General features: G+C 42.7%; 12 protein-coding genes, 3 long non-coding RNA genes and 7 other non-coding genes across 29 annotated transcripts in view; 16 read left to right on the forward strand and 6 right to left on the reverse strand.

Moving 5' to 3' along the window:
- Positions 1–24,347, forward strand: part of LOC129703169 (uncharacterized) — a 30,639-nt gene extending 6,292 nt beyond the window's left edge. The window contains exons 2-7 of the mRNA XM_055645335.1: positions 2,704–2,877; positions 10,460–10,537; positions 11,227–11,324; positions 11,447–11,620; positions 21,248–21,425; positions 21,924–24,347. Coding sequence (XP_055501310.1) covers positions 2,704–2,877; positions 10,460–10,537; positions 11,227–11,324; positions 11,447–11,620; positions 21,248–21,425; positions 21,924–22,069 — 848 coding nt within the window. The 3' untranslated portion in view covers positions 22,070–24,347. The remainder of the gene's footprint in view (positions 1–2,703; positions 2,878–10,459; positions 10,538–11,226; positions 11,325–11,446; positions 11,621–21,247; positions 21,426–21,923) is intronic.
- On the forward strand, positions 10,413–15,750 carry LOC129703755 (uncharacterized protein DDB_G0292642-like). Its single transcript, XM_055646459.1, has 4 exons — positions 10,413–10,632; positions 11,227–11,324; positions 11,447–11,620; positions 12,348–15,750. The coding sequence occupies exons 1-4, from the start codon at positions 10,563–10,565 to the stop codon at positions 12,927–12,929; spliced, it is 924 nt and encodes a 307-aa protein (XP_055502434.1). The 5' UTR covers positions 10,413–10,562; the 3' UTR covers positions 12,930–15,750.
- Positions 24,348–26,039: 1,692 nt separating the features above from the next.
- LOC129703756 (probable E3 ubiquitin-protein ligase RNF144A-A) lies at positions 26,040–30,415 on the forward strand. The gene is given in 5 exon segments (XM_055646460.1): positions 26,040–26,288; positions 28,354–28,451; positions 28,574–28,747; positions 29,225–29,359; positions 29,362–30,415. Coding segments are annotated over 5 exon segments (864 nt in total). The 5' UTR covers positions 26,040–26,209; the 3' UTR covers positions 29,740–30,415.
- A 6,398-nt stretch (positions 30,416–36,813) lies between these two features.
- si:ch211-212k18.15 (uncharacterized protein LOC563681 homolog) lies at positions 36,814–48,252 on the reverse strand. Its single transcript, XM_055646461.1, has 4 exons — positions 47,887–48,252; positions 44,969–45,066; positions 41,013–41,186; positions 36,814–39,208 (listed from the first exon to the last, which is right to left on the reverse strand). Exons 1-4 carry the CDS (start codon positions 47,951–47,953, stop codon positions 38,747–38,749), a joined length of 801 nt encoding a protein of 266 aa, XP_055502436.1. The 5' UTR covers positions 47,954–48,252; the 3' UTR covers positions 36,814–38,746.
- A 5,121-nt stretch (positions 48,253–53,373) lies between these two features.
- Positions 53,374–57,459, reverse strand: LOC129703759 (uncharacterized). The gene is made up of 2 exons (XM_055646462.1): positions 57,147–57,459; positions 53,374–53,876 (listed from the first exon to the last, which is right to left on the reverse strand). Exons 1-2 carry the CDS (start codon positions 57,442–57,444, stop codon positions 53,740–53,742), a joined length of 435 nt encoding a protein of 144 aa, XP_055502437.1. The 5' UTR covers positions 57,445–57,459; the 3' UTR covers positions 53,374–53,739.
- A 6,259-nt stretch (positions 57,460–63,718) lies between these two features.
- On the forward strand, positions 63,719–88,721 carry usp18 (ubiquitin specific peptidase 18). The gene is made up of 13 exons (XM_055646463.1): positions 63,719–64,424; positions 67,861–68,013; positions 68,890–69,031; positions 70,786–70,882; positions 73,398–73,546; positions 73,909–73,988; positions 78,051–78,200; positions 79,029–79,124; positions 79,318–79,470; positions 80,197–80,328; positions 82,948–83,018; positions 84,790–84,834; positions 87,202–88,721. Exons 1-13 carry the CDS (start codon positions 64,218–64,220, stop codon positions 87,218–87,220), a joined length of 1,494 nt encoding a protein of 497 aa, XP_055502438.1. The 5' UTR covers positions 63,719–64,217; the 3' UTR covers positions 87,221–88,721.
- An 11,247-nt stretch (positions 88,722–99,968) lies between these two features.
- On the forward strand, positions 99,969–105,228 carry LOC129703761 (uncharacterized). Of its 3 annotated transcripts, none has more exons than XR_008724614.1 (8): positions 99,969–100,411; positions 101,664–101,700; positions 102,169–102,256; positions 102,775–102,839; positions 103,350–103,386; positions 103,855–103,942; positions 104,461–104,525; positions 104,967–105,228. It is a non-coding gene; the product is annotated as an uncharacterized LOC129703761 (long non-coding RNA). The 3 variants fall into 3 exon arrangements; XR_008724615.1 differs by lacking the exon at positions 99,969–100,411 and adding an exon at positions 100,893–100,955; XR_008724616.1 differs by lacking the exon at positions 99,969–100,411 and adding an exon at positions 101,008–101,207.
- On the forward strand, positions 101,523–101,587 carry LOC129703828 (small nucleolar RNA SNORD49). Its single transcript, XR_008724635.1, has one exon. It is a non-coding gene; the product is annotated as a small nucleolar RNA SNORD49 (small nucleolar RNA).
- LOC129703833 (small nucleolar RNA SNORD65) lies at positions 102,028–102,099 on the forward strand. Its single transcript, XR_008724640.1, has one exon. It is a non-coding gene; the product is annotated as a small nucleolar RNA SNORD65 (small nucleolar RNA).
- Positions 102,632–102,702, forward strand: LOC129703836 (small nucleolar RNA SNORD65). The gene has a single exon (XR_008724642.1). It is a non-coding gene; the product is annotated as a small nucleolar RNA SNORD65 (small nucleolar RNA).
- Positions 103,209–103,273, forward strand: LOC129703829 (small nucleolar RNA SNORD49). The gene has a single exon (XR_008724636.1). It is a non-coding gene; the product is annotated as a small nucleolar RNA SNORD49 (small nucleolar RNA).
- LOC129703834 (small nucleolar RNA SNORD65) lies at positions 103,714–103,785 on the forward strand. The gene has a single exon (XR_008724641.1). It is a non-coding gene; the product is annotated as a small nucleolar RNA SNORD65 (small nucleolar RNA).
- On the forward strand, positions 104,318–104,388 carry LOC129703837 (small nucleolar RNA SNORD65). Its single transcript, XR_008724643.1, has one exon. It is a non-coding gene; the product is annotated as a small nucleolar RNA SNORD65 (small nucleolar RNA).
- LOC129703830 (small nucleolar RNA SNORD49) lies at positions 104,616–104,687 on the forward strand. Its single transcript, XR_008724637.1, has one exon. It is a non-coding gene; the product is annotated as a small nucleolar RNA SNORD49 (small nucleolar RNA).
- A 152-nt stretch (positions 105,229–105,380) lies between the features above and the next one.
- Positions 105,381–107,929, reverse strand: LOC129703762 (uncharacterized). The gene is made up of 2 exons (XR_008724618.1): positions 107,424–107,929; positions 105,381–107,347 (listed from the first exon to the last, which is right to left on the reverse strand). It is a non-coding gene; the product is annotated as an uncharacterized LOC129703762 (long non-coding RNA).
- A 6,451-nt stretch (positions 107,930–114,380) lies between these two features.
- On the forward strand, positions 114,381–192,016 carry ngef (neuronal guanine nucleotide exchange factor). Its single transcript, XM_055646464.1, has 16 exons — positions 114,381–114,732; positions 117,964–118,249; positions 139,302–139,455; positions 150,420–150,764; positions 154,477–154,571; positions 157,432–157,712; positions 164,286–164,446; positions 167,417–167,569; positions 168,568–168,697; positions 169,540–169,614; positions 174,113–174,202; positions 174,754–174,917; positions 175,914–176,072; positions 179,397–179,476; positions 183,898–184,002; positions 187,435–192,016. Exons 2-16 carry the CDS (start codon positions 118,024–118,026, stop codon positions 187,626–187,628), a joined length of 2,412 nt encoding a protein of 803 aa, XP_055502439.1. The 5' UTR covers positions 114,381–114,732; positions 117,964–118,023; the 3' UTR covers positions 187,629–192,016.
- On the reverse strand, positions 147,370–152,446 carry LOC129703764 (uncharacterized). The gene is made up of 3 exons (XR_008724619.1): positions 151,984–152,446; positions 150,545–150,775; positions 147,370–148,609 (listed from the first exon to the last, which is right to left on the reverse strand). It is a non-coding gene; the product is annotated as an uncharacterized LOC129703764 (long non-coding RNA).
- Positions 192,017–210,689: 18,673 nt separating the features above from the next.
- Positions 210,690–276,990, forward strand: LOC129703765 (EF-hand domain-containing protein D1-like). The gene is made up of 4 exons (XM_055646465.1): positions 210,690–211,072; positions 256,492–256,639; positions 272,197–272,331; positions 274,175–276,990. Exons 1-4 carry the CDS (start codon positions 210,786–210,788, stop codon positions 274,304–274,306), a joined length of 702 nt encoding a protein of 233 aa, XP_055502440.1. The 5' UTR covers positions 210,690–210,785; the 3' UTR covers positions 274,307–276,990.
- Positions 276,991–293,548: 16,558 nt separating this feature from the next.
- On the forward strand, positions 293,549–407,834 carry gigyf2 (GRB10 interacting GYF protein 2). 6 transcript variants are annotated; one of them, XM_055646466.1, is made up of 31 exons: positions 293,549–293,683; positions 302,404–302,464; positions 311,136–311,265; positions 312,212–312,307; positions 313,409–313,517; positions 318,949–319,057; positions 330,233–330,273; positions 330,875–330,958; positions 341,007–341,105; positions 347,161–347,373; positions 351,148–351,347; positions 352,850–352,991; positions 353,976–354,134; positions 357,022–357,194; positions 359,542–359,701; positions 364,614–364,780; positions 366,108–366,220; positions 372,014–372,154; positions 373,710–373,810; positions 376,501–376,601; positions 377,382–377,537; positions 380,190–380,348; positions 381,743–382,012; positions 385,203–385,325; positions 387,786–387,965; positions 390,839–390,949; positions 396,027–396,223; positions 398,851–399,005; positions 399,326–399,495; positions 400,852–400,999; positions 405,923–407,834. In XM_055646466.1, the coding sequence occupies exons 2-31, from the start codon at positions 302,424–302,426 to the stop codon at positions 405,988–405,990; spliced, it is 4,116 nt and encodes a 1,371-aa protein (XP_055502441.1). In that variant the 5' UTR covers positions 293,549–293,683; positions 302,404–302,423; the 3' UTR covers positions 405,991–407,834. The 6 variants fall into 6 exon arrangements, with proteins under 6 accessions (XP_055502441.1, XP_055502442.1, XP_055502444.1 ...); XM_055646467.1 differs by having other exon boundaries at positions 347,161–347,337; XM_055646469.1 differs by having other exon boundaries at positions 347,161–347,262.
- On the reverse strand, positions 335,928–339,220 carry kcnj13 (potassium inwardly rectifying channel subfamily J member 13). Its single transcript, XM_055646472.1, has 2 exons — positions 337,308–339,220; positions 335,928–336,922 (listed from the first exon to the last, which is right to left on the reverse strand). The coding sequence occupies exons 1-2, from the start codon at positions 337,783–337,785 to the stop codon at positions 336,306–336,308; spliced, it is 1,095 nt and encodes a 364-aa protein (XP_055502447.1). The 5' UTR covers positions 337,786–339,220; the 3' UTR covers positions 335,928–336,305.
- Positions 407,835–415,260: 7,426 nt separating the features above from the next.
- On the forward strand, positions 415,261–444,695 carry LOC129703769 (protein SNORC-like). Its single transcript, XM_055646473.1, has 3 exons — positions 415,261–415,624; positions 441,303–441,476; positions 443,728–444,695. Exons 1-3 carry the CDS (start codon positions 415,552–415,554, stop codon positions 443,835–443,837), a joined length of 357 nt encoding a protein of 118 aa, XP_055502448.1. The 5' UTR covers positions 415,261–415,551; the 3' UTR covers positions 443,838–444,695.
- An 18,791-nt stretch (positions 444,696–463,486) lies between these two features.
- LOC129703770 (G-protein coupled receptor 35-like) lies at positions 463,487–478,448 on the reverse strand. Its single transcript, XM_055646474.1, has 2 exons — positions 472,292–478,448; positions 463,487–468,447 (listed from the first exon to the last, which is right to left on the reverse strand). Exon 2 carries the CDS (start codon positions 468,440–468,442, stop codon positions 467,522–467,524), a length of 921 nt encoding a protein of 306 aa, XP_055502449.1. The 5' UTR covers positions 468,443–468,447; positions 472,292–478,448; the 3' UTR covers positions 463,487–467,521.
- Positions 478,449–555,000: the final 76,552 nt, after the last annotated feature.

Raw genomic sequence — 555,000 nt, forward strand, 5'->3', positions numbered from 1 at the left:
AAGTCAATAATGCCTCACTTTTGATGAAATTCCTCCACTTGAGATTTTCGGTCATGCGGGTGCGGTTCTACGCTCCAGTGACCTTTCGTGAAATCACCCTGTACAAACTTAAAGCACACGGTATTGGGGGTTCAGTATTGATGTGGATAGAGAACTGGCTGGCAAACAGGAAGCAAAGAGTAGGAGTAAACGGGTCCTTTTCACAATGGCAGGCAGTGACTAGTGGGGTACCGCAAGGCTCAGTGCTGGGACCCCAGCTATTTACAATATATATTAATGATCTGGATGAGGGAACTGAAGGCAATATCTCCAAGTTTGCGGATACTAAGACACTAAGCTGGGGGGCAGTGTTAGCTATGAGGAGGATGCTAGGAGACTGCAAGGTGACTTGGATAGGCTGGGTGAGTGGGAAAATGTTTGGCAGATGCAGTATAATGTGGATAAATGTGAGGTTATCCATTTTGGTGGCAAAAACAGGAAAAGCAGACTATTATCTAAATGGTGGCCGACTAGGAAAAGGGGAGATGCAGCGAGACCTGGGTGTCATGGTACACCAGTCATTGAAAGTAGGCATGCAGGTGCAGCAGGCAGTGAAGAAAGCGAATGGTATGTTAGCTTTCATAGCAAAAGGATTTGAGTATAGGAGCAGGGAGGTTCTACTGCAGTTGTACAGGGTCTTGGTGAGACCACACCTGGAGTATTGCGTACAGTTTTGGTCTCCAAATCTGAGGAAGGACATTATTGCCATAGAGGGAGTGCAGAGAAGGTTCACCAGACTGATTCCTGGGATGTCAGGACTGTCTTATGAAGAAAGACTGGATAGACTTGGTTTATACTCTCTAGAATTTAGGAGATTGAGAGGGGATCTTATAGAAACTTACAAAATTCTTAAGGGGTTGGACAGGCTAGATGCAGGAAGATTGCTCCCGATGTTGGGGAAGTCCAGGACAAGGGGTCACAGCTTAAGGATAAGGGGGAAATCCTTTAAAACCGAGATGTGAAGAACTTTTTTCACACAGAGAGTGGTGAATCTCTGGAACTTTCTGCCACAGAGGGTAGTTGAGGCCAGTTCATTGGCTATATTTAAGAGGGAGTTAGATGTGGCTCTTGTGGCTAAGGGGATCAGAGGGTATAGGGTGATTTCACCAAAGGTCAAAGGTCAAAACTAAGGCATTATTAACTTACTTTTGATGAAATTCAGCGAGCAAACGCGATAATTCCCGATATTTTGGATCTTTAAATCTCCACGGCAAATGTCCGCTGTTCACTTCCGCCGCTTTCTACCTTCAGTTCCCTCTTGTAATTACCTCACTTTCTATCTTTTTTTTTGCCTGAAAATTTAGGTCGCTGTGCTTCACGGTCACCCCGACTAGCACAGAAAATATCAGCTCAAAAATCGGCCGTTTTCCATGTTTTTAACGGGTGGGAAAGTGCGTGTTTCCCCATTCACTAACATGTACCAAACTGAGAGATGTCCTCCAGTTAAAATTTTCGGTCACGTGAGGGGGGATCTACGCTCATTTGACCTTTGGTGAAATCACCCTATGGAGAGAAGGCAGGTATGGGATACTGAGTTGGATGATCAGCCATGATCATATTGAATGGCGGTGCAGGCTCGAAGGGCCGAATGGCCTACTCCTGCACCTAATTTCTATGTTTCCATGTTTCTATGTTTATTGCTTTAACAGTATGTTTGGGATCATTGTCTTGCTGTAGAATGATCTGCCGTCCAATGAGTTTTGAGGCATTTGTTTGAACTTGAGCAGATAGGATGTGTCTACATGCTTCAGAATTCATTATGCTTCTACCATCAGCAGTTGTATCATCAATGAAGATGTGCCGTCAGCAGCCATACATACCCAGGCCATAACACCCCCACCACCGTGTTTCACAGATGAGGTGGTATGCTTTGTATCTTGGGCAGTTCCGTCTCTCCTCGTTGTGCCTCATATAGTTGCAACAGAGATTGCTCAATGCTGCATTTCTTGAAAACATGTGGAAAACGAAAGTGAAACCTTGTCCAGTTTTAAACAGATTCTGTGAACTAACAAAGAGAGAGCAGAGCGGTTGACGGTCGGGGTGCTGCGATGTCGAAAACGTGTCGAGTGTTCGTGAACGACCTGAAAGGAAAAACTTTGGATATTGTAGAATCTGAAGAGGATTTCAAAAGGATGACAGTCCTCAGTTTAAAGAAGAAAGTGATCGAGAAATCTCAAATAGGTCCGTGAGTAAAATGTGGCGTCTAGTTTTCAAAAATAAAAGCTGGGATGAAATCGAGAAAGCAGTTTGTAATGGGGGGGGTGCAAATTTGGAATGACAATATTCCATGGGGTCGATAGAAACGTGGTTACGTGTGTGACTAATGAACGGGATCAATGCTGGATGTAAAGGCGAAGTTAGACGGTTTACCAAAGACGGCAGCGCAAGGAACTGCAGATGTTGGTTTACAAATGAAAAGTGTTGGGGAACAAAGTGAGCTGGACAGGCAGCACCTCCATGATGGACAAGCGACGTTTCAGGTCGGGACCCTTCCTCAGACTGATTGTTGTTGGGGATAGGAAGCTAGAATAGAGACACTGAATCAATGTGTGGATGGGTGTGGGGGGTGAACAAAGTCTGGCAAGTGATCGGTGGAAAAGGCATTCAGGATGGACTTGATGCTGTGTTCTTTTCTCACCCCCCCCCCCCCCTCTTTTTCTGCAGAGGTCCGGGACACAGGTGACCTCCGCATGCTTTTTGTCAATGAGCAACTGGAAGACAAGAAAAAATTGGCTGGTTATGGGATCAAGGACAGATCCTATATACTCGCCGTAATGGATATGGTAGGAGGGGGGGAATGTACAGCGAGTGAGATTCTCACCTGTGAAACATTCGTGTGCAAATGAAGATTCTGGACAATGAATAGTAATGATCCATATGTCTCTGATCCGAAAATGCCGACACAACGATAATCTTAACATTCATAAAGTGTATGTTACCCAATGTACCTTAGTATTTATTTCAATATGGGGCTTCAACCTTTCACCTGTTGTTCTATACACTGTATTCTCGATTGTAAGGCAACAATGCAGGAACTGCTGGCATTAACTGCTCCAATATATACCACTAGTCTCGTAAATGAACGTTTATTCACTGTACCCAAGTTCTACTCTAATTCCGAGTTAGTTAATCCACACATGAGATTTTATTTACCATAGTACTAAAAATATTCAAGTAATAGTTGTAAAAGCACAAATAATCTCACATTCATAAAGGCTAAGTTTCTGCCCACATATTTTTCATGTTATTTTCAGAAAATTGTATCACATCTTGTTATAATTTTACTGTTGGTCAAGTGAAATAATAAAATAAAAGAAATATGTGGATAACTTTGCCATCTTTTCCATTGATTCTCTTGCATTAAATATGCCATAGAGGGAGTGCAGAGAAGGTTCACCAGACTGATTCCTGGGATGTCAGGACTGTCTTATGAAGAAAGACTGGATAGACTTGGTTTATACTCTCTAGAATTTAGGAGATTGAGAGGGGATCTTATAGAAAACTTACAAAATTCTTAAGGGGTTGGACAGGCTAGATGCAGGAAGATTGCTCCCGATGTTGGGGAAGTCCAGGACAAGGGGTCACAGCTTAAGGATAAAGGGGAAATCCTTTAGAACCGAGATGAGAAGAACTTTTTTCACACAGAGAGTGGTGAATCTCTGGAACTCTCTGCCACAGAGGGTAGTTGAGGCCAGTTCATTGGCTATATTTAAGAGGGAGTTAGATGTGGCCCTTGTGGCTAAGGGGATCAGGGGGTATGGAGAGAAGGCAGGTATGGGATACTGAGTTGGATGATCAGCCATGATCATATTGAATGGCGGTGCAGGCTCGAAGGGCCGAATGGCCTACTCCTGCACCTAATTTCTATGTTTCTATGTATGTAGTTCACACATATTTCAATCTTGGGCAGATGTTGGGTTTGGCAAAAGTGAAACCTTTATTGTCTGCGCTCAATCATGTTCTACAATTCTGTCATAAGGCGAAAAGATCGAAAATGGCCCAAAATTAAGTTACAATGTGATTAGTCATCTGACAACGCAAGAAAAAAGTATAACTGGTTTAATTGTAAATTGTCCCTAGTGTGTGTAGGATAGTGTTAGTGTGCGGGGATCGCTGGTCTGTGCGGGCGGTGAGCTGTTTCCACACTGTATCTCTAACTTAAACTAAACTAAACCTTGATCTTGATCTATCTCCACCTTAAATGTCTCTAATGATCTGGCTAAGACAGAATTGTAGAGATTCACGAGATTCCAAGAGAAGAATTTTTGACACACCTTGTCGGTTTTAGCATTAGCATCATCATAAGGAGAACTGCAGTTGCAGATTTAAACCGAAGATAGACACAAAAAGCTGGAGTAACTCAGTGGGACAAGCAGCATCTCTGGGGAGAAGGAATGTGAGATGTTTCGGATTGTGGGCCTTTCCCACTTGGTGATATCAGGGTCGCCAAAATATATTGAACAATTCAAAATCCAGCGGCGACAAAAACATATTGCGACACTTGAAAAAACCTTGCGCACCATATGTCAACACGCCACGTCACCGCTGCGTTATACGTTTTCACGCTGCATCACAACGCATATTTTTCGGTGACCTGATGCACCAGTCAAAGATGCCGGCATCACTAAGTGGGACAGGCCCTTTACTCCAGCTTTTGTGTCTATCTTAGCATCATACATGTTTGACTAAGGTCACCTTATTTTCTGCCAAACTACAAGATATTACAAAAGAGACCACTTCACCTCTCTTGGCAAACCGACCCACTTGTCTTGTAAATCCCCTTTGGAACTGCCCCCAATGCTGCAACAACTTTATGCAAATTACTTGAATTAAGTTTACACTCAGAGATAACAAGTCAATATATATAGAAACATAGAAAATAGTGCAGGTGGAGGCCATTCGTCCCTTCAAGCCAGCACCGCCATTCATTGTGATCATGGCTGATCGTCCCCTATCAATAACCCGTGCCTGCCTTCTCCCCATATCCCTTGACTCCACTAGCCCCTAGAGCTCTGTCTAACTCTCTCTTAAATCCATCCAGTGATTTGGCCTCCGCTGCCCTCTGTGGCAGGGAATTCCACAAATTCACAACTCTCTGGGTGAAAAAGTTTTTTCTCACCTCAGTCTTAAATGGCCTCTTAAAATACTGGAGTAATTCAGCTGGACAGTCAGCATCTCTGGAGAGAATGAATGGGTTACATTTTGGGTTGAGATCTTTCTTCAGTGTGAGAGTCAGGAGTCCAGCGATATGGAGGGGTAACGAGTGAAAGCAGACGATGATAAGGAAATATCTAATGGTTCAGTGTTAGCTGAGGGAAAGGAGACAAGGAGATATACAGTCAAAAATGAATCAGAAACACAGTGAGACTAGTCGGAGAACTAGGGTGGGGGAGGGACAGTGAGAAAGGGAAAGCAAGTGTTACTTGAAGTTAGAGATATCAGTATTCCTGTATCTCCCTCGCCTCTGATTCAGACTGAAAAAGAGCATTGATCCGAAAACGAGTCTCGATCCCTTCTCTCCAGAGATGCTGCCTGTCCCGCTGAGTTACTCCAGGATTTTGTGTCTATCTTCAGTTTAAACCAGCATCTGCAGTTCCTTCCAATGCAATATTCATACCTCTGGGCTGTAAGCTGCCCAAGCAAAATATGAGGTGCTGTTCCTCCCAATTGTGTTGGGCCTGACTCTGACATTGGAGGAGGCCCAGTTCAGAAAGGTCAGTGTGGGAATGCAAGGGGTAGTTAAAGTGTTTAGGAACTGGGAGAATGTGTCGGCCTTGGCAGACTGAACTTGGAACTATTCTTGGAACATGCCACATTGTTTGGCTACTTTGGCCCTGTATCAGGAAATGGCTTTCATCACTAAATCCCACATTTCTCCATTCCTCACATGTCCAATCTTTATATTTTAATTCCCACTGGTACTATTATTCTTCATTGCAGAAATCAGAAATTAGAAGTTGTTTCTAAGGTGTATGACTGAATTCAATGAGGCATCCATCTCATCACATACATTCCACACATATTTATCTGCATCATTTCCAGACCATCCTCAGAATGAGGTGTGTTCATGCAAACCATCTTCACACCGATTATTTTCTCCTTGCTCATTATTCTAGTATTAATCTAGTAAACCCCACCCCCCTCTTATCCATTCTCATCTTCATGAATTCTCATTGTTTCTTTTCATAGAAACATAGAAAATAGGTGCAGGAGTAGGCCATTCGGCCCTTCGAGCCATTCAATATGATCATGGCTGATCATCCAACTCAGTATCCCGTACCGGCCTTCTCTCCATACCCCCGATCCCTTTAGCCACAAGGGCCACATCCAACTCCCTCTTAAATATAGCCAATGAACTGTGGCCTCAACTACCTTCTGTGGCAGAGAGTTCCAGAGATTCACCACTCTCTGTGTGAAAAAAGTTTTTCTCATCTTGGTCCTACAAGATTTCCCCCTTATCCTTAAGCTGTGACCCCTTGTCCTGGACTTCTCCAACATCGGGAACAATCTTCCTGCATCTAGCCAGTCCAACCCATTAAGAATTTTGTAAGTTTCTATAAGTTCCCCCCTCAATGCTGGAGTAACTCAGTGGGCCAGGCAGCATCTGCGGAGAAAAGGAATAGGTGACCTTTCGGGTCGAGACCTTTCTTCAGACTCTTAAAATGAAAAAAACAGTTGATGTCACACCGGCAGTTAGAAATGAAGAGGTCTAAAGAGGGTAAACGGCTGTCTGGGGGAGTCCAAGATGAGAGGGAACAGAGAAAACAGGAGAAGGATTCTTCACTGGGTGGTGAGGACTCCTTCCCATAGAAAAAGGCACGGAGACAGAGGCGACGGAAGAAAAGATCTACGTTGTGGCATGGTCAGAAGAAGGGTCTCGACCCAGAACGCCACATATTCCTTTTCTCTAGAGATGCTATCTGACCCGGTGAGTTGCTCCAACATTTTGTGTCTAGCCTCTTTTCATGAATTAGGTTAGTCTAGTTTGATCAGATTCCTCCATTCCCGGTGTCCTGATTTGTTGCTATAATTTTTGAACACATCTGGATGAAGATAGTTGGGAAATGATGCAAATACGATGAGTGGAATTTAAGGGGTGAAATGGTAAACAAAAATGGTCAACAAATATTGCATCATCTATCTAACTGAACACAAATGTGCACAAGGAATTACTGGAAATGAAGATCAGGAGAATGAAAAAATCCATGAGAACTTTTCCAGAGAGATTTATAGGGCTTCAGAAAAACATAAGAACAAATGGTGGACACATCATATGAAAAAATAGCAAAATCAGCCTGGGATTCAATTAATTTGTACAAGGATGTGTTGTATATCCTTTTATAGGCAATGGTACACAAGCAAGGCACAGTTCTGTGAATGGACAAGCATTTGGTGGATTTTATTGTCAATATGATTGATTAACAGTTCATTTATTTTCAAAATAAATTCATATTTTTAAAGTCTTTGTCAATGTTTGCACATCTTAATATAGAGACTGGGTTGTGACTGATTGGACTGATAACACAGTCACATAAAGGTTATTAGTCTTACCTTCATACAACTCAGGAACATAGTCTTCAGCCCACTCTGTCCATGTTATCAAGTGTGCATCTTATGCCCCTGTCCCACTTAGGAAACCTGAATGGAAACCTATGGAGACTTTACGCCCCACCCAAGGTTTCTGCGGTTCCCGGAGGTTTTTGTCAGTCTCCCTACCTGCTTCCACTACCTGCAACCCCCGGCACCTACCTGCAACCTCCGGGAACCGCACGGAAACCTTGGGTGGGGCGCAAAGTCTCCAGAGGTTTCCGTTCAGGTTTCCTAAGTGGGACAGGGGCTTAATTAAGCTAAATGCAAAATGGTGGGGGAACTCAGCAGGTCAGGCAGAATTTTTGAAGATGACGTCAAAAGAGAGATGGGGGCGGGATAAAAACCTAGCAAGTGATAGTGGTGCAATTCAGTTCAGTTTAGTTTATTGTCATGCTCTTCAGGGTACAGTGAAAAGCTTTTTGTAGCTTGCTAACCAGTCAGCAGAAAGGCAATACATGGTCACAATCATTCCACTTACAGTGTGTAGATACATGATAAGGGAATAGCATTTAGTGTAAGGTAAGACCAGGAAAGTCCAGTCCAGTCTGAGGGACATCAAAGAGGTAGATTATAATTCAGCACTACTCTCTGGTTGTGGTAGGATGATTCAGTTACCTGATAACAGCTGGGAATAAACTGCTCCTGAATCTGGTGGTGTGCGATAGGTCGACAGACACAAACATCTGGAGTAACTCAGCGGGTCAGGCAACATCTCAGGAGAAAGCACCTCTAGAGATTGCTTTCCCCTGACACTCAGTCAGAAGCGCCTCGACCCGAAATGTCACCTATTCCTATTCTCCAGATATGCTGCCTGACCTGCCTGAGTTACTCCAGCTTTTTGTGTCTATCTTTGGTTTAAACCAGCATCTGCAGTTCCTTCCTACACAAGTGAGAGGTGGGTAGATGTGAGGGTGATTGGATTGTAAGATAAGTGGAGTAAGTGACACAATGGACGACACAAAGAACTACAGATGCTGGAATCTTGGGTAAAACACAATGTGGCTGGATTAACTCGATGGGTCTGGCAGTGTGTGTGGAACGGATTGACAAGCAATATTTGGGTTTGGTCCCTTCTTGAAACATAGAAACATAGACAATAGGTGCAGGAGTAGGCCATTCGGCCCTTCGAGCCAGCACAGCTATTCAATATGATCATGGCTGATTATCCAACTCAGTATCCCGTACCTGCCTTCTCTCCATACCCCCTGATCCCCTTAGCCACAAGGGCCACATCTAACTCCCTCTTAAATATAGCCAATGAACTGTGGCCTCAACTACCTTCTGTGCCAGAGAATTCCAGATTCACCACTCTCTGTGTGAAAAATGTTTTTCTCATCTCGGTCCTAAAAGATTTCCCCCTTATCCTTAAACTGTGACCCCTTGTTCCGGACTTCCCCAACATCGGGAACAGTCTTCCTGCATCCAGCCTGTCCAACCCCTTAGGAATTTTGTAAGTAGCAAATTACCAAATCACACCTCCAGTTTAAATTCCATTTGGAATATTTTGGAGGACCAAGAAACCAAGAACCAAGTAACGGAAGAAGAGAAAGCTGAAAATGAGGTAGTGACGGGATGAATCCTGATGAGTGATAGGTGGATACAGGTGAAGAGACCTTGAATGGGAGTTGGATGGACAAACGCTAGATTTGAAAAGACGACAAAATTGTCGTCAAGACAAGTCACTTTTATTTCTATAGCACATTTAAAAAACAACTCTCGTTGGCCAAAGTGCTTTACATTGGTATAAGAATAGTATAACAAAACAACATTGGTTCACAGATTAAATACAAACATCACTACATACATATAGCCCTCGCTCAGAGGACGTCAAGAAAGGCTTGGGAGTAGAGGTGAGTTTTTAGTCTCGACTTAAAAGAGTCGATGAAGGGGGCAGTTCTGATGGGACGAGGGATGCTGCTGTTCCACAGTCTAGGAGCTGCAACCGTAAAGGTGTGGTCGCCCCTGAGTTTATGCCGAGACCGCGGGAAGTTCAGTAACCCCAAGTCGGCCGATCTGAGGGGCCTGGAGGTGGAGTGGTGGGTGATGTAGGTGGGGGCAAGCCCATGGAGGGCTTTGTAGACATAAAGGAGGATCTTGAAATTTATTCGGAACCGCACAGGGAGCCAGTGGAGAGAGGCCAGGATCAGGGTGAGTGATGTGGTCCCTTCTGCGAATGCCCGTCTGGAGTCTTGTGTCAGAGATGAAGAGTGATATACCTTTATAAAGCCAGAGAGAAGGATATGGATGGAAGAGGGCAGGGTAGACAGGGGGGGGGGGGGGGGGGGGAGAGAGAGATAGAGAAAGAGTGGAGGGGGAGTGGGTGACACAAAATGCTGGAGCAACTCAGCAGGTCAAGCAGCATCTCTGGACAACATGTAGGTGAAGCTTTGGGTTGGGAGCCTTCTTCAGATTGAGATTTCTCCAGAGATGCTGCATGCCACCACTGTGGGTTTTGTTTAAGGTGTGAGATATAGTTTGTGCTCACAATCACTACTCAGAGACTCAATCGGCCCCACACAATGATGGTGGTTTAATCATCTTATCCCTCACAAAGGGGTCTGAGTGTGAGTGGGCTTGAGAGGGCTGGGCTGGGGCAGAGGAAAGAGAGTGGGAGAAGGGGGGTGTTACTTCAAATTGCAGAATGCCGTGTTCATACAGTTGCCACCCAAGTGAATGGAGGATTGGGTGGTGAGGTGGATGTGGTAATATTTCCCGGCACACGAGTCTTGCTTATAATAAATTGAAAGTGAAACGACTACAGATTGGAGTTGCAACCGTGGCAAAACGTCGCTTCCGTTGTAAAGTTCACACTTCATGCGTTTGTTTGCAGCAAGCATCAGTCGGGTGTTGGACTTCAGAGACAGTCGGAGCGGTCGTGAACAGGCGGCAGAAACCTTTGGACACATTGGTTGGGACTGAGTATCCAGGGAAGGATGATGGAAAAACGCTACGATCCCAATGACAGCACCCTGAAGTTTGTACAGAGAAAGGACGCGATCACAGGTTTAAAAAAAACATTACTTTATATCGGAAATATATTTTCTTTGCAGCCATTTCCTGAATTGCTGAGCATTTCAAGCACCTTCTGTCTGAATGTTTGAATCGGTGACAAAACATTCAACAAAGGAGCCGAGGGGCAAGCGGGAGAGAAGTTCTGGGCCAGAGTGAAATAAAGTGGAACTACAGGTGCTAGAATGTGGAGAGATAAGGAGATGGGACAGATGGGGTTAATTGGTGTTGTATCCTGGAACAAAATGATGTCCGGAATGCTGATAGTGTAATGGTGGTGATGATATATTTGGCGGTAATGATTTGTTTGGCCTAAAAGTTTGCTTTTAATTGTTTTAGTGGGTAAAAATAGCACAAAGCCACGAAGAGGCTGGGTGGGGAGGGTGAGTAGACCAGGACGTTACACACACAGAGTGATCCCAGCAGAAAGGGGGAGAGAGTTTGATGTTTGACTTTGTCCTTCTTTTGTAAACAAGATATATTGGGACAATTCTCTACATTTATGGAGAGTTTACATTATATTTTTATGACAGAATTTGCTTGTTATAAAAGTTATGCCAGAACTCTAATGAAAGATCTCCTTTGTAGGTGATGATGACCTAAGTGTTCTCAGAGTGGAGATGTCCTGTCGACATGCTGTGGACCCCACATCACTGACCGGATGGTGCCGTAGCCTGATAGATTCTGTAAGTATTCCTGGCAATCAGTTTCCATGCACTTTTCATTCATTTTAACTCTTGCATGGCCTTGCATCGAAGCAAACGTTAACATTGGTATTTTTGTTTGCAACACCCAATACCTATGTTAGGGTCATTTCACATTCCACTGCCCTGGTAAAAAGGATGGAACAGAAGAAAAGTGCAACAAGGAATGGCCCTATGTGGAGGTTCGCAGGCATGCGTTGCTGGATAACGATGAACAGAAGTATTTTGAAGAGAAGGTTGCCTTACTCGCTGCGGCAAAGTACTGTGAAATCAGCACGGTAATACAGCACCTTACTTATAATAAATGGTAACAAAATTCATAACAGGAATTGAGAAAATCCAAATTGGCAAGATGGAAATGGGCATAGGCAATCACATTCATATTTTCTAGGAGCAGAATTAGGCCATTCGGCCCATCAAGTCTACTCCGCCATTCAATCATGGCTAATCTATGTTTCCCTCTCAACCCCATTCCCTGCCTTGTTCTCATAATCCCTGACACCCTGACGAAACAAGAATGTCTACTCTCAGACTGGGAAACCTGTCTGTCTGATGAACCTGTTGCAAGTTCTGACTTCCCGTTGAATTTGGTATTGATTCATTTTTGTCACTTGCATCGAGATACAGAGAAAATCTTTGGTTTGTGAGCTATCCAGACAAATGATATCATCCGTGAATACAGTCAAGCCATACACAAGTTCAGCAGGTTGTGCAAACTCAGATTGGAAACAGAGTGAAATAGCACAGATAAACTAAAGCGTAACGCAGTGGGGCAAGCAGCAACTCCCAGAGAAGGAGTTGGCGACGTTTTGGGTCGAGTTCCTTCGGTAACCGATGAAGTGTCTCGACCCAAAACCTCACTGATTCCTTCTCTCCAAAGATGGCGTCTGTCCCACTGAGTTACTCCAGCATTTTGTGACTATCTTTGGTTTAAACCAGCATCTGCAGTTCCTTCCTATACATATTTTATTTCAGTGTTGAAGTCATTGTTCTGTCTTTCTTCAGTGCCCTGGATGCCAGACTTGTGTCGAGCGAAAAGATCTGACAAATCTTTCAGTGAGATGTTCCATTTGTACAGCGCAAAATGGAAGCTGCTACGAATTTTGCTGGCAATGTTCGAAGCAATGGAAGGGCCGAGCACCCCGTTCTGATCGATGCGACAATGAAGGATGCACAAACATTCAGTTGGACGCCCTTAACAACTGTGACATGAAAACTTTATCCTACAGTAACATCCAATGCCCTAAATTCCGCGCTTGTCCCACATGTGGGATTATTATAGAGCATAAGGATATGTGCAAGTATATCCTGTGCTCCAGGTGTCATGTGGAGTTTTGCTTTGCTTGTCTTAAGACCAAAGCAGTTTGTGAAAGATCATCTAACTATTCTGCTACTTGTGCTAATCCTGTGGCCCCGAGGCAAACAAGTATTCCCACATGGACTCGCACTACAAATACAAGTATTCTTGAGATGAATCGCATACTGAATATGTTCTCAGAAAATACCAATGATGATGACGATGATGATGATGATGATGATGATGATGATATTGATGATGGTGATGATGATGATGATCTCTACCAATAATGAGAATCCGTGTACAATTTTGTAAAACAAGAATCTGATTGCGCAAAAACATAATAAATGACACATTGCCATTAAGCAAAATATTGATCATTGCTGACCTTATTTTGATGATACAAATTGCTTATACTGCTAAAAGATTAATTTTGTATGGCAATAACACAATATAACATCCCACAACAAATATGATCACCTCAATTTTAATTTCAATTTGTATCCATCATAATGTTAACTCTCAATTAATGTGGCATTTAATTTGAATATCTGGTTAAATTTAAGGTAACATCAAAACCAACTCATATTTCATTATGGATGTGGGTGAATCTTTAAACCTCTGGGGTGATGGTTTGAACAACTGAATTATTTTGACATTTTTATTTTAAAATTCATTTCTTAAATATGTGAATGAATTATGCAAAATTCATTGTATTTTTTCCGTCAATTTAAAGATTTAATTTCACATTCAAAAGAATGGACAGGAAATTATTGTTTAAATATTGATAAATCAGCTGCCTGTGCACTGTTTTAACCTGTAGAATGCATACTGGTATTGGTTTGTGTGGCTCGGACAGGGTTTTTCTTTTATGTTTGTTATGTTATTCATGTTATACCAACTCTTTAATGTTTGATTTCTTCAAATAAAATGACCAGACGTTTGGCACAAGAATTCTGCATGTTTGTATTAAAAATGTACAAAATGTCTCTCGTGACACAGAATAAATGGGCAACAATTAGATGTGAAACAATTAGAAGCTATTTCCAAAATCCAATACCTACCTGAGAAAAAGAAGTTGTTAGTTTTTGTATAACTTTCTTTTAATACTGTTTAACGAGCATCCATAACATCTCTATAATATCTGTGGAAGTCACAGAAATATCACGGTCTTCATATACAGAGTTCACACATACGTGTATGAGTCATTTATATTAGGAGCAGGTGTAGCCCGTTGATCAGCTCCACTACTAAAGACTGGTTGATTTGATTGTAAACTCCACATTTCCATCTACGAACAGTTAACTTTCACTCCCTCACTATTGAAGAATCGTTCAACCACTGCCCTAACCCAACCACTTCACTTCCACTATTCTTTGGGGAAACATTCCAAAGACTGGCAAGCATCTGCTAGAAGAAATAAAACAATATCTTTGTCTTATCAAATGTCTTTGATAAATAGAAGTAGGTAAAGGAAGTTAATTGATTGGGATTTTAGATCTGCAGAATTACTCTGGACAAAATGAATAGAATTTTAGGGAAGATTCAAACAAGAGGACATGACTTCAGAATTAAGGGACAGAAGTTTAGGGGTAATATGAGGGGGAACTTCTTTACTCAGAGAGTGGTAGCGGTGTGGAATGAGCTTCCAGTGGAAGTGGTGGAGGCAGGTTCATTGGTGTCATTTAAAAATAAATTGGATAGGCATATGGATGAGAAGGGAATGGAGGGTTATGGTATGAGTGCAGGCAGGTGGGACTAAGGGGAAAAAAAATTTGTTGGCACGGACTTGTAGGGCCGAGATGGCCTGTTTCCGTGCTGTAATTGTTATATGGTTAATTAAGAATTTATTTGAATTATAATTTAGCTAATTGTAGTTATTTACAGACACACCTTGATTTATGCAATAAGCGACTGATGTAAACTTGTACTTACGTAAACAATTCTGTACTCAGTACCTCCTGCGGTCAAGGGGTAACTTCAACAACACTGTACGATCACTGAGATTTACATTAGAAACAAGGTGGCAATGGCGGCAGTGCTTACCCAGAAGGCCATGCACTGCAGAAAGTGCCCTACGGTGATTCCATCAGAAGTAAAATCTGACTTATGTAAAGGTTGACAGAACGTTACCCTAACTTAAAGCGGGCAGTGTTTGTACATGTCCTTGTACTGAACATTTAAATATGTATTGTATAGACTTTGGAAACCATATGTTGTGATTATGTTGGTGGGGATTTAATCAGAATGTTATTGTGGAATTATATTAAATTACACATTGGAAGATATATGAGAAGTAATCATTTGTGATCAATATCATTGTAATATCTTTAATAACCAAACTTTAAACAATATTTTAAACAAATAATTATTCAGTTGCCTGGGAAGTTGTTCACACAAGGGGGCATCGTCCAGGTGGGTATGGCTGCCCTGCCTGCAGCTGTCCGCCCTTTCACTTCCTTTTTTTAATATTTAGTACATTAAGAAGTGTTGTTTGGAGGTCTATTCTTAGTATTTCTCAGTCCCTACCTTGTCGGAGAGGCGGCTTTCCTCCGAGCAGCATCTCTGAGAAAAGCCGCGGGCTGCGGCGTTAACTTTAACATTGGCAGCCTGGGATCTTTCGCTGAGATCGCCAGTGGTGGAGCTCCATCCAGCGCGGCCTGTCGGCTTCTGAAGCCGTGGTCTCCGGTAAGGATGTGGCCGTTCCAGGCATCCCAAGCCGCTGAGAAGGTTCTCCCGACGACGGGGCACCATCACCTGGTGAGAAGGGCCTGGAACATCGGGCCCCGTAGCGGCGACTGCGGAGGCCTCAATAGGCCCGACTATGGGTGGACAACGGAATGGGGACTGCACTTTGACCCTTCACTCACAGTGGGAACTATTGTGGGGGGATGTTTTATGTTTTATGTTAAATTCTTCTTTAATGTTGTGTTGTATTCTTATTAGTGTTCTGCAATGGCAACGTGAATTTCACGACACCAATTGGTGTATGTGACAATAAATGAACCTCTGAACTACACTTCGCTTTGTATGTTCTATGATTCAATTTCAATAAAATACAAAATGGAATGAAAAATGAAGTCATTAACATAGTGTACTGCTAAACCTGAGATAATTAATTTATGACCTCATGATCTGCGCAGTGGAGAAGTCACTCGTGCAAAAGCCGACCTATCGAATGATTCTGAGCCCTGACTTGAATGGGAACACACCTGAGATATAGGTTCCCTTTATGTAACTTTTATAACACGTTGTCCTCAGTCTCCATCGGTCACTGCCCCCAAAAAACTCTTGTCCCACCCCACCCCACCCCACTCCTGGAGGTCTACCACCCGTCTACCAACCTGCAAGTTTGCATCCCTCTTAACCTCAAAAGGCTTGGATAGAGTGGATGTGGAGAAGGTGTTTCCACTTGTGGGAGAGTCTAGGACTAGAGGTCATAGCCTCAGAATTAAAGGACGTTCTTTTAGGAAGGAGATGAGGGATTTCTTTAGTCAGGGGGTGGTGAACTTGTGGAATTCTTTGCCACAGAAGGTTGTGGAGGCAAAATCAGTGGATATATTTACAGGAGAGGTAGATAGATTCTTGATTAGTACGGGTGTCAGAGGTTATGGGGAGTAGGCAGGAAAATGGGGTTAGGATGGAGAGATAGATCAGCCATGATTGAATGGTGGAGTAGACTTGATGGGATAATTCTACTCCTATTCAGGTAAAAATATTGTCCGGAAGAACTGAATAAATCCTCCAGCATTCGATAACATAGAAAGTAAACACACTGAGCCCATGCTGACCATCAGTATCCTTATTCCCTACTTACTAAGGGCATTCTACAGAGGCTGCACCTCTGTGGGACGTGGAAATAACTGGTGTATCAAACCCACATGGTCACAGGAGGAACGTGCAAACTCCATTAAGACAGCACCAGAGATCAAATGTGAGAGGGCAAATGTGATAACGTTTCAAATGAAAATTCTCCGAACTGTCAGTATATCAGTCAATTGTCAGACTGGGTAAATGTCTGGGCAACTGAAATGAGGCATTCAGTTCCCTCTCCACTTTGCAGTTAAAATGTAGCATTGACAGAAGGCTCCATGAAGCTGAATGCATTATACATTATAAATGTTAGCTCTTACAGCTTACTACATCAGCTTGGTTCAAATATTATGAATTGAGTATTATGCGATTGAGAATTGAGTCCCAGCATCGACTTCACCCTCTCCGAAGACTACGTAAAGCAGGCCTCCCCACTACACACCTACGGACTTATTATAGGGGGACTGTCGAGAGCACACTGACATACGGCATCACTTCCTGGTTCGGGAGCTGCAAGGCGTACGAACGGCACCAACTAGACAGGATAGTGAAGACCGCCAGCAGGATTATTGGTGCTCCACTCCCCTTCCTGCTGGACATATACAGGAAGAGATGTATCAGCAGAGCCATCTCCATCATTAAAGACCCTTATCACCCATCGCATGACATTTTCTCCATCCTGCCATCTGGGAAGAGGTACAGGAGCATTAGCTGCAAAACCAGCAGGATGCTCCTCAGCTTCTTCCCACAGGCTATAAGACTGATAAATGGACTTTGCCCCCTGCCAAGTATCGCGCACAAACCCCCAACCTGGACACACTGCAGCAGAGCCACTGTTGTGCCGCTGCCGGTCGGAACGCCTGTTGAATGTTTAGTAGAGTGTTAAATTTGATCATGATACATGTATTTTTATTTCTATTTATTTTTCATGCACACTGAATGGACACTGGTTGAGCAACGTTTTTTTGTTTCCTCTGGGTATGCGAATACTCAGGAAATGACAATAAAGATTTACAATACAATACAATACAATTATGATGCCAATTGCATTTTTAATTGCAGCTTTAATTGCACTGGGCAGTACAGTGGTGCAGCGATAGAGCTGTTGCCTCACAACGTTGCAGAACCAGGTTCGATCCCAACTATGGAACTGACTGTGCGGAGTTTGTACGTTCTCATTGTTACCACATGCGTTTTCTTCAGGTGCTCCGGTTTCCTACCACATTCCAAAGATGTGTCGGTCTGTAGATTCATTGGTTTTGGTAAATTGCCCCTAGTGTGTAGGATATAGAATTAGTGTATGTGTGATGGGTGGATGGCATGGACCTGGTAGGCTGAAGCTCCTGTTTCTGTGCCGTATCTCTAATCTAAACAAAACAAAACATTAATATAAATATCTTCCTCGAAATAAAAGGATCTGCAGAAGCTGGTTTATTAAAAGAAAAGACACAAAGTTCTTGAGTAACTCAGTGGGTCAAGCAGCATCTCAGGATAAGTGACGTTTCAGGTCAAGACCCTTCTGGCTATATTTAAGAGGGAGTTAGATGTGGCCCTTGTGGCTAAAGGGATCAGGGGATATGGAGAGAAGGCAGGTACGGGATACTGAGTTGGATGATCAGCCATGATCATATTGAATGGCGGTGCAGGCTCGAAGGGCCGAATGGCCTACTCCTGCACCTATTTTCTATATTTCTATATTTCAGACTTTATCCAGTTATTTTTGTCCCAGTTTGACAAAATTGCATTCATCCAAATGTAGCTGTCTTCCCTCACCTAGGTTCTTGTTAAAATGTATTAGGTGTATTCACCAAATATGGGGAATCAAGGGGGGGGGGACTGGCTGGAGATTGGCACTTAGCTACAGGTGATGGGGATCAGAGTGTTGAGGACGTTGGGGAATTTGGAGAACCAAGAGATGAAGTTGCTGTGGGTTCAGGCTGAAGAATCAGAAAGGCATAACTCGGTGGTAAGATTGGGGAGAGGGGGATGGGTAGGATAAATGATCATCACCTTCGGGAGGGGGTAGGGTGCTCCGGTGGTTAGCAGGAAATAAACAGGACGTTTCTGTATGGTTTTAAGAACAGAGCATTATTTAAAAACCTGATTGTTCAAAAAGAGTTTAACGAGAGACGATAGCCTAGTTTTATTGGCAATACTATTTCCATTGGGAATTATATCATTTAATGTATGTTTGGTGAAAGCACAATTTGAAGCAGACTGAGAAATGACCGTCTGAATATTTGAACAAAATGGTGCTGGCTGAAACATTTAACGAAAGGCCTTTAACCTATAACATGATGTCTCTGGCCTCCTTGTTTACAGTACCTTTCTGTCTGTGTTTCCTGTATGTGGTGTGCAGACTAGCTGAATGCTTTGTGTACACTGTCTTGTGGTTCTGGTGGAGTTATTTTGAAATGGGGCTTTCAAGACACTTTTAATTAGTTCCCTTCAACACCTTAAATTCCCTTCTGCATTTGCAATGTCATACAATCACAGGGGGAACATGCAAACTCCACACTGTATATTCAATGGAATTTGGAAGGATGAGAGGGAATCTTAAGGAAACATATACAATTATTAAGGAATTGGACAGGCTGGCTGCAAGAAAAATGTTCCCAATGTTGGGAGGGTCCAGAACCAGGGGGTCACAGTTTAAGAATAAGGGGTAGGCTATTTAGTACTGCGATGAGAAAAACCTGTTCTCCCAGTGTGTTGTGAATCCGTGGAATTCTCTGACACAAAAGGCTCTGGAGGACAATTCACTGTATGTATTCAAGAAAAAGTTGGATATTGCTCTTAGGACTAACGGAACTAATGGACATTGGGAGAAAGCAGGAACTGATTCTGGATGATCAGCCACGATCATATTGAATGGCCTACTCCTGCACCTATTTTCTATGTTTCTATACAGATAGCAACCAAGTTCAGAATTGAACCCAGGCCTCTGGTGCTATGAATCAGTAGCTATACCAGCTGTACCACTGTGCAGCCCTTTGTCCTTGTGGCATGCAGACTTCTAAACCACACCCAATTTGTGTTATTCTGTTTTTGACTTGAATTTCTAGTTCCTGGAACTCTTCAGTTTAATTTTCTTCTACAATATTCTACTTTGTTTCACTTAGTCCAGCTTTCCCAGATATTGGGTTTAGGTTTATTACTGGCACATGTACTGAGGTACAGTGAAAAGCTTCATTTCACATGCTATCCAAACACATCAGATGTATCTTACATAAATACAATCGTCAAACTCAACTACAATAGTACAATGGTTAATGGTTATATGGTTATATGGTTACAATAGATAGAACAATGGGGAAGGTACATGAGATGAGGAAAGCAATTTTCACACAGAGAGTGGTGATTCTCTGGAATTCTCTGCCACAGAATGTAGTCGAGGCCAGTTCATTGGCTATATTTAAGAGGGAGTTAGATGTGTCTCGGTGACTGCCAATCACCACCCCCCCCTCCGGACACTTATTATATTTTTTTATTCAAATCGTTTGCTATGTCGCTCTTCAAGGGAGATGCTAAATGCATTTCGTTGTCTCTGTACTGTACACTGACAATGACAATTAAAATTGAATCTGAATCTGAATCTGAATCTGAATCTGAATCTGTGTCCCTTGTGGCTAAAGGGATCAGGGGGTATGGAGAGAAGGCAAGTACAGGATACTGAGTTAGATGATCAGCCATGATCATATTGAATGGTGTTGCAGGCTCGAAGGGCCGAATGGCCTACTCTTGTACCTATTTTCTATGTTTCAATGTTTCTCTAGAGACGCTGCCTAACCCATTCAGTTACTCCAGCATTGGGTCTTTTTTTTGGTATAAAATGTGGAAGCTTGGAAAAAAAGAGAATGAATTCTTATTTTGAACATGCCTGAATTTTCTTTAGTAGAGAGTCCCCATCTTGTAGCCTCTATATATCTGTTCATGAAGTCTTCTGTGGACAGTGGTCATTGACAAATCCACACCTGACTCCTGAAGAGTGTTTCTGATCTGTCGGGCAGGTGTTTGGGGATTTTTCTTTATTATAGAGAGAATTCTTCTGTCATCAGCTGTGGAGGTCTTCCTTGGCCTGCCAGTCCCTTTGTGATTAGTAAGCTCACCAGTGCTCTCTTTTTTGTTAATGATGTTCCAAACAGTTGATTTTGGTAAGCCTAAGGTTTGGTTGATGTCTCTAACAGTTTTATTCTTGTTTCTCAGTCTCATAATGGCTTCATTGACTTTCATTGGCGCAACTTTGGTCCTCATGTTGATAAACAGCGATAAATGTTTCCAAAGGTGATGGAAAGACTGGAGGAAAGACTGAGAGCTCTCTTATACCTACATTAAGGAGACATTTAAACCCACCTGAGCAATTACAAACACCTGTGAAGCCATGTGTCCCAAACATTATTGTGCCCTGAAATAGGTGGACTATGTACAAACACATGGTGAAACCGAGACGTATAAAAATGGCCTTTAATAAAATCTGACAATGTGCGCTTTAACCACATGTGATATTTTCTATTACAAATCTCAAATTGTGGAGTACAGAGGCAAATAAATAAATGATGGGTCTTTGTCCGAAACATTATGGCGGGCACTGTATGTGCCAAACACAGGCAGGTGGCACTAGCGTAGATAGGACATGCTGGTTGGGCCGAAGGGCCTGTTTCCAAGCTCTATGACTATAGTAGTTCGTTGTACCTCATATAGTTGCAACAGAGATTGCTCAATGCTGCATTTCTTGAAAACATGTGGAAAGCGAAAGTGAAACCTAGTCCAGTTTTAAACAGATTCTGTGAACTAACGAAGAGAGAACAGAGCGGTTGACGGTCCGGGTGCTGCGATGTCGAAAAGGATTCAAGTGTACGTGAACGACCTGAAAGGAAAAACATATACTATTAATATTGGGGAATCCGAAGATGATTTCAAAAGGATGACAGTCCTCAGTCTAAAGAAGAAAGTGATCGCGAAATTGCTACCAGGTCCGTGAGTAAAATGTGGCGTCTAGTTTTCAAAAATAAAAGCTGGGATGAAATCGAGAAAGCAGTTTGTAATGGGGGGGGTGCAAATTTGGAATGACAATATTCCACGGGGTCGATAGACACGTGGTTACGTGTGTGACTAATGCACGGGATCAATGCTGGATGTAAAGGCGAAGTTTAGACGGGTTACCAAAGACGGCAGCGCAAGGAACTGCAGATGTTGGTTTACAAATGAAAAGTGCTGGGGAACAAAGTGAGCCGGACAGGCAGCACCTCCATGATGGACAAGCGACGTTTCAGGTCGGGACCCTTCCTCAGACTGATTGTTGTTGGGGATAGGAAGCTAGAATAGAGACACTGAATCAATGTGTGGATGGGTGTGGGGGGTGAACAAAGTCTGGCAAGTGATCGGTGGAAAAGGCATTCAGGATGGACTTGATGCTGTGTTCTTTTCTCACCCCCCCCCCCCCCCCCCCCCTCTTTTTTTCTTTTCTGCAGAGGTCCGGGGCACAGATGACCTCCGCCTGCTTTTTGGCAGTGATCAACTGGAAGACAATAAAACATTGGCTGCTCACGGGATCCAGGACAGATCCACAATACTCATCGTACTGAGTCTGCCAGGAGGGGGAACGTACAGCGAGTGAGATTCTCACCCGTGAAACATTCGTGTGGAAATGAAGATTCTGGACAATGAATAGTAATGATCCATATGTCTCTGATCCGAAAATGCCGACACAACGATAATCTTAACATTCATAAAGTGTATGTTACCCAATGTACCTTAGTATTTATTTCAATATGGGGCTTCAACATTTCACCTGATGTTCTATACACTGTATTCTCGTCTGTAAACCAATCCTGCATTGTTTCAATACTTTATTTTTATCCTCACCGAAATAGTCTTTGTATTTCCCCATCAGCTGTTTAGCATGGGATAGTAAATGCGATGATTACACTACCTATCGAGTGAGTAAATACAACGAGGCAGTTTTGTATAAACGTTGCATGCATGACCTTTGCTCAAATATTATTTACCTTTATCCTTTATTAATAAATATTTTAAATGTATGCAGTGTTGTACAAGCACAAGGCTGGTGTTTAAGACGGGAGGTGAAAATATTGGAGAACTAAATGTGGAAAGATGACTAATGAAGGCAAGCATGCCAAATAATTGACTCACCACTGCCGTCAGGGAACTATGCACTTCTAACCCGAGGCCTGCCCTGGTTTAACACCAAAATGCAACACGTTGCACTTGTCACAGTTATATTCTATTTGCCATTCCTTGGCCGACTTTCTCATTTGTTCCAGATTGTAATCCTAAATAACCTTCTTTACCCCCCACTCTATCTCCAATGTTGGTGTTGGTAGCCAACTTTGCCCAGCTCACTGTACGGCAACAATGCAGGAACTCCTGGCATTAACTGCTCCAATATATACCACTAGTCTCGAAAATGAATGTTTAATCATTGTACCCAAGTCCTACTCTAATTCCTAGTTAATCCACACATGAGATTTTATTTACCCTAGTACTATAAACATTCAACTAATAGAAGAAACATCACAAACAATTTCACATTTATAAAGGCAGGTTTCTACACATATTTTTCATGTTATTTTCAGAAAATTGTATCACATCTTGTTATAATTTTACTGTTGGTGAAGTGAAAGAATAAAATGAAGAAATGTGTGGATAACTTTGTCATCTTTTCCATTGATTCCCTTGCATTAAATATGTGTGTAGTTTACTTATCCTTAAGGGGCTGTCCCACTTGGGCGACCTCCACCGCGAGTTCTGGCGAGTTTGCCCTCAATCCATACTCGTAGCATGGTCGCCACAAGGTCGTAGGAGGTCTTCGTAACTCTCCTTCATGTTCGAGAGTGGTCTCCGCGTACTCGAGGCCTCAGCTAGGTCGCTGCGGTTTTTTCACTATGTTAAAAAATGCCTGCGAGTAAAAAAAGGTCGCCATGGAAAAATCGATACTTTTTTTACTCGTAGGTTTAGTCGTAGTAGGTCGGCATGTCAGTCGTGGGTAGTCGAAGCTAGTCGTAGGTAATCTTCATCATAGTCGAAGGGCGGTCGAAGGAGGTCGTCTTCACTCTCCACTATTCGGTGTCCAATTTTCCCTTAGTTAGTCGAAGCTGGTCTTCAACGCGACATTTTTTTCAAACTCTCCTAAGCTCTTCTTAACTTGCCAATTAGGTCGCCCAAATGGGACAGGCCATTTACTCTTCATTCTCAACCTGAAACATCGCCCATTCCTTCTCTCCAGAGATGCTGCCTGATCCGCTGAGTTACTCCAGCATTTTGTGTCTACCGTTGATTTTACCAGTATCTGCAATTCTTTCTTACACAAAAAGTGAAACCTTTATTGTCTGCGCTCAATCATGTTCTACGATTCTTACTGCCATAAGGCTAAATGGCCCAGAATGAAGTTGAACAGAGCATATGTACATTGTGACAACACACAAACACAAGCAAATAGGAGCAAGAGGACGTCACCCTAAACCTGCCACACCATGCAATATGACAATGGTTGGTGACTTCACTTCTGTGCCCATTCCCTATAACACCTATGGGCGGCACAGTGGTGCAACTGTACAGTTGCTGCCTTACAGTGCCAGAGGCAGAATAATCAGGTTCCATCCTGACTGTGGGTGTTGTCTGTACAGAGTTTGTACATTCTCCCCGTAAACTGCGTGGGGTTTCTCCCTGATCTCCAGTTTCCTTGTGGATTTTATTGTCAATATAATTGATTAACAGTTCATTTATATTTTCATAATAAATTCATATTTTTAATGTCTTTGTCAATTTTTGTACATCTTAATATATAGAGACTGGGATGAGTGATTTAACTGATAAAGGTTAATAAAAGGTTACATTCATAACGCTCAGGAACATACTCTGCCCACGGCATCAAATGAGGGAGAAAGAAAAAAAGAAAGGGAAAGAAAGAAAGAAAGAAAGAAAGAAAGAAAGAAAGGGAAAGAAAGAAAGAAAGGGAAAGAAAGAAAGAAAGGGAAAGAAAGAAAGAAAGGGAAAGAAAGAAAGAAAGGGAAAGAAAGAAAGAAAGGGAAAGAAAGAAAGAAAGGGAAAGAAAGAAAGAAAGAAGAAAGAAAGAAAGAAAGAAAAAGAAAGAGAAAGAGAGAAAAAGAAAGGAAATAAAGAAGTGAAAGAAAGGGAAAGAGAGAGGGAAAGAAAGAAAGAAAGAAAGAAAAGAAAGAAAGAAAGAAAGAAAGAAAGGAAAGAAAGAAAGAAAGGGAAAGAAAGAAAGAAAGGGAAAGAAAGAAAGAAAGGGAAAGAAAGAAAGAAAGGGAAAGAAAGAAAGAAAGAAAGAAAGAAAGAAAGAAAGAAAGAAAGAAAGAAAGAAAGAAAGAAAGAAAGAAAGAAAGAAAGAAAGAAAGAAAGAAAGAAAGAAAGAAAGAAAGAAAGAAAGAAAGAAAGAAAGAAAGAAAGAAAGAAAGAAAGAAAGAAAGAAAGAAAGAAAGAAAGAAAGAGAAAAAAAGAAAGAAGGAAAGAAAGAAAAAGAAAGAAAGAAAGAAAAGAAGAAAGAAAGAAAAAGAAAGAAAGAAAGAAGAAAGAAAGAAAGAAAGAAAGAAAGAAAGAAAGAAAGAAAGAAAGAAAGAAAGAAAGAAAGAAAGAAAGAAAGAAAGAAAGAAAGAAAGAAAGAAAGAAAGAAAGAAAGAAAGAAAGAAAGAAAGAAAGAAAGAAAGAAAGAAAGAAAGAAAGAAAGAAAGAAAGAAAGAAAGAAAGAAAGAAAGAAAGAAAGAAAGAAAGAAAGAAAGAAAGAAAGAAAGAAAGAAAGAAAGAAAGAAAGAAAGAAAGAAAGAAAGAAAGAAAGAAAGAAAGAAAAAGAAAGAAAGAAAGAAAGAAAGAAAGAAAGAAAGAAAGAAAGAAAGAAAGAAAGAAAGAAAGAAAGAAAGAAAGAAAGAAAGAAAGAAAGAAAGAAAGAAAGAAAGAAAGAAAGAAAGAAAGAAAGAAAGAAAGAAAGAAAGAAAGAAAGAAAGAAAGAAAGAAAGAAAGAAAGAAAGAAAGAAAGAAAGAAAGAAAGAAAGAAAGAAAGAAAGAAAGAAAGAAAGAAAGAAAGAAAGAAAGAAAGAAAGAAAGAAAGAAAGAAAGAAAGAAAGAAAGAAAGAAAGAAAGAAAGAAAGAAAGAAAGAAAGAAAGAAAGAAAGAAAGAAAGAAAGAAAGAAAGAAAGAAAGAAAGAAAGAAAGAAAGAAAGAAAGAAAGAAAGAAAGAAAGAAAGAAAGAAAGAAAGAAAGAAAGAGTGGTGATGGGTGAAAAGGACACACATACTGGAGTAACTCAGCAGGTCAAGCAGCATCTCTGGAGAACATGTATAGGGGACGTGTTGGGTCGGGACCCTTCTTCAGTCTGAGATTTCTCCAGAGATGCTGCCAGACCCGCTGAGTCCAGCACTTTGTATCTTGCTTTGCGAACCAACATGTTTCCTTGTTTCTACGAGGTGGCGGGGAAATGAGAGGGGGGTTAGGGGTGAGGCAAAGGAAAGAGAGAGGGAGAATGGAGCTGTTATTCATAATTCCAGGGGGGGAGGGCGGGGTGTTGTGATGTTTCCCGGCTCACGAGTCTTGCTCAAATGAATTGAAAGTGAAACTTCTACAGATTGGAACTCCATGGGATTGGCCGTAAGGTTCACACTTCATTGCGTTTGTTTGCAGCAAGCATCAGTCGGGTGTTGGACTTTAGAGACAGTCGGAGCGGTCGTGAACAGGCGGCAGCAACCTTTGGACACATTGGTTGGGACTGAGCATCCAGGAAAGGATGACGGAGACGCCGGGAAAGTGCTACGATCCCAATGACAGCACCCTGAAGTTTGTACAGAGAAAGGACGAGATCACAGGTCTCTTTTTAAAACTCATTCGTTGATATATTTTATTTGCAGACGTTTCCTGACCTACCGAGCGTTTCAAGCATCTTCCGTCTGAATGTTTGAATTGGGAAACTAATGGATTTATCAACGCTTTCCTGGGGCGTGGGAGGTGACCCCGTGTGGCCAGTTCGGACGTAGCAAAAACGGTGGAGGGGGGAATGAGATTGGGTTTGTCTGAGATTCCAGCATCAGGGTAGTACCGACTCGGAAGATGACTTTGTCCCCAGGGATGTCATTCATTTTCAACTACCATCCCATATTGGGGACTATTCTATGACTCTCCTGTTCCTTTACGTTCCAGATAGATTAAGGGGAGAGCGGTGTGTCATTTGCTGCAAATACCCAGTCTCTGGTGCTGGAGCGGCAGTTAATGCATGTGCACGGCCAATCTCTAGTGTGTAGGATCCCTGCGTTGTCAGGCGCTTGTGTGCTTTGAAAGATCTGCCATTTTTCGGCCCAAATCTAACATTGGTCTAAATCTAACATTTTCTGCCGAAGGGACATTCTGGTTCGATATGACAGTGTGGAGAGAAAGGGGAACGGCTGGAGGAACTTAGCCTTGTCGAGGCTCTTGGGAGGTTGTCTATTTCCCTCCACAGACTGCTCACCTTCTCTTGCAGCAGATTCCAGCTTGTGCCGTCTCCATTGCCTCCTCGTTATGTGAGACACTGCCCATAACATTGAGCACGGGTAAAATATCCATCTGCAAACGTCCCCATTGTTGATCTTATGGGGAAGGACAAGACATTGATGAAGAAGCTGAAGGTAGTTGGAGCAACAGACAATACTCTGAAACACAATGATATAATTGTTTGAAGGTTTGATGACCAAGGGCTGAGGCAACTGATCACCAATAACCAACTCTCTGTATTTGGTATAGCTTCACCATTTGATTCATAGTCAGAGTCCTAGGATCATACAGAGTGGAAACAGGCCCTTTGGCCCAACTTACCCACGCCAACCAATATATCGCATCTACACTGGTCCCACGCCTGCATTTGGCCAATATCCCTCTAAACCGGTCCTATCCATGCACCTGGCTAATTGCTTCTTAAACATAGCAACAATCCCTGCCTCAACCACCTCCTCCAGCAGTGCAGTCCATACACCCAGAACCCCTTTTTGTGAAAAAGTTACCCTCAGATTCCTATTAAATCTTTTCCCCTTCACCTTAAACCTATGCCCTCTGGTTCTCGATTCACCTACTCTGGGCAAGAGACTGGCCGGCTAAACTATCTATTCATGATTTTATACACCTCTATAAGATCACCCCTCACCCTCCTGCATTCTAAGGACTAGAGTCACCGCCGGCTCAATCTCTCCCAAAAGCTCAGACTTGAATCCTGGCAACATCATTGTAAATCTGTTTTGTACCCGTTACAACTTGACAATATCTTTCCTCTAACAAGGTGCCCAGAACTGAATACAATCCTCTCAATGCGGTCTCACCAACGTCTTATATAACTGCAACATGACTTCCCAAACTCTATACTGAACACTCTGCTACACTCCAGACTGATGAGGGCCAATGTGCCAATTGCCCATTGGTTTTTCACAGGGCCACCTTGAGATTCAACTGGGTCAAATAGTGTAGTTCTCAGCTCCAAGTGTAGTCAGTCTGATCTAGTAATCTACTCCTTGCTATGTGCTGGCACCATATCTATAATGAGGGCTGCAGCTTGTTCTAGATATGAGCATTGTGTGGCAAAGTGAATGGTCCATGGTATCTCCTTTGCTAGCAATATGGGAGGAACAAGTTAGAAAGGTTGACCTCTTCAAAGTTTGCAGGTGATGGATAATGCCAGGGAATGGAAGGGCTGGGTGGGGAGGGTGAGTAGACCAGGAAGTTACACACACAGAGTGATCCCAGCAGAAAGGGGGAGAGAGTTTGCTGGTTGACTTTGTCCTTCTTTTGTAAACAAGATATATTGGGACAATTCTCTACATTTATGGAGAGTTTACTTTATATTTTTATGTCAGAATTTGCTTGTTATAAAAGTTATGCCAGAACTCTAATGAAAGATCTCATTTGTAGGTGATGATGACCCAAATGTTCTCAGAGTGGAGATGTCCTGTGGACATGCTGTGGACCCCACAGCACTGACCGGATGGTGCCGTAGCCTGATAGATCGTGTAAGTATTTCTGGCAATCAGTTTCCATGCACTTTTCATTCATTTTAACTCTTGCATGGCCTTGCATCGAAGCAAACGTTAACATTGGTATTTTTGTTTGCAACACCCAATACCTATGTTAGGGTCATTTCACATTCCACTGCCCTGCTATAAAGGATGGAACAGAAGGAAAGTGCAACAAGGAATGGCCCTATGTGGAGGTTCGCAGGCATGCGTTGCTGACTGACGATGAACAGAAGTATTTTGAAGAGAAGGTTGCCTTACTCGCTGCGGCAAAGTACTGTGAATTCAGCACGGTAATACAGCACCTTATTTATAATAAATGGTAACAAAATTCATAACAGGAATTGAGAAAATCCAAATTGGCAAGATGGAAATGGGCATAGGCAATCACAAGTACATATTTGCAAGAAGCAGAATTAGGCCATTCGGCCCATCAAGTCCACACCGCCATTCAACCATGGCTAATCTATGTTTCCCTCTCAACCCCATTCTCCTATATAGTTTCAGTAGGAGGGAACTGAAGATACTGGTATGCACTGAAGATAGACTGAAAATGATAGAGTAATTCAACTGGACAGGCAGCACGTCTGGATAGAAAGAGTGGATGATGTTTCTACCTGAAACCTCACCTAGTCCTATCCAGAAATGCTGCCTGTCCCACTGAGTTACTCCAGCATTTTGTGACTATCTTTGGTTTAAACCAGCATCTGCAGTTCCTTCCTATACATATTTTATTTCAGTGTTGAAGTCATTGTTCTGTCTTTCTTCAGTGCCCTGGATGCCAGACTTGTGTCGAGCGAAAAGATCTGACAAATCTTTCAGTGAGATGTTCCATTTGTACAGCGCAAAATGGAAGATGCTATGAATTTTGCTGGCAATGTTCGAAGGAATGGAAGGGCCAAGCACCCCCCGTTCTGATCGATGCGACAATGAAGGATGCACAAACATTCAGCTGGACGCCCTTAAGAAATGTGACATGAAAACTTTATTTTACAGTAAAATCCAATGCCCTAAATTCCGCGCTTGTCCCACATGTGGGATTACTATAGAGCATAAAGAAATGTGCAAGTATATCCTGTGCTCCAGGTGTCATGTGGAGTTTTGCTTTGCTTGTCTTAAGACCAAAGCAGTTTGTGAAAGATCATCTGACTTTTCTGCTACTTGTGCTAATCCCGTGGCCCCGAGGCAAACAAGTATTCCCACGTGGACTCGCACTACAAATGTTACTCATCAATCACCAATACCAACCACCAATAATGAGAATTCATGGTGCACAATTTTATAAAGCAAGTATCAGTTTGTGCAAAAACAGGAAAAGGTTTCAGGCACGGTAAATGAAGCATTGCCAATAAGCAAATTGATAATCATTGTTGACTTTATTAAGATGCTACTTATTGCTAATAATGTGAATAAATAGATTTTGTATGGTAATTACGCAATATGCCATCCTGCAACAAAATATGATCACCTCAATTATAATTTCATTTTGTATCCATAATAATGTTAACTCTGAATTAATGTAGCATTTAGTCTGAGTATCTGTTTAATTTCAAGGTAACATCAAAACCTGACTCGTATTTCATTTTGGATGTGGGTGAAACTTCAAATCTCTGTGTTGATGGTTTGAACAACCAAGGGTACTTTATTTTGAAATTTATATTTTAAAATTTGCTTCTTAAATATGTGAATGCATTATGCAAAATTAATTTAATTGCATTTTTTCCTTCAATATTAAATTAAATTTACATTTTAAATATTCAAAGTAATGGGCAGGAAATCACTATTTAAATATTGATAAATCAGCTGCCTGTGCACTGTTTTAACCTGTAGAATGCATACTGGTATTGGTTTGTGTGGCTCGGACAGGGTTTTTCATATAAGTTTGTTATGTTATTCATGTTATACCAACTCTGTAATGTTTGATTTCTTCAAATAAAATGACCAGACGTTTGGCACAAGAATTCTGCATATTTGTATTGAAAATGTACAAAATGTCTCTCGTGACACAGAATAAATGGGCAAGAATTAGATGTGAAACAATTAGAAGCTATTTCCAAAATCCAATACCTACCTGAGAAAAAGAAGTTGGTAGTTTTTGTATAACTTTCTTTTAATACTGTTTAACGAGCATCCAGAACATCTCTACAATATCTGTGGAAGTCACAGAAATATCACGGTCTTCATATACAGAGTTCACACATACGTGTATGAGTCATTTATATTAGGAGCAGGTGTAGCCCGTTGATCAGCTCCACTACTAAAGACTGGTTGATTTTATTTCGGAGTCACGTGAGTGACTACGTGAAGAACCCGCCTCAGGACGCATGTGCGGCATTACGTTTCAGCAGGCAACAGCGGCAGGCGGGAGACAGGGCTCCCGTAACAACCAGAAAAACTAAGCTTTAGGTAAGTACTTACCTTTATTTTAACAGCCCCTTCGCGTCTGCTTGTTCCCCGCAGGGCATGCAAGCGGCCCCCTTGGACTCCGGGGAAGGAGTGTTCCGTTCGCGGAAGGGGGGGAAAGACGCCACCAGGACCGCACACACGGCGGACCATGGATGGGAGCTGTGCCGGTGCCGGTACCACTCCACAGGGGCGACAACGGGAAGACGGCGCTTGCACTGCGTTGGAGGTTCCCCTCAGTCCTCGCTCGCCCTCGAGTAACTGGCCAGGTGAGGCAGGCAGGCGGGCGGGCGGAGGCTTCCGACCATTCGGAGCCGATGAGGGGGACCCACGACGCAGTGTTGGCGTGGAGTGCGCTGCACTCTAACAGCAGCCCGAGTGCATGAGAGAGAGAGAGCGCACCGCGGCAGGACCGCTAACCAGCGCCCCGCTCCCGACACTGCACCAAGCCCGTCAACACTTCAGCAACGGGCTGGGGAAAACGCTGCACCTGCCTGCTCAACGGAGGACGTCTCATTGCGGGGGCAGCAACAGGCGGTAGGACCGCTTAGTGGGCGGTCCGCTACCCCGACACCACGACCGAGCCAGCCCGCTAGCGCCTGAGCAGCGGGCTGGATGTATGCAAAACCGGCCGGTGGTGCCGACATCGGACGGGGACGTCTCTCCACCCAGGAGGGGGAGAGACAGCCGCCTGAGCTGCAGGAGCGGCTCTTGGGCATTGGAGAGGTGAGTTGCAGTTGTGTTTTTTTTGCAGGTTTCAGGAACGCAACGCAGAAAACTCAAAAGATAAACTGCCCCGCTCCAACTCTACCAGCGGGGCAGCAACCAGCGGCAGCGTCGCTCGCAGAGCGTTTTTCGCTATCCCTGAGACCGAGCCAAGCCCAGTCTCGCCAGAGCCTGCACGGCGGACTGGGAAAGCGGCCAGGAAGCCAAACGGCCGGTCGTCTCCGACTCGTCGGAGGGGGACATGTCTCCACCAAAGCAGAGAGAGACAGCCGCCTGAGCTGCATTTAGCAGCTCCTGGAGGAGAAGGTCCACCGGGAACAGCAGCGCTCCCGGCGAGACAGGACAGGCACCTCCTCCATAGTGTCGTGTCAGGCACTGCCCTTTGCTACCCTCATACCACGGGTTGGAGCAGGAGGCTAGCATTGGTGACCAGGGCAGGGCTGGTCTGCAAATGGGGCAGGCGGACAAAATCGGGAGTATGCATGAGGTGCAGGATCAGGAACAGCTGTTGGGTGTGGTGGACCGCTTCGTAGCAACCCCACAGGCTGGAGCACCGCCGGAGCCAAAAAATGGCAGCCAGTATTAACCACCTATCCAACAAACCTCTACTGAAGAAGGTGCTCGCAGGAAGTGCTGGTATTAAGGTGTACCACACAATTCGAACTAAACAATCTCCGGAGGGAAATATAAGACCTGCCCTCAATCTCAAAATTTGCAGGCTTGAGTAAAGCCCCAGCTGCGGAGGCAGACTCACTGCTATTTGGGGAGAGATCTGAACAAAAAGCTGAAGGAGATGGAAGAGGCATCAAAAACCTTCGGCATCATGAGGGCAGGCCCCGGGACGAGCAAACCACGACTTCCGATACCCAAGCGGCAGCACCCCACGGCATCCACCAGTCGACGTCTAGAATATGGGACTGGTGAACGCTTGGGGCCGCATTATCCCCAAAGATCTTTTAGATCAGGGCCCGCCGCGGACCCCCTGGAAAATGCGCCTCCCCCCAACGTCGCCAGCACGTCGTCAGAACAAAAGCACTCAGAAAACAGAAAAGACAAAACCGCCAATAACCATGGAGGTAGGTGGGTCTGGTTCCTACCAGCATATAGAGCTCTTTCCTGGACTATCTTGGGTTTCATATTAATTCAGTCCACGTAACTATAATGTTGCCAAGAGACAACATAATAAACAAGCAACAAATTAATGGTCAACAAACTACCAACTACTCGACAAGTAACAGAGTAATTGGGAAAATGGTAGCATTTCTGTCTACATGATTCAGACCTTAGTATCAAAAACAACATATACGTTGTCATTGAGCATCTCATGAAGTTACCCACTGAAGTAATATCAGAAAGACAGTGGTGGGGTTTACCACTTATACTGGGCATTAAGTATCTAAAAAATGTTCGGGTGAATTTTATGGATTTAAAGCACTTGCATGTACGGTTATAAATAGACTACACTACGGTGGTGGCCTACATTAACCATATGGGTGGCATAAAGTCGGTATCATGTGACAAGTTGGTCAAAACAATTTGGCAATGGTGTGTCCAAAGATGTATTTGACTATCAGCAACTTACCTGCCAGGTAAGCTAAATACAGTGACAGACACCAGGTCACATAAATTTAATGACAACATCGATTAGATGTTTTTTATAAAAAAGTTTTAACAAAACTATCAAGCTATATGACACGCCAGATATTAATGCATTTCGTTGTCTCTGTACTGTACACTGACAATGACAATTAAAAATCTGAATCTGATATCGATTATCTGCATCAACGCTAAATCACCAGGTGTTTGGGGATGTCCTATGTATGTCGCGTGGGAACCAGACCCTGGGGCAGCAAATGCGTTCGCGCTGCATTGGTGAAATTATTTCTATGTATTTCTTCCCTTCTGCCTCATCAATCGAGGACTACGCACAGTACAAAAGGATTCTGCTTCAGGTATTTGATAGTACCTGACGGACTTACGCAGCCATGGTTCCCTATACGACATGACATGGTTGTTGAAACTTCGATGGTATTTCCCAGTAACCCAGAATTATTAACAATCGGAGCCGGGCACAAGTCAACTGTGCCATGGGAAAATCAAGCTCCTGGGTTGCAGATTCTGCACAAGCCATATCTGGGACTGGGATTGTTATACTGAACCATCGACACCATGTCAGCATCCTTCTGAACATCCACTGGACTACAGCACTTGTCCAGCATCAAGAGAAGTACTGCAAGGATACAGGGATAACCTACTCAACCGCTACAGTTACTACGAACTGGAATTCCTGGTGAACCTTCATCATGATGAAGGATTCGGCTACAGTACCATCAACACAGCTAGAATTGCCCTGCCTGTTTTTTCAAAACAGCTACAGGACAACAGGCCATGGGGTCACTGGCTGGGGGTAAATCTTTGAAGGGTATTACAACTCTAAATCCCTAGACCAGGTACACCCATATACGGGATGTCACAGTGGTATAACCATACCTCAGGGGATGCCCACCAGCCAGATCCCTAAACCTGAACCTTCTATGCACTAAACACATATGTTGAGGGCACACGGAGCAGCACAGAGGGTCCAGTCACTACTCCTATTGCAACTGGACACCATGCTCACAGCTTCAGACCAGATCTCTATCATTGTCCAGGGAATGGTCAAACCAAACCAGGAACACCTTATCCAGTCATAAAACCCGGGCTTACCCGCCAGAAAACACGGTAATGTGCCGTGACCCTATTACCTTACATAGACACAACCTAAATATTCGAGGGAGATGAAAAGCCTTGTGGGTTGGTCACAAAAAACCTTGTGGTCGGGAAACAAGCCTTTTTTGGGATGGCTCAAGCAGGTATTAAAGCTCCTGGGATAAAACTAACATGTACAAAGTTTTCATTCCACAGGACAAGCTTCCACGTCAACGGCAAAAGAATGGACGTGCCTATAAACCACATCCTGGCTACAGCAGAATGGTGGGGGTAAAACGTTCAGAGAAATAATTTATTATAAACTGTTGACAAAACCTGTTTTTATTTGCAGGAAAGATTCCAATCTGCAAATATTTAAATTAGCCAAGGGGAGCATTTAAATTTCTTCATTGTTATTGTAAAATACCATTGTGTTTCTATAAACAGATTCATTGGTTGATTACGATAACACACTTCCTCCCTCAAAGACTTCGGCAGTGATGTAGTAATAGCTGTTACACGGTTTGAAATCACAGAAGCTTTGAAATCTTCACGTAGTCACTCACGTGACTCCGAAGTAAAATAGTAAGATTAAACGAGAACTTACCAGTTTGAAGTTTGATCTGTATTTTATGAGGAGTTACGATGAGGGATTACGTGCCCTCCGCTCCCACCCTCATTATATGGGTCAAACTGATAAATTGATGTCTCTTTGTCTTTACTATGTTACTTCAAATACTTGTGTCTATCTGTGATTCCACACCGCTGCTTTGAAGTATGCTGCACATGCGTCCTGAGGCGGGTTCTTCACGTAATCCCTCATCGTAACTCCTCATAAAATACAGATCAAACTTCAAACTGGTAAGTTCTCGTTTAATCTTACTATTTGATTGTAAACTCCACATTTCCATCTACGTACAGTTAACTTTCACTCCCTCACTATTGAAGAATCGTTCAACCACTGCCCTAACCCAACCACTTCACTTCCACTATTCTTTGGGGAAACATTTCAAAGACTGGCAACCATCTGCTAGAAAAATAAAACAATATCTGACCTTGTTATATATTCATTTTGTTGGATCTGGCTCTTGCTGGTAAGGCCTGCCATTATCGCCCAGCCCTCTTTGTCCTTAGAAGGTGGTGGTGGGCTGTCTTCTTGAACCAATCCAGTCTTTCTGGTGAAAGCACTTCCCCAGTGTGATCGGGGAGGGAGCTCCAGGACTTAGTCAGCAACAATGAAGGACCAGCAACTAATTTTCGAGTCAGGGAGGGCAGAATGAGGCCACACACAATTTGAAGGAACATATTTCATATTTCACTTGGGCAGCTAACAAGCTCGAGGGTATCGTCCCAAAACGTTACCCATTCCTCTCCAGAGATGCTGCCTGTCTCGTTGACTTACTCCAGATTCTGTGTCTATCTTATAGGTAGATGGGACTAGGGGAGAATAAGTGTTTGGCAAGGACTAGAAGGGCCGAGATGGCTTGTTTCCGTGCTGTAATTGTTATATGGTTATATCTTTGGTATGAATATTGAGTTCTTCAATTTCAAGTAGCCCTTGTATTCCATCCCCATTCCTACCCCACCCTAGTTGTCCTGCCAGATCCACTGTTTGCATCGCCACTTCCACAGCCAACAATGGACCATTGTGGGCTCCACCTTTCCTTGGTCATCGGTGCTGGCTCTGATTTGTTCTGAACCTTGTCATACCTCTGGTTTGCCTCTCCCTTGACAGTCTGCAGAAGGGTTTCAACACAGAACAGTCACATCCATTTTCTCCAGTGATGCTGCCTGACATTTGAGTTACTCCAGCCTTTTGTGTCTCACTTTGGGCAGTGGAACCGGCAGGTGGTGGCATTTCCATGCACCTATTGACCTTGTCCTTACTTGGACAGAGAAGACAGGGGTTTGAAAGGTCCTCTTTGGAGTAGCCTGGATGAGTAACTGTGGCAGGGTTATTGGTGGTGGAGGTACAGGCAAACCTGCATTACTGAGGGAGGAAGTTGATACATTCCAGGAAACCAGTCCATACCATGATTTTACGTAAAGCCGAGCTGCGACACCTGTATAGGCATCAAGAAGCACGTTTGTGTTGAGTTGCTGCTGTCCAGCACCAGAGACCCAGGTTCAATCCTGACTAAGGGGGCTGTCTGTATGGAGTTTGTATGTTCTCCCTGTGACAGCGTGGGTTTTCACAGAGAGCTTGGGTTTCCTCCCACACTCCAATGACGGACAGGTTTTTATGGAGAGAAGGCAGGTACAGGATACTGAGTTGGATGATCAGCCATGATCATATTGAATGGCGGTGCAGGCTCGAAGGGCCGAATGGCCTACTCCTGCACCTATTTTCTATGTTTCTATGATTGAATGGCAGAGTAGACTTGATGGGGTGAATGGACTAATTCTGTTCCTCCAACTTATGAGCTTGTGTTCAATTTTGCTTTCTACAAATTCAAAGTGTGATGATCAAGCACCACTGTTACACATTGCTCTTCAGTTAATGTGAGCGTTTGCCATCAAATGACCACAGCAATACTTCATGTCATTGCACAATCATTTATTCAGTTGATATTAAGCATATCATTCACAATAGGCCATTGAAATGATTGGTGACTGCATCAAATAATACCAATTCCATCACATGCAATACAAATTATCTTATGTTAAAGAACTTGGGGAGGTTTAAGTCCTTTGGCAGTAAATGATAAATGATCGGCTAATTTTAGACCCTGAATTTACTAAACAGAAGTAAGCAAAACAAAACTGAACGAGTCTCTCAATAATAGTGAAAAACACATTTCTATCATGTTAGTGCATTTGTTCCCTCAAAGCTGCAGACAACATGGTCCCTGTGTTTGGGGAGTCCAGAACCAGGGGTCACAGTTTAAGATTAAAGGGTCGGACATTTAGGACTAAGTTCAGGAAAAACATTTTCACCCAGAGAGTTGTGAATCTGTGGAATTCTCTGCCACAGAAGGCAGTGGAGGACAATTCACTGGATGTTTTCAAGAGAGAGCTCTTAGGGCTAATGGAATCAAGGGATATGGAGAAAAAGCAGAAATGGAGTACTGTTTTTGGATGATCAGCCATGATCATATTGAATGATGGTGTTGGCTCGAAGGGCCGAATGGCCGACTCCTGCAACTATTTTCAATAATTCTATGTTTATTCCTTGTGTTGTGCGGGTGTCCACAATAATGGAGTAGCTGCCACTTCCTCCTGTTCATTCTGGTTGGGTGGCAGAATTGAGGGCTCACAGTGCAATGGTGAGGCTACAAATACAATCTTTGGAAGTTTGTTCTGTTAAAAGAATCGGCGTCGAAACACATACTTTGTTTATCTGCGTTCATCCATCTGTTTTCAGTTTAAATTATTAATCTCATTATCAGTCAGGTATAAAGCTTTCTGATTGATTCAATTACTTTATCAGGTCCTGTCACGTAGCAGGGTTTAAGAAAATTTAATAAAATATTCCAACCATGATAATAAAATGAATATAATTACGTCATTGTACATATTATTTCACATGTCAGCTTTAACTAAGAATTAATGAAGAGTTTTTATTTACTTCAGTTTCACAAATATGAAAGATTGGTTACAATGTTCATTTAAGCTGTGGCCCAGTTCTCTTTCCATGATTGTTTTGACTGGAGAGGTGAAGAATGTTTCTGTGAACCTGATCTTACTGTGCAGAAGAATACTAGCGATACAAAGTTAAAAAGGTTTACACTTATACAACATTGTTTATGACAATCTCGGTTGAATATTAAGATACCTATTGAATTATGATCACTGTTAATGGTAGAGGGATTAGGATAATTAGGAAGGGGATTGCAGTATTTAAGGTCCAGGCAATATAAGCAATGATGAAATCATCACTGCATGAGCATTGAAGGCGTGTGGGCATCTCTAAACGTTGTAGATTCCAGGTTGTGGGTTGAGGGGGGGAGGTTACAAAAAGTGGACAAGATCAGGAATCACAGCAATGCTTAATTGCAATGTACCTACCTAATTGAGGTGTGGTCAGTGCAAGTTTGGGCATAGGCAGTCGAGCTTCATTGACTACCTGTTTACAGCATGCACTAGAATAGTGAAATCTAGGCATCACAAAGACACAGATAACTAAAGAGGCAGAACTGTGTCACTATAACCACAATGAAAATAGGTGGCCTGTCTGAGGGCACAGATATCAAATCTGAAGCTCAATTCAAGTCAGGTAAGGCAGTATGGCTGCAAATGGTCATGTTCAGAACATGTCAGAGTGAAACTTGGATACAGCAGGAAGCAATGTTTGTGCTGGCTTGAGGGTGGTTGCTTCAGTTTTTCAACGGTGAATGAATAATCAGATGGTAAAGTCAGGCACAAAGTCCAAAAGTGTAAATGTCAGGGGAAGGTTTGGAGGAATGTTAGTAAGGTAAAGCTGAGTGCCATGGGAATAAGGTTGCATTTGGTGCCATGTTCTTTGTGTAATGTATTTAGTCATATCTATGCCATGTTGGGATTGCAGTTTGCCTTGGACTAATGCCTTTGGCACAGACATCAAACCACGACTCGGGTCTTTGTGCCTGGCATATGGGAGTCAGCTCGAGACAGGCAAAGCAAAATTCAACATGACACCTACAACAGATAATATTTTTACATCCCCTCTGGTTGTGTTCAAGCAGCTTGCCACACGTCGGACAGGCTCGAATAGAAGGGCAATTCTTCACCACAGTCTCTACGAGGCTGACTAATGGACAGGTGCGGAGGATTTCCAATTCCATGTTGGTGCAGCCATCGTTGTTGCATCGATCAGAACGTGGACCCGGTCCCTTCCACTGTTTCAGGCACTGCCAGCAGAACTCATAAACATGGCCTTTCTCTGCTGTACAGATGGTGCAGCGGACATTCAGGTTACTCAGATCTGTGCGTTCAACAAATGTTTGACAGCCAGGACACTGTTGATAACAGACCATAATAAACAATTTGCAAAGTAAATTATATCCCAGAGATAACCCTTTTTAAGAAGGGTACCGACCTGAAACATCACCTATCCATGTTCTCCAGAGAACCCACTGGTTCACCAGCTAATTCCTTGCATCTCCTAAACCCTTTTTAAGCATGCACCTAAACATGTGCTGCAATTGCTACAGACCACCATACCAATCTAGTCTAGTTTAGTTTAGCGATAGAGAACAGAAACAGGCCCTTCGGCCCATGCCACCCATCAGTAATTCTGTAAATTACCCCTAGTGTGTAGAATAGAATAGAACTAGTGTGTGGGTGATTTGGGGCACGATAGGAACAATTTATATTTTTTACCAAAGCCAATTAACCTACAAACCCGTACGTCTTTGCAGTGTGGGAGTGAACCGGAGCACCCAGGGAAAACCCACGCGGTCACGGGGAGAACGTGCAAACTCCACACAGACAGCACCCGCAGGATCATATCTGGGTCTCTAACGCTGTAAGTAGCAACTCTACCTCTGTGTCACCATATAATTGTGATTAAGGAATGTAATACAGACACAACCATGGGAGTACAGAACAGTTATCCTTATTTTCAGTACAGGTGCACAACCTTTTATCCGAAGTTCCAGAAACCGAAAAGCTCCGAAAACCGGCCATTTTTTCCAGATGTCGTCTGCGCACCAAAGCTCGCGTTTGGCGCCAAACTTGACCCAAAACGACCCACGGTCAACCCAGGTCTGTACCAAAGATCCTCTAGGAGGTCTGTACTACTGTAGCGGCTGCCTCCTCCCTGGAGACCGGGAGACGCTTAAACATCTGTAAATCATTGCCTAAATGTTAGTTAGTTAGTTTGGAGGGCTTTTATGTGAAGGGGGGTGAAGGGGTAAACTTTAATTCTTAGTCCCCTACCTGGTCGGAGAGGCGGGGAGTGGTCAATGCCTTACCGGGTCGCTGTGCAGTAAGCTCCGCAGCGCTGTGGCCGGTGGGGCCGCGGGCGGCACCGGTTGTAGCTCCGACCCCGGCAACTCTACCCCTGGCTGCGAGGCGCTCCAAATCCAGCGCGGCCCGCGGCCGGACGCCCCAGCTCCGCGAATGTCGGGAGTCGGCGGCATCGCAGTGCTGGGATACCAGCGGGGAGCGGGCAATGCCTTACCGGGTCGCCGTGCGGCAAGCTCCGGAGCGCTGTGGCCGCCGACACACAACATCGCGGAGCGTCGCTGGATTTGGAGCCGCGGAGCTGGGGGCTCCGTCCGGCCGCGGGCGGCGCCGGTTGGAGCTCCGACCCCGGCAACTCTACCCCTGGCTCTATCCCAGCACTGCGACGCCGCCGACTCCCGACATTCTCGGAGCTGGGACGTCCGGCCGCGGGCGGCGCTGGATTTGGAGCGCCTCGCAGTCAGTGGTAGAGTTGCCGGGGTCGGAGCTACAACCGGCGCCGCCCGCGGCCGGACGGAGCCCCCAGCTCCGCGAGGTTGGGAGTCGCCGACCAGGTAGGGGACTAAGAATTAAAGTTTCCCCCTTCACCCCTACTCCACCACCACCACATAAAATCCCTCCAAACTAACTGACTAACATTTATGCAATGATTCTCCCGGTCTCCGGGGGGGAGGCAGCTGCTCCAGACTTTTCAAGCCGCCCGCGCTACCTACCTAATCTACGCTAAAAATCTTCCATTCTGAAATCCGAAAATGTCCGAAATCCGACAAGTGTCTGGTCCCAAGGCTTTCGGATAAAAGGTTGTGCACCTGTAATGTACTGTCCGGAACTAATGTTTCTAATTGTTATACGTACTGATTTATATTCACAATACTCAGCAGCAGCCAACACAGCGACTGTTTCCTCAAAATGTCGCTGCTCCTCACTGGTCAGCACTGCCAGTTGGCGAACTTCATGGTAGGACCACTCCTGTCCACAGTTCTCTGTCGTTCCATTTTTCAGCGCTGGGCAGTAAAACTTGTACTGACCCTGTAATTTCAAATTTGGTTAAAACTCATTCATCAAACTTGCCTTCTCTCTCTGTAATGAGATGGGCAGAGGCAACATCTTCATGCAACCAAACTCAATAGACAATAGGTACAGGAGTAGGCCATTCGGCCCATCCCGAGTAGCCTCTCTCAAAGTACTCTCTATGCCCACTTACCCTTCTCCCAACTTCCTGCTGTGGAGCTCATTTCTCACTGAGTCCCAAAGTCTTTACTGAGTGCTGAATTCACACAGTTTCCAACATTCTCACTGATCACCCTAATTTCATTCAATACCAACTCCATCCCTCAATGCATTAATTCTCTGCTCAACACCAAACTCCTCCCCCCCCCCCCCCCAAATATCAAACTCCCCCAGGGAGTGGCCAACTCCCTCATTCAATCCCCGTGGCATTAAGTAACTAAGTCCTCAACACCCATAATTAGTGCCTGATTCTCACAGATTTCTGCTCCATCAGTTAATTTCTCTGCTCTGTCACACAATGCTCAATTCTCACACAGTGCCCCAACCCCTCACTGAATGGCCAGCTCACATTTAGTGCCCAATTCTCATTTGGAGCCCAACTTGCTCACTCAATGTCTAGTTCTGGCTCAATGACAATCTCCCTGCTTGAATGGTGAATTCTCTCAATGCCCAGCATTTAATACTGAATGGCCAGTCCAGTGCATGGAAGGTTCACTGGACTGGTTCCACATGAAGAGGGATTAAACAAACCAGCGTTATATTCACTTGACCTTAGAAGAATGAGCGAGGATTTAGTTTGCAACCAGGTTGGTTCACTTGTAGTTAAGCATGGGGAGGAAATGCTAATGATACTGTAAATGGTTTTATCCCAAGGATGAGTTTTTAAATGTTTATTAGAAACATAGAAACATAGAAAAATAGGTGCAGGAGTAAGTCATTTGGCCCATTGAGCTAGAACCGCCATTCAATATGATCATGGCTGATCATCTAAAATCAGTACCCCGTTCCTGCTTTTTCCCCATATCCCTTGATTTCATAAGCCCTAAGAGCTAAATCTAACTCCCTCTTGAAAACATCCAGTGAATTGGCTTCCACTGCCTTCTGTGGCAGAGAATTCCACAGATTCAAAACTCTCTGGGTGAAAAAGTGTTTCATCATCTCAGTCCTAAATGGCCCAGCCCTTATTCTTAAACGGTGACCCCTGGTTCAGAACTCCCCCAACATCGAGACCATTTTTCCTGCGTCTAGCCTGTCCAAACCTTTAAGAATTTTCTATAAGATCGCCTATCATCCTTTTAAATTCCAGTGAATTCAAGCCCATTCGACCCATTATGCCAGTCCTGCAATCCCGGGAATTAACCTGGTGAATCTACACTGCACTCCCTCACTAACAATAAAGTCCCTTCTCAAATTAGGAGACCAAAATTGCACGCAATACTCCAGGTGCAATTTCACCAGGGCCCTGTACAACTGCAGTAGGACCTCCTTGCTCCTAAACTATATTCTCTCGCAATGAACGCGACATGCCATTCACTTTCTTCACTGCCTGCTGTACCTACATGCGTACTTTCAGTGACTGATGTGCAAGTACATCCAGATCTTGTTGCACTTCCCCGTTTCCTAAAGTGGCGGAAGTGTGGGCGCTGTTGAACGGATGCGGATCGCCTGCAGTCCGTCTGTCTTTACTTTTTTGTTGTTGTTTTTTTTGTCTTGTTTAGTTAAACTTTAGTTTATTAGGTTGTTTATGTGTTATGGGGGGGGGGGGGGGGGGGGGGGGGGCTTAAACATGGTTTTCTGTCTCTCCCTTCGGGGGAATGCGACTCTTCTGTTGTATCTCCCTTCTCTACCCCCGTCTGCTCTGAGGCCTAATGGCGGAGCTGGCGGCCTCCAACCTGCGACCGACCTCGAAGCTCTGGAGGCAGAGCCAGCCGGGACTCACCAACGCGAGGCTGGCCGTCTTCGAGCTGAGGCGGCGTTCCAGCGGCGGCGACCTGAATCCGAGGCTCGGCCGCGGGCCAGTGGACAACATCGTCGGGAGCTCGCAGGTCACAGGCTGGTGCCTGTTTTCCGGAGCTCCCGCGGCAACAGCTGCGTCCACTGGACTGGAGGGCGGCAGCTTCGACCACCCCCGGGCCGCGGAGCTTGAACCGGCCCGTTCTCGGACCTCGGTGAGCCGCGGGACTGATTTACCATCGCCCGGTGGGGTAACAACATATCGCCTCAGCGCAGAGGGAGAATGAGGAGGGAAGAGACAGTAACTTTAAGACTTTTGCCTCCATCACAGTGAGGAGGTGCCTGGTGAACTCACTGTGGTGGATGTTAATTTGTGTTTATTGTGTGTTTTATTATTTATTATTATATGTATGGCTGCAGGCAACGACATTTCGTTCAGACCGAAAGGTCTGAATGACAAATAAAGGATCTAATCTAATCTAAATCTAATCTGACACCATTCAGATTATAATCTTCCCACCAAAGTGGATAACCTTACATTTATCCACATTATAATGTGGATAAATGTTTATCCACTTTGGTGGCAAAAACAGGAAAGTAGATTATTATCTGAATGGTGGCCAATTAGGAAAGGGGGAGATGCAACGAGACCTGGGTGTCATGGTACACCAGTCATTGAAAGTAGGCATGCAGGTGCAGCAGGCAGTGAAGAAAGCGAATGGTATGTTAGCATTCATAGCAAAAGGATTTGAGTATAGGAGCAGGGAGGTTCCACTGCAGTTGTACAGGGTCTTGGTGAGACCACACCTGGAGTATTGCGTGCAGTTTTGGTCTCCTAATCTGAGGAAAGACATTCTTCCCATAGAGGGAGTACAGAGAAGGTTCACCAGTCTGATTCCTGGGATGTCAGGACTTTCATATGAAGAAAGACTGGATAGACTCGGTTTGTACTCGCTAGAATTTAGAAGATTGAGGGGGGATCTTATAGAAACTTACAAAATTCTTAAGGGGTTGGACAGGCTAGATGCAGGAAGATTGTTCCCGATGTTGGGGAAGTCCAGAACAAGAGGTCACAGTTTAAGGATAAGGGGGAAATCTTTTAGGACTGAGATGAGGAAAACTTTTTTCACACAGAGAGTGGTGAATCTGTGGAATTCTCTGCCGCAGAAGGTAGTTGAGGCCAGTTCATTGGCTATATTTAAGAGGGAGTTAGATGTGGCCCTTGTGGCTAAAGGGATCAGGGGGTATGGAGAGAAGGCAGGTACAGGATACTGAGTTGGATGATCAGCCATGATCATATTGAATGGCGGTGCAGGATTGAAGGGCTGAATGGCCTACTCCTGCAACTATTTTCTATGTTTCTATGTTTCTATTATACTGCACCTGCCATGCATCTGCCCACTCACCCAACCTATCCAAGTCACCCTTCAGCCTCATAGCATCCTCCTCGCAGCTCACAATGCCACTCAGCTTTGTGTCATCAGCAAACGTGGAGATGTTACTTTTAATTTAATTCCCTCGTCTAAATCGTTAATATATATTGTAAATATCTGGGGTCCCAGCACCGAACCTTGCGGCACCCCACTAGTCACTGCACAATTCTCTCCACAATTCCTGCAACTGAACCCAATGTAACAAATAAATGATGGCCAGGTACTTCCTTGGTGGGGTCACTAATGCGACCTTTCACCTGACATTGGAGGAGGAGGGTGAATCGTTTGGAAACAGACTTTTCCTGACAAAATGTAAAATCAAACAATCAATGTTAATCAAGTAGCAGTGCAGCAGAAAGAGATATTTTTACACAGTTATGTGGCTCTATTAAATCAACAGAGCTCACTTCCTACCCGATCCAGGAGACTGCGACACCACTGGGTCAGTGAGTTGGGGTCCACTGCATGCGTGCACGACATTTCAGCTCGCAAAATGTTGGGATCATCATCTCCTGAAATTATAAGTTATACAGTCCTTTTAGTACAGTGCAAAATAAATAACTAGTTGCCCAATACTTGTACTTAAGGTCCAGGTTAGGAAACAAAACATAATCCTTGGTCTGGAGTGTTAAGTACTGGAGTCAGATACTTAAATAACCATCGAGAAACCATCAGGTAAAACCAACGTGCCTGTAATCATGGTTTCAGAGGGGGAAAGGAAGAGAGAATGCTCACACTACCACCAGGGCTTTTATACTAAGCAAGCCCCCTTTGGTGGCTACCGGTATTACAATAGGTGTATGATATATCTTAAAGGGGCATACATAGAAACATAGAAACATAGAAATTAGATGCAGGAGTAGGCCATTCGGCCCTTCGAGCCTGCACCGCCATTCAATATGATCATGGCTGATCATCCAACTCAGTATCCCGTACCTGCCTTCTCTCCATACCCCCTGATCCCCTTAGCCACAAGGGCCACATCTAACTCCCTCCGAAATATAGCCAATGAACTGGCCTCAACTACCCTCTGTGGCAGAGAGTTCCAGAGATTCACCACTCTCTGCGTGAAAAAAGTTCTTCTCATCTCGGTTTTAAAGGATTTCCCCTTTATCCTTAAGCTGTGACCCCTTGTCCTGGACTTCCCCAACATCGGGAACAATACACCACATGGAGGTTGTTAATGTTCTTGTTAATCAAAATTTTAAATTTGACATGAGGACCAAAGCCACAAATGGATTTTGTCTTTTCAATTTAGTTTGGCCGGTTAAGTCTATTCGGCCCTTCAATCATGGCTGGTCTATCTTTCTCTCTCAACCCCATTCTCCTGCCTTCTCCCCATGACCTTTGACACCATTACTTATCAAGAATCTGTCAAACTCCGCTTTAAAAATACTAATTTACTTGGTCTCCGCAGCATCTATGGCAATGAACTCCACAGATTCACCACCCTGACTAAAGAAATTCCTGCTCATCTCCTGTCTATAGGCATGTCCTTTTATTCTGAGGCTGTGCCCTCTGATCCTAGACTCTCCCATTAGTGGAAACATCCTCTCCACATCCACTCTAACCACGCCTTTCATTATTCGGTAAGTTTCTATGAGGTCCCCCTTTTCACCCTCCTAAACTCCAGCGAGCCCAGGCCCAAAGCCATCAAATACTCATCATATGTTAACCTCTGGGGTGGAATGTAGTGTTTGAGATAGTGTTAACAGAATTGGGTTTGAAAATCCTCCAGAAACTCTCCGCACTCACAGCTCACTTCTCACGGTGCCCAACTCCCGCACTCAATACCCAAATCTCACTCAATGCCAAACTCCATCTGTTGAATCTCTACTCCTCCACCTATCAGCAAACACCCTCACTCAATGACCTGGGATGTCAGGACTGTATTATGAAGAAAGATTGGATAGACTTGGTTTATACTCTCTAGAATTTAGGAGATTGAGAGGGGATCTTATAGCAACTTACAAAATTCTTAAGGGGTTGGACAGGCTAGATGCAGGAAGATTGTTCCCGATGTTGGGGAAGTCCAGGACAAGGGGTCACAGCTTAAGGATAAGGGGGAAATCCTTTGAAACCGAGATGAGAAGAACTTTTTTCACACAGAGAGTGGTGAATCTCTGGAACTCTCTGCCACAGAGGGTAGTTGAGGCCAGTTCATTGGTTATATTTAAGAGGGAGTTAGATGTGGCCCTTGTGGCTAAGGGGATCAGGGGGTATGGAGAGAAGGCAAGTACGGGATACTGAGTTGGATGATCAGCCATGATCATATTGAATGGCGGTGCAGGCTCGAAGGGCCAAATGGCCTACTCCTGCACCTAATTTCTATGTTTCTATGTTTCTAAAATCCCCCAGGCACTGTCTAACTCCCTCACTCAATGCCTGGGGTTATTCAGTGCACAATTCCCACACCCAGTACTCACACTCAGCTCCCGGTCTCCCTGCTCTTTCACTCATTTTGAGTGAACATAGAAACATAGAAATTAGGTGCAGGAGTAGGATATTCGGCCCAACGAACTGGCCTCAACTACCCTCTGTGCCAGATAATTCCACAGATTTCCCCTTATCCTTAAACTGTGACCCTTTGTTCTGGACTTCCCCAACATCAGGAACAATCTTCCTGCATCTAGCCTGTCCAACCCCTTAAGAATTTTGTAAGATTCTATAAGATCCCGCCTCAATCTTCTAAATTCTGGAAACCAGGAATGAAAGGCCAATGTTTTGAACATCCCTCTGTAGAGTTTGGACCAACGACACATTATCTGCGCACGTTTTTTTTTACTTTAATCAATGTTTGTGTATTCGTTGTAAAAAGTATCACAGATGAGAATAAAGCCAGCAAGTGGGTCAGTTTGATTGTCTAAGTGTCGGGTCTTAACTCACTTCAGGTGAAGCCGGTCCCAGTGGAGCAGCTCACTTTTCCCCACTCCTGCAACCAGAGCCTCCAGAAATGAAACCTGTTTCTCCCACGTCTCTCCCCCCCGAGGCTGGGATCTTGTTCAGGGATCACTACATATTTAGCACTGCTTCTTTGAAACTTTAGCCCGTGAGAAAAGTATGAATTCCCCATGTACACCATCCCCTGTCATTGCTACATTCACTTTCACTTTTACATTCATTATGTATACGGCTAAACTATACTTAGTCATGTTACACGTTTTAAAACTCAACTCCAAATCTTAGCCTAGCAATAAACAAAATGTATCATGTATCATCTATAAATCTGTTTATTCCAGTTAAAAAATAAAGGTCACGATTTAAGTCCTGCAGTAAATCCAGCAGTTGGTTCAACACCTCAAAATACCTCCTGTAATAACATTTTGACTTACCTGTGATTTCATCTTTACTTTTCACAAATTTCAGAGTGCGATCTTTGGGGTCGTAGCGTTTCTCCATTTGTCCTGGTACAGTTGACGACTTCCCAGCTGTAATGTGTGGACGTTCTGCTCGTTGACAAGAGGAAACTTGACAGGAAAGTCCCTTCAACAGTGGCTGAAGATAACAAACTCGACAGCCGATCACATGATATGTGTTTTGCAGCACTGTAGCATTTGCAGCATTTGCAGCCAATAGGTCTACAGGGTGTAAAACACACCCCAACTCCTCTTGTGCAGGAAACTGTTGTCAGCACATTAACACATTATTTCCTGCATAGTCATTTTTACAGCTAACTCTTCACACAGATGTTCAGGATCAGACTATGATATTTAATTTATGAACTCTAAGGAGCGTGGTGACACTGGCCACATGCACTTATTTGGCTCAACATTGTGAATGTGCTTTAATGGATGTGGCTCGAGCACCCAAAAGATGTTAGCAGGAATTTTCAGACCCTGTGATTGTAAGACATGATAACGCATGCCAATGTTGAAACATGTACAACTAGAATACAATACAATATACAACACAATATTTATTCATTGTCATTAGATCCTCAGCGAGGCTCAAACGAAACTCTGTTTCTCCAGCCATACAAACAAAACAATTCCTACAAGACACACAAACAATTCAATTTACACAGACACCCATCACAGTGAATCTGCTCCTCACTGTGATGGAAGGCAAAGTCTTTTCTCTCCCCTGCACCATTTCTCTCCCGATGTCGAAGCCCCAGGCGGGCGATGGAAAGTCCCACGGCCATTAAGGACACGCCGGGCGATGTACTGCCCCACTCCGGGCCCAAAAGTCACAAAGTTGGAGAAGGGAATATTGCAGATGTAGATTGTTGCTCTGTCAATCCATATTCCTCTGTGTGAAAGCCATCAAATAGGAAAGAGGAGCCTCCAAATAACCTTAATAATTGGACTTGCCTATGAGATACAATGCCAAAACATGCCCTTCGGCCCATCGAGTCCGTGCACTAGAACTATCCCACACACTAGGGAAAATGTATTATTTTATCAAAGTCACTTTAGTTTAGTTTAGAATGGCCCGGCATTCCTTCTCTCCATCCGTCTGCCACCCAAGTCGCACCAGCTTCTCGTTTTCACCCTACAAACAGCTAACAATGGCCTGTTTCCTTGATCATCGTTACCATGTTGCACATCTTTCATTAATTGTTCTCTATCTCTCCATATTATTGTCTATATCTCTCGTTTCTCGTCACTAACCAGTCTGAAGAACGTCACCCATTCCTTCTCTCCAGAGATACTGCCTGTCCTGCTGAGTTACTCCAGCTTTTTGTGTCTATCTTTAGTTTACTTTAGAAATACAGGGTGGAAACAGGCCCTTCGGCCCACCAGGTCCATGCCGGCCATGGATCATCCCATACACAAACACTTTCCTACACACTAGGGACAATTTTACAATTTTTACCAAAGCCAATTAACCTACAAACCTGTACATCTCTGGAGTGTGGGAGGAAATTGGAGCACATGCGGAAAACCCCAAGCGGCCACAAGGAGAACGTATAAACTCTGTACAGACAGCACCCGTAGTCAGGATCGAACCCAGGTCTCTGGCGCTGTATGGCAGCAACTCTACCGCTCCCCTTGCTCCATTGTGCTACCCCTAACATGAATATTACAGACATGGATGAGCTCTTGAGTGAGGAGATGAATATTGGGCCTAACATTAGGGATGGAAATGACGTGAACTTCTCTGCCCCTTGATGGCTGGGACTTGTCATTGCATCTCTGTCCATCTAGACAAATATTTCTCCAGCATCCTGACTTAAATAATTTAAATTGTGTTGAGGCTTTGAAATGCATCTGGAGGGGAGGGGAATTTCAGGAGGGGAGTTTCAATTCATGGAGCACTCGTTACCCAGTCTCTATCCTGCTGTTACAAACACAGATTTCCTTCGACAGCCAATGTTAATGTTTTGCTCGTTAGTAATGTAATATGAGCAGGTGTTGAGGGTTCAGATCAATGATGGAAGAACACTCAAACAATATGAAATTATGGGAGAAATACATTTATCAAAACAACAATAAAACTATAATAAACCACAACTAAACAGCAGCAAAGTGTCAAAGAAACATATCCTTCAATTAACACGACCTTCAACTGCTAAACCTCACAATGTTAGTAGCAATAGATTTGTTTGGATTTCCTTCTTAAAACAAAACATATCAAAGTCTGTGGGTCCTGGTGTCTTTCCAAAATCACAGTCCGGTGAGCTCACTTGCATTATGCACATAAAATCAATGAGCCCTCACTTCAACTCTAGCCCACAAACAGCAGTTTACTATGCTTTGTTTTTTTAAGACTAAGGTCTCCCCTAAATGATGGAAGCACGGATTATTCCTTGCATCAGCAACCAAGCAAGTCTTGGGATATCTCCAGGAGGAAATGTTTGTCTTATCTCACATCTATATTCCCTTGTGGCTACATAATATGATTTACTGGTTCTTCTAAGTGAGCCCAAATATTTTACAAAGCACCTAATTGTTGTCTTAAGCGAACCTGCATGCTTGACCTGGGAACTGTTTGCAGACAACTTGATTTTAGTTGAAAAGTTTGTTTTAACCCTTCCATTACAAGCAGCGGGCTAAATGTGAATGATGGGAGATTCAGGTTGACGGTGGTGGTTCTAAGAACAAAGAAAAATGGTTTGTAGAACGGAACTGCAGATGCTGGTTTATACTGAAGATAAACACAAAATGCTGCAGTTACCCAACAGGTCAGGCAGTATGGGTGAAAAAGGATGGGTGACATTTTGGTTTGGGAACCATCTTTTTTTTCCGGAGTTGCTGCCTGACCCTCTGAGTTACTCCAGCATTTTATATCTATCTAATGAAAATATGCTTTATTTATTTGGTCTGTGACCTCAGATCCACATGGTGTCTGTACTGGTCAATCATCAGCCCCAAGCATGATAGGTAGTCATGCTCTGCCTTAGGCTGACTGGGCTATGTTACCAACAGAGTATTGTGAAAGGAGGTGAGCCACATGCTTCATGCATGCTATAGACAAGAGGAAATAAATGATGCAGATGAAGGTGGCCTGCCCAAGGGCAGTTTCAAAAGGATCTTCAGTAGTGACGTTCTGGGGCTGTGGAAGTTCTTCCAGCCTCAGTCAGTGAGATCTTCCAATTAACTGCTTCCATGTCCGCTTGCAATGCAACCCAACACTGTCGATCGCACTTTGCCTGTTTGGTGTCAAACTCAGTTGGAGGAAAACAGCAGAATGGCCATGATATCCAGGAGGAGTGTAAATTGTGAACCAGCACTAGAGGTTGCACACGTTGCTCCTTGAATCTACTTGGCCATTCAAAATGTGCGGCACAGTGGTGCAACAGTAGAGTTGCTGCCTCACAACGCCAGGGAGCAAGACTCAATCCTGACTATGGGTGCTGTCTATAAGGAGTTTGCATGGTATCCCAGTGACTTCATGGGTTTTCACCTGGTGCACTGGTCTCCTCCTCACTCCAAAGACATACAGGTTTGTAGGTTAACTGTAGGTCCCTGGTGTGTGTAGGTTAGGGAACAAGGTGGTTGCTGGTGGGCGCGGACTCTGTGGGCCAAAGGACCTGTTTCCGCGCTGTATCTCTAAAGTCTAAAGTAAAGTCTAATGTCATTCAACATAATGGCCGAACCTCCATGTCACATCCAGTTTTTATCCCAATCCACACATCCATGAATTCTATTGCGGTTAAACACCATTTTCAATGGCTGTTGTAGTTGAGTTTATTGTTCCCACTTGTACTGAGGAACAGGTTTCTCTTTATTTCAGGGATGGACAGAAAACAAGACAACTGTCAGATTCAGGAGGCAGTTTTGAAGTGTAATCACGTTGGCAAGGCTGAAGATATTGCAACAAACTGTGTACAGCAAATAACCAAGAATAGATAAATAAAGAGAGCATTGCATTTGCATAATACCATTCAGGAAAGGGAGTTTCTGCCTCTTTGTTCCATCAAGTGGACTGTCAGGTTGGGTGCTCTGTGCTCCTGAACATCTTAAATACAAAGTTTTCAGGCTGCTAAATTAAACCAAAATCTAATGCAAATATTGAGGCACATATTATGACCAGATGCCATTACTTCTGTTGAACTTCTGTGCTTCTCTAAGACAGTCATAGTCATAGAGCGAGGAACAGGCCCTTCAACCCAACTAGTTCATGCCGATCAAAATGCCCCATCTACGCTAGTCCCATTTGGTTGCATTTGGCCCATATCCCTTTCAACCTTTTCCCATCCATGTTCCTGTCCAAATGTCTTTTAAATGTTGTTGTAGTACATGTCTCACCTACATCCTCCGGCAGCTCGTTCCACCATGCCCACCACCCTCCGTGTGAAAAAATTGCCCTTCAACACCAACCCACTGGACTCTTATTGTGTGGATTGATACTCTGGTTCATGGTGTCAAATATGAAGGCACAAATTGTGACCAGGAGCCATAACTCCAGTGCTTCTCAAGGGCAGTCATAGTCATAAAGTGTGGAACTTTGACCCAACTTTGATCATTCATACTGATCAAAATACCTGATCTACGCAAGTCCCATTTGGTTCCATATCCTTTCAACCTTTCCTACCCATGTCCCTGTCCAAATGGCTTCTAAATATTGTTATTGTATATGCTGCAACTACATCCTCTGGCAGATTGTTCTGTAAACCCACCACCCTCTGTGTGAAAAAGTTGCTGCTCAGCCACAACTGGCTGGACTCTTATCCCAGGGATTCCTGGAGTTTGGCAGTCTGGTTCATGGTGGCAACTTGGGAGCATCAGAAGACCCAGTTGAACCATTGTGTATTGTGAAGGGTAGCTTCACAATGTGAAATTTAGCTTCAGAGATTGAAAAATGTCTCAATAAGCTAATATATTTATCAGGAAAGATGTTTAAATGCACACACGCTCTATGTCTTTAAATACCTTTGCCCACAGGGGGCCCATTGAGTCCACGGCAAATATTGATCATCCGATCACACTAGTTCTATGTTATTCCACTTTTGTATCCACTCCCTACACACTAGGAGCAATTTACAGAGGCCAATTAACCTACAAACCCATATGTTTAGGGGCCTGGGACAAAACCAGAGCATCTGGAGTCAATCCACAGAGTCACGGGAAAACCGTGTCAACTCCACACAACCAGCACCAGAGGTCAGGATCGAACCTGGGTACTGCCTGCTACATCACTGAGCTGCCCACCACATGTTGTAATTGAATGAACTTTAACCACTACTGTTATGTTACTCAATATCTACATCATTTAAGTTCACTTATCTCTGTCCAATCAACTTATTTAGAATATTATTTTTAATAATCATTTGACAAAAGTTATACTGGGAGGCAACCTGCATATCTGACATAGATTAGTCTGGTTTTACGTATAATATTTATTGGTAATAAGATAGGGAATTAAAATTAATGTACAGAAACATATTATGTGAACTTTAATGTTTGCAATAACTGAAAGAGTCATAAAGGTACATTCATATTAAAATCAACCAACCAAGTGCTGGAAATAATCCGAGCTATTAGAGACCAGACTGAAATAACCAATTATATACAGGTTTCCTATTTGAAAATTATAGATCAAATTGATGGTTTACTCATTACATGTTAAATAACTTCCATATTAAATGCCACTAGAGATATTTTTAAATCATTTTTAAAGGATAAAAGAGTAAAGATATGAAACCCATTTTGCATTCTGTATCAACAACATTGAGGAGAGAGTTTTCATTAATATCGAGACGGCAGATCTTGGCAACAGCTTCAGTTTTCTTTACAATATTAGCAACATTTTCCTCCTCCAGGCAGACGCAACACCATCATTATTGTGGATTTATCCATGACCTTATAATCCGAGAGCCTTTTATCATCTTCCAGTTGTTCATTGGCAAAAAGAAGGCGGAGATCGTCTGCTTGAACTAAACCAAAAGCAAAAGCGAGATAGTGAGAGGAATACAAACGCAACTGGTGCAGCTGGCAGCATTGAGGCCCTGCAATGCCGCAGACCATGGGTTCGATCCTGACCTTGGTGCTCTCTGAGTGGAGTTTGCACGTTCTCCCTGTGACCACATCCCAAAGGCGTGTGGGTTTGTAAAATTGCCCCAAGTGTGTAAAGCGTGGGTGAGAAAGTGGGATAACACAGAACTGGTGTTAATGGGTCAATGGTCAGCATGGACTCATTGGGTCAAAGGAACTGTTTCAATGCTGGATCACTGAATTAACATAATTCCCAAGATTGAACAAAGCCTAACGACTTCAAGAAAGTGTAATACATTTCTGATGTAATACAATCAGGTATGGAACTATCCGACAGAGGAATCTAGAGCGCAACTTTCATTTGTGTCGCCCAGCCAATTTTCATCCCATTATGTTCAAGGACTCACTCCTTTGTCTAATTACACTTGCTCTTCAGGAATCTGACAGAGGGATTATATTCTTCAGCATGCTCTTGTTCAACTTCCTGCTGACATTTTGAAAAAGAGTGGATATTCCTTGACCAGATGTTGTACACCAGTCATTGAAGGTAGGCATGCAGGTGCAGCAGGTAGTGAAGAAAGCCAATGGTATGTTAGCTTTCATAGCAAAAGGATTTGAGTATAGGAGCAGGGAGGTTCTACTGCAGTTGTACAGGGTCTTGGTGAGACCACACCTGGAGTATTGCGTACAGTTTTGGTCTCCAAATCTGAGGAAGGACATTATTGCCATAGAGGGAGTGCAGAGAAGGTTCACCAGACTGATTCCTGGGATGTCAGGACTGTCTTATGAAGAAAGACTGGATAGACTTGGTTTATACTCTCTAGAATTTAGGAGATTGAGAGGGGATCTTATAGAAACTTACAAAATTCTTAAGGGTTGGACAGGCTAGATGCAGGAAGATTGCTCCCGATGTTAGGGAAGTCCAGGACAAGGGGTCACAAGCTTAAGGATAAGGGGGAAATCCTTTAAAACCGAGATGAGAAGAACTTTTTTCACACAGAGAGTGGTGAATCTCTGGAACTCTCTGCCACAGAGGGTAGTCGAGGCCAGTTCATTGGCTATATTTAAGAGGGAGTTAGATGTGGCCCTTGTGGCTAAGGGGATCAGGGGGTATGGAAAGAAGGCAGGTATGGAATACTGAGTTGGATGATCAGCCATGATCATATTGAATGGCAGTGCAGGCTCGAAGGGCCGAATGGCCTACTCCTGCACCTAATTTCTATGTTTCTATGTTTGTTATGCTGTAAAACTCATGATTTAAAAAAGGTTTATTTCAGAATGAACATTTTGAATCCTGTGGTAGATAAACAGTTTCACTCAAATACTGCGTTACAAATTCTGCTTAGGAAACCTTACCAACTAAGCCACAATTTGCTGTTTTGTTTTGGCATTAATCAAATGGTGCAAATGTCCTAGTGTTGTTTGTGAAAGGCACAAAAATAGCAAGAACTTTAACTGTGTGGATCACAGATGAGGGTTGCTTATTTACAGGTGCATCGAAGGTGAGATAATATTATTTGTTTCAGCATGGGGGTTCTTTGTTGATGTGTTTTGCAGGTTTTTGTGATCACCAGAGAATAACATGGCAAAGCACAGTGTCATGGAGTCACGGAACTACACGGCTCATCTTGTTTGCACTGTTAGTCAAACACCCAGTCTGAAGAAGGGTCCCGACCTGATACTTCACCAATCCTTTCTCTCTGGATATGCTGCCTGACCCACTGAGTTACTCCAGCACTTTGTGTCGACCAATTTTTTACTCTATTCCCATACTTAGGACATGGAACATTGAACAGTATAGCACACAAACAGGCCCTTCAGCCCACATTGTCTGTGCCGATCATAATGCTAAGACCAACTGTTATCTGTTTGTGGATAATCCATATCCATCCATATACATGTGTCTGTGCAAAGCCTCTTAAATGCCACTATCGTCTCTGCCTCCATCACCACCCCTTGCAGCACGTTCCAGGCACCCATCACCCTCTGTGTAAAAAACCTGCCCCACACACCTGCTTTACATTTGCCCTCTCACCATGAAGTTATGCCCTTTAGTATTTGATATTTCTATCCTAGGAGAAAGTTCTGACTGTCTACCCTATCTATACGCCTCATACTTTTATATACTTCTGTCAGGTTTGCCCACAATCTCCGATGTCAAGAGATAACAATCCAAGTCTATCCAAACTCTTTTTGTAACTAATACCTTCTAATCTAGGCATCATTCTGGTAAATATCCTCTGCATTCCTTCCAAAGCTTCCAAATGTTTTCTGTAATGGGGCAACCAGAACTGCAACACAATATTCTAAACCCAGCCTAGTCACAGTTCTATAGAGCTCATCCATTTATTTGCATTCCTACATTTCCATCAGCTCCCTCAAGATTTTTCTGGTCACCCACATACGGCAAAAATCAGCAGCTTTAATATCTTGGAATGATTTTGAAGATAGCAACAGGCGAGAGATATATGTGAGGTTGTTCTTGTGATGGGAGCAACGAACAGGATGCACTTTTTATAGTCAGTAATTTACATGGCATTGTTTCTGGGAACTATAAAGAATAAGCCCAGTTTTTAAAGATACAGCGCGGAAACAAGATCTATCTTACACAGTACAGGCAATTTACAATTTTTACTGAAGCCAATTAAACGACATGTACTTCTTTGGAGTGTGAGAGGAAAGCGGACCACCCAGACATCTCCGTGCGGTCACAGGGAGAATGTACACACAGCACCCACCCATATTCAGGATCGAACCCATGTCTGTAGGCAGCAGCTCTACCAGCCCTAACCATTTATACAGCATTGTTTCAGGAAACTAGCTTAATAAGACCAGTTTGTTCTGTGTAAACTAGGAGCTGTCATGTCTTGTAGCCCATTGACATTTCTGCAGATGGGTTTAGATTGTTCAAGAAGGGTCTCGACCCGAAACGTCACCCATTATTTCTCTCCAGAGATGCCGCCTTTCCCGCTGAGATACTCCAGCTTTTTGTGCCTATCTTCAGTTTAAACCAGCATCTGCAGTTCCTTCCTACATATTTAGTTTGTTATGATATCGTTGACATAAGTGGGGGAATTTTACACCAGTAAAAAACAGCGTTAGAAATCCTGTACAAATGAGACAGATGCTATCCCTCAGAAAACCGTGTAAAACTGCTGGGTTAAACTGGTTTTTAAAAGTATGAATACATTTCCAACTTATCGCTTAAATACCTGTTCCTTGCGGCAATTTTGTCAACAGTTTCATTTTAAACACCAGAACCGTCGTCTCATTGAACTCTTTTTCCGTCTGTGAAATATCAACAGTAGTTGTTTCTCCCTTGAGCCCCTTCACTAACACTTGATAGATTTTTCCCATTTTACTCCTGCGAAGGTTTTTATCAGGTTGTTTTCGTTCCTCTGCTGTTCTCAAAGTCTTGCAACAAATAAAATTCAGTTTCACTTTCAATTTCCGGTTTAAAGACTTTATAACATACACTACAGCAGCTCCTGTGTTTGTAAATACAATCATGTTTTATTAACGCATAGTTGTGTGCTGTGGCATATCAGTAATACTTCAAAACATATAATACGTGATTTTATCAAATCAAATGTTCAGATTTGATTTTTCTTCATTTTGCATCCAGTTTTGGTCTGTTTGAAATGGAAACCAAGTATAGATTACAGATCATGTATTATTGGCACAGATGACCATCCACAAATAGATGGAATTAGAGCCCTATCCCTCTAAACCTAGCCCATCCATATATCTGTCCAAATGTTTTAAGTGCTGCATCAACTACCTCCTCTGACAGCACGTTCCATATATCTACCACCCTTTGTGTAAAACAATGGGACACCTTGGGTGGCACAGTGGTAGAGTGGTAGAGTTGCTGCCTTACAGCACCAGAGACCCAGGTTTGATTCTGGCTACGGGTGCTGTCTGTGTGGAGTTTGTACGTTCTCCCCCCCTGACCATGTGGGGTTTCTCCAGGAGCTCCGGTTTCCTCCCCATTCCAAAGACGAATAGGTTTGTAGGTTAAATGGTTTCTGTAAATTGTAAATTGTTCCTAGTGTGTAGGATAGCGCTAGTGTGTGGGGTGATTGCTGATCGGCACGGACACAGTGGGCTGAGGAGCACTGGATCTCTAAACTCATCTAAACTTTAAATGAGAGGGATTTCTTTCCCTGCTGTACCTTTCAATCAATCATTAACTTTTTTCCCCAATTGTATTTTTTGCATTAATATCTTGTTTTGCAGTCTTTTTCACTTTCCTAATAAAAATGTAAGTGTATCGTATGTTTTATGTGTTGTCTGAATCTATCAGCTGTTGCAAGAAAGATTGTTGTTGAATCTGTCCGTACTGCCCAGCTTACTTCTGTACACCATATCCTATATCCTGGACTAAACAGTATCAGTATATAGGATATATATAGGAACAGTAACAATCATCCCCCCCCCCCCCCCCCCCCCCCGCGGACACTTATTTATTATTTTTTTATTCAAATCGTTTGCTATGTCGCTCTTCAAGGGAGATGCTAAATGCATTTCGTTGTCTCTGTACTGTACACTGACAATGACAATTAAAATTGAATCTGAATCTGAATCAGTGATTTGTGTTCACGATCCCTTGATCATTCTTTATCTCCTTGCCCTGTTAACCCCTTCAGTCACTTCTCAGATCAATTGACTGGTGATCCTTATCTTATATAAGGTCAAATTGACACAAACTCTGACAGGTTACATCTTTGATGCCAGATTAAATAAGACAAAGATTTAAACATGTGCCTGTTGACTAATACTCATCTTAGACTTCTCAAATGCAATCACAATCAAAGGTTGGTAGGTGACATGACTTGTCGAAGGGGTTTTCCAGTCAAATATTAGTCTGGCATTTCAGCGCGGCACTTACACTTTGCTGCTTGTAAAATGTCACCAGAACCAACCTCAGCAAAGAAAGGTGACAAACAAACCAATTGTACTGTGAGCTGTAACACAAATGTTATATTGTGTGTCACAACTCTACTGAACGTTTTTCCTTCCATTATTTATTATGTAAAAGAATATGTGTGTTATGATTGTGTTTATCATTTGTTTGGTTGTTTTGTTGTTTGTCTTTTGCACAAAAGTCCGCGAGCATTGCCACTTTCATTTCACTGCACATCTCGTATGTGTATGTGACAAATAAACTTGACTTGACTTGACATTATTGTATTTTAAAACTGGGGAATTTACTTCAGGGGATGTATCATTGCCAGGGATGGTGGTGGAGGAGGCAGATATGATGGTGATTTTTTTAGAGGCTTTTAGATAAACACATGGAGAGTGCAGGGAATATAGAGGGATATGGGTTATGTACGAGCTGATGAGTTCAGTTTAACATGGCATCATGTTCAGCACAAACATTGCTGGCCGACGAGCCTGTACCTATACCTGTGCTGTTCTATGTGCTATTACCTGTAAAACAACATTGCAATGGATTAGACTGATATCTGTTTTTTTATTGTTATTCTTTTAGTTTGACTGCATTATTGCAGATAGAATGTGGCATTGTCACTATATTTAGCTGACTTCCTTGTACAGATGTGTTTACTGGAATCATTGAATATAATTGAAAGAGCAATTAAGCTATTCATAATTTTTTGGCTCGTGCATAAAAAATTCAAAACATTTCCATCATCCTCAAATTCCACACATATTACACACATAGCCCTATTCCATGACATGTAAATTAAATTAGAAAATAGTTGCAGAGATTTTGATAACACCACACAGAGACTTGGAGCAAGCAGGGAGCAGCCAGTGAGGTTACTGCCACCCACCTCCAATGAAGTAGGTTCAATGTAGACCTTTGGTGCTGTCTCTGTGGAGTTTGCATGTGTTCCCTGCAACCGTGTGGACTCCCCCAGGTACTCAGGTTTCCGGTAAATTTCCCCTCTGTGTTGGTGGGTGGCAGAAACCGGGGAGAGCTCCCTCGATTATGGAAAGTATGTTACTGTGATATTAGTGTAAATGAGTACTCGATATTAGGCATAAAATCAATGGGCTGAAGGGCCTGTATTCCTCTATAACTGTGTTAGTATACACTGTTAACAGGAAGTATTTGAGAGCACTCTGAAACAATGTTACACATTAAACATTGAAATAATTGGTTGTTTTATCTTCTATCATTCTTCCACTTTGAGAAAAATTAGAATTGTTCTGATTAAAATACCCGTATAAATCAATCAACGTTTAGAAGGAGTTATGATAAAATTCTAAGATGTGGCACAACTTTCGCTTGGTGCAGTGTTCAAACCCTGGGGAAGAATGGGAATATACAGTGGTGCATCGGTAGAGTTGCTGTTACAGCACCAGAGACCATGGTTCCATCCTGACTACGGGTGCTGTCTGTACAGAGTTTGTTCCTTCTCCCTGTGACCACGTGGATTTTCCCCGAGTGTCCTTTGTTGCTCCCACACACCAAACACTTGCAGGATTGTAGGTTAATTGACGGGTAAAAATTGTAAATTGTCCCTAGTATGTAGGACCAAGCTAGTGTACGGAGTGGTCGCTGGTCGACGGCAACTTGGTCGGCTGAAGGACCTGTTTCCACACTGTATCTCTGAAGTCTAAATTCACAGTTCTCCATTCTGTTTTGCACGCTGTGCTCATTTTCAGTGAAAGAAAGAATGCATTGAAACATGGAATAACAGGAAATTGTAGATATTCCACAATTTGCCATCTGAATTTTTGTGTCCCTGATGTGTGAACACACAGAAGAACGGAGGCATGTGCAGCGATATTCAGCGCAGGTATCACATGCCTGGGTATGCAGGTATCTTGGCATTATAACCTTACCACCTGCATGAAGCATGGACATTGAATTTGCATAGGTCGCCCATGCAGAAACAGGTCATCACAATAGTTCTGAGTCATTTATTACCAGAACATGGCAATCTGTGGAGTTCAGTCTTCTAAACCAATCGTGGGTAGATCAAAGTTTAGAGACACAGCCTGGTAACAGGCCCTTCAGCCCATCGAGTCCATGCCGACCATCAATCACCCGTATATTAGTTCTATATGAAATAATATGTTTCCATTCTTCTGATGTGAAGGTCCTATATGGTGTAAAGCCTGAAGTTGCCACTTTATTGCATTTTTTTAAACTGTTTTCTGTGATACTGTTAGCCATCTACGCTTTGGGAATGTAGACTATATCAAGAGTAAATTTAAAAGGCAGAAACATACTATTTCGAAGCACTATGTGTTCTCTGAACTTAGTTGTGTTAACACTGAGTTTTCTTTTAAGTTGGTAGGGTCAGCACTGTGCATTCCCATCTCCATTTAATATGAACTAAGGTTATATTCTTAGAATTATATTCTTATAATCATATTCTGTAAGAAGGATGTATATTCCTCTTGGAATTTCATGTTCTTAACAAATTTACGTTTCAAACCCTGAATACACTGTTCAGCCATATAGTGATTATTTGGTAAATTAACACTTTCCTTCCTGAAAGATCTGAAAAATCTGCCGCTACATTAAGTCGAAGGATACCTCCGACGGGGGTAAATACCAGTCCCTGAGATAGGGACAGAACTTCGAAGTGAGAAGGCTAAGACCTCGGAGAGGCGCAGCCAAAGAAGATTATATAAAGCTAATATTATATTCTTGATAGGTATACTTTAATTTGACACATATTGATAAATATAACCTTCATTTGATGCCATGGAGCCTCTCCTAATATTGGCAGCCCAAGGATCTTGGTCTAATCACTGAAAGAGTGTCATAATATCAAATAAGCAATGTGGACTCTGTCTGAACCATGTAACAATATAACAATGAAGGAGGGTCCCGACCCAAGATGTCTTCTGTCCATTGCTCCACAGATGCAACCTGGTCCACTGAGTTCTTCCTGCACCTTGTTTGCTACTCAGGGTTCCAGCAACTGCAGACTCTTGTATCTTCAATAGGGTATTAACTTTTTCAGTTCCAATATGAATTGAAAATCGGGTCAAAATCAAAATGACATCCCCACTCATTACCGGCTTACCGGTAGGCGGCGCGGCTCTGGCCAGCAGCGGCCTCTGCAGTCTGTCCGCGTTTTTATTATTTTCTGTCTGTGTTTTAATGTAGTTTTTGTTATTTTTTTGTTGGGGTGTGTGTGTGTGGGGGGGTGGGGGGGGGTGGGGGAGGGGGGGGGGAAACTTTTTAAATCTCTCCCTGCACTGGAGACCCGACCTTTTTCTCGTCGGTTTCCGTTGTCGTTGAGGCCGCAACGAGGAGCGGCCTCCAACAGGAGGAAGCCGGGGACTCAGGTGCTACTCACCGTCACCGTCGCGGGGCTGGCCGAGTCCGGAGCGGTTGGAGCGGTGGAGGAGCGCTGCTGCTGCTGCTGCTGCTGCTGAGTCGGAGGCTGCTACTGCGGGTCTGCAGACAGCGGCGCCGGGAGCCCGCGGATCCCTGGAGAGAGACCGCTTTTCGGGGCTCCTGCAACGGCGAATTCTCCCGCCCGAGTTGCGGGGTCGAAGAGCTCCTGGAGCGGGGCCTAACACCATTGCCCCGCGCGGCTGGAACGGCTGCGGGACTTTACGAGCGCACACCGGGGGCTCCAACATCAAGACCCGGTGTGCGACCTCGCACCACCCGGCGTGGCTTTAATGGCCGCGGGACAATCGCCATCGCTAGCCGGGGGCTTTGACTTTGACTCTGACATCGGGGGGGGGAGAGTGCAGTGGAGAGATAAGTTTTTTTTGGCCTTCCATCACAGCTATGTGATGGATGTTTATGTAAAATGTAATTATGTTGTGTCTGGGTCTATTTGTGTGTAATGTATGGCTGCAGAAATGGCATTTCGTTTGGACCTCCAGGGGTCCAAATGACAATTAAATTGACTCTTGACTCTTGACTCCTCACAGACCTAGAGTTATGGTGTGTAAACAGATCCCTCGACCCAAATTGCCCATGCCGACCAACATGCCCCATCTAAACTTGTCCTACCTGCCTGCATTTAGCCCATATCCCTCTAGGTCTATAGGGTGATTTCACGAAAGGTCACTGGAGCGTAGATCCGCACCCACGTGGCCGAAAATCTCAAGTGGAGTACATGCTAGGATGTCAATAATGCCTTACTTTTGATGAAATTCAGCGAGCAAACGCGATAATTCCCGATATTTTGGACCTTTAAATCTCCACGGCAAATGTCCGCTGTTCACTTCCGCTGGATTGGCACCTTCAGCTCCCTCTTGAATTTACCTTAGTTTCTATCTTTTTTTTGGACTGTAAATCTAGGTAGCTGTGCCTCACGGTCACCCCGACTGGCACAATAAATTGCAGATCAAAACCTGGCCGTTTTCTATGTTTTTAACGGGTGGGAAAGTGCGTGTTTTCCCATCCACTAACATGTACCGGATGTCTAGCATGTCCTCCACTTGAGATTTTCGGTCACGTGGGTGCGGATCTACGCTCCAGTGACCTTTCGTGAAATCACCCTATACTATCAATGTACCTGTCCAAATGTCTCAACATTGTGGCAGTACCTGGTATGAACTTGGAAAACATCCCACATTGTTAAGTTGCTGCTAAGCCAATAAATAGTTAAATGTAAAGGTATGCACAGAATCTCTAGCCCAGAGTAGGTGAATCGAGAACCAAAGAGCATAGATCTAAGGGTGAGGGGTGTGAGGTTTTATCGGAATCTGAGGGGTAACTTTTTCACACAAATAGTGGTGGGTGTATGGAACAAGCTGCCAGAAGAGGTAGTTGAGGCTGGGACTATCGCTACGTTTCATAAGCAATTAGACAGGTAGATATGTTAGGACACGTTATGGGCCGAACCCAGGCAGGTGAGACTAGTGTAGATGGGACATGTTGGGCGGTGTGGGCAGGTTGGTCTCCACACTGTATGACTCTTATGAACAAAACATTTGTTGCTTCGCTTGCCGCATTAGATGCGTTCACAGAGCCCATTGAATTCTATGCCCCATTGTGGCTCTGCCTTTAACTCTGAATCAACCCGTTAAACTGAAGCGGACGCTCTTAAGTTTGAAACGTAATCAAAATAAAAGTGAGTGCCGTATGCTGACAAAGATGTTGGCAGTCTGAAATACAATACAACACGCTGTAAACGCGGAGTCTGTTGCTGGGTCGGTGGTGTTTCTGGGCAAGGAGGTGTCTGTGTTGTGTTGTGAAGCTGGAGCTGTCGTTGCTGTGACCAGGGAATCAACAGCACAGTTTCAGTTTCGTTTGTGTGGAAACTGTGAGGAGCAGCGAGCGGCCCGGCCTGGCCTGTGTGGCATCGAGTTCCCGTGGGTGCTGCACCATGTCCTACAGCGACTACGCTTGGATTCGGTCGGAGAGAAGGATCGCTAACCAGTCCAGATCTACAGCCCACGACAGGACCCTGTACTACGACAGAAGGATTTGGGACACAATCGGCAGCAGCAGCCGAACCCCCTACTCTCGGATCCCGGACAACATCCTTCAACTTCGTCAGGCGAGATCCCACTGGGAAACGTATCCAACCGGGGTAATGGCAAAGTATAACAACCTCCTTCATGCGTGTTTCTGCTCCAGCCTGCCCCAACACTATCTGAAAGGCGCAGCGGGAATGAGACTTGCTTTCTCACGAATCTGAAATGTGTAAAAACAAAGAACCACAGATGCTGGTGTGTACCAAAGGTGGACATAATGTCTGGAGAAGGATCGCGACCCTGAACGTAACCGATTCCTTTTCTCCAGAGATACTGCCTGATCCGCTGAGTGACTCCAGCTTTTTGTGTCTATCTTCGGTTTAAACCAACATAAATCAGCGGGTCGGGCACAATGAGCCTATCAGGGAACCACCCCCTGCCTTGAGGTAATCTGTAGCCCCCCTGATTTGTCCCGGCCCCTCCTCCTCCCCTCTCCCCTCCCCCTCCCCCCTTCCAGTCTGAATAAGGGGCCAAAACATCACCCATCCTTTTTCTCCGGAGATGCTGCCTGTCCCATTGTTATTTCAGGGCTCTGTGTGTTATTTCAAAGGTTTAATCCCATTTCTCTATCACTCTGCGACATGGTGCAGATTATTATTTTAGTTTGGTTACAGCATGGAAACAGGTCCTTCGGCCCACCCATTCACCGTAATTCTGCTATCCCACTTCCGCATCCACTGGGGGCAGTTTTACAGGCAAACCCGCACGTCATTGGGACGTTAGGAACAAAGATCTTAGTAAGATCATGGTCCAGGACAAGGGGCAAACACAGCTTAAGGATAAGGGGGAAATCCTTTAAAACCGAGATGAGAAGAACTTTTTTCACACAGAGAGTGGTGAATCTCTGGAACTCTCTGCCACAGAGGGTAGTTGAGGCCAGTTCATTGGCTATATTTAAGAGGGAGTTAGATGTGGCCCTTGTGGCTAAAGGGATCAGAGGGTATGGAGAGAAGGCAGGTACGGGATACTGAGTTGGATGATCAGCCATGATCATATTGAATGGCGGTGCAGGATCGAAGGGCCGAATGGCCTACTCCTGCACCTATTTTCTATGTTTCTATGTCACAGGGAGTACGTGCAAACCACGCAGATTGCACCCAAAGTCAGGATCGAACCCGGGTCTCCATCGCTGTGAGGCAGCAGCTCTTACCAGCTGTGCCACTGTATTCATTTGTTTAAAAATTGCAGAATTACTGCATATACTAGAAATTGTTTAAAATGTTTATATAATTAATGTGAATGGCAAAAACATTTCGATGTACTTCACTTTTTAGAGCTATATCCAATTTAAGTAAGACATGATTGTTTTTGTTAGAAGAAAGCTGTTGTGCAAAACACAAAATGTCCACATTAAGCCAGTACATTAAGCCAGTGCATTTAGTGTTACAGTTGTGCAGTTTCTGTGCATTCAAATTTCATGGATTTATTTATCACAGCTGTGCTTCAAGATCTAGAACTCCTTCCCTTATCTTCATTACTACTTTCCTCAATTATTTTAAGACACCAGTGAACATCCCGAATAAAACCTGAAAAGTATGACTTTAAATACATAGCAGATGAGGCAACATGTTCGTAGAGTTGTACCAAGGTAATGTTTCAAGCGAATTGTGGCTGCAGCCCGGACCATCACACAGACCAACCTCCCCCCAATTGACTCAATTTATATCTCACGCTGTCTCAGCAAGGCCAGCTGCATAATCAAGGATGTCTCCCCCCATGGCCACTCCCTCTTATCCCCTCTCCCATCAAGCAAAAGGCATGGAAGTGTGAAAACACAAACTACCAGATTCAGCTGTAATCAGGCAACTGAATCACCCAGCCACAGCCAGAGAGCAGTGCTAAACCACTCCCTGCCTATTTGGTGACCCTCAGACTATCCTTGATCTGACGTTGCAGGCTTAACTTACACTAAACATTATTCCCTCATCATGTATCTATACACTGTAAATGGCTCGATTGTAATCATGTATTGCCTTTTAAGAAAGGCAGGAGAGATTATAGACTAGTTAGCCTGACATCGGTGGAAGGGAAGATGCTGGAGTCAATTCTAAAAGATGAAATAGCGGCAATTTTGGATAGCAGTAGCAGGATCGGTCCGAGTCAGCATGGATTTACGAAGGGGAAATCATGTTTGACTAATCTTCTGGAATTTTTTGTAACAAGGAAAATGGACAAGGGAGAGCCAGTGGATGTAGTGTACCTGGGCTTTCAGAAAGCATTTGATAAGGTTCCACATAGGAGATTAGTGGGCAGAATTAGAGCACATGGTATTGGGGGTAGAGTGCTGACATGGATAGAAAATTGGTTGGCAGACGGGAAACAGAGAGTAGGGATTAACCGCTCCCTTTCAGAATGACAGGCAGTGACTAGTGGGATACCGCAAGGCTCGGTGCTGGGACCACAGCTATTTACAATATACATTAATGATGTAGGTGAAGGGATTAAAAGTAACATTAGCAAATTTGCAGATGACACAAAGCTGGGTGGCTGTGTGAATTGTAAGGAGGATGCTATGAGGATGCAGGGTGATTTGGACAGATTGGGTAAGTGGGCAGATGCATGGCAGATGCAGTTTAATGGGGATAAATGTAAGGTTATCCACATTGATGGCAAAAACAGGAAGGCAGATTATTGTCTGAATGGTGTCAAGTTGGGAAAAGGGGAAGTACAACGGGATCTGGGGGTCCTTGTTCATCAGTCACCAAAAGTAAGCATGCAGGTGCAGCAGGCAGTGAAGAAAGCGAATGGCATGCTGGCCTTTATAATAAGAGGAGTTGAGTATGGGAGCAAAGAGGTCCTTCTGCAGTTGTACTGGGTCCTAGTGAGACCACACCTGGAGTATTGTGTGCAGTTTTGGTCTCCAAATTTGAGGAAGGACATTCTTGCTATTGAGGGAGTGCAGCGTATATGTTTACAAGGATAATTCCCGGGATGGCGGAACTGTCATATGCTGAGAGAATGGAACAGCTGAGCTTGTACACTCTGGAGTTTAGAAGGATGAGAGGGATCTTATTGAAACATATAAGATTATTAAGGGTTTGGACATGCTAGAGGCAGGAAACATGTTCCCGATGTTGGGAGGGTCCAGAACCAGGAACCACAGTTTAAGAATAAGGGGTAGGCCATTTAGAACGGAGATGAGGAAAAACATTTTCACACAGAGGGTTGTGAATTTGTGGTATTCTCTGCCTGGGAAGGCAGTGGAGGCCAATTCTCTGGATGCTTTCAAGAGAGTTGGATAGAGCTCTTAAAGATAGCGGAGTCAAGGGATATGAGGAGAAGGCAGGAATGGGGTACTGATTGTGGATGATGAGCCATGATCACAGTGAATGGTGGTGCTGGCTCGAAGGGCCAAATGGCCTACTCCTGTACCTATTGCCTATTGTCTATTGTCTACTTGCAGTATGGGGGTGAACCATCAACACTTAAGTACCAAAAAACTTGTGTCCGTGCAATATGTTAAATTATTTTTGTTTCCTTTCTTATTTGCAGAGAGATTTCGCATATCAAGATTATCCTAGTGAGCGACCTTCCCAAGGGCCAACGGACTCAATGGGTAACATAACCATCCAATTCTCTCGAAGCTCAGAGCGTTTAGTGAAGGTTACAGAACCATGCGTCAGAACAATCAGCGAACCAGCACAGGTAATCTCTCAGTCCCCTGGTGCATTGTGATATTTAAATATAAGAAATCTACTCTGCTAAACAAAAGTACCAAAGTGTATGACTTCAGTCAAATATAACTGCACAGTGGTGCATCGGTAGAGTAGCTGCCTTACAGCACCAGAGACCCGGGTTCGATCCTGACAAAGGGTGTTTGTACATTCTCCCTGTGACCGCGTGGATTTTCTCTTGATGCCCCAGTTTCCTCCCACTTTCCAAAGACATGCGGTTTGTAGGTTAATTGGCTTCTGTAAATTGTCCCATGTGTGTAGGATAGAACTAGTGTGTGGGTCGGCCTGGACTCAATGGGCCGAAGGGCCTGTCTCTCTAAAATTAAAACTAAACTCCTTATGCAAATATTGGCATCATAATCCAAATTATAGATAGGAGTTATTTCCAAGCAGAAAGAACAATGAAGGTTCATATCAATGAAGGGATCCAATCGTGGCTGACAAAGCACATCTGCCTGAAACATCAGCTCTGTTTCTGCATCCACAGATCCTACCTGATGTGCTGCATTTTTACTGCATTTACTATCTTCATAGCTGTGTTGGATCTTTGACTGTAACGGCACAAGGCAGCACAGTGGTGCAGCAGTAGAGTTGCTGCCTTATGGGCCTGTCCCACTTAGGCAACATTTTAGGCGACTGCAGGAAGAAAGCTGGGTCAATTCCCAACTCGAAACATCGCCCATCCTTTATTCTCCAGAGGTACTGTTGGATTGGTGGAGTAACTCCAGGACTTTGTGTCTATCTTTGGAACATTCCATGGACTGGTTTATCGGCAATTGTTGATCGATCACATGCTGCAGGTGAAGTTGCAAACAAAATGATTTTTCTCCACATCGCTCTGTTTCAGGAAAGCAATGCAAACACTGATTCAATGGAGAATTCTGCCGGAAATGAAAAGCAAGTTCATGAAGCAACAGCCTGCAGTAGCTGTGACGGAAATACCCTTGATGTAGACCATAAACAAAGACCCACAAGATTCAGTGATGGTGGTATGTGTACGCTACATGTCTCATTGTCCTTTTCAACATATTATAAAGGGCAAACACAGGAACACATGTAAAAATAGAAGGAGGAATAGACTACCTGGTCTCTCAAGCCTGCTGTATCATCTAACATGATCATGGCTTATCTACTCCAGGCCTCAACTCCACTCTGCCAGATCCCCTTAGTCCTCAATTCCCAGATCTTTCAAAAAATGAACTCCCCCCATTTTAAATGGGAGGGGGGGGGGGGGGCAATAATTGCCACAGACATGGAATAACATCTGAAGAAGGGTTTCGGCCCGAAACGTTGCCTATTTCCTTCGCTCCATAGATGCTGCTGCACCTGCTGAGTTTCTCCAGCTTTTTTGTGTACCTTCGATTCTCCAGCATCTGCAGTTCCTTCTTAAACACATGGAATAACATCACCTATTTCCGAGTTTGATTTCATTTCCGATTACTATGTGTGTACTTTCAATACATTCTTGTAAAAAAAGGTTATAATGTTCACCCAAGCCCCATTTCACAGCTCGACATTCGGAGTCAATTGTTTAGGTCTGAATAATCATTCAACGGAATATTACCATTGGTATTGGGGCAAGTGTTGCAGTGTCTGCTATTAAATATTAGAGGGTCACCATGGTAGTGGAGTCATTTGATGGTGGGTTCAAGACATATTTAGGCATAATTTGGTCTCAAGCTTCAGTGTATATGTAATGCATCAAACAAAACGAAAACAAATGCAGAGAAGATTTACGGGAATGTTGCCACAACTTGGGGGCCTGAGCTATAGGGACAGGTTGGCCAGGCTGGGATTTTATCCTTGGAGCGCAGGAAGGTGAGGAGTGATCTTATGGAGGTGCATAAAATCAGGAGGGGAATAGATACCTGGTAAATACATGGAGGGTAGGGGAGGGGAATCAAGAACGAGAGGTCATAGGTTTAAGGTGAGAGGGGAAAGATTTCATAGGAACTTGAGGGACTACCTTATCACACGGAGAGTGGTGGGTACATGGAACATAGAAACATAGAAAATAGGTGCAGGAGTAGGCCATTCGGCCCTTCGAGCCTGCACCGCCATTCAATATGATCATGGCTGATCATCCAACTCAGTATCCTGTACCTGCCTTCTCTCCATACCCCCTGATCCCTTTAGCCATAAGGGCCACATCTAACTCCCTCTTAAATATAGCAACAAGGTGTGCCAGAGGAGGTAGTTGAGGCAGGTGATATAATAACATTTAAAAGGACAGGAAAGGTTTAGAGGGACACAGGCCAAACGTGGGCAGATGGGACTAGTGTAGGTGGGGCATCCTGGTCGGTATGGGAAAGTTAGTTTCCGTGTTGTATAACTCCGTGTCTCAATAAACATATTTATACAGGTATAAGTCTACATTCCCAACTCCCAGTCCCATACTGACTGAAGCATACAACAGATTAACTGTCTATTTCATTCCTGTTTGTAGTAATTTACTGGCCAGGAAAATAATCTACATTGATTGGTACTAAAATGTCCACTTTGTGCTGTCAGCACAATATATACAGTACGTTGAAATTTACTCCTTTGTAATTAATTCTGGAGGAAAAACCCAATCAGTGGCACTGTGTGCTGTCTATTAAATACTGTGAAATGTGGGTGAATGTGGGATGTTTCCCCCATTAACTATGCTGACTTGTTTACTTCAGTCATTTTGAAGTTTACATATCATGAAAGGTAAAGGATATCACAATGTTCACAGTATAACAAGTTTGTTTTTCCATAGAGTTTTTGGGCCTCATGAACACAGGCAACAGCTGCTGTATCAATGTCCTTCTGCAGACACTGTTTATGACACCAGAATATAGGAACTTTCTTTCCAGGTGAGTTCTAGTTTTGCTGACTGGTCCAATTTTCGGATAGGATCAAATATTTTCATATGTTTTAATTCCAACTAGAGTTTGCAATTACATTGTAACTATGTATATTATAGTCTGCTATAAAAAGCCCCCATGTTGAAGGCAGCCCCCTCTCCAGCAGCAGTGGCCAGAGCAACTATGTATGAAAAGTCTCTCGGTTCTTAAAGGTGACAAATACACACTACATGCCTTCCCCTTTTATAAATGTGATGACATCACGCAAGCCATCATGTACTAAAAACACCAGTTAACTTGCTTGTAATTTATAAAAACCATTAATTATTTGCAGTGTTGCACATTTACATGCTTATAAATTTAACCAAAAACACATTCACGGAGCTATTTTCCCTGGTCCTTAGTAAATGCAACATTATTGGCACATGTTTCCTTTTGCACTTTGAACTATTCCTCATTATAAGGTTATTTTTACTGATAACAATTCCAAAAATATATACTGATGATAACTGAACTGACAGCTAACACTACAGTCCCCAGTTGCAACAGCCCATTGAGCAATAGTGCCACCTGCTGGCATGTGAAATGTATAAAATTATGTAATGGTCCCAAACTGCTGGAGTAACTCAGCGGGTCAGGCAGCATCTGTGGTGAAAAAGGATAGGTGACGTTCCGGCTCAGGACCCGTCTTCCGACTGTTGGGATCAAATTGTGGTCAGTTTTACCTTCAAGATTTGATTAGTTTTGATTTAGTGATACAGCGTGGAAGCAAGCCCTTCAGCCCACAAAGTTTGTACCAGCCAAGGACAACCTGTATTTTACTGAAGAAGGGTTTCGGCCCGAAACGCCACCTATTTCCTTCGCTCCATAGATGCTGCTGTACCCGCTGAGTTTCTCCAGCATTTTTGTGTACCTTCGATCTTCCAGCATCTGCAGTTCCTTCTTGAACACAACAACCTGTATTTTAGTTCTACCTTACACATTAGGGACCATTTACAGAAACTAATTAACTTACAAACCCTGTACGTCCTTGGAATGTGGGAGGAATCCGGAGCAACTGGAGAACATACATGCGGTCACAGGTTCTAACAGACTGCACCCGTACTCTGGTGCTGTGGGGCTGCATATCTACCACTGCGCTACTTTGCTGTCCATATGTTCCAGAGCATACAAAATGAAATCATTTAAGAATTGTACTTGCTATTTATGTGAAGTAGGAACTATGAGAGCTTTACAGAATATGATCAATATTGTGTGATGATATATGGCTGTCACAGTTGTTCAGTTGGCAGACACACATCCACGACAGAGCAGGAATGACCATGGTTTGATTTACAATTTCTGCTGACACTGATAATCTCAGTAAAGCTCGAGTTGAGGTAGTTGTTACAGAGATACATAGACAATAGGTGCAGGAATAGGCCATTCCGTCCTTCGAGCCAGCACCACCATTTAAATTGATCATGGCTGATCATCCACAATCAGTACCTTGTTCCTGCCTTCACCCCATATCCCTTGATTCCGCTAGCCCTAAGAGCTCTATCTAACTCTCTTTTGAATGCATTCAGTGAATCAGCCTCCACTGCCTTCTGAGGCAGATAATTCCACAAATTCACAACTCTCTGTGTGAAAACGTTTTTCCTCATCTCCCCTGGAGGTCCAAACGAAATGCCGTTTCTGCAGCCATACATTACACACAAATAGACCCCAGGCACAACATAATTACATTTAACATAAACATCCATCACATAGCTGTGATGGAAGGCCAAATAAACTTATCTCTCCACTGCCGCACTCTCCCCCCCCCGATGTCAGAGTCAAAGTCATAGCCCCCGGCTGGCGATGGCGATTGTCCCGCGGCCATTGAAGCCACGCCGGGTGGTGCGAGGTCGCACACCGGGTCTTGGTGTTGGAGCCCCCGGTGTGCGCTCGCAAAGTCCGCGGCCATTCCAGCCGCGCGGGGCAGTGATGTAGGCCCCGCTCCACATAAAAGGCCTACCCCATATACTTAAACTGTGGCCCCTGGTTCTGGACTCCCCCAACATTGGGAACATGTTTTCTGCATCTAGCATGTTCAATCCCTTAATAATTTTATATGTTTCTATAAGATCCCCTCTGATCATTCTTTCATCATATGTCAGTCCCGCCATCCCGGGAATTCACTTTGTGAACCTACGCTGCACTCCCTCAATAGCAAGAATGTCCTTCCTCAAATTAGGAGCCCAAAACTGCACATGATACTCCAGGTGTGGTCTTAGATCCTTGATGTAATGATGCGTTATCACCCATGCCTCCTGTTTCTGATTGCACTGCTACAGAGGGCATTGCTTTAGAGTAAGTTACACTCAGTCAGAGTGATAAATAGATTCCTGATTTGTGTGGGTGTTATGGGGAAAAATCAGCAGAATGGGGTTAGGAGGGAGAGATAGATCAGCCATGATTGAATGGTGGAGTAGACTTGATGGGCCCAATGGCCTAATCCTGCTCCTATCACTCATGAACCTGTTTTGGTCCCTTGTTAAAGGTGTCGACAAGAAGGCTTCCTGAAAAATGCACGCGATCACATCCTGTATCAACTTGATGAAATGTTCCAGAAACTGCAGAATTTTGGTGCAAGAAGATTTACATCGCCTCTTAAATTTATTCACTGCTTAAGTTTAAACCACATAAACAGTAAGTGTGCTGTCAACATCAGTTTTATTTTATTTTATTTCCCTGTTGATTAAGATGATGACATTAATTTGATACCTGAAAGTAAATGGAATCATTCTAATGTATCGGTTAATACATTTGTAGCAGTGTTTTCAGTGGAATAAAGTATTGGAACTAATTCAAAACTAAACTAAACTAAACTGTAGCCAGATACCTTACATTCAATTTCCTCTTGCAGTATAAATCCTTGGAGCCATTGCTACACTAAAATATATAAAATATCTGGGGCAAGATATAAACTATTTCATCGTTACTGTTTTGCAATAGATGTTAAGAATTCCCAATTGCTCAAGACACTTTATTTCTGCATTTTTTATTTTAAGTTGGGATTCAAATGGATGCTGAAGAATTATTCCGTTCCCTCTTTTGTCTGGTACAAAATCAGTTGAAGGGGACAGACCTTGTAAGTACTGAAGACATATGTTGTTCCTTATAAGTTGCATGTTAGAACAAGCTGTATTGAACAATTAAATAATATTAATCTGATGATGACTATACTTCTCTTCAAAGTTCTTCCACTTCACTGATACTTCTATTGTCACATGTACCTTGATACAGGGAAATTATTTTTTTGAAAATGCTTATCTTTACAAGGGCGGTAGAGTTGCTGCCTTACAGCACCCGGCACCTGGGTTCGATCCTGACTACGGTTGCTGTCTGTACAGAGTTTGTACGTTCTTCTCATGACCGTTTTCCTCACACACTCCAATGATGTACAGGTTTGAAGGTTAATTGGCTTGGTAAAATTGTAAATTGTCCCTTGTAGGATAGTATTAATGCACAGGGATTGCTGGTCAGCATGGACTCGGTGGGCCGAAGGGACTGTTCCTGCGCTGTATCTAAACTAAACATTGGCACAATGTGTAGGAAGGATCTGCAGATGCTGGTTCAAACTGAAGATAGACACGACAAGCTGGAGTAACTCAGCGGGACAGACAGCATCTCTGGAGAGAAGGAATGGGTACGTTTTGGGTCGAGACCCTTCTTCAGACATAGGCACAATCATGCTTAAGTACAAGAGTGTAGGATACTTGTTGTAAAAGTCTTTTTAACAAAACCTAATTTCAATGATCTCTTGTGAATCAATAAATGATTCACATGTGGAGAGCTTCTTAAGAGTGTCTGAAGAATGACTTCAACCTGAAATGTCACCTATCCATGTTCTACAGAGATGCTGCTTGACTTGCTGATTCACTCCAGTCTTTATGTCCTTTTGTGTGTTAACCAGAGTTTGCATTTCCTTGTCTCCACGTCTACAATCCCAGCCACATGCTATCCTATTATTGGTCCAACTTATGCCTTTTAAGTGCATTTCATCTGATGGTGGTAAGGAGCGAAAACTGGCAAACTCTTCCCATTTTACATCAGGGTGAATGATTTTAATGTGTAGGAAGGAACTGCAGATACTGGTTTAACCTGAAGACAGACACAAAAAGCTGGAGTCAATCAACGGGTCAGACAGCATCTCCAGAGAAAAGGAATAGGTGACGTTTCAGGTCGAGACTGAAGAAGGGTCTCATCCCAAATCGTCATCTATTCCTTTTCTCCAGACATGCTGTCTGACCCGCTGAGTTACTCAAGCTTTTTGTGTCTATATAACATTGTTTCTCTCAACCTCCACAGCACAACCACAACCACATCCATATTTTGTTTTGTGGTTCCTATAATAATGATGATTCCTTTCTGCTGCTTATAGCTCAGTAGAAAACAAATCATTCTAATCACGAAGACAGGAGGAGCATGAATGCAGTCAAAATCCCAAATAAAGTTTTGCAAATGGTGTTTGACCACAAAATTATTTGATGTTTTTGCATTGGGTGGTAGGGTGGTGTGCTCTATAATGAAATATAAAGACTATATATAATTGAGAATTTCTTATGGCATCATAAACAATGAAAATCAAGTTATTTGAAATAATACCAGATGGTTTCTTGTTTTAGGTTGGGTTTCTCCATTATGTTATTCATAGTGTATTCTTTAACAAATAAGAGGCAGCAGTTATCTTCCAGAACTTCATATATTTAGATTGTTTTAATAAATTGCATTACAGATCATTTATTTTAATTGTTTTGGTGATATATCTTTAAAAATTGTTCTTGTACCCTGCATGGAATGCACATTTATTTCCAACAGAACGTGATGAACTACTGGTCATTTAAGATCATTCTTTGACTTCTTCCCATTGGAATCAAGAGTAATTATAATTATAGAAACATAGAAACATAGACAATAGGTGCAGGAGTAGGCCATTCGGCCCTTCGAGCCTGCACCGCCATTCAATATGATCATGGCTGATCATCCAACTCAGTATCCCGTACCTGCCTTCTCTCCATACCCCCTGATCCCTTTAGCCACAAGGGCCACATCTAACTCCCTCTTAAATATAGCCAATGAACTGGCCTCAACTACCTTCTGTGGCAGAGAATTCCAGAGATTCACCACTCTCTGCGTGAAAAAGGTTTTCCTCATCTCGGTCCTAAAAGATTTCCCCCTTATCCTTAAACTGTGACCCCTTGTTCTGAACTTCCCCAATATCGGGAACAATCTTCCTGCATCTAGCCTGTCCAACCATTTAAGAATTTTGTAAGTTTCTATAAGATCCCACCTCAATCTTCTAAATTCTAGTGAGTACAAACCGAGTCTATCCAGTCTTTCTTTATATGAAAGTCCTGACATCCCAGGAATCAGTCTGGTGAACCTTCTCTGTACTCCCTCTATGGCAAGAATGTCTTTCCTCAGATTAGGAGACCAAAACTGTACGCAATACTCCAGGTGTGGTCTCACCAAGACCCTGTACAACTGCAGTAGAACCTCCCTGCTCCTATACTCAAATCCTTTTGCTATGAATGCTAACATACCATTCGCCTTCTTCACTGCCTGCTGCACCTGCATGCCTACTTTTAATGACTGGTATACCATGACACCCAGGTCTCGTTGCATCTGCCCCTTTCCTAATCGGCCACCATTCAGATAATAATCTACTTTCTTGTTTTTGCCACCAAAGTGGATAACCTCACATTTATCCACATTATACTGCATCTGCCATGCATTTGCCCACTCACCCAGCCTATCCAAGTCACCTTGCAGCTTCCTAGCATCCTCCTCACAGCTAACACTGCCCCCCCAGCTTCGTGTCATCTGCAAACTTATAACTTGGAGATGTTGTATTCAATTCCCTCGTCCAAATCATTCATATATATTGTAAATAGCTGGGGTCCCAGCACTGAGCCTTGCAGTACCCCACTAGTCACTGCCCGCCATTGTGAAAAGGACCCGTTTACTCCTACTCTTTGCTTCCTGTCTGCCAGCCAGTTCTCTATCCACATCAATACTGAACCCCCAATACCGTGTGCTTTAAGTTTGTATACTAATCGCTTATGTGGGACCTTGTCGAAAGCCTTCTGGAAGTCCAGATATAACACATCCACTGGTTCTCCCCTATCCACTCTACTAGTTACATCCTCGAAAAATTCTATAAGATTCGTCAGACATGATTTACCTTTCATAAATCCATGCTGACTTTGTCCAATGATTTCACCACTTTCCAAATGTGCTGCTATCCCATCTTTAATAACTGATTCTAGCAGTTTCCCCACTACCGATGTTAGACTAACTGGTCTGTAATTCCCCATTTTCTCTCTCCCTCCCTTTTTAAAAAGGTTGAGATCAGTCATAAATCAATATGTTTTATTCTCCAAGTGAATGCCTGACAATGTTTGCATGCTTTGTTATGGAATTTTAATTAAATGTGGATTAGGTATGGTTGTGCACACATCAGATGAAAGAGTTTCAGCAGATAAAAAACTGCGATAACCAAATTTGCATGTGTTTCTGCACCGTTTAACAAAAGTCATTGACAGGGTGCGGACTTTTGGCAGTTAGTAGCGCTGGTAGAGTTGTTGGATTGTTTTCACAAATGAACGCCGGGAAATCTGATGGAAGTAAATAAAATTATGAGAGGCAGTCAGAACCTTTTTCTCAAGATGCAAAAATCGAATACCAGAGGGCATAGGTTTAAGGTGAGAGGCAGCATTGACAGGAGATCTGTTGGGGCATGAGTTTTACACAGAGGGTGATGAGTGCCTGGAATGTGCTGCTGGGGCTGGTGGTTGAGGCAGATATGATAGTGGCTTTAAGAGACTTTGGATGGGCATAAAGATATGCCAGGAATGGTGGGATATGGATTATATGCAGGTACATAATATATGGTCTTGGCATCATGTTGAGCTTGGACATTATGAGCCAAAGGGCCTGTCTTGTGCTTTTCTGTACGAGGTTATGTTCTAATTCTGCCTTAACGCCAGGAATGAAAGAAGAACTAATTAGTTAATTAGTCTGAAGAAGGGTTTTGGCCTGAAACGTTGCCTATTTCCTTTGCTCCATAGATGCTGCTGCACCCGTTGAGTTTCTCCAGCAATTTTGTGTACCTACAAATTATTTAATGCTGTTTTATGTGTTGCTGTAGATCACAGATATGAATGACATTTACATTATTACCACTGAAGAATATACAAAGTGCACTGAATGTCAGCAAGAAATTAAACTGAATGGAAACATGCTGACTCTTCCACTTTCTATATGCGACCCCTCAACAGAAACGCCTCTTAAGAATATAGTAAGTGACGTTATTATGTGCAATGTCTTGTTTAAATGTTGCTTTTGTACTCTCTGTAGCCTTATTCAACCTGAAAGGGAAATCCATTCAGATTTGATTTGATATCTGGAGTTGAGTTTGAGTTTATTTTATTGCCACGTTTACTGTGGTGCAATGAAAGCTGCTAACCAGTTTGTGAAAGACAATACATGAACACTATAACAATTCCTGTGTTGACTAGCCTTTTTCTGCAGAGCATGTTTCCCAAACTTTGTCAGTTCAACACGCAAGTAGAATTCAAGCAAAAATGACGGCTGAATCTGAACCCTATTATTATATCAGGAATGATCCCCTCTCATTCTCCCCAAATTGCCAATAACGCACCCAAATTCTACCACTGGCTGACATACCCGGGCAATGTACAATGGCTAAAGACACATACAATGACCTCTATCAACCCACACATGTGGGAACAAACAGAGCATCAAAGAAAACCAAGCATTCAATTGGAGAATGTGCAAACTCATATAATGTTTTAGGTCAGGATTGAACCCAGATTGCTGGAGCAGTGAGGCAGCAGCTCTACTAGCTGTGACACATTGCCACCTAATATTTGATTTCATCATGATTTTTGTTTTAATAAGAAATATATGCTGAGCCCAAAAAAGGCCCATTAAATATACAGGGAGAAAATTCACATTTGAAACCGTTTCCACTTTCATCCATCATTTGTTTAATTACATTGTTTTATGTAACATGCTAAAAAAATAACTTTTATTTATTTTGTTCTGGGTGGAGGCAGCGAGCAAACATTATTATTTAACACTGAACATCTTTGCATTTTAACAGGAGAATTCTCTAGCCAACTTCTTTGAACCCCAAAGGTTAGACGCTGGTAACATGTGCTATTGTGAGCAATGTGGACGAAAGACAGTCACAATAAAGGCAAGTGTTCACCGACTAAATCAGATTTAGAAGTTTTCATCATTCTTCAGTCAAATAGTAAAGAATACATTTGTCGCCCAATTTTAAGAAAAGTGCAATGTAGCCCTCAGCTAGATTTACATTCTACATTCAGTAGAATATGAAAATATCCTGGTATATTTCTGTTTATTTTAACTGTATCTTTTCTTTACAGAGTTATGGAAAGATTTTGTATCCACAAATACTGTGTTTACAGATGAAACGCTTTTCTTCATATTATGGAAGAACATTCAAGAATTATGATTTTATGGAGTTTCCTGAGAGTTTGAATTTGACAACGTTTGGGGACGAATCTCACAGCGAAAGGGTGCGTTTAATGTGAATCGTATACGATCTTTCCGGCATTTCCGGAGCATTTCCATCAATGAACAACCATCAACATATTCAAGCAATGTGCTTCTTGCACAGTTTTTCTGGTGGTTTCCAATAACAAAACTTTAGTTCCATTTTCTTTCTTATCCATATAAATTTACTGTTCGTAACGTTAAATGCACAGGGTAAACCTTGGCATAGTTGCGAGTGTGTCCTTGGTATTTAGTTCTGCACAGAGTTGAGATTATAGTTTCTAATCCCCTTTATCTGTGCGATTACATATTCTTCTCTGCAGTATCTTTGTCACATCCAAATGGAATAACCCTCTTCTTACTTCCCTCCCTTTCCCTCCTTATTAAAGCTATATTAAAAGTAACTTTCAATCCCACTAGTCGATCACCAGTTATGTCTAATCACCACACGATAAGTTTAAAAACGTTCCTGGTCGTTTAATGCCCTCGGCCCTTTATTCCCTTTTAATGTTTAGATCATCATATGCACAATCGTCTTCTTCAGGTCCCCACAATACATAGTTCTCTGACTCCAGCCTAATCTCGACATCATGGCCCTCAATCAACCCTCTAGAATTCTCTCCTAAATTCATTCCACCTTGCCAACTCTCTCCCCAAAGTTTCAAAACTTATTTCTCCAATGATCACCTTTGATTGCTGCTTCCACTATGTCATGTTTGTGCTTTAATGGTTTGCTTTTTACTTTGCAGAACAAGTTTCAGTACCAGCTCATGTCTGTGATTGTACATATGGGTAGTGCGACATTTGGCCATTATTACGCTTATATACGAACCTTCCCTGAGATGTGCTGGTATAGTTTCATGGATGAACATGTCAGTAAAGTAAGTATTGGAAGCTTTAAACAGATGTTAAGCCAAGATAGATTGGGTTATTTATTTGTTACATCAGTTTAGCACGGGTGTCAGGGGTTACGGGGAGAAGGCAGGAGAATGGAGTTGAGAGGGAGAGATAGATCAACCATGATTAAATGGCGGAGTAGTCTTGATGGGCCAAATGGCCTAATTCTACTCCTTAAACATAAGAGCATGAACTTATGAGCATTTATGACACTGGTTATTTTGTCAGATGATTTAATTCAGGACTGCAATAATATTGTTCCAGTTAAAGTCAACTTTACTGATTTAAACTACTGTTGGCATAGACATAGAAACATAGAAAATAGGTGCAAGAGCAGCCCTTCGAGCCTGCACCGCCATTCAATATGATCATGGCTGATCATCCAACTCAGTATCCCATACCTGCCTTCTCTCCATACCCCCTGATCCCTTTAGCCACAAGGGCCACATCTAACTCCCTCTTAAATGTAGCCAATGAACTGGCCTCAACTACCTTCTGTGGCAGAGAATTCCAGAGATTCACCACTCTCTGTGTGAAAAATCGATCAATCAATCAATCAATCAACCTTTATTGTCATCTTGCAAGCAACAGTTGTACAGTGCAAAATGAAAAGACGTTTCCCAGTGAATAGCGGAGCATCGCACATGAAATTTAAAACATTTCACACATAATAACGCTAAAAACAATCCAGTCCCTGATGGAACAGTATAAATAGTTAAAAGCAGGTAAAACACAATGTTAAAATACAATAAACCAATCATAAAAATGTCTGGGGCAGCTGATTTTGAGTGGCCAGTGCCAGTTATTAAAGTGTCCGTGCCAGCCGCAGAATCAAGTGACTGTGAGTACAGAGTGACTGTTTAGCAGCCTCACAGCCTGTGGTAGGAAGCTGTTTAGCAGTCTTGTAGTCCGGGCTTTGATGCTTCGATATCTCTTGCCTGATGGCAGGAGATCCAGGTGTGTGTGGAGGGGGTGCAGTTTGTCCTTGGCAATTCTCTGTGCTTTCTTCAGACAGCGGCTCTGGAACAGTTCTTGTACCGAGGGTAGGGAGACGCCAATGATCCTCTCTGCTCCCCTCACTACCCTCTGCAGAGCCTTCCTGTCCGAACAGTTGCAGGTGGAGTACCACGTATTTATGCAGTACGTGAGTACAGACTCCACCGTGCCCCTGTAGAAAGTCCTGAGGATGTTGGTGGGGAGTGAGGCCTGTTTTAGTTTCCTCAGGAAGTGCAGTCGCTGATGGGCCCGTTTGACGGTCCCAGTGGTGTTCCTGGACCAGGTGAGGCTGTCCGTAATTTGCACACCAAGGAACTTTATGCTCTCCACTCTCTCCACTGCAGTGCCACTGATGTTGAGGGGTGTATGCTTTGGCTGCGCCCTCCTGAAGTCGACAACCATCTCCTTAGTTTTGTCGACATTCAATTCTAGGTTGTTTTTGCCGCACCAGTCCACCAGTTGTTCTACTTCCTCCCTGTACATTGTTTCGTCATCTCCACTGATGAGTCCCACCACTGTAGTGTCGTCCGCGAATTTTATGATTTTATTTTCCCTGAATCTGGCAGCACAGTCATGTGTGAGCAGTGTGAACAGCAGCGGGCTGAGCACACAGCCTTGAGGGGAGCCGGTGCTCAGCATGATCGAGCCTGAAGTGTTCTTGCCAACACGGACTGACTGCGGTCTCTCTGTCAGAAAGTCCAGGATCCAGTGACACAGGGTGGTGTTGAGGCCCAGCAGGGTTAGTTTCTCCACAAGTCTCTGTGGGATGATGGTGTTAAACGCTGAGCTGAAGTCAATGTACAGGATTCTGGCGTATGTGTTTTTGTTTTCCAGATGTGTGAGTACTGTGTGCAGCGTGGTAGAGATGGCATCCTCTGTAGAACGGTTGGGGCGATAGGCAAACTGGAGGGGGTCTAACGATGAGGGGAGGCTGGCAGTAATGTGGGGTTTCACCAGGCGTTCAAAACACTTCATTATTATTGGGGTCAGATATATCGCAAAATGTTTTTCTCATCTCTGTCCTAAAAGATTTCCCCCTTATCCTTAAACTGTGAAACCTTGTCCTGGACTTCCCCGACATCGGGAACAATCTTCCTGCATCTAGCCTGTCCACACCCCAAGGCATGTGACATGTATTCATTTTACTCAAAATTGCATAGAAAATTATTTCTATCTCACAAAACAAACCAAGTGGCTGTAGTGTAGCGACATCAACACTTCACTCATTTTTCTTCATGGTTTATTGTCAGTGTTACTTTAAACTTACAACTGTACTATTTTTTTGGGGGGGATTACATCCAATGATATCTCTATCCAACCCTTTCCCCTCCCCTACCATCATTTGTGACCTAATTCTCAAGAAAATCAACTTCTAATAAAAATAATCGCAATGTGTGGTATAATTAATTATTTTCTTCAGTAAGAATAACCATTTTATATTTGGTCACAAATGGTACACAAAACGACTAGACGTATATTGATTACATATAAAATAAGGAAGTAAATATAAATGTAATTTGTGTCCAAGATTCTTCACTCATTGTGTCTCTGTATTTTCACATTGTGAAAATGTATTTGTTTTGTTACCTATTTGTTTTCTTTGATAGGCAACGTGGGAAGAAGTAAAAAGTACATTTGGATCTTCACAGAGGTATTCGAGTCGAAGTGGTTTCCAAATGTAGGTTATTGCAATGCATTCTATTAACTTTGCTTAAGATGCAAAGTAAAATTAGTGCCAAATTTTAATCCCAACTCTAAAATTATTATCACACGCGAGAATCGTTTTAACATTTTCTTTTCCACTGTGGGGAAGAATAATACAAGAAAAAGCATTGTGCAAAACACAAAGTGATGGAGGAACTCGGTGTTTCAGGGAATGGACAGATGACCTGTCGGGTCAGGACACTTCTTCAGACTGAGGGAGTGTCTGAAGAAAGTATCGACCTGATACATTGTCTGTCCAAACCCTCCACAGATGCTGCCTGACCCGCTAAATTCCTCCAGCACTTTGTGTTTGGCTCAAGATTCCAGCATCGGCAGCTTCTTGTGTCTCCAGAAAAAATATTATATTTAAAACACAGCAAAGTGAGTGCTGGAAATCTGACATATAAACAGAAAATGCTGGAATATTCAGCAGGTCAATAAATGGCAAGTGAAATAAGCTTTTATGATGCTGTCCTTTAGAGCATAGGACAAAGGAGCAGAATTAGATCTCTCAGCTCCACCATTTGATCGTGGCGAATCAATTTTTCCCTTTCCACCCCCATTCTCCCGCCATAACCTTTGACGCCTGTACTAATCAAGAACATATCAATCTCCACTTTAAAAATACACAATCACTTAGCTTCCACAGCCATCTAGGGCAATGAATTGCACAGATAACCACCCTCTGGCTAAATATTTGTTTTTCTCTTTACCTGTCTAATTATCATTTCCTCCATCGTTTATTATTATGTCATTAGCCATTTAATTCAAATCACAAACCTTTCCTTGCCTTGTCTCTCCCTAAGTCTTTTTGTTTCTGCGTCTGAAAGTTTGTTTGATATCTGATGTTCCCCAGTTCTGATGAAACGTTGACTTTATAATGTCACCAGATATTGCATGTTGAACATTTGCACTATTTTATGTTTAGATATTTTAAATATGTTTGAATTTTCAAGTAAAAAAGTACTTTAAATTGTTATCTGCAATAAAACACAAAACTATTGGGCTGGAACAGTGGCATAGCTGGTAGAGACATTGCTCCACAACGCCAGAGATCAGGGTTCGATCTAGACCTCGGGATGCTGTCTGTGTGGAGTTGGCACGTTCTCCCTGTGATAGCAGGGGGCTCCACCGGGTGCTCCAGTTTCCTCCCATCCCAAAAACGTGCAGGGTTGTAGGTTAATTGGCCTCTGTAAATCGCCCCTAGTTTTTAGGGAGTGGATGTGAAGGCAGGATTACATACAACTCATGTGAGCAGGAGATGGTCGGAGGGCCTGTTTAAATGCTGTATCTCTAAACTCAACTGAAGATACTCAGCATCTCAGATTTATGACCTTTCATTTGAAACTGTGAAATAGCGGGCATTCCCAAAGATGACTTCCCTTGATTTAGTAGAAACAATGAACTGAAGATGCTGGTTAGCTCAGCGGGTCAGACAGCTTCTCTGGAGAACATGGGTAGGTGACGTTCTTTAGACTGAATTAGTGCTAGGTTGCTAGTTCATTTGGAACCTAGCCTACAAATGGTTGTTGATAAATGTAAAGCACCTCTATGGACCAAATACTCACTTTACAATACAGATCACCATTGCCAGTTTCTCCAACGTTTTATGGTTTTCCACAAGCGGTACGTCCTATACCTGGAATTAGAGTAAATGTTGTAATATTGATGTAATGCTGATAGATGCATGAATATATGGAGATTCCCATGTACTAGCTAACTTTAATGGTGTCCATTCTACATAGGGATGGAACAGCTTATCTTCTATTTTATAGAAGAATGGATGTCAGGTGAGTCATTCATTACTCAATAAAATATTTTTACAAATAATTCCTTGCTTTAATGTAAATTAAACAGCAGTCTTGATGAATGAATGAATGAATGAATGAATGAATGCATGAATGAATGAATGATTGAATGAATAATTTATTTCAGTCATACCTTAAAAATAACAAAACTTTACAATCTGTGTGAATATGATCCAACACTGTATCCATTCACACCACATTCACATAATCAATGACCGAAAAAGGAATAGGCTGAGGCCACAAAGCTTATTTTTGCCGATCCTATTGATGAGTAGAGCATTTTAGTAACTCTGCCCCATACATTTGAACATATTTATAATGAGTAGGAAGGAACTGCAGATACTGGTTTATACCCAAGATACTGACAAAAAGCTGGAGTAACTCAGCGGGTCAGACAGCATCTGTGGTGAAAAGAATAGATGATGTTTCGGGTCGAGACCCTTCTTCAGACTGAGAGTCAGGGGAGAGGACAGGAGAGATTTGAAAAGGTAACATAGAACAAATTAATGAAAGACATGCAAAAATAATGAAAGATAGTATAATATGATTCTTTCAGTTACAATATATAAAACAAAGAAGCTCTTCCTCTAAGTGAGGGGTGGACTAGGATACTGGCAAGTGAACGTCCACATTGAGAGACCTGGGCTCAGATGCCACTGTGCAGCTGGAGGGTTCAAATTGATTTCATTTATTTGGGGGGTTTTTTTAAACTTAATCTCAGTATCTGTAACCATGATCCATTGGATTATCATAAAAACTCACCTGACTCACTAATTTTCTGTCAGAAAAGAAATCTTCAGTTGTTACCCCAAATGCCCTGTGTACAACTCCCAATCCACCAAACTGATAGATCCACTAATAGTTGAGGAAGATTTAGGCAAAACATTCGATGATGTCCACGTCCTCTAGATGAATAATAAATTAAATAAACAGCCGCGAGAGTTGCGCAGCTGGTAGAGCCACTGCCTCACAAAGCCAGAGACCTGCGTTCGACCCTGACCTAAGATGCTGTCTGTGTGGAGTCTGCATGTTTTCCAGTTCTTCCGGGTGCTCCAGTTGCCTCCACATCTCAAAGACGTGCGGATTTGTAGGTTAAATGGCTTCTGTAAATTGCCCCTGGTGCGTGGAGGGTGGACAGTCAGATAACATAGAACTATTGTGAATGGGTGGCGGAGGGTTGGCATGGACTCGATGGGCCGAAGGACCTGTTTCCATGCTGTACCTTTCTATCAATCAAAAATAACCTATCTGAAGCAAAATAACCCCCAGGTGTGTGATGAACATCTGGCCATAACCAGTCATTGGTTCATTTAGTCTAAAATTGAGCTTTGTAGAAAATACGCTCCATGTATTTAGTAATATTTGCATCTTTATTAATTATGCACTAGTTGCTAATGAGAAAAAAAACATTTTTTTTTTAATATTTGATAGTTGCACCGATTCAGATTCAGATTCAATTTTAATTCTCATTGTCAGTGTATAGTACAGCAACGAAATGCATTTAGCAAATAATCAAATGCTTACATTAACAAACCAGGTTTCTAACGGCAGTATTTAGGATTATTGTAATGCCATGCATTGTTATATTGGGCATTGCATTGTGTTAATAGGGTAGGGAAGATGGTGAGATCTCGACACAAAGATGAATGCACTAGTAGGAAGTTCTGGTAGGCAGCATTTGTCTCAGGTTGATTACTCCCATCACAGAATTATTTTCTCTGTACAAGTTACTTAAACCCTCAATGTGTTCCACCAGATAATGGTAAATGATCTTGTAGAATTGCCTGATGATTTTCTAATGCATTTTTAGCAACAATACACAGATAATGTTGCTGCAAAAAGCTACTGATTAAGTGTAAAACACAGGCAAAAGGCACACAAGGAGAACAAGCAAATAAAGCAATAAATTACCTGTACAAGGCCAGCAGAGAAATTAAATCCACATCAACACGAGCATGCATAAGAGTTTAGTTCTAATGCTGCGTCATGAACAGCCATTCCAGCCAGTATACATTGACTCTTATCCTGTCACCTTCTTTGTGATATAGCGTTTTGCTTTCGCGGATTTTCGTCAATTAAAATGTACATTTCTAGGTATTAATAAGCTTTGAACATGATTGGGCTAAATTGCAATAAGAAAGAAGCATAGTCAAAATCTTCAGATCACGTTTTCTAACTAAAGCACTAGTGGGATTGACAAATTTCACACAAACTGAGAGTTTTGACTCTCATATGTCTTGAATAAGATGATGCCAGTGTAACAATCCATTACAATTTTCTCAAGTTTGTTATTGTAAATGTATAAATTTGTTCTTTTTTATAATGGAAACCTTTCCGATTTGATTGCAGCCAAAATGCAGCAGACTGAAAGAACATATCTCCCAAGCTATGGCTGAATTTCAGAATTTCATTACTTGTTGGCGACCTTGTCTATTTCTTAAAAATTTTAATGACATGTTTTATGATTTTAAGCTAGATGTCTGCGAGACATACGTAGTGCAGTATTTGTCACTTATGTGTGTGACGTTCCTAAGTTTAGTCATTTAAATGACGGATTATATTTTAAAACTGGGCTAAAAAAAAAAATGGCAATGCAAAATCAGGGACCAGGAATTTGATAGCAGGCCTAGGGATTAGGTCGGGGCCAAATCCGGCTCGGGATGCTGGTGTACAGTGCTGGTGGGCATGAGTCTCTCAGTATATATAATATGTGGGGTGCAGAATTTGTGGGAACAGCTGGGACCATTTAATACTGGGGATCAGTGCTATTAATCATCAGTTCCTCATTGAATAGTGACATATTGAAGGGCGGTGCTGGCTCAAAAGGCCGAATGGCCTACTCCTGCACCTGTTTCCTATGTTTGTATATTGCTGGTGAACGAGGTTTTAATTTCAAGTTTAGTTCAGAGTTTTTGCATGGAAACATGCCTTTCTGCTCACTGAGTCAATCTGACCAGGAAGGGGATATGGAGGTGAATGGGAACAGGATGGGGTGGTGGCTGAGAGGAGGATGATGTGGGCAAGATTGTGTGGGTGTGTTGCAAGTGGCAGTCCCTGAAACTCACCATTTATGTTCAGCCTGAGCCCGTTCAGGCAGCATCAGGGCCACAGATGTCAAGGCCCACAGATCAGCACATGTAGAATTCTTCTAAATGTTTATCAAAGCAGAGGAGACGGGACAAAGCAAATACCAAGATCACAAATCCATGGCATAAGATGGTAAATCAAATTACGGAAAATTATATATCAAATATTACAAACTGTTAGTTAAGATACTATAACCGTAACATTCACGTCACTCTCACTGAAGAATTTTTTTTTTTGCAATAATTTGAAAGAATTATCTGTTTAATTTTTTTTTCTGATGAGATTTTGTCTGATCAGTGTGTCCATGTGTGTGTGCATGTCCATGTGTGCTTAGTGTGAATGTGTGTGTACATGTGTGTCCATGTGTGCTTGCTATGTGTATGTGGGTGTGTGTACGTGTATGTCCATGGGTGATTAGTGTGAATGTGTTTATGTGTACATGTGTGCTTGGTGTGTGTATGTGTGTGTCTGTGAGTGTGTGTCCATGTGTGCTTAGTGTGAATGTGTTTGTGTGTACATGTGTGCTTGGTGTGTGTATGTGTGTGTCTGTGAGTGTGTGTCCATGTGTGCTTAGTGTGAATGTGTTTGTGTGTACATGTGTGTCCATGTGTGCTTGGTGTGTGCTTAGTGGGTGTGCGTACAGGTGTGTCCATGTGTGCTTAGTGTGTGTATGTGTGTGTCTGTGAGTGTGCCTGTGTGTACATTGATGTGTGTACGTACTAAGTCTGCGTGGCAGTTTGGGTTCCAATCACTTCCCAGCTGGAGTGTGGGGGGGAGATGGGGGGGGGGGGGGGGGGGGGGGGGGGGGGGGGGGGGGGGGAGGAAGCCACCTCTTGCCCGACTACCGCTCTGCATCATTGCTCATCACACAAAATGTTCAGATTTTCTTGTCTCAAGACACTTTTATGGCTGAGATTCATTAATGTCTCAACCATAGAAAAAAATAAGTTCCCCTTGAGTGGGCTTTGGTACAGGAATCGGTTGTAACATTCCACCACAGTGAGCAATATTTATTGTCTAGGTTAGCACATGAATAATAAACAAGCATTGGGTAAGGTCAGCTACCTGGATTACATTTTGAGGCTGAGCATCAACACCAAACCTATACTTAGTAATTACATTTTGAGAAAGATTAGCAGAACGGTTAAAAGTGAATGAATTGGTTTTGTGTTTTTTTAATATACTTTTAGTAATGAGAATTCATATTCGAATCTGTAAATTAATTAATTTCTGAAATACCGATGATTAAACTTCATAATATTATTAAATCAGTTATACTAAATTGTGTTGTGGTTCTATGTTGGTTGGTGAACTTTTAATGAATATGACGTTTGATTAGACTTTACTTTAGAGATACAGCGTGGAAAGAGGCTCTTCAGCCCACTGCAATCACACCATACACTAGTGCTATCCTACACACTAGGGACAGTTTACAGAAGCTAATTAACCTACAAACCTGTACGTCTTTAGAGGATGGGTGGGAACCAGAGTATCCAGAGAATACCTATGCGGTCACAGGGAGATCATACAAACTCCACACAAACAGCACCTGTAGTCAGGATCGAACCCGGGTCTGATGCTGTAAGGCAGCAACTCTATCTCGGTGCCACCTTGCCACCCTAATTAGATATTTAATTGTGTTGTAGTCAGGTGGTTTAGGTTTATTATTGTTATGTGTACCAAGCACAGTGAAAAGCTTTGTTTTGCATGTAATCCAATCAAATCAGATAATTCTATACACAGATATAATCACGCTGAACTCAAGTACAATAGATAGAGCAAAGGAAACGATACAGAGTGCAGTATATAGTTCTCAACATTGTAGTGCATCAATTCCACAGACACAGTCCAATGTCCACAATTGGGAGAGGTGAATCAGACCGTAGTAGAAACAAAGAACTACAGATGCTAGCTAGTTTATACCAAAGATAGACACAAAGTGCTGGTGTAACTCAGCGGGCCAGACAACATCTCTGGAGAAAAAGGATGGGTGACGTTCCGGGTCGGGACCCTTCGTCAGACTCTGAGTAAGAATGCATTCTGTGAACTGATCCTGCTGCACCACTTAATGAACTTACTTTGTTAAAAGGTTAAAAATTAAACTGCAATTGTGAAAGAAATGGAGAAATCGCTTCATACATGGAGGATCATTAATTTGCATGTTAAGCCTTAGATTGCATTGTCTTGTCAAAAGATCCCACTGTTGCTTAGCAATTGGTAAATATTGAATAGACAAATAATTCAAAGATGCTTCAAGCCTTTAATTTCCATTGAAAAGCCAGGAATGTAAACAGCACAGGTTACAGACCCCTTCAACCATTCATTATTTTAGTTTTTTGAAAATTGTTTCATTAAATGAAAATTAATAAATTGAAATCTTTGTGCAAAATACATTACCAAAGTGTCATGCACTGTATTCCTATGCATGTAGTGTTGTGCTCTTTGTTATAATGAAAAATAGCTAAGAATATCAAAGACACATGCTCTAAAGTGTCAGATGTGTTGCAGTAACATTTAGTAATCAACGTTTGTAATGGAACACCTATAATCACTGTCCACTGTCAGATTTTTTATTAAAATGTAATTTTATTCCTTTATTCAACCATGGCACAATCCTGCAACACATATGTTGCAACACTTTCAAGAGGTTCCATTGATTTAATTTGAGAGATGATGTATTCTGTCACAGACTCAAGCTGGCAAAATCAAAAGAAGACTCGTTTTCAGATCTCATCATGTTGCTGAATCAGAGGCTGTGTTGCTTTGCAGAAATGTTGTTAATGGTTTCCAGCAATCAACCGAGCAGTCAAAAGAATGACACAACCTCATGATTGCAGGATTGCTTTCATTGCTAAATGCATTTCCTGGCAGATTGCAAAATAGGCTTGCTTCCACCTGTGTGTGTTTAAATAAAACAGCAACTTGAATGATCAAATCCACCAATTGCTTGAACAAACAAAAATATGTTCAAAAAAAAGACACAGTGTTGGAGTAACTCAGCGAGACAGGCAGCATCTCTGGGGAACTTGGATAGGTGATGTTTTGGGTTAGTCTAAAGAAGGGTCCCAATCCAAAACATCACCTATTCATGTTTTCCCAGAGGTATTACCTGACCTGCTGCGTTACTCCAGCACTTTGTATCTTTTTAACTCTTCTAGGTGAGGCAGAGGTTAACATGCACCTCTAACCATTTGTGGTGCATTCTGTGGCCTCCTGTACATCAGCAAGATCAAGCATGCAGATCGCCTGTGTTCAGTCCACAACAGCCAGCTTAAACATCACTTCAATTCCTCTTCCCATTCCCGCACTGGTTTGTCTCTTGACCTTCTCCACTGCCACAGTGAGGCTAACCGCAAACTAGAAGAACACCACCTCAGAATAAAAGGACGTACATTTAGAAAGGAGATGAGGAGGAATTAATTAAAGGGCCTGTCCCACTGTATGAGCTAATTCAAGAGTTCTCCTGTGTTTTCCCCTGATTCGAACTCGGAGAATGTCCGTAGCGGGTCCGTAGGAGTTTGTGGATGTCTCGTAGCGGCTCGTACGTGTATAAAGTAATAATTTTTTTCATCACACAAGTATTTTTTTACTTGCGGACAATTTTCACAGTGTTGAAAAAACGTCACGAGTTTACCGGATTTCCCGAGTACCTACCGTTACTCATACGAGCCGCTACGGACAATCTCCGTGTTTGAATCGGGAAAACACGGGAGAACTCTAGAATTACCTCGTACAGTGGGACAGGCCCTTTAGTCAGAGGATGGTGAATCTGTGGAATTCATTGCTACAGACGGCAAAGTCATTGTGTATTTTTAAGGCATAAATTGGCAGATTCTTGATTAGTACGGGTATCTGTTCATGGGGAGAGTGCAGGAGAATGGGGTTGAGAGGAAAAGATAAATCAGTCATGATTGAAATGCAGAGTAGACTCGATGGGCCAAATGGCCTAATTCTGCAGGAAGATTGTTCCCGATGTTGGGGAAGTCCAGGACAAGGGGTCACAGCTTAAGGATAAGGGGGAAATCCTTTAAAACCGAGATGAGAAGAACTTTTTTCACACAGAGAGTGATGAATCTCTGGAACTCTCTGCCACAGAGGGTAGTTGAGGCCAGTCCCTGAGTTAGATTGGCCCTTGTGGCTAAGGGGATCAGGGGGTATGGAGAGAAGGCAGGTACGGGATACTGAGTTGGATGATCAGCCATGATCATATTGAATGGCGGTGCAGGCTCGAAGGGCCGAATGGCCTACTCCTGCACCTAATTTCTATGTTTCTATGTTTCTATGCTTCGATGATTTATGAACCACCTATTTTGTTTGGGTAGTCGACAACTCCATGATATAATTATTAATTTTGAAATTTCAGGTAACCCATGTCCCTGTGTTCCTTTCCTACTCCAACCAATCCATTTAGTTTCTCTCCCACCTCAATTACTGTCCCCATCCCTCTCTCCCTCCATCTCGCCCATCCCTCTCTCCACCCTCTGTCCCTCCATCTCTCCATCCCTCTCTCCCACCTCTGTTACCTTGACTCACCTCATCACCTGTTTCCATTCACCCGTCTCTATCTGCCTATACCTATCTATCTGCCTATCATCCACCCCTCAACTGGTTTTACTGATCGCTTACCCAGACATTGTCTCATCCATCCCTGCATCTTCTATCTACTGGCTACCTTCCCTTTACATTCAGTCCTGATGTAGTGTCTCATCCTGTAATGTTAACCATCCTTTGTCTCCACAAATGCTGCTTGACTAGCTGAGTTTTTCTAGCAGTTTGACTTTTTCCTTGTATCTTTTTACCTGGTTATCTCCATCTATGGGACGAATCTGATGTTGGATCTGGGAATCACCTGCCCAGCCCAATGTAACCTGATGTTGGCCTGGAATAGGATGCCCATGACTTTTTGTTCCAGTGAAGTTGGAGGTTTTTGCAGAGGTAACATGGGGGTGTTTTGCATTGCTTTGAGATGCCTTCAGACTAGGTTTCAGATGCTTATAGAAGACAGGTATTCCTGCTGCCTTGAGTTTTTGCCAGTACCTAATGTCCTGATCTTCATGTACTGCTTTGACTAGGCTGGGCTGGTGCTTTGAAGGTAGTGGGGTATTTTCATCATAAATATTAGTCTTCAACTAGTGGTGTTTTAGAGATATGGAAAGTGGTCCACGTTTACCAGGGTATCGTTGTGAGCTTGCCAGTGGGCGATATGGTGGAATCATCTGCCACAGAAGGCTGTGGAGACCAATTCATTGGATGGATTCAAGAGAGAGTTAGATATAGCTCTTAGGGCTAATGGAATCAAGGGTTATGGGAAGAACAGGAAAGGGGTCCTGATTTTCGATGACCAGCCATGATCATATTGAATGGAAGTGCTGGCTCAAAGGGCCGAATGGCCTACTCCTGTACCTATGTTCTATATTTCTAAGTTTCTATACCAAGTATACCAACCCAAGCCAATTAATCTACAAACCTGTATGTCTTTGGAGTGTGGGAGGAAACCGAAGACTTAGGAGAAAACCCATGTGGTCTCGGGATCGAACCCGGGTCTCTGGAGCTGTAAGGGCTGTAAGGCAGCAACTCTACCGTTGTGCCACAGTGCCGCCCACTAGTGTCCCACTTGTTTTGAAGATCAACTCAGTTTCTATGTGAAGTTCATCAGAAATTCAGCAAGAAAGGGGGCAATGATGCACCCTTGTTTGATACCAGTCCAAATAGATTAAGGAGTGAAGTAGAAACACAAAATGCAAGAGACACCCAAGCATTAATTATGTATATCCAGCATCTATCTATAATTTTTTAGCTTTTAAATTAATGAGTTACAGTATGTCCTTTTGTTTTCATTTGAATTATAGTCTCTGTGCAGCTTTAGCAGATGAGACTGGATTTTTAAAAGAAATTCTGTATGCAATCCACAGCGTGGGTGCCTTGACAATCCTGCAGTATTTGCAGCAGTTATCAAGCTTTCTCAACGTTAAGCACCATTAGACAACAGAAGCACCTAACTATATATTCCAGAACAACAATGACTCAGTCAAATGCCACAGGCAAAAGTTTAAACTGAAATATCTGGTGAACGGAACAAGGAATGTGTCTGTGTGTGCATGAATCATTAGAAGTGGGCTGTTAAGAGTGTTAGTAAAACTGATAGCTTCCTGGGAGTCACGGAGATGCAGTATCAGGGAAGTTACTTTGAACCCGCTTAGGGTCACCAGCATCGTTTGAAGGTCCCATTTTAAAAATTCTTAAGATGAGGGAAAGATACAAAATGCCGGAGTAACTCAGCAGGTCAGGCAGCATCTCTGGAGAACATGGAGAGGTGACATTTCGGGTCAGGACCCTTCTGCATACTGATTGTGGTGGTGTGAGGGGGAGGGGAAAGACGGAAACTGGAAGAGAGATTAGAGGCTGGACAAAACATGGCAGGTAATAGGTTGAAGGTACACAAAAATGCTGGAGAAACTCAGTGGGTGCAGCAGCATCTATGGAGCGAACCTAGATGCTGCTGCTCCATAGATGCTGCTGCACCCGCTGAGTTTCTCCAGCATTTTTGTGTACCCTAGATCTTCCAGCATCTGCAGTTGCTTCTTGAACACTTTGTCTACTCCACTGCGATATCTCCTCAAGGCATGCCTACTTTGAAGAAGTTCTCCTTCTCTCTCCGGAGACAGTTTCACAACCTCCGCTCTAACTGCACACACTCTGTGATCCCCCCTGCCCTCCAACTATACGACCACATCCTTACCCAGACTCGATACCACAGCCACATCTGCTTCCTCGGGGCCTGCCCGTGCCTCCATCTCATACCCCATGGCTTCCAGCTCCAGTTCCCCACCTCCCAGTTCGGACCCCAACCGGACCATCGGTACCGACTGGCTATCCACCGGCACACCCAGCAATTCTCCAACCGGGCACTGAGATCCACCCTGGTCGCGATGCGCCGGCACCAACAGGACCTCATATCGACACTCCCTGCACTTCAGGCCTCACTTACCCAGACCTGCAACGGACCCCAATTATATTTAATCCGCCGGAAGATCCACCTCTTCAATCAAAAATTCCTGGCCCACCTCAACTCCACAAAGGAAAGTTCACTCCATAGATGCTGCTGCACCCGCTGAGTTTCTCCAGCATTTTTGTGTACCTTCGATCTTCCAGCATCTGCAGTTCCTTCTTGAACACAGGTAATGGGTTGGTACAGGTGAGGGGGAGACAGGTGAGGGGGAGAGGGGGTTGATAGGTACATGGTTGGACAAAGACCAGAGATGAAAAGACAGGTGTGAAACAAAATAATTGAAGAGTTGCAGATTGTGAAGCTAGAGGAGAGAAGAAGGAGGGGTTGTTCTGTTGGTGACCTAAAATTGGAGAATTCTCCTCTTCACCTGTATCCACCTATTACTCACCAGGCCTTGTCCTGCCACACCATTCTTCCAGCTCCCCCCCCCTTTATCCTCCCCCTCCCATTATTAGTCTGAAGAAGTGCCCCAATCTGAAACACCACCTAGCCAGTTTAGTTTAGTTTATTATCACATGTACAGAGGTACAGTAAAAAGCTGTTGTTGCGTGATAAGTAGTCAACAGAAAGACAATACATGAACACAATTTACAGTGTACAGATACATGATAAGGGAATAACGTTTAGTGCAAGGTATAGCCAACAAAGTCCAATCAAGGATAGTCCGAGGGTCATCAAAGAGGTAGATAGTAGTTCAGCCCTGCTCTCTGGTAGTGGTAGGATGATTCAGTTACCTGATAACAGCTGGGAAGAAACTGTCCCTGAATCTGGTGGTATGTGTTTTCACACTTCTATGTGCCTGATGGGAGAGCAGGGAAGAGGGAGTGGCCAGGGTGCGACTCGTCCTTGATCATGCTGCTGGCTTTGCCGAGGCCATGTTCTCCAGAGAATATAATTGACCTGCTGAGTTAATCTGAAGAAGTTCTGAAGAAGTCTGAAGAAGGGTCTCGACCCGAAACGTCACCTATTCCTTCTATCCATAGATGCTGCCCCACCCGTTGAGTTTCTCCAGCATATTTCATCTACGTACTGACCTACTCCAGCACTCCAGTCTGTTTTTGTAAACCAGCAATAGCAGTTCTTTGTGTTTCTAAAGATGAGGGATCTCAATTACAAATTTTGAATGAAAACGTTGCAATTATTCCCTTTCGACCAAAAATTTTAAAAAAAAAGATTTGATGATGACATTCTTACAATTCTTTAAATTCTTAAAATTAGTTGCAGGTTGTCCAAGGACAGCTGATTTTGGTTGAATGAAGGGCCAAAAAAATGGGATATGTAGGATGCAACAAAAACTGTTATTTTAAACAGAAAATGAATGATTTGTAACTCACCAGTAGAATCAATTAGGGCATTGAAAATCAGATACCCACTAGAGCAAAATAAAACTATAGTCTAGGTGCAATGAGCAAGGATGTGGATTGATATGATGCTGTACCACATATCCTGGCACTGTTGTACAATGATTAGAGTTGCTACCTCACTGTCCTGTGTTTGTGTGGAGATTTCATGTTCTCTCTTTTGCAATCCCCCTCAATTCCCTGGTTTCCACCTACATTCCAAAGACATGCTAGACAATAGACAATAGACGCAGGAGTAGGCCATTCGGCCGTTCGAGCCAGCACCGCATTCAATGTGATCGTGGCTGATCATCCCCAATCAGTACCCCGTTCCTGCCTTCTCCCCATATCCCCTGACTCTGCTATTTTTAAGAGCCCTATCTAGTTCTCTCTTGAAAGCATCCGGAGAACGGGCCTCCACCAGCCAGAGAATTCCACAGACTCACCACTCTCTGTGAGAAAAAAGTGTTTCCTCATCTCTGTTCTAAATGGCTTACTCCTTATTCTTAAACTGTGACCCCTGGTTCTGGACTCCCCCAACATGTTTCCTGCCTCTAGTGTGTCCAAACCCATAACAATCTTATATGTTTCAATGAGATCTCCTCTCATCCTTCTAAACTCCAGTGTACAAGCCCAGCCGCTCCATTCTCTCAGCATATGACAGTCCCGCCATCCCGAGAATTAACCTTGTAAACCTACTCCCTCAATAGCAAGAATGTCCTTCCTCAAATTAGGGGACCATAACTGCACACAATACTCCAGGTGTGGTTTCACTAGGGCCCTGTACAACTGCAGAAGGACCTCTTTGCTCCTATATCCGATTCCTCTTGTTATAAAGGCCAACATGCCATTTGTTTTCTTCACTGCCTGCCGTACCTGCATACATGCTAGATGGGAAGTTAACTGGCAAATATGAACTGCTCCGAGTCCATAGCTGACTGACAGGGGGATAGGCAAGGGGGGAAGGAGGAGCATGGAAACAGGTATTACAGCCCATTGAATCTGTGAAAACCATGGTGCGCACAGTTATAGATAATACACCAAACAATCGACAAGAAAACAATCGGTAAAATCCAAATCTCCCCTTTATAAAATGCTAACAATTGGAAAATAGATCAGTATAGTTATAAATGTAGATTGTACGACAGCAAAAGCCAGTCAGTAGTGCTGTTGCCTCGCAGATCCAACAACACAAGTTTGACTCTGATCTCCAGTGCTGTCCCTGTGGAGTTTGCATGATCTTCTTGTTTACTTGCACACCTCAAAGACGTGCAGGTTAGTCAAATTACCGTTAGCAGTGGATGGGAATGTGGGGAGAATAAAATGGGATTTGTGTAGATGGATGCATGATGGCGAGCAAGGACACAATGGACTGAAAAGCCAGTTTCCCCAGTTGTGACTCACTTCAAGCAGTACAGTGATGCAGAAGGTAGAGTCGCAACCTCGCAGATCCAGAGACCCTGGTTCAATTCTGATCTTGGGACCCATCTGTAGCAAGCCTACACATAGAAACATGGAAAATAGGTGCAGGAGAAGGCCATTCGGCCCTTCGAGCCTGCACCGCCATTCAATATGATCATGGCTGATCATCCAACTCAGTATCCTGTGCCTGCCTTCTCTCCATACCCCCTGATCCCTTTAGCCACAAGGGCCACATCTAACTCACTCTTAAATATAGCCAACGAACTGGCCTCAACTACATTCTGTGGCAGAGAATTCCAGTGATTCACCACTCTCTGTGTGAAAAATGTGTTTCTCTCCCTGTGACTGTATGGGTCATAAATAATAGGAGCAGAATTTGGCCATTCAGCCCATCAAGTCTACTCTGCACTTCAATCATGGCTGATCTCTCTCTCTCTCTCCTAACCCCATTCTCCTGCCTTCTCCCCATAATCCCTCACACCCATACCAAATTTCCCTGCCACAGAGGGCAGTGGAAGCCAAGCCACTGGATGGATTTAAGAGAGAGTTAGATCTAGGGGCTAGTGGTGTCAAGGGATATGAGGAGAAGGCAGGCACGGGTTATAGATTGGGGACGATCAGCCATGATCACAATGAATGGCGGTGCTGGCTCGAAGGGCCGAATGGCCTCCTCCTGCACCTATTTTCTATGGTTCTATGTTTCTAACCAAGAATCTACGGGTCTCCGCATGGGTCCCCTCCACATCCTAAACAGGTGCAGGTTTGTAATTAAAAGACCACTGTGAACCCTGGAACTTAAGGATAAGGGGGAAACTTAAGGATAAGGGGGAAATCCTTTAAAACCGAGATGAGAAGAACTTTTTTCACACAGAGAGTGGTGAATCTCTGGAACTCTCTGCCGCAGAGGGTAGTCGAGGCCAGTTCATTGGCTATATTTAAGAGGGAATTAGATGTGGCCCTTGTGGCTAAGGGGATCAGAGGGTATGGAGAGAAGGCAGGTACGGGATACTGAGTTGGATGATCAGCCATGATCATATTGAATGGCGGTGCAGGCTCGAAGGGCCGAATGGCCTACTCCTGCACCTAATTTCTATGTTTCTATTGTGCTATCCTGCTGAAATATATATGCTGCACTCTGTATCTTTCCTTATTGTACTTCTAGTTTGTCTAAATTATGTTTTATGTGCAGTATTACCTGTAGACATGGGAATTGCAGATGCTGGTTTACAGTGAGACAAGCAGCATCTCTGGAGAAGACGGACACGTGACGTCAGAGCTGGCGGGAGGCCGTTCGGCCACGCTGCTAGCCCACCGCTCTGACGTCAGCGCAACCGCACACAGGCGGGCAGCGGCCCGTCGCGCATGCGTCACACACCCCCACACCACAAACCAGAAGGGATAATTTCCAAACGTCCGTATTTTATAAAGAGATCGATTTGAATTTACAGACGGGCCGGGGGTTTCATTTATGTTTTGGGCGCGGTTTAGAAAGTTGTGATTGACGATCCGTGACGTGGCGGTTGCCCGCCCTCCCTCGCCGCGGGGGCTGTCGGGTAGCGGCGGGCAGGCAACGGCCAACGGTCTTTTGGGCAACGGCGCCGGCGCGAGCGGTCACGTGGGGCCGAGCGGTGGTGTAGTAGAGTGTGGGCCCGACCCGTGTAGTAGAGTGTGGGCCCGACCCGGTCACAGTGGAGTGTAGTGTGGGCCCGCGCTCCTGTAGTGGAGTGTAGTGGAGTGTAGTGTGGGCCCGAGCGGTAGTGTAGTGGAGTGTAGTGTGGGCCCGAGCGGTGGTGTGGTAGAGTGTGGACCCGACCCGCGCTCCTGTAGTAGAGTGTGGTGTGGGCCCGACCCGGTCACACGGACCCGACCCGTGTAGTGGAGTGTAGTGTGGGCCCGACCCGGTCACACGGACCCGCGCACGTGTAGTGTAGTGGAGTGGAGTGTGGTGTGGTGACCCGACACAGTCACACGGACCCGCGCACGTGTAGTGTAGTGGAGTGTAGTGTGTGGGGCCCGAGCGGCGCTGTAGTAGAGTAGAGTGTAGTGGGGTGTGGGCCGGCCAGTCACAGGGACCCGCGCCCGTGTAGTGTAGTGGAGTGTGGACCCGAGCGGAGCTGGTGTGGAGTGTGGACCCGAGCGGAGCTGGAGTAGAGTGTGGGCCCGACCCGCGCTCCTGGAGTGGAGTGGAGTGTAGTGTAGAGTAGAGTAGACCGGGCCCGACCCGGTCACACGGAGGCCCGAGCGGAGCTGGAGTGGAGTGTGGACCCGACCCGGGCTCCTGTACTGTACCGCACCGACCGGCCTGTAGTGTACTGTACCGCCCCGTGGACCCGCGCTCCGCGACCGGCCTGTACTGTACTGCCCGGCCGCCTCGTGGAACCCATCCCCCGCCCCCCAACCAGCCACTAATCCCGCTGCCCGGCCTCCAACACTCCCGGGTAATGGGGGACGGGACCGGACCCGATCCATGCGGCCCCGGGTGCTCCGGGCCGATCCCCGCCGCCAGACTCTCGGGTGGTCGGGGCCGAGCTCCAAGCCCGATTGTCCGCCATCGCTGCAGTGGCCCATGGAGCGAGTGCCGGGCCCGAGAGGCAGCAGCAGCCGCGGGGTGGCCCGGCTCCAGACCCTATCTCCGGCTCCAGGCCACGGCTTGGCCCCGGGGAAGCTCAGCAGATCTGTCTCGGCAGCGTGAGTGACCAAGGTAAATAGGACGTGAAACCGCTGCCCGCATGTGGTGGAGGGTGGAATGGGGGGGCTGCCGCCGCCGCCGACACGTGTGGAGGGAGGGGGATGGGAGAGCGGTCTCTCCCACACGTGGCTGCTGCTTGCATTAAGCTGCTGCTGCTTGCATTAAGCTGCTGCTGCTTGCATTAAGCTGCTGCTGCTTGCATTAAGCTGCTGCTGCTTGCATTAAGCTGCTGCTGCTTGCATTAAGCTGCTGCTGCTTGCATTAAGCTGCTGCTGCTTGCATTAAGCTGCTGCTGCTTGCATTAAGCTGCTGCTGCTTGCATTAAGCTGCTGCTGCTTGCATTAAGCTGCTGCTGCTTGCATTAAGCTGCTGCTGCTTGCATTAAGCTGCTGCTGCTTGCATTAAGCTGCTGCTGCTTGCATTAAGCTGCTGCTGCTTGCATTAAGCTGCTGCTGCTTGCATTAAGCTGCTGCTGCTGCTTGCATTAAGTTGCTGCTGCTTGCATTAAGCTGCCGTTTCCCTCAAGAGACCATTTCCCCCCTTTTAGTTGGATATGGTGGGTGCGTTTAGTGGTCATTTAAGCCGCCAATCCCCTAAAGGGACAATTTCTCCCTTTTAGTTTGGATATTATATTGTGTTGCAATACAATATGGTCAGCTCGACTTGGATTACAAAACCTACACCAAACCTAAACGAATTAGGAGCAGACGAGGGCATTCGATCCAATTTGACATTCGAACTACCAAGATAGACGTGTACAGCAATTCGTTCTTCCCCCGCACATTTAAAGCATGGCTCTAAATTTAAGGTAGCTCTTTCTTCCCAAAAACCCTTTCTGGCTTAAGTTCGCCCTCCACCACCTCCAGTTTAAATTCCATTTGGAATATTTTGGAGGACCAAGAAGGACCGGATATTATTAGCTGATGTCCGGGCCAGTAGTATCCATGCACCCAATCGGCAGCCTGCAGGAACCGGTGTGCATTAGCTATGTGTTGCACTGGTTCACACCGAAGCCAGTCACAAAATGTTGGAGTAACTCAGTGGGTCAAGCAGCATCTCTGGGGGGGAAAGGAACAGATGAAGATTTGAGTGATGAACCCTTAAGTTTTTAATCTCTCCTGGTTTAAATGATGAAAACTAATAGGAAGAGCCATCGGATGCGATAACTGATGATCCTATTTTCTGACTTTACCAAATACTGAAATTTAATTGTTGAGAATATTGAGTTTCAATGATTAAATCTTGCTTTGTCCTCTTTCCACAGTTGATAACCAGCTGGCTGTCTCATGGAATTTGAACTGGTAAGTTCAATCTAATGTTACCACTAATGTTGAGATTAGCTTACTTTAAACACCACACCTTCATGTACATTGGCTATATTTTTGTGTCCATATGCTACTTATTGAAAAAAATTGTATCGTGTTTTGGGTTGAATTAAATATATTTAAGACCAGAATTTTTATATATAGATCTCACAAACACTCAGCAGATGGCGCAGTGTCCATGATTTGAAATGTTAGCTGGTCTTTTAGGGAACTGCCTGCCCTGGGTGTTTTAATATTTTCTATTTCCACCTCTGAACTTTACGCTTGCCAATTGTAAGGTTGTTTGTAGAAGTGAATGACTAGAGATGATGAAACCAAAATCAACAGCTGGAATTACCGTCAGATTGTATAGTGTTGAAGAATGGTTTTCTGATCGTGTCAAATCCTTTTAATGTAACGTGAGATGTTGATGGTCCTTGGTCTAAATTATTTTTTCCACAACAGATTCAATTCACTTTGTCCTTTGACAAAAAGAGTCCACTGCAATAATGGAAGATCTACTGTGAAACCATCCTTGAATCATTTCTCTGAGGTACTCATCTATTCTCTTTTAAGACTGACTTGGATGATCATTGGAAGTTGGATTCTGGTACCTCAACTCTTTCCTCAAAGTCACCCCAAATCTGAATTCAATGTCCTGGTAACTGTTCCGCTGTGTTACTTTTAGTCATTCTGTAACATGTGATGCATTTCCTATGATGGATGGTTTGTTCGTATCCCGATAGAGAAATGTCAAGATGTAAAAATTATGAGACTTTCTTACTCTGGAATAAGAATCTTGTTTCTGGTGAAATGTCAGTGTCAAACATTTGCATTTTGCTTCACTAAAATGTACAGCACATTTCCAGTGTACTTGAATCCATCTACCGATGATTTTAGCATAAAGTTTAATGGATTTGTTTTTCGTACATGATGAAACCAAACTCAAATAGCTGGAATTACCGTCAGAATTATCTGTTGAGTCGTGGTTTTCTGATTAATACCGGATTTTATTTTATTAAACCCAGTTGTTAACAATGAACAGTCAAATACATCTCCATCTGTCCTTAGGTTCTGATGGTGATTGTCCCGAACGCTTATGTACTGGCATGGTACTTGACACATGTGCTTCACAAGTAGGTAACATAATTCAATTCGTAACTCCCCTGCACATTTAAAGCATGGCAATAAATTTAAGGTAGCTCTTTCTTCTGAAAAAAACCCTTTCTGGCTTAAGTTCTCCCTCCACCACCTCCAGTTTAAATTCCATTTGGAATATTTTGGAGGACCAAGAAGGACCGGATATTATTAGCTGATGTCCGGGCCAGTAGTATCCATGCACCCAATCGGCAGCCTGCTGCATTAAGCTATGTGTTGCACTGGTTCACACCGAAGCCAGTCACAAAATGTTGGAGTAACTCAGTGGGTCAAGCAGCATCTCTGGGGGGGAAAGGAACAGATGAAGATTTGAGTGATGAACCCTTAAGTTTTTAATCTCTCCTGGTTTAAATGATGAAAACTAATAGGAAGAGCCATCGGATGCGATAACTGATGATCCTATTTTCTGACTTTACCAAATACTGAAATTTAATTGTTGAGAATATTGAGTTTCAATGATTAAATGTTGCTTTGTCCTCTTTCCACAGTTGATAACCAGCTGGCTGTCTGATGGAATTTGAACTGGTAAGTTCAATCTAATGTTACCACTAATGTTGAGATTAGTTTACTTTAAACACCACACCTTCATGTACATTGGCTATATTTTTGTGTCCATATGCTACTTATTGAAAAAATTTGTGTCATGTTTTGGGTGAATTAAATATATTTAAGACCAGAATTTTTATATATAGTTCTCGCAAACACTCAGCAGATGGCGCAGTGTCCATGATTTGAAATGTTAGCTGGTCTTTTAGGGAAACTGCCTGCCCTGGGTGTTTTAATATTTTCTATTTCCACCTCTGAACTTTACGCTTGCCAATTGTAAGGTTGTTTGTAGAAGTGAATGACTAGAGATGATGAAACCAAAATCAACAGCTGGAATTACCGTCAGATTGTATAGTGTTGAAGAATGGTTTTCTGATCGTGTCAAATCCTTTTAATGTAACGTGAGATGTTGATGGTCCTTGGTCTAAATTATTTTTTCCACAACAGATTCAATTCACTTTGTCCTTTGACAAAAAGAGTCCACTGCAATAATGGAAGATCTACTGTGAAACCATCCTTGAATCATTTCTCTGAGGTACTCATCTATTCTCTTTTAAGACTTACTTGGATGATCATTGGAAGTTGGATTCTGGTACCTCAACTCTTTCCTCAAAGTCACCCCAAATCTGAATTCAATGTCCTGGTAACTGTTCCGCTGTGTTACTTTTAGTCATTCTGTAACATGTGATGCATTTCCTATGATGGATGGTTTGTTCATATCCCGATAGAGAAATGTCAAGATGTAAAAATTATGAGACTTTCTTACTCTGGAATAGGAATCTTGTTTCTGGTGAAATGTCAGTGTCAAACATCTGCATTTTGCTTCACTAAAATGTACAGCACATTTCCAGTGTACTTGAATCCATCTACTGATGATTTTAGCATAAAGTTTAATGGATTTGTTTTTCGTACATGATGAAACCAAACTCAAATAGCTGGAATTACCGTCAGAATTATCTGTTGAGTCGTGGTTTTCTGATTAATACCGGATTTCATTTTATTAAACCCAGTTGTTAACAACGAACAGTCAAATACATCTCCATCTGTCCTTAGGTTCTGATGGTGATTGTCCCGAACGCTTATGTACTGGCATGGTACTTGACACATGTGCTTCACAAGTAGGTAACATAATTCAATTTTTTTTTTTTTTTAAACTAACGGGGAAATACTATTAGCTTCTATTAATGACATTGTGGGACTCATCACAGTATGATGATGATAATGCTCTGAATAGGAAGTGCCATCAGATGCAATAAAGGATGATACTTTACATTCTGACTATCCAGGTGGGCATATGAACTTTCCTGTATGTATTGTCTTCTGAATAGTTGTGATTGGGGAATGGACTTGTAATTGTGAGATGAGTGTCACTTGTGTTGGTTAAAAGCAAATTGTTTTTTTTTGGGTGGGCTTTATGGTTACTAGTGGACTAAATGCACATTCCTATAAGCGAATCCAATGTCGCGTTTTCTGATCGACATAGGCAATTTGATTGATTGTATTGTTGAAAATGGTTTATCTGTTGTGATTTTGCTGATTTTTATTTTGTTCTCTTCCAGTGCAAAAGTTATTGAAAACATCTGCAGTACGTGCTATTTGTTGTGTAAACACACATGATTTGGGGAGGATAATATTACACACAAACTGATTTTTTGCAGCAATGCCTAGTAGTAAGCAATTGAAGATTGTGATTACCTGCCAACGGTACAAGTGAAGACTGTAACTTTTTTTATATCTGCCTGTAACAATTGTCTTGTATATGTGAATTTGATTGTGGGATATAATTGCATTAACCTTATTAAACTATTGTGTTATCCATAAGTTTGAAATGATTCTGTGAATTACATTACAATACCCATACCTGTGGACCTGGTCTTTGGTTTTAGAGATACCGTGCGGAAACAGCAGAGCTGTCAAGTAGTAAGGATTTTCTGTATTTTTTATGGAAATGCAATAAGAATACTGATGTGCGATTTTGTGTTGTTAAATACGTTTTTTTTTTAAGTCGACCCGACTTCCTGTTTCTTTAACGTACCACTCGCCAATTGAAAAGTAATAACCCAATGAAATTGACTTAAGATCTTGCTGCTTAAAAAATGCACGGATATAAAAAGTCATACTGTGCCTCTAAAAATTATAGCAGAATAAATCTATTAGTATTTTAAATTTCAAGATCTGGGTGACAATTTTTGTAAACTTTGATCTGCCTGTCCCGCTCCAGGTTTAAACAGAGCGCTGTCCGTTTAATGCGTGTGAATTTAAGAAAAGAATTGTCAACTACAGTGCTTTGGGTTCTAAACATAGCGCGCTATAGGCTTTACACATAGCACTATGGGTCAGACTTCGGGAAAATTCTCGTATTACAATTAGTCTTTGGAATTCTCTTTCTCAGTGGAAGTTGAGCCATTGGTTATTTTTCAGGCAGTGGTAGAATTCTGGATAAGCCTAGTGGTGAAAAGTTACCAGTGGGATTGGCCTTGATTTTGCAGAATGGTGGGTGGGCTCAAGGGAGAGGGAGGGAGGAAAAAGAGGAAGGGGTGGCGAGAGGGAGGCTTCCAAAATGACTTCTGTATCTGGTGCTAAAAGCAGGAAGCGGCCATTCAAACAGCAGTATACAAAGAGATGGCATTAATGCATAAAGGGGCTGTCCCACTTGGGCGACCTAATCGAGTTAAGTAGTGTCTTCGACCTTCAAGCTCGAGGGCACTTGCCTGGAAAGCCTCGAGCTGCATCGACCGTCGGCGTTGAAACCGCGAGCTGGATCGGCTGACTGCACACACACAAACACATCATGAAGACGGGGGCCTGGGAAAGTGGGTGAGCGCTGTGCAATGAAGAGGAAAGTAAACGGCTGCCACATTGTACGGTAAGTCCTTTAGAGAGCGCGGAGGGGAGGAAGAAGGAGTAGACACTTAAGAGGTATAATAAAGTTTAGCAGGCATTTAACCTACCGTTAGGTTTATCTTGGTCCTGAAAAATACTGATTTTTCAGGTACTAGAATACTGAAATGCTCTGACAACATGGCAGCTCTGAAACGGGCCCTTTGGCCCACTGAGCCCTTGCCAACCAGCGATCTCCGTACACAATCCAACACGGGGGTCAATTTACATTATTTTTTCCCCCCAAACCACTGGAGTGTAGGGAAGCCCGAGGTGTTCCCGGGGTGAACGTACAAACCACCCATAGTCAGGCTCTAACCCTGGCCTGTGGCACTGTAAGGGAGCAATTCTGCTGTGCCACCATGCTGCCTCGGGTCATGAATTAATTAAAGTTGCCTTTTTGTAATGGGTGGGTCTCTTGAATACAATACAATACATAGGGCGTGAATGAGACTGGAGTATTATCTACTGCAGTGATATACTCTACATAAGATGTGTAATACATTGAAACCAATACAGAGGTTTAATGAAGAAGGTTGCTTTGCGTTAGACTTGTTTTCTGGGATTGAGGTGGCTGGGTAAAAAAAACAACCCATACTTCTATCAGCTGTGACCTTAATGGCAGAGCAAGCTCAACATTGTAGATGATTGTATTTAAACTCAAATGTGAATCAAAAACTGACTATCCTATTGTGCCCACGAAAGTACATTGTTTGGATTGCACCCCTTGGTCCATGTAACAAGTGCTTCACTTGGCACCCATTAGAGGCATGCTGCTGTATGTTTGGAAATTGGCTGAATGCTTTTGCATTGCCTGCCAGACTCAAAAAAAAACAATCCAGTGAGGAAACTCGAGCTCAAGGTAGAGACATTGCTGGAATAACTCGGTGTGTCAGGCAGCATCTCTGGAGAACATGGATAGGTGATGTATTGGGTTGGATGGTAGTGTAGAAAGTGAATGGTTCACCGAGTAAAGGTGGCAAAAGCTTATTTATGCAAAAGCAAATATCCTGTAAATACATTGTAGAATGTATGTCCTTGGGTGCTTGAAGGTAACTAACTACACAGATCCCAAATGAAATACAACAGCTTTATTTAAAACAAGGGTGACTTGAAAATGGATTCAGTAAAAATACACAGATCCCAAATGAAATACAACAGCTAGTGCCAAATACATTAAAATAAGTTATTTAAAACAAAGTTTGACGAGATGAAATGGATTCAGTGAAAAATGTCCACGGTAATTTAACAGCCAATTGTCTAAGCAGAGAGTGGGAAGTTCAGAGGGATCGGTTCCAATGTATGAAACTAAAAGTTAGCAGGCGGGTACAAGTAGTTAAGGGCCTGTCCCACTTTCACGACCTCTGCTGAGTTTGCCTTGACTCGTACTCGCAGCATGGTCGTCACGAGGTCGTAGGACGTTGTAGGTAGGTTGTGATGCTAGTCGTAGGTACTCGTGGCATCAAGTAGGTCGAGGTGTTTTTTCTAACCAGATGAAAAATGTCCACGTGTAAAAAAAGGTTGTGAAAGCGGGACAGGCCCTTTAGGGCAATTAGCACATTGGCCCTTATTCCAAAGGGGCTGAGTTTAGAGTGGGGATATTGTTACAGTTGAATGGTAAGACCACATCTGGAATATTGCATAGCTTTGACCCCCCCCCCCCCCCCCCCCCCCCTTTCTAAAAGGATGTAGTAACAAATGCAGGAAGTCTGAAGGAGATGCTGTAGCTAGTTCCTGTGATGAGTTTCCCCCAATGAAATTAGGCAACAGCATTTTTGAGTTTGAAGGATGAGGGGTGACTTGATTCAAACATTGGTTCTAAAGGAGTTTTTCATTGTCGATGTTGTGAATATTCAGTTGCGGAAGAGTTAGAAGGGGTCTGCAAAATAGGAACCTGCCGTTTGGAACTCTGGTGTGTAAAATCTTGAACAATAAAGTCTTTACATGGAACAATACAGGAACAGAACTTTTGACCCAAAATATCTATGCTGAACATAATGTCAAAATAAACTAATCTTTTCTGCCTGCATGTGATCCATATTATTTAATTACCTGCATATTCATGTGGCTTTTTAAAAGCATCTTGACATATCTGCTTCCACCACCCATGGCAGCTCATTCCGGACACTACCACCATGTAAAATAAACTTTCCCCCTCACACCATACAGCTGTGATCTCCAGAATCTGAGATTTATATCTGGGGGGAAACATTTTGAATAATACCCTCTCAATTTTACATATTTCTATCAGATCACCCCCGCAACTCCAGAGAATATAATCCCAAATTAGGACAACCGTTACTAAAAATAATACCCACTAATCCAAGCAGCATCTTGGTAAACAAAAATGCTGGAGAAACTCAGCAGATGAGGCAGCATCTATGGAGCGAAGGAAATAGGCAACGTTTTGGGTCGAAAACCCTTCACACTGATGGTGGGGGGGGGGGGGGGGGGGAAGAAGAAAGGAAGATGCAGGCTGAGGGAGAGCTGAGAAGGGGAGGAGAAAGTAGGGATTACCTGAAATTAGAGAAGTCAATGTTCATACCCAAGTGAAATATGAGGTGCTACTCCTCCAATTTACGGTGGCCCTCAATCTGGCCATGGAGGAGGCCCAGGACAGAAAGGTCGGATTCGGAATGGGAGGGGGAGTTGAAGTGCTAGCTCCGCCTACACCTTTCTTCCATAGATGCTGCCTCACCCGCTGAGTTTCGCCAGCATTTTTGTCTACCTTCGATTTTCCAGCATCTGCAGTTCCTTCTTCAGCATCTTGGTAAATCTCTTCTGCACTCTCCAAAGCCTCCATATCCTTCCTGTTGTGGGGCAACCAAACCTGCATGAAAATTAACCTAAGTTTTATAAAGGTGCAACATGGCTTCCTGACTCATACTCGATGCCCCGACCAATGAAGGCAAGAATACCATACGCCTTCTTTCCCACTACTAGTGAATGTTGTTTGTGTGTAATTAACTTGTGTTGCTATTTTCAGGGAACTATGGACTTGGACGTCCAAAGATCCCTCTACATCGATGCTATTAACCGTAGACTTTACATTTGACCTCCAAAGGTACAACATCTCACACTTGCCTGGATTCAATTCCATTTCTTTCCCCCCCCCCCCCAAATCTGTAACTGATCTGTTTCCTTTGACCGCTTTCTAACCTGCAACTTCACTGATTTTGTGTCATCTTCAAACTTACTAACCAGTGCAGCAATGGCTTTATCCAAGTTATTTATTTATATCACAAATAACATGTCCCAGCACTGGATCTATGTGGAACACAAGTGGTCACAGATTTACAGCCAGAATAACACTTTCCCTCCTATGGGTGTGGGGAGAAGGCAGGTGAATGGGGTTAGGAGGGAGAGATATATTAGCCATGATTGAATGGCGGAGTAGACGTGATGGGCCGAATGGTCTAATTCTGCTTCTATTACTTATGACCTTATTTGTGAATCACTGCGTCCTGATTTTGATGAGAATAATTTGGATAGTATCATTTTCTAGTTTCTTTTCAATGATCAGAATATTTCCATCCAAAGGCATTTGGGGATATAGTGCACGATAACCGTGTTCGGGCCAGAATTGGCCACATATTAATTACATTGTCAAGTCAAGTCAAGTCACATTTATTTATATAGCACATTTAAAAAAAAACAACTCTCGTTGGCCAAAGGGCTTTACATTTGTTATAAGAATAGTATAAACAAACAAACTACATACATATATACATATAGCCCTCGCTCAGTGGACTCCAGGAAAGGCTTGGGAGTATAGATAAGATTTTAGTCTTGACTTAAAGGACTTGCATTAGGCAGTATCTTTCGGACCCGCTGAATTACTCCAGCACTTCTTATCTCTCTTCGGTATAAACCAGCATCTGCAGTTCCTTTCCACACATTAATTACATCCAACACTATTTTCTCAAGTGCTCTTCAGAGTAAAGGCAGATTTTTAAACCTGATATTAAAGGCTTTTAAACCTGAAAGCTCGGATATTTTCTGCCTGATATAGTTGACCCACAAATCATTAAATACGATAAAGATTATTCAGGGGTTGACCACAGAATTTTAAACAGAGGAATGAGTTTCAGTGGCAAACATATATTTTAGCAAATAACCTAATTAGGGTTGACTAACAGGTATCTGGGTATAAATTTAGTGCAGATGGGATAATATCTATAACATTTGCCCAAGAAGAATAGGTGTTTCTATCTGAACAAAGCTAATAGTTTGGGGGGGTAGTGAAATATGTTATGTAAAATGCTGCTGGCATAATTTGACTGGTTGAGGGTACTACCTTGCTATTGGAGAGGAGGGGGTTAAAATGAACCCCAAAGTGTGACATTTCCTTAGCTCTCAGTCTAAAGAATGATAGGAAAGCTTCCTGATGTAATTCACTGCAACTGAGATGAGAAACAGAATTTTCCACAGAATCCTTTTCTAAAATATACACAACCATTCCACTGTCTAATAACTCTTAAATAGCCCAATTCTAGAACGTGCATGTATTTGATCTGAATTGTCAACGTTCTTGTGCGTTCCTTACCAGTTGTCAGGCCACAGCTCATTATTCATTGCATTTTTTGTTTTTAATCCCAGATTTATATACAATTACTGCAGATGGTTCACATCAGAAATGTGAGATAAATGACTCATTTTCCCGAGCAAGTTATACTTGTATTATTCTTTCTGTTTACCCCTTTGATCTCGAACAGGAACCAATACCTTGCTTTGATATGCATGTGATCTTATTTAAATGGTGGACCTTATTGGTCTCAATTTAATTAAGGTCTTTATTAGTTTGAATGAATATCATTGCACCTGCCACATTATTCTCTTCTGTTTGGAATTTAATTATATTTATTTTTGCACATTTATTCCCCATCTTTGGTTTGTTCAGAACTAACCTATTGATATAACCTTGCATTTGATATCTGCGAATGTTGTAAGTGGAGAAATTGTTGCTATTCTTCAGCTTTGTGTAGATTTTTTGCATTTTCTTTGCAATTTGCACTTGTTTTGCAGCTATGCCAATCTTCAAATATATGAACGTCTGAAGAAGGGTTTCGGCCCGAAACGTTGCCTATTTCCTTCGCTCCATAGATGCTGCTGCACCCGTTGAGTTTCTCCCTCTTTTTTGTGTACCTTCAAATATATGAAGCTCTACAAGCTGCTTCCTCGTGGATTTGTTTCTAAATTTAATGCTAAAGCTTGCAAGGAAATAGTCTTCAGTCTGCAGAAGGGTTTCGGCCCGAAACGTTGCCTATTTCCTTCGCTCCATAGATGCTGCTGCACCCGCTGAGTTTCTCCAGCAATTTTGTATCTTCGATCTTCCAGCATCTGCAGTTCCTTCTTGAACACAAGGAAATATAACCGCTGGTTTTACATGAAAATGTTTATGTTTAAACAATTATGTTTACTTGAAGTGGATAGAGCTATGTTTGGAGCCCAAAGTGTAAAATATTACTTAATAAGACATATAGAACTTTTATTTTCTCTCTGATAGTTGTTGCACTTTAATTCTAATCAATTTTAAGGAAATTACTTTTTCTGCTTATATTCCCACTTTGGTTGTGAACAATATTCTGAATGTATGAATGTTATTTCCACAATAAATCTTCAATGTGATCTGACAAAATTTGTTACAGGAGAATAGTGGAAATCTTGCAAGAAATGTAACAATTTAAAGTGTTCTAACATCTTTGTAGTCATCTGTGGATTCTGAACATAAACTTGGTGTTAAACTTTGTTTTAGCATGGGTTGATGTATTTATATTAAGAGTGCTAATTAGTAATTAAGTCTTTTTTATTTTTACATGACATCAAGTGTTATCAATCAATGACAACATGAATTTAACAATTGATCACATTGAGAAATCTTGACAATTATTTCAAACCCCGGGCAAACAATTTACCTACCCGATAATGAGAAAATTGCAGGAATTTAGTCTGATAACAGTCTCCAAAACAGGTATTTCTTGCTCTCTCATACTATTTTCAGGGTTGGACACAAAATACTGGAGTAACTCAGCAGGACAGGCAGCATCCCCGGAGAAAAGCAATGGGTGACATTTTCAGTCAAGACCCTTCTATTTCTTCCTATTATTTTCAGTATTGTTTTTGAATCTGCGTTAAAAAAGGAAGATTGGAGTTTACTCCATGATCCTTTGTTACAAACAGCTGCACAATGCACAATATTTTGTGAAGTGCAGGGGAAAGGGTTTTGGCCCGAAACGTTGCCTATTTCCTTCGCTCCTTTGCCACAGAAGGTAGTTGAGGCCAGTTCATTGGCTATATTTAAGAGGGAGTTAGATGTGGCCCTTGTGGCTAAAGGGATCAGGGGATATGAAGAGAAGGCAGGTACAGGATACTGAGTTGGATGATCAGCCATGATCATATTGAATGGCGGTGCAGGCTCAAAGGGCCTGCACCTATTTTCTATGTTTCTATAGATGCTGCTGCACTCGCTGAGTTTCTCCAGCATTTTTGTGTACCTTCGATTTTCCAGCATCTGCAGTTCCTTCTTAAACAAAGGAATTGCAGATACTGGTTTACACTGAAGATGGACACAAAATGCTGGCATAACTCAGTGTGTAACACAGGATCTCTGGAGAAAAGGCGTTGGTGATGTTTCGGGTCAAAACCCTGCTTGAATGCTGAAGTATACAAATATAGTGGGAGACGAGGGCTAACTCCACTGTAATTCCTCACAATCATGTTGCCCGGTTTTTTACACTAACCTGGGAGAGTAGCTAATAATGGGCTTAATGTTTCAACTACAAAATCATTGTCGACACAGGAGAACCCCCTCAGTGCTGCAGATGAATACCTGCCTAGATTTTTGTGATCAATTATCCAGAATGGAATTTGAACCATCCTGACTCAGAGACAAGTGTTATCCACTGAGCTATTGGCTAATAATGATTAAAATTGGTACATTTGCAGATACTTGTGTTACCTTAAATATACTTACTATAGTTACTCGAATAGAACTTCTGGCATTGTGCCCTCTGATACTAATACAGTTGATATATAGAACGTGTAGTCAAACAAGCAATTTTCATGTAATAATATTGCTGCTTGGACTGGCAGTAGGAACAATAACATGCTCCACTGTGGGTATCTAAATTTCCTTAAAGGTCAAATTTACCAACAGTAACATTCCGTAAAATATACGACATGACATTCCGTAGCCATGGAGATTGCTATTTTTGCACATATTCACTGCTCTGCCACTTAATGTAAAACAGGAGCGCAACATGCAGATTGAAAGGTGCCACAGATTTCCAATTGGCATCACCTTGATGCTTGGAAATGCCCAGAAACCAACATTCCTCTAATCATTTAAATCTTTTTTTTGTGGATGAATTATTTTTTCTTTTCCATCTGCACCAAAGATAAATCATTACTATTTAGATGCAATTGAACTTGAGTAATTCAAGGGGTTAATACCATAACAATATAAAGCAAACATGCTTTGCTGGACTTTAGCATTCATAGGAGTGACGCAGGTGTACAGAGCAATTATTAAACCTATGAAATGCTGAAATAGAGCAAAGGGCTTCATGCAGATACTTGTTGCAGCCACTACCCATGCTAACTAAAATTAATTTGTGTCTGAAAAGCACAAGAGTAACTTTTTAAGGATAGCGAAAGTCAAAACAATGTAAGTACTACCTAAAAACCTGCTATTTTAATAACCAAATGTGCTTTTTTTCCCAAAATAATGTCTCTCAATTATTGTAAGCAGTTTATTCCTTAGCAACAACTTACTTGTGAGTTTAACTTTTATCTGCATTATTTTCCACACCTACTCCTGCACCTATTTTCTATGTTTCTATGTTATTTTACCTGAACTGTGTTGGAGCAAACTTCCACACCACTGCACGGTGGGTTTGTGGGATGGTATTGACGCAGGTGTTGGAATATAGTGCGTACTTTATAAGAATTCACAAATGAAAGTGAACACAGGAAATGCCTGGAATGTAGCGATTGAACGTGAGACTCAAGCAGAAGTTACAGATATCTACTCTTCCCCACCCTTGTTACACAATGCCACCTGTGTGAAACCATAAGACTAGGAATAGGCTGTTCAACACCTAACATTCCACCATTCAATTTGATTATGGCCGATCTGCATCTTTACAGCAAATGCCCTCCTTGGCTACACAATCCTGACTACCTTTCCAAACTTATTAAGTTTAGCTTTTAATTTGTTTGACCTTCAAAGGCTTTTTAAGGACTGCTTCCATACTTTTATTATCCTTTTATATACATCTGAGGGTTTTTTTGCGTCAGGTAAACTAATTTTTGTTACTACCTTTATTCAGCTTTTTTTAACTCTGGACTTTCACTTTTGTTTTTATTAATTGATCACATATTCACAAAGCAGCACCTCTCGCTGGTAAACTGCTGGAATCATTCACTCCTTGGTGACGTTGGAAGGTGAGTTTCCTTTAAGACGGCAGAAAAAAACATGAGCTAAATGTAATGACCATAAATAGTTAAGTTTAGTTTATTGTGCAATGAAAAGTTTTTGTTGTGTGTTTTTTAGTTTAGTTTAGAGATACAGCAGGGAAACAGGCTCTTCAGCCTACTGAGTCCGCACTGACTTGCGATCGAGTACTCTAGCACTATCCTACACACTAGGGATCATTTATAATGTTTACAGTGTGCTACCCAGCCAGCGGAAATACAGTGCAACAATGTGCTTTTCAATGTACCTTGCTAACAGTGGTATATTTGAGATTTGATATTTGTGAAATATTTGAGAATGTATGGGAGGTTTTATCAAGTGAGATGTTTTTTTAAGGCTGTCCGGTGACACAATTCATTGATCCATTATTCTGGTTTCAAACCTACAGTTTACTTGGATGATTTGTGCTGAATTTTATGGTTAATTTAGGGAGCTGCCTGTCAAACATTCGCAGCTGCATCTGTACTAACACATACCTAAATTAGTGTAAATTCAAAAAATACTAGAACGTAATTGATTCAATTTAGATTCAGACACAACCTTACACGCTGTGGAAGACCCACAGCAAAATTAAAATGTTGTGATTGCATAGAAAATCAGAATAATTTGCTTGACATAGAGTTTTACAATAGGTCAGGTTTAGGTCATCACATTTTTACTGATTGAACAATAAACAATGCATCATTGTAGATCTGGTCTAATTTTAATTTCCTGCTGTCATACACAGAGGAACACCCCTCTCCCTAGCCCACATCACTATTTCTGGAATCTGCCACTCATTTACGCTTAGAGCTGCCACTTGCTCCATGTTGCCTCTTGTTGAAACAAGTAGCATACACATGACCAATTTAAACTAATCCCCACTAATATCTAGTGTAAGAAGGAGCTGCAGATGCTGGTTTTAAACTGAAGATAGACACAAAAAACTGGAGTAACTCAGCAAGAGAAGGAATGGGTGAGGATTCGGGTCGAGACCCTTCTTCAGACCCGAAACGTCACCCATTCCTTCTCTCCAGAGATGCCGCCTGTCCCGCTGAGTTACTCCAGCTTTTTGTGTCTATTGATTGAGATCTTCCTCTCTACTGCCTTTGTGTGTTTGGTTTATTCATCCAGCTCAACATTGCAAAGTTTGTTGCCGCCCTTTATGTGGCAACTCTTTGCATACCTTGCGTATGCAAAACTAAGAGTATCACTGTGACAATAAAGTGTTCATCCATTCATTCATTATTCATTCATTCATTCATTCAATCATTTCATTCATCCATTCATTCTTTTCAAATTTGTCCAGTACGGTAGACTGCAAAAAACTACAGATACTGGATTACCAAAAAGAGATCTTATCACCATCAGATGAAATGCACTTAAAATGTATGTTAGACTAGTACTAGGATAGCATGTGGCTGGGACTGAAGATGTGGAAACAAGGATATGCAGATGCTGGTTAATATACAAAAGGACACAAAGAGCTAGAGTAACTCAGGCAACATCTCAGAAGAACATGGATAGGCGATATTTCAAGTCAGGACTTCTTCTGACTTATTCAGGTGGGTGGGTGGAGATAGCTGGGAGAAATGAAGGACAGGACAAAGCCTAGCAACTAAAAGGTGGATATAGGTAAGGGGAGGGGGGGGGGGGGTGGCCTGGGATGAAGATATAAGTAGCGTGAAGAACACGGTGATGCAGTGGTAGAGTTGTTGCCTTACGCCAACAGAGATCAGGGTTCGACCTTGACAACGTCAAGACGGTAAGGAGTCTGGGCGCTCCTGTTTCCTCCCACACTTCTAGGACGTGTAGGTAAATTGGCTTCCGTATATTGTCCCTATTGTCCCTAGGGTGTAGGTTAGAGGTAGGGTGCGGGTGATTGGTGGTTGGGGTGGGCCTGTTCCACGCTGTATCTCAAAAACTAAACTAAGAAGTGGGAATTATGAAGCTAGAAGAAGGAATAATACTGGTAGGGGTAGGGGGGGGGGGGGGGGGGGGGAGTAGAAAAATGGAAGCAAACCCAAGTGTGAGGTACAGGGAAGGAAGAGTGGGGGGGGGAGCATTCCTTTTTAAAGTTTAGAATCATGGAATCATCAAAACAGCGCTAGCCAGCTATCTATCCCTCCTCTTGGTCCATAGACTTGCAGCTTACAGCTCCTCAAGTGTACATCAAGGAACTATTTAGATGCATGAAGTTATCTCCCTCCTCCATTTAATTAGTCACTGGGCAACAGATTGCCACTGCCCACTTGATGTTTAAAAACTCAACAAAATTCCTCCCTAATCCCTTTAAACTCCTATATGTTTATGACATTTCCACTGTGGGAAATAGGCTTTTATCTTTTTTACCTGGGCCTCCAGTTGTTATATACAACTCGATAAAATCCTCTTTTATTCTTCCCTGCTCCAATAAACTCAAGTCCAACCTCTCCGCTCATTCCTCGGCCACAGTTTCCCCGTCCACTAACTTTTAATGCATTAAATTACACTGAATGCATTGTAACGTGTGTGACTGTGTGTGTGGGTGTCTGTGTGTCTAGGTCTGTGTACCTGTGTTTTTTGGGGGGAGCAAGTTGAAGAAAATTAGGTTTGAGAAAATGCATAAATTCATGCTGAAATGAGATTAATCAATCATTCTACTTTTCTCTATCTGTTTATAGAGATTTCCATGGGAACTGGAAAAACGACACTTGATAATTTTATTTAAATGTGTATATTTGAAATCACTTACCCATAGCCTCCTCCCTGCCACAGAAGAAAGAAGCAGAATTAAATGTGATGTGGCCATCTCGAAGCATGTTAAAGGTCTTGAATGATGCCTGTTAACAAGTGAGAACTCTCCAGCATTTCACACACAGAATGGCACTCGGAATGACATTGGGCAGCATCAAGATTCCTTAAAGGGACAGGCTAGATTCTATTCAGGAAACGTGCCAATATTCTTCATTTTCAGAACGTTATCTGGATTTGGCCAAAACAAACAGAACTGGGTGATTTTTGGAACTCACTCCCACCCTCCTTTAGTAACAGTGCTATTAGTTGCCATGGTAATGAAGATGAATGCATGCCTGGTTACTGTCAAAAGCTGTTTCCGAAATTGTTTTCTCATTTCATTTGAAAGCACCAACTATTTTATAGATGGCCATGGAGTTAAAAAAAAAAAAAATCAGGATATCTGCTGGATTATTAACACATTGCATTTCTTTCCATTTATCCAGTACGAGTATCCAGTGTGGATTCAGCAGGAATAACACAGCAAAGAGTAACATCAGCCCAAGATGTTTGCTAGCAGTAAACGCACTGTGAAACAGATTGGTGCAGTGAAAATGGATGTTGCTCACTGTGATAATAGGGATCATGATCTACATCAACATGACAATGACGATTCAGAGAGAGACGGAAAGAAGCATGTTCCCATCCGTAGGAATTCTTGGTTTTATCGATCAATGAGGAGGAAACGCCAAACCAATAAACAGTCTGAAACAGCACCACGAACAACTGACAGTAAGTTACTGAGATATATGAAGTCCTTAAAAGTTGTGTAGGAGTGGACTCAAATAGTCTTGACGTTTTCTCTTAGTTACTTACTCAGACATTACGTTAACATTTAGTACATTCCACGCCTTCACAGCCAGGAATCGGACAGTTTTTATTTTTGGTATATTTCCCCCCTCAGTTGACATGAGCATGAGCATCCCTGGGCACCAGCGTACCGTTTGCCACTTTGTTCATTGTTTCGTTGAGTTTAGGTTATTGACACGTGTGCCATGGTATAGTGAAAAGCTTTTGTTGGGTGCTAACCAGTCAGCATTGTCTGTGAGCCGGACATTAAGTGTGCCAGATACTCAGTCATGGAAAGTCAGGAGGATTTTGAATGTTGTTCCCACTTGATTGGGAATTGCAAGCGAGGACGCTCCCTAGCTTAGAGCTATTTCCATTCCTTATGATACTCAAATATCGAGAATGTCTAATTCCAGGCAGAATAAGGACTGAACTTCCTAATTTGTGTCACGTAGGATTGTGCCGTGATTGATGGAACAATTGTTGGATCTATGACAATAATTAATACAACAATGCGTCTTGTGTTGCCAGGCTAGTCATTATGGAAGAAATTTTACACCACTATTTTTATTTCATGTTGTTCCGAACATTAACCAGTCGTGTTGTAATTGGTGCGAGAGAAACAGAATATCAGCCACTATTTTTGTTGTTGTGAAGTCGCCTCACAAGTGACATGGTAACATTCTTGTGACGCAGGAATGTACTGGGAAGGGACTTGTGCCATTGCATTGCAGGGTTTAGTAAACATAGGGAAAAGGTTTGACAACCATTTTCTCAGTTTCTTGTCTGTGGAAGAATCAATTACCTAAAGGGTTACTGCTCACACTGAAAACACTTCCAGTGCATTAATCCATCCGTCTACTCCACCAAGCAGCACCTCCAATGTTTTTCATTCAGAATTCAGAACTCAGACCCACCCTACTATTCAGGTAAGAAAATGGGTTTAAACACAGTGTCTATCTGTAAGCATTACACCAAAATATTATTCCAGTTTTCCCTTTATTTATGCTTAATGTACTTTAAAAAATTGGGCAAGTCGCCTTATTATATTTTTGTTCAAAGTAAATTGAGAATGAAATGTATGTTGTAAAATCTACAAAGCAGCAGAGAAATATTTGTTTAAAAGCTGTAACATGATGTGGTTCATCAGTGCAAGTGAGATATTGTACAGAATAGTGGCAGACAAGGAGCATTTGGTTACCGTTAATCAAGTATCAATGGTTTTCTAGTGAATCAACTAGCTGTTCTTTATTTCTGAGATGGACAACAGGCAATGCAGCCACATGATGCATCACAAATTCACACACCTTCCTCCCTACCACCATCTTCTAATTGATACGGAAGCTCTTTAAGACGGGCAGTGAAGTGTAGCTGTTTACACTCCCGTGCATATGTTGGGTTCGCTACAAGTGAGGTTGATTCACAGAACAATGATCCGTTAATTCAATAGAAGATCAATCCTGGGACCACCATCATTGCAATAATAATTGCAACAAATGCTGCATTTATCAACTAAATAACTAAAACAGCTAATTCATTAATTTAGTCATTGCAGTCAATGTTATTTCTTTCATATGTCTGTGTAATATACATATTGTGTGTAATATAGAGAATGCGTAATATGGAGAATTGGAATGAGATCGTCGCCAGGCTTATGTAACAAGTGAGACCACTGAACCATGTAAACCCTCTTTGGGCAACAATTTTAAATATACACAAACCCATTAGAACTCAAAACTGGGTTATTACTTCTACTACTGGAGATTTTTTTTTAACAAACAAATCTGTTATGATATTTGACATAGCAAGTCAAGAGGACAGTCAGGTTAATGTCAGCTGGGAAAATGTTAGATGAAAGATGTTGCATTTTTCAGGTTGTTAATTTTGCATAATAATTAAATCATAAAAGCTTAATAAGAAATCTATATCAGGATAGCACATTCAAGTAATTCATTGATGTGAATGAATAAATTAAATTGGTGCAAAATACAATGAAATGGGTGTATGTTGGAAAGGAAAATGGTGTAAAAATTAAAATGATTTTGTCTGAAGTTTTCTATTTAAGCATTAAAAAGGAAAATGGTGGGAAAATAAATGATGGTTTTGTATGAAATTTTCTATTTGAGTTGGATATGGCTAGTGGAATCAAGGGATATGGGGAGAAAGCAGGAACGGGGTACAGATTTGGGATAATCAGCCATGATCATATTGAATAGCGGTGCTGGCTCAAAGGGCCAAATGGCCTCCTCCTGCACCTATTTTCTATGTTTCTAAGTATTGAAATTAAAAAATGGGAATGAAAGCAGCAGGGAAAAAAACAGCTGCAGGGTACAGGGTACATGTTTCAATAATAGCTTTTCCTCAATTCATGAATGTAACATCCATTCCTTTGTGTCCTGTTATCGGTGTACATTGGCTCATCCTACTAAACTCCAGCAAGTACAGGCGGTGCAAAGCTCATCATACGTTAAACCAATCATCATGCTTGTAAATGCTCTCCAACGCCAGTGCATCCTTCGTCAGATATGGGGCCCAAAACTGTTCACAATACTCCGTAAGCAGAGGCAGGCTCCCTAACCTGCAACAATCCCTCCACACACAGATACATGCACGCACACACACACACGCACACACAGACACACACAGACACACACACGACACACACACACAGACACACGCACACAGACACACACACATGCACATACGCATGCTCATACACAGACACAGACACATACATCCAGAAAGTTATCCACATGTATACATTGACTTCCCCAGTTTGTGTAGACCAGGTGGTGGTCAGTTTGCCCTCCTTTAATAATTGTTACAGCAGTGAGCTGGAGCAGTCACTTGGTGGAGACTGAGACTTGGGAAGCGATGTCCACAAAACCCTGATGATTGTTTGCAACCTTATGCTGTCATGAACTGCTTTTAAATGTCTCTGACAATCAGAACCATTTAAGAACAGTTCAAACAAATTAAAATATTTCAAAAACGTTATTTTAAAAGATGAAGATGAGAAATTAGAAACATATTTCAGATTTTAAGTGATAAAATGCAATGAAAAAACATTAATAAAAATAAGGAAAAATAAATCAAAGCACTTACCTCATTTACCTTTTCAATCAGGGCAGCAGCCTCATTGAAATGAATGCAGATCAGGCTGTATTGACCAGTAACAACTGCTGTAACACAGAGGGGCTGGGAGATGTGCTTTTAGCCCTGAGAAAATTAGTGTTTAATTCCTGAAATCAATAGTGAGGATGCAAGGTCAAAAACATAGACATCAACCTTTTGATCACATCTGGGTCTTGCAGTATATTGTGCAGACTCAGAATTGACAAGGAACTAACTCCACCTCCCGGTGCTAAGGATGGGGGTCCAGTCCCGACCTCAGCACTGTTTGTGTGGAGTTGTACAGTTGGCAAGTTTTTCATGCGACTGCATGGGTTTCCTCCAAGTGCTCTGATTTACTCCCACAATCCAAAGTTGTGTGGTATAGGCATAGAAAACAGGTGCAGGAGTAGGCCATTCGGCCCTTCACCGAACCAGCACTGCCATTCAATATGATCATTGCTGATCATTTAAAATCAGTACCCCGCTCCTGCCTTCTCCCCATATCCCTTGATTCCTTTAGCCCAAAGAGCTAAATGTAAAGTCCCTGTCCCACTTAGGTGATTTTTTCCAGCGACTACAGGCGACAAGGCTGCGGCCACATGGTCGTGGGGTGACTCCTCTATGGCCGTGAGTCGTCTCCACATGTTGCCTAAAGAGTCGTAACGTTTTTCTGGTCACCGCTGGATTTTGAAATGTTCAAAACCTTTTAGCGACTGTGGGCTTGACGTAACTTGTCTTCCCCCGTCGTAGGTTGACAGGATGATGCAGGTTGTCGCCAGGTGACGTTGATTGACGCCGGATGATGACTCTGGTGAATTCCATTGGCGACTACCTACGTCAACCCACGTCAACCGGCGACAGGTACCGGGACTTCATTGTCCTCAGTTGTAACCGATAGGGCCGTTGCTAGTCGTAGCTTGTCCAGTTGCCACTTTTTCGTCGACCTGCTACGATTGAGACAGTCGCCGAAAAAATCGCCTAAGTCGGACAGGCCCTTAATTCTTAAGGGGTTGGACAGGCTAGATGCAGGAAGATTGTTCCCGATGTTGGGGAAGTTCAGAACAAGGAGTCACAGCTTAAGGATAAAGGGGAAATCCTTTAAAACTGAGATGAGAAGAACTTTTTTCACACAGAGTGGTGAATCTCTGGAACTCTCTGCCACAGAAGGTAGTTGAGGCCAGTTCATTGGCTATATTTAAGAGGGAGTTAGATGTGGCCCTTGTGGCTAAGGGGATCAGGGGGTATGGAGAGAAGGCAGGTACGGGATACTGAGTTGGATGATCAGCCATGATCATATTGAATGATGGTGCAGGCTTGAAGGGCCGAATGGCCTACTCCTGCACCTAATTTCTATGTTTCTATGTTTAACTCTCTCTTGAAAACATCCAGTGAGTTGGCCTCCACTGCCACCTGTGGCAAAGAATTCCACAGATCCACAACTTGGCATGTTAATCTGCCATTGCAACTTGTCCGTGATGTGTAGTTGATCCAGATTCAGGGGGCCAAAAGGCCTGTTTCTATGCTATATCTGTCTATGAAGTGAGCGGGTGGTTATGTCAAGACTGGTACATTTCAGCCCAGTCTGGATGTGTCTTTGTGCCCACCCTTCTGGAAAAGGAAATTCTAAAGTCCTGCACGTCATACCCCTGCTGGTGAAAGTTTATAAGTGCAATGGTTTTCACTGAAAGGTAAAGATCAGAAGCTGGAAGCACTAAGAGGTTTCCAAAAAGGCTGTTTCAAAAGAAAGAGAAAGTTAATGTTTCACGTCAAATGAACTTCAGAACTGAGAAGGAGAGAGGGAAGTTTGTTTTAAATGGCAAAGTGGGTGTGGAAGGGATGGAAAGGTCAAAGGGAATATTTCTGACAGAAAGGCCAGTGTTGCCTTGGAGATAACCTGCTGATGAGGTTGATTTAGACTTTAGACTCTAGAGATACAGAGCGGAAACAATCCTTTGACTCACCAAGCCCACGATGACCAGCAATTATCCCCTACACTAGTACTATCCTTCACCCGAGGGGGAATTCAACCAGGTCCAATTAACCTGCACATCTTTGGAATGTGGGAGGAAACTGGAGCACTCGGAGAAAACCCACACGGTCACGGGGAGAACGTGCAAACTCCATACAGACAGCTTCTGTAGTCATGATCCATCCTGGTTCCCTAGCGCTGTAAGGCAGCAACTCTACCGCTGCACTACCGAGGGCAGTTAGTGGGAGAAAAGGTGGCATAACATCAGTGAGATGAGGGCAGTTGCACGGAATACAGGCACGAAATAACAAGGAATATAAAAATGTTGAAATGCAGAGTTGCAGGAAAACTGTGGCCTTAGTGGAGAGAGAACGCCTGAACTAATAGATAGACACAAAATGCTGGAGTAACTCAGCGGGACAGGCAGCATCTCTGGAGAGAAGGAATGGGTGACGTTTCGGGTCGAGACACTTCTTCAGTAACCCAAGCCTGAGCTAATATTGAGGATGGATGACCTGCAGCAGAACAGGTGTCAGTAGAGAAATTAGTTATCTCAAACAGAGGACCAACTCCAGGACTGTTTGGAGTGAGTAGACTGGGCAATGTTCAGGGACTCGGCAACGGACCTGAATGGATACACCACAGTCGTTACAGACTTCATAAAAGAAATGTGTGGAGGACTGCATCCCAACAAAAACCTTCCAAGTGTTTCCTCACCAGAGGCCTTGGGTGAACCATGAGATCAGCATTCTTCTGAAGACCAGATCCTGGACATTCAGGTCTGGAGATACAGAGGTCTACAAGAAGTCCAGATACGACCTTGGTAAGGCCATCAAAATGGCCAAAAGGGACTTCTGCTCCAAGCTGGAGGATGAGATGGATGTTCGGCAGCTGTGGCGGGGCCTGAATGCCATCACCTCCTACAAGGCGAAGTCAGCAGCTCAATTATCAGCGAAGCATCATCCCCGACAAGCTCAATGCGTTTTACGCACGCTTTGATAGGGAGAATACTGATGTGCCTCCCCGAACCCCCATTCGCTGTGATGGTATTTCAGTCACAGTCACAGAGGCCGACGTCAGAAGATCCTTCAGAGGGTGAACCCTCGAAAAAGCACCTGGACCTGATGGTATACCCGGTCGTGTTCTGAAAACCTGTGCGGACCAACTGGCTGGAGTTTTTACGGACATTTTCAACCTTTCACTTCTGAGGTCTGAGGTCCCCACCTGTTTTAAAAGGGCATCAACTATACCGGTGCCCAAGAAGAGAAGAGTGGGAACGGGAATTAATGATAAAAATTACGAAGGTTAAATGGGAAAAATACCTGATATATATTCACAAATGTTCAATTAATGTAAGACATAATCTAATACAATTTAAAATTGTACATAGATTATATTATTCAAAAACAAGATTGAACAAATTTTATCCAAATATATCTGCCACTTGTGATAAATGTCTAGCCCAAAAGGCAACTATAACACACTCCTTAGTTTCCTGCATAAAACTTTATAGATTTTGGAAATGATATTTTCGAAATACAATTACAAAATTATTCAAGACAAGAATGCTCAGCCCCCTGCTGAAACTGATACTCATATTGCGTGGCCGGTAATGGAAGATGGGAATAAATCATGAACACATCTCAAAATCTATTCCTTAATTATGGTTTGAGTAATAGCAAAAAGAGATAATACTTAATATTGTGCCAGGGTACCTCCCTCAACACCAACGCTTAAAATGTGGATTTGCAAGTATGTTGGGACACCGCAGTCATCTTGAGGAAACAACCTTTTTCCTCCTTCCAATGGATAAATCAGACCAATTTATAACGGGTTGGTCTCCATTTGTCGTTTTTTTGGAATCATATGGTGCAACACAATTGGAAAAAATAACCATTTCAAAGAGAAGGTGAGGGTACGACCGGGAGGGTTAATAATTCAAGACTATAAATAATGATCTCCTTTTTATATTTTATTTTATTTTTTCTATTTTCTCTCTCAACTTTCTTCATTTGCATGAGAACGTTTAAACTTTCTTCACAGCAGCAGATATGTCGCTTCACATTTTTCTATCCTTTACCCCTCTCTAACAGGCCATTTGTGTGACCCCTTCTCATCTTTTCTCAATGTAACGCCCAAAAAACCGAAGTTGGGGCATAAAACTGTATTATGAAAATAGTGCCAGTCACCGGATATTAGGCACTTTGGTGCACATATGACTGTGCCACTTCTAGGATAAAATAAACATTAGCAAAAAAAAAAAAACTCCATACCGGGAACACGCCCCCGTAAGAGTAAGGTGACGTGCCTCAATGACTATTGGACCAGTGCTTTGAGAGGTTTATCATGGAGAAAATCAACTCCTACCTCGACAAAAGGACCTGAGACCCAACTGCAGTTCGCTTACCGCCACAACAGATCAACAAGGGCGGATGCGATCTCCAGTCTGGCCCCAGTCCACTCCGCTCTGGACCACTTGGACAACAAAAACTCATATGACTGCAAGCTGTTATCCCATTGATTACAGCTCGGCATTCTAGCCCAATCCCCCTCCAAACAGAGGAACCCGGGTTGCGGTCTTTGCGCAACCCTCTGCAATTAGATCCTCGACTTCCTCATTCACAGACCGGGGTCTGTCTCTGGAGTTGGAGGTGTCAGCCTCGAAAACGGCTTTTGAGCACGGTGAGCACCTCAAGGCTCTGCGTGCTCAGTCAGTACCCCTGCTCCTCACTCTATACACTAAGATTATCTCGCAGAGAATGATCGTAGCCTAACCCTCCATCATCAAGTTCGCAAGATTACACCACCGTTGAAGACTCAAATCACTGATGGGAGACAAGTCAGAGTATAGAGGCGAGACTCGAGCAACTGTCGGATATGGTACCAGCGCAATAACCTGACCCTCAACACCAGCAAAACCAAGGAACTGATTGTGGACTTTGGAAGGAGTAGGAGGGGGACCCCACAGTCCTGTTTATATCAACAGGTCGATGGTTGAAAGGGTCAAGAGCTTCAAATTCCTGGGCGTGCACATCTCTGAAGATCTTTCCTGGTCCCAGAACACTGATGCAATTATAAAGAAAGCACATCAGCGCCTCTACTTCCTGAGAAGATTACGGAGAGTCGGTTTGTCAAGGAGGACTCTCTCTAACTTCTACAGGTGCACAGTAGAAAGCATGCTGACCGGTTGCATCGTGGCTTGGTTCAGCAACTTGAGCGCCCTGGAGCAGAAAAGGATGCAGAAATGTGTAAACACTGCCCAGTCCATCATCGGCTCTGACCTCCCCACCATCGAAGGGATCTATCACAGTCACTGCCTCAAAAAGGCTGCCAACATCATCAAGGACCCACACCATCCTGGCCACACACTCATCTCTCCGCTGCCATCAGGTAGAAGGTACAGGAGCCTGAAATCTGCAACATCCAGGTTCAGGAATAGCTACTTCCCCACAGCCATCAGGCTATTAAACACAACATCATACAAATTCTGAACTATAACAGCCTATTGCACTTTATCTGTTTATTTATGTGTGTATATATATATATTCATTGATACATAGACACACTGATCTGTTCTGTATTTGTGCCTACAATATTGTGTTGTGCTGAAGCAAAGCAAGAATGTCATTGTCCTATCTGGGACACATGACAATAAACTCACTTGACTTGACTTGACTTAATTGTAGAATTTGATATTGAGTCTAGAAGGTTGCAATGTGCCCAGACAGAAAATAAGTACTTTTGCTAAAGATTACGTAGTGCCTCATTATAACTGCTTGATATAGGACGTTAATTCTCCTTCCCATTCCCAATCTGTTATCTCCACCTCTAGCCCATGTTTCAGAATTGTTTTCTCTCTGCCCACGAACAGTGCCAGATATATTGGGCATTTCCTGCTGATCTGACCAGCATTTCACAGTTTTTACAAATTCCTTCATTTGTTTTCATTCTCTCAAACTTCTTTCATTGATCTAGCTACTGGAATGCTGCCAAGATTAGAGATATTAGCTATAAGGAGAGGCTCGACAAACTTGGATTGGTTTCTCTGGAGCGTCGGAGGTAAAGGGGAGATCTGATGGAAGTATATCAAATTATGTGAGGCATAGACAGGGTAGACATTCAGAAGCCATTCCCCAGAGTGATAAATATCAAAGACTAGTGGGCTTTGAGTTAGACGATAGAGCAAAGTTTAACGGAGATGTACGGGGCAAGTTTTTACAAAGAGTTTGGTTGGTGCCTGGAACACGTTGTAAGGGGTTGTGATGGAGGCAGATACGATCGTGGCATTGAAACACCTTTTAGATGGGCACATTGATATGCAGTGACTGGAGGGATATGGATCATGTGCAGGCAGAGGTGATTGGTTTAAGGTACATAAAATTGCTGGAGAAACTCAGCGGGTGCAGCAGCATCTATGGAGTGAAGGAAATAGGCAACGTTTCGGGCCGAAACCCTTCTATTGGTCTATTGGTGATTGGTTTAACTTGGCATCATGTTCAGCACAGATATTGTGGGCTGACAAGCCTGTATTATGTTCGATGTTCACATGGATTCATTGACAATGTATCACTATGGTAATTCTGGCTCCAAGAATAGGAAAGGCTTTCTATCCCTCTCCCATCCTCTCCACAACCTAAAACCCATCTATTTCTTCTCTTCTGTCTGAAGAAGGGTTTCGGCCCGAAACGTTGCCTATTTCCTTCGCTCCATAGATGCTGCTGCACCCGCTGAGTTTCTCCAGCTTTTCTGTGTAACCTATTTCTTCTCTTATCTAGTTCTGATGAAGGGTCTTCATACTGCAACCTCTACACTGTTTATGTTTCTCTGATCTGCCAAGTGTGTCCAGTGCTATTCTTTTTTCATTTCAGAATTCTAGTATCTGCATTTTTTTTTTAATGTATTAATGTTTTTAATGATTGAATTGAAGAAAATATTAAATTTTGGATGTAGTAGCATGTGATCTCCAAATCGTACTGTAGAGTGATGTGCTGAATTATTGCAATAGATTTTGATTGTATTTGTACTATTGCCTAATAACAGATTGATGGAGATTTACATCGGAGGCAGAGAGATTGTGTTACTCCATGGCTAACCAAACAAACAAAAAATAACTTGAGCTGATTGAAAACCCACTGCAGAAAGCTGGAGGTGGATTTAAATTGTAAGGAATATAGTGCAAAGAAAGCAACCTGAACCCATGGAAATAAACATGTTTTACAATATTAGTGATGGGAATAGGAATGATATCTCTCACAGAAAACAAGATGAGCTCATTGGCGTTCTACCTCACTCCTCTTTTCATACAATGTATTTCCTCTCGCTCTGTCCTTTAATGTATTGGTCTTGCTGAGAAACATTTCAAGGTACACATTACTCATCCAATACTTTGTCCAAATGGTCATAATGAATACATAAACCTGGGCAGTGAATGCTGGAGATTTAATTATACTGATGCAATTTAATCTGCCTCAGTCTTGTCTTTACACAATGTTCATGCAATGGGTAACAGCTCTGCATTTTGTCACTTTTCTTGAAACTATAGAGAATCGATATTTACAATACAATTCCCTAAAAAAATGTTGATTTTTTGATTAGATACCATGATGATAAAGTACAAGATCTTTGTTTGTGTAAAATACAGCGCATTAATAAGAGTGTGTAAATTAATAAGAAATTACACAATTTCAGAATCTTTATTGGTATAATATGGATTATAAGACAAAAAATGACTTATAAAGTTAACACGGAGAGCTGAGGCCAGATGTGTGCCTTGGGGAATGATAACAACATTATCTTCAGCTTCTGTGAAATAACAAAATCTAACACGATTTTAATGAAATGTTAAATATGTGGATTGGATCATCTAGCTAGACTAAGAAAATGCAGAATGTTTAGAGAATGAGGTAAACTAAGTTAATTGCGTTTTGTGGGAAATGAAACATTTCACAGAGATTGCCATTGGAAAACTAACTGTTGTAAGACATTGCATGTGCTAAGTTTGGGTCCCGAGCTGATGCTTTTTTTCAGCTACTTATTTGATTCTAAAATAGTATCTGTCTCTCAAACGCACTTCACTGGTGTGCGTCATTAAAGACCCATTATGCTGAGACGGTGCCGTTCCAGTTGCCAGTTTTTCAGGCGGCTAACAGCAACTTGACAGTCGCCTGAAAAATGGCCTAAGTGGGACAGCCCATTAGCATGCTACTGATGCTGTGAAAATGTCCAGAGTGGACAGATCATAATGCAGAATGACATGCAACATAGCTTGATGTCTGTGCTGCCAAATTAACTGTTTCAGCTAAACCCAACATTAATTACACACAGAGCCATCCTATAGGCATTGATCAACTGCTGGGGGACTGACCTTGCATTGCACAATTCCAGCATGAGCAACAGCAGCCTTATCTACCAGCCTGGAATGTAATAACCTCAAATGTAATGTGGAAGACAGAGACAAAAAGGTGCATTCCACCATTGTGAGAGATGGCAGCAAATTAACATCCTCCGAGGAGTCCCCCGGCAAGCGTGGCACGGTGGTGCAGCGCTAGAGTTGCTGCCTTACAACGTTTGCAGCGCTGGAGACGCGGGTTCAAACCCGACTACGGGTGCTGTCTGTACGGAGTTTGTACATTCTCCCCGTGACTTGCGTGGGTTTTCTCCGAGATCTTTGGTGTCCACACACACTCCAAAAACGTACAGGTTTGTAGGTGAATTGGTTTGGTGTATGTATCAAGTATCAAGTATATCTTTATTGTCATTTTCCTGAGTACTCACATACCCAGAGAAAACACAAAAACATTGCTCAACCAGTGTCCATTCAGTGTGCAGTAAAAAATAAATAGAAATACAAATACATATATCATCATGAACAAATTAAACACTCTACTCTCTACTAAACATCAACAGGCGTTCCGATCGGCAGCGGCACGACAGTGGCTCTGCTGCAGTGTGTCCAGGTTGGTGGTTGGTGCGCGATACTTTGGCAGGGGGCAAAGTCCGTTTATCAGTCTTATAGCCTGTGGGAAGAAGCTGAGGAGCATCCTGCTGGTTTTGCAGCTAACGCTCCTGTACCTCTTCACAGATGGCAGGATGGAGAATATGTGATGCGATAGGACAATGTAAAAATTGTCCCTAGTGTGTGTAGGATAGTGTTAATATACGGGGATTGCTGGCAGCCACGGACACGGTGGGCCGAAGGGCCTGTTTCCGTGCTGTATCTCTAAACTAAACTAAACTAAGCCTGGTAACGGTACACAAAAATGCTGGAGAAACTGGGGTCCATCAGTCTGAAGAAGGGTTTCGGCCTGAAACGTCGCCTATTTCCCTCGCTCCATAGATACTGCTGCACCCGCTGAGTTTCTCCAGCATTTTTGTGTACCTTCGATCTTCCAGCATCTGCAGTTCCTTCTTGAACACTAAGCCTGGTGAAGTGTTGAAGGATCAGATTTGCAAGGCCAAATGACTTTATTCTGCTCCTCCTTCCAACATTGTACAACATCCAGTGAGCCCTTATATAAAGGGGATTTTTGACCAACACTGATAACAAGCTAGCTTTACAAGGGAGAGGGTGACATCAAGACGTACAGAGGAGAGTTACTAGAATGTTGCCTGGGTTTCAACAACTAAGTTACAGAGACAGGTTGAATAAGTTAGGTCTTTATTCTCTGGAGCGCAGAAGGTTAAGGGGGGACTTGATAGAGGTCTTTAAAATGATGAGAGGGATAGACAGAGTTGATGTGGACAAGCTTTTCCCTTTGAGAATAGGGAAGATTCAAACAAGAGGACATGACTTCAGAATTAAGGGACAGAAGTTTAGGGGTAACATGAGGGGGAACTTCTTTACTCAGAGAGTGGTAGCGGTGTGGAATGAGCTTCCAGTGGAAGTGGTGGAGGCAGGTTCGTTGGTATCATTTAAAAATAAATTGGATAGGCATATGGATGAGAAGGGAATGGAGGGTTATGGTATGAGTGCAGGCAGGTGGGACTAAGGGAAAAAAGTTGTTCGGCACGGACTTGTAGGGCCGAGATGGCCTGTTTCCGTGCTGTAATTGTTATATGGTTATATGGTTATATGGTTAAGAAGTTGGGGCTATTCTATGTTGTTTGACATACTGAGGTCGCTGATCCATCAAGCTTTTTACTGGGTGCATCTTTCAGTTTTATTGTGTAGGCTGTCCCATCACCTTGCAGATTGCAACAGAAAGAAGGACCCAAAATGCTGGAGTAACTCAGCAAGTCAGGCAGCAGCTCTGGAGAATGTGGATAGGTTGGGATATGTGGATTGGGTTGGGACCCTTCTTCAATATGAAGAGCCATAGAGCAATGCAGCACAGAAACAGGTCCTTCAGCCCAACTTGTCCATGCTCATCAACTTGCCTAACGAGCAAGGCCCACATGCCTGCATTTGGCCTTTAACCTTTCCCCCCCCTCCTATCTCACCTCACCAACTGTTTTTTTAGTTCTATTTGCGCCCACTCCACTACTTTCCTTGGCAGTTCATTCTATACAAGCACCACCCACTGTGTGAAAATATGGCCCTGGGGGTCCATTTTAAATCTTTCCCTCTAAACTTAAATCTATGAGTTCTAGTTTTAGACTCCCCTCCTCTGGGAAAAAGATTGTGTCCTTGTCTACACCCCTTGAATATATGTATCTCTATGAAGTCACCCCTCAGCCTCCTACATTCCAGGGGAAAAAACTAGCCTATCCAACCCTCCTTTGAACTCAAACCCTCCAGCCCCGATAATATCAATCAAATTGGGAAGACACTGTTTCCTATGCACAATGGCATGCTGAATTTCCCCAATCAGTCCTTGCCTTTCCAAATGCATGTATACCCTGTCTCTCACAATCCCCTCCAACAACATAGGGGGGGCATTAATAATGGAAGGCTAGCATGGTGGTGCAGCGGTAGAGTTGCTGCCCTACAGCGGCAGAGACCTGGGTTTGATCCTGACTATGGGTGCTGTCCTTACGGAGTTTTACCTTCTCCCCATTCTGACCATGCTGGCCACACACTCATCTCTCCGTTGCCATCGGGAAGAAGATACAGGAGCCTGAAATCTGTAACATCCAGGTTCAGGAACAGCTGCTTCCCCACGGCCATCAGGCTATTAAACACAACATCAAATAAACTCTGAAAAATAACAATCTATTAATACTATTGCATTGTATCTGTTTATTTATTGTGTATATATATGGTGTCTGGTCTACAGACACACTGAACTTTTATCTCCTGTTCTGTATTGTTTACATATCCTGTTGTGCTGCAGCAAGTAAGGATTTCATTGTCCTATCTGGGACACATGACAATAAAACACTCTTGACTCTTGACTTGACTCTTGACCTGCATGGGTTTTCTCCAGGTGCTCCAGTTTCATCCCACACTCTAAATGTGTACAGGTTTGTATGTTAATTGTCTTGGTTAAAATGTAAATTGTCCCTGGTGTGTGTAGAATGGTGCTGGTATGTGGCGATTGATGGCCGGCACGGACTTGGTGGACTGAAGGGCCTGTTTCCGTGCTGTATCTCTAAGCTGAACTAAACTTACCCACCACTGATGCCACGCTCACCAGCCCTTAGTTCGCAGCTCTTCCTCGCAGCCTTTCTTAGATAGAAACACAAAACTAGCCACACTTGAGTATTCCAGCACATGTCCATAGTCATCGGTGATACAAATACCTCCATCAGACATTCTGCAATTTTTTTTCCGAGCTTTCCACAATGTCATAGGATACAATTAATCAGGTCCCAGGAATTCATCCAGTTTTATGTATTTGAAGAGCTTTAGCATGTCTGCTATAATCTGGATTCTCTTCATGACATCTTTACTAACCTCTTCAAATCTCCTCGCATCCACATCTTTCTCCACAGTCAATACAGATGAGAGATATTTGTTTGACACTTCGCCCATCTCCTGTGACTCCACACATTTATACCTTGCTGATCTTTAAGGGGCCCTATTCTCTCCCTAGTTACTCTTTTGCCCTTAATACGCTAGTGCAATCTCTTCTGATTTAAGATTTAATTGTGACGTTGATTGAAATATGCAACTTGACCAGTCAGTGTCTTTTGTAATAGCTTTCTACTATTTAATTACATGGGGTATTTTATTTTCACCAGATCCAGTTGAAGGGGCTGCAGTTTAAAGTCTCAGTTGTGACATAGATCAGTACAGCACAGAACAGCCCCTTTGGTCCACAATGTCCATGCCGAACAATGACAAGTTAAACTAATCTTCACTGCCTGAACATGATCCATATCCTTCCAATGTCTGCATATCCATGTGCCTATCTGATAGCTGCTTAAATGCCACTATCGTATCTGCCTTCACACCACCCCCTGGCAGCATATTCCAGCCACCTGCCACTCTCTGTACAAAAATATATTGCCCCACGCATCTGCTTTAAATTATTCTGCTCTCAGTAAAGCTGTGCCCTTTAACATCAAAAGGCTTTGATATTTTCACCTTGGGGGGGGGGGAAAGTGTCTGTCTATCTACCCTATCTCTGCCTTTGATAATTATATAAACCTCTATCAGGTCTCCCCTCAACCTTAGAGGAAGGTAAGTAAACAATCTCTTTATAGCTAATAGCCTCCAATCCAGGCAACATTCTCCAAAGCCTCCACATCCTCCCTGTGTTGGGGGGGTTCAGACTGCCCACCGTGCTCCATATGCAGCCTAATCAAAGTCAAATGAAGCTGAACATGGCTTCCTAAATCGTTCAGTAGTGCAGCACTCATTCAGGACTCCACTCTGCATCATTCTGGTCTCTGCTCAAATTTTAGCCCACACTTCTCTGACTCAGAAGCAAACATGCTATTTATAAAACCACCATTGAATAGATGGGAGAAAAAAATGCTGGAGTAACTCAGCGGGACAGGCAGCATCTCTGGGGAGAAGGGATGGGTGACGTTTTGGGTCGAGACCCTTCTTCAGACTGAATAGATGTGCAGTTTATAAGTTGTGGATGGCAAGGTTAACAGAAGTATGTGCGTCGTGATTGCAGGACACCACAATTGACCTGTGGAGCACTGAACGTTTTCTTATACCCCTGTCCCACTTAGGAAACCTGAATGGAAACCTCTGGAGTCTTTGCGCCCCACCCAAGGTTTCCGTGCGGTTCCCGGAGGTTTTTATCAGTCTCCCTACCCGCTACCACTACCTGCAACCTCCGGGAACCGCACGGAAACCTTGGGTGGGGCGCAAAGTCTCCAGAGATTTCCGTTCAGGTTTCCTAAGTGGGACCGGGGCATTAGGCTACCAGTTGGTGGGATCTGTCATTCACATCCATGCTTTCACCACTGCTTGCTCTGTCAAGTTACTCTAACTTGTATCGTAGGATTGTGTTCAATCATATTCTGAGAATTTAATGCCATGAAGTAGACAATTGCTCTACATTTCCTCCGCCCTCATTCTCCAGTACAGTCCTGAAAGTGTTGTTGAACCCATTGTAACCCTTGCATCACCCCTCTCTCCATCCCTCCCCCACCAAAGTCATCTTGAGCAGGATAACAGGTCGGTTGGATGGCAGATGCCATAGAATAGCAATAAAGGAGGCTTTTTCTGGTTGGCTGCCAGTGACTAGTGGAGTTCTGCAAGGGTCGGTGCTGGGGCTGCAACTCTTGTAGATTAATGATTTGCACGAGGGGATTGGAGGCTTTGTGGCAACGTTTGCAGATGATACGAAAATAGGTGGAGGGGCAGGTAGTGTAGAGAAAGCAGAGATTCTACAGAAGGACTTGAACAGATTGGGAGAGTGGGCAGAGAAGTGGCAGATGGAATATAGTGTAGCAAAGTGTGGAGTCATGCATTTTGGTCGGGGGAATAAAGGCGTAGACTATTTTCTAAATGGGGTGAGAATCCAGAAATTGGAGGTGCAAATGGATTTGGGAGCTGGTGCAGGATTCCCAAACAGTTAATCTGCACATCGAATAGGTAGTAAAGAAAGCAAACTCAACGCTAGCAGTTATTTCAAGAGGGCCTGTATACAAAAACAGAGATGTAATGCTGAGGCTCTATAAGGCACTGGTAAGACCTAATTTGGAATATTGTGTGCAATTTTGGGCATCATATCTGAGGAAGGATGTGTTGTCTCGGGAGAGAATGGATGTGGAGAGGATGTTTCCATTAGTGGAAGAGTCGAGAACTATAGGTCACAGCCTCCGAATTAAAGGGGACAAGGAGAAATTTCTTTAGTCAGAGGGTGGTGAATCTGTGGAATTATTTGCCACAGTAGGTAGTCGAGGCAAAGTCAGTGGATATTTTTAAGGCAGAGATAGATAGATTCTTGATTTGTACAGTCATCAGAGGTTATGGGGAGAAGGCAGGAGAATGGGGTTAGGAGGAAGAGATTGATCAGCCATGATTGAATGGTGTAGACTTGATGGGCCGATGGCCTAATTCTACTCCTAGTCCTTGTCCTTATGACCTTCTGAGTCTCATTGTCTATACTCGCTTTCACAGAGGCCACAGCTAACGGCCTGTATCATCAATACTTCTTTACATGCGTTTCATTCATTTATTCTATATTTCTCTACATCACCATTTATGTCTCTCGTTTCCCTTTCCCTGACTCTCAGTCTGAAGAAGGGTCTTGACCCGAAACATCACCTATTCCTTTTCTCCAGAGATGCTGCCTGACCCGCTGAGTAAAGGGGCTGTCGCACTGTGGTGACCTAATTGGCAAGTTTTTAGGAGAGTTTGAAAACATGTCATGTTGAAGACCCCCTTCGACTATGTTGATAACTAGCTTTGACTAGCTACGGGAAAATTGGACACCGAATAGTGGAGAGTGGAGACGACCTCCTTCGATCTCCCTTCGACTATGATGAAGACTATCTATGACTACCTTCGACTACCCTCGATTACCTTCGACTAACATGCCGACCCACTACGACCTACTTCGACTAAACCTACGAGTAAAAAAAGTGTCTATTTTTTCCATGGCGATCTTTTTTTACTCACGGGCATTTTTCAACATGTTGGAAAATACGCCGAGACCTAGCTGAGGCCTCGAGTACACGGGGCCTACTCTCGAGCATGAAGGAGAGTTACAAAGACCTCCTAGGACCTAGTGTCGACCATGCTGCGACCATGAGTCGAGGGCAAACTCGTCTGAACTCGCGGATTAGGTCACCGCAGTGGGACAGCCCCTTTGCTCCAGCTTTTTGTGTCTTTCTTCGTGCTTATTATAAACATAATCTCCCATGTAAAACATTATGCTGACTGTCCCAAATTAACCCGTCTCTATATTCTTCTCACATTCCCATCAATACTCCACGCCCTGCCCCTCCCTTAATTCTAGTGGCCAATTAACTTACCAAACTGCACATCTTTGCAAAGTTGGAGGAAAGCAGAGCTACCAGGGGAAACCCATAGGAGAATATCTATACTGACTGCAGACATCACTTCAAAGACGAGTGTAGGAAGGAACGGCAGATGCCGGTTTAAACCGAAGATAGACACAGAAAGATCGAGTGACTCAGTGGCTTAAACAACATCTCTGGAGAAAAGGAATAGATGACGTTTCGGGTGGAGATCCTTCTTCTGACAGTCTGACAGTCTGAAGACAGGTCTCGACCCGAAACGTCACCTATTCCTTTTCTCCAGAGACTTCAAAGGTTAGGATTGAAACTGGATCTCAGAACTGAGAGGCAGCATTTGTACTAGTTGCAACATTGCACTGTCATCTGTTCATTATTAGGCCGGTTATTTAGGAGATTTGCTTTACACAAATCACTTTTCTTGTAACCTACATAAGGACAACACTTTATTGTCCTTGAAGTACCTTGTGTTATCCTGTAAAGGCAGCGTACTGAGCTACACAATGAATAATGACATTTTCTCCAGCTCCCCTTAAGTGTTAAGATTGACGCTAAGTAGTGCAAACTAGCGTTATGTGGCTTAGGCCAGCTTGATGTGGAGCCAGCCATTCATAGCATTGACCCCTGCTGAGGTGTATTGCCAATGAATAGACTGGTTAATACTGCCAGGCAGAACAATGATGTTTATTCACACACCGCATCAAACCAGTGCGCTCTCTACAACAGACACAAGTTTACGCCACGCCACAGTCAGTTATCTGTGGTCAGAGCTAATAAATTTGAGTCCTCCCAAGAAGCAGTAAATCAAAATGTTTTTTGTCCGATTAACATAATATTGAGAGTTAAAATGAGGTGTGCCTCCTGAGTGCAGACAGCATCTTCTCAATTTGAAACGCTGCTAAGACCAGATAGGCCTCGGAACAGCAAACAGAAAGCAATAGAAATGCGGATCACTAAAACCCACACTAGTGGATACAATCAATATGTACAGAGAAGGAGGATGAACTGCAATCTTCAATAGAACGGACAGCTTTGGAGAGGAGAATAAAGACGGCTGGAAAGAGAGACAGAGACAAGGAACAACAGTGCTGGCTGGCATGGATGTAGTTAATCAGTAAGGTTCCACAGAATTGGCTGAGCCTCTTAAATGGGACTATACTATGTGATGCACAACGTCCAAGGGATAACGATTTGAACATTTGCTCTTGAACGCAGTGGTGAGAAAAATTGAAATACAAATTAAAATTTGAGTTGGTAACGTTAGCATTTTGATGGATTTCAGATCTTTTAATATTTACAAGCTGACCAACTGCAGGAGTGACTTTCATTGAAAAAACAAATTAGCAACTGCTACATTATTATCAGATGGCAACTTCGGATAATATATCACAGGGCCATTTATACAAGGTGCAGCGTGTGGAGCTAAAACTGGTGTGTGCTCAGTGACGCAGCCCCCACAGATTCAGAGGAGGCAGAACATCATTTATACAGTAGACATCGCTGCTGGCTTGTCCTGGCTTCAAACATCAGGTCTCTTCTACTGTAAGTATTAAAAACACCAGTTTGTGCCATGTGCGTACAGAAATTAATATCAACATAGGGGTGGGTCATTAGTTACAGAACACAGACTTTTAACTTGCTAAAAGGCTACAGTAAATTCAGGATTTCGAGTCCTTGTAGTTTTTTTTCCTGAGTCTGTATATTTAAGGTCACCCACTTTGACATCCCCAAGATGAAGCATATCGTTGATCCTTACAATGTGCTTTCTGACACTGCGAGGTGTGGGCTTATTATTGTCACGTGTACAGTGAAAATCTTTGTTTTGCATGCTACGCAATCAGATCAGATGATACTGTACGTAATTACAATCACGATAAAACTTACCACAAAGGTGGTGAATCTGTGGAATTCATTGCCACAGACTGCTGTGAAGGCAGGGGAATGGGATTGAGTAGACCTGATGGGCCGAATGGCCTTATTCTTCTCCTAGATCTTATGAAATTATGTTAACCAAAGTAGGTATCATGTGTATCTATCCCATGGGGATCAAGGTTGCGTGAGTAAGTAGGATTTCATAGACTCAACATAATAAGTTAATATAACTTTGCTTATTTAATATCCAATAACAGTGCATATTTGGTACTTGTGTAGGAAGGAAATGCTGGTTTACACTGGAGATAGACACAAAATACTGGAGTAATTCAACGGGTCAGGCAGCATCTCTGGAGAAAAGGAATAGATGACATCACCTGTTCCTTTTCTCCAGAGATGCTGCCTGACCCGCTGAATTACTCCAGTATTTTATGTCTATATTTGTTACTTGTTAATTTTCTGTTGCCATCTTGCTATGTATCACAAACACCTTAAACAGACAAAATCTATAAAAAGCCAAATAGTTCGAATATAATATTTTCATTCAAACTGAGATCTTGTAATCACGTTACAAAGTACATACTCCATGCATGCCCTGATGGAATTATCATTTAGGTAAAAATAAACAGAAAACGAATGATATGTTTTTAAACGTAGATGGTGATGTAGGGAGCTGTGAAATATTGATTTTGTTTCTGTTTTTTATTCGGTCAGATCTTTGCATGAAAAATGATGGGCTGCAGGAAAGACCAAATTATCTAGGATACACTCCCAAACCCTCTGGCTCATTGCCTTGTTGGAAAATTCCCACAAACACTCCACAGCACATGCAGAAATCACCACTATTCACCACAAGCAGCAACCTTGGGTAAGGACAGAGGTAAACAACTCCGTTTGAATTGTGCACAGTGCAATCGAAGGCAATGACTGAACATTATTTGACAATATGCACTTGAAATGCTTGTGATTGAAATTATGACGTTTCATTCAAATGTTTTTGACTGATGTTCCAATGTTAAGGGATCAAATTTGGCCTCACCATAGTTGACAGGTTGGTCTTCCAGACTGCCACACATTGTGATCTGTATCTCATCTGAAAGCCTCCCAGTCACCTCACAATTAAAAGAAAAAGTGTAAATAATTAATTGAAACAAATAACTCCAGATGCTGGTTTATACCAAAGATAGACACAAAGTGCTGGAGTAACTCAGCTGGTCAGCCAGCATCTCTGGAGGAAATGTCTGAAGAAGGGTCCAGACCTGAAAGGTCACTTATTCTTTCCTCCATGAATGCTGCCTGACCCACTGAGTTACTCCCACCATCTACAGGTTTTTAAATTATTTGGCATTTTAAAGATAAATGGAATATAAAAATATTGAAAATTCTCGGCAGCTCAGGCAGTATCTGTGGAGGAAGAAACTAAGACAATGTTTTAGGCTGATTCAGTGGTGGCAGGTTGGCACAACTAGTAGAGCTACTGCCTCACAGTGCTGGAGACCATGGGTCGACCCTGACCTCAGATGCTGTTTGTGTGGAGTTTGCACAGTCTCCCTGTGAACGTATGGGTTTCCTCTGGGTGCTCCGGTTTCCTCCCACATCCCATTACCTCAGCCAACATTTCCTCTCATTGCTTCAAAGACCTTGGTCAAGCAGGACTCATCTCAATGAGGAAGGGCATAACAACAGTGTCGAACTTACAAACAATAAGGGGATGATCACTTGGATGAGACTGTGGTCTAGACCCCCCCAAACAGTCTAGACTTGTAGGGAGTTTTCAGATAGCTGAAAGAATTAGTGGATGGTATTAGTAGGAGATTCTATCTTAGAAACATAGAAAATAGGTGCAGGAGTAGGCCATTCGGCCCTTCAAGCCTGCACAGCGATTCAATATGATCATGGCTGATCATCCAACTCAGTATCCTGTACCTGCCTTCTCTCCATACCCCCTGATCCCTTTAGCCACCAGGGCCACATCTAACTCCCTGGCCTCAACTACCTTCTGTGGCAGAGAATTCCAGAGATTCACCACTCTCTGTGTGAAAAATGTTTTTCTCATCTCGGTCCTAAAAGATTTCCCCCTTATCCTTAAACTGTGATCCCTTGTTCTGGACTTCCCCAACATCGGGAACAATCTTCCTGCATCTAGCCTGTCCAACCCCTTAAGAATGTTGTAGGTTTCTATAAGATCCCCCCTCAATCTTCTAAATTCTAGCGAGTACAAGCCGAGTCTATCCAGCCTTTCTTCATATGAAAGTCCTGACATCCCAGGAATCAGTCTGGTGAACCTTCTCTGTACTCCCTCTATGGCAAGAATGTCTTTCTTCAGATTAGGAGACCAAAACTGTACGCAATACTCCAGGTGTGGTCTCACCAAGACCCTGTACAACTGCAGTAGAACCTCCCTGCTCCTATACTCAAATCCTTTTGCTATGAAAGCTAACATACCATTCGCTTTCTTCACTGCCTGCTGCACCTGCATGCCTACCTTCAATGACTGGTGTACCATGACACCCAGGTCTCGTTGCATCTCCCCCTTTCCTAATCGGCCACCATTCAGATAACAGTCTACTTTCCTGTTTTTGCCACAAAAGTGGATAACCTCACATTTATCCACATTATACTGCATCTGCCTTGCATTTGCCCACTCACCCACCCTATCCAAGTCACCTTGCAGCCTCCTAGCATCCTCCTCACAGCTAACACGGCCCCCCAGCTTCGTGTCATCCGCAAACTTGGAGATGTTGCCTTCAATTCCCTCGTCCAGATCATTCATATATATTGTAAATAGCTGGGGTCCCAGCACTGAGCCTTGCAGTACCCCACTAGTCACTGCCTGCCATTGTGAAAAGGACCCGTTTACTCCTACTCTTTGCTTCACTTACACTGACCGGGTCACCCACAAGGCAAAGGGCTTGGATGGGTGGAATTTGTTAAATGAGTCCAAGAAATCTTCCTTAATCAAATTGTAGACGGCCGTACCAGAGAGCGCACAACACCAGGTCACCTCTTGAGGAACAAGGCAAGTGACTAGAGGGTTAGTGGATGAGCACTTTGGGACCCGTGACCATAACCATATTAGTTTCTAAAGAGTTATAGAGATAGGTCTGGAACACAAATTAAGTTCTTAAATTGGGTTAAGGACCGTTTTGGAGGCATTAGGCGGGAGCTTGCGGAGGTTGATTGGGTGAGACTGTTTGCAGATAAAGGGACATCTGGAATGTGGGAGGCAGTTGTACAAGACACTGTACACACCTTTATTTACCCTGCTATAAGAAAGATGCCACTCAGCTGGAAAGAGTGCAAAGATGATTTACAAGTATGTTGCCAGGACTCAAAGGTCTAGGTTATTTGGGAAAGCTAGGACTTTATTTGCAGGGGATTAACTCTGCTCCTGAGATCCTTAAGGAAAAAGTATTCCAGATCCAAACCACCCTCTGCTTAAAGATATTTTTCCTCGCATACCCCTGGTGTCTTTTGCCTATTACTTTGTGTATCATGGTCTTTAAACCATGCTAATGGAGACCGCTTTTCTTTACTTTAGAATTTAGAAATACAGTGTGGAAACAGGCCCTTCAGCCCACCGGGTCTATGCCAACCACCAATCACCCCATACACTAGTTCTATCCTACACACTAGGGACAATTTACAATTTACAAAAGCCAATTAACCTACAGGCCTGCCCATCTTTGGAATGTGGGAAAACCTGAGCACCCTGAGGAATCTCACGTGGTCACAGGGAGAATGTACAGCATCTGTGGTCAGGATCAACCCTGGGTCTCTGGCACTGTAAGTCAGCAACTCTATCGCTGCTCCACCCCTATCAAAGCAAATTGTGGTCTTTTCACCATTTTGATCAAGTCTCTGCTCCACATTTTTGTTCTCAGGAGGACAACCGCAGCCTCCCTAGTTAAACCTTGCATTTGTACTATATCATCCTGCAACCAATCTATAAGTTTCCTCAGGAAAGACACTAAATGCTGGAGTAACTCAGCCAGTCAGGCAGCATACCAAGAGACATGGATTGGTCACGTTCTGGGTCGAGATCCTTCTTCAGACCAAAGGGTTTGGGAATAACCCAGCAAGTCATGCGGTATCCCAAGAGTCAAGAGAGAGTCAAGATACATTTAATTGTCATTTGGACCCCTTGAGGTCCAAACGAAATGCCGTTTCTGCAGCCATACATTACAAACAAATAGACCCCAGACACAACATAATTTACATAAACATCCATCACATCGCTGTGATGGAAGGCCAAAAAAAACTTATCTCTCCACTGCACTTCTCCCCCCCCCCCCCCCCCCGATGTCAGAATCAAAGTCAAATCCCCCGACTGGCGATGGCGATTGTCCCGCGGCCATTAAAGCCACGCCGGGTGATGCAAGGTCGCACACCGGGTTCTTGATGTTGGAGCCCCCGGCGTGCGCTCACAGAGTCCCGCGGCCATTCCAAGCCGCGCGGGGCGGTGCTGTAAGGCCCCGCTCCAGGAGCTCTTCGACCCCGCAACTCGGGCGGGAGAAGTCGCCATTGCAGGAGCCCTGAAAAGCGGTCTCCCTCCAGGGACCCGCGGGCTCCCGGTGCCGCCGTCCGCAGCCCCGCAGTTGCAGCCTCCGAATCTCCGGAGGTCGGGCCGCAGCCGCAGCAGCAGCAGCAGCAGCGCTCCACCACCGCTCCACCCGCTCCGGACTCGGCCAGCTCCACGACGGTGACGGTGAGTCGTCGGCACCAGAGTCCCCGGTCTTCTTCCTGTTGGAGGCCGCACCTCATTGCAGCCCCAACGACAACGGAGACCCGACAAAGAAAAGGTCGGGTCTCCCGTGCAGGGAGAGATTTAAAAGTTGCCCCCTCCCTCCCCACCCACCCCCCCACACACCACCACACACACCCCCCCAAAAAAAAATAACAAAAACTACATAGAAACATAGACAAAAAATAATAAAAACGCAGAGAATATGGATCGGTGATGTTTCAAGGTGGGATCCTCCAGTCTAAAGAAGGATCCTGGCCCAGAACATCACCATTCCATGTTCTCCCGGGATGCTGCCTGACCTGTTTCTGTTAATAAGTCTCCTCTGCAGCCTCTCCGGGACATTTACAAACAAGTGGTGATCAGAGTTTGACACAGTTGCACAAACCAATGTTACATCAACCTTCCTGTCCCTGTGCCTCTAGCTGTGAAACCTGGGATCCCAGGTACTTTCACTAACTACTCTGCTGATGTGCCACAAATGTATGCAGCCCTACGGCATTATACTCTCTTCCAATGAATTATTAACTGTATGGAATCACGCCTTTGCCAACTCTTTGCTACATTCTTTTAAAATTTATGGAGGACAAGGGAATTAATCCCTTTTAAGTTTGATTACCTTTACAAATATTTCTTCTCTTTTATATTGAAACCCAGTTATATATTTTTTTTAAACTCGTCCTCAAATTTCACATTTACCTTTGGCTCTGATGAAGCAAAATTATTATTCAAAGCATTTTGTCATTTAATTCTGTCTTTCCCTTAGAAGTTTGAATCTTGTTCTGTATCTCTCTTTCTTAGTTAGTGCCTGTAGGATATTTCATTGTGTTATTTAAGTTCCTTGATCATATCTTTTTAATATTCCTTTTTGCCTTCCTTTTTTCAAATTAACCTCACCCCCTTGTGTTGTTCCTGTTGCCCCTGAACTTCAATCTCAATCCATTCCTTTCAGATAATGTTTTACTTCCCAATTCAGCTCTAAACTGGAGGCAGCCACTTTAACCAGATTTATTTGTTAGATAATTTAACGCCTGCTTAGCTCAATTAAAATCTCCTTATTGGATTATTGAGTCTATTGGTACCATCCTCAACTGAATTGCATTACCTACACCAGCTGTTCTTTGCCCTACTTTGAACAGAACTGAAGGAGAGAGAGAACAAAACAAGATTCCTGTGCTTTAGCTTCCAGTTCCCAGATTTTCATATCTCCATTTATTTTTGCTTCAGGCTGTACGCCTACACATGTGTTATCCCAATGCTCAGGGGAAGTATTATGGGATTATTAATATCTTCCTCTTTAATCAATGTAACCATGAACAAGCCAACCACACTGATTGTCATTTTGTGCAGGAATGAAATGCAGATGCTTGTTTACACTGAGGATAGACACAAAATGCTGGTGTAAATCAGCCCGACTCTTGCTGCCTGACCTGCTGAGTTACTCCAGCATTTTGTGGCCATCTGATTGTCACTTTGTTTGACAAAATATACTCGGCAGAGACGTTTTGCTGGGCTCTCTAGAATAGAATCGTCTTCACAAAAATGGAGGATCCTTCTCTAATTTATCTGAATTTATAACAAATCATCATCACTGTCTGCTTTGCCATAACTTACCAGTCATGATTCTCCCTAACAGACCAACCACATATCCAATCCCACAGTACCCATCAATATTGAAGTAGGAGCCAGCTACCTTGGCCCCTGGAACCTGACGTACCATTTGGTATGATTATGTCTGATCTATGCTGGCCTCAATTCCTCTTCTGTGCCAGCTTCCAATCACCCTCAATTACCTGATCTTTCCAATATTCATCTGCCTCCACCTTAAATATATCTAATGACCCGTCCTCCACTATCCTCAAAGGCAGACAATTACGGAGACTCACTACACTCTGAGAGAAGAAATATCTGGTGCCTTCATTGTATCATCCAGCATCTGATCAGAGCACTCTTTCAGCCATAATCATATTGAATGGCGGTGCAGGCTTGAAGGGCCGAATGGCCTACTCCTGCACCTATTTTCTATGTTTCTATGTTTCACTTTGGGCATCTACAGCCTCTAGCTCCTAAACTTGTAACCTTCACTTGTCTGACTGCAAACACACGCTGCCTTGGAAATTAAAACAGATTCTAATAAGGAGCATTAACAATGTCTAATGTGTTTCTGTTCTGTGAATTGTATGTAATATTTTGAACAAAGATTGCACCAATGCATCTCAAATGCCCCAATGACATGGTTAGGACATGTACGTTGGCGCCAAAATCGATTTAAATTGACACAGCAACTTTTGTGTTACTTTTCACAACACATTGAAGTGATTCATGGCCAGTGAAGTACCTCTGAAACAGTCCCTTTTGTATTATGGGAAAAGACCAGGCAGGTTTCACACATAATCTCCCAGCTATTTAATTCTAGGAATAATAATGTATATTTCTAGTCATAGCAAGTGAGAGCTAAATATGTGCTGGAACATTGGGGATGAGCTCATTACCATTCACAAATTAGTGGCTGCTATTGGATCTGTTGTGTCCAATGGGAAGCAGAAAGTGCTTTGTTTAAGAGCTCATTACAAGGTTTCTGGCACTATCACTACCTGGAATGTTAGCCTCACTAGTGACACAAAATGCTGGAGTAACTCAGCGGGACAGGCAGCATCTCTGGAGAGAAGGAATGGGTGACGTTTTCGGGTTGAGACCCTTCTCTCCAGAGACGCTGCCTGTCCCCCCGCTGAGTTACTCCAGCATTTTGTGTCGATCTTCGGTTTAAACCAGTATCTGCAGTTCCTTCCTACACATGTTAGCCCCAATATTTGCACCCAAATAAGCTGATTGGGACTTTCTTGCATTGAAGGTATTACCAACTGAACTGTAGTTTACAAAATGCCGTAGGAAAAGTCAAAGGGGCAACGTTTATATGTGTGGTCTGTGACACCATCTCTTACTGCTCCAACTCTGTAGTGTCCGAAGAAAGGTTCCGATCTGAAATGTCACCTATCCATATTAAATGTAACATTAAATGTAACATGCCCAAGTTTGCTGATGACACAAAGCTGGGTGGCAGTGTGAGTTGCGAGGAGGATGCTATGAGGCTGCAGGGTGACTTGAATAGGCTGGGTGAGTGGGCAGATGCATGGCAGATGCAGTATAGTGTGGATAAATGTGAGGTTATCCACTTTGGTAGCAAGAACTGGAAGGCAGATTATTATCTGAATGGTGGCAGATTAGGAAAAGGGGAAGTGCAACAAGACCTGGGAGTCCTTGTACATCAGTCACTGAAAGTAAGCATGGAGGTACAGCAGGCAGTGAAGAAAGCAAATGGCATGTTGGCCTTCATAGCGAGAAGATTTGAATATAGGAGCAATGTGGCCCTACTGTAGTTACAGGGCTCTGGTGAGACCACACCTGGAGTATTGTGTGCATTTCTGGTCTTCTAATTTGAGGAAAGACATTCTTGCTATCGAGGGAGTGCAGCGTAGGTTCACCAGGTTAATTCCCGGGATGGTGGGGCTGACATATGATGAAAGAATGGATCGACTGGGGTTATATCCACTGGAATTTAGAAGGGTGAGAGGGGATCTTATAGAAACATATAACATTCTTAAGGAATTGGACAGGCTAAATGCAGGAAAAATGTTCCAGATGTGGGGGAGTCCGGAACAGTTTAAGAATAAGGGGTTGGCCATTTAGGACTTAGATGAAGAAAAACTTTTTCACACGAAGAGTTGTGAATTTGTGGAATTCTCTGCCACAGAAGGCAGTGGAGCCTAATCCAATGGGCTTCAACGGAAGTTAGAGCTCTTCAGGCTAACGGAATCAAGGGATATGGGGAGCAGGAACGGGGTACTGATTTTGGATGATCAGCCATGATCATATTGAATGGCGGTGCAGGCTCGAAGGGCCGAATGGCCTACTCCTGCACCTATTTGCTATGTTTCTATATTCTTCAGAGATGCTGCCTGACCCACTGAGTTGCTGCAACACTTTATGTCCCTGTTTGTAAACCAGCGCGTGCAGTTGCTTGTTTCTAGTTGAATTGAGTATAGACGTTGGGATGTAATGTTAAAATTGTACAAGGCATTGGTGAGGCCAATTTTGGAGTATGGTGTACAATTTTGGTCGCCTAATTATAGGAAGGATGTCAACAAAATAGAGAAAGTACAGAGGAGATTTACTAGAATGTTGCCTGGGTTTCAACAACTAAGTTACAGAGAAAGGTTGAACAAGTTAGGGCTTTATTCTTTGGAGCGCAGAAGGTTAAGGGGGGACTTGATAGAGGTCTTTAAAATGATGAGAGGGATAGACAGAGTTGATGTGGATAAGCTTTTCCCCACTGAGAGTAGGGAAGATTCAAACAAGGGGACATGACTTGAGAATTAAGGGACAGAAGTTTAGGGGTAACATGAGGGGGAACTTCTTTACTCAGAGAATGGTGGTTGTGTGGAATGAGCTTCCAGTGAAGGTGGTGGAGGCAGGTTCGTTTTTATCATTTAAAAATAAATTGGATAGTTATATGGACGGGAAAGGAATGGAGGGTTATGGTCTGAGCGCAGGTATATGGGACTAGGGGAGAATACGTGTTCGGCACGGACTAGAAGGGTCGAGATGGCCTGTTTCCGTGCTGTAATTGTTATATGGTTGTATGAATTGAATTGAGTTTATTGTCACGGTATCGAGGTACAGTGAAAAGCTTTTGTTGCCTGCACACCAGTCAGCGGAAAGACAACACATGATTAAAATCGAGCCGTCCACAGTGTACAGATACATGATTCTAGTTTTGTTTGATGTCGAGTTCCTCTGTTTATTTAGATACATTTAGCTCATTTAGACTGGAAAGGTTCCGTCAGTGCAATACACTCAGCACCACCCAACTCCTCCCCTCCCCTTTAAAATCTCGATGTACAATTACAAAATAAGCTTCTAATGAGTCAGCCCTTGCTCTCAAGTTTGAACTTGAGCACAGTGTAACACAGAAAAACAACAACAAAGCCTTCACAGCAATACATGCTGATGATTCACACATCATCTGCAATTCATCACTTTGCAAACAGCTGTGGTGCTCATTTTATTTTGGGGACAATAAACAAAACCTCCAAGGTAAAGAACACAAGGGTCAAACAACAGAGAGAGAGGGAGAGAGAGAGAGAGAGCGGTCCTGATGCCAGAAGTCTGAGAATTGTAATGGCTCCGTCATTTGATTTTGTAGATTAATAGGACAGTCACCATGGAGATTCCTGGCATGGTACTTGGAATGAGTTTTTACATTGAACATGTCAGAATCCTGTGAAGAAGAATAAGATTATACTTCTATGCCATGTAGGTTGATTGTACACGGGCTGCTTTCATTTAGCAGTCATGAGCCTATAGTCTGCACATTCAGAAACGTAAGGGGCTGTCCCACTTGTGTGTCATTCGCGCTTCATGCAGGTGTCGTGCGTCGCGTGTCGTGCGTCGCGTGTCGCGTGTCGTGCGTCGCGTGTCGTGCGTCGCGTGTCGTGCGTCGCGTGTCGTGCGTCGCGTGTCGTGCGTCGCGTGTCGTGCGTCGCGTGTCGTGCGTCGCGTGTCGTGCGTCGCGTGTCGTGCGTCGCGTGTCGTGAAATGATGTTGCGTAAATTACACGCAAATGACACCCAAGTGGGACAGGCCCTTTAGTTTAGTTTAGAGATACAGCATGGGAACAGGCCCTTCGGCCCACCGAGTCAATGCCAACCAGCGATCCCCACACACGTCCACTACCCTGCACACACTGGGGAACATTTACAATTGACCTACAAACCAGGATGCCTTTCTAGTGTGGGATTAAACCATAGCATTGATCATAAGTAAGTGTGGTCCTGTGACTTCGATCTGCAAGAACTGTGGACATCCCCAGACCTAGTGTAGATTCAGGGGACAATGTTGGGAATGATGCTGATAGTTTAGTTTATTTATTGTCACATGTAGCGAGGTATGACCATGCATCGTTCTCATTGGTTGGCAGTATTAAGATCAATCCTATCATGACTGGAAATATGAATCAACCAATCTGCATTAGGCTTTCTCAGTGATCAATGTTCCCATTTGATCGTTTGCTAATCAAAGAGAAATTATCAATAATGTGTCAATAAGCTGGCTATCAATAAAAACGTGTGATCGATCTAACCTGTCCCACCACATGCGCCTGCATGCGGCAAGCGCGACCTAAAGGGCCTGTCCCACCAGCAGCGACTCCATGCGGCAAGCGCGACCTAAAGGACCTGTCCCACCAGCATGCATGCGGCAAGCGCGAGCAAACCAGAAGTGGGCGCCACGCGGAGGTCGAGTGAGTGACATGAAGTTCGAGCGAAGTCCGCGGGAAGTTCGCGAGTGACGTACGGCGTTGAGGCAGCGGCAGGCCGTTGCCGCGCAGAATTTTTGAACACGGTCGGTTTATCGGAGCCCCGCGCAATGTTGGGACCAGCTCCGCACAACTCCATACGGCTCCGGCGATCGGAGGCTGTACAGCTCAAGCGACCACGTTAGGTCGCGCTTGCCGCATGGAGTCGCGTGCTCGTGGGACAGGCCCGTTTGTAGCTGTTGGTGATTATTCGGGCAATTACTCTGCACGTGGTGAGTGTCGTTGATTTAAATTTGTTTGATTTTTAACATTTATTTTCAGTTTAGTTTAGTTTAGAGATACAGCGCGGAAACAGGCCCTTCGGCCCACTGAGTCTGTACCGACCAGCGATCCCCGCACATTAACACTACCTTACACTGGGGACAATTTCTACATTTATACCAAGCCAATTAAGCTACAAACCTGTACGGTTGTGTGTTAGGAAACCAAAGTTCTCCGAGAAAACCCATGCAAGTCATGGAGAGATCGTTCAAACTCCGTACAGACAGCACCTGTAGCCAGGATCGAACCCTGGCCTCAGGCTCTGTAAGCGCTGTAAGGCAGCAACTCTACCGCTGCACCACTATGCAGTTCTAAATTTTATATTACAAATTGCTGGTTATAACTATTAAAAACTGAAAAAAATTAACGCATAAGTTGCACTAGTTTAGTTTACAAATTACAGGTATTTTTTAGTCGTTTGGCAGTATAAAAAGCTTTCATTATTTTGGTTTAGGCCGTCTGTATCAAGGAATCCTCAGCCTGGGGACTGGAGTCACATTGATACGAAAATGCTGCCCAGTTGTTATGGGCCTTTGCCAGTGTTTGGACTAAATGATAAGCAAAAGGAGAACCACTCACAAATACACAGTGACTCCCAAAGCTGTCAGCTGGCCTCGAACACTGAAAATCTTCTAAATAAAGCAACCAGCTCCATTTCAACTCCGAGTAAAGTTACTTGCACAGAGATTCTGACCAACGACCTCGGCTCCTGCAATCTCGGAGAAACTCAGCCTCCTGAAGAAGGAAGCTTAACAGCATCTTCACCGGGAGATGGTCAAGAGAAAGACAACTCAAGCAGGTAAGAAGTATCTGGCAAAATAAAGTGAATAACATGCTAGTAGAACACAATCAGTTTAAAATAACAATGTTTCATCTCTCAACCTTGAGCACCTAAATTCAGATTCACACACACATTATTTGTTTTATGAATACCGAATTAATTTATTAACATGTTAAATGCTATTTCTATTGGATAGGAAACTCTAACATAGAATTGAAAATAAATCATAAAACCATCTCATTTCAATCATTTATTTGCTGCGAAGAATAATTTTATCTGGAGCCCAAACAAACCCCTGCTAAAGTGCAATTAGGTTAACTCCTGACCTGGCAAATGTTCTGCCTAAACTGACAGAAATCGCTGCTTTCATTGCATTTTTTATTGGTTATGTTTAAAACTGAAATAAATAAAGTGGCACTTTTGTGTAGATTATTCTTTCATCTCAGCGACACATGGGCTGTTTTCACACTTTAAGAACAAGGACTTGCAAGAAGGGCTGGCCCAGAATTCATAATTTAGATGGGAAGAGATAAATTAAATCATAATTTAAACCAACTCGTGGTCTGTGAACGACACTCCTCGCAAAGACTGGATTTGTTGCTCTGCTGATATTGACATACGTAAATGAAAGGCGATCCCAGTATCTAATATTCATGGGACTGTAACATTATACGGGACACAACTCAACAAAATGATGAAACCATATTGCAGAGGTTTCACAACTTATTTTGCTGCATCCCATTTTAGATCTGTTTTTCCTCTCCTCCTCGTCATGAATATTGACCCCAACAACGCCTGCACCTCTGCCTCCCTCTATCCCAATCACACACACATTGAACAAGAACTATGTGTTTTTTAGAATTGTGCCTCCCTTCAAATCACAAACACAAGAGATATTGGTGAATAAAAGCCAGATAGTGTGAAAACAGCCCCTTTGGCTGAATGTCTCCACGCCAACCAACATGCTCCATCTACACTAGTCCCACCTGCCTGCATTTGCCCTATATTCCCCTAAATCTGCCCTATCCACATACTTGTCTAAATGTTTCAAAAAGACATTGTGATAGTACCTACCTCAACCACCTCCTTCGGAAGCTTGCTCCATATACCCACCATCTTTTGTGTTTAAAAAAAAAGGTTCCTATTAAATCTTTCCCCTCTCACCTCATCTCAAGATCCTCTGGTTCTTGATTCCCCATCTCTGGGTAAAATACTTGACCTTATCTAATCCTCTCACCTTTATATCCACCTCTATAAGATCACCCCTCATCCTCCTGCGCTCCAAGGAATACAGCCCTAGCCTGGTCAACCTCCTCTCAGTTGGAGCTTCTTCCATTTTCTTGCTGCACTGTCGAGCAGCTCACACCTTCAGCAACAATGTAGGTCAGAATATTTCCAGCTAGACGATGGAACAAGTGTCGCTGGTGACATCCACCATTAGATATCCTCCTGCAGGAAGTTCTGTGGAAACAAGGTTTACAACGGGATATAGATCAGCCACAGAAGTTGGCGGAGAAATGTCAGGTGAAGTTTAATCCGAACAAGTGTGAGATGTTGCACTGCATGGGGGTAAGTATACAGTAAATGTACAGATGAATCTTGGGGTCCAGGTCCACAGCTCCTTGCCAGTGGCAACACAAACAAAGTGGTAAGGAAGGTGCACAGTATGCTTGCCATCATTGGTTGGGGCATTGCGTAGTCAATAGTCAATAGTCAATAGTCTATTTATTTGTCATTTGGACCCCTGGAGGTCCAAATGAAATGCCGTTTCTGCAGCCATACATTACACACAAATAGACCCCAGACACAACACAATTACATTTTACATAAACATCCATCACATAACTGTGATGGAAGGCCAAAAAAACTTATCTCTCCCCCGCCCTCTCCCCCCCCCCCCCCCCCCCGATGTCAGAGTAAAAGTCAAAGCCCCCGGCTGGCGATGGCGATTGTCCCGCGGCCATTAAAGCCACGCCGGGTGATGCAAGGTCGCACACCGGGTCTTGGTGTTGGAGCCCCCGGTGTGCGCTCGCAGAGTCCCGTGGCCGTTCCAGCCGCGCGGGGCAGTGGTGTTAGGCCCCGCTCCAGGAGCTCTTCGACCCCGCAACTTGGGCGGGAGAAGTCGCCGTTGCAGGAGCCCCGAAAAGCGGTCTCCCTCCAGGGACCCGCGGGCTCCCGGTGCCGCCGTCCGCAGACCCGCAGCAGCAGCCTCCCAATCTCCGGAGGTCGGGCCGCAGCAGCGGCAGCGCTCCTCCACCGCTCCACCCGCTCCGGTCTCGGCCAGCTCCGCGACGGTGAGGTGTGTCGGCACCTGAGTCCCCGGTCTCTTCCTGTTGGAGGCCGCTCCTCGTTGCGGCCTCAACGACAACCGAGACCCGACAAGAAAAGGTCGGGTCTCCAGTGCAGGGAGAGATTTAAAAGTTTTCCCCCTCCCACCCCACCCCCCCCACACACACACACCCCCCAACATAATATAACAAAAACTACATTAAAACACAGACAAAAAATAATAAAAACGCGGACAGGCTGCAGAGGCCGCTGCTGACCAGAGTCGCGCCCGGTATAAGTGCCAGGAAGTTATATTGCAGCTTTTTGGACTATAGTTAGGTCGCATTTGGAGTATTGCATGGAATTCTAGTCACCCCATTACTGGAAGGATGTGATGGCTTTGGAGAGATTTACCACAATGCTGCATATAAGAACTATTAACTATATATAAAGAATAGTAACTATCAGGAGAGGTTAAACTAACTTGGATTGTATCAGAGGTTGAAGGGAGACCTGATAGAGGTATATAAAATGATGAGGCAAAGATAGGGTAGATAGTCAGAACCTTGTTCCCAGTGTGAGAAAGACCAGAGGGCAAAGCTTTAAGGTGAAAGGGCTCCATTTGAAAGATGCGTGGGTTTTCACACAGAGAGTAATGGATGCCTGGAGCACGCTGTGAGAGATGGCGTTGGAGGCAGATATTTAAGAGGGTTTGGGATAGGCACATGGATACACAGGGCATGGAGGCAGGTGTAGGTTATGTGCAGACAGAGGAGATGCGTTTAACTTGGCACCGTGTTCTGCATGGACATTGTAGATCCAAGGGCCTGCTCCTGGGGTGTGTTGTTGTCTGTCCCTTGTTCTATACCAGGCAATGGGTCTCTGTAGCTGTAGCTGCAACATTTAGTTTCTGTTCCAATGTTCCAATTTTCATTTGATTGCTAATGGAAGAAAAAAATGATCTAAAACATACACACCCAGTCACTAACAGAATATTAGATGGACAGAGTCAATGACAAACATTTATACACATGTACACATTCGACTCGATGGGCCAAATGGCCTCATTCTACTCCTATAACTTGTGAATTTAGGAGAATCAATATGACCAATATTTGACGCATGTGCCTTGGGAACAATGAGAGGCATCATGCAAATCTCATTCATCCCTTGCACCTTACACAATGCATTCACAATGTTTGCAACATATGAGCTGCAGCAATCTGGGATAGGTCACTGCACAAGCCAGTGATAGCAAGCATCGGCAATGTGTGGTGGGGTCTCAAGGCAGGAAAAAGATATTGAGCACAAAGAGGGTGAAACTGCAGAGAAAATAATCTGCGGATACACACACAGAGCATGCAAAATATGTTAAATATAGAGAGGGAGGGAACCAGATAAATGTTTAGCGAACTGTATATTCCTTTGTCACTCACTATCATCTCTTCCTGTGTTATTCCAGATTTCTTGAAGCGAGCTCACAACAAAATGGAAATTCTCCAGCATGTGCTTCCGTATCCAGGTTCAAGAATGTTTGGCATTTCATTGAAAACATAGGTACAATACTGTGAATGGCCAATGTCTTGGAATGTTTCAAGCTGTTAGTTCTAATGCAATTTAAAACAAGGCTTTTGTCAATAGTTTCTTCACTAAAATGAAACATTTGGGATTCATTGAAAGCTCACAATTTGTTTCTACCCCCCCCCCCCCCCCCACCTTCCTCCACCCTTTCAGTTGATTTTATAATGCATCCGTGTGAAACAGTAGCTGTTGGCGAGGTGTAGTGACTGCGCAGGCAATGTGTGGGAGGTGATTTAACAATAGCACATAGTCATTAGCTCTAGGTGCTTCAGGAGGCTAAATGTCTCTTGTGTGTGTGTTGTTGACATTTTCCTGCTTTAGCAGGCTGAATAATTGTACCAATGCACTGAGGAGCAACATTTTGGATCAGATCCACAATTATCTCAATGGAGTCCGGTCCCTCCCCGAATGTCCCTGTGCAGTTACCTGCTCTCTGCACAGACATCTCCAGCAGAGTTGCCCATGCCCCAGAACAGACATTGGTGCAAATGGTTCAGCAAAGGCACCAGTCTGGGTCAACACTCGCTAGAAGATGCAGCATTTCTGCAATTACAGATGAAGCCTTGACAGGTCGATAGTTTGCACCTTTTTGTTTATTTTAAAGATACAGTGAGGAAACAGGCCCTTCGGCCCAGCGTGTCCATGCCGACCACTGATTGTCCCGTACACCAGCTCTATCCTACACACTAGGGACAATTTCACAATTGACAGAAGCCAATTAACCTACAATCCTGTACGTCTTTTGAGTGTTGGAGGAAACCGGAGCACCCGGAGAAAACCCACGCAGTTACAGCGAGAACGTACAGACAGCATCCGTGCCACCACAACACGCACACGCCACCACGCCAACACACACACACACACACGCACACACACACACAGAGACACACACGCACACACCACCGAAACACACACACGCACACACACAGACACACACACACACACGCCACCGGAATACACGCACACACACCACACAACACACACACACCCACCGAAACACACACACACACACACACACACACACACACACACACACGCCACCGAAACACACACACACACACACACGCCACCGGAATACACGCACACACACACACACACACACACACACACACACACACACACACACACACACACACACACACACACACACACACACACACACACACACACACACACACACACACACACACACACACACACACACACACACACACACACTGTCTCCTAGCAAGTAATTCTGTTTAAGAATAGTTTACTAATTTCAACCATTCATCAAACAAAGTCCTCAGGATCCCCACTGTTGCCGGATCTAACTCTTCTAATATTTAAAGTCACACCCATAAAATAAATACCGTTTGATTATTGTAACACAAGAATTCCAGAGCACAGCAGCAATGGGATGCTGCAACATTTGAAGACTTTACACAGCGACATTTGATGGCAGTTATAAAATGAGATAAAGTGGAGGTGAAGTTGGCATCAGGAATTGTAGCCTCACGAGATGATTCGGAGAGAGCCTAAGTGGAATTTTGGTACGTGGGAGAATGAGGGAGTTATCAGATACTCATAAAAGCCTCAGAGCATGTTTGAGAATTCTATATGTTTTTTTAATTCAGGTTTGTGGCAGCATAGTTCAGAAGGTTACTAGCTCTGAGAAGCTCAGAATGCTCCACATTTCCTGGGTCATCGGCGCTGGCTCTAATTTATGTTTTTCATATCTTTCATTTATTTGTTCTTTGTGCCTTTTCACGCCTCTAGTTTCCCTCTCCCCTGACACACAGTCTGAAGAAGGGTCTCGACCCAAAACATCACCTATTCCTTTCCTCCAGAGATGCTGCCTATAATGATTCTGAGTGCCTCCAACATTGTGTGTCTATCTTCAGTGTAAACCAGCATCTGCAGATCCCTCCTACATATCAGTTCAGTTTAGTTCAGTTTAGTGTCAATTGATCCAGTTCCTGAATCTTCCCAAAACAGCTTGGAGAATGTAAATTCAAATCATGAAGTAAATCTGGAATAAACCGCTTTTGTTCCAACATGAAAACACTGGATTATTGTGAACATTTATTTGCTTTTCTTAATATTCTTCAGGGAAGGAAATTGGTGACTGCACTTTGCCTCAGGTGCTTGTCCTTTAGCTGCCCACTGAAGTGGCGGAACAAGCTAAAGTCAGCTATGTCAGGAGGGAGTAATAGACAGATAATAAATACTGCATTTGCCAGCAATGCCCAGTCTCTGCGAATGAATAAAAGAAATGTAGCCGGAAGGGAGAATGGATCATTTGCCTTTTGGCCATGAAATTGGATACTTGATTGCAGTAAATGACTATGTTTCATTTCACTTCCCTGTGGGAACAATCTTAGACGCTGTTGATTCCTTTGTAATGATGGCAAAGGTTAATTGCCCACTAGCCAATCTAAAGATCAGAAGCTTGAGGCACATTCTGCATTGTGCATCATTTTAAATAGGTTTTTATGTTCCAATGTTATCTCCACCGGCTCTTTAAAGGACAGGAAAATGTAATCTTTGTAAGCCACAGATCTCTATGGATAAGTACGTGTTATATTGCTGGTGAATGCTTCAGTTTGTTTCATGTTGGAACAAGGATCAAAATGCTAATCCAACTGCAATTTGCCTCTATTCATCCTGCAATGTTCATTAGAGCAATCCAGAGAGAAAGGAAATCCATAACATAGATCACAGACTTTTTTGTTTCCATTGACCCGACAAATGACCAAGGGTTCCAGCCAATATCACACAAAATGCTTGCAAGGCTGATCGATCTCAGGCACCAAAAATATTAAAAAATGTAAGGCACTAATTTGTCTTATCCTAGAACTTCTGTATCAGGAATATCGGGAAAAGAGCACGTATCAAGAAATCGAGACCAGGCGGATGCAGGATTGCGCTGAAAAGAACAGGACGGAATTTGTAAATGAAGGCAAACCTCAGGAAGTGAAAAGTGACACCACTATTCCTGCTCAAGAGCCATCGCAACCTGTTAAACTCACCTCGAGTACGAATAACCTGGGCATGAAACTATGGCAGAACACAGAGAAAGTCAGAAGCAGCACAGTGTTGAGTACTCTCAGTCGCAAGGAAATTAAACTCCAAGAGGTAAGAAAGGCAGATAAAATTAAGACCTGTGACGAGTTTTACACTCCAATATGTTATTCGTTCCAGAATCCACTTTGTCTAGTCTGCAAATTGTTTCCCCATCGATCCAATTTCACAAAATCAATTTTTGCAGCAGGGAATAAAATTAGGCATTTGAAATGTCACATTTGTTGGACAACAAAATTAATGTCAAAATCAAGCAACAAAATCACTGTAAATCCCACACATCTGATAAAAAAGATTGGGAGCATTGAAAAGGGTGTTTTGTTTTATTGTTCATAAAACAATAAGCCAGAATACTTTAACAGCATCTTTCATTCTCATGACTTGAGAATGAGAACAAGGGGACAGGCACTGAGGAACATTTTCACCCAAAGATTCACTTCACACTTGCACACCAACCTCACTTGGAAATATATCACTGTTGCTTCAACATCACTGTGTCTAATTCCTGGAATTCTCTTCACTGGAGTACTGTGGGAGTACCTGGAATTCTCTTCACTGGAGTACTGTGGGAGTACCTGTCATAGGGGGAAATCCTTTAAAACCGAGATGAGAAGAACTTTTTTCACACAGAGAGTGGTGAATCTCTGGAACTCTCTGCCACAGAGGGTAGTTGAGGCCAGTTCATTGGCTATATTTAAGAGGGAGTTAGTTGTGGCTAGGGGATGAGAGAGTATGGAGAGAAGGCAGGTATGGGATACTGAGTTAGATGATCAGCCATGATCATATTGAATGGCGGTGCAGGCTCGAAGGGCCGATTGGCCTACTCTTGCACCTAATTTCTATGTTTCTATGTAAGACAATTCATCGCCACCTTGCCCAGTGTAATAAATGGCTCTTGCATTCTGAAAAAGTGAAAAAAACTAGTGCAATCTAAGTGGTGCCTTATCAAAGGTCTGGACTGGCTTGAATTCATTATTCAAGGTGATCTTGTGTCCTGCAATTCCAAATTTGTCTAGGGACAAATATGAAAGGTTGAGTTTCAGGGTTGGAGTTCAGGGTTTGTTACATATCTGTAATATTCCACGACTTCACTACTGACATTGGTCACACTTGAAAATGCAAGAAAGGTTCACCACTGTCACTAAAATAATGTTTTATTTTATTTGAGCTTAGTGATTTAAGAATTTATCAGTCAACCAAGGAAAGAAATTACTGGTCTATTTGATTTACTTTGAAATATTCGAGAATCCTTTCTTCATATATTAATATTCAAGTCATGATGTAAGTGGAAAACATGTAGAAATCTTCCTTCACAGAGGTAGGATATAGAAAAAAATTATGGTCATTCTCTCCAACTGAACATACTTTATGAAGGCCTTGGGTTTATTGAGCATTTGAAAATCAATCAATCAATCAATCAACCTTTATTGTCATCTTGCAAGCAACAGTTGTACAGTGCAAAATGAAAAGACGTTTCCCAGTGAATAGCGGAGCATCGCACATGAAATTTAAAACATTTCACACATAATAACACTAAAAACAATCCAGTCCCTGATGGAACAGTATAAATAGTTAAAAGCAGGTAAAAAACACAATGTTAAAATACAATAAACCAATCATAAAAATGTCTGGGGCCGCTGATTTGAGTGGCCAGTGCCAGTTATTAAAGTGTCCGTGCCAGCCGCAGAGTCAAGTCAAGTGACTGTGAGTACAGAGTGACTGTTTAGCAGCCTCACAGCCTGTGGCAGGAAGCTGTTTAGCAGTCTTGTAGTCCGGGCTTTGATGCTTCGATATCTCTTGCCTGATGGCAGGAGATCCAGGTGTATGTGGAGGGGGTGCAGTTTGTCCTTGGCAATTCTCTGTGCTTTTTTCAGACAGCGGCTCTGGAACAGTTCTTGTACCGAGGGTAGGGAGACACCAATGATCCTCTCTGCTCCCCTCACTACCCTCTGCAGAGCCTTCCTGTCCGAGCAGTTGCAGGTGCAGTACCACGTATTTATGCAGTACGTGAGTACAGACTCCACCGTGCCCCTGTAGAAAGTCCTGAGGATGTTGGTGGGGAGTGAGGCCTGTTTTAGTTTCCTCAGGAAGTGCAGTCGCTGATGGGCCCGTTTGACGGTCCCAGTGGTGTTCCTGGACCAGGTGAGGCTGTCCGTTATTTGCACACCGAGGAACTTTATGCTCTCCACTCTCTCCACTGCAGTGCCACTGATGTTGAGGGGTGTATGCTTTGGCTGCGCCCTCCTGAAGTCGACAACCATCTCCTTAGTTTTGTCGACATTCAATTACTACTTATCTTAACTACTAAACCAGGTTCGCTTCTTAATAAACAGACACCACACAAACTGTTTGGTAGACCAGTTCAAAACTTTACTTAACATCGGCCGATGGAAGGGAGCGAGAATTCCAGCTAAGTGACCAATGTAGACACTCAACTGTCCTCGGTCCTCTTCTCTGAACAACAGAATTACATTGCTTTAAATAGGGTTTTTTTGTCCCCTCAGCACATTCCACAGACATTAATCATGGTCAGAGGTACAGGAAAAGGTTTCCACAGATTACATCACATCAAAGGCCTTTTGTTTACATGGTACAAGATATACTAAAAACATTGGCCATTTGCTTTAGGTTATTTTATTTCCACTTCCCTGGTTCTTCTTTGTCACTTGGTCCCTCATAAACATAGGCCATCTGCTTTATTGCCTCTTGCTTCAAAGATGTGACTAGCTATGTCTCTCTTCCTCTATCACCTCCTCACTTGGGAGACAATGTTATGGTATTTATTATCCCACACACTGCAACCTGAGACAAGCCTAATTTGACACTAAATATAAACTGTAAGCTAGCCCTGAAACCTATTTTAATTTTTTCTTATTTTTGTAACTTTATTCGGCTTCATCAGTTCTACTTCCTCCCTGTACATTGTTTCGTCATCTCCACTGATGAGTCCCACCACTGTAGTGTCATCCGCGAATTTTATGATCTTATTGTCCCTGAATCTGGCAGCACAGTCATGTGTGAGCAGTGTGAACAACAGCGGGCTGAGCACACAGCCTTGAGGGGAGCCGGTGCTCAGCGTGATCGAGCCTGAAGTGTTCTTGCCAACACGGACTGACTGCGGTCTCTCTGTCAGAAAGTCCAAGATTCAGTGACACAGGGTGGTGTTGAGGCCCAGCAGGGTCAGAATATTAAACTTGCCACTTACTCTAGAGGTTATATGGATGATGATATCCGTCAAATTATAAATGGGATAGGTGAAACATCACATAATTGGCAGTACAACTCATAAGGTAAATATCAAATATTCATATTTTATTCATATCTGATATGGGAGAATCCATATTTAATCTCTCGAAGCTCAAGATCACCAAATAGGACAATCCAGGGTGACTTGGACAGGTTGGGTGAGTGGGCAGATGCAGTATAATGTGGATGAATGTGAGGTTATCCACTTTGGTGGAAAGAACAAGACAACAGATTATTATCTGAATGGTGTCAGATTTGGAACAGGGGAGATGCAACGAGACCTGGGTGTCTTTGTACATCAGTCTTTGAAAGTAAGCATGCAGGTACAGCAGGCAGTGAAGAAAGCTAATAGCATGTTGGCCTTCATAGCGAGAGGATAGAAACATAGAAACATAGAAATTAGGTGCAGGAGTAGGCCATTCGGCCCTTCGAGCCTGCACCGCCATTCAATATGATCATGGCTGATCATCCAACTCAGTATCCCGTACCTGCCTTCTCTCCATACCCCCTGATCCCCTTAACCACAAGGGCCACATCTAACTCCCTCTTAAATATAGCCAATGAATTGGCCTCGACTACCTTCTGTGGCAGAGAGTTCCAGAGATTCACCACTCTCTGTGTGAAAAAAGTTCTTCTCATCTCGGTTTTAAAGGATTTCCCCCTTATCCATAAGCTGTGACCCCTTGTCCTGGACTTCCCCAACATCGGGAACAATCTTCCTGCATCTAGCCTGTCCAACCCCTTAAGAATTTTGTAAGTTTCTATAAGATCCCCTCTCAATCTCCTAAATTCTAGAGAGTATAAACCCAAGTCTATCCAGTCTTTCTTCATAAGACAGTCCTGACATCCCAGGAATCAGTCTGGTGAACCGTCTCTGCACTCCCTCTATGGCAATAATGTCCTTCCTCAGATTTGGAGACCAAAACTGTACGCATATACAGTGCATTCAGACCCCTTCACTTTTCCCATATTTTTACTTTACAGCCTTATTATAAAATTGATTAATTTCATTTTTTTTATCATCAGTCTACACACAATACCTCATAATTAAAAAACGAAAACATGTTTTTATAAATTTTTGCAAAGTAATTAAAAATTAATAACTGAAATATCACATTTACATAAGTATTCAGACCCTTTACTCAGTACTTTGTGAGGCACCTTTGGCAGCGATTACAGCCTCAAGTCTTCTTGGGCATGACGCTACAAGCTTGGCACACCTGTATTTGGGTAGTTTCTCCCATTATTCTCTGCAGATTTTTTCAAGTTCTGTCAGGTTAGATGGGGAGTGTTGATGCACTCAGGTCCCTCCAGAGATGTTCGATGTACTTTGTTCCGTTCATCTTTCCCTCGATCCTGACTAGTCTCCCAGTTCCTGCCTATGAAAATCATCGCCACAGGATGCTGCTGCTACCACAATGCTTCACATGGTATTGGCCAGGTGATGAGCGGTGCCTGGTTTCCTCCAGATGTGACACTTGGCATTCAGGCCAAAGAGTTCAATCTTGGTTTCAACAGACCAGATAATCGTGTTTAGGTGTCTTTATGCAAACTCCAAGCGGGCTGTCATGTGCCTTTTACTGAGGAGTGGCTTCCATCTGGCCCCTCTACCATAAAGGCCTGATTGGTAGAGTGCCGCAGATATAGTTGTCCTTCTGGAAGGTTCTCCCATCTCCATGGAGGAACTCTGGAGCTCTGTCAGAGTGACCATTGGGTTCTTGGTCACCTCCTTGACCGAGGCCCTTCTCCCCCGATTACCCAGTTTGGCCGGGCGGCCAGCTCTATGAAGAGTCCTGGCAGTTTCAAAGTTCTTCCATTTAAGAATGACGGAGGCCACTGTGCTCTTTGGGACCTGCAATGCTGCAGAAATTGTTTTATACCCTGCCCCAGATCTGTGTCTCGACACAATCCTGTCTCGGAGGACAATTCCACCAACTTCATAGCTTGGTTTTTGCTCTGACATGCACTGTCAACTGTGGGACCTTATATAGACAGGAGTGTGCCTTTCCAAATCATGTACAATCAAGTTAATTTACCACTGGTGGACTCCAATCAAGTTGCAGAAACATCTCAAGGATAATCAATGGAAACAGAATGCACCGAAGCTCAATTGTGAGTGTCATAGCAACGGGTCTGAATATTTACGTCAATGTGATATTTCAGTTATTTATTTTTAATTACTTTGCAAAAAATTTCTAAACACCTGTTTTCGCATTTTTATTATAGGGTATTGTGTGTAGATGACAAAAGAAAAGAATTTAATCAATTTTAAATTAAGACTGTAACGTAACAGAATGTGGAAAAAGTGAAGAGGTCTGAATACTTTCTGAATGCACTGTATTCCAGAGAAAGTTAGATGTAGTTCTGAGGGCTAACAGAATCAAGTGATATGGGGAGAAAGCAGGAACGGGATCCTGATCTTGGATGATCAGCCATGATCATGTTGAATGGTGGTGCTGGCTCGAATGGCCTACTCCTGCACCTGTTTTCTATGTTTCCATGTTTCTATGTTGCTGACAGTTTGCATGTTCTCAGCCACAGGGTGATTTGGAAATCTGAAAAAAAAATCAATAACATGAAAGGGAAGTCTGAATAAGGAATGAAAAGTAAATTAAGGAAACAAAGAGGTATTTCTGGATGTAGATGGAGTTGGTGAAAAAGTCGTTACACAACAGATAATAAGAAGTGGGCGGTCACGGTGGCGCAGCAGTAGAGTTGCTGCCTTGCAGCGGATGCTGCGCTTGAGACCCGGGTTCGATCCCGACTACGGGTGCTGTCTGTATGGAGTTTGCACGTTCTCCCCGTGACCTGTGTGGGTTTTCTCCGAGATCTTTGATTTCCTCCCACATTCCAAAGACGCACAGGTTTGTAGGTTAATTGGCTTGGTGTGAATGTGGGTGTAGGATAGTGTTAATGTGCGGGGATCAATGGTCGTGGTGGACCCGGTGGGCTGAAGGGCCTGTTTCCACGCTGTATCTCTAAACTAAACTAAACTAAAAAGACGAGACAGGCTGCTTTAGTAAACTGGTGGGGAGGGGGAGATATCTGTCTGCCTTCCTATGAAATGTGAAAGTTCCTAATGTACAGATGCACTGTACAGATGATGGAATTATATGTAAACCTGCTCGCACAATAAGACAATCATGGCAACCCATTGCAATTATTCTGTAGGATCCAGATACATAACTAATGTGGGAGCATATGCATTCTCTTCATGGAATGTTTTTTAAAACTGTTGATAGGTTTGTATATAAAACAAAGCAGTTAAAATGAGAAAATCAATAGCATTAAAATCTGGCATGATGTACATTTTAATTGTGAACATTTTAAGAACTGAATGTACAGAAATGCATTTTAATCACTCAGCGACATTTCCTTTAGGCGATGTTTGAGCTGGTCACATCGGAAGCATCTTACTACAAGAGCCTGGAGATATTAGTTTACCACTTCATGAAGTCTGAGCAGCTCAGTGAGATACTCAGTCCCATTGAGAAACATCATATTTTCTCCAACATCCTCGATATCAAAGCAGCGAGTGAACGGTAAGTGAAAGGACATCAAGTCTCTGGTTTCATCTGAAGGAAAACATTGCACAATCCATGGACTCATAATTTGAACGGTTGATCCCATTTAATGTCACAACTGAGAGTTTGCCTCCGATAAATGTTGAACAAGATTCAGGATTTAGCCACATCCTGATTTATATCCAAAAGGATCCCTCTTGTCTTTCTGTTGACTGGTTAGCACTGGTTAGCACACTAGTTAGCACACTAGTTAGTACTGGTTAGCACACTGGTTAGCACACTAGTTAGCACACTGGTTAGCACACTGGTAAGCACACTGGTTAGCACTGGTTAGCACACTGGTTAGCACACTGGTTAGCACACTAGTTAGAACACTGGTTAGCACACTGATTAGCACACTAGTTAGCACACTAGTTAGCACACTGGTTAGCACACTGGTTAGCACACTGGTAAGCACACTGGTTAGTACTGGTTAACACACTGGTTAGCACACTAGTTAGCACACTGGTTAGCACACTGGTTAGCACACTGGTTAGCACTGGTTAGCACACTGGTTAGCACACTGGTTAGCACACTGGTTAGCACACTGGTTAGCACACTGGTTAGCACACTAGTTAGCACACTGGTTAGCACACTGGTTAGCACACTGGTTAGCACTGGTTAGCACACTGGTTAGCACACTAGTTAGCACACTAGTTAGTACTGGTTAGCACACTGGTTAGCACACTAGTTAGCACACTGGTTAGCACACTGGTAAGCACACTGGTTAGCACTGGTTAGCACACTGGTTAGCACACTGGTTAGCACACGTTAGAACACTGGTTAGCACACTGGTTAGCACACTAGTTAGCACACTGGTTAGCACACTGGTTAGCACACTGGTAAGCACACTGGTAAGCACACTGGTTAGCACACTGGTAAGCACACTGGTTAGCACACTGGTTAGCACACTGGTAAGCACACATCAAAAGGTTTTCGCTGTGACAATAGACTACAAACAAACTCAAATGTACACAGATTACTTGGAGATTAAGTTTAGTTTAGTTTAGAGATACAGCGCAGAAACAGGCCCTTCGGCCCACCGAGTCCGTGCCAACCAACGATCCCCGCACACTAACGCTATCCTACACACACACGCGGGACAATTTACAATTATACGGAAGCCAATTAGCCTACAAACCTGTACGTCTTTGGAGTGTGGGAGGAAACCGGAGATCCTGGAGAAAACCCACACAGATCTAGGGGAGAACATGCAAACTCCAGACAGACAGCAACTGTAGTCAGGATTGAACCCGGGTCTCTGGTGCCATAAGGCGGCAACTCTACAGCAGTGCCACCGTGCCGCCCTTGGTGTTATTATTGGGAAGTTTGTTCTGTTTAGATCAGCTTCTGCACAACCTGCATCAGCTACATTTGGGTTGAGGTAATGTTGCAAAAGGAGTTTATATAAGAGTCATGTTAGAATAATATTTTGAGACTAAACTGCAGGACCAGTGAGGCAGTGACCTGGATTAATGAGCTGGAGACATTGGTTCAAATCCGAACACAACAGCAGGGAAATTAAAATATAATTAATTAACTCAGTGTTACACAGATGCTAGGCATTCTCAGTACCCTGTATTTGATTAGCAATACATTGATTGCCATTTACAGTCTTCTCTCAGCTGAAGAACCAGTACCTTTCTGTACTGAACATTGCTTGGAAACAGCACTAAGAGAAACAAGGGCCCTTTTTGGCCCTGTGGTTCCTGTGCCAAAAATCCTCTCCAGCACAGAGGTAGAATTGCTGCCTTACAGCACCAGAGACCCGGGTTCAATCCTGACTACGGGCGCTGACTGTGCAGAACTCGTACATTCTACATGTAACTGTATGGCTTTTCCCCGGGTGCCTCAGCCCAAAGAAGTACAGGTTAATAGGTTAGTTGGCTTTGGTAAAAATTGTAAATTGTCCCTGCCTGGTGTGTAGGATAGTGTTAGTGTACAGAGTGATAGTTGGTCAGCGCGGACTGGATGAGCTGAAGGGCCTGTTTCCACACTGTATCAGTGGCCCTACAGGTCACTACACTTCAAGTGCAATCCAATCATAATACTGATAAAATGTGATTGAAGTTCCTGCCTCTACCACCCATGTAGAAAGGAAGTCCAGTCCCCTACTGCACTTTGGGCAAAAGATCTTACCTTCATGTGCCCTCAATGGTTCTTCAACTAATGATCGCTATTATCTGGAGTGTAACATCTAAACACCAGGCCATCACTATGAGAGTTTCTCAGGACAGTGAGGGGGCCAACCAACTTCAAATGCTCTTCCTTCTATCAGATGTGGGGAATGACACAGATGATTGCACAATGTTCCATCCCAAGCTGTCTTCATGCTGTGCTGGAATCAGTGAAAGGTTGGTGCAAAATTCTTTACTTAGAGGTTGGCAAGTCTGTGGAACTCATTGGCACGGACGGCTGTGGAGGCCAAGTCAATAGATATTTTTAAGGCAGAGATTGACAGATTCTTGATTAGTTAGTGTGTCAGGTGTTATGGGGCAAAAGCAAGAGATTGGGGTTAAGAGGGATAGATCGGTGGATCAGCCATGATTGAATGATGGGCCGAATCTCCTTATTCTCCTCCAAGAATAAGATGAAAATCCTCAAAATTCCTGCCCTTCCCTCCTGCTCTAAATGGGCTGTAGCAGTTTCAAGAGGATTGACGTTAATGAGGGAATGGCAATGATTGATTGTGGTTTACTTCCACAGGACTGTATATGAGTGTAAAATGAATTCCTAATATACTTATAAAGGGAGATACTTTATAAGTACCTGACGATCCTGCAGGTATAGCATAATTTTGCCCTGCTTTAGTTATTTTCATATTGAGCTCTCCCTGTAAGATATTTACATCGATATCGTGTGTCACAGTTTAAATGTGACAACAAAGGTCCATCATCACCTCACAACCTTTAACAATGGTCGTCAAATCTTGCTGTACATTGTTTTCAGATTCTTTCAGGATCTGGAGCACCGTGTGGAGGAAGATATCGTCATCTCGGATGTCTGTGATATTGTGTACGAACACACAGTTGACTATTTTAACGTTTACATCCCATACGTCACGAACCAGAGCTATCAGGAGGCCGCCTATCGACGAACAATGTAGGCTTCATTGATTTTTCAATGTCTGAACAAGAATGTAGAGCCATGTGTGTGATAGAGACATAGAATGTGGAAACAGGCCCTTCAGTCCAACTTGCTCATACTGACCAACTTGGCCCTTCTACACTAGTCTCACTTGCCTGTGTTTGAATCATATCCCTCCAAACCTGATAAATCCATTTACCTGTCTAATTGCTTTGTTAACGTTGCAATAGTACCTGCCTCAACTACCTCCACCGGCAGCTCACTCCATACATGCACCACCCTTCGTGTGAAAAACATACCCCTCAGATTCCTATAAAATCTTTCCGCCTTCACCTTAAACCTATGTACTCTGGTTCTTGATACCCCTACTGTGTGTGCGTGTGTGTGTGTGTGTGTGTGTGTGCACGCGCGTGTCTGTGTGTGTGCGCGTGTGTGTGTGTGCGTGCGTGCGTGTGTGTGTGCGTGCGTGTGTGTGCGTGCGTGTGTGTGTGCGTGTGTGTCCGCGTGTGTGTGCGTGTGTGTGCGTGTGTGTGCGTATGTGTCCGCGCGTGTGCGTGTGTGTGCGTGTGTGTGTGTGTGCGTGTGTGCCATGATGCGTGCGTGTCATGGTCCGTGTCCAATATGATCATGGCTGATCGACACTGACCTTGGCTCCTTTCTGTGCTTTGTACAAGCACATCTGTAGAAGTTGTTGAGGGTTGTTGGGGGACATGTTGAACTTCCTAAGCCTTGTCAGGAAGTAGAGACAGTGTTCTTTCTTGGTCATTGCTTTGATGTGGGCCAAAATGTAAATGATAAAATAAAGCCTAACCATAATGTCCAAATTGCAACCCCATTTCCTGAGACTAGATCAGCCACTGACTATCCTCCCCTTTCTTGAAAGCCAAGGGGCTGATTTGCGCAGGTTGATGTACTGTTCTGCAGGCTCTGTAGTTGAACCTCTGGCATGATCACTACCAACCTGTTTTGAGAGTTAAAACTCAACCCTTTGACATGATACTTTCTTTTCAAAGGGAAAACAACCTTCAGTTCCGTAATGCGATGGCTGAACTCGAGAAGGATCCCAAATGTAGAGGACTGCCATTCCCCTCATTTCTCATCCTCCCCTTTCAAAGGATAACACGTTTAAAACTACTGGTCCAGGTAAATTACTTGAGAACAATGGAAATATATCTTTGTTTATTAGTGTCGTGATCATTACTCCATATGATGAAGGCAATCCACCATTTCGATGGGACATCAATAACACATGACTCCAAATTGCAGGTTTGGGTCAAGTATTTCACCACTTTTATACTGCGCAGCAAAATGTCATTTAATACAAACAGCTATGAAATGTCAATGTGTAAATATTTCTCAACTATTATAAACAGTATATTTTTAACATGCTTATTTAATGAGGGTCCCCTTTAATGTGGGACATAGGAAGATACAAAGTGAACATGTTGTTGCTTACAGCTTGTTTCATAGATCACTCACTTTGAAATGCACTGTCATGTTAAATGTTGTTAATGCATAAATATTTCACAACCAAAGTAAATAATATATTTTCAACATGCTTAATGAGGGTTCCCTTTTACACAGAGGCGTAGGAAACCATGGTGTGAACATTTTGTTGCATTCAGATTGTTTAATAGATGACTCACTTTGAAATACAGTCATGTTCCCAAAAACTGGCCACAAGAAATTGCAACTTTCCCCAAACATAATTAAATGAATGTTGATTTGCCCTGTGAACCTTAACCACTTAACCAGTGGAGAATTAGATTCCCAGCCAGGCTAATTACTGCTTATTGTGGTTGAATGGGCCCCATCGGACTCACTTAGATGGAGGGAAGCAAGATATCGAGGTGGAACTTTTTACGGAAGTTCTTTTGCTGCCCCCACAAAGCTGGTATTTGTGTAAGAAAAATATGTCAACATTTTGTTTTATTTTTAAGAAATTGCTGCTCAGTAGTTTATGTCTTTAAATTTAACTTTGTTAGAATATCTTGAAAATAGCCGAGGAAGAGTCGAAGAGGGAAAACACAGCTGTGACGGCACATAAAGAACTGGAAAAGGTACAAGACTCATTTCTCTTAACAGTTTAAGTCAACTTTCTTTTCTTACTTCATTGCCATGGTTTTACCTGAGGACAGTACTCCAGTACACACAACATTATCCTAGTCTTCCTTATCTTGATATTAATTTCCATGCATTCCAACATTTCTGTCACATTTTTTTCTCATTTGCCTTTTGTTGTGTCTATATAATTATTTATCACAAGACCAGAAGACTTAGGAGCAGAATTATGCCATTCGGCCCATCAAGTCTGCTCCACACTTCTATCTATTGTTCCGTCTCAACCCCATTCTCCTGCCTTCTCCCCTTAACCTTGGATTCCTTTAATAATCAAGAACCTATCAATCTCCGCTTCAAGAATACCAAATGACGGCCTCCACAGCCGTCTGTGGCAATTAAACCCACAGATTCACCACCCTCTGGCTAAAGAAATTCCTCACATCTTCATTCTAAAGGGACATCCTTTTATTCTGAGGCTGTGCCCTCTGGGCCTAGACCCACTGCATTTTTGATTACTATTGCATAGTGTTTGTAAATGGGATAAATGCTTCAAAATATATTAGATAGCGTTGTGAAACATATTCTTTCAATTAGGTCCTCACGTGCACTATTAGCATCTCTAACCATTCATTTTTATTTAGTGATGAAAGCACAAATGGAAAGAGGGGGATAATTGCAGATTAATGGTCCTTTAAGAGTAGTCCATAAACTTAGTCGATACAATAGTAGAAAAACATGGTCATGAAGGAAATTAAGAATATTTGTAACAGTGTTAATTTTAATTAAACACACAATGCTGGAAATGTTGAGAAGGTCAGACAGCATCTGTGGTGGGAGAAAAAGTAAATAACATTGCAGGTTAATGACTTTTTAAAAAGTAGATGTCAGCATATTTTTAATTTCAAAGAAGAAGAGGTTATGGCGAAAACAAAGGGCAAGTTTACAATAGTTTGGAGGTCAGTGACTCAATGACTTTAATGGTGATTGGGGTTCATTAATCAAACTAACCTGTCTGGAGGTGATGTAAATAAAAAGAGGTGGGGAACAGAGAATGAGAGGTTTAAAGAAAGAACTGTGCGGGAACTGTGAGATAGAAAAACACATTTAATGGCAGAAACCGGAACTAAAATCATTTCCACATAGTCAGTGTGAAGGATCCCAACCTGAAACATCACCATCCTCTTTCTCGCTGAGTTACTGCAGTACTTTGTGTCTATCTTCGGTATATCCCAGCATCTGAAGTTCCTTTCTACACGTCTGTTTGTTTGTCTCTCCCTCTCTGTTCTCATTCATCTCCCCCCCATCTACGCCTTCTCCATGCAGACTATGTGTGCCTGTTAAACCTTTATCCCCTCTCTCAGTTGATAACCCTCTCTCACCACTGCACATATATTCAATTGTTTTCCCGATATGCTCCTTAAAATATATTTAATCTAAAAGCTAATTGACCTTTGTCGTAAGGTCATAATTGATAGGAGCAGAATTAGGCCATTCGGCCCATCAAGTCCACTCCACCTTTCAAAATCACGGCATTGAGAAGCTGGGATCTATCTCTCCCTCCTAACCCCATTCTCTTTATATAGGAAGGATGTCTTTTTACTCCCCATAACCCAACTGACAGAGATAGGTTGAATAAGTTAGGGCTTTATTCTAATCAGAATCTATCTATCTCTGTGATTAAAAATATCCCTTTGATTGGGAAGATTGGGACTCCACAGGGACCTTTTTAGGGGTAATATGAGGGGGAACTTCAACGCAGAGAATTCCCGAGGCAGGTTCATTCATCAAAAACTCTCTGCGTGGTTGCTGTCTGGCCTGCTGAGTATCTCCAATTTCAGACTTCCCGCTTGTGCAATTGTAACATTTTGCTCTTTGAGTTGCTAAAAACTTTAATGTTCACCTTGCCCTGTACAAGGCTGTTTGGGCAATATAGTTTGACAACAGTTGGTGATTTCCATATTAAACACACACAGGAAGGAAATCAAATCTGTAGCTAAATGACCAAGTGCCACAATACACCGTCGCCTTGTTTCATGCTTGGCAAAGTGTTGTTGTTTAGTGAGATCATAATGAGGAGGGGCTGTTACCGGCTCCTGCAGTACAATGATTCATAGGCACATGACTCACTGCATTCCTTTGTAAACTAGTCGTGGATTCTGTCTCGTGCATCCTCTCTCCATTTGACTGGAGTGCTGGAAAATAATCATTGATGGTCACTTTAACATTAAAGTGGGTCAAAAGGTTTTATTTTCTCTGTGATGTTTAAAAGCAAGTTTCCCGCAACAGACGATAAAGTTCCACAACAATAATTCCATAAATTCCGCAGAATATTAATGTTGGAAATATTTCAAGAAACAATGATTGAATGGGGCTGACACTGGAACATTACCAAACATATTTCATTTTCTGAACCTTGTGGGGAAACAGCCCTGTTCCTGTGCTGTATCGTTCTAAACTCATTATGTAGGGAGCTTTCTTGGTATTCAACCTGAATGGAATTCTCAGAATTAAAGGACGTTCGTTTAGGAAGGAGATGAGAGAAATTACTTTAGTCAGAGGGTGGTGAATCTGCAGAATTATTTGCAACAGAAGTCTGTGGAGGCCAAGCCAATGGATATTTTCACGGCAGAGATAGATAGATTCTTGATTAGTACAGGTGTCAGAGGGTATGAGGAAAAGGCAGGAGGATGGGGAGGTAGATTAGCCATGATTGAATGGTGGAGTTGACTTGATGGGCCGAATGGCCTAATTCTTCTGCTGTCACATGCTCTTATGAGCTTATGACTTTAAACGGAGATAACTGCATGGAAAATTCTATCGAGAATTTAAATGAATAAAATATGCATTAGTATAGAACATAGAACAGTACCGAACAAGAACGGGCCCTTCAGCCCACAATGCCTGTGCTGATCATGATGCCAAGACTATCTCTTATCAACCCGCACATATCCAATGCCTGAATATCCATGAGCCTATCCAAAAGTCTCTTAAATCCCACTATGATATCTGCCTCCACCACCACTCTGGGCAGTGTGTTCCAGCCACTCGCCACCCTCTGTATATAAAATACAATTTGTCCTGCACATCTTCCTTAAACTTTGCCTCTCTCACCTTAAAACCATACCCTCTAATATTTGATTTTACATCCTGGGTTAAAGGTTCTGACTGTCCACTCTATCTATGCCTATTATAATTGTATTTACTTTAATCACGTCTCCCTGTCGCCCTGTATTCCAAAGAAAACAATCAAAGTCTGTCCCTGAAAACAATCCAAGTCCAATCCCTGTAGCTAATACCCCTCGCCCAGTCATCACCCTGGAAGTGGCAACAGAGGTTGATAGAGTAATAAAGAATGCATATGATATGCTTGTTTTCATAGGTTTAGAGCATTGAGTGTAATAGTCAGGAAGGCATGAGGCAACTCCATAGGACTTTGGTTAAATCACATTTGCAACATTTCTGGTTCCCCCACTACGGGTAGGAAGTGGAGGCTTTGGAAAGGGTGCAGTGGACCAAAATGAAAGAGCATTGGTAAATATAACATGTCCTCCAGAGTCCTATCCTCTGATACCTGGTGAATCCAGTTTGCTTTGGAATGGATGGAGTTTGATGTGTTGTGCTGGCAAATAGAGAAATATTAACCAGACAGTAGGTGTGTGGTCAAGAATGGGGTTGGGACCAGCAGCATTCAGGAGCCAAGGTAAGTTTGTGGCTGGACCAGGAACAGGAGTGTAGGGAGATGTTGCGGTCCAAAATGCTTACCTGTTTCAGCTTTTATGAGAAGCTGAAAATTACATAGAGATTGTTTGGGGTATATGATTGCAGCCTTAATGTTAATGTCAGAGGCCTCAGAGACTTTAGACTTAGAGATACAGTGTGGAAACAGGCCATTCAGCTCACCAAGTCAGTGCCGATCACCCCGTCCACGATACACTAGGGACAATTTATAATTTATTTTTAACTGAAGCCAATTAACCTACAAACCTGTACGTCTTTGAGGTGTGGGAGTAAACCGGTGTACCCGGACAAATCCCCCAGGATCACGTGGCGAATGTACATACAGTACGTACAAACAATGTACGGTGCTATCTAGATCTTTTGTTGTTATTGTGGGTATTCAGTGCCCGATCCATCGTAAGTAATGAGGACTTAGTGGATTAGTAAGATAATCATTTTGGTAGGATAAGTAATATAATGTACCTACCAGAAAATGTCACCTGCAGGAACTAAGGCAGTGGCAGCTACGTTGTTGAATGGAGATTCCAGGTTGTGGCACCTACCAAGTAAATCTTGCCCATTTCACATCATTGATTAATGATTATATAAGCATGAAAGTCATTCTATTCATAACTGCAGATTAAAAGAGTTATGCATATGATGGGACAAAGATAATCGGAACGTTGGTCATTTAATGTATTTTTATCTTTGATCATCTGAAAGCACCCTGACTACAAAAAAGTATCTGTTATTCAGAATAATCTTTTCTTTCTGTTGAAGATCATCAAAGAGTGTAGTGAACGTGTTAAAAAAATGAGCAGGACTGAGCAGCTGATCAATTTTGAGAAGAAACTGGAATTTAAAGTCAAAGCAAATGGAACTAGTGTAGATGGGACATGGTGGTCGGTGTGGGCATGTTGGGTGGAAGGGCATGTTTCCACATAGTATAATTATGACTGTATGAAGTCTGTTTCTGAAGCTTCGAAACCAAACGTTCTTCAGAATAGAATGCAATGAATAAATGAATAAACTAGAGACACAAAATAGAGAAAGAAAGTTACACAAAAAAGCTGGAGAAACTCAGCGGGTGCAGCAGCATCTATGGAGCGAAGGAAATAGGCCTATTTCCTTCGCTCCATAGATGCTACTGCACCCACTGAGTTTCTCCAGCTTTTTTGTGTAACCTTCGATTCTCCAGCATCTGCAGTTCCTTCTTAAACAGAGAAAGAAAGTTGTCAGGTAAAATTAAAAGTAAAAAGCTATTCATTTTTTTTGCAAGATGTTTGCTATGAAGTGTAATGGAATTTGTAAGCTGTAACATGTCACCTTAATTTACACTTTATTAGCAGTAACCATGCAAGCTCTCAGACACTTTACTGTTCCCAAAGAATGCTTCTAATTCAAACCTGTGCCTTTGCCAGGCTGTGCCAATCATCTCCCACTCCCGGTGGCTGCTGAAGGAAGGTGAACTCGAACAAATGTCGGGACAGAAAGCAACACGAACGTTTCGGAAGAAGAAATTGTTTAAGCCAGTCTTCCTGATTTTGTTCAATGATCTTTTTCTGATAACCAGGAAACAATCCTAGTAAGTCCTTGAAAAATTGTATCTGAAGTATCAGAAATGGATAGGAAAGGTTTAGTGGGATATGAGCCGAATGCAGGCAGGTGGGACTAGTATAGACCGGGCATCTTGTGTCAGCAGTGGCATGTTGGGCCGAAGGGTCTATTTCTGTGCTGTATGACTATGGCTCGAAATATAGAGGAATTAAGTGCATTTATTGTGTGGCTGTGGGTAACACGGATAGGTTTTAAAATCTGCACTTTGATTAAGAAGTTTATTTGTTCAATAATTGTTGATGTCTGTCCGACAATGTTGCTTCATTTTGAAATCCAACATTTCTGGCTCCTGTAATGTCAAGAATTTCTCATTTGTGGAGGATCAGACATTTGATGAGGACTGAGGGCATGATCACAATGAATGGCGGTGCTGGCTCGAGGGGCTGAATGGCCTCCTCCTGCACCTATTTTCTATGTTTCTATCTTTCTATGTAACATGCTGCAATGGTTTGGGGATTTGGCCCTTCAGCACAATTCTGTGCCAATTGAGTTTTACTATGTGTAACCAGAAGTTGGGAACCAGAAATGATGTAATGTTGACGCAGTCAGGTGGATTTTATGAAGCAATTTGTGGGACAAATTAGATGCACCCGGCTGTATATTCCATCCTACCACCTTTTGTTCAGCCCCTTCCAACCTACATCCAAGACACCTTGTGTAAAAAAGAACTGCAGATGCTGGTTTAAATGGAAGGTAGACACAAAATGCTGGAGTAACTCAATGGGTCAGGCAGCATCTCTGGAGAGAAGGAATGGGTGGCGTTTCGGGTCGAGACCCTTCTTCAGACTTGCATGCCTTTCAACTAGCAATTTCAGGCAGCCATTGCCTCATCTTTACCATCTGGCCCTCGTCCAAACATCTGCCTTTCAACCTCACCCCACCAGCACCTGCAGTTCCTTCCTACACATTCTCCATCAAATGATTCAGCGTGGATGTTCTTAACTGTGAAATCTCTCCTTTCTAGTGGTGACCGATATGAAGTGTTTGACTATGCACTTCGAGGTCTCCTTCGAGTTCAAGAGCTGGATGACCAGGGTCAGGCGTTGGCAAATGTCTTCACTCTACGGCTCTTGGAGAATTGCAATGACCGGGAGATCCAATATATGCTGAAAGCAAAGTCACTGTAAGTGTCTCAATGGAGGGAAGGGCTTTGAAATAATGTGATAATGGTAGCATGCATCAGACTTCAATGAATTTCCTTAGACTCCTTTGAAACTACATTAATAACTCAACTAAATCATTAATTCCAGCAATTCCACTTCCCAAACTATTCTCACAGAGTATTGCAGGAAGGAAAGGCAAGCTAATATTTGGCATGTTCTTAACAATCCGAGATGAAAGATTTGAATTTTGTATTTCCAACACTGTCTTGTTTCAGGATTAAAACTGTCCCTTTCCTTTCAACTCTACCCATTCTCAGCTTTTATCAAGCAGTATGCACACAATGATGGGACAAATTATTTTCGACAAGCTTATAGATTATGGCATAGATTGTTGTATAGATGAGTCTGAAGAAGGATCTCGACCCAAAACGTCACCCATTCTTTCTCTCCAGAGATGCTGCGTGTCCCGTTCAGTTACCCCTGCATTTTGTGTCTATTTTATAGGTTGCAGCATCTATTTGGCAAAATTAATCTCTTCATATCCTTATTTTTCTCTCCAAAGTTATTTATTGGTGAATGTGATGTATCTCCGAGGACAGCAGGCTCGGCTGTCATCTCACTTCATCGGGAAAGGAAGCAAAGTAAAAATAAATCAGGGCACAGTTATTCCATTAAGTAGCTATGCAAATGATATTCTAATAATATACAGGATGGGAGTTCTTTAAAAGGGTCTGCTGTCAAAACACTTCCCTGCGCCGTTTCATTTGCAATCTCTCTACATCCAGCTTTTTTGCTGTCAGCCTCATCCGCTGAGCTGATTAGTTCAATAGCAAATACACCACCTGTTCTTCTAATAAATGACTGGAATGTCACTGCCTTCAAATTCCAGGATTTTTTTTAGTTTTAGAGTGACAGTGTGAAAACAGGCCCTTCGGCCCACCGAGGTCCACGCTGACCAACAATCACCCATACACTAGTTCTATCCTGCACTAGAAAGTATTTACTGAAGCCAATGAACCTACAAACCTGTACGTCTTTGGAATGTGGGAGGAAACCGGAGCACCCGGAGAAAACCGATGTGGTCACAGAGAGAACAGCTGTCTGCGTACAGATAGCACCCGTAGTCAGTATCGAACCTGGGTCTCTGGCGCTGTAAGGCAGCAATTCTACCATTGTGCCGCTGTGCCAACCATAAGCATAGGATAGATTTACATCCTGTAGATATAATGGGTGAACCACACCCTCCAATTACATGCATGGGGCAATGTACAGAATTGCAAGTGAATATCTACAGTAGCCGAAAATGATTGATTCCATTTTAAATGTTTTGGATATTAGGTGTTTGTAGAGGAAATGGCATTGAAGTAAAGGGTTGGTCATGATTGTATTGTATGGTGGAACATTCATAAAGGGACAAATGACATATATTCTTGTTGTTACTTGTGTTAGTGAAATAAATCGATAGAATTGTTGCATAATACACAGTCAAAAGTTCTAACGACTTTTTCATCTGGTACTGCCAATGTTCAAATCATCTTGACTATAGTTTTACAAGAAGCAGGTCAGAATAATGTTGGTAATGTTGCTTCTCTTACCATTTTGTGACACTTTTTTGATGCGATAACAGAGAGACTGGAGCTGACATATAAATGGATTTTTATTGAGGACTGGTTCCCTAATATTACCAATGTTATTATATTATGAATGATCATATTTATCTGTTGTGTTATTGCTTTGAAGGGACTATCAAGCTTCAGTTCAATTTCCGGTGCAATTAAACACTCGTGACTCTAAATTGGTATTCAATTAACTAATGCATATTAAATTAATGAGCATATATAAAACCTATGGTTATAGCAAAAGGGCATCAAGAGGAACTCAAAGGGTTAGCCTAAGTTATAATTGAGTTTGTGATAACATGGCTCTTAAGATGCTGTGTCACGATACATTAGTTTAGGACGTAACTAAACACTGCTGTTTTTAATATATATGGATGACTTGGTTGCAGGACTACAAGCAGAACAAAACTTGAAAATGTATTAGATCGTAAGAAGATAGCTATAGGTTTAGCTATATAAATCAATCAACCTTTATTGTCATCTTGCAAGCAACAGTTGTACAGTGCAAAATGAAAAGACGTTTCCCAGTGAATAGCGGAGCATCGCACATGAAATTTAAAACATTTCACACATAATAACACTAAAAACAATCCAGTCCCTGATGGAACAGTATAAATAGTTAAAAGCAGGTAAAACACAATATTAAAATACAATAAACCAATCATAAAAATGTCCGGGGCCGCTGATTTGAGTGGCCAGGGCCAGTTATTAAAGTGTCCGTGCCAGCCGCAGAATCAAGTGACTGTGAGTACAGAGTGACTGTTTAGCAGCCTCACAGCCTGTGGTAGGAAGCTGTTTAGCAGTCTTGTAGTCCGGGCTTTGGTTTAATTAGGATATAAACTGGCTGGTAAATGAGTGAACGCATGCAGAATAAATTCAATGCAGCAAAGTTTGAGATGATTTTAGTAGAAAGAATAATGATAAACAAAAAAGTCCAATGGGAGTAATTTTGAAATAGAGGTGAAGGGGGAGGAGAACAAGATCTGGGAGTGATTGCACAATTTTTTCAGGATTGTGGAACAGATTAATAAATCTTGTGTTTTGTTTAAAATAATTGACATAGAACACCCAGTCAGTGAGTTTAATCTCAACCAATTTAAAATCACATCAACGCTAAAATATTCCCTATTGCCAAAGGTTGGCAACCAAAGGACATTGAACCAGAGATGACATTAGGCTAAAATATTTCCATGCTACATGTAGTTAGGATTTGGAATTTACTGCTTGATGTGATGGTGATTCAGAGTTAATTATTGCCTTAAAAGAGGAATAAAATAAATACGTGGACACATTATTATAGAAAAGTGAGGGATGTGGAAATAAGTGCATAAGTGATTGGATTGTCAGTTGAAAGACTTAATGGGGCCACTTAGTCGTCTTGTGCTGTCTTGTTTTATGATTCCATGATTTTTCAGAAACCAGCACAAATGTCATCCCATTCAAAACTATGAAACGCAATGGTCTTCTCTTGTTTCAATATGGTCATCTGTTGAAATGTTATGACTCAACAAAAAACAACAAAAGCCAATTTTTGTGCGAAATGTTTCCGATTAAGAAATGTCTCTGGAAAATATAATTGCCCAACCAAAGTAATCACTTAAGGGGTTGTTTGGTTTTAAAATGCATGGTTTCCTGTTTGGTTGTGCATTGATGTCACAGTGCTGGAGTCTGCCTGCTGTCTTTATTTATTTGCTGATTGTAGGTGTCTGCATGTTTATTTTGCAGGAGTGATAAGAAACGCTGGGTTCACGCACTCATGCCAAACCGAAGAACTAAATACGTTTCTCCCAGCTCATTGCATTGGGGTAAGGATTTATGAATTATTTACTTTACTGAAGTATCAATCAGGGTGAAATTTTGTCCCTCTTAATTTTCCTACACGGACATTAGATGAAGAGGGCACTCTGCTCCTGAAGTATTTTCCAGCAATAAGCAGCAAGACTTTGCTCTGTGCTGGAATTGTGTGTCTATGGTGGATCCCCATTCATTTTGCTTTGTGCATTCCATAAAAATTCAAAGAAGTATTATAATAGTTTTCTGTGTAGGAAGGAAGTGCAGATGCTGGTTTACACCGAAGATAGGCACAAAAAACTGGAGTAACTCAGCGGTTCAGGCAGCATCTCTGGAAAGAAGGAATGGGTGATGTTTCAGGTCGAGACGCTTCTTCAGACAGGTCTGGGGAAAGGGAAACGAGAGATATAGACGATGATGCAGAGAGATAAAGAACAATGAATGAAAGCCATGCAAAAAATAAATAATGATAAAGGCCATTGGTGGTTAACGGAGCTGTGCACTGTGAGGTGACGTGATGCCCCAGGAAAGAAATTGTGCGGAGGCCGAACTGGCATTTGGCGGGATTGACTACGAGTCCGTGGTCCTGGAGCCGCTGGGACAGCGCCCGCAGGTGCGTGTAGTGTTCCTGTTGGGTGCGGCTCGCAACCAGGATTAGAATTAGAATTAGATCCTTTATTGTCATTCAGACCTTTCGGTCATGAAGGACATTATGTTGCCTGCAGTCATACACAGAACCAATAATAACAAAACATACAATAAACACAAATTAAACATCCACCACAGTGAGTTCACCAAGCACATCCTCACTGTGATGGAGGCAAAGTCTCTGTCTCCGTCTCTTCCCTCCTTGTTCTCCCTCTGGGTGGGATGTCATCTAAGTAGATGAATATAAATCCAATCCCTGACCCACCATGTCCATCAGTCGCTGGAACCCCTGCGCGGCTTTCTTTAACCCGAATGACATACCTTGGTAAAGAAGGTGGGCCCCTCCAGATGGGCTGTGAAATCCTGGATCTGTGGAACCGGGTAGCGGTCTGCGGTCGTGTCCCGCGGCCGGCGTTCAGGCGCCAATAATCCCCGCATGGTCTCCACCCTCCAGGTGCTTTAGGGACCGTGTACAATGGGGACGCCCACGGGCTATCAGAGCGTCGCATGTCCCCATGTCCACATGCGCAGCTTGTCGGGCAGCAGCCTGCGCATCCGTGCATGTAATGGCGGTCCTGCGGTGAGAATATGGTGCACCACCCCACGCTTAACGCGCCAATAATCCCCGCCATGCGTGCTTCCCCGGGCGGTCGCATGGGGAAACGGGCTATCAGAGAGCGCCGCATGGTCCCCATGCGCAGTCGAGCTCCCGGAACTCCTCGAGCAGCGAGGCGTACGAGCCCTTGACTTCAGCCACCGCACTCGGCTGCGGGCTGGGCGGTTCCGAGGGTCGCGGGGTCGAGGGTCGCGGGTCGGGGTCAAGGGGTCGAGGGGTCGAGGGGTCGAGGGCCCGCGGGCCCGCTGGTGGAACGTGGCGTTCATCCCGCACGTCCACCAGAAGCCAAAGGCCCAGAGGAAATCGGCGCTCAGCAGTGGCTGGGCCACGTCCGCTACTTGCCAATTACTGGAGGATCCTGCAGGTGGGGCAGCAACCACATGGCCGTCTCTATTGGCTGAGCGCCCCGACCACGTAGAAATATCGGGTGGCATCGGTGACGATATTTTGGAGGTGAAGTTGGGCCTCAATGTGGGCGAACCACACTTGAGGCTGCTCTGCCCAGATACGGGGCAGTTTCAGGCCCACTGCGTTTTGCTGGCTGTCGGTCGGGGGTTAGCGGCGGCTTGCATGTTCGAAGTCCGAATACACGATGGGACTGACGGGGTCAACAATTTCGGTCAACAACGAGTCGGTTTTAAAAAGCCAAAATTATGAAGCTCCTTGGAACTGGGTGGAGCTCGAATGAATGGTTTACTAAACGCCTGCTTACACGCTCACGCGATCACATGACCGCGCCAGCCAATAGCGGAGGTTTGACATTCCCCAGGTGCCGCTACAATAGACCTTAATCAACTCGTCGCTCAATGCAAGCCGTCTCAGACTTATCCAATCTTTTTCTGCTTGTACTTCTTCAGTGCTTGGTCATCCTTGAAGGTCACCTCTGTACCAAGTCCAGTGTAACGTTCCTGCCTGGACTGCCCCAAAGGACAGTGTGTTCCAGGATTCAACCACCCTGTGGGTGAAAAGATTCTTCATCCAATCCCCTCCACGTCTGCTTTAAGGCACCTGTACAATGGGGAAAGGTTTCTTATTCTCACACCCATCCGTGCCTCTTCAGTACCTCAGTCAGGTTCCCCTCAGCTGCTCCCCCAAGCAGAACAAACCTGCTCCATCCACCCTTCTTGATTAGTAAGTGTGTTAGAGGTTACGGGGGAAAAGGCAGGAGACTGGGGTTTGGAGGGAGAGATAAATCCGTCATGACTGAATGGTGGTGTACAGTTGATACGCCCAATGGCCTAATTCTAGTCCTATCACTTATGACCTTATGACCTTATGACCCAGTGTCTCATAACTGAAATGCTCCATTCCAGGCAACATCCTGGTGAACCACTCCCCACCTACATTCTACCCTTAAAGCAGTGTAAACTGGATTTAAGTTTAAATTGTGTTGGCTAGGCATAACGGTGGGCCCCATCACAACTTACGCCATTGTTCTTGCTGCAGGCTAGATGCAGGAAGATTATTCCCGATGTTGGGGAAGTCCAGGACAAGGGGTCACAGTTTAAGGATAAGGGGGAAATCCTTTAGGACCGAGATGAGAAAAACATTTTTCACACAGGGAGTGGTGAATCTGTGGAATTCTCTGCCACAGAGGGTAGTTGAGGCCACACAGTTCATTGGCTATATTTAAGAGGGAGTTAGATGTGGCCCTTGTGGCTAAAGGGATCAGGGGGTATGGAGAGAAGGCAGGTACAGGATACTGAGTTGGATGATCAGCCATGATCATATTGAATGGCGGTGCAGGCTCGAAGGGCCGAATGGCCTACTCCTGCACCTATTGTCTATGTTTCTATGTTTCTATGTTCTTTGGGCATAACCCAATTCAGCTTATTTTATGTTTCCCAATACATGGGAGAAAATGTCTTCATCTGATCATGAGTGAAAGACAGTTTTTGCTCTGCATTTTTATTGAACTCCTACCCTCATCTAAAATATATTGCAACAAAAAAAAACAGAAAGATTACATAAAAGCATTTGGTGTCCAAAGGTTTCTTTTTAATTTCTTTCATCATCCGATCATTAAAGCAATTATAATCTTTCCTTGCAATGTCATTTCAGGTTCACTTCCAATTTCATTTTGAACTCCTCCACAAACGTAGGCGTTCTTATCTGCATGCATTAAGAATTGGATAACATTCAGGCATGAGTTAAGAAATGACAAGGAATGCTTATCGCATTAAAGTGTCAGAAAATGACCACCTCTAGCAAGAGAAAATCTATCCACCTACCAACGTGGCATTCTATGTCAATACCAGCACCTAGTTTAGTTTAGAGATACAGTGTGGAAACAGGCCCTCGGGCCCACCGATCCACGCCGACCAGCGATCCCCACACACTAACACTATCCTACACACACAAGGGACAATTTACATTTATTCCAAGCCAATTCACCTACAAACCTGTATGTCTTTGGAGTGTGGGAGGAAAGTCAAGATCTTGGGTCACGGGCAGAACGTACAAACTCTGCACAGACAGCACCCGTAGCCGGGATCAAACCCAGGTGCAGGCGCGGCAAGGCAGCAACTCTAACCACTGCTCCACCAATCATGATCTATGTGTCTGAACAACACAGTAGCTACAAGGTCTAAACTAATGTAACAGCCTAGTCCATCACCTCCCACACTCACTACCTGGTCATGCACGAGAACACCTTTGTATTTAATTTTAGTTTTTTCTTCGTTCTAGAGATACAGCACATAAACAGGCCCTTTGGCCCACCGAGTCCGCACTGACCAATGATTCCCACACATTAACACAAGCCTAAACATACCAGGGACAATTTACATTTATTCCAAGCTATGCGTACGACTGGTACGTCTCTGGAGCGTGGGAGGAAACCAAAGATCTCCAAGAAAACCCACGCAGGGCACAGGGAGAACGAACAAACTCCGTACAGTCACCGCCCTTATTCAGGATTGAACCCGGATCTGTGAGGCAGCAACTCTACCGCTGAGCCACATTATCTGCAGGGTTCCCCTCCAAAGCCACACACCATCCTACTTTGAGAGGTCCTTCATCATCGCTGGGTCTGCGTATTGGAACCCTGTGAATATCCCTTCACCTGAAGGACCGCCGTCACTCAATAATGAATGGGCAATTAGTGCTGGCCTTACCAGTGAAGCCCGGATCCTGAGAAATGAATTTAAAATGGTTGGTGTTTTTTTCCAGATTGTCCTCAAGTGCAATGTATTCAGAGGTACACCGCACAGGAACCAGACGAACTGTCGCTGGAAGCTGCCGACATCCTCAATGTTGTCGAATCGACTTCTGATGGTAAATAGAACTTCTGGTTGGAATGTATGCTTCCAAACTTAAAGCCTTACTCAGTAACCTTACATTTCATGACCCTCTTATCTGCTTGATTTCTGATTATTATCCCACTGGGCTGCCAGGATTAGTAACAAAGCAGTTGACCAGGGTGTTCTCAGGTGCCAACTCTCTCTGACCCACTGAGTTACTCCAGTCTATCTTCAGTAGGCGCTGTTGTCTGTTGTCTGAGAAATGCCTTCTACTGAGAAATATGCCCATTCTTCATCAGGATCCAAAACATGTTGGGTTATGGGAACTTGTTTATCAGCTAACCAAGCAGTCTCCTACTGCTCCAAAATGACAGGCATGGACATGTCTGACTGGACATGCCATTTTGGTGTTGAAGGATAAGCTGGTGTTGAGACACTTGTTTATATAAACGAAGAGCCTTGAATCTACGCCAGGTGCCCACTCCATCATATCCTGGATTATGCAATTTCTGCATATCTCAAAGGGAAAAATGCCATGGCAACTAACACAAAAAATAGGTCAGAATGTTCTGAAGGATGGGAAATGGGAGATTAAAATAATGAGAAAAGTCAGTGTATTAATCAGTTCAAGGTAAATCTGGCAACATTCTTAGATTCAACATTCTCATTGCAATTTATAATGGAAGGTCACAAACAGAATGTGTCCAAGTATTTCATATTGGCAGTCAATACTTTGACAGGTTGTTTTGTGTGTCTGTGTTTGATGAAAAACTCGTATTGTTGTGTGGGAAGAAGAAATAAAGGTCTTGGTTAGTGGTGAAGATGGTGATTTGTCCACCACAAAGGACAGTGCCAGCTGGAACTGGAGGGGCAAGCCATGCAGGAGGGAGATTACTGGGGTGGGACATTGGGACAAGATGTAAGAGTGTTAGTTGAATCCAATTACCAGAATGAGGTCACATGCAAACTGGGGGACCAGCACCTCACATTCTGCGTGGGTGGCCAGCAACCCAACAGTTTGAACATCAAATTCTACAATTTTAGATAACTTCCGACAACCCTGCCCCCTCCCCCTTCCCTCCCACTCTACCCCCATGTCTTCCCTCCCCCCCTCCCCACTGTGACCCACCTGGACTCACACCTCTTCCTCCCATCCCAAACCCCTCCACCACCTGGGCTTGTTTCCCATCTCTGGCCTTTGTCCAACTAGTGTGAACAAGTGATCGATCAATGGTTGGTGTGGACTCGGTGGGCCGAAGGGCCTGTTTCCACAATGTATATCTAAACTAATCAAAACTAAATCTAAGACATGAATGATAATCAGGGACCTATAGATTGTGAAGTCCATATTTATTTATTCTGGGTTCCACTGTCAGTTGTATGGTAGATTCTTGGAGGACACTGGACATGTGGAATGCCTGCTAATAATGTGCAGTGCATGGCTGGATAGCATGTGGGGAAGGGACACACATGAACAACTGGCTTCTCACATTTCTGTTGTATGTAATGGAGCCTCTCTGGCGCTATTTCAACAGCCTGGTGCGATTGACATTCCAAATGGAAGTCAATGACCCAAATGGTTACTGCTCTACCACACTATGACCCTTTAACACACTTCCACGAGTGCCTCAAAATTCTGCCATGTTATTGCAAGATATGATCATGAAATATCACATGATATCCCATGTTCAATTTATTAATATATTATCGCAAATGAGAGGCAAATTGTCGGCAGGTTTTGAAATATTTCTTTACAGGACAATTATTTCCATTAATTATATAATTTACTAAACTAAGTGGGACTCATTGGGTCCCAGCATCACACGGGAGGGCTGGTCACCAACGCAATATTCCACCTCTCCACCAATTTCAATATTGCTCGCCGGGGGGGGGGGGGGGGGGGGGGGGGGGGGCTTTCTGTTGCCCTAGTATGGGTGTTGCGGGCCAAAGGTACTGGTTTCCAGAAAGCTAGTAAAGACATTGTGGGCCGAATGGATTCTTGGGCTGGCAGCCACCCGACAACCAAAATCATTTTGTGAACACAAACTTGTTAAAAAAAAGGCGAGGCAAACAATTGGGCAGCAGCCACCTGACAACCAAAATTAATGTTGTGAACACATACTTGTTAAAAAGCCGAGGCAAACAATTGGGCAGCAGGCACTTTACAGCCGAATCGAGGCGACTCACCGTGGAGTAGACATGCGTTCAGTGTTATTCACAGCTCAGAGAGCCGTAACCCTCTCACTTCCTGGATCTGGCAGAGACTGAGTGAGGAACTACACTTCCGGTTTTTATAGTCCCTCCCCCTTGCCACCAGTGGGGGCAGCAGAGCGAATGGCAATTTTTTTAATAAACATTAATATCTCTCTGATTTTTCATCGATGGGAAATATGCTCCGGTCACGGAAGGCAGAGGGGGGCTCTGAGCGAGGTGGCCAAAAATGATGCCCCGTAGGTGGCAGCGTTCTCTCGGAAATCGCAGCAGAGTGGGCCAAAAGCGGTCAAGATCAGAGCTTTAGTAATATAGATTTGTTTTAAATATCTCCCTCTGCGACCTTAAGAAAAGGTTGCTTTTATGATTGGTTTGACATCATTTTCATCTTATGAAATGTTTTATGTGTCATTTTAATGTTTTATGTGTCATTCCTAACTGTCACTGTATGTCATGTTGTCACTTGCGGGCGGAGCACCAAGGCAAATTCCTTGTATGTGAATACTTGGCCAATAAATTTACCCATTCATTCATTCATTCATTCATTCATTCATTCATTCATTTATCTTCACCCCAAGTAATGGATATGGTGCAAAAAATGAGTAAATTTCTTTCCCTATCCGTGTTGGAAGTGCCATAAACATCACAATGAGAAACCTTTCTCCCCTGCCCCCTCCCCCTTTCATTTCCCCACCGTGGCTGCTCCTGAACCGGTTCCAACTCTCCCATTCCCCCCCCCCCCCCCCCCCCCCCCCCCCCCCCCCCCCATTCCTTTCTCCAGTTTCACAATTTGAGAAATTCTCATCCACGAGCTTCAGAATTCGTAACTCTTTATCATCTTTTCATCTCTGGCCTTTGTCCAACAATCTGCCTCTCAAACCCCCACCTGTGTTGCCCGTGTTCACCTAATACGGGCCATGCTATGTTCCACCCCTCCTCTCTACCAACTTTCATTACCGCCCACTGCAATCTGCCTGAAGAACCAAGAATAACCAACCGGTAATGTTAAATGTACGCCAAACTTCACAGCTGTGTATCTGTGGCTTATTAAAAGTTGTCTGGCTTTTTTGAAGTTGTCTCCCCTTTCCCCCCCCCCCCCCCCCCCTCTTCCCCCCACCCCCTTGGTGCATTGACGGGCCTGTTTCCTTGCTGTATCTCTGAACTAAACTAAACTAAGTCTTTGCCCGTTGTACTCTGAAAACTGGTAAAACTTTGATATAAACAAGCTTGTCTGTCTCCATGTCACATCCATCAGGCTGGATACTAGGAGATCGCTTGCACGATGGAGAGAAAGGCTGGTTCCCAAACCTCATGGTCGAAGAGATCAAAAATCCACAGCTCCGAGCTCAGAACAGAAAGGAATGCTACCGAATCTATAAGGCGGAAGAATGCCATGGCAATAAAAGCAAAGAAGGGAGAAAATTAACCAGCAGAAGTGTGATCCATTAGCGGCAATGGAATCTTTGTACTTTGTTCAGCTTGTGTTTTTGACAGATCGTGAAACTTCCTCCATTCTGCATGGCAACGCTAGCAGTGAATATTTTTGCCAGAAAACTGCAGATTGTGAACCGTTTGTATTTCATTCACAAAATGCTCCATCTCTTTAAATTATTTAATCTACATAGTGAAAGCAGGATTGCAGTGAATACATTTCATCTACAGATTGTAGCTACTAAACGCAATGAAGGGTGATTATTTGGATTTATTTTATCCAACCAATGTTCAATTCCAATTTAAATGGCAGCTATTCAGACTGAGGAAAAAATGAATACTTGAATCAGAATAAAACTGCCGCATCTGAATAATATTTAAATGGAAAAACTTAAGAGGATGAATTTTAAGACACAAAGCCACAGGTAGAACTGTAAAACAAATCCATTAAAATTATATCCCAATAATATACTGAAAGCTGCAAGTTTCTTTACATTAACGGTGAAGGTGAAGTAAACTATTTATTATGATGCAATAGGATTTCTTATACAAGTCCATACTGTTTGTGTACAGCATGGAAACAGGTCCTTTGGCCCACCGAGTCCACGTCGATCATCGATCACCCACACACACAGGTTCTATGTTATCCTTTGGGATGTGGGGGGAAACTAGGAACAGAGGCACCCAAAGTAACAGGCAGAACATGCAAACTCCACACAGACAGCACCTGAAGTCAGCGTTGAACCTGGGTCTCTGGTGCTGGGTAGAGGTAGCTCTACCATCTGTGCCACTGTGCTGCCCGAATAACAAATTGGATAGGAATTTACCACAAAGGAGTTTCCATTTGAGAAATGTAGTCGGCATATGTTTAATTCTGAACATGAATCTCTGGCATTATTACTTGCTGTTACCTCCTTCAATTCAAACTGAAGCACTAGGTGACAAAGGGCAAAACACCTTAATAATACATTTGGGGTGAAAGAGATTATATCCTGTACCCAAGATGTCCATGAAAATTCATTCAATTTCATAATAAACCTTGTAACTATATCCATGAATGCAAAGTGTGTGCATTAAAGGAAAGAGTCGAAAGCAAATCACAGTTTAGTCTTTCTCCAAAGGCCAAAAGATTAAAGATAAAGTATTGGCAACAAAAACTGATCTTGGTTAACCTGCAAAGGCCACTGGGCTTTAATTAACCAAAGAGAACAGGCTAGCTGGGCGATGTTGCAACAAATCACCACCTCAGTTGAGGGCCATCAGCTGCAAAGTTCATTGTGTACCAGAGTCTCGACACCAACTGAAGGGGCGTTTAAAAATGAAAATATCCTGCATGTGACTTGGATCCGAGGTCAAGTTGGTGCCATCCGATGGCCAGTGGGTACAAAGCTCTCAAGATGGGAATGAACGGAGGGAGTGACTGGGGACTATGATGTGGTCAGGGATAGGATGGAGCAAGACTGTAAAAGGATTGTACCTAAGTATTGGGTCCAGGAGGATCAAACAGATGTCCCAGGCACAACGATGTTTTCATGAGTGAGCGGGGGTGGTGGTGGACTGGATACTGGGATGTATGTGGTTAATGTTCGGTACAAAGGCCTTCATTTGAGGTCTCTGGGCATTGTGACATTATGTTTCAATGAGGTTAGGGCTGGGCTGGTATCAAGAGGTCAAAGGGAGATTGGAGTGTAAGAGGGAAGCATTCTATAGTGTTCTACAGGCCTGGTCTCAAGATGAATGAAACTGTTCCATCATTGGGATCCTGTTTGAATTGAGTGATGATCCTCTCCATCACAAAACATTGCCTCCATCACCTAGTTTGCATTTGTTCTGCCGGACTTGAAATGCTTATCCATGCTTTTATCTTTAGATTTCAAAACAGCAATGCAATAATCCTACGCTCACTAAAACCTACATTGCCAGAATCTTAACTTGCACCAAGGTTTCCTGGTGTGTCTGATTCAAATTCTTGACTGAGCAAGGACTGGAGTGCAGCATTTACCATTTCACAGATAAAATTTTAAGGCAAGGCCCTTTATATTCTCTAACTTGAATGCTTGACATGCCTGGCACTACTTTGGAGCAGAGCAGAGAAGTTACATCCTGTTGTCCTGGACAATACTTGTTCTTCAATCAACATCAGTAAAGGAATATGAGGATTGGGGTGGCATAGTGGCGCAGCGGTAGAGTTGCTGCCTTAGTGCCAAAGACCCTGATCCCGACTATGGTGCTGTCTGTACAGCCTTTGTATGTTCTCCCTGTGACCACATGGGGTTTCTCTGGGTGCTCCGGTTTCCTCCCACACTACATGTCTGTAGGTTAATTAGCTTTGGTAAAGTTGTAGATTGTCCCTAGTGTGTAGGATAGTGCTAGTGTGTATTGAGTGAACGTTGGTTAGCATGGACTTGATGGGCCGAAGAGCCTTTTCCCACACATTATCTCTAAAGTCTAAAGTAAATTAAAGCAAATTGCATTGTTGTTTGTAGGAGCTTCCTATTTGCAAATTGATTGCAGGTTTCCTACCTTGCAATCGTGACTGTACTTCAAAAGTATATCCAGCTGTAAAATACTCTGGGATGTCCTGAAGATTGTGATAGATTTGGACTAAAATAAATGCATGTTGTCCTTTCTGTAGTTTACCCATGGTGTCAGTGGAGCTGACCATTAAGAAGAGGAGAAATGATATACATGTAACAGCAATGTGAAGGAAGACACTGGATTTAAGGTCTCTGCAGCTTTAACTGTGTCATAAATGGGAGAAATACCATAGCTCATCATTGAGTCAATGTTATCAGATGCATGCGAATGTTACAATTATTTGGGGCAGATTTTCCTTTGGGCATAAATAATGAATGAGTGTCTTCCCACGCCCATCCCTCTACATACATGCAAAGGAAACCGAACAGTCAATGTTCTATGTGTAGGAAGGAACTGCAGCTGCTGGCTTGCACCGAAGATAGACACAAAATGCTGGAGTAACTCAGCGGGTCAGGCAGCGTCTCTGGAGAAAAGGGATGGGCGGCATTCTGGTCAAGATCCTGGTCGGCAGGAGGGTCTCGACCCGAAACGCCGCCTATTCCTTTTCTCCAGAGATGCTGCCTGACTCGCTGAGTTACTCCAGCATTTTGTGTCTATGGTCAACGTTCCATAATTGGCCACATGTTAAAGCGGTGCTGCACACCAAGAGGTTTCGAGTAAAATGTTGTAAAAAAATGACTGATATAAATATTGTGGTTCTGAATTAGTCATGAAGTGACTAGTAAGTATTCATAAAACACATCTCAATAAATACATGTAAAGTGAGAACAGAAATTGCCATCTTGCATTGTAAAACTGTCTTAGCAAATTGTGAAGAGTTTTGTCGATCAAGTGGTCCTTTTACACAGATGTGGAATTTTTGTAATCATGTTAACGATTAAAATAGCAGTGTTATAATAAATGGGTCCAGTGAAATTATTGTGGTTGAAAGTGCTTGTCAACTGTGCAATTATGCATGTTCATTTGATCTACAGTCCCTGCAGCGTTTGAATCGTTTCATCCTACAGATGATAAGTAGCACCAAGAGCTTAATTTAAGTCACACTGCCACAAGGCAGTATTTGGATGCTGCAAATATGTCAGATCAAATTCAACAATATCTCATTCATTCTCAAAAGCTACCATATGGAGACAGAACATTTGAGGATGTGAATATTTATCGCGAGACCGCCCACACTTAAAAATGTCGCTTCAATCACTGGTTGTAATAACTCAAACAGATTTGGAATACTGTCAGTTCTTAAGCATCAACGGCAGCTGGGAGATCGTACAGAAGAACAGAGGATGCCGTCTGAAGCATCAGTCTGAATGCTGACATTATAACTATGGATTAAAAACCACCCATACATGGGCATATTTTTCATAGCTACATTTGTCTTAAATAAATGGCTTACATTTTTTAATCACGTGACAAGCCTGATTACAGTATAAATATAGCACACTGAAACAAAAATCTAATCTGTAACAGTAGATATTTTACCACAAAATGTTGCATTATGACTCCCAATGTTTTTTGTTTTTTGTTTAGAATGTCATTAAATGAAGGCATCAAGTTTGAGCGTCCTCACCAATGTCTTGTACAACTGTAACAATACGTCCTAACTTCTGTAGCCAGTACCCAGACTGATGAAGGCCAATGAACCAAAAGCCTTCTTGACCACCCTATCTACCTATGATGCCACTTTCAACAAACCATGTGACCGCACTCCTAGATTCCTCTGCTCTAGGGCCCTGTCATTTACTGTGTTGGTCCTGCCCTGGTTTGACCATCCAAAAATGCAACACCTTGCACTGATCTGTGTTAAACTCCATTAACCGTTACTCAGGCCACTTGCCCAACTGATCAAGATCCTGCTGTAATTTTTGGTAACCATGTTCGCTATCTACGACACCACCCACTTTAATGTCATCTGCGAACTTACTAATCATGCCTTGAACATTCTCATCCAAATCACTGATATAAACAACAACTACAATTGTCCCAGCACCAATCCCTGAGGCACACCTCTAGTCAATGGCCTACTGTCCGAAAAACAACCTTCCACCATCAATCATCCTCTCTTTCCCTCCATGAGCAGCTGGCTCTCTCTGGACTCCATGAGATCTAACTTTCCAGAGCAGCCTACCATGCAGAACTTTATCAAATGCCTTGCTGAAGTCCACGTGGACAACATCCACAGCTGTACCCTCGTCAATCTTTTTGCTAACCTTCAAAAGGGAGGAGGAATGCTGTATTATCAGCAAGATGGAGGCCTGCAATGTTAGAGGGACAATATTGAGAGACCATTGACAATATTGCCACAGGGAGAGTATGGAGGGAACACTGCATTGTCAGAAGGAGAGTCCAGACGGAGCACTTGTCAAATGAAGAGGGAGTGCATCATTATTTGGGGAACAGAACAGAGAGAGCCCTGCATTGCCAGAGGAACTGTAGTGAGGGGGCAACACATTGGGAGAGGGATAGTATAGAGGGACCACTGTACAAATGCAGGTTCAATACTGAAAGGGCACTGCACTGTCTGAGGAAGACTAGATAGACCATATATCATACATCTGGTTGAATGTGGCTGTCAATGATTCAGTCTTGCCTTTTGCTCACATGTCGTTTCATCAATTGATTAGAATAGGGATGTTCGTGAATTACCCTCCATGAGTTGTTCTCCCCATCCATGCTTCCTTTAATAGAAGAGCAGTCATTTAATCTGGTTCTGGCCCCTTGTGGATCCCTGACTTTTCTCACTTTGCTGTTTGCAGCCACACCTGCAGCTAATAACCATATAACCATATAACAATTACAGCTGCCAATCATCCCCGCCTCTATACATTCGCTTTCCTATTTGAAGATGTCCCTCCTTCATCAAGTTTTTAGTCACTCATCCTAGTTGCCAGTTCACACCTCGATAATTCCCTTTGATTGTCCAGGACGGTGATGGCTATTTCCACTTGCTGTTTGTTAGCGGCCTTTAAACCTTCAGACTTTAGCTTTTAAAGATACAGCGTGGAAACAGGCCCTTTGGCCCACCGAGTCCGCGCCGACCAGCGATCACCCCCCGTACACTAGCACCATCCTACACACCAGGGACAATTTACAGAAGCCAATTGACCTACAAACCAGTACTTCTATGGAAAGACAGCACCCGGAGAAAAGCCACGCAGTCACAGGGAGAAGGTACAAACCCCATACAGCCAGCACCTGTTGTCAGGGTCAAAGCCAGGTCTTTGATGCTGTAAGGCAGCAACTCTACCGCTGTGCCACTGTGCAGCCCAAAGCTTTTAGTGTACAATGCTTGCCAGCAAGAAATACTGAAGGCACGTGGAACTTCAGCCACAGTCATTCAGCACCTTCGACAAGACAAGAGGAAGTTGGAATCATGTAGGAAAAGTTAGTGTGGAAGAAACATTGATTTTGTTTCTGTGGACCCTTCATTATCGCCTGTAGGCATTGTTAATGTCAAGGGGCCACAAAAATAATTTGTCAGTGCCCTTTGATGCACTTAGGACTGACCTTTCAACTAGTCTTCCGCAACATTGCACTAAAGCACCCAAATCCAGAAAAACATCCTATTTCATTTAAACCAGCCCCTCTTTCCACCACCCACCCATTCTTTTATCCCCTGAGCTTTATTTTGTTGAATCCTATTTAGTTTGGTCCACAGCTCATAACCTTGCTGACACGATGTTCAAATTATTTTCGAAGCATTTGAGATGAGGGTCAGACATTGCCTGGAGTTGCTGATCTGACCACAGATACCAGCCTCACATCTGCACAGTTATAGAAACATAGAAACATAGAAATTAGGTGCAGGAGTAGGCCATTCGGCCCTTCGAGCCTGCACCGCCATTCAATATGATCATGGCTGATCATCCAACTCAGTATCCCGTACCTGCCTTCTCTCCATACCCCCTGATATCCTTAGCCACAAGGGCCACATCTAACTCCCTCTTAAATATAGCCAATGAACTGGCCTCAACTACCCTCTGTGGCAGAGAGTTCCAGAGATTCACCACTCTCTGTGTGAAAAAAGTTCTTCTCATCTCGGTTTTAAAGGATTTCCCCCTTATCCTTAAGCTGTGACCCCTTGTCCTGGACTTCCCCAACATCGGGAACAATCTTCCTGCATCTAGCCCTTAAGAATTTTGTAAGTTTCTATAAGATCCCCCCTCAATCTCCTAAATTCTAGAGAGTATAAACCAAGTCTATCCAGTCTTTCTTCATAAGACAATCCTGACATCCCAGGAATCAGTCTGGTGAACCTTCTCTGCACTCCCTCTATGGCAATAATGTCCTTCCTCAGATTTGGAGACCAAAACTGTACGCAATACTCCAGGTGTGGTCTCACCAAGACCCTGTACAACTGTAGTAGAACCTCCCTGCTCCTATACTCAAATCCTTTTGCAATGAAAGCTAACATACCATTCGCTTTCTTTACTGCCTGCTGCACCTGCATGCCTACCTTCAATGACTGGTGTACCATGACACCCAGGTCTCGCTGCATCTCCCCTTTTCCCAATCGACCACCATTTAGATAATATTATCCTTCCTCTTGGTTCAATTCTGACATATGTCAGTGTTAATGGCTCTGAAGTGGATGAGAAGTTGGCTCCCTGGATGTGTGTATTTCGTCCCATGTACTTTCATCCGTAGGCTGCGTTTAAGAGTCAAGGGATGTTCATTTCTATTCAGGTGTCAGGGGTTATGGGGAGAAGGCAGGAGAATGGGGTAGATAGATCAGCCATGAATGAACGATGGGGTAGACTTGATGGGCTGAGTGGCCTAATTCTGCTCCTATAACATGAACATGAACAACCATGAACCTGTAAATTTGATCCAGTGTTTCTGGTGAATTGAGCAAGAGTGTTCATTCTACAGGTCAGGGGCTACAGTATTCATCTCCTGTGGCAAGGAACAGACCTCTCAAAGTAAGTCAAGGGAAAGGCATCACCTCAGGAATACATTTTAATTATGGCAGGTGAGATACATGGCATCAGCATTGTAGAGGATTATAGTACCAGCACTCATTCTATCTTGTTACACTGGTTTGGACCTGTTTCCATTGACTCCATTTATAGAGTGCATGGAGGTTCTATGGGATTTTATATCGATGATAAAGGCAAATAATTCTCCTATCTTCTACTGTATCTTCTTGAACACTTGCCAAACGAACTGCTGGATGAGGTAGTTGAGACAGGGATTCTTGCAACGTTTAAGAATTAGACAGGTACATGGATAGGACAGTTTTAGAAGGGTATGGGCCAAACGCAGGCAAGTGGGACTAGAGTAGATGGAACATGCTGGGCCGTGGGCAAGTTGGGCCTAAGGGCCTGTTCCACACTATGACTCTTGGACTCTCCATGACTCTACTCACCAATGTCTCAAACTGGTAAAATACTAACTGATACAACACATTAGTAAATCGGATTCTTCCCAAAATAGTTCCTTTTTTTATTGGCCGCATGTACAGAACGATACTGTACAAATGCAAGCCTTTCTTTAATGGTTAAAACATTGCCGTGACAGCTGGAATTGATAATAAAACAATTTTTGGAGCTACCAATAGAGGGCATCAAAACATCGTGGGCAAACGGTGGTAAATGTTGCCAATCACACAGAATTCAAAGGTTACACAAAAAAGCTGGAGAAACTCAGCGGGTGCAGCAGCATCTATGGAGCGAAGGAAATAGGCAACGTTTCGGGCCGAAACCCTTCTTCAGACGTTTCGGCCCGAAACGTTGCCTATTTCCTTCGCTCCATAGATGCTGCTGCACCCGCTGAGTTTCTCCAGCTTTTTTGTGTAACCTTCGATTCTCCAGCATCTGCAGTTCCCTCTTAAACACATAGAATTCAAAGATTGAAAGCTCATATGCAGTTTTATGATATTTGATGAAAATGTTCCATCTCATGCTAAATACAGAACAGTGACAGCTTATCTTTCTTTGGGCCAAGCTGCATGTTTGATAGTGTGGGAAGGAACTGCCTTAAATGCTGGTTTAAACTGCAGATAGATGCAAAACGCTGGAGTAACTCGGCGGGTCAGGCAGCATTTCTGGAGAGAAGGAATAGGTGACGTTTCGGGTCTAGACCCTTCTTCAGTTGTTCCTTTTCTCCAGAGATGCTGCCTGACCCATTGAGCTGCTCCAGCTCTTTGTGTCTAGTTCAAGGTAGCCCCATTAGGAATGTCGTCAAACAGAGTTTATTGTTGGTACACAAAAAAGCTGGAGAAACTCAGCGGGTGCAGCAGCATCTATGGAGCGAAGCGAACCCTTTGGGTTTCGGCCCGAAACGTTGCCTATTTCCTTCGCTCCATAGATGCTGCTGCACCCGCTGAGTTTCTCCAGCTTTTTTGTGTACCTTCGATTTTCCAGCATCTGCAGTTCCTTCTTAAAGAGTTTATTGTCATAAGCATAAGGAAGGTGGAGTACAGAAAGACTTGCTTGCTGCAGCATCCCAGGCACATACACTCAGACCACACTCACAAACAGAAATTATACACAAGAAATGGCCCATGGAATTCTGCAAGTAAAAATATAATATGAAGAATGAATACATAAAACAAGGCATAAGATTAAAACACAATAAGAAGAGAATAACAAGTCTAAGGTAGTACAAGAGGTAGTCTATGGCCAACAGTGTACCGCTGGCACTTTTGTTGTTTATGATGTATATGAAACACTTCGATGTGAATGTAGGAAGAAAGATTAGTACATTTGATTGGGCTTCACTTGGGTGTTGTTGGCTGATGGAGCTGCTGCCTCACAGTGCCAAAGACCCAGGTTCGATCCTGATCTCGGCTGCTGTCTGTGTGGAGTTTGCATGTTCTCCCTCTTAGTTTCCTCCAGCTCCTCTGGTTTCCTCCCACATTCCAAAGAGGATTTGTATGTTAATTGGCCTCGTGAGTAGGGAGTGGATGAAAAAATGGAATAACACGGAACTAGTGTGAACAGGTAAATGTTGGCCAGCATGGACTCAGTGGGCCGAAGGGCCTCTTTCAATGCTGTACCTTTCAATTAATCAAAACAGCTGTGCTGTAGGTGAGCATCATCTGTGAGCAGCCAGGTGACACGTCTTCACTGAAGTTTGAAGAGACTAAGGTTAGTGAAGGCATCTTGGCAGCTGGCCGGGAACTTCCACAAACCTGGATACAGACATGATTATGCACCAGCTGTGTATTGATCAGAGTCATAGTGTTTGAAGAGTACTCTTGACTGGGGTGTGGTAAAGTGAATTGGCTTGTGCATGCAGTTGACCTGTCAGTGCTTACAATGTTTCATTTAATTTAGTTTAGTTTAGTTTAGTTTAGTTTAGTTTAGTTTAGTTTAGTTTAGAGATACAGCGCGGAAACAGGCCCTTCGTCTCACTGAGTCTGCACAGACCAGCGATCCCCGCACACTACCTCTATCCCACACATGCACTAAGGACAATCTACTATTTTACCAGCCAATTAACCTGCAAACCTGTACGTCTTTGGAGCGTGGGAGGAAACAGGAGCACCAGGAGGCAACCAATGAGGAGAACGTACAAACTCTGTACAGACAGCGCCCGTAGTCAGGATCAAACACGGGTCCCTGGCGCTCTAGGGTAGCAACTCTACCCCTGCGCCACTGCGCTGCACAATGATTGACGCAGAGTTGACTGTCCGGAAAATAAAACCCTTGTTGAATGCATTTTTGGGGTTTCCAACTCAAGGTCGAACATAGAGTTCCAGTACGATCCAGCAGGTTCCAGAGGTTAACAGTTTAATACCGGTGATGGCTTTGGACTGAACCCAAAGGGGACAATGTCTACAGACACCTGATGCAACACCCTGGACCTCTGCAGTCACTGGTGTACCAACATGACAAAGGAAGCAGTGTCTCCCTGTAGAATCCGTGTGACAAGTTTACGCTCCTGTTTGCTCCATCTGTCTGCCTCTTGTACTGAAGTTACTGCAGCTGTTTCTGCCCCCTCTACTGTGCTCATTGGCTGAGGCTCCAAGTTAAACACCATTGGCAGCAACACATCAGGGCCTCAGCACAGTCCAGACATGCAAACTCCCAAAGCTCTGTAAGTAATCTCTCTGCCCAAGGGTTGGGGTTGTCACCTTTCCCAGAGGCAGAATGAAAGCAGCAGGAGGCATCAGCAATTGTTCGGGGAGAATTAGGCCAATTGGCCCATTGAGTCCAATCTGCCCTTCGATCATAGCTGATCTATCTGTCCCTCTCAACCCCATTATCCTGCCTCCTCCCCATAACCCCTGATATTGTTGGCACCATGAATCATGGGCATATTGCCATATTTCCTGCTCTGCTTTTTATATCATTTTCTTTGACGTACCCGCAATGATGAAAAGTTGTGAACCATTTCTTTAGCATCAAAGACACTCTCTCGTTCCCCTTATTTTGTACTCCACGCCACAGTCTCTTCAAGGCATGTGGACATTGAAGACTTTTCCCTTTTCTCTTCCATGGAGGTCATATGAATCCCTCCACCTATCAAGCCTTGTCTCACCTTTCCTCTCTTCTCTTTATACCAGCTATCTTCCCTTGGACAGGTACATGGGCTCTGATGCAGCGGTAGAGTTGCTGCCTTACAGCACTCGCATCGCCAGAGATCTGGGTTCGATCCTGACCACGGGTGCTGTCCGTATGAAGTTTGTATGTTCTCCCCATGACCTTCGTGGGTTTTATCCAGGAGCTCTGGTTTCCTCCCACACTCCAAAGACGTACAGGTTTGTAGGTTAATTGGCTTCGGTAAAAATTGTAAATTGTCCCTAGTGTGTGTAGGATAGTGTTGGAGTGTATAGGGATTATTGGTTAGCACAGACTCGATGGGCTGAAGGGCCGATTTCCGCACTGTATCTCTAAACTAAACTAAACTAAGCATGAATAGGAATGATTTCGAGGGATAAGTGCCAAGCTTGGACACATGTGACTAGCTTGGAGGCATCTTTGTCAGCAGGGATGAGTCGGGCCGAAAGGCCTGTTTCCGTGCTGCATATCTTTATGACTATGAACACATGGGAACACAACATTCTATGAAGTTGATGTACCGTGATGTCTGCACTGAAGGGATCATAATCATAATCTCACTTTATTAGCCAAGTATGTTTTGCAACATACGAGGAATTTGATTTGCCATAGACTCATACTAATAAAAAGCAAAATAACACATAAAACACATTTTAACATAAACATCCACCACATTCTCCTCCACATTCCTCACTGTGGTGGAAGGTGAACACAAAGTTCAATCTCTTCCCTTCTTTGTCCTCCAGCAGTCGGGGGCCTCTAACCTTCCGTTAACCGGACGATCTTACTGCCGTAGCCGGTGGTCAGGGCCTCCTCGTCAGTGCGATCAAGCTCCTGCATCGGGGGGAATCTCAGCTCCCCCGCGCCGGGCGATCCGACACCGTGTCGGGGCTGGTTCAACGTCGCGCAGATTTGGATCTTCCTGACTTGGTCTCTCCCAAGACTGTGAGCTCCTTGATGTTAAAGTCCACAGGCCGTGGTTGGAGTGTCCGATGGTAAGTCCACACCTCGCGGTGGGGCTCAACGTCAGTCCCGAGCGAGGCCTTCAGCTCCACGATGTTAGGCTGCAGAGTGACCGGAGATACGACCCACAAAACAATCGCGTCTACGGCAAGGTAACAGATTGATAAAACATTTCCCCTGGCCCACCCCCACATAAAACAAACCGGAGAACATTAACACAAACTTTTTAAACACATGAAACAGTTTTTAAAAGACGAAAAGGACAGACTGTAAGCGAGGCTGTCATCGAAGCGTCACCTAGTGGTATAAAATGATGATATCAACCCCATCAACGTGAAGTAATTGACAGAAACTAATCCAAGTAAAATTATTTTCAGTCGAACGAACCAAATGCATTTTTTTTTTAAATAATGCATGATATCATTCAGTTAATATAATCTTAAAATGTAATTTACCATTGATTAGTTTCTGTGCTTACTTTGTGACATGAAGTTTATTATGTAATTACCACATTCATTCTTCCAGCCAACTAATATTCACAGTTTACTTCTGCACCAAATGAAAATCTAATTCCTCAATGTGATATTGGAAGATATTATTCACAGATGTAGGGTGAATAGAATATAGCAGTGAAGTATCCGTTAATTAAAAAGGAATTCATGGCTTAGAGACTGGCAGCTTATAATCATATGATCGCGTGTTATTTTTAGATTGTAATAAAGTCACTTTATTTCAGCAAAAAAATTATATTATGCCTTTTCAAACTCTGTGGGTTTTTTTCAGTCAAAGAGTTGCAGTGTTTCATTTTGTTTTAGTAAAATGGAATAAGAAACATAAGCTTCCTAAGAATATTTTCCTGCAGTTTGGCCACACACCAATATTCCTGTTGAGAACTTAAATGCTTCATTAATAGCGCGTGTATTAAAATGGTAGATTACGTGACTTGTAATGAATATCGGATAAACTGTCATCTCCTCCAGTTAGATATGAGGAAGCCATTGTCTTTAAACATTGTGCCATTAGACCTGTACCCATCCCTCACTGTTTTCTCAGGCTGAGACTGACTCTTAGGCAACATGTCTGAGGAAGGATGTGCTGGCTATGGAGAGGGTGCAGAGGAGGCTTACAAGAATGATGCCAGGAATAAGTAGGTTAACATATGATGAGCGTTTGATGGCACTGGGCCTGCACTCGCTGGAGTTTAGAAGGATGAATGCGGGGACTTCATTGAAACTTACTGAATAGTGAAAGGCCTGGATAGAGAGCATGTGAAGAGGATGTTTCCACTAGTGGGAGAGTCGAGGACTAGAGGTCTAGGACTGGAGCCTCAGAATTAAAGAAGTTCCTTTGGGAGGAATTTCTTTAATCAGAGGGTGGTGAATCTGTAGAATTCATTACCACAGAAGCCTGTGGAGGCCACGTCAATGGTTTACTTTTAAGGCAGAGATAGATAGATTCTTGATTAATATGGGTGTCAGGGGTTATGGGGCGAAGGCAGGGAAATGGGGTTAGGAGAGAGATAGATCAGTGATGATTGAATGGTGTAGACTTGATGGGCCGAATGGTCTAATTCTGCTCCTATCCCAAGAAGAATAAGGTGACGTACCTCAACGACTATCGACCAGTGGCACTAACGTCTGTGGTGATGAAGTGCTTTGAGAGGTTGTTTTTGGTGCACATCAACTCCTACCTCAACAAGAACTTCGACCAAATACAGTTCGCATACCGCCACAACAGGTCAACGGAGGATGCAATTTCACTGGCTCTCCACTCCGCATTGGACCACTTGGAAAATAAAAACACTTAGGCTGTTGTTTATAGACTACAGCTCGGCGTTTAATACCATCAACCCTTCCAAGCTGGTTACCAAGCTCATGGAACTGGGTCTCTGCGCATCCCTCTGCAATTGGATCCTCGACTTCCTCATCCATAGACCACAGTCTGTTCGAATTGGAGGAACCACTTCATCCTCAGTAACAATTAGTACGGGAGTACCTCAAGGCTGCGTGCTCAGCCCCCTGCTGTACTCACTCTATACTCATGACTGCGTAGCCGGCACAGTGCGAACTCCATCATCAAGTATCGCTGACGACACCACTGTGGTTGGATGAATCACAGTTGGGGATGAGTCAGAGTATAGATGTGACCAAATGGTGCCAGCACAACAACCTGGCTCTCAACATCAGTAAGACCAAGGAACTGATTGTGGACTTTGGTAGGGGACGGATGAGGACCCACAATCCTGTTCGAATCGTGGTGGAGAGGCTCAGTAACTTCAAATTCCTGGGCGCGCATATTTCCGAAGATCTTTCCTGGACCCAGCACACCGATGCAATAGTGAAGATGACACATCAGCGACTCTACTTCCTGAGAAGATTACGGAGATTCGGCATGTCGAAGCGGATTCTCCTAAACTTCTACAGGTGCAGGGTAGAGAGCATTCTGACCGGTTGCATCGTGGCCTGGTTCAGCAACTTGAACGTCCAGGTATGAAAAAGACTACAAAATGTAGTAACCACTGCCCAATCTTTGACCTCCCCACCGTCGAAGGGATCTATCGTAGTCGCTGCCTCAAAAAAACCAGGCCAAATTCATCAAGGACCCACACCATCCTGGCCACATACTCATCTCACCACTGCCATCAGGGAGAAGGTACAGGAGCCTTAAAACTGTAACATCCAGGTTCAGGAACAGCTACGTCCCTACAGCCACCAGGCTATTAAACACAATGACAAATACACTCTGAGCTCTGAACTACAAAAGACTATATTATTATTGCACTATATCTGTTATTTATTGAACTTTTTCTTTTTTTTCTCTTCCCCTGTTATGTACTATGTTTACATATTCAAATATTCTGTTGTGCTGCAGCAAGGAAGAATTTCATTGTCCCATCCGGGACATATGGCAATAAAACACTCTTGACCTTATGTTAGCCTCCGTGGCATTACTTTCTGTCACTCAGTTCTAAGCCACATATTTTCTATCGTAAATGCCACTTACTTCTATATTTGTTAATGATATTTACCTCTATTCCAATGAGCCATTCGCACCATTTCATTCAATTATCCCTTGGCCTACCATCCTCCAGTCTTTGTCCCATGACTGGTGAGTCAAGTCATTCAGTACTTCAGTTTCAACATCCACCCTGACTTCAGAGTTTGTGAATGTTTTGCATAAACCCAACATATCATTACACTTTGGGATAAAGGTTATATAAGCAGAAGGAAAGATGTAACAATTGAGAAACACATGGAATGGAAATATCAGATTATGTTGTTTGTTATTTCAGTACATGAGATAGGTAGAATAACAACAATTAAAATACATTTGGTCAGGTATATAGATAAGAAAGGTTTAGTGGGATATGGGCCAAACATGAGCACATGGGGCCCGATTAGGAACTGCAGGTGCTGGAATTTTGAGTAAAACACAAAGTACTGGAGTAAGTCACTGGTTCAGGCAGCATCTGCGGAGGGAATAGATAGGCAATGTTTCTGATCTGGACCCTTCTTCAGACATGGATGAGGCATCTTTGTTGGTATGGACGAGTTGAGCCACAAATGGGTTAAACCTCTATTAAACTGCACCTTCAATTTGTAATACCAACTGGGTTTTCAACTCTTCTCATGGACTGGAGTGTGGTGGAATCTATAAATGTGTTTGCACCCCTCCAATTCCTGATTCTTCAGCATTCCTGACATTTATCCTATCACTATTGCCTTCAACCTCCAAACGTCTATGCTCTGGAATTCCCCTCTGCCCCCTAAACATGCTCTCTCATTGCTTCTCTAAGGTCATCTTTAAAGCCTAACATTTTGCTTTTGTTTACTTGCCAGTTAGTTCCTTCTGTGGCTTGGTGTCAAATTGTGTTTCATGAAGCTCCTGTGAAATGCTTCATTACATCACATGTGCTATAAAGAGAACATGCTGTTGCTTAAGTTATGGCTGATATTATCTTATATGATATTATCATATCTGATATTATCTGATGTCATCTTCAGGAGGAAGAATGGGCAGAAGGTTTCTGCAATCCCTACGTACATACCTACCTTGTGGCTTGGACTGAATGGAAATTGAGTTGGACCGGAATGGTGTTGACCTAACAATCAGTGTAAAGGATGAAAGTCAAGTACTGCCTGGGTTACAGGCTCGTGATATAATAGTTCAGTAAATCACCAAGTGAGAGATTGATTCACTGTTATGTCATTGTGTTTTCTCTTTAACAAAAATTGGAACAAAGATCTTTGTTATTAACTGTTCTGACAAAGAATGTTCCTGGAATACAGAACCTTCCCATTGGCAACCAGGAAACATACAGGAAGAGTTGGAGAAATAGACCTGGTCCAAGGGGCAGCACGGTGGCACAGCGGTAGAATTGCTACCTTACAGCGCCAGAGGCCCAGGTTCGATCCTGACTGCGGGTGCTATCTGTGTTCTCCCTGGGACCACGCGGGATTTCTCCGGGTGCATTGGTTTCCTTCCACATTCCAAAGATGCGCAGGTTCGTAGGTTAATTAGCTTCTGTAAATTGGCCTCAGTGTGTAAGATAGTACTAGTATACAGGTGATCGCTGATCGGCATGGACTCGATGGGCTAATGGAGAGGCGACTTTTTCCAGGTCGCCTCTCCCGTGGCCTACCATCAAGGATCGGCGAGGTCTTTCCCGGAGACGTGCCCGGGGCTTCAGCGGCAGACGCAGCGTGGACTCGGCGTGGAGCGGGTGAGCCCTCGCTGGGGCTCGCCGGAGGGGAGTGCTCCGTTTCACTGGCCCGGGGCAGCCGGCAGCCTGAAGTCGCAGCCTGAAGCCGCGGTCTGCAGAGTTCCAGCTGCTGCGGCGTCTACAGCCCGGGATCCCTCGTGGGGGACCCGGGGGAAGAAGAAGCCGCCATTGCCGGCCCGCGGATAACTTCTACCGCGGGCCCCGCATGGACTCACCATCACCCCTGGAGGGGAGCTTCGACCGCCGGCCCTGCGGTCTACGGTGCTTCTGGCTGCGGCGTGGACTTTAAATCTTGACCGCCGGCCTGCGGCCTACACAATCTTGAAGCCGCGGTCACCGGTGAGGAAAGACCGATCCTGGACTGGACTCTGGACTCTGGTCTTGTCCACAGGGGGGGGGGGGGGGGGGGGGGAGGACCCTTCCCCCTCCCCAAACACTTTTTTGTCACCCCACCCCCACCCCTACCCACAGGTTGCTCTGCAGGTCTCAGAGATGAGCAATTATATTACAACCAAACATTGCTATCCAAGTTCCTCTGTCATACCTGAAATGGAACGTTTCATCATAGAATCATAAAGTCATAGAGCATGAAAACGGGCCCTTTGGTCCAACATGTCCCACCTGCCTGCGTTTGGCCCAAATCCCTCTAAACCCGGCCTATCATGTACCTGTCCAAATATTTCTTAAACGCTACGATGATACCTGCCACAACTACCTCCTCTGGCAGCTCGTTCCGTACACCCACCACCCTTTGCGTGAAAAAGTTTCCTCTCTGGTAAATCTTCCCTTCCCTCACCCTTAAACCCATGTCCTCTATGTTTCATGAGGAAAGATGTCGTCCCATGTTCTACTGATGTGAAAATCATTTCAGTGACATAACAGGAAGTGCTGTGCTAAATTTTCCAAGTGAGATGATACGATCTGGAAATGATCATTTACATGCTTCACACACAAAAATATCATATTTCAACAGAATAAAGCAACATAAGCAGTGGTGAACTATTGCATTTCCACACATGTAACCTTTCCTTAAAATGTTAAAACTGCTTAATATGCTATGAGTTGCGTTGTTCCTGTTATGCAAACAAACAACAGACATGTTATAAATAGGAACATCCCTCAGGAGAGAGATTAGTAGTCAATTGATTTTCTTCTAATGATGTTGGCTCAGAAAAGAACATTAAGCCCTGTAACTGGGGCAATATGCTGCTTGCCCCAGAAGAATGACATAGGATTTTTAATTCCTTCATACATCTCCAGAATATGCAGATGTCCCACTTTAATATTTTATTTAAAGGATTGAATCCTGTCAATATAATTCTTCCCTCATGAAGTGTAATAAAAAATGTGTGTTTAGGCTCCACATTGAATCTTCCATTTATCTGTTTCCAAGATAGGATTGCCAAGTGATGATCAATGATAGAAATGTATTTATTTTATATGCTGTCATATCATGTGGAGATGAATGCAGAAAGTGTCCATACAGTGATTGGGTCAAATGGAAAATACATTTAAATCTTTAAGCAAAAAAAACCCATCAGAAACTATGTTCTTCATAAATATTAACCAAATTAACTTCAGATTGGAGCCAACCTTATACAATTTATTAATGACAGGAATTCAATCCTTTAAATAATATATGTGGGACATCTGCCTTTTCTAGAGATTTAGGAAGGTATTAAAAATGGCTGACGCAAAAAAAAATAGGATTTCAATTGATGTCTGTAGCAATTATAGACTTAGGCTATAACAAAGTTTATATCAATCAATAAAATTAGATAAGATTACACATAAATACCATCAAGGTAAACTCACATACAATAATTAGCATTTGCTTGCCTGCAAAATAATTGTACCTAATTTGGACATTGAAGTAACTCATTGTCCAGAGCAGCATTATAGACAAAAAGAAAAGCTGATCAGAATGTGTTACCAAGGAACAGAATCTCAGTAGAGCTCAATCTCCAAATAAATGGTGTAGAATACGTTTATTATGTTTTATTTTGATAATTGTTACATAATTTATACATCCATTTTAAATTCCATCACAAATCGGGGTTTGTTGTGGTGGATCTCCACTCATTTGTGCTTGAGTGATGTGTCAAAGAGCACACTGCTCCACTGTCAGAGTAAGTCAAATTGGAGCAACAGCGCCCCATATTTCATTTGGAAAGCTTACAATCCAGCGGTATGGACGTTGATTTCTCTAATTTCATGTAAACCCTTGCATTCCCACCCCCCACCCCCCCCCCCACCCTCCCCCACCCCCCCCCCCCCCCTCCACCGCCCTATTAGTTCCACCATTCGCATACTTATATCCCTTCATTATCACTTCTCTCCCAGTCAACAATGTGCCATCATGGGCTCAACCCTTCCTTGATCATCTGTTGCTGGCCCTGCTTTGTTCTGGCCTTTTCTTACCTCCGGTTCCCTTCCCTCTACTTTCAATCTGAGGAAGGGTCACCCATCCTTAACCCGTTGAGTTACTCTAGCACTTTGTGTCCATCTTCGGTTTATACCAGCATCTGTAGTTCCTTTCTACATAAAGAGAACACAAAACTGAAAGGTTTAAGAAGCAACTGCAGATGCTGGAAAATCAAAGGTAGAGGAAAATGCTGGAGAATCTCAGCGGGTGAGGCAGCATCTATGGAGCAAAGGAAATAGGCGAAGTTTCGGGTCAAGATCCTTCAGAAGGGTCTCGAGCTGAAGCGTGGCCTATTTCCTTCACTCTATAGATGCTGCCTCACCCGTTGAGTTTCTCCAGCATTTTTCTCTACCTACAAAACAGAAAGGTAATTGCATTCACAACTGATGGACAACACAAGGATTGAATTGCACACTAAGTGGTGTTAATGTACTGTTTTTCAACATGATATGTGTCTGATGTTCTTTTGAGCTAGAGTTTCATTGCTTGCTGGATTATTTTTCATTTGGGTTGTAAGTGCTAGATTTTATATGAAGATTAATGGGAATGTCACAGCAAGAGAATTAACTTTCTCGATATAGACTAGGACTGCCAAAGGTTTGGATGGAGTGGAATTTGTCAAAAGTGTTTAGGAAATTGACGGGTAATATGTAGAGGGTTCTAGAAGGGAGAGGGCAAAACTTGACCTACTTTCCGTGAATTGGGCAGAGCAAGTAGGCAAATCTTTGGGAACCAGCAGCCACAGTTCTATTATCCTTAAAATAATTATGAATAAGAAGGCCTGGTCCACAAGTTAAATTTCTAAATTGGGGAAATGCCAACTTTGATGGTATTAGACAGAAACCTGCGGAGATTGGTAGGAATAGGTTGGTTGCCGGTGAAGGGACATCTGGAAAGTGTGATGCTTTAAATCCTGTGATAGTGAGAGTTCTAAGTAGGCAAGTTCCTGTTTGTGGGTTAGGTACAGACAGCCTGGATTAAGTGTAACCCATAGGGGATTGAGAAGGGAATCAGGAGGACAAAAGGGGCCATATGGAAAGAGCAGCCGCAAGTAGTTGAGGCAGGTATAATGACAACATTTAAAAACTTTCAACAGGTACATGGATAGGAAATGTTTCGAGGGATATGGACCAAATGCAGGTAAATGTGACTGGCTTAGATGTTCCACCTTGGTTACATGGACGAGTTGAACTGAGGGGCTGGTGTCTGTGCTCAATAACTTTACGACACTATGCCTGGCACAAAACGAACTAAGGCTATTTGAGACCGAATAATACGTGAAGTTGACAGGAACGTCTGTGTTAATATTTCAAAGTGTTAATTGAATGGAAAGTGATTGAAGAATGTTGGTGATTCAAGACGAGAAAGTATAATCGATCACAAAGGGGATGTTTGTCAGTATAATTGATTTTGTCGAACTCACAATATATGTTCTCCATTGTAATTCACTCCCTCACACCCTGCACCTTAAACACAGAAGTATTTCCCTCTTTGACATTGTGTTCACTTCTCTCTCTGCGATCACCACAAGTCTAGGAGCAGGGAGGTTCTACTGCAGTTGTACAGGGTCTTGGTGAGACCACACCTGGAGTATTGCGTACAGTTTTGGTCTCCAAATCTGAGGAAGGACATTATTGCCATAGAGGGAGTGCAGAGAAGGTTCACCAGACTGATTCCTGGGATGTCAGGACTGTCTTATGAGGAAAGACTGGATAGACTTGGTTTATACTCTCTAGAATTTAGGAGATTGAGAGGGGATCTTATAGAAACTTACAAAATTCTTAAGGGGTTGGACAGGCTAGATGCAGGAAAATTATTCCCAATGTTGGGGAAGTCCAGGACAAGGGGTCACAGCTTAAGGATAAGGGGGAAATCCGAGATGAGAAGAACTTTTTTCACACAGAGAGTGGTGAATCTCTGGAACTCTCTGCCACAGAGGGTAGTCGAGGCCAGTTCATTGGCTATATTTAAGAGGGAGTTAGATGTGGCCCTTTGGCTAAGGGGACAGAGGATGTGGAGAGAAGGCAGGTACGGGATACTGAGTTGGATGATCAGCCATGATCATATTGAATGGCGGTGCAGGCTCGAAGGGCCGAATGGCCTACTCCTGCACCTAATTTCTATGTTTCTATGTTTCTATCTTACTTTATCCATTGGTGCAATCTCTGCTTGAAGAACGTTCAGTAACCATATCTCTGGGAACTGGTCATGTGGGTCGATCTTGCTACCAGATGCCTAGGTTTTTTTTTAAAGACAAATAATAAGTTGAATTGGAATGCAGATAAATTGATGCTTTGATTGTAAGAATGACCTTTCCCCCAAACCACCGGTGAAAACCAGCGAATCATTCCAGTGAATGTCAGTCTGTGTGGAGAGATGGCTAAGAGTTTACTTCGTGCTTGCGAATTGGGGCAGCATAGCGGTGCAGCAGTAGAGTTGCTGTCCAACAGCACCAGAGACCATGGTTCGATCCTGACTCCGGGTGCTGTCTATATGGAGTTTGTATGTTCTCCCTGTGACCCTGTGGGTTTTCTCCGGGTGCTCCGGTTTCCTCCCGCACTCCAAAGATGTATAGGTTTGTAGGTTAATTAATTTCAGTAAACTCTAAAATTGTGTCTAGTGTGTGTAGAATAGTGTCATTGGTCAGTGGGCCGAAGGGCCTGTTTTAATATGAACCCGAGGGGCAGCATTTTCATTGGAGGAAATGGGTAGACAAAACTTTGGGTTGGGACTTTTATTCGAACTCCTGAAGAAGGTCCCGACAAGGATCTGCAGTAAGGTCCCAACATGAAATGTTGCCTGTCTATTCCCTCCACAGTTGCTCAATGTTCCACCAACACTTTGTTTTTTGCTCAAGATTCCAGCATCTGCAGTTACTTTAGTGATCTTTGATTGTAAAATATCTTGGTCTGGTCTGTGTTCCTGAAAGGTGTATCAAAGCACATTCATTGTGTCTTTATTTTATAAATCATAAACCTGCAATGAATATAAATCATAATGGGGATGATTGGGTTAATGAATGATGCTTATACTCGCTGGAGTTTAGAAGGATGAGGGGGATCTCATTGAAACCTACCGGGTAATGAAAGGCCCAGATAGAGTGGACTTGGAAAGGATGTTTCCAATAATGGGAGAGTCTAGAACCAGACGGCACAGGCTCAGAATAAAAGGACGTACCTTCAGAATGGAGACGAGGAGGAATTTATTTATCCAGAGGGCGGTGAATCTGTTGAAATCATTGCCACAGATGGCTGCAGAGTCCATGGCATTGGGTATTTTTTAAGTAGAGATTGATACGTTATTGAAGATAGATACAAAATGCAGGAGTAAGTCAACGTCAGATAGCATCTCTGGAGGAAAGGAATAGGTAACGTTTCGGGTCGAGACCCTTCTGCAGGCTGAGAGTCAGGGGAGAGGAAAACTAGAGGGGTGAGAAGGATTGCATCAAAGTCTACCTTCTGTGTAACCAGCATCTGCAGTTCATTCTTACACACATACATACAGTGTTGTTTAATAAGGATGGCAAAGGTTACAGGGAGAATGCACGGAAATGGGTTTGAGAGGGGAAAATAAATCAGCCATGATTGAATGGGGGGGGAGAAGGGTGAATGGGCTGAATGGTCACTCTAATTCTGCTCCTCTGAAACATGACCTTCTCCGGAGACGCTGGCTGCCCCGTTGAGTTAATGCACCACTTTGTATCTCTAGTTTCAACCCATCACATAGTTCCTGGCGGATAATCAATAAAACCTGATGTCCAGTAATGGTGTGGCCACACGTTGGTGAATACTGGACCAATTCACAAGGTACAGACAGTAACATAACATTCCCTGCTCTCAATGATTGGATTGTGTGACGTTATTCCACAGCAGTGTTGCTAATGGCCAGTCACTGTGGGTTCCGCCTCACTCACTCACTCACGAAGTTATAAAGCGGGCAGCGGTTTGGTTCTGAGTTGAATTAAGTGTTTGTAAGTTTCCCAGCCTGGGTGCAGGAGGCGATTTAAACTCTCACGTGTCGACATGGCATCGGAGGAGCTGGCCAAGAAGCTGCAACGCCGGCTGATGCTGCAAATGTCAACGGACAATGCCAACGGTGATACACTAGACAATAATATTCATCTGGGAGACGCGGAGGAAAAGCCAGTCACATGCAGTGCAGACACTGAGCTGTCCGCTAAACTGACCCGGAGACTGGGGATCAATGAAGGCATCACAGAGCCCAAACAGACCAAGGTGTTTAACCCTTACACTGAGTTCAAGGAATTCACCAGGAAACAGATTAAAGACATGGAGAAAATGTTCAAACAGTGAGTATTGGGCGATGCAGCGAGTTGTATCAGCTCGTGTTGTTAAATGTTCTGTAATATAACATCGGGGTCTCGGGGAATGAATGGGTCGCCTTTCTCAAACGTTACTTATTGTGTCATTGTTTCAGATGTCCTTTGTCATTCTAATGCTGACGTTTTCTAGATATATCTGTGCCAGTTAAAAGAACTTTGGAGTTTGTTTTTAAATACAAATGATGCAGTTAGTGAGGGAGGGGAGGCAGTTAGAGGGGGGTGGGGGGATGAAACGTGCCTGCAATGTTGTAGCGAGCAGGGGCTGGAGTTTCTGATCTTTCATCCATTCATTCTCCATCTGTCTATAATCACTGTCTCCCTCTCCCCTAACTCTCTGTCTGCAGAAGGGTGATCTATCTATTCCTTCTCCCCCAGAGATGCTGCCTGACCCGCTGAGTTACTCCAGCTTTTGGTGTCTATATTTCCTGGGCTTGACCTCAGTGTGTGTGTGTGTGTGTGTTTCTTCCACGTTATCCCGGGCGGTGGATCAAATGCAGCTGAACTCGACTGTCCGAGTAACTGCAGCCAGCCAGGAAACACCTGCCCTTCAATAAATGTCCCATTAATATAGATACTCCACCACGCCTACTTCACCGAGAGCTGCCCCATCCCTAGAGCCTTGTGCTAATCATTCACAATGAGCAGTAACACTCCCTGCTGCGGAGTGGAATTTGTAATTAATGATGCAGATCTGGGTGGGTGCGTCTAGAACAAGAGACGCTTCAAACCAGGGCAGACGATGCGCTGTTCCTCCCATCCCAATCATCCAGGGGAAATACAAGCTGTGTGCTTGCCGACTTTATTTTGGATTGGTGTAGTGTGAGTGATCCAACACTTACTTGGCTGTGTAAACACTGTGTCTCCGCCAGCAGTGTGTTACACACACACACACACACACACACACACACACACACACACAGACACAAGGTGCTGGAGTAACCCAGCGGGTGTTGTAGTTAGTAAACATTTAGATCTCTTGCCCCCATTCCACTTCCTCAGTTCCCCTGGCACGCTTTCAAAAATCAGGACACTAAAAACTATCATAAACCGGAGAAGTCTTTTGCAGAAAGAGAAGGGATTTTTTGTTGTTGACGAAGGGATTTTTTGTTGTTGAGGAAGGGTGTAGGTTTGCTGACAACCGAGTTGTCTGCTGGCTGCAGAGTTTGAAATATTCATGGACTTTAAAAAAAAATAATGAAATTTCAGTTCTGCAGTTTTTTTTATACAGTAATGAGTATGCAACCATGTAACAACAGTACATCTGTCAATGCCAGTGGCGTGGCTGGACACTGGACACTGGGCAAGATGTCTAGCCCACCTGGGCACTGGGCCCTGGGCAATGGGCACTGGGCAAGATGTCTAGCTCACCTAAACACTACACTAATGTTTGTTCTGCCGTATCTGCAGTTCCTCATGTGTTTCATGTGCAGTTCTCAAGCTGCCCAATGCAGTCTCCTACGCCAGAAATTCCCCACGGATTCCATGCAGAAATTCAATGACAAATGAGACACTGAGTAACTTGCTGCTGCAGCCTTAACCGTTGACTGGCCTGAAAAATCTCGGAGAAGAATTCTAACTTGATCTGGTCTTCTCTCCCTTCTTTACTGGAACTGTCTTCCATCTTGCCCCTTTTTTATTTCAAATCATCATTGTGTAATGGAGACACAAGCAGATGCTGGGGCCTTGGGGAAAACATGGTGCTGGAGGAACTCAGCCGGTCGGGCAGCATCTGTGGAGGATGTTGCCTGGCCCGAGTTCCTCCACTTTGTTTTCCTCATCAGATGATCCATGAGGCTTGACAACATTTCCCTCATCTCTGCCTCGGTGATTTCCATTCCACAGACTGGCAGACACAGGACTGAAGAAGGGTCTCGACCTGAAACATCACCCATTCCTTCTCTACAGAGATGCTGCCTCACCTGCTGAGTTACTCCAGCATTTTGTGTGTACCCACAGGCATACACCCTCGTGTCCACTTGTTCCCTTGTCATTGAGCAAAAACGAATTTCACTCTGCGTTTGCACATGTGACAATGCCAGTGACCATTTCTCCATCTATCATTCGCTGTAAATCCCCTCCTGTCCAGCAACAAGCAGCAGCTCATAGTCCTGTGCCATCTCAGGTTGAGATTATCCACCCGAAACTCCTCCACTTTCCCACTTCAGCTGCCTTGCCAACTGATCCTGCTTCCTGCCTCTTGACCCATGCTCTACTAAGCTGCTAGATCTCGGAACAACTGACCATTGTAAATTATTGCCTTTCCTTGACCGTCTATTCATAGATTGCTGCCATAATCAAGCATTGTATCATCAGCCTTGGTCCCTTGCAAATTGTTTATCTGCCTCCAGTTGCCTTCAGTTTTTTAATCAAGACTTTGCTTCAGACCTCAACCCAAAACGTCACCTATTCCTTTTATCAAGAGATGCTGTCTGACCCGCTGAGTTACTCCAGCTTTTTATGTCTATATATTCGGTTTAAACCAGCATCTGCAGTTCCTTCCTACATATTCAGTTTTTTAATGTTCTTTCCAAGGCATTGACATCTTGCAACTTGTGTTTGAATCGTGGCAATCAAGTTGTCTTTTTTCCCCAGCCTGATTAATCCAATTGTATTGAGAGCATCTCCAACACTGTCTTAGTTTGTTCTAGAATCCTGGGGTTCTAGTCTGGATTTTGTTTATTGTCCATTGGCATTTGACATGATCGTGTGTAGACGTGTGTGTTTCTGCGTGTGTCCAATGCTCAATCTCTACCTCTCTGGCACCTCTCCTCATTTGCCTCTGACTGACCACATATCTGACACAATGCAACATGAGCCACAATTTAATTTGGCTAAACGTTACTCCAACATCTGGCAGTTTGAATAATCAACTAAATGAATGGGTATAACATAATTCAAATTTGATTGAACAGTTAATGTAACATTAAAAAACGTTCAATGCATGAATGTGACATTCAAAATTCTGGAAGAACTGCTGAATGGTGTGCAACTAGTTGTGTAAGTTGTTTAAGAGGAACTGCAGATGCTGGAAAATCGAAGGTAGACAAAAATGCTGGAGAAACTCAGCGGGTGCAGCAGCATCTATGGAGCGAAGGAAATAGGCAACGTTTCGTGCCGAAACCCTTCTTCAGATTGATGGGAGGTGGGGGTGGTGGGGAGAAGAAAGGAAAAAGCAGGAGGAGGAGGAGCCCGAGGGCTGAGGGATAGGAGGAGACGGCAAGGGCGAACAAAATTGGGAGAATTCAATGTTCATGCCTGCAGGATGCAGACTCCCCAAGCGGAATATGAGGTGCTGTGGCTCCAAATGTAAGTTGCTTTGTTTCAAAAGTTAAATGACTCGACTGCTGCAAGACTGTCTGAACTAAATTTCAACAAAGTGCTTTTTTTATGACATTATCGGTCATGATTTTCAAGTCAATCAATGACTTTTCTAAATTAAAAGTCAACAACCTGCATAAATGTGCCTTATCGGGTTACCTATATCAATGGGGAGCTGAGCATGCAGTTCACTAACAATGCTGCTCCATATATGGTGCTAAAACAATTGTGGGTTAGGAAACTGCAAAAACTATTAACCAACAAGGATTTTCTTCTCCCATTTGCACTCTTCAGATTTTTAGCAGTTTTGCATTTGGAAGGAAAATAGGTTTTGCTGAAATGCTCTACCGGGGGACACCTGTGATTTCCAACTTGTATCCAATACACACACCGTCCCCTCTGTATCTAGCTTCTAGCACTCATTGTTTCCTGTGTGGATATAGTGTTCAAGCTTTGAAAGCAAATTGTTTCTAATTGAGCGAGGAGCCTTTGTCCCCACTTCACAATGTCCTTCAACCTGCAATCCATAGGATCAACTATAAATAGTTTGCTGCTCTTCAAGCTTTTATCAGTTGTGTTAGAAGGAACTGCAGATGCTGGTTTAAACTGAAGATAGACACAAAATGCTGGAGTAACTCAACGGGACAGGCAGCATCTCTGGAGAGAAGGAATGGGTGAAGTTTTGGGTCGAGACCCTTCTTCAGACCTATATTAGTTTGTTCTATTCACTGTAATCCACTGTGGGTCTTTTAAACTTAGTTTTAGCAGGAGGATCATGTTCAGATGAGTTCAGAATAAGAAATATATGTTTTGCTTTGTTACCAGTAAATCTTGATTTAATTGTTTTTGATTCTTAAGGTCCTGGATCCTTGCATTGTATCAAAAATCCCACACAAACATTGTTTGAAATATTAGTTTGTAAAACCTGTTTTGAATCATTTGTAGGTTCCATAGTCCTGGATACCAGTTGTTTATTTGATGAGTTGTGCTGAATAAGTTGGATGCCAAATTGCCATACCTTTTGATGTGGCTGACAACGTCATTTTGAAGACAAGCAATAATTGCAAGCTCATGTTTTACTTTCCGAACATCTAGCGCATAAATAAAATAGACACTATATTTAAAATAGATGAAATGGTTGAAACTTACCCTATATAGCATTTGTGGGGCAAGACTTTAGCCCTTGTCTTTTTAGCTTGCTATTCGCAGCATTTTTTCACTGGACACGAAAAATCACACTGCATTCAAACTAGCCTATTGAAAGGTCACGTGCGAGCAGCAGTTATATTGCAAACGCTATTGGCTGTCAAAGTATACAGCGGGATATAGATCTGCTGCAGAAATGGGTGGAGAAATGGCAGATGGAGTTTAATCAAACTGCAAGTGTGAGGGTTGCACTTTGGCAGGTCAAATTGAAGAAGGGGGGGGGGGGGGGAGAAATATATAATTCATGGCATGTCCCTTAACTGCATTGATGTACAAAGGGATCTTGGGGTCCAAGTTGATAACTACATTTTAGATAGACATATGGATATGGAGGGATATGGATCGCATGCAGGCAGATGAGTCATTTATTATGGCATCATGGACATTGTGGGCTGTAGGGCCAGTTTCTGCTATACTCTTCCGTTCTATATTCATATCATACCCAACATTGCAGTGTTCCAATCATTGAGGTTCTGAATATAAGATGGTCTCACTATGGCCTAGAATTGGCATTTTGTAACGAACTCTGTTGGTCTTGTTTATGGTTTGAATGGGGGAAGAGATCTATTCCACAAGAGGACACGGGTTTAAGGTGAGGGGGGAAAGGTTTAAAAGGAATGTGAGGGGTAACCTTTTCACACTAAGGGCAGTGGGTGTATGGAACAAGTTACTGGAGGATGTAGTTGAGCCGGGTACCATGGCAACGTTCTAACAACAGGTACATGGATAGGACGGGTTTAGACGGAAATTGAGCAAACGCAGGTAGCTGGGACTAGTGTAGATGGGACATGTTGGCTGGTGTGGAGCAGCTGGGCCGGAGGGCCCGTTTCCTCACGATGTACGGATGACTCTATGCATTATATTTATTTTACAATATTGATGTACGGTACTTAGGTTGTTGTAGGTTCGACATATTTAAAAATGTGGTTATCTTAGAACATCGAACAATACATCACAGGACCAGGCCCTTTGGCCCACTGTCTTATTTGGTTTTTTTCTTTAATAGTTGATTTTGCAACACGGAAACGGGCCCTTCAGCCCAACTCGTCGCAGCCGACCAAGATGCCCCATCTAAGCTATTCCCATTTGTCCCAGGTTACACAGAAAAGCTGAAACGGGGGTGCCATCTATGGAGCGAAGGAAATAGGCAACTCGTCTTCAGACTGATCAGGGGTGGGGGTGGGGGTGGGGACAAGAAAGGGAAAAGAGGAGTAGCCCCTGGATCTAGGAGACAGCAGGGGATTGAGGAAGGGGAGGAGACCAAGGACTAACATTTCGATGTTCCCCCCGGGGTGCAGACTCCCCCAACCATGAGGTGCTGTTCCTATCCGTACATCGCTTAAAGACCCAGGAATAAGGTATTTGTTTAATGACCTTGTCGTTTTTTTTTAAGAGTTTCTGTCAATGTGTTGTGAATATTCTGTTTAAAATTCCAGTTTCACTGTTCTATGTATAGACTTGCTTAATCTATACATAGACTGATATTTCCCCAAAAGAAATAATATGCTAACAACTAATTTAATCTTGAAATACATTCACACCTAGGGGGACTCGGTCATTTTAGTAATTTATGGTGGAGGAGGGGAACCCCCCGCAAAGTGGTTTTGACAACTTCAAGCGCGCGTAACGGATCTAGGGGATGGAGTCCTTACAGTGGTAAATTAGATATAGCTTCTGGGTATAGACTAATTGCTATCCCTCAATGATGAAAGGAATTTAGGGACTGTCAATGTCTTATTTCAGACTTTAAAGTTGAAGTCAATTTGTGGCTGTGCAGGAGGTGGCACCAAAGCAGTGTCGATGTTATGGGGCCCTCACCAGTTCGACGTAACCTACAAATGAGGCATACTATGCGTGTGACACCCAGATCCTATTTCTCTCCGTACATCGCAAACTCTAGCTGTCGTTTTTTTTTAACAGTTCTACAATGATTCATTCTGTTTAAATTCCAGTTTCACTCTATGTATAGACTTGCTTAATCAACATAGACTGATTTTCCCCAAAGTGGCTAACCCTTGAAATCACACCATGAAGGTGCAAAGGGTTTCGGCCAAATCTTGTACAGTGTAAATTAGATCGCCGCATCCTCTGATGAATTTGACTTCAATGTCTTATTAGACTTTAACTTTCAATTTGGGCTGCATTCAGTGTTGTTAGTTCACCAGGAAAATGAACTATGTTGACACCCAGACCTATAGCATCTAGCTGTTAACATTCTACAGATTCAGACCTCACTCGGTTTCAATGTTTAAAGTGGCACAGGTAGTAGAGCTGCTGCCTCATAGCTCCAACGACCCAGGTTCAATATTGTCCCCCTGGTTCTGTGTGTGTGTGGAGGCTGCACATTCTCCCTATGACCATGGACTTCCTCCAAATGCTTCAGTTTCCTTCCATGTTCCAAAGGCTTGCATTTTGGTAGGTTAGCTGGCTGCTGCCCAACGTGTTTATTGAATGGTAGAATCTTGCTGGTGTGGAGAGGAGGCTTGTCCTTTTAATCCTTAATAATCAAGTGGTCTTGAACATGTTCCAGTTTACTGACTCCAGACAGGCCTGGCTCTCCACAGACTGTTGCTCTCTTTCTCTTCGATCTCTGTCTGCAAGCTGAAGATAGACAGACATGCTGGAGAAACTCAGCGGGTCAGACGTCATCTGTGGAGAAAAGAAATAGGTGACATATTGGGGAACGAAAGATTTGCAAAAAGCAACAATGATCAAGGAAAGAGGGTGCCCCATAATGGACAATTGTTGGCAATGGGGAAGGCGATAGAAACAGTGAAACTCAGCTGGATGACAGTGAAACTAGTACGATGGCTGGGGTGGGGGAGGAATGGAAAGAGAAGGGACGCAAGGGTTACTTGGAGTTAGATAAATCAATGTTCATACCACTGGGTTAAGCTGGCAGAAGCATCACTGACACATGATCAGACTGGATGAAATGAGGTTGAGGCATGGAGCAATTGCTGTACTTGCTAGTGCAGCAGAGCTTTACCTGCTTCTCATTCACTGTAAAACTCTCATTCACTGCACCGCTAACTGCAGAAACCAGTGCTTACTGGAAGCCAGGACAATATATTTTGGCATGAGAAGTATATAAAGATTCAATCCAAGTTGGTGAAGTATTGCACTATTAGATAGCTGGTTGAGACCAACGCAAGTTGTTTCCATTCTTTTTATAATCATTTCAGAACCTTCGTTAACATGCAAGTTTATTCAATAATGACCTTTGCAAGTAGTTGGATTGAGAACCAAGGTAACAGTTGCTTGCAAGGTCAGCAAGCTTTCTAAACCACTGGATACCATCCCTAAACTCCCACCTAAACTGAAGTATCTTTCTCAGCTCAAACTATGTTCTTATCTTCCCTGCTGGCCATGATACAGTATATGCCCCTCCCTACAATTACAATGGATTGGCTCATTTACACAGAAGACTTGGCCTTTTTCTTGTGTAATGATTGCTGTTAAAAGGATTGTAGTATTTGACATGTTATTTTAAAATGAGGACGCAGAACTTTGTAGAATTTGAAACCTATTTTAGCCTAAAATTTAAAAACAAATTTTATTGGTCAGTCTGAAGAAGGGTTTTGTCCCGAAATGTTGCCTATTTCCTTCGCTCCATAGATGCTGCCTCGCCCGCTGAGTTTCTCCAGCATTTATGTCTACACTGTCCACTGAGAAAAACAATCCCAACATTATACATCACAAGATAAATCTATTGGAGAGCCTTCAGCCTTGTATCCACTTGTGCATTTTGGCACACGGTTATGGAGTTGAAAGCCCTTCGATCCAGAGAACATTTATCTTTCGAGTCCAACTGATACAACCATGTCTGATGGTTCTTGGGAAGCAATTCATGAATGTCATGGTCTATCTTTTATCCATCACCATCTTGTCTAGCCCATTGCCCCGTTTACACACAGGGCATAGCATTAAGGTGAGAGGGACAAGTTTTGTTTTTACACAGAGGGTGATGAGTGCCTGGAATTCACTGCGAAGGGTGGTGGTGGCAACAAATACTCTGATACTAGGCATATGGATATGCAGGGATATGGTTTATGTGCAGGTAAATAAGTGAGGGGCTCGGCATCATATGTAGCACAGACATTGTGGGCCGAATGGCCTGCTCTGGTGCTGTACTGTTTTTGTTCTATAGAACACAGAAGAGTACAACACAAAAGCAGGCCCTTCAGCCCACAGCTGTTAGTCCTTTCATCCTTTTTTTAAATTTTAGTGAGTTAAAAGTGTTTGTTTGAAGGTCTTCTAGTATTTTTATGTGGGGGGGTGGGGGAAACTATTTTTCTCAGTCCCTACCTGCTCGGAGATGCAGCTTTTCTACATTCCTTCTCTCCAGAGATGCTGCCTGTCCCACTGAGTTACTCCAGCTTTTTGTGTATCTTTGGTTTAAACCAGCATCTGCAGTTCCTTCGTATACGCAAGTAGTGCAAAACGTTTCACTGTACCTCGGTACACGTGACATTAAACTAAAGTAAACGACTCGACTGATATATGATATTGGGAATTTTCAACAGCATCCAGCAAGCTGCATCATGGATGGTATTTCACAAGGACTTGTATGTGAGTGGTTTCCTCCCCGCTGCCCATGTTCATCAGCTGAGTCATCAGTTGCAAGATTTGGAGATCCTTGATGAACCAGGAAGTTATTTTTAAATTGATAAAATGGTGACTTTATCCACAATCCATTACGTTGTCTGATTAGCAAAATCACAGTATTCTCATTGACCCCAAATGTTTGATCTTGGACTTTATGCAAAACTAAACGCACTAGGGCACAAATTAATCATGCAATGATATTTATTTCAAAATTGTGAGCTGCTTTAATGCTGGACTCTCCGGGCGGCACGGTGGCATAGCGATAGAGTCGCTATCATAGCGTTTTCTGCGCCAGAGACGCGGGTTCGATCCCGACTATTATTGCTGTCTGTATGGAGTTTGTACGTTCTCCCCGTGATCGCGTGGGTTTTCTCTGGGACCTTCGGTTCCCTTCTACACTCCAAAGACATCCGGGTTTGAAGGTTAATTGGCGTGGTATAAATGTAAATTGTCCTTGGTGTGTGTAGGATAATGTTAATGTGTGGGGGTTGGTGCGGACTCGGTGGGCCGAAGGGCCTGTTTCCGTGCTGTATCTCTAAACCCTTCAATGTTTCATCTTGTCAGTTAATGTGGTGACTGCATTAATAATAATAATTATTATATTCCAGTATGATCTGAACTGTTCCTGCACAAAGTGTAACCATTATTCCTGCAGCGTTTCATTTCATTTCCCTTCCTCCCCTCCCATATGGAACGATGCTGTTTTATTCCCTGTCGATTCCTCATGACTGAGCTAAATTAAGAGGTTGGCTGTCAGAACAATCTTTCACTTTTCCATTCGTTCTTCCTGAGTAGAAAATTGTGTTCCTTAGTATTGACTGTCAATAGCAGTCACAAATAGTTTTCTTCCCAGATTTTGTGTTAATGAGCCACGCAGGTATTTTGATCTGGTAACTCTAGTCACTCAGGATATAGGTTTGACCTAGATTTCCTGTATTTTAAAAAAAGTACTGCAATCAAAATACATGTAAATGCAATGACCTGAATGAAAGCCAATCTTGGGTGTAAAAATAATAACCATTTCACTGGAACAAGCTGTCCTTGACATGTAACCAATAGTATATACTTTAACTTTTTTAGCTGAGTAAATACTGAGAATAAATAGCAGGATATGAGTGTTGCATTTTATTCCTGACTCGAGCTGGAATATACCTACAAACAGGGAAAATGAAGCTTTTTCAATAGTGCCAGGCGATCTGGAGGAGTTGTCCAGCTGCTCATTTACAATTCAATATTTTAACTAAACTGCAGAATGAACGTTTAGGATTCTTGCAAAGCGCAGCATTTAACAAGTAAACATCTGCAGACATTTTCAGTGTTGTTTTGGATTGCATTTTCATTTACTCGTTTAAATAGTTTTAGTTTAAAGATGCAGCATAGAAACTGGCTCTTCAGCTCACAAAGTCCAAGCCAATCATTGATCACCCATTCACACTAGTTCTATTTTATCCCACTTACTCGTCCACTCCCTACTAGGGCAATTAGCCTACAAACTCTAACGTCTTTGGGATGTGGTAGGAAACTGGAGTACCCGGAGGAAACACATGCAGTCACAGGGGGAACGTGCAAACTCCACATGGACTGCACCGCTGTTTAATGGAACCAGGGTTCCTGGTGCTGTGAGGCAGCTGCTCTAGCGCTGCGCCACTAAGCCAGCCTTGTTACTGAGCTGTTTCTTATTTAGTTGAAGTTAATATTGGCTCTTCAACATTTTAGTCTGCAGTTCGGACAATAAAAACTCTTGCAAAATGCACCCAAACTGACGAGATGACTGCCTCACTCCTTTTCGAAACACTGAGGGTGATGGTTGGGTTAGTGAATTCAGTGTGGCACAGTGGCGCAGCGGGTGGAGCTGCTGCCTTACAGTCAGTTATACGTTCTCCCTGTAACCTCGTGGGTTTTCTCCAGATGCTCCAGTTATCGCCCACATTCCAAAGCCATGGAGATTTGTAGATTAATTGGCTTCTGCAAAATCGTCCCGTGTGTGCAGTGTATAACCATTGTGAACAGGTGATTACAGTTCGGTGCGGGCTTGGTGGGCCGAAGGGCCTGTTTTCACACTATCTCTAAACTAAACTGATGGTAAAAGGATACCATCTGCATAGACCTTTCTCCTGCAATCCATGTGAAATATGGATGAGCTGATCTTGTGTAAGTTCTGTGGGAATGCAAGAAGTTTCTTTATCATATTTACAATATTATTCATCTACATCTTTCATTTTCTACCTGTAACAGATGCCCCCAGTATTTGTGTAGCCTTGGGGCACACTCCACGATTGTGACTGTTCTATTTACGGTCTACATAAACTCATTTACAGTAAGTAATTTTCAATGATATTCCTCGCCAAATAGCTAAATGATTTTTTCCAAGAGCTCTTTAATTTGGGGAAACTTGCTATTATGGACCAGGCGAACAGGAAACAGTGTTTTATTGAGACAATGGCAATATAAGAGACCATTGAATAGTTTAAAGTTCTGTGGCACAATGGGACTGGGTGAGGTGAGGACTGTTGAATATATTCTGCAATTTAAACAAAGGCAAGTTAAGAATCGTTTGAACATGTGACTATTGAGGAAAGGTGAGAGAACTGTTTTCATTGGGCTAATCTGCAAATAATTAAAAAAAACTAAAATTGGAATAGAGGACATGGGTTTAAGGTGAAGGAGGAAAGAGTTAATGGGAATCTGGGAGGTAACTTTCACACACAAGGCGGTGGGTCCATGGAGGAGGTGTTAAGGCAAAGACTCTTGCAACATTTAAGAAACAATTAGACGGGTACATGGATAGGACAGGTTTAGAGGGATATGGGCCAAACATAGGCAAGTGGGACTAGACTGGACACGTTGGTCGGTGTGGGCAAGTTGGGCCGAAGCTCCTGTTTCCACGATGTATGACTAGAAGTCAAATGGCAAATTCTGGAAAGATGCAAAATAATAACTATAATAATAATAACTTTATTTATAAAGCGCTTTTAGACAACATCAGTTACCACAAAGTGCTGTACATGGGAAGTCAACAAAAAGTTATTACAAACTACTAAAACCATTAAGATGACAGGACTATAAAAACAGTAAAAATTAAAAGACATTAAAAGCACTAAAACAGGAACAAAGTCTCAGCCAGTGTCGAAAGCCAGTGAATAAAAGTGAGTTTTTAGGGAGGATTTAAAGATGGACAGTGAAGGGGCCTGTCTGATCTGCAGCGGCAAGGTGTTCCAGAGTGCCGGGGCAGCAATAGAAAAGGCTCTATCCTTTATAAAAGGTGAAAATAAAGATTGAATCCATCAGTTCAAAGGCCTCTCATCAGCATACAATAAGGGCATTTTGGTAGAATGGAGATCATATCGTCATATGTCAAAGGGTCACTGATTTTGTTTAGGACTTGACATCCTGTGAACAAGATACAAGTGAAAATTGAGGTGCTGTCTTTTTAGTTTAATTCAGTTTATTGTCACGTGTACCAAGGTACAGTGAAAAGTTTTTGTTGCATGCTAACCTGACAGCGGAAAGACAATGCATGATTGCAATCAAGTCATCCACAGTGTACAGCTACGCCTTGTATTATACACTGCTTAAAGATCTCCAAAAGGATATAGACTATACGAGGCAAGTTAAATGTGATGCTATTGTGTGCAACCATAACATTTATGGATTTAATGAATCCTATTCTGGAGCAGATTGCCATTGTTTACTATGCAACACTGCCAGAATGAGCCAAACAGTTTCAAGTGACTCGGCTCTTTGTACTGCAGGGTAACCAGCTGAGCAGCAGTGGTACGAAATGATGGCTTTCTGGAATATTTCCATCGTGGAAAATAAATCAATAAAGCCCAGTACAAGTTTGACATTGTGTGTATTAGTCTTACAAGCAGCAGCCAGGCCTTGGCACAGCTGGTCACCCTTGGATCCGCAGACAAAAGGATAATTGGCTATTTTTGTAGTTTAGAAATGCTCAAATATTGCAGTATCTTGAGCAAACGAGCTCACAGACCAATATTGTTCCACTTCCAATAGAACTGATGCCTTCTTAAATTTAGAAACTTCAATCACCCTTTCAAATAATTCAGTTTATCCGAGTCCAGAACCTTTTTACCACAGTGTTTTTCATGCACAAAACCATTGAAAATTGGACAATATGTGGATTGAGATGATAACAGCGGCGCAGCTGGTGGATCTGCTGCCTAACGGGGCCAGAGACCCGAGTCCGATCCTAACCTTGCATGCTGCCTGTGCAGAGTTTACAATATCTCCCTCTGACTGCATGGGGTTGCTCCAGTTGCTCCGGCTTCTTCCCACATCCCAAATATATGAGGATTAATGGTCCTCTGTAAATTGCCCCCAGTGGGTAAGGAATGATGAGAAAGTGAGATCACTGATCGACTTGGACTTTGTCCGAAGTGAGTATCTCTATAACATCATCATCATTGTTGTTCTGATGTTACTATGTGTTGGACACACCTAGTGTGCAAATGGTGTCGGAGATGTAATGCGCATGTGAGTTCTTCTGCAAGATTGAATGGTGAACATATTGACTCCACAGCTGTAGCTTGTTTGAAGGAAAGGTTTAGCTTCAGGCATGGTGAATTTAAGGCTTAAAGCCTCGGTTGACCATTTAATGTAACGGTGCAGACTAATTTCTAGGCAGCATCTTATCTGTAGTAATCATTCTAATGGAACTATATTGCCCGAGGAAGCCTGTATCTGAAGTCTTTCTTTTTTCACAATCTCCCTGGCAACATGATTTGTGTGGGGTCGTATAAAAAGTTGCATTTCATACATGTTACCCTCAGACCTTCAGTAGGTGGAATATGGTAAGTCTGCTTTGTCCAGACCTCCCTGTCATCTGCCTTCCTTGCTGCTCCTCCCCACCCCATTCCACAATCAATCTGAGGAAGGGTCCCAATCTGAAACATCACCTATCCATGTTCTCCAAGGATGCTGCCTGACCCGTTGTTACTCCAGCACTTTGTATCTTTCTGGTAAACCAGCATCTGCAGTTACTTGTTTATTTTTTCTTCACAGTCAACTTCACTGACTTTAGTTTTTTTTAATTCCAGATTTATCTACTTGTTTGAATTTAAAATGATTGCACTGTTGTATAGTTGTCTCCAAATTATTCCCCCCCTGTCTAGTAGTTTACTAACCTGCTTGAGTTTTTGATGTTACCATTTGATGTTACCATTCCGTCTGAGCCGCTATCTCCTTGAGTTGCATTGGGATAAGACAAGTACCCAGTAACCTGCTACTGGTGCGACCATTGTGTACACAGTTGTGGACAAAATGCAACTTTCCCTGGGAGGCCGATAGTGAAGGGGAGGTGTTGGATAATATACAATAGGCCATTCGGCCCTTCGAGCCAGCACACAAGGAGAAAAGGGAGAGGGCGTGAGAATGGAAATTAAATTGCACAGCAGACTCCAAGACTGCTCCGTAGGAAGTGTTTGGTAATCTGCCATCCAATGCCTTTGAGGGTATTCTCATAGTTTGGCAGTAATGCTGATCTATCTGTAATTAAGATCCACACATTTCTTTTCCTTTGCCCCCAGAGCTGCAGTTTATTTCATGTTTAGTTTAGAGATACAGCGCGGAGATAAACCCTTCGGCCCACCATGTCCACACCGATCAGCGATCTCCGCACATTAACACTATGCTATACACACACGAAGGACATCTATACCCAGCCGATTAGCTGACAAACCTGTATGTCTTTGGAGTGTGGGAAGAAACCGAAGGTCCCAGAGAAAACCCACGCGGTCACAGGGAGAATGTACAAACTCCATACAGACAGCACCCGTAGTCAGGATGGGACCCGGGTCCATGGCGCTGGACGGCAGCGACTCTACCGCTGCGCCGCCATGCCGCCCAAATGGTTGTAACCCTTCTCCAGCTGATAGTATGTAATATAATGTTTTTGTTATTTTAGGAATATATATTCTATTCTTTGTCCTCTGTTGCAATCAATCATTTTGTGAATGGTGTATAAATGCTGATATCAAGGTTGCTTGTTATTGGGTTATTGGAGATCTGGGACCTACTATACAGCCTATTATAGATCAGCAACTGAGTGCAAATTTCTGAAGATCACTTGGGTTGTGAGTATTGTATTACAGCAATAGATCATAATCTGTAAACATGTTTCCTGTGGCCACTACCAGTCTCTCGCTCCATTAATTATGATGCCTCAGACTTATCCATTTTTTTGTGCCTCTCTATTAAGAGAAACCGATACGTTTTCCTGTTTTAATAAAAGGAATTGAATTTTGAAATGAGCTGGTTATCTATATGTGATTATAAAGTCTCTGTTTCGAGGGTGAACTCCAGCTTATTTGATGTACGGAGAGGGTTTACACAGAGTTGTGTGTGTGTGTGTGCCTGGAACGTGCTGCCGGTGGTGGTGGTGGTGGAGGCAGATACAACAGTGGCATTTAAGAGACTTGAATGGATATTCGGGGAATGAATTGCGATGGATTATGTGCAGGCAGACAGTGTGTATAGGCATCGTGTTGGGCAGAGACATTGTGGACCGAAGGGCCTGATTCAATTCAATTCAACTTTAATGTCATTGCACAAATACAAGTATGGGTACAACGAAATGCAGTTTAACGTCAGTCCGTAGTAGTAGTGCAATATAGAAATAAAAAATACAGAATAATCAAACAGTGTGGACGGAGAGACCGGAGAAATCTATCGGCGGGACTCCGAGTTCAGCAATGTGATGGTATTATTGTAGAAGCTGTTCCTCATCCTACTAGTACGAGACCTGAGGCTCCTATACCGCCTCCCTGATGGGAGGAGGGCAAACAGTCCATGGTTGGGGTGTGAGGGGTCTTTGATGATCTTCCCAGCCCGTCTCAGACACCGTTTTCGGTGGAGGGCATCCATGGCAGGGAGCGGGGCACCGATGATGTGCTGAGCGGTTTTCACCACCCGTTGTAGTGCCTTCCTGTCCGCTACGGTGCAACTGCTGTACCATACCGTGAAGCAGTGCTGATCCTGTGCTTTCTATGTTTAACCTGCATTACACTGTCTACCCCTTTCCTGATTGGAGCTGATGTATCTGAGAATGATATATCGGAGTAGACTAACGGTACAAGCTCTGCCAAAGTGTTTATTTTTTTAAAAAAAACTAAATTTACAGCCGCCAGGCAGTGAACATCCCCAATTCTCAAAGTTTATATTGAGAGTGAGCAAATTGACTTTCCAGTTGGCTGTTGAACTCTGTCACACAACTTAGTGTGAGATGATCTGTCCACTAAATGTTTGTCCACTAAATGTTCTGGAGTCTGAAATAATTGTCAGTCAACATGTGGCAGGCAGGCTGGCTGGCACAGTGGTGCTGTGGATAGAGCTGTTGCTCCATGGCATCAGAGATCTGGGTTTGATCCTCTCCATGGGTGCTGTCATCGAGTCATACAACTTGGAAACAGGCCCTTCAGCCCAACTTGCCCACACTGACCAACATGTCCCATCCACATTAGTCCCACCTGTCTACATTTGGCCCATAGCCCTCTAAACCTGTCCTATATATGTACCTGTCCAAATGTTTCTTAAAGGTTGTGATGATGCCTGCCTCAACTACCTTCTCCGGAAGCTCATTCCATGCACCTACCACCCTTTGTGTGAAAAAGTTACCGCTTGAGTTCCTATTAATTCTTTTCCCCCCTCACCTTAAACCTATCAATGTGGAATGTGCATGTTCTCCCATTATCTGCAGGAGTTTCCCCGGTACGTGATTTACACCAACGGCTATTTTTGTCCAGGCCGGCCCAGTAGCACCACCAGGACAATGGGCCTTTACAGCCAGGTTAAGAACTCTGCACTTAACTGGGACTTGAAAATGGCACCTAAACCTGTCTGAGTGTACGATAAGCGAGTTCGGTATTCTGACTGTGCACGCCCAGGTCATAGGTCACACGTGAAAAACCCTCTCGGCAGTCGTGGCGCGGCATGGACACAGACCTGCGTCTCATCCGCAGCCAGGATCCATCCCGGCTCCGGCGCTGCAATCGCTGCCGAACTTCCACTGGCCCATCCCCGTCTCCTCCCAAGTGCCCCCCCCCTTCCCCCGTCCAGGGGAGGCCAGAGACATCGGGAGTCGGACGGGAGCAGCGCCCCACAGCCAGCGCGGAGAAGCAGTGCTAATTCCACAGCTCTGGGCTTGTGTCCTATCAGCCCAGGCTGGGCTGCATGTTAACCCGGCAAGACGGACAAAGTTGAGCTGGTTTTAGCGCTGCTTCTGCAGAAGGTTCAATAAGCCCAGAGCGGCGGTCCGATCTCTTGGCGTGGGGAGCTGAGATTCCCCCCCCCCCCCCCCCCACAATGTAGGGGCTTGATCACCCCGACACGGTGGGCCCGAATATATCGTAATACTTTTACTGAACTGTCTGCAAAAAAAGAATGTAATTGTACCTCTGTACATGTGAGAATAAATGTACCATTGAACCATTGGGATGTTGCAGATTCCTCCCACATCCTCAATGCATGGGTTGGTAGGTTATTTGGCTGGTGTATATGGCCCCAAAGTATGTAGATGAGAGGTAAAGTCTAGGAGGGAGTTGATGGAAATGTGGGGAGAATAAAACAGGATTAGCAAACCGTGAACACAAAATGCTGGTGTAACTTGGGGGGGGTGGGTGGGGGTGGGCTGCATCTCTGGAGAGATGGAATGGGTGACGTTTCAGTTCAAGACCGTTCTTCAGGCTGAAGGTAGACAAAAATATTGGAGAAACTCAGCGGGTGAGGCAGCATCTATGGAGTGAATGGAAATAGGTGACATTTCGGATCGAGACCCTTCTTCAGACTGATGTGGGGGGGGTGGGAAAAAGAAAGAGGCGGTGACAGTGGGCTGAGGGAGAGCTGGGAAGGGGGAGGAGAAAGCAAGGACTACCTGATATTGGAGAAGTCAATGTTCATACCGCTGGGGTGTAAACTGCCCAGGCAAAATATGAGGAGCTGCTCCTCCAATTTACAGTGGGACTCACTCTGGCCATGGAGGAGGCCCAGGACAGAAAGGTCGGATTGGGAATGGGAGGGGGAGTTGAAGTGCTGAACCACCGGGAGATCAGGTTGGTTATTGCGAACTGAGCGGAGGTGTTGGGCGAAGCGATCGCCAAGCCTACGCTTGGTCTCCACGATGTAGAGTAGCTGACACCTAGAGCAGTGGATGCAATAGATGAGGTTGGAGGAGGTGCAGGTGAACCTCTGCCTCACCTGGAAAGACTGCTTGGGTCCTTGGGCGGAGTCAAGGGGGTAGAGCGACAAGTGTTGCATTTCTTGGGGTTGCAAGGGAAAGTGCCAGGAGAGGGGGTGGTTTGGGTGGGAAGGGACAAATTGACCAGGGAGTTACGGAGGGAACGGTCTCTGCAGAAAGCCAAAAGGGGAGTAGATGGGAAGATGTGGCCAGTGGGATCCCGTTGGAGGTGGCGAAAATGTCAGAGGATTATTTGTTGTACGTGACGGTTAGTGGGGTGGAAGGTGAGGACAAGGGGGACTCTGCCCTTGTTACTAGTGGGGGGGATGGGGAGTGGGAGCAGAGTTATGGGGTATATAAGAGAACCTGGTGAGAGCCTCATCTATAGTAGAAGAGGGGAACGCCACTCCTCATCTCCGATGCCCTCATTTATTCAGACTGATGTCGGGGGAGATGGCGGGACAGAGATAGATTCTATCGACCTGAAACATCACCCATTCTTTCTCTCCAGAGATGCTGCCTATCCCGCTGAGTTACTCCAGCATTTTGTCTCTACGTTCGACTTAAACCAGCATCTACCTGTTTTTCCTACACGTTAGCAGAAGGTAGTTGTGAACGGGTGCTTGATGGTCAGTGTGCAATCTGTGGGCTGAAGTGTATTTTGAATGTAAATCTAAGACTGCTAACAATTCCCCATTGAAGTCCCTGCTGGTTTTGACTTCCCCCTTTCCACTTTAGAGATTCAGCGAGCAAATGGGCTCTTTGTCCCACCGAGTCACGCCCAATAGCGACCACTGTCCACTATCCAACACACTTGGGAAAATTCACACTTTTATTTGTTATCAAAGCCAATTAACCCACAAACCTCTGCCGTAGGAGTGTGGGAGGAAACTGGAGCACCTGGACTCAGAAAACCTATGTGGTAACTGGGAACGGACAAAGTGCAGGTAGACAGCACCCGTAATCATGATGGTACCCGGGTCTCTTGCGCATTAAAGCAGCAACTCTACTGATGGACTGGGCCGCCTTAATCCTCCTCCAACCAATCCTCATGTTCCTCCAACCAGTGAAAAAATTAAAGGTGGTATTTCCAACAGGCACATTTTCCATTGCTTAGCACTGTAAGCAAGTGAATATGCTGCTCACCTCCCAAAGAAGCCCTCTGTGTACTTCATTTGCATCCAGTGCTGAGTACAGGCTTAAACATGTAACATTTGGAAACTTGTTCCAAAGTTGGAGGCAGGTTCTCTGGATGCTTTCAAGAGAGAAAGGGCTCTTAAAAATAGTGGAGTCGAGTGATATGGGGAGAAGGCAGGAACGGGGTACTGATTGTGGATGATCAGCCATGATCACATTGAATGGCGGTGCTGGCTCGAAGGGCCGAATGGCCTACTCCTGCACCTATTGTCTCTTATCTATTGTTCATATTAAAAATTACCAATGATTTAAAACCTATATCTCTTCATGCGTTGGTTTTGCATAGAATTGTACTACACTGAACAGTGAATTGGAATTATGTTGACATAAGATCAAGTCTTAAATGATTTATAACTGCAGCTCAAGGACCATTAGACCTAAAAGATCAATCTTCAATCCCCCTTCTAATTGTATTTTCATGATGCCTTTAGCATTGCAGCTGGTGAGAGGATGGTTCAGTTGCCTGACAACAGCTGGGAAGAAACTGCCCCTGAATCTGGAAGCATGAGTTTTCAAGAGATGCAGATCTCTGAAAACGCACACCTCTAGATTCAGGGTAGACAAAAATGCTGGAGGAACTCAGTGGGTGAGGCAGCATCTATGAAGAGATGGAATATTCCTCAGAGGGTGAGGCAGCATCTTTGAAAAGAAGGAATATTCCTTTTCTTCATAGATGCTGCCTCACCCACTGAGTTCCTCCAGCATTTTTGTCTACCTTTGATTTTTCCAGCATCTGCAGTTCTTTCTTAAACCTGTAGATTCAGGGACAGTTTCTTCTCAACTGTTATCAGGCAACTGAACCATCCTGTCACCAGCTAGTGTGGTCCTAGCCTCCCATGTATCTCATTGTGAACTATGAACTAACGGACTTTGCACTAGATGTTATAGCCTTTGTCTTTTATCTGTACACTGTGGACGGCATGATTGGATTCATATATTGTCTTTTTGTTGAGTGGACAGCACGTAACAAAAGAGCTTTTCACTGTTGTTTACATGTAACAATTATAAACTCAACTAAACTTACAATATTGGTGACCACAATAGCCAATTTATTCTCACAAGACCTTGCGAACAGTACTCTGAACTGTTTTATGGAATTGGACAAGAAATAAGGTCTCCAGTATTTATTTTCAAAATCGTGCATTAGTGTTGGACCCAAATTAATTGTTTAAAGTGCTTTGACACTTTGAAAAGCTGCGATCTGACCATTTGGAAATCCAGATAGTTCACATCTGGCTGACCAGGTGATGTTCATGTTCCCTGGGAACTTGGTGACCTTTGCTTCATTGAAACTATCCATTTCAGTGGAGAATTAATGTTACTTATCTGAAGAAAACCAAGTAAAAGTTTGCTGGGGTATTCGTATAAATAACATTCAATGCTCTGGAAAATTTGCCCATTTGATGCCACAAGTTTCAAGCATTTAGATTGGGGAAAGATGATCAGTTTTATAGAATCTTGATTTTGTTAATGTACCAGATTGTTACTCAATGTATAGTTCCAACTGTATAAAGGGCGGCATGGTGCCTCAGCGGTACGTTTGCAGCCTTACAGCCACAGAGACCCGGGTTCGATCCTGACTACGGATGCTGTCTGTCTGGAGTTTGCACGTTCTCCTTGTGATCACGTGGGTTTTCCCCGGGCGCTCCAGTTTCCTCCCATACCACAAAGGCGTACAGGTTTGTAGGTTGATTTGCTTCAGTAACAATTGTAAGTTGTCCCTAGTGTGTAGGATAGTGTTAGTGTACGGGTGATTGCTGGCCAGCATGGAATCGGTGGGCCGAAGGGCCTGTTTCCGTGCCCGGCTGGATCTCTAAACTAAACTAAACTGCAAAAAAAACAGACTATACCAATCTTCGAATGGTAAAATGGGACGATCTCTTGTATAGGATTTGAATTCCAAACCCACAGCTACAAGAACACTTCCTGAGCGAATAGTGCCCCTGGGTTCCGCTGAAAGTTGTCCTCAAACAACAAAGTCTACAGGTAACCCTCGTATAAAGGACCATGAGGGGTATCCGTTATTGCCGAGTGTCCACTATAACTGAGGTATATATCCACAGTATTGGGAAAAACGGCCAATAAACATACACTAAATGAGATACACAAACAGGAAAGGACAAAATACATCATACTTTAAACATCGTACAGAAATTGACTAAAAGTCAACAAACTTTAATTTCACAGACTGACAAGATGTGCTCCAACCCCCTAGCGGTCACTGTGTGAAACAATGAACTTGCTCCTTGGTTCCAGATACTAACGGATGCCTCTGTTACAACAGATTTTGTCCACTATAACTGAAATTGGTTATAAAGAGATCTGTAATAATGAGAATAGACTACATTTGCTGTTGCATATCGCCTTTAAACTTTGACCCACTCACCTTAAAGCTACGCCCTCCAGTATTTGCACAATTCTTCAACCCCGATTAACAAATTACATGGACATTGAACACTGGAGCAGGATCCCAATCAGAAGCTCAGTCTGCTCCAGTATCAGGTGAAGGTCCCACTCTAATCTGCACCATTGTTGGAGAGGTAGATAGATAAAATCCACCCAGGATATGCTGTTCTTCCTTGAAAAGGCAGGTTCCTGTCTTCTGCACAATCTAACCTCCACATCTGCCCCTCACCCACCTATGCAAACTGCAAATGCATCAACTCTGAGTCAGTTATCCAAAGAATCTCCTAAAGGGTTAATCAACGATACATAAAAACGATCCACACCAAGTGGAGGAGCCGCTGTGGCCGGTGCCTTCTGAAGGTGCCCGTGTGAAGTTGGCGCTGGAGCCTCGAGGGCCAGGCCTCCTGGATCAACTAAGCACATGGCCATCGGTGCCTGGGTTGATGGAGCCATGCGGCTGGGGCCTGGGTCAATGCCATGGAGCGGGCCCGGCAACGTTAGAAGCGTGGAGAAGTCAGTGCAGTGGTGAATCGACCGATGAACGAGGGCGTACACGTGGAAGTGACGATGCTGCAGCTGAGGGAAGGAACAAAGGAGAACCCGGCGCGGGGGGGGGAGGAAGAGCAATGGGGACCCAGCATGGGGGAGGGGGTGGAAACAAAGGGGGAAGGAGGAGGGGAATTTGTAACTTTGTAAGCGCACTTTATGGGCGACTATTTGCATACATTGGCAGGGTCGGCAAGCAAAGAATTTCACTGAGTTGACACACATGACAATAAAGTATTCAATTCAATTCAATTTTTTTGTTTTTACTATTAAATGGGTTCAACATAAACCAAAAATATTACATTAGCTGGGGGAGATAAACAGAACTAAAGTACTAAATAGCATTTAGCAGAAAATCAAATTAAATTTTCTTGAAATAATGTTTTTTCAAAGCCTATTTTTGTTCTAATTTAGTCTTTAGACTAGAGATACAGCGTGGGAATAGGCTCTCTCTCCGGCCCACCAGGCCTGTACTCCAACACTATCCTACCACTAGCCTGTATCCGGCCCACCAAGCCTGTACTCCAACACTATCCTACACACTAGGAACAAGTAACTTGAGGCAGCCAACATCTCTGGAGAAAAGGAATAGGTGACGTTTCGGGCCTAGAACCTTCTTCAGACTGAAAGTCAGTTGAAAGGGAAATGAAAGATATCGACCTACAAACCTGTGTGTCTTTGGAATGTGGGAGGAAACCAGAGCACCCGGGGAATACCCACGTGGTCACGGGGAAAGTACAAACTCCATATTCAGACAGCACCCATATTCAGGATCAAACGTGGATCTCATTATTAGCCAAACTGCAACAGCATCAGAGATTGGCAGAACGGAGTGAAATTCTTGGAGGAAGCAGGGTGGGATGGCGTGTAGTTAAGAAAGCTGTGGCAATGGATGTTGGTTGCTACCTATTCCAAAAGATGGAGATAGAAAAAAAAAGATATGATATGCAGATGCCTCTAATAAAATTTTTTTTTTTTTTAAAAAGGAAAAAAAAGATATGATTGAGATTGTTATTATAAAAGGGCCTTGGTGAGATCGCATTTGAAGTTAGCCCAACTGCAAGGTTAGCGTAAGGGGGGCAGGTACAGCGAGACCTGGGAAATTCTTGTAGGAAGGTCAGGGAAAGTGGCGTGTAGTTACAGCAGGCAAAGCTGTGGCAATGGATGTTGGTTGCTACCTATTCCAAAAGATGGAGATGGAAAAAAAAAAGATATTCTGCACATGCAGATGCCTCTAATAAAAATTTATTTAAAAAAAAAAGAAAAAATATGATATGATTGAGATGCCTTTGTAATTGAGGCAGTGCAGCGTAGATTCACGAGATTGATCCCTGGGATGGCGGGACTGTCATATGAGGAAAGATTGAAAAGACTAGACTTGTATTCACTGGAGTTTAGAAGTATGAGGAGGAACCTTATAGAAACATATAACATTATAAAACGACTGGACAAGCTAGATGCAGGAAAAATGTTCCTAATGTTGGGCGAGTCCAGAACCAGGGGCCACAGTCTTAGAATAAAGGGCATGCCATTTAAGACTGAGGTGAGAAACATTTTCACCCAGAGAGTTGTGGATTTGTGGAATTCCCTGCCACAGAGGGCAGTGGAGGCCAAATCACTGGATGGATTTATAAGAGTTAGATAGAGCTCTAGGGGCTAGTGGAGTCGAGGGATATGGGGAGAAGGCAGGCACGGGTTATTGATTGGGGACCATCAGCCATGATCATAATGAATGGCGGTGCTGGCCTGAAGGGCCGAATGGCCTCCTCCTGCACCTATTTTCTATGTTTCTACGTAGATCGGTCCTGTGAAAGTGAGAGCAGGAAGGAAATTACAAGCTCCAAAGGCAAGAAGCAGCATCATCAATATAATCTTTACTGTATCAATAAAAAGCAGAGAGGGAGTGGACACGAGTTGCATTGTGCAAGTTAGACACAAAATGCTGGAGTAACTCGGGTCAGGCAGCATCACTGGAGAAAATGGATGGGTGAAGTTTTGGGTCCGGATCCTTCTTTCCATTTTCTCCAGAGATGCTGCCTGACCCGCTGAGTTACTCCAGCGCTTTGTGTTTATCATTGGTATAAACCAGCATCTACAGTTCCTTTTCATTCCATTTTATTGGCATTGAACAAGGACTGTTCCACCTACCCCAGAACGAGACCTGTGTTACATGCAGGTTCCCATAGCTACAACACCTATTAATGTCTTCAATGTCAAGGGAAGAGTGAGTGAGGTGGGTGATTAGTTTTGTTCTGCCCGGCGAAGCATGGAATATTTTGGCAGTTGCAACCATTTGGAGTTCCAGTGCATGTTGTGAGTAGTTAACTCATCGTTACACTTGCGTAGAAACAATGTTGTGGGGATTATGGCTGTCGGTGAAGTCAGCTCAATCACACTATACAGTTAAACTGTGGACAAAGCTTGAAGCAGAGACTTGCCTAATATTGTTGTGGTTCCCTACCAACCTAATGACATGTACATTATTATCTTGATGGAGTACATGTATATGCACACCAGTCTAATTCTTGTGTGGAAAATGTGTTTGTAAAGTTAGCATAACATCCATACATCCGTTCATAAGGAGCAGAATTAGGCCATTCAGCCCATCAAATCTATTCAATTATCCCTCTCGCACCTGGAGTATTGCGTACAGTTTTGGTCTCCAAATCTGAGGAAAGACATTCTTGCCTTAGACGGAGTACAGAGAAGGTTCACCAGACTGATTCCTGGGATGGCAGGACTCGTATGAAGAAAGACTGGATAGACTCTGCTTGTACTCGCTAGAATTTAGAAGATTGAGGGGGATCTTATAGAAACTTACAAAATTCTTAGGGGGTTGGACAGGCTAGACACAGGAAGATTGTTCCCGATGTTGGGAAAGTCCAGGACAACGGGTCACAGTTTAAGGATAAAGGGGAAATCCTTTAGGACCGAGATGAGAAAAACATTTTTCACACAGAGTGGTGAGTCTCTGGAACTCTCTGCCACAGAAAGTAGTTGAGGCCAGTTCATTGGCTATATTTAAGAGGGAGTTAGATGTGGCCCTTGTGGCTAAAGGGATCAGGGGGTATGGAGAGAAGGCAGGTACGGGATACTGAGTTGGATGATCAGCCATGATCATATTGAATGGCGATGCAGGCTCGAAGGGCCGAATGGCCTACTCCTGCGTCTATTGTCTATGTTTCTAAGAGTCAAGTCAAGAGTCAATTTAATTGTCATTTGGACCCCTGGAGGTCCAAACGAAATGCCGTTTCTGCAGCCATACATTACACACAAATAGACCCCAGACATGTCGTCCGCAGACCCGCAGCAGCCTCCGACTCCCCGGTAGCAGCAGCAGCAGTAGCAGCGCTCCTCCACCGCTCCACCCGCTCCGGACTCGGCCAGCTCCGCGACGGCAACGGTGAGTCGGCACCCGAGTCCCCGGCTTCTTCCTGTTGGAGGCCGCTCCTCGTTGCGGCCTCAACGACACCTGAGACCCGACGAGAAAAGGTCGGGTCTCCAGTGCAGGGAGAGATTCAAAAAGTTTCCCCCCCCTCCCACCCCCCCACCCCCACCCCCCCACACACACACCCCAACATAAAATAACAAAAACTACATAAAAACACAGACAGAAAATAATAAAAACGCGGACAGGCTGCAGAGGCCGCTGCTGGCCAGCCGCGCCGCCTACCGGATGGAGAGTTCTATGTTTCAAACTCATTCTCCAGCCTTCACCCCTGACACCATATTAATCAAGAATCTGTCAATCTTCGCCTTTAAAATATCCATTGATTTAGACTCCACAGCGTTCTGTGAGTGATTTAAAACTAAAGTTTCTAATAGTTGGACATTGGAATTTACCGTTCATTTTTGTGTGCCTTCTTATCTGTCCTTCAGACAAATGGAATCTCTATCCACCTAACTCTGTGCATGTTGGCTTTCAAACGGGTTCAAGTAGTCCTGCATTCCACTTTTCTTCATGGGCACCAGCTAATCGTAGGTTGTGCTAACTCTGCCCCTTGTCTCAATTAGCATAATGACGTTTGACCCCGCGATAGGCCGGGAGTTAAATGTGTACGATATCTTGGCTGCTGTTTATAGTCACCTCTTGTATTCACTAAGGTGGTGACATGAAGTAAAACCAATAATATCAGGTGCAAATAGTTATAGTTTCTCTTTCCCACTGCCCTCAACTCCCACCCACACCAGCCTCACTCGATCTTTCATTCATTTTAACTCTGGCTGATTTTAATTTCCAAAATGTTCATCCTAGGATCTGCTATTGCTGATTCACACTGACCTTACGAGTTTTGCCAGTGAGTAAAAATGCTAATCTTTGATGATGCAGTATTTTCTGCCACAGACATCAGTGAATCTGCTGAATGGACCAACTCACCAAGTTGTCATTTTCAATGAATCACCAAATGGTGCAATGGGGATAGAGAAAATAATTCTTCAGCAGGAAAAGTTGATGCGATTCTTCAGCATTTCAGGCAGGCTGGTAACGTTCCTCAAAGATGTTCACTGCAGCTACCACTCCAGTTTGGTTATTTAAAATAAAACCAGTTCTATCTTAAACGTTGCTATTTTCAGTCTTGTGTTGCAGTTCTTCATACCGTTCCTTGATATTAGCCAAAAATAATTCCTTGGGCAGGTGTGCAGACTGAAAAAACCCCGATAATTGAATCAAAAATCTGAATGGGAGGATTGTTTCAGGATGTAATCTTGCCTTCTGAGGATGAGCTGCATAAACTACAGGGCTTGGGTATTAATATCAAACAACATGTTGCTGACAATATTTATACAAAATTCCGTCACTGAAAAGTCTCACGCACGGTTGGGCCTCAAACGCCAAATATAACGAATAACCAAATATAACTGGCTGTTCCAACCCTATCTGGGCTGTTGCCAAGGAGGCAAAATGTTATTTCCCTTTCTTTTTCTCTGTCTCAATGGTGGGCAGCCAACGATGTCACTGCCTTTCCACTCTATCCTTAGGGCCCCCCCTTCAACCCATTGGCCAAAATACATTCCCTTATTTCCAATCCATCGTAGAAAGGCCTGCACAAAGTGAATGGTGAGGATGTTTCTACTAGTGAGAGAGTCTAGGACCAGAGGGCACAGCCTCGGAATAAAAGGAGGTACCTATAGCAAGGAGATGAGGAGACATTCGTTTAGTCAGAAGGTGGTGAATCTGTGGAATTCATTGCCACAGACGGCTGTGGAGGCCGTCAATGGATATTTTTAAGGCGGAGATTGACAGATTCCTGATTAGTACAAATGTCAAAGTGTACGGGGAGAAGGCAGGAGAGTTTGGTTGGGAGGTAAAGTTTGATCAGCCACGATTGAATGGCGGGCGGAGTAGACTATATGGGCCAAATGCCCTAATTCTGCTCCGATGACGTGAACAGATTGCAGAGGAATGGCCCTGGTGCCTGGCTGGCTTTGAGGTGATTTCTACAGCTGTGTTTCATGCTTTTAATTTCCAGGCCTCTTGTCTTTCAACCAAGGTTCCATTTGGTGGAAACTCTCAGTGTGGCCAATTGGGGATAGTGGTATTTAAAAATGCCAGATGATTGTCAAAAGCAACCACCTCATCTTGAATGTTTTGACGTGGAGCAGCCTTTCTTTTTGTGTGGTTGTGATTTTTTGTGATTCAAGTCTTTGAAATTCTGGTGAAAGATATTCTTGCAGGCTGCTGTTCTTCCATCTGTAGTGCAGATTAAAGGCTGTTGCCCATGGAGTGAAGTCATAAGCATCCTAGGCTGTCTTGCCAAGGAATTCACTTGGCAGCAGAATGTGGAATGATCTGTGGAACTTGAGGCATTTGCTATCTAGGTCAATGATACTATGCAGTGTAACTCCTGTGATTAGTGACTCGCACTTAGTGGCTGTACGTACTGACGAAGGTTAGAAACTAGGTGCAGGAGTAGAGGCCATTCGGCCCTTCGAGCCTGCGCCGCCATTCAATATGATCATGGCTGATCATCCAACTCAGTATCCTGTTCCTGCCTTCTCTCCATATCCCCTGATCCCTTTAGCCACAAGGGCCACATCTAACTCCCTCTTAAATATAGCCAATGAACTGTGGCCTCAACTACCTTCTGCGGCAGAGAATTCCACAGATTCGCCACTCTCTGTGTGAAAAAAGTTTTCCTCATCTCGGTCCTAAAAGATTTCCCCCCTTATCCTTAAACTGTGACCCTTTGTCCTGGACTTCCCCAACATCGGGAACAATCTTCCTGCATCTAGCCTGTCCAACCCCTTAAGAATTTTGTACGTTTCTATAAGATCCCCCCTCAATCTTCTAAATTCTAGCGAGTACAGGCCGAGTCTATCCAGTCTTTCAAAAGAGATATTCAAAACCGAATAAATAAATATGAAGTATAGTTTTGATTGCAACAGCACGACTCGTTTTCAGGACTTGGAGTGGTTACACCTGCCAAGAATCCCAGCAACGTGTTCTGGAATGGGCCTTACTCCAGCACCAGTGTAGTGGAGGATGTGTTTTGGAGACCGAGTGATCTCTGAAAATGTAATAGTTGGCTTGAGAAGAACCAATGTGGAGGGGTCCACTATGAAAGAGTAAACAAGCAACAAGTTGCTTTGATTCGTTCTTCTCCTCCTGTAACCTTTCTTTACAAGTACCGTGTTGTTCAGTGCAGTGCGGGGTAAAGAATATTATCTGCCACGTCCTCTAACCATGCCAATATCCTTCCCACTTCCACTTCCCTCCCCAATGCTACTTAAATGTACAACCACTGCCCAGAGGTGACTGGTTGATAAACACAGGATGTTGTTTTAAAAATCAGGTATATTCATGGTGTTGTGTGTGTGGGGAGAAGGTCCTGGCATCTTTAACTGGCTTGTCTGTGGGTAGAATGGTGGAGCTGTGGGAGTGTTGCTGCCTAACAAGGCTTGCAGTGCCAGAGACCTGGGTTCGATCCTGACTACAGGTGCTGTCTGTACGGAGTTTGCACGCTTTCCCCATGACTGCGCGAGTTTTCTCCGAGATCTTTGGTTTCCTCCAGCACTCCAAGAGACGCACAGGTTTATAGATTAATTGGTTTGGATTTGTATACTTGGTATAAGTGTAAATTGTCCCTAGTGTGTATAGGATAGTGTTAATGTGTGGGGATTGCTGTGGGCTGAAGGGCCTGTTTCCACACTGTTACTCTAAATGAAACTATGCTAAACTAAAGTCTATCTTGGTAAATTTAAGTAATGCATTCATCTCTGTTTCATTAAACTTTCCTGCAAACGGCTGAATCATTCTCGTATTCAGAAGTGTGGAATTCATTACCACAGCCATCTGTGGTAATGAATTCCACACTTCTGAATCATTCTCGTATTCAGAAGTGTGGAATTCATTACCACAGATGGCTGTGGAGGCCAAGACATTGGGTATTTTTTAAGTTTAGAGATACATCGCGGAAACAGGCCCTTCAGCCCATCGAGTCCATGCCGACCAAAACGTTCCCCGTACACTAACACTACCCTACACACTAGGGATAATTTACAATTTTTTTGATCGAAACAAATTAACCTACAAACCTGTACGTCTTTGGACTGTGGGAGGAAACTGGAGCACCTTGAGAAAACCCATGCAGGTCTCGGGGAGAACGTACAAACTCCGTACAGACAGCACCCGTGGTCAGGATCGAACCTGGATCTCTGGCACTGTAAGGCTGCAACTCTACCACTGTGCCGCCCACTTTTAAAGCGGAGGTTTATAGGTTCTGGATTAGGAAGGGTGTCAAAGGTCATGGGGAGAAGACGGGAGAATGGAGTTGAGGGGAAAATAGATTGGCCATGATTGAATGGTGGAGTAGTCTCGATGGGCTGGATGGCCCAATTCCACTTCTAGTTTTATTCTGTACGTGGATATGTAGCTCCTCCGCTAAACCTAAACATGATAGATATGGGTCACATGGATATGCGTTTGGGCTTATCCTAAATTGGAAGGAATGAAGTGGCAACACATTGTGTGGAGGGCTGATATGCAAAGCTTCTTGCAATGCAGTCACCTCTTCAAATCATTTTCCACCCATCAGATCACTTCAAGTGAGTGCCACAAGAGTAATATGCTTGTCAGTGTATTAGTTAAAATGATCATTTAACTAGCTAATTGTAAATTCAACGCCAAGAGCATGGTGCTGGCAGCTTGTGTTTGTACCGCCCTTGAGTTGGCAGAGAATTTGGGAAAGGTCTTTTGTCTGCCCAAGATATTTCGAAAGGAGAATTATATCAAGCATATTAGTTTTTCCATTGCAAGATGCTTCTATGGTGATATTGACTATTAATCTGACTATTTTCACCTCGTGTGATGAAGTGATATTATGATAATTTGGGGGGGTTTTAAAAGTTATTTTCAGTGAAGGTTTGTTAAACTTATTGGCAAGTAGTTTGCATCTCCTTCCCAAAATGCGCTGTGGATTTTGTCCACCTGGAAATGCAATGGGCATCGTTACAGCATTTCCTCCCAAAGAACATACAAACCTATGAATTGGTAGAAACAGGCACAGTGGTACTGCTGGTAGAGTTGCTGCCTCACAGTGCCAGAGGTCAAGGTGTGATCCTGAGCAGAGTTCTCCCCATAACCACATCGTTAAGATGTGCGGGTTTGTAGATTAATTGGAATCTGGTGTATAGTGGATGAGAAAAGTAGGAGGACGTGGGTTTCTTGTGTTTGATGGTACCTAGCTACCAAGCTGTTTCTGAGTGTAGAGGGGAAAAAGTCCTCCAGCTGACAATAGTTTCAGTACTGTTATTTTCAAGCTGATACAGAAATACTTCTTCCAATGTAAAATTCTATCTGGGTTAAAGCCACACATACAGACCTGTACATCTCGTGTCAAAGTGAAAAATAACCAACTCTGGCCGAATGAAAACAAGTCTAGATACAAGATACAAGATACGTTTATTCGTCACATGTGCCAGCAGACACAGTGAAATGAAATTCCCATACAGCCATACAATAAAAATAAAGGGACACAACACACGATAGAATTTAACATTCAACATCCCCACACAGCAGAATCAGTTTCCCACTGTGTGGGAAGGCACCAAAGTCAGTCTCTTCCTCCACTGTTCCCCGTGGTCAGGGCCCCCCCGTGCCCTCCGCAGTTGCCGCTACGGGCGGCCCGATGTTCAGGATCGCTCGCCGGGGTGATACAAGTCTGACGTCGGGGCTGCGGGACGTCCTCAGCGGCGCAGACACAGAGTCGGCCCCCTCCTACCGGAGTCTGTAGGCCGCGCCGGGTGGAGACCGCTGCTGTAGACCCTCTGCAAGGTGCCCCAGGACTCCACGATGACGGTCAGCGCCGCCCGCGTTGGAAGTTCTCCGCACCAGAGCTCCACGATGTTGGAGCAGCGGCCCAACGCTCCGGAGCTCCAAACGGCGACCCAGGTAGGCATCGCCCGCTCCGCGGTGACTCCAGCGCTGCGCCACCGCTGTAGCAGCCCTGGTCCGGTTCCCGGTCCCCAGCAGGAAAGGCCGCTCCGATCCAGCTGGTAGGCCGCGAGGTGGGGGGCGAGGACGCGACTCGGAGAAATAGTCGCGTCCCCGCCAGGAAGAGACTGAGAAACGGTTTCCCCCCTTACCCTGCCCCCCTCCCCCACATAGAAAAGTTAGTCTCCCCCTAAACCAGACTATTGTTTTTGAAAGGGTCCTGAATGATAATACCCAGCAGTGAAACTTATAGTACGTTAAATTATAGCAGCAATCTAATCTTACAATTGTTTTGCTGATTCTTGATACTTCAAGATTTAGTTTTAATCGTAATTTATTTTAAATTGAGAAAATGCGACATGTAATTTTGAGACAGCCCAAAGTAGCAATTTATTTGCAGTGGAAATTACGGCGCAATGACTGCATGGAAGATCTACTACACTCTACTCTACGTTGCAGCTGCCCACAGGCGTTCCTGCTTAAAAGGGAGAAGAGAACAAATGGACTAACTGCCCAGATTAGTTTTCCTTGCATCCTAGCAGCTGTTTGGAGCTGAGCCGGAGTGGCTCACTGCCTGTGGATGGAGTTGGTACAAGTGGGGGTATGAGGTAGGGGGGGGGGGGGAGGGGAGTGAGAACCAGCTTGTGGACTTGCCAACTTTAAACTTTGTGCCACGTTACAGTAAAAGCATTGTGTAATTCATGGTGATAAAGAGAAATTATAAATTAAAATGCATTCTGATGGAAAATTAATTCACTGTACTTTTAAAAAAAAAAAACTTTAAATGTAGGAAATGAGCATAGTTGGCACACAGAGATGTGGGTATCTTTACAACCAACAGTACCTGTTTGAGAAGGATCTTGAACAGCAGTTGGTGGAAAGAAAAGCCCATTTGCACCCTTTGTTTAGGCATTTTGTGTTGTTGGGCCATGCAGCTACTGGGATACTCTACTCTTGCTAAAATATTTCCCCTTTGTAGTTTGCATTTATAATGATGACATCAATGTATACACTGTGTTCAATATGATGAATGGCAGAAGTGAGAATAACAATGTGAGATGGGGGTGTAGTGGTGGAGTTGATGCCTTACAGCGCCAGAGACCTGGATTTGATCCTGACTACAGATGCTGTCTGTCCAGAGATTGTATGTTTCCCCTGTGACCGCGTGGGTTTTCTCCAGGAGCTCCGGTCTTGTCCCACATTTGAGGACGTGCAGGTTTGTAGGTGAATTAGCTCGGGTAAATATTTCCCTCGTGTGCAGGATAGTGCTAGTGTACCGGGGATCGCTGGACGACACGTAATCTGTGGGCCAAAGGGTCTGTTTTCATGCTGGATCATTAAACTTTAAAACAACTAACATTTCCAGCATCGGTTTATTGGGCACATTTCAACAGGGAGGTGATTATACAGACGGTGGTGTGGTATTGGGGCACTGCTGGGGAACCCACTGTTGCCGATGATCTTTTGTCAAATGTTGGTCACCCACAGCATGGAGTTGGGATGCAGCCTTTCCGGGACGGTTGCTTTAGAGAGGAGACGATTGCCCACCTATTTGCAGAGTGCTCACAAAAAGGGTCTGGAGAAAGATGAAACGGTCCTTGTAACGGTCCATCTAAAGCATCAGTGTAACGCAGGGCCCTCTGATTTACGGGCTGTTACCTGGACACTCTCTGAGATAGACATCAGATGCTGCTGCTGGAAGATCATCCATTTGGTGAGAGACCTCCTTTTTAGCATGCCACTTGCCACACTACCTGGGGGCACATAGCCACTGTGACTGGGACATTTCACCCTTTCTACCCAACGATGGCCCTTCCACAATCCAGATGATGTGCCATTGAAATCGTATCTTTCCACCTAGTTTCCTTTCTTCCTGCCACCACCCTCTCCTCTGCTTCACCTGCTACGGAGATGTTGCTTTGGGACACATCCATTTCTCGTGGGCCAGCTACTGTTAGCCCAACAAGCAACAGTCTGCGTAAAACACAACAGGTTGGCTTATGATAGTCTAATTTGGTGAAAATTACATGAAGCAAGATTGCCCACTGCTTTGTTAAATTTAGATAATTTAGAATTGGGTTTCAGTTCTTAGAATTAGAATGATTTGCCACACTTAGTATGCATGCTCTCTGCCAAAGTCATGTATTTCAGGCATATCAATCTGTCATGGAGGGGAAGGAACTGCAGATGCTGGTTTAAATAGAAGATAGACACAAAATGCTGGAGTAACTCAGCAGGACAGGCATCATCTCAGGAGAGAAGGAATGAGAGATGTCGAGTCCGACTGAAGAAGGGCCTCGACCCGAAACGTCACCCATTCCTTCTCTCCAGAGATGTTGCCTGTCCCGCTGAGTTACTCCAGCATTTTGTCATGGATGAAATTTCCCTCTCAAATGTTTTAGCAAGTTTCTCAATGATGGCTGAGCAACTTGGCGTACGGGAATATCTTGAATATGGACCTATTTTGTGTCCCCTTGAGGGGGTTAGTGAGAAAATTATTTCACCATTCTCCCCTTAAGGCCAGAATTTGCCCTCGACAGTTTCAACAGGACCTCATCTACTGGGTCAATGTATCACCAAGCCATTTCACTAGGTCGCTGTAACAACCCGAAATGACTGACTGACTGATCTGGATGCCAAAGACTGGCCCAAATACGGACTGTGGACATTTTTCTATGAAGTTTAACGAGATGATAGGACGCAGACATGGGCGGGACGACTGTTTTTGTCCACCTTTTGCAGATTTATTTTGTTTCCATGTGATATTAGCTCATTTGAAGTTTGTTAAGGAATGGCTCTATTGGCTCTGTTAGATTCAAGTGGGCATGGGGAGAAACTATCGAGGAAGGAAAAAGTTTAAAGTTGAGGTGGGAAAATCAGCAAAATAGGTGCAGGAGTAGGCCATTCGGCCCTTCGAGCCTGCACCCCCATTCAATATGATCATGGCTGATCATCCAACTCAGTATCCTGTACCTGCCTTCTCTCCATACCCTCTGATCCCTTTAGCCACAAGGGCCACATCTAACTCCCTCTTAAATATAGCCAATGAACTGTGGCCTCAACTACCTTCTGTGGGAGAGAATGTGCATCATTAAAACTAGTTTTGTCTCTCGGTTTCAACAAGTTCCATTCTTTTTCTAAAAACAATGTCAGCAAGGACGTAATACAGTAATTACCTGGTTCTTCTGTCCAACCCTGATCTTGAAACTGACAGTGGCTCTGCGGGAATATTCTTTCTAGTTGCGTTTCCAGCACAAGATATCTTGAATGTGTTTATAGATTCACATTCTGCTCTGGAATGTGCAGCTGTAGTCCTCTCGTTTTGCAGCTGCAGCCTTAGTACATGCTCATAGCGAGGTCTCAGCAAATTGTGTCCAGTTTTGACCTTTTTTGGATTGTGTCCCCTGGTCACAAATCTTGCCAATGATCAGTTTCTCTGGTTCGAGAAACTCTTACAGTTTCTTCACAATGCAACTCTACTTCATAACCTTCGCTCTGATTAGCAAAGGTGTGATTTGGAGAATATTGACAAGATGGATAATATTTAAACCGTTAATGTAACAAAAATGTAAAAAATATTTGGGTCTGGATTTGAATGTTAATGAGTATTGTGGTGATGTACATTCTGAATTAAAACACAAGGGAAAAGTTAACTGTGCAAGAAATACTTCATTCAGTGTTTCAATCTGTGTAACATCTGTAATCTGGGCTTCATTTGTGCCAGCCATTTGTAGTAAACTGGCCATTGACCCAAGTATACAATCATTCCTCTTTTGGCAGAGGTGTACTGCTGCAGATTTCCTAATGTAGATTGCAGAACACATTTTGACACTGGCTTGATTGTATCCCAAATACATGAGCAATACAAAGGAATGTGACAATGTCTGGAAATACTTGATCATAACATAAAAACTAGGATCACAATTGGAGCATTAGGCCTTGTGAGTCTGTAACCTATTGTCTAGACCTTCCACCGCAGTTACATTTTCCTGCATTTCCTGGAGATTTTATGTTTCAATGAGACTAGTTCCCATTTTTCTCAACTCCAGAGAATACTGGACTAGTCTACTCAATTGTTCACATGGCAAATGAAGGAACCAGCCCAGTGCACTCCTGCTTTAGATTTTACTTTTGGACTTTGGAGATAGCACAGAAACAGGCCCTTCATCCAACCGAATCCGGGCTGACCAGTGATCACCCGAACACTAGCACCGTCTTACAAACTTGGGACCATTTTTTACAACTTACCATAGCCAATTAACCTATAAACCTGTACGTCTTTGGAGTAAAAAGGCACTGCCGGAGAAAACGCACATGGACATAAGGACAGTGAACACATTCTGCACAATGGAGTAATATCCCTTCCCTTGTTTGAGGGGCGTCTCCACCACACCCTGCCCCCCCAATGTCCCACAGCAGAAGGACCCAAGACAGTGGTCCTCCTCCACAGATCGTATGCGTTGGCTGCACCGAGCTTCAGTGCGTTCCTCAGCACGTACTCCTGCAGTCTGGAGCGAGCCAGTCGGCAACATTCCCTGACGAACATCTCCCTCTGCTGGGTTTTATACCCAAAGAACCAGCCAGTAAAGGCCATGATACCTCCAACAATAGTACCCCGAGGGAATGATTGCTGCTTTGCCCCTCTGACCAAGGGTGAAGTGACACAAGCAGAATACAGTAGTCACTCGGGCTCTTGTTTAGTTGGACTATCAACTGTACTACTGGAGCTGTCAACAGATACTTTTGGCAGGCACAGTCAGGGTGTAAGTTTCTTGTTATTTAGCTCTGAAATGCTATTCTAATTAGCAATTAAAACAATAGAACTATTAAATATAGTGTTGAAGAGTTTCATATAGACAACCTCACCCTAGCTGTCTTCACTTAATTATTATGTGTCAGTGAAGATAGAAAGTAATCCTATTATTTGCTGTTGGAATTCTCCGTCCGATAAACTTGGTGGAAGAGACAAGGTTGAAGCTTCACGCTGTACGTTAAGGAGCAGCTTGTTATTTGTGCAAGGGAATCCTTGTAAGTTACACCCTTTTTGAAATTCCAAAGGGAGAACGGTCTCTGTGCTGGTCTGTTTCACCCTTATGTCTGCGACACTTTCCACTGGCAGTTTGACATTGGCCTGATCTTGTATCCCTTCCCTTTCCACTGCATGAGGACCCAAATGCTGCTTCCAGGTAGAGCAGTGGTTGACTTGTACTTCACTTACAGCTGCACTCACTGCTCACAGTGTAGTCTCCTCTACACCGGAGATGCCAAATGCAGTGAGAACGACTAACTAACACAGTGGTGTAGACTGAAGTCTGAAGGAGGGTCTCGACCCAAAACATCACTTGTTCCTTTTCTCCAGCTGCTCTCTTGCACTGGGCCCTACATTTCCATCGACTCATTTTGGAGGAGCAGAATTAGGCCAATCGGCCCATCAAGTCTACTCTGCCATTCAATCATGGCTGATTTATCTTTCCCTCTCAACCGCATTCTCCTGCCTTCTCCCCATAACCCCCTTCCTCCTTACTAATCAACAATCTGTCATTCTCCGCCTTGAAGTATTTTAATGCTGTTCATGATACCACAAGGATCCCAGGGTTCTTTATTGTCACATGTACTGAGGCACAGTGTTTCCTCGTCTCCGTTCTAACTGGCTTACTCCTTAACTTTCTCCTATAACTTATTTTCTCCTTCTCCTGTAAAATGTATTAACCAGAAAAGCAACGTTGTTGTACGCTAACCGTCACGATCTCCCATCAGCAAAGTCGATGTGAATCATTATGCACTTGCATAGCTGTAAAGAAATTCGAGTACAAAGCAATGCCTGTGTTTTCTTGGACTCTTTACCATTCGCTGAAAGCCATGAATGTTGGCATATTGAGGTAGGTGTGGAATGTGATAGTTGAGGACTTTGATGGATAAAACAACCCTTTTCTCTTTTTTTGTTCACATTTGCTTCCACATTGAAGGCCCAGTTCCATCTTGTCACATTGGCCTTTAAGGGCATACATCGGTGATTCTCATTACCTGCCCGTTTTTCTGCCTGTAAGTAAATGAATGCCTCGTAAATGAGCAAGGGTTTTATTTTACAGTAGCGAATGGCAGATAAAGCAGCTGCATTGTTCTAACTGGATTCCACTTGGATTACAGCTAAAAAGCTGACAACACTATGTGGGAATGGGGGACATAAATGCTGAGTGCAGTTGTGCGCATTAGTTTAGATGCAGGTCGGTTTTATTTTTTGGTGGCGGAGCCAGTTGCCTCCCTGGTTGGGCCTCTCAGTCACAACACATGAAAGAATCTATTTATAAATGTCAGAGCTGAAGTTAAAACTTGTGTACGAATAAAGAGCGTTTTCTGTGTAACATTTTAAATCCTTTCCTTGGTCTGTGAATAAATCTTTACTTTATGTGTGTGTTTGGATGAATTAATTAACCCACTCAGTGTGGGTCTTGGCATTTTCTACATGAATGCATACAGCAACTTAATTCAGTTGTAGCCTCCAGGATTTAGCACAGCAATTAGTACCTACTCAACTCTTGTAAATGAGCACATCAATTTTGTTCTAATTGGCCTGGTTTGAGGAAGAAAAATGACAACCACTGAGATGCATTTGAAAGTGGCATCCTCTGAAGAAGGGTTTCGGCCCGAAACATCGCCTATTTCCTTCGCTCCATAGATGCTGCTGCACCCGCTGAGTTTCTCCAGCATTTTTGTCTACCCTCCTCTAAACATTTGTTTTAATTCCCTTTATCATCATAAGAATATTACAAGAAACATATATCTATCTTTAAATTCAGTTGTTTATTTATTCTTCTGAATACTGTTGAGTGTTCGCTAGATGCAAAGGAGTATTTGTGGATCTATGTTTTTGTTTAGTGTGTGTCTACATATAGATTAGATAAATTGTATCAGCACATAGCAGGGAGTGGAGAATGTGGTCACTTTGATTGTAATCCCCTAGCTCGGGTCAATGCAATTCTTGCCACTAGTGCTCTTTATTGATGATGTTTCCCACTTCAACTGAGGTGTCAACTATTGCGGTGTGTGTTACTTTGCAAACAGCTTTATGAACGATACAAACATGGACTCGGATGAGAGTGACTATCCATTCATTTCTAGTTGCGTAAGTATTCAAGGTTTTAAATATAGACCAAGATGTGTGGAAAGTGTAAAAATAGCCGATTTTGAATCTGACACAGAGCCTCAGTAACACAAGGTCTTGACCTGACCTGATCTGATCATTGCTCTACAGTACAACTCTAATAATGGTCTGTGTTATCATCAGAGGAGTGAGCATTTTGAATGAAGAATCTCCATGTTGTGTGTCCTTTGTTGCTTTTCCCTGGTATCCTGCCAATTGCTGCTAGATTCCCCAGTTATTTAAAAAATGCTGATTAGTGCCTATTCTTGTGTGAGAACAGGCTAAGGACTCATCACAAGCCACGTTCTAAACCTTGAGAGGCTCTAGTCTTTCAAAAATAACTTTTTTTCTGGAATGTTTGGCCGGTTTAGAAAAGTCTGTTTTGAACTCCCTTGCAAATGCTTACAACTGGTTAGTTCACCTTTTGTTTTTCATCAGCTGTTTTGATAAGCTCTGAAGTCGGCATGTTGAGTCTAAAACATATGCCACATTTCAGCTGCTGTCATAATTCCGACTATTTATTCTCTGACTATAGGAAGCCCATTTAGTGTATAGACACAGTGTGGAGTCCAGGCCGACTAGTTACTGTATCCCACACGCTAACACTATCCTACACACTAGGGTACAATCTTTACCGTAGCCAGTTAACCTACAAACCTGTACGTCTTTGGAGTGTGGGAGGAAATTGGAGCAACCGGGGGGAAAACCTACGCTGTGAAATGGGAGAACGTGCAAACTCCACACAGACAGCACACGTAGTCGGGATCGAACCCGGACCCCGTTATGGACGTAAATCCAGAAACCTTACTAGCCTTTTAGAAGCTGACATTACAGAGCAATCAGATATAAGATTAGTCACTTTTGGAGTGAGTTCATTGAAAAGGTCAAGAGTTGAGTGATTAGGTCTCTGATGGGATTTGTATTTAATTGCCCAACATCCACTCTAGTGCTGACATTGGCACAAACTCTCTAAGTCATGGAATTCCAGAAACCTACTGCACAAAGCCATTCGGCCCAAGGAAGGGCTATTCAAATTAATCGCACTTCCCATCTCTCAACAGGAAATGTCTAGGATCCAGCAATCCCAGTGCTCATCCAGGTTGGGGTTTCGGCCCGAAACGTCGCCTATTTCCTTCGCTCCATAGATGCTGCTGCACCCGCTGAGTTTCTCCAGCACTTTTGTCTACCTGCTCATCCAGGTTCTTATGTTTGTGTGTTTTGGCTTGTTCATTCTTTTCAGGCAGTGATTTTTAAATTCCCACAACATTCTAGATGAAATGTTTCTCCATTTCCTCTAATTTTCCACGTTATCTTAAATTTAGTTAGTTTAGTTTATTGCCACATGTACCGAGGTACAGTGAAAAACTTTTGTTGCATGCTAACCAGTCAGCGGAAAGACAATAGATGATTACAATCGAACCATCCACAGTGTACAGATGCATGATAGAGGGAATAATGTTTTAGTGCAAGGAAAAGTCCCATTAAAGATAGTCCGAGGGTCTCCAATGAGGTAGATAGTAGCTCGGGACCACTCCCTAGTTGTTGATAGAATGGTGTGTTTGCCTAAAAACAGCTGGGAAGAAACCGTCCCTGAATCTGGAGGTGTGCATTTTCACACTTCTATACCTCTTGCCTAATGTGGGAGGAGAGGAGATGGAATGACGGTGGAGGTGAGACTCATCCTGGATAAAGGTGGTGGGCCTTGCCGAAGCAGTGTGAGGTGCAACTGGAAGGGAAGTTGCTTTGTGTGATGGTCTGGGCTGCATTCACAATTGGATGTAGCTGTTCCCAAACCATGCAGTGATGCATCCCGATAAGATGCTTTCTACAGCGCATCTGTAGAAGTTGGTGAGAGTAGTTGGGGACATGCAGGGAATTATTTTTGCCCTCAACTTACTATCATCTTGTATATTATTCTTCCTATATTTAGACACGTACAATAATGTACAAAATGTATTAAATCTCTTCTTGGCTTCCGTTCCAATCAAAAATCGGAGATAATATCCTGTAATTAGATTTCTCCAGCCTTGTAAACTTTCCTCTCCATCCTCTCCTGTTGGTTACATATTCTTCTAATGCCATGACCCGAACTCTGCACGGCACCTTCTGACTTTGTTCTGCCACCAGAATCTTTCATCCGCCAATTTACTAATGGGTTGGCTACGTAACTGCAATATTGTCAAAACGTGACATGGAGCAGGAGCCTAGCTTGTCCCAAAGATGATTTAATTGATCCATTCTCACAGGGGTGGGTGCCTGGAACGTGCTGCCTGGGCAGGTTGTAAAACAGACATGACCATGGCATTTTACGAGGCTTTTAAGTAGGCGCAACGAAAAGTGGGAAATGGAGAGATTTGGATCATGTGCAGACAGCGGAGTTTAGTTTAACGGCATTATGTTCAGCACAGGTACTGTGGGTCAGCACAGGTATTGTGGGCTGAAGGGCCTGTTGTTGTGCTGCACCACATCTTGTGACAATAATATCAATGAATTACACGGACCTACTTTCTAATATTTTGATAATGAATGCCGCTGTCAGTAAACAACTCTTCTCAATAGAAGTCTCATTGATCCTACAATATGGATACATAGTGCTGGTTTTGATGTTGAAGAAGGGTCTCAACCCAAAATGTCACCTCTTCCTTTTCTCCAGAGATGCTGTCTGACCCGCTGAGTTACTCCAGCTTTTTGTGTCTATCTTTGGTTCCAACTTCATTTCATATTTCTCTTGTCTGTTGTATTGGTTTTGAAATGAAGGGGCATGTCAACACATCCAAAGGGCACACCCATTAGAAATGCATGCGATAGAGAGATTGCTAAATTAATGTTGACCAAAGCTGAAACATTGGACCCAATGCTGCAGTTAAAGCTGAGTTCATCAATAATTGCAGTAATTAACCCCCATCAGAAATGGTTAAGGAATCCTCGACTATTTTCAAGTTTGTTACTGATGCTCCTGTGGAGCTGGAGCAAAATAGAAGCAGATGTCGGCAATCCAAACTGAAACCAGAACGTTGGCAGCTCGAGCAGTATCAATGCAGAGTTCATAAGTGTTAGGAGCTGAATTAGGCCATTTGGCCCATCAAGTCTACTCTGCCATTCATTCATGGCTGATCTATCTTTCCATTTCAACCCATTCTCCAGCCTTCTCCCCGTAACCCCTGACACCCATACAAATCAAGAATCTATCTATCTCTGCCTCAAAAATATTAATTGAATTGGCCTCCACAGCCTTCTGTGGCAATGAATTCCACAGATTCACCACCCTCTCACTAAAGCTAGAGTCGAGGCTTCAAGTAAAACGCCTTTCACAAAAACTGGGATGGGGTAAAATGGGGTTTAACTTCAAGAGTTTTATCATCACATGTGCTCAAAAGGAACAATGAAATTCTTACTTGCAGTAGTGCAGCAGGTTCGTAAACACTGGACTTAATAGATTGCGTTGAAGGGTACGGGGGAAATAGCCTATAGGAAGATAAAGGATTACATATAATTATTCAACTCGATGGCAGGTTTGAGTTTAACAGTGTCAGATAATCCCTGTATATGGGGCCACTACACCTTGTTTCTATTTGATAGTTTTCAATGCTTCTGGGTAATTTTGTTCTTTTAAAAAAAAAAGACATTGAAGTCATTGTTACCTTGCAACTGAAAATCAAAAAAACCACAAGTTCTGGAAATGTGAAATAAAAAAACAGAAAATGCTTGAACTACTTACGTAAGGCAACATCTGTGGAAAGAATGAAAGGATTTCAACCCGAATCATTACTTTTTGATTCTTTTTCTGCAGATGCTGGGCATCTCCAGTCCTTCCAACCATGTTCTGGCTGTTTGCACCCTAGAATAGACATTCCCTCATGTGTTCTAACCCTTCCCCTCTCTGCAACTTACGATATGTTCGTTGTCCTGCTTTGCCAGTTCTGATGAAGGATGTTTGACCCAGAGTTGTCCTGTTTCTCTCCTCACTCAGCCTGACCAGCAGTATTTGCACAATCCTCCATTTGGTCTTTCATGGATTGTTGGCGTAGTATTCAGTGGTGGGTTTAGAGCTTTAAATTCACAGGAATTGATTTCAGAAGATGTCTTTAACTTGGGCTGCACAGCAGTAAAGGTTCTGCCTTACAGCACCAGAGACCCCGGTTCAATCTAGATCACAGATGCTGTCTGCACAGAGTTGATATGTTCTCCCTGTGACCACGTATGTTTTCTCCGGTTGCTCCGGTTTCCTCCCTCACTCCAAAGACGTCCTATTTGTAGCTTTATTGGCTTCAATAAAAAAACTTGTAAATTGTCCCTAGTGTATTGGATAGTGCTAGTGTACGGGAATCACTGGTTGGCACAGAGGCAGAGGGCCGAAGGGCCTGTTTCTGCGCTGTATCTCTAAACTAAACTAAATGGGACATCTCCGTTAAAACAAACTGCTGGTTTCAACTCGACAGGTCAGGCAGCATCTGAGGAGGGAAATGGACAGATGTTTTCTCTTGGGTTTCTTTCAGACTGGATTTTTGCCTAACAAGCTAGCCCTGCCAATATGCCCATTTAGAAGGTATATATATAGTCAATGCACAAAACTAGGCCATGTGACATTTCAACAAGCACTGCTTTATTTTTTACAAATTGTTTTTTGTTTTTGTGCTCGGGGCAATATCTTTAATAAAACAAAACTATGGCAATAGTTTTGGGTCATAGTCATGTGTGCAGTTTTCCCAAACACTCAATTCTAGGTAAAAAGAAGACCAGGATGTAATCTGTCCACATGTCATTCCCTGGGGATGAGGATGAATCTTCCTCAGTTTGGACCGTCCAAATAAGGATAGAAATCGGCAAGACTGACCCGTACAATGTTCTCCCCGACACCGGAACAGTGTCTCCATTGATCTCAGAAGAGGGAGCAGCTGCAAGGGGCTGCGGAGTAATCGGGGACAGATGGTCACCCAACATGTTTGCTGGGAACTGAGGAGTCTGTCTACATTTAAAAACTTCAGTAACCAGTGTTCTCCTTACCTGCTACATGTTGGCTGTAGAGGCTCTGCCCTCCTCTGGTCTGCTGTGTGGTGCACAGTCGTACACAGGGAGAGAGCCCTTCTCAGCACGAGTATGTTAGTGATCAACTCGTCCAACGACAGTACCTCAGGAGGTGTAGTGTTTATCATTAACTGTAGTTGTTGCCACAGCTTATGTTAACTATGGGGAGATAGCAGCAATAATGATTAATACAAATAGCCATCCGTCGCATGATATAGTAAGTGCATTTAAAGTTTCTTGGATCAGGACAAGGTCTGCAATTTAAAATTTGTCGTCTAATAGATCCACTCTCTTCCCTTCCCCTCAATTTCCATAAATCGATGTTGAGAAATATTGAATTATTTATAAAGTTTGAACTGGTCAATAGTCCAAGAGCAGACGGTCACTTTACTGTCGGGAATTATTTTCCTGAGACTCGCTTATTCTCGACAGGGTTTTCAAGTCTTGATCCAAATGGTTTTCTGTCTCAATCTGTCTGCGTTCAAATTTTTCTTAAGATGTGATGGTCTTTAACTGACTACTCCCTGTGGCAAAACATGTTGTGCTTCAACAATATTGTGTGAAGGAGCCTTTCCTAACTTTACTCTTTCCTACTCGCCCCCTCCCACCTGCATCCACCCATCACTTGCCAGACTTTGTCCTGGACTCGCCTCCCTTTCCCAACTCTCTCCCCCTACTCCAATCTGACTGAAGGGTTCCAATCTGAATCTAGATGGTTCAGATTTTTCAGATTTCATGGTCCTCTATTCCCCCCCCCCCACCCCCCCCCCCCCCCCCCCCCCCCCCCCCCCCCCCCCCCCCCCCCCCCCCCCCCCCCCCACCCCCCCCCCCCCCCCCCCCCCCCCCCTCCCCCCCCCCCCCCCCCCCCCCCCCCCCCCCCCCCCCCCCCCCCACCCCCCCCCCCCCCCCCCCCCCCCCCCCCCCCCCCCCCCCCCCCCCCCCCTATCTCCCCCCCCCCCCCCCCCCCCCCCCCCCCCCCCCCCCCCCCCAATCCCCCTTTTGCCTTATTACTCTCATTCACTATTGGAGGTTCACAAAATTGCTGGAGAAACTCAGCGGGTGCAGCAGCATCTATGGAGCGAAGGAAATAGGCAACGTTTCAGGCCGAAACCCTTGTCCAGTCTGAAGAAGGGATTCGGCCCGAAACGTCGCCTATTTCCTTCGCTCCATAGATGCTGCTGCACCCGCTGAGTTTCTCCAGCATTTTTGTGTACCTTTGATCTTCCAGCATCTGCAGTTCCTTCTTGAACACTATTGGAGGTTGCCAGTTTCCATAACTACCTTAACTTTGTGTCACTTCCTGTACCTTTCTGCAGTTACGACTCTGGAAAGGATGGCTTCATCGACCTGATGGAACTAAAGTTAATGATGGAGAAACTCGGAGCTCCTCAGACCCACCTTGGCCTGAAAAACATGATCAAGGAAGTAGATGAGGATTTCGATGGGAAGCTGAACTTCAGAGAGGTGAGGCTGTTAACAATGTATAAAAGACAATTTTTACTGCTCCATGATGGAGCTTTAAGCATTTCACTATTATGTATTCAATCATTATGTATCTACATCTGCAGTAAAATGCCATTATCTGCCCTGAACTGCAAACGAGTTTCATGTATTTGCAGAGGAAACCAACCATATTATAAGGCATTAAGCTGAGGATCATGAGTGTGCAAGAAGATGATGATCCTGGATGTTTGTCTAGGGTAGCCTTGGATCATAAATTCTAAGTTGTTGGCTTTTGGAGTAAAGATAAGGGGAGATAATCCATGATAGACCAAAAAAGCTGGAGTATCTCAACGGGACAGGCAGCATCCCTGGAGTAAAGGAATAGGTCCAAAGGTCATCTGTATAAGCTCCATCTTGATGGATATTACCGACCACACTAATCCTCACCCTACTTGTGAATGGAACTACACGTACACTAATTAAGATTCTGAAACTTCACAAGTGGTAGGAATCCAATTCTGTTAGTAATTGTCAATTATTTTAGCAGAGCTTGCCCTGCCTGGTTTCATTGGGTTGAGGGAATGCCAATTGTATGAGAACTCAGTTTAGTGACTTACTAGGACAGAGCTGTGGTGTTCATACCACAATATTAACCATTATTTCGGACCAAATCGTAATCCGGCTGCAAAAAGGACAAACAGTTTCTGATTTTCGGTACAAAAATCTTTTGAGGTCCCTATAATTCCCATTGAATTCAGTTACAAGGAAATGCGCCATATCTGATCCTTATCTGTCGGACACTGAAAAGAACGGGACCTGTACCATAATAGGAAGTGACGCATAAATAATTTAAGATTAATTTCCGCCTATAAAGGAGTGAGTACTAAAGAGCGTAAATGTTCTTAATCCTTTTGATCAATTTTAAATGAATAAAGTCAAATATTGTAAGATGCAAATGTTGCAACTTCCAATGATTTATGTTTTAAATAACGTTTCTGCTTGAAGCAGTTTATGGAGATATCCATTCTAACAATATTATTGATCAGAGTTCATTTGCTTGAACTTGGATCCACATTTGCTGTGTGAATTAGTTAAATCGGACTACGTACACATTTTAAATTCCAGCTTACCGCTCATTAATCGCCCATTATCTGTTATTTGCACTTTATCAGTTTCATGTGTATATATTTATTTAATGGTATATGGACACACTGATCTGTTCTGTAGTCAATGCCTACTATGTTCTGTTGTGCTGAAGCAAAGCAAGAATGTCATTGTCCTATTGGGGACACATGACAATAAACTCACTTGAATTTTGAACTTGAGTTTCTTTCTAGGATAGTTTTGGTTATTTTGACCAATGGCTGACTCAATCACTTGTCATTAGTCAGTGTCACAGAGGACTGAATTGGCCACTAGTCGGTGTCTACATGGCAGGTACAGACTAGAGCATTAAACATATGTTGGGTACATTCATTGGTCTGTAAACGGCTTGTGACTGGATGGTTAATTCATGTTCATAAGTGATTGGGGCAGAATTAGGCCATTCGGCCCATCAAGTCTTCTCCGCCATTGAATCATGGCTGATCTGTCTCTCCCTCCTAACCCCCCATGCCTTCTCCCCATAAACCATGACACCCGTACTAATCAAGAATCTATCTATCTCTGCCTTAAAAATATCCATTGACTTGGCCTCCACAACCTTCTGTGGCAATGAATTCCACAGATTCACCACCCTCTCTGAGGAGAAGCAATACCTCCTCATCTCCTCCCTAAAAGAACCACCTATAATTCTGAGGCTATGACTTCTGGAATCTTCTGTCACCTTTCCTGCACTCTCTTTCCCTTTACCACCCCACATACACTTCCACTTTGTTAAGCCCCACTATTTAGTATAAAGATCTATCTACGGGACTTGGCTATACGGTGGGGTATGATAGTGGAATATTACAACCAAGCGAGCAGTACATAATATCTTCAACATTATCTTGCCTGATTCATTATATTTTTATTCTGATCACCACTGTATAAATGATAGCTCTAATATCTGTGAGTTCTTTATTGATGTTGCTTCTATGGGGCAGAGCATCCTTGAATGAAGACGACAAACTCAGCCCTAACTCAGTATCTGCAACAACATTGTTTTAAATCGGTGAATCAATGAAACTTTATTGTCACGTGTACCTTGGTACAGTGAAATACATTGTTTTGCAGACAATCCGCTAAAATCATGTAAAGGGCCTGTCCCACTGTATGAGCTAATTCAAGAGTTCTCCCGAGTTTTCCCCTGATTCGAACTGGGAGAATGTCCGTAGCGGGTCCGTAGGAGTTCGTGGATGTCTCGTAGCGGCTCGTACGAGTAAAAAGTAACTTTTTTTTCATCACAAGTATTTTTTTACTCGTGGACATTTTTCACAGTGTTGAAAAAACGTCACGAGTTTACAGGATTTCGCGAGTACCTACCGTTACTCGTACGAGCCGTTACGAGACATCCACGAACTCCTTCGGACCCGCTACAGACATTCTCCGAGTTTGAATCGGGAAAACTCGGGAGAACTCTTGAATTACCTCGTACAGTAGGACAGGGGCTTCACAGACCTCACCTAGTCAGTACACAAATGTCGCCTTATTTTGATTGCGACAAAATTACAACAGTTCACTGAACAGTGTAGTCCAATTAGAATTAGAATTAGAATTACCTTTATTGTCATTCAGACGAAATTTCGTGCCTGCAGTCATACATACAATAATAAACACCAATAAACACAAATTAACATCCACCACAGTGAGTCCTCCAAGCACCTCCTCACTGTGGTGGAGGCAAAAATCTTAGGGCTGCAGTCTCTTCCCTCCTCTTCTCCCTCTGCGCTGAGGCGATACCCCACCGGGCGATGGTACAAACAGTCCCGTGGATCACCGAACCCTGCAAACGGGCCGGCTCAAACACCGGGGTGGTCGAAGCTGCCGCCCTCCAGTCCAGCGGACGCAGCCGCCGGCCCGCGGCTGAACCCCGGACTCAGGTCACCGCCGCCAGAACGCCGTCCCAGCCACCGGAGCGCCGTTCCAGCCCCGAGCCGGATCGCCCTCACGTGAGTGCTATTCCTCCCTCGAGCTGGGCCGCCCCGACGGGAGCGCCGTTCCAGCCCCGAGCCGGACCGCCCTCAAGGGAGCGAGCCCAGGGTGAGTCCTGACTGGCTCTGCCTCCGGAGTCTCGAGGTCGCCAGCTCCAGCGCAGATGGAGGCAGAGAGGGGGATACGACAAAAAAGTCGCATTCCCCCGAAGGAAGAGACAGCAAGCCCCCCCCCCCCCAAAACACAACCTAAAAACCAAAAACTTAACTAGACAAAATGAAAAAAAAACAACACCAACACAAAGTAAAAACAAAACGGACTGCAGGCGAGCCGCTGCTGCCAGGGTGACGGGTGAAAATGTCACCCATTCCTTCTATCCAGAGATGCTTCCTGTCCCGCTGAGTTACTCCAGCGTTTTGTGACTATCTACTGCCTGCCGCCTCTGCCACAGGTATAATATACTACACATCCATTGGGAGCTGCATTGCACTGTTATCTGAAAATGTATTCTCAAATTAACCTAGCTGCTTAGTTGCGATAATTTATTATGAGATCCTGTGTGTATCCGATCGACAAATAATAACCATGATAATATGAAGACTCATGGCCGAGCATGCCATTTTTCTCAAAGTTACTAACATGCTTCATTGTCAGGAGTAAAATAACAAACATGAAGAATAAGCTTTGAAAAAATTCTCCAATTAGTCACCTTGAGGCTTGTGGCCATCGAGTGTTTAAAAAATGATTTGTTGTTCCTTGCCAGGATGCTTTTCTAAATCTGGCTGCATTGGAATAATGTAACAGGAAACTGGGATGCTGATAATGCGTATCAGATTTTGATTATAATGTGGACTGTGAATCATATTTCAATTGGCACTTGTACGTAATCTATTTCCTGAACCTTGAATGTTGGTATTGCTGGCTTTTTCTGGAAGGGCCTGGAATTGCATGATGTTAAAACGTTGATCTCCTTGGCACTGTTACAAACAACCTTGTAGAAGAGTCACAAGAGTATGCAGCACTTCCTCTCTAAGCCTTCGAACTTTCAAAATCAAACTTTGGTGACAGCATTCATGAACGAGAGAACACTGCTTGCCCAACCCCCATTAAAGTTGGTTTAGTTTTGAGATACAGCGTGGAAACAGGCCCTTCAGCCCACCCAGTCCATGCCAACCATCGAACCCTGGAGTTTTCCCATGGGACCCCACAATGATGGGTACACTCGTAGACCAATGGAGTGGACTCAGCGGGCTGAACTGTCTGATACCATGGAAACAAATACGTTCCCGTTTTCATAGTTTCCAAGATAGACTACAACATTTTGTGCCTATCTTTGGTATAAACCAACATTTGCTGTTCCTTTTTATTACATTATAGTCTGTTTAGATAAACTGACACGTGCATAAGCCTACACCTTAAACACTGCTTATCAAATCTGGCTCGCCTTGCATCATCACTTAAATATCTGTTTGTAGTTATTTTGTCTCTTTCAAAGCCACTTTCACAGATCCAACCCAAGTATTAAAAGCCGTTAACCAGTTCACTGGGCACCAGATACTAATCTTCAAGCAGACCCACTATATTTAAAAACTTGCTGAATTCATCTATAATGTATTCCATGTGATCAAATCAATTTGTTCTTGCCTGTATTCTGTCTGTAGAACCTCTGTTTCTGATCACAGCTGGGTTGGTGCAATAGTTTGTATGTGTTTGTGAAATGAATGTTCCCCTCTTTTGTTGCCACACCTTCAACTTTGTCAACATGCAGGAATCTCATGTGTGAACAGAAAATTGTCCACTAACTTCCATGGAAAAGTGTAATAAGAAATGCCACCGAACCTTAAACAATTCCTTGTGTTTTACCTTGCAGCTTAACTTGAAGTCTCTGCTCCCCACTGTACCCAGTGCATGGGTTTGTCACTCTCAGATCTCTCTGGCATTTTGTGCAGACACAATATTTTATATCAGTGTTCCCTGGTCCTTGAGCGTTCTGTGAATGGGGATAACTTCTCTCCATTCTCACTTTCTAAACCAGGGATGATATTAAGCACTTTTATCAACTCTTCTCTTAGCCTTTCTTTTCTCCAAGCAGAACAATCACACTTCCTCATTGAAATGAAATGAAATGATTCAATTTATTGTCATTGTCAATGTACAGTACAGAGACAACGAAATGCATTTTTAGCATCTCCCTTGAAAGGGAGACACAGGGCGTCGCGGTGTGCCCGCGCCTGCCGCCGTACCTTAAACAATGTTCAAACTAAACAATGTTAAACTCATTCTGATCCTGCAGCTGTGATTCATTGTATCTAGACTCATTCCGGTAAACCTTTTAGCTTCTTCTCCCTGGCCTTCATTTGTCAGTGCATTGTAGATATAGATTTCAGTATTTGGTACTTTCAACATAACCTCATAGTTTAATAATTCTGTGCCTCTATTTATGAATCACAGGATCATATTGCATCAGTAACTGTAGCAATAACCAAGCACTTGTGATTTCAAGAATTAATATACATATACACCCTTTCTCCCAGTTACAGAACATCATTTAGAAGGGTGGCGCAGCTGGTAGAGCTGCTGCCTCACAGCGCCAGAGATTCACGTTCGATACGGACATCTGGTGCTGTCTGTGTGGAGTTTGCACCACCACCCTCGTGACCACGTGGATATTACAGTTTCCTCCCACACCCCAAAGACATCTGGCTTTGTAGGTTCATTGGCCTCTGTAATTGCTCCTTGTTTATAGAATGTGGATGAGAAAGTGGGATTACAGAGAACTAATGTGAATGGGTGATTGATGGCATCAATGTTGGCCAAAGGGCCTGTTTCCATACTGTAACTCTAAATGCTGTGCATTAAACTCTTGGTCTTACCATATTCTTTCTGTCAAAGTATCACTTTCCATTTCATCTTATATTTGTCTGCCCTCTCAGCCAGCCTGACTGTATTTTGCATTCTATTACAGTTGTATATTTGTGCTGATTTTTCTTTTATTTTACACTAGAATAAATAGAATTAATTTGGGTTTAACCAATTGTCTGTAACTAGTTTCAGCTAGCCCACAGCTAACCGGTTTCCTTAATCATCATTACATTTTTGCACATCTTTAATTAATTTAGAAACATAGAAATTAGGTGCAGGAGTAGGCCATTCGGCTCTTCGAGCCTGCACCGCCATTCAATATGATCATGGCTGATCATCCAACTCAGTATCCCGTACCTGCCTTCTCTCCATACCCCTTGATCCCCTTAGCCACAAGGGCCACATCTAACTCCCTCTTAAATATAGCCAATTAACTGGCCTCAACTACCCTCTGTGGCAGAGAGTTCCAGAGATTCACCACTCTCTGTGTGAAAAAAGTTCTTCTCATCTCGGTTTTAAAGGATTTCCCCCTTAAGCTGTCTATAACTCTCTATATCACCATCTATCTCTCATTTCCCTTTTATCGTTACTCTCAGTCTGAAGTAAAGGTCTCGACTCAAAACATCACTTATTTTCTCCAGAGTTGCAGTCTGACCCGCTGAGCTACTCCAGCTTTTTGTGTCTATATTCTGGTGTGTATTAAACCAGAATCTGCTGTTCCTTCCTACACAGATAGCGTACTTGTGTTAGGATTCTTGGAGATTCATTCATGTAGCAATGTTTACTTTTTATTAAATGCCTCGGAATATTTACTGAAGTGGAAGGCAAGCAATTGTAGCCAATATCTAGTCTAATTCCAACACTCCTGAAATGTACCTACAATATAAACTAATCTGTTCTCAAGCAGGATCGACAAATAACCTCATCATTGTGATGAATGTTTTCGCACCACCTAATATCTGCCGCAAACTGAGTTTGACGTGTCCACTTGGGTTTCCTTAAACAGGAAAAGCAGTTTTATTTTAATAAAGACAGTCTTGTGAGTACATATGAATACATGTGTGTAGTATACACAAACTGGATCTTTACCAAAGCCCCTAAATCACTATCCATCTATTGCCACAGCTGTAGAACAGTGCACATCCTGTACATGTTTTCCTGACTTCATCTAGATTGCCACTTCTATTCCAGTTTAATTTTCAAAGAAATCCTACAAGTGGCTGTCATCCAAACCACATCTTGTCCCAGAATTTCTTCAGATATATCCTTGTGTATACAGCCTAACGAATGCTGAGGATACCATTCATTCAACTAGTTACTACTTCTAATCCACTAGAGGCTGATTAGTGGTTTCATCGGGGCTTTTATTTTAATCCGGAAAGGAAAGTCATATTGCATTCAAAACTTATGCGAGTCAGATGTTTCTACTGAATGAAACTGTAGGGATAAAGACTTCCTCTGTGTTGCGATCTACAATTTCACCACATCTAGTTTGCTGCTGGCATCTCTCGCTACTAATTCACAAAACTACCAGCTCTTTGTCAGAATAGAAGGTGAATGGTAGAACCTCTGCAACTTTGGCCAGATGGCTTTCACCCACTTGTTTGAATAATGTTACTTGCCGATGTGGTTATGATATTTTCTTGATAAGATGATGGCCTTTATAACTAGAGGAGTTGAGTATAGGAGCAAAGGGTCCTTCTACAGTTGTACAGGGCCTTAGTGAGACAACACCTGGAGTATTGTGTGCAGCTTTGGTCTCCAAATTTGAAGAAGGACATTCTTGTTATTGAGGGAGTGCAGCGTAGGTTCACAAGATTAATTCCCGGGATGGCAGGACTGTCATAAGCTGAGCGAATGGAGCGGCTGGGCTTGTACACTCTGGAATTTAGAAGGATGAGAGGATATCTTATTGAAACATATAAGATTATTAAGGGTTTGGACACACTAGAGGCAGGAAACGTGTTCTCAATGTTGGGAGAGTCCAGAACCAGGGGCCACAGTTTAAGAATAAGGGGTAAACCATTTAGAACGGAGATGAGGAAACGCTTTTTCACACGGAGAGTTGAGTCTGTGGAATTCTCTGCCTCAGAGGGCGGTGGAGGCCGGTTCTCTGGAAACTTTCAAGAGAGAGCTAGATAGGGCTCTTGAAGATAGCGGAGTCAGGGGATATGGGGAGAAGGCAGGAACGGGGTACTGATTGTGGATGATCAGCCATGATCACATTGAATGGCGGTGCTGGCTGGAAGGGTCGTATGGCCTCTACTCCTGCACCTATTGTCCAGTGATTGAATATTTGTGCTATTCTGAAAGTTACACTGTCCTGTGGGCTTTTTCCATTTTGTTTTATATTCAGAAGTCAAGAGAGTCCAGTGTTTTATTGTCATGTGTCCCAGATTGAATAATGACATTCTTACTTGCTGCAGCACAACAGAATATGCTAACACAGCATGATATGACTGTATGAGAGAGAGAATAGAAAAGCTCAGTGTATGTATACACCTACTCACAACAGGTTGTTGTGTTTAATAGCCTGATGGCTATAAGGAGGAAGATGTTTCAGAACCTGGACATTACAGTTTTCAGGCTCCTGTACCTTCTTCCCGATGGCAGTGGTTGCCTTTGAGGCAGCGACTCGGATAAACCCCTTTGATGGTGGGGAGGTCAGAGCCGGTGATGGACTGGGCAGTGTTCACAGTGTCCACTCCTGGACGTTCAAGTTACTGAACCAGACAATGATACAACCGGTCAGAATGCTCTCTACTCTGCACCTGTAGAAGGTCAAGAGAATCCTCTTTGACAAACCGACTCTCCGAAATCTTCTCAGGAAGTAGAGGCGCTGATGAGCTTTCCGTATAAGTGCATCAGTGTGCTGGGTCCAGGAGAGATCTTCGGATATATGCACGCCCAGGAATTTGAAGTTTTTGACCCTCTCCACCATCGTCCCGTTGATATAAACGGGACTGTGGGTCCCCATCCTTCCTCTTCCAAAGTCCACAATCAGTTCTTTGGTTTTGCTGATATTGAGAGCCAGGTTGTGCTGGCATCATTTGGTCAATCGGTCAATCTCACTTCTATACTCTGACTCATTGCCATCTGTAATTCGTCCCACAACGGTGGTGTTGTAGGCAAACTTGACGATAGAGCTCCCACTATGTCCGGCTACACAGTCATGAGTATAGAATGAGTAGAGCAGGGGTCTGAGCACGTAGCCTTGAGGTGCTCCCATACTGATTGTTAATGAGGGTGAAGTATTTCTGCCAATTCTGCATCTTCAGACTGACTGCGTAAAATATTATTAATTGTTTCATCTTTAGGGTGTTTTAATAAAAAGTAGTGATTTTTATTTAGAATTTCCAATGACTCACCAAAGGGAGCCTAGAACAGCATTAATGTGGAGTACAGTCACAGTGGTTCAGGCAGCATCTCTGGAGAACATGGACATGTGACGTTTAGGTCACGATTCTTCTTCAGGTTAAAAACGTCCGAAAAGGGTTGTGACCCAAAACGCCACTGATCCAAAGATGCTGCCTGACCTGCTGAGTTACTCCAGCTATCTGTCTTTTTTGTAAAGCATCTTGTATCCACAATTAGTTTACAATTGAGTTTGGCATGACCTGAGAGGCTGTACTTGTAATCATAGCCATCTTGCACCAAAACTAGCCCCATGGCCCATCAGGCTCTCATTTACATTAATTACATTTACTTCAACTTCTCTTCCCACCACCAACCATCCCCTCCAGATCTTACAGCTAAGCTGTACACCAAAGACAATTTGCAGTGGTCTATTAACCTAGCAACCTGCACATCTCTGGGGTGTGGATAGAAACTCATGTAGTCACCGGAGAAGGTACACCAGAAGTTGGGATTGAACCCGAGCCACTGGAGCTGTAAGGTGACAACTGTGACTTGCCATTGTGCCATCCTAAAGCTCTCACCAGCTCCTGGTCCCTTCCCAGTCACAAATGTTGTGTGGTTGTCTACATTAATAAAAAGAATATGGGAGTTGGCATCATTATTCTGCATGTGGTCATGTGTTGGGGATCAGGTTGGGGGTTGGGAACCATACTGAACCAATACTGGGGGGGGGGGGGGGGGGGGGGGGGGGGGGGGAGATGCTAGTCTGTACCATTGCAAGGATGGAAATTGGGGGCGCAGGCAAAATAGTATTTGTTGATGGTGATAATTAGAAGTAATGGGATAATGTATAGATCAGGAAGAATGTAGGAGAACAGGAGAACAAGAGTTCTGGGGAGGACTAGATGGGGGTGTCTGGTCCCTGCCTGTCTGCAGCTTTCACAACCTCGAGCTGTGGGAAGGTATTCTGCCAACTCTGTGCAGGATAGGGTGTTGCCTGGAGCTCCGCAAAACCATGGTTTTAATTCCTTTACAAAGGTATCCTCTGTCACCTGATCAGTGGCATCACTTGAATTCCCTAAACAAATACGATTTGATCCAGAAATGGTTGCAAATATTATTTAATTTGACTCAAATCTATTTTCAACCAATATTGAAAATGTGAGTAATGAAATTTCAAGACAATTAAGTCCTATTTTATTTTTCATACTAATCTTTGTTTATTGCAAGATACCTGTGACTTCTCAGATATGGAATTTGCACGGTGGGTGAAAATATCCTTCGAGCAGAAGCAGAAAATGTATCTTCATGTGAAGTTACACAGAGTGTGGTTACTTTTGAAACAGATGTACATTAACCTCTGGGACAAAAGCTGGTTGGCCTTGACTTAAAGCTATGCAGCGATAATTCTCTGTCACCATTAGCTCTCAATAGGACCAAAGAAAATGAGCCAGTATTTTCTTTGCAGAGAATCAGTGTGAGTGTGTGCTTAACTATGGCAACAACCGCTATTAAACTAGTCAACCATGCAGGCAAATAATATTTATAGTGTTGGTCACCACTTGTTTAAGCAAGATTTTGTGTTAATTGAACGAGAAAAATGTAAATATACTTCCTCCTTGAGGTGTCCTCATTAACACAAATGAGCTTTACTAAAGAGTTAATTTCTTGACCTGGTTACTATAGATTGTCTTGCCCTTCTGCAGTGGTACATTTTGGAAGCTTCTTTTCACACTGTATTGACTTCCTATCAAAATATGGATTTATTACAGAGGTGGTGACAACAAAGTATATTTTTCAGTGGTTGCAGTAGATGGTGTATATTGTGATGAGAGATCCCTACTCACTGATTAACACAAAGTTGAGGAAACTATGTAACGGAACAGATCTTTGTTATATTTTTTAAAAATTGATGCGTTTCTGTGGAAGAAATATGTTGCTTTCTTTATCTCGTGTACAGTAATTCAATTGTTTACAATCTATCACAATTTGTAATGATATGGCCTTGACTAAACTGTAGTGATAATAGATGTGGGAATTGAACTCCTTCATGTAAATCCACTGAAAGATACAAACTAAACGACAGCCAGTGGCGTCACATTCACAAAACCTTGACAATATTATCCATCTAATTCCAAAAGAAACTGTAAGTATCTTTTACTTGTACTCATAGATACTTATCTTTTGGAATTAAGTAGATAATCTTGCCATGGTTTTGAGAGGATGTGACGTAATTGGCACCCATTCAGTTTGTATCTTTAAGTTGATATTCTAGAAGCGATAATCACTGTTGAAATTACATTTGCAACACATGAGTTTGAGCTTTAGTGACTGACCTCCACATTGTGGGAATTACCATAGTCAAAGAGTCATGGTAATGGCGTGAAATGGCACAACTTGTCCATGCAAATAAGATGCCTCATCCAAACTAGTCCCACGCCTCCATTTCACCCGTATCCCTATCCTTTCCTATCCATTTCTTTAGATAGAGGATGGTGAATCTGTGGAATTCACTGCCACAGAAGGCTGTGAGGCCAAGTCAAGGGATATTTTTTAAGGTCGATAGATTCTTTAGTACGGGTCATGGAGTGATACAGTGTGAAAACAGGCCCTTCGGCCCAACTTGTCCCAGCCACACTAGTCTGACCTGCCCGCATTCAGTCCATATCCTTCCAAGCCTGTCCTATCCATGCTGTCTAATTGTTTCTTAAATGTTGGGATATCTATTCAGTCTTCCTGGGTACTAAATTAATGAAACATCATAGGTTGCCTGTGCATGCCCATAAAGTTCTTGCGCAGCGGAAGTGTAATAGGCCATGTTATGCTGAATGTGGCTCACACCCATCCTGCATACACCACCCAGTCCTCCATGTTATTCCTGCAGCTGCCTCTTGCGTTGTGCAGTAATTGACCTTGGCTGGCTGCCTTGGGTGACGGGTTGACTGGGAACTGCCTCTAAATGTATTGACAACTTCAAATGGAAAATACATTTTAAAAATAGCAAGAAGCTAATAGCTAAAACCCACAAGGAAAAAAAAAATTAAAACATGGAGATAATGAAGGAAAGCATAAATAATTCACTTGCCTTTCAATCAAATGAGCAACAGTCAAATGAGTTGGCACAGCATTCAACCACACACTGACCAGTGAGTAACTCAGACCAGTTAGCCTGACTGACCAGTGGTGGGAAAGATGCTGGAGTCAATTATTAAAGGGGTAATAATGGGGCATTTGGATAGCAGTAAAAGGATTAGTCCAAGTCAGCATGGATTTATGAAAGGGAAATCATGCTTGACTAATCTTCTGGAATTTTTGAGGATGTGACAAGTAAAATGGATGAAGGGGTTCCAGTGGATGTAGTGTATCTAGACTTTCAGAAAGCCTTTGATAAGGTCCCGCAAGGGAAACTGGTGACTATAATTAGAGCACATGGTATTGGGGTTAGGGTGTTGACATGGAAATTGGTTGGCAGACCGGAAGCAAAGAGTAAGAGTGAACGGGTCCTTTTCAGAATGGCAGGCAGTGGTGAGTGGAGTGCCGCAAGGCTCGGTGTTGGGGCCGCAACTGTTTACCATATATATTAATGATTTGGAAGAGGGAATTGGGAGCAAAACTAGCAAGTTTGCGGATGACACAAAGCTGGGCGGCAATGTGAACTGTGAAGATGTTAGGAGGTTGCAGGGTGACCTGGACAGGTTGAGTGAGTGGGCAGATGCGTGGCAGATGCAGTATAATATAGATAAATGTGAGGTTATCCACTTTGGCGGCAAAAACAAGGGGGCAGATTATAATCTCAATGGGGTTAGGTTAGGTTAGGTAAGGGGGAGGTGCAGCGAGACCTGGGTCTCCTTGTACACTGAAAGTTGGTTTACAGGTACAGCAGGCAGTGAAGAAAGCTAATGGAATTTTGGCCTTCATAACAAGACGATTTCAGTATAGGAGTAAAGAGGTTCTTCTGCATTTGTATAGGACTCTGGTGAGACCACATCTGGAGTATTGTGTACAGTTTTGGTCTCCTAACTTGAGGAAGGACATCCTTGTAATTGAGGAGGTGCAGCGTTGGTTCATGAGATTGATCCCTGGGATGGCGGGACTGTCATATGAGGAAAGATTGAAAAGACTAGGCTTGTATTCACTGGAGTTTAGAAGGATTTAGACTTATAGAAACATATAAAATTATAAAAGGATGAGGGAGGAAAAATGTCTTATAGAAGGGCACAGTATAAATAATTAATAATAAATTTAGCACATAGAAACTGAAATTACAAGCTAGATGCAGCCATTCAATATGATCATATCATGTTCCCACCTGCCTTCTCTCCATACCCCCTGATCCCCTTAGCCACAAGGGCCACATCTAACTCACTCTTAAATATAGCCAATGAACTGGCCTCAATTACCCTCTGTGGCAGAGAGTTCCAGAGATTCACCACTCTCTGTGTGAAAAAAACTTGCATTGCGAGTCCAGACCCAGGGGCCACAGTCATTTTAGACTGAGGTGAGAAAAACTTTTTTTCACCCAGAGAGTTGCGAATTTATGGAATTCCCTGCCACAGAGGGCAGTGGAGGCCAAGTCACTGGATGGATTTAAGAGAGAGTTAGATAGAGCTCTAGGGGCTAGTGGAGTCCAGGGATATGGGGAGAAGGCAGGCACGGGTTATTGATAGGGGACGATCAGCCATGATCACAATGAATGATTGGCATCCTCCTGCACCTATTGTTTATGTTTCTAAGTAAATAGCTCTCTACACCATTGCCAGTTGTGGGCTAACACAATCCAACCCATTGTTGCCAAGGTTACAACAGGCGCAAGGAGGAGGAGTTGCTGTGCAAGGTAATTCGACCAGTTTGATTGGTGAACAAATTTGATGTTTTACTTAGTGAACCCAATGAGGTGTGTGATCAAATGGGGGGAAATAATATCAATGTCTTTAACATTTAGTGCCATTTGTACAAAATGTTGAGAATCAGTAGGTTAAACCTGTTTCTGTGGAGCTTTGCAGTAAAGTGGTTTACCATATTATAAATGTTAAATATACTTAGAACAAGGGAATGTTTAAAGTGTTCATAATAATAATTTCCAAACATCTGTCCGCACCACCCTGGTATTACTGGTTGCTTGGAAATCACCCTGAAAGGGTCTATGTTACAACCTTTACTAAATTCGTAACTTGTTCTTCAATAAAGTTTTCACAATTTCATATTGTTTATAGTGGTTCCCCAAACTCATATGGGACGACCATTTAGAATTCCTGAATCCAGAAGCCTTTGATGCAATTGCCACTCATTTCACTTCACTTCATATGGTTGCTCTTTAAACCTGATCTTCTGGTGTAAATGTATTCTTCAAAGCAAAACACCAACTAATTAGTAGGCTTACCGCAGAAGTTGCAACCAAGCCATCATGCTGTGTAAAATCTTGTTCCTCCTTGCAGCCACCAAATTCCTAATCCCAACCAACGTTTTGCTTTGGAGTAAATGGCACTTTGCTCCCACACCCTCATTCAGGAGTTCTGCACCTTGTGTTGAGCTCCTGCCATGAAGGACAATTCCTAAGGGAAGGCTGGAAAGAGGGAGTGCTCATCTTAATGGGTCTCACCTTCTTCAAGGCAGGATGGATTTGCTTCGAAGACAAACACAAAAGGCTGGAGTTACTCAGCGAGTCAGGCAGCATCTCTGATAAAAGGAATAGGTGATGTTTTGGGTCAAGACCCTTCGTCAGACGGAGCTGGGGGAAAGGGGAATAAGAGATGTAGATGGTACTTAGGAGAAATGAATGGAAATTGTGCAAAAAGCAACGATAATCAAGAAAATCTGGGGCACACTATAGTCTATAGTTCCATGTTTCCATTCCCCTATTTTGCTGATGAGAACAGAGGGGAAAAAATACAGCATCTCGTTGGTAAGAAATGTGAGTCCATCACAACATTAATTGCTCCTGGCTGCCGTTGGTGGCCAGTATTGGGGCAGTTGTACAAGGTCGAGGCAGCATTTGACTATCTTAAATAAATTAACCTAGACAACTGTAACATTCCTGATCTTTGAGTTAAACAATAGAATGTTTGAAGATGTTTTCACGAATGATGGACCATTCCACTGGATTAGAATTCAAATCTAGTCGAAGTTTGACTCCTTCAATTTCAGCCTCCATTACCATAGTATTTAATTCTCTCTCTTTTGGGTGTATACCTACGGGTATCAACACTATCTTGTCAAGTCCAAGTCTAGTTTTGTGCACAGATGATTGCTGTTCACTGATCTATTTCAATACGTGTGCTTCTTTCCAGTTCCTTCTGATTTTCCATAAAGCAGCGGCAGGTGAACTGGAAGAAGACAGTGGCTTGATGGCTCTAGCCAGGCTCTCGGAGATCGATGTCTCCACTGAGGGTGTTCAAGGTGCCAAGCACTTCTTTGAGGCAAAGGTAATGTCTAACTCGGGCCAATTATTTACAGGATGGAAAAGCACTTTGGTAAAACGTGCCAATTTCTAAACAAAGAATAACTCAGCGGGACGGGCAGCATCCCTGGAGAACATGGATAGAGGTGATGTTTCGGGCCATGACCCTTATTCAGACTGATTGCAAGGGAGGCGGGAAGGAAAGCTAGAGGAGAGGAGAGGCAGGACAAACATAGCAGGTAATAGGTGAACACAGGTGAGGGAGTTATTTGATGGGCAGATTATTGGACATTGGCCAGAGATGAGGAAGCAGGTGTGAGCCAATGGGATAATGTGGCATCCATCTTCCACCCCCCCCCCACACACCTTCCTCCGCTGTGCCCACCTGGACTCCCACCCATCTCTCCCCTACACTCACCCCCCGTCAATTCCCACACTCCCGGCTTTACAGTCTGTAATTCTTCAAACTTGGCTTGCATATCCCTTTGACCTTATCTCCAACCCCTGCCCCATCGCCTGTGTCGATCGATTATCTGGTACTCCAGTCCTGACTCTCCCCCTTTTTTCAACTTTCTTCTTCCCCGACGCTCTCCCTACAATCAGTCTGAAGAAGGGTATTGATCCTTTGTGTATTAACCAGCATCTGCCGGTTTGTGTTTCTAAACTCTTGTCATGTGCCACAGCCTTGAGTTTTTACTCTGATGCTGAAATGGGTCCTCGGCAAATAAAGTGTTGGTCGTAAAAGAGACTTGCGATGGGAATGGGATGGTTTACAGCCGGAAAGAAAATGGACCAAGGAATTTTGATCCACAGAGGGCACATTGAGAAGGGAGTCGGCCTTTAGAGCAGCCACATACTGGCTGGCATGGAGACTGCAGGAGAGAGGGGGAGAGAGTTGAGATTTGGAGGATGATTTGGGAACATTCTCATGAATGAGACTTGGTTGGGGGCAACTCCAGTTATCCCTTCCATGTAGGAATCGCCGCTCAAAATACAGAAATTTTATGTCCCCACGAAACATGCTGCAAACCATTAAATATGTTTTAGAAGGAACTGCAGATGCTGGAAAATCGAAGGTACACAAAAATGCTGGAGAAACTCAGCGGGTGCAGCAGCATATATGGAGCGAAGAAAATAGGCGACGTTTTGGGCCAAAACCCTTCTTCAGACTGATGGGGGGTTCGGCCCGAAACGTTGCCTATTTCATTCACTCCATAGATGCTGCTGCACCCGCTGAGTTTCTCCAGCATTTTTGTGTACCAACCATTAAATATGGTTATCAAAGACCATTTCAGTCGTTCGATTATGGATACATTTATTAATGATTCATCAGAGTAGTTGGACCTGCAATGCAGAGGTTTATTAAATGCCTGTGTGATTATTGGTGTACTCTGCTGTTGATAAGGATTGGAGTGTGAAAAGAGTTGCTTGATTGACTTGGGAACAATGATTCCAAAGGAGGCATTGTTTTTCCCCTCTGCTTCACTGTGTGGTAAGGCTCTGAATGTTGAGTAGAGCTATCTTCTCTTGGTTCATCCTATGCTTCAGAGCCCTTGGGCTCGACATCTCCATACCGCTCATCCTTCGGCACAAACGTTAGTCTTCTGTTTGTAATGTTAAGCAGCAGACAAGGATAGATGACGTCTCTGAAGGGTCAGAACCCTTCTTCAGACCCAAGGTCCCGACCTGAAACCTCACCTGTCCCTCTTCTCCAGACATGTTCCCTGACCTGCTGAGTTGGCTGTTCATTTGAGGCAACTGTTTAAATTGAGGAATAATTTACAAGACTTACTGTATTATACAGTGTAGTTTCTTTCAGCAGGTAACAAAATCTTACTGTTTTAAACTGGACTTGAATTTGTTTCTAGGTTCAGGCACTGACCAGTGGCAGCAAATTTGAAGCTGAAATCAAAGCCGAGCAACAGCAACGCAAGCGTTCAGAAGAAGACAAAAAGCAGCGAAGAGCGGCATTCAAAGAACTGAAATCTGCATTTCAGTAACAGCATCTGTTCTGTACAGTACAACTACTTGTAAAGATTTAGAAAGTATAGAATGAAATCCTAACAGTTGGATAACTAAAACTTGCACTAAGTGACTATTTTTGGTGCCATTCTATTTTAATTTAATCTAAAATCTAGCTTTTTTTTAAAAGCTGTCTAACTGACTTGACACTGTATACACGCCTCTAAATGGCACATGCTATCAGCATGATGAAAACTACAAATTCTGGTTTAGTGTAGTCTGCTTGTCTGTTAAGAGGTTGTTGCAGTTGCCTTTTCTGCCTCTCTCCACCGTTAAAATTAACGGCTCAGGGCTGTGCTTTTTGTAGAATTAAACGCATCTTAGATATGCTGCACTAAATTGTACTATTTGAAATATTTTTGAATTTTATCTTTTGTAGCTCTTTTTATATGCCGCTCATTTGGGAACAACTTTAGACTGTTGATGCGGAGGTTTACTTTCCTCAGTGGTATCTGTGGAAACTGCTTGTGCTCTAAGCAAATACTTCATCCAAAAATCTAATATTTTAACAAACTAATCTGCAAAACATGTTTATATGCTTAATATAGTGTGGTCATTCCAAAAAAATGTTAATATTGTATCAATATTGAATGAAATCCTGCTGCAACTGAACATTTAAACTTTGTTAGTGTACATGTAGGTTTCAAAATGTTACGTTTTTCAGAATGATTAAATGTATAGAATGTCAACTCAACAAACAATGTGAGCATTGTGGAATATGTGAACTCTGCAAACTTATTGATTGCACAGTGACTTTCCAGTATGCTGTTAGGGTTTTAGTCTGGTTAGTAACCAAGACAGGCTTCCAATCAGTGTAAACTTGAGTACATCAAGAGTCACTCCTTTTAAGGAATAGTGGCTATTCTGGGTATTCCTAGTCTGCCCCCACGACCTCTCTTAATTGTATGCAAAACTTGCCAACCATATCATTACCATCAAGTTGCAATGCAACTTCTGTCAACTAGAAGATGTCCTGTGTAAATATGAGACTGTTGCAACTCTACCTGTGACTATTGTACAATGAGAAACTGCTAATGACTAGACTAGACATTTTGGTGCTGGACAGGAATGTTTTTGTGCAGTTACAGATTAACTCATGGATGTCCAAAAAGCGCAATAAAAAAACGAATTAAAATGCCAGAAACAAAACCTTTCAGTTATATTCCTAAATCATGTATTAGCTGACGTGGGTTACAAATGAGTTCCTCCACTGCGGCAATCAATTTGTTCAACCTTTAATTGGACACAAAATGCTGGAGTAACTCAACGGGTCAGGCAGCATTTCTGGGGAAAAGGAATGGGTGACGTTTCAGCTCGAAACTCTTCTACAGACTGAAGACTGGTCTAAATCTGAAACGTCACCTGTTCCTTTTTGCCCCAGAGATGCTGCCTGTCCCACTGAGCTACTCCAGCATTTTATGTCCATCTTCAGTGTAAATCAACATCTGTATTTTCTTCCTACACATCTTGTTAAACCTTTAGCCTTACCAAGATGCCTTCAGCAAGTGTGTTATCCTGGAAACTTACATGTTCTGGTCCTTCGATGGCATATGAAGCAGACAAGCAGTAAACAACAAAAATTGCACACCTCCCAAGATTCAATTTACCAGTTCAAAGGATGTTTCTCCTTAAACCTTTATTGTGGTGATGTTAGGGAAAGTATGTAGAAGAGATAGGGAGAAGACTGACTTTGTTTCACTAGGGTTTAAGGTGACTTTGTTTTTTGCCACACAGATTTCTTTAGGACTGGAAGCACAATTATGTGTATGAGCCTACACCAGCACCTGGATGAAATAAATTAACATGATGGTTGTGCAAAATGGGAACATATCTGGGGACGGTAAAGGTGACTGCAAGCTTTTGATAATAGTTAAAATAAAATGTTAATAAATTCCTCAGGGGATGCGAAATTCCATCTTGCAAACGCTTAGCTGTGAAATTTGACTTTTTTATTTTTTGAATTGCTTGGTTTAGTGGGTTTGTATTTTAAAGGATTATTCCTTCCTACCCATCTGCAGTATTTCTTCCTCCCCAGGCGAATGACATTTGACTTGTACGTATCTACAAGTGGATTTTGGAGGAGCCTTTCTGCTTTTGTGTTACTCATCTTGCTCCAAAGTTTGCAAGGAATGGGCATTTGATGGGTGGGGGAAGATGTGAACTGTCCAAGTATCCAACTGGTTCCTCAATGGGATGAGAACTGAGCAGGGCAGGGTTTAAGTAAGGGGGGGGGAAAGGACGAGCATGTATATTTTTAAGTTGGGTCTACAAAGTTAGAAATATTAAAGATGCTGTATTGAAATGTTGCTGTTGAATTTATCAGAAATTAAACACATTTTGATGATGTAAAATTACTTTGGGGAAAGATCTATACTTCCAGTCTGAGCTGTAGAAATTCAACCTCTTGTTTTGTGTCACAGACAAAGTAATCACATTCTCATCACTTCTGAAATTCTCATTATCCTCAATCAAATTGCTTCAAGTGAAGTTCAATGTGACTGTTACCTCATGCATTCAATGCATACAGTATTACATTGCAGATATAACTCATAATAGAGGATGATCTTCTGCATTTCTAACTCTTTAACATTGTATTCTAATATACCACTGTTTGTGCTATTTAAAATATATATTTTTGATGTAATAAAATAAACACTAATGTTCTTTGATTGTGAGCTTTCGTTCTTCTGCCTTTCAATATTGTCTTTGAATTCAGAATACACAAGGTTTTCATTCCAAGTGAAACTATTTCTGTATTTAACTGATTTGGAAACTGGTATTTCCAGTTGTGCAATGTGTACAATATGATCTAAAGTCTACAGCTCTGTATTGACTCAGAAGGCTTATGTTGCTGGGGTGAAGACATCGACTAAAGTTAAAGCATTGCAACGTTGGTCTTTCCTGTCTAGAAGTCAGCGATTTGGTTTTAGAGGATTATACACAAGACCAATGATGCTCAGTCAGTAGCTCTCTGGGATCGTCCGGCCTTAGTCTTCTGAAACAACTGCACCTGCTCTTTGTCCACAAGAGGTCTTGATAGATATGCTCGGTTTCTGTAGAAATCAGTTGAGGTTATGTTTTAAAGAATATGTAAACTAAGTTAATAGTTCGTATCCTGATTAACATACAATGCTGATCTAGTGGCCTGACACTGTGAAACACTGCATGTTGGGGCTAACTTCCTGACAGGGCTGAGAGAAACTGTAAGACACCTCCATATAATTTAACCTGGTTACCACTGCACTGATTCACATCTTCCATCTTCAAGGGGCTGTCCCACTGTGGCGACCTAATTGGCGAGTTTAGGAGAGTTTGAAAAAAAAATGTCACGTTGAAGACCTCCTTCGACCTCCCTATGTTGTAGACTATCTTCGACTACCTTCGACTACCCTCGATTATCTACGACTAACATGCCGACCCACTACGACCTACTTAGACTAAACCTACGAGTAAAAAAAGTATCTATTTTTTCCATGGCAACCTTTTTTTACTCGCGGGCATTTTTCAACATGTTGGAAAATACGCCGCGACCTAGCTGAGGCCTCGAGTACACGGGGACTACTCTCGAGCATGAAGGAGAGTTACAAAGACCTCCTAGGACCTCGTGTCAACTATGCTGTGAGTGTGAGTCGAGGGCAAACTCGTCTGAACTCGTGGATTAGGTCGCCGCAGTGGGACAGCCCCTATAGTATCTTCACCATAGAATCGTGCAAATGTTCACATTTAACATTGTGGAAAAGTGCAATGTGGAATTTCTAGGCAGTCATCAACCCCTCTCCCCCCCCTCCCCATAATGTGGGGGTGGTTTGTGTTATATTCTATTTGAATACATTTTCCAGTGAACCAAGTGAACTTACTCGGAACAAGAGATGACTGCTGGAAAAATTCAGCGGGTCAGGCAGCATCTGTGGAGAGAAATGACAATCTGTGTTTCAGGTTGGGTGGATGATTCACTGGCAGATGAGGAGAGTAAATGAAAGGCTAGTGGTGAAAATAAGATAGTCGGGGATAAGGAGAGTAGACGGGAAGTGAAATGGAAAGACAAATATGGGAGGAATGCGATGGGGAAGGGAAAGGGAGTTGGGGAAATGTGGGATGGGAGATGATCAAACAAAGGAGGCAAAGAGCAGAGTGCCTAGCGGCTTGAGAGATCGTGGGAGATGTGTATGGGCAAGGGTAAGGATGGGGGAGGGGGTGTTATTACTTGAAATTAGATAATTGAATATTCATACCACTTGGTTATATGTTACCCCAAGTGGAATATGAGGAGCTGAACCTCCAGTTTGTGTATGACCTCACTGGCAATGGAGGCAGCCCAAGGGGAGTTGAAAGGGTTGTGATCCAGGAGCTCCAGCAGGTGTGAGCAGACAGGGTGCAAGTACTTGGTGGAACTACCCCCAGTATACTCTTGGTCTCGTCAATGTAAAGAAGTCTACGTACAAATGCAATAGACAAAGTTGGAAGAGGTGCATAAGAACCCCTGTGGCACCTGGAAAGGCTGTTTGAGTCCCTGGATGGAAGTGAGAGAGGAAATGTAGGCTTTAGTTTAGAAATACAATGCAGAAACAGGCCCTTCGGCCCACCGAGTCCGCACTGACCTGCGATCCCCGCACCTTAACACTGTCCGACATACACTAGGGACACTTTACACATACCAGGTATACAAACCCAAGCCCATTAATCTACAAACCTGTACCTCTTTGGAGTGTGGGAGGAAACCGAAGAACTCGGGGAAAACCTGCGCGGTCACGGGGAGAACATGCCAACTCCGTGCAGACAGCAGCCATAGTCAGGATCGAACCCAGGTCTCTGGCACTGCAAGCACTATAAGGCAGCAACTCTACCGCTATGCCACCGTGCCGCTCACTGAATGAGCTGGAGGTTTAGGACATGTTTTGGAATCCTGCACAGGGAGGCTTATGTCAAACACCCTAATTTCACAGATGTTAGAAACATAGAAACATGACAATAGGTGCAGGAGTAGAGGCCATTCGGCCCTTCGAGCCTGCACCGCCATTCAATATGATCATGGCTGATCATCCAACTCAGTATCCCGTTCCTGCCTTCTCTCCATACCCCCTGATCCCTTTAGCCACAAGGGCCACATCTAACTCACTCTTAAATATAGCCAATGAACTGGCCTCAACTACCCTCTGTGGCAGAGAGTTCCACAGATTCACCACTCTCTGTGTGAAAAATGTTTTCCTCATCTCGGTCCTAAAATATTTCCCCCTTGTCCTGTTCATGGACTCATGCTCCTTCCTATCTGAACAGGGAATCTCATTGTACCCTGTGTAAAAAAAAACTATAATCTGGTGTTACATGTTCTGCGATTGAAAGGAAAAATGACTTGTGAGGAAGGGGATGGATTTGTTGGTAACCGATAGGCAAAACAAGAGGAGTACAGGAGCCTCTGTGAGTTGCAAGAGAGTGCAAGAACATCACTGGTGAGCCAGGAGCCAAAACATTAGAATGCACAAATAGTTGGTGAGCAGAGTTTTACCATATCTATTAATTTGTATAACATCATTGTAATGTATTTAGTTTAGAGATACAGAGTAGAAACAGGCCCTTCGACCCACCGAGACCTCGCCGACCAGCGATCACCATGTACACTACACTAGCAATATCCTAAAGGGGCAAGTGTATGTAATATATACTTGCCACACTTTGTCCTGTCCCACCTAGTTTCCTCTCCTCCTCCCCCCACAATCTGTCTGAAGAAGGGTCCTGACCTGAAACATCACCTATTCATGTTCTCGAGAGTTGCTTTTTAACCTGTTGAATTTGTGTCTATTTTTGTAAACCAGCATCTGCTGTACTTCGCATTGACGTGCAATGTAGTCACCAAAGATACTTTGGTAGTCACTGGCAGGAGGCAACATATCTATATTGCACCAGCTCCATCTGGTGGCTGTTATACACAAGAATAGATTGCCCTTTATTTTGTGTGGAAATAAATATGACAAATCAGAGACTTTTAAAAAGATTCCCCAGACTGATTTGTTGTTGGTGATCTCAATACATCAATTAAATCTTCTTTAATCTATTGAAAAGACAGGATCATGGCCATAAAGTTTAATTTTGACAATTTGAGATAACCACTAAACGAGAAAGTAATGGATGCAATGTTGTTCTCCCAGTCTATATAGTTGTCTTATTTAGATTCAGCTGCCAATGTTTTTGTCCCCTAGTCAAATGCCACCCATCTTGCAATCTAGAATCACATAATACCACAAGTACTACATACATTTGAAATATATGCACAATGATCCCATCTGCCTGTCCTGTTAATTCACATGTGTATAAAAAAGTCTTTGTTATAGAGCCACTCAACATGGAAACAGACCATTCAACCCACCCTGAGTCCATGCTACCGTTTATCCATAATTCCATGTTATACTTCCCACATTTCTTGTCACTAGTTGAAGCAGAGAGTTCTGGCTTTGTCTGAGTACCACAAACCATTTTATCACTGGTTAAGATTTCATATGTTCATACACGTACATCAATTAGAAACTGGAGGGAGGCCAGCACCACCATTTAATGAGATCAAGGCAACCTGATTGTACCAATGAACCTGTGTTTTTATCTTCACAAAGTGACATCCCACCATCTTGCCTTTTGAAAATCAATTCACCGATGCCTCAAGTATGTACAAAACACATCACACTTTAAGAATGAGAATTTCAATAACATAGAACCCTTTGAGAGAAAACAAATGGCATTGTTTATATTAAAAGGGTGGCCGATTATTTTTAAACAGCAATACTCAGCTCCAGATTCTCCCACAAGATGAAGCATCTGCTCCACATCCATCTTATCAAGAATCTTCAGAATCTTATACGTTTCAATCAAGTACACCCTCACTCTGCACTTCATTAGTTATAACTTCGCTCTGAGCAAAATGGTTGCAATTATGTGAGTGGTTGAAGTAATGTAGAATGCTTTAAGTGCTATGTGTGGGAAAGAACTGCAGATGCTGGTTAAAATCAAAGGTAGAATGCTGGAGTAACTCAGCAGGACAGGCAGCATCTCTGGAGAGAAGGAATGGGTGACATTTCAGGTCGAGACCCTTCTTTAGAGCTATGTTTGTGGGAGATCTGATAATGTGAGTGGAGATGAAATAGTGAAATTAAGGATCACCAACAGTGTAGATCGTAAACCATTAACAATAGATAAGACTTTAAATACCAATGGATAAATGCTTGCTGCACATAATCAATGGCAGCTTGCCCTTTAAAAAATAAGATATTTGTTGTACCAGGAACTAAGGAAGTGAAACTCTTGCCCATCCATTAGCTAAACTGGTTTCTAGCATCTGAATAACTAGAACTTGGCTCTCAGTAGCATTCCACCCTTTAGTTAGTGTAGAAAAACGAACAACAGGTTTGGCGAGACAAGTCAGTCGAGTAAAATACTTCAGCACGTATTTTGATTAAGTAACTGTTCCTATTCTCAGAATTTTATACAAAACACCATCTCTACAGAATTTATTTAAGAAGGAACTGCAGATGCTGGAAAATCGAAGGTAGACAAAAGTGCTGGAGAAACTCAGTGGGTGCAGCAGCATCTATGGAACGAAGGAAATAGGCGATGTTTCGGGCCGAAACCTTTCTTCAGACTGGTGGGGGTGGGTGGGGGGGGGGGGGGGGGGGGGCGAGGACAAGAAAGGAAAAAGGAGGAGGAGCCCGAAGGCTGGGGGATGGGAGGAGACAGCAGGAGGACTGAGGAAGGAGAGGAGATAGCAAGGACTAACAAAATTGGGAGAATTCGATGTTCATGCCCCTAGGATGCAGACTCCCCAAGCGGAATATGAGGTGCTGTTCCTCCAATTTCCGGTGCTGCTCGCTGTGGCCATGAAGGAGACCCAGGACAGAGAGGTCGGAGACGGAGTGGGAGGGGGAGTTGAGGGACCGGGAGGTCAGCTTGGTTATTGCGGACCGAGCGGAGGTGTTCGGCGAAACGATGGCCCAACCTCCGCTTGGTCTCACCGATATAGATCTGTAGATATAGATATAGATATATAGATGTAGATAATGTAAAATACTTTACTTGACACGGCAAACAAAGTGTATAACTCAACCACGTTCTGGGTCAGCCAATTAACTCGAAGCTCCTTCTACACAGGTGGAGCTTGACTAACTCCAAAAAACCGCAAAAACACACCGGTGATTACGTGACGGCCGTCGATGAGCTGCTCGAGCATCCCTCCGACAGCGTTATCAGAAGCGTCCATGGTGAGGGCGGTCGGGGCAGCAGCCCGCGGGTTCACCAGCATGGTGGCCTCGTCAGTCCACACCAGGTCCCGTGGCTTACCAGCGAGGCACTGAAACAAAGGCCGCATGATCCGTGCAGCCGACGGCACCAAGCGATGATAATAGTTCACCATGCCCACGAACTCCAGCAGTCCCATGACGGCGAGTGGCAGAGGGAATTGTCGAATGGCCTCCACCTTAGCGGGCAGTGGGGCCGTGCCCTGCGAGGTGACGTGGTGCCCCAGGAAGGAAGTGGAGCGCAGGCCGAACTGGCACTTGGCGAGGTTGATGACAAGCCCGTGATCTTGGAGCCACTAGAACAGCGCCCGTAGGTGTGCGCAGTGTTCCCGTGGGTGTCGGTCCGCGGTCCGCGGTCCGCGGTCGTGCTGACGTTCAACCCCCGCCCAGTCTCCACCCCCCAGATGATTTAGGGACCATGTGGAACGGGGCTGCCCACGGGCTACAGTCACCGCACAATTCCCATGTCCTCCATCTGGCCGAACTCCTCCTTCCGCAGCTTGTCGGGCGGGAGCCTGTGCGCCCGTGCATGCAGTGGGGGGGCCACGGTAGGGATGTGGTGCACCACCACGTGCTTAATAGCGGTTGCTCGAAAACGGGGGGGGGGTCAGGAGCTCCAGGAACTCGGCGAGCAGGGAGGTATACAGGCCGTCCCCATCAGCCACCGCGCCCAGCTACGGGCTGGGAGGGTCTGTGGGCCACGGGGTTGCAGGCCTGGGGGACTCCAGAGGGACAAGGCACCAGCCCCGCACGTCCATCAGTAACAAAAGGCCCGAAGGAAACCGGCCCCAGCAACAGCTGGAAACATCTGCAACGGTGAAAGTCCATGAATACGGGTGGGAGTCCGCGTGCCGTATGTGCGAATGGGGCTGCAGTTGACGGTGGTCAGGACGGGGCCTCGCTTACCAGCATGGGTGTCCACTCCAGTCGGGGGAAGGATGCTCACAATGGCCCCGGAGTCTTGGTTTCTTGGTCCTCCAAAATATTCCAACTGGAATTTAAACTGGAGGCGGTGAAGGGAGGGCTTAAGCCAGAAAGGGTTATTGGGGAGAAAGTGCTACTTTAAATTTAGTTGCATCTGGTTGGGTAACTATAGTTGGGTGGAGATTATTCCATGCTTTAATTGTGCGGGGGAAGAACGAATTGCTGTACACATCTGTCTTTGTAGCTGGGATCACAAATTGGATCGAATGCCCTCGTCTGCTCCTAATTGGTTTGGGTTTGGTGTAGGTCTTGTAGTCTATGTCGAGCTGACCATTTAACATTTTGTAAAAACAGGTCAAACGGTGAGCTTCACGTCTGTCTTGGAGAGGGTTCCACCCCAGAGAATTCAGAAGTTTGGTGACACTCGCTTCTCTCTCATAGGTGTTAGTAACAAATCGAGCTGCCTGTCTTTGGACACGTTCGATGGAAGAAATGTTTTTATCTGTGTATGGGTCCCATGCTGCAACTGCGTAGTCCAAATGAGGTCTAACGAGGGTGAAGTATAGCTTCTCCTTGACAGAAGTTGAACAATGATGAAAGTTGCGCCTCAGAAAGTTTAGGACACCTGTTGCTTTCACCGTTGCATGATGAGTCTGACCATTCCAACGCAGATCATTCTGCAATTTGATGCCAAGATACTTGGTTTGTTTGGATTCTTCAAGGGCGGCACCAAGTATATTGTAAGATGTTTCACCTGGATTCCTCTTTCTGGTGACACGCATGGTTTCACATTTGGAAGGGTTGAACTCCATGCCCCATTGTTGTGACCACTCCCCCATAGTATCGAGATCCTTTTGGAGAGCATCTTCATCATCAGCTGACTTAATTGGACGGTACAGCAAACAATCATCAGCGAATAGTCTGGTCGTACTTGTGACTTTTTCATGGATGCCATTTATGTAAAGCAAAAATAGATGTTGGCCAAGTACTGTGCCCTGGGGTGTACCACTCAACACTGGATGCCAATTGGAGCTCATTCCGTTCACACACACACACTGAAGACGTTTTGTCAGGAAACTGGAAATCCATCGTTTCGTGTTGGAACGAATACCATAGAAGTCAAGCTTCCGAAGCAGTGTCCGGTGTGGGATGACATCAAATGCTTTAGAAAAGTCCAGCACAACTAAGTCGACGAGGAAGCGAAGCCCGGAGCCGCGACCCTTAACGTAGATACGGTGATTCTGGCCGATCGCGATAGCCTCTACTGACGAGGCATTTCCTGCAAACGAGCAGGAGGCGCGGCATCGGTGAGCCTCGGCACTCCAGCATTGGTGGTAGTAACACCACTGGCGCTACCACGTTCTCCGGTGGGCGGCTGCTGAGCTCCCCAACCACGTAGAAATATCGCGTGGCGTCGGTGGAGACATTTCAGAGTTCGAATTGGGCCTCAATGTGGGCGAACCACACCAGAAAAGGGGCAGTTTCAGGCCCACGGCGCTTTGCTGGGCTGGCTGGGTGTCGGGGTTAGCGTAGCTGCGGCAACCATTATCGAGGTCCGAATTCATCATTGGACCAGCGGGGTCCACTTTGGCCAGACACGTCAGTTGAGTAAAATGGATTTCTTTATTTGAAACGGCAAACAAAGTGTATAACTCAACCACGTTCTGGGTCAGCCAATTAACTCGAAGCTCCTTCTACACAGGTGGAGCTTGACTAACTGCTGATCATGTGATGGCACCAGCCAATAACGAGGGTTTGTATTGCTCCAAGCCACTACTAGGTGCCGCTACACAAGATCATTATGAACCAGCGTGAACAAAAAATAAAAGACCCCAAATCTTTGCCTTTATTGCTTTGTTACTTTCTATCAATTACCTCAATTCCAGTAAAGACAAATTTATCTTAAAGCCAAAACATTCTGATTACTCTTGATGTTCCCATGTTGATATGCTCCATGCTTCGATGCAAAACAGTTTGCAGCATATTCCAGGAATCGGCTCTGCAAATGTTTTGTGGTATCATTACGTGCAATAAACGAAGGTTCTCAACCAGGGTGTTGTTTAAAAGAAAATCAGCAAAATGTCACTTTGCATTTTACACGATTTGCTTTGTCGGGTTTAATTCATCCCTCGAAAATCTGTTGATTTGTGAATATAATTATCAAAATTTCATTTTCATTGTAAATGAATGTGTAAATAAATCACCATCAATGGCTGCCTTGCCAGCAGTCTGTCTGTGCCTTCTACTGTACGTTCTAGCATCTGTCATGGATGTGATTTCTGAAGCTACCAGGTAAAGTGGCATACCGCACTCTACTGGCTGAAGACACAAGGAACTGCAGACACTACAAGCAAAACACAAAGTACAGGTGTAACTTAGTGGGTCAGGCAGCATCTGTGGAGGGAATGGGCAGGCGATGTTTCAGGTCAGCACCCTCATCTGGGAACTGGGGAGCATTGCTGCAAGATAAATGGATGATGCAATTATGGGAGGGTGATTTAGAGAGTGTTTCCGGAGGCCAGAGAGACCTTGAATATTAGTGAGAATACTGCCTGTAGGAGGCATTATCTTTGTGCACAGAGACTAATGCTCAAGTGTTCCTGGTGGAAGGTTAGGCTATGAGGACAGTGTAGGAATGTGTTTGCTATGGGGACGTTGCAGATCAGACAAATGCCAGTGTCTGTTCTGCCTTTTTCCTGATGGCTGAAGGAAATGTTTATAAACTTCAAAGACATACATACAGGCTTGCAGGCTAATTAGCTTGGTATAAATGTAAATTGTCCCCAGTGTGTGTAGGATAGTGTTAGTGTGTGGGGATCACTGGTCCTGGTCCACTCAGTGGGCCAAATGCCTGTTTCCGTGCTGTATCTCTAAACTAAAATAAACTAAGTCTTCTCTCTTTTGGTACAGAATTTGAGTGATCTTGCTATTATATCAATGAGTAGCAAACTGTCAGATGTGGTAGTGATCAGTAAAAGACTGGAATGATCATGAGGTCAGAAAGCTGAGAGCAATTGCATTCAGTAGCTGACATGCCTTCATTGGTTGGAGAATTAATTCCACAGAGACAGCACCCAAGGTCAGGATCTGACCCGGGTCTCTGGTGCTATGAGGCACCAACTCTACCAGAAGCTCCACTGTATCACAGATGGTCTTGGTCCAGGAGAGAAGAGATGAGTTTAGTTGGGTTTGTGAAGTTGAAAGCGGTCCAATAGTCGATAAGTAGGAGTCTGATGTGGGTATTCATATCTAGATGTTGCAACGATGAGTGTAGGGCTATGTAATAAACATAAACTGAGATGAAGTCCACGGTGGACCTGTTGCAATTATGAAAGTGAAACAATAATAATGTAAGTAAACAATTCTTTAGAGATGCAGCAGTATCTATGGAGCGAAGGAAATAGGCAACGTTTCGTGCCAAAACCCTTCTTCAGACTGAGTTTCTCCAGCTTTTTTGTGTACCTTCGATTTTCCAGCATCTGCAGTTCCTTCTTAAATAAATTCTTTAGAGATGGTGTTTTGTATAAAATTCTGAGAATAGGAACAGCTACTTAATCAAAATATGTGCTGATGGATTCTTTAAGATTGGTCATTTTAGCTCTTTGTTGCTGAAGATTTATCCCCCAGTGAATCTGGTGACCACATGATGTTAACTTACAGGAATTATTTCATCGAATTTCTTTGTAAAGTTCAGAACAGTACTGCGACATTGTACCATGCTTTTTTAGCCTGTGTATGGCTATTTTGTAACAATCTTACTGATTTAAATTCTTCATTCAGTAAGCCTTAAAAATACCTTGAACCATATTCTTCCTATAATCACTTTTCTTAAATTTCTTAAACCACGAGACTTTTCTTTGGCTAGAGAATTTCTTTGGAGAGATTTAGTGAGGATGGTAAATGTCAACCTTTATTCTTCATTTGTTGCATTCAGATTAAATCTAGATCTTTAGTTTGCTGGATACAAATAGCATTGGAAGCACCCAGGGAATAATCAAATGTAGATTGAAGAATGGCACTGCACATATCGATTTGCCAATCTAGTGTGGCAGTGTAAGCAAGGAGTGCAAAATGCTGAAATCAAACAGACCAGTTGGGAAAATGTACCAGATTGAATGGCATTTATTAATCCCCAAGGCTGTATAATTTGCAGCAGGGCACTAAAAGAGTGGATGTAGTGGTTCTATGGATTATGGTATGGTTTCTTTTGATTCAATGGCTGCAAGTAAAATCCCACTATTTAAACAAGAAGAAAGAAAAAAAGCTGGGAGCTACAGACTATGTTAGTCTAACCAGTGATGGGGAAAATGCACAAATATGCTATTATAAAGGATGTGACAACTGGACACTGAGAGAATATCAGAAGGATTAGACAGAGTCAGCATGGATTTATAAAAACAAAATTATGTTTGAAAAACTACCAGAGTTTTATTTTGGAGAAGAGGTCAGGGAGAATTAATGGATGTTTATTCAGACTTTCAGACAGCTTTTGGTAAAGTCGATGTAAGAAATTAAAGCACGTTGGATTGCGCCAAAAAATGTTTGACAGAGAGGGCAGACTGAAGCAGTTTTTTTTGTTACAGCTTTTTACAATATAGATTAATAGTTTGGATATTGCAACCGGATGGAATATTTCTAAATTTGCCAATTACATAAAATGGGTGGAATTCTTTGTTGCAAAGAGGAAACCAAAAGGCCTTAAAGCAACTTTTGACAGATTGAGTGAATGCGTAAATACAGTATATAGCAGGTGCAGTATTCCTTCTCTCCAGAGATTCTGCCTGCCCTGCTGAGTCACTCCAGCATCTACAGTTCCTTCCTACACGTAAATAGCATGCATTGGTTTGATGATAGACTGAAAAAAAAGTCCCAACCAGAAACGTCAAAAGTCAATGTTTTTTATCGAAGGTAGACACAAAATGCTAGAGTAAATCAGCGGGATAGGCAGCAATGCTGCCGCAACATCTCTGGAGAGAAGGAATGTTTCGGGTCGAGACCTTACTTCAGACCCGAAAAGTCACCCATTCCTTCTCGCCATAGATGCTGCCTGTCTCGCTGAGTTTCTCCAGCATTTTGGGTCTACCTTCAATTTGAACCAGCATCTGCAGTTCTTTCCTACACCCGTCAATGTTTTTTTGTTTTTCTCGTTCTGGTTTTAGTTTTAGAGATACAGCATGGAAACAGGCCCTTTGGCCTACCATGTTCCACGCCCACCACCGATCACCCATTCACACTAGTTCCAGATTGTCACACTTTCTCATCGACTCCCTACATACTCAGGGCAATTTATAGAGGCCAATTAACCTACAAGGTCATACGTCTTTGGGATGTGGGAGGAAACCCAGGAAAACCAATGCGGTCACAGAGAGAACGTGCAACCTCCACACAGACAGCACCTGAAGTCAGGATCGAACCAGGGTTTCTGGTGCTGTAACACAGCTGCTCTACACCGTGCCATAAAGATGTTGCTTGACCCACCACATTACTCCTGCACTTCGTGTGTGTTTTTAAATGAATTATTATAAATATGAAGAAAGCCGTGTATGCTTTGTATTTCCTGTAGAATAGTATGTAAAGAGAGTTTATTTTGAAATAAAAAGGTAAGAAAGGAATGCCTTTATTAATCAAGGACACTTATCCTGATTTGTATTTGATGCAGATTTTGAATAGAATGACTCCCATTATCGCAGGGTGAAACAAATGCCTCTCACGATGTTTGCTACGTTTTAAATTTCTTTTTGCATTATAACTACTCACATCTTTATGTTTAAGTTTGCTTTAGTACAATCAGAAGATGGTATATTTGTGTACAAAGTTAAAATTAATCTGCATACAAATGTTTGGCAGCCTTGCCCCTCAAATCTCAGATTATATTTCACGTGGATTGTTTCTCAAAAATGTCTCAAAAATCTCTATTCCACGGACCATAGCTAAATCAAGCAATGAACATCCGACTATGGAACCGTCCTTGGTCCGTAAGTGCCGATTCTACAAATGTTTGGCTGCCTTGCCCTCGAATCCCTTTCTCATGCTTTCTGTCAAAAAAATCCAGACAGTAGCTTCCTTAATCCATCTGAGTATTTTCCCCAACAGGTAAATTAACATTAAACAGAAAGGTCTTGTACACATATAGTTCTTACTGCTGTGGAATAACAATGAATACCCTTTGTTCCACAGAGTTTTCATTTTACAGGTACAGGTATTTTAGCCTTACAGTTATTGCAGTTATACAGACAATACAGTTTACAGGTATTTTAAATACAGCAGTCATTTCTGTGGAAACGTCCTCCTCAAAATGTATTTCTTGGTCCCAAGTCACATGTTTTAATGAACATGAGAAATAAAAGTAAGGATAGGGAATTCTGCCCCCTTGAATCTGATACACCATCTCAATAAGATTAGAAGTGATATTTTACCTCTTTTCCCACTTTCCTGCGCCAACGCAATGTCAATAGATTATTTTTATATCTAAAAATAGTTTATTTCTTTTCTGAATATTTATAATGACTAAACTTCCAAAACCCTCTTGAGCAGAAAATTACAAGGATCTGTTGCTCTCCCGTGAAATGTTTAAATTAAGTCAACATATAAAGAAATCTGGATGTTCTTTTTCAACCATAATGTATTCTCCTTTTAATCCACTACATATTCTTTCCCGTTGGTTGCTATTAATCATTTTTCCTTTCCAAATATGAAACTAAAATGTTTATCTTCCATCAAGAGAAATGTGGAAATATTTGTGAAGGCATTTCCAGAAATCGAATGTCCAAATGGATAATCTGATGAAAGTATGAATGCAGATAGATAAATCCATTATAAACATCCACAAATGGGGCATAGCAAAGCAAAGGAAGATTGCTCCCGATGTTGGGGAAGTCCAGGACAAGGGGTCACAGCTTAAGGATAAGGGGGAAATCCTTTAAAACCGAGATGAGAAGAACTTTTTTCACACAGAGAGTGGTGAATTTCTGGAACTCTCTGCCACAGAGGGTAGTCGAGGCCAGTTCATTGGCTATATTTAAGAGGGAGTTAGATGTGGCCCTTGTGGCTAAGGGGATCAGAGGGTATGGAGAGAAGGCAGGTACGGGATACTGAGTTGGATGATCAGCCATGATCATATTGAATGGCGGTGCAGGCTCGAAGGGCCGAATGGCCTACTCCTGCACCTAATTTCTATGTTTCTATGTTTCTAAAACAGTTATGATTAATTTGTATATGATTTAGATAAGCCATAATTAGAGCACAATGTGCAGTTCAAGGCATAACAACTTGGGGAATACCTACTTCTTTACTTACTATGACCAAAAGAAGCCACTCAACCCTTCTAGTTCATGCCAGCTCCCTGAAGCAGAATCCTGTTACTCCGATTCCTGCTCATCTTATCTCCTTTTAAAGCCTCACAACGTATTCTTCCACTTGCCAAACAACCTTTTGTTTATTATCTTCCCATTTATCTACACCAAGGATGAATTTACAGTGTGCAATAAACCTACCGGCTTCACTTTGAGGTTGAAGAGTAAAGTAGAGCACCTGGCAAAAAAAAACTACTTGTTTAAAGGGAGAAGGCGGAAACTTTCCACTTTCCTGCACTAACATCAGGATTGAACCCGATTCCTTGGAGATTTTAAGCAGCAACACAAACTGCTCCATCACTGTACCTGGGGAAATATAAAATGTATAAATGGGATGCACCACCAGACACAAGAACAGTTTCTTCCCCTCTGTTATCACACCACTGAATGGTCCTTCCATAATCTAGGGTACAGTCCAATTCACCTCTACCCATTGCGGACTTTGTACTTTGTCTATAGAACAACTGAGCACCAATGGTGAAAATTATATAACGACACTCTATATCTTTACCTTTGCTCTACATATTACACTTGAGGTTGGCTTGATTATATTTATGTACAATATTATCTGATTTGATTGGATAAGCTAAACTCACCTCATAGCGTACAAAACAAGGCTTTTACACTGTACCTTAATGTACGTGAAAGTAATAAACGTAAACTGAGAAATTTGGACCCATAACACACATTGCCCAGGTGCCAAATCATCTCTTAAACCTTAGATGTAATGAACAGGACCTTTTAACTTCTATTGACGCAAAAATGCAAAAATCATGTTGGTCAAGATCAAATAACAGTCAGCTTGTATTATCCATACTTGACATGAATATTCTGCTCTTCACATATACATGGTGAAGATACCTAGCCAGAAAATTAGGTTTAATATGATCTTTCAGTTACAGAATTAAAAAATATGCAATAAAATGAAATCCACAGCAGAATACCGATCGTGTTGAATAGATGGTAACAACACACCCAAGAGTATTAATGACAGTAATTTCTGAATTTCCATGTTTAACTCATAAAAAGTGAAAGACAGGCCATTGGGTCCTTCAAGTCTGCTCCACCATCAAGCTTGATGCTCTCAGTAAATTTTTCTGCATCTGCCCATTCCATTTGTTGCCATTTGTGTTTGCAAATTTATCTAAACTACATTAAATGACATGCCTTCCACATTAAATTTCACAAGTTCACCACCCTCTGGTGTCTCACCACCCCGGTCCGAAATGTCTACCGAGTATCCTACGACCTTGGCCCCTAGTTCCAGTCACCACAGCAGGGGAAATATCCACTTTGCATCCTGCGTGACAAAACCTATCAGTATTTTGTACCTCCTTTCATTTTTTGAAACTCCAGTGAATGCAGGTCCAGTTAACTCAATCTCTCAAATTCCAGTCCCACTATCCTTAAAATAACAGTCTAGTGATCCTTTACAGCCTTCCTTTTATGACAGGTTTATCCGTTCATAGGTAAGAAGACCAACCTGTATGCAATACTTCAGCTATGATCATTAAGGCCAGCTATAGTAAGACATACTCGCTCTTGTAAGTCACTCTACAGTGAAGACTAATATTTCATTTCAATTCTGAACTTGCTGCTTTTATGTTTGCTTTCATTATCTGGTATACAAGGACAGGTTTCTTTGTATATCAACTTTTTCCAATCTATCGTCATTTAGTTAATATTTTGACTTTCTATTCTTCATACCAACGTGCATAAAATCAAATTTATCCTTGTCATACCACAAGGAAATGTCACCTAACCACTTTATCCAGAGATGCTGCCTGTCCGCTGAGTCACTCCAGCATTCTGTGTCTACATTCTATTTAGTGTGTAGGAAGTTGGTTTAAATCAGTGATAGACACAAAATGCTGGAGTAACTCAGGACAGGCAACATCTCTGCAGAGAAGGAATGGGTGACATTTCGGGTTGAGACGCTTCAATCTGAAGAAGGGTCTCGACCCGAAACGTCACCCATTCCTTCTCTCCAGAGATGCTGCCTGTCCAGCTGAGGCATTCCAGCATTGTGAGTCTACATTCTATTCATAGTGTATGGGCGCCACCATTATTTCCTATTTCAGTGACAACCATTTTTTTTTTAATTTCAAAATAGACTTTATTCAATTGATAAATATATACAATTCCTGAACCATTCAAACAAACAAAATTCATCCGACATTTTCGGAGACTATACAAGTTTTTCCAGTACAATTTTTTTTTACATTTGTCAAATTTCACCAAACAGTCCCCCACCCGTGCCACTCTGTGGCCCCTGTCCAAGTAATAAATATATACAATGTTTACACAGTGCGAAAATTCCATCTGACACAAAAACAGTCCCCCACCCGTGCCACTCATGTGGCCCCCTGGTGTGGGATACCTTCCCTTAACCATGTTTGAGAGGTTATTGTGATTTTGTGAAAGGGCAATGCACTGTTGCACAACCTTAGTTGCAAGACCAAAGTGAGCCCAACCCACACTTGGGCCAGGCCAGGCCAGGGGGAGGGCAGGGCGCATGCGCGGGGCCAGGCTGGGGTAAAGAGAGCCTGGGCCAGGCCAGGGCGCATGCGCGGGGCCAGGCTGGGGTAAAGAGAGCCTGGGCCGGGCCGGGCCAGGGGGAGGGGAGGGCGCATGCGCGGGGCTGCCTGGTTGGGCGGGTGCGGGCCGATGTACATCCGGGGACGTGGAGTCGAGCACGCGGGTCACGTGACCACTATTATTCCGCCATCTTGTCGCCGAGGAGAGTAGAAACACAGCGAGCGCGGGCGGCTGCGATTATCCTTCCTGTTGGCGATTAGCGCAGGTAAAACACCGGGGCCGGCCGGCCGGCCGGGGACTGACAACCCGCCAGAGCACAGCCCGCCCGCCCCCTCCCTCTCTCCCTCTCTCCCCCAGCAGCAGCAGCAGCAGCCCGCCCGCCCGCTCCCTCTCTCCCCCAGCAGCAGCAGCCCCCCGCCAGCCTCGCTCTTCCGCTCCCATCACGCTTCACCCGGCGGAGCTGTCCCAGCAGCTGCTGCTCGCTCGGAGTGAGGGAGGGGAAAGAAGCCGACACCACAGCACATGGTGCAGCCGGACACCCCCCCCCCTCAGCGGGCAACCCCTCCTGCTCCCCAGCCCCTGCCCCCAGCCCTCCCCCCCCCCCCCCCCCCCCTCAATCACCCCCCCCCCACACACACACACCCACCCAACCCTCAACCCTCTCCCCCCCCCCCTCCCTACCGTCTCCCGCCCCCCAATCACCCCCCCGTCCTGCTCCCCAGCCCTCCCGCCCCCCCCCCCCCTGCTCCCCACCCTCAACCCTCAACCCCTCTCCCAACCCCCCCCCCCACACACACACACACGATAGGCCCCTAAGCCGCGCCCTCGAGTAGGGAGAGCGATCCTCCCTCCAAGCTGTCGCTTGCACCGATGCCCCTGGCAGGAAAGCGGCCTCCTAAAGCAGGCTTGCAAGAAGGTGCTTGCATCAGGCAGGAGGACGTGTTCCCTGATTACTCGGCGCTTGTCAATAAATAGGGTGCTGCCCTTGAACTACGTTGAATTTCATACAGTCACTGATCAGGGTGAAGTTCTGCCTCAAATATCTAAGTGTTAATACAAATCTTCAGATATTCCCCGACTCCTAAAATATTCAAGATTTGTCGCATCGACTTTTAAATCTATCGTTTTGATCAGTGATCACGACAAGAAATAATATGACACTGAACCATTACAGTATTTATGTTCTAAAATTTATGACCCTTTGTGGTTATGAATTGGCAGAGGGCAAGTGGTGCAGTAATGCTTTTGTTATGAAGTATGATTTCCTTATTTCAAATGAATTCCCAATTTATATTATTTTTAATTACAGTAAATCAGATTTCTGACAATTTGTTTTCTTTCAATAAACATTTTTAGAAATTGCACAATCAGAAATTTAAAACATCTAAATTTAGATACGTTTAACTCCGAATAGGTGTGTAATGATGTCACAGTGGTTTCCTGCCTCAACATTGCTGTCTATATTGATAGAAGAGTAATTCCAAGATGTGTATTTAAACATTATCATACATTAGTTGCACTTTTTATTGTTCTGGATTGTCATCATTTGTATTCCTGATTTGTAAAAGGATGTTGATTCCTGGAATTATATATTCTTTCTTAGCAGTATAGTGTTGAATAAAACCATTTAGTGTGACTTCTGGGTATCTTTCATACATTCATGGTGTTGACACTATTTGGTGCACACTATAATAGTCTTTGTATAATTCAGTACAAACTATTGAGCCCTCCATCTCAATTGCTTTACATGTCCAAAGCTTAGTTTTGAAAATCATGGTTGTGTAAACTATTGTGATATGTTCTGTGACAGTTAAGAACTCATTCTCTGAATTTAGCTATCAGCAGTGCTCTAACAATATTGTACATTCAATGATAACTGAGTTTGGAATATATTTCTGTAATTCCATTGAGACCCTTTAATTCATTGTAAGTTTATTTATCTGCTGCTAAAGCTGTTATTTTCTGCATTTATTAGAAATGTATCACAGTTTTTAGTTTAGTTTAAAACCTGTGCAATAGAATGTCCGAAATTAATATAAAACAAAGCTTTTTTAATACAAGATTTGCAGGTGTGTTGCAGTTCCTTATTGCAATGCATTATTCTTTCATATGGGCGATGGCCTGGATAGGCAACTTTGCATATACAGCTTCTCCTTTCCCACTCTTTTTCCCCCCTCTCCCACCCCTTCAAAAGTTTGTATGAAGCAGTTGTGAATGGTGTTGTAGACAGTGTTTTCCATTCATTTTACTGTATTAAAATTGTACATTATCAGGACGTCATATGTCAGCAGAGGCTATCTTTCATAAACTTAAAACATAAAAGCTGCAAATGGGTGTGTCTTTCTTGTTGACAGTTTCATGAATGATCACTGACTTTCTTTTTCCACAGATGCTGCCTGATCTGAGCATTTCCAGCATTTTGGTTTATTAAGATTTCCAAAATCTGCTTTTATAGCATTTTGAATCAATTGACACATTTTGTTACATTTGTTTTTCAAAGTCATAACTCTGTTTTAACATCTGCTGCAATTAAAATGCTTCATATCTGAAAGCGTTGGCATGGTAGACATTAAATATGGATGTGCTACATCAAATTTGAAGCAGTAAAATATGTATTGAGATTTTCTCAGTGGATTAGTAAACTGAAATTCCAGAGAAAAACAACCATTTAAAAGGCTGCATTTTTTTTGGTTCCAGTTCATGTTTTTAACTTGACTTAGATATTTAACCATATAAATATTTATTGCATACATACAAAAAGTATACTAATTCCCATGAAAATCTTGATCAATGTTCTTCATACATCTCCCTACAACACCCTATATTCCTGCACTGGTGTTTCTTGTCAGGCAAACTCGCCTTTGGGCATAGTGGGGACAGAGATTGGTGGAGGCTGGAAGGGGGAACTGAGGCTGAAAATTGCGTTCCATTTTTTCATGTATTTTCTTGGCCTTGTAGTCAATACCATCTTGTTGGTAGACAAAAGTGCTGGAGAAACTCAGCGGGTGAGGCAGCATCTATTTCCTGCGCTCCATAGATGCTGCCTCACCCGCTGAGTTTCTCTAGCACTTTTGTCTACCTTCGATTTTCCAGCATCTGCAGATCCTTCTTAAATACCATCTTGTTCATTATTTTCTATGGATAATATATATTTTAGTATGCTGTTTAATATCCTATTCCTAGGTGAATAACTGTGTAAATTGCATTCCTTTATTCAATATTGAAAAGCACCATAAAGATTTAATTGATGATCTGATCTGGGGTTTTGTACTGGTGGTTGGGATGGGTATAATAAAAAAAATAGTTCTTATAATTGAGAAGGTGGATTAAGGAAATGGGGGCAACACCCAAATCATTCCATGAAGGGACAGAACAAATAAAAATTGGGACACAAAGTGCCGTAGTAACTCAATGGGTCAGGCGGGATCTCTGGAGAACATGGATAGCGTGAAGAAGGTCTCGATATGAAACGTCATTTATTCATGTTTTTCAGAGATGCTGCCTGACCTGCTGAGCTGCAACATGCTTTGTGTTTTTATTTTTGTAAATCGCATTTGCAATTGTTTCTCCAAAATAAAAGTTGTGAATCTCTGACAATTATGCCATTATACTTGAGGCATTGGTAACGTAGGAAGTGTACCTGTTAAAAATATATACATACCAGCATCTGGCTCTTTTACAAGTCTTGGCCATGTAGGCCATTGTTCTCATCTAAATCTCGTCAAATTCTGCTCCTGAACAGTACAGATGAAGCTGTTGCTTATTGACACCTCTGATTTTGGAGTCATTTTTGCACATTTTCCCTTTGGTTCTCTGGAATCAATGCTCAAGTTTATTACGGAATCCTACACTTTTATTTTGCTATCACTATTTAGAGGGTAATCATGTTTTGTATCACAAATCAATTTAAGCTGTTGTGCAAGCCAGAAAATTTCTACATGATCCCCACATCTTAAAGGGTAAATTAGGTCAATTAAAAGCCACCAAGATGAGATGAACCATTGGGAGCACTTGCTCTTTACCAATTGTAATGACTCTGTACAGACTGATTTGTGCAGTTCATTGGTACTTTTGTGGATGCTACCATTTAAAAAAAAAATTAGTAGTTGTATCCATTAGAATGAGGAAAATACATAGAGGCCACCATGATGGAATCTATCTGAATGATAGATTAAGCCAAAACATTGTACAGATAGGCAACATTTATGTAGATTTCTGCCAACCACGGTACGGTTCTTTTGGCGGTATTTGTCTTTCATGGGATGTAGATATTGCTGGCAAGGCAGCATTCACTTGCTCCATGAAGGCCATTGTATATGGAAGTTAAGGCTGGGCCCATCGGTGCTGGTCTGAAGGTACCAGTCACAGGATGGAAAAGCAAAAGACTGCAAATCTGAAATAACAAAGAGCTGGGGAAAAAAATGGCAGGTTAGATGGCATCTATGGAATGAGGAACAATTGATGTTTCAAGTCGGTGGTTCTGATCAGAGATCAGCACCCTGAAATTTTAACCTTTTCTCTCTCTATAGAAGCTGCCTAACTTGACTATTTGCAGAATTGCTTTTCTGTTAATATGGATGTTTGATTTTCTTAACTGAAAAATGTAAATGAACCTGATGGGATTTTAACAGCAATCCAACCTGCCAAATCCATTGGCATGATAGATTAAACTGTGTTGGTATGCTTGCCCAAGACAATACTCTCACCTTCAAGACTTTGATCATGCTCAATGAGCTTTGGTAGATGGGCTGCATTGTCCAGACTTGGAAACAAGCATACTATTTGTAGGAAGAAATTTCCAGAAAAAAAGAGGATATGCTTCTTGGATGTTCTCAGTTTCTTTGAACAAATGTAGTATCCATAGCAATTTCTGGGAACTCCATGTAGCTACCTAACATGGAATAGCAGTATATTGGCGAACACTAAACCACTGAAGTTTCAATGACATCAGGACACTGAGGCTATGTATAAAAGTGGAAGGAATGCACAACCTCCCAGGCACCACGCCTACCTTATTTGTCAAGCTCCACTTTCTCCGACCAATACAGTTTGTGGATCCTCCAAAGGGCTCCTCAGCCACGTCACAATTCAGAACCAGAGCAAAAGCAGATTATCTTTCAACCTGACGAATAATTATGTATATCATGATTTTATTTAAGATTTTTATTTAGCAATAAAGTAGAGATGGAAGGTAGACACAAAATGCTGCAGTAACTCAGCGGGACAGGCAGCATCTCTGGAGAGGAATGGGCGACGTTTCGGGTCAAGACCCTTGTTCAGACTCAGTAGTACAGACAAGTAGAGATGGAATTTCAGTATATCTCCAGTCATGAGTCCAAGCCTTTTGATTGCCAGTCCAGTAGTATAGTCAAAATGATTATAATAGTGATGTAAGTCAAATAATGTGATAATTATTTTGTAATGTATTATTTTGCTAAATATGGTCTAATTTTTCACTGTTGTCACATTATAAATATCAGTTTAGTTTCCTATGATCTAGCCAGCAAGAATTTCATTGTTCTGTTTTGGAACATATGGCAATAAAACTCTCTTGAACTTTTTTTCCTGCCAATATAACTTATTTTCCTGCCAATATATTGTTTAGATATACAATTGTTACAAAATATATTGATTATAGTGTAGCAAAGTTTGGAGTCATGCATTTTGGTAGTAGGAATAAAGACGTAGATTATTTTCTAAATGGGGAGATAATTCAGAAATCAGGTGCAAAGGGACTTGGGAGTGCTGGTGCAGGATTTCCAAAAAGTTAATCTGCAAGTCGTGTTGGTAGTAAAGAAAGCAAATGCAATATGAGCATTTATTTCGAGAGGGCTTGTTTACAAAAACAGGTTTGTAATGCTGAAGCTCTTGAAGGCTGAATTTGGAATATTGTGAGCAATTTTGGGCTCCATATCTGAGGATGGATGCACTGGCTCTGGAGAGGATCCAGAGGAGGTTTACAAAAATAATCCCAGGAATGAGTAGGTTAACATATGATGAGTGTTTGACGGCGCTGGGCCTACACTCACTGGAGTTGAGAAGAATGAGGGAGGACCTCATTGAAACATGCAGAATAGTGAAAGACTTGGATAGAGTGCATGTGGAGAGGATGTTTCCACCAGTGGGAGAGTCGAGGACTAGAGGTCATAGCCCCATAGCCTCAGAATTAAAGGACATTATTTTAGGAAGGAGATGAGTAGGAATTTCTTTGGGTCAGAGGGTGGTGAATCTGTGGAATTATTTGCCACAGAAGGCTGTAGAGGCAAAGCTAGTGGATATATTTAAGGCAGAGATAAATACAATCTTGATTAGTACAGGTTATTGGGAGAAGGCAGGAGAATGGGGGTAGGAGTGAGAGATAGGAGTCAGCCATGATTGAATGGTGGAGTAGACTTGATGGGCCGAATAGCCTAATTCTGCTCCTATCACTTATGAACTTAGGAATATGTACATTCATCACACTATTACACATTTAGATGCAAGGTCCAAGTTTCAAAATTTAAATTTTTTCTACTTATGTGTCCCTTTAAAATCTGAATACCTGGCAAAACTATTAATCATCTGTCTTAATGTTCTTCTCCAGATGTTTCCTGATCTGGTTTGCACTAACCAACATTAAACCTGTTTTTAATTCTTCGTCAACTTTCTCACTTGTCTTCCCCGCCCCCATTGCTACCACTTATCTACAGACTAGTGACAACTTGCACACCCTACCAACCTGCCCAAAATTGACCGTCATACCTGATTTCCTGATCACCAATGACCAGGGGCTTGCTATTGATGCAAGTCAGACCACAGTTGGAAATAAAAGAATCAAACTGGGTGTAGCTTACTTTCTGAATGTATGAAGCTTAACATTATCTTGTTGGTTCAAGGCAGAAGTGTGATAGGATGTCTATGTTTTTTGTCTAATAGGCTACAAGTAAAAACATTCAAAAATTATTTCTAGGCGAGGAGCACATGTCTCAAATTGTGAGGTAAAAGATTTATCTCAGATATTGCTTACACAATTTGTTTGGGGTAAATGAGAACTCTTAAGAATAAGCAAAGTGCATTGATCATGCATACTAAATTTTAGTTTTATCTGAGTAAAAGTAAGTGAATTTAGTTGAACTCATTAAGTATTATTGAAGGTAGACAAAAATGCTGTGGAAACTCAGCAGGTGAGGCAGCATCTATGGAGCGAAGGAAATAGGCAATGTTTTGGGACGAGGGGTACCCTTCTTCTCAGATTGATGTGGAGGGTGGTGGTGGGGTATCATTTAAAAATAAATTGGATAGGCATATGGAAGAAGGGAATGAGGGTAGACGGGCTGGGGAGGTTCGGCAGGAGAGAGGCCTACAGAGGAGATTTACTAGAATGTAATGCCATGGGTTTGCAACAACTAAGTAAGTACAGAGAAAGGTTGAATAAGGTTAGGTCTTTATTCTCTGGAGCGCAGAAGGTTAAGGGGGACTTGATAGAGGTCTTTAAAAAGAAGAGAGGGATAGACAGAGTTGACGTGGACCAGCTTATCCCTTTGAGAATAGGGGAGATTCAAACACGAGGACATGACTTCAGAATTAAGAGACAGAAGTTTAGGGGTAACATGAGGGGGAACTTCTTTACTCAGAGAGTGGTAGCGGTGTGGAATGAGCTTCCAGTGGAAGTGGTGGAGGCAGGTTCGTTGGTATCATTTAAAAATAAATTGGATAGGCATATGGATGAGAAGGGAATGGAGAGTTATGGTATGAGTGCAGGCAGGTGGGGCTAAGGGAAAAAAGTTGTTCGGCACGGACTTGTAGGGCCGAGATGGCCTGTTTCCGTGCTGTAATTGTTATATGTTTATATGGAGAGCTGAGAATGGGGAGGAGAAAGCAGGGACTAATTATTGAAGAGTTCATTTGGAGAAACAATAGTATTTACAAATAATTTAATGTTGTCGACTAAAGGCATTGAAGGCCATTGAGGCCGCTAATTGGTCATTTTGGCAAGCACAAAAATAGTTTTCCAGTAGTTTAGATAATGCAATTTCATCTCAGCAAACCACTGGAATGCATACAGTAGCATAAAACACCGAAGCAACAGGAACCTGACTCTTGTATTTGTTGCAACAGTTTTTTTTCCAGTTCTCTCAGAATGTTGGTTGCTTTGTATTGTCTTCATGTTCATCTACAATCTATTTTGCTTAACATTATGAACAATTTGATATTTTTTATTGATTATGCCATCCGTTCATTAGAGTCAATTTCTTTGGCCTCTTCCTCTTTGTTCCTTGCAGAGCGGTAACAACAGCAGCATTCTGGCTGCCTTTTTAATGGTTTCCTTGTTGCCAAGTTTTAATGGAAACACTCAATTTAAAATCCCATATGGTATTGTAATAATAACTATGCATGATTAAAAATTTCCACCTTTTTGGAGTCGCTCATTGAAACCTGTATAATATTATAACCACCAGTTAGACTTTCTTAGGTTAGTGAAATTAATTTACATGAACACCAAATGGAAATAAGTTGGCTTTTGGGTAGTTCTGTGATGAATGGATATTTTGAAATTGAATCTGATTTCTTTGTAGGATACCATTACTTTCTTTACCTGCAAGATCTTGTCACTCACAAACTAAACTTTGAAGTGGTTGTCGATTCTACTGCTGTTTTGGTAAACATTTGCCAAATTCTGTATGTTTACTTTAGTAAAAGTTCTAAATTATTTGAAGAAAGGGTTTAGAGGAAGTACTAGTCAAGATATCTGTAAAGTTACCTACCCTTCAATAATATCATGATGTTATTGCACACCAGCAGGTAGAAAAACTTTGATGTTTTGAATTAAACCAAACCAATCAATAATGCTGCACACCTTATTTACATTGTAGTAATGAACGCGTGGGGATTCTGGCACTCTCCTAGATCTTAAAATTGTCATTGGGTAAATAAAGTTGCTGTATTTCCTGAATATATTTTACCAATTTAACAATCCTTATATTACTTTTATCTTTTTTTCTACAGTGAATTGAGTGACAGCGGAAATGGCAGCAGAAACACAGACACTTAACTTTGGGCCTGAATGGTGAGAGATCTTTCATTAATTTATTGTTAGCTAATATTACTGCTTATTTTTGATGATAGGAACTTTAATCTGGCAAAATGGTCTTAAAGGACAATTACTTTTGTGTAGTGAAATACATTAGATTTTTCAACCGTAAAATGTTCACTTTGAGAACATTAAATAAAAGTATTCAACATGCAGCAGAATTTGTCTAGATTGGAGATTCAAGACTGCAGATACTGGAATCTTTAGCATGAAACAAACTGCTGGGGGAATTCCTCCAACTTTATCTACTGTATCCGCTGTTCCAGGTGTGAACTACTGTATATCAGCAAGACCGAGCGCAGGCTCGACGATCGTTTTGCTGAACATCTCCGCTCAGTCCGCCTAAACCTACCTGATCTCCCGGTTGCTCAACACTTTAACTCCCCCCTCCCATTTGCACACTGACCTTTCCATCCTGGGCCTCCTCCTTTGTCAAAGTGAGGCCCAGCGCAAATTGGAGAAACAGCACCTCATATTTCGCTTGGGCCGCTTACACCCCAGTGGTATGAACATTGACTTCTCCAACTTCAAGTAAACCATGCATTCCCTCTCTCTCTATCCTCGCTCCCTTTCCAGTTCTCCGACCGGCCTTACTGTCTCTGACAACATTTAATCTCTGTTTGCTTTGTTGTTACCTTCTCTCAACTATCAATGATCAATTCTACAATTTCCTTGATCCTCATTCCCTTTGTCCTGTTTTCAAACCTTGCACTTCCTTATCTATACACTTCCTTATCTATGTACCGCACACTCCCATTACATCAGTTTGAAGAAGGGTCTTGACCTGAAATGTCACCCATTCCTTCTCTTTAGTGATGGTGCCTGCCCTGCTGAGTTACTCCAGCATATTGTGTTTATCCATACTAAATTTGGTGTCCATTTTTGAAATGTTATATCAATAGTCTGCTTTAAGAAATGTGTACCGTTGTTGAGGTGCTTAAGATGGGTTACTGAAGTTACATTTCCTTTGTTCTTTCAATGCAGCTTTTCATAGCTGGCCTTACTCTCCGTTCTGTAAACTTGAAGTCATCAAAAACTGTCTTTCTTCTAACGTACCATCTAGCTCACCCACCATCCCTTGCTTTCAATTTATCAATATATCAATTTTATAATTCTCATCTTTGTTCTTAAATCATCCTGTAACTGTGCCTCCCTCAATCTTGTGATCTCTCTCAGGATCATAACCAAGTGCCAAATTTGCACTTTACCAGTGTTGGCTTGTTTTAATTGCACGACTTGATCGCCACATCTTCTGATGACATTGTAAGCTTTTGAATTTCCTCCTACATTTCTTGCCTCCTCGGCACTTGTTTAGCATAAGTTGTTCCTTAAAACACATCTTGGAGTGTTCTACATTGAAACAAGTCATGTGGCCTGTCTCGTCCGTGCTGACCAAGTTGCCAAACTGAGCTAGTCCCACTTGCCTGCCCTTGACCCATATCCCAGAGAGAGTGGTGAATCTCTGGAATTCTCTCCCGCAGAAGGTAGTTGAGGCCAGTTCATTGGCTATATTTAAGAGGGAGTTAGATGTGGCCCTTGTGGCTAAAGGGATCAAGGGGTATGGAGAGAATGCAGGTACAGGATACTGAGTTGGATTATCAGCCATGATCATATTGAATGGCGGTGCAGGCTCGAAGGGCCGAATGGCCTACTACTGCACCTATTTTCTATGTTTCTATCCCTTCAAACCATCCCTAGTTTAGTTTGTTATAGTCACATGTATTGAGGTACTGTGAGAAGCTTTTGTTTGCATGCTATGCAATCAAAGGAAAAACTATACATGATTATAATCAAGCCGTCCATTGTGTACAGATAAAGGCTATAACATTTAGTGCAAGATTTAACATTGGAGATTAACATTAAAGATAGTTCAAAGATCTCCAATGGTGTAGATGGGAGGTGAGGACCGCACACTAGCTGATGAGAGGATCGTTCAGTTGCCAAATAACAGCAACTGTCCCTGAATCTCGAGGCATTGTTTTCAAACATCTGTACCTCTTGCCTGATAGGAGAGGGGAGAAGAGGTAGTGATCGGGGTGAGACTGGTCCTTAATTATGCTGGTGGCATTGTGCAAAGTGTAGATGAAGGCAATGGAAGGGAGGTTGGTTTGCATGATAGTCTGGGCTATGTCAACAATTCTCTGTAATTTCTTGCGTTCTTGGATGGAGCTGTTGCCAAACTAGGACGTGATGCACCCCGATAAAATATTTTCCACGACGCATTTATTGAAGTTGGCGAGGGTTGTAGGGGACATGCCAAATCTAAGCCTTCAACGGAAGTAGAGGCATTGGTGTGCTTTCTTGGTCATAGCTTCAGGGTGGCATCTGTTTAGGGAGAGGGAGAGGGGGCAGAGAGGGCGAAGGCGAGAGAGAGAGGGCAGAGAGGGGGCAGAGAGACAGAGTAGAGAGCAGACAGAGAAGGGCAGAGAGACAGAGAGGGGGCAGAGCCCTCACTCCAGCTCCAGGCTCTGCTCCAGCCCAGGCCCAGTCGCCGGGCTCTGCCCGCGGCAGCAGCCTCCCCACCAGGCGGCAGGCGGTGGACTCGAGCGAGGCTGCGGGCGGACGGGCGTCGACCTGAGGACTCCGAGCGAGGCAGCGGGCGGGTGTCGATCCAAGGACCGCGAGTTCGGCTGCCGCAGTCTCCAGTCCAGGGCCCGTCTTCATCTCTGGGCTTGTCCTTTCTTCCACCGGCGGCGTTGTTTAAATAAGCGGGGAGGGGGGAATCTGCTTGTTCTTGTTGTTGTTCTTCTTCTTGTTCGTGTTCTTCTTCTTGTTCGTGTTCTTCTTCTTGCATATGGCGTCACTCGAAGCGCGTGGTAGATTCTGTGAGACGGCGCAGAGCGGATCCATTGTGACGTCATCAGCAAAAGCTCGTCGCTTAAATTCAAAGTCTTTTGATATTTTTTTTTAATTTTCAATAATGTCGAGAAATAAAGCATGAAATGTTCAGATAAGGTGATTTTGGACTCGACGGGAAAAATGTCAACTGGAAAATGTAAAAATGTTTTTTCGCGAAGATGTAAAAATACACATACAAGATCAGAGTTTTAGAGTTTTATATATATATATATACACACACACACACACACAAGTGGGTCCCGTTGGATCCCATCCCCTCAACGCGCAGTTGTGGGGGGGGGCAGCGGCGTCACACATAGACTAACCACCCCCCACTGTCACACACACTGACCATGCCCAACTGTCACACACAAACCACCCCTCTTGATATTATATTAATATTATTTATTTGCTCCTTTTACTCCAACTTGCAGGCGCGGCTAGAGTGGGAGAGGGGTCGTGAGGGGGGCAGAGAGGGGGCGAGGGCACCACTCACCCATAGGTCCCAATACTCACCACTCCCGAGGGAGGGGTGGCGGAGTGGGAGAGTGGTGGCAGAGTGGGTGAGGGGCAGAGAGGGAGAGGGGGGGGGGGGGGCAGAGAGGGAGACATGTTGGTTATTGTAGGATACAATTGCATTGGAGTGATTGCAAAGATTAATGAGGATATTTGGAGTGCTAGGAATTTGCAGACAGAGTTTGCGTCAGGCTGTAAAGCAAATGTCAGAGGCGGTAGTAGGTGGATTTGGTGGAGAAGAAATGGTGTCAGTTGGAGGCAGAAAGGAAATGTATGACATGCAGTATGTGTATTTCTTTGTAATTGTTGTCTGCAAGTGTATCCCAGTCTTGTGCAAGGGTGATATTTGTGATGTTACAAGCTTAATGATGGGCTAGGATTAGTGAAAGATATGATGCAGGTGTTTAGCATTTGTTAGAGTGAGCTAATTGGCTGCAGCTTCCTTTATTTAGTAGATCGTAGTAGCATAGGCGGTTGAGCAGGTTTTGAGGGGGGTTATTCTGGACGCCAGAACCAACTGTTGAGCCGTCCCGACGCGTTGTGGGCCTAACTCAACAAAACACCAATGAAGGCAGGTGCCCACTTGATAAACCCAATTATACCCTTGCATCTACAGGATTCTTTCTTTTTTAAAGAGCTAATTAATATGTTTGTAACTTTTTCTTTTACACATGGAGTAGTTTATTGTAAGTTGATGTTTTTAGTTAGATCAGGGGCCTCCAAACCTTTCAGCATGAGGGACACATTATATATTTGGCACATTTTTGAGGGCCGTAGGAAAAAATAAAGGCAATACAGTGCTCTCATTTTTTTTTTCTCTGTTGTCAACCTAGGCAGCTTTTTAGGTTGCCATATGACAGTTTAGGTGGTCATTTAAGACTTGCTTGCATGACGAGTGCGATAATGTGCTCGGCCGAAGTGCGTAGTTACCAGTCGGAATTATGCTCAATGAAGCATTCACATATTATTTCTGCTTCAAATAAAGTCACACACTAAACATATTCACCAATCAAGACATGATATATACTACAATGACATGCAGCAAAATTATAATACAGTATCTCAACCACTTTTTACACGTTGCAATGAATGCAATTTCTATTATTTCTTTCCACTTCCAAACAAAAATGTGGTTGAATTATTGAGCATATGATTCACCTGTGTCAATAAATCCTGGTCCATGGTAACATATATGCTTAACCATGCACACTACAGATTAATGCAAGCATGTTTTCTGTGAAGGACCGAAAATTATCATGACATGGCCATAGCATGGGTCGTTATTGTTATTGGTACATAAACACTTTCGTTCCCACATAATTTATCCACAACAAAATATACAGGTTGCAAGGAAATTTCTAAAGGCATTTTATGATAATAGCTGTTAAAACTGACTATACCCATCTGACAGGTTAAACATTACACTAACTGACAAGAGATGGCCAAAGGACATAACTGCAGCAAACTTCCATACCCTGCAACACTGCTCTCTCTCCCCATCCCCGCACTCGCAACAAGGGCAGAGTCCCCCTAGTCCTCACCTTTCACCCCACCAGCCGTCACATACAACAGATAATCCTACGTCATTTCCGCCACCTCCAACGTGACCCCACCACTTCTTCCCATCTCCCCCAATGTCTGCCTTCCGCAAAGGTCGCTCCCTCCGCAACTCCCTTGTCAATTCTTCCCTTCCCTCCCGTACCACCCCCTCCCCGGGCACTTTCTGTTGCAACCGCAAGAAATGCAACACCTGTCCCTTCACCTCCCCCCTCGACTCCATTCAAGGACCCAAGCAGTCGTTCCAGGTGCGACAGAGGTTCACCTGTATCTCCTCCAACCTCATCTACTGCATCCGCTGCTCTAGATCTCAGCTGATCTACATCGGTGAGACTAAGCGGAGGTTGGGCGATCGTTTCGCCGAACACCTCCGCTCGGTCCGCAAGAACCTACCTGACCTCCCGGTGACTCAGCACTTCAACTCCCCCTCCCATTCCCAATCCGACCTCTCCTGGGTCTCCATTGCCAGAGTGAGCAACACTGGAAATTGGAGGAACAGCACCTCATATTCCGCTTGGGGCGCCTGCATCCGGTGGGCATGAACATTGAATTCTCCCAATTTTGTTAGCCCTTGATGTCTCCTCCCTTTCCTTAGCCCTCAAGCTGTCTCCTCCCATCGCCCAGCCCTCGGGGTCCTCCTCCTCCCTTTTCCCTTCCTACTCCCCGCCACCCCCTATCAGTATGAAGAAGGGTTTCGGCCCAAAACCTTACCTATCTCCTTCGCTCCATAGATGCTGCTGCACCCGCTGAGTTTCTCCAGCATTTTTGTGTACCTAACTGCAGCAAATGTTCTTTTGGTAATATGTTTAAAGGTGTCAAAACGGCACATTACTGGACATTCAGATTAGATGTAGAAGTAAAACCTGGATAAATCCAACGAATAGTTGTGAATGTTGCTCATGAAATAACTACGGTACTGATACTTCATATTAAGAGCATTGATTTGTCATTAAAATGAATTGTGTAATAACGTATCAACGGTAGCAATGACAATTGAACACTGCGGTATTAATGTTTCACATGTTCACAATTTAATTCATCTTTATGGATTAAAACAAATAATAACATTGGGAATTAAAACACATTTGATTGCATTCCGTTATCAAACATAGTCAATTGGGGGGGGGGGTTGAGAAGGCAATCAGTGCGGGATGGTTGGATTGAGGCAGGGGAATTAGTGCGTGTTGGTTGGAGTAGGTTAAATTGTGAGGGGAGAGCGCGGGGGATGTCAGTGGGGATTGAATGGGACGATCAGTACGGGATGGATGGGGATCAGTAAAGGATGGGGGGGGGGGGGGGGGGAGATCCAGTACAGGATGTAATGAGGAGATCACTACAGGATGGATGGATGGAGCAGGGGTTGCTGGATAAATGGGGGGAGGGGGGTGGGGGGTCCAGTACAGGGATTAAGGAAGGGGAGATCATTACAGGATGGATGGGGACCAGCTGCCTAGGATGGATGGGGAGTGTGCAGGAGAATCAAGTGAGTTGGGAAAGTCGATCAGTACAGGATTGCCAATAGATCGGGGTGCGGGGGGGGGGGGGGCAGGTGCTTCATACGGGGAAGGGGGGCACTCCCTTCCTCCCTCAGTGAGGACTGAAGGGTTTGTTTTGAATAGGGTTCAGTGTGGGGATGAAGAGCAGGGGGGGGGTGCAGGATAAGGGGGATGGAGGGGAACGTGTGAGAGAGAGAGAGAGAGAGGAAGGGGCAGAGGAGGTGGAGAGGAAGGAAGTTCAGAGCTCCTCGGACATCACCGGCATAATGGCCCAGCTGCCTTGGCTGTCTCTGTCCACCGCCAAGTGCCGCCGCCAAAGGGTTTGTGGGCCAGTTGGCCTTTGATTCCTCGGTCCGCTGCACTCCCCTTGAAACTCCGCCTGCCATTTCGCTACCTCATTCACTTTTACGGTGCAGGTTATGCACTCCTCAAAACATTTTTTTCGGAATGTACCCATCTATATTACTAAAACTCTGTTCTTGATGACCGGTTTTGGCTTTTTGTGCTGCGGTTTGAATGACGCCGTTACCTCGCTCATTGGCCACCTCGCTCAGAGCCCCCCTCCGGGCGGGGTGCGTGAGGAGGTGGAGTCGCTGCCGTTGCTGCTGTGCGGGCTCGTCATTCCCTCCGACCCTCCGTCACCCCGCACCTAGTATCTTTGCCCCACACTTACCAGACAAGGGAAAACATTACATAAAAATACATTGCATATAAAAACATCATAAAATACATATAAAATCTTAGCATATCTATCTATTATATATTAAAACTGGGTGTGTGGGTTTGTGGGTGCCAGATTCGGCCTTTGATTCCTTGGTCCGCCAGCACTCCGTCTTGAAACTCCGTCATTTTTTCCATTTCGCTACCTCATTCACTTTTACATTCAATTATGCACTCCTCAAAACATTTTTTCTTTTTTATGTACCCATCTATATTACTAAAACTCTGTTCTTGATGACCGGTTTTGGCTTTTTGTGCTGCGGTTTCCCAGATGACGCCGCCACCTACGGTCGTCATTTTTGGCCACCTCGCTCAGATCACCCCTCCGCCGCATGTGTGCCGAGGATGTTTCCTGTCGATGAAAATTGACAGAGATATTAATGTTTTTACAACATTCCCCATTCTCTCTGCTGCCCCCGCTGGAGGGAGAGGGAGGGAATATAAAACCAGGAAGTGGTGTGCCTCAATCAGTCTCTGCAAGTGGTGTGCCTCAATCAGAGCTTTGAATGACACTGACAAATGTCTACAGCATTATGAGTACTCTTAATTTGGTTTGAAAATGAAAATATGGTTAGAGGTAAAAAAGCACTACCTGCAAATGGTTGTTTGGGTTTGGGTTGAAGTAAAAAGGTACTCTCTCTTGATGAATTAAGTGAGGTAATACATTTTTGCTGAGGTGTGAACTTCTGTTTAAACAAATGCTCTTATATAAACTGGGAACAATTGTTTTGAAAAGCTTTGGGTATTGAAAATGTGCACAATTAAGGTTTTATCAAGACATTTAATCTCTTAAAAGGTCTATTTCTGAAAAACTTGCAAGGATCAAGTTAGTGTCAGTATTGTCAGTGAGAGTGAACATTATTGTATACTACCACTTTGAAAATCAAACTGCATTAGTGTTAATTGATATTATTCAACAATTTACATATAACTTTCCATTTGCTGCAATTTATGGGGTAATTATATGTTCTGTAGTCACATTAATTTCTGAATAATTTAACTACTTGAAGAACAGTTGATTATTTGCTGTTAATCATTTGCCTTGCCCTACCTTCATTGGCAAAACACTGTATTGTCAATAAATACAATTAATTGGCACTTGAACTATATCTAGGATTGGGCAGTAGAAGCACCTGCTTATTTATATCTTAACATTCAGCGGCATTCATATGTTAGAATTCCATAACTAAGAATAAGCATAATTTTCAACAAGTTAATAACTATAATTGCTAAGTTTGCTTATTATTCAATATAAATTTATTCAGAACCTTTTATCAAAATAGTTGAGTGCCACATATTTGCACAGGGCAAGTCCCAATTTGTACAATAGATGGTATGTTAACATGGAAATATTAACAGAAGGTAACATTCCTTTTCGGGCAGCGAGAAAATACTTAGGTACATTTTTTTTAAATTACACTAATTGTGTAAAACATAAATTAAATATCACCAATTAGTGAAATAAACAAGTGTTAGTGCCTCCATTGCTGAAAGTCAAAGTGTTTTCTCCTTTCTCTTAGGCTCCGTGCATTGTCAAGTGGAGGAAGTATTACCTCTCCACCCCTCTCACCAGCATTTCCAAAGTATAAGTTAGCGGATTACCGTTATGGAAGGGAAGAAATGCTAGCACTTTATATAAAGGATCTTAAGGTATGTCTTGATTGCTTATTAAGTTGCATGATTGTTTTGGAAATTCGTAGTTGTTAACTCCGATAGAATTAGTTGAAAATGATCCAATTCCTTTTCTGAGTTATGATTAGAAACATAGAAACATAGAAAATAGGTGCAGGAGTAGGCCATTCGGCCCTTCGAGCCTGCACCGCCATTCAATATGATCATGGCTGATCATCCAACTCGGTATCCTGATATATGATTATATATTAGAGAATTAAAACAAATTATATGGAATTGAAAATTGCATTAACTCGTAACATAATTAAATGATCTTCAGTTAGGACACTAGTATTTTGATAATTGTGTAATAAACGTTTATAGAAATATAATTAAAGATATTGCAGCAATTTTGTGCAGCAACGTTAGCGAAAGATGTGCCAGAATAATTATTCATCTTATCATGCAAAATCTCAGACTAAATCAGGAAAGTATCTTAAATTCACTCTTCTGTCTGCTCCATTTTTGCAACAAATGTAATTGAATTTCAATAGTAATTGAGTTGTGTAAAAATCTTATTTGTGAGTAAAGAAATTGCTGTTCAGGAGTTTCAGTATTTTCCTGATGATAGTTAAATTGGGGGAAACAAAATGAGAAAGCTAGTTGCCTGAAATTTGTTCTTGGAATGCTTTTGAGCATTATGATATTACTATTCAGCTTTTGTTTCCAGTCTAAGCTTGTACATTTAGTTATGGTGTTGTAGACTGGGAACTACAGATGCTGGAATATTGAGTAAAACACCTAACGCTGGAGCAGGTCAGGCAGTTTCTCTGGAGGATGTGGATAGACTGTTTGATCCGCTAGAGTCAAGTTATGGTGATGTTTTAGCTTTTGTACCGACGTTATTCTTTTAATCTGTAATGTTTTGGATAAAGAAGATGGTACGATTTATTGCTGCTTTAATTCTCGTCTTTATATAATTTAGGTTCCTGTCGACCTAAATGATAAAGAGTTTCTTCCTATTTTGCAAGAGGAGCCCCTGCCACCTTTAGCACTTGTACCTTTTACAGAAGAAGAACAGGTAGGTAAATAAATAGAGTAAGAAAATGGTTACTACTTTTAATGGTAAAACATCATTTTATTTAGGTTGGTTTTGCACAGTAGAAACTTCTTAAACATTTGAACTTTGTTCATAGGAGCGTTAGAGAATTTAGTTACTTTCATCGGACCAATTGTTTTTCAAACATACTGGGTCAGGTATCACCCCGCTCTCCAAGGTGCACACATTCTTAACTTGAACATTAAGTTGTATCTTCATTATTACTGAGTCAAATTCATCAGGTTCAATATCTCATGATATTGCGAGTGTTCCATAATTAGTTTTTTACCTCAGATCTTTAGGAATGCACAATAAATAGTTTTGCAGTGAAGTTCATGATGCACTGAGGAGTACTTAAAAACAAGTTATATAAATAGTAAAGCACTTGTTGTTACAGTGCACTCCATGGATTGTCACATTGTCGTGGTGGAGAAGCTTATGTGGACCTGTGATCCTGAGAGCGATGCCGTCTGGAGCTATGCTCCTGGTAGGGCCACCCTTGGCGGTAAGGTCGAGGGGGAGGTTTCTGACAAAGAGCAATCCAACCAAGACCTCAACGGTGGAACAGGTGGAGGACGATGGCTGACGTTAGTGGAGCGTTACAACAGTTGGGAAGGTGGATGAAGGCTGCAGCAGAAAAGGGTCTCCGGTCATCTTGGACTTCATGCCACTGGGTCCTGATCCAGATCTGTCAAGGACCATGGGGTGGCTGTCTGTGCACCAGTCTCCCAACATTAAACAAAGTCATGCACAGACGTCCTCCATATAGGGAATAGCACCCTGGAGACACCCATGGTCGGTCAGCCATGACCGAAGGGGGTCTAAGATGTTGGTACAATGTTTAAACAGCATCTGCACATGGTGCTTGGGCAGCAAGTGAACGGCAGAACTTGTGTTCGTAAAATATACATGAGTACATTCTGATTAAATTATTCCCAATTATGCTATATTGTACTTAGATTATAGGTGTATCTTGGGCTTGGTTTGGAAAAATTCATTAAACTTTGGCAGTTCGACAAATAATTTGTATCTTTTTATGACTTTTTGACTGGTTGATTTTTGTTCTTTGTTCAAATCCACCAGAGAAATTTCTCCATGTCTGTAAATAGTGCAGCAGTCCTAAGATTAATGGGACGAGGTGGAGGAACAGTGGTAGGGGCGGCAAGAGGTAGAAGTTCCTCAAGAGGCAGAGGTAAGCATCAGAAATTTCAGCATCCTAAATTTGATTTGCCACTCGATGGATGCCTGCTTAATGGCTCAACAATTTAAGGAAATCAGTGCATATGCTTCATAGTAATTAATTAATTGTCAGAGCATCTACTTGCTATGTCAAATATTAGGACCTCAGAGGCATAATCATACAGCAAGATAACAGCACCATCGGCCCAACTTGCCCATGCCAACTAAGTTGCCTACTTAAGTTGTCCAATTTGTCTGCATTTCCCATATCCAAAACTTTCCTATGAATGTACCTGCCTAAATGTTTTCTAAACATTGTGATTGTACCTGCCTCTGCCACTTCATACATAGAAACAGAGAAACATTGAAAATAGGTGCAGGAGGAGGCCATTCGGCCCTTCGAGCCAGCACCGCCATTCATTGTGATCATGGCTGATCCTCCCCTTTCAATAACCCGTGCCTGCCTTCTCCCCATATCCACTAGCCCCTAGAGCTCTAACTCTCTCTTAAATCCATCCAGTGATTTGGCCTCCACTGCCCTCTGTGGCAGGGAATTCCATAAATTCACAACTCTCTGGGTGAAAACATTTTTTCTCACCTCAGTCTTAAATTACCTCCCCTTTATTCTAAGACTGTGGCCCCTGGTTCTGGACTCGCCCAACATTGGGAACATTTTTCCTGCATCTAGCTTGTCCAATCCTTTTATAATTTTATATGTTTCTATAAGATTACCCCCTCATCCTTCTAAACTCCAATGAATACAAGCCTAGTCTTTTCAATCTTTCCTCATATGACAGTCCCGCCATCCCAGGGATCAATCTCGTGAACCCACGCTGCACTGCCTCAATTACAAGGATATCCTTCCTCAAATTTGGAGACCAAAACTGTACACAATACTCCAGATGTGGTCTCACCAGAGCCCTATACAAATGCAGAAGAACCTCTTTACTCCTATACTGAAATCCTCTTGTTATGAAGGCCAACATTCCATTAGCTTTCTTCACTGCCTGCTGTACCTGTAAACCAACTTTCAGTGACCGGTGTACAAGGACGCACAGGTCTCACTGCACCTCCCCCTTACCTAACCTAACCTAACCCCATTGAGATAATAATCTGCCCCCTTGTTTTTTCCGCCAAAGTGGATAACCTCACATTGACTGCATCTGCCACGCATCTGCCCACTCACTCAACCTGTCCAGGTCACCCTGCAACCTCCTAACATCCTCTTCACAGTTCACACTGCCACCCAGCTTTGTGTCATCCGCAAACTTGCTAATTTTGCTCCTAATTCCCTCTTCAAAATCATTAATATATATGGTAAACAGTTGCGGCCCCAACACATAGAAACATAGAAACATAGAAAGTAGGTGCGAGAGCAGACCACCAGGTCCATCGAGCCCGCACCGCCATTCGCTCATGGCTGAACACTAAACAGACACACTTACCCACAAACAGTAGACACAAGACACAGAACACAAGACACTACCCTCCCCTTTATACCGCTATCACCCCTCTCCACCCCAAGAACCTCGTGATCTCCTGGGGGAGGCAAAAAACCGGATAAAAACCCAGGTCCAATTCGGGAAAAAAATCCGGGAAATTCCTCTCCGACCCCAATCTAGGCGATCGACACTTGTCCAGGAGATCACTCAGGTCTTACTATACTAACCATACCTAGGTCCATATCCCTGCCCTCTCCCCGTAGCCCCTTATCCCCTTGGCAGCTAAAAAAAACATCTATTTTAGTCTTAAATATATTTAAAGTTTCTGCTTCCACTGCTCCCTGGGGCAGTGAATTCCATAAATTAACCACCCTCTGGGTGAAGAAGTTCTTCCTCATCTCAGTTTTAAAAGAGCCCCCCCTTATTCTGCAACTATGTCCCCTAGTTCTAGTTTCCCCGATCATTGGGAACATCCTCGGTGCATCCACCCGATCAAGGCCCCTCACGATCTTATATGTTTCAATGAGATCGCCTCTCATTCTTCTAAACTCCAAAGAGTAGAGTTCCAGCCTACTTAACCCTTCCTCATATGTCAATCCCCTCATTGCAGGAATTAATCTTGTAAACCTTCGCTGCACTGCCTTGCGGCACTCCACTCGCCACTGTCTGCCATTCTGAAAAGGACCCGTTCACTCCTACTCTTTGCTTCCGGTCTGCCAACCAATTTTCTATCCATGTCAACACCTTACCCCAATACCATGTGCTCTAATTTTAGTCACCAGTCTACCCGTGCGGGACCTTATCAGAGGCTTTCTGAAAGTCTAGTTACACTACATCCACTGGAACCCCTTCATCCATTTTACTTGTCACATCCTCAAAAAATTCCAGAAGATTAGTCAAGCATGATTTCCCTTTCATAAATCCACGTTGACTTGGACTAATCCTTTTACTGCTATGCAATAAAATTGACTCCAGCATCTTTCCCACCACCGAAGCCAGGCTAACTGGTCTGTAATGCCCAGTTTTCTCTCTCACTCCTTTCTTGAAAAGTGGGATAACATTAGCTATCCACCTGGAAGCTTGTTACATATAACCCCTTTCCTCCGTATGGAAAGAAAGTTGACCCACAGATCTCTGCGGCATACCACTAGTCACAGGTCTCCATTCTGAAAAACAGTTCCACACTCTCACTCCGACCACCAAGCTAATTTTGTATCTAATTTGCTCGTTCACCCTGAATCCCATGTTATCAGATCTTCGGGACTCGCCTTACATGTGAGAGTTGGCCAAAGGCATTGCTAAAGTCCATGTAGACAATGCCCACTGCCATCCACTATCAATCCTCTTGGTGACCTCGTTAAAAAGAAACTCAAATCAAATTTATGCCACATGATTTCCCATGTACAAAGCCATGCTGAATATACGTATATATATTTATACATACCTATAACACAGCTGGTAAAGCTGCTGCCTCACAGCGCTAGAGACCAGGGTTCGAACCTGACCTCGGGTGCTTTCTGTGCGGAATTTGCATATTCTCCCTGTGACAGTGTGGGTTTCTTCTGGGTGCTCCGATTTCCTCCTGTATCCCAAAGATGTATAGCTTTGTAGGTTAATTGGTCTCTGTAAATTGTTCTTAGTTTGTAGGATAGAACTAATGAATCTTCGTTGGTTGGCGTGGACTCGATGGGCCGAAGGGCCTGGTTCCACGCTGTTTCTCTAAACTAAAATAAACTAAACTAAACTCTTAGTTTGACTCTCAGTCTGAAGAAGAGTCGCGACCTGCAAAATCAACTATTTTTCTCCAGTGATGCTGCCTGACCCGCTGAGTAACTCCAGCATTTGGTGTCTATTTTTGGTGTAAGCCAGCATCTGCAGTTCCTTCTTACACACTAAACTAAACTAAATTTCTTTCTATGTTTTAACTCCAGATATTTCTGTTTTAACTTTTTATCTCTCCTTCCCAGATCTAACAAAGCATCTTTGACCTAAATGTAAACTCTTGTTTTTCTTTCCCCGGATCTTACCTGATCTGAGTTTTTCCAACAATTTTTAATTGTCAGATTTCTAGAATCTGTAGGTTTTTTTTATTTTCATATGTTGGTGCTAGACATTCAGTTATGCAGTATATTGTTTTTATCTGTCTGCGGTGGAAAATCTATAAGCGTGCTAATCATGAAAGCATTGCCAAATGCCCAGATTTCATAATTGCTGTTTGTTCTTAAACAGGATTACTTGGTACTGCACTTTGCACGTGCATGGATGATATTAATTTCAGTACTTGAATTTCAGTGCAGTACACTCCCTGCTTTAATTGTATCATGCTTGTATGTTCTGGGAACATACACAATCTGAACTAAGTTTTATGTGTTACCTTGGACTCGTGTACAGCACCTGCACTGATTTTATTGGAGAAACATTTCCTTCTCATCTTGGAGGGGCCATGAGTGGAGACTGCTGATATACTGTTGGAGATTGCAGAAGTAACCTCTCCAGTTATTGGACTCTGCCGTGCATCCTTGAGCAGATTTCCTGCGGGGTTTGCATGCTACCAGGCAATTGAGGCTAACTCTGAAGCCAGTATCTGAATATACATTGAATACATTGAAACAAAGGGAAAAAGGTCTCATTCAATACTTTTTGCAAATAATTTGCAGGAAGTACTGATTATACTTTCATTTCTGCACATACCTATTGCTGTTTTGACTACTGTGCCTGTGGCAATGAAAATCACCGTCACCTTGAATTAAGCTTCCAGGCTAGTGCAGACAGAAGAGGCTGTTCTATGCAAATTGTTGCAGTTTATGTTCATTTAATTTTTTTTACAGTTGCTGTCTATTGGCGAAGAAATCTCGTGAGTGTGCGCGTGCGCGCGGCCGCCAAGAAATTCTGTCCCCCGGTCCCCTCCATATTTTTATAGCGATTTCCATGCCTGTATGTTTGCAGGGACTATGATCATTCCAAATATTCTGATATAGATTGTTCTTGTGGCTCTCTAGAGTCCTCCTGTAAACCCTGAATTTTCCCTGTCTTCACTTCCTGAATGGTAAATTCTGTGACTATTCAGTATCACACTTTCAGCAAGTTTCTCAGATAGCCTGAGGTGCTTGCCATACTGCAGCTGTTGGCAAGGCAACATTTCCTTGACCTATCACTCTCTTGCCTCTAGGTTGTGCTGTGGGACTCAAGTTTAATTGGGACAACAAGGTCACCATGGACTAATGGAAAATGCTGCATATTTCCTTCATGATATTTCGGTTCCTGGGCAGTCTATGCCCTTGTTGTAGTTTCTTAAGCTTTACAGAGAAAGTCTTGAACTTTTTACGTACCCTTCCACTGAGATCCGTTAGTTTAGGTGTTAGTTTAGCTTATTGTCACGTGAAAAGCTTTTTGTTCAGCTTTTTCCTTTTAGACTTTATTGGACAACTGACAGAGGGGGCCATGCCAATGGGGATCAGTAATAGAAAATTTGTCATATCTGAATATTTTGTCAGGATGTGCTTCATATCCTGTATTTTCACTTGAGAACCTTCTCCCATGACTGCACACAGTATCTGCAGATAAACAACTTCATCATGTGTAGTGGACACAACCTCCGTTGATGTTTAATGATAGGTCAGAATTAAGAATAAGCATGTTAATCAAGTGTTATCTTGGGGGTTACATCGATTAGACATATATACCTGGTTTCCACAGTCACATGTGTTAATGCTGCACTGATTATGTCAAACATTTGAAACCATTTTTATCTTTTGATCCATCTGGACTGGATTCCGTTCTTGTCACCGGTTGAGAAAATTCCTTAGTTTATAGCAGTTCTGGTGCAGTATATTTGTTCAATATTTAGTAATTTTTTTACCATGCTATGTTTACTTGGTGCATTGACAACATTGAGAAATGTATTGTGCTTAAATACGTCATGTGTAGCACAACAAGAAACTGGATAAAAACTTCTATAATTTAAAATTTGCTAAGTTCTATTTTTTTTTTTTAATTCTTCAGGTCGCGGACGAGGTGAAGGTGGTTTTTACCAAAGAAGTTTTGATGAAGGTGAAGTCGGGTTTGGTCGAGGGGTGCGAGAAATGCACAGATCGCAAAGTTGGGAAGAAAGGTGAGTTGATGTATTTAAAACATTACTGTGGAACTTATTTCCAATTCAGTTACTTCTCTAGAAACTTACATTTTCAATGGTATGAATAACCAAACAATTAACTGTTTCCATCACTGTTTCAGTCTTTCTTGAGCTTCCCCTGTTATGAATTTATCTAAGTCTATCTTGTCTTCATTACAAGATTTTCCCCAAATTCAACTTACATTTATTCATGTCATTTTTCCTTAACACCAATCAGTCATAGAAATTCAGCATAGAAACTTGCCCTTTGGCCCAATTAGTCCACACCAACTATCAACCATCCATTTGTATTAATCCATTTTAATCCCATTTTTTCTTCTCCACACATTCTCAACAATTCCCCCACATTTAACAATTTGCCTACAATTGTGAGGTATGGCAAAAACTTGAACACAAGTGTCATATTTTGTTTCTTACAACAGGATATATGTAAGTATCAGTAGATTTAGTCTTTATTTCAAAGAGGCTTTTAAAAATAATCTCCCAAGTCTTGCATTCAAGAAGTAAAGGGCCTGTCCCACGAGCATGCGACTACATGCGGCGAGCGAGACCAAACCGGAAGCGGGGGGCCGCGCGGAGATCGAGTGATCCCATACGAGTTGACTTGAAGTCCACGGGAAGTTCGCGCTAGGCGTATGCCGTTAAGGCGGTGCGTACGACGTCGGGACGTTGCGCACGCCCGTCAAGGCACTGCGTACGGCTTCAATGCAGCTGCGGGCAGGCCATTGCTGCGCGGAATTTTTGAACAGTGTCCGTTTTTCGGAGCCCTGTGCGATGTTGGGACCAGCTCGAAGTGGGACCGGTCCCGCGAGGCCGTACGACTCAAGCGACCACGTTAGGCCGCGCTTGCCGCATGCAGTCGCATGCTGATGGGACAGGCCCTTTAATATGGAGTTTTATGGATACTATGTAGTTAATGACTGCAGAGTGAAAATAAATCTGTATCTGAAGGCCTGATTCTTGTTATAATGGGAAAAATTGAGGCTGCAGTTTTTTAAAACAAATCATATTGATTTTTACACTTTTGCAACTCGTACAATAGCCAGTGTATTGAAAGATTTACTTTGGATTACTCAGCCAGCAAAAATAAATATTTGAAAAATTATAATGCGTTAATTGGATTATCAGAATAAATTTACAAATTAAAGTAAAATGTGCCTTTCAGACTGCTTTCTTCAAACGTACAAACATTCAGAGCTTTGAAGTTTTTCTGTCGAATCATCCAAAAATTTGAGCCAAAATTGTTATGTGCAGCAATTAAGTATTATAGTGTAGCACAATAGCAGATTGATCTTTTAAAACATGGTATTTCTGGAATTAGGTTTGCAATTTTGGGGTTGATTTAATTTATGTGCTGTCATTGCATTTAAATTACCATTATTGGCATTGTTTTTTTATACCTCAAATTCTAAATCATTCTCTTTTCCTGATGAGGATTGTAAATCAAGCCAGCCCGTGGAGTAGATGAGCAGAATGCACATTATATTGATGATGATGTGCAAATCTAAGTAAGTTTATAACATGCCAAAAAGTTGGGGCGAAAATAATTTGATTTTTTTAATCGACTTCCTAAACAAAGTCCAGTTTGTTTACAAGATACGTTTATTTGTCACATGTGCCAGATGCCACAGTGAAATGAGATAACCATACAGCCATACAATAAAACTAAAGAATGTTTCATTATGTTGTTGCTGGCAATAATGGTTGGTTTATAGTAGAAATTAGGAAGAGCTGTTGTTAGGACCTACAACACCAATTCATTTGATAATTCCAAAGGTCAGTTGTGTAGCCTGTATTAAAGCATTGAGAGCTATACGTACAACACGTCCACTAGGATTTTGGGAGTGTTTTTGCATCTTAACGTATGTCGGTATCTTGAATTTGATGATTATAAATTTGTATTTCTAACATGTAAAGCTGTGCTTAGCTTTCAAGAATTATTGCTATTCATCTACTAGTAAATAGATTTACCATTTCCCCCCCAATAAAGTTACTCATGAAAAGGTTATGTTGGTGATTGCTGCAAATTAAAACCTTTAAGTAAAAGTTGGTATTCCGGTTTGCTCTGAAAAGTTCTTGCTTAAGTTTTAGCTGAGAGCTATATAAAAACACTGCAGCATTGTAAATCACTGAATTTCTGCATTTTTTTGTTATACATTGCAAGCTTTTGAAATGAAATCCTAACGTTTTGTTTGAAATTTGTTCCTGATAGTTTCCTAATGCTCATTTAAGTTTCATCAGTATATTTTTGTTTTGAGAATGTTATTCTTCTATTGCATTACATTGCAATTTTTTTAAATTCCCTGCAACACAATAATGACAAGCTGCAAAAAACATTGTTAACTGTGACGTACTTTGGGACAACCTATGATTGTTTAAAGTATTATAAAAATTTACATATTTGTTCATTTTTCACTCCATTGCTCTAAAATCTGCTCTGGAAATATTGAAAGGCTATTTTTGCAAAATCTTTGATTTGTATTACAATATCAAAATATTATTTTCAAAGGGGTGTGACCATTACTAGTGTTGAATTTATTGACATTTTTATTGTATACTAGTCCAAGTGGGACCCGTTGGGTCCTTATCAGACTGGAGGCTTTGTCCCCAATGCAACCCGTTTCCCCAACACAATATTCCACCACTCACCTGCCTTCCCCAGCAGTGGACTTAAAAAAAATCCAATTGCACTTCCCCTGCCTCCCCCAGCACTTCCAATTCCACTTTCCCTGGCCTCTCCCCCTCCTGTGCTGGCAGAAGCAGGAGTAAGTGTTCCATGATGGCAACATTGTTGCAAATGTCGGGTGGAGGACCGTGATATCCCATGCAGATAAAATGTTGGTGGAAGCACAGAGTGTTCCTGCATTGCAACCTTGTAGCGACGATTGTTGGAAGCTGGCAGGAAGGATTTTAACAGTAAAAATCTTGTAAAAGTTGGCATTTGTAAACCTTTAAATATCAATAACGTGAAATATTACATCAAATTTGATGGAAAGTTCATTAGACCGACGATGGGAAATAGCTCAGTACGGTTCTGCAAAAAATGTAGCACTACAGTGCACCGTTTTGGTGGAAATACAATCACAGACACACACATAGAAATAAGATGAGACTTTTAATAGTATACTATTTAATATGGGAGAGAATTTTATTGTATGGGTAAAAATATTATATGACAAACCGACGGCAAGAATATTAACTAATAATATGTTATCTACAAATATCCAATTGTCGAGGAGCAATAGGCGGGGATGTGCATTATCACCCCTGCTATTTGCCCTTATGATAGAGCCTTAGGCTGAAAGTATAAGAATTCATCCGAATATTCAGGGATATAATACTAAGGACTCAAATAATAAAATCTCGTTATACGCAGACGATATACTTTTATATATTACTAACTCACAAACGAGTATTCCAACCTTATTAAATTTAATAGAGGAATTCGGTTCTTTTTCAGGATACAGAATAAATTGGAATAAAAGTGAAATTATGTCATTAAAGCCTCAAGAAACGACTCGGTTATTAAAATTCCCCTTTAAAATTGCAACAGAAAAATTTAAGTATTTGGGTATTCAAATTACTAGAAGATACAAATCATTATTTAACGCTAATTTTATGGCGTTATTGAATAAATTGAACGCGTTGATTAAATTCTGGAAAAAGCTTCCGTTGTCATTGATATGCAGAATAAATGCTATAAAAAGGATTTTATTACCTCAAATATTATACCTATTTCAATCTATACCAATATATATACCAAAACATTAAAAAAAAACTAGATTAAATTATTACCAACTTTATTTGGGACTATAGATCACATAGAATTCAAAGAAAACACCTGTGTAAACCCAAAGATGTTGGGGGACTTTCATTTCCGAACTTTTTGTATTATTATTGGGCAGTGCATATTAAAAATATAATTTATTGGTTGAACAGCTCTTCTCAACAGACAGAATGGATAAGAATGGAGAAAGAGGATTGTTCTCCCTGCGATATAGGAACGGTCCTCTTCTCCCCGATAAAACTGAATAACACAATATATAAGAATAACCCAATTATCCATAATACAATAAGAATTTGGAAACAAATAAAATTAACTTTAAAATTAAGAAACCTATCTGTGTTAATGCCAAAAGTGAATAATCCTTCATTTAAACCATCTCTTAATTATAAAACATACAACTAATGGGAAAGAATGGGAATTAAAAGGATCGGTGATATGTATGAAATGGGAAATCTGTTATCATTCCAACAATTACAAATAAAATTTAAGTTGAATGACAACCAATATTTTAAATATCTTCAGATCTGCGATTTTATGAAGAAATATATACAAAGGCATCAAACTATAATTTCAGACGCATTGGAAGAAGCAATGAATATTAAGGCTGACTCACAGAAATTAATATCATATCTATATAATAGTATTTTAAATATAGAACTACCATCGACAGAGGCACTTAGAGAAGATTAGGAAGGAGAACTAATGATAAAAATCACGAAAGAAACATGGGAAAAGTCTGATATATATACATAAATGTTCGATTAATGTAAGACACAACAATTCAATTCAAAATTCTACATAGATTATATTATTCAAAAAATAGACTGAATAAATTTTATCCAAATACTTCTCCCATTTTTGACAAATGTCTATCTCAAAATGCCACTATAACACATGTTTTTGTTTCCTGCATAAAACTCCATAAATTCTGGTGTGATATTTTTGATATTTACAAAGTTATTCAAGATAAAAATTATTATACTTGGAGTAACGGGAGACGGGAATAAATGAAACACATTTCAAAATTCATTTTTTAATAGTAAGATTAAACGAGTACTTACCAGTATGAAGTTTGATCTGTATTTTATGAGGAGTTACGGTGAGGTATTACATGAAGACCCCAGCGCAGTGCGCATGTGCGGCATACTTCGAAGCAGCGGTGTGAAATCACAGGATAGACACAATATTTGAAGTAAGATAGTAAAGATCATGAGACATCAGTTTATTAGTTTGATCTATATATTGAGGGTGGGAGCGGCGGGCACGTAATACCTCACCGTAACTCCTCATAAAATACAGATCAAACTTCATACTGGTAAGTACTCGTTTAATCTTACTATTTTACTTCGGAGTCACGTGAGTGATTCCGTGAAGACTTCAAAGTCTGTGATTTCAAACCGTGTAACAGTTTTTATTTCACTCACTGCCGAAGTTTTTGAAGGAGGAAGTGTTATCGTAATCAACCAGTGGATCTGCTTTCAAAAGAAACAGAAAGGTATTTGTTAACAATAACAACATAAAGAGCTCCCCTGAGCTTAAATTAATATTGCAGTTTGTAATATTCTTCCTGCAATTAAATCAGGTTTATCAACGGTTTATAATAAAAATTGTTCTGAACGTCGTTCCCTTGACCATTCTGCCGTATTGAGAATGTGGTCAACCGGGATGTCCATTCGTTCAGCCGCTGATACCAATGCTGCCCTAGTGGAATGGGATTAAAATGTATTATTATCTATTCCGGCAGCTTTCAGTACCTGTTTGAGCCACCTTGGAGTGGTTTGGCTCGTACCCCGTCTTGGGGTTTCTGTGGTTGACCCATAGGCTTTCCTCTCCCTCTAAGATTGTGGGTTGTGTCTATATATAGTAGTAGATGGGTCACCACACTCAACCTGGACTCTGGTGGGTAGGCCCGGAATCCCACCAGTTAATTGGGCGTTCCTGGTCCATATAGCCATATAACGATTACAGCACGGAAAACACAGGCGATCTCGACCCTACTAGTCCGTGCCGAACTCATAATCTCGCCTAGTCCCATATACCTGCGAGTTAGATTTACCAGACCTAGAATATGAACGTGATGCGTCTGGGGTAATCACCATGTTATCCAGTCTAGTCTTATGGAGTGACTGGACTCTGTGAGCGTGTACGAGAGCCATAAGCATGAGCGTTTTTAACATAGATTGAGCAAGCTGAGGGATCTGGCTGGTGCCATTCTCTGAGATATGGGATCCCATGCTCTGCTGACATGCTGTTTTAGATAAGCAGATAAGGCGCTCCATGCTGTATTTACGGCACTGTAACTCACCTTATAGTCATGGTGTAGATGTTCCAGGAACTCCAATACGTCAGTGGTTGAATAGTTCGTTGTCCCTGCGTCGTGGCAGTATTTTACCCATGTTAGCTTTTAGTGACTGTTCGCAGGGATGCCGACATGGTGGTAATGGTTCCTTTGGATAGTCCCAGTCCCTGGTAAGGTCTATTCAAAACCTGCACCCAGGAGTTTGATGTTTCCCTGGCATGGGTGGCTTGTGCCTGATACTGGGTTGAGTCAGCAACCATGGTCCACTAGGGAAATCCATAGGTGACTCGCCCACCGTGTCGTGATGAACTGGGAACCATGGCTGTGTAGGCCGGTCGGGCACGTTCAATACCTCGGAGACAGATCCCATCTGTATTGCGAAGTGCCCGTCTGATGAGGCAGAAGGGAGGAAGGCAAAGCAGAAATTCCCCCTTCCAGCGTGTAGGCATCTATCGCTGCTGCCTCTAATCTGGTTCCTAAGTCACATACATAGGTTACTGGTGATTCCGTCTTGTGCAACCAAATTGATATCTGGCTTTCAAACTGCTTAATACCTTTAGCAGATATTTTGGGTTTGACATCTATTCAATGTAATCATAAATTTTACCCCGTGACATGGTGTCTCCCACTGTGTTCTAGCTTCCTAGGACATAGGCAGCTGATAGTTAAAATGTCTTTTGACACACCATTGCCAGATTTGTTTGACCAATTTGTTGCACAATAATGATTATTATGCTCCCCATATGGTTGATATAAGCCACCACCATAGTATTATCAATCCGTAACCACATATGTACATGCTGCATTTGAAATGCATAAGTTTTTTAGCCCAATAGGCGATCACCAATCCCAAGTAGTTGATGCCCGGTATGTGTAGTAACGATGTTTGTGAATTGGTCCATCTGTTACCTGTGCTGGATATGGAGTTTAGTTGCTCCCCAGCCTAAAGTACTGGCATCGGTTTTTAATATCCAAGTTGGGATTGGTGATGATAATAGGGCTGAGAACTATGCCAAATATATGTCTGCCCACCACCTTAATTGTGATATAGCTTCAGTGGGTACATTCATGATTTGATTATAGTGACCCAAGTACCTTGGCAAAGTAACAGTCATATGGACGGAATTATTATTGAAGCCCAGATAATCCTTGGTAGTTAACGCTTCAATTCTGGTATATCTGGGCGTGGGATAAACCTCAGAGCTTTAGAGAGCTGTTTCGTAGCTAGAACTGCTGCCACAGCTAATTCCTTTGTTTCCCCTAATCTGAGGATATCATCCAATATATGCCATGATTATGCTTGTTTTCTTAATATTTTCATGGCCATTTTTTAAATATTTATATTAGTTTAGGGCTGAGGTAGACCATAGGGAATGCTCTATGCTCCCATGGTTGCCCTAACCGGGATATCCATTATCCAGGTAAAATTTTTTAGGTATCTATAATGATCCTAGTGTATGGGTATAAGATAGTTAGCATCTTCCATATCAATGCTCCCCATAGGTATCCTTGGGAGATCAGATGTCTGGCAGTGACAAAAACCCGTCTCCATCTTAAAGTGTATATACTCAACAGATTTATTTAGTGATATTAGATCAATGATGATGCTACATTCACCATCTTTTGTAGTTTTGGTGAATATATTCGATACAAATTCCAATGGTTCATGTTTACTCCCATGATCCGTTTAGTAATGAGCCTTTCTAGTTCAGCTTGACCTTCTCACTTCTCTTTTCTTAGAGGGAGAAAATGCCCTTTGGGCGCATTGCTGAACTGGCGGTAATATGCCCAATTTGAATTCGTTTTTATCCTCTAATACTGTTGAGTATATTTTTAGTTATTTGTGACAGCATCCCATGCTTTATCAACAAGTGTAAATGCCCCCCCCCCGCAGTTAGTAGAACACCCTTATTTAGTGTAGACTGGGAGGAACCAGACCACCTACCTCCATGTTTATTGTTTTTTCATGAAGGCCTAGTTTGCTGGTATGCTGGTGCTGTCGGTGGGGCGGCGCATTTTCCCACGGCTCCGCTCTGGGCCCCTGTCTAAAAGAACTTTGGGGGTAATGTGAAGCGGTCGCCAGGCTTTCACCAGTCCTTGTTTGATATTGCTGGTGGATGCCGAGGGGTGCTGCCAGCTGGGTGTTGGATGCGATGTCCTGCTCGTTCCATGGCCTGCCCTCATGAGGCGCACAGGTTTAGCTGCCTCTCTTCCCGCAGCAGCGGTTTGCATAGCCCCGTATGTTTGGGGTTGCGGGCAGGTCTATATGCACCATTGTTCAGTCGAGTATCCCAAATTTGGGAACATCTTAGGCGTCAGCACCCTGGTAGTGCAATGGGATAGTCTCATCCTGGGAGAACCACCTTGGTGATCATGGCGTCTCGCCTGCCAGGTGAGTATGATCCGTGGAAAAACGAGCAAAGGCGGTAACATCTTGACCCTTCTGTTAGGAGCTTCAGAATTCGCTGCTTGTCTGCGAGTCTGCTGACCCAGCTGCCTGCGGATTTGCCTCTAGAAAGGCCTGCTCCTGCAGGGCTTTGTTGGGAAGATGGTCGCGTGGAGGAGCCATGTAGTGGCCCCCGACACCCAGTAGCTCTTCCTGATCCTGCTCCCCTGGCATACTGCTGTTCTCGTCCGCCTGCCCAGCGTTTAAGCCAGCCCAGCCCTGGCCTCCTTAGCTAGCCTCAAAAGAGGGAGCAAAAGGGTGTGCTATAAATTGGAGGAGGCATAGCTCAAACTCCGCTGTTGCATCAATCCCTCGTCCAGGAAGATGGCTAGTGCAATAGCACTGGGGTAGGAGTGTCGGCTCCCTTGGCATTTAGCCAGTGCCCCTTTTTTCCCTGGAGGTGAACTCCATGACCTCCTCTGGCTTGGGGAGACAGACAATACTTATTTTTGCTGTCTCCAACCTGTTCCAGTTTTGGAGGAAGTTGGCTCCTGTAGAACCTGTTAAATTGGGAAGATTTTTATCTTACCTGTATGTAGAGGCTGCCTGCCGTTTTTCAGGGCGGCATTGTAGCGGTTCCCGGGCAGCGATTCTCCTTGTCAGGAGTCTGCAGGGCTGCCGGTCGGGTTTTTGAACTTCCCGCCGGTCCGCTGCTGTTCACCAAACAGCTGTTCAGCGGACCGGCATCAGCGCAGCTTCCTGTCAGCGGTCCGCAGCCTGTGCGGTCCCGTTAGCGCCTTTCCCCCTCCACTGTCGGCTCCTTCGCTGGAGTTGAAACGGGGGCCGCTGCCTCTCTACTTTGCTCCCCCTGGAGCTAAAACCACAAGGCCCGATTAAGGTAAGTACTTACCTCACGTTCCTTGGATGCGGGAGCTGCCGACTCCCGCTGGCCGCGTTCTGCACAGCTGTGCGATTATGCCGCACATGCGCACTGCGCTGGGGTCTTCACGGAATCACTCACGTGACTCCGAAGTAAAATTATGGGTTAATAATAGCAAAAAAAACCCTACTCAAATTTTGGAAAAATACATCCATACCAACGCTTAAAAAGTGGATTATTGGATTAAATATGTTGGGAGACAGTACATCTTGAAGAAATGCGATTCCTCCTAACAGATAAACCAGACCAATTCTTAACGAGTTGGTCTCCATTTATTGACTTCTTGGAAGCATATGGTGCAACAAAATCGTAAAAACCAACTGTTTCAGGTCTGGGTGAAAGATGGTCAAGAATATAAATACTTATCTCCTATCTCCTATTTTCTACTCTTTCTCTCTTCTTTTTTACTTCTCTCCCTCACTCTCTCTCTTTTGTTTTTTTCCTCACACACTACACATCACATGTTTTTTCTACTCTATTGCCTACTCTCTTTCTCTCATTTAAGAAAAAAAATGAAGCTGTACATAGAATGTAACATGCCAACATATATTTGGCACCTGAAAAAAGGTACCACTGTATTGTACTTAATTTTAATAAATAAATAAATAAACAAAATCGTATACTAGACCAAGTGGGACCAGTCGGGTCCCGTCCCCTCAACGTGTGGTTGCGGGGGAGAGGAGGTCACATTAACCACCCTCCGCACTCACTTAATCCCCCCCGCCCTTGATATTATATTAATATTATTAATTTGCTCCTTTTACCGCACCCCCCGCCTTATCCACTCATGCATAGCCCCCAACTGCGCAGGTGCGGCTAGAGAGGGAGGGGGGTTGTAGAGTGGTAGGGCAGAGAGAGAGAGAGGGCAGAGAGAGAGAGAGGGCAGAGACAGGGAGAGAGAAGGCAGAGACGGAGAGAGATAGAGAGAGGGTAGAGGAAGGGGAGAGGGCAGAGACAGGGAGGGAGAGAGAGGGCAGAGACTGGGAGAGAGGGCATTGACAGATATAGGGCAGAGACAGGGAGAGAGAGAGGGAAGAGACAGGGAGAGAAAGAGAGGGCAGAGACATGGAGGGGGGAGGAGGGGGCTGAGAGAGAGGGGGCGGAGTCATTGCGTCGCTCCAGGCCCGTCCTACTTTGGCCGTCAGTTCCGCGACAGGCCGTTGGCACGCAAAGATTTTGTTCACTACAAAAATTTCGGAGCCCCGCGCAATGTCACGCACAACTCCATACCCATCCGTGCTTCTCAGTGGGACCGGGCCCGCGTGGCCATTCGATGCCCGTGCGCCTCAACGTGACCATGAGGTCGCGTAAAGTGGGACATGCCCTTAACTCACCATTCTCCTCTGCTGCAAGTCAAATAGGTTTTGTTCCGATCGGTGAAAATAGTACAAAAGGTATGAAGGTTTTGAAGGTTCCCCCTCCCCCACACCCATCCCTCCACCTCAGCCCCCCCACCCCCTCCCCCACCCTCCCTACGGCACCCCCTCTCCCCCATGCCCCTTCCGCAGAGTGGTGGAATATTGCTTTGGGGGAACGGGTTGTATTGGGGGAACAGGTGAGTGGTGGAATATTGCATTGGGGAAGGGGTTGCGTTGGGGGGAACTAGGCCTCCCGTGTGACTGGGACCTAACGGGTCCCACTTAGTCTAGTATGTTACTACAATTGTTTTAATGTTGAATAATTTTTTTGTATTGACTCTTGGCATTTGTTTGAATAAATTTAAATGATCTTATTTTTACTAGAGGAGAACGACGGTTTGAAAAACCAGGGAGAAAAGACCCAGGTCAGTTTAACATTTAAAGTATTAACTTATTAACTTTAAATTGTTCCAGGAGGATTTATGTAATTTTAACTGCAGAATATACTTTGGGATTTTGGGGTGAAAGTGAAAGATTGACTTTCGCTTGTAAAATCTGGGTTAAAACCTAATCTAATGTTTTAAAATGCTGGAAGGTTGAGAGGTGGAACTAGGTTTTGGAGTAGTGTTTCTTGCTGGTAATATGCTAGAATATTTCACAGCAAATTTATTGATTAGATTGAATTACTGCATGGAGAATTGAAGCAGTGCATTACTCGGCACTAGTTTGTGCTCACACTGTATGTGAAAAGGATGAAAGTTTTTCCTGAGCACTGACATTTACTTTTTGGTAACAAGATATTTCCAACACCTACTTTTATTCAATGTAATGATAAACTAAGAATTTTTGAAATTTTTGAAGCTGTATCTCAAAATGTTTCTATTGTCCTTAATTTCCTCCATTGTAAGTACATTTGAATTTGCATGTTACATCAGGTTAAAGAAAAGTTATTTTGTTTTCAAACATAATATATTATTGTGTAGCATTTAAGAGATGGTGATTAAATTCTATACACATTTATTTAAGGATTGAATCATCCGAAGGACCAACACTCCAACCTGGGTGTTCCAAATGACTTCCTCTCTACATCTGGGTTTCCTTTAAAATCAGGTACGTTTGGGTTAACTGAACTGAAGCTGAAGCTGTTTGTGGACTTTTTTGAATGAGCTAGAAGCTGTGCAAGTACCATATAACCATATAACAATTACAGCACGGAAACAGGCCATCTCGGCCCTACAAGTCCGTGCCGAACAACTTTTTCCCCTTAGTCCCACCTGCCTGTACTCATACCATAACCCTCCATTCCCTTCTCATCCATATGCCTATCCAATTTATTTTTAAATGATACCAACGAACCTGCCGCCACCACTTCCACTGGAAGCTCATTCCACACCGCTACCACTCTCTGAGTAAAGAAGTTCCCCCTCATGTTACCCCTAAACTTCTGTCCCTTAATTCTGAAGTCATGTCCTCTTGTTTGAATCTTCCCTATTCTCAAAGGGAAAAGCGTGTCCACATCAACTCTGTCTATCCCTCTCATCATTTTAAATACCTCTATCAAGTCCCCCCTTAACCTTCTGCGCTCCAGAGAATAAAGACCTAACTTATTCAACCTATCTCTGTAACTTTCACTTGATGATATAAAGTCCCTGGCTGTAGTACGGCAAAGTTGTGCAGCCCTCATTATGTAGAATCCTAGTTCTGTGGATGAGTATACCGATGAAAGCCATTTAGCATTCAATTCATTCTGCAGCCTTTACAGGTGTTCAGTATGTTGAGGGTGCAGCAAATGTTATAGGCATTCTGTAGCTGATTCTGGACTTGGAAAGAGTAGGCTTCATGTTTAACAGTGGAAGCTTGCTGGTCAGTGGGGGTGCTGCGAGCCGGCAGCCCTGCCAGCTGCGTGTTAGTTTTTTCTACTTATTTTGTTTTTTTAGTGTGTCTCAATGTGTGTTTTTCATGTTTCTCTGTGGGTCTTGTGTGTGGGGTGGTATGGGTGGATAAGGGGGAATCCGCTTCTGTCGCCTACTGCACAGAGAAGCAACTTTTTCCATGTCGCCTCCCCCATTGCCTGACATCGAGGATAGGTGCGGCCTTTCCCAGAGACACGCCCGGGGCTTCAGCTGCGGGCGCGGCGAGGACTCTTTCATCGCGGAGCAGGCGAGCCCTCGCCGGGGGTTGCCGTCGGGGAGCGCTGTGTTCACTGGCCCGCAGCAGTCTGAAGCCGCGGTCTGCAGAGCTCCAGCTGGTGCGGCGTCCGGAGCTTGGGATGCCTCGTTGGGGACGCCGGAGGAGAAGAGCTCCGACCGCCGGCCCGCGGCCTACATCTAACCGCGGGTGCGGCGGGGACTTACCATCCGGAGCGGGATCCCTCGCACGGGATCCCTGGAGAGGAGTTCCGACCGCTGGCCCTGCGGTCTGTAGTGCTTCTGGCTGCGGCGCGGCGGGGACTTTAGATCTTCGACCGCCGGCCTGTGGTCTACACCATCTTGAAGCCGTGGTCTCCGATGGGGAGGCACTGATTCAGCCGTTGCATACAGCATATAATCCTCCAACATTTTTGCCACCTCCAGTGGGATCCCACTATTGTCCACATCCCATCTCCACTCTTTTCTGCTTTCCGCAGAGAACAGTCCCTCCGGAATTCCCTGGTCAACTCGTCGCCACCCAAACTGCCCCCTGTCCAGGTACATTCCCCTGCAACCGCAGGAGATGCAACACCTGTCCCTTTACCTCCCCCCTCGTCTCCATCCAGGGACCCAAACCGTCTTTCCAGGTGACGTAGATGTTCACCTGCACCACCTCCAACCTCATCTACTGTATTCGCTGTTCCAGGTGTCAACTTCTCTACATCGGCAAGACCGAGCGCAGGCTCGACGATTGTTTCACTGAACACCTCTGCTCAGTCCTTCTAAACCTACCTGATCTCCCGGTGGCTCAGCACTTCGACTCCCCCTCCCATTCCCAATCTGACCTTTCTGTCCTGGACCTCCTCCACTGTCAGAGTGAGGCCCAGTGCAAATTGGAGGAACAGCACCTCATATTGGGTAGCTTACACCCCAGCGATATGAACATTGACTTCTCTAACTTCATATTGCCCTTGCTTTCTCTCTCCATTCCCTTCCCCTTCCCAGTCCTCTCACTAGTCTTACTGTCTCAGACTATATTCTGTCTTTGTCCCGACATCTGTCTGAAGAAAGGTCTCGACCCGAAACATCACCCATTCCTGCTCTCCAGAGATGCTGCCTCACCCGCTGAGTTACTCCGGTATTTTGTGTCTGCCTTTGTCATCAAGTTGAGTCCCCTTTGGTTTGTTATGTTAGTTCTAAAGCCAATGACACTGGAATGTTTCAGATTGAAGGCAATACTATGAATGAAGATATGGGCATAGACTTTCATCGTGCCACCAAGGAAATGGTAGCCCTTCTGGTTGCAATGCATTTCTAAGTTGCTGCGGACTGCACAAAGTGTGTAGTCATTGGAGATACCTGCAGTTTTCATAAAGCTGCATATTTATCCTGACTGCTGTATTCAGTCAAGAGATGGTTAAATATGCTCAGAACCGTGTATGTCATAAACCCGCCTTGTGTAACAATGGATGACAAACTGTAAGATGTTGCAAGTAACAGTTCCAGTCTTGAAGAAAGCTGATGCATTAAGATTCATCCTTGTGGCAACAATTAGTAAAGCTTCCGTGAAATTTGATTTGTGGCTGCATGAGATGGCCTGAAAGATGTTCTCACTGAAATGCAGATACTCCACATACTAATTATCAAGATTTGAAGAGAGAGGCTTTTTAACAATCTTGTAATCCATACTGTTTCTGGATATGTGTTCAATCTCCAGGATTAGCTGGGGGGGGGGGGGGGGGGTTTGGTTAAGGAAGGATATCGGGTATTGAATGAGTCTCTTGAGGTTTTTGGGGATATAGAAGATAATTGAGGTTAGTAGGCCAAAAGAACGCCATGGGAAGTAGGAATAAGGAGAATCCTAACACCTTTTTTGTAAGTGCATTACAACCTATTACAAATGGTAGCTAAGGATGAATGAGTCCTTCAGGGACCAAAGGGATAATTTATGCTTGGAACTAGGGGGCACGAGCAAAGATCTTAAATGAATACTTCTAATTTGTATTCGTCAACGGGACTGGAACGTTTCGGGAGGGACAATGATAATCTGAAGCACGTCTGAATCTGACGCACGTCCGAATCAAGGAAGGGAAAGAGCTAGAAATAGTGGAACATATTAGGGTGGATAAATTCTTAGATCCTGACAGGATCTATCCCAGTATATTAAGGGAAGCAAGGGAGTGGATTGCTGTGGTTCTGAGGAAGATTATTGAATTTTTGTTACCCATAGATGTGATATCAAATCAATGGAGAATAGCTAATGTTCCCTTATTCAAAAAATGTGATAGGGATAAGCCTCAAAAAGTATAGGTTGGTAAGCATTACATCACTGGTAAGGAAATTGTTGGTGAAGATTGGAGGATGCCATTTTTGTTTGCTCAGAAAGGCAGGGACTGATTTGGAGTCAGCAGGCCTTTGTCGGAGAGCATATCTCGCAAATCTGACATTTTTTGAGGAGTTAATTAAGAAAATTGGGGAGTGATTTACATCAACCAATAAAACTTTGGATAAGGTCCCACATGGTAGGCTGGTCCAAAAGGTTAAGGCACAAAGGATTAGTGGTATGTGACAAACTGGATTCAAAATTGGTTTGGCATGGTGCTAAATATTTGGAATGAGCTGCCAGAGGAAGTGATGGAGGCAGATTACAATGTCTAAAATAATTTTTTGCTGGTACTTGGATAAGAAAGGCATATAGGGTTACATGGTTTAATGAGAAGATTAGCATAGATGGACCACATTCGGTATGGAAAAGGTGGGCTGAAATTAATAATTCTGGTAAATGACCATTCATCAGAAGAATATGTGCTCTTTGATGCTGTCCGATATGCTGAGCTTTGCTAGCATCTTTAGATGGTTCTGAGTAAATAATTTTAAGTCCACACATGAAGGAAAAAGTTTCAATCTTCATTTATTTACAAATTTGTTCCTTTACTGTCATGCAATTTAATTTTTTGTTAGTATAATACATCCAGTTATTGAATCATATATTTTGTTTGATATATCAATTATGCTTTAAGGAATCTGGATGCAAGTAAATTAATGTCAGTTTGCAGTATTCATGTAGCAACTCTATAAATATATATAGAAATACTTGGATCAGGCACCATATATGAACAGATAAACAATTAATATTTCATGTTAAATATCTTTCATCAGAACTAGGTAAATGTAGAATTGGGATGTGTAGGGTGGAGTGGAGACTGAAGAAAAATGGATAACATCAGCCGGTGCCAACGAAGAGAGACTGGTAAAAGTTTATCAATTACAGCTAATCTGTCTGGAGAGTAGATATAAATAGAGAGAGCAAGAAAGAGGGCAAATAACAATGCTGTTACAATGAGATATAGATGTAGTTTCTGTTTCAGATTTCCAGCTTCTGCGGGTTTTTTCCTTTCATCCTTTCATAATTGACAGGCATTTTTGAACGATTTATGCTCATGGAAAGTAAAAGTATTAAGGAATTGTATTTGCTGGCTGGTGTGAAACTAGGAACACCATGGTTTACGTGCAGTAGCAAAGTAGAAGTGAGAGGGATTTCAAGTATACATCTAGTTGAAAGGCAATGTATACCATCAAATCTCTCTGTATTCTAGTCATTAGTCATTAACAGACTAACTATTGGTATGTAACTTTCTTCAAGACAAAAGTGCTGTGTAATAATCACTATTCTTATGTTATATATTCTGCTGAACTTCTATTTTGAAGATACAAAGATCAAAGATACAAATAATATTTCATGGCTCTTGGCATTTTCCTAAGTTAGCTGCAGTAACAAAACAATATTAGCAAAACTCACAACTTGAGGAAACAAAATACTGAATATTTGTTATCTATGACTTGTAACAGTGTAGATCAAGGAGTTTGCTATTTTATGAAACAATTATATATTTTACTTTAGCTGTGCCTCATAACAGAAATGATGTCCTACATGAAAATGATTTTCCTTTGTGTGTTTAACTGAATTTGTTAGATATCATGTTCATTTCTTGAGTCTCTTGCCAACACATATCATGAGCACAATAAAGCACTGCCGATCAGACCAGTGGAATCTCTGTTGATGCTGGGTTAAATAAATTGTGTATAGAAGTTGATCCTTTGCATTTCAAATCTGGTTATTTGGTTCCATGTTATGCTTTTATATTTTGTCCTTCAGAAGACGGGCTGGTTGGTTTTCATTTAGGATTGTAATTTGTCACTTGTTTTGATAATGCAATCTTCAAACCTTGTTCAGTTTTTACATGTTAAACAGTATATTTTCCTCAAACAATTTCAGAAATATATTCAATATTCCAGTTGGCGTTGTTTATATCAAAGTTAATAGTTATTCAAACGGCGCTGTCATGGAATAGCATAGTATCAACATGATCACTGTTGAAGTTGACAACAAAATCATTCTGCTTTGCCTCCCTTGTATTAAATAGTACAGGAAATCCTGGGATTGTCTTGTCGAAGTTGTTCATATTAATTTTGTAGTACCCTTTTGAAGTGCAGCTTATCACAGGAGCAAACTGTTGGTTGAGTTTAATTTCTTCAGAGGTATAAGAGGTTCTCTTCTGGCAAGTCTCTCCAGTACCTTCCTGTTCTGCTGACAAAAAAATTACTATCTCGTAGTATGGTGGCATCTTTCCTTGAACCAATGGATAGAGAGGACTATATTGATTGATGGAGTGATAGAACATCAATGGAAAGATGAGGTAAGGGCATTTATTAGAGTTCAAATGGTCAATGCGGAAATTGATGTTCTTCTGCAAAAGATGTAGAGTTTTATACTCTTGGTATAAAATGGCAGCCACTTTAACATTTGTTAATGGACTTTGCCATATGTTGGCTATTCTAAACATCAGGCATGGTTCCCCTTCATGTTGTGCTACAGTAGCAAAGTAACTAAATTTAATTGCAGTTGCTCTCAGCTTTGGTTTGGCAATCTTTGCCACAAAGGCGCCTGTTTAAAAATAAAAGATAGTCTGTTAATAAACTTCCTAGAGCAAGCATGTTAAAGTGCATTAGATATCAGGACTTCAATAATCTATGCTTAATACTTGAGTAAGAATTTTTGTGTTCTGTGATATGAAATTGAAATAACTGCTGGAGTTCTCTATCCATTCAATAGGAATTGATTTTTTTTAGGTTCTTTAAAGTACGTTTTTTTTGTTTAACACCACAATTTTTGAATTTCTCTCAAATATACCTTACACATCTCAATTTTTTAATAATATTTTGATAGCTGCTGACAATTTAGTTACTGACTATGATAAACTTACATGTTGATATACTAAAATTCATTGCAGTACTTCCCCCAAATTATACTTTTTCAAAAAAATAATTACCTGTAATTAATGCTTCCACCATAAGTCCCAACAGCATTTGGACTGCAAGGAGAGCAATGGCAGCTGGACAATCACTATCAGGGTACATGGTTCCATAACCAATTGTAAGCTGAGTTTCCAGTGAGAACGAGAAGGCTGCTGTGAAGCTGTCAATATATTTCACACAGATGGTATGGTTTTCTGGTGGGTTGCTATGATCCAACACATCTAAATCGCCATGTGTGTATGCCAATAAATACCAAAAGCACGCAAAGAAGAGCCAGTGAACCACGAAAGCTCCCGAGAAAGTCAGTAACATCCAACGCCATCTCATTTCCACCAAGATCGACCAGATATCTTTCAGGTGTTCAATGCTTTTTCCAGGAAGGGCTTCTATCTTGAGGTTACTGCGGCCATCCTTTGTGACAATTCTTTTGTACCGTGCGCCTATAAGTGGAGAAGTGTCCTTTTCGTCACTATTGTTAAAAACGATGCCCATTGTTTCTCCCCTGTTGGGTTAGCTGCAGAACATATTGCCAGAATGTGAGTGTTCTCAACTAGTGGAGGCTTAATTGTCATCACATTATCTGTATTTGCCGTTAGCAATTACTCATGTGTGCTATGGATTTGCAGGATTAATCATTTAACTTTTAACTGAATAACCTTTAGTCTTTACTATTAAGCAAGCAACTCCATCCTGGAAGAGAGATCCCATACCGCTTTCAGTTTCTAATAGTCAGCAGAAAGTTTGGTTTTCCATGTTAATTAATTTGTTAAGTAGGGATATACAAACTCCTTGGAATTCACATTGCAATATTTTAAATGTGAAAGAAATTGAATTTATTGCAAATAATGTCCTACATTTCAAAGTGGCTGGGATGGTATCTTGTTATTGTTGGGATGATGTATTGTAGCTGCGTGTTCCTATCGACTGCAGTTTCCTTCTATTATCCATTTTCTATTTATCAGTTTGGCTGAGTCTTCAGACTTTGAAACATAGTAGAGATTTAACAATTGTTCATTGTAGGACATAGGCGGTATATTGGGATTTAGGTGAACCGTGACAAAGTAAAGTATATTGCGCAGCCCAGTTTGTATGTAAACGTATCCCTGCTGTTCATTTAGACAGAATTTAATTTGGAAAAAAAACATCATGGGAGTATTTTAATCCGGTGGAAAAATAATATACATATTTAGTGCAGCTTTTTTGAACGGTTTAATATTGTAACTTTCAGTTTGGAATAAGGGTCTGACTTGTAATCATGTCTTAGTTTGCTAATCTTGGGTTTTGTTCACTAAAGTAGTTCACTAAAAGACAATGGTTGAATTTATTTGCTCTGTGGTGTAAGTGCAGATTAGTAGTTGATTTCAGAATTGCATTTTCTCTCTTGATATAGTTGGGAGAAAATGGCTGTTTGGTTTAAACAGCAAAACATATCATTGATCATCTGGTCATTCAATTGTAATTTTCCACATAGTTTAATTTTCCAGTTTTATCTTAGACCAACAAATTAAGCTTATGATACCAGAAATTTCGAGTTCTTTGAGGTACTTTGATCAAAGAATAAATCTTGAATGTATGGATTGCCTTCAGTTTCACAGACCTATGAGGGAAGCAAGACTGCAGTTTTACTTAAAGATAATTCTTCCTTTAATTTTATATGCCATACTATTCACGGCTGTTTTTATTGAAACAGATTAGCTTAGAATTCTTGTTTTAAGTATTGATGCACTTAAAATCTAACTAACAACTTGCGAAAGAGAAGGCAGCTTCAGATGTTTGGAATAATTAAGATTATTTTAATTTCCTGGTGAAATGCGCCTCATTAAAAAGTGTGTCTCAGACAATGTAATACAATGCATTCACTTGGCTATAAACACATAATTTAATTATTTAAAGTTGGTATGTAGTTAATTTATTTACTTGGTTAGAATATGATTACATTTCAAAATTAAACACATTTTTCACCTTGCAATTGGAAGTTGCTGTAAATTTTATTTTGCTATGGTACATGGGATGTTGTAGACAAAATCAAACTTAGTCAAGAAGTGAATCTGTGCTTAAATATGCTTTTATAATTACGTTATAAAATCTGATGACTTTATGACTTCTTAAATCTTAAAATGAGAAATTATAGGGCAGAGAAAATTACTTTTTTGTTAGTTAACATCATGCAGTATTATAAAAAGAGGTAAACCCCGAGTAAATTAATATTTTATAATACTAGGGACTTACCAGAATATGAAAGTTTTGCCAGAGTCTTCTTGTTGAATGTAAATTTGGATTGCTGTTATATCGTTGAACAAAAATGTCTATTTGACTGGATGTGAAGATAAGGTAGTGTTCACTCTGTGGTAATCTTTATTATAGAATTACAAAAGCCAACAATGCGGAATCTGGAACCTGATCTGCTGCTTCCTCTTCAAACTAATATGATCTGTCATTTTGCCTGCAGGTGGCCAATTAAAAGGCCTCAATTCGGAAGACTTGTCTGGTTTTGTTCTTGATGTTAGCTCATGTGCTCGTTGGAGAATTCTCCACAGCATCACATCCCAGGTCATTGCAACACATAACCCAACCCCAAGTAAAGTACATTGCTTTTGATGAAATATTTCTCATCGGAGGTAGCAGACCTTTTCTATGCTTTGTTAGAACTATTTATAATACTTCCAGCTCGCTAAGTTACATTTAGGTTAGAGGAATATATCCGCTTCAGTTGTAGAAAATGCTTGGCACTATTTGATGGGTTGGAGCAAAGAGTTTCTTAGATGTGTCACATGACAAAAGGCACAATCAAAATTGATCTCACTCACCATTTAATGAAAGGTGCCTCCTCATTGCAATTGTGAGGGAATATTCATAGCCAGAGACTAATTGTAAACCTGAAATGTGCAAAAAGAATGCAAATCTATATAGTTTCTATTATATAAATCTATATAAAATTAATGTAAGGCCAGATACAAGGCCAGACATGATGACTATAGCACATATTTGTGGAAATTAAAATACAAAGACAACTGAATATTTTTATAAAAGCTTTCACAACCCTGGTTATTCCAAATTGGTTTTTTTACCACTCACTAGTGAAGTACTTCTGGTGTAATTCCTATTCTGATGTAAGAATCATGACATCCTATTTATACTTTGTACTTCCACAAACAACAGTGTAATAAATAACTCCATTTTGATTACTATAAGCATTGAAGGAAAAGAGTATGTTCCAAAGTCTGGCAATACATTTTATCATGATGGCCCCTTGGAGCCTACCTGCTACTGATATTGGGTTACCTAGTCAATTGTTACCAAGTTTATCCCCTTTTCAAACATTGCCAGTTTTAGAGTTCTTTGACACAGTTTTTGTATTCAGGGATGTAAAATTGGTGTCAAAGCCTTCGCTATTCCCTCTACATTTCCAGGATTCATTCCATCAGACTCCAGTACTTTTCCCAAATTGGATCAGTAAAAATAAAAATGTTTTTATTCTATTATTCTTGTTGTAAGATTACTTTGATAACCTGATGTGAATACTGCAATAATTGTGCAATAGTATTGGTTGAAACATAGCATTTAAAGTGTTTGTCGTCTTGACACATTTCAAATTTTATTATTTGGCAATGTTTGATTAATTGAGCTCAGTGTTGCCATTAGCCTGCATTTGTCGTTGTAACTTTCATGGACTTTTGAGGACACAGTTGATTTTTTTATTATTTTATTTCTAGGCAAAAAGATAGAGATTGGCGAATCAGTGTTCAATACATTCAGTTGCAGTTTGCCCATGGAGATAAATAGAAAGAAGAATTCAGTTGAGATGATAGCAGGTAATTGATTTGCAACTCAAGTTTGCCACCTTATGTAGAAAATTAGAATCTACACAATAGACATAGTGATATTGCCTAGGGGAGGATACCTGGTTTTTGTTGTTAGTCTCGGAAATTTTCATTGGGTGATTTTATTAATTGTCTTAAGCCCACAATTTTCCTACTTTCCATACTTGCAGAAAATACAAGGAATGGGTGACCTTGTAGCCTTTTTATATAATTCTGACTGTGTTGCTTCCTATTTTTGTTTGCCCTTGTCTGTCATAGTGAAGATGCGAGCCAGAAACTTTGATCAAAATTCCAAGGCATAAATAGGTGCCGTTAAACATAATATATATTGTAAAATTTAGGTGCTCCAATACTTAATTAATGGTTTGTATAGTGCAATTATTTTGTCTGTAACTTTCTTGGTGTATGCCAAAATGCATACTTGAAAGTCTTGCATGTAACATTTGGTAAAACTGTAAAATGTTTGTTTTCTGTCTCTAGCTAAACATTCATTGAGGATTTGAGTTTGTGATCCTAGTACTTTAGTCCTAATAATTTACAAGTAGAAATTCTTGTAGTTCCAGCCTATGGCATTCTCTGAGCATATATTAAGCGCAGAAGGTTAAGGGGGAACTTGATAGAGGTTTTTAAAATGATGAGAGGGATAGACACAGTTGACGTGGAAAAGCTTTTCCCACTGAGAGCAGGGAAGATTCAAACAAGGGGACATGACTTGAGAATTAAGGGACTGAAGTTTAGGGGTAACATAAGGGGGAACTTCTTTACTCAGAGAGTGGTGGCTGTGTGGAATGAGCTTCCAGTGAAGGTGGTGGAGGCAGGTTCGTTTTTATCATTTAAAAATAAATTGGATAGTTATATGGACGGGAAGGGAATGGAAGGTTATGGTCTGAGCGCAGGTGTATGGGACTAGGGGAGAATATGTGTTCGGCACGGACTAGAAGGGTCGAGATGGCCTGTTTCCGTGCTGTAATTGTTATATGGTTATATTAACATCAAATCTAAAAACACACACATGCTGTTCAGCATTAAGACTGTGGAATCGATTAGGGCAGTGGGTTAGAGTTTGCTGCATCAGGACATTAAAGAGTCCCTGTTGGTTATTCTTTGTCCTTTAACTGAAAAGCCGTTGTGCCCAAAAAATCTAAATTGCCTATGATGCAACACAGGAAATGGATATAACGATTTTCAAGTAAACCTAGGAAAAATTGAAGTCCATTTCATATAGCTGTAGAAAGCAAAATAGAATCTGAAGCATGCAGTGAGGAAAATTGAGGATGGAATGCAAAAACAAAAATTTAAATTTAAAATTTGATATTTTGAAAATCTTACTGAAGTTTGTATAAATTGAGGAAATACAAATCCACAACTATCAAAGACTAATCCTAACCATCAGTGACATCTCATTGTTAACGTGTTTGGTTATTCAATAGTTGCTTTGTGCAATCCTTATCGTCAAATGAAACAAAAATAATTGAGTGGTTCCCATTCATTGCAATGTACCTGTCATTTTGGCATCGACAGACCCAGACTCTATGAAGATAAAAATCACGTGGTTAACATGCACGTTGTCAGATTTTATTAAAGGCCATTTTTATACATTTTGGTTTCACCATGTAGAAATTGCAGCTGTGTTTATACATAGTCTCCCCCAATTCAGGGCACCGTAATGTTTGGGGCACATGGCTTCACAGATGTTTTTAATTGCTCAGGTGTGTTTAATTCCCACCTTAATGCAGGTATAAAAGAGCTCTCAGCACCTAGTCTTTCCATCTCCTTTGGAAACTTTTATTGCTGTATATCAACATGAGGACCAAAGTTATACCAATGGAAGTCAAAGAAGCCATTATGAGACTGAAAAACAATAATAAAACTGTGAGAGATATCAGCCAAACCTTGGGCTTACCAAAATCAACTGTTTGGAACATCATTAAGAAGAAATAAAGCACTGGTGAGCTTACTAATCGCAAAGGGACTGGCAGGCCAAGGAAGACCTCCACCGCTGATGACAGAATAATTCTCTCAATAATAAAGAAAAATCCTCAAACTCGTGTCCGACAGATCAGAAACACTCCTGAAGAGTCAGGTGTGGATTTGTCAATGACCACTGTCCGCAGAAGACTTCATGAACAGAAATACAGAAGCTACACTGCAAGATGCAAACCACTGGTTAGCCGCAAAAATAGGATGGCCAGGTTACAGTTGGCCAAGAAGTACTTAAAAGAGCAACCACAGTTCTGGAAGAAGGTCTTGTGGACAGATGAGACGAAGAGTAACTTGTATCAGAGTGATGGCAAGAACAAAGTATGGAGGAGAGAAGGAACTGCCCAAGATACAAAGCATACCACCTCATCTGTGAAACATGGTGGTGGGGGTGTTATGGCCTGGGCATGTATGGCTGCTGAAGGTACTGGCTCACTTATCTTCATTGATGATACAACTGCTGATGGTAGAAGCATAATTAATTCTGAAGTGTATAGACACATCCTATCTTAAGTCAAGTCAAGTTTATTTGTCACATACACATACGAGATGTGCAGTGAAATGAAAGTGGCAATGCTCGCGGACTTTTGTGCAAAAGACAAACAACAAAACAACCAAACAAATTATAAACACAATCATAACACACATATTCTTTTTCATAATAAATAATGGAAGGAAAAACGTTCTGTAGAGTTAGTCCCTGGTGAGATAGGCGTTTGCAGTCCGAATTGCCTCTGGGAAGAAACTCCTTCTCAACCTCTCCGTTCTCACCGCATGGCAACGGAGGCGTTTGCCTGCTCAAGTTCGAACAATTCTTCAAAACTCATTGACCGGCGGTTCATTCTACAGCAAGACAATGATCCCAAACACAGCGCTAAAGCAGAAAAAATGAGTTTTTCAAAGCTAAAAAATGCTCAGTTCATGAGTGGCCAAGTCAATCACCCGATCTGAACCCAATTGAGCATGCCTTTTATATGCTGAAGAGAAATCTGAAGGCTACTAGCCCTCAAAACAAGCATAAGCTAAAGATGGCTGCAATACAGGCCTGGCAGAGCATCAGCAGAGAAGACACCCAGCAACTGGTGATGTCCATGAATCGCAGACTTCAAGCAGTCATTGCATGCATAGGATATGCAACACAATACTAAACATGATTACTTTCATTTACATGGCATCGCTGTGTCCCAAACATTATGGTGTCCTGAAATGGGGGCTATGTATAAACACAGCTGTAATTACAACATGGTGAAACCAAAATGTATAAAAATGGCCTTTATTAAAATCTGACAATGTGCACTTTAACTACATGTGATTTTTTTTTTTCTATTACTAATCTCAAATTGTGGAGTACAGAGGCAAATAAGTAAGTGACGGGTCTTTATCCCAAACATTATGGACAGTGCTGTATGTCTCTGAAGACTCTTTGTTCCACGGAGAAATATCCCACCTTATCAAGTATCAAGTTGCAGCTTAAAATTGCTGAAAATCACACAGCCGTGTGAACCAGTGAAGAAGGGCTCGCTGGTGCAGACCAGTGGCATCAGCCCCTGGTTTTAAGGTGAAAGAACACCATGTGCTAGAGTAACTCAGTCGACTGAATCAGTCTGAGGAAGGGTTCCAATGTCACCTGTCCTGTCAATGACTGGACATGCTTGGTCACCGTGGGGCTCCCTCCCTTCTCACCTGCTGTCACCTCTAAGGTGGAGGATGTCGCCGACTCCAAGAGAGGAGGAGGAGGCGGCAGGTGTGGGGGGGGGGGGGGGTAGAGGCCAACAGGACAGAGCGCCGGGAGAAGCAGGCGGTGGTAGTCGAGCGTGGAGCAGACAAAGCCACCACCAATAACAAGGAGCAGCATTTGAGAGGGGAGGGGAAGGAGCCCCACGGTGACTGAGCTGAGCGTGTTCTGTCGGTGGCGGCGGTCCGGAGAAAGCGCTGTTTGTTGTTGCGAGTCTGAAACACTGCCCCTTTTTCGCTTGACAGTTATTTTTATAAAGTATTTTCTGTAAGGCAAGGTTTCTTAGGCGCATTCTATAATTTTTGTACGCAACTGAAATTTTTCCGCCCTCATCTATCTGCTATTATTTCTGCTCTGCAAAATACCTCCAGCAGTGTGATAACATTTCTTGCTTCTTGACTGCCTACCGTGTATTCTATATTTATCCCCTAAATGATGCCCTCTTTCTAGAAGACTTTCTGAAACTATACTGCCAGGCTTTTCACAAAACCTTTTATCCTTGTTATAAAGTGCCGAGTCCCACCCTTTAATTGAGCCACATCAAGCTCTACCACTTCCTGCTGTAGTCCAAGTGACTGCTCTCTCTTTACTGTGGCTTACATCATTGTGCTGTCGACTTACATAAATCCCACCATCAGGTAGACTGGTGAACCATCCCATGTGCGGGATGGCGGCTCTGCCTTGGCAGCTGCGGCTCGCCTGCAGTCCGTTGTTTTTTCTTTTATTGTTTGTTCTTTTGTCCTGTTTTGGTTAATTTTTGGTTTTATTTTGTTGTGTTGTGTGTGTGTGTGTTGGGGGGGGGGGGGGGGGGGGGGAAACGTGTCTTTGGTCTCTTCCTTCGGGGTTAGGGTTACGGTTAGCCTAAGGTAAGGTAACCCTAACCCTAACCCTAATGCACGTGTCCGCCTCCATCTGCGCCGAGGCCTAATAGCGGAGCTGGCGGCTTCGGAGCTGGGGCAGCGTTCCAGCGGCGACCCGACAACGGAGCTGTGGCGTTCCAGCGGCAACATCGGAGCTGTGGCGTTCCGGAGCCAGCGGCAGTGGCGACCCGTCCCGACATCGGAACTGTTGCGTTGCAGCGGCAGCAGTGACCTGACATCGGAGCTGAGGCGTTCCTGCGGCAGCGGCGACCCGCGTCGGGAGCTCTCAGGTTGCCTCGGAGCAGAGGGAGAACAAGGAGGGAAGAGACGAGGATTTTAAGATTTTTGCCTTCCATCACAGTGAGGAGGTGCCTGGTGAACTCACTGTGGTGGATGTTAAATTTGTGTTTTTGTGTGTTTTTGTCATTTTTATTATATGTATGACTAAATTTTGTTCAGACCGAAAGATCTGAATGACAATAAAGGCTACTTTGACTTTGATGTGGTCATTGTTCAACCCCGATCTGCTTTAGAACTGGTTCCAATGGCTCATGTATCTGACACCTTGTTTCCTGCACCATGTCTAGCTCATCAATCTGCCTTGTCTGCCTTGTTTTTATTGGTATGTTGCTATAACTCGGCAATCTCCGTGTATTTTGTAAGTGATTTATGATTCAAATGAAAATAATCAATGCTGTCTTTTCCATGGCTTACTGAAATTCTCTTTATCAAGATTAGTTTTGATTCCAATGCGGAGCATATAACTTGGTTCTACTGGTTTGGATAATAATGAAATGGGTTGCATTAGTTAATTGCTTTTGAATCTCCCAAACAGCAGTGATACACCTTATTTTTCTCAAAGTCATGTCTATTCATATCAATGTCTCTTTTCCCTTCAGTTGTTTTCTTTTCTGTAATAATTTATCAAAAGATATTTGCAGGGTGGCAGCCAGAGGGTGTAAATTATTTTAAGTAACCTAACACAGTATGAAAATTAATACATTTAAAAATTGTTTGTTGATTCTAAAGAGAAGAATTTTCATCTAGTATCTATTCTTGGCCTTGGGTTGAAAATAACCTGCCCTCTCTATGCATTGTAGATGGTGTTGAGTGTCAGATAATCAGTGTGTAATTCTTCCAGAAGGATAGCTATTATTCACGTGTCATCTGAATTTAAGCTTGCAAGGTGTGTCACACTTATCCAATGCTCCTGAGTAGTTTCTGGTAATTATTAGGAATGGCTACGTTGGTGCTACAGGACTTGTATTCTGGAGTTGCATACCAATCTTTGCTTTAATCAACTTGCATTAAGGAAATTGATTCCATTTTATTTTTGAAATCCTATATTGGGTAGAATGCATTGGCATGGCACAATATTGTCCAGTTTCAATCTTATAATGAAGATCACACTGTTACAGAGTTCCATCCATTTTCTATTTTAATAGACTAAAAAAATATTTTTCTTATATAGTGAGACCGACTTTTGAAGAAATGGGAACATCAACCACAAGAAAACACGAATTTACGCGTTCTGAGAGTGAGAACTGGCGGGTTTGCAGAGATGAACAGAATGGTGAGGATGATGATGGAGGTTGGCGTTTAGCAGGGCCTCGTCGAGAAGGTGATAGATGGCAACCTCATAGTCCAGGTGTGAGAGCTGAACACGTTTCTTGGCCTGCTAACGGTAAAGGTTTGGCTGCTGTCTGTCATGTTACAGTTGATACATGATGACATTTTGGCTTAATGCCGGTCTGTTGGTGTGAAAAGAGTGAAAGTAAATTAGTGGCACAAAGAAAACTGCATATTTTTAATGAATAATGGAATAAATTTAAAGCTCGTCTAAAATCGGTGAACTTTTAACCAACAGTAGCAAGAACAGTGAACATAATTGGCTAGGCTGTAAAGCTACTTTATTGTTAAATCCAGACCAATAATAATAAACTTAATAATATTTGAAGAAAGATGATAAAAATTATACCCCATTCTACTAATCTGTTGCATTCAGCTTGTTTTATGCTCCTTGCAAAAAGGTTAATAAATCATCCCAATTGGCTTGGTTCTATTAGCTCATTATCTCTCTATACATGGGATGATGGTTCTTACCTCACAATTTGAAGTTTCAGGTTTTATGAAACAGTTACTTCTACTATAATGTGTGTTTATATAACACTAATTAGAAATAACGCATTTAATGAATTGGGGAATAATATATGTATTATGTTGGCCAAATTGTATATAACACAATTTTGCTTGGAAACTAGGGGACTACTTAAAAATTGCTTTGGAACTTGAGAGAAAGCAATCTCAGAAAAGAACAGTCTGGGTAAAGTTTCCATGTAACTGCCTCCAATAATTAGACACTGTTGTCTCCAAAAAATGCAGCCTCAGTTTCATTGCAAGGGGCCATTGACAGTGACAGCAATCACTTATATTGATACTTGCGTGATGATGCTCTATTGAACAATGTTACATGCAGTCTAGCATTTTTAGCTTACCGTAACAATAATGAACTTGTAGCTGTTTTTGAAAATCTTACAGGAAAAATATCTTTGCCATTGCGGGTCTGAAACTCTCTAGCCCCCAACTAACCCTCTAGCCCCTGACTGTCATTTCCTCATTGACACAATTGTTTTTGTTACGCAATATTCTTTGACGTATGTTTCTTAGGAATTGAATTATAGCAGAAGTACCTGTACTACAGGTTTTCAAGGAGTTGCAGTGCTTTATCGGAATTGTACTTACAGATGGTGCTGTTTTGTCATGGCCGCTCAGCTCCAGCTTGTTGTTAGAATCCATTATACTGTGAAGCGAGCAGCATCTTTGAAGTTCACATATACATAGTTAAACGCAAATTCAAACTTTGCTGTCAGTTACTTCTAAGGGTGAGTTATTTTGCAGCCTATTCCAACATCATTTCTGGAAGACTGGAAGTATACATTTCAAATATTTAAATATTCTCACTGAAAAATACCCTGAAAATGTTGTGCTTTTTTAATGCAAAATAAATTGGGTTTTAATTTATTAAGTCATGTTAATGCCCACCACATTGAATATTTCAAAATATTTTGTAATATTTTTCATATTTCAATTTCTGGAGTCTTCAGAATTGTAAATATATAAAATTGAAAGATTGTAATGTATTGCATAAGTAAATTCAACTTTTTAAGTTGAAATATGTCTGAGATTCCCATAGTGGTATTTGGCATACATGACATTCAGAAATTAGCCAACAATTTTATGTTGAGCGACATTCAGGTTACAAAGAGAGATTTGGCAGGATTCTTCTTAAAATAAATCTGAACATTGTGTTGAAAATTCTGAGCTGAATTCTCACCAGCAGTTTCTGTTGTCGATTATCTGCCATGTTTAGGGCGGCATGGTGGCAGCAAAGTTGCTGCCTTACAGCGCTTGCAGCGCCAGTGACCCGGGTTCAATCCCGACTACGGGTGCTGTCTGTATGGAGTTTGTACGTTCTCCCTGTGACAGCGTAGATTTTCTCCGAGATCTTCGGTTTCCTCCCACGTACATGGAGGAAGGTTAATTGGCTTGGGTTTGTATAAGTGTAAATTGTCCCCAGTGTGTGTAGGCTTGTGTTAATGTGCAGGGATTGCTGGTCGGTGTGGACTCGGTGGGCTGAAGGGCCTGTTTCCACGCTGTATCTCTAAACTAAACTAAACTGTTGACTGCAGTAAAGATATTTTTAAATAGCTGTGGGGGGAAAAAATAAATGTGGAAGTAGTTAAAGCAGTGACATGAGTGACACTAACCATTCACCAACCTATTTTGAAATCCATTGCATGTCTATTGTAAAGTTTAATTATTAGATTAATATGCTCCACAATTTGATTCCCCCCACTCAAAACTTAGTACAGGTGCACAACCTTTTTATCCGAAAGCCTTGGGACCAGACACTTGTCGGATTTCGGACATTTTCGGATTTCAGAATGGAAGATTTTTAGCGTAGATTAGGTAGGTAGCGCGGGCGGCTTGAAAAGTCTGGAGCTGCTGCCTCCTCCCCGGTGACCGGGAGAATCATTGCATAAATGTTAGTCAGTTAGTTTGGAGGGATTTTATGTGGTGGTGGTGGAGTCGGGGTGAAGGGGGAAACTTTAATTCTTAGTCCCCTACCTGGTCGGCGACTCCCAACCTCGCGGAGCTGGGGGCTCCGTTCGGCCGCGGGCGGCGCCGGTTGTAGCTCCGACCCCGGCAACTCTACCCCTGGCTGCGAGGCGCTCCAAATCCAGCGCGGCCCGCGGTCGGACGTCCCAGCTCCGGGAATGTCGGGAGTCGGCGGCGTCGCGCTGGGATACCAGCGGGGAGCGGGCAATGCCTTACCGGGTCGCCGTGCGGCAAGCTCCGGAACGCTGTGGCCGCCGACACACAACATCGCGGAGCGTCGCTGGATTTGGAGCTGGGGGCTCCGTCCGGCCGCGGGCGGCGCCGGTTGGAGCTCTGACCCCGGCAACTCTACCCCTGGCTGCGCGGCTCCAAATCCAGCGACGCTCCGCGATGTTGTGTGTCGGCGGCCACAGCGCTCCGGAGCTTGCCGCACGGCGACCCGGTAAGGCATTGCCCGCTCCCCGCTGGTATCCCAGCGCGACGCCGCCGACTCCCGACATTCGCGGAGCTGGGGCGTCCGGCCGCGGGCCGCGCTGGATTTGGAGCGCCACGCAGCCAGGGGTAGAGTTGCCGGGGTCGGAGCTACAACCGGCGTCGCCCGCAGCCTCACCGGCCACAGCGCTGCGGAGCTTACTGCACGGCGACCCGGTAATGCATTGACCGCTCCCCGCCTCTCCGACCAGGTAGGGGACTAAGAATTAAAGTTTACCCCTTCACCCCCCTTCACATAAAAGCCCTCCAAACTAACTGACTAACATTTAAGCAATGATTTACAGATGTTTAAGCGTCTCCCGGTCTCCAGGGAGGAGGCAGCCGCTACAGTAGTACAGACCTGGGTTGACCGTGGGTCGTTTTGGGTCAAGTTTGGCGCCAAACGCGAGCTTTGGTGCGCAGACGACATCTGGAAAAAATGGCCGGTTTTCGGAGCTTTTCGGTTTCTGGAACACCGGATAAAAGGTTGTGCACCTGTATACCCCTAAATTTTCTGTGCAAATCAGAAATTACTTTTGGCCAAAATTGCCATTGCTAATTAAGCTGTTAAACCCTAGTCTGTTGGGATTAATTACCCACCAGAGCTGTACAACATGGAAACAGGTCCTTCTGCCGACCTTGTCAATGCTGATCAAGTTGGCAAAGTGGGCTAGTATTTGTCTGCGTACACTTACACTTGGTCCATAGCCTTCAAATCCTTTCTTATCCATATATCTGTCCAAATGTCTTTTAAACTTCGTAATTTGAAAATTTTAGCTTTTTTGTTGCCACTTAGTCGTTTTGAGAATTAAATTGTTTTTGCGTTAATTTGTGTTCAAACCTTTTAACAGATGGGCTTGTTCTGCAGGTTGGAGGGAAGCTATGGAACGCAGGAGACGGTTTGAATTTGATTACCGAGATCGAGATGATGAACGAAGTTATAGACGAGTGCGTACTGGTAGCAATAGTCTGGATGATGAAAAGGACAGTTTGCCAGAATGGTGTCTTGAGGATGCAGAGGAAGAGATGGGAACATTTGATTCTTCAGGCGCATTTATGTCCTTAAAGGTGGGGAATTTTTAATTGCAAACACTTTTTAACTTTGAATTTTCTAGAGAGACAGGAAATGTTATTTGGTTTACTTGTGCGAGTATTTGGATCTTTATTAGCATTCCGTTAGCTTCCATACAATGCAATTCTGATTGAAACCTCTGCATCATAATGCCTGGACTACACATCAAATGTGAATAAATATTACCTCCACATTACTACTCATGTTGTGTAGTGATTAAGGCACTTTTTGTGTAAATTTGCAATTTTTCTGTATAATTAAATGATTTGGGCTAATTCGGAATGATTACGAAAAGCTTGTTCCAAAACAAAATAGTAATGGTGCACTGATGTATATGGGTTGAATTTTGAGATAAAAGTTGAGGGATGTTGTCAGGTAGAATGTTTGAAAAAGATGAATCAACCAGCACCCTAGTTTATGGAAGGACTGTTCAGAAGCTTGATGTAATTTGAATCTAAATTTTAAGCTAAAGCCTCAGGAAAACGTTCTTCTAATAGTGTCATATGATTTAATGCTCACATGAATAAGTGGCGCAGCTAGTCGAGCCGTGTTTTTGGGACTCAGATTCAAACCTGACTTGGGTGATGTCTGTGTGGAATTGGCATGTTCACCTTTTCACTGTGTTGGTTTACCCCGGCTGAACTGGTTGCTTACTACATCCTGAAGACATATGGGTTGGTAGGTTAATTGGCCCCTAAATCTCCCCTGAAGTCTAGATAAGGGGTTGAATCTAGGGGGCATTGATATGAGAATGTGGGGAAATTGCATTTTGAAATTGTTGTTATATTGTATTCAATTTATTGTCATTATCTCATAAGAGACAACAAAATGGATTTTCCTTACAGTCAAGTAACATAAAAATAAATAATAAATAAATAAAACATATTTTAAAATAAAAGCACAAACACAAAAGTCCACGACACAACATAACCCCACAGTGGCACCAAAGTTAAGGAAGGTACCATAGTCCAGCCAGCCTCCTCGCCGATCTTCTCAGATGTTCACCCATGGTCGGGGCCTCCCGAGCACCCGCAGTCGCCGCCACGGCCCTCGGGCACTCTCGCTGGACTCCGACGGAGAACATCCTCAGCGGCCCAGGCCTCCAGATCAGCAATTCCACACTTGATAAGAATTGCAGCCTTGCATGAATCTGCTAGTTGTGATAAAAGTTGGGCATAATTTTGTGTTGACTCTCTATTGAATTTTAATTCACTTGTGATAGCAGGTGGTCCCTTGATTAATATTTCACCTGAAAAACAACATCCAAAATTATCTTGCATTGCTTTGTGTCTGGAGTAGGTGCATAACTTTCCCAAGTAAGATTTGAACTTCTTTACCCATATGTTAGTTCTGCCACTGAATCAAAATTGATACCGTGAGAATGTTCAGAGTATTAATATAATTGTCAAAATGTAATTGCCTTAATTTTTAATTAATATTTTAATTATTAAGGAGTTTTTAACTATATATCCCATGTCTTATTTTTACCACTGTGTAGAAGACTCCCAAAGAACCTATTCCAGAGGAACAGGAATTAGATTTTAAGCAGATAGAGGATGGGGACGAAAGATCAAACTCAGAGGAAAGTCAAAAAGAAGCTAAGGAACCTGACAAGAACACCAAAAATGGGAGTAACGAAGGTACATTATCAATTGTTATTCTTCCAAAAGAATTTAACATTATAAATGCAAATCTAACTAAATAGAAACTGATGTACTTTTGACCAAGTATATCTTGCATTTTTTAGCTGGAGTAGTTGAATCTTTGGCAAAATAAACAAAGTGCTGCAGGAAGGCAACAGGCCAGGTAGCATATGTGGAAGGAAACTGACAGACGACGCTCAAGTTAGGACACTTCTTCAAACTGAAGAAAGATCCCAACCGAAAATGTTGTCTTCATTTCTCCTCACAAATGCTGCCTGATCTGTTGAGTTTGTTTTTTGCTCAAGATTTCAGCATCTGCAATCTCTTGTGTCTCCTCGAAATCTTTAACTAAGCTGACTAATAATTTCAGGTACAGAATGAATAGGTGTGACCCAAATGATTTTTTAATTTTTCATGTGTTTCTATTATACCCATTCTCCTTTTACTCCCTTCTCAAAGATAATGCTTTCTATATCTTGCTATGAGGATATTTTCAAAGGTGGCCAGAGCAATTAAGCTGATTTAACCCAATAACAAAAACTACATGTATACTTCTTGCAGGGCTTTCTAGTGTGTAGAGGAGATTTTTTTTCATGCCATTTTGTTCAACAAAAGATAACTTGACCCAGACTGTATTAAAACACAGATTTCCATATCTGTATGTCAAAGGAGCTTTGAAATCCTGAGAAATTGCTGATGTTGATCTCAAATTATACTGAAAGGTGGAGAATTCTGACTAAGCAATATCCATTTCTCACAGTAATAGAAGTTCATCTGTGTCTCTTGACCTATTGGACTCGCAAAAGCTGCATAAAACTGTAGTGATATTTGAAGGTTGTGTGTAAATTATCTCTGGAGTATTCCTGGAGCAGGAAAGTGTAATTTGTAAGCAGAACCATGTTTCTGAAACGTCTTGCTGAATTGAAACTGTTTACTGTTGAATGAAGAGCCCTGGATTAGTCATTATTTATGATATTACAGAAACATACAAAATGGAAGAGTCCAAAGACATTCCCCCTGCAACTTCGCCCACTCCTCCTTTGGTACCACAGATACCGAAGGCTTCCATCTCACCCCAAAAGGAAGAACACAAACCAGGAAAGAATGAGGATCCACAACAGAGCAGATCTACCAGTGAAGGTATGAATGTATCTGAAATACAAAGACCATTAGAAAGCACCTAAACTGTGAGCATTTTGTCCCTAAAGAAATTGGAATAAAAGAGACGACGTACAAATGAAATGACTTTTTTCTCTCTCTTTATAGAAACATTAAAACATAGAAAATAGGTGCAGGAGTAGGCCATTCGGCCCTTCGAGCCTGCACCGCCATTCGATATGATCATGGCTGATCATCCAACTCAGTATCCCATCCCTGCCTTCTCTCCATACCCCCTGATCCCTTTAGCCACAAGGGCCACATCTAACTCCCTCTTAAATGTAGCCAATGAACTGGCCTCAACTACCTTCTGTGCCAGAGAATTCCACAGATTCACCACTCAGTGTAAAAAATGATTTTCTCATCTCGGTCCTAAAAGACTTCCCTCTTATCCTTAAACTGTGACCCCTAGTTCTGGACTTCCCCAACATCATAAATATGTGAGTAGCATTCTGTGTTTCAAGAGCTACTTGTGACGCCAAAGTACTACAATGGAATCCTGACATGTCAGGAAGAGAATAGTCTGCAAAATAACATCTCTGATGTTCCTTCCTACACATACCAGGAAGGATGTTGTTCTTTCCTTTTTAATACTCATCATAAACATAAACTATCTATCATTCATGGTGTCATTTAATTTTTTATTAGAAACCTGGGATGTATTTTTCAAATTAATAAATGCCATGGATATTTTTTTTAGTTCTGTATGAAATAGATTTATGATTGATACTGAGATTTTACTTCCACATATGCCGTCATGAAACAGTTTGACATAAGAGTATTTTTGTATGCATTTCATAAGATTCTTCACATTATCTTCCATGTCCACTATTTTTGCGTTACCTTTTCATCTCATTTATCTATTCCATGCTATTGCCATAAAGCCCAACTCTTTGCAGTCAGATGATAGCTACTTAAGGACGAGAATTCCTTTTCATACGCCTTCTTTGCCACTCCATCCTAGATCTCTTTCATTTTTTTTCATATCTAGTTTTAAACAACAAATCAGCTGGCCTGATTGGATTCAGACTATTCAGAATTGTGAATGGTTTCTTATGCATTGAGCAGCATGCGAATTTGTGGAATTAATGATGAATAATGTTTTAGAACAGACACTCTTTTCAAAAGGACACATTCTGGTATAATTTCTCACAATTGTTTCTTTTGTTCATGAGTGAGCGTTTGATTATTGTTGTAAAAAATGAATAAAACCTAGTGGTATAATGTTTTGGATCTGTGTCAATTCTGGTGGTCTCCAGCATCTTGTTCTTTGATAATCAGCCTTTGGATAGCTGAATGTTATTGGTTGTGTTTAACTTACGAGATATCATGTAACAATTAGAATGAAAGTAAACTTTCTAATTTAATACTTACTTTTTGTTTTGCCTAATGGAGAAAAGCATTTTTTCATATAATTTCCCATTCATTGGCATACCTGTACGCCCAATATAATAGCAAGTTGTATTGAAACCTTGAAAATAATTTTTTTTACAACAGCATAAATCTAATTTAATCTAAATGGCAAAAAATGTAAGACATGAGATGAGAATTGTCTTTTGCACAAAACCCTGAAACATACTTGCTGAAAGAATGATGGAATTCAAAAGGAAATTAGATAAATAACGAAGAAAAAGGCAAGGCTTTGGAGACTGCTTGAAGTCTGTGATTCAGGGACATCACCAGTTGATGGGTGTCTTCTCTGGTGATCTGCCGGGCCTGTACTGTAGCCATCTTTAGCATATGCTTGTTTTGAGGGCTAGTACCCTTCAGTTTTCTCTTCAGCATGTTATAGGCATGCTCAATTGGGTTCAGATCGGGTGATTGACTTGCCCACTCAAGAATTGACAATTTTTTAGCTTTGAAAAACTCCTTTGTTGCTTTAGCAGTATGTTTGGGATCATTGTCTTGCTGTAGAAAGAACCGCCGGCCAATGAGTTCTGAGGCATTTGTTTGAACTTGAGCAGATAAGATGTGTCTACACACATCAGAATTCGTTATGCTACTACCATCAGCAGTTGTATCATCAATGAAGATAAGTGAGCCAGTACCTTCAACAGCCATACATGCCCAGGCCATAACACCTCCATCACTGTGTTTCACAGATGAGGTGGCATGCTTTGGATCTTGGGCAGTTCTTTCTCTCATCCATACTTTGCTCTTGCCATCACTCTGATATAAGTTAATTTTCGTCTCATCTGTCCACAAGACCCTTTTCCAGAACTGTGGTTACTCTTTTAAGTGCTTCTTGGCAAACTGTAACCTGTCCATCCTATTTTTGCAGCTAACCAGTGGTTTGCATCTTGCAGTGTAGCCTCTGTATTTCTGTTCATGAAGTCTTCTGAGGACAATTGATTTTGGTAAGCCTAAGGTTTGGCTGATGTCTCTATAACAGCTTTATTCTTCTTTCTCAGTCTCATAAAGGCTTCTTTGACTTTCATTGGCACAACTTTGGTCCTCATGTTGATAAACAGCAATAAAAGTTTCCAAAGATGATTGAAAGACTGAAGGAAAGACTAGGTACTGAGAGCCCTCTTATACCTGTATTAAGGAGACACTTGAGCAATTACAAACGTCCGTGAAGCCATGTGTCCCAAACATTATGGTGCCCTGAAATGGGGGGACTATGTATAAACACAGCTGTAATTTCTACATGGTGAAACCAAATGTATAAAAATGGCCTTTAATAAAATCTGACAATGTGCACTTTAACCACGTGATTATTTTCTATTTCAAATCTCAAATTGTGGAGTACAGAGGCAAATAAATAAATGATTGGTCTTTGTCCCAACCATTATGGAAGGCACTGTATATCGGTTGTTTTGAGGGGTTGCATAATTTAATCTGCGTCTTGTTTGCATTTATGTTCTAGTGACGGACCTATCACACTCTTCAAATCCAAAATGTCCAACTCTGCCTAGTAATGGCTCTCATACTGCTGCTGAAATATCTTCAATGTCTTCCTCATCTACAACTCCAACCCTTGCAAACCGGAGCATACCTCATGACAATGATGATGATGAAGGGCTTAAACATCTTGAGCAGGTACTTGATATTGGGGACAATAAATCAGAATTATTTACCCTCTTCCCATAATCACATGAAAATCTATGTTAAAATTTGATTCTCTCTTTATTATATTTTCCATTTTGTAAATGAAAAGTTGCTTATTTCCATGTGCAAAATCATTGGCACACATAACATGAGAAATATGAGCAGGAGTAGTCCAGTGAATCCCTCAAGCCTGACAATAGACAATTGACAATAGGTGCAGGAGTAGGCCATTTGGCCCTTCGAGCCAGCACCGCCATTCAATGTGATCATGGCTGATCATCCCCAATCAGTTCCCCGTTCCTGCCTTCTCCCCATATCCCCAGATTCCGCTATTTTTAAGAGCCCTATCTAGCTCTCTCTTGAAAGCATCCAGAGAACCTGCCTCCACCGCCCTCTGAGGCAGAGAATACCCCAGACTCACCACTCTCTATGTGAGAAAAATTGTTTCCTCCTCTCCGTTCTAAATGGCTTACTCCTTATCCTTAAACTGTGGTCCCTGGTTCTGGACTCCCCCAACATCGGGAACATGTTTCCTGCCTCTAGCGTGTCCAAGCCCTTAACAATCTTATATGTTTCAATGAGATCCCTCTCATCCTTCTAAACTCCACAGAGTGTACAAGCCCAGCTGCTCCATTCTCTCAGCATATGACAGTCCCGCCATCCCGGGAATTATCCTTGTAAACATATACGCTGCACTCCCTCAATAGCAAGAATGTCCTTCCTCAAATTAGGGGATCAAAACTGCACAGAATATTCCAGGTGTGGTCTCACTAGGGCTCTGTACAACTGCAGAAAGACCTCTTTGCTCCTATATTCAATTCCTCTTGTTATAAAGGCCAACATGCCATTCGCTTTCTTCACTGCCTGCTGTTCCTGCATGCTTACTTTCATAGACTGATGTACAAGGACCCCCCAGATCCCGTTGTACTCCCCTTTTCCCAACTTGACGTCATTTAGATAGTAATCTGCCTTCCTGTTTTTGCTACCGAAGTGGATAACCTCACATTTATCTGCATTCATCTTCATCTGCCATGAATCTGCCCACTCCCCCAACCTGTCCAAGTCACCCTGCATTCTCATAGCATCCTCCCCACAGTTCACACTGCCACCCAGCTTCGTGTCATCTGCAAATTTGCTAATGTTACTTTGAATCCCTTCATCCAAATCATTGATGTATATTGTAAATAGCTGGTGTCCCAGCACAGAGCCTTGTGGTACCCCACTAGTCACTGCCTGCCATTCTGAAAGGGACCTGTTAATCCCTACTCTTTGTTTCCTGTCTGCCAACCATTTCTCTATCCATGTCATTTGCCATTTAGCAAGATCATGGTTTTCTACCTTTGATACCATTTTCCAGCCCTATTCCCATTTTCCTCGATTGCTTTGACAGCCAAACCCATGATATATTGTGTTTATAAAGGTAGTGAATTACTAAGCCTCCAGCCCTTCTGAAGACATTTCTGTTTGTTTTAGTCCCAAATGCCTGGCTCCTTTCACAACATGATCTCTACTTCTAAACTTCTTAGCCAGGCAAAACATCCTCCCGTATTTAACCTGTCGAGCCCTCATAAAACTTTGTACTGATGTCATCTTTTGTTCAGAACTCAAGAAAATAGAGACCTTGTCTACTCAGTGATAGATACAAAATGCTGGCGTAACTCAGGCATTGGTGGCGTTTCGGGTTGTGACTACTCAATGTCTTCTCAGTGTCTCTTTGTCTACTCAGTGTCTCTTTGTGACATATCCATCATTCTAGAAACATGTCAGGTGTATCTTAACTGCACTTCTGTAGCAAACAAACCTTTATTAGGTAAGGAGTGCAAACTTGCACACTTCTCTTCAGTTGTTGTCTTGCCAAGGCACTATGTAATTTTTATTCTTTTAGGCAAATATTACCTGCTGGACTTGCATGTTAGCTTTCAGTAACTTGTTTATGAGGTTATTCTAATCCATTTGAACATCTACGTTTCCCAATATCACACTGGGGAAAAAAAGAGCTTTTGGTAATATTGGTAATATTGTTATCTGATCCAGCACTACCCCACTATTCAATGGTTGCCAAAACGCTCACTGGTCATTCTAAACAAAGATAAGTCCTGAAGTAACACAGCGAGTCATGCGGCATCTCTCGAGAACATGGTTAGGCAATGTTTCTGATTGGAATCTTTCTATAGACTGAATCAATGGAAGGAAAATTATGTTTATGAAAGATTTGGTAATTATAGTTCGGGCAGTCCAAATATGAGGAAATAGAAATAGTTATATCAATTTAGGGTTACGTAACTGAATTGCATCTTGTATACTTTTACTTAATGAGAACAATGTCTTTCCTATTCAGGAAGCAGAGAAGATGGTAGCTTCTTTGCAAGATAATGCCATAGATGATGATAGACTTTCAACACAAATTCAGGAGCAAAGGACTAAAGCTGCTACTTTGCCACTGTCTCATGATGCTGCTATGAAGTGGTTTTATAAAGATCCTCAAGGAGAAATACAAGGTATATGTTAAAAGATCACAGAGGTTTGAAAAGTGTAATTATCTTGTCTTGTAAACCCCACTTGTGTTGGAAAGCATTTAGAAATGCCAGCCAGTACATTTCAAATTACTTGTTGCAGTTAAAAATAGATGTTATCTGTTATCTGAATGGTGGCCGATTAGGAAAAGGGGAGATGCAACGAGACCTGAGTGTCATGGTACACCAGTCATTGAAAGTAGGCATGCAGGTGCAGCAGGCAGTAAAGAAAGCGAATGGTATGTTAGTATTCATCGCAAAAGGATTTGAGTATAGGAGCAGGGAGGTTCTACTGCAGTTGTACAGGGTCTTGGTGAGACCACACCTGGAGTATTGCATACAGGTTTGGTCTCCTAATCTGAGGAAAGACATTGTTGCCATAGAGGGAGTACAGAGAAGGTTCATCAGACTGATTCCTGGGATGTCATATGAAGATAGACTGGATAGTTTCGGCTTGTACTCGCTAGAGTTTAGAAGATTGAGGGGGGATCTTATAGAAACTTACAAAATCCTTAAGGGGTTGGACAGGCTAGATGCAGGAAGATTGTTCCCGATGTTGGGGAAGTCCAGAACAAGGGGTCACAGTTTAAGGATAAGGGGGAAATCTTTTAGGGCCGAGATGAGAAAAACATTTTTCACACAGAGAGTGGTGAATCTCTGGAATTCTCTGCCACAGAAGGTAGTTGAGGCCAGATCATTGGCTGTATTTAAGAGTAAGTTAGATGTGGCCCTTGTGGCTAAACGGATCAGGGGGTATGGAGAGAAGGCAGGTACAGGATACTGAGTGGATGATCAGCCATGATCATATTGAATGGCGGTGCAGGCTCGAAGGGCCGAATGGCCTACTCCTGCACCTATTTTCTATGTTTCTATGTTATGTCCAGTGCCCCACAATGGTTACTTACAGCTCAAACAAATGGAGAGAAAAAAATATTCTGGATCAAAAATCTTGAAGTATAGCAACTGATAAATATATAGGGGGAGAGGTACACAGTGTTTTACAAATGAAAGTTTTATTTTTCTTTAAAACAATTTTTTGTTGGTCATTCTTTAATTTATAATCTCGGAAACCTTGCGTTGAGCAAAAAATAGTAATTTGATGAAAGCTGTCCCTTAGTTACAATGTGAAAATTAAGGTTATTTCCAATTTCATGAATTTTGGCTATAAGTATTTGAAATAAAATATGATCTTAATTATTTTTTGATAGTTTAAACAAACAAGCAGCACCTCTTTCTCTGGATTGCATCCCCCCATCCTCGTGTCTCTCTGTGCTTCTCTGTGCCTCTCTGTGTCTCTGCCTCTCTCTGCCTCTCTCTGCCTCTCTCTGCGACTCTATCTCTCTCTCTGTCTCTCTCTCTCTGTGTCTGTCTCTCTCTGTCTCTCTGGCTCTCTCCGCCTCTCTCTGGCTCTCTCCGCCTCTCTCTGGCTCTCTCTGTCTCTCTCAGCCTGATACTTGTACATGGGTAAAATGTGTACTTGAATATAATTTCCATCCTTTAGATTTCGTATGGTGCTATTTTTTTGAGGTTAAAATCAAAAGCAGAATAATTGACATCTGTTGCATTGGAAGTATAGGAGCAGGGAGCATGGGCAGGACAAATCAAAATAGGACGTACATGGTAAATGGTAGGGAATTGAAGAATACAGTTGAACAGAGGGATCTGGGTATAACCGTGCATAGTTCTTGAAGGTGGAATCTCATATAGATAGGGTGGTAAAGAAAGCTTTTGGTATGCTAGCCTTTATAAATCAGAGCATTGAGTATAGAAGCTGGGATGTAATGTTAAAATTGTACAAGGCATTGGTGAGACCAAATCTGGAGTATGGTGTACAATTTTGGTCGCCCAATTATAGGAAGGATGTCAACAAAATAGAGAGAGTACAGAGGAGATTTACTAGAATGTTGCCTGGGTTTCAACAACTAAGTTACAGAGATAGGTTGAATAAGTTAGGTCTTTATTCTCTGGAGTGCAGAAGGTTAAGGGGGGACCTGATAGAGGTCTTTAAAATGATGAGAGGGATAGACAGAGTTGATGTGGACAAGCTTTTCCCTTTGAGAATAGGGAAGATTCAAACAAGAGGACATGACTTCAGAATTAAGGGACAGAAGTTTAGGGGTAATATGAGGGGGAACTTCTTTACGCAGAGTGGTGGCGGTGTGGAATGAGCTCCCAGTGGAAGTGGTGGAGGCAGGTTCATTGGTATCATTTAAAAATAAATTGGATAGGCATATGGATGAGAAGGGAATGGAGGGTTATGGTACGAGTGCAGGCAGGTGGGACTAAGGGGAACAAAATTTGTTCGGCATGGACTTGTAGGGCCGAGATGGCCTGTTTCCGTGCTGTAATTGTTATATGGTTATATGGTTATATGGTTAATTATTGAAGAGTTCATTTGGAGAAACAATAGTATTTACAAATAATTGAATGTTGTTAACTGAAGGCATTGAAGGCCATTGAGGCCGCTAATTGGTCATTTTGGCAAGCAAAAAATAGTTATCCAGCAATTTAGATAATGCAATTTCATGAAATCTCAGCAAACCACTGGAATGCATACAGAAACATAAAACACCAAAGCAACAGGAACCTGACTCTTGTATTTGTTGCAACAGTTTTTTTTTCAGTTTTCTCAGAATGTTGGTTGCTTTGTCTTCATGTTCATCTACAATCTATTTTGCTTAACATTATGAACAATTTGATATTTTTTATGCCATCTGTTCATTAGAGTCAATTTCTTTGGCCTCTTCCTCTTTGTTCCTTGCAGAGCGGTAACAACAGCAGCATTCTGGCTGCCTTTTTAATGGTTTCCTTGTTGCCAAGTTTTAATGGAAACACTCAATTTAAAATCCCATGTGGTATTGTAATAATAACTGCATGATTAAAAATGTCCACCTTTTTGGAGTCGCTCATTGAAACCTGTATAATATTATAACCACCAGTTAGACTTTCTTAGGTTAGTGAAATTAATTTACATGAACACCAAATGGAAATAAGTTGGCTTTTGGGTAGTTCTGTGATGAATGGATATTTTGAAATTGAATCAGATTTCTTTGTAAGATACCATTACTTTCTTCACCTGCAAGATCTTGTCACTCATCTAATTTTCCTTTCGGATTTACAGCATTTACATTCTTGTAATCCACTAACTAAATCAAATTTGTGGAAACATCTTTAATTTTTCCTTTTATTAAACTATAATTTGAGATGTTAAACTAGGCATTCACAAAAGTGAGTTTGCATATTAATTGGAATTGAGAAGCAGTTACTGATATACAGTTAATACTCCAGACTCTTCATAATCTACTTGTTTCAGTATGATTTTAAATTCTGTGTGATAATGTTCACATAAATATCTTCATAATTTTGTTTTTTTTTAATTTGGTTTAAGGGTGATTTAATTGTTGTAGAGTAGTTGCCATTATGTATTAGAACTAAATGGAAGATACCAACTGTGGTACAAGAATGCAAGAAAATAGCAACAGTAGTAGGCCGGCTAGGCTTTCTCACTAGTTAATGTGATCATCCAGTTCCACCCCGGGCCTTGTTCTTCTTCTCAAAGAGTCATAGTGTCATACAGGACTGAAACAGGCCATTTGGTTCAGCCTTTCCATGCTGATATTCTAAACCAATCTCTTTTATCAGCACTTCAAGCATTTGTCTAGATACATGCTAAATGCTATGTGAATCTGCCCTCACCACTCCTTTAGAGCATTGGATTTTAAATTCCAACCATCGTATACCTGATAATAACGTCATTATAATCCCCTCTTAAGCCTTACTTTAAACCGGAATTCTCCGATGAGAAATGCCACTGTTTTACTAATGTCTACTAGTAATTTTTACTGTTCTCCCCAGTCTGTGCCCCTCCTAATTCTGTACATCTATATCATATTTCTCCTTAGCTTTTCACTGCACCTCGGTACACGTACAATAAACTCAGACTCATCTTTCTCGGCTCCAGGAAAACAAATTCAGCCTATTCGGTCTCCCCTCTGCACCTTTTGCAAAGCAATCGTCTTCTGTGTCAGATCCCTAAAGCCTTAAATTGTCCATTCTTTCAAACTGTATCAACCCCTAAATAGACCAGTAAACCAGTGATCTATCTGAGCCCCAAATATCGGAGATTTGCCCTGTGTGAAAATAAATTTCTTATTCACCTTACTTTTAAATAACTAGTCCCTTATCTTGTAATATTGTTCCCATGTTTAACACTCTCGCACCTATGGAAACATCTCAGCATCTACCCTCTCCATCCCCCCCATGCAGCTTACATGTTTCAGTAGGACCACTCATCAATTTTCAAACTCAGATCCTAAATCCAACTTCTTTAGCTACTTGGGATATAACAGTCCTCTCTCACATCCTATCAATTAGCCAAGTGAATCGCTTTTGGAATGCCTCCAATGCTGATATTTCTTTCGTAAATGAGGGGGCAAAAACTATGCACAGAACCTCAGATATGTCCTTGCCAATGCGTTATCCAATTCTTCCTTATTTCTAAACTCCAACCATCTTTCAATAAAGTCCAGAATGCCATTTCATTTCCCAAATGAAAACGTTACAACATGTTAACCAATCTCTTACTGAATCTCTCTTCACATCTCTTGGCAGTCTGTTATCGGAAGATATATTGTTTTAAATTTTGAATAATTAGTCTGATCTTAAGAAATTGTAGTTTCATAATTGATCAAGTTAACCATGAAATTTGGTTAACGTCCAACTTCACAAATTAGCTTTATATTCTGGTATCATGGTAATTGAAAAAGAAGGGAAAGAGTGGTAGCCTGTCAGTGCATAATATTGCAGGGCTGAAACGGAAATTGTTCGATGTGAAATCCCAATGTACTGACTGCTCTAAATTGTTTATTTAAATTACATTAATGTTTCTCTTCTTTAGGGCCTTTCACTAATCAAGAGATGGCAGAATGGTTCCAGGCAGGCTACTTCACAATGTCATTACTTGTAAAGAGAGGCTGTGATGAGGGTTTCCAGCCATTGGGTGAAGTTATTAAGATGTGGGGTCGAGTGCCTTTTGCTCCAGGACCCGCCCCTCCTCCATTGCTGGTAATAAGATTATGTCATAACGAGAAATGGGTGAATGTTCCAATTGCCTTGTTTGCTATATTAATTCAGTTGCGCAGATCCAACCACATTTGATTCTGTTCCAGTTTATTTATTTATATTTGTATGGATCTGCTTTCACACTAAGTAATTTCCCTCGTTCAAAGGCATGATTTTAGAAAGATCGAAAATATTCAAATGCCATTCAATATGATCATGGTTGATCATCCAGAATCAGTACCCCGTTCCTGCTTTCTCACCATATCCCTTGATTCCGTTAGCCCTAAGAGCTATATCCAACTCTCTTGAATACATCCCATTGTTCCCTTTAATGCTGAACAGAATGGGAAAAGAACATCTCTGGAGCAAGACTTTTAAATACCCCTGAAATATTTGGAAAATAGCTGATATCTGGCATATAGGGCTGGTATTGACTTGGAGAGCTGGATTTGTTTTGTTTAGAGAGCATACTTTCTTTTGCCTCTGTGCATGAATGAAGATCTCACATATTTTGACTTATCAGGTGTGATCTGACAGAGGGATTCTAGCAGTATAATGGTGAGGTCTACATGAAGCTTATTGTCTTTCTACACCTCACTGACTATATAGTATAAGCAGAGTTGCTCACTATATGTGGCCCGGGTGAATGCAGGAGGAGACCCAAGGTAGTAATTTTAGGGCAGAGCGTCAGATACAACATGAACAGGAGGATTTTGTCCAGATTTTTGTCAATAAAATGTAATCCCTGGAATTAATTATGCTACAATACACTCTCCATGAAATTATGCTGCAACAAACTCTGTCACTTTTCTCAAGGGAGTCATACATTGTCAAGAATTCAGAGATATTGAAGTCTAAGATAATTAATTAACCATTTTAATCTATTTTATTTTTAAGGTGTGAGTTGCATTGTTGAAACATGAAACAATGAAGTAATATATGTAGAAAGTTAACCTGGCTTTGCTCTTATATACAGTGGGAAATTGGCCTTCAGTTCAGATTCAGTTGTAGACCTTGGTGCACAGCATCATTCATTGATTTGTGAAATAAATAGATTGTGAGTCATCTATTATCAAAATAGATCCAGTAATTATTCAGGTACTGCAAGGGTCGGGAATATGTGTCTTTTGGATGGAGTAGAATGGCATAAAGTTGGGTTTACTTTTTCACAATGTTCCCAGAAATGCTTTGTGCTGTTAGTGTAAGCAATGTACGGTGGATTTATAACAGAATTTCCCAAAATTAATTTTATGTTGGTGTTTCAGCTCATTTATTTTGTGGCTTTCTTGAGTACTAACCTATTTTTATTGTGACTTAATCTTGCTTCCAGGGTGATTTGGACCAGGAAAGACTAAAGAGGCAACAGGAACTGGCTACTTTGAACTTGTACCAGATGCAGCAGATTCAGTATCAGCAGTTTCTGCAGGCACAGCTCATGACCAGGTAGTTATTAGAATACTTGATTGCATATACTTATGCATTGATACATATTGATTACATATACTTATGCATTGATAATTTGCTGAAACTTGGCATAGATTTACTAAAAGTAGTGAGTCATTGCAGAGAGCTATTGCAGAAATATTTTAAACTTGGATGAGATGAACAAGAATGGAACATGTGGAATTGGGGGTAATATACTCGTGTGGATTGGGAGTTGGTCAACAGATAGAAAAGTGATTAGAAAAAAATGAGCCCTTTGCAGGTTAGCTAGCTGTGGCTAGGAATACCCTGAGATTGGTGTTTGGCTCAGTAAACTAAATGTCATATTTCCAAGTTTGTTGATGACGTGAAACTGAGTGGGAATGTGAGAAGTGATAAACATACTACAATGGTGTAGAAATTATTTCTGAAGATTCTTAGGGATAGGATTTACACACATTTGGAGAAGAATGAATATTGGGATGGTCAGCATGACTTTGTGTGGGGAGGAGGTCGTATCTTAAAAACTTGATTGAGTTTTTTGAGGAGGTGATCAAGATTATTAATGAGGGAATGGCAGTGGCTGTTGATTACATGGACTTGATTTAAGCATTCAAAGGGTTCTCCATGGTAGGCTAATCAGGAGACAAAGGCAATGGGATCTACTGATTTGGTAGATTGGCTTGGCCATAGAACACAGGGTAGTGGTGGAGTGGCGTTACTCTGACTGGAGGTTTGTGACCAGAGGTGTTGAGCAGGATCCTCTGTTGTTCGTGATATCTAATCTAAACGATTTGCACAAACATATCGGTGGTCTGATTAAGTTACAGACAATATAAAAAATTGTGGTTAAAGAAAAAGACAAAAATGCTGGAGTAACTCAATAGGTCAGACAGCATCTCTCGGAGCTGGGATGGGACCCTTTTTCAGATTGATTGTGGTATGGGGATGAAAGCTGGAAGAGAGATGGGGCAGGACAAAGCCTGGCAAGTGATAGGTGGATCCGGGGGTGGGGGTTGGACAAAGGCAAGAGAGGAAAAGACAAAAGATGTGACAGGATTGAAGAGTTGTAAATGATGAAGTCAGTGGAAGGATTGGAGGGGGAGGGGAGAAATGGGAGTAAGTCCAGGGGTTTTTTGGGTGGGGGGGAGGTAGAAGGTTGGGTGGAGAGGGGGAATGGTTAGTTACCTCAAATTGGAGAATTCCATTTTCATACCATTGTGTTGTAAGCTACCCAAGCATAATATGATGTGCTGTTCATTCATTTTTTGTGTGGCTTCTCTGGAGGAGACCTAAGACAGGCGGGTCAATATGGGAAGGGTAGTTAAAATGGTTAGCAACTGTGAGATCCTTGTCAGACCGAGCGTGAAGGTTCCTGGAATGTATTGACTGTGGGAGAAGATACAATAGCAATGTTTAGAAGCATTTAGCCAGGCACAAGAATGGGCATGGAATATGGACCATGTGCAGATTAGATTAGTTTAAATTGGCATCATTGCCAGCACAGACATTGTGGGCTGAAGGGACTGTTCCATGCACTGTGTTTTAATGTTTCGAGAGGATATTGGCAAATTATGTGAGTTGGTAACAATATGGCAGGTGGTGTATGATGTCTACTAATGGGTGTCATTGGTAGAAATAATGAAATGTAAGCGTTTTACAAATGGTGAGAGAGTGGGAAATGTCGACTTTCAAAGGGACCTGGCTTTTCTTGTACTTCATTGAAAGCAAGATTATTTGAGTACAAAACTAAAGTCTTACTATTACACAATGACTTGATAAGACCAGACTGGATAATTGTGTATAATAACAATATTGGATAGAATAGGTTTATTGGGGTCTGGGTCAAAAACAGGCAGATGGGACTAGAGTAGATGGGGAATGTTGGTCGGCAAATTGGGCTGAATGGCTGTTTCCAGACTGTATGACTCTTTTCAGCTCCCTTACCAAAAAATTGATATGCTTACAATAGAAAGGATGGTGCAAATATTCAACAGGTTCCTGAGATTGAACAGGGAAGAATGAAAGATAATCTACAAAACTTTGCGTGCTGACAGCTTTGATGCAGAGGCGATAGTTCAATTGGCTAAGTGAATCTAGAACCAGGAGTCACAATTGCAAAATATAGTTTAAGCCAATTATAACTAAATTGAGGAAAAACATTTTCATAAAGTATGGTGAAAGTTTAGAAATCTCTACCCTGGTGCCCTGAGGGTTTTTGTCATTGCCTGCATTTGTAACAAAATAACTCGATTTACATAATAAAGGATGAAAAGGCAAAATAATATGGAGAAAAGACAAATGAATTGTTGAGTTAAAGTTATGAATAGTGGAGAAGGAATCGCTTACTATTTCTGGAGGAATAGTAAGGCATGATAGTGAATGTCAATTACTAATATTTATGGAATTAATGCAGAAAGTGCTTCAATTATACGTTCCTGCCTGGCATGGAAATACAAAAGGAAAAAGAACCCAACCATGGCTAACAAACAAAGGCTAATTACTGATTCACACTCATAAAACTTGCCAGACATTGTAGCAAACTAGAAAATTGGGAGTAGTTTATACACAACAAAGTAAAAAAAATAGATTTAGGGACGAAAAAGATTTTGGGAAAAATCTTGCAAGAAATATTAAAGTGGACTGTAAAGGCTTCTACAAATACGTAAAAAAAAACAATTAGTGAAATCAAGTGTAGGTAAGCTCCAGTCAGTCAGAGCTCAAAATTTATAATTGGGAAGCGGGAACTGGCAGGGCAATTAAACAAATACTTTGGTTCTGTCTTCACAGAAGAGGACAAGTAACATTCCTGAAATATTAGGGAACCAAGAGCCTAATGAAGGTGAGGAACTAAAGGAAACTAGTATTAATAAGAAAATAATGCTGGGGAAATCAATGGTTGAAAACCTAAGAAATCCCCAGTGTCTAATAATTTAAATTCCAGAGTACGTTAAATTCCAGAGTACTGTGCAAATAGAATCCCTTTCTAGTATTCTATATATTCTAAAACGGTTGCTGCAGATTGGAGGATAGCCATTGTAACCTATTTTATAGGAGAGGCTAAACAGGTAAATACAGACAAGTTAGCTTAACATAATTTGATGTGAAAATTCTGATGTTATTATATGTTATTATAAAAGGGCCTTGGTGAGATCACATTTGAAGTTACACATGGGGTTACGTTAGGTAAGGGGGAGGTACAGCGAGACCTGGGTGTCCTTGTACACCGGTCACTGAAAGTTGGCGTGCAGATACAGCAGGCAGTGAAAAAAGCTAATGGAATGTGTTGGCCTTCATAACAAGACGATTTCAGTATAGGAGTAAAGAGGTTCTTCTGCAGTTGTATAGGGCTCTGGTGAGACCACATCTGGAGTATTGTGTGCAGTTTTGGTCTCCTAATTTGAGTAAGGACATCCTTCTGATTGAGGCAGTGCAGCGTAGGTTCACAAGATTAATCCCTGGGATGGTGGGACTGTCATACGAGGAAAGATTGAAAAGACTAGGCTTGTATTCACTGAGTTTAGAAGGATGAGGGGGTACTTATAGAAACGTATAAAATTATAAAAGGACTGGACAAGCTAGATGCACGAAAAATGTTCCTAATGTTGGGCGAGTCCAGAACCAGGGGCCACAGTCTTAGAATAAAGGGGAGGTCATTTAAGACTGAGTTGAGAAAAAACCTTTTCACCCAGAGAGTTGTGAATTTATGGAATTCCTTGCCACAGAGGGCAGTGGAGGCCAAGTCACTGGATGGATTTAAGAGAGAGTTAGATAGAACTCTAGGGGCAAGTGGAGTCAAGGGATATGGGGAGAAGGCAGGTACGGATTATTGATAGGGGACGATCAGCCATGATCATAATGAATGGCGGTGCTGGCTCGAAGGGCTAAATGGCTTCCTCCTGCACCTATTTTCTATGTTTCTATGGAGTGTTGTGTACAGATTTTGCCCCCTTAACTAAGAAGGAACATATTTGCCATAAAAAGAGTACAATAAAGATTCAACAGCCAGATTAGGGAGATGTGCAACTGTGGTTTGAGAAGATAATTCATCCTCTAGTTTTGTATTAGTTATGAGAAATAAGAGGAGATCAGAATGAAATGTATGTAATTCTGAAAAGAGAAGGCACAATGGAAGCAATATACTTTTTTCCCCTTGCTATATTGTTTGGAAGAGACAGACAACCAAAATGAGAAATGGATTCACTTGTGAGTGAATATGCAGAATTCACAATCACACAAGATTGTAGAAACAAAGTTGCTGAATATTTTAATTAAGGGGAATTTTTTAGTTGCAATAAATTTCATGGGGAGGAGTGGAATATGGTACCGAGGTGATTTATCATTTATCAAATTGAATGACAAAACATGTTCAAAGCTGAATAACTTTCTTATTTTCTACTTATTACGGAGGTACTACTGGTAAAGAGAGCATAGGGTTGTTTCATAGTCACAGTTGCTCTATTTGGAGAAGATGTAAACAGGAATGAGAATGGTGAAAAACAGCCTTCATCACTCTGTACTGGTATCAGTACTACAGATGTCATTCATTCTCTGGTCTCTGGCATGCAGGCAGTGAAGACAGCTAATGGCATATTGGCGTTCATTGCGTGAGGATTTGCGTTTAGGAGCAAGGAGGTCCTACTGCAGTTGTACAGGGCTCTGGTGAGATCGCACCTGGAGTATTGTATGCAATTTTAGTCTCCTAATTTGAGGAAGGACATTCTTGCTATTGAAGTCCAGAGAACGTTCACCAGGTTAATTCTCAGGATGGCGGGACTGACATATGATGAAAGAATGGGTCGACTGTGCTTATATTCACTGGAATGTAGAAGGATGAGAGGGAATCTTATAGAAACATATAAAATTCTTAAGTTATTGGACAAGTTAGATGCAGGAAAAAATGTCTCGATGTTGGGGGGAGTCCACAACCAGGGGTCACAGTTTAAGAATAAGGGGTGAAGTATAAGACTGAGGCCAATAAGGACTGAGATGAGGAAAAACGTTTTCACCCGGAGAGTTGTGGAGGCGTACTGATTTTCGATGATCAGCCACGATCATATTGAATGGTGGTGCTGGCTCGAAGGGCTGAATTGCCTACCGCTGCACCTTTTTTTTCTATGTTTCTGTGCCTTTACTGAGTGTTTTCTGCTCTTTCTGTTATTGTAAATATAGTGTGGCTCGTTAAGCAAAGTACTATTGATTAGAGTTTTGATCAAATATATTAGATTGAGAATTTTGTTTTCATTTAACATGCATGAAAGAAATATCAATATTTGTTAATTTGAAAATTGTAGCACCAAATTTCTAGATTTTTTTCCCCATTTTAAATTCTTCAAATTTTCCTGACATTTAATAGGATTGACAAGGGACAGTTTAATGGATGACCAATAATAGGAATGATTTGCAGGAAAAGAAGGAAGAAGATTTAGATGTTAGAAACATAGAGCTGGGAGGATAAAAAGGAGGGCAAAGCATAGCACTTCCTACTATGGTGTGAGTTTTTAAACATATGGAGGAAAATAAAACATGATTGCTGCAATCCAATCCATGATAATAAAGATAACTGGAATGTTATTTTTTGCATGTCTCAAAATAAACCATACTTCAAAAATATGAAGTGAATTCAACCTCAGTGTTATAGTTGACATCAATTATTTGAGAGGTTAAAATATTTTTAAATGAATGTCAGTTGTATATTTAACCTATATATAATTTATAGTTGATATATCGATTTAAATATATAGTAAAATATATAAACTATAGTAAACTATATTAAGTTTAAATTGATATTGTCCCCAAAATAATGTTTTTAAGGCAGCAGTATGCACAAGCAATAGCACACCATCAAAAGGCACCTGTGGGAGCTATAACATCACAGCAACAGCAACAGCAACAACAGCAGCAGCAACAGCAATTAGCTGTCATTCTGGAACAGTTTCAAGCTTTAAAATTAAGGTAACAACTTGTGGTTTTCAGTTTCTTTAAGGGAGGTGATATTCTTGCACACGTTATTGAGGAGCGGTGCTGATGTACTGACAAATATTTTCATGCAATATTATCGATTAAGGTCATTTGGGTATATTTTTGCCCCAGATAACTAGGCATTTTAAGTGCCTCACAAATAGTTTCTTGTTATCCATGTTTGTGATGTTTTATTCACTCGTATTTTGCACTTTATATCAATCGCGTATCACTTCAATTTAAAGTCAGTCACCATAGTAGAATAGCAGGGAACTTTAGAGAGGAAAAAAAGGAACCATTGACAAATAGAGTGAGTTATCTCCCCTCAGGAGTTGAACGATTGCTGTTTTAATTGGCTATAATTAATTGGGCTGCAGAGATGGTGTGCAAGGCAGAGTTTTTGTTCTTGACCGCTGCTGGCACTATTCAATTAAAATACAGATCCTCCTGAAGATAAATAGCCTTCCCCTTTGAAAAAAATGATTACTTGGGTACATGGTCTGTACCCTGTAAAATATCAATCGCTTCAAAGGGAGGGGATCGGCAGTTGAAGGAGGATGGACTGTTATGTGTCATTGAGCAGTTTGGGCTAATTGGGAAGCATATGAAGAAAATGCTCTCAGCATCTCAAGGCCACTACTGTGGCATCATTATGCTGTAAGACATCGGAGCCGAATTAGTCCATTCAGCCCATCAAATCTACTCTGCAATTCTATTATTCCCTTTCAACCCCATTCTCCTGCTTCCTCCCAGTAATCGTTGACACCCTTATATCATTATTCTTAACTGAAAGCAAAATAGGTTTGTCATCTCCAAAAGAACTATTAAGTCCTGCCAGCAATTATGTTATGGCATCAAAATCATATGTTACCAATAATTCAAAATAATACTTTGTACTTGCAATGAGTAAGATACCTATTTATTAACAAATTGATACTAGAGTATTGTTCTTCTGGCGTTTTCTGATCTTTAATGGTTTATAAGATTTTTTTTTTTTAATTCTAAAGAAACATTAAACCAATCTTGAAAGGTGATGTGAACTTACATTAACTTCTCATTGTCCTTATTTAAATAAATGAATAAGCTTGTCGGGCTAGATTTCAGTGCAGCCATTGGTTTTTCTTCCTTTTTTGTTAAATCACTAAACCTTGGATTTAGATATTCAGTATTACAGTATATATGTACATACTTAAGTATGTATTGTTGCAGGGACACAGGAGTCCAGCCAAAAGCCAAGCGGAACACAAGTTGTATGAATGCGCATATTTTATTCTGTTACAGTATTGCTCCCTACTTCTCCCTGGTCACGGGTGTTGCACGGCCTTAAATACCCTCTCGGGTACAAACCCCGTGACTAGCGCCTCCCACACCGAGACGCCTCCCTCCAGAGCCAAGGGTTCGTTGTGCCCGTGGCTTGCCACCAGGTGTCGCCACAGTATAGCAATTTGCTTGTATTAACTAGACTCAAAGTTGTCTTCATAATTTTTAATAGTCAAAGTTAACTGTTTTCCAAAATTATAAAAAAAATGATTGTTTCATCTGCATTCAGATCTTCAGAGCAAAATCTGATGCCCCCTGTAACAAGATCAATGACTGTACCTGACAGTACCTCAATATGGGAATTGCAAACACCATCACCTCAAGCCTCAGGTAAATATAACCATGCAGTGTACTCATTTACTGATTTTAAAGAATCATTGGGATTTTAATTATCATCCAGAACTGAAACAGTTTAATTCTCAGGGAATATTATATAAAATAGTTCAACCTTATTGTTGGAATTTATGGAAATTAGGAGTGAAGGAAAAGAGGAAATAATGTGAGAATACACAGCTGTCATATGTACATTTAAGCGCTTTTTACACGTATTTAGATGCCTTAACCATCATAATTACGACCTATGATTTTTATTTAACTATTGACAATGGAACATATAATACCTAAGAATTGTTAAGGTACATTTTCTAACCTTTCTTCTAACTCCATCTATTTCCAACAGTGGACATTCCAATGCACTCTTGCATCCCATCCCCAATAACTCTATGCACCTTTGTAGGCATCTGCTCACCTAAAGCTCTGCTCCTTATTTTTTATTCTAGTTGCTTTCCCTTTCCTCACTCTCTCTTTGCAGGCCTACGTTGAACCTCCTCATCACCCGTCCCTAATTTCTCAAATTTTAAATTATGGAGCCAGAGGATATAGGCGTGACACTAAACAAGTACTTTGCAAATGTTTTAACGAAGGAGAAAGATATGGAGGACAGTGAGATCAGTGCAGAGAATACTAATATGCAAGGGCACTTTGAGATCAAGAAGGAGAGGGTATTGGGGTTCTTCAAGATCATTAAATTAGTAAAAATCCCAGGACCTGATGGGATTTATCTCAACTTATTAAATAAGGTAAAAGAGGAGATTGCAAGAGCTTGGTAAAGATGTTTTCATCTTCAGTGTGAAAAGGCTTAACATGCTTTTTCCTGCAAAGTTGGAAAAGTAGGACAGGAGTGAAAGGATGGAATTTAGGAATGGGAGATGAGCATATGCAGGAAGGAAAAGGAGCAGGAAAGAAAAGGAACAGGGTGGTTATGGTGGTGGGAGATTTTGCAAGAACATTGTGCACATCAGTGTGTGGAGGGGTGCAAAGGGAATATTACTTGAACTGTTTGAAGCAAACTTAATTAATTCGGACAACACTCGTCATGGAATGAAGAACGTTTCACCTGCTATGGTTAGATCTAGGTTATCTGTCAGTTCGGAACAGAGGTTGTGATTGTAGCTTATAAAAATGTTACAATAAGACATCCCATGACAATCTCTGATATTATTTCAGCCTAAATTCATTGATTCACTTCCATGATAGAAAATAACAAGTCAGCATGTTTTTGGTCTAAGCAACTTGGACTCTTATTTTGGCACCTTTGTGCAACAAATTAAGCTTTAAATGTTGGTAACTCTCATCCCTAATTATTGTTCTGGCTGCCTCCATGACCCTTTATTCCAGTGGTTCCCAACGTGGGGCGTATGCCCCACAGGGGGGCAATTTGATCTTTAAGGGGGGCAATTGAGCGCGACTGAGGAGGTCTGGGTCCAAATTTTCAATTTTTATTTTCTTGGATTTTCCATCAGGTAAACTATGTAGTTTATGTTTCAGATGTTATTTTGAGTAAATAATTTTTTTGGGGTAAAAAAGGTCTTTATTGTGTAGTTATTACATAATCACCGCACCATTGCTCTTCATGCACGTCGCACGAAGCGCGCGAGGTCACGGGAGAACCTTATTTATTGAATTGGATTTAGAAATGCGATTCAAAGAGCTTTTGCTAAGTTACCCTTATAATATCTATTTCCTCCGTTTTCTCTCAAAGGAAAGCAATGGGGGGGCATCAGGATTTTAGAGGTGATTAGGTGGGGCATGGCCAAAAAAAGGTTGGGGACCACTGCTTTATGCTAACCATTTTGTTTTTATCTGCTTCATTTGTTCCCAATGTGGATGACCAATGAGCTCTTGCGCCTGCCCTAAAAAGGTGTAGCATCCGGTTTACTGGAGATTCCCTATCTAGTATCAATATTAACATTTTAATGCATTAACAAAAATGAAAATAGGAAATTGTAAAACACAAAAATGCAACATAACATTAACTTTTTTCTCGCTTTTCCATTGTGTGAGAAATATATCCAGCCTCTTTAAACGAATAACTTACATTTCTGAAACGTTTAATAATTAGCTCTAATTTCAACTCTTAATACAAAGTGAAATGGTGTAGATTTTGATTGCTGGCATGATATACCTAGATGACTATTTGAGGCATGATCTTTCTTTATCACAAGACATTTTAATTTCCCTGGCAATGCACATTGCCCTATAACCTGCTGGTAAAAAATAATCATCTTGCTCTTACTGTATGCTGAAAATTGCAGATTGCTGAAAATAAAATAAGAGAACGTATGGAATTGATTCTGTCTTTTAACATTTTATTATCCTCCCCACCCCTATGGAACCAAATTCCCACCTGTCAGTCTGCACTGAGTAACGGATTGGTAATCTACAATGCTCGCCAGAGTTTCTCTATGATTTATCACTAGGTTTCCAAGGACCAGGTTTCAAGGGTTATGAGGAGAAGTTAGAAAAATGGGATTAGGAGGCAGAGATCAGCCATGATTGAATGGCGGAGTAGACTAGATGGGCCGAATAGAGTAATTCTGCTCCTATAACTTGTGAACGTGTGAATTGGATATTAGAGCTTTTCTTACCTATTTATGTCATGTACAAGAATGGAACCTATTTTGAGTTGAAAGTGTTTAGATTTTATTTGATGAGCGTGTCAACATTTCTACTTCTCTCAGGTTGGGATTGTGGCAGTGTGTGGGACTTGCCAGTAGATTCTTCAGCTCAGAATTCCTCTGTTGATCAAATCCAGCAGATGGAGAGAGGAAAAGCTGCCAAGGTAAATACAAGAAGTATCCTGACCTGATTTGGAAAAGAGCTGTGTTGTTGCTGCCCAGAACTCATTTTGTTTTTCATTTAGTTTAAGTACTGAAGATTGTAGAAGTTAGCAGACTAAATAAACACCAATAGAATAATTAAGAACATTTAAACTAAATTAATTAACTCAAATGAAAACCTTTTTCCCAGCAGCTGATTTCCCCCATTCATTTGAATGGGCCTCTTTGTGCCAAGTTAACTACGCAAAAGTCCAGATAGAGCAAAACTCCGCAAATCAGGATTGCTGTCTTACTTAATTTCAAATTGTTCGACGTGTGCATCCTGACATTTAGAAAGTATTTAAAATGTTGAGAATTTTTTTTTGTTTAAAAATCGCAGCATACACTTATCCACACTACTAATTTTAAAGCAATGTAAATTGATGCCGTGCCATTTTCCTCTCTTGAATTCAACACTGAAACAGTTGCTTTTCCAGTACAACAGGCCAGGATATTGGGACAGATTCCAGCAAAAATAAAAAAAGGACAATTATGAAGCTCCTAGAATTTGCTTATACATGTATCAAAAATGAACTAGAAATTAATCTTAAAATTGTAAGATGGTGGAATCGGTTTTCAAGTTCAGTTCAAATTTATTTGTCACATGTACCATAATGTGCAGTGAAATTTAATTTATTCGATTCCAAACAACTATTTCGCAAATTAAGATTTTCTAATAAGAATAAATTTATTTTGAGTCATGTTTTAGTGACTTGCTGATTCATTTGATATTTCATGTTTAGCTTGACCAAGAAAGGAGAGAAACAGATATTAGGGCAAAAAGGAAAGAAGAGGAAAGAAAACAAGAAGGAATTTGTCGCCACCAAGAGGAGGTACTGCGGAGGCAAGAGGAGGAAAAGAACCGAAGGGAGGAAGAGCAGCTGATGAGGAGGAAACAGGTACGTTTAAGAGCAGAATTTAGGAATAAAGGCAGTTCCCATTACACCAGCTCGGCAGTTGATACTGTCAAAATTCATAACAAAAGTTATGAAATAAAGTCGTAGTTACATTTTTGTTTATGAAATGTGGTTGATTGCAACAAGTTCTAGTTATCTTTATTTTTATTAGAATTAATATGGGTATAAGAAGAATAGATTTCTACTTTGTTTCCCTATATCTATTCTCAGTAAATGGTTCCAGAACTAATTGTGCCATTAGAATTGATTGTTCAAAATTTAAATTTAATTTCTGAAAGGCACTGAACACTTAAATTCATGTTTGGTGTAATGAAGATCAAAAATTTGATAGCACGTTGCTGTCTGAAACATGCATGTTTCCACACCCTCTATGTAGAGCATATGTATAGCGTAGGAACATGGCATTCAACCCATAATCTCTGTACCGAACATGATGCTAGATTAAATCAATCTCCTCTTCAGGAATGAGTTGCTGGGAAACCCAGTAAAGTTGAGGTCCCTTTGAATTTGACAAGTCCTTATTAGAATTTCTTTACCCAAGTACCTTCGATAGCAGTTCTCAAACCCAAAACCTCTGCTTGAATGAGAACGCTACCGCTTGCAAGGTCCCACCTAACCTGACCTGACGTAAGTATATTGCCATTCTCCTTTGTCATAAGGTCAAAATCCCAAACCTCCCACTTAACAGCATAATGGGAGTATCTTCACAGCATGGATTGCAGCAGTTCAACATGGCTTACCTGCCACTTTTTTGAGGGCATTTAGAGATGCACAATGATATCCACTTCCCAAGAATGAATTAAAAACAGCTGAGCTACATTGGTGAGTGCAATAATGGAGTATTTGAAGAGTACTTCAGTGATTTGTTATATGTTGCAACAAATACAACGCAAAGCTGCTGGCCCTGACGGCATCCCCGGGCGCGTGCTCAGGGCCTGTGCTGCGCAGCTGACAGACGTCTGGACTGACATCTTCAACCTGTCACTTGCCCAAGCAGTTGTCCCCACTTGCCTTAAAACCACCTCCATCGTGCCAGTGCCAAAACACTCCACTGCGGCAAGCCTCAACGACATCCGTCCAGTTGCACTTACCCCCATCATCACCAAGTGCTTCGAGAGGCTGGTCCTGGCACACCTCAAAAGCTGCCTACCCCCCACACTGGATCCCTATCAGTTTGCCTACCGCAAGAACAGGAGTACGGAGGATGCCATCTCTACGGCACTTCACTCCGCCCTCTCCCACCTCGACAACAGAGACACTTACGTAAGAATGCTGTTCATCGATTACAGCTCAGCATTCAACACCATTATACCATCAAAACTGATCACCAAACTCGGTAACCTGGGCATCGACCCCTCCCTCTGCAACTGGATACTGGACTTTCTAACCAACAGACCCCAGTCTGTGAGGTTAGACAAGCACACCTCTTCAACCCTCACCCTGAACACCGGCGTTCCACAGGGCTGTGTGCTGAGCCCCCTCCTCTACTCCCTCTTCACCTATGACTGCACACCTGTACATGGTACTAACACCGTCATCAAGTATGCAGATGATACAACGGTGATTGGCCTCATCAGCAACAACGATGAGCTGGCCTACAGGGAGGAGGTCCAGCACTTAGCAGCATGGTGCGCTGACAACAACCTGGCCCTTAACTCCAAGAAGACCAAGGAGCTCATTGTAGACTTCAGGAAGTCCAGAGGCGGCACGCACACCCCCATCCACATTAACGGGACGGAGGTGGAACGTGATTCTAGCTTCAGGTTCCTGGGAGTCAACATCTCCGATGACCTCTCTTGGACCCACAATACCTCTACTCTGATCAAGAACGCTCATCAGCGTCTCTTCTTCCTGAGGAGACTGAAGAAGGTCCATCTGTCTCCTCAGATCCTGGTGAACTTCTACCGCTGCACCATCGAGAGCATCCTTACCAACTGCATCACAGTATGGTATGGCAACTGCTCTGTCTCCGACCGGAAGGCATTGCAGAGGGTGGTGAAAATTGCCCAACGCATCACCGGTTCCTCGCTCCCCTCCATTGAGTCTGTCCAAAGCAAGCGCTGTCTGCGGAGGGCGCTCAGCATCGCCAAGGACTGCTCTCACCCCAACCATGGACTGTTTACCCTCCTACCATCCGGGAGGCGCTACAGGTCTCTCCGTTGCCGAACCAGCAGGTCGAGGAACAGCTTCTTTCCGGCGGCTGTCACTCTACTCAACAACGTACCTCGGTGACTGACAATCACCCCCCCCCCCCCCGGATACTTATTATTATTTATTCAAATCGTTTGCTATGTCGCTCTTCAAGGGAGATGCTAAATGCATTTCATTGTCTCTGTACTGTACACTGACAATGACAATTAAAATTGAATCTGAATCTGAATCTGATACCTACTTCTCTGGTGTTCAGTTTGTGTTAATACCTCCATGTAGGTGTTCCCCAAGTTGAACTTTTATGTGGAATGCAAGTATAATGGCATATTTAATTACAGATTTCATCAGAGAGTGCAAATATACAATTTTTCCCCGTAAGTTTACTTTTTCAGGCTCGATGATGCAATATACAACGGATGGAAAATTTGAAAAGCATTATTAATTTGATTATCAAGGTAATTTTATCTGTTTTCTTGGCCTTAGGAAGACGCACTGCGACGTCAAAGAGAGCATGAAGCAGCACTCCGCCGGCAAATGGAAGAGGAAGAACGGCAACAACAAGAAGAAGCCCGACGGAGGCATGAAGAAAGGCAAAGAGAAGACGAAGAGAGGCGACAGAGGGAAGAATTGCTTCGAAAACAGGTACTTGCACAAACATAGGATTTTTTTTTTCCTTTTGAGTTAATTTTCCAATATGAAGCCACCCCAATATTTTTTATTGGATCATTTTAAAAGTTATCATGTACGTGTTGTCAATGTTAAACCTACAGATATTTGGAATACATAGGAGAGTAATCTTGATAAAACTTAATGTTGAAGCCATTGTAAATCTGAATTCGATGTACACATTTCATGGTATTTCATCAATTTCGTGCTGTTCAATTTTGAATTTTTATGAAAAATTGCACATTTTTATTTATGCTGGCTTTAAAGCATCAACTGATCTGGTCATTTGTTTTAATAATTTAATTTTAGTTTTGAATTTGGCAAAAGCAATATATATTGATATTATGAAAGCTCTGCAGAATTTTAACATAGCACAGTACATCACAGGAACGGGTTCTTCGGCTCACAGTGTATGTGCCGAACATGATGCTAAGTTAAACGGATCTCATATGCCTTTCTTCCTTTTAGAGGCTGTCTAAAAGCCTCTTAAACGCCACTATCTTATCTACCTTCACCACCACATCTGGCAATGCTTTTCAGGCCCTCACTAAGCTCTGGAAAAAGATCTTGCACCAAACATCTCCATTATACTTTCCCCCCTCTCCCCTTATAGCTCTGCTCTCTCATGTTGGACATTTCCACTCTGGGAAAAAGACTCTGACTGTCTACCATATAGAAACATAGAAATTAGGTGCAGGAGTAGGCCATTCGGCCCTTCGAGCCTGCACCGCCATTCAATATGATCATGGCTGATCATCCAACTCAGTATCCCATCCCTGCCTTCTCTCCATACTCCCTGATCCCCTTAGCCACAAGGGCCACATCTAACTCCCTCTTAAATATAGCCAATGAACTGGCCTCAACTACCCTCTGTGGCAGAGAGTTCCAGAGATTCACCACTCTCTGTGTGAAAAAAGTTCTTCTCATCTCGGTTTTAAAGGATTTCCCCCTTATCCTTAAGCTGTGACCCCTTGTCCTGGGTGTCATGGCATATCTATGCCACTCATAATTTTATATACTTTCAAGTCTCCTCTCAACCTCCGTTCCAGAGAAATAATACAAGTCTATTCAACCTCTCCCTTTTAGTGAAACCCTCTAATCCATGCAGCATTCAGTATTTTCCTCTGCATCCTCTCCAAAGCCTCCACATCTTTCCAGTCTAAACTGCATGCAATACTCCAAATGTGGCCTAATCAAAGTCCTATGTCGTTACATCATGGCTTCCTCACTCATATTCAATGCCCCCAGCAATGGAAGCAGGCATTCAATATGCCTTCTTTCTATCTTTACCAGTTTTCTATATGTTGAGGTTTTGTATAATTACTTAAAGAAATAATTTAGGTTCAGCACTCTGGTTTTTGCAATGAAAGGAAGAAGAACGGCGACGCAAAGATGAAGAAACAGCACGGTGGATGATGGAGGAGGAACAGGCTCGGCAGCGGCGTGTTGAAGAAGATAATCGGCTAAAATTGGAGGAAGAGAATCGCCTTCGATTGGAGGAAGAGGAGCAGAAAAGAAAAGATCTGGAGCGTCATAAAGAGCTGCAGAAGCAAGAAGCAATGAGGCAGAGACAGCAGCAGCAGGAGGCATTGCGACGTTTACAGCAACAGCAGCAGCAACAGCACTTGGCCCAAATGAAGGTACATTTGTCTTTTCTGGGAACGGCAATTAAATAAAAATAAATTGTATAAATGTGTAATGCATGTAAATATCAATTGTTAATAACATTTCAATTAAGGTATTAAAGTATTTAAATGTATTTTTGAATTAGCATTTAAAGATTTTCTGTTGAGGATCCCATGTGGTTAATGAAAGGCATGCAACATACTCATAAACCTATTGTGAGAAGATACAGTCCCTAACCCCACAATCATGTAGCTTTTCTTAAACTATTAGTTGTTTTTCTTTCTTAATAATGTCATAATTTTCATGCATTGGACATTTGTGGGGCAATCCACCTGCCTCTCAAAACTTGTAATAAAAAATTCTAAGTCTCATTTACCTTTTCGTGGCCGTATCCAGTCCCTAAATTCTTTCAGAACTAAATAATAGCAACTTGTATTTCAAAAAGCTCACACATAAGTTGATGAACAAGGTTAGAGCACATGAGATCGGGGGTAAAAATAATGTGGAATCAAAGTTGGTGAACCACAATATGAACATACAGGTCTTTCTCGGGTTGGGAGACTGTGACTAGTGGGCTCCACATAGATTGATGCTTTGGCACATGCATGAAAATAAGCAGAGTGGTTGTTAAATTAAACTATTTTTGCTCCACTTGCTGGTTGAAAACTGTACCTTTGCTGTTTTGAGTCAGTTTGATCAGTGCCATTAATGATTTTGTTTCATCATTTGGACCTTTAACCTCAGTTAAGGGGAGGTAGACAAAAATGCTGGAGAAACTCGGCAGCATCTATGGAGCAAAGGAATAGGTGACGTTTTGGGACGAGACCCTTCTTCAGACTGATGTGGAGTTGGGGGTGGGGGGGGGAGGGAGGTGGGAAGAAGAAAGGAAGAGGCGGAGACAGTAGGCTGTGGAAGAGCTGGGATGGGGAAGGAGGGAGAAAGCAAGGACTACCTGAAATTGGAGGTCAATGTTCATACTGCTGTGGTGTAAACTACCCAAGCAAACTATGAGGTGTTGCTCCTCCAATTTACAGTCGGACTCTGTCTGGCCATGGAGGAGGCCCAGGACTGAAAGGTTGGATTGGGAATGGGAGGGGGAGTTGAAGTGCTGAGCCACCGGGAGATCAGGTTGGTTAGTGCGAACCGAGTGGAGCGAAGCGATCGACAAGCCTACGCTTGGTCTCACCGATGTAGAGCAGCTGGCACTTAGAGCAGTGGATGCAATAGATGAGGTTGGAGGAGGTGCAGGTGAACCTCTGCCTCACCTGGAAAGACTGCTTGGGTCCTTGGATGGAGTCAAGGGGGGAGGTAGAGCGACAAGTGTTGCATTTCCTGTGGTTGCAAGGAAAAGTATCGGTGGACGGGGTGGTTTGGGTGGGAAGGGACAAATTGACCAGGGAGTTACGGAGGGAACGGTCTCTGCAGAAAGCCAAAAGGGGAGTAGATGGGAAGATGTGGCCAGTGGGATCCCGTTGGAGGTGGCGAATATGTCGGAGGATTATTTGATGTATGTGACGGTTAGTGGGGTGGAAGGTGAGGACAAGGGGGATTCTGCTCTTGTTACTAGTGGGGGTTGGGGGGTGAGAGCGGAGCTACGGGATATAGAGGAGACCCTTGAGAGCTTCATCTATAGTCGAAGAGGAGAACCCCCGTTCCATAAAGAATGAAGACATCTCCGATGCCCTGGGTTGGAAGACCTCATCCTGGGTGCAGATTCGGCGTAGACGGAGGAATTGGGAGTAGGTGATGGAGTTCTTACAGGAAGCAGGGTGGGAAGAAGTGCCGGATGGAATTTAGTGGTGAAATGGATGAAGTCAGTGAGTTCTGTATGGGTGCAGGAGGTGGCACCAATGCACTCGTCAATGTAGCGGAGGTAGAGTTCGGTGATAGGGCCATGGTCCGCCTCGAACAGGGATTGTTCGATGTACCCTACAAAGAGGCCCGTGCGCGTACCCATAGTTAAGGGAAATGGGTTTTGATGAAATTCATACGATTATTTGTGAAGCTTTAAACAAAATATACCTTCATTTTCAAATAGCTCATGCCGCATGTAGCAAACGGGAATGGAAAATATCTAATATATCATTTGCATTAATTTTGCTATACGCCAAAATAAGAAGAAAAATAATTTAATGCATTTCATACCTCTGATCTAGCATTTACCAAGTGATGTGCTTCACACTCATTGCTCTTGTTAGAATGATTATTCATGCTGTTTTTAAATAAGATTTATCTATCCAAAGCTAGCTAAAGTATGTAAAAAGCAAGAAAAGTAAATTGGAGGCCTTCAGGGGCAGGAGGAATAACAAGAAAATCAGGGGAAAATGGGTTTGGCCTTGATCTTTATATGAGGAAGCAATGAATGGACCTTTGATTTTTGAGGAAAATGCTGGCTGTTCTGCACAAAAATGCTGACATTTTCTCACATAAACGCCAGCAAGTTCAAGGTGGCCATATTTACAAATGTGAATGCAGAATACCTAAGCTTGCCAGCAGAGATTCTCGACAGTGCTCTGTGCTAGAACCGATGAGCCCAGCTTGTGACTGGCAATACATGCCAATTCTCCATAACTTATGGTGGCAAATGCAATTAAACAAATGAGCAAAGGGACTTTATCCCCATTTATTTGAATGGACAGAAACAACCTTGAGGAAGCAAACTGCATTTTAAATTTACTTTTTGATTGTTTTTTATTTTATTTCTATTTCTTTTGAAGTATTCTATTTTTAATTATTAGTTAATATTTTTTAAATTTCAGTTTTTAATAGCATAAATATATTTACATTTTCTGAATGTCAGAAACATAGCCATGAACATTCCCCCCAACTACAAGTGTGGAAAGCCTTCCGAAAACTGTAGCTTCATTCGGGATGTTGGTGTTGGGAGATCCACACAAATTAATCTTACCATGGATAAAAAAATATATAAAAATCTGCTAGATGAATGGAATGTATTGTGATACTGTTTAAAGATATCATTTTTTGCCTTCATAACTTTAAAAATCATAATTAAATTTCATCAATGTGGATGAAACTTCACATCTGCAAAACACGTGATATTTGAATAGGTAAAATGATGAGTGGCTCTGAAAAGCCTAGGGTGCGCTTAGAAAATAAGAAATTTACTGGACCAGTCTGGAACCAAAACATCCGAATTCATTGTTCAGAATTTTTCATTCTTAATTTAATCCAATTTTTCACCAGCTTCCTTCCTCTTCAACGTGGGGCCAGCAGTCATCTTCAGTTTCATCACAGCCCCAGGGTACACTATCATTAGCTGAAATACAGAAATTGGAGGAAGAAAGGGAGAGGCAACTACAGGAAGAGGTAATGCAATATATTGAAATATGAACATTAGTATTTTCAATTAAATCATGAAGTTACTAAAGATTTTTAGAAGAATTGGTTCTCATTTATCTATGGTTTATGAACTTTGCTGACCATAATAGCTTTTTTGGAATATATTTGGCAAAACATACCTTTAAGCTATTAAAAAAATACCTGTCCCATCCTTGAGTTACAAAAAGTATTTGCTGCATTGCCTGGCCAAATTGAAATTTTCCATTGACCGAATGAAGAAACTTAATGTTTGGGACAAAGCAATGTCATGTAAATGAAAGTAGTCATGTTTAGTATTTTGTTGCATATCCTTTCAATGCAATGACTGCTTAAAGTCTGCGATTCATGGACATCACCAGTTGCTGGGTGTCTTCCCTGGTGATGCTCTGCCAGGCCTGTATTGCAGCCATCTTTAGCATGTGCTTGTTTTGGGGGGCTAGTCCCCTTCAGTTTTCTCTTTAGCATATAAAAGGCATGCTCAATTGGGTTCAGATCAGGTGATTGACTAGGCCACTCATGCATTGACCATTTTTTAGCTTTGAAAAACTCCTTTGTTGCTTTAGAGTACCATGGCCCAATCCCCAAACTACCTTCGCTACATTGACGACTGCATTGGTGCTACCTCCTGCACTCACTGACTTCATCCATTTCACCACTAACTTCCATCCGGCACTCAAATACACCTGGACCATTTCCAACATCTCCCTACCGTTTCTAGACCTCAATATCTCCATCGCAGGTAACAGACTACTGACCAACATCTACTACAAACCCACTGACTCCCATGGCCATCTGGACTACACTTCATCCCACCCTGCTTCCTGTAAGGACTCCACCCCTACTTCCAATTCCTCTGTCTACACCGCATCTACACCCAGGATGAGATGTTTCAAACCAGGGCATCGGAGATGTCCTCATTCTTTAGGGAACGGGGGTTCCCCTCTTCTACTATAGATGAGGCTCTCACCAGAGTCTCTGATATACCCGCTGAGTTTCTCCAGTATTTTTGTCTATCTTTGTTGCTTAGCAGTATGTTTGGGATCATTGTTTTGCTGTAGATTGAACCGCCGGCCGATGAGTTTTGAGGCATTTGTTTGAACTTGAGCAGATAGGATGTGTTTACACACTGCAGAATTCATTATGCTTCTACCATCAACAGTTGTATCATCAATGAAGATAAGTGAGCCAGTACCTTCAGCAGCCATACATGCCCAGGCCATAACACCCCCACCACCGTGTTTCACAGAAGAGGTGGTATGCTTTGGATCCTGGGCAGTTCCTTCTCTCCTCCATACTTTGGTCTTGCCATCACTCTGAAATAAGTTAATTTTCATCTCATCTGTCCACTAGACTTTTCCAGAACTGAGGTTGCTCTTTTAAGTACTTCTTGGCAAATTATAACCCGGCCATCCTATTTTTGTGGCTAACCAGTGGTTTGCATCTTGCAGTGTAGCCTCTGTATTTCTGATCATGAAGTCTTCTGCGGACAGTGGTCATTGGCAAATCCACACCTGACTCCTGAAGAGTGTTTCTGATCTGTCGGACAGGGGTTTGAGGATTTTTCTTTATTATAGAGAGAATTCTTCTGTCATCAGCTGTGGAGGTCTTCCTTGGCCTGCCAGTCCCTTTGCAATTAGTAAGCTCACCAGTGCTCTCTTTCTTCTTAATGATATTCCAAACAGTTGATTTTGATAAGCCTAAGGTTTGGCTGATGTCTCTTAACAGTTTTATTCTTGTTTCTCAGTCTCATAATGGCTTATTTGACTTTCATTGGCACAACTTTGGTCCTCTTGTTGATAAACAGCAATCAAAGTTTCAAAAGGTCGTGGAGAGACTGGAGGAAAGACTAGGTGCTGAGAGCTCTCTTATACCTGAATGAATGAGGCATTTAAACACACCTGAGCAATTACAAACACCTGTGAAGTCATGTGTCCCAAACATTATGCTGCCCTGAAATAGGGGGACTATGTATAAGCACTGCTGTAATTTCTACATGGTGAAAACAAAATGCATAAAAATATCCTTTAATAAAATCTGACAATGTGCCACTTTAACCACATGTGATTTTTTTTTTCTATTACAAATCTCAAATGGTGGCGTACAGAAGCAAATAAATAAATGATGGGTCTTTGTCTCAAACATTATGGAGGGCACGATATGTTTTTAGGAGACAAGTTATCAGGATGAGAATTCCAGAGTTTTAAGGCTTTGTTTGCTGGTAAAAAATATCAGCTCAGTGCTCTTTGATACTGAAGGATAGGTGGAAATATGTTTGACGTATTATTGGGGTATTGCTATCTGGTATGATCACGCATGGTGAACTGGAGATACAGTTGGACAAAGCCAAAAACATGGAATTATTTTAAATTGAGGTAGGAAATGGTAATGTTCATGTTCTCTATTTTTTAAAGTCTTCTTTATGTTTAAGTTGTGCTTTGCCAATCACAGAGGCGGCATCAGCAGGAGTTGATGAAAGTTTTGCAACAACAGCAAAACCAGCAACAGAAACTGACAGGATGGGGTAATATTCCTAAAGCTTCCGTTAACACCAAATCACTTTTGGAAATTCAGCAAGAGGAATTCAGGCAAATGCAGAAACAGCAGGAAAACAAAGCTCAGCCAAGGACAGTAAGTATTCTTTAAAAAAATATTTTTGTTAATGTTATTTTTACTGAATGTCTATTCAGAATAAAGTCACAAAATATTGTTCTGATCAATTTTCAGCAAAATGTTAGCACATTTGAATTTCATGATGTAATATACTGATGAGCAGAAAATGTTTTACTCATTGCATTACCCTAATTTTGCTTGAACAGAGAAGTAAGGTCAGGTAACAATAAGCAGGTCAGGCAGCAAATGTTCAGGAATAAACTGTTGATGATGCATCTTCACAAAAATTCATGAGCTGAAACGTTATTTCCCTCTGCACATGTTGTTTTGTGTCTGATTACTGGCATTTGCAGTATTTTGCTTCTTTATGCTATATTCTTGATTGATATAGTAATGGGCAAGGCAAGGCAATCAGAAGACAATCAATCCTTCGTAATATCTAATTGCAAAGCTGCAGAAATCATCGGTATTTCTAAGATTAAATTTCCACCGATCTGCAATGAATAATTTGCGAAAAAGTAGTGTCATTGGTTATGTGCCATATTCACCAAATTAAATTTATCTAATTCCAAAAAACAAAAGTCTGAACGCTTGTTTATGAAATGTAAACAATTTAGGAAATAACTAAGTAGAAACAGCTACTGCAGTTGCTGGTTTACAAAAAAAACCCCACAAATTGCTGGAGTAACTCGGGGTCAGGCAGCATCTCTGGAGTACATGTATGGGTGAGTTCCGGGTTGGAAGAATTGTCCTGACCCCAAACACCAGAATTCATTGATAAATGACTGTGGGTAAATATCTTGCCTTTAACCGTGACATGGCCGAATGGCAAGTTTAAATTGGTATCTGGAGTCTCCATACTATGGAATGTGATTCTTGGTAATTTCATTGAATGCAAATAAATTGCTAAATGTAATAAGATGTTGGAAAAGATCTACTGCCATCTGGTGGCCACTGGCTTCCTATACGGTTCTTCCAATATGGGCTTGGGTTTAGTCTTTTGATGGAAAGTTAGCTCCTGGAATATTGACTTGGCCCAGTTACAGGGTTCTCTCAGCAAACGTGTCTGGTTGCAATGACTGAAACCCTTTGACAGCAAATGAGACTTTAGCCTGTTCTTTAATTGCAATTCACCACTGAACCCATGCAGAATGCCTCTATAATATTCACAAGCATTCAAAAATACTAATTTATCTTTTAAAAATAACAAAAAGATTCAATATATCTGAAAACGACATGCACTAAAATTATTCACTTAAAATAAACGAACTAAATTAAAATTGGGTAAAAAATACCCCCTTTCCATTTGCCAGGCTGTCTCATTCTCATGGATTTCTGTGAGGTAATTGTGCTCATGTTGGGTTTTACCTGGCCCAGACTCAGCAGGCAATTTTCCCAGCTTCAGAGGTGGGATGTATGTGGCGGTTTGTAAATCCTCTTGGAACACCATTGGGTATCCACATGTGGAGCAAGGACAGCCCGCAAATATACAGCATTGTGAAGTTGCCATTTTTACTGTAAGCCTATGCTTAAGGTAGACTGGAGGTTTATAAGAAATGTATTAGAGGTTTATTATGTCCAAAATAATTGGACGTAACTTTAGAAAGCCAAATTATCTCTTTCTGTATGATGAATGTCTAATCCTGTACCATTCATACACCCAATAGGATTTTAAAAATCTGTTTGTGTTTATAGCACTGCTATGATTTTCCTCATCGTCACTCCCATTATCAAAGCCTGCTTAAAACGCTAATTAAATATGAATGTCCATATTTTATGATGACAAGAACTTTTGAGAATAGAAAAATTAAATCTTTATATGGCAAGCACTTTACTTGCTCAAAAATACACCATTTACTGATGCGCATTACTTAAAGACTTTGATAGATTTAAATCAAGAATGCCACAGATACAATTGATAGAGCAAAATGTGAGAAGTATTGCCTTTTTACAAAATGCTTCCTATAGTTTCCAATCCAACCGTTCAGATAATTGAACTAATTCTGACATGCCAAAAAGGGAAGTAAATTAATAGTTAATTATCGACAATAGGTGCAGGAGTAGGCCCTTTGAGCCAGCACTGCCATCCAATGTGATCATGGCTGATCATCCACAATCAGTACCCCGTTCCTGCCTTCTCCCCATATCCCCCGACTCCGCTATCTTTAAGATTTATAATAATGTCTCTTAATTTCTTTCTTTGTACTGTATTAAAATAAATTGTCTAAAATGTCCATGAATGCAATTCCCACGGCCTGGCTCCTTTCCTTCCCTCAGTGTTCATCGCGGTGTTTGTTCCAGGACTGTGCTCTTAACTTTAAACAATTGATTTGGAATTGATTTAAATCAGTTAAAAAATGAAAATATTGAATTTTAATTTAATTATGATAATTACAAATATACATATAGAGACCTTTAAAGAAAAATAATGAATTAAATTAAAGTTTATAAATCCTAGAAATTGCAATAGGACGGCACTATATGCACCAGCTATGGCTGGCATTCATTGAAGAGACCTTCCTGTTGCCTTGTGACTTTAATGAATACCTCTGCATTTAATGGTGCTTTCAATGGTGAGGTGAGAGGTCAGAAGTGTCTGGTGCATTTGGTCTTCTGGAGCAATTTGTACTTTGTAGTGCAGTGCACAAGCTGAGAAGTCTGCACTTTATCACTGGCTGTTTATCAGCGGATTCTATTGAAATTTAAAAATATGACATTGAAATTCTGTTGTTTTACCCAGCTTGTAGTATTCCTGAATCATAACATAGAAGCTTAATTGTTTAAATACATATTTTCTCTCTTTTATGAATCTCTCACATATCACCTTTAATAATTTCCTATTTTTCCCTGTCACCTCTCCAAATCCCCTCCACCCTCTCTACTAAAAATAGTCAGCAGCAATGAAGCTTAACATGTCTGGCAGCCATGAAGAATCATCATACAAAAACACCCCAGCAATTAAAAGAGAGGAATCATCAAATAAGAGATTGGAGAGGAACCAGGTAAGTTTGGTGAGAATGGCTTTGTCGAACAAAAGTCTGTAGATAATCGCATTTCCCTGACATGTAGTCCCTTCTACCAAATGGACTTGATTTTATAACAAAAATGCCGAATGGGGAGCGGATATGGAAAAAGTGGTTTCAGCTAAAAAAAGACTCATAAGCCTTTTCGGAAAAGGCTTGCTCATGTTTTAGATTTCCAGTAGTGTTGATTAAGGATTTAATATTTGATTCTGAAGGTAGACAAAAATGCTGGAGAAACTCAGCGAGTGAGGCAGCATAATAATAATAATAATATATTTTATTGTCATTGTACATCAGTGCAACAAGATTTGGTATGCAGCTTCCATCCGATGTCAAAAAAATAAATAAATAAACTGCGACGTGACCGTCTGAGGGAGACAGTCCAGAGGGGGTGGGGGGCACTCAGCAGGGCCGGTTCAGAGCCGCTATAGCTCTGGGAATGAAGCTGTTTCTGAGTCTGGAGGTTCGGGCGTAGAAGACCTTGTAACGTCTGCCGGGGGGAAGTAGTTTGAACAGTCCAAGGGTGTGAGGAGTCTTTATGGATGCTGACGCCCTTCCTGAGGCACCGTGTGTAGTAGATGCCCTCCAAGGCTGGTAGCTGTGTCCATGCATCGATGGAGCGAAGGAATAGGTGACGTTTCGGGTTGAGACCCTTCTTCAGCTTCCCCCGCTGAGTTTCTCCAGCATTTTTGTCTACCTTTGGAATCAAATATTACCAGCACACCTTCGATTTTTCCAGCATTTGCAGTTCTTTCTTAAATAATGTTTGATTCCAGTCCTTTTTTTTTCATACTGCAGTTTTAAAATATAATAATATTTGCAAATTTATTTGTAATTTGAATCCATTCCAAAAAAACATAGATTTATAATTTTGTTAAAAATAGTGTGTATGTTTCCATTTCTCATCAGCAATCCCTTTGCCCACTGATATTATTTCCTACACTTTGTCATTTATGTTATCTATTTGTTTTGTCTCTCTCCTCATCAGAGGCACTTTGCTTCTTTGCTATCTTAAAGCTGGTTAGTAAATACATTTTTTTAGGTGCCCTGCTACCCTAGTTTTATGTTGCTGGGATAGCCCACAGACTCACATGTATAATAGATCTTCCATATGTATTTTATCATGGGTTGGTTTTGCTTATAATCAATGCTTTTGATTACCTTCGACTCTAAAGTCATTTTCTATACATTCTCCTTGCCATCTTCCCATTTGTTCCAAAGATTCCGACCCCTCCTTAGCTAAAATCAAACGGCTTTTCTAAGCACTGTTCTGGTCCACTGACTATTCCCAACTCCCCCACCACTCTCAAGTGAGTTGAGCGTTTTGATGGCATGGGGGCTAGTTACAAAGAGATAAACTGTTCACATTAATTGTCATGGCGTTGTGTGGGGTGCAGGAATGATATATTGGAGGTCATTATTTAGCGGGAATGGATCACTTAAATGAGTTGAGTGTTGGAGAATATTGAGCAAAATGAGAGAAAGATGCTGTGACTGTCTTCTTTATTTCTATAACGCAGATCCTTGTGGTCCGAGGATACGCCAAGCCATGGCTCATTCTGAAATCACTGTTTATTTAACACACACTTTGATGTGTGGTTTTTCTTTACTCTTACATATCAATTGCATGAGGAATCTACAGAAGGATGTCATAAATGTGTGAAGCACATTTGTCCATAGTGTTTGGTTCATTTCATAGCAAATTGTCACAGATGCTGACATTTTTAAATAAAAACCTCATGCTGGAGATTAGTTAGGCAACAGCTGTGGATACATGGTTAATATCTTGAGTCATTAGCCTTTCACCTGAAATTGATTATTCTTAAATCATTTTGGTATTAAAAATTCATGGTTTTATTGCCAAATTAATTCTGGCAATAAAGTATTATGTAAAACCCATACATAAAATATTTATAGCTTGAGTTGCCTTTCTCTTTACAGGCTCTTTTAATAATAATCTGTTTAAAAAAATCAAACGGATAATTTATACTATAATATTTTCATAGTTCATTTCTAAGTTTTCAGTTAATATTTATCTTTAAAGGGGGAAAACTGTAGATTTCAATGCTTTGTTGCCAATATTGCAATTACCCTCAAGATAATCTATGTATGCTATTTTTAATTATAATTCATCATCTTTCTTCAAGTTAATTTGTTGCAAATCATTTTCAACTTGTATCACTTCAATCTAATGAGGTGAAGACAAATTTGGTAGTTTTTAAAGCATTAATTGTAGCTGTGTGAAGGAATGAGTGCTCATTAAAACCAATTAATATTGTGAGATTTGACGGATATTCCCTGGGGTCGAACAGTTGGACTCCACTAAATCATTAGTGCAAAATTATGTTCCTGTAAAAAAATGCTTTGATTTGCTTTTGAGTGTGTGAGTGAAAAATGATTATCCATTTTAACTATCTGTTTGTACAGACGACTACCATACAAGTTTCACAAATCACTACTTGGGGTACAGGATAATATTCTAGTCTAGTTGCGTTTTTGGTTTTTAGGTTGTGTTTATGTGTGTGTGGGGGGGGCGGGGGCGGGGGCTTGCTGTCTCTGCCTTCGGGGGAATGCGACTTTTTTGTCGTATCCCGCTTCTCTGCCTCCATCTGCGCTGAGGCCTAATGGCGGAGCTGGCGACCTCGAGACTCCGGAGGCAGAGCCAGTCAGGACTTGCCCTGGGCTCGCTCCCGTGAGGGCGGTTCGGCTCGGGGCTGGAACGGCGCTCCCGTGAGGGGCTGTGACGCTCCCATGAGGGCGGCCTGGCGCGGGGCTGAGACTCTCCCGTGAGGGGCTGTGGCACTCCCGTCGGAGCAGCCCAGCTCGAGGGTGGTATGGCGCTCCCGTCGGAGCGGCCCAGCTCGAGGGAGGAACGGCACTCACGTGAGGGCGATCCGGCTAGGGGCTGGAACGGTGGCTGGGACGGCGTTCTGGCGGCGGTGACCTGACCCCGCGGGCCAGCGGCTGCGTCCGCTGGACTGGAGGGCGGCAGCTTCGACCACCCCGGGCCGCGGTGTTTGAGCCGGCCCGTTTGCGGGGTTCGGTGATCCACGGGACTGTTTGTACCATCGCCCGGTGGGGTATCGCCTCAGCGCAGAGGGAGAAGAGGAGGGAAGAGACTGCAGCCCTAAGATTTTTGCCTCCACCACAGTGAGGAGGTGCTTGGAGGATACACTGTGGTGGATGTTAATTTGTGTTTATTGTTGTTTATTATTGTATGTATGACTGCAGGCACGAAAATTTCGTTCAGACTGTAAGGTCTGAATGACAATAAAGGTAATTCTAATTCTAATTCTATTCGCTCTGATAGAATTTGTGAGGGGAAAAGAATGAAATAAATCTACGCTATTTTGTAAATTGTTATTTATTGACGCCAAATCAGATGGTGCAGCTTTGGATTGCAGAAAATCGTGCAAAGGATGTTTTTTTAGGACCATCCTTCCCCGTGTAATAATATTAAATTAACTGCCTTCCAACAATTTTTTAAGTTTATTTCTTATCTTCACATTACTATGAGGAATGATTGCAACTAACCTCTGTTAAACAAATAGTGAAGATGGTTGTGAAAGATTGCAGCAGGATCTAGTTCAATTGGCCAGGTAGGCTGAGGAATATTTGATGAAATTTAATACAGAGAAGTGTGAGGTGTATTTTGGGACCTCTAACAAGGGGAGGACCTACACAGTGAATGTTAGGCCTCTGGGGAATGTGGTAGAGCAGTGGGATCTAGGAGTGCAGATGCATGGTTCCTTGAAAGGTCGAGTCACAGGTAGATAAGGTGGCCAAAAATGCTTCTGGCACATTGGCCTTCGTCAGTCAGAGTATGAAAGTTGGGAGGTCATGTTGCAGTTGCATAAGACGTTGGTGAGACTGCATTTAGAATATTGTGTTCAATTCTGGGCACCATGTTATAGGAAAGATATTGTCAAGCTTGAAAGGGTTCAGAAAAGATTTACGAGAATGTTGCCAGGACTAGATGTTGTGAGGTATAGGGAGAGTTTGTGTAGGCTATGTCTCTATTCCTTGCAGCGCAGGAGGATGAGGGGTGATCTTAGAGGACAAAATCATGAAAGGAATAGATTGGGTAGATGCACAGAGTCTTTTGCCCAGAGTAGGGGAATTGAGGACCAGAGGACATAGGTTCAAGATGAAGGGGAAAAGATTTAATAGGAATCTGAGGGGTAACTTTTTTGCACAAAGTGTGGTGGGTGTATGGACCAAGCTGCAACCCACATCTGGAGTATTGTGTACAGTTTTGGTCTCCTAATTTGAGGAAGGACATTGTGATTGAAGCAGTGCAGTGTGGGTTCACGAGATTAATCCCTGGGATGGCGGGACTGTCATATGAGGAAAGATTGAAAAGACTAGGCTTGTATTCACTATAGTTTAGAAGGATGAGGGGGCATCTTATAGAAACATATAAAATTATAAAAGGACTGGACAAGCTAGATGCAGGGAAAATGTTCCCAATGTTGGGCAAGTCCAGAACCAGGGGCCACAGTGTTAGAATAAAGGGGAGGTCATTTAAGACTGAGGTGAGAAAAAACGTTTTCACCCAGAGAATTGTGAATTCGTGGAAAACTATGACTATGACTATAATAACTATCTTACAACTGCCACACTAGAAGGCAGATCATTTTGAAAAAGAAACTCACTATATTCTGCTTGACATGGTAAAATAATGTGGCAGTTGTACCATTGTGCCATTCGTATGGAAGTCGGATTTTGGCTGTTCTATGATATTCCGTGGAACTTAGTCAATGGCAACTTAATAAAAGGTTAATCTGCTAATTGAACATCTTTAAAAACAGTGCTGGGAACATTCACCAAGTCAGGCACCAGCATCAGGGTGAGACAAGAGGTCAATATTTCGATTTAAATGCATTGTATCGGAACTGGTTCTGTTAAAATATCTGACAAGTTAATCTTTTTCTCTCCACCTAGCTACTGCCTGACTAGCTTTGTATTTCCAAACAGTTTCTATTTTTATTTCAGGTATTCATCATGTGCTGTTTTATTGCTTTTCATTAAGGTGCCTTTTCTTGTTTTATCTTAGCAGTCCAGTTTATCTGTTAACGCTACTTCTGTATGGGGCTCAGTAAACACCAGTCCTACCAACCAGTGGGGAGCAGACATAAGCAGTGTCTGGGGTGCTCCAGACAACAAGAACACAAATGTTGGCTTCTGGGATGAGGCTGTGAAAGAAGTGGGAAGCCAGAGTTCCAAAAGTAATAAGAACAATCCTAACCCTGGGTAAGAAAACCAATACTTTAACCACAATCCTATTATAATTTAAAATTACATAGTTTGTAAATTACACAGTATCTACAGCACACCATGATATTATTGTGCAATGTTTTGTTTGGGGAATCAACTGCTTATAGTAATAATAACAATAACAATGAGCAATATTGAACAGGAGTTGCCTTGGTGACTGTTTTCTCTGTTAATTGCAGAAATAATAGTTTTTTTCTAAAAGCCCTATAAGATTCCTGTAAAACCTTTAATACTCCTTTCTTTTCTGATAACTGTCTGTCTGTCTGTCTGTCTGTTTGTCTGCCTGCCTGTCTGTCTGTCTGTCTGTCTATATCTATCTCTAAAATTCTCATCTTGTTTGTTTGTTTGTGAGTCTGCGTGCGTGTGTGCCTATGAGTCATGCCCTGAATTACGCCAAAACGGTACACGATAGAGCTACAATTTTGGGCCACATTACTCACCATTGTCCTGTGGTGTCATGTATCAAGTTTCATTCAGATTGATGTTATATTTTACAAGTTATTCACATTTTTTACTTTTCAAAACCCCACTTTGAAAAAAATCTTTAATCTGCACTGGCAGTTAGCACCTTATGACATCGCAATGGGATCTCATTCACATAAACTGCCCCTCAGCAGTGTTCTACTGGCAGTTAGCAGCTTATGATGTCACAAATGGGATCTCATTTACATAAACTGCCCGTCAACAATGTTCCTCCAAGTGCAATGAGAGATTTGTTACATTGTTGTAAGGAGAGGGAGGGAGTGGGAGAGGGGAGGAGTAGAAATGTTATTTAAAAATTGTGCTTAGTGGGGGAGTGGGATAGGGGAGAGGTGAGGAGTGGGGGAGCAGGGAGATAGAAGGAGAGGACGGGGGTAGGGAGGGGAGAGATGTTATGGAAGGAGATGGTGACTGAGGGTAGGGGTAGGGGAGGAGGAGAGAGGAGAGAAGAGGGAGGGTGAAGAGGAGGAGGAGGGAGTGTTGGGGGATGAAGGGGGAATAGAGGAGGATAGGGGTAGGAAGAGGGATGGTGAGGCGCAGTTGGAGAGGGCTGCCTTGACTTGTGTCAACATGGGGATCTCTGGCGTCACAACGGGAACCCGTCAGCCGCGTCTGTGCAGTTGGGGGCTATGGATGAGTGGTGGAATATTGCGTTTGGGGACCAGCCCTCCCGTGTGGCAGGGACCCACTTGGTCTAGCATATATTACCAAAACTTTCGTTTGTGAGTCTGCGTAGTCATGCCCCGAGTTACACCAAAACGGTACACAATAGCTCTACAATTTTTGGCCACCTTACACCACACCACAGGACAATGGTGAGTATCAAGTTACGTTCAGATTGATGGTATATTTTACAAGTTATTCACATTTTTAACTTTACAAAATCCAGTTTGAGAAAAATCACTTGAAGTTGCAGTGGCAGTTACAGATATAACGTCACAATAGGATCTCATTTATGTAACCTGTCCGTCAGCAGTGCTCCACTGTCACAATGGTCACAAAGACAGGACAGCATTGAAATGAGAGATATGTTACATTGTTGTAAGGAGAGGGAGTTAGTGGGGGAGGAAACGAGGAGGATTGTTGTTTAATGTTATTTAAATGGATAGAAGAGGGCGAGGTGGGGGGTAAGGAGGGAAGAGGGGCAATGGAGGATGGGAGGGTGTGACTGAGCGTAGTGGAAAGGAAAGGGAGTGAAGGTGGGGAGCGGGAGGGGAGAGGGAGAGGGTGAAGAGGAGGGGAGGGAGTGTTGGAGGATGAGGGGAAATGAGCCATGCCTGCGTAGTTGGGGGGCTACGGGTGAGTGGTGGAATATTGCGATGGGGAACGGGTTGCGTTGGGGGAACAGGTGATTGGTGGAATATTACGTTGGGGGAACAGGGCCCAACGGGTCCCACTTGGTCGAGTGCTAAATTAAAAGCTTGGGATGTAGATATTGTAATGTTTACTTATGATTCACCAGTCATATATTTTAAGTAGCAGAAATATTTGTTCTTTGGAATAATATCTAAGGTATGGTATTTATGTTTTTGTGATTGTGAGCAATATTAGTGATTGTGCAAGAATTCCTTCATTAGTCAATTAGCGTGCTCAACTCCAAACCTATTGCTTAGCAGTAATCTACTGTTGTTAATATTTGTGCAGTATTGACGTCATAGGTAAGTAGAGGAATGAGACCTAACTTCCTGTAAATCACATTTAGATTTGTTTTACATTCCTTTCTGAATGGGATGTTAAACCTTTCTGCAGGCGTGTATTATTAAAATAGGAAAGGAAATCTAAAGTTTCAAGAATAACTTTCAGCTTATATCCTCTAACCCATCGCATCCCTCTTCCATGCATTTCAACTCCATCCTAAATTCCCTGCCCCAATATAGTTTCATTTCATAAATCACCGACTGACTCCATTGTTGTTATATTTCTTGGAGCAGCTTGGGACTTATAGCTATTCGAAAGCTCTAAACCTTCCAGGTGAATGATTTTTGCCTCTCTCCACGGCCTGCTTCCGACATACTCACCTGTTTTACAAAAATCAGCTGATGTTGAAAGTCTGAGATATTTTAATAATTTAATCAACATTTTTTTTATCAGTACACGACGTAATACTAAACCTGCTATTTCAGAAAGTCTCATGGAGTTCAGAACAAACCAAATAAAAAAGCTGAAGAGGAAGAAAAGCTAATGAAGTTGTTTCAGGGTGCGAATAAGGCACAAGATGGATTTACCTTATGGTGTGAGCAGATGTTGCAAGTTCTAAACACAGCTAATAATTTGGATGGTGAGAACTGATTTACACAATTAATGATTACATTGTTTTTAGAAACCTTGCCAAAAGATTGAAGCACAGCAGTTTCAGTCACTTTTTAAATTTATGATTTCATGTTTTCATATTTTTTAAGAATTTAGTATTTTCATATGGTTAAAAATTATACTGCAAGTAGGTTTGTAGAATGTCAATGGCAAATTTAGCATTGTATGTTTTAGACTCCTCTGCGAAAATAAGGATTAATTTACATTCAAATATGACGGCATTGTAATCCTTATATGGAAAGAAATCGGGTTTAAGTATCCACTGAGATTTTATTTATGTTCCTCCAGTTCCTACATTTGTCTCCTTTTTAAAGGAGGTTGAATCTCCTTATGAAGTCCATGATTATATCCGAGCTTACCTTGGTGATACCCCAGAAACAAAGGAATTCGGTAAACAATTTCTTGGACGCCGTGCCAAACAGAAAACGACCCAACAACGACAGTTGCAGCAGCAGCAGGTTGGTGAACTAAATATTGGAATTAAAACTGTAGAAACTGTGGTGATGTCTAATGTACTTAGTTTTCGTTAGTTATCAGTTATCTAATGGCATAGCTGATCCAAGACGAGTTGATATTGCATTTTGCATTGTCTAATTTTTAAGCATCTGTTCAGTCTGCCAGCTTAGAAACATAGAAAATAGGTGCAGGAGTAGGCTATTTGGGCCCTTCGAGCCTGCACCGCCGTTCAATATGATCATGGCTGATCATCCAACACAGTATTCTGTACCTGTCTTCTCTCCATACCCCCTGATCCCTTTAGCCACAAGGGCCACATCAAACTCCCTCTTAAATATAGCCAATGATCTGGCCTCAACTACCTTCTGTGGCAGAGAATTCCAGAGATTCACCACTCTCTGTGTGAAAAATGTTTTCCTCATCTCGGTCCTAAAAGATTTCCCCCTTACCTTAAACTTTGACCCCTTGTCTTGGACTTCCCCAACATCGGGAACAATCTTCCTGCATCTAGCCTGTCCAACCCCTTAAGAATTTTGTACGTTTCTATAAGATCTCCCCTCAATCTTCTAAATTCTAGCGAGTACAAACCGAGTCTATCCAGTCTTTCTTCATATGAAAGTCCTGACATCCCAGGAATCAATCTGGTGAACCTTCTCTGTACTCCATCCATGGCAAGAATGTCATTCCTCAGATTAGGAGACCAAAACTGTACGCAATACTCCAGGTGTGGCCCTTGCACCATTACAATGCTTTTTCAGTCTCCTTATCTCTATCATCTCCTCCAGCTGTACTCCAATTTGGGCATCTTGACATCCCCAAATTTAATTCAGGATTGTCCAAGCAGCTGCCAGGGCTCAACCTCCAGAATTTCCATCCAAAAGACATGTATACATTTAATATTATTTTTAATTATGGCCATATGTCTCATGGTCTTTTTGCTTAAAGCAATATAAAACAACTCTCTAATTAACACTGGTGCACTATGCAAGCATAATTTCGGGAGTTAAAATAGTTTTGGTCAGAAATGTTTCCTTCACAACAGTCAGCATAACATTAATTTATTTTGGCAATAGCTCCTTTATATAAAAAAAAGTATTTTGCAGTACCACTAATCCTGTAACTTTCCACTTGGTGATTTTTGAAAGGGCAAAACAGTTCAGGTCTTCAGTGGCCAGTGGAAGTTGATTAAAAATATTTAATGAATAATTTAATGTAAGGAAACATTTTAACAAAAATCCAAATAGGCAAAGCAGACAAAAACATAAAGAATTTTCAACAGATAACTTGTTACTTTAAAAGCTAAGCATTGTTTAATCATTTTTAGAGAAGTGTCAATATTTAATTTGATTTTGCTTTAGGATTTAGGATGTTCTGAAAATCAAACAGGTCTGCAGTCCATCTATCCATCAAATCACAGCAGAAATCAGCAGCCAAATTTTGAATGTGTACAGTCTGGAAAGCGAAAGAAAAAACAGAAAATGATACGTGCTGATCCCAGCATCCTAGGTTAGTACTTAATTTTCACTGCCATATTGTTACCGTGTATTTAACAGTTTTGCATTCAATTATGTCCAACAAAGTTCTGTAACAAATCACTGAAGACCATTGGTGGCCAGTAGATGATAATCGATTAACTTAATAAAATTAGAATAACCAACTTTCCAATCCAGTGTACCACGTTTGTTATTCACAATGTGGTCGCCTCTACATGGGAGAAACAAAACATGGGTGATTACTTTGTGGAGTATCTGTGCTCACTCCGCGGGCATGACCCTTAGCTTCCAACTGGCTGCCATTTTGATTGACCACCCCCCTCCCACTCTGTCCCCAGTCTGTGCCCTCATCAGGTTGGCAGGTGGTGATTGGTGATTACTGCAAGGATCATTGCTTGACCCTCAGTTATTCAAAAACAAAATTAATGATTTGATTGAGGGCAACAAATGTTACATTTATGAATTTGCTGGTGATAACAAAAACTACATGAAATTCTGAATAGGCAGGAGGATTAAAATGGAGAAATAGAAAAGTCATCAACGGGATGAAGAAAAGTTAAGTGAATAATAAGAACGTGGCAAATGAAGTGGGGGGTAAAAGAATATCAAACCATCTGGAAAAGCAGATCGTTTTTGAATTGTAAATAGCTGGATATGTCAATATTCAAAGAGACCCTTGTACATTTAGTCACTGAAAGCTAACTTACAGGTACAGCAAGTGCATGTTGGTCTTATGAGAAGATTTGATTACAGAATAGAGATGTTTTATTGAAATTATATAGGAGGTTGTAAGACTACATTTGAGGACTGTTTAAGAAGGAACTGCAGATGCTGGAAAATCGAAGGTAAACAAAAATGCTGGAAAAACTTAGAGGGTGAGGCAGCATCTATGGAGCGAAGGAAATAGGCAACGTTTTGGGTCGCAACTCTTCTTCAGACTGATGTGCGGGGGGGGGGGGGAGGGGGGGCACGAAGGGGCACGAAGAAGAAAGGAAGAGGTGGAGCCAGTGGGCTGAGGGAGAGCTGAGAAGGGGAGGAGAAAGTAGGGACTACCTGACAGAGAAGTCAATGGTTCATACCACTGAGGTGCAAACAATATTTGAGGACTGCATTCAGTTTTGTTGCCAATTGAGGGAACACATTGATGATTCAGTAGATTGGTTCCAGGGTTGACAGATTACCACATGAGGAGACATTGAGAAGATTAGGCCCTGTATTATGTGGAGCTCAAAGTATAAAGGATAGACCATTTAGGACTGAGTGACGAGAAATTTCTTCAAGCCCCGATACTTTAATGATCTGTATCCTGGAGAACTGTGGACGCTAAGTCACTTTGTTCATTCGAAACTAAAATGATTATTTCTAGACATTAAGGGAATCAAAGGATTTGGAGCAAGATAAAGCCATTGAGATTGAAGATCAGCTATGATCTTGCTGAATACTATCATGAATTGAAAATTGTTTATTGAACGGAAAGCAAACAGTAGAAATAAACAGCTCATAGGTCCACACCTACTCCTGGTTCTATTTTTGAATGTTCTTATAGCATCCACTAAAAGAATGAAAGTTTCTGGTGGTTGGTGGAATACCAATAAAGGGGGCTACTTTGTCCTTGATGACATTGAGCTTTTTTTACTTTCATTGACTCATCCTGACAAATGGTCAATATTCCATCATACTTGTGCCTGTGGATGTAGAATGTCAGAAGTAAGCCACTTGCTACAGGAAACGGAGGCACTGGACAGCTCTTGGTGCCTTGGTATTTGTGTGGCTATCCCAGCTGAATTTCTGTTAAGTGCAGATTTCAGGTCTATTGATGAGGTTGGCCGTGTTTGAGCCGTGGCTGCTGCACTAAGAAACTCCTATGAGATGTTCCCATTGTGTGAGTATTACCCCATCTACTGGTGTGTTTTTTTTGGGATGCACACTAACTTCAGTTTACCAAGGAATCATGTTGCCACACTCTGGCTGCCTTGATGTGTAACTTACGTGGGCGTGCATATTTCCGAAGATCTCTCCTGGTCCCAGAACACTGAAGCAATTATAAAGAAAACACATCAGTGCCTCTACTTCCTGAGCAGATTACAGAGAGTATGTCGAGGACGACTCTCTCTAACTTCTACAGGTGCACCGTAGAGAGCATGCTGACCGGTTGCATCGTGGCTTGGTTTGGCAACTTGTGCGCCCAGGAGCGGAAAAGACTGCAGAAAGTTGTAAACACTGCCCAGTCCATCATCGGCTCTGACCTCCCTACCATCAAGGGGATCTACCACAGTCGCTGCCTCAAAAAGGCTGGCAGCATCATCAAGGACCCACACCATCCTGGCCACACACTCATCTCTCCGCTGTCTTCAGGTAGAAGGTACAGGAGCCTGAAGACTGCAAAGTCCATGTTCAGGAACAGCTTCTTCCCCACAGCCATCAGACTATTAAACCCAACTCGAACAAAAATCTGAACTTTAATAGCCTATTGCACTTTATATGCTTAGTTATGTGTGTGTGAACGTGTATATATATATGCAGGTGATATAATACTATTGCAACAGCTTAGCTAGAAGTCCAGCAGCATCTGGAGCTTTTCAGTGTGCAGCTAGGATGTTGTTTGGTCCCTTTGCCATGGCTATATCCAGGGTTCTTAGCCATTTCCTGATAGCATTTGACGTGAATCGGATTGGTTGGAAAAATACTTGGTGTGGCTTCAATGATGATAAGGATCTCCTATGAAAATTAAGATGCATCATCTATTGAACACTACCAAGTGAATGTGGTTGCAGAGGTGCCAGTGTTTAGCACTTGTATGTTGAGCCCTGTAACAGTTTAACGTGGATGTCCGTGGGGACCACCTCCTCTGCAAGCTATTCAATGTTAACTGCAATTTGAGACTAGGTGTTGTAGGACTGAGGATCATTCTTGACCCCCAGTTATTCTTTGGTCTTGTAGTCAATTGGTTCTGCTGGTCAATGCTGTTATTGTTTCCTAGAAAGTAGAACTCCAGCTTCACAAGACTGGAACTTAATTATTTTTAGATGTGACTTACAGTATGCCCTGCATTCTATTAAGCATTATTGCTTCCAGCCTTGATAATAATGGTAGCAGGAAGGATGTGCACACCACAGTTATAAATTGTGCTGGTGTACACTTCTACTTCTGATGAAGGTCCACGTGATTGTACTGCCAAATCTGTTGTGAATCCATTCTGTGGCAGAGATTTCTACACACTCACAAATCTGTGTGGAAAAGTGTTTCCTCATCTCCGTTCTAAATGGCTTACCCCTGGAGGCAGGTTCTCTGGAAACTCTCAAAAGAGAGCTAGATAGGGCTTTTGAAGATATGGGGATATGGGGAGAATGGCCAATCACCCCCCCCCGGACAATCCTTCCACCAGGAAAAAATTAATTGCACTACTATGACTATGCACGTAAATATATTTATTTATTGCTCATATTCTATGTCGCTCTTCTAGGGAGATGCTAACAGCATTTCGTTGTCTCTGTACTGTACACTGCACAATGACAATAAAGTTGAATCTGAATCTGAGAAGGCAATAACGGGATACTGACTGGATGATCAGCCATGATCACATTGAATGGCGGTGCTGGCTTGAAGGGCCATATGGCCTACTCCTGTACCTATTGTGTATTGTATATTGTTCATTTGTAGTGCTACACAATACAGTGAAACGAGACTTGGTTGCGAGGATGTAACTATTATCAAAGGGAGAGACGAATGATCACCTACCAATGTTTTCTCATATAGATATATCTGCCACTGAAAGATTGATGAGGATAAGATCAAACATCCTTGTGTTGGTTCATTTATCTGTTGCACAACCAGTCTGGTAGCCATGTTCTTCAAGACATAGCCAACTTGATCAGTGAGGTCCCACCAAGTTCTTTTAAAAGTGAATGTTGAAATTCCCAACCCTGTGTTCGGCCTTTACCCGTGCTAGTTTCTTCCGTGTTATTGTTCAACATAGAGAAGTACTGGTTTGTCAGCTGCGGAGTACAGCAGGTGATAACTTGGAGGTTTCTTGCCCATATATGACCCAATATCATGAGATGCCATGGAGTCCGGAGTCGTTGTTCAGGACTTGCTGCACTATTTCTTTGCCCGTTTATGCTATTTTTTAAACATCTCTGAACCTGTCTTGATGGCTCGCCAGGATATTTCCATTCTTCCTCTGCTGCGACACAGTGTTAATGATACTTCTAAGTGGCTTTCTGAGACACTTCAGAGGTGCAACCAGCAGGGATGTGCCCATAGTAACATATCGGCCAGACTGTCAAGATGACAATGACAAATTTCTTTGTTGAAGGGCGGCACAGATGTAGAGTTGCTGCCTCATAGCACCAGTGACCTGGGTTTAATCCTGACTATGTGTGCTGTCTGGATGAAGTTTGTACGTTCTCCCTGTGAGCACATGTTCTCCTCTGGGTGCTTCGGATTCCTCCCACATTCAAAAGACGTGCAGGCGTATAGGTTGATTGGCTTCTGTAAATTTCCCCCTAGTGTGTAGGATAGAACTAGTGATGGTTGGTGTGGACTCGGTGGGCCCAAGGTCATGTGTTACAACACTTTGTCAGTTTCATAATCAAAATATTTGACATTTTTCCTCTCCCCAGATTCTAGGTCATTAACTGAATTTAAATTCATGAGCAGAACTTGTGTCCTGGTATTATTTGTGTGACAATTTAATCATTATGTCACCAATATATTGAAAGCAGACCGTTTAAAATAAACTGAATGAATGATTGGAATCATTTTGGATGAAATTATCTGAGAATAACTTTGTTATGATTACTCAGATGGTTGCTCAATTTAAAAAAAACAACCAGCTAATAGACAGATTAGTTGCCAACGCTACAAACTGCCAGAATTATATTTGGGAGTTTTGGCTAAATAAATATATGTCGCTTTTTTTCCCTCTTCTGTGCAGGTTTTTCTGTAAATGCTTCTTCAGAGCGCTTGAACATGGGAGAAATTGAGACACTTGACGACAACTGAACACAAGCAAACTCTTTTATTTATTTTTAAAAAAAAATGTTAATCATGAATTCTGAATGCATCAACCAATATCAGTTAATTAATTAAAAAAAAAAAAAATCTGTTACCTTGAGTTCATGTCTGTCGTTAGTACTTCAACACACTTACTTGTTGTGGCCCCTTCATTTGTAATGCAATCATGTTTCAAGCACTAAGCAGCCACTACAAAGGGCTCTGCACCAACTCATTTGTTTCTGAGCATAGAATCACTGGTTCTATAGTGTAATATTAATGGTGCAGCTCTAAACACTTTTTTTCCCTTATCAGTTTATTGTTGGATTTTATTCAGAATACATGATTAACGGATCGATTCAATGTTGGTCATGTTAACATCCATTGTTTGGTTAAACATTACAGAGCAATCCTGGCAGTAATGTATCTATCAGATAATTCTATAATACACATGTTGAAGTGCTTGGTTTAGTACTGAGATGTATTAAAGATGGTTTGGATACTGTAAGGATATCCATTCAGTATTTGTGCGGAGTAACTAATCTTTTCTTGCCCCTTTTGAGAAGATATACAATTTTTTGGCCTTGTACAGTTTTTTGAAATTAATATATTTGCAATACTCAATACAATATAGCCGTCTCAAGATATGCAGCTATAAATCAATAATAAGTTGGTTAAAATATTTCTGAGTGTCCAGAAATTGAGTTTTTCTTAGTTATGCAGTTGCTGCATGAAGGCTGCAATGTGTAACTGGAGACATGTAAGAAATGTTACTTTACTGTTAAAACATGCATGGCAGGCCAGTGTCCAGTAAGGAGCTTTCTCTCATAAAAAGAAGCTGTATCCACTTCTTGTTCAGGTTGTATTTTAAAATTGTTCAAAATTAATTGTTTTACAGCATCTTGGCCTAATCAAAATCTGTTTATACAACATGAAGATGACTATGGAAAAAATGCTGCAGCTACTGTATACCATCAGTTATATTATCAGTGCAACATTGAGTTTGCAGCATACTGTATTTAGGTATACAGAAGATTCCCTTTGAAAGGGAACTTGGGTAATTGACCCTTTGGTGACTGAAGGACTCTCTTAGTTTCTGAGAAACATGTTTTGAATCACTTTAAAAAAAAAATAAGATTCTGTACAAACGTAATGCTAAATATTAGACTAACAGAGTTATATACACAGAACATGTCTCTAGAGTGCATTCTGAATGAAAGAAAATGCAGTGAAACTGACTTGCTGTCACTGCTTGCTTCATGTCACTTTTCTAAAGCCAGTGCTTTAAATGGTTTTCCAACACTTCAAATTAATTCATTTGGATTTTTTTTTTAAAGTAGACACAACCTATCCTTTCACACAATTGTCCACAGTAGCAAAGTTTCAATTGGCAGGTGAATGGTGTTAAGGGAGGGATAGATTTTAGGCGTAAACAAGGTCATACCACCCTGGCACTACATTATAAGTCACCGCATGCCACTTTTAGTTATCCTTTCCATGCTTTATGCACCTGAACACTTTATGGGCATTTGTTCCAGTTAAATACAAATTATCGGGAAGGGCAGCAAATCAAACTTCATAGCAAAAGCAATGCAGCCTTAATTTTGTTAAGGTGTTTTTTTACTTTTGTTAACTGCAGGTATTTTGTCTGCTAATAAAGTGACAGTAGCAAGAACCCTCTTCCATTGTGTTGAGGCCATGCTTAAAATGTACTGGAATAAAGGACCCCACTTGTTTAGCCATATTGGAGTTTGCACTAAGGATTTCATGTCCTTAAATGCATGATTTATTTAAAAATTGAAATTTAAAAACATTGAAAACATATTCTGCACAATAAAATTTGTATACAGGTTTTGAACTGTTTCTCTTGTGATATCTACATTACTGACACCATCTGCATACCTCAGTATGGCAGCTGCTCCTTTTATCTAAAAGAACATTTTTTCGCAATGCATTTGCCGATGTCACTAAATCTCAGAGGAATTTAACAGCTGAACACAATTCTTGTTCACCCACGTTTAAATATTCAAAGCACATTTTCAGTTTGAGGATTATTCAATAATCAATACATTGGGAATTTAACAGATAAACAATCCAGGAAAAACTGCAACAAAAATTCAGAAGATGCTCTTACAAATAAATCATGTGTCCTAGGATGAGAAGTAACGTTAATTGTGTAAAGGAGGATCCTTTTTTAAAAAAAAGTTCCAGTGCTCTTCATATCTTTTAAAGCAAAATCACTGGAGTGCAACCTTGTATTCCATCTCACCTGTTTTGACGATTGACTTAAAACACTGCACTGTGAGTTTTGAGATAACTATGCAGCATCTTGGGCATGTTTAAATTGCATTATTTAGTTCATCCTTCCCCCAAAAATCAATTTGCTCGTACTATTCCCAACATATTACAGTTCCACTATGTATATCATGAAAATAATTTGTGCTTCTGATTCCAGGTGCTTGAGAATGTTTTAATACCACATCCTTCAGATATTAGGTCTCTAGGAAGAAAAAATGTATTGTCCTTGTTTTTGTTGCATAGAATTTCACATTGAAAAGCATAATGATATTATAATTTAAATTCTACAAACAATAGAATTTTCCCAAAAGAAATTTGCTGTGTTCAATGCTTTATAACATTTCAATGTGAAAGATGTGGTACTATTCTGATCCAGTTCTTTAAATGAACTGAAGAAAGCCAAAATGCTGCCATAAATCGGGAGTATTTTGCAAAGCTAATTGGGTTCATATTAGTATCTATTTTTTTTTCCAGTTGAGTTCCTGATTTGATCATTTTGGTTAAATACTCAAAATAGCTTTTTTTCTACATAAAAATTAATTTTGCTTTAAAGGTCAGGATTTTGTGGTGCCTCAAAACAGCTAACTGGCTTGAAAGTAATCCTTAAACAATAATTTAAAGGTGGTTTGATTCTTCAACAATTTTAATCTTCTGTAAGGCAGGCATCAAACCAAAGGCGAACTGTCTCAATGAGCTCAGACTTGTTTATCTGCTATGTATAGTTACAATACATAAGATGTGCATATTTATTTTCCCTTTGATCCAGGAATTCTGGTTGGGTATTTCTTTGTACTACTGGGGAAGAGAGGTTGGGAAAAGATCAGTCAATCAACAATCTGACCAGTGTGAAAACTTGCATAACCTGTACTATATCGGAGATGATTATTCATTTCTTCAAGCCCACCTGTGTGAAGGAGATGGAAGACAAGACTTTTTTCCTGTTCTTGGGGTCTTTTGTGAATGCCTATTCACAAATGGTGAATTTACAATCGTAGATTGATATTTTCATTAAGGTGCAAAATTATGTAAATAAGTTACAAAAATAAATGAATTCATAAATGAATGAAACAAATAAATGAAACAAAAATAAGAGTAAAACGTTTGATCTTTAATTATACATTTACCGATGATATATGTACTATATTTTCATCTAAACCCAAAAAGATTTTCATTTACAGAGAAAGGATGAAGAGAAAATAAAGGGAAGATATGAAAATGTGTAAACCAAGATGAATTAAAGGGATGAATGGGCAAGTAAAGGAAATTGTCAGGAAAAAATGTAAATGGAAGAAAGTTAACTCAAGTCTCCAAAGGAAATGATACACATGCTGAAAATTGAAATAAAAAGATTTAAAAGGCAGAAAATGCTCTGAGTGAAGATGTTGAACTAACATTATTATGGCCTTAGTTTGAAGAAGTGTTGTTTACTAACAATGTTCATTTGAAAAAATTTAGTTAAGGTAGGAGTTTGGGTAGATAAAGCTTGTGACATTTGCAGATAAAAGAGTTAGTTGTTCTCTCATCTCCCACTTCTCTTTGGTTTGCCTCATTGTAAAAATGACTATTATGACCAGTAAATTGAAGAAAATGTTTGTAACTTCCTGCTCCAGCTGGAATTAATGGCTGGAGGTGAATTCAGAAAAGAGAGAATTGTGCTTGTGTTGGAAAGTACTGAGGCATAAGTTCATATTGGCGTAGATCGAAGAATAAGCAACCCAGTGTGTTGAGGTTGTGGTCACAGAATTATGAAACGAGAGGGATGTATTTTTGTCAGAAATTGTAGTGTGTCATTCTTTTGAACATGGAGGCTGATAGGCAAGAAAAATCCTTGTTCTGGGAGGGAGGAGCAGAGGTGGGAAAGTAGTGCAGGGAGTGGAATGGAAGTGGTCTTGGGGCCAATTACATTAGAGGAAGAACCTTGCTAGAGATAAATGGAACCAATGGTGTGGAACGTAGTAACAGGCAATGGAACTAGGAGAATGGAATATAGTCCTTACAGGAAATCTGCTGAAAAAAGTTGTAGTTAAGATAGCTTTGGGAGTTGGATAGTGAACAAATATTACTAGAATCCATGTGGGTCTACTATGCTGACAATGTCTTACGGCATGGAAGAGTCACTGGGTACATGCCAGTACCATGATGAGTACAGTAAATTTTGTGGGGAGGAACGTGAGGTTTATTAAGAGATCCAGGAATTAATTTTGATGAAATGAGAATCCATTGCTTTATTCCTTTGAAAAATCTGGATGCTCTCCCATTTTGAGAAGTTAAGAGTTATAGTGAAAAGTCATGTTGGAAATGTTCAACTTAAATAATTATATAAATAAAAGCTAGTGCATTTGCATTAAAGTTAACTGATAAAAAGACAACGGGATCTTGTTTTCAAGAGTTATTCAAAAGTGAAGAAATTATGTTTCTTAAGTTGTGCAGAGATTTTGAATGAATACAGTGAAGATTCACTAATATCAAGGTTTAAAGTGTTACATTCTGTTATCAGAGTGTAACACTTGCATATAGAAGATTAGTGGCTTGTCTACCTTGAGACACAAGATTACTGGAATATAGAGTAACAATATATCTGCTGGTGGAACAATGGTTCAAGCAGCATCTTCAGGGTGGAGGAGGAATTGTTGACATCTTATGTTGAAACCCTGTATCACGAGTGAGTGGAGAGGGGAAATAGACAGTATAAGGAAGAGGTTGGAGGAGGAGAGAGTGAAAGGGAGACAGCTGCTGGAGGATGAAAATCGGGAACACAAATGCTACGTGCTGAAATCTGATATGTAAGGAAGGTGATAATGGGGACCTATAGAGGAGAGATGAAAGGACAATTGAACCCGAACCAGATGAGGGTGGGTGGATCTGGTGGGTAAAATATGTGGCTAGTGGGTGGGTGGATGGAACGAACAGGCTTTAGTATAATAGTGATATTTAAGATGCTTTTGGAGACTTTGCAGGTATTGGAGGAATATGGATCATGTGCAGGTAGAGGTGCTTAGTTCAACTTGGCTTCAGGTTTGGTGATTGTGGGCTGAAGGGTCTATTCCTGTGCTGTTCTGTTTACATCACTAATCAAACACTAGGTTTGATGCTTTGTTTTTGACAATAGATGTGCCAACTCATGCATCGTATGTCAGGATGTATTTTCATATTCTTAAAGATGATGCCAAAATTCACAGGACTGTGGATCGCATGCTGTGACTTTAATTTGTAGCTCCAGTGACTTATTCCCATTTAATTTGATCAGCATGCTCAGGGCACCTCTCATTATACCATTTTCTTTTCCTGTCATCTCCAATAATTTCACCTCCTTGCCCAAGCACATTATGCTATGGGATGTATGGTCTTCCCAGCCTGCACACAAGCTTTCATGTTTAACGATATGCTCTTGAACATAATGGATTCGGACTGAAATTGTATTAAACCTGGGCCCTGTTGCACCAACAAATGACATTTTATAAATGACTGTTCTCATCATGGCTTGTAACTTTTTAGGAAATTTGCTTTATTTCTGTGCAAAACATTTTAAATTTCTGTTTAGTTGTCAAAGAATCATACAGCATGGAAACAGGCCCTTTGGCCCAACTTGTCCACGTCGACCAACATGCCCCATCTACACTAGTCCCACCTCCCCGCGTTCAGCCCATATTCCTCCAAACTTGTCCTAACAATGTACCTGTTCAAATGCTTCTTAAATGTTGCATTAGTACCTGCCTCAACTACCTCCTCTGGCAGTTCATTCCATGCACCCACCACACTTTGTATAAAAAAAACTACAACATAAGTGAATGGACACTGCAGCTTTACTTAAAGTGGGTATAGTGTAGAATCCAAAGTTAGAATGCCAAGATTAACCCGTCTGGTTTTCAACTTCCTCACATCTTTGCAAACACTACATTTTCACATATAACTTAAGCAGTGGGAGTGTAAAGGAAAAGTGACTTTATTCCTCATCTTTAATTACAAATAAGTTTAGCCATGAGAGTCTCGTCAGTTTAAACACTAGCCTTGCTACAACCCCAAGTATGGTTTTGACATACCCATATCAAATCTTTGCAGAAAACGTTTAGAACATTCCACTATACTGTTACATCTGTCATAGTGTTTACCAGTTATAAGTAAACATTATCAGCACTTTGGCAAGATGTGCACTAAACAGTAGACAAACACTGAAAGATGAGATTTCAGCAGTCGTCTAACAAATATTTTCAGTTTAATGTCAGCGCACTCATCATATTAAAACTCAACCATGGTCGTTAGAAAATAAATGTTTGAAGGATAATTTTGTTTATCCCTCATCACAATTATGTGAAGGTACAAAATATTCCATGGTAGGTAGTTTTCATGCCCCATGCAAAGAATTTGAAGAGAGACCTTTCATTTATAAGGGATGGTGTTGAAATTGTAAATATTAATATAACTTCATCCTTGTACAGAAGATGGATAAAACTGAGATCCAGATTCATAAGATAATTTACCGTCCCTAAATCTCTTCCAACAAGGAAGCAACACTCAAATCCCAACCCAAGCAGTTAGACTAAAATTATTATAAGCATTAATATAAGTTAGCGCATAAATGTCATTAATAGAATTACTTCTCAAAAAAAGTTTAGATAATGTGCCTATTCAGCTTTAATTTTTGAACCAACTTTTAGTATTCAATTGTAGGTGAGATTCAGTGCCCTCCATAATGTTTGGGACAAGGACCCATCATTTATTGCCTCTACTCCACAATTTGAGATTTGTAATAGAAAATATCACGTGGTTAAAGTGCACATTGTCAGATTTTAATAAAGGCCATTTTTAGACATTTTGGTTTCACCATGTAGACATTACACCAGTGTTTATACATAGTACCCCAATTTCAGGACACAATGTTCGGGATACAGTATTGTCATGTCAATGAAAATAGTCATGTTTAATATTTTGTTGCATATCCTTTGCATGCAATGACTGCTTGAAGTCTGCGATTCATGGACATCACCAGTTGCTGGGTGTCTTCTCTGGTGATGCTCTGCCAGGCCTGTATTGCAGCTATCTTTAGCTTATGCTTGTTTTGGGGGGCTAGTCCCCTTCTGATTTCTCTTCTGCATATAAAAGGCATGCTCAATTGGGTTCAGATTGGGTGATTGACTTGGCCACTCAAGAATTAACCATTTTTAGCTTTGAAAAACTCCCTTTTAGCAGTATGTTTGGGATCATTGTCTTGCTGTAGAATGAACCGCCAGTCAATGGGTTTTGAGGCATTTGTTTGAACTTGAGCAGATAGGATGTGTCTATACACTTCAGAATTCATTATGCTACTACCATCAGCAGTTGTATCATCAATGAAGATAAGTGAGCCAGTACCTTCAGCAGCCATACATGCCCAGGCCATAACACCCCCACCACCGTGTTTCACAGATGAGGTGGTATGCTTTGGATCTTGGGCAGTTCCTTCTCTCCTCCATACTTTGTTCTTGCCATCACTCTGATATAAGTTACTCTTCGTCTCATCTGTCCACAAGGCCTTCTTCCAACACTGTGTCTGCTCTTTTAAGTGCTTCTTGGCAAACTGAAACCTGGCCATCCTATTTTTGCGGTTAACCAGTGGTTTGCATCTTGCAGTGTAGCCTCTGTATTTCTGTTCATGAAGTCTTCTGCGGACAGTGGTCATTGACAAATCCACACCTGATTCCTGAAGAGTGTTTCTGATCTGTCGGACAGGTGTTTGGGGATTTTTCTTTATTATAGAGAGATTTCTTCTGTCATCAGCTGTGGAGGTCTTCCTTGGCCTGCCAGTCTCTTTGTGATTAGTAAGCTCACCAGTGCTCTCTTTCTTCTTAATGATTTTAGTAAGCCTAAGGTTTAGGTAATATTAGGTAACAGTTTTATTCTTGTTTCTCAGTCTCATAATGGCTTATTTGACTTTTATTGGCACAACTTTGGTCCTCATGTTGATAAACAGCGATAAAAGTTTCCAAAGGTGATGGAAAGATTGGAGGAAAGACTAGGTGCTGCGAGCTCTCTAATACCTGCATTAAGGAGGCAATTAAACACACCTGAGCAATTGCAAACACCTGTGAAGTCATGTGTCCCAAACATTATGGTGCCCTGAAATGGGGGGACTATGTATAAACACTGCTGTAATTTCTACATGGTGAAAACAAAATGCATAAAAATATGCTTTAATAAAATCTGACAATGTGCACTTTAACCATATGTGATTTTTTTTTCTATTACAAATCTCAAATTGTCACAGCACACTTGGAAGAAATGAGACTCCTAATAGACAAACAAGACCAATTCTTAATGAGTTGGTCTCCATTTACTGATTTCTTGGAGTCATGTGGTGCAACAGTATCGTAAAAATTAAAAGTTTCAGGTAAGGGTGAAAGACGATCTAGAATATAAAAAATTATCTCCTTGTGGCGATTGGATAAACTCCGTCCTGATTCCTTTCTTACTTATTTATTTTCTTCACTATCTCTTTTTTCCTTTTTTTACTCACACACACTGGACATTCCTTCACTTTACTACCTTTCTTTTTCTTTTCTCTTTAAAAACAAAAAAGGAAGTTGTACAGAGACAGAGAATGTAATATGTTAACGTAATTTTCAGAACTTGTATTGTACTTACTTCTAATAAATAAAATAAATTTTAAAAAAAACCTCATAGACGACTGCTGGAGTACAGAGGCAAATTAATAAATGATGGGTCTCTGTCCCAAACATTATGGAGGGCACTGTAATTGGAATACATGGTGGATAATTAGAATATCATGTGTTTTCAATTATAATAGAATGGGATATACAGAAAAAAAACACTTTAACAGTGACGAACTTCTGGCAATTGTATAATTCAGGCAGTGCGATATCGCGGAGATATTTCAATTGCTTAATGAGAAGTCAATTGCAGTACTGTCCAGAGTAAATTTTATATATTTTGCATAAATGCATTTAGTAAAATAAACTCTTCCACTATTTGTAATTCAGTGCTGTTCTGTATAAAATATCATCTGTAACATTTCAGAGGCCATGATACTGTCTGCAGGAAATTCGCCAAATAGCATGCCATAGTTTCCTTTTACTTCACATATCAACATACTTGTCTGGTATGTGGGAGGTAGGTGTTGGCCCCTGCCGGGGCGACTGAGTTAGATGCTTGCTGCTCTTTTAGGTGCAGTACAGAAAGACTCCCTTGTGTGAGTGCAGAAGTAAGCATCTCCTTGGACTTTTTTTTTATCATACCAGGTTACACAAGTCATCAGATAGTTTCAGTGTCAGAAGTAAAATGGCTCACTGCAGACGTTGGAAACTGCTGCCATGGACAGTTATAGGAATTACCATTCTTATGGCATTTACAGGTAAGACTGCTATTCAATTTCAAGCATATTCAAGGGAATCAAACCTCATGGAAGAACCATCGTCATTTTTGTTTACGTGTAACTTGATCAATGACCCAGTGATATTTGTCTGGTATTTTTGTGTGTGTGTGTGTGTGTGTGTACTATGTATTTTAAGTGTGTTTGATTTAATGCAGAACATTGTACAATTGTAAAAGTTAATCATATATGGAAAAAACAATAATTTATTCCCAGTTAACAGGAATTATATTATAGCATCTGAAATACTTGCCTGCATGCTGGTTATTAGGACTGGTTTTCAGCGATGAAGGTTTAGGTGTGTAAGCGTTTAATGTTTGCTAAACACTTGATATTATATTTTTATTTATTTGACACACAATATGCCTTTTATTCGTAAAGGGAATAAGAATTTCCTGATTTTTTTTAAGATCAACATTAGTAAAATTGATGGAATGTGCAGATGCAAAGTGGAGATCGAATTTGGTAAATCTCGATACGTATATTATTCGTGTATGTCCAGTTTGTCGATGTTTCGAAGTAGAATTTGATATTTTATATATTTTTTAAACAAAGTAAACAATCATGGTATTTTTGTCACAACATAAAATAAAGAAATGCAAAGGATAAGCCAGTTGTGAAAACTCAAACACAGACCTGAATCAATGCTGAGGAAATGGTTTGCAAATATCCAGTTTGGAATTTATTCAAACTCTTCTGAATTAAACGTTCACTCTTAAGACTTTAACATAAGCAAAGGGGATGGGGCATAATGCAGCTTTAGTGTAACCGAGGGAGGAGTGGAATTAATCATCAAGAAATGCCTGCAATTGAATATTGTAGAGAAAGAAAACCAGGCAGGATAGCAATGAACTTGGCTCAATTGACTGGAGATTGTTACTACTACTTGCAATGTATTTCTATTAAGATGCAATTGGAAAATTAGAGCAAAGTTAAATTTTCACTATTTTGCTGGAGTTTAGTAAAACTTTCCTTTAATATTTCAATGACATCTTCCTCTTTTTCATTATTTTGATTTGTTGACCAGCAAGTGGGGATGACGCATCTGGTTCAGTTTGCCACAGTTACCAAATTTTAAAGATTATTTGAGTGATTGCTGGAAATATTTTGCTTTGGGTGGAATTTCCCATACCCTTGCACTATTTCATTTATCATTTAATGCAGCACCTTTAGCACCGGGTATTATCTGCCCTGGACTGACCTATTAACATTACTAAGCAATGTAAGGATATTGGCTTAAACCATCAACTGGTTGCAAAGATGCTCCTTGAGCAGCTGCACTGTTAGTTCCACTTCTTACATAGTCCAACAACTTTTTTTATTGCTTTTCAAGGGTTTATTTTTATTAAATTATTCTTGAATTTTATTTCTCCACCCTACTAGGCAGTGCAGCCCAGGCCATAATAACTCATTATGTACAGGATGTTTTTCTGAGTTACCCACTGCTTCTTTTGCCATTTACTTGAAATCTGTGCCCTCTGTTTATTCAGCTTCCTGGCGCTAGAAACCGTTTCTCTCTATTTGCTTTGTCAGAACTCCACAAGATTTTGAAATCCTGCATCAAATATTTTTTTGATCTCCTCTGCTTTAAGAAAGACAGCCCCGGTTTCCAACACAAGACTTTCCTGCCTAACACCATTCTAGTAAACCAAACCTTTTTGCCCTGTGTGATGTGTGATACCAGGAATTGTCCTCAAAATAGCAGCTGGTCCTCCATAAAGATCAAGCAGAATTCCCTTGCTTTTATACATTTCCTTGCCAATTAGGCAGCTTCTGTGAAAATAAACAGTTAATATTTCAGGTTGAACACCCTTCGTTAGTATGATTAATAATATTCAATGTTTCCATAAAATTTACCTTTCTTTCTGTAAATGAATCCGTATCAATATTGCATATGAAGTTTATATTGTCTCTTCTCATACACTTATAGTGTCTCTTCTCATATACCAATAAACCGTGCACTCTTCTCTTAAACTGTATCTGGAAACTTTGATCTCTTCATGACCTTCTAAAGTTTTTTTACCTCAATCTTTAATGCACTTCAGCACCAGTGAATCGTACATAGTTCTCTTAACCAACTGAACCTGAAAAGTTTCTGCCAATTTCATCGATCTCTTCAGCTTATGAAGTTTGTTATTGTACTTCAAAATAACATGCCATCTGCAAACTTATCCATGTAGGGAAGACACAAGGTGCTGGAGTAACTCAGCAGGTCAAGCAGCATCTCTGGAGAACATGGACTGATTACATTTTGGGTTGGGACCCTTCAGACAATATTTAATCAAATTGGCCAGATATGAATATTATTTTTAAAAATCAACTCCTGGTTTCATACATATGCATATTTTTCCCAATCAATTTTTACCTCAATCAATTTGGACATTTGGCTTTACCTTGAGTGGCCTGTAATATTGGAGTATTATCCCATTATTATGATTATTCTAAAACATATATGACTGAAGGTTGTGAAAATGGCATCCGTGATTTAAAAAATCTGATACCTTTAGCAACATATAGAAGCTAGAAGAGATGCCTTTCTTCTTTTGAGCTGGATCAATCTCCTTGTCAATTGTTATTATGTTATTTTTCTTCTATCTTCCTCTTTACTGTGAATTAATATAACCCCCTTCTTCAGTGAAAACGTTTCATTTGATTTCTCGAAAGTGCTGTTTATGCAAGATTTATGAAAGTAATTACTCTCTTATTCACTTGTCCCATCTCATCCTGGGCTTTTGAATGCCCTTTATCTAAACCTGCTCTTTGATTTCCTATCCTCATCTCATCACTCCTATTTCTGAACTACCCTTGATTTTAACACCGTTTCTCATCATCTCTTGTCGCCTTCAACCTTCTGCTTCTTTCCCTTTCAAATTCCACTGCTGGGAAAGAAAGTCTTTTCAGTTTCGGAAGTTATTTTTGATGTTAAGATCTTTAAGTACACATGGCATAATAGAATCATGATTTTTTTTTTACAAAAGGGGATATCATGTTCCAGAGTTAGTATATTGGTGGTGAAAGTTTACATTGATGAGATAATGAATGGGCAAAGCATTAAGAGCAGTAGAAGATCACACGGTAAATGCAAAAGACCACTCGCGTTAAAGCCAAGGTGATGAGATATTTTGTACTTAATTACATGTTGTGGTTGGTAGCAAATCGGATTCAGCATTGCTCCTTTCTGTATTACAACTAATGCTGCAATTTGATGCTGCATGTTCAACCTACCACCCGAGCCCCTTAGGTCATATCTAACTCATGTAGTTTGGAGATACAGTGTGGAAACAGGCCATTCGGCCCATCGAGTCCATGCCAACTACAGATCATCTGTTCACATTAGTTCTGTGTTATCCCACTAGGGCAATTTGCATGTGCCAATTAACTGGCAAATCCGTCTTTGGGATTGGGGGGGGGGGGACACAGAAGCGCTCAGAAGAAACCAATGCAATATCAGGTAGACCGTGAAAACTCCGGATGAAATAAGGGTTCAATAACTGTTCAACAATTAATAAGTTGTAACCACTTCACCTACCTGTGTTGCCACCATTAGGGATCGGTGGGAATGTATTTTATCTGGCTCTTCCTCTACATCTCTACGTAATCTCCATTTGCTGCATATTCTCTTGTCTCTCACTTCACCCTTCCTTAGCTTTATATGCCATGAATCAGCCCAGATGACCTTCCTGCACAATGTTTTTCTACACTACAATCCATGCAGCCAAAATTGCTAACATCAGCAAACTTCCTAAACCTCCTACATTTGTATATAAGCTAGTAAAATATCTCGTAAAAGGCAAAGGCAGACTGTCCTGCAGAATCCCGAGGAACCATCTTTCCAAAACTATTAATGTTTAAACAAGATCAAGTTATTCTGATTTATTTATATTTGATACCAACAGCATAATAACAGGATTTAAGTTTAGAGATACAGCATAGAAACAGGCCCTTCGGCCCGCCGAGTACAGCCAACCAGCAGTCGCCTGTGAACTAGTTCTATTCGACACACTAAGGACAATTCATCAAAGCAAATTAACCTCCAATCCTGCATGTCTTTTGAAAGTGGGAGGAAACCGGAGCACCCGGAGAAACCCCACGTGCTCACGGGAAGAACGTCCAAACAGCAGCCATACTCAGGATTGAACCTGGGTCTCTGGTGTTGTAAGGCAGCAACTGTACCACTGCACCACTGCACAACTGCACCACTGCACAACTGCACAACTGTACCACTGCACAACTGTATCACTGTACCACTGCACAACTGTATCACTGTACCACTGTATCACTGTACCACTGCACCACTGTACCACTGCACAACTGTACCACTGGACAACTGTATCACTGCACAACTGTATCACTGCACCACTGTACCACTGCACAACTGTACCACTGCACCACTGGACAACTGCACAACTGTATCACTGCACAACTGTATCACTGCACAACTGTATCACTGCACAACTGTACCACAGGGCCAGTTTCCGCACTGTATCACTAAACTAAACTAAACTGAAAGATTTGCTGCATCCTACGCATTAATTGTCAGAGATTTTCGTATGTTATGTCTGTTTCACGATTAATAAAATCAATCTTTCTCTAGCTGCAAATTACACACGACAAACTGATCTGGAGGCAGGACCTTAGAAGAGAGGAGAGAAACACGAGTTGATGCAAGGGGTTAATATGGTGTGAGCACCTCTCACGTTTTCTTTACGTAAAGTCTGATATTTAGGTTTAAAGTTTAGATTTATTTATTATTACTTATACCGAGGTACAATAAAAGTTTTCTTCTGCATGATATCCAATGAGATCAGATATACCATACATAGATACAATCAGTACAAACTTAATAGATAGAGCAAAGAGGAAGGTACAGAGTGAAGAATATAATGTCTGTATTGTAGAGCCACTGAACTATTTTTGAAAGAGTTTAACAATTTATGTGGAAGAGTTTTATTGTTTAGAGGGGATAGAATCTCCCACTTTGCTAAGATGCCCCATCGAAGCTAGTCCCATTTGCTTGCATTTTCATTGAGCTGATTTGATGAGACCTTGTTTTATCGTACTCAAAATTTTGTGACGAGTTTTCGAACCACTGATTTCAACAGTGGAGGAAAGAAAGCATCTTTGATTTGATCAAAATGCAAAATTCTAAGTTATCGTGTCTACAGTGTTGAAAACATAAATGCTCTGGGATACTTTTCAGCTAGTTGCATAGCAATTTGCCATATCTGAGCCCGTGTGTGGAAAATAAATACTTGAACAAGAAATGTCAGATTAGATTGGAATATGGGCAACCATGTTCCCGTTCTGAACCACTGATGTCAGGTGGGAAGATGATAAAGGAAACTATTTGAAGATCAAAAATCTGTAGATGCAGGAAATGCAAAATACAAATAGAAAGGCATGGAAACTGGATCCAGGAGCGTAGGTACATGAGTCCTTGAAGGTGGAGCCGCAGGTGGATAGGGTGGTCAAAAACGTGTTTAGTACATTGGTCTTCATCAGTCAGAGTATTGAGTATAGAAGTTGTGAGGTCATGTTGCAGTTGTACAAGACATGGAAATGGATCGGTGCCATTTTGTGTCGAGACCCTTTATCATACTCTGGAAAGACCTGGTTGCCAGATTGGGTCTGTGGAAGGTGAAGAGTGACCAAAGATACATGATCATATCCCAATCTGATGAAGGGCCTCAACCCAAAAAAAAAACTATTCTTTTTCTCCAGGGATGCTGCCTGACCTGCTGAGTTACTCCAGCATTTTGTGTCTAGCGTTGATGTTATCCGTCACAGGGCCGATGTGAAGAGACATTCCCTTCTTCACACCAGGTTTATCCTCCATCATGTTCTGTGATATTAATGATGGATTACCTCTAATGATGGTAGTTCTAACTGGCCATCCAACAGTACAACAGTGTAGATCGATAGCAGCAGGGTGTCTTCTCCTTATTGTGGCGGGAACCCACAATGAGACTCAGTAAGCAAGTGCTAAAGACAAGGCTGAATCATTCACAGCCGTGTTCAGCTTGAAGTGCCGCTGATCCAACTTGCGTCCGTCCTGAGATCCCCTCCTCTACTGAAGAAAGTCTTCAGCCAATCTGCACAAGGTACAAGTATCAGCCAAGAATTTTGGATACAGGAAAGACCATGAAAGCTCGCAAGACCCCAGCAGAAGACTTATACTCCTGAACCAGCTGTGCCTATAGCCAACATGTTCCACCAAACTGCCATTGTTCTTCAAACCTTTCTTCAAATGAAGATTGCTCTACAAAAATAGGAGAATTCAATCCATTCAATCAGTTTACTCTCAATTATGGACGTTGTCATTGAACAATGATATCTGGTGGCATTTGTTCACAAATTATCTGCTCACTAATGCCCAACTTGGGCTTATCTGGGACCACTCTCTTCTTCACAGCGATGTGAACCAAAGAGTGGAATTCTAGAGATAAGGATTCCCATCGATGTTAAGGAACGCCAGGAGAATTGAAACCATTGTCATCAAGAGGTCTCCCATGGCTGGGGTCATATGTTGTAGATGGGAAGATGGTTATGGTTGGTAAAGGCTAATCAAAGGTAAACGTGCCCATGCCGTCTCTCAGGCAGTAACAGAGAAGCTAACCAACTTCAGTTGCCTCATCAATGACCTTCCTTCCTGCATCCAGTCAGAAGTGGGGATTTTGGTTAATGAATTCACAATGTCTTCAACTCCTTAGCAAATGAAGCAAGCCATCGGATTGAAGCTGTTTGGATTAATGGCAAATAACGTTCACATTACAAACGTGCCGCATATTGTCCATCCCCAACAAAAGAGAATCTAACTTGGATCAGAAACATCCATCAGAGAAACTCTTGGTATTTAATAGTATCTAGCAGTTTAATTTAGAGATATAGCGTGGAAATAAGCCTTTTGGCCCACCGTGTCCGTGCCGACCAGTGATCACACGTACACTTGTTCTAGCCTACAAACGGGGACAATTTACACAAGCCAATAATCCTACAAACCTGCATGGCTTTGGAGTGTGGGAGGAAACCAGTGCACCCGGGGAAAACCCACACGGTCACGGAGAATGTACCACCTCTGTACCCACAGCACCCGTTGTAAGGATCAAACCCAGGTCACTGGCACTGTAAGGCAGCAACTCTACCGCTGCGCCACTGTGCCATTCTATCATCGGGACTTGCACCAACAACATCCTGGGAATTACCATTGGCCAGAACTCACTTAGACCAGCCATATAAATACTGAGGCAATGAGAGCGTATCAGATACAGGTTGCTCAGTATTAAGTGACAGCTCCTGGCACACACAAAGGCGGGAGGTAGAATAGTGTACAGGCAGTCCCCAGGTTGCCTATGATTTGGTTCCTGAGTACTGACCTTAAGAAGGTTTCTCCTTACTAATCAGGCTATTTGACCCATTGAGTCCACTCTGCCAGTCAATCATGGCTGATCTTTGCCTCCTAATCCCATTTTCCTGCCTTCTCACCATAACCCTTGATACCCGTTCTAATCAAGAAGGTGTCTATCTCTTAAAAATATCCACTGACTTGGCCTCCATAGCCCTCTGTGGCAATGAGTTCTGCAGATTAACTACCCTCTGATTAAAGAAGTTCCTCCTCATTTGCTTTGTAAAAGAGCACCTTGAAGTCAGAAACATTTGTTTTCTGAAGTTACCCATGCATTTTGCTCTACATGCACTTGCTGTGATTACATCTTGTTGGAACAATTGCCCCATATACTACAGGTAATTAAACTAATGGAATGTGAACTGTATACATGTAATAAACGCCGTGACATATTTTATTACTGTTAGATAAAATTATTAGAAAAATGCTTTAAAAAATGTACGGGAGAATTTATGTAAAGTCATATTTTGTTGAGTCAGGTGAAAGCCGGGAAGTACCTGTCCTCTCCACTTGTCTCGTTGAGTACAGGTCAAACAACTCTCAAGAAGATTGAAAATAATGTGGACAAAGCATGCTGCGTATTCCACATTGATGCCTCCACTAGCAAGCAGTGTGTATCATCTGTAAAATACGCTGTGGTTATCCATCTACTAGGATATTCTGACAGCACCTCCCAAATCTGCCACTTCTTCACTAAGTCTACATAATCAAGAATCATTCTCCCTTCTTCCCTCTCCCTTCAAGCAGTGGATACAAAAGCTTGTAAGCACGTACCACCAGATTCAAGTACAGTTTCATCCCAGCTGTAATCAGACTCATGAACTGCCTTCTCACAAGCAAACGATTGAAAAACAATCTTCCAATCTACCTCGTTGTGGCCCTTGCACTTTTTTTTAGTATCTGCACTTTATCGGTTGATATAACACTATTTTATGCTCAGTTTATTTTTTTTCTTTTACGCTATCTGATCTATTCATGTATAATATGTTCTGCCTGGATAACACACAAAACAATGTTTTTCACCACATGTTGGTACACATGACAAAAATAAAACAAGACGGATAAGGCCTTTGGACACTAGTACCTCCTAGTTCCCTTGCTGACATGGACATTTATCACAAATCCTAGAACCCCCTTCCCCAACAACACTGAGAATATCATCATCAGGAATGCACGTTAGACACAAAATGCTGGACTCAACTCAACTGTGAAGAAGGGCCTCCACCCAAAATGTCACCCATTGCTTCTCTCCAGAGATGCTGCCTGACCCACTGAGTTACTCCAGCTTTTTGTGTCTACCTTCGATTTAAACCGGCATCTGCAGTTCCTTCCTACACATCATCAGAAATGCATTGGCTTAGGAAGGCAGCTTGCCGACATTTTCTCAAGGACAATCTGGGTTGAGGAACCGCTCTGTGACAGGCACTTCACGTCACGTCCTAAAAAAAATGAATTAAAAAAAAAAAACAACCTAAAAAGCAGTTAAAAAGTGGAAAGGTCTGATGCACATTTTATTGGAAGATTTTGTGTTTGCCTCCAAGCCGCCTATAATGTCATCCTCAGCAATGCGAGGCGAGGAGGAGGTCACTAGCAGCAAGTCTGCCAGTAGACAGCCAATATAGTTTCTGTCGTTGCATGGCCTCAGCACAGCAGAGAAACTGCTTCAGTCTGTGGACTTTGGTTGAGTAAAGCAGCCCTGTGTAACTCCTGGACTGCCTGTGATTCAGGGGGGCAGCAGAGAAGGGGCAGTTGAGTGGACTGAGTACACAGGAAGGGGGCCCACACACTCGGCAAGCCACTGGCTCGAGGCTTAACCTCTGATGTGCCGATGTACAGGTCAGCATGAGGCCTGGGATATGATGTATAAATACTGGCTGATTTTTGGTAGCTTTACGGTCCCCAGTCGGTGCCAGACATGTCGTACTCTGCCTATTTGAAGAGCAGCAGAACTGAGCATCTGTTTTTCCAGCCCTGTATCAGGCGGCTGCAGTATGAGTGTGAAATATGCTGAGGTTTTTAGTCTGCACCAAGGAATCTAACCTCAAGACGCTAGACAACCTTTGCCAAGAACATGGACAGACCTGCTAGTGTTGCCGAGCCTTTCATTCTGATTTGAGCAGCTGGGCTGAGCAAACCGGTAAACAAGTCCGTTTAAACTAATGTGCTAAAAATAAGAAATAAAAACAGATAGAAATAAATACAAGCTAGGTAGCATGTAATTATTTTGTCCTTCTCTAATCCGCTTGTTTCCGTTGGTGCCTCTCTTTTCTCAGTCTGTGTATAAAGAGGTCGCCCTCAGGAGACACTGCAGAGGAAGGTTAGTGTGGAGAGAGAGAGATAGAAAGAAAGCTGTTGTCTTGCAGCTCCAGAGACCCGGGTTCAATCCTGACAATGGGGTGATGTCTGTACGGAGCTTGTCCGCTCTCTCTATGACCGCGTGGGTTTTCTCCGAGTGCTCTTGTTTCCTAACACACTCCAAAGGGGATAAGTCTCCAGGTCCTGACAGGATATTCCCTAGGACATTGAGGGAAGTTAGTGTAGAAATAGCCGGGGCTATGACAGAAATATTTCAAATGTCATTAGAAACGGGAATAGTCCCCGAGGATTGGCGTACTGCGCATGTTGTTCCATTGTTTAAAAAGGGTTCTAAGAGTAAACCTAGCAATTATAGACCTGTTAGTTTGACTTCAGTGGTGGGCAAATTAATGGAAAAGATACTTAGAGACAATATATATAAGCATCTAGATAAACAGGGTCTGATTAGGAACAGTCAACATGGATTTGTGCCTGGAATGTCATGTTTGACTAATCTTCTTGAATTTTTCGAAGAGGTTACTAGGGAAATTGACGAGGGTAAAGCAGTGGATGTTGTCTATATGGACTTTAGTAAGGCCTTTGACAAGGTTCCTCATGGAAGGTTGGTTAAGAAGGTTCAACTGTTGGGTATAAATGCAGGAATAGCAAGATGGATTCAACAGTGGCTGAATGGGAGAAGCCAGAGGGTAATGGTGGATGGCTGTTTATCGGGTTGGAGGCAGGTGACTAGTGGGGTGCCTCAGGGATCTGTGTTGGGTCCTTTGTTGTTTGTCATGTACATCAATGATCTGGATGAAGGTGTGGTAAATTGGATTAGTAAGTATGCAGATGATACCAAGATAGGGGGTGTTGTGGATAATGAAGAGGATTTCCAAAGTCTACAGAGTGATTTAGGCCATTTGGAAAAATGGGCTGAAAGATGGCAGATGGAGTTTAATGCTGATAAATGTGAGGTGCTACACCTTGGCAGGACAAATCAAAATAGGACGTACATGGTAAATGGTAGGGAAATGAAGAATACAGTTGAACAGAGGGATCTGGGTATAACCGTGCATAGTTCCTTGAAGGTGGAATCTCATATAGATAGGGTGGTAAAGAAAGCTTTTGGTATGCTAGCCTTTATAAATCAGAGCATTGAGTATAGAAGCTGGGATGTAATGTTAAAATTGTACAAGGCATTGGTGAGACCAAATCTGGAGTATGGTGTACAATTTTGGTCGCCCAATTATAGGAAGGATGTCAACAAAATAGAGAGAGTACAGAGGAGATTTACTAGAATGTTGCCTGGGTTTCAACAACTAAGTTACAGAGATAGGTTGAATAAGTTAGGTCTTTATTCTCTGGAGCGCAGAAGGTTAAGGGGGGACCTGATAGAGGTCTTTAAAATGATGAGAGGGATAGACAGAGTTGATGTGGACAAGCTTTTCCCTTTGAGAATAGGGAAGATTCAAACAAGAGGACATGACTTCAGAATTAAGGGACAGAAGTTTAGGGGTAATATGAGGGGGAACTTCTTTACGCAGAGAGTGGTGGCGGTGTGGAATGAGCTCCCAGTGGAAGTGGTGGAGGCAGGTTCATTAGTATCATTTAAAAATAAATTGGATAGGCATATGGATGAGAAGGGAATGGAGGGTTATGGTACGAATGCAGGCAGGTGGGACTAAGGGGAAAAAATTTGTTCGGCATGGACTTGTAGGGCCGAGAAGGCCTGTTTCTGTGCTGTAATTGTTATATGGTTATATGGTTAAAGACGTACAGGTTTGTAGGTTAATTGGCTGTGGTAAATTTGTACATTGTACCTAGTGTGTTGGATAAAGTTATTGGACCATGTGATTGCTTCAGTCGGCCGAAGGTTCGTGTTTCCTCCCTGTATCTGTCCTGACCTCGGGTGCTGTATCTGCGGAGTTTGCACGTTCTGCTTGTGACTGTATGGGTTTCCTCCCTGTATCTCTGAAGACTAAAGAAAATTGAGGTTTTCGTGATCTTTTTCTTTGGTGAACACATGCATTTACTTTGAAAGAAACATTGTCAAATTGGAAATTTCTGTAAACTAAGGTTCTGTCCTGACCTCGGGTGCTGTCTGTGTGGAGTTTGCACGTTCTGCTTGTGACTGTATGGGTTTCCTCCGGGTGCAGCGGTTTCCTCCCACATCCCAAAGATGAGCAGGTTCACAGGTTGATTTGTCTGTAAAATTGCCCCTCGCATGTAGGGAGTAGAATAACATAGAACTAGTGTGAATAGGTTGGCACGGACTAGGAGGGTCGAGATGGCCTGTTTCTGTGCTGCAATTGTTATATGGTTATATGGTTAATAGGTGGACATCGGTTGGCACTGACTCGGTGGTGGACCAAAGGACCATGTGTGAATTTGGAAACTAATCTAAACTGAATCAATAAATTCTATACCCTAAAGGGAATCACATAAGTCTTCTCACATCTCTACCTCTAGTGTTCCCTAAGTATTTTTCCTGGGGGCCTCGCTATTATCTCAATGAGCATATACCTCTGTTACATTATCTGTAAACATTGCATCAGTTTTCACACATAGGGCAAGTACACATAGCCCTCTCAGTATCTCCTTTATCCCCACCACTGTTGTCAATTTCACAGGCCACTCGTGCAACACCCACTGAGGGAGCTGGTAGACATTTCCGCCAATTAAATAATGTATCCCAGTTTCATCTGCAGACCGACAGCACAGAAACGGGGCCTTCAGCCCAACCCCTCCATGCTGACCAAGATGCCCCATCCAAGCTAGTCTCAAATTGCCCATGTTTGGCCCATATCCCTCAAAACCTTTACTTTCCATGTAATCTTTCATGCCCTACAGTCATACCAATAAAAAGCAACGAACACACAAGATGCATTTTAACATAAACATCCACCACAGTGACTCCTCCACATTCTTCACTGTAATGTAAGGCCAAAATAAAAGTTCAATCTCTTCCCTTCTTTGTTCTGCGGTCGGGTGCCTTGAGCCTCGAGCCGTCCGTTGTCGGGGCGATCTTGGCTCCTGTAGTCGGAGGTCGGGCCTTCTGCATCGGGGCGATCAAGCTCCTGCATTGGGGGGGAATCTCAGCTCCCCTGCACCAGGCGATCTGACCCCAGGTTGGGGCTGGTCGAACCTCCTGCAGCTTGGAGCTTCCTGACATCAGCCTGTACCCGAGACTGCGAGCTCCTCGATGGTGAAATCCGCAGGCCTCGGTTGGAGCGTCGATCCCAGGCAAGAGACCGCAGGCTCTGATGATAAGTGCACGGCCCCGCGCTGGAGCTCAAAGTCAGTCCCAAGCGAGGCCGCCAGCTCCATGATGTTAGGCTGCAGAGCGACCAGAGATACGATCCGGAAAACTATTGCATCTCCAGCAAGGTAAGAGATTGAGAAAAACGTTTCCCCCCCCCCTTTATGTCAAGTTTGACCTGGATGTAAGTTTTGCACCTTGAACCTGTGCCCTCCTTAAGATGACCAGTATCCTCTTAAACTATTGCTGTGAGTTTGCCCATATGCTGCTGAAACCTTCCCAGTTCCCACAGGATTGGACTATTCTGACATAGCCCTGGCTGGCCTTTGCGTTCTTGCTCACATTATCTTGGGTTCATCCAGAACTTTCTATCTGTGAGGTAGCTGTGGCTGGGGCAGCATGATGGCATAGCGGTAAAGTTTGTGCCTTACAGCACCAGAGGCCAGGGTTCGATCCTGACTACGGGTACTGTACCCATGACTGCGTGGGTTTTTCGGGTGCACTGGTTCCCTCCTGCACTCCAAGGACATACAGGTTTGTAGGTTAATTGGCTTCAGTAAAAAATTAAAATTGTCCATAATGTATAGGATAGTGTTACTGTACAGGGTGTGGACTCAGTGGGTCGAAGGGCCTGTTTCTGCACTGTATTTCTAAACTGAAACATGTTCTTCTCTCTTTCCTCTGCTCGCTGGCCTATATTGACTCCCAAGATTTCAGTTGTAAATTCTCTTCCTTGTTTAATTCCAGCCTCCCCTTGTGAATCCCAGGTGTCATAGAGTGATAGAGTGTGGAAACAGGCCCTCCAGCCCAACTTGCCCACAATGTCCCAGCTACACTAGTCCCACCTGCCAGCTGTTGGCCCATATCCCTACAAACCTGTCCTATCCATGTACTTGTCTAACTGTTTCTTAAACTTTGGGATAGTCCCTGCCTCAACTACCTCCTCTGAGAGCTTGTTCCATAAATCCACCATCCCTTGTGTTACCCCTCGGATTCCTATTAAATCTTTTTCCCTTCACCTTAAACCTATGTCCTCTGGTCCACAATTCACCTACTCTGGGCAGGTGATTCTGTGCATCATCTACCCCATGATCTTATACACCTCTATAAAATAATTCCTCATCCTCCTGCGCTCCAAGGAATAGAGTCCCAGGCTACACAACATAGTCTTCTCCAAGGGTGGTGAGTGTATGGAACAAGCTGCCAGATGAGTGGACAACCTCACATTTATCCGCATTAAACGTAATCTGCCATGCATCCGCCCATTCCCCCAACCTGTCCAAGTCACCCTGCATTCTCATAGCATCCTCCTCACAGTTCACACTGCCACCCAGCTTCGTGTCATCTGCAAATTTGCTAATGTTACTTTGGATCCCTTCATCCAAATCATTGATGTATATTGTAAATAGCTGTGGTCCCAGCACCGAGCCTTGCGGTACCCCACTAGTCACTGCCTGCCATTCTGAAAGGGACCTCACTCTCTTGTTTCCTGTCTGCCAACCAGTTCTGTATCCATGTCAGCACTCCACCCCCAATACCATGTGCCCTAATTTTGCCCACTAATCTCCTATGTGGGACCTTATCAAATGCTTTCTGAAAGTCCAGGTACACTACACCCACTGGCACAAAAGATTCTAGCACAGCCCAAAGGGCGAGGGTGCCAAACTAGCGTGGGTGAAATGGAGCGAGTATCACAATGTTCACCAGGCAACCACATCAAAATAGGGTTGTGATCAAAGGACTAAGATGTAGCCTCTGCTCCTCGGACTGGGCTCCAGAGGTTGACCCTAGTCTCAGTCCGCCACTGGGCTGGGTTGGCCAGCCTGGGACCACATACTTGGGTCTGACCAGGTCTATGGTCCCTCTGTTCATTTGGCATCTTTCTGTGTTGGGGAGAGAGGGCATTTGGGCAGCCTGGCAGGGAATGAATTGGGAAGAAATTGGCTCAACATTTGTTGAGATGGTGAGTGGGAGGGAATAGGTCAGGTTAACACTTGTGGGGAGTGGGAATGTAGGGATTGGCCTCGGACTTGAGATAGTGAGGGGGGGGGGGGGGGGGGGGTGAGGACAATAATCTGCTTTGAGGTGGGAGAGAAGGAGGAAGGCATCAACCTCCACATGTTTAGGGGAGGGGGCGGGGGGAGGGGGGGGGGAGGAGATGAAGGGAGGGAATAAATAAGATCAGCAATTATACTGGTTGTGGTGGGGGAGAAGAGAGTTGCCTGGCACTTGTATGGTGGGGATTTGAGCTCCGGGTTTGTTGTGGGGGGGGTTGGGGGGTGGGGGTGGTGATTGGGGAGGTCAGCAGGCTGTGGGGACCATGTGGTGCAGGTGGAAGGAAGGGAGATGTTGGAGATGACGATGATGATGATGGGAGCTTTAGAACCAAAGAGAATGCAATGGGGCTGTGTTTTAGTGTGTGGAGGCTGAGTACTCAGGGATTACACTCATCTTGTGCCTTTCCTAGGTCGATCCTGGACCCCGAAGGATGTTGTCCCAGGGTTGTTCTATGCCAGGCACACAATCCCTTTCCTCCTTGGAGTTCCTTGTCAATCTCCATAAGCAAAGTTGCATGAGGAATTAAATCATCACTGTGTCCATTGAACAGAAATCATGTCCGAGTTATGAAGGTGCTTCAGGTCAGGAGGCCTCAGTTGGTACAATTCAACATAAACCATAAATGACTCCATATTAAATTAACTTTGAGTTACACAGTACTCAGGAAAACAATGTTATGCCATTCACTGTTCTATATACGTGGCAGTTTCACTTGTCGATATACATAGTGTCTATATTCTGAAATGACTCGTATTATTGATTCGCCCTTTCACAAATGTGAATGTGAAACATTCTTCAAGCAGATTAGCCAACACTTCCTCCTTTTATATAGTTGCATAATGTGATGATTTACTCAACAATTGTGATACAGGTGCACAACCTTTTATCCGGTGTTCCGGAAACCGAAAAACTCCGAAAACCGGCCATTTTTTCCAGATGTCATCTGCGCACCAAAGCTCGCGTTTTGCGCCAAACTTGACCCGAAACGACCCACGGTCAACCCAGGTCTGTACTACTGTAGCGGCTGCCTCCTCCCCGGAGACGCTTAAACATCTGTAAATCATTGCTTGAATGTTAGTCAGTTAGTTTGGAGGGCTTTTATGTGAAGGGGGGTGAAGGGGTAAACTTTAATTCTTAGTCCCCTACCTGGTCGGAGAGGCGGGGAGCGGTCAATGCCTTACCGGGTCGCTGTGCAGTAAGCTCCGCAGCGCTGTGGCCGCCGACCCAACATTCGCGGGGCGTTGCTGGATTTGGAGCCGCGCAGCCAGGGGTAGAGTTGCTGGGGTCGGAGCTCCAACCGGCGCCGCCCGCGGCCGGACGGAGCCCCCAGCTCCGCGAGGTTGGGAGTCGCCGACCAGGTAGAATTAAAGTTTCCCCCTTCACCCCTACTCCACCACCACCACATAAAACCCCTCCAAACTAACTGACTAACATTTATGCAATGATTCTCCCGGTCTCCGGGGAGGAGGCAGCTGCTCCAGACTTTTCAAGCCGCCCGCGCTACCTACCTAATCTACGCTAAAAATCTTCCATTCGGAAATCCGAAAATGTCCGAAATCCGACAAGTGTCTGGTCCCAAGGCTTTCGGATAAAAGGTTGTGCACCTGTACAACAAAGGGCGGCACGGTGGTGCAGCGGTAGAGTTGCTGCCTCACAGCGCCAGAGACCTGAATTCGATCCTGACTACAGGTGCTGTCCATACGGAGTTTGCACGTACTTCCCGTGACCTGCACGGGTTTTGTCCGGGTGCTCCGGTTTCCTCCCATGCTCCAAAGATGTACTGGTTGTAGTCTAATTGGCTTGGTAACGTTGTAAATGGTCCCCAATGCGTGTAGGATGGTGCTTGTGTAATGTGCGTAGATCGCTGGTTGGTGGGGACCCGGTGGGCCGAAGAGCTTGTCTCCCCACTGTATCTCTAAACTAATTCCTAAACTAAATTAAATTAAAAGGCTAAGTATGCAGAATTTGGTTATGTATCTCAATTTCCATTGCCCAGTGCTTGATAAAATCTTTCTTTTTTGAATCTACCTGAAGACTCAAACATTGGTGTCATTCAACTCTTGACTGATGTTCTGCTGTCAGCCCAGGCTTTCTGTAGCAATACAGTGCGGGCTTGTCTCACTTTCTGAGCTTTGGACAAAACTGCCAGCAGATGGTACTATTTCACCATCGAGAAGCAGAATAACATGTGATTTTCAATTATTGGAGGATCTGCTCTTTCAGAGGGATACATAATATTGAATCTTTATTTTGAAATGGACAAAAAGTGCTGGAGCAACTCAAGGGGTCAGGCAGCATCTCTGGGGGAACAAAGAAAGCTAGACGAGGGGCGGGGCAGGACAGGTAAGAAGCGTGGCAGGTAATATGTGGACACAGGTGAGCAGAGTTTTTAATAGGGAAATGGTTGGAATAAAGGCCAGAGATAAAAATAGGTGTGACAAGGTTGAAGTTTTGCGAATTGTGAAACTAGAGGGAGGAGTGTAGTGGAGAAGGGGATAAATAACAGGGAGTCTAGGTGGGACATAGATGGAGAGGGGGAATAGAAAGGGGAGCTCAGTTGTGGGGGTTTGTAGGAGGTTACCACGAATTAGAGCATTCAAAGTTCATGCCATTGGGCTATACACACACAATGGACAATAGGTGCAGGAGGAGGCCATTCGGCCCATCGAGCCAGCACCTACCCCGTTCCTGGATACGGAGAAATAGACATTTATATTTCTCTGAATTGTAGAACAAATTGTTATGGCAAGATAGAACCGATCCTGACAGACCTTTCCTTTCACTTTTCTGCTCATGTCTATTCTGATAAATATTCCATGAAAAAGAAATCAAATATTCGCAGGTAGACGGCCAGTTGCCACTCTGTCTTTTCTTGAGATGGGACGTGTAGACCTTGCCTGTTTTCAATAAAGCTTTTTAATCTGCCTCGGCATGTGTGAAAATGAATTAAACTGACTAACTAATTTTCTTCACTCAGAAGCCAATGTAATAGGTCTGATATCAAAATGAATCAGACTCAGTCTTGGTTAGTCCTGAGAGTGAAGGCTACCTGGTTTTGTCTGGTAGGCGGCGCGGCTCTGGCCAGCAGCGGCCTCTGCAGCCTGTCCGCGTTTTTATTATTTTTTGTCTGTGTTTTTATGTAGTTTTTGTTATTTTATGTTGGGGTGTGTGTGTGGGGGGGCGGGGGGGGGGTGGGAGGGGGGGGGAAACTTTTTGAATCTCTCCCTGCACTGGAGACCCGACCTTTTCTCGTCGGGTCTCAGGTGTCGTTGAGGCCGCAACGAGGAGCGGCCTCCAACAGGAAGAAGCCGGGGACTCAGGTGCCGACTCACCGTTGCCGTCGCGGAGCTGGCCGAGTCCGGAGCGGTGGAGGAGCGTTGCCGCTGCCGCTGCTGCTGCTGCTGCTGAGTCGGAGGCTGCTGCTGCTGCTGCTGCTACCGGAGAGTCGGAGGCTCCAACGACGGGTCTGTGGACGACGGCACCGGGAGCCCACGGCTCCCTGGAGGGAGACCGCTTTTCAGGGCTCCTGCAACGGCGACTTCTCCCGCCCGAGTTGCGGGGTTGAAGAGCTCCTGGAGCGGGGCCTACATCACTGCCCCGCGCGGCTGGAATGGCCGCGGACTCTGCGAGCGCACACCGGGGGCTCTAACACCAAGACCCGGTGTGCGACCTCGCACCACCCGGCGTGGCTTTAATGGCCGCGGGACAATCGCCATCGCCAGCCGGGGGCTATGACTTTGACTCTGACATCGGGGGGGGGAGAGTGCAGTGGAGAGATAAGTTTATTTGGCCTTCCATCACAGCTATGTGATGGATGTTTATGTTAAATGTAATTATGTTGTGTCTGGGTCTATTTGTGTGTAATGTATGGCTGCAGAAACGGCATTTCGTTTGGACCTCCAGGGGTCCAAATGACAATTAAATTGACTCTTGACTCTTGTCGGTGTAACAATTGCCTTGCTGCGAAAAAATGAATTATCTCAGATAACTCAAAATCCCCCCATAAAAGCAAGCAAAGAAAAGGCACCCATTTGTCCTCAATACCACAGCATCTACAGCTCTAATTGAACAACTGCAAGAACATCTGACGGATCATTTTGACTCGGATGGGATAGTTTCTGGCTGTAGAATGTTTCCAGCATTTGATAAACTTTGCACCAAAGGCATACCACTTGGCTTCAGATATCGTAGATCATTTGAAATTGATGCTTGTGAATTGTGCAACTCTAGAACTGGTTCTTTCGATAACAAATCTTATATATCTGCTGTTTGGAATGTTTGTAAAGTAATGGGTAGTGATTCACATTATGATATCTGTAAGACCATAACAAGATGCTAACTGTGGTTCAGGCTGGAAGCAACTTGCCTGTTTTGGGAGCACACTGGTGCTTCCAACATGTGGACTGGACTTTGGATGGTTTGGTTTTTCTTGGTTAATGCCCCCAAAATATGGCGCCTGTGTTTAGTTTAGTTTAGTGTTTAGAGATGCAGTGTGGAAACAGGCCATTTGGCTCACCAAGTCCATGCTGACCAGCGATCCCTGCACACTAACACTATCCTATACACACTAGGGACAATTTACAATTTTACCAAAGCCAATTAACCTACAAATCTGTACATCTTTGGAGTGTGGGAGGAAACCGGAGCACCCAATTGAAAACCACCTATGTCAAGGGGAGAAGGTACAAACTCCATACAGATAGCACCCGTAGTCAGGATCAAACTTGGGTCTCTACCGCTGTGCCACCATGCTGCCCGACTTTTGCACAACTGTGCATTTGTGGTTGTGCAAAAGAATTTCACTGCTGTGCACACGTGACAATAACGAAGCATTGAACCAAGTTGTCCAACCATACAGATTATGTTTGCTGCTAAACCCTGACCATTCCCAATTCAATGCACGTCATTTAATTTAGGAGACAGTGCTGGTTCAGGAATCCTTTAAAATAGAGTCAGTCATTTCTTCAGCATGCAAGGTTAGGAGAAGTCTATAAGCATGCATCATAGGAAGTGGAATGTTATTTTTATGCCCTAACTTTCATTTCGTTGTCTCAGTTGCCAGAAGTGTATTGAATGAGGTTAGAACATTCGAATGGAGGATCTGAAACTAAACCTCAATCTGTGGTAATTCAACTGTTGGTACATTAAACTCAGAATAACTTTATACAAGTAAAATTAACCTATAAAAGTCACTTATTACAACTTATCCACGTTCAAAATACCCATTGGATTATATCAGTTGTAGAAATTAGAGGGATTTTTAAGGATGTCAGCTCATTTTATCATTAAACAAGAAGGTGTTTGCTTTTGCCTGAAGGTGCCAAAAATATCACAGTGACTATATCCTGTTTTGCTCTGAAGTCTCACAGCAGCAGTTCCTTCCTGGATCTTTTGCATTACACATCAAGTAGTTGACCCAGGTCTTAAAATACGTGCGGAAGTTTGTCCCAGAACATTCCACAAAATTGCAGATGTTTCTCCTAAAATTGCAGATGTTTCTCCTAAACGTTTCAACTCCTCATGTTGCATGCCGGGTGGAAGAGGGCACAAACAGGAACACCAATGCATGGTGTTACCTTTATAGTTTGTGCCAATGTTTCAAGGAACCAGATATTTTACATGAAGCGTTTAGTTTAGTTTAGAGATACAGCACGGAAACAGACTCTTGGACCCACCGACCAGCGATCCCCGCACAATAACACTTTCCTACACACACTCGGGACAATTCACAATTATACCATGCCAATTAGCCTACAAACCCTGTACGTCTTTGGAGAATGGGAGGAACCCAGAGATCCTGGAGAAAACCCACGCAGTTCACGGGGAGAACGTACAAACTTTGTACAGACAGCGCCCGTAGTTAGGATGAAACCCTGGTCTGTGAGGCAGCAACTTGACCTCTGCACCACTGTGCTGTCTACTTATCTTAACTTATCTTTTCTTAAGTAAAGCATTCTCTCTACTCATTGCATCGAAGATGTATTGAAATCTTTCTGCAAGAAATTGTTTAATTTGACTCCACTTTCCTTCCTTCACAAATAAATGAAAGAGGTGGCTAATAGAGAGAGAACAGGGGCATGGAACTGATGATATAACTCTTTGAAAGAATTGATTCAGATCTGTTGATGAATGTTCTACTTCTGCAGAAATAATGAATAGTGAAGAGGACACAAGGAAGTCACAGGGGGATATAAAGAGATGGTGAGAAGCAAAGATCTGATAAATAGAACATCATTTGGAAAAATGAAAAATTGTTCGTTGTGCCTGGATAATTTCAAAATATGTTCTTTATCCAATTAGTGAGTTTTTGCACTAGAGTCATAGAGCCATAGTCATGCAGCGTAGAAATATCCCCTTCGGCCTAACTTGCCCCCACCCACATCTATCTATATTAAACCCACCCGCCTGTGTTTGGTCCATATCCCTCTAAACCGATCCTATCCACGTCCCTGTCCAAATGTTTATCACACATTGCAATAGTACCTGCCACAGCTACCTCCTCCAGCAGCTCGCTCCATATTCTCACCACCCATGATGTAAAAACATTTGCTCCTCACCTGAAACCTACATCTTCTGGTTCTTCAACCCCCTTATTATACTATCTAACCCTCTCTATCATCTATCATCCTACAATGCTACAAGGAGTAAAGACCCAGCCAGCCCAACCTCTGAGATGCACAAGGGTCTAGGAGTTCCAGTGCATGATGCACGGGTTCAGTCTGTAATTTTTGTACCTTTTTATGTCTCTAGTTTCCCTCACCCCTGATTCTCAGTCTGAAGAAGGGTCTCGACCCAAAACATCGCCTTTTCCTTTTCTCCATAGATGCTGCCTGACCCGCTGAGTTCCTCCAGCATGTTCGGTATAAACCAGCATCTGCAGTTCCTTCCGTGTTCCTGTTGATGTTTCCTCTTGTGGGAGGATCTAGAATGAAGGAGGTCACAGCTTAAAAATAAATTTATTGCAAAGATAATGTGAAATAAACGTAAAATGCTGGAGTAACTCTTTCCTGGAAATCTCTTCATCCAAGCTCTGTTGGCAGAAACTTTGTGGGGTTTTTTTGTAAGCCAGAGTAGGTAACTCATTGATAAAGCAAAAGATGGACATTACCTGGGACTAACGGGAATGCACATTGAAATGATGATCAGATCATCCATAATCCTGCCAAATGATGGGTGGATACAAGAGGCTTATTTGGCTTGTGTGTTGACGTGTATGTTCTGAAGCATGCATTATTCAACAAGATAACCTACGGATGTGATAATAACGCACATTTATCTATTTCCTGTTGCTTGTTGTTTAACATTAGATGCCATAGAAATAAGGTTCCTTTTAAACAAATGGGTTTTTCGCTGTGATATTGACAGTAAACCAAGAAATTGAATGATGGCACTTATCAAATTCAAGTTTTTGATAACCCTTCAATGAGTTTTGTTTAAATTATCCATCCATTTATCAGGAAGAGGGAGGGTTTCGCTGATAAACTCAACATTCATTGCATAATCCCATGGGTTGAAACTAGCAGGGAAGCCTGAGCACACAGATAGAAGTCTTTAAAATTGCAAAGTGTTTCCATATGGTGAATGGTGAGAAATTGAATCTGGATTCCATCGTATCAAAAACAAAACAAACGATAGCCATCTAGTAAAGTAAAGATTTTCAGAACAAATGTATTTTCAAAGAGAGTGGTGCAACTGTGAAGTCTGTGGGGTATTCAGAGACACTAGTAATGATGCACTTGTGGATAGGTGATTAATACAGCAGCAGGCTTCTGTGGAGTAGAATGGGGAAACAAGGAACTGCAGATGCTGGTTCTCAAAAACAGACACAAGTTGGCTCAGTACCTGTGACTCAGCGGGTCAGGCAGCATCTCTGTTAACATGGGTTGGTGGCGTTTTGGGCTGGGACCCTTCAGACTGAATGCGGTGGTGGTGGAGGGGGGGAGGTGAAGAAGGTTCTCAACCCGAAATATCACCCATTCCTTCTCTCCAGAGATGCTGCCTGTCCCGCTGAGTTACTCCAGCATTTTGTGTCTATCTTTGGTTTAAACCAGCATCCACAGTTCCTTCCTACACAAGTAATAGGGCGGGTTTCTGATTTGCATATGGTTGGGCAAAGGTCAGAGATGAGAAGAGAAAAGGTGTGAGATAAGAATAGATTTGTAAGGTCGCCAAGACCAAGTGACCAAGTGACCAACTGTCCAAGTGACCAAGTGTCCAAGTGTCCAAGTGTTCAAATGTCCGCAACCAAGTGACCAAGTGTCCAAGTGACCAAGTGTCCAAGTGTCCAAGTGACCAAGTGTCCAAGTGTCCAAGCGTCCAAGTGTCCAAGTGACCAAGTGACCAAGTGTCCAAGTGACCAAGTGTCCAAGTGTCCAAGTGTCCAAGTGACCAAGTGTCCAAGTGACCAAGTGTCCAAGTGTCCAAGTGTCCAAGTGTCCAAGTGTCCAAGTGACCAAGTGACCAAGTGTCCAAGTGTCCAAGTGTCCAAGTGACCAAGTGTCCAAGTGACCAAGTGTCCAAGTATAGAGTCAGCGACGGATTTGCCGAACACTTCGCCGGATTGTTCGACTGCTCAGAATAAAGAAGGAGATTGGACTTTTTTGCCTTCCATCACAGTGGGGAATGTGGGGGATCTGCTGTGGTGGATGTTTATGTAGTTTTGTGTCTTGTTGCTGTTTTTTCGTCTGGCTGTATGGTAATTCGCATATTGGTACATGTGACAATAAAAGACCTTTGACACGAAATGCTACATCCATGTTCTTCAGAGATGCTCCCTGACTGGCTGAGTTACTTCAGCACTTTGTGCCTCTTTTCTGTGGAGAAGGAGCCAACATGGTCCATTTGGAACAGATAGCTTACTTCAATGGTATATGCATGTATGATTAATGTGAGATTCAATTATGTTTTTATGAATGAATGACAGCTCACTCATATTGCATTGCCTTTGAAGAAAGCCCAGTGCATCAATTCTGAGCTGCACTGAAAAAAAACTGCTCTTGGGAATTTAACCCCATTGGCAACAAATAGTTTTATTTCATTTTTTTGCCAATTTGGGCATGACTGGCAATGCCAGCTTTTATTACCTCCACCTAATTATCTTTGAGGAGATAGTGGAGACTTAACATTATGATTGCTGCTGACATGGTGGGCTGAAGAGCATACTCTGGGTAAAGTAAGTCTCCACTATCTCCTCAATGGTATCTGACGACACTAGGCCCATATCACTCTGTTCCCAACTCATTTATAAAGTGTCTAAATGCATTTTAAATGTTACTATCATATCTTATTCCATCACCTCCTCTGAAAGGAAGTGCAAGGCTCCTGCCACCCTTCTGGTAAAACACCTTACCTCATAAATCTCTTTTAAACATCCCCTCTTGCCTTAAAAACATAGCTGCCAATATTTGATATTTCTACCCAGGGAAAATTACTCTATCTTTAGCTGTCATCATTTTATATAATTCCATCTGGTCACCCTCCAGCCTCCGATGCTCCAGAGAAAAGGTTAGAAGTTTATCCAATCTCTCGTTATAGCCAAGACATTTCAATCCAGGCAACGTCCTGGTGAACCTTTTCTGCATCATCATCAAAGCCTCCACATCTTTACTGTAAAGATGCGACCAAAATGCAACACCAGACCTTCTCACACGGAGGGTGGTGAGTGCATGGAACGAGCTGCCAGAGGAGGTCATTGAGGCACGTACTGTAACAACAGATAAAAGATATTTGGGCAGGAACATAAATAGGAAAGGTTTTGAGGGGCATGGACCAAATGTAGGCAGGTAAGAGGAGAGCAGATGGGACATCTTGGTCAGCGTGGGCAAGTTGAGTCAAGGGGCTGTATGATTCGTTGACAAAACACCAAATGTGCCCTCCCCTAATGCAACGCAACTACCGAGCTTTTACACTAAATGCCCTGAATGATGGGCACAAGCATGCCATAGGCCATCTATACCATCTGATCCATTTGTATTGCTTTCTCAAACTCCTGCAGTCACTCTGATGTAGATACTCAAACAGGAATCCAGGATAGAGAGCTCCCGGATTTAGAGCCAGTGGCAATGAATGACTGGTGTTTATTTCCTAGTTAGGATGGTATGAACATCAGAAGGGACTGTCACAGTGAATGGCGGTGCTGGCTCAAAGGGCCAAATGGCCTAATCCAGCACCTATTGTCTAACTAGTGAGGCCACTTGCGATTTTTAAGTACGGTAATGTAATCAGATTTGGCGTGAGATCCTTTCAGCCCTGATTCATTTCAAAGAGGGCCACATTGTTTGATAGCGTCTTTTCCATCGATGCACTCTGCTTTTCATGGTCATAGGTAATCATTATCTTTTAGTTCTTAGGAAGTGTACAAGTACCTCTTTTGCAGACATAAAATTAGTAACAGCTTCCAAATTCAGCCTGAAAAATGCTTGAGGCAGGAGGAGATTGTATCTTTAATATTATGGTATGTGGAGGGTGAACAGGGTAATGCCTCCAGCTCCTTCAAGGTGGGCTGCAGGTTACACACCCTGGATATAAAGATAGCCAGGAGGGAAGAGGGAGGTCGGTTTGCGGGAACATCGCCAATACATTCACTGTGCATTTGCATGAGACAAATAAAACACCATTCAACCATTCGGCCATCTGTATGTTTCCAGGTCTGGCATCTGAGATTCAGGATTCTCTGGTCCTGGGATCCTCCAGTGAAGCTGTGGAGACCTCCTCGGGAGGAGGTGCGGTGGAGATGGTTACACCTGGACCCAATGTGGAGGACAGTTCAATGACCTCAGACTATGGATATTATCCAGATGATACGGAACCTGTGGAGAAAGGTGAGATGTGAAATGCAGTTTGACATTTTCATGGCCTGTTTTAGTTGAATGTAATTTATAATGGGAGCCCAGGCTCGCCTCAAAATTTGAGTGAGTGGCTTAAAAAAAAGGCAACATTATTGCAGATTAATGGGGAAAAATTAAAACTTTGTCCTTCAGCAGCAAGTACATATTCCATTAATGAAAGTGGAGTATTGCACTGAATCACAGGGAAAGGCTAATGGCTCATGAGCAGTAGAACGTGGAACATCACAAGATCAGGCCCTTCAGCCCACAATGTCTGTGCCAGTCATGACGACAAGATTAACTCTTATCTGCCTGCGCATAATCCATATCCCACCATTCCCTGTATATCCATGAACCTATCCAAAAATCTCTTAATTGCCACTATTGTATCCGCCTCTACTACCACCACTACATTCACTGCCCTCTGTATCAAAAACCTGCCCTGCACACCTCCTTTAAACATCCCTCCTCCTAATTTAAAACAATGCCAATGCCAAAGCTTTTAATGTGGATATGAAAAGCTTTGGGAATGTTTTTAATCTGGCTCACCAAAGCTATTTTGTGTTCCCATTTGGCCCACTTGAGTTCTTTCCTCCTTTCTTTATACTCCTCAAAGGCCATGACTGATTCCATCCTCTTCAACTTTGCATGCACTTCCCTTTTGTTTTAGACCAAATTTACAACCTCTTTGATCATCCATGGTTCCAACACTTTGCTCTCCTTATCCATTCACCTGTCTGAACTTTGATCAACTGGCCTTTAAACAACTCTCATATGTGGGATGTGGACCTGCCCATTAACATCTGCACCCAGTCTATCATCACAAGGTCCTGCCTAATAACATTGTAATTTGCCTTGTTCTAATTTAGTATCTTCCTGCAAGTTTCAGCCTTCTATCTATTCAAAACAATCTTAAAACCTATGGATATTGTAGGAAGGAACTGCAGATGCTGGTTTACACAAAATGCTGGAGTAACTCAGCAGGCCAGGCAGCATCTCTGGAGAGAAGGAATGGGTGACGTTTCTGGTTGAGACCCTTCTTCAGACCGAGAGTCGGGAGAAGTAGTTTAGAGATATAAAGGGTAAGGAGTGAAAACAACAGATCATATGGAGTTGCGATTTACAGTAGGTTTCGATCCTTTAGCTAAAATACTGTCGGCTTGGTTCAGAATAGTTGGTGATTCCCATCAAGTTCCAACCCATTCATTATTGGCTGTCAACCTAATCATTTATTCTCGTTAATTGGATCTGGTGGTCTCTAACTCTGCGAATCTGTGGTATGTATGTGTGAATGTATTTGCATATTAAGATGTTATTAAGACAGGTTAATTTCACTTTCAATTTCCATTTTGGTAATTTAATATCACCATGATAATTTTCTAATGAAGGGGAGAATAATGACTGAATATAGACCTGTCTGCCTCATTCAATATTATGGCTCAACTTCCACAGTGGAAGTGGATTCCCGACAGCACTAAGGTGATATTTTTACACTTTGCTGCTCACCATTAATTAATTGCCAATATAATGTTTAATTAGATCGGATGCATGAGTTCATGTTCAATACATGAATCATACTGACATTGGGATAGGAATAAACACGAGACACACGAGACTACAGATGCTGGAATCCTGAGCAAAACACAAACTGCTGGAGGAACTCAGTGGGTCAGGCAGCATCTGTGGAGAGAAATAGACAAACCATGTTTAAGATTTGGACTCTTTAGACTCATCTTTAGTCTGATGAAGTAGAGAAGTTATCAATTTCCCTCCTCAGATGCTGCCTGACCTGCTGAGTTCCTCCAGCAATTTCTTTTTTGAGACCAAAGCTGGTAAAAGTATACAGCCTAGGCATGTCAGGCACTGTATTTAGAAATACAGTGTGGAAACAGCCCTTTGGCCCACTATGTCTGCACCAACCAGCGAAGCCCGTACACCACAGAGAGGTGTGAAGTGTTGTATATTGGGATGTCTAAGGGCAGGACCTGCGCAGTGAATGGCAGGACTCTGGGGAGTGTTGGAGAGCAGAGGGATCTAGGACAGCATGTGCATGGTTCCTTGAAGGTGGAGTCGCAGGTAGATCATGGTCAAAAAGGCGTTTGGCACATTGGCCTTCATGTTTCGGGTTGAGATCAGACTGGGCCTTTTGGGTCGAGATCCTTCTTTAGACTTTGGACATTTTGAGATGGATATACGCGCGTTTCATTCTTTCATGCTGACGTACTGTCCTTGCTTTGTTTTGCAGGATCGCTAGGACCTGGAGCAATATCTGCCATTGTAATTGCTGCTGTACTTGGTGTGTCAGTGCTGTTCAGCCTGGTCATTATCACCGTGAGAAAGCTGTCAGCCTCTTAGACAAAATAAATGGTTGAAAATAGACAGTTCCATTACTTGTGGGCCTTTACTTATCAGTTTGTTTGCTGAACTTATCCAAATACTTCCAGTATATACTGCCAGGCTATATTTATCAAGAGTCTTTAATGAGCAGAACATAGATGATCGTTACAGATCTTAGTACACAAAGACTCTTTAAATGTGAGAGCTTAGCACAAAACACACATATTAGAGATCAAGAAAAATACAAATATTTGTTTATTATTATTATTATTATTTTTAGCAAAACATTTTTGTTTATTTTCGGTGATGCCGATGATTTCTTAAGAATTTTATTTGTTGACTGATCCACTGCATAACAAGTTCCAGTGAGATTCAGTGGATTACAGATATTACACATAGTTTCAGGTTTGCCTTCAGAGACCCATAAATGTAATTTATGTTAATGATATTCAAACCTGAAGAAAATGTTAATGTGACTTGTCCTACATATATATTTTTTTTTGATGCCTCTTCCTTAGTGCAACAAAAAAAACCTTAAGAGTTTAATCTTCACATATTCAACAGGGAAAGCCATAATTATCCTTCCACAATTCCATTCTCAAGACCGAGACAAAACTGGATTGTGCTAAACAAGTTTATAATAAGAAATTCATTCGGTGAGGCCAAGTTCAACATTTTATTGGGACTTGTCTTGTCACTGATTTTGGACAGAACGTTCGGATGTTGAGAGATAGATTTTAAGCTTTAATGATCAGACATTTCTGGCAGCTTGGTAGATCCGCTGTTTCTTTTCCCCTTTTTGTCATTTCATATATTTGTAAATACATATAATATGCATGTGAACAGTAAAAAGGCTAATTAAACTCACAGTTATAATTACAATGCCCTGTGATGTCCTTTATAGCTATCTATCTTCTACCAGGTTCAGTGGACATAGAAGTTAATACTGGTGTATTTTGTTCAGTTCCCCTATAAAATGTCTTTGTTAATCTGTCAAGCACAGTTAAAGAAGAAATCGTGTTCGAAACTGTCAAGGAAAAGAACATTTTGAATGATTCCATCACATATGTCATTCTTGCCAATAACTCAGAAAGCATAACTGATGCTTCCATCCGTTACAATATGCATGTTTCACAAACGTAGGCTTGGTGTCCTGTTATTACATCTGAGTTCTTTCATCACATTCTTCTTAAGCTCCTCTTAATCTTGCTGATGATTTGCACTGTCCTCCTTGGCCATTCACCCAAGTTTTCAGTAAATATAAGAAAACATATCCTGTATTTCGTATACGTACTGTAAGTTTTCTGAAATATAAAGAGATTTGTAGATTCACCTTTAATATTTTAGAAACAAAATCTGAGGTCATCTAATATTAAAATAAAACATAGGACATCTGCACATGATCAATATCCCTCCAGTCCCTGCATATCCATGATCATGTCTAAAAGTTTCCTAAACACCATTATGGTATCTGCTTCCATTACTGTCCATGGGGCATTCCATTCACAATTATTTGTGTAAAAAATGTCAAGAGTCAAGAGAGTCAAGAGTCAATTTAATTGTCATTTGGACCCCTGGAGGTCCAAACGAAATGCCGTTTCTGCAGCCATACATTACACACAAATAGACCCCAGACACAACATAATTACATTTTACATAAACATCCATCACATAGCTGTGATGGAAGGCCAAAAAAACTTATCTCTCCACTGCACTCTCCCCCCCCCCCCCCCCCCCCGATGTATCCCGTGCATCTCCTTTAAACTATGGGCCTTGCACCTTAAAGCTATGCCAATCCCATAGCTTTAATGTAGGTATGAAAAACTTTGAGTTTTGTTTAATTTGGCTCTGAGTTTAAAGCTAAGTCCCTGAGTCTTTGACATTTCTACCCTGGAGAAAAGGTTCTGACTGACTGCCCTATTACTTTGGTAATTTCATATACTGCTACAAATATATTGTACTGCATTGTGTACTTCTATACAATTTACGATGCCTATTATTCAGGCCAAGGCTGTGATCTCCCTTTAAAATGTATCTGTTTTATAGCTCATCACAATCTAATGAAGCTGTCCAGCCAAATAAAGCATTTTTATCAACACTGACATTCAAACATGCCACATGACACTCCCAGCTGAGATGTAAAAACATTCCTGCCACAGTCCCAAAATCTAAAATATATGTTTACTTGTTTTATGACAAATTTGTGGAATATTGTTAGATTGTTATGATCTTAATATTTTGTTATCAAAATGAATCTTGTGATTAAAATTGAGCCATGTGATATGAACAGTGAAAATAATTGAAATGTTGCTAAATTAATTTGAAATTATTTCAGACAGTTAACAGTTTTATTAAAATATAGATTAAAGTTGGTTTCAAAAGTTGCAAAATCTAGGCATTGTCTCAGATTCTTTGTGATTGCCTCTTGAGAACTAAAATCACGTCAGGTTCTCCAAATCCACCATTTTCTCATCTATCCTTTCCTCTATCATTTGCCATTGAAGTGTCTACAATGAAGACCAGATGAGTATCAATGAAGGCCATGCTGAAATCAATATTCAAATAAGGTTATGCATCAAGACATGACAATACAAAATAAACACCTACAAAACGCAGGGCTGCACAGTGGAGCAGCGGTAGAGTTCAACCCTTACAACGCCAGAGACCCGGGTTTGATTCTGACTGCAAGTTCTCCCCGTGACGGCGTGGGGTTTCCCCGGGTGCTCCGATTTCCTCCCACACTCTAATGACGTACAGGTTTGTAGGTTAATTGGCTTGGGTAAAAATTGTAAATTGTCCCTAGTGTGTGTAGGATAGTATTGGTGTGTGGGATCGCTGGTCGGCGTGGACTCAGTGGGCTGAAGGTCCTGTTTCTGTGCTGTATCTCTAGACTAAACTAAATCAACTTAGCACAGGTCCTTTAGTTTTTACCTTCCCTATGCCTTTGCCTGATTTAGTGTTAAACCCCTTTCTCACGGGGCGACGATGGAAGAGTTAACCAGAGTTGAACATCGTGGGAACCTCGTGCGATAACCGTACGGCATTCGTGGACCACCGTGGCGCTAACGGCAGGTACTCGTGTAACTTGGTGACTCGGGAGAAAATTCAAACAAGCTTGAATTTCTCCAAGAGTGACTTGTACACTTGTGGTTGAACATTGCAACATTATATGCACGTAGTGGCCAGTGCGATATCCGTACTGACTCTTGCAGTTACCGTGGGAACTCCTGCGAACGGTGAACCCGGAAGCTGGACAGAGGGGACAGAAGGTGAGTAAAAATTGTCTTCTGTGGGATTGAATTTAAAAAATAAAGATTTGCATCCGCATATGGACATCAACTTATTCATGAGTTATGTTAATGAGATTCAAGAAAATAACTATAATCTTTAAAAGGGACTTTACTGAAAGGTCCCGCATTTTTATGGTCCGTGAGAAATTTTTCACATGTACTTCTTTGAGAGATACAGCTCGGAGTCCTCGCCGACCAGCGATCGATGCCTTTCCGAAGCAGGGTCCGGAACGCTACCAATCAATGTTCTCCAGAGACCCGTGTAAAGGAGTGAACTGCACATGCTGGTTTAAAACGAAGACACACACAAAAAGCTGGAGTAACTCAGCGAGTCAAGCAGCATCTCTGGAGAAAAATAGGTGATGTTTCGGGACGAGACACATCTTCAGACTCAATTCCGATTAGGATGTCTGAAGAAGGGTTCCGATTCGAATCGCCACCTATACTTTTTCTCCAGAGATGCTGCCTGACACGCTGACTTACTCCAGCTTTTTATGTTTTTCTTCCCAGATCTGACTTACCTGCTGAGTTACACCAACATTTTGTGTCCGTGTTCACTATGAACATTGAATTATTTAATTTTAGGTAACTTAGAAACATAGAAACATAGAAATTAGGTGCAGGAGTAGGCCATTCGGCCCTTCGAGCCTGCACCGCCATTTAATATGATCATGGCTGATCATCCAACTCAGTATCCCGTACCTGCCTTCTCTCCATACCCTCTGATCCCCTTGGCCACAAGGGCCACATCTAACTCCCTCTTAAATATAGCCAATGAACTGGCCTCAACTACCCTCTGTGGCAGAGAGTTCCAGAGATTCACCACTCTCTGTGTGAAAAAAGTTCTCCTCATCTCGGTTTTAAAGGATTTCCCCCTTACCCTTAAGCTGTGACCCCTTGTCCTGGACTTCCCAAACATCGGGAACAATCTTCCTGCATCTAGCCTGTCCAACCCCTTAAGAATTTTGTAAGTTTCTATAAGATCCCCTCTCAATCTCCTAAACTCTAGAGAGTATAAACCAAGTCTATCCAGTCTTTCTTCATAAGACAGTCCTGACATCCCAGGAATCAGTCTGGTGAACCTTCTCTGCACTCCCTCTATGGCAATAATGTCCTTCCTCAGATTTGGACACCAAAACTGCACGCAATACTCCAGGTGTGGTCTCACCAAGACCCTATACAACTGCAGTAGAACCTCCCTGCTCCTATACTCAAATCCTCTTGCTATGAAAGCCAACATGCCATTCGCTTTCTTTACTGCCTGCTGCACCTGCATGCCTACCTTCAATGACTGGTGTACCATGACACCCAGGTCTCGCTGCATCTCCCCCTTTTCCCAATCGGCCACCGTTTAGATAATAATCTGCTTTCCTGTTTTTGCCACCAAAATGGATAACCTCACATTTATCCACATTAAACTGCATCTGCCAAACATTTGCCCACTCACCCAGCCTATCCAAGTCACCTTGCAGTCTCCTAGCATCCTCCTCACACCTAACACTGCCCCCCAGCTTAGTGTCATCCGCAAACTTGGAGATATTGCCTTCAATTCCCTCATCCAGATCATTAATATATATTGTAAATAGCTGGGGTCCCAGTACTGAGCCTTGCGGTACCCCACTAGTCACTGCCTGCCATTGTGAAAAGGACCCGTTTACTCCTACTCTTTGCTTCCTGTTTGCCAGCCAGTTCTCTATCCACATCAATACTGAACCCCCAATGCCATGTGCTCTAAGTTTGTATACTAATCTCTTATGTGGGACCTTGTCGAAAGCCTTCTGGAAGTCCAGATACACCACATCCACTGGTTCTCCCCTATCCACGCTACTAGTTACATCCTCGAAAAATTCTATAAGATTCGTCAGACATGATTTACCTTTCGTAAATCCATGCTGACTTTGACCAATGATTTCACCATTTTCTAAATGTGCTGCTATCCCATCTTTAATAACTGACTCTAGCAGTTTCCCCACTACCGATGTTAGGCTAACTGGTCTGTAATTCCCCGTTTTCTCTCTCCCTCCCTTCTTAAAAAGTGGGGTTACGTTTGCTACCCGCCAATCCTCTGGAACTACTCCAGAATCTAAAGAGTTTTGAAAGATTATTACTAATGCATCCACTATTTCTGGAGCTACTTCCTTAAGTACCCTGGGATGCAGCCTATCTGGCCCTGGGGATTTATCGGCCTTTAATCCATTCAATTTACCCAACACCACTTCCCGACTAACCTGGATTTCACTCAATTCCTCCACCTCCTTTGACCCGCAGGCCCCTGCTATTTCCGGCAGATCATTTATGTCTTCCTTAGTGAAGACGGAACCAAAGTAGTTATTCAATTGGTCCGCCATATCCTGGTTCCCCATGATCAACTCACCTGTTTCTGACTGCAAGGGACCTACATTTGTTTTAACTAATCTCTTTCTTTTCACATATCTATAAAAACTTTTGCAGTCAGTTTTTAATGTTCACTGCCAGTTTTCTTTCATAATCCATTTTTCCTTTTCTAATTAAGCCCTTCGTCCTCCTCTGCTGGTCTCTGAATTTCTCCCAGTCCTCCAGTATGCTGCTTTTTCTGGCTAGTTTGTACGCATCATCCTTTGCTTTGATACTATCCCTGATTTCCCAATGTTATCCATGGATGCACTACCTTCCCTGATTTATTCTTTTGCCAAACTGGGATGAACAATTTTTGTAGTTCATCCATGCAGTCTTTAAATGCCTTCCATTGCATATCCACCGTCAACCCTTTTAGAATTAATTGCCAGTCAATCTTGGCCAATTCACGTCTCATACCCTCAAAGTTACCTTTCTTTAAGTTCAAAACCATTGTTTCTGAATTAACAATGTCACTCTCCATCCTAATGAAGAACTCAACCTAAACTTACACTCTCTCTCTCCCCCGCCCACCCCCTCCTGCCCCCCCCCCCCCCCCCTCCCCCATGCAGTAAATGTTGTTTAAACCAGTCCAAGGTTTGCAACACTGGTTCCCTCTTGGGATCACACTATCCCTAGCCAACAATTGGCATATCAGGGAACCAAATATAGACATAAAGTGCTGGAGTGACTCAGTGGGTCAGGCAGCATCTCTGGAGGAAAGGGTTAGGCGACATTTCGGGTCGGGACCCCTCTTCAAAATACCCTGCTGAGGTCATCTGTTGTTGGCCCTGATTTGTCCCGGTCTTTTCTTGCTTCCAGTTCCCCCCTACAATCATCCCGAAGAAGGGTCCCGACCAAAAATGGAATCCATTCCTTTTCTCCAGAGATGCTGCTTGGCCCGCTGAGTTACTCCAGCATTTTGTGTCGAACTTGCTGAGTCAGACAGTTTTTGATTTACTCTGAAACACACGTTGGAAATTTAAACTTGGGCGCAACTAACATTGTCTTACTACCGTGGGAACTCTTTAACTCAGCGGGCAGGTAGCAGTTAATTGTTGCTCCCTTCAGTTTCCCAGGGGGTCGGGACGGGACTGGAGTTGGGAGGGAAAGGTGGGGGAGTCGAGGGAGAGGAGGGGGAGACAGATGGGGGTGTCTTCATTTACTGGCGGCGGGTGTCTGTCACTGAAACAGGCAGGTGTGATTTCACACCCACCTTGTGTGTGCCTCTCTCTCTCTCTCTCTCTCTCTCCCTCCCTCCCTCTCACACAGGCTGAGAGACTCTGCCTCTGTGAGTGTACGTCTCTTTCTCCCCCTCTCCCATACACAGTAAAGACCAAGTAACTGTGCCCACTCCATCTGTGTCTCCCACATACACAGTGAAACTCTGCTTTGTGTGTGTATATACCAATTCAACCAAGGGAGGATATTTATAGTGTGTGAAAAAAGAAGTGACATCATTTGTGCCACGTGATGATTTAATTACACTTGACAGTTCACAATGTTCATTCAAGATTTAACGGGAAAGCTCGGGAGACGGACAAGTCACTCGCACAAATAACAGAAATGCCCAGTACCGTGGGAACTCTTTGTCTACCCCCCGTTATATCGTGTGATATCATGCTAGACCACGACCACTTCACTCTGGCTACAACTTGCGTCAAGTCGCCCCGTGAAAAAGGCCTATTATCATTCGGTGTTTTTCCAATGGGTTCTACTTAGCTGGGAGAAGGCTGCCACATTTTAGCACCCACAGATGGCCTTGTGGGGTGATCTTGAGCAGGTTTCAAACCAGTTTTCATACTCGTGACTATGTCCTCTCAACGAGAGTAGCAGTGGGCTGATGAAGCTGATAACAGCAAGGCACGAGTGTATCACAAAAGGATTCTAACTAAGAGAGAGAGAGGCAGCTGTGCCTCATGGATTCCCTTGAACTGTTGAAAGTCTAATTGCTCGGCTACTGCAAACTACTTTGTTTTCTACTGCGATCAAGTAGATGAATAGACTGAGCATTCACTGTAATATTGTGCATCAAACATTGTACAATCATGGAGCCACCACTACCTTCCCCTAATCTACCTACAAAGTCCTGAGTGTGGATGATGCACAATTCCTTCTGGTTCCTGGACACTGTTGCTTATCATTTCTGACAGATCTGCAGCGAACATTTCTTGTTCTATCACCTTCAGCCTTCTTCTATAGGTTGTCCTGGCATCCTGGCATGAATGTGATGGAGCTTGCTTGTGCCATCATTTCCATGGAACTGGGGTTTGCTTGATAGCAAGCTACTAATGTCAGGTGAGTCAGCATTGCTGGTAAACCTCAAACATTCTACCTCCCATCCATTTCCTTTTCTCGTCTGTTAAATCAGTCCTGTATTTTGAGGCCCATCTGGTAATAGCAGGCTGCAGAATGATCGCTGGTTAGGGGGACTTTCCACATCCATCATGGCGAGAAATCCAATAACAACACCGTAGATGGAAGTGTCTGAGTCCTGAATCTTAGGCAGCACAGTGGCGCAGCAGTAGAGTTGCTGCCTTACAACGCCAGTGAGCCGGGTTCGATCCTGACTACGGGTACTGTCTGTACGGAGTTTGTACATTCTCCCTGTGACCGCTGAGAGCTCTAGTTTCCTCCCACATTCCAAAGACGTACAGGTTTGTCGATTAATTGGCTTTGGTAAAATTGTAACATTGTCCCTAGTGTGTGTAGGGTAATGCTGGTGTACGGGATCGCTGGTCGGTGTGAACTCCATGGGTCAAAGTGCCTGTTTTTGCGCTGTAACTCTAAAGTCTCAGAGCTGTCAAATCTGCTCTTGAAGGTGGTGAGAGGATGAGTGGGAATGATGAAACTACTTGATCTTGTTCTCACCAGCCTAACGTTGCAGATGCCTCCAGATACATTAAAGGCATCATAGGTAAGAGTGTGCACTATATAGTCTTCACAATGATATATTGTGTACAAAGTGGGATCGATTCAGATGAAATCTGTCAGCTCAGAACTGTACATTTGTGAATGACAGTGAACCAGTAACTGCAGCAGAAGTTTATTCCAACACAATCTGTCACTTCCTGGTCTGGCATGACCCTGATTTATCAATGATATCACGCAAGGGAAGAAACACTGCTCCAAAGGAAAAGGCATGCCGCAAGCAGCACCAAGTATATCTAAGAGCAAGGTCCCAACTTGGCATATTCACAACACTGGTCTCTGTGCTTGCTAAACAGAAGAACAGGATGGAAATGATGCAATGAAGTTGACCCATGGATCCAGAACGTGGCTTTGGTTCTGTAGTCCTACCATATCCAGTCACTGATGATGTGGGCAATTAAATAGATGTTGGATGGGGAGACAGGTACATCAGGCAGTGAAAAAAGTGAATGGCATGTTGGCCTTTATAACAAGAGGAGTTGAATATAGGAGCAAAACGGTCCTTCTGCAGTTGTACAGGGCCCTAGTGAGACTACACCTGGAGTATTGTGTGCAGTTTTGGTCTCCTAATTTGAGGAAGGACATTCTTGCTATTGAGGGAGTGCAGCGTAGGTTTACAAGGTTAATTCCCGGGATGGTGGGACTATCATATGGTGAGAGAATGGAGCTTGTATACTCCGGAATTTAGAAGGATGAGAGGGATTCCTATTGAAACATATAAGATTATTAATGGTTTGGACACGCTAAAGGCAGGAACCATGTTCCCGATGTTGGGGGAGTCCAGAACCAGGGGCCACAGTTTAAGAATAAGGGGTAAGCCATTTAGAACGGAGATGAGGAAACACTTTTTCACACAGAGAGTTGTGAGTCTGTGGAATTCTTTGCTTCAGAGGGCAGTGGAGGCAGGTTCTCTGGTTACTTTCAAGAGAGAGCTCGATAGGGCTCTTAAAGATAGGGGATATGGGGAGAAGGCAGGAATGGGTATTGATTGGGGATGATCAGCTATGATCATATTGAATGGCGGTGCTGGCTCGAAAGGCCAAATGACCTACTCCGCACCTATTGTCCATTGTCTATTGCAACATGTGTGAATATCTTCAGTCCAAAGTGCTGAGCATACAAGACATTTGAAACCTCCACCTATAGAGAAGACAGTCTTTAGATACATTTTCTTTTAACATGTAATACAAAATAGGTCCAGGGCATTGGATGCAATAAAGAGATTAGAAAACATCTGGATGGAATGCTGAATTAATCCTCTTGATGGTGGATACATTTAATAATAATAATAATGCATTTTATTTTTGGGCGCCTTTCAAATCTCAAGGTCACCTTACAAAGATTAACAGAACAGAAAAAAAACATATAGTCGGAGAAAAATAAATAATAAGGACATCATCAATACACAAATTAAAAATAGAAATCGTTCTAAAGACACAAAATCAAAAAATCAAAAAAAACACAATGTGAAGAGAGAGCAGCGGCAGCTAAAGCGCGCCACCGTCCACTCTCCCTTCCGACAGCCATCTTGGACACAGACTAACAAAGAAACTTACACACAAAAAAATCATCCCCCCACAATGGTTACCACTGTGGGGGAAGGCAAAGTCCCCAACCCCAGTTCTCCCAAAAGACAGGCCTATTAAGGCCACCGCTGTTGCCTCTACGGAGGCCCGATGTTCCTGGCCGTTCTGGCCGGCTGGTGTTGCCCCGGCGTCGGGAGAGTCCTCACAGCGGCTGGGCCACCTGGAACGGCCGCTTCCGAGCAGGGGATTGTCGGCTTCCGAAGCTGACAAGGACGCACCGAGTTGAAGCTCCCAGGCTCCCGATGTTAATGTCGGCGCCGCCTGCTCCGCTCCGCAGACCCGCAGCCCGGAGGTGTTGAATATTGATGGCTGATACATTTGAATATTGATGGCTGATACATTTGAATATTTACATGAAAGCAACAACATCAAAAGTAAAAATAAGTGTGAGAATGTTAAGAGAATGTGGGATTAACACACTCATTATTTCTGAGTGTGGTTTGGAGCCAGCACTAACTGCTTGGGTGGGAAACTAGGCCACAAGACACACAACACTGTCAATAACACAGCATGTTTGTCTTCATTGGTCAGAGCATAGATTACAAGAGTTGGGACATTATGTTTTAGGTGTAAAGATTGCAGGTAGTACGGCACCTGACAGAATATTCTATGCTATTTTGGATGTGTTTAAGCTAGAGAGGGTGCAGATAAGGCTGTTGCCGGGACTGGGGTACTTGGGTTATAAGGCTAGGCTTGGACTGTTTAAACTGTAACTCAGGATGCTGAGGGCGACCTTCATGTGAGTGATTACATAATGAGAGGCACAGATATATTGGATGGTCACAGTCTTTTTCTCAGGTTAGGGGAAATCTAAAACTGGAGGCATAGGTTTAAGGTGCAAGGGGAAATATTTAAAGGTGACCTGAACCCACCTCTCCTACTTTCAGCAGAAGGTCGGTGCAATTACAAGATTTTAAAGACATTTAGATGGTTTCATGGACAAGAGACGTTGAGAGGGATAAGGGGCAAATTATCTCAGGAAGACAACTTGGTCAGCGTGGATGAGTTTTGTTTAGTTTAGTTTATTATTGTCACGTGTACCGATGTACAGTGAAAAACGTTTTGTTGCATGTGAAAAGACATGATTACAATCAAACCATTCACCATGTACAGATGCAGGGTGGAGGGTATGACATCAGGTGCAAGATGTTAGTTCAAAGGTCTCCAGTGTGGTAGTTGGGAGGTCAGGACCACACTCTAGCTGGTGAGAGGATGGTTAGGTTGCCTGATAGTAGAATTTGACACGTTTGACACACATATCCACTGGCAGCAACTGAGGAATTAATCCAATGTGCACTGTCAAAAACAAGCAATGGAAATGGTAGTTTACACAAAAAAGCTGGAGAAACTCAGCGGGTGCAGCAGCATCTATGGAGCGAAGGAAATAGGCAACGTTTCGGGCCGAAACCCTTCTTCAGATAATGGTAGTAGCTGTGGCAATGTTTGGTATAATTGGCATGAATTTTACTACAGTGACATCCTTAGAACCTGTCGTGTTACGATGCCTAGAGTGAGCAAAAGACCACAGTGATTAGTAGGATGATGAAACCCAAATGCAGAAGGAAATAGTGACTAAGGATCATTTTGAAACAATGCTTATCTGAAACCGTCTTCGTTTCACTTTGCTTAGCTAGAGAAGATGAATCCACACCGGAAATGCACAGTAATCCAGAGTGTAGCGCGCCATTACTGCTTGCTTCAATCATCTTGGAAACTTTACATGAACAGATACAAAACGTCTTTACAATGTACTGATCAATGCGGGCTCAGTTTAGTTTAGAGATACAGTGGCTCTTGTCAGGCCCTTTGACCACCGAGTCCGCACTGATCAACAATCAATACATACGCTAGCACTTCCTACACACAATGGAAAATTTACAATTTTTACCAAAGCCAATTAACCTACGAACCTGTACGTCTTTAGAGTGTGGGAGGAAACCGGAGCACCCAGAAAAAACCCATGAGGTCACAGGGAGAATGTACAAACTCCGTACAGACAACACCCATATTCAGGTTCATACCCAGGTCTCTGGCGATGTAAGGCAGCAACTCTACCGCTGCACCATTGTGCCGCACCATGTTATGATAAATATACTGACATAAATATTTGCAAGTTGTTAGGATAAATAAATTATACATTGCATGGAGGTGTTTGTGGTAGTGATTAGCACAATATCAAACATGGACACGTCCCGGTCTGATACGTCACCTGTCCATTTTTTACAGAGTTGTGAAAGAACATAAAGAGATCATGTGGCAAAGAAAACACAAAGTAACTGGAGTAACTCAGCAGGTCAGGCATCAACTGAGGAGGACATGGATTTGTGACATTTCTTCAGACTCAGTCCAGTTGTCATTTTTAGCTGATGATTCCACCATCTGCAATTCTTTGTGTCCACTCTGGATCATAAGTGTAACTGAATTTTTAGAAAACAGGTAGACACAAAATGCTGGAGTAACTCAACTCCTTGAAGTGAGAGTCAGCAAATTCCAACTTTACTTTGAGCCAGCTGCACTGGTGCTGTCTTGTTTATAATTTGTTTTTCATTGACACCATAAACTAGGCAAAAACATCTTGTTCAATATTTTACACGCTTTCCCTTCTGTGTTCAGCTGTACTTGACATACATTCCACTTCATTCCCACTCCACAGATGCTGCCTGATATTCGGAGTTTGCTTCCAGCCATTTCTGTCCTGTTCTAGGTTTCAAATTTCTGTCATTGACGATATTTTACTCCTTAAACTTTCCCATTTTTTTACTTCCAGTTATTTTGTCCTCTTCTTCTATTTTCTCTAGAAGCCAAGCTTTCCTTTTGTCTGTGACTCCCCCATTATACTTCACATTGCTTTGGCAGCAATGTTTCTCCCAGTAGTCAGTGCTCCCATGAGGTCTGATCCTCATCTCAGCTTCTGTCCGTTTGGAGTTTGAACGTTCTCTCCATGACCATGGGGGTTTTCTCTGGCTGCTGGTAGGTTTATTGATTATAGGTGAATTATCTCCTCAATGTACGTTAATGGCAAAATGAGCATTGGAATTGATGGCCATATTTGAAAGTTGAGAGAGGAGTGGAGAGAGGAAACTGCTTTGAGACTGAGAACTGGCAGACTCGATGGACCAATTGGCTTGCTCCCCTGTGGCTAGAAGTGGCTTCCTTCTCTGTTACTGCAGTATTTATAAATTTACTTTTGCGAATGGTAGCAAATCGCTGCATTTCTCCACTCTAGAGAGATGTGGAGACCATGTTATTAGAAGTATTTGTAAAGGTGGATACATTTTTGAACGGTCAGTGGATGAAAGGCAATGGAGGCTGACATACAAGAGACAGCATAGATCAGTCAGAATCATAATGAATGACGGGCTGGTTTGAGGGACCTGGTGCTCTTATTATTGTGTTAATGTTGCTTCTGTAGTGGCTAAGGTAAGACTAGATCTTTGACTCCAACTATTGGTCTGATGCCGCCTCAGGCCACATATATCATACATCATTCAATCTATAGATATCACTGCTATATATAATTATTTCATGAGAATTTAACAGTTTTGGTTGGAAACTCCTCTGCCCAAACATACTTGTTGACTTGAATATCTCTAGTAGTACTCAGGCACCACTATTATTTATTTGCTGTGCATCTCCTTCACTAACAAATCTGTCTCACCATCATTAGTAATTCAATTAATCTCACCCGCCTTTCACTGTCTATTTTTACTTTTCATACTTTAATTTTGTTTCCTGTAGAGATACAGCATTGAAACAGGCTCTTTGTAACACTGAGGACACGCACCATTCACCCTAGTTCTGTGTTATCCCATTGCCTGCACACTATGAGCAATTTACAGTGGCCAATTAACCTAGAAACCCAGATATCTGAGATCTGGGTGGAGACTGGAGCACCTGGAGAAAACCCACGCGGTCACATGGCGAACATCCAATCTACACATAGAGAGTACCCGAGGTCAGGATCGAACCTGGGTCTCTGGCACTGTGAGGTAGCATCTCTACTAGCTGTCCCACAGTGCAGCTGCCTCTGAAGAACTGCACATTTGACCAAGAATTCAGATTTACATCAGCGCTATTATCGGGGAGAAAAAAGTTTTAGTCAACTTCAAAGTTGATGTGATTTTGTCTCCATTCTTGTTTTCAGTCAATTTGCCTGGTAAATAGGGAATGTTCTGTGGACGAGCTTTCAGGGTAATACAGGTATGTAGATCAATGACTGGCCGTTGGAGGGGTTAGATCTCCCAAACAGGTTTCAATCCCAGGAGTGTAAGCTCATCCTTGAACTTGCTGACAAATCCCGACCGAGGCAGAATAATGACAGAGAAGTAGATCAGCCACTGATGAGATGGAAGGAAAACTAAACTAATCTTCTCTGCACTCATAGGTACACAACATTGCTGGAGAAACTCAGCGGGTGCAGCAGCATCTATGGAGCGAAGGAAATAGGCGATGTTTCGGGCCGAAACCCTTCTTCAGACTGATGGGGGGGGTGGGGGAACGAAGGAGAAAATGGGAGGAGGAGGAGCCCGAGGGCGTGCGGATAGGAGGGTGGGGGGAGACAGCTAGAGGGTTAAGGAAGGGGAGGAGACAGCAAGGGCTAGCAAAATTGGGAGAATTCAATGTTAATGCCATCCGGACGCAAGGTCCCCAGGCGGAATATGAGGTGCTGCTCCTCCAATTTCCGCTGTTGCTCACTCTGGCAATGGAGGAGACCCAGGACAGAGAGGTCGGATTGGGAATGGGAGGGGGAGTTGAAGTGCTGAGCCACTGGGAGGTCAGGTTGGTTATTGCGGACTGAGCGGAGGTGTTCGGCGAAACGATCGCCCAACCTACGCTTAGTCTCCCCAATGTAAATCAGCTGACACATCTAGAGCAGAGGATGCAATAGATGAGGTTGGAGGAGATGCAGGTGAACCTCTGTCGCACCTGGAACGACTGCTTGGGTCCTTGAATGGAGTCGAGGGGGGAGGTGAAGGGACAGGTGTTGCATTTCTTGTGGTTGCAACAGAAAGTACCCGGGGAGGGGGTGGTGCGGGAGGGAAGGGAAGAATTGACAAGGGAGTTGCGGAGGGAGCGTTCTTTGCGGAAGGCAGACATGGGGGAGAGATGGGAAGATGTGGCGAGTGGTGGGCTCACGTTGGAGGTGGCGGAAATGGCGGAGGATTATGTGTTGTATTTGCCGGCTGGTGGGGTGAAAGGTGAGGACCAGAGGGACTCTACCCTTGTTGCGAGTGCGGGGATGGGGAGAGAGAGCAGTGTTACGGGGTATGGATGAGACCCTGTTGTGAGCTTCATCTATGGTGGCGGAGGGGAATCCCTGTTCCCTGAAGAACGAGGACATTTCTGATGCCCTGGTATGGAATGTCTCATCCTGGGAACAGATGCGGCGTAGGCGGAGGAATTGGGAGTAGGGGATGGAGTCTTTACAGGGAGCAGGGTGGGAAGACGTGTAGTCCAGATAGCCATGTGAGTCAGTCAGTGGGTTTGTAATGTATGTCGGTCAGGAGTCTGTCCCCTGCGATGGAGATGGTGAGGTCAAGGAATGGTAGGGAAGTGTCGGAAATGGTCCAGGTGTATTGTAGTGCCGGGTGGAAGTTAGTGGTGAAGTGGATGAAGTCAGTCAGTTGTGCGTAGGTGCAGGAGGTGGCGCCAAAGCAGTCGTCAATGTAACGGAGGTAGAGGTCGGGGATGGGGCCCTGGTGCATATTGAACAAGGATTGCTCAACATACCCGACAAAGAGGCAGGCGTACCTGGGGCCCATGCCCCATAGCTACGCCTTGTACTTGGAGGGAATGGGAGGAGTCAAACGTAGAGTTGTTGAAGGTGAGGACCAACTCCGCTAGGCGGAGGAGTGTCAGTGGCTGGGTATAGGTTGCTCCTCTGGTCGAGGAAGAACCGGAGGGCTTTGAGGTCATCCAGGTGGGGGATGGAGGTGTAGAGTGACTGGACATCCATGGTGAAGATGAGGGGGTGAGGGCCTAGAGAGTGGAATGCGTGGAGGCGGCAGAGAGTGTCTGAGGTGTCTAGAACATAGGTGGGAAGGGATTTGACCAAGGGGGATAGTATGGAGTCAAGGTATGTGGAGATGAGTTCGGTGGGGCACGAACAAGCAGAGACAATGGGTCTGCCGGGAGAGCCGGGTTTGTGGATTTTGGGGAGAAGGTAAAAACGGGCCGTGCGGGGCTGGGGAACGATGAGGTTGGAAGCTTGGTCGGGCAGGGCGTGGGAATTGATGAAGTCGGTGATGGTGCTAGAAATGGTGGCCTGGTGCTCGTCAGTGGGGTCATGGTCCAGGGGTAAGTAGGAGGAGGTGTCCGAGAGTTGGCGCGTGGCCTCAGCTTTGTAGAGATCGACGCGCCAGACTACCACGGCACCTCCCTTGTCGGCTGGTTTGATGACCCAATCTGGGTTTTTGCGGAGTGATTCAATGGCAGTGCGTTCAGAGGGGGAAAGATTAGAGTGAGACAGGGGAGTGGAGAAGTTGAGGCAGTTGACGTCGCGGCAGCAGTTCTGGATAAAGAGTTCCAGAGCCGGGACCTTACGAGGGGGGTTCCACGAGGAGGGGGTGCGTTGGAGACGGGAAAAAGGGTCATCAGTGATGGGCGAGGACTCCTTCCCGTGGAAGTACGCTGTGAGGCGGAGGCGACGGTAGAAGCGCTCCAAGTCGTGGTGGGCGCGGAACTCATTGAGATGGGGACGGAGGGGGACAAAGGTAAGACCTCTGTTGAGGACAGACCGTTGGGTGTGGGAGAGGGGGAGGTCGGGGGGGGTGGTGAACACCCGGCAGGGTTGGGAGTTGGGACCAGAGGAAGGCAGGTGGGTGGACTGGGGATGGGGCGATGTGTGGGGGGGGGGGGGGAGTTGTGGGTGTTGGAGTAGTGGTGGGTGGTCAAGGGGTGGGGGGGAGAGAGGGCTGTAATGTGGGTGGGGAAGAGCGGGGGTGACATGGTTGGGGGATGGGGGAGGTTCAGTGGAGCAGTCACTGAGGTGAGCAAGGCTGGGCAGACCGGCACTAGGACCCAGTGGAGTTGAGCCCAGGAGAGTGGGAGTGAGCAGCGTGGAGGCTCCAGGCCCAGTGGAGAGTCCAGGCTCCAGGTAAGGCGACGGCTGTGGGTTGTTGGAGGGGGTGGAGTGGCGCGGGTCAGCGGACCCGATGGTCGGAGTCCAATGGTGGTTGAGTCGGGGTCCGCGGGCGATGCGTGGATGGTCCCGGTGGGCGGAAGGTCGGCGGGTCGGCGGCGAGATGAATCGGGTGCGTTGCGGCGGCCATGTTGGGTAGGTCGGATCAGGCGGCCATGTTGGGTAGGTCGAGTCCGGCGGCCATGTTGGGTAGGTTGGATCCGGCGACGATGCTGTATGGGCCCGGTCCAGCGGCGATGTCCAGTGGGCCCGGTCCGGCGACGATGCTGGGCAATCCCGGAGGAATCGGCGAGGGGGAGAAAGTCGGAGTTACCGTAGAAGCGGCGAGGCTGGGCGTCATCGGTCTGCAGGTGAGGGTCGGCGGCGGCGGCATCGATGTGGAGGTCGGTGAAGGCGGCGCCCGGTGAGTATTGAGGTCGCTCCTCGTGGCCAAGATGGCGGGTGTGGCGGGACTCGGGCAGGCGAAGTAGGCCGCAGTTGGGGCCCGGAGTCTGCGGGCGGGCGGGCGGTCGAGTCGCGGAGTGTAGGCGTTGGGAGCGGCCTGGAGTCGGGATCATTTAAGGTCCTTTGTGGAATCGAGGTCACAACCTTCTCTGCACTCATGTTGACTTGTAACCACCCATCCTGCTTTTCAAACACCACTATTCATGAAAGAGTATAGAGAATCAGGTCGCGACTGTCCAGTGGTTTTTCCGATGCTTGGCTGAATTCTTCCATTTCTTCCAATGTATTTACACAGTCATGTTCCCTATTCTCCCCCTCCTCCCCCTCCCCCCCCCCCTCCCCCTCCCCCTCCCCCTCCCCCTCCTCCTCCTCCTCCTCCTCCTTCACTTCCTGGGCACCAGTGAGGGTTCATTGTCCTGTGGTCTCGGTGTGAGTCCTCCAGTGATATTGCCGACTACGCCACCAGTGGCATCATTGAATGCCAAGTACATTGAATGCCTAGTACAGGTGCACAACCTTTTATCCGAAAGCCTTGGGACCAGACACTTGTCGGATTTCGGACATTTTCGGATTTCAGAATGGAAGATTTTTAGCGTAGATTAGGTAGGTAGCGCGGGCGGCTTGAAAAGTCTGGAGCTGCTGCCTCCTCCCCGGTGACCGGGAGAATCATTGCATAAATGTTAGTCAGTTAGTTTGGAGGGATTTTATGTGGTGGTGGTGGAGTCGGGGTGAAGGGGGAAACTTTAATTCTTAGTCCCCTACCTGGTCGGCGACTCCCAACCTCGCGGAGCTGGGGGCTCCGTCCGGCCGCGGGCGGCGCCGGTTGTAGCTCCGACCCCGGCAACTCTACCCCTGGCTGCGAGGCGCTCCAAATCCAGCGCCGCCCGCGGTCGGACGTCCCAGCTCCGGGAATGTCGGGAGTCGGCGGCGTCCCGCTGGGATACCAGCGGGGAGCGGGCAATGCCTTACTGGGTCGCCGTGCGGCAAGCTCCGGAGCGCTGTGGCCGCCGACACACAACATCGCGGAGCGTCGCTGGATTTGGAGCCGCGGAGCTGGGGGCTCCGTCCGGCCGCGGGCGGCGCCGGTTGGAGCTCCAACCCCGGCAACTCTGCCCCTGGCTGCGCGGCTCCAAATCCAGCGACGCTCCGCGATGTTGTGTGTCGGCGGCCACAGCGCTCCGGAGCTTGCTGCACGGCGACCCGGTTAGGCATTGCCCGCTCCCCGCTGGTATCCCAGCTCCTCTAGGATCTTTGCCCAGCGCTGCGATGCCGCCGACTCCCGACATTCGTGGAGCTGGGGCGCGCTGGATTTGGAGCGCCACGCAGCCAGGGGTAGAGTTGCCGGGGTCAGAGCTACAACCGGCGTCGCCCGCAGCCCCACCGGCCACAGCGCTGCGGAGCTTACTGCACGGCGACCCGGTAAGGCATTGACCGCTCCCCGCCTCTCCGACCAGGTAGGGGACTAAGAATTAAAGTTTACCCCTTCACCCCCCCTTCACATAAAAGCCCTCCAAACTAACTGACTAACATTTAAGCAATGATTTACAGATGTTTAAGCGTCTCCCGGTCTCCAGGGAGGAGGCAGCCGCTATAGTAGTACAGACCTGGGTTGACCGTGGGTCGTTTTGGGTCAAGTTTGGCGCCAAACGCGAGCTTTGGTGCGCAGACGACATCTGGAAAAAATGGCCGGTTTTCGGAGCTTTTCGGTTTCTGGAACACCGGATAAAAGGTTGTGCACCTGTACATTGAATGCCAAGTACATTGAATGCCAAGTACAGTGGTAGCAATTTAAATCTTTTTATTCAGGCACAGTAGTCACAAGGCATCATCAGTGTGAAGTATTATAAGACAGATTAAAAGGGTTTATTTTAATTTAATTGATTATTGTCACATGTGCTGAGGTACAGTGAAAAGCTTCTTGTTGTGTGCTGTCCAGTTAGCGAGAAAGACTATACATGATTACAATCAAGCCGCCAACAGTATACAGATACAGGATAAAAGGTATAACGTTTATTGCAAGATAAACTCCGATTAAAGATTGTTCAAAGGTCAGCGAAGAGATAGAAGGAAGGTCAGGACCGTGTCGAGTTGGTGAGAGGACAGTTCAGTTGCTTGATAACAGCGGGGAAGAAATTGTTCCTGAATCTGGAGATATGTGTTTTTAAACTTCATGATGGGAAAGGGGAGAAGAGGAGGGACCGGGGTGACACGATGGCTAAAATGCTGCAGACTATAACTACAAGACAAAAGACTGAACATAAAGCTAAAAACAGGCTTTCTTAGCGTGGCTTCATTAGGATAATGATCATGTGATGATTAGGATGCATTAGGCCATCAATCCTTGTGATGCTTCCTACTGGCTCACAAACAATAATCCTTGCAGGTTTGCTTGGTAATGGGTTCTGATCCCACGGACCGACTGGTGGGTGTTTACCTCATTACCTCTGTACGATGAAGGGGGGTTTGTTCACTGTTCTGTCTAGGATCTTATCAGCTGTGATCTCCTAGATCTATTTCCCCTTTTAGTTGAAATGTTTTTTTAAAACAGGAAACCAGTCTAAAATGTCTGCATCAAGAAGTTACCACACAGCATAAGTACAAGAGGCACTGAGTATACAGACAAATGAAGACGCAATGGAAATACTTAACAGCCACATACAATGTTGGACAAACTTGGTACAATGGCAATATTTGTGTAGAGAGAAGCAGATTTAATGTTCAGTTTCATTTGCTTTTAATCAAAACTGGGTAAGGTTTGAGATTTAAAATGCTTACTGATGCAGGGGGGTGAGAAGAGGAGAAAGGCATGAATGTGTCTGTGTCTGTAAATGTCTGTGGGAAGTGGTTATAAATTGCAATAGCAGATTCACTATCTGAATTTAAAAAAAGTGCTGGAGCAGCTTAGCGGGTAGGCAGCATGTGCAGAAGGAAATGGACATCCATCGTTGTGTGTGTCTGTCTGTGTCTGTGTGTGTGTGTCTGTCTGTCTGTGCAAGAGAGAGGGGAGGGGGAGATGAGGGGGAAAGGAATAGAGAGAGGGGTAGGGAAGGAAGAGAGAGAGAGAGAGAAAGAGTTTCACATAGTCCCATTGCAGAGATGACAAAATCATCTTCACAGTTCATAGTTATAGAGCCATACAGTGTGAAAACAGGCCCTTTGACCCAACTTGCCCATGCTGACCAACATGTCCCATCTACACTAGTCCCACTTGCCTGCATTTCGCCCATATCCCTATAAACTATAAACCTATCCTATCCAGGTACCTGTCTAACTGCTTCTTAAACTATCTGTGAAGATTTGGCTGGGGCAGCCTTGTGTCTTTTTCCAAAGCTTATGCTAAGGTTTCTTCCAGATGGCATACCTTGAAAAATATCCACAATCTTTTTTCTTTCTTTTAAAGAGTGTTTTATTTTTTTGCTAATCAGGTATTGTGCATTTTGGACTTTTTCCCTCAGGTCACTTGCTTGAGCTTTATTTGAAATGGAGCCTGGCGTGATGGTTGCCCAGATTTACCGCAGCCTTTGTTAAAGCAATGCTTCTGTGTGACACCACTGCCCAGCACTATGCCACACATCAAGTAATTTGTAAAGGGGGAGAAGCCACTGGTATGTTCCAGTGAAATACTTGCTGTATCTTGGGATGGAGCCTGGGAAGTGAACTTGTTACTTTGGTCAACTTGAACTAGTTAATAAAACATGAATGACTAATAGTGGAGAAGGTAGATGTGGAGAAGATGTTTCACTGGTGGGAAAGTCATAGCCTCAGAATTAAAAGATGTTCCTTAAGGAAGGAGATGAGCAGGATTGTCTTTCATCAAAGGGTGATGAATTTGTGGAATTCATTGCCCAAGAAGTCAATAGATATTTTTATGGCAAAGATAGATAGTTTCTTGATTACTACGGTGTCAGTGGTTATGGGGAGAAGGCAGGAGAATGGGGTTAACAGAGAAAGGCAGATCAGCCATGATTTAATGATGGAGTAGACTTGATGGGCCAAATAGCCTACTTTCATTTTTTACATTTTTTACACAGAGAGTGGTGAATCTGTGGAAATCTCTGCCACAGAAGATAGTTGAGGCCAGTTCATTGGCTATATTTAAGAGGGAGTTAGATGTGGCCCTTGTGGCTAAAGGGATCAGGGGGTATGAAGAGAAGGCAGGGATGGGATACTGAGTTGGATGATCAGCCATGGTCATATCGAATGGCGGTGCAGGCTCGAAGGGCCGAATGGCCTACTCCTGCACCTATTTTCTATGTTTCTATGTCTCCTATCACTTATGAACTATATGTTAATCACTGGGATATATTTAGTTACAACAGGACAATCAATACCTTTATAGCATATCCACATCAAGTAAAAGAGATAACAGTTCAGAAGACATGGGTGTAATTTCTTGAACCAACCCGGAACTAGGAACAAGTATGGTGGGCAATCCTAATACACACTAAGATGCCCCAGCAAACTCTTCACATTTCCTTCCTGAATCAGAATATCTTTATGCAAAGGATGTCGCATATGTGACTAGTTTTGCAGTAGGTTTTTAAGTCAATTCACTTTGAAGAGAATAAATCAATAATAAATTCACTTTCCAAGATATATTGCTTAGATTTGTGCTTCTTCGGTGTTTAGAGAACTCGTGAAGGCATATAAATATAATAACCATATAACAATTACAGCACGGAAACAGGCCATCTCGACCCTTCTAGTCCGTGCCGAACACGTATTCTCCCCTAGTCCCATATACGCGTTCAGACCATAACCCTCCATTCCTTTCCCGTCCATATAACTATCCAATTTATTTTTAAATAATAAAAACGAACCTGCCTCCACCACCTTCACTGGAAGCTCACTCCACACAGCCACCACTTTCTGAGTAAAGAAGTTCCCCATCATGTTACCCCTAAACTTCTGTCCCTTAATTCTCAAGTCATGTCCCCTTGTTTGAATCTTCCCTACTCTCAGTGGGAAAAGCTTATCCACGTCAACTTTGTCTATCCCTCTCATTATTTTAAAGACCTCTATCAAGTCCCCCCTTAACCTTCTGCGCTCCAAAGAATAAAGCATGATCTCTGCATCCAGGTTTCTGCTTCATGACTGCACTCAAAGGACTTCATCAATCCAACACGTGACCACAGCCTGCAATAAACACTCTCCTTCCTCTGTATCCTTTATCATGATCAACCGTAGCATTCTTCTCCCACATTCCTTTGATGTCTACCTGATTGGGATTGGCTTGCATGGTTCTACTTTTACTTAAATTACCATAATCAAAGAAACTTCTGCAACAGGTCTGCACTTGGCCTCTCATTTTCTCACATCATACAGACTCTGCAACACTGCAGGTACTCTGCATTCCTTCAACACTGGTGGCTACTGCTTCAACATTTTTCTATCCATCTCTGGCCTGGGTAATCACCTCTATCCCCTTCTCCTCCCAGACTATCACTGACCATTTTTAAACATAGGAGTACATCTATGTCAATGACAGACATTGTCCTAAGTTCCAAGACTGGTTTAGGTTTTGATCAGATGTTCTTATAAGTTCATAAGTTCTCGGAGCTGAATTATGCCATTTGGCCCCTCAAGTGCACTCTGCCATTCAATCACGGCTGATCTATCTTTCCCCCTCAACCCCATTCTCCTGCCTGGCACCCGTACTAAACCCATTCTCTTCGCATTTTACAGATTTAACACGCTGAAAAACAGATTAAATTAGCAATTTATTAGCAAGTAATTAATTATCAAACTATTTAAATGTACGAGAATGACAAAATTGTTACATTTCTACCAACATTTCCAAAAATATATAATTTAAAGGAAATACCAAAGCAGAGCGTATAGATATCATAGTGGAATTTTTTCATATGTTATTTTATGTTGAATTACATGCGATGGGAATTCAATGTTGAAGTTGATATTTCATCAATAATCAGAACTTCATAATTCAATCTGAAGAGTAGCTTGATTGTGGCCATTATTTTTTGATTGATTCTGGTCATATTCAGCTGCATCAGCAGTAACAAAATAAAAGATAAATGCATCAAGGCAGCAGTTGATATTGGTTATAGAATGTGCAATATGTGAGAATGAATATAACTGGTTCTGCACAGTACAGTCAGCATCCATTAACATCGCTGCAACCTCAACAATGAATGCTATGTTGTAGGGCATGAAGCAAGATACAAAGATGACGGCATTTGCAGCAATAATCTGTATTGTTCTTTTTGTGTTAAAGGCTGGTGCAATGGACATGGGTCTTTTTAGAAGCGTTTGAATAATTTGAACTGAGCAATAGGTCACAGTGATCAGTGGGACAATTAAAAATATTACTACAACAAAAATAAAATAAAGAATTGAATTACTCATATCTGGATTGAAGCAAGGTGCGCTGAGGTTTTCATCAGGTACGATTGTCGAAAATGTGAAAGGCAATATCACCAAACTTGTACCGATCCAGGCTCCTGCAGATGCCAAGGCTGCTTTCTTTGGTGACCTCAATACCCTGGCTTTAAAAGGATGTTTTATAGCAATGTATCTATCTACGCATATGTAAGTACTAATAACTATGCTAATAGTCATATTTAGATTGCCCAACATGATTACACACTTACAGAGAAACACTTCTGACAGATTGCCGTATTGGCTGTAAATTTTGAAAGGCAAGGTGACAAGCACCATGAGGTCTGATACTGCAAGGCTTGTCATGTAAATAGTGGTTTCAGTCCAATTTCTTAATTTCCAGCAGAATGTTCGCAAGGCCAGAGCATTCAGTATTATTCCGACGATAAAAACCAGACTGAAGAGCACGATCTTAAATACTTTAACACTTTCAGGCACTGTTTTCATGCAATTTTGCATAATCCCTGTGAAAAAATAAATTGGATTAAGTCTACGCATCCAATGTTGAAATAGTAATGTCCACATGAAACCTCAGAATAAGAAACTCAATTTCTAGGTGAGCTACAGTAACCCCTCGTAATAACGGACCTCTATATAACGGATATCTGTTATAGTGAACCGAGGCTCCTGTTGCACTGCCTCCCCCAATTTCCACCAGTTACCTGGCATGGTGGTGCAGTGGTAGAGTTGCTGCCTCACAGCGCCAGAGACCAGGTTCGATCTTGACTATGGGTGCTGTCTGTACGGAATTTGTACATTCTCCCCGTGACCACGTGTGTTTTCTCCGGGTGGTCTGGTTTCCTTCCACACTCTAAAGACATATAGGGTTATAGGTTAATTGGCTTCGGTCAAATTGTCCCTAGTGTGTGTAGGATAATGTTAGTGTTTGGGTTATCGCTGGTTGTCGTGGACTTGATGGGTCGATGGGCCTGTTTCTGGCTGTATCTCTAAACTAAACTAAACCCAATCAGCTGATAACATGTGGCGGGAACTTCAGGTCACGGGTGTGGAGAGAGCGAGCAGCATAAGGGAGGCATGAGTACCTGACCCGTCCCTGGTACTCCCTCCGTATGTGGGGCTGGGGTCTTTGTGGCTCCACGATCTGTGAATCTCCACTTGTTTAACCCCCCCGACAGTGTCTTTCTTCCCTCCTGACTTTGGGATGAACTCTCCCGCCCCTCTTCCTCTTCACTCGGATATAGCGGACAATGCACAATAACAAACACTATTAAAATATGTAGCTGGTTAACATCCTGTAATGCCAACGCATGGAAGATTAAAGCCTTCAAAAAACACATGAAGGGTTACTCACAAGGACCTACATTAAAAGAGTTAGTTTCCTGACGTGGTCCATATAGATAGGCTTGATACTTGGAATTAGAAATAGGCTGGTCTTATGGAATAGCACAGTGCATTCAGTGAAGAGCCTAATCAGTTTGATCATTGAGTATCTCGAACTGAACGATTAGCTTTTAGATCATTTATGTTAATCAGCTAAACAATTGAAAGAGAGATATAATAAAGCTTGTTTTAATGCAGCAAGATTTTGTGAATCACAATCAACTGATTGAAAAGGTGATGAGAGTAGAATCAATAGTAAATTTCAAGGAGCAATGTGTGAATATATTTTCAAGAACATTCTTTTGATGGGCTATGGGACAAGAAGAGAGAAGTAGCTCCACAAAGTGCTGGCACAGGATCAGTGAATCCTTGGGGAATTTTCCGTGCTGTCATTTTTATTGATCTACTTCAGAATTGAGACCAGTGAGCGTTAAGCACCCGGTGTGTGTGTGTGAAGTGACAATGTAAAAGGAAACATAAATCACGGACAATGTTGATTGGTGCTAGAAAGGTGTGGATTTCCTCTGGGGAGAGGCTAAGCACCATTGCCCGCTTTATAGATTATGCAGTTTATGTGATCCACAAAATGTCACCTGGCAGTGAAATCAAAAGGTACAGAAAGCAAATACATTTGTAATTAGTTTTGGAGCTGAAAGAATGCATCTGGGAAAGAATTGGCGGCTGGACATCCTCAGAACTATGGATCTGGGTTGCGGCTGATGGGATTTGGGTGGGTAGGCACCAAACCGATATCAGTGAGCGTTGGGGTGGAAGATTGCAACTTTCACGTGGTCATTATTTTAGTGATGCATCATGGAAACAGGCCCTTCGGCCCATTGAGTCTGTGCCGACCAGCAATCCCCGAATTCTAGCACTATCCTCCATAGTAAGGACAATTTATAATCTTTATCAAAGCCACTAACCCACAAACATGTACATCTTTGGAGTGTGGGAGGAAACCGCAGCACCTGGGGAAAACCCACGTGGTCATGGGGAGAACGTGCAAACATTGTACAGACAGCACCCATTGTCAGGATCGAACCCGGGTCTCTGGCGTTTTAAGGCAGCAACTCTACCATTGAGCCACCATGTCACAGTAATGTAATGTGTGTAATGTGATTACTATATTCTTATCCAATTGTAATCATGCACAGTCTTTCCGCTGACTGGTTGGCGTAACAAAAGTGTTTCACTCACTGTACCTAGGTACATGTGACAATAAACTAAACTGAACTGAAGTTCAGCTGTAAGTTTAATGTCTTGAATGAAATGGGAAGGCATTGAAGTCTATCGGCATAATTTCGAGGTGGAATCTGCTGAAAGTATCTTGTGTGGTGACCAACATCACGATTCAGGCCATTCCACTTGGCCATCATTTTGAAGTAAGTTGGACAGGAAACCCTTATCAGTGCAGTATAGATGTGGCTGCTGCTTTAAATACCATAGCTCTGGAGCTGCGAGCATTAGTAAAAAACTTAGTTTGTATCTGAATGACAAAAGGCCTATCATCGTTCGATACAAATATAGTTACAAACAATATTTGATGGTGAATTTTGGGCATTGTGGTATCACCTGACAGCTGGATGTCGGCAAACAATTCTAAAGCTGGAAATCTTGTTTTCTGTTGTGTTGCCTTGTCTCTCCCTTTATCTTATCTACCCCTCTGTGCAGCTTAAAACTAACGTGCTCCCATTTTCCCAGCTCTGATGAAAGATCTGGAACATGAAACATTAACTCTGTTTCACTTTCCACATTTGCTAGCTGATCTGAATGTTTTCAACATCTTCTGTTTTTATTATGGTGAAGAGCAAATGTGTCTCTTAAGAAACATCAACAGTGATATTGCAAATGAAAGAAGGAGATGAAAGACATGATAAAAATCTACATTGCATCGCATTACACAGGATATCCAACAGATGATATCTGTTCCCAAAAGTATCAAAATATTAATAATAATAAAATATAATAATAAATAGTGATGAAGATTAGTGAATGGTGATAGTATAGAAGAATGAACAATGGTTTTCATCCTAGGGGGCTTCAGTAGAAGGTGAGAACACCGTTGATGCTCTAACAGTGATGTTCAAGGTTTGTTCACCTAGACATGAAAATTGAACACCACTCCTCTGCTTATGAGCAGTGGGAGAGGTGAAACAGGAGATTTGGTGCAATTAGCCCAACATTTGAAGAACGGTCTGTCTATTCCTTCCACAGCCCCAGTCTAACCCGTTGAGTTCCTCCAGCACTTTGTGTTTTATTTGGACCTAACATTGGGTCATTGAAATGGAAATATTCTGTTCCCATATCTCCCCTTCAATGAGAAAATTATAGAAATAAAAAAAAATCATATCTTTTCATGCTCTTAGGCAAAATTCCACAAAAATGGCCTTGCTTAAAACACCTTGAGGGGAAACTTCATACTATCCATCGCTTCTGTAGACAGCGGGTCAGGCAGCATCTCTGCAGAAAAGGAATAGGTGACGTTTTGGGTTGAAACCCTTCTTCAGACTCAAGTCTTCAGACTCGTCTAAAGAAGGGTCTTGACCCAAAACGTCACCTATTCCTTTTCTCCAGACATGCTGCCTGACCCACTGAGTTACTCCAATGTTTTGTGTCTAACTTTGGTGTAAAGCAGCATCTGCAGTTCACTCCTACACATTCAGGTGATATCGTCCTTCCAGTGTGCTGGTTGCTATTACTCTCACTTAACTGTTTCCAAATTACATTTAACCATTGTCAGTCACCTCTAAAAAACAATAAGTACATTTGCATTAACGTTTTTTTAACAGTCACAAGGACATGATAAGAGGTAGCATTAATTCAAATGTTGTTTTTGGTAACTGTGTACACATCTAATTAGATATCAATATTGCAGGATTTTAATCCTGTTTTACAAAATTAGAAAATTATCAACATCCTTATGCAAGCAAATGTACTTTTGAATTAATCTATGCAGACATTTCTTACCTGTGAACAAGACACGGAGCAATAAGTCCTATATGGAGAGTTGGTAATCCCCCAGTGATTAATCATAGAGACCAGTAACAGGAATGTCAATGCTTAAGCACGCTGTTTGTTGCAGCAATACCCAGCAGAGCAACTTCCACTTTAGTAATAGAGCACAAACCACTTGTCACAGCTAAACACGATGATTTAGTGATACGGTGTGGAATCAGGCCCTTCGGCCCAACTCGTCCACACCAACCAACAATGTCCCAGCTACACTAGTCCTTGGTCCACACACTGCGCTTGGTCCATATCCCTCCGAACCTGTATATCCATGTTTCCCAAACGATGGGACAGTCCCAGCCTCAACTTCCTCTTCTGGCAGCTTGTTCTATACACCCACTTGGTGTCATCAACTCTGCTCTGCGTCTGTTGAATGTAATGAGAGTTAGAAAAAAGGTTACGTTTCAATCTTGAATTTAAGCTTGGAATCAAAAGGTTTTACTTGGAAACATTGAGTTTTTTTTGTGCCATTTCCGGTATATAATTTGAATTGGAGATATAGTGTTGCTACATACTTATGGTAATCTGCCACCGGTGGAGCTGGGTAGCTGAGACATTTCTTCTGTGTTGCAGTTAGAGGCTTTTCAAACAGTTGGTTGGCATTTTTTTTTTTGCATTTCCACTTTAATCAACAGGATGGTGTTTGATAAGATTCTGCATAATGTTACTTCAGTGATAAAAGAATCACATGGGTATAGGTTTTCATTGATTCAAATATTTCTCACAACGCCAAAGGAAGCCACGAGTTGGCACATTCCTCCACTTGTTCCTCCATCACGGCACGGTGGCGCAGCGGTAGAGTTGCTGCCTCACGGCGCAGAGACCCAGGTTCGATCCTGACTCCGGGTGCTTGTCTGTACGGAGATTTACGTTCTCCCCGTGACTTACGTGGGTTTTCTCTGGGATCTCAGGTTTCCTCCCACACTCTAAAGACGTACAGGTTTGTAGGTTAACTGGCTTGGTGTAAATGTAAATTGTCCCTAGGATAGTGATCGTGTGTGGGGATTACTGGTCAACGCAGATTTGGTGGGCCGAAGGGCCTGTTTTTGTGCTGTATCTCTAAACTAAACTAAATTCTACTTATTGTTCTTGTAACTCAGTCACTCTCATATGTCCAATGCTTCTCCTACTTCACTTACCAGCTGACTATACATTGAACCTACACCAGCGGCAAGTCAGTACAGCCAATCAAGCTCACAACCAGTGTGCTTAGGGTTGCAACCAGGTAATGTGCAATGACTCCTGAGAACGTTGACCAGAACTGCAGAAAGAATGCCTCAGACGTTTTTTAATTTCAAAAATAAACTTTATATGTAAATTATATACAAGAAATACAAAGAAAAACACGTTGCTACGTTCATGTTGTCAGCACAACAAAGAGGTGCCCAACTGTCCCATCCTCATGTCAGCCATGTCTAGGGCATTGTGTATTGGGAGTGAGACTCCGATCGTGCATGAAGTATTTGATGTGGAGGGTCCCTCACATTGCTAGCAGGCAAGGACTTGGTGCTTGTTGGTGCGTTCTGACGATGACGATTCTGCCAAATGGTTTTGAGAGTCTGTGTGGATAACTCCATCATGCCCTTCTCCAACAGCATGTGCAGAACATTCACGCTGAACATTGCCTGATCATAATCATCATCATAATCATAATCTCACTTTATTAGCCAAGTATGTTTTGCAACATACGAGGAATTTGATTTGCCATACAGTCATACCAATAAAAAGCAACAAAACACACAAAACACATTTTAACATAAACATCCACCACAGTGACTCCTGCACATTCCTCACTGTGATGGAAGGCGGAAAAAAAAAGATCAATCTCTTCCCAATCAGTGTCGAGCGAGGCCGCCAGGTCCATGATGTTAGGCCGCAGAGCGACCGGAGATACGATCTTGGAAAAAATCAAGTGAAAAAAGACATGGATTGAGTCAACGTCACTCGTTTGAAATAGCGTAAGTAATATATTAATTACATACAGATCAGCATAGAAATGGGAATGAGCAGGTGGATTTTATGCGAGACCAAGCATGAGACATGAGGTGGGAAAATGAACAAAAACGCTATTGCCCAATTTTCCTGGATCAGCCATTATTAAATGTTGAGAGTAGTGGGGAAACTGCTAGAGTCAGTTATTAAAGATGGGATAGCAGCACATTTGGAAAGTGGTGAAATCATTGGACAAAGTCAGCATGGATTTACGAAAGGTAAATCATGTCTGACGAATCTTATAGAATTTTTCGAGGATGTAACTAGTAGCGTGGATAGGGGAGAACCAGTGGATGTGGTGTATCTGGACTTCCAGAAGGCTTTCAACAAGGTCCCACATAAGAGATTAGTATACAAACTTAAAGCACATGGCATTGGAGGTTCAGTATTGATGTGGATAGAGAGCTGGCTGGCAAACAGGAAGCAAAGAGTAGGAGTAAACGGGTCCTTTTTACAATGGCAGGCAGTGACTAGTGGGGTACCGCAAGGCACAGTGCTGGGACCCCAGCTATTTACAATATATATTAATGATCTGGATGAGGGAATTGAAGGCAATATCTCCCAAGTTTGCAGATGACACTAAGCTGGGGGGCAGTGTTAGCTGTGAGGAGGATGCTAGGAGACTGCAAGGTGACTTGGATAGGCTGGGTGAGTGGGCAAATGTTTGGCAGATGCAGTATAATGTGGATAAATGTGAGGTTATCCATTTTGGTGGCAAAAACGGGAAAGCAGACTATTATCTAAATGGTGGCCGATTGGGAAATGGGGAGATGCAGCGAGACCTGGGTGTCATGGTACACCAGTCATTGAAGGTAGGCATGCAGGTGCAGCAGGCAGTAAAGAAAGCGAATGGTATGTTGGCTTTCATAGCAAAAGGATTTGAGTATAAGAGCAGGGAGGTTCTACTGCAGTTGTACAGGGTCTTGGTGAGACCACACCTGGAGTATTTCGTACAGTTTTGGTCTCCAAATCTGAGGAAGGACATTATTGCCATAGAGGGAGTGCAGCGAAGGTTCACCAGATTGATTCCTGGGATGTCAGGACTGTCTTATGAAGAAAAACTGGATAGATTTGGTTTATACTCTCTAGAATTTAGGAGATTGAGAGGGGATCTTATAGAAACTTACAAAATTCTTAAGGGGTTGGACAGGCTAGATGCAGGAAGATTGTTCCCGATGTTGGGGAAGTCCAGGACAAGGGGTCACAACTTAAGGATAAGGGGGAAATCCTTTAAACCGAGATGAGGAGAACCTTTTTCACACAGAGAGTGGTGAATCTCTGGAACTCTCTGCCACAGAGGGTAGTTGAGGCCAGTTCATTGGCTATATTTAAGAGGGAGTTAGATGTGGCCCTTGTGGCCAAGGGGATCAGAGGGTATGGAGAGAAGGCAGGTACGGGATACTGAGTTGGATGATCAGCCATGATCATATTGAATGGCGGTGCAGGCTCAAAGGGCCGAATGGCCTACTCCTGCACCTAATTTCTATGTTTCTATGACTCAATGGGTGGAATGCACTAATCCTGCTCTTGAGAATTATGAACTTATATTATTCAGGGAGCAGTGGAATGCAGTGGGATGGCAATCCAACTAGACATCTACTCAGGCTAAACATGTAAACCCCACCCAGCCACAGACAATACGTACCCTACACCTCCACCACTAAAAACATTTTTTACACAGAGAGTGGTGAATCAGTTGTGACCAGGGCCTTGTGGTGGGTGTAACCAAAGACCTCAGTACCAGTATCAATAGTCATGCACCCATGTACTGCAACTAAAGTATACACTCAAACTTCCATTGTCCGGATTACTTTGTGGCGGTCCCTGGGGGGTAGGCCACTCCTTGGATCATCCCCCTCGACGATTGAGGGACGGGGGCGTAGGTCTGCCACGGGGTTTACCGGTCGACTCCCCAGGGGTAGAGATAAGAGTGTCGGTGTGTGTTCGTGAACTGTGGTAATTAAAAAGCTTCTTTTGAATCCGCCTGGCGTCCGGTCTTTTCCTGACCTTGACCAGGCCACTACAACTTCATATATTCTGCAGTCTCCTTCAATTCAAAATTAATCATTGCACCGTAAGATGTTATAAAAGTCTACAAAGTCTACATTTTACCGGCATGTGAAATTAACTATATGCAGTATTACAGTACACTGGTAATACAGTACAGAGCTTGTCTTCATTTTTAAAGCAAGGATTCACGTAAATGTTTAAGATTTGGTGTATGAACCATACATTTTGTTAAGCAAGGGGAATACGATTACAGTAAAAGAGTCGGTCACTCGCACAACATTATACAACATCTGTATTAAAGTTAACTCCCAGTACACTGCAGCATATTGTTAAGGCAAGCATATTCGACTAACAGTATGAACTGAATTCTGATAATATAAACTGCATGGTAGGCGGAGCTTTACTAATAAAGCACTACAATTTGTTAGTGTAAGTAACCAATCTACATCTTTCCTTGGAGAAATGAAATAAAGCACAACTAAAATGTGAGCCAATAAGCAGAAACACATTGATACGTGGTGACTAAATAATACGGTACCTGAAACGCTAATAACGCATGCATAGACATATAAGTGTTTATACAAAATCTCCATATCTAAGGGGTGGCCTACAGACCTGTCCGGCACGTGTGCGGTATAAATCTGCATCTCCTTTCACCGGGGAAGTGACTGTGGAATTAACCGGGGATGGCACCGGAGAACCGCAGAGTGGAGGCGGCGAAGCAGGTGAGTGGGCGCTCAACGTTGTGGAGAGGCTGCAAGGGGCACGGTCAGCGGTTGTTCAGCAGCAACTGGGCGCGAGGGAGCAGTCGGCCCGGCAGTTCATAGTCATAGAGCCATACAGTGGGAAAACAGGCCCTTTGACCCAACTTGCCCATGCTGACCAACATGCCCCATCTACACTAGTCCCACCTGCCTGTATTTGGCCCATATCCCTCTAAACCTATCCTATCCAGGTACCTGTCTAACTGCTTCTTAAACGTTGCGATGGTCCTTGACTCAACTATCTGTGAAGATTTGACTGGGGCAGCCTTGTGTCTTTTTCCAAAGCTTATGCTAAGGTTTCTTCCAGTTGGCATACCTTGAAAAGTATCCACAATCTTTTTTGTTTCTTTTAAAGAGTGTTTTACTTTTTTGCTAATCAGGTATTGTGCATTTTGAGCTTTATTTGAAATGGAGCCTGGCGTGATGGTTGCCCAGATTTACCGCAGCCTTTGTTAAAGCAATGCTTCTGTGTGCCACCACTGCCCAGCACTATGCCACACATCAAGTAATTTGTAAAGGGGGAGAAGCCACTGGAATGTTCCAGTGAAATACTTGCTGTATCTTGGGATGGAGCCTGGGAAGTGAACTTGTTACTTTGGTCAACTTGAACATAGCCTCAGAATTAAAAGATGTTCCTTTAGGAAGGAGATGAGGAGGATTTTCTTTATTCAGAAGGTGATGAATTTGTGGAATTCATTGCCACAGAAGGCTGTGGAGGCCGACAATGCATATTTTTTATGGCAGAGATAGATACATTCCTGATTAGTACGGTGTCAGAGAAGACAGGAGAATGTGATTAACAGGGGAAGGCAGATCAGCCGTGATCAAATGGCGGAGTAGACTTGTTGAGCCAAATGGCCTACTTCTGTTCCTATCACTTATGGACTATATGTTAATCACTGGGATATATTTAGTTTTAACTGGAAAGCCAATACCTTTATAGCATATTCACATCAAGTAAAAGAGATAACAGTTCAGAAGACATGGGTGTAATTTCCTTAAAACAACTCGGAACTAGGAAGAAGTATGTAGGAATATCCAACTTCTGCAACGGGTCTGCTCCCTATCCCCATCTGGCACTGGGCCGATAGTTCTGGAGTTTTCTTGCTAACAAAACCAGCTTAATCTCACCAATAGCTTTATTAATGGCTGCGTGGCACCACATCTTTTTTTGTCACTTGTCCAATACGCAGCCCTGAATGAACCTTAGCTTTCTTAAAATCAACTTTCTGCGATAAAAGCCATTGTCCTGTGTCCCTGTCACCGGCAGTGTTTACTTGCTATTCCTTCCATCCACGGCCCAGATATTGGCTCTGGTTGATCCCGACTCTTGGCATCCGAGTGTAGCTCAGCTTTTGCCATCAACAAGATCAACAACATTGTAGAACTCTTCCCACCCATTTGTTTCTGAAATCCTCATCTCTGGTTTTGTTTCCTCCAGAGGGTGATGTCCAATACTCTGCTGGCTGGCTTTCAAGATACAAGATACATTTAATTGTCATTTGGACCCCTTGAGGTCCAAACGAAATGCCGTTTCTGCAGCCATACATTACAAACAAATAGACCCAAGACACAACATAATTTACATAAACATCCATCACATCGCTGTGATGGAAGGCCAAAAAAAACTTTCTATCCTATATCTTCAATACACTTGACTTCATCCACAACTCAGTCTCCCATATTCTAACCAGCACTGACTCTGGTCATGTTCTCTCTCATGCCGTGATCCAGAACGACATTCTCGAATGGCCGTATGAAATATGACATTTACTTCTTTACATTAAATCCATCCATAGTCTTGGCCTCTCCTTTTCTCACATCATACAGACCCTGCAACACTGCAGGTACTCTGCATTCCTTCAACACTGGTGGCTACTGCTTCAACATTTTTCTATCCATCTCTGGCCTGGGTAATCACCTCTATCCCCTTCTCCTCCCAGACTACCACTGACCCTTTTTAAACATAGGAGTACATCTATGTCAATGACAGACATTGTCCTAGGTTCCAAGACTGGTTTAGGTTTTGATCAGATGTTCTTATAAGTTCATAAGTTCTCGGAGCTGAATTATGCCATTTGGCCCCTCAAGTGCACTCTGCCATTCAATCACGGCTGATCTATCTTTCCCCCTCAACCCCATTCTCCTGCCTGGCACCCGTACTAAACCCATTCTCTTCGCATTTTACAAATTTAACACGCTGAAAAACAGATTAAATTAGCAATTTATTAGCAAGTAATTAATTATCAAACTGTATTTAAATGTACAAGAATGACAAAATTGTTACATTTCTATCAAATGTTCAAAAATATATAATTTAAAGGAAATACCAAAGCAGAGCGTATAGATATCATAGTGGAATTTTTTCATATGTTATTTTATGTTGAATTACATGCGATGGGAATTCAATGTTGAAGTTGATATTTCATCAATAATCAGAATTGCATAATTCAATCTGAACAGTGGATTGATTGTGGCCATTATTTTTTGATTGATTCTGGTCATATTCAGCTGCATCAGCAGTAACAAAATAAAAGATAAATGCATCAAGGCAGCAGTTGATATTGGTTATAGAATGTGCAATATGTGAGAATGAATATAACTGGTTCTGCACAGTACAGTCAGCATCCATTAACATCGCTGCAACCTCAACAATGACTGCTATGTTGTAGGGCATGAAGCAAGATACAAAGATGATGGCATTTGCAGCAATAATCTGTATTGTTCTTTTTGTGTTAAAGGCTGGTGCAATGGACATGGGTCTTTTTAGAAGCGTTTGAATAATTTGAACTGAGCAATAGGTCACAGTGATCAGTGGGACAATAAAAAATATTACTACAACAAAAATAAAATAAGAAATCCAAGAAGTCATATCTGGATAGAAGCAAGGTGTGCTGAGGTCTTCATCAGGTACGATTGTCCTAAATGTGAAAGGCAATATCACCAAACTTGTACCGATCCAGGCTCCTGCAGATGCCAAGGCTGCTTTCTTTGGTGACCTCAATACCCTGGCTTTAAAAGGATGTTTTATAGCAATGTATCTATCTACGCATATGTAAGTACTAATAACTATGCTAATAGTCATATTAAAGTAGCCCAACATGTTTACAATCTTACAGAGAACCATTTTTGGCAGATTACCGTAATGGCTGTAAATTTTGAAAGGAAAGGTGACAAGCACCATGAGGTCTGATACTGCAAGGTTTGTCATGTAAATAGTGGTTTCAGTCCATTTTCTTAATTTCCAGCAGAATGTTCGCAAGGCCAGAGCATTCAGTATTATTCCGACGATAAAAACCAGACTGAAGAGCGCGATCTTAAATACTTTAACACTGTCAGGCACTGTTTTCGTGCAATTTTGCATAATCCCTGTGAAAAAATAAATTGGATTAAGTCTACGCATCCAATGTTGAAATAGTAATGTCCACATGAAACCTCAGAATAAGAAACTCAATTTCTAACCCCTCGTAATAACTGACCTCTATATAACTGATATCTGTTATAGTGAACCGAGGCTCCTGTTGCACTGCCTCCCCCAATTTCCACCAGTTACCTGGCATGGTGGTGCAGTGGTAGAGTTGCTGCCTCACAGCGCCAGAGACCAGGTTCGATCTTGACTATGGGTGCTGTCTGTACGGAGTTTGTACATTCTCCCCGTGACCACGTGGGTTTTCTCCGGGTGCTCTGGTTTCCTCCCACACTCTAAAGACATATAGGGTTATAGGTTAATTGGCTTCGGTCAAATTGTCCCTAGTGTGTGTAGGATAATGTTAGTGTTTGGGTTTTCGCTGGTTGTCGTGGACTTGATTGGTCGATGGGCCTGTTTCTGGCTGTATCTCTAAACTAAACTAAACCCAATCAGCTGATAACATGTGGCAGGAACTTCAGGTCACGGGTGTGGAGAGAGCGAGCAGCATAAGGGAGGCATGAGTACCTGACCCGTCCCTGGTACTCCCTCCGTATGTGGGGCTGGGGTCTTTGTGGCTCCACGATCTGTGAATCTCCACTTGTTTCACACAGAGAGTGGTGAATCTGTAGAATTCTTAGTTGAGGCCACAGTTCATTGGCTATATTTATGAGGGAGTTAGATGTGGCCCTTGTGGCTAAAGGGATCAGGGGGTATGGAGAGAAGGCAGGGATGAGATACTGAGTTGGATGATCAGCCATGATCATATCAAATGGTGGTGCAGGCTCGAAGGGCCGAATGGCCTACTCCTGCACCTATTTTCTATGTTTCCATGTTTAACCCCCCCCTCCCCAACAGTGTCTTTCCAGGGCCCTCAAGCGGACTCGAGGGACTTCACGCTTCGCGCTCGTGATGTGCACAGTGCGTACATTATTTCACATGAAGCTTTTGTAATCCTGTCATGCCACCCCCCTTTTTGAAAAGCTTCGTGCGGGCCTGTGGTGCACCACAATTGTAAAAGCTAACTGTTTCAGGACTGGACGAGGGATGGCCAGGATTATAAATAATGATCTCCTTTCTTCTTTTCTTTATGTCTTATTCTCTTTTTCCTATTTTCTTTTCTTCAACTTTCTTCATTCATTCGTCTTTTTTCTACTTCTTCACACTATATATCTCACGTCTTTGTATCCTTTACTATCTAATTTCTTTTTCTTATTCTTATTTTTCATCATTATAACAAAAAAAAGAAGAAGCTGTACATAAAATGTATTATTAAAATATATAATAAGCACTTCGGTACTTCTAATAAAATAAAACATTAAAAAAAAAACCCAGTGTATTTCTTCCCTCCTGACTTTGGGATGAACTCTCCCGCCCCTCTTCCTCTTCACTCGGATATAGCGGACAATGCACAATAACAAACACTATTAAAATATGTAGCTGGTTAACATCCTGTAATGCCAACGCATGGAAGATTAAAGCCTTCAAAAAACACATGAAGGGTTACTCACAAGGACCTACATTAAAAGAGTTAGTTTCCTGACGTGGTCCATATAGATAGGCTTGATACTTGGAATTAGAAATAGGCTGGTCTTATGGAATAGCACAGTGCATTCAGTGAAGAGCCTAATCAGTTTGATCATTGAGTATCACGAACTGAACGATTAGCTTTTAGATCATTTATGTTAATCAGCTAAAGAATTGAAAGAGAGATATAATAAAGCTTGTTTTAATGCAGCAAGATGTTGTGAATCACAATCAACTGATTGAAAAGGTGATGAGAGTAGAATCAATAGTAAATTTCAAGGAGCAATGTGTGAATATATTTTCAAGAAAATTATTTTGATGGGCTATGGGACAAGAAGAGAGAAGTAGCTCCACAAAGTGCTGGCACAGGATCAGTGAATCCTTGGGGAATTTTCCGTGCTGTCATTTTTATTGATCTACTTCAGAATTGAGACCAGTGAGCGTTAAGCACCCGGTGTGTGTGTGTGAAGTGACAATGTAAAAGGAAACATAAATCATGGACAATGTTGATTGGTGCTAGAAAGGTGTGGATTTCCTCTGGGGAGAGGCTAAGCACCATTGCCCGCTTTATAGATTATGCAGTTTATGTGATCCACAAAATGTCACCTGGCAGTGAAAGAATGCTGCTGGGAAAGAATTGGCGGCTGGACATCCTCAGAACTATGGATCTGGGTTGCGGCTGATGGGATTTGGGTGGGTAGGCACCAAACCGATATCAGTGAGCGTTGGGGTGGAAGATTGCAACTTTTCACGTGGTCCGCCCTGTTTTGACTAATGCAACCAACCAATCCAACGTGCACAATCAAATAAGATCAAATAGAACAAGTTGTCCTACAACTTTAGTCTGTGCACGCCATACACAAGAAGGAGTGTGAGCATTAAGCACCCTGAACTTCTTCCGAAGGTGTTTGGAGAATTTAAGCTGCTAAGAAGTGCAGAGAATCTGTAAAGTTAGATAACCTGGCTATGTACTTGGGGATGAAACTAGCAGGTGGACAGTAGTTTAGTTTACTTTAGTTTAGTTTAGTTTAGTTTAGTTTTGTTTAGTTTAGTGATACAGCGTGGAAACATGCCCTTCGGCCCATTGAGGGAGGAAATCGGAGCACCCGGGGAAAACCCACTTGGTCATGGGGAGAACGTACAAAGCTTCTACAGACAGCACCCATTGTCAGGATTGAACCCGGGTCTCTGACATTCTACCGTTGCGTCACCATGCCGCAGTAATGTAATGTTTGTAATGTGAGGATTGTATTCTTATCCAATTTAATAGGAAGACTGGAAAATAAAACATATTAAAAAAATTAAACTCCAGGTGAAAGAACTAAAGACAGAAAAAGAGGAATAAACACTTACTTCAGTTTGTTAGACTAAGGTTAGTGCGGTGGTAAAGCCACTACCTCGCCATGCCAGTGACTTGGGTTCAATGATCTTTCTTCAACACTCCCTCTGCCCCAGGTGCCATCCATGTGGCATTTGCAGGTCCTCCCTGTGAGTTTCCTCTGAGTGCTGCAGTTTCCTCCCACATCACAAAGATGTGCAGGTTGGTAGCTTAATTGGCCTGCTGGTGTGTAGGTGATTGGTAGAATTGTGTAGAAGTTGATAGTATGTGGGGAGAATAAAGTGGGATTAGTGTAGGATTATGGTAAATGGGTGCATGTTGGTCCAGGTGGACTCATTGAATCAAATCACCTGTTGCATGTGGTGTGTCTGTTATGACTCTATGCTTTCAGTGCTAGATGAACAGTCCTGAACTACTATCTACCTCATTGGTGACCCTCGGACTATCTGTGATTGGACTTTACTGGCTTTACCTTGCACTAAACGTTATTCCCTTATCATGTATCTATACACTGTAATTGGCCCAATTGTAATCATGCCCAGTCTTTCCGCTGACTGGTTGGCGTAACAAAAGCATTTCACTGTACCTAGGTACATGTGACAATAAACTAAACTGAACTGAAGTTCAGCTATAAGTTTAATGTCTTGAGTGAAATGGGAAGGCATTGAAGTCTATCGGCATAATTCCACATGAACATTTGTTAATATCGTGTGGCCATTTGGTGTGAAAATGTCATGGACTTTAGTATTGTTGGCCGACATCCAGCTGTCAGGTGATACCACAATGCCCAAAATTCACCATCAAATATTGTTTGCAACTATATTTGTATCGAACGATGATAGGCCTTTTGTCATTCAGAAACAAACTAAGTTTTTTACTAATGCTCGCAGCTCCAGAGCTATGGTATTTAAAGCTGCAGCCACATCTATATTGCACTGATAAGGGTTTCCTGTCCAACTTACTTCAAAACGATGGCCAAGTGGAATGGCCTGAATCGTGATGTTGGTCACCACACAACAAGATACTTTCAGCAGATACCACCTCGAAATTCCAGAAGAAATTCTGCAAATGCACAAGTGATTCCTCGTTCATCAGGAGAGAAATGAGTTAGAATAAGTGGACAAATGTGATAACAGGGTTGTCGTGCAACATCTTGTACAGTCGAGGTTGTGTCTCTTAAGAAACATCAACAGTGATATTGCAAATGAAAGAAGGAAATGAAAGACATGATAAAAATCTACATTGCATCGCAATACACAGGATATCCAACAGATGATATCTGTTCCCAAAAGTATCAAAATATTAATAATAATAAAATATAATAATAAACAGTGATGAAGATTAGTGAATGGTGATAGTATAGAAGAATGAACAATGGTTTTCATCCTAGGGGGCTTCAGTAGAAGGTGAGAACACCGTTGATGCTCTAACAGTGATGTTCAAGGTTTGTTCGCCTAGACATGAAAATTGAACACCACTCCTCTGCTTATGAGCAGTGGGGGAGGTGAAACAGGAGATTTGGTGCAATTAGCCCAACATTTGAAGAACGGTCTGTCTATTCCTTCCACAGCCCCAGTCTAACCCGTTGAGTTCCTCCAGCACTTTGTGTTTTATTTGGACCTAACATTGGGTCATTGAAATGGAAATATTCTGTTCCCATATCTCCCCTTCAATGAGAAAATTATAGAAATTAAAAAAAATTATATCTTTTCATGCTCTTAGGCAAAATTCCACAAAAATGGCCTTGCTTAATACACTTTGAGGGGAAACTTCATACTATCCATCGCTTCTGTAGACAGCGGGTCAGGCAGCATCTCTGCAGAAAAGGAATAGGTGACGTTTTGGGTTGAAACCCTTCTTCAGACTCAAGTCTTCAGACTCGTCTAAAGAAGGGTCTTGACCCAAAACATCACCTATTCCTTTTCTCCAGACATGCTGCCTGACCCACTGAGTTACTCCAATGTTTTGTGTCTAACTTTGGTGTAAAGCAGCATCTGCAGTTCACTCCTACACATTCAGGTGATATCGTCCTTCCAGTGTGCTGGTTGCTATTACTCTCACTTAACTGTTTCCAAATTACATTTAACCATTGTCAGTCACCTTTAAAAAACAATAAGTACATTTGATGAGTGGTTGCATTAACGTTTTTTTAACAGTCACAAGGACATGATAAGAGGTAGCGTTAATTCAAATGTTGTTTTTGGTAACTGTGTACACATCTAATTAGATATCAATATTGCAGGATTTTAATCCTGTTTTACAAAATTAGAAAATTATCAACATCCTTATGCAAGCAAATGTACTTTTGAATTAATCTATGCAGACATTTCTTACCTGTGAACAAGACACGGAGCAATGTCCTATATGGAGAGTTGGTAATCCCCCAGTGATTAATCATAGAGACCAGTAACAGGAATGTCAATGCTTAAGCACGCTGTTTGTTGCAGCAATACCCAGCAGAGCAACTTCCACTTTAGTAATAGAGCACAAACCACTTGTCACAGCTAAACACGATGATTTAGTGATACGGTGTGGAATCAGGCCCTTCGGCCCAACTCGCCCACACCAGCCAACAATGTCCCAGCTACACTAGTCCTTGGTCCACACACTGCGCTTGGTCCATATCCCTCCGAACCTGTCTATCCATGTTTCCCAAACGAACACCACTCCTCTACTTATGAGCAGTGGGAGAGGTGAAACAGGAGATTTGGTGCAATTAGCTCAACAATTGAAGAATGGTCTCGACCCGAAACGTCACCCATTCCTTCGCTCCTGAGGTGCAGCCTGTCCCGCTGAGTTCCTCCAACTTTTTGTGTCTACAGTATATTTGGGATATTCAAACAGGTCCTGAGTTTCTGCTTTAAAAGCAAATATGGTCCAGACAAACAGAGTCATAGCGTCATAGTCGTACAGTGTGGGAACTGGCCCTTCAGCCCAAATTGCTCACAGCAACCAGCATGTCATGTCAATACTAGTCCCACCTGCCTACATTTGGACCAATATCCCTCTAAGCATGTCTTATCCGAGTACCTATTTAATTGTTTCTTAAACGTTGCAATAGTCCCTACCTCAACAACTTACTCTGGCAGCTCGTTCCATACACCCACCGCCTTTTGTGTGATAAAGTTACCCCTCAGATTCCTATGAAATCTTTCTCCATTTAACTTAACACCATTTTACCTTCACAAACAAAGGCAGTTGGTGTGGGAAAGTGCAATGCATCCATACCTAGTGCTTCAATACCCCTCCTCCTTATCCTTCTCTCTTTCTACATTGCTGCTGAAATTTATCTCTGCCCCCTCCTCTTCCCCAGTGAAAGAGAAAGTGTTCTGTATTTGTCACCGTGGGGTGCATTCTCAGGTCAGAACTGGTTAATGTTTGAAACAAGGTTCTCAGCCCCAAATGTCACCTTTTCATCTTCTTCAGAGATTCTGCCTGACCCACTAAGTTACTCCAGCACGGTGTCTTTTTTTTTGCAAACCAGCATCTGCAGTTCCTTGTTAGGCAAATTTCCACTTAAAAATGAAGCCTTGCTTAATACACATCTTTATACTATCCATCGCTTCTGGAGACAATTAAAATATTCTCAGGATAATATTCAGATGATATAGACACAAAGTGCTGGTGTAACTCTGCAGTAAAGGAATAGGTGACGTTTTGGGTTGAAACCCTTCTTCAGACTTAAGTCTTCCAACTCAAGTCTAAAGAAGGGTCTTGACCCAAAACGTCACCTATTCCTTTTCTCCAGACATGCTGCCTGACCCACTGAGTTACTCCAATGTTTTGTGTCTAACTTTGGTGTAAAGCAGCATCTGCAGTTCACTCCTACACATTCAGGTGATATCGCCCTTCCAGTGTGCTGGTTGCTATTACTCTCACTTAACTGTTTCCAAATTACATTTAACCATTGTCAGTCACCTCTTAAAAACAATAAGTACATTTGATGAGTGGTTGCATTAACGTTTTTTTAACAGTCACAAGGACATGATAAGAGGTAGCGTTAATTCAAATGTTGTTTTTGGTAACTGTGTACACATCTAATTAGATATCAATATTGCAGGATTTTAATCCTGTTTTACAAAATTAGAAAATTATCAACATCCTTATGCAAGCAAATGTACTTTTGAATTAATCTATGCAGACATTTCTTACCTGTGAACAAGACACGGAGCAATGTCCTATATGGAGAGTTGGTAATCTCTCAGTGATTAATCATAGAGGCCAGTAACAGGAATGTCAATGCTTAAGCACGCTGTTTGTTGCAGCAATACCCAGCAGAGCAACTTCCACTTTATTAATAGAGCACAAATGACACGTGATTTAGATTGATATATTGTAGAATCAGGCCCAACTCGCCCACACCGGCCAAAAATGAATCAAAAGGTTTTGGTCTGAATCATTGAATTTTTTTGTGCCATTTCGGGTATATGATTTTGAATTTGAGATATAGTGTTGATACATACTTATGGTAATCTGCCACTGATGGCGCTGGGTAGCTGAGACATTTCTTCTGTGTTGCAGTTAGATGCTTTTCAATCAGGTGGTTGGCATTTTTTTTTGCATTGCCACTTTAATCAACAGGATGGTGTTTGTTATACATCGAAGTCCCTCACCCTGAGCACTGGATCGCCCCAGGGTTGCGTCCTCAGCCCCCTATTGTACTCCCTGTACACACATGACTGTGTGGCTAGGTTCAGCTCCAACTCAATAATTACGTTTGCTGATGACACTGTGGTGGTGGGCCTGATCTCAGACAACGACGAGAAGGCCTACCGGGAGGAGGTGGCTGGTCTAGCACTCTGGTGCCAGGAGAACAGCCTCCTCTTGAACATCAAAAAAACGAAGGAGCTGATCATGGACTTTAGGAGGGCACATCATCCGAGGACGTACACTCCATTGAGGATAAATGGGGATCCTGTGGATAGGGTGAACTGTTTTAAATATCTGGGAGTCCACATCTCTGAGGATATGACATGGGCATCACATGCCTCAGCACTCGTGAGTAAGGCAAGGCAGCGCCTTTACCACCTCAGGCAATTGAGGAAATTCAGAGTGTCTCCGAGGATCCTCCAGTGCTTCTACGCAGCGGCGGTGGAAAGCATCTTGTCCCGGAACATTACCATCTCGTTTGGGAATTGCTCTGCCAAGGACAAGAAGGCTCTGCAGAGAGTAGTGCGTTCAGCCGAACGCACTATGGGAACTTCACTCACCCCCCTGCAGGAACTATACATCAGGAGGTGCAACTCCAGAGCAAATAAAATCATGGGAGACGGACTGTTCCAGCTGGTACGGTCAGGCAAACGCCTCCGTTGCCATGCGGTGAGAACGGAGAGGTGTTAGAAGGAGTTTCTTCCCAGATGCAATTCGGACTGTAAACGCCTATCTCACCAGGGACTAACTCTACTGAACGTTTTTCCTTCCATTATTTATTATGTAAAAGAATATGTGTGTTATGATTGTGTTTATAATTTGTTTTGTTGTTTGTCTTTTGCACAAAAGTCCGCGAGCATTGCCACTTTCATTTCACTGCACATCTCGTATGTGTATGTGACAAATAAACTTGACTTGACGACTTAGAAACATAGAAATTAGGTGCAGGAGTAGGCCATTCGGCCCTTCGAGCCTGCACCGCCATTCAATATGATCATGGCTGATCATCCAACTCAGTATCCCGTACCTGCCTTCTCTCCATACCCCCTGATCCCCTTAGCCACAAGGGCCACATCTAACTCCCTCTTAAATATAGCCAATGAACTGGCCTCAACTACCCTCTGTGGCAGAGAGTTCCAGAGATTCACCACTCTCTGCGTGAAAAAAGTTCTTCTCATCTCGGTTTTGATAAGATTCTGCGTAATGTTACCTCAGTGATAAAATAATCACATGGGTATAGGTTTTCATTGATTCAAATATTCCTCACAATGCAGAAGGAGTGGGGTGCATTCCTTTACTGCAGAGTTGGCACATTCCTCCACTTGTTCCTCCATCACGGCACGGTGGCGCAGCAGTAGAGTTGCTGCCTCACGGCGCAGAGACCCAGGTTCGATCCTGACTCCGGGTGCTTGTCTGTACGGAGATTTACGTTCTCCCCGTGACTTACGTGGGTTTTCTCTGGGATCTCAGGTTTCCTCCCACACTCTAAAGACGTACAGGTTTGTAGATTAACTGGCTTGGTGTAAATGTAAATTGTCCATAGGATAGTGATCGTGTGTGGAGATTACTGGTCAACGTAGATTTGGTGGGCCGAAGGGCCTGTTTTTGTGCTGTATCTCTAAACTAAACTAAATTCTACTTATTGTTCCTGTAACTCAGTCACTCTCATATGTCCAATGCTTCCCCTATACATTGAACCTGCACCAGCGGCAAGTCAGTACAGCCAATCAAGCTCACAACCAGTGTGCTTAGGGTTGCAACCAGGTAATGTGCAATGACTCCTGAGAACGTTGACCAGAACTGCAGAAAGAATGCCTCAGACGTTTTTTAATTTCAAAAATAAACTTTATATATAAAATTATATACAAGAAATACAAAGAAAAACACGTTGCTATGATAATATTGTCAGTAATCTATATAATGATAGTTATCTTATCTACATCTTTGCAGTGCTATCAACTTAATACCGTCTATGTACAAAACAACAATACGTCATTCAAGTGTTTGTTGGGCAGCTACACAGGACCTTACTCCTCAGTGTCCAGTGGTGGTAGGGCCTTAGACTGCAGTCCTTCCTTACTAAGCCTTTGCATTGGTGCAATAAGTTTCAGTGCATCTGGAGCACTTAACCCTGCCACCTGGAATGTGCTCGTTGGCAGTATGGCCTCATAGACATCGAGTTGTACTTGAAGACCATTCATAGCAAAAGGATTTGAGTATAAGACCGGGGAGGAACTACTGCAGTTGTACAGGGTCTTGGTGACACCACGCCTGGAGTATTGCGTACAGTTTTATTCTCCTAATCTGAGGAAATACATTCTTGCCATAGAGGGAGTACAGAGAAAGTTTACCAGACTGTTTCCTGGGATGGCAGGACTTTCATATGAAGAAAGACTGGATAGACTCGGCTTGTACTCACTAGAATTTAGAAGATTGAGGGGGGATCTTATAGAAACTTACAAAATTCTTAAGGGGTTGGACAGGCTAGATGCAGGAAGATTATTCCCGATGTTGGGGAAGTCCAGAACAAGGGGTCACAGTTTAAGGATAAGAGGGAAGTCTTTTAGGACCGAGATGAGAAAATAATTTTTTACACAGAGAGTGGTGAATCTCTGGAACTTTCTGCAACAGAAGGTAGTTGAGGCCAGTTCATTGGCTATATTTAAGAGGGAGTTAGATGTGGCCCTTGTGGCTAAAGGAATCAGGGGGTATGGAGAGAAGGCAGGGATGGGATACTGAGTTGGATGATCAGCCATGATCATATTGAATGGTGGTGCAGGCTCGAAGGGCTGAATGGCCTACTCCTGCACCTATTTTCCATGTTTCTATGTTTCTATGTTTTGGACAGACCTGTGTGCATCTTGTACAAAGTTGATGATCTTCCAGCAGCGCTTGACATTTGTCTGGCCCTGCCTGCGCCCCCTGCCCCAACACCTCCAGGCCGAGTCCTGCAACGCCATCTTTGCCATGAGGAGCAGCATCAGCACTCACCGCCTCTCTGACCGGCCTCAGGCCCGGACCACCGAAGATGCCGCCGTCGCCATCGCTGACCTCCACATGGCTGCCCACCCACCGATTACAGCCGATCCTTGCTGGCCACACTGTGGTCCTCATACCCCTCTCCTCCCTGACCACCCACCACCCTCCTACCAGACATCGCCTCAGCCTCCATCCACTCCTCAGGCCCCCTGCTCTTGGACCCCCCCTCATGGCCATCTTCCAGCTTTAGACCTTTTTATTTTAAACTGCCGGTGGGACATCAACCGCCTCAAATTCTCCACTCCCCTGTCTCATTCTAACCTCTCCCCCCCTGAACATACAGCCCTCCACTCACTCTGCAACAACCTAGACTGGGTGATCAAACCCGCCGACAAGGGAGGTGCCGTGGTAGTTTGGGGCGCTGATCTCTACAAGGCTGAGACCATGGGCCAACTCCTCCTACTTATCCTTGGACCATGACCCCACAGACGAGCACCAGGCCACCATCTCCAGCACCATCACTGGCTTCATCAACTCCGGCTCCCTACCCTCCCGCCTCCAACCTCATCGTTCCCCAACCCAGACTGAACTTCCACCCTCAACCCTCAGACCCCTTGTCTCTGCCTGTGGGCTTGCCCCCACCGAACTTATTTCCACATACCGCCTTGACTCCTCCCCCCCCCCCCTCTATCCCCCCCACCCCCACTCTCCCCTCCCTATGTCCATGGTTCTCGAACTCCCACCCTGACGAACCCACACTTCCTCCCACCCCACACCTTTTCCCTCCATGAAACCTCCGTTTTCCAAGCCCCCCCTCGGCTTGTCCAGTCACTCTACACCTCCATCCCCCACCAGGATGATCTCAAAGCCCTCCGGTTCTTCCACGACCAGATGAGCAACCTATACCCAGCCACTGACACTCTCCTCCGCCTAGCGGAGCTGGTCCTTACCCTCAATAACTTCACGTTTGACTCCTCCCATTTCCTCCAAATCCAAGGCGTAGCTACTGGGTACCCCACCCTTCCTGTTTGTTGGTACGTCGAACAATCCCTGTTCAACAAGGCTAGAAGACCAGGGCCATCCCGAACTCTCCCTCTGCTACATGTTTTCCAATGCCTTGGTGCCACCTCCTCCCCCCCCTCAGGTAAAATCACCTATCACCTCACACGCTCTTTGTCTCCTCCATGACTTCCGTTTTCCAAGCCCCTATTCCCTCATCTTCACCATGGATGTCCAGTCACTCTACACCTCCATCCCCCACCAGGATGATCTCAAAGCCCTCCGGTTCTTCCACGACCAGATGAGCAACCTATACCCAGCCACTGACACTCTCCTCCGCCTAGCGGAGCTGGTCCTTACCCTCAATAACTTCACGTTTGACTCCTCCCATTTCCTCCAAATCCAAGGCGTAGCTATGGGTACGCGCACGGGCCTCTTTGTAGGGTACGTCGAACAATCCCTGTTCAAGGCGGACCAGGGCCCCATCCCCGAACTCTACCTCTGCTACATTGACGAGTGCATTGGTGCCACCTCCTGCACCCATACAGAACTCACTGACTTCATCCATTTCACCACTAACTTCCATCCGGCACTCAAATACACCTGGACCATTTCAGACATCTCCCTACCGTTTCTAGACCTCAATATCTCCATGGCAGGTGATAGACTACTGACCAACATCTACTACAAACCCACTAACTCCCATGGCTATCTGGACTACACTTCGTCCAACCCTACTTCCTGTAAGGACTCCACCCCTACTCCCAATTCCTCTGTCTACACCGCATCTACACCCAGGATGAGATGTTTCAAACCAGGGCATCGGAGATGTCCTCATTCTTTAGGGAACGGGGGTTCCCCTCTTCTACTATAGATGAGGCTCTCACCAGAGTCTCTTATATACCCCATAACTCTGCTCTCATTCCCCATCCCCCCACTCGTAACAAGGGCAGAGTCCCCCTTGACCTCACCTTCCACCCTACCAGCCGTCACATTCAACAAATAATCCTGTGATATTTTTGCCCCCTCCAACGGGATCCCACTGGCCACATCTTCCCATCTCCTCCCCTGTCTGCTTTCCGCAGAGACCGCTCCCTCCGTAACTCCCTGGTCAATTTTTCCCTTCCCACCCGTAGCATCCCCTCTCCTGGCACTTTCCCTTGCAACCGCAGGAAATGCTACACTTGTCACTTTACCTCCCCCCTTGACTCCATCCAAGGACATAAGCAGACTTTCCAGGTGAGGCAGAGGTTCACCTGAACCTCCTCCAACCTCATCTATTGCATCCGCTGCTCTAGATGTCAGCTGCTCTACATCGGTGAGACCAAGCGTAGGCTTGGCGATCGCTTCGCCCAACACCTCCGCTCAGATCGCAATAACCAACCTGATCTCCCGGTGGCTCAGCACTTCAACTCCCCCTCACATTCCAAATCCGACCTTTCTGTCCTGGGCCTCCTCCATGGCCACAGTGAGGCCCACCGCAAATTGGAGGAGCAGCTCCTCATATTTCGCTTGGGCAGTTTACACCCCAGCGGTATGAACATTGACCTCCAATTTCAGGTAGTCCCTGCTTTCTCCCTCTTTCCCCACCCCTTCCCAGCTCTCCCACAGCCCACTGTCTCTGCCTCTCCCTGCCCACCCCAACATCAGTCTGAAGAAGGGTCTCGACCTGAAACATCGCCTATTTCCTTCGCTCCTTAGATGCTGTCTCACCAGCGGAGTTTTTTCCTGCATTTTTGTCTCAGTACGTCTCCCTGGAACCAGCCCTTTGGCCAGAGAGCCCATACGTGTCCTCTGGGGATGAACCACCACAAGGACTCTTGCATACTTCAAATCTTCTTGCCAGGTGCACAGTACAAAAAAGAGGCACGTAACTTTCCCATCCTCATGTCATGTCAGCCATCTCTAGGGCATTGTGTATTGGGAGTGAGACTCCGATCGTGCATGAATACAACACAATACAATATACAACACAACATTTATTCATTGTCATTTGAACCCCAATGAGGCTCAAATGAAACTGTTTCTACAGCCATACAAAAAGAAACAGTTTCTACAAGACACAAACAATTCAAATCACACAAACATTCATCACCGTGAATCTCCTCACTGTGATGGAAGGCAAAGTATTTTCTCTCCCCTGTGTTCCATTCTTCTCCCGATGTTAAAGCCCCCGGCGGGCGTTGGCATGTCCCGCGACCGTTAAAGCTGCGCCGGGCGATGTAAGGCCCCGCTCCGGGTCGTTCCAACCCTGTGACACGGGCTGGAGAAGTTGCGTTGCGGGAGCTCCGAAAAGCGGTCTCCCACCAGGACCCGCGAGCTCCCGATGTCACTGTCCACCGGATCTACTGCTGGAGCCTCCGAGCTCCGCAGCAGCGAGCCACCACCGCTCCCCACGCTCCGAGGCCGGCCAGCCCCGCGATGGTGAGTAGTCCGCAGGCTCCGCAAATGGAGCCCCAGTACGGTCCGGCTGCAGGCCGCTCCACGGTGCTAGGCCCCAACGACAACGGAGACCCAACAGGGAAAAGGTCGGGTCTCCCGTGCAGGGAAGAGATTTTAAAGTTCCCGCCCCCCACATATACACAGTTAAAATCAATATAAAAAGAACACATCTACATTCAACTGGACAAAAAAAAAGGCAGACAGGCTGCAGGGGCCGCTGCAACGTGAGTCGTGCGCAAACCGATGAAGTATTTGATGTGGAGGGTCCCTCACATTGCTAGCAAGCGAGGACTTGGTGCTTGTTGGTGCGTTCTGACGATGACGATTCTGCCAAATGGTTTTGAGAGTCTGTGTGGATAACTCCATCGTGCCCTTCTCCAACGGCATGTGCAGAACATTCATGCTGAATGGTAAATGGTAGGGAATTGAAGAATACAGTTGAACAGAGGGATCTGGGTATAACCGTGCATGGTTCCTTGATGGTGGAATCTCATATAGATAGGGTGGTAAAGAAAGCTTTTGGTGTGCTAGCCTTTATAAATCAGAGCATTGAGTATAGAAGCTGGGATGTAATGTTAAAATTGTACAAGGCATTGGTGAGACCAAATCTGGAGTGTGGTGTACAATTTTGGTCGCCCAATTATAGGAAGGATGTCAACAAAATAGAGACAGTACAGTGGAGATTTACTAGAATGTTGCCTGGGTTTCAACAACTAAGTTACAGAGATAGGTTGAATACGTTAGGTCTTTATTCTCTGGAGCGCAGAAGGTTAAGGGGGGACTTGATAGAGGTCTTTAAAATGATGAGAGGGATAGACAGAGTTGATGTGGACCAGCTTTTCCCTTTGAGAATAGGGAAGATTCAAACAAGAGGACATGACTTCAGAATTAAGGGACAGAGGTTTAGGGGTAACATGAGGGGGAACTTCTTTACTCAGAGAGTGGTAGCGGTGTGGAATGAGCTTCCAGTGGAAGTGGTGTCAGCAGGTTCATTGGTATCATTTAAAAATAAATTGGATAGGCATATGGATGAGAAGGGAATGGAGGGTTATGGTATGAGTGCAGGCAGGTGGGACTAAGGGGAAAAAAAATTGTTCGGCACGGACTTGTAGGGCCGAGATGGCCTGTTTCCGTGCTGTAATTGTTATATGGTTATATGTTATATTCTGCATTCTGTATCCCCCTTTGATCTACAGTATCTAATGTTGTATATCTTTATTGTCATTCCTGAGTATTCACATACCCAGAGGAAACAAAAAAACGTTGCCTTCAGTATTAAGGGACAGAAGTTTAGGGGTAACATGAGGGGGAACTTCTTTACTCCGAGAGTGGTAGCGGTGTGGCATGAGCTTCCAGTGGAACAGGTGGAGGCAGGTTCGTTGGTATCTATATGGTTATATGCTGACCATTGCCTGATCATCATCATCATAATCATAATCACACTTTATTAGCCAAGTATGTTTTGCAACATACGAGGAATTTGATTTGCCATACAGTCATACCAATAAAAAGCAACAAAACACATAAAATCCATTTTAACATAAACATCCACCACAGTGACTCCTCCACATTCCTCGCTGTGATGGAAGGCGAAATGAAGTTCAATCTCTTCCCAATCAGCAAGGCCGCCAGCTCCATGATGTTAGGCCGCAGAGCGACTGGAGGTACGATCCGGGAAAAAATCACATCTCTAGCAAGGTAAGAGATTGAAAAAATAAGTTTCCCCCGACCCCACCCCCCACATAAAACAAGCCAGAGAACATTAACACATACTTTTTAAAATACACTAAAAATAACAAAAAGATGAAAAGATAGACAGATGGTTGGCGAGGCTGCCATCACTGACAGCACCAACTGGTGGGATGTGGTCAGAGAATTATTATTTGAAGGCTCATTTCTAGTAAGGACAGGTGGTGCAGCAAAGTCCAACTGAATGGAGCATTGTGTGGTGGTGAAGTGAGATCCGTCCTTTATAACACGGGGAACAGCTAAAACCACAGCAGGTAGTGACATTGAATGTGGATGTGTTTCCAATCTGGGTGCAGCTTGATTCCCCCTACCCATTTCTGTAGTTGATCTACAATGCACTATATATTGATAGTATATATTATATCTACTTTGATAGTTTAGCCCTCTCAGCCCGCAATGCCACCAACGTGGTGACTTCTACTCTCTCTGTCCCCTTATTGGCCTTCTACCCTCACTGGACCTTTTTATTTCCAACTGCTGTCTTGATTTCCCCACTCCCACCTCACCCTCTCTGAACACACAGCCCTCATTGTAATTAGACCCATCGACAAGGGAGGTGCCATTGTAGTCTTGCAGGCCGACCTCTACGGTGCTGAGGTCAGACACCTCCACATACAGGTATCTCCCCTTTGACCATGACCCCACAGAGGAACACCAGGCCATCAATTTCCAGACTGTTACCAATCTCATCACCTCAGCTGGTGCCTAGGTTGTTAAAACTTATGGTTTTAAAACGGAGGCTCCAGCAGTGACATTCATGAGATGCACAGAATCTTTTGCCCAGAGTAGGGGAATTGAGGACCAGAGGACATGGATCAAGGTTACGGGGAAAAGATTTAATAGGAATCTAAGGGGTAACATTTTCACACAAAGGGTGGTGGGTGCATGGAATAAGCTGCAAGAGGAGGTAGTTGAGGCTGGGACTATCCCAACCTTTAACAAACAGTTATCCGGAAGTGGCGGCGCTGCCCTGGCAGCAGCGGCTCGCCTGCAGTCCGTTGGTTTTTACTTTTTTGTATTGTTTTTTTTTCGTTTTTGTGTAGTTATGTTTTTGGTTTTTAGGCTGTGTTTATGTGGGGAGGGGGGTGGGGGGTGAAACGGGGGCTGCTGTCACTCCCTTCGGGGGAATACGACCTTTTTGTCGTATCCCCCTTCTTTGCCTCCGTCTACGTTGAGGCCTAGCGGAGCCGGCGACCTCGGGACTCTGGAGGCAGCTGACAGGACTCGTCCTGGGCTCGCTCCCGGCCCAGCCCGGGATGGAACGGTGCTCCCGTGAGAGCGGCCTGGTGAGGGGCTGGAGTGGCCCAGCCCGAGGGAGGAACGGCACTCCCGTCGGAGTGGCCCAGCCCGAGGGAGGAACGGCACTCCCGCTGGAGTGGCCCAGCCCGAGGGAGGAACGGCACTCCCGCTGGAGTGGCCCAGCCCGAGGGAGAAACGGCACTCACGTGAGGGCGATCCGGTCCGGTGGCTGGGACGACGTTCTGGCGGCGGTGTCCAGAGTCCTGGGTTCAGCCGCGGGCCGGCGGCTGCGTGTGCTGGACTGGAGGTGCGGCGGCTTCGACCACCCCGGGCCGCAGTGTTTGAACCGGCCCGTTCGCGGGGTTCGGTGAGCTGCGGGACTGTTTGTACCATCGCCCGGTGGGGAATCGCCTCAGCGCAGAGGGAGCAGAGGGAGAGACTGCAACCCTAAGATTTTTGCCTCCACCACAGTGAGGAGGTGTTTGGAGGACTCACTGTGGTGGAAGTTAATTTGTGTTTATTGTTGTTATTATTGTATCATTGTATGTATGACTGCAGGCACGAAATTTCGTTCAGACCGTAAGGTCTGAATGACAATAAAGGAAATTCAATTCAATTCAATTCAATACAGGTACATAGATAGGGCAGGTTTGGAGGGATATGGACCAAGCGCAGACAGGTGGGACTAGTGTAGCTGGGACATCTTGGCTGGTGTGGGCAAGTTGGGTCGAAGGGCCTGTTTCCACACTGTATTACTCTATAACAATGACTCAATGCCATGTGCAGTAGAAAAACATATGCCTAAATGTAACCAGTGATGGCTATGAACTCAACCCCACCACCACTCCCCCTCCTGCCATTTTGTAAATTGCCCTCATCACAAGCATTAAATAGAGAGAGGGGATTGAGGGAATATTGGAAAGTAGATTAAAAACGAGATAGTTTATTCATTGTACAACTTGTCACAGAAAAGCAGACTTCATATGAATGTGCCCCAATGCCTTTGATTGAGGGAATGCATTTTGTTGTCTCTGTACTGTACACTGACAATGACAATTAAAATTGAATCTGAATCTGAATCTGATTGCAGCTCATTGTAATGCATGTTTTTTCCTTGTCACTTTGATGCCAATGCATGCTAGATTTCCTTGTTAACAGTATCAAAGTGCACCTTTTTATACAGCAATACTAGGAAGGACAGAGCCTATCTGAAGAGCTCATCTAATACTGTATGTCTGTATGTCCAGTGTACATAGAACTAATGAATACTGCATTGAATACATTTTGAACAACAAGAGCTTCAGTACATGAGCTGACAATTTATTGAAAACTAAAAACAATTATCAGAAGCAGTGGCAAGAGTTGCATATACAGTATAAAACCTGTATCTTCAAGCACAGAGGTTGTTGATTTTCTGACCATGGTAATAACCGCTCCTTTTGAGAAATAGTCTAAATTATCCTGCAGTACATTTCAAGTGTAAAAAGACATGGATTGATTTAACGTCACTCGTTTAATATAACGTATGTAATGTATTGCTCGGACAGGAAGGCTCTGCAGAGGGTAGTGAGGGGAGCAGAGAGGATCATTGGTGTCTCCCTACCCTCGGTACAAGAACTGTTCCAGAGCCGCTGTCTGAAGAAAGCACAGATAATTGCTAAGGACAAACTGCACCCCCTCCACACACACCTGGATCTCCTGCCATCAGGCAAGAGATATCGAAGCATCAAAGCCCGGACTACGAGGCTGCTAAACAGCTTCCTGCCACAGGCTGTGAGGCTGCTAAACAGTCACTCTGCACTCACAGTCACTTGACTTGACTCTGCGGCTGGCACGGACACTTTAATAACTGGCACTGGCCACTCAAATCAGCGGCCCCGGACATTTTTTATGATTGGTTTACTGTATTTTAACATTGTGTTTTTTACCTGCTTTTAACTATTTATACTGTTCCATCAGGGACTGGATTGTTTTTTTAGTGTTATTATGTGTGAAATGTTTTAAATTTCATGTGCGAGGCTCCGCTATTCACTGGGAAACGTCTTTTCATTTTGCACTGTACTTGTTGCTTGCAAGATGACAATAAAGGTTGATTGATTGATTGATTGATTGATTAATTACATACAGATCAGCATAGAACTGGGAATGACCAGGTAGATTTTAGGAGAGACCAAGTAGGAGACATGAGTTGGGAAAATGAGCAAAGATGCTATTGCCCAATTTTCCTGCAATATTATGAATTGGAAATGAATTGAAAAATAAATGTATTCTTCTCCTTTCTCAAGTTCAAGTTCAAGTTCAAGTGAGTTTATTGTCATGTGTCCCTGTATAGGACAATGAAATTCTTGCTTTGCTTAAGCACACAGAACATAGTAGGCATTTACTAAAAAACAGATAAATGTCCATATACCATGATATAAATATATACACACATGAATAAATAAACTGATAAAGTGCAAATAACAGAAAGTGGTTATTAATAATCAGAGTTTTGTCCGAGCCAGGTTTAATAGCCTGATGGCTGTGGGGAATTTTCGTCATGCATTTTAAGAAACAAGTACCATTTTGTTGTAACTCATCTGCCACAGTCATTTACAATCAGTGTAAATGTATGTTGCTTTTGCCAGAGACTGCGACAAAGCTAGCAGGCGAATAGGGCTTCTACAAATCCGTTTTACATGTCCTATTATGAGAAGGAAAGATAGATCAGCCATTATTAAATGGTGACTCAATGGGTGGAATGGACTAATTCTGCTGCTATGACGTATTCTTATATTCAGGGAGCAGTGGGATGAATTCCATTAATTAAAAAATTGTTTTGCTCTTTAGGTTTCCAAATTAAACATTGAAAAAATGTAATTCTTATCGCACTGGATTGCCATCAATCACATTTCAGCTAGAAATTGTTACCTAGCTCAAACTGAAAAGAAATGATGTCTTAATTGAGGGGTGACACTCACTCTCACAACCTCACTGAATATTACGTGTGAATTAAATCTCAGAGCAATGGTCATCATAACATTTTGTCACATTTTGCTGCTTCCTTCACAGTTGTGCAGCTTAAGATGAATCTTTTCTGGGCTCGAATGTGGTAACATGAATTTCTGGTTCATTTTGCAAAAGAGGAAATTTGAAGGCGTTTGTCCTTGTAGTAAGTGACTGAAAATGTCCAAACATCGCTGCCTGCACAGTTCCCCTTTTGGGTAAAATGGGGAATATGATCCATAATATTTGGCACTTCCTGGTCTCTTGGTCTTCCCGGTGCAACACTCAACTAGACATCTACTCAGGTTAAACATGTAAACCCGACCCGGCCACAGACAATACGTACCCTACACCTCCACCACGACCCAAGTGACCACTTCAAACCCTTCTTTCTCTCTCTCCACCCACCCATCTATCATCCTGACCCCCCCCTGTGCCATCCAATCTACCATTCCAACCATGCTCCCTCCACTCTCCAAATTACCAGTCCAAACCCCCTCTCATTGCATCCTATCCACCACTTCAATCCCCCTCCCACCACCCACCAAATGACCAGTCGTATCCCCTTACATCCACCATCCAACATACCACTCCAATCCGCTTCCCTCTTCTTTCAATCTACTACTCTGATACCCTCGCTCCATCCTCCAAACTACCACTCTAACCCCCCTCCCTCCAAACGACCAATGCCCCTCCCTCCAAATTACCATTCCAGTCCCTCTCCCTCCAGCATCCCAACACCTAATCTCATTGTCCTCTTTCCTCCACCCAACCCAGTGGGTTTTGACCTCTGGACGTCCTGATCGCAATCTCTGGCAGTAAACCTGTTTGGACATTTTCAGCCGAACCTTCTGAGGCCGGTCAGTTGTGCCCAGGGCCTTGTGGTGGGTGTAACCAAAGACCTCAGTACCAGTATCAATAGTCATACACCCATGTACTGCAACTAAAGTATACACTCAAACTTCCATTGTCCAGATTACTTCATATATTCTGCAGTCTCCTTCAATTCAAAATTAAACATTGCACCGTAAGGTGTTATAAAAGTCTACAAAGTCTACATTTTATCGGCATGTGAAATGAACTATATGCAATATTACAGTACACTGGTAATACAGTACAAAGCTTGTCTTGATTTTTAAAGCAAGTATTCACGTAAATGTTTAAGATTTGGTGTATGAACCATATACATTTTGTCAAGCAAGGGGAATACGATTACAGAATGAAGATGCACAGATTGTTTAATGCAATGCTTGGGAGTCATACTCCAGTTGAGTGGTGGAACAGGCATAGGCTTGGACAGCCTGTGTGTTCAGTTGCAGATCAAAAATCGTGTTACAAGCCTTCCTGGACTTAAGAGAATCACGAACTTCTACAGAAGAAAAATAATAAACAATTGCATTCAGGCAGCAATTCAGATTAGCCAGCCAAATGGACACGATAACAAAGGCGTGAGCAGTATTCTGCATTTCACAATCTTGTTTTAAAATATTGAACATGGACTGAATAAAATATCCCATGTGAAAAGGCAAATAGCAAATTAAAAAAATGATTAGGTTTGTAGTTATAATTATTATGGTTCGGCCAAACCGAGTTGTTCCATAAGATTCTACTTTTCTTTTGTGAAGGGTCATAATAATCTGAAATGAGCAGAAACTCAAAATGGACGCAGGAATTATAAATCCAACCACCTCAATGACTGCTACAACCCAGGGGTCGGGAGGTTTTGAGGGATATTTGTCAAAGCACTGATGTTGGTTGTCACCTGCACTCATGTTGAATATTTGCATTGGAATTCGTATCATCAACACAAAAGTCCAAGTCACACCACATGCAACCGTGGCCTTCATTGGTGACCTGAAACGTGGTGCATTTAATGGGTGTCTTATTGCAATATACCGGTCAATGAAGATACAGACAACAATGTATATACTCACGTACATGTTCACAAAATAAAGGCATTCAACAAACGCACAGAAGCCTGATCCAAGGTTCAATTTATACTTGTAGCTGTACATCTTGAAGGGGATGGACAAGAGCACCATGATATCTGCCCCTGCCAGGCTGGTCATGTAAATACTGGTCTCTGTCCACTTTCTGAATTTCCAGCAGAACACCCACAGGGCCAATGTATTGAACAGTAATCCCAGCAGAAATGTGGGAATGTACATGTAAAACTCAAACAACTGCACCCTCTCATTGACTGAAATATTGCATGTTAAATTTTTCAAATCCACCATGGTGTAAGAGGTTAAAGAGGGGCGACACACAGTGCCGCAGCGATAGAGCTGCTGCCTTACAGCGATAGAGCTGCTGCCTTACAGCGTCAGAGACCCGTGTTCGATCCTGACTATTTGTGCTGTCTGTACAGAGTTTCTACCTTCTTCCTGTTACTGGGTGGGTTTTCTCCGGGCGCTCCGGTTTCCTCCCACACTCCAAAGACGTGCAGGTTTGTAGGTTTATTGGCTTCGGTAAAATTGTAAATTGTTCCAAGTGTGCAGGATAGTGTTAATGTATGGAGAGGTCACGGGTCGGTGCAGACACGATGGGCCAAAGGGTTTGTTTCCACTCTGTATCACTAGAAGTATAAAAGATTAACACAACATAAATACATAGACCGGTAAGTATTTTATTTGAACACAAATCTTTCAGCAATTAAAATTTCTTATGAGTTTCTTCAATGTAGATTTTTAATAGACCTTGAATTGTAAACATGAAAAGCTTTACCAAATTCAGATTATCTACACAACATGCAAATACACCTGGAATTACCTTATAATCACAGGTTATGGCCGGAGAGTTGTAATTTGTAAACATTGTTTAGTAGAGAAGGCACGAGGAAGTAGTAATTATAAAACATGAGAGACTGCACATGCTGGAACCTGAAGCAAGAAGTCAACGGGTCAGGCAAAAAGAGATGTATTGAATTTTGGGTCAAGACCCTGCAATGGGTCTGGGGGAGTAAGAGGAAAGATGACATGTATATTAGAAGAGTGGGAGATAGCATGGGACAGGGACTGCTCTCACCATGACTCACTGATCTGCTCATTGCTTCCCACCATGCTTGCCACTTCCCTATGCAACTGTAGGAGGTTCTACACTTGTCCCTCCACCACCTCTCTCCCCATCATCCAGGGACCTAATTCACCCTTCCAGTTGAAGCGGTGAATCAAATGCACCTCCTCCAACCTGGTGTACTGAATTCAATGCTCGCTGTCTGGCCTTCTCTGCATCATAGGTCTTTGGGGCAGATGTAGGCAATTTGTCACATTGAGTCTACCCCACCATTCAATCATGGCTCATCTATCTTCACTCTTAAGCCCACAACCTTTGACACCCTTACTAATCAAGAACCTGTCAATCTCCACTTTAAAAATACCCAAAGATTTGGCCTCCACAGCCATGACCATGTGGGGTTTCCCACACTGCTCCAGTTTCCTCCCATACTCTGAAGACAGACATGACTGTAGGTTAATTGGCTTCAGTAACATTTGTAAATTGTTCCAAGTGTGTAGGATAGTGCAAGTGTACGGGATGATCGCTGGTCGATGCGGACTCAGTGGGCCGAAGGGCCTGTTTCTGCGCTGTATCTCTAAACCAAACTAAAGCCAGCGTCCTTTGCACTGTGGGAGGGTTTTTAATTGCTGAGGCCCTTGTCACAGAGGTTTCTCCCCCTGAAGTTCAGGCTGCAGGAATTGCATGAATTTAATATTATTTTGGTAACTGGTGTAGAACTGGACGGGTGTCTACTGACTCTTTATTCTGCCTTAATATATGTAGGTTGTTGATGCATGTGAACTAATCACATACAAGCCAGCATCACTGTCTCTGGTACCTGTTTACAATATATATGACAGGATTGCCGCTGATATTCCTCATGTAATATCTCCTATGCTTCTGAATATCTTACCTGCTACATAGATTTTAGGATCTGACGATTATCTACACGTTATACAGAACGAGAAGCATAACATTCTGGTAATTCTGACTTGCCCTGTCACAGACATTCCTTTTATTCTGCCCATCTTCTACTGAAAACTAGCTTTTATTTCTAGTTCCCAGCTCTAATAAAGGCTCCATGACCCAAACTACGAAGTGTTTTTCTTTGTACAGATAGTGTCTGACCCGCTGAGTTTTTGATGTTTTTTAAATTTTCATTACGTATCCCTGTGTGGTTTGGTATTCAGAAGTGGTTCTCCAAGAATACATTGACTGCGGCATAGCATTGTTGTGGTTTAGCTTACCAGGAAAGGAGTTCCACTTTTTTGTGCTTTGACGTTAGTTCATCTCTTGATGCTACGTTTCCACCGCATGCTACATTTATACCATATATATTTTACCATTGTGAGGATTATTATGTAAAAAGTATCCCAGTATAATTTGACCACAACACTCCAATATCTATAGGTCGTGTTGTACAATTAGATTTTCTGATTGTTTTCAGTTGAGTTTATTGTCACGTGTACCGAGGTACAGTGAAAAGCTTTTGTTGCGTGCTAACCAGTCAGTAGAAAGACAATCCATGATTACAATCGATCAGATTTCTCATATTTAGTTTAGTTTAGTTACGTTTATTGTCACGTGTACGTGTACAGTGAACAGCTTTTATTTTATTAGAAATTGGAAACACGGTAAAACTCCAAAAATCCGGCACCTCAGGGAATGGGTGTGGCTATTCAGCGGTATCATCAGCGCCTCTTCTTCCTGAGAAGACTGAAGAAGGTCCATCTGTCTCCTCAGATCCTGGTGAACTTCTACCGCTGCACCATCGAGAGCATCCTTACCAACTGCATCACAGTATGGTATGGCAACTGCTCTGTCTCCGACCGGAAGGCATTGCAGAGGGTGGTGAAAATTGCCCAACGCATCACCGGTTCCTCGCTCCCCTCCATTGAGTCTGTCCAAAGCAAGCGCTGTCTGCGGAGGGCGCTCAGCATCGCCAAGGACTGCTCTCACCACAACCATGGACTGTTTACCCTCCTACCATCCGGGAGGCGCTACAGGTCTCTCCGTTGCCGAACCAGCAGGTCGAAGAACAGCTTCTTTCCGGCGGCTGTCACTCTACTCAACAACGTACCTCGGTGACTGCCAATCACCCCCCCCCCCCCGGACACTTATTATTATTTATTCAAATCGTTTGCTATGTCGCTCTTCCAGGGAGATGCTAAATGCATTTCGTTGTCTCTGTACTGTACACTGACAATGACAATTAAAATTGAATCTGAATCTGAATCTGAATCTGAATCTGGCTAGACTGGCAGATTTTCTGGGCTACAAGATATACTCCATTGTGTAGGAAGGAACTGCAGATGCTGGTTTACACCGAAGATAGACAGGAAAAGCTGTAGCACCTCAGGCAGCATCTCTGGAGGAGAGGAAAACGTGACGTTTTGAGTCGAGATGCTTCTTCATTGATGCACCAACCCATTTTTAATTCACCTTTTAATGGCAGGACTTTCATATGAAGAAAGACTGAATAGACTCAGCTTGTACTCGCTAGAATTTAGAAGATTGAGGGGGGATCTTATAGAAACTTACAAAATTCTTAAGGGGTTGGACAGGCTAGATGCAGGAAGATTGTTCCCGATTTTGGGATAGTCCAGAACAAGGGGTCACAGTTTAAGGATAAGGGGGACCGAGATGAGAAAAACATTTTTCACACAGAGTGGTGAATCTGTGGAATTCTCTGCCACAGAAGGTAGTTGAGGCCAGTTCATTGGCTATATTTAAGAGGGAGTTAAACCCCTTTTCCACGGGGCGACTTGCTGCAAGAGTTAACCAAAGTTGAACATCGTGGGAACCTCTTGCGATAACCAACGGCATTCGTGGACCACCGTGGCGCTAACGGCAGGTACTCGTGTAACTTGGTGACTCGGAGAAAATTCAAACAAGCTTGAATTTCTCCAAGAGTGACTTGTACACTTGTGGTTGAATATTGCAACATTATATGCACGTAGTGGCCAGTGCGATATCCGTACTGACTCTTGCAGTTACCGTGGGAACTCCTGCGAACGGTGAACCCGGAAGCTGGACAGAGGGGACAGAAGGTGAGTAAAAATTGTCTTCTGTGGGATTGAATTTTAAAAATAAAGATTTGCATCCGCATATGGACATCAACTTATTCATGAGTTATGTTAATGCGATTCAAGAAAATAACTATAATCTTTAAAAGGGACTTTACTGAAAGGTCCCGCATTTTTATGGTCCGTGAGAAATTTTTCACATGTACTTCTTTGAGAGATACAGCTCGGAGTCCTCGCCGACCAGCGATCGATGCCTTTCCGAAGCAGGGTCCGGAACGCTACCAATCAATGTTCTCCAGATACCCGTGTAAAGGAGTGAACTGCACATGCTGGTTTAAAACGAAGACAGACACAAAAAGCTGGAGTAACTCAGCGAGTCAAGCAGCATCTCTGGAGAAAAATAGGTGATGTTTCGGGACGAGACACATCTTCAGATTCAATTCCGATTAGGATGTCTGAAGAAGGGTTCCGATTCGAATCGCCACCTATACTTTTTCTACAGAGATGCTGCCTGACACGCTGACTTACTCCAGCTCTTTATGTTTTTCTTCCCAGATCTGACTTACCTGCTGAGTTACACCAACATTTTGTGTCCGTGTTCACTATGAACATTGAATTATTTAATTTTAGGTAACTTACACTCTCTCTCTCCCCCGCCCACCCCCCCCTCCTGCCCCCCCCCCCCCCCCCCCATGCAGTAAGAGTCAAGAGTCAAGAGTCAATTTAATTGTCATTTGGACCCCTAGAGGTCCAAACGAAATGCCGTTTCTGCAGCCATACATTACACACAAATAGACCCAGACACAACATAATTACATTTTACATAAACATCCATCACATAGCTGTGATGGAAGGCCAAAAAAAACTTATCTCTCCACTGCACTCTCTCCCCCCCGATGTCAGAGTCAAAGTCAAAGCCCCCGGCTGGCGATGGCGATTGTCCCGCGGCCATTGAAGCCACGCCGGGTGGTGCGAGGTCGCACACCGGGTCTTGGTGTTGGAGCCCCCGGTGTGCGCTCGTAAAGTCCCGCGGCCGTTCCAGCCGCGCGGGGCAATGGTGTTAGGCCCCGCTCCAGGAGCTCTTCGACCCCGCAACTCGGGCGGGAGAATTCGCCGTTGCAGGAGCCCCGAAAAGCGGTCTCTCTCCAGGGATCCGCGGGCTCCCGGCGCCGCTGTCCGCAGACCCGCAGCAGCAGCCTCCGACTCAGCAGCAGCAGGCAGCAGCAGCAGCAGCAGCAGCAGCGCTCCTCCACCGCTCCAACCGCTCCGGACTCGGCCAGCCCCGCGACGGCGACGGTGAGTAGCACCTGAGTCCCCGGCTTCTTCCTGTTGGAGGCCGCTCCTCGTTGCGGCCTCAACGACAACGGAAACCCGACGAGAAAAGGTCGGGTCTCCAGTGCAGGGAGAGATTTAAAAAGTTTCCCCCCCCCTCCCACCCCACCCCCATCCCCCCACACACACACCCCAACAAAAAATAACAAAAACTACATTAAAACACAGACAGAAAATAATAAAAACGCGGACAGACTGCAGAGGCCGCTGCTGGCCAGAGCCGCGCCGCCTACCGAGCCGCAGATGGAGGTCTCCAGTCTCCAGTCCCTGCAACCATGTGCGTTTCCTCTGGGTGCTCCGTTTTCCTAACTTAGACGTACAGGTTTTTAGGTTAATTGATTTAGGTAAAAATTGTAAAATGCCCCTGGTGTGTGTAAGATAGTGTTAATGATGTGATCGCTGGTTGGCACAGACTCGGTGGGCCGAAGGGCCTGTTTCTGTGCTGTATCTCTAAAGTAAACTAAAGTAAAGTAAAACTTGTTTTCTAATTGTGTATTTTTACACTAATATCTTGTTTTTTTTGCACTTTTCACTTTCTTGTCAAATTAGTGTGTAACTTATGTACGTATACTTTATGTTTTTGTGTGTTTGTCAGTCTATGTTCCAGTGATGCTGCTTTAAGCATGATCTTCATTGCATCTGTACGTTACAGAACTCGACTTGGCTTGAGCCATCTTTATACTAATCATACCAACTTTGGACTCTTCTGTTTTCATCAACTCCCTTCCAAATTCTACAAACGAGGGGAAATTTACAATGGACAATAAACTACCAACAAGCACGTAGTTGAGAGGAAACCAGCTGGCACAAGAAGAATGTGCGAGGTCAGGATTGAACCCGGATCACTGGTGCTGTAAGATACCAGCCATTTTAGCTGCAGCATGCTTTAAATGACCAGGGAACGTTGAAGCACAAATTTTGAACAATAATCCAAAACCAAAAATGAAAATATTGTAAGTAAAACATGAATTATATTTTCATCTTGAGACTTAATTATCTTCATAATTTTGGAAAAATTAACTCCTTAACCATCCCCCCTATGGGGCTCCACTGAAGATCTTACTCCAATTCAAGAAACCACCTTAACCCACTTTTGATTGAAGGAATAAGCATGGAAACAGGCCCTTTGGCCCACCGAGTCCACACTGACCACTGATTCCCCCTTTCACACTAGTTTTATGTTATACCACTTTTGCATTCACTCCTTACATACTAGGGGCAATTTACAGAGGACAATTAACTCACAAACCTGCACGTCCCTTGGGATTTGGGAGGAATCCGGAGCACCCGGAGGAAATCCACATGGTCTTGGTGGAGGACGTACAAACTCCACACAAAAACATCCGGTGGTCGGGATTGAACCTGGATCTCTGGCGCTGTGAGGTGTCAGATCTACCAGCTGCACCACTGTGCCGCCCATCCTCACCATGACCAGTTATTTAGCAAATCATCGATCTGTGCTGTTACAGCCCTTCATATTTCATCATCTCTTATGTGGTGACTTATCAGATAGCATCTGCAAATGCATTAATTCACTTATAGTAGATCTCACAACTGCTAACATTTCAAATTTTAGATGCACCATTCTGTTATCATTACTGTTACAATGAAGCAACCCAATAGGCCAGAAATTTAAAAAAGTATCTTAAAATGCTGCAATTATTAACACCGATATTATAATTGCTAGAACCTGTAACAATTTCCACGAATTGCCTACTGATACAATGGCTCAATGTCTTCCGCACCCTGGCCAATTTGACCGCACTAAATAAAAATGAATTGGGAAATAATGCAAGTTATTGCAGCATGAACAGTCGTTCTGCTAACAGATTACAGGCTAATTTAAGGTTTGAAAGTTTTGTGATAAATGTTAATCCGTTGAAAAGTGTATTCAAAGCAGTGGCAGAAATTGACATTGTTAAATATTTACAGGGATTGAGCGTGAGAATCACGCATTTGGCCAAATTCTCACGCTCTCACGTGGATCACAAATTTCTCACGCTCTCGTGAGAAATTGTACGGCCTACATTGTTTTCATCCATTGAGGGGCGGATTTCAGGAAAATGGAGCGGCTAAAGCCCCCTAGGCAAATGAAGTCTGAGGCAAGGGACCTGCATTGGAGTGGAGACAATGGAGGGAGGAGTTTGAGCTCCATGTTGATTTGTGCATGGAAGGGAAGGGAAGGAAGGATGACAAGACATGTCAAGTTTATTCATCACATACACATACAAGATTTGCAGTGAAATGAAAAGTGGCAATGCTCACGGACTTTGTGAAAAAAGGCAAACAGCCAAACAAACTACAACAGAATGCAACAGAATCACATATTCTTTTACATATTAAATATTGTGGGCGGAAGGAAAAAGGGAAAAAAACAGCAATTTAAAAAAAAAGTAGTCGAATGGTCCAGTAAATGTTAGTCCCTGGTGAGACAGGAGTTTACTGTCCTAATGGCCTCTGGGAAGAAATTCCTTCACAACATCTCCGTTCTCACAGCATTTGACAATGAGGAAACTGCTCATGTACCTAGTTGGACCACAAGGGAGAGAGCTCTACCAAACGCTAGAGACACGGACGCTGGAGTACAACGCACACGGTTACGCTAGAGCAGGCTCTCGATGCTTATGATCCGCATTGTCAACCCGTGAGGAATGAGACCTTCCACAGGTGTAGATTCTTTACGAGGAGCCAAGAAAGATGGCAGACTTTTGATTCGTTTTTAATAAAACTGAAGCTCTTGGCAGCTCATTGCGGTTTCAGAGAGTTGAAGGATTCACTGATATGTGATAGAATAATATGAGGCATAAGAGATGACATGCTGCAGGAGAGACTTCTCCAAGAAACCTCACTTGACTGAGAAAAGTGTGAAGACATGCCAGGCTTCGGTGCTTGCCAAGGCCAGAGTTGATGTCCTGACAGGTGACCAACGACAAGATGCCTGTGCAGTGAGACAAGAGGGGACAAGGTACCAGCCAACCATACCGTGCTAATATTGCAGATACAATCATGAGAGGAAGAAGGAGAAATGTCCTTCATATGGCCAGGAGTGTTTCAAATGCCACAAGAAAGATCATTTCGCATCACAATACACGGAAAAGCAGGTGCAACAGAAGAACCAGAAGAAAGAAAAGAAAGGGAAAAATCCCTGTGCATGCAGTGGAGGAAGTGGAGAGTTCCAGTGACAGTCAAGAGGATGACATTCACACAATGGAACTGCAACCTGAAGCAGTAAAAGCAGAAAGTGTGCTCAGTGTTGAGGAGACTCAATTCCCAAAGAAAATCTTTACGACCACGATGCAGGAAGAGACGGAAGTAAAATTCCAGGTAGACTGTGGAGCCACATGTAACATCATTCCCAAGATGCATGCAAAGGATATGGGTGAAACCAAGCAAGTATTGTCGATGTACAACAATACGACAGTGGTGCCTCTTGGAATAAAGCAAGGTGAAACTAGTAAACCTAAAGTATGAAAGGAGATACAAAGTAGAGTTTCTAGTCCTGGAGGAAGACTGCATTCCAATCCTGGGAAGCAGGGCAGCCCAGCAGATGGGACTCATATCAGTCTGTAAAGAAACTGAATGGCATTGAATGGCAGTGAAATCTCTCTGAGCAAGGAAAGAATGATGGCTGAGTATGCTGATGTGTTTGAAGGAACAGGTAAATTTGAGGGCAAGTACCGTCTGCAGGCAGATGACAGCGTAATGCCGGTGATCCATCCCCCATGAAGAGTCCTGGTAGCCTTACGGAATAAGCTGAAACAGGAGTTAGACAGACTAACAGAAGCTGAAATAATTGCCCCAGTAGAGACCTACACTCCACGGGTATCCAGCCTTGTGTGTGTAGAAAAGCCCAATGGAAAGTTGAGAGTGTGTTTAGACCCGAGGGATCAGAACAAGGGGCTGAAAAGAAGTGATTACCCAATGGCAATGATCGAAGATGTCCTCACAGACCTGAATGATGCCATGGTCTTTAGCACGTTTGACGTCAAGAATGGGTTTTGTCGTGTGGAACTGGATGATGAGAGTTCTCAGCTTATGACATTTAACACACCGTATGGCAGATATAGAAACCTGAAACTGAACATAGAGAAGGCAAAGCTAAAGGTGAACAAAGTGACTTTCACAGGACATAGTGTCTCTGCTGTAGGGCTGAAACCAGATCCAGGGAAGGTTGAAGCAGCGCTACAGATGCCTAACCCAACGGATATCCAAGGAGTTCAGCGATTTATTGGGTTTGTTAAATACTTGAGCAAATTCCTTCCTGGACTAAGCGACCTATGTGAAGGGTTACGCAAGCTGACACAGATGGATGTAGTTTGGTGGTGGGCACAGGTGCATGACAGGGTGGTGATGGTCACCAGATCAGCTCATCACAGATAATGGGCCACAGTTCACAGCTGAGGGAGCTGAGAGATTTGCTAACAAGTGGCAGTTTGAACATATGACCGCATCACCCCATTATCCACAGAGTGAAAGTTGCAAAGTCATTGGTGAGGAAGGCTAAGGCTGCAGGAGCTGAGCCTTACCTGAGCCTACTGGCTTTTTGCAACACACCAACACCTGGCATGCGTAGCAGTCCAGTACAAAGAATGATGAACAGATGTACCAGGACCATACTACCAACTACTCAGAGGCTGCTCAAACCTGAAATTCAGTAAAAGGTAGGAGCTGAGTTGAGAGCAGCTATAGCCAGACAAGCAGATTACTACGACAGAGGATCGATCCCAAGATCTGATTCCCCTGAAAGCTGATGATCCAGTTCAAGTGGTCCAGAAGCCGACACCAGATGATCCAGAAGCCGACATCAGCCCTGGAGGAAGGCTGCGGTTGTTGGCCGTGTGGCGCAACCCAGATCGTATGAAGTCAGGACCGAGGACGACGTCATCTATCGTCGGACAACGGCGCCATCTGAGGAAGACCAACGAGCCGTTTCATCGCGCTGATGTTAACCTGGATGACCTGGTAATGTCGCCTGAACCGGAGCGAGACAATTGACCTATGAGCCGACCACCAGTCCCCAGGGACCATCAAACCCTGATCACAAGATTGTGTCTGAAAACCACGCTATCTGCAGGGTTATGTGCCCAAATAAGGATAGGGCCTGTACTTGTAGATGATTTTATATTTAAAAGGCTATTAGGTTATGTTTAAAAAGTTACTGTTGTGTTCTCTTATAGTTTGATATACATAGTTTATGTAGAAGTAGTGGTAATGGCCATTTTAAAACTAAATAAATAAATCAATTAATTGATAAATAAAAAGGGGAAGAAATGAGAAACCAGACATGTAGTATTGTTCAAAGTTTAGATAATTTCCAGCACTGAACAGTCGCAGATGCAAGGAATGAGAATTGGGAAGCTACCACGGAAATGGACTGTCAAATGCATTGGGAAATGGACTGTCCACATGTTGGACTCTATGAAATACGATGCCATAGAAGAATGTAATTTATTGCTATACATGTAAAGTGCCTGTACACATGTGTTTTGTAAACAAAGGGGGATGTTATGGGAATAGCGCCATCTGTGGTGCCGTGCCCATCATGTAATAGCCACGATGCTGCTGCCAAGATGGATCCTGAATAACCATATAACCATATAACAATTACAGCACGGAAACAGGCCATCTCGGCCCTACAAGTCCATGCCGACACAACTTTTTCCCCTTAGCCCCACCTGCCTGCACTCATACCATAACCCTCCATTCCCTTCTCATCTATATGCCTATCCAATTTATTTTTAAATGATATCAACGGACCTGCCTCCACCACTTCCACTGGAAGCTCATTCCACACCGCTACCACTCTCTGAGTAAAGAAGTTCCCCCTCATGTTACCCCTAAACTTCTGTCCCTTAATTCTGAAGTCATGACCCAAGGCTCGAGTGTAAAGCCTTTGTTAATTAGTTGTGAAGCTGTAATGGAGCAGTTTACAGTAAGGAAACACAATATTAAAACATCCCAGACATGGCATAAGTGTGTACTTCACAGCTCATCTCAGGTTCCAATTCAACACTAGTCTCATTCAGTGTCAATCGTTTTCCAATAGATGGATGGAATGAATACATCAAGAATAGTTTCTTGTGATGATTGAAGACCAAAGCTTTGATATTTCTTAAATGTAGCCGGAGAGTAAAGATTTTGCATTAGACCTTGTAAGACATTTGTGGCAATTTACAAATGTAGAATATTTCAGCAAAGCTTTAGCTCCTTCGTGTTGAAGGAAACTGTTTGTGCAACAAACACCTCATCTATTTATATTCAATTGCATTCAAAGGGCAGATTATTGCACTGATAGCGTGAATCATTCAGGCCTGTTAAAAATAAAACAAATAAATATATCTCATGAAAAACATTGAATCTGTTCTCAAGCCAATGAATGGTTTCATGCAAAGAGGAAAAAGACACAACAGATGCTATATTACGAGAAATGCATTGAATTACTCAGGATATATCAGATATCACCATGTACATGGGATCCATTCTTCTATATGTTAAATCCTTACACTTACAGCATCTAGATCTGTTCTTTATCATTTGTGGAAAATGTGCCTGTGTGTCTTTACCTAAACCTCACACATTATTGAACTATAATATAAGGAGATAGACACTTCAGCAAATACACAAGACTGCATAATTGGCATTTCTAATAATAATGAATATTTTCTTATCTCAATTTGATTGGGGATATTTGCTTTGAGGGGGAGAGTGAGGAGGGGGAGGAGAGAGATGGGGGGGGGGGGAGGGGGGAGAGGGGAGGGAGGTGGAGGGGAGAGTGGGGGGAGAGAGGGGGAAGAGAGTGTGGGAAGAGGGGTGGGGTGGAGGGAGGGCACAGAGGGGGGGAGGCGGAGAGAGGAAGGGGAGAGGGGGGGGAGGTGGAGGGGAGGGGGAGAGCGGTGGAGGGAGAGGGGGCTAGGGGGGAGAGGGGGGAAAAGGGAGGGAGGGGGAGGGGGGGAGGAGGGGGGGGGGGGGGGGGGGGGAGGGGGGAAGGGGAGGGGGGGGGGGGGGGGGGGGGGGAGGGGGGGGGGGAGGGAGGGAGGGGAGCGGTGGAGGGGGAGGGGGGGGCTGGAGGGGGGAGAGGTGGAGGGGAGAGCGGTGGAGGGGGGAGAGGTGGAGGAGGGGGAGGGGAGGGGGGAGAGGTGGAGGGGGGAGAGCGGTGGAGGGGGAGGGGGACATGGGGGGAGAGGGGGGAAAAGGAAGGGAGGGGAGTGGGGGAGGTGGGAGTGGGGCTGGAGGGGGGAGTGGGGCTGGAGGGAGAGGGGAGGGAGGGGAGTGGGGGGGAGGGGGGAGTGGGGCTGGAGGGGGGAGGGGAGGGTGGGAGCGGGGGGGGGGGGGAGGAGAGGTGGAGGGGGGGAGGTGGAGGGGGGGAGGGGGGAGGGGGGAGAGGGGAGGGGGGGGGGTGGAGGGGGGAGAGGTGGAGGGGGAGGGGTGTGGAGGGGGGAGGGTGGGGGGGGAGGTTGGGGGAGAGGTGGAGGGGGGGAGAGGTGGAGGGGGGAGAGGTGGAGGGGGGGGGGGGTTGTTTGCGGACGGCCGGCCTAGTTCGAGTATTGACACAGTCAGGGACTGCCTATGTTGACAGTTTGCAGGTTGGTGATCATCAAGTTGATGTCTCGCCAACTTTATCGACAGCGCTCGACCTCCTGTGGCGACCACTGTTCGCGGAGCGTGGTCCACGTAGACAGTACGTGCTCGCTCTCCAGGGACGCACGTGTGGGCCCAGAGTAGGGGCTGGGCGGTCGACCACAGACATTCGGCCCACAATGTTGATACTAACCCTATGGAAACCAGTCCTTTGGGCCCACAACACCCATGATAGCTCCCCCCCTCCCCCCAACAGCCCCGCCTGAAGCCGTGTCCCTCCCCAGGCTGCAGGACACTCCCCCCTTAAGCCCCCACCTGAAGCTGACCCCCTCCCTCGGCTGTAGAACGCAACACGAGACGCAACAAGAAAGAATGGACTGAATAAATCTCCTCTTTAACATTTAAATTGTTGTTATATTTTAAGAATTATTCACAATTTAAGCTTTAATAAATGCCTTTTCCACTTGCCGTGCCCGTCAGCTGCAGCTGTGCAGTAATACCTGCGTGTTAACATAGAAACATAGAAAGTAGGTGCGAGAGTAGACCACCAGGTCCGTCGAGCCCGCACCGCCATTCGCTCATGGCTGAACACTAAACAGACACACTTACCACAAACAGTAGACACAAGACACAGAACACAAGACACTACCCTCCCCTTTATACCTCTATCACCCCTCTCCACCCCAAGAACCTCGTGATCTCCTGGGGGAGGCAAAAAACCGGATAAAAACCCAGGTCCAATTCGGGAAAAAAAACCGGGAAATTCCTCTCCGACCCCAATCCAGGCGATCGACACTTGTCCAGGAGATCACTCAGGTCTTACTATACTAACCATACCTAGGTCCATATCCCTGCCCTCTCCCCGTAGCCCCTTATCCCCTTGGCAGCTAAAAAAACATCTATTTTAGTCTTAAATATATTTAAAGTTTCTGCTTCCACTGCTCCCTGGGGCAGTGAATTCCATAAATTAACCACCCTCTGGGTGAAGAAGTTCTTCCTCATCTCAGTTTTAAAAGAGCCCCCCTTATTCTGCAACTATGTGCAGTAAATAGTGTTCTACATCACAATGGGAACCCACTGGGAGGGGGGCTGCTGCTGCGCTGCAGGAGAGGGGGGGGGGGGGGGGGGGGGGGGGGGTTTGAGGGGGGGGGGGCAGCAAGAGAGGGGGGTGGGGGGTGGTCCGGGGGGGGGGGGGGGGGGGGGGGGGGTGTGTGTGGGGGGGGGAGGGAGGGCAAGGGGCAGAGTGGGGGGAGTGAGGGATGAGGGGTGTCGCAACGGGAACCCGTCAGCCGAGCCTGCACAGTTTGGGCTATGAGTGAGTGGTGGAATATTGCGTTGGGGAACCAGCCCTCCCATGTGAGAATGGGCCCCGCTTGGTCTAGTCTATCTTTATTAAAAACAAAATGAAGGGTAGTGTCAAATTTGAAGAAAAAGCACACAATTGCTGAAAGTTGAGTAGCAGCTCAGATTACAAAAGGCAGCAAAGTCTAAAAGATTAACAAAGAAGGAAAAAATGGGATAAATCCAGTCAGAAAAATAAAACAAATCTATAATATTCTGCAGATATTTAAAAATGAAAAGTGTTAATGAGTTAGTAAATAAGCATCGATCATCTATATTACTAAATCTCTGATCTTGACCGCTTTTGGCCGACTGTGCTGCGATTTCCGAGAGAACGGCGCCACCTACGGCCGTCATTTTTGGCCACCTCACTCAGAGCCCCCCTCCGCCATATGAGTGCGGAGGATTTTTTCCGTCAATGTAAAATGAGAGAGATATTAATGTATTTACAAAATTCCCCATTCTCTTTGCTGCCCCCGCTGGCGGCAGGGGGAGGGACTATAAAACCAGGCAGTGTCGTGCCTCACTCAGTCTCTGCCAGACCCAGGAAGCGAGAGGGTCACGGCTCTCTGAGCTGCGAATAACACTGAACGCACGTCTACTCCACGGTGAGTCCCCTCGATGCGGCTGTAAAGTGGCTGCAGCCCCTTTTTACCAAGTTTGTGTTCACAAAATGAATATTGGTTATCGGGTGCCTGCAGCCCAAATGTTGGCCTCGCCTTTTTGACAAGTTAGAGTTAGATAATGCTAAAGATTCCACGACAGATAAACACAATAAGATAATATTACTGAAATTTAAACAATCGAATTTTATCGGCAAGAGTAATAAGACTATTAAAAATTACAAAACAGGGCTCATACAGAGCTATATCACTTTTAAATACAGATCAGAACATTTTAGCAAAGATTTTAGCAAGAAGATTAAGCAAATATATTAGTAAATTGATAAACCCTGATCAAACAGGGTTTATACCAAAAAGATACTCATTTAATAATCTGAGACGTCTGTTTAATATAATGTACTCGCTTAAAGTAGAGGAAGAAGATATATCAATTATTTATTTGGATGCAGAGAAAGCATTTGATCAGGTAGAGTGGCAATACTTATATAAAGTACTACAAAAATTTAATATGGGAGAGAATTTTATAACATGGGTAAAATTATTGTATGATAAACCGATGGCAAGAATTTTAACTAACAAAATGTTATCTCAAAAATGTCAACTATCAAGGGTTATCACCCCTGCTATTTGCCCTTATGATAGAACCCCTGGCCGAAAGTATAAGAATTCATCCGAATATTCAGGGCTATAATACCAGGGACTCAACGAATAAAATCTCATTATATGCAGACGATATACTTTTATATATTACAAAGTCACAAACGAGCATACCAAATTTATTCAATTTAATAGAGGAATTTGGGTCTTTTTCTGGATATAGAATAAACTGGAATAAAAGTGAAATCATGACATTAAAACCTCAAGAACCTACACATTTATTGGTTCCCCTTTAAAATCGCAACAGAAACATTTTAATATTTGGGTATTCAGATTACTAGAAAATATAAAGCATTATTCAACGCTAATTTTATACCTTTATTAAATAAACTTAATACGCTGATTAAATTTTGGAAAACACTTCCTTTATCATTATTAGGTAGAATCAATGCAATAAAAATGATCTTCCCACCACAATTACTATACCTATTTCAGTCTATACCGGTATATATACCAAAATATTTAAAAGAAAAATTAGACTCTAATATTACTAATTTTATTTGGGTCTATAGATCACATAGAATGACAAAAAAACACTTATGTAAATCAAAAGAGGTCGGGGGACTTTCACTTCCGAATTTTATGTATTATTACTGGGCAGTGCATATTAAGAATATAATTTATTGGCTGGATAGTTCTACCCAACAGACAGAAGAAATTAAAATGGAGAAAGAGGATTGTCATCCTTGTAATATAGGAACGATCCTCTTCTCCCCGAAAAAACTGAATAACACAATATATAAGAAGAACCCAATTATATATGGTACAATAAGAATTTGGAAACAAATAAAATTATCTTTAAAATTAATAAATTTATCATTGTTAATGCCAATAGTGAATAACCCTTTATTTAAACCAACTCTTATTGATAAGACATATAACCAATGGGAAAGTCTCGGAATTAGAAGGATCGGGATATGTACGAAATGGGAAACCTACTATTATTCCACCAATTACAATTAAAATTTAAACTGAAAAACAACCAATATGTTAAATATCTTCAGATTTGCGATTTCATGAAAAAATACATACACGGATATCAAAAAATAACTCCTGAATTATTGGAAGAAGCAATGAATATTGAAGCTGACTCACAAAAATTAATATCATATTTATATAATAGTATTCTAAATATCGACCTACCATCGACAGACGTATTTAGAGAAGAGTGGGAACGGGAACTAATGATAAAAATTACGAAGGTTACATGGGAAAAGTACTTGATATATATTCACAAATGTTCAATTAATGTAAGACATAATCTAATTCAATTTAAAATTTTACATAGATTATTTTATTCAAAAACAAGGTTGAACAAATTTTATCCAAATATATCCGCCATTTGTGATAAATGTCTATCCCAAAATGCAACTATAACACACTCCTTAGTTTCCTGCATAAAACTTTATAGATTTTGGAGTGATATTTTCGAAATATTTACAAAATTATTTAAGATAAGAATGGAACCTAATACTGAAATGATTATATTTGGTGTAATGGAAGATGGGAATAAATTGAACGCATCTCAAAATCTATTCCTTAACTATGGTTTAATAATAGCAAAAAAATTAATACTTAAATTTTGGAAAAATACATCAATACCAACGCTTAAAATGTGGATTGCAAGTATGTTGGACACCGCACATCTTGAGGAAATGCGATTCCTCCTAATGGATAAATCAGACCAATTCATAACGAGTTGGTCTCCATTTGTCATCTTTTTGGAATCATATGGTGCAACACAATTGTAAAAAATAACAGTTTCAGGACCGGACGAGGGTTGGTCAAGATCATAAATAATGATCGCCTTACTTTTTTTGTTTTATTCTCTTTTTTCTATTTTCTTTTTCTCAACTTTCTTCACTCATCCGTCTTTTTTCTTTTTCTTCACACCATATATATCTCACATCTTTCTATCCTTTACTATCTAATCTATTTTTCTTATTCTAATCTTTCTTTAATATAAAAAAATGGAAGCTGTACATAAAATGTATTATGAAAATATACATTAGGCACTTTGGTGCCATATGATTGTACTTACTTCTAATAAAATAAATTAAAAAAAGCAAAGAATTTTGGTTGTCGGGTGGCTGCAGCCCAATTGTTTGCCTTGGCTTGGCTTTTAAAATAATTGCAACAGTTGGATGCCTGCCCAAGCATCCATACGGCCCACAATGTCTATACTAGCCCTCTGGAAACCAGTACCTTCAGCCCACAACACCCATACTAGCGCAACAGCACCCCCCACTGGCGAGCAGTAATGGAATTGGTGGAGAGGTGGGATATTGCGTTGGTGACCAGCCCTCCCGTGTGATGCTGGGACCCAACGGGTCCCACTTAGTCTAGTTAATAATAGAAGCAAGAACATGGCAAATGAATGAAACAAGATATTATATACCAGCCTTCATTACAAGTAATTCAAAAATATGGTTATCAGCCAGGAATTAAAAAGGAGTGAGGAATGCCAGAATATTACAGATACCAGGGATGTGGCAATTAGACAGTTATTGGAGCTGTGGGCTGATAAGTCTGTACGCATTAATGGACCTCATATGAGAGTCTCAAGAAAGTGCTGGTGAGATAGTTGATGTGGAGAAGATGTTTTCTCTTTTGGAAGAACCTAGAACTGGGTTCTGACAATTAAGGTGCGGAAATTCTGAAATAAATACAGAACAAAGAGGAAGCAAAGAGTAGGAGTAAACGGGTCCTTTTCAGAATGGCAGGCAGTGACTAGTGGGGTACTGCAAGGCTCAGTGCTGGGACCCAGCTATTTACGATATATATTAATGATTTGGATGAGGGAATTGAATGCAACATCTCCAAGTTTGTGGATGACACGAAGCTGGGGGTCAGTGTTAGCTGTGTGGAGGAGGCTAGGAGGCTGCAAGGTGACTTGGATAGGCTGGGTGATTGGGCAAATGCATGGCAGATGCAGTATTTTTATTTATTTATTTATTTATTAAAAAAAAATTTTTTATTAGAAGTACACACCACATAAATCTTATTACATTTGTTGTACCACTTCATTTTTCGAGCTTTAAAAAAGGTAGAAATAAAAGAAGTAAGGAAAGTGAGCAAGAATCGTGAAGGTGCAGGAAAAGAAAGTCCCTTAGGGAAGAAGTTAGAGAAGGAAGTAAAGAAAGGAAATAGACCCTAGAAAGAAAAGGAGAAACAATCGCTCTATTGTAACACAAAACTCTGCAAAAAAGGATATACCAACCGTTTTTGTTTTTGTGTTTTTTTTACCCCCCATTACCAGATCCTGGTATCATTTATATTTTAAATTACTATTGCACCTTATGCTTGTAATAGTTCCATAAATGCAGACCACGTCTTTTGGAAGTGATCTGCTTTGCCTGCTAGGAGGAGTCTCATCTCTTCCAGATGTAATGTTTCGAAATCCACATTTTTATTGTTGGTATTGGAAAATTTTTCCAAAATTTCAATATGAGCTTTTTTCCCATTATTAGCCCGTAAATTTTGAAACACGTTTAGTTCGGGGTTACCTTTCCGATATTCCAAAAATGATCCATTCTGCTTTTGGTTCATGTTTTATTTTAATTAACTTTGTGAAGATTTCAAATATTTTGTTCCAGAATTTTTGGATTTTTATACAAAAAACAAAAGAGTGCGCTATGGTAGCTTCTTGTGACTGACATTTATCACAAATGGGTGAGACATTGGGGAAAAGTTTATTTATTTTAGTTTTTGAATAATATAGTCTATGTAATGTTTTATATTGAATTAGAGTATGTCGTACGTTGATCGAGCATTTATGCACATATAGTAAGTGTTTATCCCAGCTCTCTTTTGAAATTTTTATAGCTAGTTCTTGTTCCCAGTCTCTTCTAATACCATCGGTTGTAGGTATTTCTATATTTAAAATAATGTTATATAAGTATGATATTAGATTTGCTGATTCAGCCTTTGTCTTCATGGCTTCATCCAATAAGTCTGGGGGCATGTTATGATAGTCTTTTGTGTATTTTTTCAGATAGTCACGGATTTGAAGATATTTAAAATATTGATTATTTTTCAAATTATATTTCAGTTGTAATTGTTGAAATGATAATAATTTTCCTAATTCATACAAGTCTCCGAGCGTTTTAATTCCCATTCTTCCCCATTGTGTAAATTATTTATCTATAATTGAAGGTTTAAACAATGGGTCATTGACTATTGGCATTAAAAGAGATAGATTTCTTAATTTTAGATTCTGTTTTATTTGTTTCCAAGTTCTAATTGTACTATGTATCATTGGATTTTTATTATAATTTTTGTTATTCAGATTCATTGGTGAGAGGAGAGTCGCTCCTGTATTACACGGAGCGCAGTCCTCTCTCTCCATTACAATCGAGTCCACCTGCTGGGCAGAGTTGTCCAGCAAGTGAATCATATTTTTAATATTTACTGCCCAATTATAGTACATAAAGTTAGGGCGCTAGACCACCCATCTATTTTGGTTTACTAAGGTGTGCTCTTTGTATTCTGTGGGATTTATAATCCCATATAAAATTTGTAATGTCTGAGTCTAGTTTTTTGAAAAACGTTTTTGGAAGATATATAGGTATTGATTGAAATAAATATAAGATTTGTGGTAAAAAGATCATTTTTATAGCATTTAAAGACATCGGGAGCGTTTTTCAGAATTTGATTAGATTATTTAATTTTTATTAAGTAAGGGGCTATAATTGGCGTTAAACATAGCGTGATAGTTTCTAGTAATTTCAATTCCTAAATATTTGAATTTAACTGGCTATTTTAAAGGGGAATTTCAAGAGATGTGTTGAGTCTTTCGGTTTTATCGACATAATTTCACTTTGCTAGGATGCTAGGAGGCTGCAAGGTGACTTGGATAGGCTGGGTGAGTGGGCAAATGCATGGCAGATGCAGTATAATGTGGATAAATGTGAGGTTATCCACTTTGGTGGCAAAAACAGGAAAGTAGACTATTATCTGAATGGTGGCCAATTAGGAAAGGGGGAAATGCAACGAGACCTGGGTGTCATGGTACACCAGTCATTAAAAGTAGGCATGCTGGTGCAACAGGAATGAAGAAGACACATGGTATGTTAGCATTCATAGCAAAAGGATTTGAGTATAGGACCAGGGATGTTCTACTGCAGTTGTACAGGGTCTTGGTGAGACCACACGTGGAGTATTGCGTACGGTTTTGGTCTCCAAATCTGAGGAAAGACATTCTTGCCATAGAGAGAGTACAGAGAAGGTTCACCAGACTGATTCCTGGGATGTCAGGACTTTCATATGAAGAAAGACTGGATAGACTCGGTTTGTACTTGCTAGAATTTAGAAGATTGAGGGGGGATCTTATAGAAACTTACAAAATTCTTAAGGGGTTGGACAGGCTAGACGCAGGAAGATTGTTCCCGATGTTGGGGAAGTCCAGAACAAGGGGTCACAGTTTAAGGATAAGGGGGAAATCTTTTAGGACCGAGATGAGGAAAACATTTTTCACACAGAGAGTGGTGAATCTGTGGAATTGTCTGCCGCAGAAGGTAGTTGAGGCCAGTTCATTGGCTATATTTAAGAGGGGGTTAGATGTGGCCCTTGTGGCTAAGGGGATCAGGGGGTATGGAGAGAAGGCAGATACAGGATACTGAGTTGGATGATCAGCCATGATCATATTGAATGGCGGTGCAGGCTCGAAGGGCCGAATGGCCTACTCCTGCACCTATTTTCTATGTTTCTATGTAACATGCTACGAAACAATAGGTTAGGCAGCATCCATGGCAAGAGAATTTGAGTTAAGGTTAAAATTAATATTAATCTTAAGCAACATGTCTGTTTTTATCTTGTTACTTTCCAAGATTCTCTCGATTCAAGCAAAGATCATTTGGAACATAATTCATTTGGAACTTTTGTAATAAAAAATGGAAGAAAAAGAAAGCAGGGAGCCAGAGCAAATCAGCATAATACCTGCCAATTGGAAATGTTGGAAGCTTTTTTAAAATATGTTGTAACAAGGCATGTAGAGAAAATTAATGTAGTCAGGCAAAGCCAACATGGATCCGAGAAAGAAAAAATACAATCGACCAGTTTATTGAAGTTCCTTAAACGAGTAACATGTGCTTGGATAAAAAAGGATAAAAAGGAATTGGCAGAGATACTGTAAATTTCAAGAAGACATTTGGTTAGGATGCACAACTATTGAGGACATTTAAGATACTGAAATGAAAAGAAAATTGACTGGCTAACTGGAAGTAAAGACATCAACTAATAATTTTTCTCCTTGGCAAGATGGAATGAATGCAGAATTAAAGGACGTACCTTTAGAAAGGAGATGAGGAAGAATTTCTTTAGCCGGATTGTGGTGAATCTGTGGAATTCATTGGCACATCTTTGGTTATTTTTAAGGTGGAGATTGGCAGATACTGTTTTCATTCTATGTGACTGTATGATTCCATGATTTGTACGCTCCATTTCAAAGACAATTATTGGCAGTGAAAGGCCATCAATTAACCATATCCTCTCTTTCACAGATATGAAAAGAATCAAATTTTGATTTGAAAAGAATGGAAATGTTGCTGAACTTTTAACCATGAAGATTCACTCTACATACTTAATGCACAAAAGGGCACAAAGTGTTCGAGTAAAGGGGCTGTCCCACTTGGGAGACCTAATACGGGAGTTAAGATCTCCTAGGACCATGTGTTGACCATGCTGCGAGTTTGAGTCAAGGGCAAACTCACACATTAGGTCGCCCAAGTGGGAGAGCCCCGTAACTCAGCAGGTCAGGCAGCATCTCTGGAGAACATAGATAGGTGACATTTCGGGTCAAGACCCTTCTTCAGACTGTAAGTCACCTGTTTCTATATAATTAATACATAATGTAAGGGTGAATATTTTAGCCTGTTTAAAGTATAATTTATGTTGTTTTATATATTGCTTCGGACTGACAAAACACATTATGACATTCAGTTGAAATGCTTTAGTCATTACCATTTGTCTAAATTCTGACAATATAATTTAAGTTCCATATCAGCTAAGATTTTGTTTTCTTTTAACTTGCCAATTATAATCTTCAGCCACTATTACAGTTACATTGCCGATACATAATAGTTTGGGATTCAGACAAAAATCTCTAACAGAATAAACCACAGAAACAAGAATGCTGAACACTGTTTTAGATGCTTACCGAATAGTCATCAGAAGAAAACCTCTGCAACCAATGCACACTCAATTTCCATATATTTCAGAGTTGTGCTTTAGAAGTAAAGACTATAGATCTAGTGATATGTGTCATAAAACGGTTCAGGTTTTATAAATAATATAATAACCACATCCGTTTGACCATATCTTGAAATATGTTGTCATGGTTGCATGCAAACTGGTGTGAAAAACTTCATGAGATTGTTATCTGTGATGAGGAACTTGGGGGGAACTTGGAGGAGTTTGGGAGTAGAGACAAAGACCCACCTGACCATTGAAGTAAATATGATCGTTGTGGCAAGTCTCTTTATAATGTTCACAGAATGTAGTGAGACACAGCAAATATGTATCCCAGTAGAGGCAGAGCAACATACAAGTTGTTAGATGTTGAGACTCTGGGTGTGGTGGGATATTAAACGACCCAGTGTGCCACTGGGATTGTTGCATTGTTGAGGAGGAAATGTACCAACATAGCAGGGAAGGCAACAAGTCCAGTTGGGTTTGATGTTGAAAGGGTGTTTAAAGTAAGAAGGAGGATGTGGAATGAGGAAGGGTCAGGGGCAGGCGGAAATGAAACAACTAGCTGTTGCAAGCAGCTCAGGCCCTTCTGATTCCACCATCACTGATGCGTATTTTAAAAATTACTTTGTTAGTGCAGTAAGTGTGAAAATGCACACCTTCGGATTCAGGGACAGTGTCCTCCCAGTTGTTATCCGATAAATGAATCGTCCTATCAACAACTAGAGCGTGGTCTTTAACTCACTGAAGACCTTTGGACTACCTTTAACCAGAGATAGACACAAAATGCTGGAGTAACTCAGTGGGACAGGCAGCATCTCTGGATAGAAGGAATGAGACATCGGACTTTACTGAACATTTTACTGCACTAAATGCTATTCCCTCTATCACATATCTATACACCATGGATGGCTTGATTGTATCATGTACAGTCTTTCTCCTAGACTGCTTAGCATACTATAAAAACTTTTCATTATACCTCAGTACATGTCACAGATTTCATGGTTCTATTGAAAGTAGCCATATCTAGAACTTGCACACCTAGGTATTTTATACATTAGCTGAACCAAAATCCATCTAGGCAGATGGCAGCATGCTCTAAGCATGGACATTTGTAAATGCAAGGAACTGCAGATGTCGGTTTACGAAAATATCCCCACACAAAGCACTGGCATAACTCAGCGGGTCTGACAGCACCTCTGGGTGGCACAGATCAGGACCCCTCTTCAGACTGATTGCAGTGGGTCTATGCAGTATGACTATGCAGATTGCAGTATGTATTGTTTAGTATGGCTGTATGGCCATTTGAATATCGCTGTACATTTCTTTCTTTCTTTTAAAATCTTTTTATTGTTTTTTCCCCCAAAAAACAAAAATAAAACATAAAAAACAGAGCAAAAAGAATAATGATAAACATAACAATGGCATTGATACATAGAGATCAGGATTACATTAATGGTACACAAAAAAGCTGGAGAAACTCAGCGGGTGCAGCAGCATCTATGGAGCGAAGGAAATAGGCAATGTTTCGGGCCGAAACCTAATATGAGTCCAGTGTCAAAATACACAATGAATATAGACCTCCCGTCTCTATGTAAATATAGTTAAATCTTTAAAAGGAAACTTATAAATGTAAAAAAAATCTTTAAAAGGAAACTTATAAATGTAAAAAAAAGAAAAATTAATAATAATAAAATAAGAATAAAAATAAAATAAATAAATAAACAAAACAAAGCAAAACCGAATCTGAACTGAGAATTTCAACAATTTAAGTCTGTTTGTCGTCAAGTCCATTCCACCCTATAGAGGTAAAATAATTTTTATAACAGTTAAAGAGGGAGCAATTTATGTTGTGTGAAATGTTCAATAAATGTTGCCCAAGGCTTATCAAATTTAACCAAGGTTTCAACAATGTTGACTGTACCTTAATTGGTACGCCTGAAGATAGATGACCTTTGAAACCTTTGAAACATTTGAGCACGGAAATAGGCCCTTCGGCCCACCGAGTCCATGCAATCCCCGCACACTAGCGCTGTCCTACACATTAGGGACAATTTACAATTTCACCAAAGCCAATTAAACTAAAACCTGTGAAGGGAGGAACTGCAGATGCTGGTTTAAACTGAAGATAGGCTCAAAATGCTGGAGGAGCTCGGTGGGACAGGCAGCATCTCTGGAGAGAAGGAATGGGTGACGTTCCGGGTCGAGACCCTTCTTCAGACTGAGTCAGGGGAGGGAGAGATACAGAGATAAGGAAGTGTAAGGTGTGAGACCAAGACATCAAAGGGGGTGGAGATGAAGGAAAATCTAGAATAGATCATTGTTAGCTGGGGAAGGTAACAACTAAACAAACAGAGATAAAATGTAATCAGATGACTGTGTGAGTCAGATATTGGTGAGACCAAGTGTAGGCTCGGCAATCGTTTCACTAAACACCTCCGCTCAGCCTGCCTAAACCTTTTCTACATTTTCCTTCATCTCCACTGATGTCTTGTTCTCACACCTTACACTTCCTTATCTCTGTATCTCCTCTCCCCTGATTCTCAGTCTGAAGAAGGGTCCCGACACGAAACATCACCCATTGCTTCTCTCCAGAGATGCTGCCTGTCCTGCTGAGTTATTCTAGCATTTTGTATCCAAATGACAAGCCTGCGTGTCTTTGGAGTGTGGGAGGAAACTGGAGCACCCGGAGAAAGCCCATGTGGGCACAGGGAGAAGGTACAAACTCCATACAGATAGCACCCGTAGTTAAGATCAAACCTGGGTCTCTGGCGCTGTAAGTCAGCAACTCTACCGCTGTGCCACTGTTGCTCACTAAACATTTTAGTGCTTTAGTTAAGGCAATAGTAGTGACATTTTAATACCATATTCAAAGGAATGGCATGGTGTTTAAAGGATTATGTTGGTGAATCAGGAAACCCAACAGAGGTGCTGTTTATAAATGGTGAGAGCAAAATAAGCGAAACATAAAAAATTGCACAGTTGAGAAAATAAATAAATGTCCTTTCCACCAGAGTTGCATGTATTCCATGATTGCTACCGGCAAAGGAGTAGAGAGCCCAACATTGGCTCTAGCCCGAGTGGGAGGAGAGTTAGAAGTGAGTCAGAGGGGAAAAGCAGTTTAAAACTGAGGAATTTAGTTTGTAAATTGGTAAATTAGGCAATTTATCAGTCAATATAAGCAAGACGGCAGTGGCCTTGTGAGTAAAGTGTCAGTCTTTGGCTCGAGAGTCTTTGGAGAGGAGGCTACGCATAAAGCTTGAGAGAACGGAACATGGTGAACACATGTCGGGGCAGATGAGACAGTGTGAGGCTTGCAGAATGTGGGAGCCCAGGGACATGGATGGAATCTCTGGCTGCTACAACTGTGGCAAGTGCGTCCAGCTTCAGCTCCTGAAGGACCGTGTTGGGGCACTGGAGAAGCAGCTGGATGACCTCAGGGGCATCCGGGAAAACAAGAGTTTCCTGGACAGGACCTACAGTGAGGTAGTCACGCCGAGGTCACAGGAAGAACCAAGGTGTGTGATGGAGAGATAGGGTGGGAATCGTGGAGTGCAGGAGACTCATGTGGCCGTGCCTAATGAAACCAGGTACAACCTCTTGGGAGACGATGTTTCCAGTCCGAGCGGCAGACACGTCAGTGGCTCCAATCCTAGAGATGGGACTCGACCAGCGAGACTGACATCGGTCAGAGCCATAGTGGTGGGGGACTCCATTGTCCGAGGAGCAGACAGGAGATTCTGTGGCGGCAGACGAGATGCGAGGATGGTCTGTTGCCTCCCTGGTGCAAGGGTTCAGGATGTCACGAGCCGAACTCTGAACATCCTCGAGAGAGAGAGAGAGAGAGAGAAGGTGAACAGCCGGCAGTAGTTGTGTACGTCAGCACAAACAACATCGGGAAGAAGAGGAAGGAGGTTCTCCAACGTGACTTCAGAGAGTTGGGAAGAAGACTGAAATGCCGGACATCTAGGGTGGTTATCTCTGGATTGCTTCCAGTACCTCGTGCTAGTGAGGACAGGGACAGGGAGATAGGGGATCTGAATGTGTGGCTGAGGGGCTGGTGCAGGGAGCATAGATTTAGATTTATAGACCACTGGGATCTCTTCTGGGGTAGGGGTGACCAGTACAAAAGGGACGGGTTACACCTTAACTGGAGGGGGACTGACATTCTGGCAGGCAGGTTTGCTAGGGCTACGTGTGGGTTTAAACTAAATAGTGGGGGGGAGGGATTGACACATTGGGAGTATAAAGATGGAGTTGAAGGGGAAGTGACTACAGGAAAAATTACAAAAGATTCTCGAATTAATGGGAAGAAAAGCTTGAGAATGGACAACAGAGTAAGGTCAGGGCCAATTGCGAGGGGGAAGTGAATACGGAGGTCAAAGTACTGTATATAAATGCCTGAGGTATAAGGAATAAAGTGGACGAGCTTGAGGCTCAGTTAGAAACTGGCAAGTATGATGTTGTGGGAATTACTGAGACCTGGCTGCAAGAGGGACAGGGCTGGGAACTGAATATTCAAGGGTATACCTCCTATCGAAAAGGCAGAGAGGTGGACAGAGGGGGTGGGGCTGCCCTGTTGGTGAGGAATGAAATTCAGTCCCTTTAAAGGGGTGACATTGAAACGGGAGATGTGGAGTCAGTATGGATAGAACTAAGGAATTGTAAGGGTAAAAAGACCCTAATGGGACTAATCTACAGGCCCCCAAACAGTAGCCTGGACATAGGGCGCAATTTGAATCAGGAGTTAAAATTGGCATGTAGTAAAAGTAATGCTGTGGTTGTTATGGGAGATTTCAACATGCAGGTAGACTGGGAAAATCAGGTTGGTACTGGACCCCATGAAAGGCTTTGTAGTGCCTTTGTGATGGATTCTTAGAGCAGCTTGTATTGGAGCCTACCAGGGAGAAGGCAATTCTGGATTTAGTGTTAATGTAATGAACCGGATTTGATAAAGGACCTTGAGGTTAATGAACCATTAGGAGGCAGTGACCATAACATGGTCAGGTTTAATCTACAATTGGAGAGGGAGAAGAGTAGATTGGATGTGTCAGTGTTGCAGTTGAATAAAGGGGACTATGAGGGAGGAGCTGGCCAAAGTTGACTGGAAAGATACACTAGCAGGGATGACAGTGGAACAACTATGGCAGGTGTTTCTAGGAATAATACAGAAGGTGCATGATCAGTTCATTCCTAGGAGGAAGAAAGATTCCAAGGGGAGAAAGGGCTGACCATGGCTGACAAGGGACGTCAGGGACAGTATAAAAATTAAAGCAAAGAAGTACAACGTAGAAAAGTTGAGCGGGAAGCAAGAGAATTGGGTGATGTTTAAATAACAACAGAAGATAACCAAAAAGACAATACGGGGAGAAAAGAAGAAGTACGAAGGTAAGCTAGCCAAGAATATAAAGCAGGATAGTAAAAGCTTCTTTAGGTGTGGCAGGAAAGCAGATTACTATCTAAATGGCATCGTTGGGAAAAGGAGAAGTACAACGGGATCTGGGGGTCCTTGTACATAAGTCTATGAAAGTAAGCATGCAGGTACAGCAGGCAGTGAAGAAAGCGAATGGCATGTTGGCCTTTATAACAAGAGGAATCGAATATAGGAGCAAAGAGGTCCTTCTGCAGTTGTACAGAGCCCCAGTGAGACCACACCTGGAGGATTGTGTGCAGTTTTGGTTCCCTAATTTGATGAAGGACATTCTTGCTATTGAGGGAGTGCAGCGTAGGTTCACCAGGTTAATTCCCAGTACGGCAGGACTGTCATATGCTGAGAGAATGGAACAGCTGGGCTTGTACACTCTGGAGTTTAGAATGATGAGAGGGGATCTCATTGAAACATATAAGATTGTTAAGGGCTTGGACATACTAGAGGCAGGAAACATGTTCCTGATGTTGAGGGAGTCCAGAACCAGGGGCCACAGTTTAAGAATAAGGGGTAAGCCATTTAGAACGGAGACGAGGAAACACTTTTTCTCACAGAGAGTCTGTGGAATTCTCTGCCTCAAGGGACGGTGGAGGCCGGCTCTCTGAATGCTTTCAAGAGAGAGCTAGATAGGGCTCTTAAAGATAGCGGAATCAGGGGATATGGGGTGAAGGTAGGAACGGGGTACTGATTGGGAATGATCAGCCATGATCACATTGAATGGTGGTGTTGGCTCGAAGGGCCAATTGGCCTACTCCTGCACCTATTGTCTCAGATTCAGATTCAGATTCAATTTTAATTGTCATTGTCAGTGTACAGTACAGAGACAACGAAATGCCCTATAGAACTTACAATGTAAAATTAATACAAGTACCTTCACCGGAAATATTGATTACTGTTTTGTCATGCAATAAGTTCATTGCTACACACAATCTTAATGCATTGCACTAATTTGTTATCACGTGGCAATAAGATGGACAAAATAATTTATCGGAAATGGCACTTCTGACCTATTTTATCATAGAAACATAGAAACATAGAAATTAGGTGCAGGAGTAGGTCATTCGGCCCTTCGAGCCTGCACCGCCATTCAATATGATCATGGCTGATCATCCAACTCAGTATCCCGTACCTGCCTTCTCTCCATACCCCCTGATCCCCTTAGCCACAAGAGCCACATCTAACTCCCTCTTAAATATAGCCAATGAACTGGCCTCAACTACCCTCTGTGGCAGAAAGTTCCAGAGATTCACCACTCTCTGCGTGAAAAAAGTTCTTCTCATCTCGGTTTTAAAGGATTTCCCCTTTATCCTTAAGCTGTGACCCCTTGTCCTGGACTTCCCTAACATCGGGAACAATCTTCCTACATCTAGCCTGTCCAACCCCTTAAGAATTTTGTAAGTTTCTATAAGATCCCCTCTCAATCTTCTAAATTCTAGAGAGTATAAACCAAGTCTATCCAGTCTTTATTACCTTAACCCTTTTTGCCACCAAAATGGATAACCTCACATTTATCCACATTATGCTGCATCTGCCAAACATTTGCCCACTCACCCAGCCTATCCAAGTCACCCTGCAGTCTCCTAGCATCCTCCTCACAGCTAACACTGCCCCCCAGCTTAGTGTCATCCGCAAACTTGGAGATATTGCCTTCAATTCCTTCATCCAGATCATTAATATATATTGTAAATAGCTGGGGTCCCAGTACTGAGCCTTGGGGTACCCCACTAGTCACTGCCTGCCATTGTGAAAAGGACCCGTTTACTCCTACTCTTTGCTTCCTGTTTGCCAGCCAGTTCTCTATCCACATCAATACTGAACCCCCAATGCCTTGTGCTTTAAGTTTGTATACTAATCTCTTATGTGGGACCTTGTCGAAAGCCTTCTGGAAGTCCAGATACACCACATCCACTGGTTCTCCCCTATCCACGCTACTAGTTACATCCTCGAAAAATTCTATAAGATTCGTCAGACATGATTTACCTTTCGTAAATCCATGCTGACTTTGTCCAATGATTTCACCACTTTCCAAATGTGCTGCTATCCCATCTTTAATAACTGACTCTAGCAGTTTCCCCACTACCGATGTTAGACTAACTGGTCTGTAATTCCCCATTTTCTCTCTCCCTCCCTTCTTAAAAAGTGGGGTTACGTTTGCTACCCGCCAATCTTCAGGAACTACTCCAGAATCTAAAGAGTTTTGAAAGATTATTACTAATGCATCCACTATTTCTGGAGCTACTTCCTTAAGTACATGATCAGTGGATCAACAAAGTACATACTAAGCACTGGCTTAAGACTAGATCATTGCATGACATATACATTGTTTTTTTAGCCCCACATTCCTGCATTTGAATTACACTGGCAAACCAGACTGAATAGTTGCAAGTTACTTGACACAGAAGCACAGTGGACTTGGTAAAATGAGTGGAGTTATTTATTTTAATGTTTAAATAATAAGGGAAAGTAACACTTAAGTTCGTGAGCTATTGCTATCGATCATCGTTCGCTGATTATATAAATAGCAAAACCTTTAATACTGATAGTATCTCGACCACTGATAGTATCTCGACCTACATTCTAACAGCAATCTTGGAAGCTAACATCTTCTGCACTTAGAGTCCTTTTTCATATCTTTCTTGTTACCAATATAGCTTTGCCCCAGATGTATCGGTCCACTGGGCTCTCTAATTCAGTATTAGAAATTCGATAAAGTGAATATTTAATTAGATTTGGGCCACACAGTGATGCAGCAGGTAGAGCTGCTGCCTTACAGCATCAGAGACTCGGGTTCAATCCTGACCACGGCTGCCATCTGTACGAGTTGCACAATCTCCCTGTGACCTGCATGAGTTTCCCCGTGGTCTCTGGTTTCCTCCCACACTCTGAAGACGCATATAGGTTTTTGGGTTAATTGGCTTGGTAAAATTGTAAATTGTCTAGTGTGTAGAATAGTGTTAATGTTCGGGGATCACTGGTCAGTACGGGTTAGGTGGGCGGAAGGGCCTGTTTCCACACTGTATCTCTGAATGAAACTAAACAAAACTTTATTTTTCTTCTGTCCATTCTTCAACACAGATATCAAGCAAAGGCTGAAGTCTTGCATGACTTTCTAAAATATCTCTATTCTCTCAGGTTTCAATTGATTCAACTCCTTTGAACTATCACAGTTTCATCCATAGCAAGTTAACACATTGGCTACAGTGCTGTTAATTAGCTGGACGGCCTGAATTTTCAATTTCAACTGCTTCATGTCACCTTCATCAATGACATTGCCTTCATTATTGCCTTCTTTCCAATTCACTTTATATTCCTCATAAGCTGCATCTGTCGCCACCTTCATGGACCTAATATATGTTTCCTTTTTCTTTCTGACCAAGTTTACAGTCTTCTTGGTCCCTGCGCTCCCTGTGCCTTGACGTCTTTATCCTTCCTCTAACATACCGATCCTGCACTTTGATCAGCTGGCCTTTAAACAACTCCGCACATGTCCACTGTGGACTTGCCCAATAACAACTGCTCCCAGTCTACCCCTCCCTAGCTCCTAATGACATTGTAATTTCCTTTGTCCAAATTAAGTACCTTCTCCCAACATCCAGACCTGCCCCCATTCAAAACAATCTTAACATGTATGAAGATAGACACAAAATGCTGGAGTAACTCAGCGGGACAGGCAGCATCTCTGGAGAGAAGTTTTGGGTCGAGACCCTTCTTCAGACTGATGTCAGGGGAGTGGGTGGGCCAGAGATAAAATGTAGTTAAAGACAGTAGTCGGAGTGGGAGAACTGGAAAGGGAGAGGGGATGGAAAGAGAGGGCTATTTGAAGCTACCCAAGCGAAATATGGTGCTGTTCCTCCAATTTGCACTGGGCCTCACTTTGACAATGGAGGAGGCCCAGGACAGAGGTCAGATTGGGAATGGGAGGGGGAGTTAAAGTCCTGAGTAAGTGGAAGATCAGGTAGATTAAGGTGGACTGAGCGGAGGTGTTCATCGAAAGGACTGCCGAGCCTGCGCTTGGTCTCGCCGATGTACAGAATTTGACACCTGGAACAGCAGATACAGTAGATGAGATTGGAGGAGGTGCGTAAACTCTGCATCACCTGAAAAGACTGTCGGGGTCCTTGGATGGAGTTGATGGGGTAGGTAAAGGGACAGGTGTTGCATCTCCTGCGGTTGCTGGGGAAAGTACCTGGTTTGGGTGGGAAGGGACGAATGGACCAGGGAGTTTTGGAGAAAGCAGAAAGGGGTGGAGATGGGAAGATGCGGCCAGTAGTGGGGTAATGTTGGAAGTGGCGAAAATGTTGGAGGATTATATGTAGCAATGTTACAAAATTTTGAGATTTAAAAAATCAAGTCTTTAATTTATCCCATCAGACAAAGCATAAAAAGAAGTTTAATTTGACACCTGATTCACTTTCATATCTTCAGTATTAAAAATGTTATGGCCATTTGCATACTCGGAAATTGGCAGCTTGTTCCCGATTTCTTTTTCATTGATTTAACACAAAAGCTGTGATCGAGAACATTTAAAGGCCGATAACTTTCTTAAAATTTAAGAGAACTGAAAGAATTTTTCAATTATTCTAGATTGAAGCATTCTGAAACAAATATGAAACAATCTTACTTACATGACTTGAAATTAAAGCATATGATTAGTTAGTTACCTAATTGTAGCTAATTACAAAATTCAATTACTAGATCTAAACATCTATCCATTTCTTAAGAATAGATTAATATTTTTAAATAGCCTAAGTGTCCAAATAACATTCACACAATAATTCAGAATATAACATAATTTTTAAATCTCATTGTCATGGGTTTATAGGCCAAATGGAAGGAAATTAATGTTTAATACCTGTAAATTAATGGCCATTTAAATCAGCTTGCGAGTGGGATTTTCTGGAACGGGACCATTTGGAACGTTCAGGCTGCAGTGAATTTAGTCCCCATATCGGCAGCAAATACACTGCTGGTTCTTCGGGGGGGAAAAATCACCATTTTGCAACTTAAAATGTGAATTAAATACATCTTAAGAAACACTTTTATACATAAAAATAAACCACTTTTACCTGGTCCTCCATAAAATCCGTCCCAGTTGTTGGCGTTGACGGCTTCAGAAGCTGCTTTTAAAATCATTGCTAAATGATTCTTTAGCAACATCTTGCACTCGAACAAATATAATTCAGGACCAGGTGGGAAAAAGCCCCGTTTTAACCCCGCCCCCCCCCCTCAAACGCGCCAAAATCGCGCACACGGCCAGTGGCAGAATTGCAGCGCCGCTGAAGGTAAGTTTTGTAACATACCTATTATATGCAGTCATTACCTGAACATACTGTTACTCGATACCCCATCTGTTACACCATGCATTTTCTCTTCCCTTTGCTATGACAGCTGGTTTTCTTCCTTCATTTCTTCTCTCACCCCCCATACATTTACACACTTTTATTCTTTGTACCCACATTGTAACCACATGGTAACGTACGCCTTCACTCATCAGTGCATCTTATGTTTTATTCATAATTAGCTCCTACTCCTTTTTTAACTGAGTTACCCTTTATCTGTGGCTTTCACATAAATAATCTTGAACTCTGTTACAAATATCTTAGTCCAGTAATAAAATCTCTAACTTCCAAGAGTTCAGTTTAGTTTATTGTCACGTGTACAGAGGTACAGTGGACAGCTTTTGTTGCATGCTATCCAGTCAGCAGAAAGACAATACATGATTACAAACCAGCCATTTGCAATGATAAGGGAATAACGTTTAGTGCAAGGTAAAGCCAGCAAAGTCCGATCAAGGATAGTCCAAGGGTCTCCAAAGAGGTAGATGGTAGTTCAGCATTGCTCGCTGGTTGTGGTTGGATGATTCCTGTTATTCCCCATCTTGTTTTTGCATGCCGTTCTCTATACAATCTATTCCCTCTGGTTAATTAATATTCAATTTCTTGCTATCCAGCTCGGCTCTTTTCTTTCAATTATCAGTGTTGTCAATTGATCATCACACTTTATTTCTTGATTTTACACTACATAAATATTGAGTTAATACATGGGTTTTATTGATCTACGTACTTTGGCTTGCATTATCATGGTCTGTTTTAACTGGAATAACTAATCACATTTGTTGTATTGTTGCATTTAATGAGCTTGAAAAGGTGCAGCAAGTAAAAATGTTATTTATTTGGCCTGGCACATGACAATTAAACACTCTTGACTTTATTGATTGTTGGGAGAGTGGGCTTTCAGTGCAAATACAGATTAAGCAGATTGAGTCTGTACTCCTCTGTACTCCTTTGCATTAGCGAAGGAGAGATGGTTTCAGTGCAGGAAGGAACTGCAGATGCTGGTTTACACCAAAGATAGACACAAAATGCTTGAGTAACTCAACGGGTCAGGCAGCATCTCTGAAGAAAAGGAATAGGTGATGTTTTGGGTCAAGACCCTTTCTCAGACTGAGAGACAGGGGAGAGGGAAACTAGAGTTATGAAAAGGTACAGAGCCAGCACCGATAACCAAGGAAAGGTGGAGTCCACAGTGGTCCACTGTTGGTGTGGAAGAGGTGAAACCGGAGGAATATGAACAATTAAACTAGCAGGACCATTAGAGTGTGGAAGGGATGGGGGAGAGATGGAATGCAAGTCTTCCCTAGTCAGGAATTCGAATAGTCTGAAAAGACAATTTTGCCAAGTCAGACATATAAATAATTTATTTATCAATAGGACAAGATGAATCTTTGGAATTTTCTACTCAAAAATACTGTGGATGCTCAGTCACTGAGCATAGTCCAGAAGGGTCAATAGATTTTTGAATATTAAAGGATTCAAAAGATATGAAGTTGATGCAGCAACATGGCACATCAGCCATGAACTTGTTGAATCAAATAGCATGCATAAGAAGCCAAGTTAGCAATCTCCTGCATCTTGTTAAAACACTATTCTGTAACAGCAACAATATTTAATGTCAAGATATATCAGAAATACCTTTCCATAAGTCTACACCTTTGCAACATTATTCAATTCAATGATACATGACACTATTTATTTATATGGCACAGTTATGGGTCCTGATCCTATGGTTTTCTGATATTCTCAATACACGGGTGAGGTACGTGTTGCTCAATATCTTGCTTTACTTTTACTGTTCCTTTTTCGGACAATTTGCATAAGTACATAAGTCGAAATAACAATTATTGATAGTTTTCTTCCTTAAAGATGCAAATAATTTCTGTGAAAACAAATCTTTTATAATAAAGGTGCACATTTGGGACTTCATAAGATGCCTTATCAGATAGATATGTGGAACATGATGTTGTGCATTAATCATCCTGTGGTTTTATCTCTTGCTCTCAGTAAAGGTTGGCGGTGGCTGCTCTTGCTTGGAGCTGACATACTGTAGGTGGAAAGTGGTTACCTTTTCTGATATTTGTTGATTTGGGGACTGATGTAGATATATAAGACCTGGTCACAAATGTTATTGACTCATGTGTCCTTTGACTCATTTCATACAAAGTTATTTTGTACATTGCAGGTTTGTGTGTTTGACTCTCACTCTAGAGTGGGTGGACAAACATTCCCACAGAAGTTTTGCTATTTTGGATGATTTATTAATGTACATATCGAAACACAAATGCCATGGCAGTATTTGCAAGTAGACCACGTAGGTTTTCTCCAGTGCTATGGTCAACGTACGCCACCAGTTGATATCAGTGAGATATCATTTCATGTTATGAGCACGCTACTGCTTGTGAAGGTTTGCTTCGCTCTATAAGAACAAAATACCACAAGAAGTAGAAGTACAAAGAGACCTTTTGAACTCTGCAATTTGATAAGATTATGGCTGTTATTCTACCTCGACACTATTTTCCTGCACTAGCCCACATCCTTTTTCATTTATTTTAGGATATCTTGAATATACTAAGCAATTATGCTTCCACAGCTCTTCTATATAGAGTTACAGGATCTCACTCTTTGTTGGAGGATGGTATATTGCAGTGGGTAGCAGGTTGGCAGATGACCTCTCTCTCCTGCAGATATTGAGTGTAAAGGCCTGTCCTCTCTTATGGCTCACTAAAAATGATGACAATGACATTGAGTTCCCTCAAACTGTGCAAAGCGCAACTGTTTTCTGCTTGCTGCAACCTGATTGAGGTTTGTGTATGCTTGGTTCGGGTGTATGATTGTGGTCAGTTGATCAACCTCCCATTACTTCTGATGATTACCTACATGCCTGTGGAAAATTTGTTGAAGTTGAGATGCAATATTGTGGCAAGGAGAATTGAGAAATGTGTTGGGGTAACACCAGGCTTCACTAAGAAGTATTCCAGTATAAAGCTGTTGATTTAATACCACAGATAGCATGTTATGGTAGGGCAAGAATAAGACAGAATTTGAGGAAGGTATTCCACAGTTCCTATTAGTTGAAGGCACATTCATCTCAAACAAACACATTAATTCAATAGCACAAAGAGGTCAACTCCATAAAGATAATTATTACATTCTGTTCCTTGAAACCTCATTTATTGCTGCAACATTAATGTGGGACTGGAGACACCATGAACTGCAGATGCTGGAATCTTGAGTAAAACATAAAGTGCTGAAGTAACTCAGTGGGTCAGGTAGTGTCAGTGGAACATGCATGAGGGGCCATATAGCAATCTCCTGTGGTAATATCTTAGGTTCAATACTCTTGCATAATAGCAACAATATTTAAGTACTAAGACTTATCAGAAAAGCATTTATATAAGCCCATACATTTATAACATTGCACTATTTGTTTATGCTACACAGATATGAGCGCTGGTCGTGTGGTATTTTGATACGTGTAGATTTCTGATCATCTGATTTTCTAGTACATTTTGTCAAGTAATGTACTTGCAGAATTACATCATTAAAATAGTAATTCTCATAATTGTTTTATTTGAAGATGCAAATCTTTTTCCCTGGGAAGGTGTTACATATGTCAGGTACCTCCGGGCTCAGAAGCACCATGGGTCCAGTGGAAGCCACTCAACCGCCTGAGAACAGGAACAGGGCGATCAAAAGCTACCATGGCCAGATGGGGCCATGAAACTGGCCAAACCACCTGTGAATGTGGAGAAGAGGAGATACAATGCAGCACTGCCTTGTCTGCCCCCTACTGCACAACCAGTGCAGCCCAAAGGATCTTGCAGTGTTCAATAAAAACACAAAGGACTGTGTAAAGGAATGGGAAACTGTCATATAACCAACCAGCTTCAAAGACACGAAAAGAAGAAGAAGAAGGGAGAGGGTGGAGGAGGGGAAGATTTGTGGGGAGGTGGAGAGAGACAAGCGACCAGCACAGGCAGTTTTCTGCTGCCAGGAAATTCTGTCTCTTTGGGGCAGTGTCCAAAAGCTTGGGCGAAGAGATCGGTTTTAAGGACATTTTATGAAAGCTGAAAAACCTGGAACGGTACATGGGTTTTTAAGAAGGTTCTGTGTAGGAAGGAACTGCAGATGTTGGTTTAAACCGAAGATAGGTGCAAGCAGCTAGAATAAAGTGAGTCAGGCAGCATCTCTGGAGAAAAGGAAAGGGTAACGTTTCGGGTCGAGACCCTTCTTCAGACCATATATAGTCCTTTTCTCCAGAGATGCTGCCTGGCCCGTTCAGTTACTCAAGTTTTTTCTGTCTATCTTAAGAAGGTTATATCTTTGCTCCTTCTTTATAGAGGAGGTTTTACTGTCACAAAGTGAGAGAGAAACATTTCCAGCATTTTCTGATTTTGTTTCAACTTCCCAACAGTTTTACTTTGCTTTTTTATTTGTTTGACAATCTAAAGTGTAATGTAAAATAACAATTGTGCTGCATCCCCTGTGCCTCTCCCTTCACTGGCATTCCCTATGGATCGGATAATCTGCATTGTTGACAATTCATTATAAAAGATTCATTGGATATTTCCCCCCTAGTTTTGTGCCTGTTTTATGCTGCTTTAATAACTGTGGAATCAGTAATGCTCGTCAGACAATATCATGGTGCCACGGTAAAACAAAGAATCGCAAGTGGTAAAGTAATGAATGAAAGGGGAAACATCATTTGTAGTTGGTGGGATTTTGAGTGAGCTAAAACTCTTTCAGTTCCTCATCAGAGCATGTTTAGTTTTAGTTTCAAGATACAGTATGGAAACAGGCCCTTCTCCCTACCGTGTGTAGAAAGGAACTATAGATGCTGGTTTATATTGAAGATGGAAGTTGTAGTAACTCAGCGGGTCAGGCAGCATCTCTGGAGAATAAGGATGGTGATATTACGGGTCGGAACCCTTCGTCAGACTCGAGTCTACACTGAGCATTGGGCACTCATTAATACTACATCTCTACGTTATCCCACTTTCTGCTCCACACCTTACACACGAGAGGCACCTTTTTCCTACAAAAACCCGCGCGTCTTTAGGATGTGAGCGGAAACTGGAGCACCCGGAGGAAACCCACGCCGTCACAGGGAGAATGTGTAAAGTCCCGACAGACAGCACCCGAGGTCAGGATCGAACCCAGGGCTCTGGTGCTGTGTGACAACCGCTCTACTGGCTAAGCCACTGCGCCACCCAAAGTTTCTTAGCCACCAGGAAAGAGTAGTGTAGGGAGGGGGGGAGAGGTGGGGATGGAGAGCAGGTGGCATTGTGGGGAGGGACAGACTAAAGTGGGACAATAACAATGAAGGAATGGGTGATGTTTCTGGTTCAGTCTCGATCCGAAACATCACTCATTCCTTCTCTCAGGAGACGCTGCCTATCCCATTGCGTTACTCCAGTGTCTATATCTAGTTTAGTTTTGTTTAATTTAGAGATACAGCGTGGAAAAGGCCCTCTGGCCCATCGAATCAATGCTGATCATCGATTACCCATAAACTAGTTCTATCCTACACACTGGCAACAATTTACAAACGCTGATTAACCTACAAACATGTACATCTTTAGAGTGTGGGAGGAAACCGGACCACCCGTACAAAACCCACCAGTCACGGGCAGACTGCACTTGCAGTAAGGATCAAAGCCAGGTCCCTGGAACTGAAAGGCAGCAACTTTACCACTGCACCACCATGCCACTTCCTTCGGGATTCCCACCCCCTTCAATTTTTCCACCTGGACCTTCTTATTTGTCCTGGCCAACAGGAATGAAGCTCTTATTACCGCATAATTCGACCGTTCCAATGGCAGTATTTTCCTCACAACAGTTGAAGGAATCTGGATCTTGTGTTTGAGCAGACCCAGCCCTCCAGCTCAATTTCTAGTGTGTAACAATTTTTTTGTTATCTCACGGGAGACAACGCCCTATACACACATGACTGCTTGCCCCATCACCCCGCAAATAGGATCATAAAATCTGCGGACGATACAACTGTGGTGGGGCTTATCTCAAATGGGAACGAGGTCGCCTATAGAGAGGAGGTGCACAGACTTTCTGAGTGGTGTGCTCACAACAATCTCTCTCTGAACACTAAAAACACAAAGGAGATCATAACTGATTTCAGGCGACATAGAGCGGAGCTCAGGCCACTGGAGATAGGGGGCGAGGAGATGGACAGGGTGCCTAGTTCTAAATTTCTGGGGATCAGCATCAGTGAGGATCTTAAATAGTCTGTGAACTCTGCTGTAGTTGTAAAAAAGGCGCAACAGAGACTTTACTTGCCCAGAACACTGAGGAAGGCCCATCTGTCTGCTAAACTGCTGGAGTCTTTCTACCGCTGTTCGGGAGAAAGCATACTGACTTACTGCATAACTGCCTGGTTTGCGAACTGTTCAGCAGCTGACAGAGCAGCTCTCCAGAGGGTGATAAAAACTGCCCAGGGTATCATTGGACTCCCCCTGCCCCCTCTGGGGGACATTTACCACTCCAGATGCCGCAGCAGGACCTGTAATATCGTGAAAGACATTACACATCCTTGTCACCACCTTTTCACACTGCTGCCCTCAGGAAAAAGGTACAGGTCGCTAAAGTCACGCACTGCCAGACTCAAGAACAGCTTTTACCCATCAGCAATCTTGGAACTGAACTCTGTCTCGGGAGGGGGTTTTGGGGAAGGAGGGGGGGGGGGGAGACAGTGTTAATTTATGTAAATGTGAATCCATGGGTGGGTTTGGGGAGGGAGTGTAAAAAATATGAGTATGTGAATGTTTGAAGTTCTTTTAAATGGAGAGACACAGTAATCTTGTTGTATGTGACACATATCTTGTATTGTATTGTATTCTTGTATTCAAATTTTATTGTCGTTGCCTCACTTTGAGACAACGAAATGAATTTCCCGTACAGCAGTATCGTTAAAAAAAATCACAAGAAAAATAATAAAAATAAATAATAAATAAATAATAAAACATATTAAAAAAATAAAATTGAAATTAAATTAAAAATTTAACAAAAGCACAAACACAGAAAGTCCACAACACAACATAACATATATGGCACCAAGGTGAGGAAGGCACCATAGTCCAGCCAGCCTCCCCTCCGTGTCCATCCGTAGTCGGGGCCTTCCAAGCACCCGCAGTCGCCGCCCCGGGTGGCCCGATGTTCAGGCCCTCACGCCGGGCTGGTGGAACGCCGACGCCGAACCCCGACGGTGAGCAGCCTCCTCCTCAGCGGCCCGGACCTTCTGATCAGCCGCTTCCCGCTGCCGGAGTCCGCAGCTCCTGAGTCCACAGGCCGAGCTGGGCAGAGTCGCAGGACCCCGCGCTGTCCATCAGCGCCGCCCGCGTTGGGAGCTCTGCAAACCGCAGCTCCATGATGTTGGTGCAGCAGGTCCAGCACTCCGGGCTCCAGACGGCGACCCCCGGTAAGGCATCGCCAGCCCCGCGATGTTCCAGCGCTGTCCCGCCGCTGCTGGAGCTCCGGTCGATCCCGGCAGGAAAGGCCGCGCCAATCCAGGTAGGTAGGCCGCTGTGGGGGGGGGGGGGGAGGACGCGACTCGAATAATAGTCGCGTCCTCACCAGGAAGCGGCTGAAGGACGGTATCCCCTGCACCGTGCCCTCTTCCCCCACATAAAAACACAAAAAAAACACAAAAAAATACACTTTTAACATAACTAAATAAACAAAAAAAACAAAAAGATACCGGGCTGTAGGTGGAGGCTGCTGGCACCAGCACCACCGGAAGTACAAGTGGCTACAAGTGACACATGCAATGACAATAAAGCATTCTGATTCTGAGATGGAGGGTTTCCTTCACTGCCTTGACCTTTCAGACAGGTGTGATGTGCCCTTTAATAGCTGGTGGGATACAGAATGGACTGATGATGATCTCCAGTCAATCACTCCGTAGATAAAGTGCAAAAAAATTGCAAATGCTACAATGAGGCACATTGGAATTGAATTGAATAACCTTTAATAATCCTTTACAGGAAATTACAGTGCTACAACAGCTTCAAGACAGACATAACACCACACATTTCCACAGATAGCTTCAATACTTAATAAGTTAAAATACAATGAATGAATACTAAAAAAAATCCAAAATTATTTTTGTGCATTATAAAACCTTATAGCAGCTGGTATACAAGACTTCCTATATCTCTCCGTTTTGCACATTGGTGCAATCAGTCTCTGACTGAAGATGCTGCTCTTGATCACCTTCAGGGCGTGGAGTGGGTGAGTGGGGTTGGTCATTATTGAACCTAGTTTGTTCAGAGTTCTGGCCTCTGCCACCTGCTGGACCGTTAGTTACTCTGCCCCAACCACTGAGCCGGCCTTCCTGATCAGCTTGTCCAGTCTGTTTTTGTCCGCTGTGCAGGCGCCTTTTCCCCAACAGGCCACAGCAAAAAACAGAGCACTGGCCACCACTGAATGGTAGACACTGCACAGTAGGGGTTGACAGATATTAAATGACCTTAGCCTCCTTAAAAAATACAGTCGACTTTGTCCCTTCCTGTACACCGCCTCCATATGAGTCTTCCAGTCCAGCTCACTGTCAAGCTGCACACCAAGGTACCTGTGGTTGGCGACCACCTCCACCTCAGTGCCCCTGATGGTGATTGGTGTTGGTTGAGTCCTCCTCCTCCCCCTCCTGAAATCCACAACTATCTCCTTCGTTTTTATGGTGTTGAGATGGAGGTTATTGTGTGCACTCCACTCCACAAAGTTGTTAATTGTGTCTCTATACTCCTCCTCATTGCCCCCTTTGATGAGGCCGACAACAGCTGTGTCATCTGAAAATTTCTGCAAAAAGCAGCTGTTGGTGTTATATTGACAATCCGCTGTGTAGATGGTAAACAGGAATGGAGCCAGCACAGTTCCTTGTGGAGCCCCTGTGCTGCTCATGATGGTGCTTGAGACATTGTTCTGTAGGCGCACGTACTGTGGTCTGAGGAAAAGGTAATCCAAACACCACAGTACCATTAATGGATCCACCTTCATCTTCTCCATCTTCTCCCCTAGCAGTCGGGGCTGAATTGTGTTAAAGGCGCTTGAGAAGTCAAAGAATGTAATTCTTACAGATGCATCAGGGATGTCCAGATGTGTGTACGCCCTCTGCAGCATGTAAATAAGGGCATCATCGACACTGATGTTGGGCTGATATGCAAACTGTAAAGGATCCATTTGAGTTGACACACTAGTCCTGATGTAGGAGAGGACAAGTCTCTCAAATGTCTTCATAATATGTGAGGTGAGCGCTACTGGTCTGTAGTCATTGTGGTGAGTGGGATGGGTCTTCTTTGGGACAGGTACCAGGCAAGATGTTTTCCACAGCCTTGGGACCTTCTGTAGATGCAAGCTCAGGTTGAACAGGTGTGTTAGAATACCACACAGCTCTGAAGAGCAAGTCTTCAGTAGCCTTGGGCTGATGTCATCGGGCCCCACTGCTTTCCCTGGCTTCAGTCTGTCCAGCATCATCTTGACCTGCGCAGTATGAAGAGTCATAGGTAGGGCTGGTGGTGTAGTAGTAGGTGGGAAGGGGGGACCCCGTGCAGGTGACATCTCAGGAGTGTTGGAGAGAGGGAGGGGAGATGGTGAGGAAGCATGAACGGTCAGCAGACCAGGTGGGGGAGGCTGGGATGGTGTGGGGCAGTCAAATCTGTTGAAAAATCTGTTCAGATCATCAGCCAGACTCTGTTCGCCATCAGGCAGTGTACCGCCCTTCTGCTTCATGCCTGTGATCTTTTTCATTCCAGCCCATACCTGCTTCACTCCATCTTGCTGCAGCTGTCGTTCCAGTTTGAGCCTATATGCTTCTTTCCCCTCCTTAATCCTCACCTTCAGTTCCTTTTGAAGTTCTTTGATTTTATTCTGTCGCCCTCCCTGAAAGCCTTTTTCTTCTCATTTAGTAAGGCCTTCAGGCTGCTGGTAATCCATGGTTTGTTATTAGGGTAGCAACGAATTACCCTGGATGGCATGATGTCATCATAACAGAAATTGATGTAATGGGTAATGCATTCTGTTAGGCCGTCAATGTCTTCCCCATACTCCTCACAGAACACATCCCAATCTGTTGTCTCAAAACAGCACCTTAGGGCTTCATCAGCCTCAGGATACCAGTCTCTTGATGTTCTGGTGGTGACAGGCAGCCCCTTGGCAGCTGGGGTGTAGGAGGGAGAGAGATGTAGCATGTTGTGGTCTGATCGACCAAGAGGGGGCAGTGCAGTACATTTGTATGCATTTTTCACATTTGCATACAAGAGATCCAGCGTTTTATCACCTGTAGTTGTACAATCAATAAACTGTTTAAAAGTGGGCAAATTAATATTCTCCAGTTTTGACACCTTAAAAGAATACACAGGAAGATCATGAATACATCCTTAGCATATGGAAGGTCCGTTCAGTGGGGAAGAAGTTGTTCTTGAATCTGTTGGCATCTTCTGTCTGACGGGAGAGAGGAGAAGAGAGAATGAGCGGGGTGTGAGTGGTCCTTGATTAGGTTAGTTGCTTCCCACACAGTGGGAGTTGTAGATGGAGTTGATTGGGAGAGTTGGTACGGGGGAACTGATTAGTGTGATGTTCTAAGCTGGGTATCATCAGTGTATTCTTTTAAGGTGTCAAAACTGGAGAATATTAATTCAGTAATAAGAAAACCAGGCAGTTATACAGTACAGGCAGCTAACACCTACAAACCCACAAACATTGGCCAGCTTCATATCCTGGCATGCAATGAGAAAATAAGGGACTTTTGAATAAGTGTTAAACAAACTGTTAAAACCGTCTGTAAGCTGAAGGAAATGAACTGTTTCCGTTCACGAAAGCCTGTGCTGTGGCTTTCCACAAGAATTAGACAGGGAAGTACCAACCTTGGCTCCACAAAGTCTGGATTCAACCCCAAAAGCCTATGGAACTATGAATGTTTGGGTCATTACTGAAGTGAAACCCTTTTATATGCCCAAAAAAGGTTGTTAAATCTGGAATATTTTCCATCAAAAATTTCTTGTGCTATAATGGTTAAATATCCAACAGAATGGTAGTTCATTAATCTGGCCTACTTGTCCATCATCATTAAAATTATAGATACATTTCATGAGAGAGCAAACATTGGAGTTAGTAACATGAGGCATTTTGCCATTGACATCTCAAAACTAAAATAAATGGAGATTGTTAGACAATAATAAATTCTGTTGTGTAGTAATTTATTAAAATACAGTTGACCATTGTTCAACATTTACCCCATTGGTCGACTTAGTGGAGATACTTCTCCACCAGTGGTCACTTTTTGTGCTTTGTGATAAAGAATGAATTGTGACAGAATATATATTTTTTGTTTAGTTCAGAGATACAGCGTGGAAACAGACCTTACAGTCCACAGAGTCACACTGACCATGATCCCTGCCCACTTGCTCTCTCCTACACACACTAGGGAACATTTTACATTCATACCAAGCCAATTAATCTACAAACCTATACGTCTTTGAAGTGTGAGAGGAAATCGCACTTCACAGAGATAGGTTGAATAAGTTAGGTCTTTATTCTCTGGAGCGCAGAAGGTTAAGGGGGGACTTGATAGAGGTCTTTAAAATGATGAGAGGGATAGACAGAGTTGATGTGGACCAGCTTTTCCCTTTGAGAATAGGGAAGATTCAAACAAGAGGATATGACTTCAGAATTAAGGGACAAATGTTTAGGGGTAACATGAGGGGGAACTTCTTTACTCAGAGAGTGGTAGCGGTGTGGAATGAGCTTCCAGTGGAAGTGGTGGAGGCAGATTCATTGGTATCATTTAAAAATAAATTGGATAGGCATATAGATGAGAAGGGAATGGAGGGTTATGGTATGAGTGCAGGCAGGTGGGACTAAGGGAAAAAAGTTGTTCGGCACGGACTTGTAGGGCCGAGATGGCCTGTTTCCTTGCTGTAATTGTTATATGGTTATATCTCGGAGAAAACCCATGCAGGTCACGGGGAGAATGTACAAGCTCCGTACAGACAAGTACCCGTAGTCAGGATAGAACCCTGGTCTCTGGCGCTGTAAGGTAACAACTCTACTGCTGCGCCACTCTGCTGCCTTATTAATCCATTCATGTTCCTTGATGTTAATAAAATGTATGAAAAAATAATCAAGGCTGTGAAAATGAAAAATATAATTGTGTGGGTTTTTTTCAGGGTTGACATTATGAATGGAAGGAAAACACGGAATTTGGGTTAGTTTTGATCCTATTTATAGATTCATGGAATTATAATGTTACATATCAACCAAGTTAGCTATCTAAGTTAATTCCATTTGGCCCAAATCTCTCAAAACAGCCACACCAATATCTACAAATAGCGAAGATGGTTATCAAAAATTACTTTTTTTTTTTTTTTTTTTTTATTTTATTTTTATTAGAAGTACGGTAAATTACAATCCTACATAACACATATATCTTAATACATTTTTTGTACCGCTTCATTTTTTTTGAGCTTTAAGAAAAAGGTAGAAGTAAGGAAAGTAAAGAAAGTGCAAGAGAGTCGTGAAGTGCAAGAGTGTTGGGAAAAGAAAGCCCCTTAGGAAAGAAGTTAGAGAAGGAAGTAAAGTGAGAAAATAGACCCTAGAAAAGAAAGAAAGAGAAAATAGAAACAATCGCTCTATTATAACATTAAACTCCGCAGAAAGGGGACTACCAACCAAGTCTGTTTTTGTTGTTTTACCTCCCGTTACCAGGTCCTGACTATTGCACCTCATACTTGTAATAGGTCCAGAAACATAGACCACGTCTTTTGGAATTGGTCTGCTTTACCGGCTAGGAGGAATCTCATCTCTTCCAGATGTAATGTTTCAAACATATTTGATATCCACATTTTTATTGTTGGTGTCGGCGCATTTTTCCAGAATTTAAGTATAAGCTTTTTTCCCATTATTAGCCCGTAATTAAATAAATTCTTCTGAAACACGTTTAATTCAGGGTTACCTTCCGATATTCCGAAGATAATCCATTCTGGTTTTGGTACCAGTTTTATTTTGATCAATTTTGAAAAAATATCAAATATTTCATACCAGAATTTTTGGATTTTTGTACAAAAAACAAAAGAGTGCGCTATGGTAGCTTCTTGACACAGGCATTTATCACAGATTGGTGAAACATTAGGGAAGATTTTATTTAATTTAGTTTTTGAATAGTATAATCTATGTAATGTTTTAAATTGGATGAGCGTATGTCGTACGTTGATCGAACATTTATGCACCTGTAGTAAATGATTATCCCATGTCTCTTTTGAGATTTTTATAGCTAATTCTTGTTCCCAATCTTTTCTAATTCCATCTGTTGTGGGTATTTCTATGTTTAAAATGATATTATATAGGTACGATATTAAATTAGCTGATTCCGCCTTGGTCTTCATTGCTTCATCCAATAAGTCGGAAGGCATATTATGATAGTCTTTTGTGTGTTTTTTCAGATAATCACAAATTTGAAGATATTTAAAATATTGGTTATTTTTCAAATTATATTTCAGTTGTAGTTGTTGAAATGATAGTAAATTCCCCAATTCATACAGATCTTCGAGCGTTTTAATTCCCATTCTTTCCCATTGTATAAATGATTTGTCTATGATTGATGGTTTAAACGATGGATTATTGACTATTGGTATTAAAAGAGATAGGTTTCTTAATTTTAAATTCTGTTTTATTTGTTTCCATGTTCTTATTGTGTTATGTATAATTGGATTTTTATTGTAATTTTTATTATTCAAATTTATTGGTGAGAGGATGGTCGCTCCTATATTACTCGGGAAGCAGTCCCCTTTTTCCATTACCATCCAGTCCGCCTGCTGTGCAGAATTGTCCAGCAGGTGAATCATATTTTTAATATTTACTGCCCAATTATAATACATAAAATTAGGGAGCGCTAGACCCCCCAGCTCTTTTCGTTTATTAAGGTGTGCTATTTGTATTCTATGGGATTTATAATCCCATATAAAATTTGTAATGTCTGAGTCCAATTTTTTGAAAAACTTTTTTGGGAGATATATAGGTATTGATTGAAATAGGTATAGAATTTGTGGTAAGAAAACCATTTTAATAGCATTTATTCTGCCTATTAAGGACATCGGAAGTGTTTTCCAGAATTTAATCAGATTATTCAATTTCTTGAGTAAGGGATTATAATTGGCTTTAAACATATCCTGGTAATTTCTAGTAATTTCAATTCCCAAATATTTGAATTTTTCTGTAGCTATTTTAAAGGGAAATTTCCGAAGATGTGTTGAGTCTTTTGGTTTTATCGACATAATTTCACTTTTGTTCCAATTTATTCTATATCCCGAAAAGGATCCAAAGTCCTCAATTACATTTAATATGTTTGGTATACTAATTTGCGGTTTTGTGATGTACAGTAGTACATCATCGGCATATAGGGATATTTTATTCTTTGAGTATTTTGTATTATAACCATAAATATCCGGATGTGTTCTTATTTTTTCAGCAAGGGGTTCAATTATCAAAGCAAATAAAAGCGGTGATAATGAGCATCCTTGTCTATTGCCCCTTGATAGTTCAAATTTCGAGGATAAAATATTATTAGTTAATATTCTAGCCGTAGGTTTGTTATATAATAGTTTTATCCATGCGATAAAGTTTTCTCCCAATTGGAATTTTTGCAATACTTTAATCATATAATCCCATTCTACTTGATCAAAAGCTTTTTCTGCGTCCAGTGAGATAATAGATAACTCTTGGTCGTGAGATTTATGTGAGTGCATTATGTTAAGCAAACGTCTCAAATTATTGAATGAGTGTCTCTTAGGTATAAATCCTGTTTGATCTCCATTTATTAATCTACTAACGTACCTGCTTAGTCTACTGGCTAGTGTTTTCGCTATTATTTTTTGATCCGTATTTAACAAAGCAATAGCTCTATATGAGCCTGGTTCTTCTATGTTTTTATCTTTTTTAAGTATTAATGTGATCGTTGATTCTGCTAATGTTTCGGGTAAGCTTTGCTCTTTAAAAGCGTATGTATACATTTTCTGTAATCGTGGGGTAACTATATCGTAAAAGGCTTTATAGAATTCACTACTGAATCCGTCTGGTCCTGGTGTTTTGCCATTCTTTAGTGTTTTTATTGTGTCTTCTATCTCCTTAGAAGTAATTGTTGCTCCCAATTCCTCTTGTTCCCTCAATTCTAATTTTGGAAGGTTACAATTTTCCAGAAATTCTGAAACTTTATTATTATCTATTGACGTTTTGGATGTATATAGATTTTCGTAAAATTGAGCGAATCTTTTATTGATATCCTTGGGTAATGTTAATAATTCCCCACTATCTGATTTAATCTTTAGTATTGCATTCTCTTTTTCCCGTTTTTTCAACTGGCGTGCTAAGAGTTTGTGGGGTTTGTCCCCGAATTCAAAGTGTTCTTGTTTTGTAACTTGGAATAATGTTATAACTTTCTCTGACAATAATTTATTCAGCTTGAATTTCAATAATAGGATTTTATTATGTTTATCCATAGTTGGATCTTTAGCATTATCTATATCTAATTGTTTTATTTGTTCTTCTAAATGTCTTTGTTCTTTCTTATTCTTTTTATTTTGATAAGCTTGAAATGAAATAATGACTCCTCAAATAAATGCTTTAAAGGATTCCCATAATAGCGTGGGGGATATATCTGGTGTATCATTTATCTCAAAGAATAAGTCCATCTGTTTTTTCAGATATATACTCCCTTGTGGGTCTTTTAAAAGTTGCGAATTAAACCTCCAGAACGATTTATTCATAGACATTCCTTCTAATTTTAAAACAAAGGTTAAAGGAGAGTGGTCTGAAATCGCATTAATGTGGTATTTAGGATTCATAGTGTGTGTAATTAATTTTATATCCACAAGAAAATAGTCTGTCCGTGAATATGTTTTATGCACCGTTGAATAGAACGAGTAGTCCCTTCCCGTCGGATTTGCAATCCTCCATACATCTGCTATATTTGTGTTTACCATATATGTATGTAAGAGTTCACTGGTTTTAGATTTCATATTACCTTTTTGTTTTTGCATCGATTTATCTAAATAAGGGTCTAAAACACAGTTGAAGTCTCCTCCAATTATAACATTTTGATAATTAAATTCTGCAATTATATTCAGAATTTTATTAAAAAATTGAGGGTTATCAAAGTTGGGCGCATATATATTTACCAGCGTAATTGGCGTATTATTGATCTCTCCTGCTACTATAAGATATCTCCCTTCCTTATCTGAAATAGTATTCTTTGATTTAAATGGAATTCCTTTACGGAAAATAATTGCAGTACCTCTAGATTTAGAAGTGAATGAAGAGTGAAATGTTTGGCCTATCCAGTTAGCCCTCAATCTCGTCTGATCTTGATGTTTAAGATGCGTTTCCTGTAGGAACGAAATGTCCGTGTTGTATGCTTTCAACTGAGCTAGTATCTTGCCCCTTTTAATAGGTTCATTAATACCCCTTATATTCCAACTACATAGTGTGACTCCTCCCATTTTCCTTTGATTGTCGTCATACATTTTTACCAATTTTAATGACCGTACTTATTATGGTGCATCCATACCTCAGGACTCTGGTTATTTTGGAAGCATTTATATTATAGACTTTCTTGGTAGTTCCCCTCTGCGATTGTCCTTGAAAAAAAAACACATAAATGTGACATATTGTGATAAAAAAAAAAAGTATATAGAATAAATGTACGGCCCACTCGTCAAAAATTACAGCAGGATTTTAATCAGTTGGGTATGTGGCTGTTGTAAGATTAATCAGCATTTAACACGCATGGGTCATTTGGCCCTTCGAACCAGCTAAGAAGGCTTTTGGTACATTTCTCCGTCATCAGGCAGGGTATTGAGTGCAAAAGTAATGCCCCTGTCCCACTTAGGAAACCTGAACGGAAACCTCTGGAGACTTTGCGCCCCACCCAAGCTTTCCGTGCGGTTCCCGGAGGTTTTTGTCAGTCTCCTTACCTACTTCCACACCTGCAACCTCCGGCAACTACCTGCAACCTCCGGGAACCTCACGGAAACCTTGGGTGTGGCGCAAAGTTTCCAGAGGTTTCCGTTCAGGTTTCCTAAGTGGGACAGGGGCGTTGGAATATTAAATCAGTTGAACAAGATGTTGGTATTGTGATCAGTTTTGGTCACCCTGCTATAAGAAGGATGTCATTAAGCTGGAAACAGTGCGGAGAAGATTTACAAGGATGTTGCCAGGGCTTGAGGGTCTGAACTATAGGGAGAGGTTGGACAGACTGGTACTTAGATAGTAGGAGGCTGAAGGGTGATCATGCAGAGGTGTATAAGACCATGAGGGGAATAGATGGGGTAAATGCTTTTACTTAGAGTAGGGGACTCAAGAACCAGGGGACATGGGTGAGAGGGGAAAAATTTAATAGGAACCTGAGGGGCAACTTTTTCACACGGCAGGTGTTGAGTAGATGGAATGAGCTGCCAGAGAAGGCAGTAGAAGCAGGTACTAGGACAATATTTAAAGATATTTGGACAGATACATTGATAGGAAAGGTTTAGAGGGACATGGGGCAAATATGGCCAGGTAGGACTAGTGTAAATGGGGGACTATGGTTGGCCTGGGCAAGTTAGGATGAAGGGCCTGTTTCTGTGTAAGTCGCCAACATTCCTCATGGTGATGGATATTATTTTGTTGACACCTTAATCTCTGTCGGGCATCAACTAATGCTTAGTTTAGTTTATTATTGCCGTGTGTACCAACTACCAAGGTACAATGAGCAGCTTCTTTGTTGCAAGCTAATAAAGAAAGCCTAATCCAATTAACATACCCATGGAGTATCTATTCTCACACTGAGCACTCATCCAGTACTGTACAGTTAATTTCCAGATGCCCTACTAAGGGAAGTGACCTGGTTTGGAGACCAACGTTCCAACCTGCGACTGGGTTGCACTTCAGTTACTTAAGCATGCAAGTCTAATAACCTTGCATTGGATTTACTGTTCCTAAGATTCATGATGTGGAAGACAGACAATAAATCTTGGAGTAACTCAGCGGGACAGGCAATATCTCTGGAGAGAAGGAATGGGTGACGTTTCAGGTCGAGACCCTTCTTCAGACACTGTGGACTCAAATAGTATCTATGTGAGATGAACTGGCCAGGCTCACTCTGACATGGACGAGAGCCTTCTTTAAGTTCAAAACCGAGTTTCCTCTTGAAATGGGTGGTTGCAGATTATCGCTACCAACGTCTCAGGCAGCCTTTCTATTATGTGATTTGTCTCTAGTCTATAGGCTTTCTTTGTTACGCCAGCCCATGAATTTCACAACTTTGAACTATTCAAGTTGTCACTCGTTCGAGGAATGGGTAAACGATACACATCTTTTTTCCTTATCAGGCTGGAAAGTTCTTCAATAAAAAGAATATCAAAATTCAAGAGTCTGTTTATTCTTTGCTGTTCTTCGTTATGCCCCTGTCCTACTTACAAAACCTGAACGGAAACCTCTGGAGACTTTGCACCCCACCCAAGGTTTCTGTGCGGTTCCCGTAGGTTGCAGGTGGTTGCCGGAGGTTGCAGGTAGTGGAAACAGGTAGGGAGACTGACAAAAACCTCCGGGAACCGTACGGAAACCTTGGGTGGGGCGCAAAATCTCCAGAGGTTTCCGTACAGGTTTCCTAAGTGGGACCGGGGCATAAGGCTCCTTAACTGCCTGATTTTGTCAGAACATTCACCGTATCCAAAGAAAAACACCAACAAACGCATATAGGGCGGAATTAGGCATATACCGACTGATAATTAATATCCAGAAATGAGCACTACATTTTTGGAATCACAAATCTAGCCCCCCAGATACCCTCCAGTTTAAAGCCCTTCAAACATAAGAGGGGAGCCCAGAAAAGAGCTCCCTGTGTCAGTTGGTACTGAGACTAACTACCTCTATTCAGTTAAACCCCATCCAGTTAAACCCTGACCAGCCTCAGATCAATACTGATCCCCAATCACCAGTTAGAGTTAACCAAATTGTCAAACAATGTAAAGAAACATATTTGGAACATTGGGATAAAGAAACCAAAATCCAAAGCAGATTAGAATGTTACCGTTCCCTAAAACG

The sequence above is a fragment of the Leucoraja erinacea genome, chromosome 14 (genome assembly GCF_028641065.1).
Source record: "Leucoraja erinacea ecotype New England chromosome 14, Leri_hhj_1, whole genome shotgun sequence".
In the NCBI taxonomy this organism is placed as follows: Eukaryota; Metazoa; Chordata; class Chondrichthyes; order Rajiformes; family Rajidae; genus Leucoraja; species Leucoraja erinaceus.

Coding starts and splice junctions, on each gene's coding strand:
- si:ch211-212k18.15 (XM_055646461.1), bottom strand. CDS start 47,953: ATGGAGAAACGCTACGACCCCAAAGATCGCACTCTGAAATTTGTGAAA. Junction 45,067..47,886: donor AAGTAAAGATGAAATCACAG/GTAAGTCAAAAT, acceptor TTATAATTTCAG/GAGATGATGATCCCAACATT. Junction 39,209..41,012: donor AGTATTGTGAATATAAATCA/GTACGTATAACA, acceptor TGTTATCAACAG/TGTCCTGGCTGTCAAACATT.
- LOC129703769 (XM_055646473.1), top strand. CDS start 415,552: ATGGCTCACTGCAGACGTTGGAAACTGCTGCCATGGACAGTTATAGGA. Junction 415,625..441,302: donor CATTCTTATGGCATTTACAG/GTAAGACTGCTA, acceptor GTATGTTTCCAG/GTCTGGCATCTGAGATTCAG. Junction 441,477..443,727: donor TACGGAACCTGTGGAGAAAG/GTGAGATGTGAA, acceptor TTTGTTTTGCAG/GATCGCTAGGACCTGGAGCA.
- kcnj13 (XM_055646472.1), bottom strand. CDS start 337,785: ATGGGCATCGTTTTTAACAATAGTGACGAAAAGGACACTTCTCCACTT. Junction 336,923..337,307: donor GGTGGAAGCATTAATTACAG/GTAATTATTTTT, acceptor ATTTTTAAACAG/GCGCCTTTGTGGCAAAGATT.
- LOC129703765 (XM_055646465.1), top strand. CDS start 210,786: ATGGCATCGGAGGAGCTGGCCAAGAAGCTGCAACGCCGGCTGATGCTG. Junction 211,073..256,491: donor ATGGAGAAAATGTTCAAACA/GTGAGTATTGGG, acceptor ACCTTTCTGCAG/TTACGACTCTGGAAAGGATG. Junction 272,332..274,174: donor AGCACTTCTTTGAGGCAAAG/GTAATGTCTAAC, acceptor ATTTGTTTCTAG/GTTCAGGCACTGACCAGTGG.
- gigyf2 (XM_055646466.1), top strand. CDS start 302,424: ATGGCAGCAGAAACACAGACACTTAACTTTGGGCCTGAATG. Junction 319,058..330,232: donor TCGCAAAGTTGGGAAGAAAG/GTGAGTTGATGT, acceptor TATTTTTACTAG/AGGAGAACGACGGTTTGAAA. Junction 366,221..372,013: donor CAGGCACAGCTCATGACCAG/GTAGTTATTAGA, acceptor AATGTTTTTAAG/GCAGCAGTATGCACAAGCAA.
- LOC129703770 (XM_055646474.1), bottom strand. CDS start 468,442: ATGCAAAATTGCATGAAAACAGTGCCTGAAAGTGTTAAAGTATTTAAG.
- LOC129703755 (XM_055646459.1), top strand. CDS start 10,563: ATGATGGAAAAACGCTACGATCCCAATGACAGCACCCTGAAGTTTGTA. Junction 11,325..11,446: donor GCCGTAGCCTGATAGATTCT/GTAAGTATTCCT, acceptor TACCTATGTTAG/GGTCATTTCACATTCCACTG. Junction 11,621..12,347: donor AGTACTGTGAAATCAGCACG/GTAATACAGCAC, acceptor GTCTTTCTTCAG/TGCCCTGGATGCCAGACTTG.
- LOC129703759 (XM_055646462.1), bottom strand. CDS start 57,444: ATGATTGTATTTACAAACACAGGAGCTGCTGTAGTGTATGTTATAAAG. Junction 53,877..57,146: donor AAAATTGCCGCAAGGAACAG/GTATTTAAGCGA, acceptor CTTTTGGTTTAG/TTCAAGCAGACGATCTCCGC.
- ngef (XM_055646464.1), top strand. CDS start 118,024: ATGTTTGCTAGCAGTAAACGCACTGTGAAACAGATTGGTGCAGTGAAA. Junction 157,713..164,285: donor AGGAAATTAAACTCCAAGAG/GTAAGAAAGGCA, acceptor CATTTCCTTTAG/GCGATGTTTGAGCTGGTCAC. Junction 164,447..167,416: donor ATCAAAGCAGCGAGTGAACG/GTAAGTGAAAGG, acceptor CATTGTTTTCAG/ATTCTTTCAGGATCTGGAGC.
- usp18 (XM_055646463.1), top strand. CDS start 64,218: ATGTCCTACAGCGACTACGCTTGGATTCGGTCGGAGAGAAGGATCGCT. Junction 70,883..73,397: donor TATAGGAACTTTCTTTCCAG/GTGAGTTCTAGT, acceptor CCCTTGTTAAAG/GTGTCGACAAGAAGGCTTCC. Junction 83,019..84,789: donor AGTCGAAGTGGTTTCCAAAT/GTAGGTTATTGC, acceptor CATTCTACATAG/GGATGGAACAGCTTATCTTC.